Here is a 485,211-nt window from a genome sequence, read left to right on the forward strand (position 1 = left end):
TGGTTGAGTTCCCTAAACAAGGACAATGCCAAGGACACAAGTTAAATAAAAACGAAAAATAAGTTAAAGAGGAAGTAGTACAGGTTCTGGCGTTTTAGCACAGTGGTTTAAGCCACTACTTGTAACGCTGGCATGCCATATTAGAAGGCCAGCTCAAATCCTGCCTGTTCTACTTCCAATTCAGCTTCCTGCTAATGCACCTGGGAAGGCAGCAGATGCTGGCCCAAGTGCTTGGGTCCCTGCCACCCATGTGGGAAACCAGAATGGAGTGCCTGTCTCCTGGCTTTAGCCTGGTCCAACCCTAGCTGTTGCAGCCATTTGGGGAATGAATCAACAGATGGAAAATTCCTCTCTCTGCCCTGGCCCTGGCCCTGGCCCCCACCCCTGCCCCCTGCCGTCTACCTTAAATAAGTCTTAAAAAAAAAAAACACACACACACAGAGAGAGAGAGATGATGATGATGAGGCAGTACACTGCAAAAGTGCAAACTTTGGTGAAATATATAAAAAAATTACTCAAGGGGCCAGCGTTGTGGCAAAGCAGGTAAAGCCACTACCTGGGATGCTGGCAACCCATATGGGTGCCAGTTCGAGTCCCGCTGCTCCACTTCCAGCATAGCTCCCTGCTAGTATGCCTGGGAAAGCAGCGGAAGATAGCCCAAGTGCTTGGGCCTCTGCCACCCCCATGAGACACCCGATGAAACTCTTTGCTCTTGGCTTCTGGCTTTTTGCCTTGCCCAGCCCTAGCCATAGCCATAGCAGCCATTTGAGAACTTAATCAGTGAATGGAAGGGCTCTCTCTCTGTAACTCTGCCTTTCAAATAACTAAATAAATCTAAACACAAACAGAAGTCTTGAATATGTTGGAGGAAAAGGATTAATCACACAGAAAGTATTCAAATAGTGCTTTGATGTTTATATGTGAAGCATATCATACTATTGCCTTCTTTTTGTTTGTTTTAAGTTGCTATTTTGAGTTTAGCATTGATATTGTGAAAACAGATGTGATTCTGATTTTAAATAGTGCTTTGCAATTTACCAAATATTTCACACATTGTCTCAGCTAAAATTTCTTAGCGCCCTGGGGCGCTCATTGTGCTTCTGCAGACACAGCTGGAAGCAGAACAGATGGACACTGACTCTGGGCTTCTTGTCTGATGCTTCCATGCCCATTACCTCCTTTGATCTTCACAGCAGATGCCAGCGAGCACTGAGAAGAGAAGGACATGGTGACCTCACGGCCTTGTGGGTGGAACTATCTGCAGCCAGGGATGGAGCAGGACTACACCTGCATCTCCGCACCCCAGTAGCAGCCTATCAAAACTACACCAAGTTCTACTTGCTCGCAGCTCTCCCAGAGGTGTGGTTTGTTGACTGAGATATTCAAGGAAAATAAAAACAAAAATTATAAAGTTATTCCAATATGTATTTCAATCACTCCCCTACATATCGTATCTCCCCCCCCCCTTTTTAAAAAAATATTTATTTTGTTTGAAAGGCAGTTACAGAGGGAGAGAAGGAGAGACAGAAACAGAGATCTTCGATCCACTGGTTCATTCCCCAAGTGGCTGCTATGGCTGGAGCTGAGCTGATCCAAAACCAGGAGCCAAGAGCTTCTTCTGGGTCCCTCACATGGGCACAGGGACCCAAACACTTGGGCCATCTTCTGCTGCTTTCCCAGGGACATTAACAGAGAGGTGGATCAGAAATAAAGCAGCCAGGACTCAAACCTAACACCCATATGGGATGCCAGCGCTGCAAGGGGCAACTTTACCTGCTATGCCACAGCGCTGCCCCCCATCTCCTTTTTAAAAATTTATTTATGTAATGATACATGCTACATGCTACAATATGGATGAAAGCTGAGAACAGTATGTTAAGTGGAAGAAATGAGTCACAAAGAAGCCACATATAGTGTGATTCCATTTACATGAAATGTTGAGAATGGGGAAAGCTATACAGGCAGAAGTGATGTTAGTGGTTACCTAGGCCCGGAAGAATAGGGAAACTCAGGGGATAACTGAAGGGTATGGATTCTCTTTAGGGATAAAATGTTTAAAATAAATTGTGGTGATGATTATTACGCAACTCTGGGATTAGACTAAAGATGGCTGAACTGTATGTAATAAATCAGCAAACTGGGTGGTATAAATTCCACCAATAAAACTATTTCTTAACAAAGGAAACTGACGTAGTGCTCTACTAATAACTTTGTATGGTGTATATGATACTAAAAGTTATTTGACTTGTAACTGGTGCTTAAATTTGTGTTGATTGTATAAAGATAGCTATAAAAATAAGTTTCTGGGGCTGGCACTGTGGTGTAGCGGGTTAAGAGGCCGCTTACAGTGCCAGCATCCCATATGGGCATTGGTTCGAGACCCGGCTGCTCCACTTCTGATCCAGCTCTCTGCTATGGCCTGGGAAAGCAGTGGAAGATGGCCCAAGTCCTTGGGCCCCTTCACCCACGTGGGAGACCCGGAAGAAGCTCCTGGCTCCTGACTTCAGATCTGCGCAGCTCTGGCTGTTGCAGCCAATTGGGGAGTGAATCAGTGGATAGAAGACCTCTCTCTCTCTCTCTCTCTGCCTCTCCTTCTCTCTCTGTAAGTCTGACTTTCAAATAAATAAATAATCTTATAGAAAATAAATAAGTAAATAAATAAATAAAATGGAAGATATCATCACAGAACCAAAAAAGTTGTTTTTTTGTCAAATAAGTTTCTGATGGCACCAGCTCGAGTCCCAGCTGCTCAACTTCCAATCAAGCTCCCTCCTAATGTGTCTTGGAAAGCAGGAGAAGATGGCCCAAGTCCTTGGGCCTTTGGATGCACATGGGAGACCCAGATGGAGTTCCAGGCTCCAAGCTTTGGCCTGGCCCAGCCCTGGCTTTTGCGGCCTTTTGGGGAGTGAACCAGCAGATGGAAGCTCTCTGTCTCCACCTCTCTCTCTCTAATTCTGCCTTCCAAATAAAACAAACCTTTAAAAATAATAGTAGCTTTCTGTTTTCCTTCACCTATCCACTCGTCAAAAAGAAAAAAAGAGCAAATGCTGGCTTCTACCAATATAGCAGCAGCATAATGCAAGTATTACAGGTGAGGTGTAGCCTGCATCAATGAAAGCAGCAGCAATCGATGTCTGTATCCCATACTCTATGTCTAGGCATTACAATATGTGATTATGGGGCCGGCGCCGTGGCTCAATAGGCTAATCCTCTGCCTTGCGGCGCGGGCACACTGGATTCTAGTCCCAGTCAGGGCACCAGATTCTGTCCTGGTTGCCCCTCTTCCAGGCCAGCTCTGCTGTGGCCTGGGAGGGCAGTGGAGGATGGCCAAAGTGCTTGGGCCCTGCACCCCAAGGGAGACCAGGAGAAGCACCTGGCTCCTGGCTTCGGATCAGTGCGGTGTGTCGGCCGCAGCGACCATTGGGAGGTGAACCAACGGAAAAAGGAAGACCTTTCTCTCTTTCTCTCTCTCTCACTGTCCACTCTGCCTCTCAAAAAAAAAAAAAACAAAAACAAAACAAAACAAAAAAAAAACCAATATGTGATTATGTAAGTTGCAGAGGTCCAAGCTATGTATTTTCCCAAACTTTATATTTTAATAATTTATATATACATATTTTTAAAGACTTATTTATTTGAAAGGTAGAGTTACAGATAGAGACAGAGAGAAAGAGAGAGATCTTCCAGTCTGGTAGTTCACTCTTCAAATGGCTGTAACAGCCAGAGCTGAGACAGTCCCAAGCCAGGAGCTTCTTTCAGATCTCCCACATGGGTGCAGGAGCCCAAGGACTTGAGCCATCTTCCACTGCTTTCCCAGGCACATTAGTAGGAAGATACATCAGAAGTGGAGCAGCCAGGACTCAAACTGGCACCAATATGGGATGCCAGTGCTGCAGGTGGTGGCTTCACCCCCCAAGCCACAGTGCCAGCCCCATTAATAATTTATTTTAAAGCTAATTAATATTAACCCTCTTTAAAAAAAGAACATTAAATACAAAGTCCAATGATTTAATAATATAAAACAGTCCAGATTCTTTTTAAAAAGAATTCCATTTCCATTATTTAAAACAGAAAGTTAGATTATTGTTTGGATTTAAATACCTTATTTTAAATGTCCTTCCTCATCATATTCCCAAGTGACAAAAATTTATTTTTCCACTTAATGTAAAAAAAATTCCTGGTTAGATGAGATTTGAAAAAATAAAGCTTTACAAACAATAAAAGGCACTCACATTTTAGTACTCCCAAGTGGCTCTGTAAAGACAGGCAATGAATTATTAGAAGTTTTTTTTTTTTTTTTTTTAAGAAGTCTTTGGGGAACTGGCCAGATTTTAATAGGATAATTGCTAGGTCTATGGTTGCAATTTACATACATTATAGAAACTTAACCCCAGACATTCATCTAATTGGAGAAAATGTGGTGTTCAGTTACTTATCTAGAGGCATTCTCCTTGTGGTTTTGTGCCATTTGATCAGTCCATTCTCTTGAGACTGACTCTCCTCAGAGATAGAACATATGATAAGAAAGCTCAATATATCAGTTTTGCTTTACTTAACACTCAATATATATATTAAATACAAAATACTACTTATATCAATTTCTTTGATAAAAACCGTATTAAAATGATAAAAATCCACAATTCCTCTAGAATATGTTTCCTCACATTCCTGCAAAGCTGCTGATTAGTGACACTTGCCATGATGTTCTGCCTTTCTTTTTTAAAAAAATATATTTAGGGGCCGGTGCTGTGGCACAGCGGGTAAAGTTGCCGCCTGCAGTGCCGGCATCCTGTATGGGCACTGGTTCGAGTCCTGGCTGCTCCACTTCCAATCCAGTTCTCTGCTTTGGCCTGCAAAAGCAATAGAAGATGACCCAGGTCCTTGGGCCCCTGCACCCACGTGGAGGACCCAGAAAAAGCTCCTGGCTCTTGGCCTTGGATCTGCGCAGCTCTGGCCGTTGCCACCAACTGCAGCCGATTGGGGAGTGAACCAGCAGATGGGAGACCTCTCTCACTCTGCCTCTCCTTCTCTCTCTGTGTAACTCTTTCAAATAAATCAATAAATCTTTACAAAATATTTTTATTTACTTGAAAAGCAGACATGCACACACACACATACAGAGAGAGAGAGAGAGAGAGAGAGAAAAGGAGGGAGAGACAGTGAGCTCTCCATCTGCTGGTTCATTTCCCAAAATGCCAACAACAGCTGGCACTGGACAAGTCTGAAGCCAGAGCTGGAAATTCAATCCAGGTGTCCCACATGGGTATTAGGGACTGAAGTACTTAAGCCATCATCCGCTGCCTCCCAGAATGCACATTAGCAGGAAGCTGGATCAGAAGGGGACCTGGACCCAGAGACTCCGATATGGGGTTGTGGGCAACCCAAGCAGCATTTAAGCCACTGCCCCAAACACCCAGCCCTGTTTCTGGGAACTCTTCACTCACCTAATCAGTTTGCTAACACAGGTCCTATGATCCTTAGTTGAGTTTCTGTTTCCTGTAAATAAAATGAGCAATGTAAGATATTTAATAAAAAATTCTCAAAAGTATGAAGATATTATTTTTTTCTTAAGATTTATTTGTTTGAAAGGCAGAGTGACAGAGAAGGAAGGAAAGCAAGATCTTCCTGCTGGTTCATTCCCCAAATCACCACAACAGCCAGGTCTTTGCCAGGCCAAAGCTAGAAGCTAGGAATTCCATCCTGGTCTCCTACAAGGGTGGCAGAGACCTGCTGCTTTCCCAGGCACGTTACCTGGGAGTTGGATTGGAAGGAGAGCAGTTGGGACTCACACTGGCACTCCAATGTGGGATACTTGTGTCATAAGTTGTAGCTGAAACTGTATTGCCACAATGCCAGCCCCTGAAGACACTATTTCTATTAAGTATATTAGACAGCACTGAGATTCTTACAAAATTGCACTGAAGCTAATTTAATCTTTAGAAATTACTCAAGCCAAAATTCTATATCCTGGGGGCTTGGCAGTTAAGATACCAGTTAAGATGTCCATGGATCCAATGGGAGTGCCTGGGTTTGATGGCCAGCTCTGGCTCCTGACTCCAGCCTCCCACTAATGCAGACCTTGGGAGTAGCAGTAATGGCTCAAGTAATTGGGTTCTTGTCACTCACGTGGCAGACCTGAATTAGATTCACAACTCTGGCTTCAGCCCCTTGGGGTCACTGTGGGTATTTGGTAAGTGAACCAATAGATAGGATTGCTCTCTCAATATCTCTATTTATTTGAAAGGCAGAGCTACAAAGAGAGGGAGAGAGAATGCTTCTGTCTCCTGGTTCATTGCCCAAATGGCCTCAACAGCCAGGGCTGGGCCAGGCAAAAGCCAGGACCAGAAGCTTTAGCGGGGTCTCCCATTTGGGTGGTACATGTTCCACTGCATTAGCAGGGGGGCTGGATAGGAAGAGCTGGGACATGAGCTGGTGCCCACATGGGCTGCTGGCATTGCAGGTGGCAACTTAACCCACTATGGCACAATACCAGCCCCCCTCTCTTTCTCTCTCTCCCTCTAATAAGTAAATCTTTAAAAATGATTTTAAAAAATCTGTGTCTCAAGCCCTATTCTCTTAAAAAGAATCCACTTTTCCTATTGTTACAGACTGAATGTGTCTCCCCAAAATTCATATGCTGACATGTAATCCCCACTGTGATGATGTTAGGGGGCAGGACCTCAGGGAGGTGATGGGGCCAAAGGTGGAGCCCTCATGAATGAGATTTGTACCCTTATAGTAGAGACCCCAGAGACATCCTTTGTCCCCTTAGCCATGTGAGGACACCATGAAAATATAGTTCTTTCTTGAACCAGAAACCAGACTCACCAGACTCCGAGTCTGCCATGACCTTCACCTTGGACTTCCCAGCCTGTAGAACTGTGGAAAATATATTTCCATATTTGGCAAACCATTCCGTCTGTGTTGTTATGTTATCACAGCCCAAATGGACTAAGACTTCCATTTCCTTCCTACCTAAAGGAGTCAAAAGTAGAGTCACTTGCAACACACACACAACACACAATTAAACACAACACACACACACAACACACAATTATGTTTCAATGCCTCAAGCACCTTCCATGCATCCTATGACAAGCTAGGAACACAAGATGGGCAAGTGCCTCCCACCCTCTCGTAGGGACCCTGATCACGTGCAGTGTGCTGCACTGATGTTACTGGTACACAGTTCACTGAACTCACTCAGTGATTTAGCATGAGTGATCAGACAACTGTGTCTGCCAAGAACTGTACATGATTCGGGGCATGAAGACTTGAACACAGTACCTGCTGGCAATGCCCTCAGGCAAAGGCAGCTCCTGTAGAGATGAGCTGGGTCAGCCCACGCCAGGGACATGGAGGAAGAGAAGCAGAGGGGTGCACAGAGGGAATTCCAGGTAGAGAGGACAGGGAGGGGAAGAGAACAAAGGCACAACTGTGAGAAACAGGGAAGCAGGGTTGGCCACTGGTCTGGAGGCCCCAGGCAGGCAGGAAGTAAACAGGCAGCCTCCTCCAAAGACCCCCCCCCCCCTGCTTAATTTTGATAGCAAACAGTAAGAGTTTAAGCATTTTAGCTAAAGGATGGCATTTGAATTCTTTATTTATTTTCATTTATTTGAAAGGGAGAGAGAGAGTCAGACAGAGACCTTCTATCTGCTGGTTTACTCCTCAAATGCTCATAATAGCCAAGACTGCGCCAAGCCTGCAACTGTTTCCAGGTCTCCCACATCAGTGGCAGGGACCCAGTTTCTTTCTTTCTTTTTTTATTTTTTTAAAGATGTATTTATTTATTTGAAAGTCAGAGTTACACAAAGAAGAAGAGGCAGAGAGAGAGAGAGAGGTCTTCTGTCCGCTGGTTCACTCCCCAATTGGCTGCAATGGCTGGAGTTGTGCTGATCTGAAGCCAGGAGCCAGGAGCTTCTTCTGGATCTCCCATATGGGTGCAGGGGCCCAAGGACTTGGGCCATCTTCCACTGCCTTCCCAGGCCATAGCAGAGAGCTGGATCAGAAGTGGAGCAGCTGGGACTCCAACCGGTGCCCATATGGAATACTGGCACTGCAGGCAGTGGCTTTACCTGCTATGCCACAGCGCCAGTCCCGGGACCCAATTTCTTAACTCATCATCTGCTGTCCCTCAGGATCTGCATTAGCAGGAAACTGGAATGCAGCCTGTGCCCAAATCCAGACACTCAATAATGGAATGCGGGCATCCCAAGAGGCAGTGAAAGAGCTGTGCGAAATGCCCACCCCACAGCCCGGCATCTTAGATAGTTCACTCTGGTTCTTGTCACAGAGGTGGATTTTAGGTGGACTGGAGGCCACCAGACCAGTTAGGACACTGTTGTAAAAATGTAGATAGGAAGTCTTAAGACTTCACCACCTTTCACAATTGGCAGCTGAGCTGCAAAGCAAGGTTACATGACACTGAGAACATTTCAAAATGAAGAAGGGCAGAGAGCAGGAAGCAGTCCCAGTTACTGAAGGAAGACACTGTTCTCCTTCCACCACACTCCTCCTTTGTTTGACATGAGAGCAATGCAGAATTTTCTGAGATGAGCAAGGAGTCAACCACAAATAATGCTGCCTTGTGTTTTAAAACAAGCCAAATAAAGGGGAAAACCACTTTCAATTCACAGTTCAGATGTAAAAGACCCTTCAATAGTTCATAATTTTTTCTTTCTTTTTTTTTAAAGATTTATTTATTTGAAAGGCAGAGCTACAGAAAGAGAAGGAAAGACATGGAGATTTTCCATCTACTGGTGGTTTACCCCCAAAATGGCCATAATTGCCAGGGCTGGACCAGGCGGAAGCTAGGAGTTAGGAGCTTCATCTGGGTCTCCCCACGTGAGTGCCAGGGACCAAGAACTTGGGTCATTTTCTGTGGCCCTATTCGTGTACAATTTTCCAATTAAAAATCCCTTATAAAGGAGTATAAGCATTTTCCCTATTGGAAAGGTTTTACAGGAGATCACAGGGCCTGACATGGAGGGACAGAGCAGACTGGTCTTCCATCCTGAGACACTACACACAAGCAGTCTATGGTGTGGTCAGAATTAGATGTGTGGGGCCTGTGTTGTGGCCCGGAGGAAGGGTTAATCTGCCACTTGCAATGCTGGCATCCCAAATCAGAGTCCCAGTTAGAATCCCCATTGCTTCACTTTCAATCCAGCTCCCTGTTAATGCACCCAGCAAAGCAGAATATGTAATTACTCAATTACCCAAGTAATTGAGTCCCTGCCACCCGAGTGGGAGGTCTGGATGTAGTTCTGAGACCTGGCTTTGGCCTGGGCAAGCCCTGGGTCTTGTGGGCATTTGAGTAGTTATCCAGCAGATAGAAGATCTCTATTTTTGTGTCTTCCTCTCTCAATTTCTCTGTAACTCTTTCAAATAAATAAAAATAATATGTAACATTTCAATACACAACATTACTTTGTTAAAAATATATTTAAAATTAGGAGCCGGCACTGTGGCTCAACAGGCTAATCCTCCACCTTGTGGCACCAGCACACCGGGTTCTAGTCCCGGTCAGGGCGCCAGATTCTGTCCTGGTTGTCCCTCTTCCAGGCCAGTTCTCTGCTGTGGCCCGGGAGTGCAGTGGAGGATGGCCCAAGTGCTTGGGCCCTGCATCCCATGGGAGACCAGGAGAAGCACCTGGCTCCTGCCTTTGGATCAGCGCAGTGCGCCGGCCGCAGTGGCCATTGGAGGGTGAACCAACGGAAAAGGAAGACCTTTCTCTCTGTCTCTCTCTCACTGTCCACTCTGCCTGTCAAAAATTTAAAAAATATATATATTTAAAATTAAAAATATAAATTATATTTAAAATGTATGTATTTAAAATATATTTAGAGAATAAAATTTGAATCAGATCCTTAAATAAGAATGCCTGAGACATCACCTTTGAACTCTAGGTTCTGAGAACTTAATCTAACACTTGGACTAGCACATAATAAAGGTAAAACTTTTAGAATCTTAGGCTGAAAACCAGATCTTCAAGAGCATATACACAAGCTATCCAGCAGAGGGTAGCAAAACTTCATTAAGCAGTTTCAGAATCCCAATCCCTCTACATAGCCTACCAATAATTTGAAAACTATTCTAGCAGAGGAGTTATATATATATATATATGTATATATATATATATGTATATATATATATATGTTCATTTTATAATGACTACTGAATGAGAGCAGCACAACAGTAATGTCTGGACATGGAGGAGCTCTTCCTAGAGCTCAGACTGCTCAAGGCTCTTGGATGGGTAGGACCTGGGACAATTGCAAGAAGGAATAAAGCCACAACAACCTCATGGGCCATCCACCCTGTGCTTGTCACTCTTTGTGACAAGGAGTCAAGGTTTAAGATATAATGGGAATCATTTAAAAATATGTTATAAGGCTGGCGCTGCAGCTCAATAGGCTAATACTCCGCCTATGGCGCCAGCACACTGGGTTCTAGTCCCAGTCAGGGCACCGGATTCTGTCCCGGTTGCTCCTCTTCCAGTCCATCTCTCTGCTATGGCCCGGGAGTGCAGTGGAGGATGGCCCAAGTGCTTGGGCCCTGCACCCGCATGGGAGACTAGGAGAAGCACCTGGCTCCTGGCTTCAGATCAGTGCAGTGCGATTGCTGCAGCGCGCTGGCCACAGCGACCATTTGGGGGGTGAACCAACGAAAAAAGGAAGACTTTTCTCTCTGTCTCTCCTCTCTCACTGTCCACTCTGCCTGTCAAAAAAAAAAAAATGTTATAAGTGTGTGCCTGTGTTTCCTCATCTGTAAAATGAAGATAATTGCACAGGTATCTCAAGGGGTTGTTGTGCAAATTAAAAGTAATGAAATGTGACTGGAATGCTAAGTGTTCACTTTTTTAAAAATTATTAGAGAACATTGGAGAAACCCTGCAAGATATTGGCACCAGCAAAGACTTCTTGGAAAGGACCCCGGAAGCACAGGCAGTCAAAGCCAAAATTAACAACTGGGATTGCATCAAATTGAGAAGTTTCTGTACGGCAAAAGAAACAGTAAGGAAAGTGAAGAGGCAACCAACAGAATGGGAAAAAATATTTGCAAACTATGCAACAGATAAAGGATTAATAACCAGAATCTACAAAGAGATGAAGAAACTCCGCAACAACAAAACAAACAACCCACTTAAGAGATGGGCCAAGGATCTCAATAGACATTTTTCAAAAGAGGAAATCCAAATGGCCAACAGACACATGAAAAAATGTTCAAGATCACTAGCCATCAGGGAAATGCAAATCAAAACCACAATCAGGTTTCACCTCTCCCCGGTGAGAATGGCTCACATTCAGAAATCTACCAACAACAGATGCTGGAGAGGATGTGGGGAAAAAGGGACACTAACCCACTGTTGGTGGGAATGCAAACTGGTAAAGTCACTATGGAAGTCAGTCTGGAGATTCCTCAGAAACCTGAATATAACCCTACCATATAACCCAGCCATCCCACTCCTTGGAATTTACCCAAAGGAAATTAAATTGTCAAATAAAAGAGCTGTCTGCACCTTAATGTTTATTGCATCTCAATTCACAATAGCTAAGACCTGGAATCAACCTAAATGCCCAAAAATAGTAGACTGGATAAAGAAATTATGGGACATGTACTCTATAGAATACTCTACAGCAGTAAGGCCAGTGCCGTGGCTCAATAGGCTAATCTTCCGCCTGCAGCGCCGGCACCCTGGGTTCTAGTCCCAGTCAGGGCACCGGATTCTGTCCCGGTTGCCCCTCTTCCAGTCCAGCTCTTTGCTGTGGCCCAGGAGTGCAGTGGAGGATGGCCCAAGTGCAGGAGTGTAGTGGAGGATGGCCCAAGTGCTTGGGCCCTGCACCCGCAGGGGAGACCAGGAGAAGCATCTGACTCCTGCCTTCGGATCAGCGCAGTGCGCCGGCCGCAGCGGCCATTTGGAGGGTGAACCAACGGTAAAGGAAGACCTTTCTCTCTCTCACTGTCCACTGTGTCAAAAAAAAAAAAAAAAAAAAGAATGCTATACAGCAGTAAAAAACAATGAAATCCGGTCATTTACAACAAAACGGAGGAATCTGGAAAACATCATGCTGAGTGAAAGAAGCCAGTCCCAAAGGGACAAATATCATATGTTCTCCCTGATTGGTGACAACTGACCAAGCACCAAAAAGGAACCTGTTGAAGTGAAATGGACACTATGAAAAATAGTGACTTGATCAGCCCTTGTCCTGACTGTTGATGAACAACTTAATACTTTATTCCTTTTAGTATTTTTTTTTGTCCTACTTAATACTATTGGTTGAACTCTGTAATCAACACACAATTATTCTTAGGTGTTTAAATTTAACTGAAAAGTGATCCCTGTTAAATATAAGAGTGGGAATAAGAGAGGAAGATGTACAATTTGGGACATGCTCAATCTGACTTGCCCCAAATGGTAGAGTTAGAAACGCGCCAGGGGATTCCAATTCAATCCCATCAAGGTGGCATGTACCATTGCCATCTCACTAGTCCAAGTGATCAATTTCAGTTGACAATTGATCATAATGATAGTTCTAAGAGTCAAAGAGATCACATAAACAAAACTAGTGTCTGCTAGTACTATCTGATAGAATTAAAAAGGAGAGAATGATCCAACATGGGAAGCGGGATACACAGTAGACTCATAGAATGGCAGAAGCCCTAAATAGCACTCTGGCCTCAGAATTAGCCATTAAGGCATTCGGATCTGGCTGAAGAGCCCATGAGAGTATTTTAGGTATGGAAAGCCAAGACACTCTGGCAAAAATAAATAAATAAATAAATAACCAAAAAAAAAAAAAAAAAAACCCTACATGAAAGATTTCTGCAAGTGAGATCCCAGTGGAAAGAACAGACCATCAAAGAAGGAGGTACCTTTCTCTGAATGGAGGAGAGAACTTCCTCTTTGACTATGACCTCGTTGAAATAAGATAGAAGCTGGCGAATTCAAAATGCTTCCATAGCCTTGGCAACTCATGACAAGAGCCTAGGGTAATTACTGACGCCATAAACAAGAGTGTCAGTTTGCTAAGTCAACAACAGGAGTCACTGTGCACTTATTCCTCATGTAGGATCTCTGTCCTTAATGTGTTGTACAATGTGAATTAACGCTATAACTAGTACTCAAACAGTACTTTACACTTTGTGTTTTGGTGTGGGTGCGAACTGTAGAAATCTTTACTTTACACTAAATTGATCTTCTGTATATAAAGATAATTGAAAATGAATCTTGATGCAAATGGAATGTGAGAGGGAGCGGGAGATGGGAGGGTTGTGGGTGGGAGGGAAGTTATGGGGGGGAAAAGCCATTGTAATCCATAAACTGTACTTTGGAAATTTGTATTTATTAAATAAAAGTTTAAAAAACAAAAACTGGTAGTGTTTTGCATTGTGTGTGTGTGTGTGTGTATTTTTTTAAAGAATTATTTTTATATAGTTGAGAGGCAGAGTGAGAAAGAGAGATCCATTTTCTATCCACTGGTTCACTCCCCAAATGACTTCAATGGCTTGGGCTGGTCAGGCTGAAGCTAGGAGCCTGGAGCTTCCTCCAGGTCTCCTATATGGGTGCAGGGGCCCAAGTACTTGGTCCATCTTCTGCTTTCCCAAGTGTATGAGTAGGGAGCTGGATTGGAAGTGGAACAGCCAGGTCCCAAACCAGCACCCATATAGGATGCCGGCACTGCAGGCTGCAGCTTTACCTGCTATACCACAGTGCCAGCCCCAGTGTGTTTGTATAGATATATGTATGATAGATAGATGATTGATAGAGTCAAAAGAAACCTATTTAAATATAAAGGTACAGTGAGGGGTAGGCATTTGGTGCAAAGGTCAAGATGCCACTTGGGAAGCCCACATGCCATATGTGAGTGTCTGGGTTTGCAGGCTGGTTCCATGTCCAATTGTACCTCCACTGGTATGCACCCATGGGAGGCAGCAGGTGTTGATGGCTCAAGTACTTGGGTCCCTGTCAATACAGGAGACTCAGAAGGAGTTCCAGGACCTGACTTTGGTTTGGCCTAGTCCTGACTACTGTGGGCACTTGGGGAATGAATTGATGGATGGAAGATCTCTTTCTGTTTCTCCACCTTTCAAATAAATCAAAATTTTAAAAATGGGAGCACCTTGTTTTAAAATATAAATAAAGACACAGAAAAGATTATGATGAGAAAAGATATGCCGATATGCTCTAAATCAAAAGAAAGCTGAAGCGGTAACGTTGATATCAGCAAGAGATTTTATTTAAAGGTTTACTTGAAAGGCAGAATTACAGAAAGAGAGGGAGAGACAGAGAAAGAGAGATCTTCTATCTGGTGGTTCACTCCCCAAATATATGCAATGGCTAGTGTAGGGCCAGGCCAAAACCAGGAGCCAAGAACTTCATCCAGGTCTCCCTTGTGGGTTCAGTGACCTAAGTACTTGGGTCATCCCCAGCTGTCTTCCCAGGCACATTAGCAGGGAGCTGGTTCAGGAGTGGCTGGGACTCAAATCAGCAATCATATGTGATGCTGGCATTGCAAGTAGTGACTTAACACAATGCACCATAACACCAGCCATAGAAAGAGATTTTAAAACAAAGAATATTACCAGAAATAAAGTGATAAAGGGCAAATTCACTGGGGAAGATATAACAATCCCAAATGTATCTGCACCCAAAAACAAACCTTCAAAATACATACACAAAAATAGAACTGAGGAAAAATAGAAAAATCCAAAACTACAGCTGGAAATTTTAGTAATTTTCTCATTAAATCCATAGGAATATAAAGGCTTAAACAGTTTTTTTTTTTTTTTTTTGACAGACAGAGTGGACAGTGAGAGAGAGAGAGAAAGGTCTTCCTTTGGCATTGGTTCACCCCGCAATGGCCGCTGCAGCCGGCACACTGCAGCCAGCACACCGCAGTGATCCGAAGCCAGGAGCCAGGTGCTTCTCCTGGTCTCCCATAGGGTGCAGGGCCCAAGCACTTGGGCCATCCTTCATTGCACTCCCGGGCCACAGCAGAGAGCTGGGCTGGAAGAGGAGCAACCAGGACAGAATCCGGCGCCCTGACCGGGACTAGAACCCGAGGTGCCAGTGCCTCAGGCAGAGGATTAGCCTATTGAGCCACAGCGCCAGCCACACAACGTCTTTTTTAAATGGACAGAGGGCTGCAGTGTCTGGTTTGAGACACGGACACAGTCAGTGGGTACAACACCTGCCAAGTGGCATTTCTCAAACCTTTCACACATGATGTAACACAGCTCATTAACGCTTAGGTGTGTTTGTTGTGAATATACATGCGTCAGTGAACTAGTGGTTTGGAATACATAAAATGATTAGGTCTCAAAAATAGTGCCTGGCTATTATTACCTTGCTACTTCCCCAATTCAGCTGATGAACTGCTCTGTGTAGCTGACTGAGCAGCCACAACTGGCAAAGGAGAGAGTGTAATAGGAAGCAGTGATATTTTCCCCTAAAGTTGTTCGTCTAAATTCCTTTCAAGTACAGTGAATACAGTGACCTTTTCTCAATTTTCCCCAGATTTCTTTACTTTTTTATTTTAAAGGCAGAATGAAAGGAGGAGGAGAGGGGGAGGGAGGGGGAGGGGGAAATGGGGAGGGAGGAATATCTTCCATCTGCTGGCTCACTACTCTAACAAAGGCAACAGCCAGGGCTGGGCCAGGCTGAAGCCAGGAACTTCATGCTGGTCTCCTACATGGGTGGCATGAACCCAAGTATTTGAGCCATCATAAGCTGCTCTCCAAAGCATATTAATAGGAAGCTGTATCGAAGAGGGGCAGCCAGGACTCGAATCAGCACTCCGACAGGGGATGAGGGCCTCTCAAGCAGCAGCTTAACCCGCTGTGCCACCATGGCAGCCCCACCTTTTCTCACTGCTTACTCCTATGCACAAGGTTTGAAATCTTTATGATCTTTAGATTCCCACTGGTCTATTTGGGTTTGAGAAATGTGCTTCTAATTTTCTTCTAATCCCGTGATAACAGAATCATGTCAATAAACAAGACTGTGTGAATTAAATCAATGAACTGCATCTATCAGATGGGTGTTCAGTGCCCATTTCCACAATGCCAGGGGAGCCAGCTAGCTAAATTGACCTGAGTATAACTGAGTGGTCATTCGCATCACCGAATCTTCCAGCCAGTACTCAGGCTTTTGGAGAATTCGTAAAACATGGACATGGCCAGGATGTTGATGCAAAGTCGAACTGCTTGTTCAGCAAGACGGTGGAGTGTAGTTACCTTTAAGCACACAGTCATTGTCAAGTAGGACTGTGGTTGTGAAGCGTTCTGGGGACAGAACCATGCTGGGAATGGAAACTAAAACAGTCACTGGGGGTGACCACAGCCCAGAAGCTGAAACCACACTCTAATCTTGCAAAAATTGCTAGTTCTGGCTTTTTATTGTTTATGACTTTTCATTTAGACTGCAAGGATTATATTGAATTGTGTGTAAAATAACAGCTTGAAAATAGACTGAAGAAAACCATTTAGCCCTCAGTCATTTGTACTAACCCACAAAACGTTGGAAGCAACATTTCTAATATACTCTGAAAGACACATCCTCTAGTCTCAACAGTTGGTGTAACCATGGAAGTGAAGCAGGGAGGGATTCCCCAAAGCAGCACTGAAGGAGGGCTGGTGCTGTGGCGTAGTGGGTTAAAGCCCTGGCCTGAGGTGCTGGCATCACCTATGGGTGCTGGTTCTAGTCCTGGCTGCTCCTTTTCCAATCCAGCTCTCTGCTGTGGCCTGGGAAAGCAGTGGAAGATGGCCCGGGTCCTTGGTCCCCTGCACCCACATGAGAGACCCGGAAGAGGCTCCTGGCTTTGGATCGGCGCAGCTCTGGCCGTTGCGGCCATTTGGTGAGTGAACCAGCAGATGGAAGACCACTCTCTCTCTCTCTACTTCTCTCTGTAACTCTTTCAAATAAATAAATCTTTAAAAAAGAAAAGAAAAGAAAAGAAAAGAAAAGAAAAGAAAAGAAAAGAAGAAGAAGAAGAAGAAGAAGAAGAAGAAGAAGAAGAAGAAGAAGAAGAAGAAGAAGAAGAAGAAGAGAAAAGAGTAAGAAGTGATTTTGCATTCTGGGTAAAAAAAAAAAAAACTATATTTACATTTGTTTATCTGAATATTTTACCTAATCTGGGAATTAGCAGCATATGTCAAAGAGGATGACAATTTAGGAAAAAGATAAAACTAATCACCAGCTTTATTGGGCCAACATACTACTAAGAACTGGGTACCAACAGCTTAAAAGTCTTTAGCCCTTTCAACAACAACAAAAAAATCATATATTTATTTGAAAGAGGGAGAGGCATAGGGGGAGAGGGTGGAGAGGGAGAGGGAGAAGCATAGGGAGAGGGAGAGGGAGAGGGAGAGGGAGAGGGAGAGAGTGAGAAAAATATCTTCTATTCACTGGTTCACTCACTCAAATGGCTGCAACAGCCAAGGCTGGGCCAGGCTGAAGCCAGGAGCCATGAACTCTACCTGTGTTTCCCACATGGGTGGCAGGGGCCCAAGCACTTGGACCATCCTCTGCTACTTTTTCAGGAGCACAAGCTTTAAGCTGAATTGAAAGTGGAGCAGCCAGGACTCAAACTGGTGCTCATATGAGATGCAGGCACTGTAGGTGGTGTCAACCTCCTACACCACAATGCTGGCCGCTGTTGAAACTTAGAAGGCATAGTGAGATTTTGGGATGTGAGATTAGATTAGAATTTTAATTTTAGGCAGAGAAAGCAGGCCCCAAGACTAACCATTTTAATTAAAACAACAACAACAGAAAAAGGACTGAAATTTCAGAATTCCAAAGCAAAGTGTATCTTCTCTTACTTAGCCTTAAAGTTCATCAAGTCACCTAGACTACAATGAGATTCAGTACTTCTTTTCTGTAACAATTATAACTTATCACTTAACTTCATATACAGTGGGAATCAAGATAGCTATCAAAAATGGATAAATGGGGCCAGCGCAGTGGCGTAGCAGGTAAAGTTGCTGCCTGCATTGCCAATATCCCATATGGGCACCAGTTCAAGTCCTGGCTGCTCCACTTCTGATCCAGCTCTCTGCTATGGCCTGGGAAAGCAGTGGAAGATGGCCCAAGTCCTTGGGCCCCTGCATGCAAGACCTAGGGGAAGCTCCTGGCTCCTGGCTTCGGATTGGTGCAGTTCCAGCCGTTGCAGCCAATTAGGAAGTGAACCAGCAGATGAAGACCTCTCTCTTTGCCTCTCCTCTCTCTGTGTAACTCTTTCAAATAAATAAACAAATCCTTTTTTTTTTTAAAAAGGATAAATGAATAAATAGAGAATACTTGAAAACACAGATCTTAGAAATATGAGTTGTGCAAAAGCTTTGATGAAACAAATCAAAACATTTACTTCCACCTGTACCCTAAAGTGTGTACCTGGGAACCACAAGCAAAAAGTTACTCACATTTTTGTCACCACACCAGGACAGGTAGGAGCGGATGTTTGTAGGACACAGCACACAAGGAGATGACATTTAAAGGTAATTTATTTGAAATGCTTCCAGAAAAGTTTAAGGCCGTTATACAAAAACATTCATTTCATCAAAACATTCAGTGACTTCCTTCCCATAGTTAAACACCTGACAAGCCTCTTTTCTCGTTTTTCTCATTTTCACATTGGCCAAAGTGGCTGACGGCTCCTGCGGAAGGACTCGCTCTTTTCCCCATCATGAAATGACTTTTCTCAGCTTTCTCCTGCTTCTAGCTGCAGCGGCTTCACTTGCTTGCTGACTCAGCAACTTGAGAAACAAAGCAGATTTAAATAAACTTGTAATAGAAAAAATTCACCATGTTTAAAATCTATAAATACAGAAATACGTTTTACAGGGTAAAATTGACCACAATTTTTTTGAAAAATAATAATGTAATATACCTTGTTTTTACATTGATAAATCTCATCACACTGCTTCTTTGAATGCACATGGTATATGTACATGATAAAATGACAACATTGTATTTACTGCTTTCTTTTCTGTAAACTTGAAAGAATATTAAAAAAAAAAAGACTTTTTTGGCAATAATTTAGAATCATTACTACTAGTGCTGGTGTGGGTATAACTTTGCATGGGTCATCCTGAATATTTACACTTCCAGGAAGCTTTGCTGGGTTTTTAGTTAACTTTTTCAAGGTCTACAGCCCTGCACTGTAAGTCAAGGATGGACAAAGAGGTTCCTAGTTTGGCTAGCTGATCTTCATTAATCAGAGTGCATGAAATTGGTCTTTGGAGAATGTAATTAGAATTCTGATTACAGCATAGAACCAGAGACGGCAAAATGATGACCCAAAAGCAGAGGAGGAAATCCCAAGGCCTGCGTCTCTCTCAAGAAACACTGGCCCAAGCTTTTTCTCTTTTAATGGTTTCCACAGAAGGTCTGATGAAGCTCTTTGCATTCTTGATGTTTCTCATGTGTTCGTGTAGACAGAATCCCTGACACACTCACAGAATCTTTTCACTGTGGCTTCACACACATTCTACACCCCGAGTAAGCCTGGGCAGATGACACAAAGCAAAGACTGAGCCTTCTCATCATCCTGGCAGGTTTTCCCAGGCCCTTTGGGTCCTACTGTCATGTTTTAGGCTAGAAGTGGCTCTCTAAGGCAAGCCACTAACTAGGACAGACACCTTTTGGTGCCATGTACATTGCAGCTGAAGATGCACAGCTGACAGCTGCCTTTGTGCTGCCCTCTGTGAGGTCAGCCTCTGTTTCATGTCCTAGCAGATCACTGCACCCAACGCGCACTGGATGAAATGGGAAGGTTCAGACCACGCCTCATCCTTTGTATAGCCCAGCCTTCAGAACCTCCGGAGATGTTTTCTTGCTTCCTGGTTGAACAATGTTGAGCCCAGTTCACTTCAAAGGTTGATTTTTCCCAGTTCTCCCTCAAAGGCCATCCGCTCCATGAGCGGCTTCATCACATCCTGCTCACAAGGCTCCCTAAATCCCATGCCTTCAGCGACCCGTCGGAGAGCCAGACAAGCATGGCTGGGAGGACTTGTCAAGCACTCTGCATGAAACAGCAGTTCAGAGATTCTTTGTCTTCCCACTTTCTAAAATCCAGCAGGACAACTGAAAGTAACTTGTTTCAAGTACCTCTCCATCCATCCAGATGCTTCTGAAATACAGTACAGGATAACGGTTGCCACAGATCCCAGCTTACACAGAAAGAGTGATGGGCAGTTACAGTACTAGGGACACATGTACAGACACAGGAGCCTGGGCCAACATGGTCACAAAAGTATTAAAAAGTGCTTCTCCAAACTGTTCCACATGTGGAATGCAAATACTGTACAGGTAAGACACAGGGCTACTTCCAGGATGGACACACGCTTCCGTCAGACATTGCTCTCCACATGCCTGCTGTTCCCACAGGAAGAGTCTGTCTGTTCCATGCGCTCACAGTCAAGGCTGACTTCACTTGTGTCCATACTACAGTCTGACTCAGTGTCTGACTGGTCCATCTGCTCAAGTTTCGTTTCTCCCTGTGGCTCCCTGCTCTCAGTGTTGGGATTTAGGAACGATCCCTCGGAGTCAAGTACCCCAGCCTGTCCAGCAGCACACAGAACTGTTTCTTTGGCCTGACGAATACAGTTGAGCCACTGCTGTTTGTTGAAGGTGTCATTGGCTTGGAGCGAGTGGGTCTGACTTTGGGATCCATTTTTGAAACTCACCCTGAAGAAGTTTTTAACTAGAATTAAGAATACATAGGAAAAAAAAAAAAAAAAGGTCACTGGATGGGTTACCCAGGTCAAAGATCACACATGTAGCCACACTAACTCCAGTTCCCACACCAGATACAACTGATTATCAAGTGTTTTCCACAGATCCAGAGCATGGGCATGGCTCCCCTCTGCCCTGCAGCACCATGAACCAATGGCAGTTGACACAGATCTAGCTCTGAGCTGCCCTCACTGCTTGAACAAACTAGCAGGTGGATCACAGCTTGGAATACCCAAGAGTCAGAGAACCCCAGGAGACTGGTTACCAAAGCTGGCTGCAGAGCTTGTTAAAATTACAGATCTTGAATGGTGCTTGGTCTAGTGATTAACACACCTGCATTCCATATTGGAATGCTTGGGTTTGAGTCTTGGCTGTGCTCCAGATTCAAATTTCCTGCTAGTGCACATCCTGGGAGGTAGTAGGTGACAGCTCGATCCGTTGGGTCCCTGCCACTCATGTGGAAGACCTGAATTGAGTTCCTGGTATGGAGGCCAAAGACACTGCAGGCATTTGGGGAGTGAACAAGCAGACGAGATCTCTATCTGTCTCTGTCTTTTAGCTGCCCAAATATATAAAAGAAAAAAAATGAATCCCTGGGCCCTCCCCTTCTGATCCAATAGATGTAAGATAGATCTGATAATCTGTAATTTCAATAAGTACCATAAGACAGAGCTTTTTCCAGTTTAAGAAGCTCTTTCTAATACCAAACTATGCCAATGGTCTTCTACATGAGAGTGCTGCTGTGTTTAGTAGTATCCAGTGATTGAGAAGATATGTAAGAGCTGTTTTATCCTTGGTTTCATTTTTAAATGAAATTACATTTCAATGACTTTGACAGGAGCTACACACACTGAAAAAAATGGTAGTGCATAATATGGAATACATCTTATTTAATCTAACAACAGCAACAACATTAACTTGTATTTTCGGGCCCTGTGTGTTCTATGCAACACTTGGTTCATAGAGCAGCTGCTGTCAGTCCCTCTGCATTAACCCCAACAGACAGGACCAGCATAGCAGATGCTGTAGAGATGAGTGACAAATGCAGAGTGAGCCCAAAAATTTCATCACTAGCTGTCGAGGGCTAGAAGACAATCCTGGTCCCTTAAATATAGCTCTTCCTTTGGAGTTAAGGGAATCATTCCTTTATGCCTCAGTTTCCTTATTCACAAAATGGGGGAGAAACGAGAACCTACTTCGCAAGGCTGTTTCCTGGAATAGACCTAAGTGCTTACACAACGCCCTGGCACACGTTCACTGCTACTAGGGCGGAGGGACTGAGGAGTAAGAGGCAGTGCGTATTTATTACTCTGACAATAGGATGCCTATTTAACCCAGGAGGTACACACATTGCCTTCTTGAAGAAGGCGTCCCTCACCGTTTTGTCTAAAACAGACCTCCCATTGCTACCCCTTTCTATCCCCATTTGGGTTTTGGTTTTCTTAATAGCACCTGGAAAATTTATTTATCATCTATCATAATGTAGGCTACACAGTGGGCAAGGAATTTAATTGCTTGGCTCACCACTGAATACTTAGGCCTAGAACAGTGCTTGACACATGGAAGATACTGGGTAGACATTACTATCTTAGGTTTTCTTGGTTAATTCCTTTGTTTGTTAAGTCTCATGTTACAGAGGCCCACCTGAACAATGCTACAGATGAACTTTCCTCACAGTTGACCACTCATGTATGTCTCTGTAGAGCCAAGTCTGTCAGTTCAATTACAAAACCTACCTTTAATGCTACCACTCTCCCCAGAGGGAGTATCTGGTATTAATCATGCTTTTCTCCAACAGAAAGAGGCAGAGAAAAAGGAGCTTAGGTTGCATCAGTTACGTGCAGACAGGTTCCCTTATGGTATTTTAATTAGTCCTTTTAACAACCTTACGAGGGAGATCCGCATGCACCTATACTCTCTAAGTGAGAAACTGAGACTCACAGAGGATGCACAAGGCTATACCATCAGTAAGTAAAGACACAGCTTGGAATGCAACTGCACTCTCAGGCTGTGGCTCTTCTTTTTTCCCCCAGCAGCCACTGCTTCTAAACTATCAAGACCAAAACTATTCAAGAGGTCAACCCGGACCGTGCCACCCATGCGTACTTCTCTCGTTGTTGCTGAACGCCCCACGCAGGGAGCCGCCCAGCCTGACTTCTCCATCCTGCAGGTCTTCCAGCAAGAGGTCCTTCACGGGGATCGGCTGCCGGTACAGCTGGTAGCAAAGTTGTTCATTGTGAGTGATGGCTCGAGTGATCACAAGCACTTCTTGGAACAGAAAAACATGCAGTTTCTAGAAGAGAAGAGTGCACAGGATTTCTCTTGAGCAACAGCCTAATAATCAGTAGTTGATTTGTGGACCTCTGTTGGGCAGAGTTCATCGTCAGGTTCATCCTAGATTATGGACTTCTAGGCTCAAACCTATCTCTAGGAGCCGAGAACTCGGGCAGGTCTGAGGCATTTCCAGATCTGACACATCCATGCCTTTCCCAGATGAGCTCTTTCCAAACAACCCACAGGAGAAAGCCATTCCACACCCAGATATCTGGAGCCTTACTCACACCGCAGTGCACAACCTTTGCAGACATACACAGCCTCCAGCCACCACAAGAAATGAAAAATTGTAATACAAGGAAGGAAGTGATGAAGGGAAAAAAAGCACTCTCCTGGCTAATTCCACAGGATGAAAATTAACAATAGTTCATCAAGGATGAGACTGGCGTATCAAAGTCTAATCTTCATCTTTCCTTCAGCAATTGTTCCTTTGACAAAGAGCTGACCATCAGCTCCAACTCCAACAGGGAACTTGGCTGGCTCATTCCTGAGGGAACCAGACCATGCTGCTGTAGCTGCCAAGAAAGATGGTAAAATAAAAAATTTCCGGGGCTGGTGCCGTGGCACACTAGGTTAATCCTCCACCTGCGGCACTGGCATCCCACATGGGCATCAGTTCTAGTCCCGGCTGTACCTCTTCCAGTCCAGCTCTTTGCTGTGGCCTGGGAAAGCAGTGGAGGATGGCCCAGGTGCTTGGGCCCATGCACCCACATGGGAGTCCAGGAGGAAGCGCCTGGCTCCTGGCTTTGGATCGGCGCAGCTCTGTTGCGGCCACTTGGGGAGTGAACCAATGAAAGGAAGACCTTTGTCTCTCTCTCTCTCTCTCTCACTGCCTATAACTCTGCCTGTCAAATAAATAAATAAAAACTTAAAAAAATTTTCCTCTCTTGGTTAAATAAATCAGAAACGTTGATTCTCCTAAGACATTGTGCATAAAAGGCTGACAGCTGAAGTGAGTGTTGTGGGCATAAAGAAAATCTCAAATATAGGGGGTGGGCATTTGGGGTAGTGGTTAAGATGCCTGCATCTCCCATCAGAGTTCTTGGGTTCAATATCAGGCTCCAGTATCTGACTACAGCTTCCTGCTAATGGGGACCCTGGGAGGTAGCAGCAGTAATGGCTCAAGCAGTCAGGTTCCTGCCATCCACATGGGAGACCAGAATTAGGCTCCCTGCTCCCGGCTTTGACCTCTGGCCTGGAGCCATTATGGGCATTTAGGGAGTGAACCATCTCTCTCTGTCTTACTGCCTTTTTTTTTAATTTAAAAAAAAAATTGTCTCAAATCACATTAAAGCCAGTTAGCTAGGTAGACCTGGGATCAATCTGTTTCAATTCTAATCACGAGACTCTTCTCAGGGTGTGGAAGTGGTTAGGAATCAAAAATGAAAAGATCCTCAACTTTGCAGCCAGTTTCTGGTTTTCTGGTGTAAACATGCAGAATATTACCCCAAGGTCTCAAAAGGGAGACCAGAGGGAGAAGTGAAAACTCAGATCAGAATTTTAAATTGAGGCAAGGGAACCGCATTCAGCACCATCAGATCATTTTATATTTGGGAGAAAAGAAACTTACAGGTCTCCTCCCTCCTTTCCAACACACACACACACACAATACTCAACCAAAAAAGTACAATGTCTATTTTTTTTTAAGGGATATGGTTTATTGGGGGAAACCTGACAGACTGGAGGGAAGGGACAATGAGGGAAAAACAGGGAGAAGGAGAGTCTGAGAGAGAGATCCAGAAAGAGATAGATCAAGAAACAGAGAGAGAGAGACAGAGACAGAGAGATCAGGAGACAGTGTCTATTTGAAAAGACTGAAAAACGAGTAAAGCAAAATATAACCACATTAAAGTCTGTGAGTGTAGGTAGTGTGGAAAGAATGTGTTAACAATTTTCTGCTGGGGCAGGGAAAGAAGGTGTTGGCTACTGCTTTATGTACTGAAAGTAGAGATTTTTAGTGGAAGATGGACCAACCGCTTGGGTCCCTGCACCCATGTGGGAGACCCAGAAGAAGCTCCAGGCTCTTGGCTTCGGCCTGTCCTTCCCCAGCCTCTGCAGCCTTTGGGGAGTGAACCAGCAGATAGATGATTCTCTCTCTCTCTCTCTAATTCTGCCTTTCAAATAAATAAAAAATAATATTTAAAAAAATCTGCCATTCGTGAAAGCTGAGAATCCTCCTAGTTGTTTCAGCTCCTTATAGCCTCTTAACTACTGTAAGTTTGTTTTTTTTTTTTTCTAACTCAGGACTTTGTTCACATGACCTTGGCAACTTTTCTGGGACAGAAAACAACAAACTCCCCACTCCAACTGCAATCTTTGTTCTCAAAATTCCATCTGCTTGTGGTATGGACCTGAGTTTATTTTTAACACTCTAGGCTCATCAGAGTCCTCAGTCCTTGACTGACACAGAGTGAGAACAGGTCCACACAATGCAGCTTCCTGATGATTCCCCACAGGGCTCCCTGGAAAGAACCTGCCAGGGGCTGAGTGGCAGATGTGAGAAGTCCACCAGCACTTTCTGAAAAGCAGCAAGACGCAGAACACAGCCTTAGCCATCAATGACTCCTGGTGAGAGAGACACACGCCTTCACCCAGCAGCCTGGGCAGGTCTTGATGCCCTCGCTGCACCATCAGCTGGGGGAGCCACAGCTGCCCTGAGAATCAGGTACCATTCCTATGCCTGCCTTGTCCAGGTCAAAAGAGGGACCTTTGACTAAGTAAGGCTCTAATAAAGGACTCTTGGCTTTCATTCTAAGGGCTGGCTAGAGACTGAAGATGAAATAGAATCAAATTTCCCAATGGCTCTCTCAACACAGAAATTATAAACACTGTCACACACACACAGAGATTTCTACTGGCTATACATACAAACAGCCAGGTGAGTTGAGCAAACCTTGAATTCTCATCTAATTCAAATCCATTCTCTTAAGCAAGAATTCACTCACTGATTGCTCAGTGCCAGGCTCCCACAGCAGGACTGGGGCTGACAAAGCACAGTCCACAGCCTATAAGAACGTGCTGGGTAGAACTGGAAGACACTGACATACAGCTGGAGATGCCAAAGGAAGATTTACTCAGCTTGCTATGATAACAGAGGAGGAACAACTTCAGTATCCACTTAGGAATAAAAGCCAGGAAATGGTGTATTCACAGGTCAGAGCTAGATATGCAGCCAAAGGAAGACAGGTTATTAATTTTTTTTTAAAATTTGGTTTCAAATGCCAGGCTGTGGATGGGAACCCAGCCATGAGAAAGAAGAGTTTCCATAAAGCTAAATGCATGCAACTTAGGAGCAACTAGTTCTGACATGAAGTCCTTTTAGATCCTGTTCAAATCGCCCTTTATTTTCTGAAATCAAAGTAGGAGATGCTAACTGTCCTGTATTTGTTTTTGAAGGTTGTGATTAAAGAAAATAAAAAGCTGACCAACCTATACTAGTTTTCAGAAGCATTTTTGAATATATACTGGTCCATGATATTAACAAAATTAAAAAAAGAACACACACACACACATCCTCATAGTATGTATGTACTCACAACTCATATATATGAGTATAAACATTTCCCTATGCTATAAAGGGCCCTGGAGAAGCGATTTTTGCTTGCGATAAGATGCTCCCAGGAGGCCAGGACGAGACTGCTGGAGGAGGGTAAGCCCTTACCACGCCCCTGTTGTTCTTCAGTTCCCCATGACAACACAGGACTCTTGAGCTGTCAATCAGGGAGTCTTTCTGGCCTTCTTCCAAGTAAAGAAGCCGCTCTTTATAATAACGACATTCTGATTCCCCAGTCTTCATGTTGATTTCTGCCACGATTCCCTGAATGATGTTTATCTATGGAAACAAAGAGAAAAATAAGTATGAGGGAAGTAGCAAACCATCCGCACCAACAAGTCTAAGGGACTCAGCCTAGGAGGTCACCATGACACACTTGGGAAAAGGGAAAAAAGAAACAAATGCTAGCAATACACTGTATTTATCCACCCATCTATACAAATACACATATTATACACACAAACATTTTTATTAAATTTAAAACTAATATTGTTGCACAATTTTATCTGAGAAGATACAAGGTTCAGTCGTTGTTGTGTCAGAGTCGACTATAGAGTTCCATACTGCTCATTTCTTTTTTATTGAATATTTTAAAAATTTATTTAAGATTTATTTATTTAAAAAGGAGGAGTTACAAAGAAAGAGGAGACAAACACACACACAGATCTTCTAGTTCACTCCTCCAAATGGCTACAATGGCTGTGGCTGGGCCAGACTGAAGCCTAAGAGCCTACAAGTCTATCTGGGTCTCCCACATGGGTGGTGGGGCCCAAGTACTCGGGCCATCCTCTGTGGCTTTCCCAGGCACATTAGCAGGGAGCTGGATCAGAAGCAGAGTAGGCAGACTGGAAGAGGTGCTCACATGGGACGCTGATGTCACTGGCAGTGACCTAACCTGTTGTGTCACAACACCAGAACCTACAATTTTATTTTTAATTGACACATAGTAAATGTACCTAATTATGGGGTAAAATGTTACATTTCAATACAGGTATATAAAGTGAATAATACCTTGGTAATTGGCATATATGTCACTACAGATATTTATCATTTCTTGATGCTGAGAATGTTCAAAGTCCTCTCTACTAGTTATTTTGAAACACTCAATTGTTGTCAACCATACTATAGAACATTAGAAGTCATTCCTAATAACCAGCTGTACCCCTGGACCTGTTAACCAGCCTCTCTCTATCCCTTGACCTCGTCCCTTCCCCAGGCTCTGGTAACCACTATTCCATTTCTGTACTTTGAGATCACATGTTGCACATTTCTTAAAACATGCTCTCAGTGTGAAAAAAGTAAGCATATAAAAAACCAGGCCAAGGAGAAAAAACACGACACAACGTTAGAGTTGTAAAAAAGGATGATCTTTGGATGAAGGTCTCTCCACATGTATTCAATCTAATGCACAAACAGTATTTCCAGAAAGAATAGCTTGAATATCTTTTTAGTGATAAGACATAAATGTTTTCTAAAGGACAAGGAAAGGGGCCAGTGTTGCGGCTGCCTGGGATGCTGGCATCCCATGTGAGTGCGAGTTCGAGTCCTGGCTGCTCCACTACTAATCTAGCTCTTAGCTAATGCACCTGGGAAAGCAGAGGAAGAAGACCCAATGCTTGGGTCCCTGTACTCATGTGGGAGACCTGGAAGAAGCTCCTAGCTCCTGGCTTCAGATCAACTCAGCTTCGGCCATTGCAGCCATTTGGGGAATGAATCAGCAGATGGAAGACTTCTCTCTGGCTCTCCTTCTCTCTCTGTAACTCCACTGTTGACAGTTTCAAAGTTCACTTATTTGTTATTTTCTCTATTTTCCAAATTTTATGGTAGCAGTATTTGATCTAAAAAATTCTTTAAAACAATAAGTTCTTTAATGTCATAAAAGAAGCCTTTTGACCTTTGATGTCTACTTTGTCAACCTAATATTAAATATAAATCCTATAAAATTAATGTGAGCTTTATTAACACAAAACCAATAATAAACAGCAGAACACTTGGGCTGGCACTATGGCTGCAGCAGGTTAAAGCCGTGGCCTGCAGTGCCAGCATCCCATATGAGTGCCAGTTCAAGTCCCAGTTGCTCCACTTCTGATCCAGTTCTCTGCTATGGCCTAGGAAGGTAGTGGAAGATGGCCCAGGTTCTTGGGCCCCTGTACTTGCGCAGGAGACCTGAAAGAAGCTCCTGGGTCCTGGCTTTGGATCAGCCCAGCTCTAGCTGTTGTGGCCATTTGGGGAGTGAACCAGTGGATGAACAACCTCTCTTTCACTCACTGTAACCCTGTCTTTCAAATAAATAAATCTTTTTAAAAAACAGCAGAACACTTTTGGAGTTCTAGCTTTCTTTTTTTATCCTCTTGGTTTTCAAAGGTGACTGGATTATCGACTGTTACTTCCAAAACAAACAAAAATGAAATTTCTTTTTTTTAAGATTATTTATTTTATTTGAAAGGCAGAGTTACAGAGAGAATGAGAGACACAACAGAGAGATCTTCCATTCACCGGCTCACTCTCCAAATGGCTGCAATGGCCAGGGCTGGGCCAGGCTGAAGCCAGGAGCCAGGAGCTTCCTCTGGGTCTCCCACATGGGTGCAGGGGCCCAAGGACTTGAGCCATCCTCTACTGCTTTCCCAGGCCATAGCAGAGAGTTGGATCGGAAGTGGAGCAGCTGGGACTCGAACCAGCGCCCATATTGGATGCCCGCACTGCAGGCAGTGGCTTTACCCGCTACACCACAATGCCGGCCCCATACAAAAATGAAATTTCATAAACTATACTAAAGCTACCACTCATCCTTGAAATTAATTTCACTATATTTGTTGAGCACCTGTTTGGTATGAGACTAGGTGGCAGTGTTCAAGCAAAGGAGGCATGGTACCTGCCCTTGGAGAGCTTAAAATGCAAGGGAGGTGTCTGAGCGATTGCTTTGTGTCTACCTTATCCCTCTACCTTACTATATTTTTAATGTGTAGTAGAGTCCATGTTTTTTTCTTGCTTTTAAAGACATCAGCACTGACTGCTGTGGCTGATTTGATCAGCTCTCACTAGGTATACTTGGACAGCTGGAATTAACAGCACTTAGGCCAGTTCTCTGAAAGTACGCAGGGAACCAGAAAGAAGACGCCCTGCAGGCATAACGCTGTGTTCATTTCCTCATTTAACTCAGGAACTGAGCAGCTGGCACATCATATGAAGATTAATAAACTGAAACACAACACAGCGTTTCCTCTGGCAGCTATGACTACTTTCAAATAATGCTTCTTTCTTTGGTGTATGAAAAAAATAGAAACAGAACAATAGAAGCAATCAACGTTATCATTCAATATTTCATGTGTACATTTACAATAGCAACTCTGGGTTTCTTTTTATCTGTGTTTATTTATTTTTAAATTTTGATTCATTTATTTGAGAGGCAGAGAAAGACAGACAGACATGGACACAGAGAAAAGAGAGCTCCCATTTGCTGATTCACACCTTAACTGCCCAAGACAGAAAGCGCTGAAGCCAGGAGCTGGGAACCCAATCCAGGCCTCCCTGCTGGGTGGCAGGAATCCAATTACTTGAGCTGTTACTGCTGCCTCCCAGGGTGCACAATAGCAGGAGGGTGGAATGGGGAGTGAGGCTCACACTTGAACCCAGGTACTCTAAAATGGGATGCAGGCATCTTAACGGCTACAGGCTAAATACTCATTCTTGTTTTTATTTATCAAAATTAATGTTTTGTATTTCTTTTTTTTTTTTAATTTTTTTTTTTTTTTGATTTTTGACAGGCAGAGTGGACAGTAGAGGGAGACAGAGAGAAAGGTCTTCCTTTTTGCCTTTGGTTCACCCTCCAATGGCCGCCGCGGTAGGTGCGCTGCGGCCGGCGCACTGCGCTGTTCCGATGGCAGGAGCCAGGTGCTTCTCCTGGTCTCCCATGGGGTGCAGGGCCCAAGCACTTGGGCCATCCTCCACTGCACTCCCTGGCCACAGCAGAGAGCTGGCCTGGAAGAGGGGCAACCGGGACAGGATCGGTGCCCCGACCGGGACTAGAACCCGGTGTGCCGGCGCCACAAGGCAGAGGATTAGCCTGTTAAGCCACGGCGCCGGCTAATGTTTTGTATTTCTTTTTTTTTTTGACAGGCAGAGTGGACAGTGAGAGAGAGACAGAGAGAAAGGTCTTCCTTTTGCCGTTGGTTCACCCTCCAATGGCCGCCGTGGTAGGTGCGCTGCGGCCGGCGCACCGCGCTGATCCGATGGCAGGAGCCAGATGCTTCTCCTGGTCTCCCACGGGTGCAGGGCCCAAGGACTTGGGCCATCCTCCACTGCACTCCCTGGCCACAGCAGAGAGCTGGCCTGGAAGAGGGGCAACCGGGACAGGATCGGTGCCCCGACCGGGACTAGAACCCAGTGTGCCGGCGCCGCAAGGCGGAGGATTAGCCTAGTGAGCCGCGGCGCCGGCCTAATGTTTTGTATTTCTATCTATTTGCACATCACAAGGGTCTAATCTGTTTGCATCGATTCTTGAGATTTATTGGCAGGATTTCAGGGAGGAATACAGATATATATGGCAGGTTGTCAGAAGCAAATAGTCATGGTAGTTGTGCATTTAAATTAACTTGCTGCATCTCCTGCCGGGGTTTAGACTGGAGGAAGGGACTGGTGAAGGGAGATGATGAGAGATACTGGGTAAGCTTTCAGGGATTAAGACCACACATGCTGGAATCATCATCCTCAGAGTGGAATCGGAACCCTGTCTGTCTGGTCCCTTGTGCCACAGTGCCATTTACTCCTCGGTGCTGACATGAACCACGAACAGCAGTCTCCCTTGCTCTGCATCAGAAGCAGGACTGTTCTTCTCATTGATTTGAGTGACTTTATTTAAAGGAGTTGGGAAACAGTGGCAGGCAGGGGGAAGGGATGGTCTGCAGGATCATTTTCTGGCTCCAACAATTCTTAGAATTTAAAACATTAAACAACCAGATCTCTGGAATGCCTGAATATCCAAAGCCCTATTTTAAGAAGTTCCCTTTTGCGGGACATTTCTATCACCCTTCAAAATGCGATCAAGAAATTCTAATCAAGATGTGGTGGTTTATACACTGCAATAAAAGCAAGATCTTTCTTTCGATCTAACCACAGGACTGAATGCAATCAACGCCCTTAGCATGCAAGCAATTTACTCAGCACCCTTTGATTTTTCTCTTTTCATAGAGGGGAAATTTATTCAGGGAACATATAAGTCAAGCTCCACTGGTACTCTGGGTTTTATATTTATCAAACATTCACAATGCACCCAAGGGTACAGGCTAAATTATTCCGTTCACGTGGGGTAATGCTATGAGGACTTTAAAAAGGAGACCAAAAAAAAAAAAAAAAAAAAAATCTGTGTCTAACTGTGTCCATAGGTTTTCAGAAAACCTCCTTTGCAGACATTTTCAAATACACAGATCAGCCTGAATAACTGGGTGCAGATTCAGCTTTTGAAAATGGCTTTTCACTTTCTGTACTAGGGAAACTGGATCCTGGCAGATCCTTCCGTAATGCAAACATATCCTCATCCATTTTAAAATTCAAACTTGAGCTCACTGGTTGTCTCTCTAAAACGGGACTGTGTTCTTTCATACTGCATGTTAAGAAGAAGGAATGCTTACTGTAAAAAGTCAGAACAGGCTTATGTGCTTCAAAAAAAGTAACTGTTTAGAGTAGCCACAGCTCCCTGTTGTTTCCATTCCTGCAGACCACACACTCGCTGGGATGAAATATGGAGAAGAGGCACCTCTATCACACTCTTCCCAGTAATAAAAACAGACATGATGAAGTGAGACGGGCCCATCGCACTGCCTGCATCCCCCCATGTGTGCTGGACTGCGGGCCTGGTCTGTGTGGGTTGGGCCTGTCAGATACACTCAACACTTCGTGACTTAGGAGAGCCTGCTCACTCTTCTCTATGCTGTGGGGAGGCACAGGCCTGGCTCTGCGTCACTGCAACTTCTCCACAAAGCCTTCGTGATTCCAAAGGCAAGGAGGGCTCCAAGAAGTGGCCAGGCTTTCTGCATGAGGATTCAGGAACACACAGAAACAGGAAGGCACAGGATTTGGAGTCTGCACCAACAGAGTTTGAATATCAGCTCCATCATTTGTTGGCTGTGGACCTGGGAAAACTATTTTGAACCTTTCTGAACCTCATGGAGACAATGATCTTAATGTGATCTTAATAAGAACAGCTATGAAACTGAATGACTCAATGTGAGGTGCTCCGTGTGAGCAGCTGCTATTGTTGTTACTGTTTTTAACTCCCTCTGAGAGGACACAGACTGCTCAGCAGGTTCAGCCCTTCTGATGATGACATTATCTATGCACATCTTCCTCTTACCACTGTCCCAGATGAAATCAGGGAGTGAGCCCTTTGAATTGGTCTGTCAGCCTCTGGCCCCACAGGTTTTCCTGAGTGCGCACCTGGGTCATAGCAGCATCCCCCCAACTTGCTGCCCAGGCACTCACTCCCTCTTCCCCAGTCCCCTGCTCTATAGACAGTAACATGTCCAAGGTTACACAGCTTGTAATGACAGGGATGGGATTGGAATCCTGAGTCCCAGCTACTTAGAAAACAGCAAACAAAAACAAATGACACACAAAGGCAATTTCTGAAACTGATCTTTAAAACCTCGGTAATACTGCATGTGAAGTGGCATTGTCTGTCTTATCTCCTGCTGCTTCTTCAGAGAATTGCCCTGTCCCAGGCAGCTCCATATGTTCCCCAGGGATGGCCTGGCCTGCCCTATTTCTTCGCACCTTAGCTCAGGCCACTCCCTCCTTCTGGCCTGCCAGCTGCTCCACCCTGCCCTGCAGAGGACCTTGATCACAACTAGGCTCTCTAAGACATTCGCAGTTTGCAATAATCTAATACTAGGGACCTCATTTCTCCTTGTCTTGTGTTGGGACCAGGGAAGAATCTGTATTTTTCAAATCACCCAGCCCACTGTCAGGAAACATGCACTGAATGAGGAGCCCACTGGTGAGCAGGAGGCGTGACCAGGCAACCCGCCAAGGTCGGGGTCTGTTTGAGTCCATCTGCTGTTGCTAGCACAAAATACCCAAGATCAAGTAATTTACAGACAAGAGAAGTTTATTTGGCTCACAATTCTGGAGGCCAGGAAGCTCAAGAGCATGGCACTGGCATGTTCCCAGAACCTGTTGAGGGCTCTCTTACTTTGTGAACTTAACATGGCACGGGCATCACATGGCAACACAGAGCAAGTCAGCTGGTGTGGGTATTTCTTCCTCTCTTTATAAAGCCACTAATGCTATTATCCAGGGGGCCCACCCTTCTGACTTCATTGAATCCTAATTAGCTCTGAAAGACCTGTCTCCAAATACTATTAACCTATTAATTTGGAACTCACACTTTTAACGTGTAGACTTTTGGGGGAAGCATCCAAGCCACAGCAGCGGCCAAGGAGAACTAGATCTTAAATGAATGTCAACTTCATAAATCGGCTTTGGGGTTAAACTAAAAGGCAACTCCCATATTCTAACTAAAAAAAGTTATTCAATTTAAAATGTCACAAGAGCTTAACCCTCACAGCCAGCAACTGTAGCACCAGATGAACTACCTGTACAGAATCAAAAATTCTAGAATCAAAGGCACCTTACAGTGACTTTCATATATAAACTCTGCATTTAGCAGTTTAGGAGATAGAGGCAGAGAGAAGCGAAGAGACTTGCAAAATCAAAACATGACTGCTGGTAGTGCTTGGCCTAGAACCCAAGATTCCTGAGTCCTGTGCACCCAGGGACCCTTCCATTCACCTAAGGGCCCAAGGCACTAGTAATTACAAGGGAAGAAAGGAAGGAATAAACTTACAGCTTCTTCCAAGTGCTGCTGATCTGGATTATCGTTTGGTGTGTGCCTCAGGATTTCTCGAAGAAGCAGAGGGTATTTCACCAGACGGCTTCTTGGAATATCAAGGAAATTCCAGAGATCTAGTTTGCGGCTAAAGGGGGATTCTAAACATCGCTGCAGGAAATCCTGGACTCGGTGATCTTGTTTTTTGTGATCCAGGAGAGCTTTGGCGGCTACTTGATTGCTGCAGTAGCTGTCATAGGAGCTGAGACAAGGCAGCTAAGAAGGAAACATGAAAAGAAGGTTGGAAAGTCAAAACAATTAAACCCCAAAATCAGACGCTAGCATCCCTTGTTGGGACTGAACAAGCATCCAACATGTCTCCAGATATGGCCAACATTCCTCTATCTGCAATGGTAAGTTTTCTTAGGCTCTGGCTTGCTTTCACAAAGTGGCTGTCTTAACTGTGTGTGTACTTTGGTTGCTACAGCTCCTACCACTATTTGCTTGTGTTTTCTGCCAACCCGAACTAGAAAGCAAAGAACCAGAATTGTTATATATGCATATAGTTCACAATTTATGTAATCTCCCCAAAGTTTCCAGTAAGGCAAAAGCCATATACACACACACACATATATATACACATATACATATATATACACATATACATATATATATATACACACACACAGAGGATTTAAGATTCTTTAAGAAAGTCATGTAGGAGACTTAGTGTAAACACCTTCATATTAGTCTTTTTTTATTAAAAAGATTTATTTTATTTATCTGAAAGGTAGAATTACAGAGAGGGAGAAAGAGAGACCTTCCATCTACTGGTTTACACTCCAAATTCTGCAATGACCAAGGCTGAGCCAGGCTGAAGCCAAGAGCTTGGAATTTCACCCAGGTCTCTCATGTGGGTACAAGGGCCCCAGTACTTGGGCCATCTTCTGCTGCTTTCCTAGGCACATTAGCAGGGAGCTGTATAGGAAGTGGAGCAACTGGGACTCAAACAGGAGCTCATATGGGATCCTGGAATCACAACTGGTAGCTTAACCTACTGCTCCACAATGCCAGTCCCTCGTTCACATCAGTTTTAAGATGAACTAATTCTGGGGCTACACCTGTAGAGCAGTGAGTTGGGCTGCTGCCTGCAGCACTGGCATCCCATATGGGCACTGGGTTGGATCCTGGCTGCTCCACTTCCCATCCACCTCCCTGCTTATGTGTGTGGGAAGACAGTGGAGGATGACCCAAGTGCAATGGGCCCCTGCACCCTTGTGTGAGTCCCAGATGAAGCTCCTGAAGGTTCCTGGCTTTGGTATAGGCTGCTGTGGCCACGTGGGGAATGTACCACTGGATGGAAGATCTCCCTCCACCCCATCCCTTTTAACTCTTCGAAATACATAAAATAAATCTTAAAAAAAAAGATGACCTGATTTTAAGGTTTAATTATAAAGAGACTCAAGAAGTTGAAGGAAAAGCATGACTTTTTTTTCTTTCTTTCTTTTTTTTTTTTTAAATCAGGGGCCAGAGTTGTGGCATAGTGGGTAAAGCTACTTCCTATGATACCAGTATCTCATATGGGTTTCGGTTTGTGTCCAGTTCATGTCCTGGCTGCTCTACTTCCAATCCAGCTCCCAGTTAATGTGCCTGGGAGAGCAGCAGAAGATGGCCTGGACCCAGATGAAGCTCCTGGTTCTTGGCTTTGGCCTGGTCCAGCTCTGGCTGTTGCGTCCATTTAAGGAGTGAACCAGCAGATCAAAGATCTCTCTCCCTCTTTTCCTCTTAATCTCCCCCTCTCTTTATGTCTGTCCATCTCTCTCTTCCCCTCTCACTCTCCCTCCCTCTGTAACTCTGACTTTCAAATAAATAAATGAATCTTAAAAAATAAATCAGACACAGGAAGCATTTATGAAAATCCTTTAAATTTAGCTCTGACAGGCCAGAAACTATTTTTAAGTATACCTAATGGTTAGCATCATAATGTCATGCAATACACAATTTAAGCTTAAAGATTCTGGAACATTTCACTCCAGTGCCTTCATTCCAGGGAAATGCTAACTTCCCTGATAGGTCCCAGCAGTCACACTGGGAAAATACCATGTCGGACATGGACTCAGTGGAAAGGGCTTTCCATGTCCCTTTGCCACTCCTGACATGAGGGCTCCCACCAACCTCTAGAGAGTGACCAGAGGCAATAAAAGGCAGCCACTGGCACAGCTGCATTTCTTTCCCTTGGACTAGGAAGCTGCATTCGCCACTACACCTGCTCTGTAGAAGGATTCAATCCAAGTGGTAAGAGGGAATCTTTCATTTCTGTATCCTCTGGACTCTGAGCTGGGCCTACTATCTGGTAGATGCTTCAAGTTTGTGTTTTAGGGGCAGTTTTTACAGACATTAAGATGCTACTTGGAACAACAACATCCCATACTGGAGAGACCAAGTTCAAGTCTCAATTCCACTGTTGATGCCAGCTTCTTGCCCGTGTGCACCTTGGGAGGCAGCAGTGTTGGTTCAAGTACTTAGATTCCTCCCACCCACGTGGGGGACCTGGATTTAGTTCCTGGTTCATGGCACCAAGCCCCTGCAGACATTTGTGGAGTAAACCAGTGGAGGAGAGATCTGTCTCCCCGGCCTCCAAAAAAAAAAGTTCACTCTAAATGAATAAGTTAATGTTGAATAGATTACAGAGTTAAGTAATATTTAATGATTCGAAAACATTGCTTAAAATGTGGCAGCACTTGAAAATTTATATATTATGGCTGATTCTTTTATACCTCTGATTAAAATTATTTTCTCAATGACTGAAACTAAAGAAAGAGAAAAAGGAAGTAATATTTAAAAGGTTCACACTTGACCTTAATACCTTGGAAATGCCTACCTTCTTTATATGTTATGGGGGAAAAAACCTGTAATTGTGTTAAAAAGAGTTACAGGAATCCTTCCCTCAACCTTATATTTGAAAGTACTGATAACTGGTATACACACTTACACACAATGCCCAGATGTGGTGCTGTGGCTTATAATTTAGATTTCCGGTGTTAATTAAAAAGGGCCTCAGGTCCTCTTAATTTCGTTTCCACTTCCTCGTCTTTTAAAAAGACCTGGACATGCCTGATGCTTTCATCAAAGAAAAACAAATCGCAGTAATCATCGGATGTAAACTTGAAGGAGCTGGACCACCTCTCTGTCCAACGGGCCATTTGGCTCTCTGCCATGCTGCTGCCCTGCTGCCGCGGCAATCAAGCCAGGGTCCGGCTGGGCATTCACACCTGACCTGAAAAGCTCTGCGAATCAGCCATAGGCTAGAGAAGGCTCCGGGTGAGCTTTAACTAGGGAGGGGACGAGGAGCATCTACCGCAGGGTTCCCAGACACAGCCACACTCACTCCCTTCAAACGTGAGAGGCAGAAATGCAGCAGTGAAGAGGGCAGACTCCAGGACTGGAGAACTGGGGCCAAACCAGCAGGTGGAAGGGACCCTTCTAAGTCTCAGTGTCCCCTCTTACAAAATGCATCTGCCAATGTCCTCGGCCTTCAGGAGTATACAGTGGGCAGCGCAGGGCTTGACTCCTGGTGAGGAATCAGTGAGTACCAGCTCCTACTATGCTTTGTCCCTGAATGTTTTTATTGAAGACACTGTGGTTTTTGAGAAGCAAAGCTGAAGACAGAACTGGAGCATGAGGCCTGTCCTTGCACACCTCCCTCTGCACCTGCAAATCTCTCAAGGACTCATTATGTCTTTAAATAGACGATCAAGAATCTGAAGGGAAACTCAACATTTTTAAAGGAAATTCTGTTTCCTCAACATTTTGAAAAAAGCCAGAACAAATTCATTTTTCTTTTTCTTTTTTTTTTTTTTTTTTTTTTTTGCTTCCGTGTATCCTGCCTCTCCGGTTGGAATTAAAATTTGATTAGAAGCCAAATTAACATGAGAACTCTGCCTTGGAGAGCTTATGAATTATTTTATGACCGACAAAAACCATTAACATGGAGATAAGTCACTTGGGAAGCTGTTTCTCTGAAAGGAGGGGCCTCCTCCATCCAACAGGGCGACCTGCTAGAGAGAGGCATCGACCTGCAGTAACCATAGTGCCTCCCGGAACAAAGGCAGCCACTCTGGTTAAGGTCTTCAGAGTCAAAGGAATCGATTCATCCGAAGGTCAAAGGGACCAGCAGGCGCTGTCCCACTTGGGAGGCGCACTCTTTTAAATGGAGGATTTTGTTGTTTTAAATGTTCTCACTTTTTTCCTTGGTGGTGGTGGTGGGGGGAATAAATCAATTTTCCATGGGTCGAATGGGATCTGACTTTTTTTATTCAAAGTCCACGAAGATGTTTAGTTTGTTCTGTTTAAATGACCAGAATGCAAACAGATGCAACAGACACATCTGTAGGTAAAAGAGGGACGATGTTTGACAGCTCATCGGGCTGGTAAGTTAGGGCCATTTCTCACGCAGTCTGGCAGCACTCAGAGGTGCTCCCCAGGCTGCAAGTCCCCATCAGGCGCCTGAATGGCCCCCTTTCCTTTGCTCATGTGTGAAAACAACTGCCAAAGCCGCCCCAGAGCAGATCAGTGTCCTAATAAAAATGGTAAACATTTACTCTAGGAACAAGGACAACTGCTTCAATTCTGCTTCTGGTGTGAGTTGCCCATTCCCATATACTTTTAGGGAAACCGCGGAGTTCTGCAAGGCTCTGGGTAAAAGCAGAGAGACACTCTGCCTGTTCTGCAGAGTGGCCTCAAGGCCCCCTTTACTCCCATCAAAGCAGTGTGAGTCTGGAAATGCAAGAGGTCCAAAGGCCGACTCTCTCTTCTCCATCTCCAGATGGCCGGATCTTTTTGGAGAAATTTCTTTATTGGCGAAGGAAGTCAGAACATCTACCACGGCTCATAATGAAATGAAAGTCAAAAGGACAAGATGAATGAGCCCTCTTGAAATATTAAGGGCCGTTTTCTAAATTATTCATCTTGGAGCACGACTTGCCTTTCAGACACCCTTGGGTAGTTCAGCCTTGATGCTAAAATTGACTCCTGGACTAAAGCTATGCAAGTCATGAAACCTTCCAAGGTTCTTGACTGAGGCAGTAACTGAGGAGGGTAAGTTACAAAACCAACATTAAAACTTTCTGCATGAACACCTGGCATCCAAGGCACAGGACCTGGAAGGTTTTAGGATGATTAAAACACAGATATACCAGGAAAAAGAGGACTCACAGAGCGAGAGCAGGATTTATAGCCTGCACAACACCCTCCACATGGTGAAATGCTCTCTGAGACCCACTACGGCCCCCACCTCCTGCATGTTTTTCTGTAACTCTGTATGAATCTCCAGGGTGAGGCATCTAATCCTGCCCAGAAGAAGTCTTCAAAGTAATCTGCTTTTATCAACTGTTTTACAGCAGATGGGGAACCCCTGGCTCGGGACAGAACACTCAAGGACTCTTAGAAGGAAGCAAATATGTACACTGAGGAGGAGTGAGGTCTGTGGCAAAATAGAGAGCATGTGCCTTTTCTAAAGGAAATTAAACAAATGAACAACACCACTATGTACCCAACAGAACATAAATTCAGTCACAGGACTATAATTAATAATCCCTAATCTAAGGCTACAGCTTATTTCTTTGTTTAGGAAAAGGAATGGGTTATGATGAGATGGTCAGCATGTATCCAGCTCTCCTGTGAAGCTATTCAGGACCATAAAGTCACTAAACATCAGCAATTTTTACTTATTACATTGTTTGTGAAACTACATTGTAAAAAAAGCCTCTGCCTGCAGCACTAGCCTTCCATATGGGCACCAGTTCGCATCCTGGCTGCTCCTCTTCTGATCCAGCTCTCTGCTAAGGCCTGGGAAAGCATAGAAGATGGCCCAAGTGCTTGGGCCCCTGCACCCACACGGGATACCTGAAAGAAGCTCTGGGCTCCTGGGTTCGGCCTGGCCAAGCCCTGGCTGTTGCGGCTATTTGGGGAGTGAACCAGCACATCGAAGACTTTTCTCCCTGTCTCCCCCTCTGTCTGTAATGCTACCTTTCAAACAAATCTTCAAAAAAGTTTGTTTTTATTTTTAATTTGAAAGCCAGAGAGAAAGAGGGAAGGAAGGGGGTGGGGAGAGAAACGGGGGGGTGGGGGTGGAGAGAGAGAGAGAGAGAGAGATTGCATGCGTTGATTCACTCGCCAAATATCCACAATAGCTGGGGCTGGGCTATGCCAAAGTTACAAGCCCAGAACTCAATCCATGTCTCCCAGGGAAGGTAGCAGAAACCCAAGTACTTAAGCCATCATCTGCTACCTCTCAGGGTATGCATTAGCAGAAATGGGAAGCAGGGCAGGACTCGAATCCAGGCACTTCCATCCAGGATGTGGGCACAGCAAGCAGCATCTAAAACACTGTACTAAAAGCCTACACCCACAGTTTTTTGAGAGAGGGCAAGAGAGAGAGCACTTGAGAGTTCTCAACTGTTGGTTCACTCTTTTTTTTTTTTTTTTAAGCTTTTATTTAATGAACGCAAATTTCATAGGTACAACTTTAGGAATATAGTGGTTCTTCCTCCCATACCCACCCTCCCACCCCCACTTCCGTTCCACTTCCTATTTCTTTTCCTATCCCATTCTTCATTAAGATTCATTTTTAATTAATTTTCTATACAGAAGACCAACTCTATACTAGGTAAAGATTTCAACAGCTTGCACCTCCCTCCCCACACACACAACGTATAACTGCTGGTTTATCCCCAAACAATCACAGTGGCCACTGGCTAAAGTTGGGAACCAGGAACCCAACACAGATCTCCCATGTGGGTAGCAGGGACTCAGCCACTTGCTGCTTCCCAGGGAGTGTACCAGCAGGAAGATGGAATTAGGAGCAGAGCCAGGACTTGAACCTAGGCACTCTCATACAGGATGTGTGCATCCCAAGCAGCAGCTTAACTGCTGAACCAACACCTGCCCTGAAACTACATTTTTATCATGAAATTTTTTAACAGCCTAAAAGCACTTTTGGGGGATCTGATAGACAGGAATATATAAATTCATTTTTACATACTGTATTAAAAAATGTTAATAATAATTAGTATTGACCTGAGTCAGTTATTAACTAGTTTTGTTTTATTTGATATGAAACTAGTAACAGTTTCATGTGTACCTTCACTTATTTTATTGCGAAAAGACCATGTTATCTTTAAATGCAGTGAATTTATAATAAGGAAAAAAAATTGCTTTCATATTTCAAAGAGATAAAGCTTGAATATACAAATTTTACTAGGAATTTGCTATTTGGTTTTCTCATGTGAAACCAGCATTTACTAATTAAAAAAAGAATCTAGCAATAATGAAACTCCATCCAAATGACTGACACTGATCTTCAGCCAAGACCAGAGAATTCTCTTACCCAACCCACAAGGATGGGACCCACGTGCTCCGTTGAGCCGTCAGGCTTCCGAACATCTCGAAGCTGACTGAGGAGCTCTGGTGAGAAACAGACAAAATGTTTGTGTTGTTAGGCAAGGGCAGGGCTGGACATGGGTTCTGGGTTATTCACGTTATTACATAATCACTGACTTGTTATAAGGCAACTCAATTAAGGCTACAAGTCAGGACTCATCCTGGAACAAAATTATACCTTCATGCAGAGGAATGAGAGAGTCCAGTGTCCCGAAAATTTGATTCAGCTCCTGTTCCGTCATTATGGAGAGTTTCAACATGGGGTCGTGATAGGCCTGCATGAGAAGGACAAAGAGGGGAAGCAAACGTTTGAAATCCGAGGCAGGATACTACTCCTGGAAGTGCTTCTGAGAGGTCCCACACAATAGCAAACACTGGGTTCTCCCAACAGTTTATCCCACAATACTGCAGAAACAGCACACAGGTCCCATTCCAGATGTGACTGGAGGAGAGGAGAATCCAGTCTTGCTGTGAGCCTTCTGTGTGTTTTAAATATTTCATTATTTATTTATTTATTTGACAGGCAGAACAATAGAGAGAAAGAGATCTTCCCTTACTGAGTCACACCCCAAATGGCTGCAACAGCCAGGTCTGGGCTAGGCTGAACCCAGGCAAGGCTGAACCCAGGAGCCAGGAACTCCATCAGGTCTCCCACACGGGTAGCAAGGTTCAAGTTCTGGACCATCGTCTGCTGCTTTCCTAGATACATCAGCAGAGGGCTGGGTTGGAAGTGGAGCAGCTGGCACTGCTGACATGGGATGCTGGTGTTGCAAGCAGTGGCTTAACCTGCTGTGCCACAATGCTGGCCCTGTTTTGTGGTTTTTTAAAGTCCATTTTTCCAAAGCTTTTTTATTCTTGTCTATCACACACCTAGGAGCATAAATCCTAGGGTAGCACATATTTGACTGTTTTATAAAACTACTTGGTAAGATAAAAAAAACTTGTGGAAAATTAAAAATTTGCTTAAAAATAGTTCAAGCTTGAAAACAGGCGAGATGTCACAGGAGATCATAAAGTTATCCAATCACAACCTCTTAGGAGTCACAGAATTAAGGCGGGAGGGGTCCAGGGAGGTTTCATAGGTGAGCTCCTTGGTGAAGTATGAGGCAATACACAGTTTGGAAGAGGGGCTTGTGCTCTGAGCTGGTCCCTGGAGGAGGGGTGGATGCAGACAGCACAAAGGAAAGAGGAGGCCATCAGGTGGGCAGGACCACCGAGTGCCAAGGATGGCAGTGGAGCGTGTTCAGGTGCAGGAAAGGGCAGGCAGACATGTGACCAGCACGGGGTCTCCCAGAGTCAGATGCCTCCTTTGTTCTCTCTGACCCCTCTTCCTCTAGCCCTGCCTAAAACTGAGTTTCCTGGCTATGTCCTTGCACAGCATAGATGGCCATTTCATGTGTGCTGGAGGTGGATTCCATGTGAGCAGGCCCTCAAAGAAAGGAGGCTCCTTCCAACTCTTCGATGTTTTTGCGACAGCTGTGAATACCAGATAACAGATCTGGATTTTAGCTTCGAAGCCATGGGATGCAGGCAGCTGTCACTGTGGAAAGGTTTTTGAGGAAGGTTTGTTGTCAAAAATATACAAGCTGGGGCTGGCATTATTGTGCACTGGGGTAAACCACCACTCCTGACACTGGCATCCCATATCAGAGTGCCAGTGCAAATCCCAGCTACTCCTCTTCTGATCTGGCTCCCTGCTAATGTGCCTGGGAAGGCAGTAGATGATGGCCCAAGTACCTGGGGCTCTGCCACCCACACGGGTGACCCAGATGGAGTTCTGAGCCCTGGCTTCAGCCTTGCCCAGTCCTGGCCATTGCAGACTTTTGGGGAGTAACCAGTGGATAGACAATCTCTTTCTCTATCTCTATCACTATGACTCAAAGAAAGAAATCTTTTTTTTTAAAAAAGGATACACACACTACAAGGCCTGGGTTTCCCCCCCTCCCTTGATGTTGATGAAGAACACGTGTGTCTATAAATGACCCTGACAGGTGAGCGTGCAGATGCCTTGGTTCACCGCCCTGCACTGCGCACACTGACATGACTGTATTTCTAAGTTTCAGACATCCACCCATTCTCTCCCTTGGAAAAGGGCCCTGCATGTGAGGCTTCTGGGGCAAGAAAATACACACAAAGCCAGGCCTCTGGACAGTTCTGATGTAAACTCAAGTGTGCTGTGAGGTGCAGAGACACGCAGAGGTGACCCCCGAAGCTGCCAGGTGCAGTGCAGTACCCTGCCTCCCTGTCTCAGTCATCTTCCCACTGCTGGGACTTGGGGAACAGGCTCTTCTCAGCTTGCTGGCCTCTCTTGGTCTTAACCTGGGAGCTCATAGAGCACCAGCTCGGGATCACGGGATTATTCAGAGGAAGAAACCATGAGTTCACGCAAACGACTGCTGGATTTGAATTTACCTTTTTTGCTAATTTCAAGTCCTCTATTAAGTCTTCTTCTCCTTGGGAAAGCTCAAAGATGGCCTGCAAAGAAAAAAAAAAATCAATGAACTCTCCATTCATGAGGCCAAATTCAAACCTCCAGTTCCGGCATTCAAAGCCCCAAGTCTACTTATTTAAGTATTTAAACAGTTTGCTCCAAAGTTAAATTGACCTGCAGTAAATGCCTCCAGTAGCTAAAATTTGCCAAGAAACAATATTGCAAAGAACTTTTGCACAATGTACTTCTCTGTGGGAGAAAGAGGTTCCCTACAAGTTTCTTCCTTTTTTTTTTTTTTTTTTTTTTTTTTTAAGGATTTATCTTCTTGGGGCCGGCGCCATGGCACAGTAGGTTAATCCTCTGCCTGCTGCGCCAGCATCCCATATGGGCGTTAGTTCTAGTCCCAGCTGCTTTTCTTCCAGCCCAGCTCTCTGCTGTGGCCCGGGAGTGCAGTGGAGGATGGCCCAAGTTCCTGGTCCCCTGCACCCACTTGGGAGACCAGAAAGAAGCACCTGGCTCCTGGCTTTGGATTGGCACAGCTCCGGCAGTTTGGGGAGTGAACCAACAGAAGGAAGACCTTTCTCTCTGTCTCTCCTTCTCACTGTCTGTAACTCTACCTCTCAAATAAATAAATAAAAAAAATCTTTAAAAAATTTTAAAAAAGGGTTTATCTTCTTTATTTAAAAGGCAGAGTGACAGAAATGGAGGGAGGAAAGGAAGGAGGGAGGGAGAGAGAGGAAGATCGATCGATCCATCTTCTGCCTGCTGGTTCACTGCAGAAATGGCCACAATGGCTGAGGCTGGGGCAGGCTGAAGGCAAGAAGAGCCTTGAACTCTATCTAGGTATCCCTTATGGGTGGCTAGGGCCCAAGCACTTGGGCCACCTTTCCCCTGCTTTCCCAGGTGCTTTAGCAGGGAGCTGGATTGGAAGTGGAGCAGCCAGGACTCCAAGGGACACCCCAATATGGGATGCCATGGTAGCAGGTGGCAGCCTAACCAACTGAGCCACAATATCAGCCCCTTTTTAAATAACTCAGAGGCATGGGTTGAGGAGGGGAGGGAGAGGGAGAGGGAGAGGGAGAGGGAGAGGGAGAGGGAGAGGGAGAGGGAGAGGGAGAGGGAGAGGGAGAGGGAGATCTCATCTGCTATTCATTCCCTAAGTGCCCACAACAGCCAGGGCGGGGCCAGGCGGAAGTTGGGAGCTGGGAACTGGGCACTTCATTCAGGTCTCCCATGTGGGTGGCAGGGACCCAGGTACTTAAGCCATTACCTGCTGCCTCCCAGGGTGCACATCAGCAGGAAGCTGGAATCAGAAGTGGAGTTACAACTCAAATCCAGGCACTATGATACAGGATGTGAGCAGACAACCAGTGTTTTTAACAGCCATGCCAATGGCCTGCCCCTCATGTATGTTTCTGATGGAACAAGTCACCTTTCATGTTTAGAACATTGATGCAGGTGAACCAGAGAGGGAACTATTTTAGGTAAAATCATCAGTTTGAAGTACAGATTCCACATTTTTGTCTGCAGTGACTCAGTAATGGGCCATCACAGTCATTTATGGTGATTCTCAGCAGGAAGTTGTACTCCTATTATCTACTTGTCTTGCGCCTGCGATTACAGGAAGAATCCAACATTTTATCACTCTAAATAAAATCTGATGAAGTTAATTCATCCTAAATTACTTCTCAGTCCCACAAGGTACAATAAATAAAATTACAGGAGCAGGCTGTGTGCTAGCGTGTGTAAATGGACCATTTCTAATTGGACTCCATTAAGCCATCATCATTTAAAGAGCTATGATGCCCAGAGCACTTTTTCATGCTCATGTGGGGATTTAAACTGCTGGCAAACAACATCTTATTAAACGCCAGTCCTGAGGCTATGCATTGCTTTAGGCAAGAGGGAAGGAGTGAGCAGACTTCAGGCAAGGTGGTGGTTCCAAGAGGGAGACGAGTATGCTCTCTGGCAGAGCGTGGGGGAGGCAGGCCACGGGGCTGGAGAGCTGTGTGCAGCAACATCTCCCAGAGCTGGGGAGAGCCTCCTGGCCCCCTAGTTTATTTTGAAATAATTTGAGACTCCCAGAAGTTGTGAAACCAGTACAGAAGTACTGTGCACCCATCACTTTGCTGGCCCCTAAGGGGCATCTGACATGGCTAGCATGTGTTCTCAGAACCAGGAAATGGAATAGCTCAATACACTTACCTAGTCTTTCTGGGGACTTGCTGCAGATTCCCTGATACAACTGTCGTAATGAGAGCTCACTAGCTGACCAAGTGTGGTCCCCAGGTGAGGAAAAATCACGGAACCCCACACTGGGAAACAGACCACGGGCTTTAGAGGAAGGTAAGACTGGGGTTCGAACCCTGAATCTGTACCTTAGTAGCTGAGTGATCTTGTAGTCACGGTGCCCTAATAATTTCCTTACCTTTCTCCCTCTCTCTCTCTCCTTCCCTTCCTTCCTCTTCCCTGCCTTTTCTACTGTTAGGTTGTACAAGGTGTATAGAATATGTGCACTGTTAACACTTGGGAAAATACAGAAAATTATAAAGAGGAAAATTTTAAATTACTTATAATATCATCTTGTTAGCTCCTAGAACATAGACATAATAATTCAGTATGTCCTATGACACTCACAACACGGATCACTGCTGACACTAGATGTGTGGGGGCTTCTCTCCAACACCAGGCAAGAAAGAAGTTCTGCAGCAGACATCAGCTGGGTTCTCTGATCCCTCTATCTGAAGATAGTGCCAGATCTGAAGGCTGAGGGCTCAGTCTGCAAGGCTGCCCTCCCCACAACACGCAGGCTGGAGGCCAATCACAAGCCCAGGTGCTCCTGACCTACTGTGCAAATCAGGGTTCCCACATCCTCCACTTCAGTTTGATTAATTTACTTGAGCAGCTGACAGAACTCAGGGGAATAGGTACCTTTACTGGTTCATTACAATGGATATTATAGAGGCTGGTTTGTGGCACAGTGGTTTAAGCCGCTGCCTACAATGCTTGCATCCCACATTGGAGTGCTGGTTCAAATTCCAACTGCTCCACTTTCAATCCAGCTTCCTGCTAATAGCCTAGGAAAGCAGTGATAGCCCATGTGGGAGACACATATGGTGCGCCTGATTCCTGGTTTTGGCCTAGCCCAGCCCCAGCTGCTGTGGGCCACTTGGGAAGTGAACCAGTATATGGAAGATTTCTCTCTTGCTTGCTCTTTCTCTCTTTCTCTCTCTCTCTCTCTCTCTTTCTCTCTGCCACTCTGCCTTCAAAATAAATAAATATAAATCTTAAAAAACAAAACAAGGGGCCAGCATTGTGGCACAGCACATAGCCGGCATCCCATATGGGGACTGGTTCAAGTCCTGGCTGCTCCACTCCCAACTCACCTCTCTGCTAATGCACCTGGGAAAGCACCAGAAGGTACAGGGGTCCAAGGACTTGGGCCATCTTCTACTGCTTTCCCAGGCCATAGCAGAGAGCTGGATCATAAGTGGAGGAGCCAGGACTTGAACTGGTGCCCATATGGGATGCCTGCAATGCAGGCAGGTGGCTTTACCTGCTACGCTACAGCACCAGCCACTAAATAAATAAATAAATCTAAAAAAAAATTCCTCCACATCTTTCAAAAAAAAACAAAATGAAAAAACCCAAAGATATTACAAAGGATATGGATGACCACCAAATGAAGAGAATTTAGAGCAAGGTATGGGGAAAAGGGCTTCCGTGTCCTCCAGAAACTTCCATGTGTTCAATTATGCAGAAGCTCTTTGAACACTGTCCTTTTGAGTTTTTATGGAGACCTCACTACATAACAAATGATGAAATCACAGGCCACAGGAGACCAGCTTAGCCTTCAGCCTCACTATTTTCCCCAGTGGAGGCTGAAGCTGGGAGCCCAGAACTCAATCCAGGTCTCGGATGTGGGTGGCAGAGACTCAACCATTTGAACCATCACCTGCTGCCTCCCAAGGTCCACAACAGCAGGAAGCTGGGACCAAGAGTGGAGCTGGGATTCAAAACCAGGTGGTCCAATATGGGTCACAGGCATCTTAACCAGACTCTTAACTGCTAGGCCAAACTCCCACCTCTTAAAGAAAGGCTTCATTTATCCATATGATTTTTGCATACATTAATTCACTTACATGGCACTCAGGGTAAGGTACACAAACGGATACATGGTAAAAACTTTCCCACTCACCTCTTTGTTCTACCCATTCACCCAGCTCCCCTCTTTTAGGTGGCAACAACGTTGCCAGTACCTTGGGTGTCCTTCAAGAAATAGCTCACAGTTCTACAGGCAAATGCATATACTCCTCTCCCCCCACTCTGTACTTTCCCCTCTCAGCCACAATACTGCTCAGCACCTCCTCATGTGCTGCAGCGTACTCAGTGTACGAATGGACACTCACTCTTTAGCCAGCTCCTAGCTCCTTGTAACAGACGTTCAGGCTGTTCCTGAGTCGGTACTGTCATAAGCATTCCTGTGATGCATAAACTTACCCATACATCTTGTTCCTTCCGTACTAGTAGCCCTGGCAGATAAACTTCTAGAAAAGAATTGCTAAGTCAAAGAATCTAGAAAATGTTGCAGGTACCCCTTCTGCCAATGTCAGGTTCTCCACTAAAAAACAGATATTCCCAGGACCTCACTAGATGATGCACACGTGAAGAGTTTAGCACAACCTGCCAGGCAACAAGGTCAAGGGTATCTAAGAGAACTAGAGGGAATGAAATGAAGCATACCCCACAGGAACGTTTTCTACCAGGCTCGACCAAAGTTACACTGGCATAAATTGTATATTTTAAAATATTCTATAAGTTCTTATCAAAATACAACTAAAAATGAGGATGTTTGTGAACTTCAGAGTCCTAAGCAGACACTCGGTTTCATTTTCCTGTAAATTCAGTTTTGTCACATCAGTTTGCTTTTTAAAGTGGAGGCCACACCCACCCAGCTGGGTGCTGGGTTCTCAGTTCCTCCTATGAGGTCTGATACCCTGTTTAAGCTCCTTCCACGAATGCAGTAAAGCACAGATTTGGAGCCTGGTGTGCAGACCCTGTGTGGCTTCCGGTTGCAGGGTACACAGCCTGCTTCCTGAGACCCAAGCCTACCTCCTGACGTTTGATTTCCTTGGATGTAAGCATCTGATTGACACACACATCGAACGTCTCGCTCCACAGCTTGCTGTCTCTCCGCTTCGTGCTCGAGGGGGCTGCATTTCTGGACCAGGGCCGGGAGCCGAGAATGTCAGGGCGGCTCTCGCTGCGGAAGCTAATGGAGCGCTGAACAAAGAGAAAAACAAACTGTCACGGGGGTAGCAGCAGGATGGGGTGGGACCAGAGAACAATTTCCTGCGACTGACAGAGCATAAATCACATGTCTGCAAGAAAGAGAGGACATGGCCACAAGGCCTCTGGGAAGTGGGTACGTGCTGAGGAAAACTGGACAGGGGGCTGTTCTTGCGCATGTGCCAGGCGTGTCTGCTTTATGTGAACTGAAGACCCAGTGCACCACCGCATAGAATGCATGGGCCAAAGCCATGCAGGAAGTCAGTTCTCAGATGAGAGGTCATTCTAGAACCTTTCCTTTCCCTCTTAGAAGAGCAAGGGATAATGGCAGTGGATGGCCTTGCGGGAAAAAACACACCTGGCCAATCCTCCTACACTCCTCCTCCCGCTAAGAACAGAATCCCACCTCACCAGGTAACCCATTTTACATGGTTTGTGTGAGCTCCCCTAAACCTGACCAATGAGAGTATTCTACCACCCTGACCCAGGGCACTGATTCCCTGAAATTTGCGGTTAGTTATGGGGGAAAATGGAAGAGTGCTTATTCCTTTGGGATTGTTGAGTTCAAGAGACACTCAAGCAGGTGCCCCTTCTAGCAACTCTCTCTGGTCACAAACATGCTGCAGGGGTGGAGTCAGCATTGAGGCAGAGTGGGTTAAGCTGCCATTTGCAACAGCAACATCTCCCATCAGAGCACCAGTTCAAGCCCTGGCTGCTCCACTTTTGATCCAGCTCCCTCCTAATATGCCTGGGAAAGCAGCAGAAGATGACCCAAGTGCTTGGTCCCCTGCATTCACATGAGAGACCCAGATGGAGTTTCAGGCTCCTGGCTTTGACCTGGCCCAATCCCAGCTGTTGCAGTCATTTGGGAAGTGAACCAGCGGATGGACACATTCTCTCTCTGTCTCACCCTGTCTGTCAAATAAAAAAAATCTTAAAAAAGAATCTGCTGCAGAGAGTAAAGAGACACTGAGAATGAACGATGTGGGAGAATGAGTGATTGACAGAGGAAAGGAGCAAGCCTTGCCAACACCCTTTGAGTCCCTGGATCCCACTGTGCCTGAAGCCAGGCAGGACTACCCTTAGATATTTGAGTTACATGAGCAAATCCATTCCCTTTCTTTTTATACTTATCTCAAGGTTCTGTCAACTTGAAGAGTCCTGGATAATACAGAGACTAAATATCATCAAGGCAGCAAATGATGCATGTCCCTGAGGCCCTTCCTTATTTTTGAAAGAAGCCCCAGTAGATTCTGGAGTGGTGTAGCTACCCAAAGTCCACCCTTGTGGCTGAAATATGCACCACAATTCTTTCTCATTGACACATACTGGCCATCAGGACAAGGGGGGAATGCATCATCTTTAGGCTTCATCCTAGACTTCAAAATGCTCATTGGTAAGTGGGCCAAAGCAATGGTATATTACTGTGCTCAAAAACCACATTCTTAAGGCCACAATGTAGTGGGTTAAGCTGCTGTTTGCAATGCTGGCATCCTACATGGAGCACTGGTTCAAGCCCTGGCTGCTCCATTTACAATCCACCTCCCTAATGCACCTGAGAAAACAGTAAAGGATGGCCCAAGTGCTTGGGCCCCTGCACCCATGTGGGAGGCCCAGATGAAGCTCCTGGTTCCTGGCTTCAGCTTGGCCCAGCCCCAGTCATTCTGGCCATTTGGAGAGAGAACCAGCGAATGCAACCTTGCTCGCTCTCTCATTCTCTCTCTCTCTCTGTAACTCTACCTTCCAAATAAAGAAAGTAAATCTTTTTAAAAAACCACATTCTTATTTAGTAAGCATTTCCTGCCATGGCTCTCCGCGGCCCTTGGTGTGAAGGTCTATGCCTCAGTGTGGCACAGAAGGCCTCTTGGTATCTGACCACAGTCTACATATTTAGGATCACATCCTGCTACTCACAGGAGGCCCCTATTCTCCCACCATAGTAACCCGTCTGTCACTCCCCACAGCAGTCATGCTTCACCAAACTCTGTGCTAACCTTAAGCAGTCTTCTGGTCCTGGAAGGTGTCTGTTGCACTTCACAGTTGTTTAACTCCATGCTGTCCTCAGCATACTCGTAACTCAAACAACACCTCTTCCAGGAAGGCTTCACCAAAGTTTTCCCTTCTTTTCTTCCCAAAGCAATTTGGACATAGCTTTGATACAGTGAGGGTCATGTTTTAGGACACCTAACTGGTCACTTGGTCTGCACTATATATACCATGTATACTATATAAACTCCCCAAGGGCAAAGACTGATTTGCATGTGACATGAGTGGTCATCACCAAGACACTCGGGGTAGTTTCCAAAGATTCTGAAATGCAAGAATAAAGTTCAAGAAAGTGAAAGAAAAATTTTAAGAGAACTACTGAATTAAGGCCACTGTTAAATAAGTTATGATTTCCTGCTTGATAGAGTATTATTTAGCCATTAAGACATTTCTGAGATGGTTTGGCAGCTAAAAATCTCTTCTATCAACCTTCTATGGAGATTAAAATCTACATAGGAACACTGTGCTTAATTACGCAAAAAAATGAACATGAACAAAGACAAAGGGAATGCCAAAGAATTCTACTAGTGGGGCTGACACTGTGGCACAGCAGGTCAAGTCGCCACCTACGATGATGGCAACCCCTATGAGTGCCAGTTCAGGTCTTGGCTGTTCCACTTCTGGTCCAGCTTCCTGCTAAAATACCTGAGAAAGCAGTGGAAGACGGTCTGAGTGCTTAGGCCCCTGCCACCTATGTGGGAGACATGGGTGGAGTTCTAGGCTCCTGGTTTCAGCCTGACCGAGCCTGGGCCATTTGGGGAGTGAACCAGTAAATGGAAGATCTCTGTCTCTCCTTGTAACTCTGCCTTTCAAATTAATCTTTAAAAAAATTCTACCTTTTCTTCATGATGACATTATAGGGGATTTCTATCCTAGTTTACTAATTTTTACATTTCAAGAAAAATGAATAAATGCAAAAATACAAAAAGACATTTCTTGGGAGCTTCAGAGTATTAGCACAGCCTTCTGGAGTCAGGAAGCTAGTTCTGTTTGCAAGTAGTCACGCCAGCTCCTCCAGCTGGCACAGGCTCATGAATAAGCTCATGATGGCTGGATCAAGACAGGACTTGCACCAAACGTGCAGTTCACTAATGGTATCTTGCAAATCCTTGTGATCTCTTAAAAACAGTCCTTCATAAACAGTAACCAGTCTAAATGAACGCAGAGCCCCTGCACTCAGAATCAATTAGCCACAGGCACTAAAAGGTCAAAACAAAGCACAGTGAGTCATCAGCTCACTCACTCAACTCAGCTTGTGGTTCTGATGAGAGCCAGGGAGGGAATTAAAGAGGAGAAAGGGAGGAAAGCACCCAAAACAGAATATTTAAAACAAAACAGTTTCCACTTTCACTTAGAATCAACTGCTCTCTCATTTTCAGTCCCTGACCAACTCCAAACTCCTACCAGCTTGAAAGCAATTTATGCTAACTTTATATGTTCAAATATTATAAAAGCACATAAAATTTTAAGTACTCCAGCTCCACTTCCTAGAAGTAAACACTCAAGTTTGTTCTAGACCTTTCTAAACTTTTTCTATACATTTGCTAACATTCACAGAAAAAAGATTTTCTTCTCACCCAACAATATCTTCCTATGTTAAGCATGAGGGTACTTCAAAAAAGTCATGGAACAAGGAATTAAATGGTAAGTTTATTTCGGTGCAAAAAAATTTGAAATCCACAGTTTTTTCTTTTTCTTTTCCCTTTTTTTTTTTTTTTTTGACAGGCAGAATGGATAGTGAGAGAGAGAGACAGAGAAAGGTCTTCCTTTTTGCCTTTGGTTCACCCTCCAATGGCTGCTGCGGCTGGCGCATTGCGCTGATCCGAAGCCAGGAGCCAGGTGCTTCTCCTGGTCTCCCATGCGGGTGCAGGGCCCAAGGACTTGGGCCATCCTCCACTGCCTTCCCGGGCCATAGCAGAGAGCTGGCCTGGAAGAGGGGCAACCAGGACAGAATCTGGAGCCCAAACCGGGACTAGAACCCAGTGTGCTGGCACCACAAGGCGGAGGATTAGCCTGTTGAGCCACGGCGCCGGCCCGATATCCACAGTTTTTTCATAGTACGTGTTTTCCATGAACTTTCTGAAGATTCACCCTAAGCATGGATCTCAAAATTTTTGCACTAAAACAAACTTACCTTTTAATTCAATTTTATATGAACTTCTTTTGTTTATTTAATAAGAGGCAGTGAGACACAGGAAGAGAAAAAGTTAAGTGAACTAGCTGCCATCTGCTGGTTCACTCCCCTAAATGCCTTCAACGGCCCCTACCCTGGGGCCAAAGCCCAGAGCTTGGAAAACAACCACGGCTTCCCATGTGGATCGCCTGGACTCCATTGCTTGAGCCATTACCGCCATCTTCCAGGGTCTGCATTAGCAGGAAGCTGGACTCAGGAGCTCGAGCCAGGACCCCAACCCAGGCACTCCAATGTGGAACATGTGCATCTTAACCACTAGGCAAAACGCTCAGCTTCCCATGAACTTTTACAATATATAAGACTTGGTCTTTAAAGATGTGATTTATTGAAGTGGAATCCATGACATGAAATTAACCACTTTTAAAGTGAACACTGTTGTGTAATTACCACCCCGACCTAGCTCTGAAGCATTTCCATCACCCCAGTGTCGCTCCCTCTTCTTACAGATGACAGAGGTAGTGCTCCATGGTGTGGAGGGGCTGCACAGAGTAAGCTCTATCACTAAGATTTCTCTTTTGGGGACTGGAGCTGTGTCATGCAGCCGTTTAAGCCACCACCTGTGACGCCAGCATCTCACATTAGCACTGGTTCCAGTCCGGCCTGCTCCACTTCCAATCCAGCTCTCTGCTAATGTGCCTGGGAAAGCAGAAGATGACCCCATTACTTGGGCCTCTGCTACCCACATGGAAGATACAAATGGAGTTCCAGGTTCCTGGCTCCAGCCTGGTCCATCCCTAGCTGTTGTGGCCATTTGGGGAGTGAAACAGAGGATGGAAGATACCCTCTCACCAACCCCCATTTCTCTCTCTGTAACTCTTTCAAATAAATAAATTAAAAAAAAAAAAACACCTTTTTTTTTTTAAAATTATTTTTGACAGGCAGAGTGGACAGTGAGAGACAGAGAGAAAGGTCTTCCTTTACCGTTGGTTCACCCTCCAATGGCCGCAGCGACTGGTGAGCTGCAGCCGGTGCACAGCACTGATCTGAAGCCAGGAGCCAGGTGCTTCTCCTGATCTCCCATGGGGTGCAGGGCCCAAGGACTTGAGCCATCCTCCACTGCACTCCCGGGCCAGAGCAGAGAGCTGGCCTGGAAGAGGGGCAACCAGGACAGAATCCGGTGCCCCGAGCAGGACTAGAACCCAGTGTGCCGGTGTCGCAAGGTAGAGGATTAGCCTATTGAGCCACGGCGCCGGCCAAAAAAACCCCTTTCTTTTTCTATTTCCTTACTGATTTCTGGGTCCAGGGGACTATAGGGAATATCAAAGAAGATCCTTGAAGTACTTACCTATGCTTTCCACTTCTAATTCATTCTCTCTGATCTTTACAATCCCCCACAAGGTGGTGGTGGGAGGTGAGGCCTTCTTATGTTACCCATGAGGCAAGTGAGGCTCAGGGAAACTAGGGTTTTCACCCAAACCAGATCTCCTTACTTCCAAAGCCTGAGCCCTTTCTGCCAAGGGGGCTGCACCTGCTGTTTACATGCAAGCCATGCATTGTGGGGAGATTCCAATGAGATGATATCTAGCTTCTGTCTTTTAGGAATTTAAATCAAGTTAAGGAAAGAGAATTCATTTGCTCAATTTTAGGAATAAGGACTGATCTTTGGCCAAACTTCAGATTTACATCTTTAGTTAGGATGAGTTTAAAACAAACATCTTGGGGCTGACACTGTTGTGCAACAGATTTACTTGCTGCTTGCAAGGGCATCATCCCATACAAGCACTGGTTCAAGTCCTGGCTGCTATGCTTTTGATCCAGCTTCCTGCTAATGTGCCTGGGAAGGCAGCAGAAGGTGGCCCAAGTACTTGGGCCCCTACACCCATGTGTGAGAACTGGATGGCGTTCCTGGCTCCTGGTTTCAGCCTGGCCCAGTCCAGGCTGTTGAGGCCATTTGGGGAATGAACCAGAGGACAGAAGATCTCTCTCTCTCTCTCTCTCTCTCTCTCATTATATCTTTTAAATAAATAAATCTTTTTTTTTTTAAATTTTTTCCTTATTCCACTCAAAAGTGGGGAAAAGGGGCTGACGCTGTGGTGTAGCAGGTAAAGCTACCGCCTGCAGTGCAAGCATCCCATATCAGCGCCAGTTAAAGTCTCGGCCGCTCCATTTCCAATCCAGCTCTCTGCTATGGCCTGGGAAAGCAGTAGAAGATGGCCCAAGTCCTTGGGCCCCTGCACCCGCATGGGAGGCCCGGAGGACGCTCCTGGCTCCTGGCTTTGGATCAGCGCAGCTCCAGCTGTTGCAGCCAATTGGGGAGTGAACCAGTGGATGGAAGACCTCTCTCTCTCTGCCTCTCTTTCTCTCTCTGTGTAACTATAACTTTGAAATAAATGAATATTAAAAAAAAAAATGGGGAAGAAGTTGAAAGCAACAATCCAAAAGAGGAATCAAGAACACTGCTCAGGTGCGTGGCGGGCTGCTGGCTGGTTGTAGGGCAAAGGGCAGCTGCAGGGCTTGTTCAGGGCTGGTATCTGAGCCAAGGACATTGTTCACAAGCTACCCCCTCCACCAGTCATTGTTGTAGCTGGGCACAACTGTGTTAGAGGAGTGGGTTGGGGAGGAACACGTAGCTACTGCTTGTGAGACGGGGAAGAAGCTCCTGGCTCCTGGCTTCGTATCAGCACAGCTCCAGTTGTTGTGGCCATCTGGGGAGTGAACCAGTGCATGGAAGACCTCTCTCTCTATCTCTTTGCCTCTGCCATTCTAACTCTGCCTTTCAGATAAATAAATAAATCTTTAAAAAAAAAAAACCTCCAGACACTGCCACATGTCCATGGGGCAAAAAATATCAGTCCACGGTAACTAGGCAAGACCCACCTCTAAGCAAGGGCTCACTCTTGGGAGGGACCATGTAACAATAGGAACATGTCTATAGATTCCCCTGCATGCAGGGGGGGGACTTTCAGGACTGAAATAAAAAATGTTCCAGGACAAGCAAGAGTTTCCATGGGGGAATCTGGCTGAGCAAACAAATCAAAAACCCAAAACTCATAACTGCTGGCAGCTAAAACAACATGGGCCGCCACTGTCACAGATAATCCATATTTAGGAAATGGGCACTCACTGAGCTGGTATGCAGAAAAGACACTGCAGGTGCAAACGGGACATGTGTAGGGTGGGGAAAGGAAGGCCCTTTACCCGTGTCAGAGGAAATGTCAACTCAGCAGGTGGACAGGGCAGGGCAGGTTTGATGTGTCCATGGCGCCTGTTGAGCAGGGTCCTCCCTTGCTCTTTTCCAAAAACAGAAGTTCTCCATGGCCAAAGATAACAGGCTCCCATAAAGAGAGGTTAAGCCAGGAAAATGCCCTACAACTAACCATCCTGATTTTATTGCCATTTTGAAGCAGACAGTTTTTTATGAAACTGATGGGGCTTAGGTTGAGACTGGAAGAGAGAAACACATTCCCGTGTTGCTGCTGCCCTGGCTTAAACCAAACTGTGGCTGGGAATGCAAAATGTTCCCACCAGGCATCCTGGAGGAGTCTCCTGGAAGACTTGATTAGAGCAACTAACTGGAAGTGAGAAGTAACACTGACCAGCTACCCGCCCCCCCACTTCTGACCCTCATATTAATGCCAGGAGAAGCACTGGGCAGGTTTCCCCTACATTTATTTTCCAGACTTTCAATAATGAAACCAGTCTTCAAGTAGATAAGACCACTAACACTGAGTTAGAAGTGGCATGGTCAACATAAAACCACGTATACAGACTCTGGTTCAGATCAATGCACAATAAAAACATGGTAAAAGGGCACCCAATTAATTCAAGATCAATAAATGTCAAACTCCGAAGACTCAGTGCAGAGGGAAGCCTTACTGTACGCAGGGAGATATTTTGAGTAGAATGAACGGCAAGCTGAAGAAAACACTTGGTTTAGGAGTGGAGAAAACAGTATACAATTTGCTTAATGCGAGCCCCAAATTAGTAACCTCTTGAGAGAGGCTTAGAGCAGCAGCCCACCTAGCATCATCAGTCACCCTGAAAAGGTTCTTGCACCATATGTTCATCATAAGACACGCCACGGCTGCAACGGACATGGTGGCTCTCCCTGCCACGGAAGGCACACCAAGCAAGGGACAGTGAGATGGGCACTCCAGGTCGAGACTGACATTTCTTTTTAGATCCTGGCAAACTACAGGCTTGATGATGACCACCTGTAGGTTTTTGCGGGATGCCTACCACAGGCGAAGCCTTCTGACCACCCTCAGAACCCCAGCTCCTCCACTGCATGGCTGCATGACCTCGGGCACATTTTCAAACCTTCAGCTCTCTCCTCTTTAAAGTGGTGATGACTTCCATTCTGCAGAGTTTGGTAGGAGATGATGTGAGGCTGTGAACCTCAAGTGCTTTGTGCAGAACCTGGCTCCTTCTAGATGTTCGCCCAAGGAGAGCTGCTGCTACTAGAGCAAAAGTGATGAACTTCAAATGATAACAGTCAATTCTCCCACAGCTTCCAAGAATAGAAAAGAAGATCAGAGAATCGAGAGATCTGTTTGGTGTGGAATACAAGCACTTCTCTGCTACAGCCTCACCTTCTGAACCATAAGGGAATTTGGTTTCTGACTGCTTCCCCCAACACACCCATGTGCACACACATACACATTCCAAGTTCATCTGTCAAATAACTAGGGGCCAAAGGCTTTTGTCAGTTATAGGAAGTTTTTTAACACAAGACAAGGGACTAAGTGTGAGCTCCTGGAGGAAGAAAACCATGATTGCCATACATACTCTCGGATGATTTTTCCTACTCATCGCTCAACTCTGGGTGCCATCAGTCTGCTCATACTCCTTTCTAAACCTGAAATGTCTTTACTCTCCTTCCTCCTTGTCATCTCTGAATCCTTCCAGCCCCAACACAAATTCCCCCTCCCTTGCCTGGCATTCTTCTCTGACACCCCCAACCCCAGCCCTGGGGCAATACTAAGCTCTCTCAAGCTGTCTTTAGTTTTTTGGTTTCTTTTTTTTTTTTTTTTTAATTTTTTTTCTTTTTTTTTTTTTTTGACAGGCAGAGTGGATAGTGAGAGAGACAGAGAGAAAGGTCTTCCTTTTTGCCGTTGGTTCACCCTCCAATGGCCACTGCGGACGGCACATCTCGCCGATCCGAAGCCAGGAGCCAGGTGCTTCTCCTGGTCTCCCATGCGGGTGCAGGGCCCAAGCACTTGGGCCATCCTCCACTGCCTTCCCAGGCCTGGAAGAGGGGCAACCGGGATAGAATCCGGCGCCCCAATCGGGGCTAGAACCCGGTGTGCTGGCGCCGCAAGGCGGAGGATTAGCCTGTTGAGCCAAGGCGCCGGCCTTGGTTTCTTTTTTTTTAATCATGTAAGATTTTCAAATCTTACTTTTTTGGGGGTCTGGTTGTAAAGGCAATATATAATTATTTTAAGAATTCAAATATGGGGGCTGGCGCTATGGGGCAGTGGGTTAAAGCACTGGCTTGAAGCGCCAGCATCCCATATGGGCACCGGTTCTCGTCCCGGCTGCTCCTCTTCCGATCCAGCTCTCTGCTATGGCCTGGGATAGCAGTAGAAGATGGCCCAAGTCCTTGGGCCCCTGCACCCATGTGGGAGACCCGGAAGAAGCTCCAAGCTCCTGGCTCCTGGCTTCGGATCAGCACAGCTCCAGCCGTTGCAGCCATCTGGGGAGTGAACCATCGGATGGAAGACCTCTTTCTCTGTCTCCACCTCTCTCTGTAATTCTGACTTTGAAATAAATAAAATAAATCTTTTAAAAAAAGAATTAAAGTATGATAGAAATATATAATGGGGGAAAGAGGCAATGATATCTACTAATACTAGTCCTACTAATATCTACTAATATTAGTAGATATCCTACTGATATCTAGTAATACTAAAAGTCCATGGAAAAACAGAATTAAAAGGTAAGTTTATGGCTGAAGGCATTGTGGCATGGAGGGTTAAGCTTCTGCTTGCTTCGCCAGCATCCCATATTGGACCACTTGTTCAAGTCCCAGCTGCTCTGCCTCCCATCCAGCTTCCTGTTGGTGCACCTGAGATGGCGGCAGAAAACAGCCAAGGACTTGGGCTCCTGACACCCATGTGGGAGATCAGGATGGAGTTTCAGACTCCTGGCATCAGCCTGGCCCAGTCCTGCCTGATGCAGGCATTTGGGGAGTGATTTTGCAGATGGAAGATGTCCTTCTCTTTCTTTCTCCCCCGCCCCACCCCCGTTACTCTGCTTTTCAAATAAATGAATGAATGAATGAATAAATATTTTAAAAAATAATATACTTTAAAAGAAAAATTTATTTTGGTAGAAACATATTTTGAATTTTCATGCCTCATTTTTTCATAATATGTGTTTCCTATGAACTTCTTGAAGATGTCTCATACATGGATTTCAAAAATTTTTTGCAGCAAAATAAACTGATGTTAAACAAAGACATTTATTTATTTTTTTATTTGAAAAGCAGAATGACAGAGGGTGAGACAGAGTGATTCTCCCTCTCTCTCTAACCTTTTAAATAAATAAATAAATATTTTTTAGAAAAAGGGATTAGGGGCTGGTGTTATGCCATACTAGTTAAAGCTGCAGCCTGTGACACCAGCATCCCATATGTGAGCTGCTTCTTATCCTGGCTGCCCCATTTCCAGCTCCCTGCTAATGGCCTGGGAAAAGTAGCAGAAGATGCCCCAACTATTTGGGCCCCTGCTACCCATGTGGGAGACTTGGATGAAGCTCCTGGTTCCTAACTTCAGCCTGGACCAGCCCTGCCTGCTATGGCTATCAAGGGGATCAATCAGAGGATGGAAGATCTCTGTCTCTCCTTTTCTCTCTTGTAACTCTTTCAAGTAAATAAACAAATACATCTTAAAAACAAAAAAAGGATTGGGTCAATGGAGCAGACATTTAGCCTTGCTGGTTAAGATGTCGGCATCCTACACTGGAGTTCCTGGGTTGGAGGCCTGGCTCTGGCTGCTGACTCCAGCTCCCTGCCAGTGTGAATCTTAGGAGTCAGCAGTGACAGCACAACTGATTGGGTTCCTGCTGCCCATGTGGGAGACAAGAACTTAATTCACAGCTCCCGGCTCTGGCCCTGGTCCTAATTGTTGTGGGCATTTGAGGAAAGAATCAATGCATGGGAGTTTTCTCTTTCTCTCTCTCAAAAAAAAAGGGGAGGGGTCCAAGAAAAATATTTAATCATGTGAAAAATTTCCTGGGCCCGGCACCGTGATCACTTGGCTGATCCTCCACCTGCAGTGCCGGCGTACCATATGAGCACCGGGTTCTAGTCCTGGTTGCTCCTCTTCCAGTCCAGCTCTCTGCTGTGACCTGGGAAGGCACTGGAGGATGGCCCAAGTGCTTGGGCCCCTGCACCAGCGTGGGAGACCAGGAGGAAGCGCCTGGCTCCTGGCTTCAGATCGGTGCAGCGCACTGGCCCTGGCAGCCATTTGGGGGGTGAACCAATGGAAGGAAGACCTTTCTCTCTGTCTCTCTCACTGTCTGTAACTCTACCTGTTAAACAAATAAATAAATAAATCTTTTTTTAAAAAAAGAAAAAAATTCTTATGCCATCAAGTTATTTTATCCCATTAAGACTAAAGCCAGTTTTAAAGTAGTATATGTAAAAGGAATTTTATTTTGTTTTTAAAAATGCAGACACAGATATGTGGTAAAAGACTGCCTGAGGATGTACAAAAACCAGATAAATGATTTTTTGGGTGATGGGGAGATGGGATTAAAGTGCCTTTTACTCTTTTTTCTGTGCTTCAGCCTATTTTTCAACTTTTCCATGATATTATATAATCAAAAAAGAAAGCACAATAGAAGGTTCTTACAAATAGGACAAAGGCTTTCACAAGACATTCAACCCAGAGTTATTTGATAATACAAAAATACTCATGCCCAAAAATCGATTGATAGGACTGGTTATATAGAAGAAATTTTCCCATCAACACGCTGAAATCATACACAGTCTGCCCATAAAGATCATATTTTCCAAGAATAACTGTAATATAATACTTCTCCTAAACTGATAAAGAGTTCTCATTTAGCAAAATGACAACAGGAAGTTGAAAACAGAACAAAACGCATTAAGAAAAATGCAAACAGCAACAATGATAACAAAAAAAAAACAAACCACAATCTAAAGCAAAATGCATTAAAAAGAAAGAGTGATGTTTGGGGCCAGTGCTATGGCATAGTGGGCTAACCCTCTGCCTTTGGCACTGGCATTCCATATGGGTGCTGGTTCTAGTCCCAGCTGTGCCTCTCTTCCTACCTAGCTCTCTCCTATGGCCTGGAAAAGCAGTAGAAGATGGCTCAAGTACTTGGGCTCCTGAACCCATGTGGCAGATCTGGAAGAAGATCCTGGCTACTGGCTCTTGGCTTTGGGTCGGCACAGCTCCGGCTGTTGTGGCCATCTCTCTCTCTCTCTTTCTCTCTCTGTAACTCTGCCTCTCAGAGAGACAGGGAGAGGGAGAGGGAAGGGAGTGGGAGAGAGAGAGGGAGAGGGAGAGGGAGAGGGACAAAGTCCTCCACTCACTGGTTCACTCTCAAACTGAAGCCAGGAGCCAGGACCCAGGCATTTCTTCTATGTCTCCCACGTGGGTCCAGGGGCCCAAGGACTTGGGCCATCTTCTGCTGCTTTCCCAAGTCATAGAAGAGAGCTGAATCAGAAGTGGAGCAGCCAGGACTTGAACTGGTGCCCATATGGGATGCCACACTGTAGGTGGTGGCTTTACCCACTATGCCACAGCATTGGCTCCAATAAATAAAAACTTAAAAAAAAAAAGAGAGAGATACACTCCATGAAAGCAATCATTAAAAAAAAAGAAAAAAGAAATAGTGATGTTTAACTTTGATAAAAGGTGCATCTCCCTCAAGAGGCTACACCCAGGACAAAGATGATCTTACCTAACTGTGTAGCTTGGAAACAGGTAAGGCCATGACCCAGAAGAATGCAAAAGCAATTGGCCATCCCCAATCACCATAAACAGGTCACTCAGAGAAAGTGGGACAAACCATGAATAACCCCAAGTCATGCTCACGATATGTAAGTTATATACTTACCATAGAATAATAGTGGAAGGAAATTATTAAAACGTGAACGGGAGCTGTTTTGCAACGGAGGGTTCTATGTGTTCTTTTGTCTTTCTCTTTCTTGTATTTTTGCATGACGCACATGCACTTTCATAATGGAAAAGAGGAAAGTTCACATCCAAAGAGAACGAAGGACCACATCACAGGGTGATGATCACAGCGCGCCACAGCATGTGCTGACCTGGCTCAAATGAGCCCAGACGCCCCACACAGCTGTGGACAGGGAGAGGCAGGGCTTGGCGAGTGGCTGGCCTGAGGTGAGCTCGCCTTCCTTGCTGCACATGCCGGCTTCTTTCAGAGCTGGGCCAGACTTTCCTTCCAGGCAGCTCAGGGGAGGGATTTATAGGCCCGGAGGGATCCAGACATCTGTGCTGGAGTCTACCGGCAGGGCTAAACTTCCTGGTGAGAGGCAGACAGAGTGCCACGCAGTTGGGCTGTCCCTCCCTGATGCTCACAAACGCCGCCTTTGTGCTGAGGCCCAAGCCCCCAGCCCAGATGGGTGCGGGGAGGCAAGAGAGAACAAACCTTGCAGTGTCGTGCTGCACGGTGGCTGCAGGGACCACTCACAGTCACGACTCTGCTTTTAACGTTGCTTTTTAGAGCTGAGCAGTCCTGGCTCCCCCAGAGCTAGCCCACGGCCTCCCAAGGAGCCAGAGAGAAACTCCAAGCACTGTGCTTGGGCCGAAGTCATCTCTTGTTCTACAAAGAAATGAAGCCAACCTGAGAGACCTAACAGAATAGCCTGAGGGACACACATGTCTCTAAGCTGACAGGAGCCGGGGAAAAGGGATATGAAAACAGAGAACCAAAGTGCATGATAGCCTGGAGTCATGAGTGGAACAGAGAAGTCACACATAATGCACACCTGTGGGTAAGGAATGAATGACTGAGAGGTTGGGGACAGCCATACAGTCCTTGTCCTCTGCTCCTGCCCTATTAGAATAGGCACCAAGACACAGACAAAATGGGAAAGGACAGGAACTTGGCCCACTGAACAGCCCACTGGGGCCTGCTCTTCCCCTACCTCTTCTCTACACTCCAGGCTGCGCGAGCACCCTCTTCTGGTCTAGCTGCTCAGGGGAACTGTTTGCAAAGTGATGGATTGCTGGGCTGCTAGGACTGGAAATAATGCGGCAGAACTTGCACTGCACGCACTGCCATGAGAACCAGGGAGACATCTTGGGGACGAGATGGCATTCTCCATGCTTCGTACCCCATCCTGCAAACACAGCTGTCCAACTCTGCACATAACCTTCGGGGTGTGTTTCCATTCATCGACCCCACAAGGATTCGCTCAAGCACAAGCACACAGCTCCAACGCCCTCGTGTCTGTGTGCTCAGTCACCATGAAGAACCGTTCTATTTCTGCAGGTCGTTTCTGTCCAACACGTGGAGTATGGAGTCAGCTATGTCTCACGATATTTGAAAAAAGGACATTTACAAATTATTTTTTAAAATCCTTTGAGGTTTTAGAAACCAATTTCCGCATGTCTGACCCTCTCTGGAGCCTGGTTTTCTCAACCTTGCTTATTTTCAGTCTGTTGGATTTTAGATAAAGCTTGGTTTCTTTTGTCCCCGTTTTTTAGGTCAACACAAATTTCCAAGGTGATCAGCTATTTCCTGCAGTGTTCCTTGGGGAGGATCCCCAGAAACGGGAGAAAAGAAAGACTGCCAGGATCGACGATGAAGAATATTAAAGAGAAACGCAGGCATGGCAGGGCTGACACAGGCACAGCAAATGCTTGGTGCTGATTTTCCCCAGACCCAGAAACACAACCACAGAAGCCTACAGGGTGGGCAAGATGATGAGTGAAGGGGCCAGGTGTTAGAAGGACGAGTGAGAAGAATGGGGACACCTATAGGTGACAGCTGGCTGGTTGCCAACGTCCAGCTCATTACTGTCATGTGGGAACCCAGGCCCAGCCCTGCCATGAAGCAACGAGAAGGCAACTCTGTCTAGAACACAGCAATGCGAGGGCAGGGAGCTGAGTCTTGTACACACCAAGGGCTCACTCAATGCTTGGTGAAGCAGTGATGGCCTTTCTGGGAAGAGGATGGGCTGTCCCAGGAGAAACAACAGGAAGAGATGGCCAGCAAGGTGGAGGCCCATAACCAATGGAGGAAGCAATGACAGAGTGAACCTGAGCCATGGCCATGGGGATGGGGAGGAAAGGGTGAAATGCAGTAGACAAACTAAAGAATTTCCAAAATGCAGAACTCAGCAAAAGACCAGATGTGCAATAGTAGGGCGGTGATGAGTCTTCCAGGGGAAGGCCGTGATGAACTTGTCTGGAGGGCCAAAGGGCTGGTCATGAGGGAGAGGAGGCAAGCACATTCTTCTTCACAGCTTCAAAGCCCTTCATCGGGCTCCCCAGACGACTCTACCCTCTTTCCCCTTTGTTCTCCCACAAAGGGGACCAGGGGATAACCCAGAAGCCCAAGCACTGAGAGACAGACTCAGACCTACAGCTCATCAGCTGAAGGGCTGTTCATTTAGGAGAAACTCAGCAGAGCTAACAGAGGAAGGAGATAAGCGTGGGAGAGGGACAGGGCCTGCGAGAGAGTAGCAAGAATGACTTGCTCTGCAGCCATGGCAGAGCGGCCCAACGGAGGGGAGAAAGAGCTAAAGAACTCCAGACAGTTCTCAAGTCACGGGACACGCCTAGGAGACACCTGGGATTCTGGTCCACGATGTTCTGCAAAACTCAGGAAGCAAAGACAAAAAATACTGCCAAGCACAAGTATTCAGGACAAATAGGAAATGGCAGACCCAAGGTCACTGCTCAATGAAACGGAGAGAATCTTGATGGCACGACTTCCGTGGGCTTCAGTGGATTGTCACATTGGGCCCGAGGCCTTGGACAAAACTGTTTTCACCCTAAAAGATAAACCTCATCAGTAGTTTCAGAACAAGAATAACCACAACCACTTGTGGACTGAAAAACTATCTTAGTAGCTAATATGTACTGCTTAGCTAACTAATTAGGACGTAAGTGATTGTTCACTGGGGCCAAGGCAGGAAACCAAGAACTGTGAACACTGTCCTGTAAGTCTTTACGATAATTCTATCAAGCAACTGGTGGTGTCCTGCAACATGTACCCATGAGTAATAAAAGCAAAACCTGGAGAGGTTAAAGCACCTGCCCATGGTGACAAAGTCTGAGCGACAGGCTGAGGTCAGAAGGAGGTCCCTTACTGCAGGGCTCTTGTTCTAGGCCAAGGGTGAGCAAACATTTTCTGGGAAGGGTCAGAGAGCAAATACCTTTGGCTCTGCAACCCTGGTGGACTCTCTGACAATTACTCAACTTGGCCACTGCTGTGTGAGAGCAGCCACAGACAATGCACACACAGAGGGGCACAGCTGGGATGTGACAAAACTTTATTTATGGGCTGGAAAATTGGAACTTGGTACAGTTTTCACATCATGGCTATCATTCAGATTTTGGTTTATTTCCCCGCAAGCATTTTAAAAAGTAAAAACCATTTTCAGCGGATGCGCTGGAACAAAACAGGTGGCCAGCTAGGCTTCATGGACATGTGCAGTTTGCTGGCCCTGGCTGACACTGCCCTCCTGTTCACATCATGTGCTGGTTTCCTTAGGATGCCCACAGATGTTTGAGGAGAAAACCTGTGATAGCAGATCTGGCTGGGGAACGTGACTCAGGAATGCAACTGTGACGGAAGAGCAGCAGGAAGGGTGCCAACTCCACCCGACCCCAGGTTGCAAGGTGAAAACACCTTTCTTCCTTTCGGTCCCCTCACTTGTGCTCTACTACTGAAAGCATGAATGCAGGTCAAGCTGTAACCGGGGGAAGATCTGGGTAGGACAGGAATGTCCCCTCCAGCAACAACAGGGCTTTTTTGTAACCAGGAGCCCACCGTGCCCTTCTTACCTGCAGGGTTTGGCTGAAACGCTTTAATGGTGTGGCCTTCACGGGGGGGATGAGGTTTGCTAGTGACGTGACTCTGGAAAGAGGTTTGACCCGTTTATTACTGGGCTCCTGTGGAGTTAAGAAAAAAAAAAAGAAGAAAATGTCAAGGTCAATTTTGGGGACAATACAACTGCGCCATATAATCGCATGCAATTACGTGAGCTGCACACCGATGTGTGGAATGTAAACAGTGCCCTGTCTTGCTCCAGCTCTGGGAGAAGAGCTGGTTGAGCAGCCAGGGAGGGGGAAACAGCAGGGGATGATGGCAGCGGTGCTTTTGAGAGCGAGCATGAGCATCGGAAAGGGGCAAGGACATGCCCCTTATCTCTCACCCCCAGGATCTGCCAGATTCTAATTTGGAAGCTGCCACTTTGTAAAATCATTCTCCCCATCCCTTCTGCAGGGAAAAGTAATGACCTTGTCAGGCATTTGTCTTTGGTTGCTTCTGGTTTCATCTCTTTCAAAACCTTTGCACCAGATTGCCTCTTCTTTTTCGCAATGGCATTTCTACAGCACAGAGGTAGTTTACTCAATTTCTTAAAAATCACAGTATTTTTAAAAAGAACTTCTATTTCTGGGCTCTAAAAAAGCATTTTGTATCCACCGTGCACCTGGAATGCACATACTCATATTTACAAACAGCAACCCGACAGCAAAGGAAAATGTACGGAGAGAAAACCCTGCCATGGACTTCAGCATCTATACTATTTATAACCACAAGTTTTGAAGATCCCCTCCCCATAAATCCTCATTTACAGATCTGCGACTGACTCCCAACCAAGCTGACAACTGAAGGGGAGCAGGGACTTCGCTGATGAAAATGACACAAATAAAACCAACAGACTATGGGGAAGAAGAGACGACAGACAGAACGTTCTACAGAGACAAAAAGAACAGTTACCCTTGCTTTCCTAAGTTCCATCTGACCTGGAGTAGATGATGGACAGCACATGAAGACCCCAAATTTCGATGGAAAAAGCCCAACTCGCCAACTGTGACGGCAAACCTCAATCATTTCCAAAGGGAGCCTGCAGCTGCTCATCTTTCCTTCTCAGCCATTGCTTTCCAAGTTTCCAGAGTGAACCCAGAACTTCAGCTTCTCCAAGGCATCCCGGCAAGGTGCATAGCAGGTGCCTGGGAAAAATCTTTCCTGGATTTAGAATCCTGCTGAGATGTTATCTTGCCATTTTATGCCCTCGCCAGCTTCAGAAAGCAGATTTCTTTGAAACAGACTGTCTCCAAGCTTTCTGGCATTTAAATGGACAAATTAAAAAACTTAAAAAAAAAAAAGGTTCAAAACGATCCCACGGTGTGGGCAAGAACAATTTGACGATTTCTTGAAGCAAATATTTTTCCAAGACGAAGAATGAATCTAGAGGCTGCCAGGTACCTCTTTTGCTTCCTAGGATGCTAAGGTGAATGGGTAGCAGAAAACTCTCCAACTCTGGGAAGGCTCACTTCCAAAATGCAACGGCTGAACCTCCCAACAGGAGATGATATGGTCCTTCAATGATGTGAGTGCAAAACGCAGAGGTCCAAAAACCCTCCTGCTTTCCAGGGGACAGTGCCCTTCAGGATGCTCCTCGCCCACGGCCTGGCTCCTGAGCATCTGTGCCCGGAGGAGGATTTTTAAAAATGTATTTTACGTCAGAGCTGCACCACTGGCGTACTGAACGTGCGCGTGCACATGCACACACACATACACACACACTCTCACACTCACAGCCTCTTGAGCCTTGAGCATCCCCTCAATTTCTCTAAATGGCTTCTGCTTTAGCTAGAAATGCCAGGGTTGTTATATCACTATCTTCGGTGGCACAAACTGCATTGCAGCAAGTAAGGAGACAGAGGACTCCCTGGGGGAAAAGGACTTAGTCTCAGATAATTCTGCCTGTATCTCAGAGTGCAGAGAATCTGGGTCTCATTTTTAGGACAAAAGCTACTGGGTTACAGATTCCATCTCAGAAGTGGGAAGTGGAAGGGAGAACAATTGGGTTCTTTTACTTTAAAAATGGGAGGGAGCACGGTGCACTTGGCAGGATGGGGATGATCCAGCTCTGTGCCACTTGCTGTGTCATCTTTTCTAAGGTTCTGCTGACTCCGCTGCCCATTTTACATGACCCAGGCAGACAGGCACTTTCTGCACAGCTACAAGATGCAGATCCAGCCCCCCTGTGGCTGAGCGCTGTGCTACCATGCGAGCTTGTAATTAAAACCACTTTCCTCAGGCATTGCCCATTTGGAGATGAACATCGGGCTACTCTCTGGCAATCTGACATTCCCGGGCTGCGAGTGTCTTTGCAGAAGTCATTGCTGCATGATTTAGTGCTATGGTCCAGCTGTGTTGGCAGGTGCAAGTGCAATACCAGAACACTGACAGGTTATTCCAGCTATGGGGGAAGCTTTATGCTTGACCACATGAGGGAAGCATGAATTACGGTGTTCTCCTTGAGGGCTTTTGTGAGAATAGGAGATTAAAAAAATTCTTGGCCTAATTTGATTTTTCTTTTCCATTTACTCAGTATGTCTCCAGCCACATTTTACTGCTGTCTAAAGAGAGCCCTCAGGGGAAATGTTTCCAGATTCTAGCTAAACAGCTCCACTAAGAACTAGCAAAAGCAATTCCGGGGATGCCTTCAGGCTTTGCAGGGAGGACAAAACACAACCTGCAGAGAAGCATCCTCTGACAACCTAAGCTCGGCAAGCTCTCCACTCAAACCAGGAACAAGTTGTCCTGTCAAGTGCAGACAACACCCTGCCACGTGATTTAAGGATGGGGCAAGACGGCAACTCACTAAAGAGTTTTTTTTTTTTAAGACATTAAGCAGTCTGTGTAGTCAGTATTTTGTGAATAACAAGTTTTGTTCCAACTTTTCCAGGCCTTCTAATTTTTTCATTTTTCTTGTGTTACTGCACTGGGTAGGACTATCTATATCTATATCTATATCTATATCTATATCTATCTAGTCCTATATATATTTATATATATAAATAATTACAAGCTGACAGAGTGGGTACACTAGTCTAATTCCTGGTTCCAAAATAATTATTATTAAGATTTCATCATTAAGTACTGTGTTTGCTAAGCGTATGGAAGGCACCTTTTATCAAGTGTAGAAAGTCTCCTTCTGCACCAAGTCTACTGAGAATTTATCCTGGATTGCTATGGACTTTTGTCAAACATTTTTTTCCTCACCCATCAGAAGACAAGGAGGGGGAAAGTAAAGAAGGAAAAGAAAAAGAGGTGAGAGGAAAGAATAAAGGAAGGAAGGCAAAGAGGTGCTATGTTTTCATAAAGGAATCGATTCAGCAGTTTAAACTATGAAAAAAGGGGAATAAAGTACTCCATGTGCTTTATTTTAATGAGTTTCTGCATTAAATGGATTTGAATATTTTTTCTCTAAGGAATACAATCGTTTGTATGCCCTCCTCATTCTTCCCATCAACAGGTAAAAGTCAAAGCAGACTTATGTAAGAAAATGCTGATCATATCAATACAAGCTAGTATAATTTTTAAGTCCTCAAAAGGTCGTTCTGCTGAAACAGAAACAGCATACAGGAAGCCCCCATTCTCCCTGCACTTCAATTCTGCAGCCCGAGTGAGGGGCTGGGATTAGCAGGACATCACACCTGCAGCTGTCCTGAGACTCGACCTTCACCGAGCCATGACCTTCACTGAGCCACAAGCACAGCCCAGGAGGGACTGGAAACGCAGCACAAGCACTCTGTGCAGGGCAGGGCAGTGTGGCTCTGAGCTGCTCTACAGCCGGCCAGGAGCAAAGGAGAGGTGGCAACTGACTGTGCCAGGAGGTAGCTGATGGAGTCACACAAAAGCCTCCCCGATGTTTGGAAGCATCAGGGAAGCATTTGCAGGCTGCACGTGCAGGGTCCTGGTAGGAACACTCCAGGTGGTCTTCGTCGTGCTCAGGTTAAATAGGAAGCTACAATTGCACAATGACTGAGAACCTCTGGTATAAGTAACAACAACAACAACAAGCTAACAGTAGTCACAGGACCCAATACTGGTCACAGTCTCAGTGCTTTACAGATATTAACTCATGTGCTCCTTCTAACATCCCTTCAAGGCAGCTCCTGTTATGATCCCCATTTTAGAGATGGACAAAGTGAGGCATGGAGTGCTCAATTTGTTTAAAGCCATTATGCTGAAAAAAAGGTGGCCAGGATTTAAACTTGAGAAGGTAGACTCCAGAGTCCATGCCATACAACCAGGGCTTGGTTAATGCTTTGCGAGTGGCCAGTTATTTGACAGGTAAAGTTAGACAGTGAGAGAGAGACAGAGAGAAAGGTCTTCCTTCCATTGGTTCACTCCCCAAATGGCTGCTACGGATGTCGCTGTGCTGATCCAAAGCCAGGAGCCACGTGCTTCTTCCTGGTTTCCCATTCAGGTGCAGGGGCCCGAGCACTTGGGCCATCCTCCACTGCCCTCCTGGGCTACAGCACAGAGCTGGACTGGAAGAGGAGCAACCGGGACTAGAACCTGGCACCCATATGGGATGCCAGTGCCGCAGGCGGAGGATTAACCAAGTGAGCCACCGTGCTGGCCCCCAGACTCAAATATTTTATTGAGACTTTGTGGACTGTCCAGCTTCTGTGACAAGTACCTGAAGACCTTCTGTTACCAACTCTGAACAATATATAAATAAATGAGTATGGCTATGTTTCATTAGACCTTTATTTATGGACACTAAAATTAAAATTTCATATAATTTTCAAGTCACAAAACGTTAATCTTCTGGTTGTTGCTAACCATTAAAGAACACAGAAGCTATTCTTATCCACTTGAGGATGAGAGGAAGCGTGCTATATGATACCTGTAGGCAAGAGCTCCCTGGCCAGAGGGCCTCAGCTTCAGCTTTTCTGCTGTGACACGTTTGAAGACAACTAGGCCCAGGTACCCACCCTCTCATACTTAGTCACTGTCAGGTTCCAGCAGGTGGTATATACTTGATTTTCATACTCTTTCTGGAACTGGGCAAGCAGGGTCATCCCTTGGTAGGCAAGCGATATATCTGACTTTTACTGTGAGTGTCCTATCCTAGCCTACTGCATTTTATTCTTCCACGTTCTGAACAAATCTGCCAAATATAACACCAACTTTCCCTAATCATTAATAGAAATGAATAAAGGATATTAAAAAAATAGGATGCCTGGCATCCACTTCAAAATAATCTGAGGTCGAGGAAAGGAGAAGATGGGAAGGAAATACAACTGGTCACAGGTTGGTAGATGTCAAAGCTGAGTGCCAGGCACACGGTACTCTGCATGCAGTCCTGCCTATGGTTCATGTCAAAATTCTCCATATTAAACAGTTTTTTTATTCCTCTTCCCTCCATCATGGACATAAAGTCATTGTACAAATAGACAGGTGACCCAGGAGATTTCTACTTCAATTGTTGGTGATGGCCTAGTGAGAAAAAAAATACTCCAAAGACAGACATCACCCAGAATGGAAGGAACATGGTGAAATGGAAAGTTAGTCCTAAATTTCACTAACTCTCCACTAATATGGACTGGACTAGAGAAAGGTCCACATGGCTGGGAAAATGGAAGATGGGAGAGCGAATTCACATTTCACGATGGACAAACCCATGGAGAGGCAGCAGCCTGGCTGCCTGGCCTCCTGGGGTCTTCTCTTTACTCTGTCAGCTGGTTCTTAATCCATTCTCATTAAGAGACCCATCCAGATCACTCAATTCCACTGGGTAACAATCCAGCAGAGCTCAATTCTGATGATTCTAGAAACACACAGAGGAAGCAAGGGGCCTGCAAGAACAGAATGCCCACACAGAGTCCTCTGTTCCCCTTGTATTCTAATTTATGAGTGCGCTTCGCTTTCCCCAACTCCATCCCCCCAGATTCTCATGCCCCTCTACCCATCTCCAATCAAGGCTACAGTTGCCTGGCCCTCACCACGTCCCTTCCTCAGGCTCACAAGGGCAGTTCACATCATTGTACGATTTATGCCTGTGATCCTCACCTTCAAATCTTGCAGGTCACCACCCACTCTCTTGTGTTCCCGTTGCCTCTGACATGACACCTCCTACTGCCAGGGTCGTCCCCACCCTCTCAGGGTCTCTCATTGACCCGCTTGCCAATTTTTCTCCCCTCCCCCTGCCTCCTTTCATGCCAAAAGCTTTACTTCCAACAACCCCACTCTTCTGCTTTGGGGGCACCTGATGGCTGCTTTGTCTCTTGTTCTTCAAAGAACTCCTACAGACTTCCCCTCCCCTGTTAATGTTTTTCTTAAAAAATGGTTGAAAATAAGTCATGTTGTTTTACAGATCTATCTGTTTTGGTCAGGCTCTCAAATTTGCTAATTGGGTAGATTTATAGAAGACTTGGAAAAATAGCACAGAGTAAGGGCTGTCATTGTGGCACAGCAGGGTGAGCCTCTGTGATGCCAACATCCCATGTGAGTACAGATTCAAGTGCTGACTGCTCCATTTCTTCACTTTTTTTTTTTTTAAAAAGACATATTTGTTAATTTGAAAGTCAGTTACAGATTAGGGGAGGTAATCTTCCATCTACTTGTTTACTCCCCAAATGGCTACAACTGTCAGGGCTGGACCAGGCCGAAGTCAGGAGCCAGGAGCTTCTTCTGGGTCTCTCACATGGGTGGCAGGGGCTCAAACATTTGGGCCATCTTTTGCTAATTTTTCCAGGCCATTGGCACCAAACTGGATTGGAAATGGAGTAGCCGAGATGTGAACTGGTGCCCAAATGGGATACCAGCGTTGCAGGCAGTGGCTCTACCCACCATGCCACAATGCCACCCTTGCTCCGTTTCCGATCCAGCTCCCTGCTAATGTGTCTGGGAAAGCAACCAAAGATGGCCCAAGTACTTGGATCCCCACCACCTACATGGGAGATCTAGATGGCACTTCAGGTTCCTGGTATGGTCCCAGCATTTGAAGCCATCTGGGGAGTGAACCAGTGGATGCAAGATCTCTTTCTCTCTAACTCTGCCTTTCAAATAAATAAATAAATAAATCTTTTTAAACAACACTACAGAATGTTCCCACACACCCTTTACCCCACTTCCTCTAATATTAACACCTTACATAACCATGGTACATTTATCAAAACTAAGAAATAAACACTGGCATAAAACAACAAACTGAACCAGGACAGCAGCTATTGGGCTCTCACCAGTTTTTCCACTAATATACCTTTTCTGTTCCAGGATCCATCCAGAACCCCGTATTCACATTATAGTATGTCTCCCAATTTGGATGTATCTGATGTTTCCTCATGATTGGGTTCAATTTATGCACTTCAGCAGGAATACAACAGAAGACTAACCTTTCTGGGTACATCCTATCACAGGGTGGATATGACGCTGCTACATTTTATTACTGGTTATGTTCACCTTGACTTGGCTATGGTGGTGTTACAGCTTGAATTATGTCTCCACAAAAACACTGGTGCAAGTTCTAATTCTGAGTACCCACAAATGTAACCTTATTTGGAAACAGAATCTTTGTCACTATAATGAACTTCAGATGAGGTCATGCTGGATTAGAGTGGGTCCTAAATTCAGTCACTAGGTGTCCTCAGAAGAGGAGAGAATTTAGACAGAGTCACACAGGGAGAAGCTGGCCCTGTGAGGACAGAGGTAGGGACTATAGCGATGCATCTACAAGCCAAATGACACCAAGGACTGCCAGCCAACACCAGAAACGAGAAGGATTTCCTCGCAGACTTCTAGGAAACATGCTCTGTCGACACCAAGATTTCAGACTTGAGGCTCCAAACAGTAACACAATGAATTTCTGTTGTTTTAAACCACCTAGGTTATTAACACTTTGGCACAGCAGCTATAGGGAGCTAACGCACAAGTGGTGACTACTGGATTTCTCTGCTGTGAAGTCACCACTATTTTCTTTGTAATCGATGCATACATTGGAGGAGATGCTTTCTGACCTTGTGCATCCTTCTAAACCCAATGCAGGAACGGTTTCTTCCCTATGGGCAAAGGGCCTCCACTGAAGTGCACAGGTGTCACCCTTGGGGGAACGTCCCCTGGCTGAGTAGGGAGAACCAGAAGGTTGATCCAGACAGAGAACCCACGAGCTCAGTGCTGGCTGGGGCTGGCAAGGGAGCAGGGCAGGTGAGGTGGTCAGCAGGCAGGGCATGGTGGCCACTGCAAGCACACAGGATACACAGGCAATAATGAGAAGCCTCCCGAAAGCTGCTGAGCAACAAAGGCGTGGGGCTGTGGGCACGGGACAGGGACTTCCTTGTGGCCCGTGAAGGACGGAGATCTTCCTATTTCCAGGAAATAGAAAAGGACAATAGGGATTCTTCCCTATTTCAAAATTTCCATTGAATTTTTTTTCTGTCCTTTTCCCTGGCACAGAGATAACTGATTTGGTGTCATCTGTTACCAGAAATAAAAGGCAAATAATGAGACCCAAATTCCAATGGAAACCTGGATTCCTGGAAGAGGCCACACACGTTGCAGAAATCCCGGCTTCTAATCTGTGAGGTGAGTTCAGAACTATCATTTCCTTCTACAGACACGTCTCAGTGATTTCAACAAAGGAACCATAGGCTTTGCGAGACTTTAACAAGTCACCTGGATACCTCTGTTTTGGCTAATCACAAACCTGGAGGCCACATCCTTGTGTCTGTCTTCCCCCAGCAGCAAGTTTGGCCCCTGGCTACCTTGTACGAGGCACTGAGGGGAGATGTGAGTTCCTCTTTGAAGAAATGGCTCATGACCCTCCTCCAGAATCAGGCGCTATGAGAAGATCTGCCAATTCCCGTCTTGAAATGCAAAAACCAAATGCTGGGGTTTGTTTTTGCTTTTGCTTTTGCTTTTGCTCATGCAGGGGTGGGGAGAGCATCCTGAGTTAGTGCAGCCGCATGCCTAAGCTGTAGACAGGCTGTGGGATTGTTGAAGCTCTGACAATTTCTCCAGCTTTCCCTCATGGAAGGGCTAATGGAGACATCACAAGACATTTGGGGCCAATCCACAAGTATAAGGATCAACTCTCAGGGCTGTAAAACTGAACCCATGAGGGCTGGACAGAGATTTATTCCTTGTTGATCACCGAAATGTCAGCCTGAGTGAGTGAGTCAGCACCTCTGGCTTCTGGGTCGAAGTCTGCAGGTAAGGCAGCTGCTGTAGGGGGCGCTCTGGTCACGGGAGAGGTTCCAGGAGAACACTTGGCCCAACTCGGACGGTGCTGACTTGAGCCTCTGGAACCACACTCACACAGTTTCCCACAGGATGCAAGTCAGGATCAGGGGCAGAAGTTACCATGTGTGACCATTTCTGGGGTTCTCCTGGCTTCATTTCCTCCAGGCCTCTTCTGCTTCTTTCAAGACCAAAAACACTATGGCTCTCCAGTGTTCACATACACTGAATGGCAAAAACGAAGAGAAGCCAGGGCCTGGGACAGGCCAGGTGGATTTCACCCGCTACACCCTGGAGAAACAATGAACTGGACCGCAAACTCCGAGAGGGAAGACAAATGTCCACAGCACACGGTTCTGGGTCTGAGGGAAGACGACAGCAACTTACTACATTTATGCCGCCAGTCATCACTGGATTTTCACTCCCATGTTGGACAAGGAACCTGTCCTACTTGCCTGCTATGGGGAAACACATTTTTACTGAGTGAGGGGTTTGTGAGCTGGTGGGGAGGTGAGGGCGGGAAGGAACCTTGGAAAATAATTCAGTAAAATATGGGACTCTGAAGCTGGCAGTGGCCTAGGTTATGAACATAATCTCTTAACAGTGCCAGTAAAATAAAACAGAACCACTGTTTCAGACTATGTATTTTTGGCCATGGTTTCACTCCTCAATTACTTTCAAATTTATTCGTTTTAGTCAACATCATAAGGGTAAGTCAACATTTGTTCTGGCAGCAAGCCCGAATTTGTTATTTTATTAGTCTGCTACTGGTTAAATTGGCCTAAGATGAAACACTTCTAATAAATAGCCCTAAAATACTGGAGTTTAGCAGAAAGCCACATTCGGGTTCTCTTACACAGGATGTTACTATTACTTAACCTTGGACTGAAGCAGCAACACACACCCACACCCTGGATGAGTTCTTTTAGCAAATGCCAGCCCCCACCGCCTGAAACTTATCTTGGTCATGCCCAGACATGGTGCTACAGACCTTCAGAGAAAAGAGGAAGTCAAATGTTTCGCTCTGTCTGTCTGTGGTCCCTGGCTCCACATCTGGCCTCGGAACTGCATGCAAAGCTCTGACTCTGTCGAGGCAGAACAGACCAGGTGCTCAGAGCTGATGTACTTCAAGAGTCGGACCTTCTGAACAAGCAGGAGGGCTGCCAGCAGGCATCTCCCTGGGGTCCTTACCGGAAGGCCAACCCGGGGCCCAGGAGAACAGGTTTTCTCACCCTTAGACTCAGGTTATGCATTCGTGGTTAGAACGCCACAGGAGTGATGTGCCCACCATGCCACAGCCTTCCCCAGTGCTGGGAAATGGGGTCGCAGCTGATATGCCTGGTTGGAAGGTGGCAACCACGAGGTAGCAACAAGGGCCTGGTTCTATCCACAGGGCCCAGAAGGAGTCTGTGGCTCTGGGCCTTCACGGTCATTTCCTGACTTCTTGGGAATTCTTAGGTGGGATAAAAGTTCTTCATTTGTTGATCTCTGTGAAGAGGATTCCCTGGCTCTCCCTTGGGCTGAGTCAGAGGGGAAAGAGGAGCAGGATGCCTCTGGGATTTCATTCCTGCTCCTGGGCTCTGGAAGAAGGAATGGAAAAACCTCAAGAGTACTTTGAGGACATTTTCTGGTCTCCCTCTGGGCTTAGGAATGAGCAAAAAGCCTCTGCAGCAGTTTGACAGTTCTTAAGACTCAGGCCCAACGAATGTATTGATTCTTTGCAAAGGATCTAAGGGTAAAATATGAGCCAATTCTTCAGGCAACAGTGCAACACCCTATGACCTTGTGCCCGCAATGTAACTTCTAGGGATTTGTTCCCTCTTCTGCGAATTGGAGCTGATGCTCCCACTCCCTCAAAGGGTTGTGGGAGGATCACATGAGGTGATGTACACTGTGTGCTTGGCACAGGCCTGCTCCACAGGAAGCCCACGGCCAGTGTGAAGTCACTGCTCTCATTTCTAACGTCCAGAGAGAGGAGTGGTGTCTCCCCCAGTCAGCTCTCCTGCCATCCTCCATTCTCCTGCGGGCTAAGCTGGAGCTCCACGTCACCTGCCACAGTCACATACCTCCCCCAGGCTCTGGCTGTGGAGGCCGCTATGAGACCATGTGTTTTGATTCCACATTCCTGTCTCCTCTTTCTTCCTGCAGCTTTATCATCTGCTTAGTCAAGCTCTCTGGCTGCACAGGGCAGAACAGGCTGTGGCTTGGCCAGATCCAACATTGTACCGAAGAAGAGGTGAAATCTTGAGATGAGGACCCGCATGCGGGGAGGGAGCCCAAAGAAGGGTCTTGAGCCTGCAGGTGACTCTTCCCTACAACACTGCTGCGTTATGGCCTCAAAGAGCTGACCTCCAGTCTTGCCAGTTCCCCGATATTGTCTGGGACTAAGACAATCACAGGAACTCCAGGCATTGAACCTGTCAGATGTGCGAGGTTGAAATTTTCACCAAGATAATGTTATTACCTTTGGCTTCCAGAAAGGATGAAACAGAGCCACAGCCGTGTCCTCTCTCTCTCTTACTCACCTGTCACCTTCTGAAGCTCAGCATTATCTTTGCTTTCCAGAAAAGGAAAAAACAGTGCAGAGATGAAAAGGGACACACTGATCTTAATCTCGATGTCTCAGAGAAAGGACAGACTGTTCCAGCTGAATCTCTTCTACCAAGCACATCTCAGGTGACTAAGGCCAATGGCTGGGTCAGCCATCTGATGGGGCCAGGCCTGAGGGTCCCACACTGGGTTGCTGGGTGAAGGCTTCAGGGGCATCTGACCAAGATCACCAGGTCTGCAGCAGCACTTGACAGAGCCCCTTCTGCTGCCCAGTTTCTATTTGTGACAGGAACAATGATTATCAGACAGACAAGCTTTGCAAAGATGTGAACTCCAGAGAGAAACATAAGATACCTTCCTGTCACTCCCTAGCTGTCTCTCCAAGCACAGACTACCCCTCCCAGTGTCAGCAGCACACGCCAACACTTAGACAGGGAGCAAAGCACTTGAGTGTCTCAGAACATTCTGCTTCCAACCAAGAACAGAATTTGGCAAAACCTGAAAATGGCACTGGTTGGGATGGGAACACATTTTTTAAAAATTTTAAACTATTGGTTTTCAGCTAACATATTACCACCCACTGAGCAATGGTACTGCAGAAAAATAAGGTACAAGGCATGCTGTTCAGGAAACCGTGATGTAGGAACTCCATCATGCAGTCAATATGGCCTTTCTGTTGCCCCCACATATCTGAAATGAGCAGACTTAGAACTTCAAAATGTTATTCCCTGGGAGGTGTGTGTGTGTGTGTGTGCATGTGCTCATGCATGCAGAACACAAGGCCAACTTTATTTGTTGAAACAATTGTCATTCTGTAGTGAATTTTAATGGCAGAAACTGAAAAAAACTGCCCACTAACCATGGATTTTTCCAAAGGCTCACGGCAAACACTGGCTGTCAGTGCTATACATTTGCAATCTTGGAACATAGTGATTATGTGTTATTTCTAACTCCCAGCAATTAATATGCTCCCACATGTATCATTAGCTACAGTCTATTAAAATTCAGAAGGCTGTGAATATGACAGAAGGCGGCGAGGAGCCTCAGAGATACAGCTCTGCTCTCCACTCTCAGCCCCTTTCAATTACAAGGCAATCGTGGGGAATGGAGACACACTAGCAGGTGACTTAAACAAGCAAAATATAAACCTGTGATTTGACTGCTGGGTGTGTAAAAACTGCTTAGCCATGGGAGAGGTAACTGGTAAGAAGTGCCAGCAAAAGTTTCCAGAGGGGCGGGTGCTGTGGGGCAATGGGTTAAGCTGCCGGATGCCTATGTCCTATATCAGAGTGCAGGTTTCAGTCCGGGCTACTCTGTGTCTGACCCAGCTCCCTGTTAATACGCCTGGGAAGTAGCAGCTGATGGCTCAAGTACTTGAGTCCCTGCCACCCACATGGGAAACCTGGATGGAGTTCCTGGCTCCTGGCATTGGTCTGGCCCACTCCTGGCTCTTGTGGCCATGTGAGGAGCGAACCAGTGGATGGAAGACCTGTCTTTCCTCTTCTAACATTCTTTCAAATATTTTATATCTATGCTTATATATACATATAAAAATGTATACACACACACATAGACCAAAAAGTTTCCAGAAGAGGAGCTTTGATGTAAAAGAAACACAGTGTTTATTCCTCGGGTAGAGTGAGGGGAGCGTGAAGCTCTTCTGTGATTTCCACTGTGGACCACTGGCAGAGGGGAGGGTTCCTTTAGAAGACTGCTGGGGATTTAACCTGCAGAACAGTTTTCCTGGGAAAGGAGGCGGAAGGAGCGAAGGTTCATTGACCAGCCATGAATGCCTTCCTCTATCACCTTTAGGAGTTACGATTGAGGGTAAGGGTAGGGTAGGTATGCCCAAGCTCACAGAGCAAGGCTATGCAGAGGGGAACAGGAGCCACCTGACCCGGCCACACCATGGTGAGTGGCTAGTAACCAAACTCAGTGCTGCCTCCTCACAGATTCAAGCAATTTTGTAGAAACCCAGAAGCGGTCCAGCCACTGACCCAGGTGTGAGTGTTCCCACTGTGAAGTGAGATGTGAACCACAGGATCCCTGGGGGAGGGGAGAAGGAGGCAGCAAGAGCTGTGGAGTCAGCCAGAGTCACCCAGGCCCGATGCTGGCACACACACTTTCATCTGCTCCACAGAGCACCCCCCATTTTATGCTCTATTCTATAGAAGAGGAAGCAGGTGTTCTGAGAAGTGAAATGACTTGCTCCAAGTCATAACAGTAATTGACTGGCAGAGCTGAAATCTGAGTTCAAACCCACCTGATTTAAAAGCCCTCCCTGCCACCCCCACACTGGCTTCCTGGGACACAAACCTTAGTAACAACGTAAGAGCAGCTGGCAGGCTGACGCTGGGCACGGCTGTGCCGAAGTGCTTCCTGTGCATCATGTCTTCGAGTTCACTCAAGTGAGTGCTATTAATGCTCCCATCTCAGAAAGCAGGCAACTAGGACTCAGAGGGTTTAACAATCTTGCCTGAGATCGCATGCCAGAACAGAGCCCAAGCCTACGGAGTTCTCAAGCATAGCACTGTTAACTTCCTAAACCTGGTGGAATCCTGAAAGACACAGAGTACAGAGGTGGAAGGGAGGTGGAAACTGAGGCAGGAAGTGGAAAAGTTGAAGCCATGAATTAAACGAGCAAGGCCTATCTGGATTAAGCAGCTCCTCTCACCCTAACCTCTCAGGCACCTGCTCGTGTGCCTCCAGCAGCCACTGCCCTTACCTTGGGCCACAACTAGGGAGGGGTGGGGAGCTTCCAGCCCCTGGTGGGCTCACTGGATGGCCACCTCCCCAGTGACAGCACCTGCTTCCCACCCCCTTTCTCCTGCATTGTTAGCTTTGCTAACAACAGGATCAAAGTCAAGTGGAAGTTCTTGAGGGTAGAAAGCATACCTCTTCCTGGTTTAAACCTAGGCAGGGAGTGTGTTAGGGCTCAATAAACATTTCCTGACCCTTCAAGAGTAGCAGGGGTCATTTTTCAGTTATCTGACTTTTCACCAGCTCCACTCTAGTATACTGTGGAGCTTCCCCACATTTCAAATAAAAGACCTATCTACAACCAAAGAACGCACCCTGCTAACAGAATGGGGTGTTGAGAACTCAAAGCATCCTAATCCATCCTCACCTGCTTGCCTTGGTTCTGTCTGTGGTCAGTGCTTGGCTAAGATTGCCAGTGATGAGTGGCAGGTAAGAGCTGACCCCAGGGAGGACATGCTCCTCCTGGTACAGCCAGGGTAGCTCTCCACTCGCAGCTCTTCCCCCATTTGAAAGTCATCCTGGCAACAACCATGAAACCGCACCAGATTTTTTAAATTCTCTCTGGCAGGAATGAATGCGAAGCTTGCCAGTGTGCTTAGACCATCTTTGATTTAGGAGAAAAACATAAAATGCCCAAGGCCAACTTGGAGTGAGCTCAGGACAGGCCCGTTGAAAGCAAGATTCTAGGGGCCGGCGCTGTGTGGCGTAGTGGATAAAGCCGTCACCTGCAGTGCCAGCATCCCATATGGATGCCCAGCCCCAGCTGTTGCAGCCATTTGGGGAGTGAACCAGAAGACGCAAGATTTCTCTGTCTCTGCTTCTCTCTCTCTCTCTGTAACTCTGCCTTTCAAATAAAATAAATAAATCTTTAAAAAAAAAAAACCTTAAAAAATGAAGATTCTATTCAACTGGGACTCACTCGAATTACATGTTGCTACTGGTGACAAACTGTCGAGCCCCTGTTCTGGGAAAGCCCTTTGTATGTGCACTTCACTGTTACAATTCCCTTGGAAAGTCGCAATGTGCAGATGCAGAAACAGAGGCTTAGAGGACAAGTTCCTGGTCCAAAGTCTCTCAGCTCAGTCTGACCTCCAAATCCAAGCTCCTACACTCCATGACTGCTTCCAATTAAAATGTAAATTTGCCCAATCCTTCCCCCTAGCAGAAAGGGGGAAAAGAAAGAAAATGGGTTAAATCATTTCAGCTGGCACTTGGGACGTTCTTGAAGCTATTTTCTTTTAATTTTTATTATTTTATTTAGAGCTCCCACTGCTTGATTAATTGCTCAAATACCCACAATAGCTGGACCATGACTGAAGCTGGGAGCCAGGAACTCAACCCACATCTACCATGTGGGTGGCGGGGATCCAATCACTTCAGCCATCACCATTGTCTCCCAGGTGGCACATTAGCAGGAAGCCAGAGTCAGAATCCACAGTCAGGCAACCAACCCAGGGGTGGGACCCGGGGTTTCCAATCTGTGTCTTAACCACTATGCTAATCACCTGCCCATCTTTGAATTTAAAAAAAGATTTCTGTTCGTAGGGCAGAAATCTAATGTTATATTTTTAGTTGGCTGACATGTAGTCCAAAACTGTTTTCTATGACAAATCAAAAGAAATTTTTACCTATTTAACAGTCTTACTTTCTGAAATCTGGCACCTCTGTTCAGTGTTTAAAGCTTTAGTCTGCAGGTGCCTGAGCCCAAACTTAAGAACTTACCAGTAACTCCTAAAAGAATTTTAACCTTACAGGACAGGAGCCCTCAGAACATGCCTGCTGCACTGTTTCTAAACTCTGCGTTCTACCTGGACAACTTTTTTGCCACATGTCCATATCATGAGAACTACTATGTACTTAAATGTTTCCTCAAATTACTCATTCTTACCTAGGTAGACATAAAAATAAACTGCATTGCCCCTTTAAATGGAAAATCTCTATCACCAGCCAGAAACAGAAACAAGCTTTTAAAAATGAAACTTTTAAACTTCTTGTTGGATATCATTGCATACTTGAAGCTAAGCCTGAGGCCCGCACTTAGGAAAAAACAGAAATCATCAAGGGATACAGTTCCAAAATGAGGCTCAACAGAATCAGAAGGATATGCGGTGAACTGAAAAGAGAAAGTGGGGGCTGGCACTGTGGTGTAGAAGTTAAGCCACCCTCTGCAGCACCAGCATCCCATGTGGGAGCTGGTTTGGAAGTGGAGCAGCTAGGACTTGAATGCTGCTGCACCTGGGAAAGCAGCAGAGGATGATCCAAGTGCTTGGGTCCCTGTATCCATGTGAGGGACCTGAAAGAAGCTCCTGGTTCCTGGCTCCTGGCTTTTGGATAGGCCCAGCTCCAGCCATGGCAGCCATCTGGGGAATGAACCTGCAGATGGAAGACTTCTTTCCAACCCTCTCTCTGTCTCCCTCTCTCTCTCTGTCATTCGGCCTTTCAAATAAATAAATAAATCTTTTTTAAAAAGGAAAGTGATTTAAAATCACTTTGTGACTTGTCTTTGTATCGTCTGTGCTGCCACAAGTGGTCTGAAACCATTCTCTGAGAGTGATGATCTAATCTTGTCCTCTCCAGCCAGAAACAGATTGAAGTCCTAAGAAGCTGAGCTTTTTTGTGTCCTGTCCCCAGCTAGGTAGGACGCTCTTCTAAGAACCAGAGATAGACGCTGCCTTATAATTTTTTGTTCATTTGTTTTTCTTTATTTGAAACACAGACACAGAGAGATCTTCCATCCGCTGGTTCACTTCCTCGATGCCTGCAACAGCCAGAGCTGGGCTGGGTCAGGTTGAAGCCAGGAATCCAGAACTCAAACCAGGTCTCCTGAGGGACGCAAGTACTTGGGCCTCACCTGCTGCCTCCACGCAGTGCAATAGCAGGAAGCTGGAACTGGACATGGAGGCTGAACTGCAATGCAGGCACTGTGATTTGAGATGCAAGCAGTGTCTTAACCCAGCAGGTGTCTAAGCCAATTTGTCAAACGCCTGCTCCTGGATGCCGCATTTAAGAGACTTCCAAGGCATGCTCACATTCCTCGATGTTGTTGTCAAAACCAAGTTCATTCTCCTAGGACCCTAGAGCCTGGGCACAAAGCATTCAGAGACAAGAGAAAACAAGGTGTCCCTTCAGATGCTGACAAGCCACCACTCAACAGCTGAAGTGGAAGGAGCTGCTGCTTCACCATGCACCTGTGGCTTTCGCTGAAGCCACTATCAGTTTTTCTCTCTTCTAAAAGTTGATTTCCTTCTTCACAGTGGTTTCCGACCCCTCTGGGAGACCACACCCAGAAGCACCCAAGACAATCACCAGGCAGCAAGCAGGAAGGCTGATGCGATGTGTAAAAATGAACTGAGACCGAGGAAACCCAACAGGATATTGACCAGCCACCCACACCCCTCCCCAATCTGTGTGAAGGCAAAAATTCAGAACAGTCCTCACCAGGGACTTCTAGTTATCCCCTCTGTATCTGCCCAGGGTCATTCTTGACAAGCCTGCCTCACTCAGGGATTATGAAATGCTAGCCTGTCAACATAAGTAGCACACGGAGAGATCACCTTGTGTCCAGGCCTGAAGCTCATCCGTCATCAGCCCGGCTCTCCTCACCCACTAGCTTGCATCCTTCTGTCTTCTATGGCTTCTTCCTCCAGAAAGAGTCCAGACTTCCAAACAGTGGCAAGTGCTAATCATTCATGTTTATATTTTTTTCGAGACCCTGCCATGAGTCCCCTCAGGAAAGGCCGTATTTCTCCTTATTCTTTGTCACCCTCAGTGCACACAGTACATCTGCAGAGTTCATAAGGACACGACTTTAAGATGTGTCCCTACCTGTATGGAGCTTTGTGTCTATCCACTCTTTGCAGGCTTTCTGCTTCCCCTAACAATGATCTATCAAATACAGAAGAAGGCCTGGAGCTTAGATCTTCCAGAGGGCAGGCCATGGAAAAGGCTCTCCAGCTCGCTGGCCTGAAGACAAGGTCACTGAGTGTGGTGTTCTGACTAAAATTAATTAATGAATTAATTAATAATATTTGAAAGGCAGAGAGACAGATTATATATAGTATATTATATATACATATGTATGTATGTATGTGTGTGTATATATATATATATATATAGAGAGAGAGAGAGAGAGAGAGAGAGAGAGAGTGAGTGTGAGATTTGTTTGTTCACTTCCCAAATACCCACAACAGCCAGATTTGGGTCAGACTGAAGCCAGAGCCCAAACTTAATCCGGTCTCACAGTGGGTTGCTGGGACCTCCCAGAGTGTGCACTAGCAGAAAGCTGGAATAGGAAGAGCTAGGACTCAAGGCTAAACTTTCTGAAATGGGATGCAGGTTAACCTTAATCGTTGTGTCAAATGCCCGTTGCTGGCTAACTTTAGCAGGGCTCACTTTGAACACCGCCAAACAGTGCTGCTTACAGCTGGCTTAAGTGAACACCCTGACATGCCAAGAGCTCCAGGTTGGCCCTGCCTCGTAACCTCTCTCAATCTCTCTTTCCTCAGTTGACAACAAAAAGAACAGTCCCTGTCTTACCCAGCTCCTTCCCTTGGTGCAAGATCCACAGGAGATAACGCATGTGAAAATAACCCACTGCTATTTGGATGCAGGGTGGCAGGGCGATGAATTTAATGGGCAGGAGAAAGGACGGCCTGCTCTGAATGCCATATCCCTTCTCCCACTTCATTACATCGCATTTGCATAGATACAGTTTTAAACTGGTTACATGATATACAAAATTATGTTGGATGTTTTTCCTTTTTGTGTTTCCCAGGCACACTAGCGTATTTCTGTGTGCTAGTGGGTAATGGCTGCAGATGATGCCATTGGCCCCTGTGCCACAGGCCATGGAGCGAATCCCCTCTGCTCCTATTAGAGCACAGAGGGGTTGTTGACTTTTCTGGATATTACAAATAAGCAGGAAAGGATGCTAGACTAGAACCACACAATCAGACTTCAAGCACCAGCTATGCCATTCTTAGGATGCTAGACTAGAACCACACAATCAGACTTCAAGCACCAGCTATGCCATTCTTAGCTGTGTGACACTGGACAAATCACTGGCCTCTCTGACCCTTGGTATCCTCATCTTTAAAAATGAGGATTATTATACTCAGGTGAGTCAAAGAATATGCAAATGTTTGGATACCTATAAAATGCACAGGTATAAAGCATGAACATTACTACAAATGATGTCCCTATTAACAACTTTGGACACACATCTTTTCCCCTCAAAAGCTAGAACACCAAGTCCCAAGGTTTGAAACTTTTTTGTCTTTCAACATGCTCAAGATACGCTATTTTGTGACATCTGCAGCAGTGAGTTTTATCATGTCTATCAAATAGTTATAACATCAGCTAGGTATTAAACAGTATCTTATCATTGTTAGCCTTTTTCCTTTCTATAATTCCTATTAAAGTGAACATTTTAGGCCGGCACTGTGGCTCACTTGGCTAATCCTCCGCCTGCAGTGCCGGCACCCTGGGTTCCAGTCCCGGTTGGGGCGCCGAGTACTAGTCCTGGTTGCTCCTCTTCCAGTCCAGCTCTCTGCTGTGGCCCGGGAGGGCAGTGGAGGATGGCCCAAGCGCTTGGGCCCCTGCATCCGCATGGGAGACCAGGAGGAAGCACATGACTCCTGGCTTCGGATCGGCGCAGTGCCAGCCGTGGTGGCCATTTCGGGAGTGAACCAAAGGAAGGAAGACCTTTCTCTCTGTCTCTCTCTCTCTCACTAACTCTGCCTGTCAAAAAAAAAAAAAAAAAAAAAAGTGAACATTTTAAATAATCTTTACTTTCACAGTTCCTGATATGTGAACTGCTTATTAGTACACATTTGCCCATCTGTTGATTGAAAGCTTGTATATTCTTTTACATATTCTGCTAAATATTTATATAATACTTATAAAGATATTAATCTTTAGTCATCATCTTAATTCAAAAATCTTTTCCATTTATTAGTCTACTTCTCTTGTCAAAGACAGCATATGGAACATAAAGAAATCTTGTTTGTTGATAAAGCACCACAGAGTGTCTGGGTTGACCAATAATCAAGATTTCCAGGCCACTGGGATGTCGAGAAGAAGTCGATGAAGATGGGAAAGACAGAGGACACGTCACATGTGGAAAGTTGGAGGAAGGAGGAAAGTCTAGCCAGGAGAAAGCCACTGGACGAAGAGGCAGGGAGAGCACGCATATGTGGGGTGGGGGAGAGAGCAGTTCTCAAATATGGCAGGGGAAGACACATGGGAAGGTAGTGGGGGATGACACACAGCTCCAGAAAGCAGTGTAGGATCTGCTCATCAGCCATACTGAACAAAATCAGAGTATAAGCCTGAAAAGGTCAGGCGCTCCGTCCCCGGAGATGTTCAGACAGAATGAAGAGCTCCAACAGCAGGAACGGGGCTCCATGTCTTCCATGGCCTTTCCCACTCTGAGGTTCTCTTATGCCATGACCCTGGGTCATTTCCTGAAGGCTGGTTTTGTTTGTTTGTTTCATAAATCCCCAGGAGGAAAAAAATAGATAAAAAGCCTGTTTCATAACTCCCTTCCTCCTCATCTTAAGTAGCCAGAAAGAAAGAAAAAGGTATAAGGACTTCACTGTTAAGGTTTCTGGTTCAGCTCCAGGTAACTGAAGTTTACTAATAACTGGGGCTGCCGTCTTGGAAATGGACGCAACGCCTCCAACCCAAGTGTTTCTAGACTTGCTGAGAACCACTCCTTGTCCAGCCAGTCAAAGGCTCTGAAGCGCTTCATGATTCACTCGGGACACAATCTGCTCTTAGCTAGTAACTGGTGTCAATTTATTAAAAAAAAAATGAAAGGCCTTGGCCTTCCCTCCTGACAATCCATGAGCCAACACCGCAAGAATAAATGACAAAGCAATCGCGGCAATTTCCTCATTTCATGTGTGACCTCCGCCCGGTACTGCCGCTGACAAATTATGGAAGGCAAATGCACACATACATCACACACAGCGCAGCCCTTCCAGACAGACAGACAGACACACACACCCCATCAACGACAACTACATTTACCCAGGCCTCTGCAACATTCAGATGTGATCAGTGATTTATTTTCTTTCAGTAGCTATGAAAACAGCGGCACAGGTCCAGGATTTTAGAGGCAATCTCAGAGTGTCGTGATAAAAATGACACAATTTGCAAATATCCAGATGGTAGCTGGGCCTGGTTTGTGTGGACGGCTGGTAGTTCACGTAGACAAGCAAAATGACTAATAGAAGAACTAACAGTGTCACCTCCACAGAGCTGAGCACGCAGAATTTTGCCGAAGATCAGCATCTTGGTTTTGAGAAACACACAACGGAAATTACCAGAACTCTTCCAAAGTGGGGCTTGCAACCCCCACTAGAGTGGGTGCTGCTATTCTGTGAGGTGGGCTGCTACAAGCACTGACTAATGGCGAGATCTCCCACCCAAGCACAGGGGGAAAATGGGCCTTCGACCATCAGGCAATTTGCTCAGGTAGGCCGGTTCACCCTTCACATATTATGTGGCGAGAAGATCCACGATCTAGTCATTCAGAGGCTCTGTGATGTGGTTGGGAAAGCACAGACTTTGGGGTCAGACCGGTATGTGAGACTCAACTCCTCCATCTAGTAGCTCAGCCAACCTGGGACCTGCACTGAGCCTCAATTTTTTTCTTCTCGAAGGAGGGCAATCATACTACCCTCACTGGATTATTGTGACAAGAAGACTTAAAGCCCCACTGCACTGTGGACCATAAAGCCACATTCGGAGACCAAGAAGGTGACCGTGGTGTTTCTTAAAAACCATTTTAGGGATCTTTTTTGAGGTGTAGAAGTCTTGATGATGTTCATGTTTAATGAGTACTACACGTCAGCCACTATGCTAAGCAGTGCACATGAATCATCTCACTATGACCTGAGGAGGCAGAGCCACCATCATCTCCATTTTAGAAAGCGGTGGGAACCCGAGGCTTACAGAGGCACAGGAGCTTATTGAAAGCCACAGTATTTGTGGGTGGTAGAAATGACTGGGACTCAGGAAATCTTATTCCAGCGTTGATGCCTTGAACAGTCTTAAATGTACACGTGTGAAGTGAAGTGAATGTATGGTTTTCTAATAAACCTGTTCCTTGATCATGTGTATCCTGGAGGCCCAACCAAGACCCCCAAGATACTTTCCAGCCGAACAAGCCTCACAATGAGGTCCCAGTTACCATAACTAAATCCCACCCACAAGTGGTGGCCTCTCCCTGCATAATCCCAAGTGGCTCCCCATCCAGCAAGACGTCTGAGGTCACATGATTCATGGAGTCTACTTAAGTCATCTCAAGAAATCAGAGAAATCTAACTGCAGTAACTCCTTATGACTACTTCTGTGTAGTTGGTCATTTTACACTGTCAGGTCAATACTATATGATACACATTTCCAGAAATGTATAAATTACTGGAAACCAGTAACCCTTGAGCTCTTCAACTAGCATTCAGGAACTACAGCTGCAAGTGTGTAGTTTTCAAATGCACATGTTGGGGACCGCCACTGTTGTGTAGTGAATAAAGCTGCTGCCTGCAGTGCCACGGCACCCCATATGGGCACTGGTTCGAGTCCTGGCTGCTCCGCTTCCCATCCAGCTTCCTGCTAATGCACCTGGGAAAGCAGCAAGGGATGGCCCAAGTGTTTGGACCCCTGCTTCCACGTGGAGACCTGGAAGAAGTTTCTGGCTCCTGGCTTTGGACTGACCCAGCCCTGGCTGTTTCAGCCATTTGGGGAGTGAACTAGTGGATGGAAGATCTCTCAATCTCTCTCTGGAACTCTGAGTTTCAATACATAAATCTTAAAAAAAAAAAAAACACAAAAAAAAAACCACACAGGTAGACTGCTGGATGCAAAAATCACAGAGGAGCACAGGGTTCACCATGCCCTTCAGAGCTGAGGCTTAAAAGGTACCTTATTAGTTACATAAAGTGCTCAAGATCATATATTTAAAGGATCTATTTTAAAGCATTTTGCATGTCTATTAAGTTTTGTATTCTCCAGCCTTTCTTTCTACAGAGGTAAACACCCTTAGATCTTATAAGGGATGCTGGTATTAAATGCTGGACTAAATCCATCAGGAAATCTGGCAGTGGATCTTGGCTCAAGCTGCTGATTTTCTTTGTGGCTTTCAGCAAGTCACCTCCCTTCAGTGTCCTTAATCATAAAGTGGAGAGAATAATGCGTGCTTTATGTTAACCTTACAACATGATTAGGGCCTCAAGAGAGACACAAACCACGGCAGACTCAGAAAAAGAATCGACCTCTATCATTTCTAAGTACCTGCTGTTACTGCCAGGGCCACGCGAGGCTGGGGGCCAAGTCAAAATCAGAACCTGCACACATGAGATCCAGGGACGTATTCAAATCTTCACAAGATAGGCATATGGCCTATGTGCTGCCAATTTTAAACTACCAAGAGACAAAGGCAATGGCTATAAATACCACGAACCAAATCAGGCCTAATCCTCACCAACATCTAAGATGGCAAATCTTAAAACCAAGAGTAAGGTGTCCACCAGGTTGTCAGATGTATTCTTTGAAACAGCAGAAGTGCCTCTTTGAATTTTCAAAATAAAATGGACCTAAGGTTCTCAAAAGCTCCTCATCAGGCTCTCATGGCTTTAGCCAATGTGTCCACTCCCCTGAGCCTTTACTCTTTAAAAGTAAACCTCACCATGGGGAACTAGTGATTTTTAACTTAAAATCAGTGTAATTCATTAGAGCTACCAGTTTTCTTCTCAGTGATTTGATCAGGTGTTCGGAATACCTAATATGCCTACAACAGCTGGTCACTGCTGACCCAGGAAGGCAGGAACCAATATGAAAACAGAGATAAATTGAGAAAAGCTACATCAATGATCAGAAGAAATAAATTTGATCATACCCAATTTCTTGGTTAAAGTCCAGAGCCATTGACTAAGCTCCTTAGACTTCATGACTAATGATTAGAGCTGGCAGGACTGAGCTGGTTATGGGTATTAAAACCAAACATTTGTAATCCAACCCAAACATTCATGTCCTAAGAAATACCAGATTAAGTAGCAGTATTGTAGCAACAGACACGCAATATCAGGATGCACAATTCACACTGGGAAATTTTTAAGTACAAAATAGATCTTAAAGAACATAAAAAAATTTGAAACATACATAGTTCTTTTGGGAAATTATTAGTGAAATTTTAAAAACTACAAAGCACTTAAATCTTGAGCAGAAATGTTATTACTTGCTTTCAAGAGAATCCTTTGCCTATTTTTCACTCAAGCGTATACTGACAAATAAACAGACACCCATGACGTCCTCCTACTCCCCGCAAGTCCCTTCCTAAGTGACCTTCCCCAGCATACTCGGTGCAGTGACAGAACAAACACTACAAGGCACTAGCCAGTGTCACACTGTGCACCCTGTTCTGACAGCACATTGGAAAGGCACAGCCATTGCATGTGTAATGGGCACAGGTGCTCCGCAGCAACTGTCTATGGAGAGCCAAGAGTCCTATTTTCCTAGAAAAGCCTTTAGATGGACCCATTTTCTGCTTCATTGTAATCATCAAATATTGCTACAAAGAAACTGGTCAATCTTAAAACAAAAGACTACTGCCGGACACTAAGTTAATATTCAATAACTACTTTATAAACAATTATATAATCATATTTTTCATAAGACAAGTGAATGCTTTTTTTTTTAAAGACATTTACAAATACTGAGGACACCTACTGGTAGAAAGTATATTACTGCTTACGGAGAAGGTAGGCCTGCAAAGGTTGGCTGGCTGCCTTTTGTGCTAATAATGAAACCAGAAAACCAGCTCTTAAATTCATTTGGGTTTCTTTTTTCAGTTTTGCCTGTCTCCATTATCAGATCAAAAAAGCTAAGAGACACGACTACCTCAAGATATATAAAGCTATCTCTCCTCTGGTTTAAATACTAAAAAACGAAGACAAAACCCAAACCCTCCCTGATGCTACCTGAAAAGTCAACTATTTCCAACAATCATTCCTCTCCCATCCTTTATCTCACATCAAGACATCCCCATAAAAGGCAAATAAGTCATTTCATAACCAGGACCAGCTACCAATGAAGAAAATCAACGTTTGACATTTGATGGTAATTCCTCTAATCACATTTAGGAAATATAGGCATATCCATACCCTACATGTAAGAATGAAAAATAATAAGCAGGAATTTTACTACTTTTACTAAGCCTTACGCTAAGCTATACAAAAGCACAGATGACAAGAAGGACCAGTCAGAGTCCCGAGCTATTCTCACTATTCTTTTGTTCCACTTGAACTGACTAAATAAGTCAGCTACGCTTTTCTTATTCCCAAAAGGGGTTTCAGAAGGCACCAACCCCACTGCTCCTACATTCATTCAATTATGAAGCTCCCAATGGAAAACCATTATATCCTTTCCAAGCCTGAGCAACCTGAATTCTAGGCAGGTGCTGTCCTGTGAACATTTCAGAATCCAAATGCCATCAGGGTCACCTCACTTTCACAGTTGCTGGCCACAAAAACTCTGAGAAGATACTCAACTGGGCTGCAGTGTGGGTGGGGGGTACAGAAAGCTGAGTACCTCTGGAGGCCAGAGTCCTGTCAGCCTGCAGCAGCTCTCCTTAGAAGAGGGGAATCTTTGATGTCGACCTCCCCAACACACACAATTCAGTGAGCCAAGTGCAGGCAGCCCAGCAGACCCCAGGGTGCCAAGGGGGTGGGAGCCTAAGAGTGCGGTGCCAGGCCCGGATGCACACCTGCCTAAAGACTCCCCGCTGGTGATTATGCTGCCAGGTGGGGTGAGTGGAGATCTCCCACATACACACACGAGTGGCCAAGACGAGCCAGGTGCTGTGGCTTCTGCTGTAGCTGTGGCCACAGCAAGGCTGCTGTTTGGTGAAAGCAACTGTATTCCCTAAGACCCTGAAGCCAACTGTTGTGTACCTGAGCGATTTGCCAGAGGAGAAACAAACAGGAGGGAGAAGCAGACTGAAGGGGGCTGGAAGGTCCCAGGGAAAGTTCCCAGAGAGAAGCATCCAAGGTCCCAAGGCTGCGTCCATCGCCCTGAGACTTTAATTCATTTTTCAGGATCCATGTGGAAGACACACCAGTTACTCAATGAGCCCCAGACCCCTGGCCTCAGATGGCAAGTAGAGGGGCTTGTGTCCCGTTTCTGTTGCAAAGCAGCTGCAAGGCCAAGTCTGACAGGTGCGATGTCTGTTGGGGTCCCCAAGAACCTGGCTCTGCCCTCCCAGTCTGGACAAGAGGAAATACTCGCTTTAACAGTAGCTGTTCGCTGACACACACGTCTGCAGAAACTGCATGGGAAAGTCCCTCTGCGGGGCTAGACAGAAGAAGAGCCACATTCTGAGCCCCCCGCAGGACGTGAGAGAGAGAGGAGGGGCGGGGAGGTGCTGCTCCCGGGCGCAGGCACAGGCACAGGGGACAGAAAAGAGGGAGAGGGAGAGAGAAGGCACAGGCATACAGGGGCTGACAATGGGAGCAGGGAGAAGCAGAGCGCCGGGGAGGGCACCCAGAGAGCCGGCTATGACGCGCAGAGCGACCCTACCTCGGCGTCCTTGGCCGGACCGCTGGCCGGGGGCAGCTCCAGGCTGCAGTTCGCTCTCTTGACCGTAAGGTAGAAGGGGTAATCCTTGGCCACCATGGCGGCTGCCGGGCCTGCCCTTTGGGATGTCACCGCTGACCTCAAGCGACTACAAAACTCCCAAGCGAAATGGGTTCCCAGGTCCACGGTGCTAAGTGTCAGCGACTACACCGAGACGCGCTGCCGGCTTCTAGCGCAGCAGCACCCGGGGCTCCGCGCTCCTGCCGACAGGGGCGGGGCCGCTCCGGGACACGCCCAACGCGGGCGGGGGGCGGGGCGCCGGCGCGGCCACGCCCCCGCGCGAGGGGCCTGCCCAGGTGCAGCCGGGAGCGCGCCCTGCGGGGACCTCCGCCTCTCGCCGGGGCTCCGCCTCGGGAGCCGCCCGACCCCGGGGACCGCAGCTCTCAGGCTGCTCCCTCGGCGCTCTGGGAGGGTGCGAGGCCGCGGGGAGGTGGAGGGAAGGGGCCTGCCGTGGAAAAGCGAGCGTTGTAAAGGCCCACACAGGGTCTCGCTCTCAGGACAGTTTCCTTTCAAACGTCATTAGGGTCAAAGTCGTACTGACAGTGCAGTGCACCCTACAAAGTGTACGGTGTCTTGAATTCTGACAAACGGAGACATCTGCACCACACCGGAGAGTCCCTCTCGCGGAGGCAGTAAAACAAACGCGGAAACAATGGTAATATCCATCAACAGGGAGCACAGAAGTGCAGGGACTAAGCTGTCCCTGGCGCTCAGAAGGAAGACCCGCCTGTGGGTGTGGCCCGGGAAGATCTCCCTTGTGTTGGGCTCAATTTAAAAAATCACTGCACAGGAAGCACAGTGAATACCACTTGTGTGAAAAACACGTCTGCTAAAGAATACCATATATTTCCTATAGAGACACATTTATAGGTAATTGTCACTAAATGCCGTGTGGAAGAATCCACATGTACCAGTTCCTTTGTGCTGAGGAGGACAAAAGGGATCCTAAGCTTCCAGCTAATGTTTTTTAAGTTTTTTTATTTTTTAACAAGAAAAAAGTATATCCAGGTGTTTCTTGGGAAATTGTAAATTACCTTTTTTTTTTTTTTTTGACAGACAGAGTTGGACAGTGAGAGAGAGAGACAGAGAGAAAGGTCTTCCTTCCGTTGGTTCACCCCCAAAATGACCACTACGGCCGGCGCTGCGCTGATCCAAAGCCAGGAGTCAGGTGCTTCCTCCTGGTCTCCCAGGCGGGTGCAGGCGCCCAAGCACTTGGGCCATCCTCCACAGCCCTCCCGGGCCACAGCAGAGAGCTGGACTGGAAGAGGAGCAACCGGGACTAGAACCGGGCGCCCATATGGGATGCCAGCGCTGCAGGCAGAAGATTAACCAAGTGAGCCATGGCGCCGGCCCCTGTAAATTACTTTTTAAGGAATATTTATTTAGTTAGTTGAAAGGCAGTTATAGGGAGAGATCTTCCATCCACTGGCTCACTCCCCAAATGGCCACAATGGCTGGGGCTGGGCCAAGCCAAAGCCAGGAGCCTGGAACTCCATCAAGGTCTCTCATGTAGGTACAGTAACCCAAGCACTTGGGCCATCCTCTGCTGCTTTCTCAGGCATATTGGCAGGAAGCTAGATCTTAATTGGAGTAGCTGGGACTCGAACAGGTGCCCATATGGGATGTCATTGTTGCAGGTGGTGGCTTAACCCGCTGTACCACAACGCCATCCAAGTTGTGGGGGTTTTTTTTTTTTGCTTTTTTTTTTTTTTTACCTAGTAAAATTATGATCTCAAAAGTTATGCTGTAGGCTGAACTGTTGATTTTTCCCCTGCTCATATGAGAGTCATGGCTCTATTGGTGTCTGGAGAGATGCTGTCTTTGCTTCACTTCTTGGGTGTGGGGCAGATGCTGGGAATAGAGCTATCTGGTCCTTGTTCTGGGGGTCTCTGCTTCCAGCTGAGGTCAGAACTGGTGTTGCCTACTTCCTGGGGAGGACATCTCATAGTATACAAACAGCTTCTTAGTCCCCACTATCAAGCTCACACCCTAGCACTAAATCCACTCATCTTCTTACCCTGCTGGAGCAGAAAAACTGCTTTTGGAGGCAGAAAGCATCTGGCCTGGTTTAGCCAGCCAGTTTTTGCTCTATATGTCCAGGAGCTCCTGAATGAATTCCAGCTGAGTCTTAAAGACAGCAGCTTTCCACACTCAGATACACAGCCTGAAGCGACAGGAAGTAGTCGAAGAGGTAAGGGTGGCAGAGTGCCCCAGGCCCACTGATTTTGCCTGTTGATATTCCTGAACATAACTTCATCCTTTCAGCTTGAGCTGATGGGGAATTCACACAAGTGCGTCACTCTCTCTCCAACGCTCAAGCTTGGACAGGCCACACTCAGTGACTGCCTGGCCACCTAGGATTTGAGCCGAAGAACCTAGTGCCTCTCCTTACTCCCACCCTCTCCCCGTCCTCCACGACCCAACCATCAACTACAAAACTCTGCCTGCCAACTGCCTATTTGAGGACAGTTGTTGTTTTAAGATTTATTTGTTTGTTTGAAATGCAAAATTGGGGGATGGTAGGAGAGAGAGTGAGCTCTTCCATCTGCTGGTTCACTCCCCAAATTGCTGCAATGACTGGGGTTGGGCCAGACACAGGCCAGGAACCTGCATCTCCACCCAAGTCTCCCACATGGGTGGCAGGGGCATTTGGGCCATCCTCCACTGCTTTCTCAGGCACACCTGCAAAGAAATGGATTGGAAGTGGAGCAGCCAGGACTCGAACTGGTGCTCATATGAAATGCTGCCTGTTGCAGGCATAGGCTTAACCTGCTGCCCAGGATACTGGCCCCCGGGGATGGGTTTGGATCCCCAGTGGGGCTCACTGAGCCTTGTTCTCTGGTTGGAAAATATATCTAGCATTTGGTGAAAAAAAGAGTCTCCTAGGCAAATTCTGACATCCCTGGTGTGGGGCTGTTCACAGTAGTAACCTCAGGACTGAACAGGGAGTCAGACGTAACCATCAATCTAGTGAAATAATAAATAAACCCTAAGAAATACAGCAGGGGCCCTTTAACCTGCAGTTCAATATTACTGAAGAGCAAAGAATAATTCTACTGGTTGACCACAAGGCTGCCATATCTATTTTCTCTTAAACCAGTTTTGTGTCCTCCTTAAATGATATTGGAAGCATAAAAATTAATGCATATATTACATGCACAACACATAAACAGCAAACTTAGACTTTTTCATTACACATGATCGGCCAAGAGTGACAGAAAAAGAGTGATTGCTAATGGCTCATAGTAACTCAGAATGCTACAAAAAACAAAAACAAAACAAACAAAAAAACCCCACCAAGTTCCAAAATGCATGTGAAAGGCAAGCTGAGAATCAAATTCCCTTGGGTGGTCTGCTGATTCTTTCAAGGGTCTCATAGCATGAATGCCTCCCCCAACACAGGCACCCTGAATGCAATTCTGGTGTTTAAAAACATATACTTTGGGTATATCCAAGCCTGTACACCAAAGCTGGCAATTTTGGGTACATGCAAGCACGTATGTGGTCCTTAAGACATTTAAAGACTTCTCAAGGGTATTTTTGACTCAGTGCAATTTCCACCTTGTGCCCAGACTTCAGAATCTTGCTCCTGTGTAATGTACTTCTCCACCACTGGAGTTTTGCAGTCGGGCTGGGATTCTAACCAGGGGCATGCTTGCGCAAAGAATGTCAGCAAACAGGCTGTCCCACAAGGAAGGTTCCGATGCACAGCCCTGAGGCTAGTGTCACAGTGGAGGGAAGCTGGTCCAGCCCCATGGTGAGCACCAGGTAAGCAGCCCCAGGAGCCCACCGCTCCCCATCCTGCCTGGGTGTGTGTGTTTACAGGCTCAGCAACAACACTGCTCTAACAGGCAGCTTCCCTCAAAGCAAGGGCACAAAGTGCCTTTCAGAACTTGCCTTCGGCACAACCAGTTATAATCCTATAAAATGCTGCACAGCCAGGCAGTTCCTCCCAAGCCAGAAGCCTGGAGACTGAAATAAAGAAGGCTGTTCTGCACTTCTAGGAACGGTGCCAAGTCCAGGGCTGCAGGCTTGCCTGTACTGAGTGGGGGTCGTTTGTGCTGCCGCTAGAGCGGTGGGCCTCCCCACGCAAACCCTCGGCTGGCAGTCTCCCTCTTAGATGAGCAGACAACCAGGCATGGTTAGGGGACCATCGATTGACTCCTCAAATCCTGGTGCTGTGAGTGTGTGCAGAACAAGTCCAGTTGAGGTTAAACCTTCAGGAGCTAACAAGGCTATGACAATCTTCTCAACCAGCAGTACAGTGTTCTGCCTTGTTGGTGATATGCATACTTCACATCCGGGTCAACAGTTGCTTTTTTTTTTTTTTTAAAGCCTTGTTCACTCATTCATTGAATATGTACTGAGAGCTTCTTATAGGTCAGGTGCTCCATCAGCCAACCTTCTCCTTTCTTCTCTGTATATTCCAGAGCCTCTGCCAAGCAGGTGTTAAACAATATGGTTGATTTTATTCATTTATTTTTAAAGATTTATTTATTTATTTGAAATGCAGAGAGAGAGAGAGAAAGAGAGATCTTCCATCTGCTGGTTCACCCTCCAAATGGCCACAATGGCAGGGGCTGGGCCAGGCTGAAGCTTCATTCGTGTCTCCCACGTGGGTGCAGGAACCCAAGGACTTGGGCCACCTTCCACTGTTTTCCCAGGTGCATTAGCAGGGAGCTGGATGGCAAGTGGAACATCCGGGGCTCAAACTGGCACCTTTACAGGATGGAGGCTTAACTTTCTATGCCACAGCGCCGGCCCCAATATGGTTGATTTTAAAATGTGGTCTTTATCAACTATATCCTCAGCAGCAAGGTGCGCACTGGCAGAAGGAGCTTACGTGACACTAGCCAGTCCCTCGAAGCCTAGCCTTCAAATGTGTACCTCCTGCTGCTTCCCTGGAATCTGGGGCGTCTCTTCTACCTGCTAATTTGACGTGGTCATGTAGGTACATGTTGGGCACACATGTGTTCCAAAACCTCTCCCCTACCCTCCCATTTGAGACATTCCCAGTCAATGGCCAAGATCTCTTCTCTCCATAACTTCAGTCCTGACTGGGAGGAAAGGAAGAGAAAAAGCCTTATGTTCTGGCAGTGAATTCTGAGAGATCAGGTTGTGATTTACTGCTAGACAGGTTAAAAAAAAAAAAAAAAAAGACAGAACACCAGATTCCATTCCACAAATGGAGCACTGACCCTCTCCAAAAATCACACCACTACTATTACTCTCCTCCTGCCTGGGGACATGGCCTGTGGTTCCAGACAGGATTTACAAAAACATAACCCTGGATACTATAAATCTGGAAGACTTAATTCTTTAAGATCTCATTCTTGAAACAAGTCTGAAGACCCAGATAAGTGATAGTCTTTTTCTTTCTCCTGAATGAGATAATTGCACTATTAGTTGTAATGAAAAAAAAAAAACTATAATAAAAAACTAAATATTATATTTTAAAAAACGAGGAAATATCTGCAATGGTATATAACAGACAGGTGCATTCCCAAGCAGTGGTTTTTAACCAGGGTGATCTGCCCCACAGGGGACACTGGAAATGTCTGGAGACATTCTTCACTGTCATTGGAGGGGGCCAGGGTCTCACTGACATCTAGTGGGTAGAGGTCAGGAAAGCTCTGAAGACTTTTGATGCACAGAATAGCCCCCTACAACAAAGAATTAGCAGGCCCAACATATCAATAGTTCCATTGTTGAGAAATTCTGTGTTAAAGAGATTAAAACTGAAAAGTGGCATCAGGGTCAAGAGAATCTGTTGGGGGTTGGCACTGTGGTGTAGTAGGTTAACCATCTACTTGTGGCACTGGAATCTCATATGGATGGTGGTTTGAGTCCCAGCTGCTCCACTTCCTAATCAGCTCCTTGCTGATGGCTTGAGAAAGCAGTGGAAGATGGCAAAACTGCTTGGGCCCCTGCACCTGCATGGGAGAGCTGGAAAAGGCTCTTGGCTCCTGGCTTTGGATTGGCTCAGCCCTGGCCATTTGGGTACTGAACCAGCAGATGGAAGACCTCTTTCTCCGTCTTTCTCTCTCTCCCTCTCTCTCTCTGTCTGTAACTCTGCCTCTCAAGTAAATAAGAGAGAGAGAGAGAGAGAGAATCTATTGGTTTTGATTTCAAGGATGTTTCCACTTGAGACCTTGATCACTGATTAGTGCTAAATATCAGCTTGGGCTTGATGGAACAAAGGATAACACTTGGGCCGGCGCCGTGGCTCAACAGGCTAATCCTCTGCTGTGTGGCGCCGGCACACCGGGTTCTAGTCCCGGTCGGGGCACCGATTCTGTCCCGGTTGCCCCTCTTCCAGGCCAGCTCTCTGCTGTGGCCAGGGAGTGCAGTGGAGGATGGCCCCAAGTGCTTGGGCCCTGCACCACATGGGAGACCAGGAGAAGCACCTGGCTCCTGCCATCGGATGAGCGCGGTATGCCGGCCGCAGCGTGCCAGCCGCGGCAGCCATTGGAGGGTGAACCAACGGCAAAAAGGAAGACCTTTCTGTCTGTCTCTCTCTCACTGTCCACTCTGCCTGTCAAAAAAAAAAAAAAAAAAAAAGAAAAGAAAAAGAAAAAAAGAAAAAAAAGGATAACACTTGAGGATCAAGAAGTCCCAGTACATTGCTATGCCTGATCACCCCTGATGCCAAACCCAAACCCTTAAACAAGTAATAGATTGCATAAAACACAAAAAGGACGAGAGAACTAAGAGGAATATGGGAGTAACAGATAGGATGGGATGGGGCTGGGCCAGAAAACTCTCTCAAACTACTTCAGATATGAAAATGTAGTTCAGAAGACCAGTGAAAATTAATATCTAAATGAAATATAAGCAGAAGCCAAGGAAGGGAAAAGAAAGTTTTCAAATTTTGTTCTTTCCTGAGACAATCTTTGCAACCATATTTAGTGGTTTTTGGGGGTAGAAATGCAAATCTAGGGATTAAATATAAGCCCCAAAGGGTTTAATTTACCATCTTCTTGATAAATGAGTATGGTATTTCTGGTTGAACAACATGTGTGACCAAAAACCTGTCTCACTCAAGATTTTGCAATAAGAATCCTGACCTTTCTACCTTGAATTTATGCCTATCAAGTTTGCTTGCTCACAGAACTGACCCAGCTGCTGGAATGTTTTCTGGACACTATGAAGGACCTTTGAACTTTACAGATATTCTGCATTTGTTTGAGAACATTCCATATCTGGGGGCCAAGAAATCAATAAGTTTGTTATATTCCAACCTTGTTTATTCCCTTAGGACTACAGCCAATGTATGCATCTATGTGAGTTTGTATACTAACCATTGCAAGCAGAAATAAGAAACTAAAACATGTAGAGTCCAGCTCTGAATAGACAAGGTATTCTCCCTCCATCGCCTACAGACTGGTCAAAAGTACCCTATTTAATAAAATTTAAGATGCTACACACTGTCAAATGTTATTATTTTGGATTCTTAAGAAACACAGGGGCAGGCATTTTGGGATAGCAGTTAAGATGGTGCTTGGAACATCTGCAACCCATATCGGAGCGCCTGGGCGCAAGTCCTGGCTCTACTTCCAACTCCAGTTTCTTGCTAATGTGCACCCTGAGAGGTAGCAGATGATGGCTCAGGTACTTGGGCCCTTGCCTCCCACATGGGAATCCCAGATGGAGTTTCAAGTTTCTGAGGTCAGCTCAGCCCTACTCTTGCAGACATTTGGGACTTGAACCAGCAGATGGAAGATCTCTGTCTCTGTTCCTCCTCAATGTGTCTTTCTGCATTTCAAATAAAATCAAAATACATAAAAATTTTAAATAAGAGAAAATACTGCTAAATCAATTGTATCACATGACCAATTATAGGACAATTATATTGCAATTTCAGAGAAGTTGAAATGTTAGGGGAAATGTGTGTAACAGTGAAACACAGCAGCCTTCATATCATTGGGCTTGAATTTGAAAACCTACGTGTTGATACCAACATGACTTTTGGAGAGTTAGGGGGACAGCACCTCCAGAGAACACTTGCAACAACACTGACAGCTTATCAAATCCATCTCACTAGGCCTCACTTAGGGGCTAGTAAGTTGAAATTTTTCTCACAATAGACCCCAGAAATTTGCATTTTTGATAAACACTTTCAATGAACACTGTTTAAGCAGCATGGTGTTGTGATTTGGACATATTAACAGCTATAGAGACTGTGTTGTGGTGCAGCAGGTTAAGCTGTCACCTACAATGCAGGTGTCTCATACGAGTGCCAGTTGGAGTCCCAGCTGCTCCACTTTTGATTGAGCTTTCTGCTACTGCACCTGGGAAAGCAGAGGAAGATGGCCCAAGTGCTTGAGTCCCTGACACCCACTTGGGAGATCCAGGTGGAATTCCAGGCTCCCGGCTCCAACCTGGCCCAGCCCTGGCTGTTGTGGCCATTTGGGGAGTAACCCAGCAGACAGAAGATCACTGTCTTTCCTCTCTTTCTGTGTTTCTCCCTAACTATGCCATTCAAACAAATAAAATAAAAATCTTCAAGAGAAAAAAAAAGAAGTATTAGCAGCTCTCCTTCTCCTTAGAAATGTTCCAACAATAGATTTTCAGGACACAGGTACCCGAGGGTCATAAGCACAATGGCTGTAGCATCAAAATGCAGAATGAGAACAGGGAGCTGCTTATTTGCTCATCTAAACCCATATGTACTGAGCAACTACTGTGTACCAGACAGCATGTTCTATACATCTGGGTGTATCAGAGATACAAGGAAAAATATGCAAGTCCACACTCTAAGAACTACCAACCACTAAGCCACCCACCAGGAGACAGACTCTGGCTCTTAGGACTTGATTTACAATCTGCTACCCAGAGTTCTAATTAAAAACACTCTTATCTTCATAGCCACAAGGCATGACTGCATTTAAGTTTTTAAAAAATTAGCTGTAGAGTAGGGAACTGGAGGAGGGCAGTTGGCTTGAGATGTTTACCTGAACAAAGACCTGGGGCTGGGGTGGAGAAGGAGGGGGAGGGCACTGCATGTGCAGAAGAGCTTAATTATAGAACAAGTTCAACCAGCAGAAACAGGCTTGGGGACTTCTGACAAGTATATGTTTCATCTGGTGGGAGCAGAAGTTGGCTGGTGTTTGTGCTAGAGAGCGCCCCATTAGCTGAAAATGTCCACTTGATGCGGGCACCAGATGCATTTTACAGAGGGGCTGGACAGTGTGGACAACTGGGCACTTTGATTAAGTGGGAGCTAAGTTGCAGGAGCTAAGTTAAGGGAGCCTCTGCTGTATTTGAAGGTTTTTTGAATTTCACATCCAAAACAAGTTCAGCAAACATTTGTCACGTATCCGTAATTCTGACCAAACCCAAGCTTTGACGATAAAAGGCTGAACAAGAGCACTTGCCAGCAGTTAGCTCCCCAACGTTTCTCACTGCATTACCATTTGGTTCCTCAACTCAGGCACAAGAAGGACAACCATCTGACAGTTTGCCTGGCTAATTCTTCTCATGAAGGCCACCTGTGCTCCCCAGGCTGACGTAACTCTTGCTTTGTACCCTACCACAGCAATGAGTACCTCTGGTCCTCTCAGTACTCATCTGCTCATATTGCCTGATTAATGTCTGTCTCCAGATCCAACTCCAAGCTGTGAGGGGACAGCGACTGGGTCTGTCTTGGTTCCGACAGCAGTTTCATGTCCTTCAGGTGCTAGATTTGTATTTGTGGAAATGAAGATTAAACTGAAATGGGGCTAAGCAGAAAGGATGTCGTGGAGGAAGCAAACCCAGGGAAGATTTTTGCAAGAAGGAGCATAGCATATTTATAGTTTCTGAGATGGGACCAAGATGTCCTATGTAGAATATCACAGTGGACTGTCAGAAACTTTCCAAGGCAGACACAGGGCCTTGGTACTTTGCCTCTCGAAGAGTCTGAAATTCATGCTAAGGGTTTTGAGAGGTGGCTCCAAAGGGGTAAGGTTGTAGGAGTCTTCCTAGATGTCAGGAGAGCCTGTGGTTCCCTCCAGCCTTTTACACATGCCCAGCAATTTATTTTAATTTCCTGTTCAAGGTGGACATACCAGGAAGACTAGAAGTGGTGGCAAAGGGACATTAAATAGTTCATTTCCAAGGTACCTGCAACGTCCTCACCTGCCCATTTCCTTCCCTCCAGAGGTTCCGCCTTTTCCTTCTCCATGTTTTTGATCCCAGGTTAAACAATTATTTTTCTTTTCAACTTGCCACGCTCCTGCCTACTATTGAAATTGATAACAAACTTGGTTCTCTTTCCTTTTTGTAAAGATTCATTTATTTGAAAGGCAAAGTGACAGATGGAAGGAGAGGGAGAAACCCAGAAGAAGATCTTCTAGCGACTGGTTCATCCCCAAATGGGTGCAATGACAGGCGCTGGGCCAGGTGAAAGCCAGAAGCCTGGAACTCCATCTGGGTCTCCCACATCAGCGGCAGATGCCAAGATACTTGGGCCACTTTCTACTGTTTTCCGAGGTGCAGCAGCAGGGAGCTGGACTGGAAGTGGAGCAGCTGCGATTTGAACCATCGTTCATGTGGGATGACAGCATCCAAGAGGCAGCTTAATCTGTTGCACCACAATGCCAGCCCTGAAACTTTGCTCTCTTGAGGTAGGCCTCAAGGGGCCCACTTATAAATGGCAGGCAAAATTTTAACTGATGTTTCGGCATAATAAGACATACTGCTAATTTCAAATTCTCGGGTTGTTGTGAAATGATGAACTTAACAACTCTTTGTCCAAAGGGAGAAGAAGGAAATTTTTCTGCTACCTGCTCCACCCAAGGAGGGTCATGTTCTCCCGTGATGGACAAGATCTGAGAGCTCATTCTGGTTTAGAGACAGTACACAGTGAATAAAACTCATCTGTCAGTGAGTGGGAGGAAGGAAGGCAAGGAGGTAAGAGAGAATGAAAATTATAAAGCCAACATCATGTGGCTTCCTCCTTGAACTTTAATAACCCAGTGATGCCTGCAGGCTTAGAAGAGCCAAATGCAATCGTAGGTATGAGATCGCTTTGGTGCCAGGAAAATGCAATAAGACATAACTTTTACAAGGTAGCCAATGAATAAATGCCCCGCAGGAACCAAACAGGCCTTAAACACCTCCGAAGTTGGCAGCCAGATGCCTCAAACGTTGGCTTAGTGCATCCAAAACGCACAACGGAGAAGGCCACTTTCCTGGAGATGATCATATTCATCTTCCAGGGCAAACACTAGCTGGGCAGCCTGGGTTTTTATGATCTAGTGGAGGAGGGGAATTCGATCTGTATTTTCTTTGCCACAGCACAACCCATTTTAATGCATGTTAGAGGTTTTCCACATGCAAGCCATGTTGTCTAGGATGTTTTCAAAGGGAAACCTTCAGCATACTGCCTCAGTTCTGTCCCGGGGTGTTATCCAAAAGATCTGAAACAGCAACTCTTCGTTCAGATTCTGCTATTATGGAATGGGATTTGGGGTATCCTGTTACACTTTATCCCCCCAAGTATTCAAGGAAGTATCTGTCACAAAACTTCGAGAATAAATACAAAAATGGTGCTGGCAGAGTTCAACAACCAAAGGGATCAGCATTTTGCTTCAGTTTCCTGTTCACAAAGCTTTCTAAAAACAACCCACGCGTTATATAAAAAAGTCCCAAACAATAGCTCACTCTGCTTTTTCTAAACTCTTGCCTCACGCCACTCTGAAATGAGGTGCCATCACGTTTCCTGAGTGACGGGCTCCAATACCACATCCCTTCCCTCCCCTCCCGCCCCCTTCCCTGGCCTCCACCTGGCGCCATTCCTGAACTTAGATGCTTTTCCAGCTCAGGAGCTCAGCAGAGAGAAGACAACACCCTCCCTCTACCTGTCCTGAGAAGATCAAGTGTCTGTGCACGCTAGCAGCAGGGAGGGTGGAGCTTCCCTTCCCCCTAAGTAATTCTCCCTTCCTGAAAGACCTTTTAGTATGGAAGTTACAAAGTGAAGGGACAAAAATACAGCCTGCTCCTGGAAACTGAAGAAACACAAACGCACTGCCTTGTGATACCAACTTGTTAAGAATAACATGTGTTTTCTCCCATCCTGGTTGTACAACAAAAGTTTTCTACAGAACATGCAATAGCTTATCCTATAGTTGCCAGTAAAACAAAGGAGAAGGTAAGCTCTAAATGTGAAGCAACCTGGATTCAAATATCAAATTTTTGCTTGCTAACTATTGACTTTGGACAGGTTACTGAATGATACCAAGTCATAGTTTAATAATCTATAAAACTTCAAAGCTTCAATAAGATAACAACACAAATAATTGAATGAGAAAACGCATACAAGTGTGTGTATGCATTTAATTTAGTGAGAAAATACAGATTTCAAAAAGTGTGTGGAGGCTGGAGCTGCGGCTCAATAGGCTAGTCCTCCGCCTGCGGCACCAGCACCCCAGGTTCTAGTCCCGGTTGCTCCTCTTCCAGCCCAGCTCTCTGCTGTGACCCAGGAGGGCAGTGGAGGATGGCCCAAGTGCTTGGGCCCTGCACCCGCATGGGATACCAGGAGGAAGCATCTGGCTCCTGGCTTCGGATCAGTGTGGTGCGCCGGCCGCAGCGGGCATTGGAGGGTGAACCAACGGAAAAAAGGAAGACCTTTCTCTCTGTCTCTCTCACTGTCCACTCTGCCTGTCAAAAAAAAAAAAAAAAAAAGTGTGTGGAAAATGGAATTTAAAGACAAGTTTAGAAGCAGGCATCTAGCTTAGTGGTTGGGACACCCGTATCCCACCCACATCAGAGTACCTAGGTTCGAATTCTGACTAGTGTTACCTGCCAGTGCAGACCCTGGGAGGCAGCAGTAATGCCTCAAGGAATAGGCTCCTGCCACTCACATCCACATTACCTGGATGGTGTTCTCAGCTCCTGACCTAATCCCCGGCCCAGCCCTGGCCATTACAGGCATTTGGGGAATGAATCAGCAGACGGGGGAAGGGGCTTTCACTCTCTCTCTCTCTCTCTCTGTCTCGCTTAGCTTTTGATGCTGCACAGTGAAGAGTGAACAGCCCAAAATTAGAAGACATAGCATACAATCCTGACTCTACCATTACATTTTTTTTGGGGGGGGGACAGGCAGAGTGGATAGTGAGAGAGAGAGAGACAGAGAGAAAGGTCTTCCTTTTTGCCGTTGGTTCACCCTCCAATGGCCGCTGCAGCCGGTGCATCTCGCTGATCCAAAGCCAGGAGCCAGGTGCTTCTCCTGGTCTCCCATGCGGGTGCAGGGCCCAAGCACTTGGGCCATCCTCCACTGCCTTCCCGGGCCATAGCAGAGAGCTGGCCTGGAAAAGGGGCAACTGGGATAGAATCCGGCACCCCAACCGGGAGTAGAACCTGGTGTGCTGGTGCCGCAAGGCAGAGGATTAGCCTGTTAAGCCACGGCACTGGCCTTACCATTACATTTGGATGTGGGACACTGGACAAGTCAATTGATCTCCCTGTGGTGCACTCATAGTGATAAAAGCACTCTTGTCAGGAGGGCCTGGCTTTGTTCTTCCTGGTTATCCCAAGCACCTGGCTCAGGGCTGAGGGGTAGTTTATATCAATCGAATGAATGAATGAGCAAAGCTCTCCATGGACCAGAAACTGCTGAACTGAGGAGAGCATTGGGAACCCTCAATTCAAACTCCAGGTTTACCAGTGACCTTAAAAACATCTGTGTGGGAAATGCTAATCACCCTGATTTGATCATTACGCAGTGTATCCATATAGCAAGATACCACATTGTACCCCATGAATGTTGTGATTATTGCACGATGTTAAGTGTCAATTAAAAGTTTGGGTTTTTTTTGTTTTTGTTTTTGTTTTTTTTAAAGCACCCTTGTGGGGCTGGTGCCATGGCACAGTAGGTTAATCCTCCGCCTGTGGCGCCAGCATCCCATACAGACACCAGTTCTACTCCTGGCTGCCCCTCTTCCAATCCAGCTCTCTGCTATGGCCTGGGAAAGCAGTAAAAGATGGCCCAAGTGCTTGGGCCCCTGCACCTGCATGGGAGACTCAGAAGAAGCTCCTGGCTCCTGGCTTTGGATCAGTGCAGCTCCAGCCACTGCGACCTTCTGGGGAGTAAACCAATAAAAGGAAGACCTTTCTCTCTGTCTCTCCCTCTCACTGTCTCTATCTCTTAAATAAAATGAATAAAATCTTAAGGGAAAAAAAAAGCACCTTTGTCTAATATTAGCACATTTGGTGTGGGCAGTCCGTACTTTGGGTTGGCTTGGTGTGGCAATATTTGTGAGGGCTCACCAGAACATTAAACTCAATGTCCTTATTTGTCAGGACATGGATTTTCTAACTATCAAATAGCAAAGCCAGCAAGAGGTTGACACAGAGGGAATTGACTATGAGAAAAGGAACACTGAGGGAAAATGGAGATAGACTACAAATGGGGATGGAACAGGACTAAAATATACCACTGTCACTTAAAAATAGGTACTCGGTCTGGGTTATCTAGACAACAACATTTAGTTCCTACTCTGTCTTCTTCCTCCAGGCCTGTTATGACTATGAGAGCTGTCTGTCCCTTCAGTGGACAACTCTTGCTGCCCTATGGATTTTCCTCAGTCATAACTTCCTTTCTGCCCTTCAGGGATGGGCTGGTTCTGCTGTTCGTGTATTACAGAGGGCCGCAGGCATGCAAAGCCGAGTGCCATAGGCTTTGTGTAACTGCTACAACAAATACCTAGGACAAGCTACTTGGGAAAGAAGGACATTTACTTTGGTTTGCAGTTTTGGAAGTCATGGTTGAAGCCTGGGCCCATTATTTTGGCTCTTGTGAGGCTACAGGATGGGAGACCTTACACCGAAGGATCCGATGGCAAGCTAGGGAGCAGACAGAGAGGCCAGGCTTAACTTGGATTTTTTTTTTTTTTTTTTTTGACAGGCAGAGTGGACAGTGAGAGAGAGAGACAGAGAGAAAGGTCTTCCTTTGCCGTTGGTTCACCCTCCAATGGCCGCCTCGGCCAGCGCGCTGCAGCTGGCGCACCGCGCTCATCCGATGGCAGGAGCCAGGTGCTTCTCCTGGTCTCCCATGGGGTGCAGGGCCCAAGCACTTGGGCCATCCTCCACTGCACTCCCTGGCCACAGCAGAGAGCTGGCCTGGAAGAGGGGCAACCGGGACAGAATCCGAAGCCCTGACCGGGACTAGAACCCGGTGTGCCAGCGCCGCAAGGCAGAGGATTAGCCTGTTGAGCCACGGAGCCGGCCTTAACTTGGATTTTATAATCAATCCTCTCAGGAAAACAGCCTTGTAAAGGCAAACCCCCAAAGAACCCCCAAAGAACCTGCCACTAAGTCTCCCTCCCAAACATCTTAATTGGATCAAGCCTCCAACCTTAAGTCGTCAACCATTAATATTAATCTATTAATGAGTATAAGACTTTGGGGACCAAGACTTTAGGGGACACACAAATTAATATCCAAACCATACCAGGCTTTTCAAGCCTGAGGGATTGTGCAACACCCCCCCCTCCAGCCAAACTTTCCACACAAAATATTTACATTGGGGGCCAGCGCTGTGGTGTAGGGGGTAAAGCTGCCACCTGCAGTGCTGGCATCCCATATGGGCGCTGTTTCGAGTCCTGACTGCTCTGCTTCTGATCCAGCTCTCTGCTATGGCCTCGGAAAGCAGTGGAAGATGGCCCAAGTCCTTGGACTCCTGCACCCACGTGGGAGACCTGGCAGAAGCTCCTGGCTCCTGGCTTCAGATCAGCACAGCTCCGGCCATTGTGGCCAATTGGGGAGTGAACCAAAAGATGGAAGACCTCTCTCTCTCTCTCTCTGCCTCTGCCTCTCTGTAACTCTGCCTTTATGATGTGATGGATAGAAGGAACGTCAGATGAGAGTCAGGAGCCTTGGGTTCAAATCCTAGCCCCAGAATTCCACAATGACTTTGGTCAAGCCTTGCAACCTTTGCTCACCAGCTTTCCCTACTGGTGCTCAGGGGGCTGGATGTTGTCAACCTCAAGTGCTAGAGTCACCTGAAGGAGAAACACCAAAGCACCATTAACAGTCATGTTACTTAATCTCACAGTGCCTCAGTTTCCTTGCGTGCAGTTAGGATGTACTGGTTCTTACTTCAAAGGGCAGAGGTAAAAAGTAAAAGCCAGGTAAAGGGGATGACACATTGCAATAATTTCCTAAACAGTACCCAGGATTACCATGGTCCCAAACATAGCTGAGAAGTCAGGCTGGAGGAACGGAAAGAATCTCTTCAAAGCTCAGGAACCAAGTTCTGAGTACATTCCATGTTTGACACTTCCTTCAAGCAAAAATTCCATATGGTGCAGTGTACCAGTTCGAACCCCAGCAGCTCCACTTCTAATCCAGACGTGCCTGAGAAAGCAGCTAAAGATGGCCCAAGTGCTTGAGCACCTGCTACCTACATGGAAGACTGGATGGAGTTCTAGGCTCCTAGATTTGGCCTGGTCCAGCCCTATTTATTGCAGTTATTTGGGGAAGTGAACAAATGGATGGAAGCTCTCTCTTTCTCTGTAACTCTGCCTTTCAAATAAATAAATAAATCTTTAAAAAAAATTCTGTATAGGATTCTCTTTCAAAAGTGGAGTAACAAAGAGAAATGATACATGTCTGAAGTGACAGACACAATTACACATTGCATGTATGTACTGAAATGTTACACTATCTTCCATAAATATGTAAAATTACTGTGTCACTCAAATGAAAAATGGGGTAATACAGGTTTCACTTAACTTTAGATGGAACAAAAAAGAATTATTGTGATTTGGGGCGTTCACAACTGTATGTTAAAAAACTAGAACATAATGTTAGGCTCTATACCAGACCTGGGAGAAGCACATGCCATGTAGGACCATACTGAATCCTCACAAGCTGCTGAAGTGGGTCCTATCCCTGTTTCACACACGAGAGCATACAAACTCTGAAGAGTAACTTTTTTTTAAAGATAAAGATTTATTTATGTGAAAGGCAGAGTTACAGAGAGGCAGGGCAGAGGCAGAGAGAGAGAAATAGAGTTCTTTCATCTGCTGGTTCATTCCCTAAATGGCCACAGTGGTCAGAGCTGGACCAATCCGAAGCCAGGAACTAGGAGCTTCTTCTGGGTCTCCCACATGGGTGCAGGGGTCCAAAGACTTAGGCCATCCTCTACTGCTTTTCCAGGCCACAGCAGAGAGCTGGATCGGAAGTGGAGCAGCTGGGACTTGAACCAGCGCTGATATGGGATGCCAGCACTGCAAGCAGCAGTTTTACCCACTATGCCACAGTGCCAGCCCCCTGAAGGATAACTTGCTCAAGGTCACACTGCTGCTAAAAGGCCACACCAGAACTTACTGAAGTCTGTCTGGAATGCTCATGGTCATCAGCACACAGCTACACTCCTCCCAAAGATAGGGTGTCCATGGTGAGGCCATTCCACAACACGGGCAGGTGGTTTTACAGGCAGGTGACAAATGCATGCAGACTTGGGTCATCTTGGGTTTTAGTCCCTGTCTACCCACAGACTCCAGCTGATACACATGTCATTTAACCTTCCTGGACCGTGTTTTGATCAAACAAAATGTACTGAATTCAAGTTTTTCACTTCAAGTCTTGTGGAACATGAATCGTATTTTTATGCCTGGCAGGTTAGAGATAAAAAGGAACCAAGACATCAAGAGCTGACCCTCTGTCAGGGGGTCCTGGTTAGTAGACATAAGTGCGTGACCTTCAGCTCTCTTCTATCTTACAAATTCTGAAATTTGACTGATTTTTAAGGGACAAAGGGAAAAGGCGCAAGAGCCTCCTCTCAAAGCTGTGTTTGAACAGTAACGATGTTCCTCATACTTGGCTGGAAGGCTAATTTGGGGTGTTTTGGGGATGGGGGAGCTGGCGGCGATAATGGAGAAGGAAGTTAAACCCCTTCTCTTGAACTGATCATGGCAAGAATCCAATAGACGTTCAAAGAAATGAATTCAAAGGAAAACAGACCTGGATCAAACGGATAGAAGTGGAGCCACTGCTAAAGACGTATGAATATGTCAACAATGTGAACAATTTCTCTCTTGTTCTCAGCCACCCACCCCATCACAGACCATTTTTAGTCTCATGATCAATTCTCTTTTGTGAGAATGAGCACACCTCTTCAATAGATAACCACAGGTAAACCGCTCTGCTCATCTCCATCCACGTGCTTGGCATCTGAACTAAGGGGAGCTGTCTGGAAATTAAAGAATTCTTGTTTTCACTGGTAGCTTTGCCCAGGGTAGTGGCAAATATTGTTTCATGAGTTTCCAGCTTAGGATTTAGAGCTCAAAAGATAAAATGCTCCTACGAGAAAGAAAGAGGAGGTAAGAAGAAAGAAAGTTAATATATACTTTTTCTTATTCAACTAGAGAGGTATTTTCCTCCCAGAAGAGGTAACACTAAATCTGTTCATTCTGCCAGCATCTGCATCTATAGATACTGAGGCCAACAATTACCTGAAGGAATTCTTTTTTCCATTCATTATTAAGAACAAGACTTTAGATTAATCTCAGGTCTTCTGACTCCCAGTTTATATTTTTGCCATCAGATCAGCCTACCTGATGAGCCACACCTCCCAGACCACAAAACGTTTGGCACATAAAGGTGCTCGATAGGAATGGTTCTATGACATCGCAGGTTGGATCACCACCTGTGATGCCAACATCCCATATGGGTACCAGTTCAAGTACCGGCTGCTCCACTTCTGATCCAGCTCCCTGTTGATGTGCCTGGGAAGGCACCAGAGGATGACCCAAGGGCTTGGGCCCCTGCATCCAAAATCAAACTTGATTTTGAGGACACCTGACTTTGGACTACTAGATGACATAAAGAATTACCATTAGATGTGATACGACATACTGGGTTTTTTTTTTTTTTAAAGATTTATCTTATTTATTTGAAAGACTGAGTTAGAGAGAGAGGTAGAGACAGAGGGAGAGGTCTTTCATCCTTTGATTCACTCCCTAGATGGCCACAATGACCAGAGCTGCACCAATCAGAAACCAGGAGCCAGGAGCTTCTTCTGGGTCTCTCACACAGGTGCAGCGGCCCAAGGATTTGAGCCGTCTTCTACTGCTTTCCCAGGTCATAGCAGAGAGCTGGAAAGGAAGAGGAGCAGCCAGGACTAGAACCGGCGCCCATATGGGATGCCAGTGCTTCAGACCAGGGCTTTAACCGGCTGTGCCACAGTGCTGGCCCCAACATACTGGGTTTTTAAAAAAATAAAATAGCAGTGAGCCTTGTGGCACAGTGGGTTAAGCCACTGCTTGGAACATCCACATCCCATATCAGAATATCAGTTCAAATCCCGACTCCTCCACTTCATGCAACTAGAAAGTGAACTAGCAGATAAAAGATTTCTCTCTGTGTGTGTGTCACTCTGCCTTTCAAATAAATAAGTAAAATGTAATGTCCAGTTCAAGTGGACATGTATACCAAAGTGTTGATGAGTGGAATGAGGTATGGTTGAGGTTTGCTTAAAATACTTCTGAAAACACAGTATGGAGAAGCTGGAAAAAGTTAATAAGTGCTGAAGTGGGATGACAGGCAAATGTGGCTGCTAATTATACTATTCTTTCTACTTTTCTAGTGTGGGAAGATCACAAGGTATCACATTTAACACACTGAATTATCCAGTTTAGAAAATTATAACTTCCGGTTTCCTATGCTGGTGAGGGTATAGTTTCTCAAGGTATCACAGTCACCATATGAAATTATCTAGCTTAGAAAATTATCACTCTGGTCAATGCTGGTACACATACAGACAATGAGGCCCTGAGAATCATGGATGGCAGTAAAATCTACTGTGATATCAGGAGCTATCTGTTCCTACCAAGAGCAGTATCAACATGCAAACATCTTGGCCCATTATGTGTGTGAGTTTATCAAAAGAAGAAAAGGCTGTCAGTGCACTCTTACCTAAACAGTGATGAGTTAGTAATCACAGCAGGCCAAGGGCTGGCCTTGTGGCACAGCATCCCATGTCAGAGCACCAGGTGGAGCCCCAGCAGCTCCCAGCTAATTCAGCTGGGAAAGCAGTAGATGATGGCCTGAGTGCTTGGGATGTACAGTTCATAGAAAAATGTATAGTATGAAAAAACTGTGCATGGAATTTCAAAAATTTTTGGCACCAAGACAAACTTATCTTTAAAAAAATGTATTTATTTGTTTGAAAGGCAGAGTTACACAGAGAGAAAAGGAGAGTCAGAGAGAGAGAGAGGTCTTCCATCTGCTGGTTCACTCCCCAAATGGCCACAATAGCTGGAGCTGTGCCGATCCGAAGCCAGGAGCCAGGAGCTTCTTCCAGGTCTCCCATGTGGGTGCAGGGGCCTGAGGACTTGGGCCATTTTCTACTGCCTTCCCAGGCCATAGCAGAAAGCTGGATCAGAAGTGGAGCAGCTGAGACTTGAACTGGCGCCCATATGGGATGCTGGCACTGCAGGTGGCAGCTTTACCCCCTACACCACAGCGCCGGCCCCCACGCTTTTCTTTTAATTCAATTCTCCCACAAACTTTATGAGGTACTCTTGTATGTAGGAAATAATGTACTATGTAGAAAAACTGTAGGCAAAGTAGACAAAATGATAATCATGCTTTTATCAGAAGGGAGGTCTCCCTATTATGTGACATGTGCTTACATCATTTTTTCTTCATGTGAGCTATTTGAATTTTGCATAAAAAGAATTTATTTTTATTTACTATAAAGGCAGAGAGACAGAGACAGACACACAAACAGAAAGATCTTCCACTTGCTGGTTTACTCTCCAAATGCCTATAACATCTGGGGTTAGGCCAAGCCAAAGTCAGGAGCCAGGAAGTCAATCTGGGTCTCCCACATGGGTAACAGGGACCCAACTACATGAGCCATTATCTGCTGCCTCCCATAGTGCACATTAGCAGAAAGCTACAATCAAGAGTGGAGCTGGACTGGAACCCAGGCTCACTGATATGGGATGTAGGTGTCCCCAGTGGCATCTCAACTCTTGTACCAAACACCAACCCGTGGTTGGGTTAATTAAAAAAGAAAATGATTTATTCATTTATTTATTTGGAAGACAGAATAACAGAGAGAGAGAAAGTGAGAGAGAGAGAGAGATTTTCCATTCACTGGTTCACTCCCTACATGGCTATAACAGTGAAGACTGGGCCAGGGCCAAGGCAGGAGCCAGCAACTCCATCCTAGCCTCACACATAGATGGTGATCAGAAGCAGAGCAGCCTGGAGTGGAGCTGGTGCTGCCATACTGGAAGCTTGTATTGCAAGCAGAAGTTTAACCTGCTGTGTCATAATGGCAGCTCTGGGTTACTTTTAATAATCAAAAAATTAAGGAGAGGGGATTGGGTAGAGGTATGCACAACTGCTGGTGGAAGCAAAGCATTTTGGTAGTGGTGTTTCCACAAATATTGTAAAACATCAGTTTTGTTAAATAAATTTGCTTTTTCTTTGGAATCCTGCCAAAACTAATGGAAGAACTAACTACTCCTCTCTGCCTCTCCCTAGATATCTTTCCAGTGACCTTTGTTAGGAACTGCACTACTTTGATCAGGAAGCAAGACTCATCCTGTAGTTTCTTCTTGCAGCAGATGCATGGGAAAGCTTACAAGAGCAGACAAATGTCTAAAACATATCACAAGAGAATAAAAAGACAACAGCTTAAGCAAATCTACAAAGAACTGATGTACAATAGAGGTCTTGTGACATCGACTCACAGGTCATCTGTTATTAGCATGACTGATAAAAACCACCAGAAAGCAGGATATCCAATTTTCCTTCTTATCACGCACAGTACAGCCCAGGTACATACGTCCTCGCTGCATCTAATGGGGGCTCATCACCTCCAAATCCTACCTGCAGCCCAGCTTTGCACGCTGGCTTTTTTCCTCCTATCCTCCACCTCCTCCACCTCACCTTCCCAGGAAAGACCCCTCTGAGGGAGACAAGTTCATTGTGAGATCTGGACTTGGAAGGACTTTGGAATCAATCCTGTTCTCTATGGATGAGAGGTTATTCTGATTAGAATGCTGCCAGCATGCCCTTGTGGGTTTCTTGAATGAATTCTAGAGATGTTCCTGGGGGAAAGGGAAACAAAATCTAAGTAGATCCTGGTTATTTTAATGGCCAGAACCAGAAGTGCCATAAATAATCAACTCTTCATGACAAAGCTTCTGGAACTGCCCTGGGGATCATTATCACCCAAAAAAGGCGCTGAGCTGTGAGCCAAAGCACATGAGCATCTGGGACGCTCTGCAGCCTTCAGTTTGTACCTGTCACCAAGATAACAGTTCAATCTGGAGTAGGGAGTGGTAGAATATGTCAGAGAAAGCTGTTCCGGAGATTCCCCTTTTAAAAAGCTAAAACAAAGAGTAGTGACCTTGAGGAAAGAATGAAAACAGAGAGCCAACTGTAAGGGGAGACACTGCTGGAGACCCCTGCCCTTCAGACTCTTCAGGGAGTTATTGCAACTTTGGTGGAAGACTCTGGACAAGCTGCCGTTTCAAAGCCTCTGGACATCAGAGGAAAAAACAGCAAAACCAGTCTGCTGAACAGAGAGCTTTAAACAATTCAAGTGCAAACAAACAGAATTCCAGGAATTAGGAAGAGAGGAAATAGCAAGGTGCTTTAGAAAAACCTCTGCAAAGAAAAGGATGTTTAACTCTTCAGTGTCAATGGTAAAAATGGAGATTTTATTGGGTTGGAATTTATTTTGGATGGGGAAGGGATATCACTATTTCCGCTAAGGACAGGAAATGACTGTAACAGGGACACAGCAGTAAACTGTGCTATCACAAGCTGCCAGCCTTTTTGGGTCACTCAGCGGCAGCGTTGAACTGAGCACTTGTGAGCACCATTTCCTTTTCTGCCCATGAGAACCCTGGGAGCCCCCTTTATAGATGAGCAAACTGAGGTTCAGTAATCTTGAGGTCACAACGGCAGAGCTATGAATCAAACAGATTTGCTTAAAAGCCCAGCCTCTGAACCACTGACACACAGGTGTATAATTACCAGGTCTCACAGAGCAGTGCTATAAGAGAGCTATAAAAAGTTCATGGAAGATGTGCAGTCTCTCTTGATTCCACTTCTTCCATGAACATTTGGAAGACCCCTTGAAGCTATATTGACAATTGAAAGTTCAGAGCTGATGGCCAGCGTGGTCAGTATCCTGCCCCCTTGCCTTCTTTCCCAAAGATAAAAGAAAAAGAAAAAGAAAAAAAGAAAAAGAAAAAGAAAAAGAAGGAAGCTACTGTTCAGTCCATTTTAATACTTGTGGAGATTTTCTGGAAAAGGTAGGAGGAAACGGCTTAGAAAAATCTGGAGAGTTTTGTCAGTACGGAGAGCCAATTAGACACTAGGATTCCCAGAGTAAAACCCCTTAGCACCATCACTGTTGCAAGATTTTTCTAATAACCCAAGGGTTCACCTGTAAAACAAATAGTGAGGAAACCCTGTGAGGTGGCCGGGTCAGGGCTCCACAGCCAGCTAATTATCGGGCACTGTGAGGCGCCCATCTGGTGCAGTCCGGCTTGGGTCTCGATTCTGACTCCACCAATCATTCGCTCCAAGACCCCAGGGGAGTGAAGAAATCTTGCTGAGCCACGGTTTCTTCGCCTATAAACTGGGAATGAATGCAAGACCTCCTTCACAGCACGACCATGGAAACTTGAGAGGAGCCACGGAGGGCATGCAGCACAGTGCACAGTACATGCCAGCTACTCCTCCTGGCACCCACACCATTTCACTGCCCAGGACCCCTGCACCTGACGCCACCTTCTTCACAGGCTATGGGATATTCAGTGTAAAAATGACATTTCCACAACCACCCACTTCGGAATCTTGCCCAATTGAGACCTCACTCTTTTCCCAAATCAGTCAGTGACCAAGAGGTGGAAAACAATGATCTACGTCCTTTTCTGCTGGGATTTGGTATTTGTAAATGACGGCAGCTTTTCTGGCCGATTATTTCATTAGACTAGCAGACACTCACTATCAGGAACAGGCAGCAATGCTTTCCATTTCCATTTTTAGTTTTATTTTGTAATGCTGGAGAGAAGTGACAAGAGTGATCACTCTGAATTACCACACGACAAGTGAAGAAGGCTCAGCAGGCTGTCAAGTGTTCAGGCTTAACAGAGTCCAAGTGCTGCATTCAAGACTTCCATCGCTTGTGCTCTTGATGCCTGCAATCTTCAAGAGCTTGGAGAGCAAGCAACGCGTGCTGCAATGTACTCTGGGACTCCGGCAGGCTGTGCACTGACTCCTCCCTCTTCTGACAGCCGTTCTACGATTTTCCTCTGGGCAACTGACCCTCCCCGACCTTCTGTGCTTGTGGACTCAGTGGGATGGAGCCCACTTTGAATCCCATTGAGAGGATACATGATTCAGGACTAAGAAATCAGCAACCCTCCTTCTGGTCATGGTGACTGGGTTAAGAAGAGGCACGAGAACCAGGCTTGGACATTTTGTAGGAAGAAGTGGGCAAGAAAAAAATGCTCTAAGTTATAAGCATGGCATTTGCTGCTGGGAGGGAGAGCACATCAAGAACGGAAGCAAGAGAAAAAAGTGAGGGGCAAAAAGAAAGGGAGAAATTCCAGAGGAAAATGAATGCCTGGATTCAGCCATACCTGAAGCTGATGACCTAAACACTCCTATTACATAAGCATAAGGAATTTGAGGTGTATTTCTGTCACATGAAACTCAAAGAGTTTTGATTCAAATATATATACGAAATGGTCTCTACCACCTAAATGAGCACTTGCATTCTTACTCTCTTAGATTTTTCAGGATTTATATTACCTGTCTAAGTCTTGCTTCCCGCTGCAAGAGTGTAAGCTCCTTGAGACTAGGAGACAACGGTGATCGATAACTTATTGATAAAATAACACGCTTATTTACTTAGTTAAGATTTTAGTTATTTCAAAGGCAGAGCGACAGAGAGACAGGGAGACACATGGAGGTGGGGTTGGGGGAGAGATGTCGAACTTCCATCTGCAGGTTCACTCTCCAAACTGCTTCAATGGACTGGCCAGGAGCCAGGAAACCTGGGTCTCCCACGGGGGGTGGCAGGTGCTGAGTACTTGGGTCATCCTCCACTGCCTTTCCAGGTGCATTGGCAGGGAGCTGGATTGGAAGTGGAGCAGCAGAGACCTGAGGTGCCTGGCACTCTGAGATGGGATGCCAGCTTTGTAGATGGCAGCTTAATCCACTGCTCCACAACACCAGCCCCAACATGCTTATTTATTTTTCTAAAGTCAAACTTAGAACAGCTTAAGAATCATTTCATAATAATTCCCAAGAGAACAAAGTGCACAAACGTAAAGGAGGTTTCAGAGTTGAGCTCTTAGGGGCTGCCAGTGCGTGGAGTCAGGGATCTCGTGAGAGTCCAGAGCTACACACCCACCAACTTCATCTCCACAGTTGCCTACTTCTGAGCCTCCCACCACTCTACACTTTACCAGCTCAGCAGACAGGAAAATCACTACTAAAGCCTCAGGCTCAAAGTCCTCTAATTGGAACTGTCAGAGACTCACTATCTGTCACCTGGTGGGACCAAATAACCCCACTTTTTTTTTCTTCTTGAATGAAGATTCACTACCCAAAATACTCCTCATTCATAAACTCTGACCACATATGGATAGGGTAATTTGTTTTGAAGTTTTTTTTTTTTTTTTTACCAAAAAACAAAAAACAAAAACAACCCTATTTCACATTGCAGGCCAGAATAAATGCAAAATGGATCAAATCTGTAAGTGTAAATATGGAAACATAAAAGTGCTAGTATAAGATGGACAAAGTCCCCTAGCACAGTGACTCAAACACTAGAAGCCAGAAAACATTGATAGCTTCATTATAAAATACACAAAGAAAAGTTAAAAATTTTTCTACATGGCCAATGAAACAACAAAATAAGCAAAGACAAATGACAAACTGGGAAAACTATTTTTTAAGAGTTATTTATTTACTTGAACATCAGAGTTACACAGAAAGAGGAGAGGGGGAGAGAGAGAGAGAGAGAGGTGTCTTCCATCCTCTGGTTTACTCCCCAATGGCTGCAACAGCTGGAGCTGCACTGATCCAAAGCCAGGAGCTAGCTTCTTCTGGGTCTCCTATGTGGTTGCAGGGGCCAAAGGATTTGTCTTCTACTGTTTTCCCAGGTCATAGCAGAGAGCTGGATTGGAAGAGGAACAGCTGGGACTAGAACTGGCACCGATATGGGATGCCAGCACTGCAGGTGGCGGCTTTACCCACTATGCCACAGTACCAGCCCTGAAAAATAGATTTGTATCTCATATCAGAAAGCTCTAAGTTCCTTAATATATAAAGACCTTCTAGAATCCAAGAAAGAAAGGTCCAACATTCACCTCTGCAGGGCTATGTGTTTGACTAGTACTAAAATATTCACATGTGGTCGGCAGGTAAAGTTGCATGGCAGGTAAAGTTGCTGCCTGTGGGCACTGGTCCATTTCCAAGATGCTCCATCTCTGATCCAGCTTTCCACTGATGCCCTGGGAATAGCAGCAGAATGTGATCACAGTACTCTCCCAAGTGGGAGACCCAGATGAAGCTCTTGGCTCCTGGCTTTGGCCTGGCCCAGCTCTAGCTGTTGCAGTCACCTGGGGAGTGAACCAATGGATGGAAGATCTCTCTTTGTCTCTCTTTCCCTCTCTGTAACTCTTTCAAATGAATCTTTAAAACACAAAGACAAAAGTTAAATATTCACATGGAGCAATGCTGAAAGAACATTTTTATTTTTCAAATTTAAGAGGCAGAGAGAAAAAGAGAGCAAAGAGTTCCTACCCACTGGTTCACATCCTAAATGGCTACAGTGACCACGGCTGTACTGGGGTCAAAGTCAGGAACTGCGAATTCAAGCCAGTCTCCCATGTGGGCAGCATAAACCCAATCATCTGAGCCATCACTGCTGTCCCTCAGGGTCTACACTGGCAGAAGGCTGGGGTCAGGAGCTGGAGCTGGGGTTTGAACCCAGGCATTCCAGTGTGGGACATGGGATCTTTATCCTTAGGCCAAATGCCTGTTCCTGCTACATGAACATTTTGAGGAATAACAGGGTGCTTTTGAGTTTGTTCAATGGGCTGGGTAGATCAGATTTAAATCCAACTCTATCACTTTCTTGAGAAAATATCAAACATGTGTAAGCTTCATTTTTCCCATTTATAAATGGGGATCCCTGTACAACATATACACCTTGGAGGGTTGTTGTGAGAATTAAACACAAGTGACTGTACTCAATGAGTGCCTGGTATTCATGTAGAGCTTTGCAAGAATAAAACCTAACCTCAAGAAGATGCAGATACTCAGAATACAAGTCCATGTTCAACATAACAAACAAAACAGAGGTCCATATTGTTATAACAACAAGGTCCTATTCTTTCTCATCTTATATTTGTGGTTATATTTACAGCAACCATGAATGTAAGTATTACTATTCCCATTTTACTGATGAGAAAACTGAGATTCAGAGGGTTAAAGTGACTTGCTTAACATGGAAGTTATTAAATGGTAGAATTAAGATTCTGCTCCAGCTGGGACGGGCTCCAAAAACTATCTGCTATACTACATCATCTTATCTCTCTGTCATTTAAAAGCTAAGGACTGAGCTGGAGGTTAAGATGCCAGTCAGGATGGCTATGTTGTGTATGACAATACTTGGGCTCCAGTCTGGCTATTCCAGCTTCCCTCCAATGGAGTCACTAGGTGATGTCAGCAGGTGATGGCTCAAGTACTTGGATCACAGCCATCCATGTGGGACACCTGGAAGTCCCTGGCTATTGTGGACATTGAGGGAGTGAACCAGCCAATGGGAGCTCTCTATCTGCTCTCAAATAAAAAAAATAAATAAATACTAAGGGACAGGCATTTTAAGATTTATTTATTTATTTGAGAGGGAGAGAGACAGGGAGAGAGACAGGGAGGGAGGGAGGGAGAGAAAGAGAGAGAGAGAGAGAGAGAGAGAGAGAAAGAGAGAGGGAGGAAGGGAGAGGGAGAGGGAGAGAGAGAGAGAGAGAATCTTCCACCTGCTGGTTCACTCCCCAGAAGGCCACAATAATCAGGGCTGAGCCAGGCCAAAGCCAGGAACCTGGAGCCAGAAGTTTCCTGAGTTTTGCATGTGGGTAGCAAGGGTCCAGACACTTGGGCCATCTTCTACTGCTCTTCCCAGGCCATTGGCAGGGAGCTGGATTGAAAGTGAGCAGGTGGGGCTCAAACTGGCACCCATATGGGACGCCAGCCTTGCAGGCAGCGGCTTGTACCTGCTAAGCCACAGTGCCGGCCCCAAAGGGCAGTCACTTGGCTTAGTGAGCAAGAAGCCTACATTCTGCACCAGAGAGCCTGGGTTTGAGTACCGGCTTCAGCTCCTGATTCTAGCTTCCTGCTGTGGCAGACCATGGGAGGCAGTGGTGACATTATCTCAGGTGACTGGGTTCCTGCCACCCCCATGGGAGAACCAGACTGAGTTTCTGGCTTCAGCCCAGCCCAGCCCAGCCCTGGCTGTGTTGAACATGTGAGGAGTGAACCAACAGTCTGTTTCTCTTTATCTTTCTCACTCTTAAATTAAATAAAACTGGCTAATTAATTGATAAGAAACAAATTTCCAACTAAATAGTATTAGGAAAATATGTGCAGAGCTACAGCTGCCCAAGGCCCATTGCTCAGATGGTGCACCTGCCTCTGGGGCCGAGCGCACCCTGCCACCTGCGAGAATGGATTTCTGAGTGGGAGGGCAGAGGGCCACACTGCATGTTAGCAGGACCTTAACCCCTTGTTGCTACTCAGCTTCTTTTTGCACCACTCAGCAAGCAGAAAGGGTAAAGAGGTCCCTTGTGTGGTTGTAGCTGCAGGGGAACACATGCCCCTGTTTCTCTGAGCCACACTTTGATGTGGTGCAACCGCCATGTCTTAGCGGCCGGTAGAGGACGGATCAGCAGTAGTGAACACGGGTATCAGCAAACTGTGTTCTGGGTGAGCGTGCATCCGCAGGGCTTTTTTCCAGTAATACCACTACCATCACTGCTGCTACCACCACCACCACCCATGGAAGCTGATCCCTGGCTCCTGCAGCTGACCTGTCCAGGGCCTGACCACCCCTGCCCCCACATCTGGCCCAGGTTGCCCAGAACCCAGAGCTGCAGCACTCATGGAGCTCCAGCTACTCCCATGGCCCCATGGCTGCAGCAAGGGTCTGCTTCACAGGGAGACACTTGCCATGCCTCCCTCTAGAAGATAATACTTCTGAACAACAACCCTGCAGACCCCACTGATATGGGAACCAAATGCAGATTTTCCAAACAGGCACAGACCTTAGGCCTAACACTCTTTTCTACAGAAAGTCCAATACATACTTCCTTTGCCTTTAAATCTCTGGAATGTTGATTTAAAAGCCTGTAGCTAAAACGTTCTAACCAATAGTAGGCTATCTTGTCTCTCTGAAAAAGCAGCACTTCAGCGGGCAGGGGAGGAGTCCTCACCAGCAGCTCCATCCATGGTTGGTTACATAAAGAGAGATTGTTTTCAACCTCTAGGGTGGACAGCCATTGAATGTCTGGCTTTTAGCAATGCTCATCAAATCTCCACCAAGTATAGTGCCAGTCCACAAACAACAGCAACAGACACCGTTTGGGGCTTACTATCTGATGAGTATATCATGGCACTTTCCAATGTCCTGTACCACCATCACCCAATTGTACAGAGGACATAACTGAGACACAGAGAAGAGGTTTGTTCATGGTCACAGAGCTTGTAACTAGCAGAGCTAAGGCTTGAACCCAAGTAGTATGGCTTGAGTGTTTACTCTTAAATCCAATGAAACAATGCCTCTCAGGACGATGAGATGCTGGCGGTGGTAATGCTAATGATGAGAACAGTGTTGGTGGTGAGCGTAGTGATGCTGATGGTAGTGGTGATATAACAGTGGTGGTGATGGTGACCCTGGCGGTAGTGGTGATGGTAGTGGTGATGGTGGTAGTATTGCTGCAAGTGGTGATGGTGGTAGTAGGTGCTGATGGTGGTGATGACAGCGATGACGAGGACACCAGATGCCTGGTCATATGTTACCACGTTACATCTAATCTCCTCATTGCATCCGTTTCATTTTCTCCATCTACTTATTTTCACCTTGCCTGCCTGCCTGCCATGACCCTAGCCCAAGCTGCCGTCATCTCACCTGAACTAGTGCACTAGCTTACTAAGTGGTCTCCCTGCTGCCAACAGCACTGACCCAAGCCCACCTCAGGACAGTAGCCAGAGGATTTTCTGCGTGAGTTTGTAGGACTTGTCCCTTTTTTTTTTTTTTTGTCACGGAGGCATCAGCTCAAATGACCCCTCTTCGGAAGCTGTCCTGATCTCCCTGATGCAGCTGATCCCTTCCTCCATCTTTCCCAGGACGCCCTGGGCACAGTCATAGCCCCTTAGACTGGACTGCATCTTTGTAGGTTTACTGTTATTTCTTGTCTCCCCATCCAGTCTGCAAGCTCTGTGAAGGCCAAGATCATGTCCCTCAAGTTCACTCTTTTTCCACCAGCACTTCCGATAGTGCCTGGCAGAGAATGGAGCCCAATAAATATTTACTGATGAAATAACTGAGTTATCTCATTTACTCCCCTAAGAATGCTGTCTCATGAGTGAGGCTGCAGCTCTGCGAGCTTTAGGAACATACTCAAAGCTGTAGGGCTGGTAAACAGTGCTTCAGTCCAGAGCCTAGCTTCTTAACGTCCATGTTGTCATGGACTGTGGGACCCTGACTCTTCACCCCATTTCAGTGTCATCTTTCCTCTAAAATCAGAAGCTTGGGAGATCCTCCCTGTCCCTTCACTGGCAACCGAGGGTATGTGGAGCTAAGGGCCGATGTTCTTAATCACAGCCAGAGGTTGGCCAACTGCAGCTGTAAAGGGCAATGATGGTTATCTTGGGCTCTGCAGGCTGTGCGGGGTATGTTGCAACTACTTGACTCTGTTGAGGCGGTGCAAACACAGCCACAGACAATGAGTACATAAAAGAATGCAGTGTATTCCAATAAAACTTTATAAATGTAGGGGTGGGCATTTGGCTTAGGGATTAAGAGGCCCAAATTCCACATCGAGTGCCTCAGTTTGATTGCCAGCTCCAGCTTCCTGCTAACATTAACATCATGGGAGGCCTTCCCTTCCCTACCCTACCCTACCCTTCCCTATCTAATAATAATTTTTTTTTTTTGACAGGCAGAGTGGACAGTGAGAGAGAGAGAGACAGAGAGAAAGGTCTTCCTTTTCTGTTGGTTCACCCCCTAATGGCCACTGTGGCCGGTGCACTACAGCCGGCGCACCTTGCCGATCTGAAGCCAGGAGCCAGGTGCTTCTTCCTGGTCTCCCATGTGGGTGCAGGGCCCTGCACTGCACTCCTGGGCCACAGCAGAGAGCTGGACTGGAGGAGGAGCAACTGGGACAGAATCTGGCGCCCCGACCGGTACTAGAACCTGGGGTGCCAGCGCCGCAGGTGGAGGATTAGCCTATTGAGCCACAGCACTGGCCTCTAATAATAATTTTTTAAAAAGATCACGGGAGGCAGCAGTGATGGCTCAGGTAGCTGGGTTCCTGTTCCCCACGTGGGAGATATGGATTGAGTTCCCAGCTCCTTCCTTTGGTCCTAGGCATTACTGTGGGTATTGGGGAGTGAACCAGTGGGTGGGAACTCTTCTGTCTATTTGTTTCTCTCTGCCTCTTAAACTTAAAAATATAGGTATATATTTTTTAAAGATTTATTTATCTGAAAGGCAGAGTTACAGAGAGGCAGAGGCAGAGAGAGAGGTCTTCCATCTGCTGGTTCAGCCACCAGATGGCCGTAATCTGAAGCCAGGAGCTTCTTCCAGGTCTCCCACATGGGTGCAGGGGCCCAAGAACTTGGGCCATCTTCTACTGTATTCCCAGGCCACAGCAGAGAGCTGGATCAGAAGTGGAGGAGCCAGGACTAGAACCGATGCCCCTATGGAATGCCGGCACTGCAGGCGGCTGCTTTACCTGCTTGCTATACCATGGCGCCGGCCCCAACAGGTATATTTTTAAGACATTTCATAGAAGCAGACAGTGGGCCAGACTAGGCTTAAATGTGTTGATACCAGCACTAGACTACCAAGGAGGAACCATGTAGTTGTCACCTGCCATTCAGTTATTTTGAGGTCTCTCCCCCAGCACGCTATTGTGTGTTCAGAAGAAACAATCAACATTTTAAGAAAGGTCAAGGTTGTCTCTCCAGTGCTACAGAAACCATATTCACAGAAACAAAAATGGCTCTCGTTTGTTTTTTTCTGGTCTTCAGCTTCAACAAGCCTTGGGTGAGTCTTGTGGCAGGGGCTTCTCTAATTGCAGGCAAGAAGAACTGTGTCCTGGCTCGAAGACGGGTCAGGAGGGAAAGCTCTGGAGAACGGAGAACTTGGATGTCCTTACTAAAGTAGCAATATAACTACATCTTCAGGCAAGAGGGCCAGTGGAGGCCATATAGACACAACACACAAACTAGAGGGCCAAGGGCCAAGAGGACCTGGGGAGCAGGCAGAGGTCTGAGCAGCACGACATAGCACCTATTTTTTTTTAAAGATTATTTATTTATTTGAAAAATAGAGTTATAGACAGTGAGAGAGAGACAGAGACAAAGGTCTTCCTTCCATTTATTCACTCCCCAAATGGCCCCAATGGCCAGAGCAACACCTATCTGCAGCCAGGAAACAGGAGCTTCTTCTAGGTCTCCCATGTAGGTGCAGGGGCCCAAGCACTTGGGCCATCCTCCACTGCTTTCCCAGGCCACAGCAGAGAGCTGGATTGGAAGAGGAGCAGCTGGAACTAGAATCGGCGCCCACATGGGATGCCAGCGCTGTAGGCAGAGGATTAACCCAATGCGCCACGGCACCAGCCCTGCGGTGCCCATTTTCAAGCCAGGCCTGCATCCCTGTCATTTCAGCTGCACCTAAGCCTTCCATATCTGCCATGTTTATTACCACTTTTTTTTTAGAAATTTTGAAAATTATAGCAAAAATTTTGAGGGTCCCAACACTCCTACTATCCAGAATTAACAACCCACCATTTTGTTAAATTTGTGTGCATTTTTTAATAGTTCAAAGAAATAAAACATTACCAGTAGAGCTAACATCTCCATTTCTCACCATCTTGCTCCTATATCCCATTTTTAGCTTCCACCCCCACTGCCCCCAGTGTAACTATTACCAGGCAGCAGATTTACATCCTACCAGTCCATTTGTCATTACCCCAAAAAAGTCTACTGAGACAGAATTCACATAACATTACTCATTATAACCATTTTAAAGTTTACAATTTGGCAGTGATTAGTATATTCACAAAGTTGCACAACCACCACCACTAATTTTAGAACATTTCCGTCATCTAAAAGGAAACCCCAAACCTCCCAGGTTGTCCCTCCTCCCATCCCTGACACTAACCTACTTTCTGTCTGCACAGATCTGCCTAAGCTGGACCTTTCATGTACACAAAAGCATACGATGCACGACCCTTTGTGTCTCACTTCCTCCACTCGGCATAATGTGTCCACGTTTTATCCATGTTTTTGCACATATCTGTTCTGGCTGAACAACATTCCCTTGTTTGGTGAAGCCACAGTTTGTTTACCCGCTCATCAGTTGATGGACACTTGGGGAGTTTCTACTTTCTGGCTATTATGAATAGTGCCACTAGGAATATTCGTGTGCAAATATTTGTTTGAGTCTCTGTTTTCAATTCTTTGGGGTATACAGTTATGAGTGGAATCCCAGGGTCAAATGGTAACTCTATGTTTAACTTTCTGAGGAACTGCCAATGCTCTTTTTAAGGGGCTGCATGGTTGAATTCCCACCAGCAGGATTGGAGGGCCCAATTTCTCTACGCTCTCACCATTAATTTTCGTTTCTCTAATTTCACAGCCATTCTGGTTGGTATAACTGGCACATCACTGTGATTTTGATTTTGATTTCCCAAGTGAAGACTGATGCTCATCATTTTTTTGTGTTTTTATTGGCCATTTGCATATCTTTTCTGGAGAAAATGTATCACTTTTTTTAAACTGTTTAATTCAGGCATACACACATAGTATAGTTATTGAGTGCAACTCTATTTTCTCCACTAATACTTGTTTTTGAGTTCCTTGTGTGTTGCTTTATATCAGTCTAGTTCAAAGCATCCAACCCTCTCCATACTGTATGTTCTCTTATTTATGGATATTTACATTTTTTTACTGTTACAGAATGCATTGCCTACTCTGAACATGATGCCTTCCACACCCTTGAAGCTGGCTCTCTAAAGCGGGATCGCAGTGACAATCTGACCAGATGTTCAGTTTCTTTTTTAACATATGTGTGGAAACCCAAATCCAAGTTTGGATCACACTTCCAGAGACTCCTGAGCCCCACTGAGCATGTCACACATGCAAGTTCACCAAGCTGGATTACTGTCCCACTATTCTGAATTTTCAACATTCCTAAGTGCCATGGCAAACATTCCAATCATGACGTAGTACAAGGAAGGATTTTTTTTGCATCATATCTGTCAGAGCAGTTGGCTCCTAAAGTGTGTCCCTGGACCAGCAGCACCATCGTCACCTTTGAACTTGTGAGCAATGCACTTCCTCAGGCCTCATCAGAAACCCCGAGTGTCCGTCAAATGATCCTGACGGATGACAATATGTGAGAGCCACCGTGTTAGGGTTTTCCCATTTAACAAGTCTGAAACACAGAGAAAGGCCCAGTCAATGAGCTGTGATGCTACAGCCAAAGGGCCAAGCAAGGGGTGTGCCCGTATACACAACACAGTGCACAGACCCTGGGGAGAACACATGGGGCAGTGGGACAGAATGAGGCTCTAAAATGAGAGGGCAGAGGGTTCAAGGTCTGATCCTGTAGTGTGGCAGCTCTGGGGACCCCTGGCAAGTCCCTTCACATTTCTGATCTAACCTTGTAAGAAATAAGAGACGAGCCGGCTCAATAGGCTAATCCTCCGCCTGTGGCGCCGGCACCCCGGGTTCTAATCCTGGTCCAGGCGCCGGATTCTGTCCCGGTTGCCCCTCTTCCAGTCCAGCTCTCTGCTGTGGCCCAGGAGGGCAGTGGAGGATGGCCCAAGTGCTTGGGCCCTGCACCCGCATGGGAGACCAGGAGAAGCATCTGGCTCCTGGCTTCGGATCAGCGCGGTGTGCTGGGAACCAACGGAAAAGGAAGACCTTTCTTTCTCGTTCCCTCTCTCTCTCTCTCTCTCTCTCTCTCCCCACTCTGCCTGTCAAAAAAAAAAAAAAAAGAAAAGAAAAAAGAAAGAAGAGAGGTTCCACAAAAGTCACAGCCTGCATGACTCCACTTATAGGAAGCATACAAGACAGGTAAATCCAAACAAGACAGAAGGTCAATTGGTGGCTGCCAGGGGCTGGGGAGTAGGGGTTTCTTAATGGGCAAGGGTTTCCCTTCAAGGTAATAGAAACTAGAAAAAGCTGATGACTGCACAGCATCATGCACGTATAGATGCCACAGAATTGTATACTTTAACCGGCACCGCCGTAGCTCAATAGGCTAATCCTCCACCTGCGGTGCCGGCACATGGGGTTCTAGCCCCGGTTGGGGCACCGGATTCTGTCCCGGTTGCTCCTCTTCCAATCCAGCTCTCTGCTATGGCCTGGGAAAGCAGTGGAGGATGGCCCAAGTGCTTGGGCCCTGCACCCGCATGGGCGACCAGGAGAAGCACCTGGCTCCTGGCTTCGGATCAGCGCGGGGCGCTGGCCGTAGCACACCGGCCATTGGGGGATGAACCAACGGAAAAGGAAGACCTTTCTCTCTGTCTCTCTCTCTCACTGTTCACTCTGCCTGTCCAAAAAAAAAAAAAAAAAAAAAAGAATTGTATACTTTAAAATGGTTAATGTTGCATGAATTTTATCTCAATCAAATAAAAAGATGTTTCACTGGGTATGAAGTATAAAGCTGGTAAAGCTGGTATTATCGTAAAAAGTTGAAGCTTATAGTAGGAAAATTGTCCCAACAATAGATTAGTCAAATAAAGTCATGTCTAAATTGAACAGTCTAACATGTAGATATTAAGAATAACAAGATTCAGGTATATGTATGAATAGCGGTTACCTGTACCACCGAATAAGACACGCAAGCCACAAAACAGTATCCATGCTTTGTGTACCCTATTTGTGTGTGCATGTAATTATACCCTTAGAAGACTGCCCTCCAAATTATGAAGAGTAGCTCGCTGGAAGTAAAATTACATTTTAATCATCTTTCTTTAATTTTACCTTAATTTTCTAATTTTCTACAACAGCCACTTAATGCTAATACAAAAATGAGTTTGGCAAAATAATGCTTTAGGGTACATTTCATTTAAAGACAAACTGTAGTTTTCTACTTTCCTGAAACTATTCCAATTATCAATTCCCTAAATCATCTGTTTTCTGTGTGTGCTCACAATTTTAACATGAGACCGCTGGCTGTCTTTTTCTTTTTTCTGTTGTTTTTTAAAGCAAGTGTACATCCAAATGGCAGCCATTAAAATGAAGCAATTATAAGACATGGTACATGCTAAATAAAGCATTAATCCAAGGGAGAGGTTTATCATGGTGGTTAAAATACCCACAGCATGGGGCTGACGCTGTGGCTCAGTGGGTTAACACCCTGGCCTAAAGCGCCGGCATCCCATATGGGCGCTGGTTCGAGACCTGGATGCTCCACTTCCTATCCAGCTCTCTGCTATGGCCTGGGAAAGCAGTAGAAGATGGCACAAGTCCTTGGGCCCCTGTGCCCACGTGGGAGACCCGGAAGAAGCTCCTGGCTCCTGGCTTCGGATCAGCGCAGCTCCGGCTGCTGCGGCCAATTGGGGAGTGAATCAGAGGATGGAAGACCTCTCTCTCTCTCTACCTCTCCTCTCTCTGTGTAACTCTGACTTTCAAATAAATAAATAAATCTTAAAAAAAAAAGAAAAAAATAAAAAATAAAAAAATAATAAAAAAAAAATACCCACAGCAGGGCAGGTGCCTGGCATAGCAACTAAGTGGCTGGTTAGGATACCCAGACCCCATATCTGAGTACCTAGTTTGATTCTTGGCTCTTCTGCTTCCAATCCAGCTTTTTGCTAATGTGCACCCTGGGAAGCTTTTAAGAAGATGGCTCAAGTCCCTGGGTCCCTGCCACCCACATGAGACATCAATAGGTTGAACTGGGTTCCTATCTTCAGCCTGGTGCAGCTCTGGCTGTTGCAGGCATTTGGGGGAGTGAATCATGGGTAGAAGATTCTGCTCTGTGTCTTTCTTACTGTTAAACAAGACAATCTAACAAATTCTAAAGAATAAAAAGAGAGGCAGGCGCCGCGGCTCACTAGGCTAATCCTCCGCCTTGCGGCGCCGGCACACCGGGTTCTAGTCCCGGTCGGGGCACCGATCCTGTCCTGGTTGCCCCTCTTCCAGGCCAGCTCTCTGCTGTGGCCAGGGAGTGCAGTGGAGGATGGCCCAAGTGCTTGGGCCCTGCACCCCATGGGAGACCAGGAGAGCACCTGGCTCCTGCCATCGGATCAGCGCGGTGCGCCGGCCCCGCAGCGCATCTACCGCGGCGGCCATTGGAGGGTGAACCAATGGCAAAAAGGAAGACCTTTCTATCTCTCTCTCTCACTGTCCACTCTGCCTGTCAAAAAAAAAAAAAAAAAAAAAGAATAAAAAGAGAAAGCTTTCTGCCTTCACTTCTAGAAAGCACATAACTGACATGTTAGAATAAAAGTCCCCACTTGCCTCCAGCCGATGAGCCACATCATTTACTTCATCTTCTCGGTAAAATTGATTTCTGTTTGCCTTTATGCCAGTAAGAAATGCCTATGCTTTTCCTGTAGTTATATTATTAAATCTTTTTAAGAGTGCATAGGTTAAGGACTAGGTTTATATGCTTCCTTATTTATTTATTTATTTATTTATTTATTTATTTATTTATTTATATTTAATCCAAGTAAAAACATTTGAACTGGTAGTAGAGGATACACAACTAAATTATCAATGTAATTTTTAAAAACTTTGTCCATATCCTACGTGCCTGAGTTTGCATTCAGCTCCTGATTCCAGCTTCCTGCTCATGTGTACCCTGTGAGGCTGCAGGGATGACTGAAGTAATTTGGTTCCCACCCATAGAGAGACTCAGACCGAGCCTCTGGTTTTGGCCCAGTCACTGTGTACATCTGGAAATTGAATCAGCAGATGGGCGTTCTTTCTCTCTCATTCCTCCCCACTGCATCTCTTTGATTTTTTTTTTTTTTTTTTTTGACAGGCAGAATGGATAGTGAGAGAGAGAGAGAGAGAAAGGTCTTCCTTTTTGCCGTTGGTTCGCCCTCCAATGGCCGCTGCGGCCGGCACACCTCACTAATCTGAAGCCAGGAGCCAGGTGCTTCTCCTGGTCTCCCATGCGGGTGCAGGGCCCAAGCAGTTGGGCCATCCTCCACTGCACTCCCTGGCCACAGCAGAGAGCTGGCCTGGAAGACAACCAGGATAGAATCCCGCGCCCCAACCGGGACTAGAACCCAGTGTGCCAGCGCCGCAAGGCGGAAGATTAGCCTGTTAAGCCACGGTGCCGGCCCTCTTTGATTTTCAAATAAATGAATCTTTTAAAAAGCATTAATGTAGAGTAAGACTTCATCGATCGCTTAGTTAATTGCTACTTCCACCTTGAAAGGATGACTTAGCTTGGACAGAAAGGCTTAAAACACACACACACACACACACACACACCCATCTCTCGTTCCATAATACACAGAAAATTATCGTCCCCTCCACACACACACACACACACACACAGCCAGATGGCTAGGAAAGCCTGGTAAATAAAGTGCCCTGTGGCTGAGTCACCCATGGCTTATCCTGACCTCTGGAAAAAAAGAATAGAGAAACTGAATCATGGATCTCTACACAGGCTTCCTGTGGAAAAACAAGATTTCTCAGCAAGTCAGCCAATGGCTTCAGTCTGTTTCCTCGGTTTCCCAAAAGGGAGAAAAGTCGTTTCCCAGGAACATTGCTGGAGTTTAGCAGGAGTGTTTCGGCCACCAAAATGGCCATCCTGACCTGGCTGAGGGATCAGAGGGACCCCAGGCACATTTGATTGGCATGAACTACCTTCTCCCCAGCCTCCCCTCACCACTACACTTTGGAGTTGACCCCTAAAGGTCATATGAGGTCGGGTTTGTGATTTTAGAAGGAAGCAGACTGAAAAACAGATGTCTGCTTTTGATCAAGACTTGATGAAAAACTCTACCAGAAATAAAATCCATCTCTTCCACTTAGGCAAGGAGATCGGCTTTAGTTCATGTGAGTGGTTTTGGGACTTTTTCATACTTTCTTTGTAAACAGAAATGTTCTAATCACTTCAATCTATGTTCGTATTTTAACTTCAACCTATTACAATTATCTCATTGGAGATGGCTGGGAAAGGCATTTCTTTTTTTAAAAAAAATCTATTTTATTTGAAAGGCAGAGACAGACAGACTTCTTCCATCCACTGGTTTCCTCTCTAAATTACTACAACAGTCAGGGCTGGACCAAGCTGAAGCTAGGAGTTGGAACTCAATCCAGGTCTCCCCCTGAGTTGGCAGGGACTCAACTACTAGAGCCATTACCTGCTGTCTCCCACGTTGCACATTAGCAAGAAGCTACAAATCAGGAGAAGAGCTGGAACTCAAATCCAGTCAGTCTTATATGGAATGTGGGCTTTCCAAGTTTCATCTTAACCATTTTGCCCCCTGGCTGCCCTTGGGGAAGCACTTTAAGTTAAAAGTTCTGAGACATAATAAATCCCACTATGAAATTATTCTAACTAGCTTCTTTACTCATTCAATCACTCATTCCACAACTGACTGAATGATTCATTCATTCACTCACTCGCTTACCCACAGAGTTCCAACATAGATCAGATAGAATCCTATGTCCAGAAATGCCAATGTGACTTGTACTCATTCCTTGACAATCTGGATTTTTTTTTGTATTGTTCTGTTTCCCATTATTCTGAATGATCCAAATCAGTCCTAAATATTCTTAAAAGAATATTTCAGACAAGATATAAAAAGGCATTTTGAATGGACCAACAGTGATTTCAGAGTTTATTTTGTATCAGGCTGGTGCTGTGGCGTAGCAGGTAAAGCCGCCGCCTGCAGTGCCGGCAATAGTCCTGGCTGTCCCACTTCTGATCCAGCTCTTTTCTATGGCCTGGGAAAGCAGTAGAAGATGGCCCAAGTCCTTGGGCCCCTGCACTCCCGTGGGAGACCCAGAAGAAGCTCCTGGCTCCTGGTTCCTGGCTTGGCGCAGCTCCAACTGTTGTGGGAGTTGAACCAGCAGATGGAAGACCTCCCTCTCTATCTCTCTGTCTCTCTGTCTCTCTCTCTCTGCCTCTCCTTCTCTCTGTGTGTAACTCTGACCTTCAAATAAATAAATTTTTTTTAAAAAAGAGTTTGTATTGTATGATCTTCAGTCTCTCCCAGAAGCCTGATCCTCCAAATACATGACATGATTTCATACTTTAAAAGACACAGAACCCACAGAAAGTATACTTCATTTGATAAACCAATGGCTTCCTAAAGAAAATGCAGAATCAGGATCAGAGACTGAAGGTTCAGAAGATGTATTTTTAGCTTTTAAAAAGACAGGTGCTAAATGGTTGGTTAAAAAGAATCATGACTCCTATATCCTAGAGAAGAGTCTAAATAAAAGGGACTTCATTGACAACGAAGGGGAAGGAGCAAACAAAGAGTCCAGAAATTTTCCCACTCTGTGACTACACTCTGAAAAGAGTGCAGTCAACCAAGTTCATGTAGGATCCAACCCTTGCCCTGCGTTAACACCACAACCCCACCAGCTGAGCTAACTGGAGTTGACTGCTCAATGGAATTAGTCTTCCATCTTTAATCGGCTGGAAAACCTGCCAAGAAGTTTAGCCTGACAGTCCTTCAGGCAGAAAACATGAAGATAAAAGATGGTCCTGTAATTACCACCAGGAACTGAGGGAGAGACGACTATTCATGAAATGGGCTCTTTCGTGAAGCTACTTGAAGCTGGCAGACAAGGAATGCTGTGTGGGGGCAGAGCCTGTGGAAGCCTGCCTCCTTGTAAACCCTCCACACCAAGGCCATCCCCTCCAGCCAAGAGGTCTCAGTGAAGTGTAACAGGTCTTGACAAACAGTTTCCTCTAAGGAGCCAACAAGTCACCTGAAAAGGCTTAGTTCTGACTGTCGGGATTCACCCTTGCACAAATCCATGACCAGCGATTCGGGCCAATTCAGGTCTGTCCTCCTTTGCTGTCAGAGCCACATGGACAATTCCACTCTAGAACTCAGGATTATAACCTTTTTTCAGCAGCCAGAAAAGTCCATATTCCTAACAGGCTGCTAAATGTTACTATGGGCATTAAGAACCATTAGTGTGTATACTTTTAAAATTTTTTAAATAATTATTTTATTTGAAAGACAGAGGGGTAGAGAAAGAGACAGAGGGACAGAGAACTTTCACCCACTGATTCACTTCTTACACATCTTCAATGGCCAAGGTTGGGTCAGGCTGAAGCCAGGGGTCAGGAACTCAATCCAGGTCTACAAAGTGAGTGGCAGGGATCCAAATATTTGAGCCATTATCCACCACCTTCCAGGGTGCACAAAGCAGGAAGCTGGATCAGAAGAGGAGTAGGCAGGCACTCAAATATGGAATGTAGGCCTCCCAAGCAGCAATTTTAACCATGTGCAAAATGCCCATGCCACAGTATACATTTGTTTTTTAAGGCTTTTATTATTTATTTGAAAGGTAGAGTTATAGACAGTGAGAGGCAGAGACAGAAAGAAAGGTCTTCTATCCATTGGTTCACTTCCCAAATGGCTGCAACAGCCAGGGCTGCACTGATCTGAAGCCAGGAGTCAGGAGCTTCCTCTGGGTCTCCCATGTGGGTGCAGGGGCCCAAGCACTTGTGTCATCTTCTACAGCTTTTCCAGGCCAGAGCAGAGAGCTGGATTGGAAGAGGAACAGCTAGGACTAGAACCGGCACACTGCATGTGGAGGATCAACCTACCGCGCCACAGTGCCAGCCCCCACAGTATACATTTTTAACTCAGTAATTCCACTCCAAGGAATACAGCCTCTGAATGTATAGAAAGTGAAGCTCTACAATTGTTCATCATAGGATAATTTCTAAAACAAACAAAGACAACTTAAGTAGTATAACTTTTAGGCTAAACCATATAACTTTTAGGTTAAAGTCATAAAATGTAACATATTAATGGTATAGGAAAAAAGCATTATCTATATTTCCCAACTTTTCTACAATTAAAATCTTTATTCAAGCCTGTAGAGTGCTCATGTAAACAGTTAGGGGAGGGAATAATTGGAAACTTTATACACAGAGTTAAATGATACTTTCAGTACATGAGGAGAACATAATACCAGAGCAAATTATCTTGCTATGAATCTCTACTTAAGACAGATATTCACTTGCATATTTTTGGCTATTAAAATCTGGATTCTATGATTTAAATTATCATTAAGCTTTTCATTATTTTTAAGTGGAAATGTAGTCAAAAATGCAAATGAGGGTAAAGAGGCTTTTGGAAAAAATGTACTAAAATTCACAAATGAATTTTGTCCATGTATCTCATCTACAGATATTTTTCCTCCCGTGATTCCAAGCAGCTCCAGTGCATGGTTATGTCTTAACATGTTAGCAGTAAGCTGTTGCATTACAGACGCAGGCAAGAGTTCTGCCCAGACTGAAATGCTGACGGCAGAGAAAACAACAGTTGGCAGCTTAGTAACAAGAGAGGAACTAGAAAAACTATGATAAGCTGTGCTGAGAACTCAAACAGCACAAATTCCTGGGGCCAAATAACCCCAAAATACCAAATGATCAACACAATATAGAAAAGTATAAGGGTACTCCAAGAGTATGCAGAGGAACAAAAGTATGAGTTTACTTTAGTGCAAAATATTTTTTGAAATCTATGTATTGAGTATTTTCATGATATATTCTTCATGTACTGTGAAAAGTTTTTGTATCAAAACATTTTCTTGCACCCAAATAAAATCATACTTTCTAATTCTGTTTTTCCATAAAATTTTCATAGTACACTTGTACTATGATAGATGGTCATTGTGAGTCATCCAAAAAAGTTAAATGATGATTTTTTTTTAAGATTTATTTATTTGCAAGTCAGAGTTACACAGACAGAGAAGGAGAGGCAGAGAGAGAGAGAGAGGTTTTCTATCCTCTGGTTCACTCCCCAGTTGGCCACAACAGTGGAAGCAGCACTGATCCAAAGCCAGGAGCCAGGAGCTTCTTCCGGGTCTCCCATGCAGGTGCAGGGGCCCAAGGACTTGGGACATGTTCTACTGCTTTCCCAGGCCATAGCAGAGAGCTGGATCGGAAGTGGAGAAGCAGGAACTTGAACTGGCACCCATATGGGATGCTGGCACCGCAGGCGGCGGCTTTACCCACTATGGCATAGCACCAGCCCTGTAAATGATGATTTTGTGTGTGTGTGTTTTAAAATTTATTTATTTGAAAGTCAGAGTTACACCAAGAGAAGAGAGGCAGAAAAGAGAGAGAGAGAGAGAGAGGTCTTCCATCTGCTGGTTCACTCTCCAATTGGCTGCAATGGTTGTATGATCATTTATATAATCTGTCTAGAAAGGCAGATATATAACAAGATAAATTTTGTTTATATAACAAGATAAATTTGTGTATTTGCACATACACATTTTAAAAGTTGAATTTGGGGCCGGCACCGTGGCTCACTTGGTTAATCCTCCGCCTTGTGGTGCTGGCATCCCATATGGGTGCTGGGTTCTAGTCCCAGTTGCTCCTCTTCCAGTCCAGCTCTCTGCTGTGGCCCAGGAGGGCAGTGGAGGATGGCCCAAGTGCTTGGGCCCCTGCACCCACATGGGAGATCAGGAAGAAGCACCTGGCTCCTGGTGGCCATTTGGGGAGAGAACCAATGGAAGGAAGACCTTTCTCTCTGTCTCTCTCACTGTCTATAACTCTACCTGTCAAATAAATTTAAAAAAAAAGTTGGATTTGGGAGCTGATGCTATGATATAGCAGGTTATGCTGCTGCTCGCGATGCTGACATCCCATATGGGCACTGGTTTGATTTCCAGCTGCTCCACTTCCAATTCAGCTCCCTGCTAATGTGCCTGAGAAAAACAGTGGAAGATGGCCCAAGGTCTTGTGCTCCTGTATCTGTGTGGGAGACCCAGAAGAGGCTCCTGGCTCCTGGCTTCAGCTTGGCCTAGCCTTGGCTGTTGCAGCCATCTAGGGAGTGACCCAGTGGATGAAAGATCTCTCTTTCTTTCTCTGTCTCTCCCTTTCTCTATGTTAACTCTGCCTTTCAAACAATTTTTTTAAAGCTGGATTTTATCTGTGTTTGTGAAATGGTGTGTGTGTGTGTGTGTATGCCATTTGGTTGTTTCAAAAATCTTAGTTTTTAAAGAATATGTGGAGAAGTCCAGAGTTTGTCATTTTGTTCATATTATCATACCAATGCCACTTTCTTGATTTTGACAAATGTATATATAAAGTTAGGTAGGGTGTTAATATCATGAAATACTAAATGAGGGCACACAGGAACTCTCTGAACTATCTTTGCAACTTTTGTGTGAATTTAAAATTGTTAGAGAAATTGGTGTTTGGTGAACTAATTAAGATACTGGGACACCTAGATCTCATATTGGAGTGCCTGCATTTGAGTCCTGGCTCTGCTTTCCAATCCAGCTTCTTGCTTATGTGCCTTCTGGGAGGCAGTAAGCGATGCCTCAAGTACTTGGGTTCCTGCTACCACATGGGACTGCCAGATTAAGTTCCAGTCTCCTGAATTTGGCTTGGTCCAGCCCTGGCTGTTGCAAGCACTTGGGAAGTAAAATAGCAGGAGATTGATTGATTGATTGATCTCTCTCTCTCTCTCTCTGCCTTTCAAATAAATAAATAAAAATAAATAAATAAATAAATTCTTCCAAATGACCATTCATTTTAAATACAAAGCATGAGACAGAAAACAAGGGCTGGGTTGCACTCTGCACCCTCTCCCCAGATTGCCAGAGTTCTCACCATGGAGCACTTGCTGGCATCTTCTCACCACGACCCAGACACTGTGACCCTAGAAAGCGCCCTTCCTTTAGAACCTGACAGCTCACAGCAAAGGGTCCCATTTACTCCCCCCTACCCTGCCTCCGAGACAGGGTCTGACCTCTCTCTCAGACTGATATGAAAGGAGGCCCAGTCCCCAGTTTTGCAAAATCTGGGAAAGAAACTACAATCCTGCAGGATCCCTGGGCTCCTGTCCCGGAAATGCTTCATCTGACAGGAAGCCTCTTGAGGATGACTTTACCACCAGATCCCAGGCATTACCTCATCCTGGCCGTGTGTCATCCTCTGTGTTCGCTTTCACGTTGCTGAAGGAAACCGGGGAGGAGCCACAGTTCCGGCAGCCCACCTCGTTCTTAGGGAGCTATTCTTAGTGCGCTGAGAAAGAGGTTACTTCTGAAGACCATCCCAGATTTTCTCTGCGATGCTCAATGAAAAACCAAGGCATTGGGCAGGAGAGCCTGCTAATCATGGTCAATAACAGGAAAAAACACCCTGATTCAGGGGCCATAAATATTTACTGTGTCCCACGGTGTATCTAGGATGCAATGACCATACGAAACAAATGCGCCAGGACAAGAGGTGGTCTGTGTGGCTCCCAGGGCTTCAAAGCTAAAAAGGAGTAAGGACGTCAGCCACTTCCCACATTTCACAGATAAGAAAGTTGAGGCTCCAAATACGCTCCCATCACATGTCTGCTTTCCAAAATATCGGCATTGCAACACACATTCCCAGAGTCTCAGTTCACTGTTTATACTCCATGTCTCTGACGTGAGATCAGAAGTGCGTGTTTGCTGAGGGACCAAGCTCAGTGCTATGAGGAAGCATCATCCACAGTCAATAAAAATCCGTCTGAGACACCAGGATGGAAGCCCAGCTCTACCCTGACTCATATTTCCGGGGAACTCTTTACTGCACCTAATTTTAAAGCTGAAAAGATAAACCCTATTCCTGAATGGCTGAAGCAGCATCCAGGAACATATTTGGAAATTTACGCACAGACATACAATTAATACTACTTATTCGCCATTGAAAATTATTTTTTCACATATTCAATCAAATGAAGACTGAAATGTTTCCCTTCTTTAAAAAAAATATTTATTTGGGAGGCAGACAGACAGACAGACAAAGCTCCCATCTACTGGTTTACTCCCCAAATGCCAGCAAGGGCCAGGACTGGGTTGAGGCTGATCCTAGGAACCAGGAACTCAATCCAGGTCTCCCACATGGGGGGCAGGGACCCAAGTACTTAAGACATCTGCACTACCTCTAAGGGTGCACGTTAGCAGGAAGCTGGAATCAGGAACTGGAGCCCAGAATTCAACCAGGCATTTTAATATGGGCCACGGACATTTTACTTGGCATTTAACCAAAAAGCTCAATGCCTGTCCTTGTTTTTTTCTTTTATGGTAAAAATATTAAGATGCTGTTCTACTAAATTCTATGGTTAGGCAGATTTTCTGAAATAAATTTTTCAACAATTATAAGATAAAAATAGTCAAGTTCCTTTTATTACCCCTCACACAGCTCGGCAATGCCAAAGAAAGCCTTTAGCCTCTGAATACATCTACTCGCACTTAAGAATACTTAAATTAGTGCTCTGGGGTGCAAAAAGGCTGAAAACACCTCTTTTCCCCCAGTGCATAAGTACTTCCAGACCCTCATCTGTACCAACGACATTCAGGGTAAAACAGACGAGCAGATTATTAAGATCCCAGGGGAGGCCCACTGCGGCATCTCAATGCCAACAACAAGATGAAGGGACACCCTCGGCTTGACTCTTTCCCTTAAGTAGCAATGGTGGGAAAAGTCCAAGGTGATGCTGCCAGTTACTCAGGTACAAATTCTAAAAAGAGGTAGCAAACAGGAGAACTTGCTGGCTTCCTTCCTCTCTGACGTACTTGCCCTTCCCGATCCACCACATAACCTATTTGTCCACGGGACATGAGATCTCTGATGTCCTGCAATGAGACCCAACTTACCCCATTAGCTGCCATTGACTGCACGGTGCACGCCTCCACTGTCTCCATCAAGGCTATCCCTCACAAGCCGAGTAGCTAAACACACTTTATTTTCTTATGTACAAGGTTAACCTGGCAAGCACCAGAGCTGGAGCAGGTGTATGTGATACAGAACTGAAACATAGTACCTACAATCTGATGAGATGTTTCTAAGGCTTTAGTTACATAGTTTCATACTCAAGAGCTCTCACCCCCACAAAGGCCATTTAATTAGAAAAATTCTTGGGTGTGATTTTGTGCATTTCAGAGTAGCTATGTCATCACTGATTCCCTGCTTTACCTTTTCCAGCCCTCGGATTGATTTGAAATAGGTAATTCCATGAATTACAGCCAATGAGTTCATGAAAGGAGAACCAAGAAGAGAGCGACTTCAGGGCAAAAAGCAAAACCCAGCTGATATATGCATACAAATGTCCAAAACGAAGTTGAGCACTGAGACATCAGCAGTATATATTTTTAAAAATTTTTAAATTTACAGGCCGGCGCCGTGGCTCAACAGGCTAATCCTCCGCCTTGCGGCGCCGGCACACCGAGTTCTAGTCCCGGTCGGGGCACCGATCCTGTCCCGGTTGCCCCTCTTCCAGGCCAGCTCTCTGCTGTGGCCAGGGAGTGCAGTGGAGGATAGCTCAAGTGTTTGGGCTCTGCACCCCATGGGAGACCAGGAGAAGCACCTGGCTCCTGCCATCGGAACAGCGCGGTGCGCCGGCCGCAGCGCGCTACCACGGCGGCCATTGGAGGGTGAACCAACGGCAAAAAGGAAGACCTTTCTCTCTGTCTCTCTCTCTCTCACTGTCCACTCTGCCTGTCAAAAATAAAAAATAAAAAATTTTTAAATTTAAATCTTTAATTAATTTTTAACAGATTCAATGTGACTTAGAGATACAATTCTAAGAATACAATGATATTCCCTCCCTCCCTCCCCCAGGATGGCAGTATCTTTGCTAGAGGCTCTGTGTCATCAAGCTCTTGGCATTTGACTTACTAGCTGCAAACATCCCTCTTCAGCTCTCATTTTGCAAGCTCTGCACATTGTACTTTCACAGACAGGTAATTCTCATAACAGCTCCCCAAAGCCCACGCTCATCAGCTTAATTGTTCTTCCAGCAGGGCTTCTCCAAGCACAGAACATGCATCGTGAGTCAAAAGTGAGATTTTATTTTGTAAACTTTACCGTTACTGATTTGAGGGCGAGAGAGAGAGCGAGAGCGAGAGCGAGCTAGCGCTAGCTCCCATGGCTGGTTCAACTCCCCAGCTGACTGCAATACTCTGGAATGCAGCCTACTTGGGTGGTAGGAACCCAAACACTTTAGCAGTGACCACTGCCTCTCAGGGTCTCATGAGGAAGCTGGAGTCAGGAGCCAGAGCCAGGAATCAAACCCAAGGATGCCAACGTGGGATGCAGTCATCTTGACTGGTGTCTTCACCACTAGGCTTACACCTGCTCCGGAATGTGACACTTTGAGAGGTAGGTGGATGGACACATTAATATTTTAATAGCTACATATGTGGTTTTTTTTTATCATGGATTAGAATATAAGTAACCAACTAGCAGATCTTTTATGGATCTTATTGCTTGGGATTTGGCTAATTTTTGCATCAGATTACCTACTTTGCAAGAGCTAGAAAAATAGTCAAGAGGGGCCAGCTCTGTGGTGCAGTAGGTTAACACCCTGGCCTGAAGTGCTGGCGTCCCATATGGGTGCTGGTTCGAATCCCGGCTGCTCCACTTCCGATCCAGCTCTCTGCCATGGCCTAGGAAAGCAGTAGAAGATGGCCCAATGTGGGAGACCTAGAAGAAACTCCTGGCTCCTGGCTTCAGATTGGCACAGCTCTGGCTGTTGCAGCCATCTGGAGAGTGAACTATCAGATGGAAGACCTTTCTCTCTCTCTCTCTCTCTCTCTCTGCTTCTCCTCCTCTCTCTGTATAACTCTGACTTTCAAATAAATAAATAAATTTTTTTTAAAAAAAGAAAGAAAAATAGTCAAGAGTTCCTGGGGTGGGGTAGAGAGAGAAAGAGAGAATGAATGAATCTTCTTTCTGTTGGTTCACTCCCCAAATGCTTATAAACGGCTGGGGCTGGGGCTGTATTCAGCCAGAGCCAGGAGCCTGGCACTCCATCAAGGACTCCCATGAGTGTGGCAGGGACTCAGTTCCTTACCCACCACCTGCTGCCTCCCAGGATCTGCATTAGCAGGAAGCAGAGCAGTCGGGGACTCAAAGCAAGCACTTCAGTAAGGCATGTGGGTGTCCCAAGCAGTGGTTTACCTGCTGCACTACGATGCCTGCCCCCGTACCATTCTCCTTAAATCAGTACTCAACTTAGTGTGCCAGCCAGGACACTGAAGGATCCCCAACAGATGTACAGAATCGAATGCTCTGAACTTCAAAGAATAGTTTCTTTTCTTACCGCTCTCTTCTCCATCTGCTAACCCTCTTGCCTTTCCCTCAGCAGACACATAGATACAAATGCACAAATTGTTTAACCCTGGCAGATTACCCAAGAGAAGGTGAAGTGAGGGAGAGTGGAGACTCCCAGAAGCAAATAGCGCTGGTCATTCATCCCTCTGTCCCCAGCATGGCTCATCTCCGAACTCCCCCAGCGTGGCCACAGCTGGTTTCTGAGCAAGTGTCCAGGTCAGACAGCAGCCAGGCACCAAGGCCCCAGCTAATACACAAGCCCTGCAGAAAAGTGCCTCAGGGTGACACATTATTTGCAGCTTATTTTATTCTTTCTTGTTGAGGTGACATAAACACCTGCAACTTTTGGCTGTGGCTGGTCATGAAGTGGGCTCACTTTAAAAAACAAAAACAAAAACCGAAAACCAAAACAAAACCAAAAACCAAAGAACTTCTCATTACACAAGGAACACATAAAACTTTCTCCTTGTTGAAACTTAAAATAGTAAAGCTTGGACTAAAGTTCCTCCTCGTCTCAACCTCAGATTGCTACCACAGTCGGTACTAGGCCCGCTCCTCAGAACCATTTTCAGACTGCTTTCTATGCACTTACGCATCTTTGAAAAATAAGTAGAGTCGTTTTGTGGTGGCTTCATTCAGTACACAAGTGGTAAAACACTCAAATTTCTTTAAGTTGCTTATTTTTTTTTTAAAGCTTTATTTATTTGAAAGGTATAGGCCAGGAAAGAGGGAGAGGGAGAGGGAGAGGGAGAGGGAGAGGGAGAGAGAGAGAGAGAGAGAGGGAGAGGGAATATGAATCTGCAAATCTGCTGTTTCACTTCCCCAACGGTTACAATAGCCAGGGTCAGGCTTAAGCCAGGAACCAAGAATGGCACACAGGTCTCCCACGTGAATGGCAGGGGCTCCAGAACTTGGGCCAATTTGTGCTGCCTTCCCAGATGCATTAGCAGAAAGCTGAATTGGAAACAGAGCATTTAGAACTCAAAGTAGGGTCCGGCGCTGTGGCTTAACAGGCTAATCCTCTGCCTTGCGGCGCCGGCACACTGGGTTCTAGTCCCGGTTGGGGCGCCAGATTCTATCCCGGTTGCCCCTCTTCCAGGCCAGCTCTCTGCTATGGCCCGGGAAGGCAGTGGAGGATGGCCCAAGTGCTTGGGCCCTACACCCCATGGGAGACCAGGAGAAGCACCTGGCTCCTGGCTTCGGATCAGCGAGATGCGCCGGCCGCAGCGGCCATTGGAGGGTGAACCAACGGCAAAAAGGAAGACCTTTCTCTCTGTCTCTCTCTCTCACTGTCCACTCTGCCTGTCACTCTGCCTGTAAAAAAAAAAAAAAAAAAAAGAACTCAAAGTAGTACTCTGATATGGGATGCTGCTCTCAAAAGCAGCACCCACTGCCTCATAACACTGGCCCCGGTAAAGTGCTTTTCTGAATCTAACAATATATTCTAACAATCTTCTCATCTCAGGTTAACAGTTGCCCGCCTACTGAATTTCTTCCCTTTCCTTAGGCGATTTCCTTAAGTACACAATACACATATACATACACTGGAAATGTATTTTATATTTATCTTTGAAAATGGTTATTGTTCACTTTAATCTACTTGATAGGCAGAGTGACAGAGACAGAAGCAGAGAGATGGATCTTCTATCCACTGGTTAATACACCAAATGCCCACTGTAGCTGGGGCTGAGCCAGACTGAAGCCAGAAGCTAGGAACTCATCAAGATCTCCCACATGGGTGTCAGGGGCCCAAGCACTTGGGCCATCATCTGCCGCCTCCCAGGATGCATTAGCGGAAGCTGGCTCAGAAGAATAGCCAGGACTTGAGCCAATAAAATATGAGAAGCATCTCAAGGGATGGCTTAACCCATTTCACCACTATGCCTATCCCTGTTTTTATTTTAAAATGTAAAAATATCACGCAAGTCAACCTTTGGTTTTGCTATGACTTTCATTTTCTTATAGAACAATAATACACAATAGGAACCTTTCCTTTAAGTTCTGCTCTTTCCAGCTTCTAAAAAACTGACACTTATTTTCATAAAAACAAAACACAGATGGCAAGCTGAGTGAAGGACTGGATTTAGTTTCGTAACTCCTAGTGCAGCATCAAGTTCATAAGACACAGAGTTAGGCAGAACTCCAACTTACAGCCTTTGTACTTGTTAACCAACTTCTCTGACTCTCAGACTCATCATTTGTAAAATATAGGCACTATCTGCCTTTCAGGGTCACTGTCAAGACTCCACAGGGGCTGGCGCTGTGGCATAGGGGGTAAAGCTGCCACCTGCAGTGCCGGCATCCCATATGGGCGCCAGTTAGAGTCCTGGCTGTTCCACTTTCGATCCAGCTCTCTGTTATGGCCTGGAAAGCAGTAGAAGATGGCCCAAGTCCTTGGGCCCCTGCACCTGCAATAGGAGACCTAGAAGAAGCTCCTGGCTCTTGGCTTCGGCTCAACACAGCTCTGGCAGTTGTGGCCATCTGGGGAGTGAATCAGGGGATGGAAGACCTCTCTCTCTCTCTCTCTCTCTCTCTCTCTATCACTCTCACTCTCCTTCTCTCTCTGTGTAACTCTTTCAAGTAAATAAATCTCAAAAAACAAACAAACAAAAAAACACTCTATAATGAAGGAAAAAACATGCAGAGTATCCAGCACCAGGTGAACCCTGAGAACAGAACAAATACTTCAAGCTTCATGGCCAAGTTCTGCTCAGTATTTTCTAGGAGCCTCATGAGCTGTGGTCTGTTCAACTTTGCTTCTGCTCCATCACTGTGACCAACTCATCACATGTGGTGACAGTCTCTTAAGGTGACCCCTGTGGTCCCTGCCTCCTGGTGTTTACATGCTTGGGTGACACCCCCTCCCCCCGGTGTGGTGCTTCTAGCCTTACTGAACCCACCAAGGTGACAAGACGTATATAATTGTGTTACGTAAGACTGTCATGGGGCTGGTGCTGTGGTGTAGTGGGTAAAGCCTCCATCTGCAGTACCAGCATCCCTTATGGGTGCCAGCTCCAGTCTCGGTTGCCCCACTTCCAATCCAGTTCCCTGCTAATGTGCTTGGGAAAGCAGTAGAGGAAGGCCCAGGTCCTTGGTCCCCTACACCCATGTGGGAGACCTGGATGAAGCACCTGGTTCTTAGCTTTGGTCTGTTGCAGTCATATTGGGGAATGAACTAGCAGACGGCAGACCTCTCTATGCCTCTGCCTCTCTCTCTCTCTGTAACTCTGTTTTTCTAATAAATAAACCTTTAAAAATAATTGGGCCATGCATCTATATTTTGAGGCAATTCTCCTTTCTGCTGGTATTCAAGAAGCAATATGCCATGTTGGGAAGTCCCTGTGGCTAGCAGCTGAAGGTGGCCTCTGTCCAACAACCAAAGACAGAGATCTCAGTCCTATAACCACAAGGAACTGAACACTGTCAATAGTGATGTTGTTTGCAAAGAGTTCCTTCCCCAGGCAAACTGCCGATGAGGGCTTGTTGTGGTGCAGTGGGTTAAACTGCCTGCCTGTGACACCTGCATCTCATGTGGCCACTGGCTAGAGTCCCAGCTGCTCTGCCTCCAGTCCAACTCCCTGCTAATGTACCAGGGAAAGCTGCAGAGAACATCCCATGTACTTAAGCCCCTGCCACCCATGGAGGAGACATGGCGTTCTGTGTTCCTGACTTTGGACTGGCTGTCACTGCCATTTAGGGAGTGAACTAGATGACAGAAGATCTCTCTCTCCTCCTCCTCTCCTCTTCCCTCTCTCTCTTTATTGTTCCTTCAATCTTCAGTCAAATAAATAAATCTTGAAGAAAAACTCAGGGGCTGGCTTTGTGACATAGTGGATAAAGCTGACACCTGTGATGCTGGTTCATGTGTTGGCACCTGCACTTTTTTTTTTTTTTTTTTTTTGACAGGCAAAGTGGACAGTGAGAGAGAGAGACAGAGAGAAAGGTCTTCCTTTTCTGTTGGTTCACTCCGCAATGGCCGCTGTGGCTGGCACACCGCGCTGATCCGAAGCCAGGAGCCAGGCCCTGGTCTCCCATGTGGGTGCAGGGCCCAAGGACTTGGGCCATCCTCCACTGCACTCCTGGGCCATAGCAGAGAGCTGGGCTGGAAGAGGAGCAACCGGGACAGAACTCGGCGCCCCGACTGGGACTAGAACGTGGGGTGCCAGTGCTGCAGGTGGAGGATTAGCCTATTGAGCTGCGGTGCCGGCCAGGACCTGCACTTTTGATCCAGCTCCCTGATAACAGTCTGGGAAAAGCAGCAGCAGATGATTCACATATTTGGGACCCTGCAAGGCAGGCCCAGATGAAGCTCCTGGCTTATGGTTTTTGGCCACTGTGGCCAAAAACTGTGAACCAGTGGATGGAAGATTTCTTTCTTTCTTTCTCCTTGTCTCTCCTTCTCTGTAACTCTCTCAAAATTAACAAATAAATCTTTAAAAATAATAATAAAAACAACTCTAATGAGACCATAGCCCTGGCCAATGCCTTGCATTCAGACCTGTGAGACTATGAATAGAAGACCCAGCTAAGCTACACTGGGCTCTTAAACCTCAAAAACAATACTGTCATCAATGTGTGTGTGATCTTTTAAAATGACTTACTTTACTTACTTGAAAGACAGAGCTGCATAAAGAGGCAGAGACAGAGAGAGGGACAGGTCTTCCATGTGCTGTTTCACTCCCCAAATGGCTATGGCTACAACAGTCGGGACTGAGCCAATCCAAAGCCAGGAGCCAGGAGCTTCTTCTGGGTTTTCCACATGGGCACAGCAGTCCAAGCACTTGGGCCATCCTCCACTGCTTTCCCAGGTGCATTAGCAGGGAGCTGGATAGGAAATGGAGCAGCCAGGACTCAAACCGGCACCCAAATTGGATGCTGGTGTTGTAGGCCAGGGCTTTAACCCGCTGTGCCACATTGTGTTAAGACTCTGAATTTGTGGTAATATTATAGATAACTAATACATCATCTTTGCCTCTACATCTTCATCTGAATTAAGGGGAGAAGGCATGCACAGTCCAGTCTCACCAGGAATGAGACAAAAAAAAAAAAAAAAACAAAAAACAACACCATAGTTGGGCCCCTGTGTCTGTTTGGTGCCTGAAATGAAACATGTGCTACAGCATTATTCCCAAACCCAGGGTTGTTTTTGTGTTTTCGCTGTCTGCCCGCAGTGAGAGAGAGGACGCTACACATTTTCATGTTGAAAGCTGCATTGTGAGCACATGACTTTGCTGGGAGATTGTCCTGACTTCCTAACTGATTTATCAGCCACCACGTCCTGACTTCACTACACAACTCTCCCAGGCCTTGACCTTCTTTAAAAGACTGTTCCAGGGAGACTACATCCTTCTTCCCAAACCTTCACTGCCTGCAGAATGACAGCCAAACCGTTTGGTGAGTGACCAAAGGTGAGTAAAGGCACCTGGCACAACACCATCATCCGGCACTGGAGATACAACTGCACACTGGCCTCCACCACCCGTCAGTCACCCTTGCTGCCCTGGTGCCAGCACAGAGCTTGCCATGTAGCAGCTGCCCCTACCCTTCCTCCTTTTTCTCCTTTTTCTTTCAAGGTTTATTTGTTTGAAAGACAAAATGACAGGCAGAGGGAGAGAGAGATCTTCCATCTGCTGGTTCACTCCTCAAACGGCCACAATAGCCAGGGCTGGTCCAAGCTGAATCCAGGAGCCAGCAGCTGCCACCCAGTTTCCTACATGGGTGGCTGGGACCCAAGCACTTGGGGCATCTTCTGTTGCCTAACCAGGAGCACTTGCAGGAGAATGAGCATAGTAGCTGGAAACTAAACCAGTTCTCCAAAAAGGGATGCTGGTGACACCACAGCAGTGGTTCAACCCACTGTGCCAAAGATTCTCTTATTTTCCTGGTATTGCTTGAAAAGAGTGAACTGTCAATTTTTTAAAAATGAGAATCAAGCACATTTGCCCTTGATTTTAGAAACAGTGGTTGGGCCACAGACACTCAGTACAGAGTGCAGGGCTCTGTGTTGCAGGTTCGAGGCAGGAGAAGGACAGCACAGCTCCTGCCCTGGAGGAGCTTAGGAGGCATGGGAAGCCATCACATAAGAAATGATGACATCATAATCATGACGAGTGCCATGAACTTGGGCAAAGTGCACAGTGGAGCAAAGCCAGGGCTCCGTAGGAAGCTGAGTAGGAAGTATCTTCAAAGCAAAACACGTTCATGTTGTGATGTTTTGGGTTCCATTTATGGATTATATGACAGGATATCTGGGATTTGCTTTAAAATGCCACCACCATGAAAACTGTATGTTGATAGGAAATAAGTAAAAGGAAGAAAGGTAAACTAGCGTTAACTGTTAAGGTTGGGTGACCAGGACATGGCGCTTTATTGTACAAACCTTGTAAATGTTGTATATACTTGAAACTTCTGCAATTTAAAAAGAATAAAGTATTTGGGGTTGGACATTTGGTCGAGTGGTTAAACTGCCAGTTAGGATGCCCGTGTCCTGGGTTGGAGTACCTGGGTTTAATACCTGGCTCTGTTCCTGACTCCAGCTTCCCGCTAATCCAGACCCTGGAAGGCAGCAGTAACAGCTGACGTAACTGGGTTCCTGACACTCACATGGGAGACATGGTTTCAGTCTCCAGCTCCTGGTGTCATCTGGTCCAGCTCTGGCTGATGCAACCATTTGGAGAGCGAGCCAGTGGATGGGACACTCCTCAGAGCCTCAGTTTCCCTAACTGTCCAATGCCTACAACACCATTTCCCTTACAAGGCTTCTCTTTTGGAGATTTAGATGATGATAACCTATACATAGAGAGGTCTCTACTCTATGTATAGGTTATGTATAGGAGGTACTATTCCTGAAAAACACAGGAGCTCAACAAAAGGTGGTTGTTATTATCATGTCATAATGGTTACTTGGAGGGTGGCCTGGTAGAGAACGCACGCCTACATGTACGCAGCTGAACGATCTCATTCAACCCTCGCACTAAGACATCTTAATGTACTTGATGTGCCAGTGGCTTTTTATAAAAGGCTGAACTGAACACTGATCATTTTCAGGAGGTATCCAGTTCTTTATTAGGTAAGACCACTTTCAAAAAGCTGTATTTTTATTTTAATTGCAATGAATCAAGCCTCCTTCAGCTCTTACTAACACAAGAGCCGGCCTTTTATGCAGCCACATTGTTCTGCATATTCCTGGGGATCACAAAATAGCACCTACACATCCTGTACCTACGGAATCAGGAGCTCTCTCACCAGGAGCTTACATAATTCTTCTTTACAAGGGTGCATAAAAAGGTGGAACTCTGGTTTCTTTAAAGTACAAATAACGTATGTTGAAAGAGGTTGCCCCAAGCAAATTTATATGCATTATGGTTTAGCGGGGTTGTGGCAAGGTACGTTAAGCAGCCACCTGCAATGCTGGCATCATGTACTGGAGTACCAGTTCAAGTCCCAGTTGCTCCATTTCCAATCTAGCTTCCTACTAATGCACCTGGGAGGCAACAAAGGCTGGCCCAAGTGCTTGGGCCCCTGCTTCCCACGTGGGAGACCAGGATGAAGCTCCTGGCTCCTGGTTTGTTTTAGATCAGCCCCAGCCATTGTGGCCTTTTGGGCAACGCACCAGCTAATGGAAGATCTCTCTCCCTCTGTAACCCTGTCACTTAGCCTTTCCTATAGACAAATAAATCATGGAAAATAAATAAATAAATAAATAGGCCGGTGCTGTGGCTCACATGGCTAATCTTCCGCCTGTGGCGCTGGCACCCCGGGTTCTAGTCCCGGTTGGGGCACCAGATTCTGTCCCGGTTGCTCCTCTTCCAGTCCAGCTCTATGCTGTGGCCCGGGAAGGCAGTGGAGGATGGCCCAAGTCCTTGGGCCCTGCACCCACATGGGAGACCAGGAGAAGCACCTGGCTCCTGGCTTCAGATCGGCACAGCGCACTGGCCATAGTGACCATTTGGGGGTTGAAGCAACGGAAGGAAGACCTTTCTCTCTGTCTCTCTCTCTCTAACTCTGCCTGTCAAAAAAATGGAGACAGTGACAGCAGCAACATCTTGGTATTGTGAAAAGGATTAAAGGAGAAAATACTTGTGAAGTTCACACAGTAAAACTCAATAAATGTTAGCTGCTTTTACTATGTGTACACACTGATCTCAACTAAAAAGCTCTCACTCTGATGTCACACTTCCCTCTCGCTGTAATGCTTACATCCGGTTGCCTGAAAGATGATGTACCAGCTCTAGTTGCCTGAAATAGAAGGTCTCCCTCACCTCTGGGGGAGACAACAAGGAATGCAATTACCATAGAGAACACACTCTCTGCTATTTCTAGATACCAGCCTTGAAGTAGCACAATGATTGTCTCTGAAAACACATTTTCAGCCAGGTTGACCATTTCTAGAATTCAGAGAACAATGTATTCTAAAAATACAACACTGTATTCATGTCCTCTTGTTTCCCCCCTCCGAGGGCTGCCTTCCACCCCGGCTGGGATATGACAACTGAAAGACCCTTCTGGAAAACACATCTTTGGAAAAAGACCTCTTTTGGAAAACGTGGTCCCTATGCCCCAGGTCTGATCAATTTTGGTGCAAGATCCAAAGCTAAGCAGCTCTATGCATTTCTGGTTTTTAAGCCATGCTTCCTGCATCCCCTTACCCCAGGGAATCTAATGCCAGAGGCAGTGACACTGTTTCTCAGTCCTATTTGTTTCTTTCCTGATGCTTCCCCCTTCGTCCATCACCTGTAGGCATAAGGTACTGTGGTTCCAGGAATTTCTATAAATACTGGCTGTCCCATCTGATGAAACAGTTGCACATGAAAATTTCTTTATGCATCTCACTATGAGAGCATGAAATGAGGAGTTTTTTTCCCCTCATCTTAAGAAACAAAGACATCTCATGTCTGTTGAATTTACGGTACAGTGAAAAATCATCAGAAAACCCAATTGCCACATGTATTTATTTGACAACTATGTGCATAGTGCCTATAGGCTTGAAGAAATTAATGAAAAATGAAATTAAAAGATAAGTTTATTCTGGTGCAAAAAAATTTTGGAATCCATGTATATGTAGGGTATTCAAAAATTCATATTATGGAAAACTATGCATGGATTCCAAAATCTTTTGCACCAAAATAAATTTATTGTTTAATTCCATTTTACATGGACTTCCAAAAAATGTTTTGTGTATTTAATTTCATGTACTTCAAAGGCAGAGTGACAGAGATTGAGATAGACAGAAAGAGAGAGAGAGAGCAAGAACGAGAGAGAGAGAGAGAGAGAGAGAGAGAGAGAGAGAGAGAGAGAAAGGCTCTTCCATCCATTGGTTCACTCTACAAATGCCTGCAATAGCTGGGGCTTGGTCACACTGAAGCCAAGAGCCAGAAACTCCATCTGGGTCTCCCACAAGGGTGTCGGGAACCCAAGCACTAGGATGCATTAGCTGGAAGCTGGATCACAAGCAGAATAGCCCAGACTAGAACCAGCGTTTCAATAGGTGATGCAGGCATCTCAAGCAGCAGGTTAACCTGGTATGTCACAATGCCCACCCTTCTACAAACATTTGGAAATCTCCTCCTGTCTGCTGGCACTGTATGAATCAGCTGGAGGGAGACCAATTAAACATACACTCCAGGTCCTTGAGGAGACTCAGACTCTAGATTTTTATTATTTTTTTAAACAAAAAAAATGTATATTTGAAAGGAATAGAGAGACAGTCAAAGAGATCTTTCATTTGCTGGTCTAATTCCCAGATGCCTGAAATAGTCAAGACTGGGCTAGGAGTCTGGGACTCCGTCTGGATCTCCTGCTGCCTCCCAGGGTGCATATTAGTAGGAGGCTGGAGTCAGAAGCAGAGGAGGACTTAAACCCAGCTTTCTGAAATGGAAGGTGAGTATCCCAAGTGGCATCTTAATTACTGCACCAAACATCTGCCCTTGTTATTATTATCGAGCATTGTATAGAGCTTATCTTATGCCAGGTCTTGTGCTAATCACTTTACAATATTAACTCTTATTTTTTAAATTATTTTAAAGATTTATTTATTTATTATAAAGAGTTACAGAGAGAGAGAAAGAAAGAGAGAGATCTTCCATCTGCTGGTTCACTCCCCTGATGGCTGCAATGGTCAAGACTGGGTCAGGCCAAAGCCAAGAGCCAGGAGATTCATCAGGGTGATGAACCATATGGAATCATATGGATAATCATATGGATGACAGGGGTCCAAACATAGGCCATCTTCCACTGCTTTTCCCAGACCATTAGCAGGGACCTGGATTGGAAGTGGAGCAGGCAGTACATGAATCAGTGCCTATATGGGATGCCAGTGTTGCAAGCAGTAGCTTTCCCTACTATACCACTACTTTGGCCTCAAGTATTAACTCTTTTTTTTTTTTTTAAGATTTAGTTATTTGATTTATTTATTTGAAAGTCAGAGTTACAGAGAAAAAAGGGAGAGAAGAAAGGGAGAGAGAGAGCGAGATTTAGAGAGCAAGCAAGCGAAAGAGAATCCTCCATTTGCTGGTTCACTCCACAAATGGCCACAAGGACCAGAGCTAGGCCAGGCCGAAGCCAGAAGCTTCTGGGTCTCCCACATGGGTACAGGGTTCAAGGACTTGGGGAATCTTCCAGTATTTTCCCTGATACATTAACAGGGAGCTGGATTGGAAGTGAAGCAGTAGAGACTCACTCTCTCTGCCTCTGCCTCTGTGTAACTCTGCCTTTCAAATAAATAAATAAATCTTTAAAAAATCATTTAAAAAGTCATTTCAGATTGTGTCTCTTTGTGTGTCTACTTTATGTCAGCATAAGTCTATCTGTCATTATCTATGAAATATGTTATTTACTAAGATTCTGGATTAATATTAGGCAAACTGGGTCACATCATAACTAGGTTAGAAGACTTCAGAGGTGATAGGTAGAGTTCAGTCTTGAGGATCTTGACCCTCAGGCGACTCAGGACTCCCCCACACATCTGACTCCTGCTGCTCCTGCTCCAATATTTCCCAGTGCTGGCCTCTGCAAGAGCTCCTCCTTGGGCAGGGAAAGTCCACCCCAGGGCAGAGATGTGGGTCACTCACTCCAGCAAAGATCACCAAAGATCACAAGGACCCCTCAGCTGTGCATCCTCCATGATGGGTCTCCCAGGGCCCTGCAACCCATCAGTGTCCTAATTCTTTCTTCATAGTCCTTTGATCTCTTGATCTCTGGAGTGAGGTTATCTGAGGGGAAGCAGACTCAGACTAAGTACTTTCTCCTGGTTCTTCCTCTTGTAGTTTCTTTGGGTTGAATCAGAGTCAGGAAGCAGACTGAAGGGGACCTCCGGAGACCCCACATTGAGCACAAGTGACCTGATGCCCATCATACCAGCCCCCCCCCCCCCCCAGCTTGGCAGCCTGCCTGGCCCTCTGCTTGCTGATGTTACCCCTGGAGCTTTTACACACATGCAGTCACCAAGACCAATGCTGCTGCTCAGATGGCTGTTTTCTCAAATTCATCAGCAGAAAGCTGCAGAACTGGGTCCCTTCCTCATTTCTCCTACAGACCCAAATCATGGCAAGCTCTCTTTTGTTTCAAGGGATTAAAGGAAAAAATACTACAAAATTGTCTCAAGTTGGTTCCCATGCTGCAAAACATCTACTTGTATAATATGCCGTTCTCAGTAGTCAGCTTGGAGGAAAAAATGTGAAGTATGCAGTTAGTGATCAACCCAGCTCTGGGCTGGGTCGGCTGATTCATTAAACCCTGATCTGACACATCCACTTGATCCCCTCAACCATTCCCTTGACTCATGAGAATTATTACTTCCCAAAGAGGAGGCCTGGCTGCTCGTGGATGCACAGGGCATGCATCGTGTTCAAGCAGGGAGAGCAAGGGCTAAGAATAGCCACAAAGTGCTTTCCTTGGGAATCTGTAGTTGAAGTCCAAGGGGTTTTACGTTCAAAGAAATAAGACCTCCCAGGAGTAGCAGAGTTTAAACATTGCATTTGATCCAAAGATGGAAATCTGTATACATGATGAAATGCCTTGCTTATATTTTTCCAATTCAGCACACTCTGCTAGTGCCTGTGTGAGGAGGTAACAGAGCAGGTAACACAACGTGCTCAAAGGAAAATTCAGGGCAGGGTAGCAAGTTAACCATCTGTGGGCAAACATGTCTACTTACTGTGCATGAGAAAGAAGCTCACATCGTCCATCCTTAAAAATATAACTCAGCTACCCTGCTAGTCAGTGTTGCTTGCTAAAACTGTATTATGGAGAGACCAGAGTTGTGGGGCAGCAGGTTAAGCCATGGGTGTAACTATGGCATCTCATATGAGTTCCAGGTCCAGTCCTGGAGATCTGGCTGCTCCACTTCCGATCTGGATTCCTGGGAAAGCAGGGGAAGATGGCCCAAGTACTTGGGCCCCTGCCACCCATGTGGGAGACCAGGATGGAATTCCTAGTTCCTGGTTTTGGCCTGGCCCAGCCTCTGGCCATTGTGGCTATTTGGGGAGTGAGTCAGCAAATGGAAGATTCATTCTCTCTCTCTCTCTCTCTCTCTCTCTCTCTCTGGCTTTTCTCCTCTCACCACTGTAACTCTGTTTTTCAAATAAATTTTTTAAAAATGTTTTTTAAAAATCATAGTATGGATTGTTTTGTTAGATGTTATGAAGGGAAATCAATGAATGTTTTAAAATGTGCAGACCTTCTTCCACACATCATGAACCTTTCTTATTCCCTTCTCTTTGTTTAGTGTTTGGTAAGCACATATTACACTCACATAGGCTCTGATGCAAGCCTCCAGAAGGGCAGCTGTTGGTGGGTTGGGTAAGGTTTCTTGGTGGAAGTTATCGGGAAAGCTGAGCTCTGAAGGGCAGTCAGGCAAGGGTGAGGATCAAGCAGTGGAAAGAAGATTCCAGGCAGAGAGACCAGTAGGTGGAAAAGGGCTACGTTCAGGAGGTTGATTCATCTCATTGGTGAGGAGTGAGCGAGAGCGAGAAAGAGAGAGAGAGAAAGGGGACTAAAGAAGACTGTCAGGCTGAGGTCTGGCCCTGCGTCCTTTGGAGATGCCTACTGGGGGCTGGAAGACCTGAGACCACAGTCATTCAATCCTGAAAGGCAGCATCATAGAAGGGCCTCAAGTCACATCAAACACACACCGCTCAGGGAGAAAAAAAGAAAATGCCTATGTCTAATCTCCATATGGGAGGTCAATGGCAATATTTTCAGGAATTCTAGCCTCTGTCTTTAGTCCTTTTCCCCAGAGCCTTAACCATCAACATGGGACCAAAAGATTCTACTTTTGAAAAAAGAAATAAAAAGATTTACTTATTTATTTGAAAGGCAGAGTTACACAGAGAGTGGGGGAGACAAAGAAGAAGAGATAGAGATCAATCTTCCATCTGCTGGTTCATTCCCCAATTGGCTGTGACAGCTGGGGCTGAGCCAGGTCAAAGCCAGGAGCCTAGAATTCCAACCATGTTTTGCAAGTGGGTGTCAGAGGCCCGAGTCCTTGATCCATCTTCCACTGCCTTCCCAGGAACATTATCAAGAATGTTAGATGCTGAGATTCAAATTGGAGCTCTGATATGGGATGCACAACTTAACTCGCTGTGCCACAACACCAGCCCTGTAACCAAAGCATCCTGCACACTGACTCTAATACTGAAATTCCAGTCTCTGCTTATTGCTGGCATTGTTTTACTACCTGTAATTGAACTTATGGCTGATTCAGGAAGACACATCTTTACAGACAAGGCTTTACAGACAAGGAGTCCCTTTGGGCTCCTCCTCCCCCTCCTCACACCGTCACATCATGTCCCAAACCCCATCCTCTGCCCCCACCCCTAGGGAGCTACTTTCCCTGCTGCACAAGAACAGGTAGCTCTTTCTAGACAATTCAAAAATCACTTCATTGACTTGCATATTTTGCTTTATAATTTCTCCAAAGTAGACAAAATGCTATTCCATATTGAGACGTCTTTTATTTTTATTTTTTCTCTAGATGTATATCTAATTTATATTTATTTGTTTGAGAGGCAGAGAGAGATAGAGAGCTTCCATTTGCTGGTTTATTCCCCCAAATGCCTGCAATAGTTAGGCCTAGGTCAAGCCAAAGCCAGCAGCTGGGAACTCAGTCCAAGTCTTCCATATGGGTGGCAGGGACCCAACTACTTCAACCATCATTTCTTCCTCTCAGGGTCCATGTTAGCAGGAAGTTGGTGTTAGGAGCCAAAGTCAGAAATCAAACCCAAGGGACTAGCATTGTAGCGCAGTGGGTTAAGCCACCACCTGCAGCACTGGTATCCCACATGATCACAGGTTTGAATCCCGGATGCTCCACTTCTGATCCAGCTTTCTCTTAATGGGCCTGGGAAATCAGCTGAAGATGCTCCAAGTGCTTGGGTCCCTGCCATCCACGTGGGAGATCCAGATAGAGTTTCAGGCCCTTGGCTTTGGCCTTTCCCAGACCTAACCCATGGCAGTTATTTGGGGAGTGAACCAGAGGATGGAAGCTCGCTCGCTCTCTTTCTCTCTCCTTCTGTCTGTCTCTTCCTCTCTCTCTGTAGCACTGCTTTTCAAATAAATAAAATTAAAATTAAAAAAAAAATCAGACCCAGCGCTGTGGCATAGTGGGTAAAGCTGCCACCTGTGGTGCCATCATCCCATATGGGCGTTGGTTCAATTCCTGGCTGCTCCACTTCCAATCCATGGCCTGGGAAAGCAGTAGAAGCTGGTCCAAGTCCTTGGGCCTCTGCACCCATGTGGGAGACCCGGAAGAAGCTCTAGGCTCTGGCTTCGGATTGGCATAGCTCCAGTGGTTGTGCCCATTTGGGGAGTGAACCAGTGGACCTCTCTCTCTCTCTCTCTCTCTCTCTCTCTCTCTCTCTGCCTCTCTGTAACTCTGCCTTTAAAGCAAATAAATAAATCTTTATTAAAAAAACAAAGAAATCAAACCCAAGTACTCTGATGTGGGATGTGAGTGTCTTAAGTGCTTAGCTAAATGCTCACTTCTGCTTTTAAAATTTTACAGAATCCATCAAGATAGTAGCTGACACTTCTGCTAAAATTGGAATTAAAAAAAAAAATCTAGAGGCTTTCCAGAGCTCGGTTAGAGGCTTTGCTCTGCCTCCGAAGATCCATCAACTTGCTCTTTATAATCTAAGTAAGGTCTAAGCAATGTTATTTTTGTTGAAAATTTATATTAGAGTTTTCCAAACTTCTGGCGCACACTCTCCCTTTAAAACCAACTATGGAGACCATAGCCTGTCATATAAGCCTTTGAGTCTGCAGCCATGGGCCATATTTCTTCAGCCTCCAGATCACATGACTGATAAAAAGGCCAAGATAAGGCAATACTTTACATAAAAAATGTTTCCTAAAAGAAAAAATGCCTCACATATGTGAAACATAAGAACACTGGAACTGTTCCCATCAGAAGTCATTCTCTAAGCGGTTATTCATCCACACGAGAACAAAGGGAAATTTGATTTGAAAACAAACCATACCTACAGTGCCCAGTGTGGTTTGACTTCCTATCATCTATTCCCCTTCTTCCTCCTTACAAAACCCTTGTTTTCTGCAGGCACTCACATCTCCTTCTTCCCCATCCATTGTCTGAATCCATCTGCATGCCAATAGCATCTCCTGAGGCTATTATTGGTCCAGTGATGAGCATGTGACCAAACACATACAATCTCACTGAAAGGAAGGACTTAGTTTTTAGGAAATGGAAATACCCCAGGGGTCACTGGCAGGCTTCTTGCAACCAGCAGGGACATCAGCTGAGAGGATGCAGATTTGAGGAATGTAGAAGGGGCCTGAGCTCAGTCAGCTCATCAGGAACCAACCTACCTCTTACTCCCCCTCTTCGTCTGTGAGCTACAAAGGATCCTTGCTGTGTAAAGCTTGGTGAGGTAGGATTTCCACTGCTCTCTCCAAACAGGTACAATTTGGGGGTGAGTGGGTGGGTAGAACCTGATGCCCTCCTCTAACCTGTAAATCACAATGGAAAAAAAGTTTCTTCTTTCCTTCACTGTCATAGTTACATTACCCACTTGTTGTATTTATTTGCATTTTAAAATATTTATTTATTTATTTATTTATTTGGCAGAGAGAGAAACCATCTGCTGGTTTACTCCCCAAATATCTACAATGGCAAGAACAGGTATTTGGGGCTGAAGCTGAGTCCTAGGAACTCATTCCAAGACTCTAAGAGTGGGCGGCAGGAACCCAATCACTTGAGCCATCATTGCTGCCGCCTATGGACTTGTATTAGCAGGAGGCTGGAATTGGGAACAGAGCTCGGTATCAAACCCAGACGCTCCAACATGGGATGTGGGTGTCTTTACCACCTGGACAAATGCCAGCTCCTCTACATGCATTTTCATAGTTGGACACATTTGTGCAGGTTTTAAAGGAAAAACTAAATGGTTTTAAGTATAGTGATTTAAATATACATGCTATCAACTGGTTGCTATCATGGAAGGTTCAAGAAAAGCAAGCCCAGCTCCTGCCAGTTCCTGTCAAGTGCTAGGGATTACAACAGTTCAGAGTGCCTGTCTGTGCTTGTGGACTTGCCTTTGGGGAGGGGAGAGTGTCAACAAGAATGACAGCCCACTGCCTGCAGGGAGCACTTGCCCGGAGGGTTGGTCAGAATGGGTTTTCAGGCATGGCCTCTGCAGGGAGGTGATATTTAAAGCTGAGATCAGAGCGAGATGGGAGCCAGAGCTACAGGAAGGAGGGAGACAAGAATGAACCCAGCATGTCTGAGTGGCATCAGAAAGTTCTGGTTTACTAAGAGTTGTCAGGTGAATAGGAACCGGGGATACTCAGCCCCACGGGCCCAAGAAGTTGATCTACATGTAATCTCAGTCAGAGACTCTTTTTCTTTTTAAGATTTGTTTATTTATTTGAAGGTCAGAGTTAAATGAGACAGAGAGAGAGAGACAGAGAGAGAGAGAGAGAGAGAGAGAGAGATATTAAAGAATCTTTCATCCACTGGTTCACTCTCCAAATAGCCACAATTGCTAGGGCTGGGCCAGACTGAAGCCAGGAGCCAGGAGCTGCTTCCTGGTCTCTCATGTGGGTACAGGGGCCCAAGCACTTGGGTCATCCTCCACTGCTTTCCCAGGCACATCAGCAGGGAGCTGGATCAGAAGTGGAGCAGCCAGGACTTGAACCAGCACCCATATTGCTTTACTGGCTATGCCACAACACCAGCCCCTAAGTCAGGGATTTTTAATGGACTTTATACCACTGACTTCTTGGAGCTAAAGCCTATGGATGGACCCCTTCTTATGAAATGTTATTTTATTTTACTTTATCTTATTTATTTGAAAGATACATAGACAGAGAGACAGAAACAAAGACACAGGGAACTCTAATCCAGTGGTTCACTCTCCAAATGCCTGTAACAGCCAGGGACAGACTAAGACAAAACCAGAAGTCTGGAACTCAATCTAGGTCTCCCGTGTGGGAGGCAGTGACTCAAGTTTTTGAGCCACCACCTGCTGCCTCCCAGAGTGTGCATTAGCAGGAAACCAGAACTGGAAGCGGAGTTGGGACTCAAACCTAGACACTCTAACATGGAATGCAGGAGTCCGATGTGGAGTCCTAAATGCTTTGCCAAACATTTGCCCTACAAAATGTTTCCTTTTTTAAGATTTATTGATTTAGTTGAACGTAAGAATGACATAGAAAGAGGAAGAGGGAAGAGAGAGAAAAAGAGAGAGAGATGGATCTTCTATCTGCTGGTTTACTTCCCAAATGCCCACAACAGCTGGGGCTGTGCCAGGCTGAAGCCAGGAACCAGGAACATCATCCAGTTCTCCCACATGGATGGCAGGATCCCATCCCATTATTTATTTATTATTTGCATTTGAAAACACTTTGTGGGGCTGGTGTCATATTGCAGCAGGTTAAGCTTCTGCTTGTAATCCCAGCAACCATATCTGAGTGCTGGTTCAAGTCCAGCAGTTCTGCTTCTGATCCAGCTTCCTGCTAGCATGCCTGAGAAGGCAGCAGATGATGGTCCAAGTGCTTGGACCCCTGCGCCCACACAGGAGACCTGGAGGAAGCTCCTGGCTCCTGGCTTTGGATTGGCTCAGTTCCGACCATAGAGGCCATCTGGGGAGTGAACCAGTGGATGGAAGACCTCTCTCTCTGCCTTTCCCTCTCTCAGTCTGTAACTGCCTCTCAAATAATAAATAAAATATTTATAAAATAAAAGAAATATAGTTATCAAAATATTTTCTAAAAATGAATTTATTCTATGGTTTCTTTGTTCACGCTTTAAATAACAGATCTGGTGGCAGGATTCATCATGATTAAGCATGGGCATGGAGACAGAAAACTGCAAGCAGTGCAATGTGAAAAGAAAGTACCAATGCGTTCTTTTGGTGACAAAGTCACAGGTCACTCCTGATGGTGCTGTGGTTTGTTGTCCTCATTTAAAGAAACATTTCAAGTGGAAGGCAGTGAAAAGAAAGACGTAATGTTTTTCCTATCCAAATTTGTAGATGTCACAGACGCCCCCTAGAAGTCACCGGAGTTTTTGACTAAGGGGTGTAATGTGATGTGATTTACGTTTTTAAAAGGTTTGGCCTGGTGCAAGTGTTTGACCTAGCGATGAAGACACCAGTTAAGGTGCCCAAGTCCCATACCGTACCTGGGTTTGCTACCTGGCTCCAGCTCCTGACTCCAGCTTCCTGCTAGCGCAGCCACTGGGAGGCAGCAGTGACAGCTCAAGTGATTGAGTCCTTGCCACTCGTGTGGGAGATCTGGGATTGAATTCTTGGCTCCTGGCTCCCTGATTTTGGCTTTCCCCACCACCCCCAGCCACTGTGGGCATCTGGAGATTGAACCTAGAACTAGGAGCTCTCTCCTTCTCTCTTTTTCTTACATGCTTTTATGTGCAATAAATGTACATGGGATAAAAAAATTTTAAAAGATGGCATACTATGAAAAGCCCACCCTTACATCCCTGTGTCTTCCAGTCTCCCTTCAGAGATAATCTGAGTACTGGCCAGACATAATTCACTCATATTCCTGCACATGTTTAAACAGAACACAACACACACAGCTCTGCACTGAAACCTAGATCCTCTTATCAGGTTGCTATATATACAACAGAGCAAGGTGGTTTGTTTGTTTTTTTTTTTTTAAGTTAAAGTAAATTGAATAATGTTAAAAAATAGATTCAAACTATAACTTTCAATTTATAAATAACAATGGAGAAAGAAATAGTTCCTAAATAAAACACAGACTATGATGATTAAATACATATGGGGAATGAGGGCAATAGTAAATTTATTGGGGGCTCTTGTGTGTGACATAGTCCCACAGTACCTTTGCATGATGATTAGTTTTGTGCAATGGTCCTTAGATTCTCAATGAGAATCTTGAATCATTCATCATTATGTCACATTACTTCCCCAAAAACAAACTAGTTAATGATGCCCTCATTTTCTCTTTCTCTCTTATCTGTGCCCCCACCCCCCGCCGCCTCTCAAATAAAAATAAAATAAAATAAAGAAGATCAGCTTAATGGATGAGATACACAGTGAGACAAACAATATGCCAAGGTCACTTCCTGTTTAGTAGCTGGCAGTGGCCAGCGGGAAAGAAGGGCAACACTATGGCTTCTCTTGGATCATGGCTACTGAACACCAGGGAACTGCTGCAGGTGAAGGAGGGGAGCCTCACAGCTCAGCGAGACCCTAGTGTTCATCCTCATGGCTCGGGGACAAGACACTGTGTCAGTCTGACTTCCTGTGAGACAGTTTCCCAGGCTCATCCTGCAGACAGAGGGGCTGCTGTGCAGATGCCCGGCCCCAGAGTGCCCTGAGGAAGTGGTGGTCAGTTCCAGGGTGGTCCCTTCCCTTCTGGCGCCTTCTGTCTGGGACCGTGGCCAACAGTTTCCGTGGGAGGCGGGGTGGCACACGGAGGAATATTAAGGGTCATGGCACCTTGTGGGAGCCAACTGAAAACCCCAGATGGTCTTGAAAGCTCAGGGCCGATAGGGATTGTAATCCAGCACTATCATCCAGGTTTGGGACAAAATGTACATGGGTTCCTCCAGGGTTCCACATTTAAGACCTACCCTGCCCAGGTGTGACCTGTGCAATGCAAACCTGTGGCCCAGCGGGGAAAGCAATGAGACTTGAGCCTGGAGGAGGGAACAGGGCAGTGGCTGAAGATGGGGCTTCTGATGGCTGCTCAGGACTGGATTTTCCTTCTTGCTGCATTGCTAGAAAGGGGCTACAGATGACCCACTTCCCACAGGGAGCCTAAGTCTGTCACTTACACAGAGCTCGGCGACAAGGCCTAAGTGTCACAGGGAACAAGGGAGCACTACGGCAGTGCCATGCTGAGGACTAGGCTCAGCCACAACTCTCCTGCCCCAAATGACCCCTTTCTCTCCCCCCACAAACACTGGAGACTGTGCCTTGGATCCTTTCTCCATTCTCTCTTCCTAAGGTTACTGGAACCTTCTAACGGATGTCTCCTGTCTAAGCAGCAGCCACTCTGCTTCTACTGATCTATACTCATACACCTTAGTTCTCAAGTGGATCCCCAAACCCACACACAGAAACAGAATGCACTAAAAACACTCATTCTCAACTTCAGCTTGCAATCAGGAGCAAAAGGAAGAGTAATTCCTCGACCCTCCTCACTCACCGCACCACTTGGGAATTTAACAAGAACAGTACAGAGGCAAAAGCCAGGGAAAAAGGAGTGGGACCGGGCCACAGGGGCAGGCTGTCCTGTAAGTGTGAGACAGGCAACAAAGCTCCAAAAATGACCCAAGAACCAACCAGACCCTGTCCATGTGACATCCCCCACCTCCACACCTGCTGAACCACTATTTTTAAGCCAGCACCAACCCACCTTTAAAGAGGGTGGGGAAATACTCTCCCCAATCCCTGCTCTTGTCCCAACAGCTAAACCAAAAGCTTCTATCGGGACTGTTTTCCAGAGAAAGCAGTCTGTTTACAGTCTGAAGGTCAGCAGCACTGCTCCTGTTTTAATTTGTGACACCTCTAGGAGGTCACGGCCAAATGGTGCCCCTTCCATCCTCCTGGAAACCTCCCTGCCAAATGTGCCTTTGCTTACAGATTCACACAGGGCCAGGCTGTCGTGGGCAGCTGACCAAGGCTCACCAGCTAATTACATCTCTTGCCTTTCCCTCGACCTTGTTATGCGATCTTTTTAGGTCAATGAAATTGTCATTAACACTCCTCCCCTGGAAGACGTTCGCGGCTGCAGCTGAGCGTGGCTGTTGCAACCGCTGACAAAGGGTTCCCAAATCACAGGACACAAGAGTCAAAGGCAGGCCCTCAGCAAAACCTCCTCCAGCTTGTTCCACTTCATTTAGGCTGTGCACCCCGTGCTGCTTTATTAAGATCCCAGCTTTCACTCCTACTCCTATGAAGGCTTGGGGTTTGTTTCCCTAATGAATCACAGCTGGTGTATTTTTAAAAGGCATCCTAATTAAAGAACGGTCTTCCATTTGCCATAATGTGAAACGGGAAAGTGCGCAGTGTCTAACTGCATGTGTCTCCTTTCACCAGTCAAGGGCTGGTGAGAAGGACTTGAAACAAGATTCCTCTTTAGATACTGATCTCTTAGTTTTTAAAATATTTACTTGGAAAGCAGAGTGACAGAAAGAGAGGGAGTGACAGAGACATGAGAGAGAGAGATCGATCTTGCATTCACCGGTTCACTCCCAAAATGGCCACAATGTTCGGGGCTGGTCCAAGACAAAGCCAGCAGCCCAGACCTTCATCCAGGACTGGCAGGGATCCTCACGGATGGCAGGGATTCAGGGACTTGGGCCATCATCTGCTGCCTTCCCAATCACATTAGCAGGGAGCTGGATTGAAAGTGGAGCAACTGGGACTCAAACTGGCCCTCTGATATGAAATGAGCGTATCACAAGTGGTGGCTTAACCCACCATGCCACAACGCCAGCCCCTGATCTTTCATAATTAACCAACATATTTACCTTTTGATCATCTACCTGAAAAACTCATGGCACCCAAAACACCATAGACTTAGGGAATTTGGGCACTGGAAAGGATGGAATCCAACTATATTATTTTAAAGATGTCAAAACTGAGGCACAGAGAAGTGAAGCAATGGAGAGACCAGGTCAGATAGCATAAACCTGAGAGAGTCGAAGTAAAACCCAATTCCCCTAATGCAGGCTTAGAAGGGAAACATTTCCCAAGTGCCAACCTGAGGCCAGCCAGGCAAGAGACCAAGCCACCCACACATCTCATGGTCTGTTCCATGGCCAGCTGGTCCAGGACACCATCATCCCTCATAAGGAAAGTGAAGTGGCCATCTACTCACCAGACACATCTGTCTTGGGCTTTCTCTGATCCATTCTCCACTCAGCAGTCAAAAGAATCTTCTCTAAACAAAGCCACACCTTTGCTTAATACCTAATACCCTCCACCTACCTGCCAGTGACTCCCTACTCTTTTTTTTTTTTAAAGAATTATTTATTTATTTGAGAGTCAGAGTTACAGAGAGAGAGAGAGAGAGAGGAAGAGACAGAGACAAAGAGCTTCCACTGGTATACTCCCTAGATGGCCCCACCAGCTGAAGCTGGGCTGATCTGAAGCCAGGAGCCAAGAACTTCCTCCAGGTCTCCCACATGGGTGCAGGGGCCCAAGCACTTGGGCCATCTTCCGTTGCTTTCCCAGGCCATTAGCAGGGAGCTGGACCAGAAGAGGAGCAGCTGGGACACTAACCAGCGCCCATACAGGATGCCAGCACTGCAGGCAGAGGCTTAACCTACTAAGTCACAGTGCTGCCCCCACCATCCCCTACCCCACTTTTCTTGGGATCAAGACCTAAGTCTGGAGCATGGCCTTCCAGGCTGTGCATGATCTGCTTCCTGCCAATCACTCCAGTCTCACCGTCCACCACCTACCAGTCACCTCTGCCTTCAAAGCAGCATATTCTACCCTGCCACAGGGCCCCTGCACATGCTATTCTCATGGTCATAACTCTCTTATGCTCCTCTTTAAACTGGTTAATACCATTCCTTCTTTCAGATCTCACTTCCAAAGAGAAAGCTTCCTTCCCCTTTCATGACAAGAGCAAGGTCTTTGGTTGGGGCTGGCACTGTGGTGTAGCAGGTTAAGCCACAGCCTATGGATGTTTTCATCCCATATGGGCACCACTGTGAATCTCAGTTGCTCCCCTTCTGATCCAGCTCCCTGCTAATGCACTTGGGAAAAGCAATGGAAGATGGTGCAAGTGCTTGGGCCCCTGTGTCCATGTAGGAGACCCAGATGAAGCTCCTGGCTCCTGGCTTTGGCCTGATCCAGCTCTGGCCATAGTGGCCATTTGGGGAGTGAACCAGCAGATGAAAGATGTCTCTCTCTGTGTGTCTCTACCTCTCTCTCTGTAACTCTGTCTTTCAAAGAAATAAATAAAATCTTAAAGAAAAAGAAAAAAAAAAGTCCTTGGTTAAATGCCCAGATGGCATCACGTTTCTCTCGCCTTCAAAGTTTGTTTTCCATTGCTACATTCTTGTCACTGTTATCACTGATTCACATTTGCCTCCACCATTGGTCTGTAAGTCACTGAATCTTGTCTGGCTTGCTGACTGTGTTTCTTCTCTCACTACCAGCACAGTGAGAGTGTAGGGGACAATTAATATGAATATGAATGAAAGAATAAATGAGAAGAATAAAAGGATATACTAAGGCCTTCAAAAACCTTGCAGGCTAGAAATGGCTTCCAAGGGATCTGTCACCAAGAAGGTAGCCAATCACCAATGCACTTGACAAAGACCTTGCCAAGATAGGGCTCCACATCCCTCTTCCCACAAGATGTCAAGGAGGACAATGGCTTAGTCAAAAAGTGCATGAAAAACAGAAATTAAAAGCTATTTTGGTGCAAAAAACCTGAAATCCATAGTTTTTTCAAAATACACATTTCTCATGAACATTTTAAAGACTCCTCATTTAAAAAACATTTCAAAGTCTACTTAGTAAAATGTCACACTTTTCAAAGCTAACAACAGATATTCAGTCAAACATAAGCCCCCAACCTAAACAAAGTCCCAGAGACAATCTGTTGCTGACAGTGGGTTCCTGGGAGCCCGCTGTTATCCGACACAGCAACGAGCCTCCCTTCAACGCCATCCCTGTTTCCAGCCACATTCCTCACGAGCTGCCTGCAGCCGGCTCATCTCTCATGTCAGACACTCCTCCACTTCCCTGTGGGATGCGGAGCACACAGCAGGCCCATTTCCGCAATCTGACAGTAATTTAAATTGAATTGAAGCCTCAATTTCTGGTTGTCCTACAGAGAGAGACCAGCTTCAGGGAACACAGCAAAATGTGAAACAGCAGCGTGGCAGAGAACCCGGTAAGGCAGTGCACAGACTGGCGAGGAAGGAGAGTGAGCCTGCTATGGCGAAAAGGGCAGCAGAATATCAACAGCGGAAAATGTGCTTTAGGGACAAACGTCTGGCGGAACAATTAAGATTCTGCTTGAAATGTCCACATCCCATAATGGAGTGTCTGGGTTCAAGTCACAGCTCCATTTCCCATTCCAGTTTCCTGCTAACGTGCCACCTGGGAGGCAGCGGGTGATAGCCCAGATACTTGGGTCTCTATCATACAAGTGGGAGATCCAGACAGAAGTCCCAGCTCCTGGCTTCCACCTAGTTCAGCTCCAGCTGTTGTGAGCATTTGGGGAGTGAACCAATGGATGGAAGATCTGCCTATCTGTCCATATCTCTCTTTGTCTGTCTTTCAAAGACGTAAAAATAAAATTCAAAAAATAATTTAAATGCACTTTATAAACATACTATCAAAGCTACTTTTCTATGTAGAGACAAAACAGCAAGAAATAGGAAATGTGAAGGAAAACAGTTTGCAATTTTTAAAATCAGTCTTTTCAATTAAACATAATATTCAAATCTGTGAAAAACAATTACACCCAGTGGGGTTTTTTTGTTCGTTTTTTTGTTTTTGTTTTTTTGTTTCTTGACAGGCAGAGTTAGACAGTGAGAGAGAGAGAGACAGAGAGAAAGGTCTTCCTTCTGTTGGTTCACCCCCAAATGCCCGCCACGGCCGGTGCACTGCACCGATCCAAAGCCAGGAGCCAGGTGCTTCCTCCTGGTCTCCCATGCAGGTGCAGGGCCCAAGCACTTGGGCCATCCTCTACTGCCTTCCCGGGCCACAGCAGAGAGCTGGACTGGAAGAGGAGCAACTGGGAAAGAACCTGGCGCCACAACTGGGACTAGAACTGGGGGTACCAGCGCTGCAGGTGGAGGATTAACCTAGTGAGCCGCGGCACCGGCCTATGTCCAATGTTAATAAGATGTTTTCTCATTTCTCTCTCCTCTACAGAAGTCAGTCAATTCCTGTGAATTTAGACAGGTGACTGAGGTGCAATCTGTCCCACAATGGGACAGGACAAGGAGTGGGGCCTCTGAGAGGTAATTAGGCCACAAAGGCAGCTCCTTCATGACCAGGGTCAGCAGTGTCCTTATAAAAGGACTCCAGAGAGCTTGCTCTCTCTTTCCTGGTGGGAGGAGACACTAAGCGTGCAATGTGCAGTGGGAGGAGAGCCCTCACCAGAACTCCACCATGCTGGCTCCCTGATCTCTTGGACTTCCAGCCTTCAGAACCAGGAAAAACACATGTCTATTGTTCCTAAGCCACTCCGTCTACAGCCTTTTCTTACAACAGCCTGAACCAAGACAGACACCTTGTGCAAGGAGCAACTGTTTCTGCTAGTTGCAGTGACTTATTCACCTTATGAGACAAAAAAAAAAAAAAAAAAAAAAGAAAGAAAGAAAGAAAGAAAGAAAGAAAGAAAGAAAGAAAGAAAGAAAGAAAGAAAGAAATCCACCTTTCTTGCAAGATATTAGCATGATTAAGCTGAACAGAGCATTGGGTCCATTTTGGAGTCTTTTTAGCACCCCTAACTTGGTTTTCCAAGGTCTTTGAAGCTTATAGTCAATAACAAATATTTTAAGCCAAAACCTCACTTGCCTTGGGATTGCAGGTAGGGTAAACTATATACAAAGGTATAAGGAAAGCTAGGTGAGGGGGTCAGCAGAGCAGGTGTCCTCCAGCACCCTCCCAGGGGAGGGTGGAACAGTTAAGACGTCTCCATAGCCCTGGAGGGAGGACAGGGCAGAATCCCACAGTGGTCCAGCCGGGAGAAGCTGGCACACTGGGAGTTCGTATAACACTGGGTCTCTCTAAACCGGCTCTTTCATTTTCTCCACAGTATGGAGAATGACCAGGAAGCCAGGCAGACTCGCACACCAACGAATTGGCCAGAACACATCCGAGGGTGCGATGCAAACCATAGACTGCAACCCCACTGTTTTTATGTCACCTGGAATACACTCCTTCCAGGAACTTGCATAAGCCAGCACTGAATGTGGGTTGACAACTCCTTATAAGCTTCTCTCCTCCTTTTACCACAGGGCTGTGCACTTCACAAACACCAGCGACATGGAAAGAAGCAGAGACTGCACAAGAATGCTAGTGACTTTAATAGAACGTTGTCATTCCCTTCACCATCCTGAGAGATTCCCATAGCAACAACCAAGTTAGACATCAAAGTATTGGTGTTAATATTCCACATGTGGGGGCCAGCGCTGTGGCACAGTGGGTTAATGCCCTGGCCTGCAGTGCCGGCATCCCATATTGGCACCAGTTCAAGACCTGGCTTCTCCACTTCCGATCCAGCTCTCTGCCTGGGAAAGCAGTGGAAGACGGCCCAGGTCCTTGGGACCCTGAACCCACATGGGAAGAGGCTCCTGGCTTTGGATCAGCACAGTGTCGGTCATTGTGGCCAATTGGGGAGTGAACCATCAGATGGAAGACCTCTCTCTCTCTCTCTCTCTCTCTCTCTCTCTCTCTCTCTCTGCCTCTCCTCTCTCTGTGTAACTCTGATTTTCAAATAAATAAATCTTAAAAAAAATAATTCCACATGTGTATCAGGCCATGTATATATTTCACATGCCTTATATCCTGTCATCTTTTGGCTGATTTTTTTAAGCTCATAAATGCCTGGTATTATTTTTTAGTTATCTTGCTTTGTCTACTACAAAGTCTCTTCAGGTAAATCCTGGTCTTCCTCTTATCTTACTGGTTTTCTTCAAAAATGAGGGAATGCAAATTTGTGTATAGAAGAAAGACATTCTTCAAATGTTGACAAGACAGATCCATTTCACGCTTATAGCAGCTGTCTTAAGGCAGCATGGAACATTTGAACAATGCAGTGACCATTCACCATTCATTTAGGGAATGTCTACTGCATGCACTCTGTGCCAGGCACTGTCTCAGATACTGAGAACATGGCAATAAAAGAAAAGAAAAATTATATTTTAGTATGGAATGATAGGGACTAATGAACAAAAGATACATAGTGAGGTAGGTGATGATAAAGCCTATGAAGAAGAAGTAAAGCCAAATAAAGAGAGAAAGTAGAGCTAGGTTAGGGTGGGAGGGGGAATGGAAACACTCTTTTTACGTAGGAGGCAGAAAAGGTCTAAGAATACCTGAGTAGAAACCTGGAGGAGAATGAGGAAGAGAAATGACATGGGTGAAAGGGCTAGTACAGAGCCCTGGGGTGAGGTATAGGAAAACAAGGGGAGGCCAGCACGATCGGAACACAGGGGAAAGGTGTGGGGGAGAAGTAGGTGATGAGGACCTCAAGCAGCAACATGACCTGATCATGCTGGCCCTTGAGGGCCACATGTCACATGTCAATGCCATTAAGTGAAAAGGGAACCATGGGAGAGACAGCAAGTGATTTAGGCTTTCAAGGAACCCGACAGCAGCTGTGGTGGGAGGGAAGAAGCAGAGAGTCCATGTGGGAGACCCCTGGAGCCATTCAGCCACTACTGAGATGAGGGGGACCAGATCATGTGGTCCAGCTGGAGGGATGCTGGCTCACTGACAGTGGAATCACCAACTGGCCAGTCATTGGTCATGACTTTTGGGATCTGAATGAAACTTTGCAGAATGAGAACAACAGGGGCCAGCATTGTGGCACAGTGAGTTAAGTTGCAGCCTTTAACACTGGCATTATACAGGCTCCCAACTTCAGCCCAGCCCAGCCTTGGCCATTGTGGTCATTTGGGAAATTAACCAGATCTAAGATCTCTTTCTCTTTCTGTTATTCTGCTTTTAAATAAGTAAAATAAATCTTATTTTATTTTTTTATTATTTATTTACTTACTTTTTTTTATTTTTGACAGGCAGAGTGGACAGTGAGAGAGAGAGACAGAGAGAAAGGTCTTCCTTTTGCCGTTGGTTCACCCTCCAATGGCCGCCACGGCTGGCGCGCTGCGGCCGGCGCACCGTGCTGATCCGATGGCAGGAGCCAGGTGCTTCTCCTGGTCTCCCATGGGGTGCAGGGCCCAAGCACTTGGGCCATCCTCCACTGCACTCCCTGGCCACAGCAGAGAGCTGGCATGGAAGAGGGGCAATCGGGACAGAATCAGTGCCCCGACTGGGACTAGAACCTGGTGTGCCAGCACCGCAAGGCAGAGGATTAGCCTATTGAGCTGTGGCGCCGGCCAAATAAATCTTATTTTAAAAATATAAAAACAGCTACAGCTAAGACATTTTATGAAATATTCCTATTATTATTTACAGAAGCATATCATATTTTTTTGAAGATTTACTTATTTATTTGAAAGGCAGAGTGACAGAGAGACAGAGGCAGAGAGAAAGAGAGAGAGGTGTTCCCTCTGCTGGTTCACTCCCCAGATGGCTACAACAGCTGGAGCAGGGCTGATCTGAAGACAGGAGCCAAGAGCTTCTTTCAGGTCTCCTATGTGGGTGCAGGGGCCCAAGGACTTGGGCCATCCTCTGCTGCTTTCCCAGGCCATAGCAGAGAACTGGATTGGAAGTAGAGTAGCTGAGATTCAAACTGATGCCCATATGAAATGCTGGCACTGCAGGCGGCAGCTTTACCCGCTATGCCACAGTGCAGACCCCTTTTTTAAATTAATTAATTAATTTTATAGGCTCATCTAATTTTATAACAACTTGTTCCCTCTAAAAAGGGATAACACCCCACACCCCTCCCCATATGAACAAAACAAAAGATCCCTTCCAGGTCTAAATATTTTAGAGCTCTTGCTCTTCAACCCAGTGCTTCCAGAGCCTAACACCTCAACCAACAGGAGAGCACAGGTGCAAAGCTACCGCAGAGTATAAAGTCACAAAGTCAGTTTTTGCATAAAATAAATGAAGTACTCCCCCAATGGAACCTTTGGGCTGACCAGCTAGAGGCAAATAAGTAAATCTCCAGGGTATGGTAAGGGAAAAAATGTTAGCAGCAGACTCCAGAGTACAATTACTTTCTTTGAAAACCACCCAACAATCTAGAATCTTTTGTAAGGAGCACCCTTACAAAAGAAGAGAAACACAGTCATGGCTATAGGAAAAACGTGCCCTCACTGGGCTTGGTGAACTCATCACAGGATCAAGGGCACAGTCCTCACTTGCCTGCAGACAAATGAGTTTAGCTTCATTTTAGCTTTCTTCTCTGGAAGTTGATTGAATTAATGTATGCACTAAATGAATGCATAAAAATGGAAGAAATGTATTGATTATTTCTACAGTAACAAAGATTTTCTTGAAAGGAATTCATCCAGGTCCATCCAGCAAAACCATCACTTTTGGTTGCCAAATATAAATGAAGAAAACTCTTCAGATTTACTCAAAATTGATATTTTGCGGTATGTGGGGAGTAAAAGAGAAACCTCATTTACAGCCCTATAGGGGAAAAAGTCAATCTGCTTGGGAGAGAACAACAGAGAATACATTCAGTTCCCCTGCAGGATTTCTAAGGAATTAACCCAAAGCTGGAACTTGCACCACTGGAGATGAGCCCACGATTCAGCTTCCAGCGATTCGTCTTCAGTACTGGTCACGGGCCTGGCTTACAGAGCACTCACTCACCTGCTCACACTGGGTCAGCACTCTGCGTAAAATGATCTGCAGGGAGCAAGGTAAGTTACACAGCAAGGTACAGAAAGACTCACCAACCACAAGAGTTCCCTTGGACACTTGTTCTTGTAACAGTTCTTAAAGCCATCCAAGAATTTAACTGTCAATCAAGTAAGGCAAAACGATACACACAGCAATATCAAAGGGAAGAGCCAACACATACAACCATTTCTTCACAGAGAACAGGTATCTGACACAAATGAGAAAAGTAAGGGAAAAAAAAACCCATCTCTGCTGTTGAAGCCAGGAATGTATAACTAGACCCAAGACAGGGCTTGATGCAATTACTTAATGTTGTTTGGGGAAAACTCAATTAGTTGGAAATGCAGTCTGGAGAATTTCCTAAGATTATTTACATAATTTTCAGGTGGACAGAAACAGGCTATAGTCCAGAAAAAATAATGAAGAGTATTATTTTCTAGGGACAATTTACTGGAAATGACCTCCGTCAAAATCACATTAATGATAAATGGATCACTTTGAAAGGCAGTTGAGATATAAACTTTGCCAGTGTAACAAACTTTGTCTTTTTTTAAAAAAATTTTACAGCCACCATGCGTTTACTGGGAAGGTTTCCCACTCCTCTGGCTTCAGGGTGCTTTCCACATTGCTTCCTTCTGAAGGAGCATCCTTCTCTAACCCTTGCTTTTCCTCCTGGGCACTAGCTGAAGACAGCGCAGCAGCCAACACACAACGCCACCGTGTGTGCATGGCTAAAAACCAGAGTGATTTCATAGCAACCTGGGTACTCCACACCCACGAAGTAGGAACTGGGGCTCCCCACCAGGTGCTTCTTGCATTTCTTCTTCTCCTCTTCTGGAGAGGGATGAAGGAGAGCCTCTGCAAGAGGCATAGTCACGTGGGGAGGCCATCACCTCCACAAAGACAAACTTGGTCTGGCATACATTCGGTATGCAGACAGTAAAAAGATCAGCGCTCACCAGGGGTTCCTGGGGAAGGAGGGTGAAGGGTGAAGAGGAGGTACAAGGATAATGTTTCGGGCAGCAAAGGTGTCCTGTCAGATACCGCCGTGTGGCTGCAAGCCCTTACACAGCTCTTCCAAACCCATGACTGCAAAACACCAAGAGAGAATCCCAATGTAAACCATGGATGCTGTGGTTCATCAGTGATAACAAATATGCCACTGACGGTGGATGTTGATAACAGGGAAGGCTCTGTGTATACGGCGGCAGGAAAGGGGAACTCCCTGTACTCTGTGCTCAGTGTGCTGTGAATCTAAAACTACCCTAAAAGGTAAAAAATACTTGAGGGGGGGAAGCAAACTGCAAATACAATTTTAAAATTGACAACACATGTCTACTTAGGAAGACATCACAGATTTTTTTCTTTTCATAAGCATACTGTACACTGATATTCCACAATAAATTTATAAATCTCTATATAATTTGAACATCCATGCTGTTTCTGGCTTTTGACTACAATAAATAATGCTATTAATAAAAATCCTCATATATGTCTTCATTTGCTATGTTTTTTTTTCTTGATCAGTTCTATTTGTGGAACATATGTGCCAACAATAAGGACTATCAAACTTAACAATGAAATTAATTGTGTAATGAAACCAACAGCAGCAATAATTAGTGGTTTCATGTAAAGTTACTAAATCCTTTACACGAATTAAATTCACTGATATGATTTCAATTGTACAAGTGAGGGAATTAAGATACATAGTGCTGTTCCATCTCTAAGCTGACAAACTTTGTGATTCTGGTGACGAATTAAAACAAATCGCTATTTGAGGGTATAAGAATCCTCACTATACATTTTTTTTTATAAAGGAAAGGGTTTATTGGTGGGGAAACCTGGCAGACCAGAGGGAAGGGGCAAAGAAGGAAAAGAAAGAGAAGGAGAGCCTCAGAGAGAAAGAACAAGAGAGAGAGAAAGAGAGCTAGAGACAGAGAGAGAGACAGAGAGAGAGCGCGAGCGGGCGTGCCACGTCTTCAGGAACAGGTCCTCTTAAAACTTTGCCAGGCTTTTTTTTCTCACTATACATTTTTAAAAAGGATTTATTTATTCTGAAAGGCAGAGTTATAGGGAGAGGCAGAGAGAGAGAGAGATAAAGGTCTTCCATCCACTGGTTTACTCCTTAAATGACCACAACAGCCAGGATCCCAGAACTCCCTCCAGGTCTCCCATATGGGTGGCAGGGGCCCAAGCACTTGGGCCATCTTCCTCTGTTTTCCCAGGCACATTAGTAGGAAGCTGGATTGGAAGCAGTACAGCCATGACTAGAATTGGTGCTCTGATATAGGATGCTAGCATCCCTGGTGGTGGCTTAACTTGCTGTGCCACAATACTGGCCCCCATAAACTATTTTCAAGACTAGTTCCAGTGTAATGAATCAAAGCCTAAGAAGCTGATCAGAAACCATTGTCTTAACTAATTTGCTCTATTTGAATTTTTAAAAACCATTAAGGCTACCTGTTTGGTTATACCTGCTAATTTATTCTTCAGCGATCCTGTGGAAATACAATCTAGCTATGATCCAGCATGGATCCTCTGCAAAAGTGCATTCCTATTAAACCAGTCAAATAGAGGCTGGCATTGTGGCACAGAACGTTGAGCCTCTGCTTTCAATGCCGGCATCCTATATTGGAGTGCAGGTTCGAGTCCCAGCTGCTCCACTTCTAATCCAGCTCCCTGCTAATGCACCTGAGAAAGCCGTGGAGGATGGCCCAAGTGCTTGGGCCCCTGTCACTGACATGGGAAATGTGAATGGAGTTCCAGGTTCCTGCCTCAGTCTGGCACAGCCCTGGCCACTGATGGAGTGAATCAGCAGATGTAGGCTCTCTCCCCACGTAGCTCTGCCTTTCAAATAAATAAAATATATCTTGAAAAAATATTAGTCAAATAGAAATGGAAGTTTATGCACATAGATGTGCCTGTGTGTGAGGCAGTGAGTTAAAGAAGGAGAAAGGGACAAAAAATGAAGACTTCATTCACATCAGGTATTAATAAAATGAATGACCTAATTATATATCTTATACTGTGAAATACGAAAGTTCATAAACTCTGGATGGATACACTGACACAACCTGACCATTGTCAAACACAAATTAAAACTTAACAGATAAGAAATCAACAAATTAGATCTCCCTTAAACAACAAAAAGAACCCTCACTAAACGTGGGCGGGGAGCAGTAAAAGAGACACATGGACTTGCCTTGTTCTGTCATCAACTTGTGAGAGTGTGTGCTGAAGCTCTTTGGACTGCCTCTCTCTGTCAGAGCCAAGCAGGGGGTCCAGGAGAAAAGCTCCCACCAAATGAGACAATCCACTGCTGGATCCAGGAGGCTGAGAGTGAGCTGCAAAGCGTTTATGTCATCAGCGAGTAAAGCTCGCATCAGACAGGGCACAGTGGGGACAAACTTCGAGCCGAACAAAGGTCCCTGTTACCTTGGGCCCAAACAACCACAGGCAGCAAGAACAGATCAGAAATCAAAGCAAAACAAAACGCCAACAGGTTAAGCACCTGCTAATACAGACCTACTCTCTACGACAGGCCTGGTCTCCTCAACGGTAAGAACATTATTAAAATCTGCCATGTACTTCATCAAGGTCTCAGGCTGCCCAGGGAAAGGCTAATCTCCCCAGTTAGCAAGTTCCAGAACAAACCAAGGCAAACAAAACTGCAGCAATGGTATCTTTTTAAATTATTTGGTCTCTGCTGAGCGGAGATAAAACAGCCCTGCTGCTGCCTGGTTTAATGAGTCCTCACAAGGAACCATCATCAAGATAAGAAAAGCCTTTTTCCCCCTTCTATATCAACTCCTGTGCTTTGGACAGCCACAGAACAGGGCGAGTAGTGGGAACACACAGGGACTAGACATTTGGGGGTGTCTGTCATAAATCTCAAAGCTCAATGCCACATATATCACTGAGCAGTGGAAGTCATGGAGCCAAAAGCTTTCTGTTCCTTTCTTTCCAGATATGCAGGTATAGCATGTGCAAAGGACCAGTGGCAAGATGGAGCAGGGTCGATTTAAGAAACTGAAAGAAACTAGCATGGCTGGCTTGCATGTGTAAAAGGTGGAAGGCAGTGTTTTTCCTGTGTATAAACTTGCTACTATGTGCATCCCTAAATAGCATATATATTTTTAAACCAGCTTTTAATGTTTATATAAGCACAGCTTTTAAAAGAATGAGATCATAACACTAATTTATTCCTGTACTCAACACTTACCTGTATTAAGATCCTGTCACCGTATCCTGAAATGTTCTTCGAGAACATTATTTTTAATAATTGCAGAAAATTTTGTCAAATGCGTCCACCAAATTTATTCAATCTGTTTTTTATAGAGTCAAGTACAGTATCATTTATCAACATGATAAAGGCTGAGGTATTAAATTCCTGGCTGGAAGGGTGTGACTAGTTTTTTAATCTGTGACCAGATTGATACCCCCTGTGGCAGTGACAAGTGGAAAACAGAGTTGAGTGTCTTGCATGGAGACTCACGGGGCTGGGGGTTATTTGCGGGTTTCTCTGACCCCTCTCTCTCCCCACTGTGGCACCTGTCCCTGTTAGATCTGTGGCTTGATGTGGGACCTTTGCTTGCCTCCTCACTTTAGGAGAGCCCCTGTCAGGGCCCAGCTCCTTTCTTGACGGATGGCGATGGAGCTGGGGGCGGGGGCTTCCCCAGGGAAGCAGTTGGCTGTGCCATTCACTGCCGTGGAAAAATCTGCCTGCATCTCGCCCTTTCCTTCTCTTCCTAGGCAGAGCAGTTGAGGAAGAGCTGAGCTGTGCTCTGTGGGCAGTGGAGTGGCCTTTTTTTTTTTTTTTAAGCGCTCCAGTTGTGGGGTACAGTGGGCTCTCAGGCTAAGACCCATGAAATCACTGGGTTATGGCTCTGCCAAGGTAACCACAAGTAGGGCCTCAAAATTCAATCAACCTGTGGCAAGCTGATTTTTTTTTTTTTTTTGACAGGCAGAGTGGACAGTGAGAGAGAGACAGACAGAGAGAAAGGTCTTCCTTTTTGCCGTTGGTTCACCCTCCAATGGCCGCTGCAGCCGGCGCATCTCGCTGATCCAAAGCCAGGAGCCAGGTGCTTCTCCTGGTCTCCCATGCAGGTGCAGGGCCCAAGGACTTGGGCCATCCTCCACTGCCTTCCCGGGCCATAGCAGAGAACTGGCCTGGAAGAGGGGCAACCAGGATAGAATCCGGCGCCCCAAACGGGACTAAAACCCGGTGTGCCGGCGCCGCAAGGCGGAGGATTAGCCTGTTAAGCCACGGCGCTGGCCACAAGCTGATTTTTTAAGTGGATAATTTTGTAAGGTCCATGAATGATGTCAGAAATGTCCAAATGGCTCTTGGCAGAAAAAAGTCCCCAAGCCCTGTATCCTTCCTGCTTCCTAGCAGCTGTTCAGCATCTGTGGCCTCCTTGCCCACACCTAGTCTGTCCTCCGTGCTCCGACAGGTCACCCTCCCAAAGCCACACACAACAAACACGGCAGAGCAAAGGGATCGCAAGGGCCTTAGGACTGACTGCTGAGTCAGGCTGCACTGGTAGCTACCTGAGTTTTATAGTATTTTTATACCACATGATATATCTGAAATATTTCACAGTGAAAAAACTGTTCAAGGTGTGTGACCAAAGGCAGAAAGGAAACACATCACATGTAGCAGCTGCTTTGAGGTTGCCTGGTTGAACCCTGTTCATGTTTTCCAAGTTTTTGACAAAGCACACACATTCCTTCTCAGCGTTTGCATGGTTTCATCTCACTGGAAATGATTTTTATGTCCACGCCACAGCTTGTCTGCTTTCCGATGTTTAGTGCTGAACTGTGTCTGGGGACTGCGGACTGGGGGCACACGTGGCTCTTCCGCCTAGGATCTTTCCTGGGGCACTGCAAACCCTGAAGCTCCTTGCTCAGACGTCTCTCAACCACCCATCCGAATTTACACTAGGAAAGCGCCGCGGGGGAACCGTCTCCCTGGAGCCCTCCCACTCACATCCTCTGACGCGAGAGATTGGTAGGCAGCTGCTCAGTGCCTTCTCCACTCTGCACATGGCGTTCAAAAGCCTGTTGCCTCCCCCCCCCCGCCTCCCCTCCCCGCCCCTGGAATAGTCTGTCTTCTATTCCTCCCGGAAGCTGGAGTCTAAGCAAAGCAGATTTGCGTAAACTGGTAGAGAAAAATAGCGACCAGTTCTATCATCAGCTGGCGCGGACACACCACCCACATTCATTTTCCACCGAGTGCTGGGGGTGGAAGCTGGGAGGACAAGTCCTTGGGGAGAGTTTCCCACACTGAGCTTTAAGATGCCTCCAGTTTCCTCTGCAAGAACTCTGAACCTGGGGTCTGGGTACCTGTGTGCACCAGAGTCATACATCAACCTCGTCCATGTTTTTTAGAGCCCAGAGCTACCACTGGACTCCAAAAAGGATCGGTGAGACCTCTCCATCCAAATGATTGAGAATCTCTGTGAACATAAGCTTTTCTCTTAAATGCCTATTGGTCTTTTTTAAGTCCAGGTTCAATAGGAAATTGGAGAGAGGAATTTGGTAGGAAATATCCTTCTTGGCACCTATCAGAATCATCATCCAAGACTTTAAAAATAAAGGGAGATGGCAGAGGCCATGTTTGGTGTTATCCTCACTCAGATGCCCTGAAGGGTTTGACCTGGTTGTACTTTCTTTTCAATGGGAGGTTTCATCCATGTCAACATTTCTCAACTTTTTATCACAGATATAATTATTTAAAAGGGACATCCATTAGGGGAACTCACTATTTAAAAAAAAAAAATCAACCATAAGTATTTATAAAGAGCCTGTGGTGTGCCAGCACTGGGCAGAAACCCAATAGAAATTTGACCATGATCCCTAAATAAGACCTCTGTCCCCTCATCTAGCAGCTCCTTATTCAAAGTGCACAACTAGTGAATACCTTTCCATTTATTACATGGAATCAAAATTGAAAGTTACCAATATTACTTTCCTAAACCCCCACATCTTCCAGTATGAGTCACCCACTGGAACCCATCTTTTTTAAAGATACTTTCCACTACCCATAGAACAGACTCAACACAACTCTTCAGTAATGCTGTTGGAAATTAAGGGACTGACTGTCCTGGATATCATGATTTAAAAACATTGAGTAACTCACAAAGGCCATCAGTTTATTAAAGCAATTAAATTTTTGACTCAGATATGTAGACATCATTGCATTCATGGCAAAAAAAAAAATGCTCAACTGTGCCCCCCCCCCCCCATTTAATTTAATCCAGCTCATCTCTACTGGGTGCAGGGTACTGGAATGAGTACATTCCCTCTGTGGTCTCACCTGGATCTGTCATGCCTCCTGTCAATTCCGTATGATTTTGATGGTCAGTGGAATCAGCAAAATAGCAGTTTTCAGGCCCCTCTAACCATTTATAGCATTCTTCTGACTTCTACAGTGATTACAACAGTATGGGACAATATCTAGAGGAAACCCAGTACAAGTACTTGGAAATTTGTTTGCCTGGATTCGGGGGAAATGACAGGTAAATCAGAAATGTGTTTGGCCATAGTTGAATCCCTAAGCATAGCTCTGTTGTGGTAATAGGACAGATTTCTCTTCTATAAAGGTGTCTTTACTGGGGCAAAGCATGATCCCATGACATGAACAAGAAAGAGAGAAACAGCACCTGCAGCTGCACAGGGAGGAAAATCATTGTTCATTATCTGAGAAGCAGGAAGAGAAGACAAGGCCACTGATGCTGATCAAGAATCAAACCAGAGCTCATCATGACAAATAATTCTTTCACCTAAGAGAGTTAAGTGGTTCTTTGATAAAAGGCATCTGGAGGCATGCTTTCATGAAAAGTATATATCCACATACAGTTGAGGAAAGATATGCAATGAGGTTCGAGCTTGGTAATGTCCTGGACTAAAATCTTGCCCAAATCACTACCCCCTCTCTGGGTTTCTACTTCTTCACCTGTAATGTGCTCAGATTGGAACACCTGGTGGCTGAGGACTCTCTAAATCCTGAAAGTCTTTAAATTTCCACAAAATTAAACATATCTAAGCCCCCAAATCATGTAGCTGATAAGAGAAGTTCCATGGCTTCCCTTATCAGTAATAATGCATTCAATGAATTAAGTAAAATCCGGGAGAACACCATCATTTTGTACAGTTACCATGGCAACCTGGTAAAGTGGCCCAACTCCATCAATCTGATATTCAAAAATTGGAACAGATAAATGCCATATGGTGAAAGAAACATGCTCAAATACATTAATTAGATGCCAGCTCAGGCTCACTCCATCATGGCTGCTTGCATCACAGGAAACCTTGTAATAATCTGAAATGGCTATAAGAACACTGCTTATAGTAGTAAGTAAGTGCCATCTGATGGAGACCCACTAATAGTGAGTTTTAAATTTGCACAAAGGTTTTAGAAGACCTGTTCCCCAATCTTTTTTTGTTTTGTTTTGTTTTAAACAAATGAAAGAACTAAGGTCTGGAGAGGGGAGGAAATGTGCCGAAGGTTACATGGTTAGCAATAGGCAGAGCCAGAGCCACGCACTACTCAGTTCTTAATTCTTCCCATGGAAAGCATCTCATCTCCTGACAGTAGCTTTCATGCTGTCTGAAGAGGAGAGAGGTCATGGCCTAATGTTAGATGCAGCTCAGGGCTTGATGGTTAACCCAAAGACATATAAAATATAGACACCTCCATCTCCTGGCTAATGAGGGCATCAGCGGCAGGGGTAGGCTCCCCACAGCATCAGTAGGGAGACAAAAAAGCCATGCAAAGAAAGCTACTGCAATTAAGCATCCAAGCACATGGCTTGGAAAATCCAAGGGACCTTTTCACCTTCATCATCGCCATCCTTCAGCTACCGAGTCACTTAACCATCTTTTGCAAACTTCTGCTTTTAAAGAAAAACACAGTGAAGCTCGCATTTAGCAGGTGCCTCCTAAGTGTCAGGCAGTGTGTTTGGTATTCTCCCTTTTCTTGTTTTATCTGACTTTCATAAAAACTTTGTGAGGTTAAGTCTTCTTACCTCTATTTTCCAGATGAGGATACAGAGGTGAGGAAAGGTAGTACACAAATGGTAAGGACAGACTTGATTCAAACCCAGATCTGCTGAATCCAAAGCCACTCCCTCCACCATGCAGCTACTCAGTAATTTCCCCTCAAGGGGAACAAACATTTGGTCCACCTCTGTAACCATCCTCTAAAACAGCACAGCGGGATTTACACAGAGTCTACCCAGATGCACTGAGGTCATAATTCATCTGAGACAGAAGTCACAGGTAACACACATATCAGAGTGAAAGTTAAGTCTACCACACAGCTTTCTCCAGTAAAATGAGATTTTTTTTTTTTTTAAAGCAAAATCCACTCCCCAACCCCAGGTCACAACTTGAATAGTTAGATCCTAGACTCCCACTTCAAGCACACAATACATTAATAAATCATGTTCATGTACTTGGAGATGAGAGAAGTTCTGGTTACTTACACTTATGTCAAGACTGCAAAGGCTAACAGCATCTTCATCCTGGGCGCTCTGCTTCCGTTTTCGCTGCAAAACAAAGTTGAAATGTTAGTAGGAATTATGGTTTTGATTGACGCAAGACAAAATCAACCACACATCACATGCAATCCTTATCACTCCTACCTTGTTACCCAAAACCTTTAACTCTGCTGTGTTAACAGTTTCAAGAAAGTCTGAGAGATTATAGGGAACTGTCAAACACTAGGATAACAATGATACAATGCAATTATCACTCTGATTCTTTGATTACAGTCTCTTTTGTATACCTTTTTAAGAAACATCTCTGTGGGGCTGGCATTGTGGTACATGGGTTGAACCATCACTTATGATGCTGGCACCCCACACTGGAGTGCCTGCTTCAAGCTCCAGCTATTCCATCTCCAATCCAGTTTCCTGCTAATGGATCTGGGAAGGCAGCAGACAATGGCCCAAGTAGTTAGGACCCTGCCACTCATGTGGGAGACCCAGATGGAATTCCTGACTCTTGGCTTCAGATTGGCCCAGCCCTGGGTGTCGCAGCTATTTGAAGAGTGAACCAACAGATGGAAGGTCTTGGCGTCAGTCTCTCTCTCTCTCTCTCTTTTCCTCTCTCTCTCCCCACCCCGCCCTCCTTTCCTCTCTCCTTCCCCATCACTCTGTTTCTTCAGATTAAATAAATCTTAAAAACAAATGTCTTTATACATTAAGGCTTAGACACTTAGATACAAAGTTCAGATTCTGACTAACCGGGAAGAAGAGACTAAACTACAAAAAAAAAAAAAAAAAAAAACTAATTGATTTGAAGATAATCTACAGAGCTGCTTCATACTGTGTAATTTCAATTTGTTCTAAACCACATCCAGGATCCCGATGTAATCACAGAAGCGTAACGCCAGGAAGAACTTCACACGTCTTCTCAGACCTTCTTGTTTTATAGCCATAAAAACCAAGATGCAGGGAAGTCACTCTTTGGACTGAATTTGAAATGCAATGGTAAATTTATAACCAAGCGTTCTGTCAAGTTGAATGCAGAAAAATATTTTTACTTTTTCTAAAAAGAAATTCCATCTACACACCACAATGCAGCTCATCAGACAGAATTCATCTCTCTACTGCATCCCCAATCAGTCAAGATTTTCTTGAGTCTCTAATCTGTGACTTCTTGGTCTCTGGATGCTACCGGGAAGAAAGGTTCTGCACTAACCAGCTCAGCTAGGGACTTCTAGGAAGCCGAACACTCCACTCAGGGTCTTTGGGGGGAAGTCTGTTGAAGATGCCAGCCACCACTCCATGCACACTTACCACTATATTGAGAAGGATTACACAGCAGAGTAAACTAATGGAAAAATGCTTTAATTAGGAGTCAGGCTACAACTTGGTTCTAGATGAAGTTCTAACTGGATTTATGTGCTAGGCTGCAGGACTGCGGAGCAGCTGCCAGAGGTTGGCGGGAGGGTCCTGCTTGCTAGAGTGATCTGGGCCCTTCCTGATTTTGGCATCTCTTGCACTGACAGGCTGCAGTCTCACCCTTGGGATTGTGGGAGAAGCCACGAGCAGGCTGTGGCACTGGCTGGTATCTGTCCTCTGCAAAGAAAGCCTATCAGGTCAGGCTATGGTGAGCGCCTCAGATGAGGTGTGAACGGCCCCTGGCACACAGTAGGTGTATGTTGCTACCTGGTATTTTCAGATTACAGATTTTTTTTTAATATTTATTTATTTATTTGAAAGGCAAAGTTACAGAGAGAGAGAGAGAGAGATTTACCATCTGTTAGCTCATACCTCAAACAGCTGCAATGGTCTGGGCTGGGCCAGGCCAAAGCCAAGGAGCCTGGAGCTCCAAGCAGGTCTCCTACGTGGGTGACAAAGGCCCAAGCACTCAGGCCATCCTCTGCTGCTAGACTGGAAGCACAGCAGACAGGACTTAAACCAGCGCTTGTATGGGATGCCAGCATCACAGACGGCAGCTTAACCTGCTGCTCCACAATGCTGCCTCAGAATTTTATGGTGTTACAGTTCTGTTCTTAGGGCTCAGTGATTTGTCACCTGACACACTGACAGTAGCCCAAGAGGCCACACGGGTGAAGGAGAGGGGACAATAAGAGAGGCTCCTTTCACAGGCATGCAGCCCTCTCCAGACCAAATCAATGCATTGTGCAGCTCGAGCCCTGTCTCACAGCTCCAACAACCTACGTCCTTCCAGACACTTCCACATTCCTCCTGTCATGTTCAGAAGACAAATGTCCTCCAGCGGCTTTTTAATTAAGCTGCGGCCAGTAGTTAATCTGGGATAGAGTGATTTCCTTCAGAAACCCACACATTTTGCAAAATAAAAGCTCCATGGATTATGAACATGGATTTTCTTGTCCGTGTTCATTACACAGGGTGGTGACTAACCATTGCTAGCAACAAAGAGCGAGCCCAAGGTTTAAACTCTAGGCTCACAGCAAAATTTCACAAAGCATCACTCAATCGTTTGTTCATTCACTGTGTGTTCTTCGTGCATTTGGAACAGGCAGAGTCTGTTCTGGTTCCTGGGAATCAGCAAGGAATGAGTCAGGCAGGTTTCCTGCCCACTAGCTGGAAGAAAAAGAAACCAAAATAATCATGGCTTGTGATCACCACTAGGAACATATTGAATAAGGTGCTGGGATAGAGACGAGCAGGGAGACCCACTCGAGAAACATAATTTTACTTGTTGGTTTACTGGGTTTTGGTTGACCCTTTTTGAGATATAAACCCAAGAAGGCAAGATGTGGCATGTCACAGTCATGTTCTAAAAGCCTAATACAGTTCCTGGTCCATGGCCAGTTCTCTGCAAAACAGTATTTCTTGATTTTCTTTTGTTGATGTCCTTGGGTTTGCTCCCTTTGAGAAGCTCATCCTTTTCACTCATTACCCAAACCCAGAGAGCAGGTAGAGAGAGAAGAGGGGACCCAATGGGCACCCATCCCACCAGAGCTGGGCCAGTCAACCCAGGTGGTGAGGGGTGTGCAAATAAGGCAACCACAGGCAGGTACTGCACATCCCACAGCATCTCAAATATTTGGGAAGCTGACTTCAGGCCAGTTATCTACAGAACAACCTGTTGAAGAAGTCACCAGATGGAAATGTAAGCCCTGGAAATCCAGAGAAGTGAGCACCTTGGAAGGCAGGGGGTAGGAGGTGCTGTGGCACAGTGGCTAAATGGCTGCTTGGAGCGCCTACATATCAGAGGGCCAAGGATGGAATCCTGCTTCTGATCCAGCTTCCTGCTAATGCACCTGGGCAGCAGCAGATGATGATTCAAGGACCTGGGTCCCTGCAACCATAAGGGAGACTCAGATTGAGTTCCTGGCTCCTGGCTTTGGCCTGGCCCAGCCTTGGCTGTTGCAGGCACCTGGGGACTGAACTAGCCGATGGAAGATCTCCTTTCTCTCTCTCTCTCTCTCTGCCTTTCAAATAAATAAAAATAAATAAACTTAAATAAAGCAGAGAGTACAGCAGGACACTGTACTCTGCCTGAATTCCACCACAGCAATTAATAATTCTAATAACGAGAGTGATAATGACAGCATTAGCCTATAAAACACTCACCACCTATCAGTCACAGAGCTAAGTCCTGACATGCATGATTTCATTTGATCCTCACAACCACCCCATGAGATGAGTGGGTACTAATATTATCTGCACTCTATGAACAGGAGGTGGACATTCAGAGCAGCGACACAAGTTTTAATTTATTTATTTGAAAGGCAGAGAGACAGTAAGAGACAGAGAAAGAGGTCTCCCATCCATTGGTTCACTTCCCAAATGGATGCAACAGCCTGGGCTGGGCCAGAGTGAATACAGGAGTTTGAAACTCCATCTAGGTCTTCCACGTGAGTGGCAGGGGCCCAAACATTTGAGCCACCTTCAAGTGCTTTCCCAGGTGTGTTAGCAGAAAGCTGGCTCCGAAGGGCACTCATACCGAACAACAGGCAGTGGCTTAATCTGTTGCGCTGTAACACTGGCCCGAACGCCCAGGGTTTTATATTTAACAAGAGGAAGAACCTGGATTCAAACCCAAGTTTGCCTGACTGCAAGCTCTGTGCTTCCCCACTGGCTCTGCTGTCCCAGACCACACCTGCAGAGAAGGGCTAAGAAGATGCCGGGTATGAGAAACCCAAGAGGAGATTCCTTTGTTAACTGCCAGCCTGCTGGAGGGGCCGCCTTGAAGCCCACTGCAGCCTGCCTAGTTTTAAGTTAGCAGGTCTTGGCCACTTATCTCTCTGTGCATTCTGTGCATCAGAAGCCACTGGCAGGCCTCCTGGGGGAGTTCCAAGGCAGGAAGGTCGCTGTGTGTGAGCTGTGCCCCTCGAGGTTGGTCTCACAGGTTCCCAGCCACCATGAAGAGCCTGGAGCCCACCCTGTTCTTAGTGAATGCACTGCATGTACAGCACATGCGCAGCTCACTCCCCTTCAAACACAAAAACAAAGCATCTTGGGTAAGAACACTATGTGTGTCGCAGCCCGCTCTCTCTGGTTTCAGCACATACCTTAACCCCCCAGTGCTCTGTGCTGATCCGCAGGTCAGTGAATAATTTCTGAACGCGTGACTAAGAAAGAGAATGAAGAGAGGAGGCCAGTGTTCTCCAGGCAACACCCCTTCCTTCTGCCGACCACCTGGCTGCCCCAGTTACAGCAAAACCTCAAAAGCGAAGGGCACTGAAGGCTGAAATTCTGCAACCTCAAATTTCCTTGGCGACTTCCAACCTGCCAGTTCAAGCTAAGAGTGCTGCCTTTCAAATAAGACAGCTTTCCTCGTGCCCGTGGAGGCATTTATTTTCCTTAAAATACGCAGACTTTACACAGATTTTAAAGGAAATCACGGCTGGTCAGACGTTGGTACAAGGTGGGCACTGGTGTTCCCACCCCTTCTGTGAGAAGGAATGCCAGGTCTGTGCAATGCTGAGGCACATCCCTGACCAGTGCACGCATCCTTGCACTGCCCTGAGCGACAGCGAGGACAACGGGGACACGTCCTCTCGGCTCCAGGGGCAAGTAATCCATGACTGAGGACACCTCTGCCCGAAAGGAGCAGCCAGCTGAGCCAAAGCAGAAATGGACTCAACAGGCACTGGCACGCCATGTCTCAGCTCCAAGGTGCCGGGTGGGGGCAGGGAGGAAGGGCAGTGACGGAGGAGAGTCTGCACATCATGGGCTCCAGCACAGCGGCTGCTTCCTTAGCTCTGCAGGGCGACATATCTAACGGAGACACTATTTTGTTTCTTTTGTAGACAAAGCTTTTATTTAATGAATACAAATTTCATAGATACAGCTTTAGGAATATAGTGGTTCTTCCCCCCTACCCGCCCTCCCTCCCCCACTCTGATCCCACCTCCTACTCCTTCTCCCATCCCATTCTTCATTAAGATTCATCTTTAATTAACTTTATATGCAGAAGACCGACTCTATACTAAGTAAAGATTTCCACAATTTGCACCCATACAGGTACACAAAGTATAAAGTGCTGTTTGAAAACAAGTTTTACCATTAATTCTCATTGTACAACTCATTAAGGACAGAGGTCCTACTTGGGGAGTAAGTGCACAGTGACTCCTGTTGTTCATTTAACAATCGACACTCTTATTTATGACATCAGTGATCACCCGAGGCTCTTGTCATGAGCTGCCAAGGCTGTGGAAGCCTTTTGAGTCCACAAACCCTGTCAGTATTTAGACAGGGCCATAAGCAAAGTGGAAGTTCTCTCCTGCCTTCAGAGAAAAGTACGTCCTTCTTTGATGGTGTTGGAGACATTTTCTAGAAATCCATGGGTGCTGGAAAAATCCTCTCGTGCTCCTCAAATTAAACAACAGCTTTTGTGGGTTGGGACGGGTGTTTAGTGGTGAAGATGCTGGCTACGACACCAGGGTCCTATATTGGCATACCTGGGTTCCAACAGCAGCTCTGGTTCCTGACTCCAGTTTCCTGCTAATGCAGACCCTGGGAGGCTGGGAGACAGCGGTGATGCCTCAAGTAATTTCACTCCTGCCTCCCATGCGGGAAACCTGAGTTGAGTTCTGAGCTTCTGGCTTTGACCCCTACTAGGGCCAAGTGTTGAGTGAACCAGCGGATGGGAATCTCTATCTTTCTTTCTCTCTCCCTCCCTTCCTCTCTCAAAACCCAAAAGCAAACATGAAGCCCCCTTGTCAGTTTGCAGTGGAACAAGGCCAGGAGCACTTTTGGATGCAAGGTCTCATAGAGAATGAGTGCCTATGGGTGGACCAGGTGAGCTCACCAGAGGCTTGTTTCTGATAACACTATCTTGCTGCCTCTGCCTTAAGCCTTTACTTTCTCCCAGTCCATCCACTTTCACAATGTATGACTGTATGGGCAGCCTCTGCTATCTCCTGTTAGGCTTGACTATCTCGTGATAGCACAAGGCAGACATCTTCATTCCATCAGTAAACGGCCCAGGAACAAATTGTTTTCTCTAGTTCTGGGAAGGCCTTCTGTCCTATCCTCAACTGATCAGTTCTCAGAAGAGTTGGTCATGGTCCAAAGCTGAGTATCTTATTCTTGCCTGGCTTGCCGGCCATTTTCTCGAGAATTTGAGAATTTCTTTGAGAATTTGAGCCTCAGAACCAAACAAGAATTACCAGGTACCCTCCAGTATACGGGCTGAGGGAAGCAGACACCAGGATGTACACCTGCTATGAACCAAGCTCTGGGCTCTGAGCTTAATGTACTGTTTCATTTAAGCTTCTCTTTAACCTCATCTAAGGAAGCACCACTGTGTTAATTTTACAGAGAGGGATGCTGAAGCTCACGCAGACTTTAGTGACTGGCTCAAGGTTAAGTGAGCAAGAGCTAGAGAGGGGGATTTTCTTTAGGTCAGCCTGACTACTGTACCACTGATCTTTCTACCACATGATGCTATTTTATTTTAAAAAATATTGTTTAAAACTACTATGTGTTTCCTTCACATTAACAGACTTATTTATTTGAAAGGCAGAGTTACAGAGAGGCATAGGTGGCGGCGGGGGGGGGGGGTGTCTTCCATCTGCTGGTTCACTCCCCAAATGGCCACAACAGCCAGAGCTGGGCCAGTCTGAAGCCAGGAGCTTTTCTCCGAGTCTCCCACGTGAGTTCAGGTGCCCAAGGACTTGGGCCATCTTCTACTGCTTTTCCAGGCCAGAGCAGAGGGCTGGATCAGAAGTAGAATAGCCAGGACTTGAACTGGTGTCCATATGGGATGCTGGCACCGCAGGCAGCATCATTACCCACTACCCCACAGTGTTGGACCCAACACAGTATATTTTTAAAATGTAAAAAGCATTGAAATATTTATCTAAAACAATGTATGTTTTGAAATAACACAAAAAGGCTCAAAAGGCACATACCTACATACCTCAAAGAAATTAAGAGCATAAATGAGATACACAAGAGTTCAAAATCCAGCCCCACCATTTGCTACTTGTTCTGATCTTGGGCAAGATGATTCCCTATTCTTTCATTTACCCAACAAGTATTTATTGAGGCTCTGTTATATGCCTGATTCCGGGTGTGTGGGATAGATCAGTGTCTATAAAATACTTCCATAAGCCTTGGATTCCCCATCATAAGGGTTTTTTTTTTTTTTCAAGGATTAAAGGAAATAAAGTATTTACAACAAGGGGAGGTATATAGCAAATGGTAAGAGATTAAAAATGATAATTTGTGGGGCTGGCATTTGGCTGAGTAGTTCAGTGCTTGGGATGCCTGCATCTATGTCAGAGTTCCTGGGTTCAAGTCCTGGCTTTGGTTCAGATTCCAAATTCCAACTTCCTCTAACACACATTCTAGGAGACAGTAGTTGTGAGAAGTACCTGAGTCCCTGCCACCCATGTAAAAGACCCAGATTAAATTCCTGGCTCCTGTCTTTGACCTGGCACAGCCTCAACTGTTGTGCACATTTGAGGAATGAGGCAGTGGTTGGAAGATCTGTCTCTCTGCCTTTCAAGTAATTAAAACACATATTATATAGCGGTGATTATTCCTGCTGCTGTACTTACTGTAATTACTCTCACTATCACTGTTGTGGACACATCTATTGTTGCTGTTTGCCACTGAGAGGCAGCAGGGTAGGCGTGAGAGATGGGAGAGTCTGTGGGATGATGGATAAGACAGCTGGGATGCAGCCTGACTGTTACCCAGGTCCCCCGGGGTTACACATGATCTCTTTGGATACCTTCAGTCACTTCTGCGGGGTGCCCTTCCCAGTTCTGTCACAGAGACGAGGACAAATGCAAGCCTGACTTAATTTTAAACGGTTCAGATTGAATTAATCAGCACTGGAACAGCCCTGTGATTCAATCACAGAACTTTTCTATTTAATAAGCAGGTGACCAGAGCAGCGAGAAACGCACTGATGGAGAGAGCACGGCTCCTGACTTGGCCGCAAGTGGTCCCCGATTAGTCATTTCTAATTATTAAATGCAAACCAGATCTCCAAGCTTTTTGATTTATCCCGTCACAGGCAAACAGCTTTGGTGCTTTCAGAGGCTTTGGTCCCTTGCCTTTCATCTGCGCCTTCTCTAAGGCAGAGATTAACAAAAGGACTTTGTGTTCCTGTACTTGCCCTTAGCTGGAACTTGATTTGATAAACTCATGATTGAGCAGACAGAGGACCCATAGTTTGTGGTTTTTTTTCTTTTCTTTTTTTCTTTTTTAAAATTTTTTATTTTTTACAGGCAGAGTGGACAGTGAGAGAGAGACAGAGAGAAAGGTCTTCCTTTTGCCGTTGGTTCACCCTCCAATGGCCGCCGCGGACCGCGCTGATCTGAAGGCAGGAACCAGGTGCTTCTCCTGGTCTCCCATGGAGTGCAGGGCCCAAGCACTTGGGCCATCCTCCACTGCACTCCCTGGCCACAGCAGAGAGCTGGCCTGGACTGGAAGAGGGGCCAACCAGGACAGAATCCGGTGCCCTGACCGGGACTAGAACCCAGTATGCCAGCGCCACTAGGCAGAGGTTTAGCCTATTGAGCCGCGGCGCCGGCCCCAGTGTTTTTTTTTTCTTTCCAAAGAGGGGCCCCTACTCCATTTTTAATACAGTGTTCCCACCCTCTTTCTCCCTGTTTTTATTTTAAGATTTATTTTATTTATTTGAAAGAGAGTTACAGAGAGAGGTGGAGACAAAGCAAGAGGTTTTCAATCTGCTGGTTCACTCCCCAAATGGCTGCAATGGCCATAACTGAGCCGACCCGAAGCCAGGAGCCTGGAGCTTCTTCTGGGTCTCTCATGTGGGTACAGGAACCCATGAATTTGGACCATCTTCTACTGCTTTTCTAGGTCACAGCAGAGAGCTGGATCAGAAGTGGAGCAGTTGGGACTAGAACCACACTGCAAGCAGCGGTTTTACCCACTGACCCACTGTGCCACAGTGCCGGCCCTTTGAAGGACTTGGGCCATCTCCCACTGCTTTCCCAGGCATATCAGCAGGGAGCTGGATGGGAAGTGGAGCAGCTGGGACTCGAACCGGTACCCATACGGGATGTCAGCACTGCAGGCCAGGCTTTAACCAGCTGTGTTACAGTGCTGGCCCCAATACAGTGTTCCCATCCCCTTTCTCCCTGTTTTTAAAATATTCTCCCTTCCCCAGCTGCTGGGTCTTAGTCCACCCGTACAAGGATGGACTGGGTCCGAGGAAAGGTAAGTGCGCCGCTCGCCCGTTCCCCAGCCTCCCGATCCTGGAGACAATCAGACGCAGCGGGGAGCCAAGTCTAGCAAGGACCCGTTTACTTCCTGCGTAACAGAACCTTTTATAGCACAAAACTGCAGAGTCATTGGGGCAGGGCTAAGGACCAACCAATCACTTAAATGGTCATTATACAGGGGGATTTCTATAGGATTAGCCATATGTCTATACACTTGTTACTAGTTTTGTTACCTCCCCTGATGTTGCGCAGCCAATTAGTTTTAGTGGTAAACAACTTTGGATTCCGCCCACCTTACTTCCTTTGGGCACCATCATGTAACTAATTTCCCCACACCCAGCTGCCAGGGAATCTTCCTTTAATCTAGACTGTCTTCAATGTGCTCACAGGGTGAAGAGTCTGGAGATCAGGCTGTTCTCTGAACCACTGGTGCATAAATTTTCACACCTGATATGCAATTTTGTGCTAAGATGCCATTACCTCTAGTTTGAAGGTGCCAGGTCAGCTCTAAAGCTAGACTTGGTGACCTCATGTCTTAATTTTGCCTTTATTATAGAACTTTAAATCTACCACTTCTGCTCTTTTAAAATCATTTTATTTGAAAGGCAGAGAGACAGAGACAGAGATTTTCCATCCAGTGCTTCACTCCCCAAATGTCCACAACAGGTAGTGTTGGGCCAGACAGTATGCCTGGAGCCTAAACTCAATCCAGGTCTCCCAGATCAGTAGCTGGGACACAAGGGCTTAAGCTATCATCTGCTGCCTCCCAGGGTGCGCATTAGCAAGAAGCTGGAATGAGAAGTGGAGCTGGCACTCGAATCTAGGAACTCCAATATGGGCCGTGGGCATCCCACGTGGCATCTCAACTGCTATGCCAAACACAAGCCCCACTTCCACTTCCTAAACCTGTTTCCTCATCTATACAGTGGAAATGCTAATAGCACCTCCGAAGGTTGTTATGAGAGTTGATAGATCCTTCTGGACTCAGCACAATGCCTGGCACTCAGTGACTCATCAAATTTTAACTACTGGTAGTACCAGCAGTAGCAACAGCCAACAGTAGTGAGTATAGGCACCAGATGCAAAAATACCACGGAGAAAATAATGAAAATGTCAGAAAGACTATGCATTAATTTGATTTTGGAAAGCTAGGAAGGACTCATATTAAGAGTTCAGAAACTGGACACCTGGTCCTTCACCTACTGGAAGCAGAGGTGACGAAGTCTTTGCCAAGGAAAGGTGTGCACTTCCTTGGTGGGGAAAGCATGTTCAACAAAGCAAGCAGGAGGAGCCAGGAGACCCAGCCAGCCCAACCACTCCCTTGCCAGCCCTGATAACCCCACCAGCAGGGGTCACTCAGCCTCTTGCTGAACACTCCCAGACCACTCTCCCTTACAGAACAGGCCAGAGAAGCTGGAGAAATGACAGAACTTACCTACCCAGGACACAGCGAATGGCAAGATTATCTATAAAACTGTCCCAGAAAAAAGCCATTAATGGCCCCAATCCAAGGTAAGAGAAAGGGTTCATACAATGATATTAAATAATGGGATGTGACGAGAAGCACAAAACTGAATTAACCAGAGCAGCTTTTTTCTAGGCCTTCTAAATTACTGTAATGATTTCATATTTTTTTTTCTACTGCTCTCAGGTGTACTGAATAGGATTAATCACAATACTCTGGTTCACAGCATACTGTGACCTCTCATGCTTCTCTGGCCTTGTTTTCTTTCTTAAAAACTTAGGATTTGAAAGTCAGAGAGACACAGAGACACAAAAACAGGTAAGACAGAGATCTCCCATCTTCTGGTTCACTCCCCAAATGCCCACAACAGCTGGGGTCGGGCCAGGCTGAAGCCAAGAGCCGGGTACTCAGTTTGGGTCTCCCGTGTGGGTGGCACAGACCCAAGTACTCTGATTCTCAGAGTGCACATAAGCAGGAAACAGGAATCAGAAGCAAAACTGAGACTCAAATTCAGGCATTCGATATGGGATTTGGGCCTCCCAAGTGCCATTTTAAAAACTGTTTACTTCTTTATTTATTTAAAGGGCAGAGCAACAGAGAAAGGGAGAGAGACATTTTCTACCCACTGGCTCATACCCCATATGGCCAGAACACCAGAGTCTGGACCAGGCAGAAGCCAAGAGCCAGGAACTCCAGCCTAGTCTCCCAAATGGGTGGTAGGAACTCAAGCACTTGGGCCATCTCTGCTGCATTCCCAAGTGTATTAGCAGGAAGCTGGATCAGAAGCAGAGTAGCCAGGACCTGAACTGGCATGCAGTAAGGTGTCACAAGCCACAGCTTAACCCACTTCACCACAACACTGGCCCTAAGTGTCACCTTTTTAAAAAAAATATTGAGTTTTAAAAATATTTATTTATTGGGGCTGGCACCATGGCTCACTTGGTTAATCCTCCACCTTTGGCGCTGGCATCCCATATGGGCACCAGATTCTAGTACTGGTGGCTCCTCTTCCAGTTTAGCTCTCTGCTGTGGCCCGGGAAGGCAGTGGGGGTACTGAATTGACAAGCAGAGTTCTCAATTCTGCACTCACCCTCGGCTTGTGTTCCCACCTTCTCCTATCGAGAAACGCTACAAGAGAAGATAATGCCTTGTCAGTTGCACACCCCAGGGATTCAAGCACAGGTCCCCAAATGCCAGCAGATGAGCCTTTGGCCATCCAGAGATCAGGGCTTCCCTTTGGCCACTGGTGTCTGAAACATCAACCCTTTGGGGCAATTTGCCACAAGGAACAGAGGCAAAGAATGATGGAGACATGGGCTGTGCTTGCCAAGCTGGTCCTAGAATCAGGTGAGGGGCCTATTTATCAGCCAAGTGCCACTTGGATATTCATAACATCATTTGTAGGCCATACAAAAGTATCAACTTAAAAATTAACCTGCTTTAGATATATTCAATTTCAAGTCCCACCTCCAGTTGCCTTGGCAGGGCCAGACCAAATGATTTTGCAGGTCTTATACTGTGCATGGACTGGACAGTTTCCATCCCTGCTTTAAATAAACACAAGGGGCTCTTGCTGAACCTTGGTGTTACCTGTCCTATCAGAAATCACAGACTCGGTTGCTGAAGCTTGGTTTCTTGATGGTATATTCTGACTGCTTCAGGTGCCTCCCTCTCTCCCTCTTCTTTCCTTGCTGAGATCTATAGCAATTGCCTATTAAGAATCCGCAGAATGCTGGGTGCTTTCCATGTATCATACGCAATCTTCAAGCTAGCAAAAGAAGTGACCACCCATGAGGATACTGAGGCTCAAAGAGTTCATTCATGACTTGACTAAGGCAATCTATGAATATCTGGACAAAGCCAAGATTTCCTATCAGATCTGGCTACCTGGTACTGCCAACTCACATTCTCTTGGCAATCACCATTCCCCTGAACACTTCAGATCTCTACAAACAAGAAATGGTGGAGTTAATCCTACCACGAGCAGCCCTTCCTGCAGTGAGAATGGAGTAGGTTGATAAAAACCTTGGCTTCCTTAAAGCTTCGTGGGTCAACTCTGGGATATGGTTTTAGTCTCAGCTGTTCATTTTAATCACCTGGGTGCAATTGATTATATTTTTCCTGAGGGTGGACACTGCATCTCTTTTGTTAACCAATGTAGTTATAGCAGCTTGCACAGTACCCAGCACATAGTAGGTGCTTAATAAAATATCTGTTGAGAAGCAGGAATTTAGCCTAGCATTTAAGATACCCATATCCCATATCAGAGTATCTGGGTTCAATTTCCAGCTCCAAATCCTTATTCCATCTTCATGCTAAGGCACTCCCTATGGCAATGGTGATTACTCAAGGACTGGGTTTCTGCCACTCATGTAGGGGACATGGATTGTATCATGAGCTCCTGGCTTTGGCCCCAGCCCAGGCCTGGTCACTGCAGGCATTCGGGAAGTAAACCAGCAGATGGAAGATCTGTCTATTTCTTTCTCTCTGTTTCTAATAAATAATTTTTAAGTAATACCATTATATATATATATATATATATATATACATATTTGTTGAATGACTTAATCTATCAAGTGAAATGAATTTATCTGAGTCTCCTCTTGCTACTGGATTTCTAAAATCAGGCATATTGTGGAGATTAGAATCAAAACTGGTATTTTATAGATAGAACTGCTGGCGATTAGTCTTTCCAAAAATAACCTCTACAGCTTTTTTTCTTAAAAAAAATACTTATTTGAAAGGCAGGGTTACAGAAAGAAAAGGAAAAGTAGAGAGTGAGAGATACTCCATTTGCTGGTTCACTCCCCAAATGGCCACAATAGCCAGGGTTTTGCCAGGCTGAAACCAGAAGCCAGGAGTTTCATTCAGGTCTCCCATGTGAATAGCAGGGAACCAAGCACTTAGGCCATTTTCTGCTGCTTTCCCAGGCACATTAGCAGAGAGTTGGATCAGAAGTGGAGCAGGGGCCGGCACTGTGGTACAGTAGGTTAACCCTCTGCCTGTCCCATATGGACACTAGTTCGAGTCCCAGCTGCTCGTCTACCAATCCAGTTCTCTGCTATGGTCTGAGAAAGCAGTGGAAGATGGCCCAAGAGCTTGGGCCCCTGCACCCATGTGGGAGACCAGGAAGAAGCTCCTGGCTCCTGGCTTCAGATTGGTACAGCTCCGGCTGCTGTAGCCATTTGGGGAGTGAACCAGCGGAAGGAAGACCCTTCTCTCTGTCTCCTCTCCCTCTCATTATCTGTAACTCTGCATTTCAAATAAATAAATAAAATCTTAAAAATAAAAAAAGAAATGGAGCAGCTGGGACTTGAACATGTGCTCCTATGGGATGGTAGCAATGCAGGCAGCAGCTTAACCTGCTGTGCCGCAACACCGGTCCAAAACTTCTACAGCTTTGTATTTGACATTCTGTGGACAAAGGGGTTCATTTGTTCACAATCAGCAAACATTAGCTGAGCTTACTCTGTGTGCTGAACTGGGCCTTAGAAATGCCCAGGGAAGTTCTAGACATGAAAGAATTCTGGTCTTAGTAAAACACTGACTGTCCAGGAAGTGGCTTAAATGCTGGACACCTTAATTCTGTGAAGTTCAGGCTGTGGTTTCAGACTTCAGGATAAAAGTGATTGGGATGGACTTGAAAGCAGACTCAGGATTAGGAAATCTACCACAAAGTACTTTCCCCCTTTCCTGCAACCCATCTGTGGCTCATCACAGCTTTTGCTTTTAACTGAGAACTTGAGCGGACATGATGGTGCCTCTGCAGAGCACTGCCCCGTGGCCTGCCATCCCTGCTGTGTGTGGGAGGAGCTTCGGCTCCCTCCCTGTAGTCTGGGGTTGTGGGGAGCCCCTACTCCAGGTTCAAAAACAGCTGCAGGAAGAAAACATCCCTCTAATCACAGCTGACACCCCCCAGACGCACATCAGAAGCAGTAACTGGTTTTGCTATTGCACTGACTGCTGCTTTGCAGACCACTGCCAAGAAGAGCATTGTTCCCCACTGAGTCACGAGTGCTCTCAAGACAGCGGTGCTCTGTGCTGGCTGAGCTCTCACTCGGCAGGAGGGGGCCCTTGTCTCATGGGCAGTCCCTGCCCATGCCCACAGTTCTAGCTGCCTCCAGGGGCAACACCCTGGGGAGATACACGGGCACTCAGAAAGTCTGAGGAAGGTGCAATTAAAAGCTAAGTGTATTTTGGAGGGAAAAAAAATGTTAAAATCCATGTTATGGTTTTTTCTTAATACTAATTTTTTCATAAATTTTTTTAAGACCTTCCCTCCCTTATACACAAATTTCAATTTTTTTTGTACCAAAATGAACTCTTTACTTAATTTCTTAAAATATTTAGTTAGTTGGGGCCAGTATTGTGGCATAACCATATGGGTGCCACCAGTTCAAGTCCTGGCTGCTCCACTTCTGAAACACCTCACTGTTTTGTTTTGTTTTATTTTTTATTTTTGACAGGCAGAGTGGACAGTGAGAGAGAGAAACAGAGAGAAAGGTCTTCCTTTTGCCGTTGGTTCACCCTCCAATGGCCGCCGTGGTTGGCGCGCTGCGACCAGTGCACCACGCTGATCCGATGGCAGGAGCCAGGTGCTTCTCCTGGTCTCCCATGGGGTGCAGGGCCCAAGGACTTGGGCCATCCTCCACTGCACTCCCTGGCCACAGCAGAGAGCTGGCCTGGAAGAGGAGCAACCGGGACAGAATCTAGTGCCCCGACCGGGACTAGAACCCGGTGTGCCGGAGCCGCAAGGCGGAGGATTAGCCTAGTGAGCCATGGCGCCGGCCGATACACCTCACTGTTAATGCACCTGGACAAGCAGCAGAAGATGGCCCAAGTGCTTGGGCCCCTGTATCCATGTGAGAGACCTGGATGGAGCACCTGACTTCTGCTTTGCCCAGACCTGACCATTGCAGCAATCTGGGGAGTGAACCAGCAGATGGAAGAGTTCTCTGTCTCTCAATCTGTAATTTTACCTTCCAAATAAATAAAATAAATCTTAAAAAAAAAGAAAAAGAAAAAATATTTCGTTCATTTGATAGGGAGAAAGAAAGCAACAGATTGATAAAAAGACCTCCTATCCTCTGGTTTACTTCCCAGTACCTCAATCAAGGTATGCCATGTGGGTGGCAGGGATCCAAGTACTTGAGCCATCACCTGCTGCTTCCCAGAGTGTACATTAGTCAGCAGCTGGATTTGGGAATGGACCCAGGATCAAACCAAGGCACTCCAACATGAGATGTGGGCATCCCAGGGAGCACATTTACTGCTCTGTCAAATGCCTGCCCTACATGCACCCAAGTTTGCAGGCCTTGCAGAGCCAATGGCAATGCACAGAGTGACTGGCACCCCCTAGAGCTGTACAGCAAGAAGATCCTGGATTTCCCCGAGGAAGAGCAAACAGACTCAGACCTTTGTGATGGGGAAGGCAGACTGTGCCAGTTATTTGTGAATTTATTTTATTTTACTTTTGGCAATTTTATTTTAAAATAATTTCAAACTTACAGAAGAGTGTGCACGTTGAGAATAAGATACTCCTGAATCCTCTTGCCCTAGAGTCACTGATTGCCTACCTTTTGTCCCATTTGCTGTCTCTCCCAGTCTCTCAGTCTCTGTTTCTTCTCTGTGTGTGTGTGTGCATGTGTATGTGTGTATATATACAATATAGTGTGTATATATATATATATATACACAAATCATACATTTACATATAAATTATTTTTTCCTAACTATTTGAGGATAAGCTGCAATAAGTCCCCTGAGGCTGTATTTCCTGAGAGCAAGCACATCCTCTTACATAGCATAATAGTTATCAAAAGCAGGAGATTTAACAAAACACATGAACTCATCTACTCTTTCATTTTTAAAATATGCCCGCTATCCCCATAATGTATTTCCTAGCCTCTGCTTTTGCTAGCCAGAATCTAATTCAGGATTATCTGTATTCTTTAAGTCTTCCTTAATCTGGAAGTGTTCCCAGGCTTTCTTTGAGTCTCTTGATTTTGACAATTTTAAAAAGTATGGGCCAATTACATTGTATAATTTCCCTTGGTGTAGGTTTATTAGGTGTTTCTTCAGGATTATACGCAGACCATGAATTAAGAAAATATGTAAAATACTTTCTTTTAGGCTGTGCAGTTAGTTTAGAGATATGACAGGAGGGATGTAGTGTCTTTCTCAGGACATCACAGGTATCAGGTTGCCCCAGCAGTGGTGACATTAGCTTTGATTATTTAATTCAGGTGACATCTTTTAAGCTTTTTCATTGTAAAGTTATTATTTTTCCCTTTAAAAAAATCAGGATAAGGGGCCAGCACTGTGGTACAGAAGGTTAAGCCCCCGCCTGCAGTCCTGGCACCCAGTATGGGTACCAGTTCGAGTCCCATCTGCTCCACTTCTGATCCAGCTCCTTGCAAATGCACCTGGGAAAAGCAGTGCAGGATGGCTCAAGTTCTTGGCCTTCTGCATTCATGTGTGAGACCTAGAAGAAGCTCCTGGCTCCTAGCTTCAGCCTGGCCCAACCCTGGCGATTGCAGCCATTTGGGGAGTGAGCCAGTGGATGGAAGATCTGTCTCCTTCTCTCTCTCCTTCTCTATGTATCTCTGCCATTCAAATAAATAAATATTTTAAAAAGGATAATTTTAAAAAGTTTGAGAGACATAAATCTCACATCGGCTGGTTCACGCCCCAGATGACTGCAATAGCCAGAGTTGGGCCAGGTCAAAGCTGGGAGCCAGGAATTCACTCTAGGGCTCCCACACGATTGGAAAGGATCCCTTGAGCAATTACCTGCTTCTCCCAGGGTGTGCAGAGAAGAAAGGTGGAATTGGAAGCAGAGCCAGGACTCAGACCTAGGTACCTGGATAAGGGATGTGGTTGCCCCAAACAGCATGGAAGTCCCTTATTCCTCATAAAACATTAACGCATGAGTTTCAGCACACACTGCTGATTTTTAACTCCATCATCTGTTCCATGTTTATGAGAGCTTTCTGCCTGCACTATTTATTTATTCATTTATATAGGAACCCCCTGCACCCTGCCTTAACCACAGCCTCACTTTCTGTACTTTCAGTTACCTGCAGTCAATGAGAATCTGGAAATATTAAGAGTAAAATTTCAGAAATAAACAGTGAATCTGAGATCCCAATGGTTGTGAGTGGTGGGATAAAGTCTCACGCCATATGGCTCCATCTCATTGGGACATACATCATCCATTGTCCTGTATATCTGTGCCATTAGTCATTTAGGATTCTCTGTGTAGGGGTTGGTACTATCCATAGTTCCAGCACCTATGGATAAGGGTACATCAATGTGGGTTATGATCTGTTACCATTATTGTTCATTATGATGCTCAGATTGTCCTGGATTCGGCTAGGAGGAGTCCTACATACTGGTGCCTGCATCCAGCTTGTTCACTTCATGACTTTTTGGTACGAAAACATCTTCCAGGCTCTTCTGTATCTTTCCCACTGCAGCCCTAGAATGAGTCTCTTCCCTAAAGAACTGTGGTTCCTTTTACTGGAGAATGGTATTTAGAAACCAACATCTGGGCACTATGTGTGTTCTTTGCTACTGGAATGTCATTGCTTCCAGACCCTTTCAGCAGCTAGCGGGGGGGGGGGGGGGGGGACGATGGTTGGGGGAGAGAAAGACTGTGTATAACCATGAACTTATTCTGATACTACGATTTTCAATTTAAGCATAGGATCTGTTTGTTTGTTTGTTTGTTTAAAAAAAAAAACAGGTATTTTGGGGCAGGTGTTTGACACAGTGGTTAAGATGCTACTTGAGGGGCCAGTGTCATGGTACAGCAGGTTAAGACACCATCTGCAATGCCAGCATCCCAAATGAGTGCCCACTGAAGTCCTGGCTGCTCCACTTCCAATCCAGCTCCCTGCTAATGAGCATGGGAAAGCAACAGTAGATGGCCCAAATGGCCAGCCACATAGGAGACCCAGATAAAATTCCTGGTTCCTGGCTTTGGCCTGGTCCAGCTCTGGATATTGGCAGTGATTTGGGAAACGAAACAGCAGATGGAAGATATCTTTCCTTCCCCTCCTCCCACCATTTCCCCCCTATAACTCTGTCTTTCAAATAAATAAATAAAATCTTTTTTTTTTTTTAAATGCTATTTGGGATGATCACACCCCTTACCGAGGGTCTGGGTTCAAATCCCGGCTCTATTTCTGATTCCAGCTTCCTGCTAATGTGCATCCTGGGAGACAACAGATGATGGCTCAAGTAGTTGGGCCCCTGCTACTCACATGGGGCACCTGAATTGAGTTCCTTGCTCCTGGCTTCAGCCTGGCCCAGCCTCGACTGTTGCAGGCATTTGGGAGAGTGGACCGGCAGATAAACAATTATCTCTCTAGGGGCCAGCATTGTGGCATAGCAGGTTAAGCCTCCACCTCTGATGCCAGCATCCCATATGGGTGCTGGTTCAAGATTATCTACTGATCACCTATCTTTTTTCCCCTATGCCTTTCACATAAAATAAACAAAAATTAAAAGCACTTTTAGGTATGTCATTTTAGCCCAGCGTGCTTAGCAGGTGTCTTCAGTTTAGGGTTCCCCTAAAGCAGGCCCTGGGGTGAAGACTTGGGTATAAGTAGTTTACTTGGGACATCTCCTGGGAAGAACTGGTTGGGAGTGGGGAAGTGAGACAGAGACAGGAAGGAAACCAACAGAGGGTGTGGACCAGCAGGTTACAGACTTGGGCAGCTGGAGTTCCACCCATTGGGGAACCCCAGAGAGTAGGCATAAAACACAGTTCATAATGTTCCACTGACCCCAGTTCCACCCCTCACTGATGGCAGAGGCTCTCTGGGGTGCTGGCTGACTTGGCTGGAAGCTCCAAGGTAGAAGACCACAGGAAGCCACAGGAAGCCACAGTTATAAACAGAGGACCAGGTGCAGAAGGCGATTTATTTAATATTAATAGTATATTCTGGCTGGCACCGAGGCTCAATAGGCTAATCCTCCGGCACACTGGGTTCTAGTCCTAGTTAGGGCGCCAGATTCTGTCCTGGTTGCCCCTCTTCCAGGCCAGGCCAGCTCTCTGTGGTGGCCCAGGAGGGCAGTGGAGGATGGCCCAAGTCCTTGGGCCCTGCACCCACATGGGAGACCAGGAGGAAGCACCTGGCTCCTGGCTTCGGATCAGCACGATGCGCCGGCCGCAGCGGCCATTGGAGGGTGAACCAACGGCAAAAAGGAAGACCTTTCTCTCTGTCTGTCTCTCTCTCACTGTCCACTCTGCCTGTCAAAAAAAAAAAAAAAATAGTATATTCTACATATGGTAAGGATACTGATTTTCTGCTTATAGTGGTAATATTAACTTTCCATTAAAGACAAAGAGAAAAAACTGCTTTGCAGAAAATTAAGTCTTTTTCAGTGTGAAGGGCTATGATAAAAGATGACCTGCAAATGAGTGAGGTTTAAAACAGATTTTCTTGGTAACTTCACACAAAATAGCTGTCTGGTGCTTTTTGCTGCTCTCAACAATCACAGAAAACACTGCTCTGTTGCCCTCTCCCCTGGGATGCCTGAGAAGGGAGCCCTCCTTTATGGAGGGGATCTGAACCGCCCCAGCACTGGATCTCTCTCTGCCAATCATGGATTAAACATGACATTCCTAGCCAACAGCTCTAACTTTAGCGACAGGAAGTGGGAGTGCTTGGGGGACCCAGAGGGTTAGCCATGCTTTGTTTCAGGATGGGCACCTTATCTCTCCTTGCCTTCTTCCTTCCCCTTTTTGGGAGGGGCAGGGAGAGGCTGGGTTTGGGGAGTGAGCGGGAAGTGAGGGCTGCTTGACCTGCTTCCTGGTTGGCTTTGCCAGAGATTTCCCCCACACTGTGGTCACTGTCTGGCTCACAAATTTATGTCCACAGTTTTCAAACCAAGGGATACCTGCTCTTGGAAACGCTGTAACAGATGTTTTGACCATGAAAATCTCCCAAAGCAGAAATGGAAAAGACCCTCCATACTGCAAACATCCAGACACCTTGACTTGCAAACGCAAGATGCTTCTGTAAGCGTCAGTCTGGACTGCTGTCTGAAACTTCGTCTGCACATTTTCTCCAGCTTTATTACAGAGCACACAATTTGCAGAAATCTGTCTTGTATGTTTTTATCAGACATTGCCATTGACATTATCTTCCTCTGATCCATATGTTGTAAACCAGAGCCTCTGGGGAACAGTCTGGACCTGCATTGTCATCTTTTTAAACTTTTTATTTGCTTATTTTATTTATTTGAAAGGCAGAGAGGCAGAGAGAGAGAAACAGTGTGTGAGAGCAAGCTCCCATCTGGTTCAGTCCTCCAATGCCCACAGCAACAGGAAGTGGGCCAGGCCGAGGCCCGAAGCCTGTAACACCATCTAGGTCTTCCATGTGGGTGGCAGGGATTCCAGTACCTGAGCCACCACGGCTGCCTTCCAGGGGTATCAGCAGAAAGCCAGGCTGGAAGTGGAGGAGCTGGGACTCAAACACAGGCACTTCAACATGGGCGTTCCAAGCAGGGCCTTAACACACTGTGCCACAAGGCCAGCCCCTGTCATCTCGTTTAAGGTCACCAAACCAGCTGTGTGACCTTAGAGCATTTCACTTTCCCTTTTGGATCTCAGTTTCATTATCTGAGAGGGTGGGATCAGGTGACCTGTTAAGTTTCCCTCTCACGGTTCATGCATTTCTGCCAACATGCGGCCAAGGAGATGGCTGGTGGGGAGAGAAGCCACAATGAGAATGGCAGAGCTTGGAAAACACTTTCTAGAAGTAAGCATGAGATTCTGGACTTGCCTCAAAATCACAGAAAACAATGACCCATCGGGAAGCGATGTCTTTGAAACATTAGGTCTACGCTGTGCTGTGTTCCTAGCATAGCACACAGCGTGGTAAAAAGGAGGCGCCCCACAAACACTGAATGAATAAAGGCCCTTTGGTTGAAGGCTAAGGCCAGGACCAATGACCAATGAAAGCAAACCGAAACAGCAAAGGATTGGGATAAAAAAGAGGGTGCGGGAGGGGGCAAGAAACAAGCAAGGGAGAGGAAAAGACATGCACATGTGTACACACAGGGGATTTTTGTTATTGGCAGTAGCTAAACTCTCTGAAGTCTCCATGAACACGGAGTTAGCGAACACTGAGCCATCACTCCAGGGGAAGCAGGGGTCAGCACGTTCCGGCGATCCTCTTGTAACGTTTTTTGTCAACCAATCAATACACAGCCTTGTTTACGTGTGTTTGCTCTTAGAGACATCGTCTTAATGTACACTGTTGACTCCGCAATGCTGAACTCATGGCCAACTCACACCCCAGTGAAGCTCATTCTCTCTGGAAGGCATGCCACAGCCTTCCTGCTCAGAAACACTACACGGCGCTTCAACGTACACTCAGAGATCGTTTTACACAGTGAGCACACCCACAAAATGCACACACAAGAGAAAAAAGGGTGTCATGACACAGACAGTGAGGAGCTGGAACCAGAGGGTGGAGCGTCACCTGCTTTAAGCTCAGCAGGATACTGAGAGAGAGAGAGAGAGAGAGAGAGAGAGAGAGAGAGAGAGAGAGAGAGAGAGAGAAGGAGAGAGAGAGAAAGAGAGAGAGAAAGAGAGAGAAAGGGGGAAAACCAAAAAGCACTGCAGGAAATGAGGAAAGGAGTATTTCATGGAAAAGGCCATCAGGGTTCAAGGCCAGGGCAGGGGAATGTGCTACCCATGGAGCTGCACCCTCTGTCACGGCCCTCAAATTGTTCTTTCTTTATGTGAGAGACAGACAGAGGCAGACAGCTCCTGGCTATCAGTTTGCTCCTTAAATGTCTGCAAGGGTTGGAACCAGGTCAAAGCCAGGAACTGGGGGACTCACCCCAGGTGTCCCACATGGATGGCAGGCACCCAACATCTTGAGCCATCACGGCTGGTTCCCAGGTCTACACTCCCAGGAAGCTGGAATCAAGGACCTGGGGCCAAGGATGGAACCCAGGTCCTCTGTTGTGGGATATGGGTGTCTTAACCACTAGGCCAAATGCCCACTCCTGTCATGCCCTTTTCAGTCTGGCAGACACGAAGATGCTCCAGGCAGGATCGGCTGCACCATCTGCAGGACTGGAGCAAAATGATGGGGGGGGAGGAGGAGCTTCGTCTCAAAAGTATTGAGTTTGAAGACAACAACAGCATAGCACTGAATCGTGCACAGGGCCCTTCTGAATGCTGGGCCCCGTGCAGCTGCACAGGTCACAGGCTGAAGCCGGCTGCGGCTTGAGGCCTGTAGGGAGGCCTGAATCAGGCCAGAGTCTGTGAGCTGTCTGGAGAAGCCAGCCCAAACTCACATACCACAGCTGTGTGCCCAAAGCCCCAGGTCTCAGCTTACGGCCTCAGATGGGCCTTGCTCCAAATACCAGCCCGGGTCAGGCCTCTGATTTCCTCTTCCACGAGACACCAGATTAGAGCAAACACAAGAACCAGGACAGCTGACTGAGCAATGTCTCTCAAGGGCAGTGCCCCAGGGTTTTACTCCCTCCTAACCAAGGAACTAGAATATAGAGCCTGCTGCTGTGAGTCCCTCCTACGGGACACACACACCTGGTGGGGGTCGGGGAGATTCCCTTAAGGCAAAGACTTTCCCTACATTGCCTGCCGAACATTCCAAGACAGGGGATGGAGATAGAGGTGATGGTCAGGAAGGAGTTAAAACACGGTCTAGTGGCCGGCGCCGCGGCTCACTAGGCTAATCCTCTGCCTTGCGGCGCCAGCACACCGGGTTCTAGTCCCGGTCAGGGCACCGATCTTGTCCTGGTTGCCCCTCTTCCAGGCCAGCTCTCTGCTGTGGCCAGGGAGTGCAGTGGAGGATGGCCCAAGTCCTTGGGCCCTGCACCCATGGGAGACCAGGATAAGTACCTGGCTCCTGCCATCGGATCAGCGCGGTGCGCTGGCCGCAGCACGCCTACCGCGGCGGCCATTGGAGGGTGAACCAGCAGCAAAAGGAAGACCTTTCTCTCTGTCTGTCTCTCTCTCTCACTGTCCACTCTGCCTGACAAAAAAAAAATAATAAATTAAAAAAAAAAAAAAAAAAAAAAACCACGGTCTAGTTTCACACCCTCAGCCTGGCACAGCTAAAAAGTCTGACCACATGCAGGGCTGGAGAGCTGGAGGGCTAGTCTGAGATTGGAGGGCACCTTGTGGCTTCCAGACAAGCTGAGGACATGGATGTCTGAGGGCTCCACCTTCACGAGGGTGCCCTGCGGTGACTGGCCCACAGAGACCTGTCCTGTCCGTGGAGACCGAGGGTGTTCCTAACAGCAGAGGACAGAAAACAACAGAAAAAGCCGCTGGTGGGAAAATGGCCAAGAGGACATGCACCAGCATTCCCATCAGTCAAAACAGGACTGTCAACCCACCCCTCCCCCCAACCCCCCCCACCCCCCACCCCCCGTGACCATGTCCATTGATTAAGGAGCAAGCACACCTTTTTCAGCCCCACCCCTCTTTTACACACACCTGCCCAGATCTGGGCGTGGCAGCTAGGTGGGTAAGATGCACATTGGCTCCAGCACAGCTCACTCACATCTCCCACCTGACTCACCCTTGAGTAGCTGCACTGTTTGCCTAGAGTTCAGTTTGATCCAGCCAGAATCTCTGACACACGGGGTCTCCCTGCTTCGACACCCCTCAGGACACCTTCTAAAAAGGACTGAGGGCCCCAGTGAGTTTTTGTTCATATAGGTTATATCCAGGAGTATTTGCAGCACAAGAAAATCAAGTTGGGAGTTTTAAAAATACTCTTTTTAAAAATACACATTTTACATTTAATCTCTCATATTTTAATGCAAATTAGCCATATTTTCCAAAACACAGGGAAAAGAGAAGCGCTGCTTTCCACGCTGGCAGTTTTCTTTTGTGCCCAGCTGCACGGCACACAGCTGGATTCACATCTCTTGCCTGCCATCCATTGGCTGTGATTTGCAGTTTTGGTCAACACGCACGCAGACAAAATACTTTGAAGTTTCAGGGACACCTAGAGGTCCTCAGATTAATTTTGAGAACCACTGTTTCATGGCATCCCCCACTCTGCCACACACAAATACAATCATGTCACTTCCTGCTTCCTTCAAACCATCGATGGTTGCCAACAGCTCACAGAGTTAAGTCTAAACTTGGCTCAGGAAACCCTTCCCATCTGGCCTGGTCTAGGCCTGTTCAAACTCCATGACGCCCAATTTTATACAGAGTGTTCTTGCCCCATGCTGGGTACTCACGAATGCCTGAACCTGTCCTGCTTAGTCATGCCTCTGAGCTTCACCCTTTCTCCTGCCAGAAGGACTCCTACGCATTCCCTACAACCCTCCCATAAGGTCACCTTCTCTAGGAAGCCTTCCCAGATTCACCTCCAAAACATTCCTTTTTAAATTTTTTAGGCATCTATTTTTTTTGAATAGGTCTTACAAATGATGGGATTAAATTCTAAAAGGCATACCATTCAACAGTAAGTAGACCTCTCTCCTACCCCAGCCATCCCTTCCTCCCCCAGGTGGCCAGCACTGTGAACAGTTCCTTCTGCACTCCTTCAGAGCTGCTCTGGACATAAATAAGCAAATCATTTATTTTACCCAAACAATAACAAGCTACAGGCACTGCTCTACACTTGCTTAGCAGGGCATCTTAGACAAACTTCCATATGCCATCATATTAAAAAAATGGCCTCATTTTTTTTCAACAGCTACAGATCTTTATTTTTTATTTTTTAGAAGATTTTTAAAAATTTATTTAAAAGGCAGAGTTACAGAAAGAGGTAGAGACAGATCTTCTATCTGCTGGTTCACTCTCTAAATGGGTGCAATGACCAGGGCTGGGCCAGGCCGAAGCCAGAACCCAGAAGCTTCTGCCAGGTCTCCCATGTGGGTAATCTGCTACTGCTTGTCCCAGGCCATAGCAGAGAGCTGGATTGGAAATGGAGTGACCAGGACTAACCCAGCACCCATATGGGATGCCGGTGTTGCAAGCAGCGGCTTTACCTGCCATGCCACGATGCTGGCTCCCAGAATACATTTTTAAATGTGCCAACATTCATCTATCTAAGCCCCTGTTGACCGGATGTGCTGGTTTGCTGCTGAACACAAACCGGTCTACACAGGTGAGCGACTGCAGCATTCACATGAAGGAATGGAACCAATGGGTCCAAAGGCATGGATGTCTGTGATTGTGATGAACCTTCAACTGTCCTGTGTAAGGCCTGCTCTTCATGTATGCTCTCCCTGGGCATGCATGACAGACGGCTGTCCTTGCCAAATCATGTCCTTCAGCCTTTGACTCTCTGCTAATGTGGTGGGTGAAAAATGATACTTTTGGGGCTGGTGCTGTGTCATAGCAGGTAAAACTGCAGCCTGCAGAGCCAGCATCCCATGTGGGCGCTGGTTCCAGTCCTGGCTGCTCTACTTCTTCTTCTTCTTTTTTTAAAGATTTACTTATTTATTTGAAAGGAAGAGTTATAGAGAGGCAGAGGCAGAGGCAGAGAGAGAGAGGTCTTTCATCCACTGGTTCACTCCCCAAATGGCCACAATGGCCAGAGCTGTGCCGATCTAAAACCAGGAGCCAAGAACTTCCTCCAGGTCTCCCACATGGGTGCAGGGGCCCAAGGACTTGGGCCATCTTCTATTGCTCTCCCAGGCCATAGCAGAGAGCTGATCAGAAGCAGAGCAGCTGGGACTCGAACCGGCGTCCAAATAGGATGCCAGCACTGCAGGCAATGGCTTTACCCGCTATGTCACAGCACCAGCCCCTGCTCCACTTCTGATCCAGCTCTCTGCTATGGCCTGGGAAAGCAATAGAACAGAGCCCAAGTCCTTGGGCCTCTGCACCTACTTGGGAGACCCAGAAGAAGCTCCTGGCTTCTGGCTTCAGATTGAGCCCAGCTCTGGCTATAGTGGCCATTTGGGGAGTGAACCAGAAGATGGAAGATCTCTATCTGCCTCTGCCTCTCTGTAACCCTGCCTTTCAAATAAATAAATAGATCTTTAAAAAAATAAATCTTGGTCAAGTTGAAATAGGTATTTCTTTCAGTGGGCACAGTGTTCTGCTGCGGGCCGGACTGATCATCTTTCTGTTCACATAGAAGTAACTGCAGTCATTCTTGCTATAAAGAAAAACAGACTCACCAGAATCTCTGGTTCCTCCGCGCCCTTCCCTGCCCTGAGCAGACAACAAAAGGAGAAAGGGCCACAGTGACCCTGTAGATGGAGGCCCAGCCCTCAGACTAAGCAGTCCACTTCCCACCTGGGCGGCCACAGGCAGGAACAGTGGCATCACTGACCCGAGCAGGCACTGACTTCCTGGTGGCTGTTAAAACAATGCATCGGAGAACAAAGTGCCTTTGAAACTAAGAATAGACGAATGGCTCCACACAGGCTCTCCAGGATGCTGCAGGAACAAACCCCAGCCTGCCCAGTCCCTGATCCACCTTCCACCCTCGGCTCATGTGGCCCCCTGTCCCGGCACAAATCCCATCAGTCTGTCTCTGTGTCTCAGGGCAAGGCCTGGAGGCACAATGGAAAGGGGACACCCAGAGAAAGAGGTGACAGGGACTATGGCCTGCGTGTCCACTCCATGACGGTGCTACAGTCAACACACGGCATACACGTTTATGTCCTCTATGTCTTTGGCCTCAGATAAGAGGGACAAGAAAACTCACTTTTCCTATATGATCCATAGAACTGAGAGGCAGAATGAGCACCAAAGGACCTTGACCCCAGTGGGTCGGGGCATAAGCCATCTGTTTGGGTGAAAACAATATTAGTATGAGCTGTGTGCCTTTGGACAAGTGAACTAACCTCTCTGGGTCTCAGTTTCATAATCCATAACAAAAAGGGGTTGGATGCCATGAGCTTTCCTACACCAGCCAGTCCAAAAGTTCTGTGACCCTAGGCACATGCAAGCCAGAGAGCACAATACTTCATCTTCACGGCGTCGCTCATTTAGAAAACACTCAGTGGGCAGTTACTACAAGTCAGATGCTGAATCTTACCCTGGCATACAAACGCAGAAAAGTTTCTTTCACCGCATTAATGTCTTAGAGAGAGAAGGAAAGACGAGGGAGAGGAGGTGGGTTGAATAATTACAGCAGAATTCTTCATCTAGGGCCATGAATATGTATGGAAATTTTCACAACCATATGCAATTTTCCTAAAGAGAACACCCAAAGATGCACAAGGCCTCAAGACAGCAGAGGCTGAAATTATGAGCGGTCACAAGTCCCATGCCCAGTTCATAGTAGGTGTGGGTACTTGATGAGTTAGCATCCAGAACAGTCCACAAAGTGTGCATACAAACAGACCCACAAGGGTTTTGCGCTCAGGCCTCTGTGATGCAAAGTCTGCCTCCCTCACCCACATCACGAATGCTATTTTTGAATGTGGCCCCTGCCTGCTGCTATGCCTCCAGTGACCTTCCCCTGGCTCACCCTGGAACATGACAAGCACTTAACAATGGAGGATGGGATCACACTTATCTGAGTTGGATCCACATGGAGGCTGTAAGGACCAAATGAGATGAGCCACGTGAAATACTCATTACCACCCAGCACACAAGAAGCACTGGCAGGTCGTCAGTAAGGCACATTCATTCACACCTAGTATGCGCCAGGCCTCAGGTCCTCATCACCGCCATCATTTAATGCTGCTCTATTTCCCTCTCTTCTCTACCACGGCAGAGTGCTCCATACAGAAGCTGCTCCACTTCTGATCCAGTTTCCTGCTAATGCACTGGAAGGTAGCAGATGATGGCCCAAGTACTTGGGTTCCTGCCACCTGTAAAGAAGACCCAGATGGAGTTCTTGGCTCCCGGCTTTGGCCTGGCCCAGCCCTGGCTGTTGTGAGCATTCGGGAAGTGACCAGTAGATGGATGGAAGCTCTCTCTCTTTCCCTCTCTCTTTCCTTTCCCTGTCTGTCTTTCCCACTCCCGCTGTCACTCTCCCTTTCAAATAAATCTTTAACCACATAAAATCAAAACAAGCCAAAAAGCCCCATGCAATTTTAAGGCAAAGCCAGTGAAGAATGACAGTACAGGTGATATGTGGACATGGAAAACATGAGTCAGGTTTGGGAAATTCAACAAAGTTGAGTGAGTCAACACTGACGAGCTCGGTGGTAGATTCACTGAGTGTTCAGCAACTATGCATGCTCTCCCCCGAAGGCCCTGGCTCAGGAACAGGGGAGAAAGGGACAATGGCCCTCAGCCTGAAGAGACATCATGTGCTTCTGCCTGCTCCTGACTGCCACAACACAAGAACATACACATGGGTAGATGCTTCCAGGAGGGACCAGTGTGAGGCAGACCACCCTAGATAATCTGCACAAGCCAGAGCATAAAACTACACACTCGCTAGTGTCTGCTGCTGGGTTTGGGAGTGGTTGTTACGCAGCGAAACCCTGACTGAGACAATCTCCTTTACCCACGTGCAGAGGTTTCAGACAGAGTGACCCTGGCTTCTCTCACTTCTTACTGAGGCAGGATTTCAGAAATCAGGTGACTATGTGGTTCTCTCTTCTCCATTTTCTCTAGACTAGCAACGTCTCATTCGAAGAACATAGCAGAGGCTCCAAAGACCCATATTTGGGCCACTGAGCACTTGGCACAGAACCAAGCATGGGGGTTGGTCATCAGGCACTGCCCGAGGAATGAAGGCATGGCTCACTGCTCATCTCAGCAAAGGAGCACGGTCAAGATCAGCCTGCACCACGGGTGCTCAAAGCCACAGTCTACTGTCTCCACAGTATAGAAAGTAGATTCTGGGGGTGACACCACCATCTTAGACCATATACAGTAAACCTGTATGTATTTATTATAATACATTTTAGGAAACATATTTCAAACCTGTAATATCAGGACTATTACTGCACAGGATAAGCCAAAGTCTAAAAATATTTGTAAAACAATGAGGCACAGAGGGTTACACCAGTACCTGAGACACCCACATCCCCTATCAAGTGTAGGTTTGAGTTCTGGCTTTTCTGCTTCAGATCCAGCTTCTCGCTAACGCATCTAGGAAGGAAGTCAATGGTGGCCCAAGTACCTGGGTTCCTTCCAGCTACACGGGAGACCTGGATGGAGTTCCTAGCTACTGGCTTTGGCCAAGCTCAGCCCTGGCCATGGGGGCATCTGGGAAATGAACCAATGGAAGATATTCTCTCTCTCTTCCTCTCTCTCTCTTTTCTTTCTCCCTTTCTCTGTCACTCTACCATTCATAAAAATAAATGTTTAAAAATTACAAACAAAACAAAAAACCCTATGCAATTTAAAGTGAACAGTAATAGCACAGGTGATATGTGGACATGGAAAACCTGAGTAAAATTTGGGAAATGGTGTTTCATTTCAAGTCTCCTTTTCCTACAAATTGCAATCAATCATAGCGAGCATTTCTTTTTTTTTTTTTTTTTTTTTTTTTTTTTTGACAGGCAGAGTGGACAGTGAGAGAGAGAGACAGAGAGAAAGGTCTTCCTTTGCCGTTGGTTCACCCTCCAATGGCCGCCACGGTTGGCGCGCTGCGGCCGGCGCACCGCGCCGATCCGATGGCAGGAGCCAGGTGCTTCTCCTGGTCTCCCATGGGGTACGGGGCCCAAGTACTTGGGCCATCCTCCACTGCACTCCCTGGCCACAGCAGAGAGCTGGCCTGGAAGAGGGGCAACTGGGACAGAATCCGGTGCCCCTACCGGGACTAGAACCCGGTGTGCCGGCACGCCGCAAAGCGGAGGATTAGCCTATCGAGCCGTGGCGCCAGCCTACATTTCTTTCTTTATTTATTTTTTTTTTTTAAGATTTATTTATTTTGAAAGTTACAGAGAAAGAGGGAGAGACACACAGAGAGAGAGAGATCTTCCATTTGTTGGTTCACTCCCCAGATGACTGCAATGACTGGGGCTGGGCCAAGCTGAAGCATGGAGCTTCCTTTTAGTCTCCCACAGGGGTTCAGGGGCCCAAGGATTTGGGCCATCTTCTACTGCTTTCCCAGGTACATTAGCAGGGAGCTGGATCAGAAGTGGAACAGCAGGGACTTGAACCAGCACCCATATGGGATGCCAGCATTTCTGAACAGCAACAAGGTACACAGAGGGGAGGACTCCACAGATACTATTTTATAAGCTTCTCATATTCCACGAGGCAGATAACATTATCGTCTGCATTCTGCAGATGGTGTCACTGAGGCCCAGAGAGGTAAGGAACTTGTGCAGGGTCACAGAGTAAATGACAGTGAGTGAGGATTTAAATGCAGGCTGTCTACTCCCAGGATCCAGGTTCGTTCGTTCTTTCTTTCTTTCTTTCTTTCTTTCTTTCTTTCTTTCTTTCTTTCTATCTATCTATCTATCTATCTATCTATCAGAGAGACAGAGAGAGAGAGAGATCTCCTATCCATTGGTTTACTCCCCAAAAGCTGGGGATGGGCCAGGCTGAAGCTGAGAGCAGAAACTCAATCCAGGTCTCACACTGGGTGGCAGGGACCCAACTGCCTGAGCCATTACCTGCTGCCTCCCAGGGTGTGCACTGGCAGGATGTTGGACTCAGGAGCAGAGCTGGGACCTGAAACCAGGCACTCCAATATAGGATGCGGGAATGTCAGCTGCCAGCTTAACTGCTGGGCCAACCATCCTCCCCGAGATCCAGCTCTTTAACAGCTGTGTCTCTAGTGGCCCTGGATGAGAGTCTGGCATCAGGGAAGTTTAGCACTGCCCTAGGTTAAATGCAGAACCAAGCTCAAGCTCCTGACTCCCAGCCCAGTGCTCTCATTCCTGCCCCCAAGAAGCATACTTTGGCGGGAACACCTGGAGCTTAAGGCAGGGGCCAGGTAGGGTCTGTAAGAGGAAAGGGGGAGGTAGTAAGGACTCAGACAAGCCTTGAAGGAGAAGAGATGGGAAATGAACAAGGTCCCCAAACCATGGCAGGTGCCCCAGGGATAAGGAGAAGCTGGAGTATGGGCAATATTACTTAGAAAAAGAAGGCTGGAATTCAGAGGCTGCCTCTAAGCTCACCCCAAGAGACCTTCCCATCCCTGCCAGCCTCCAGGACTGGTTTCCCTAAATGACACTGACACCATCTATTTTTAGGTCCTAACACCATCCATTGTTTCTGTCCCAGGGAACAGCTGGGGTCACCACCTTGACCTTGCCCCTCCAAGTCACACATTCTGAGTATTTCATCCAGAGAGGCCTTTTCGGAGTCTGGGCTGAATCAACTTCCCCTTCCATGACTCCCACTTAGCATCCTGGGCAAGCTGTAAAAACATGGCTGCGATAGGGACTACAAAATGAAGTCTATGTCTTCCACGGAATAGGCCACTTCCTTCCCTCCACACCATCATACTGGGTCCGTGTTTATCTCAGGATATAAGACTCTTTGGAGCCCTGTTGTTGCCACACCTGACACACTAAAGATTCATTTCAGGGGTAGCCACCAACACACTCAGAGTCCATATGATGTGGGGCATGGATCTCAGTCGAGTGCTGCACTGCTAGGCACTGCTGTGAGTTATTTCAGTCATTCCTCATGGCAATCCTGGTAAGCAGTAGGCACTATTTTTATTCATATTTAATAGAAGAAAGTTGAGGAAAGTTGGTAATATGCCTCAGATTACATGAGCAGCATCTGCAACTGTCTGGTTCTACGACCCATCCTCTTAACCATTACACTCCATCACGTCTCCATAGATAGAAGGTCATCTTGACCAAATATAAGAATATAAATTGATGCAATCTTTCAAGGACTTCCCTTCCACACCCAGCCACAATTTCCCCAAATTTTTCATTTGGCAACTCAGAGCTAAGGAATCAAAATTATTTCAATAACATTTTCAAGAACAACTACATTCTGAGTTCCAATTGATATCCACGGGAAATGTATGCTTAAAAACATTCATTATATCATCTGACTTTGAAATAGGGCAGATGTGAAAACTTTTTTTTTTTTACTTCTTGTACAAATATTTGCATACCACTGATTCATACCAGAACTGAAATGAGTTTAGAGACATCTCTGCGTGATAGGTAGGGAAACTCAGTTCAGAGAAGTGTCCTGAGCACGAGAGCCCCTTCCTTAGGCACTAACTGGACCACAGCAAACATCCACCAAAACAGGACTAGACAAGGCCTGGAGAGCAAGTGTTCTTGCCAAAGCTGCACATGATAGGAGATCTGGGAAGGACCCCAGCATAAAATCATCGCGTAGCACCTAATGGCTAAGGATGTCCTTTCTGGGTCCATTCTGTCTGAGAATACAACCTGTTCTACTTAATCAGTTAGGTGACCATGGAAAAATGATTTATCTTCTCTCAACCTCACTTACATCACCAGCAAAGCGGGAAGAATCATAGCCAATCCCTACAGTGTTGTAGGGATTTCATGAGCTAATACTCATGAGTGAAGTGCTTCGTACCAGGATAAGCAGCTAATGAATGTACGACACTAGTACATTATTGTTATTAACATTGCATTGACTGTCACTAACATGTAGTAAATAATTTTAAATGCTGCTGATTTCCTTATCTCAAAAGCTTAAAAATTATTCTTCATCAACTGAACAAATAGCTGGGTGTGTGAGATGGACACAGGCAAAAGCTAATGAAGTTACCCAAATCACATGAAAGATTAAAGATACATTTGTGCAATATCAGCAAAATAAAAAGCAACCTATTAATGGTGAATGGCCTGGGAAGGGGAGAGGGAGGAGGAGATAGGGTGGAAGTGAGGGTGGGAAGGTGGATACAGTGGGAAGAATCACTATGTTCCTAAAGTTGTACTTACGAAAATTTGTACTTATAAAATAAAATATTTCTTTGGGAAAAAAAGTAACTCATTGAACGGGAGAAAATAGTTGCAAATCATATATGTGATCAAGGATTATTATCCAGAATATATAAAGAACTCCTAAAACTTAATGACAGGGCCAGCGCTGTGGCATGGTAGGTAAAGCTGCCGTTTGTGGTGCCAGCATCTCATATGGGTGCCAGTTCAATTCCCAGCTACTCCACTTCCGATCCAGCTCCCTGCTAATGTGCCTGCGAAAGCAGCAGCGAATGGTCCAAGTCCTTGGGTCCCTGAACCCACTTGGAGATCCAGACAAAGCTCCTGGCTACAGGATTCTAATAGGCCTGGTTGTTGTCGGCATTTGGGGAGTGAACCAGCAGATGGAAGATCTTTCTCTCTCTCTCTCTCTCTCTCTCTCTCTGTGTGTGTGTGTGTGTGTGTCTCCCTCTCTCTCTATAACGCTGACTTTCAAATAAATAAATCTTAAAAATAAACCTCAATAAGAGAAAAAGATCTGATTCAGAAACAGGCAAAGAACTTGAACAGACATTTCTTCAAAGAAGACATACAAATGGCCAATAGTGCACAAGAAAAGAAGATGAATATCATTAATCATTAGAGAAATGGAAATCAAAACTATAATGAGATGCAACTTGACACGCATTAACATAGCTGTTATAAACAACAAATAGAATGGGGCTGGGGCCAGTGCTGTGGCATAGCAGGTAAAGTCTCCACCTGCAGTACCAGCATCCCATATGGGCTCCAGTTCAAGTCTTTGGGTCCCTGCACCCGTGTGGGAGACCCAGAAGAAGCTCCCGACTCCTGGCTTTGGAACGGTGCAGCTCCAACCATTGCAGCCATCTGGGGAATGAACCAGCAGATGGACGACCACTCTCTGTCTCTGCCTCTCTGTAACTCTGCCTTTCAAATAAAAATAAAATAAAATAAACGTTTAAAAAAATAGAATGGGGCTAGCACTGTGGCATGGTGGGTAAAGCCACTACCTATAGTGCCAGCATCCCATATGGACAGCCAGTTCAAGTCCTGGCTGCTCCACTTCTAATCCAGCTCCCTGATAATGCACCTGGGAAAGTAGCAGAGGATGGCCCCAGTATTTGGGCCCCTGTGCTCACTGGGAGACCTGGAAGGAGTTCTTGTCTCCTGGCTTTGGATGCACCCAGTTCCAACCATTGCAGACATTTGGGGAGTGAACCAGTAGATAGAAGATCTCATTGTCTCTTCTCTCGCTGTAAATATAACTCTGCCTTTCAAATAAATAACCTTTTAAAAAAAAGAACTTTGGAAATAACAAACAAAAATATTTTAAAAAGAGAAAAGAACAAGAGAATGTAGAAAAATTGGAACCCTTATGCATATAAATGGAAATCTAAAATGGTGCAGCCACTGTGGAAAACATAGCAGTTTCTCAAAAAATTAAATATAGAATTACCATAAGATCCAGAAATTCCACTTCTGAGTAGATATCCAAGATAATTGAAAGCAGGAGACCAAAGAGATATTTGTACACCCATGTTCATAGCAGTATTATTCATAATAGCTTCATACGGAAGCAACCAAATGTCTATTGTTGGGTGGATAAATAAAACGTGATATACCCATACAAAGGAATATTATTCAGCCTTGAAAAGGAAGGAAATTTTGATACAAGCTACAACATGGTTGAACAGGTTACCAAGTGAAATAAGTCAGTTAAAAAGAAAAATCTAGATGGTCCCCAACTTAGGATGATTTAACTTAAGATTTTTCAGCTTTCTAATGGTTCAAAAGCAATACATAATCAGTAGAGATCATGGTTTGAATTTTCATCTTTTCCCAGGCTACCAAAATACAAGACATTACTCTGCTCTGATGTTAGGTAGCGACAGTGACCCACAGTGTCCCACTGACCGTATGATCACAAAGACAAACACCGACGCTCTACAGTGCACTGAGTTGCTACGCTGTGGTATTCAGAAGGTTGCGTATATTAAATGTATTTTCAACTTGATGCTATTTTCTATTCACAATGGAGTTTATCGAGATGTGACCAATGATAAGTTAAAGAACATCTGTACTGTTTGATTCAACTGAAGATACTCAGCCCAAATCACAGAGACAAAGCCCAGTGGCTGCCAGGGGCTGGGGCAAGGAGGCAACTGGAAACTATTGTTGAATGGGTAGAGAGTTTCAGTATTACAAGATCAAACAAGCTGTGGAGGTGGATAGTGGTGACAGTTGTACAACAGCATGAATGCAGTTGAGAACACCAAACTCTGCACTTAAAAAATGGTTGAGAAGGCACATTTTGTGGTATGTGTATTTTACCACAATAAATAAGATTAGAAGAACAATGTATGTCTTAAATGGTCTTACACCAAGAACCGCAATTAGTGCTAACAAAATCCAGTCTCAGAAACCTAATTCTGATGAGAGGAATTGAAAAAGCAGCGTGCATCTCCTTTAAAATACAGTGTTGGCTCATCAAACACTTTAACAACCTCCCCTGACGGGGAAAGTAAGCTCCAGGGTCCCTACCCCTTCTCCAGCACAGAGAAATGTAACATTCCCGGCTGCTTCTTCCAAAGGCACCCAAACCAGGCACTGCCGCTCTCCATGAGAAGTCTGATTCTCCACTGCTATTATCTGACTTCATCCTCCCAATAATGAACACATTCAAAATGCCACCACCACCGTAGGGAAACCTATAAAAGTTGCTCCAAGCAGAATGGCCTTCCAAAAACTCAAACCAGTCATCTTTTTAACCCAGAGAAGATGGTGAAAATCCGCACTGAATAAAAACCAGTGACCACAAGTCAGAAGGCAGGTGCACACTTTTATTTTTTTCTTTCTTTCCCTTCCATTAATGAGAGCGGTCCTCATGCAACAAGGAAAAAGCTAGTGTCGTAGCAAAGAGGTAATGACCCCCACCCCTCGTTCTCCTCCAATCACAGAGGCCATGGGAGGCACTGACAGCAATGCCCACCACTTAGCTCCCCATCACCAGCAAGGACAACCCTCTATAGTCTTAAACACAACCGCACGGCTCTCCTGGTTCATATCAGAGGGGGCAGGTGTTCTTAACAGCTGCCCCGTGCTGCATTCCTTGAGCGAAGACCACTGCACCCTCCCACACCTCAGCTCCCGGCACCGCTCGGCTGGGCTTGGCTGCCGGACAGGAACCGTCCACCCCGCCTCCCCTCTGCAGGACGCTTACCTGCGTTCGGACAAAGAAGCAACACCACACCATGGGGCGCTCCGACCTCATCCACCCGGACTCCCCAGCCCCTAACTGCAGCAGAGCGCTGTGGCCGTGATTCTCTGAGCAGGGCTGAGCATGCTTTCCCTGAAGGAACTCCTCCCCGCCACTTGGGCTGTACGACAGGAAGTGACAGGGGCCATCAGTTACAAGTGTCAGAGCTGCAAGCTGCACCAGCCGGGCGCTCCCCACCTTAGGCGGCGTCCTCGCCTGCCGCTGCTATTCTTTCGGAGCACTCTGCCTGCTGGCATGGAAAGGCACACCAAAAACTCAGTTTCTAGCTGACGGTCCTCTTCCTGTGAGAAACAAACACTGTTCCTGGAGTCCCCATAGCTAAAGCCACATGGGGTACCCCGGAGCGCTAACGGATGCACTGCCTCAAGTCTGGAACTCTGTGAATCCCAACGATGGCCAACAAGAAAGCATCCCGGACAGAAGGGATGCGGGCAGGAGAGCAGCCAATGGTCCCCTTGAACTTCACCCACAATCAGTAGCCCTGCCCAGGAGGCAGAGCTCACTCACACTGAGCCCCAGTTCAACACAGCTACACCCATCCGTTTCTTTTTGTCTTACGCGAATCTGGCCTCTTCCCTCCAGAACCCTTTCAAAATAGCTGCTTCTGGAAACGTCCTTTTCAGTTTTTGACGTAACCAGCAGCCTTCCTGCTGTCCCCAGAGGCACCGTGCAGATCATTCATGGCCAGCATTTCTGTTTTGAACCGGGCAGAATTACACCAGCGTTGAACGCCTTGCCCCAGTCCCTTGCCATTTACAAAGCCCAGACCTTTTGTGTACGGAGAGCTGCCTCACAGAACACTGCAAGGCTCTGGTGGAAATCCACGCCCGGTGCAGTTCTTCCCTGCAAACCAGCTGGCACCCTTGCCCTCCCTGCCCAGTGGCTGTGGGCCTCAAACTCCAGAAGCATAGATTTCCATGGTGAGTTCTTGTTTACTTAATTCTCTACGGGGTAATCAGTGATTTGCAAAACTCATCCTAATCACAACTTAGAACTGCCAAGATTTAGCGCAGGCTTTCCCAAGACCTTCCGACACACGAGCCTCCATCTGTCTCAACTCTGGGTAAAGTTGGGGATTGCAGCAAACAGAATTGACTTAACAACCAGCCGCTGGTTTACCAAGAGGCAGAATCCAAGATTTGACTTTGTGCTAATGAGAAAGTAGGCTCCTCCCATTCACGCTGCCAGGAATCTCAAAGAATACCAGGAGAAGCCAGGAAATAGCTGAGCCTGGCAAATGCATTTTTTTTTTTTTTTTTATGGAGACAAAGCCACTAAAAGCAGGAGCCATGTGGGTGGAGGACACAGTTCCGAGGGGTGTTGTAGGCTGCAAGGCCCATGGCAAGGCAGTGCAGACCCACAGGATGCTTTGGGAGAAATGCAATCCCTGGACAAGTCTGGAGGCTGCTCTGACAGCCGTGGGTCTCACTTCAAGGAGTGTGAGGGTTCACACCTGTTTGGAGAAAAGAAGGAAGTGAAATCATGTTTTAAAAGCTCTGGCTTTTTGGCAACACATCTGGGCTACCTTGGGACTGGCCTCCAGGAAGTACTCAGTGACATGGGGAAGACAGCAGCTTCCTCGCAAGGAGGTTCTGGAATTCTGGATGGTGCCTGGGGTTCCCTGTTTCCCAAATCCTGATGGCAGGCTGGGGTGAGCAGGGGCTGGCATGTTGGGGGGTGGGCGGGAATGCCTAGGTAGGCCTCTTGCCCCAGCTCCTGCATAGGAAGGATTCTGAATTTGCACAGGTCTGTCAACAATGTGAGATTAGCCAGTCTTGGCAACTTGGCTAACAAGGAAGGCAGGTCTCCTGGGAATCCCCGGAGGCTCTGCCAACAAGCCCCTTGGCCGAGCCCCGGAGGCCAAGGCCAGCGCAGACCCAACCATATCCAAAGGCAATGTGAGAAGGCCAGGGCATGCCACCGTGCACTTTTCTTGGCAGAAGGGAGAGCACCTTCGTTTGAATAATCCTGGAGTGATTCAAGCTAACTTCCTGGGGTGACTGTGCACCAGAAAGAACTGAAACCCGTGGGCCACAGCACTTCGTGGAAGAGGTGAGACTTAGAGGACACGGGTGTGGGGGGGGGAGGTAGCAGGGTGGGCGGGAGAGCCAGGAGACGCCACGGCAGGGAGAGCGGCACGGCCCACAGCAAGGAAGCAGAGATCATGGCCGAGCCACCTCCTCTGACACCCCGGCGCTCCCCAGAAGCAAGGACTCAGGTAGGAAAAGCGTCCTCTGTGAAGCAGACACCTCAAGAGGAGACTGGGATGCTGCCTAGTAGTCCAAAGTATTTCTCTACTGGTTTTCAATTTTTAATTTTTAAAATTTATTTATTTTATTTGAAAGGCAGAGAGAGAGAGAGGAACAGAGAAAGAGACAGAAAGACAGATCTTTGATTCATGGGTTCACTCCAAAAATGCCCACAGCAGCTGGGGCGGGGCCAGGTGGAAGCTGGAAGCCGGGAACTCATTAATCACCAAAACCATAAATGGTGATGGCAGAGATTTTTTTTTTTATATGAGCGCTTATCATGTACAACAGTTCTTGAAAAACTTCAGGGAAAATGGAATTAAAAGGTAAGTTTATTTTGGTGCAAAAAAAAAATCTTCAAAATTCATGCATAGCTTTTTTCTTGATATGCATTTTTTGGGGATTTTTGGAAGGTCCTTCATGTGCACGGACTTCAAAATGTTTTGGCACCAAAATCAACTTTTCATTCTGTTTTCCATGAACTTCAGACAGTACCTTCGCAGTTCCTCATCGGATCCTCACAACAGTCCCAAAGGAGGCCTTGTTATTATCTCTACCTTGCAGATTTTAACAAACTTAGCCTCAAAAAAAAAAAAGGGGGGGGGGCGGAGTCTGGCACAGGAAGTGGTGAGGTCGGCAAGAGGCAAGAGGGGAGACTGGGTGGGCTGACTTGAGAGCACCTGCTGCATACACACAGCCCAAGGACAGACAACCCAAAACCGCACCAGGATAGTCGAGAAACTGACATATGGACGACCACAAACCACTGGAGAAGAGCAGGCTCTCAACAATGGAACAATTCATTTGCCTCTTGGGAAAGAAAGGCCTCATTTTCAAGCCCTCTTTCGCAGTCATTCAAAGTAAATTCTACATAGATTAGAGAGAACTGGCAGAAAAAAACAACCCTGTGAAATTCTGGGGGTGTGGGTTCTCAGGGCACATTATTTTTCAAGTGTGGCACTGAATCAGTATTTACACATGGGAAACTACCTACAAGGCACCTACAATGCAAAGACCGTTTCCCCACACCTGGTTAAACAACCAAGCTGGTGACAACCTCTTGCAGAACTACAAAGAGACCTGCACCAAAACAGGGACCCCATGGAGACACCACTGTCCCAGAATGAGGGAGCTGGAACCGCGGAGCTTCCTGTGTCGGTATTTTGCGTACCTGAGGGCATTCTCTGTGGAGAAGTTCCGAGCAGCTTTCTCACCAAAGAGATTACAAGGAACATATTCATCAGTGTTGTGGGAATTTCATTTGCCCAAAACACAGATTTTTGTAGAATAACTTCTTCATTAAAAGTTGGCAAGAGCGGTGTATGACACCCCCTGGGACACCCACATTGCGTGTCAGAGTGCCTGGGTTCAAGTCCTGGAAATGCTCTTGACTCCAGCTTCCTGCTCCTGCACACCTTGGGAGGCAGCAGGTGATGGCTCAGATACTTGAGTCTCTGCTATCCACATGGAGGCCCAGATTGAGTGTCTGGTTCCTGGCTTCAGTCAGCAGATGGAAGCTGTGTGTGTGTGTGTTGTGTGTGTGACAGTGTGTGTGTGTGCTTGTGCATCTTTCAATAAATAAAAATAGGGGCCGGCGCTGTGGTTCAGAGGGTTAACGCCCTGGCCTGAAGCGTCGGCATCCCGTATGGGCGCCGGTTCTAGTCCCGGCTGCTCCTCTTCCAGTCCAGCTCTCTGCTGTGGCCTGGGAAAGCAGTATAAGATGGCCCAAGTGCTTGGGCCCTGCACCTACATGGGAGACCCGGAAGAAGCTCCTGGCTCCTGGCTTCAGATCGGCACAGTTGCGGCCATTGTGGCCAATTAGGAAGTGAACCATCTGATGGAAGACCTCTCTCTCTCTGCCTCTCCTCTCTCTGTGTAGCTCTGACTTCCAAAGAAATAAATAAATCTTTAAAAAAAATAAAGAAAAATAAAGCAAAAATTGGGGCAAGTACTCTGATTCTTTCCATTTGAATTTTATTCTGGATCCTTAATCCCTTTCCTATATGTCTTCAAGAAGTTGATGAAAAAAAAACTATACACGGATTTCAATTTTTTTGCATCAAAATAAACTCATCTTGCAATCCCATTTTCCATGAATTTTCTGAAGTACCCTCATATTTGTACCTAATAACTTATAGATTTCATAAAACCTTAGAGTTGGAAGAGACTTTCAAGGTCTTTAATCATATTCCATTTGATGCCTTAATTTTTAAGGAAATTTTTAAAATAGGCAGTAAAATAACCTCATTAGAAATGAGGTGGTAACAGCGACCAAATTAATATAATATACTACACACTAACTTAACCAAGTTTCCAATATCAAAAACAGTGTATGCCTCACAGATCCTAGGCTGCTGAGACTGTCGTCAAATTCAAGTACAGCGAAGAAAAACAAACATCTACAGCCCGGCGCGGGGGGGAAGACCGACAATACTTTCAGATGCCCCCAGTTTGTCAGGAAAGCATAATGCACAGCAAGGCAGTGAGAAATACAAAGAACTGCGAAGCCCTTTGAGCCTGGGCACTCAGCTCACACGCTCTGATGTCAGTCTACTCCCTGGAGCTGCAGCTGTGGTGAATGTGAGCGACACGCGACCTTCTCGGGCCCCTGCACCGCAGCTGTGGACACACTGCCATGAGGAGCGTGAGGGTTCGGGCACCATCCCGGGCCAATACTGATGCTCTCACAGGGCCCTGCTGAATATCCCAGCTCAACAAGATTACAGCCTGATGGGAGGAATGTGGGTGCAGACCTGACCGCCCAAGGTCAAGAATGAATAAACAGACAGGTCTTCCATGGTTTCAACACAAGAACTAAAAATAAAGACACCACCTCCCACCCGCCATGGAAGTCCCAGCAGATTGTTAACTGTGGCTAATCTTGAGTGCTTATCTCGCTGCCTGTGTTTCCAGCAATCCTTTGAGTGCTGTTTCTTCTCTCTAAACAAATCTGAGCATTTATTACCAAATGCCTACATTATTTTGCAACTGATGCATAGACAGCTATTTTTAAAGGTGCATACACTCAAGGGAAGCTGTTGTCCTTTTATGAATGCTGTGAGGAGGCAGCCCCTGGCCTGGTGTCTGGGCTCTGCTTCCTTTCCTACAACACTAGCAAGGCAGACTGAACAATTTCCCTAAGGAGTACGCAGGGACCACTTGCAAACAGGCTCGCTGGATGTATTGCTTAGGACCATGAACACCAAGGGGCAGAGCTGTAGCAAGGAGCTGCCAAGTCTCCTTCATTAGGCTGTCAGCTTAAAGTGAAACTCTTGTGGGGTGCTGACCTTTGCTTGATTCTTCGGAAGAAAAAAGGTTTAAAAACTGATTAGCTGATATCTATCAGCCAAAGAGCTTCCTTACTTGGAAATGAGACCTGTGAGTTGGCATTAAACTGTCCAAACTGGTTAGAAGCAGGAGATCTGAATACGGGACTGGGGGCAGTATTTTTTTCTGACACTGAAATGAACGCTCAACAGGATGTTAAAAAGGCCTCTGTGGTTATTTAAAAAAAAAAAAATCACTCTGAACACACCGAATTTCTGAGTTAAAAAAGCACACAACAAAAGCAAAAATTACTCCTTATTAAAAGAATTCTTCACCATTATTTTGACTCTGGCTGGAAGCACGAACAGTAAGGTAACATTTGGGCTCTGTGACTGCTGGCTCTGCCTGGTAAGTCACTTCCTAACTAATGCCTCCCTCATCCCTCCCACAGGCCACGACTGACACAGACTGAACAGCTGGAAAAAGGATGATGGGTCCTCGGGGGTCGTCATTCCATTCTTACACAGGCTTCAGTTTTCCTAAAATAAAATGTAAAAAAAGAAGGCAAAAACACAATAATGTCTTCACTTATTTTTTTAAACAGAAGAGGAGGTTTCTTGATGTAATTATGGATACTGGTTCAAATTTTCCTCTTAACACGTTCAAAGGTTGGTATCAAATCTGAAATTAACAGCTTCATTTTTACCCTGATTTGAATGAGAGCCATAACCAGGCACCAAATAGGAAACAAACAATGGAAATTTGCGATTTTTCATTTCCCTCCTTTTTTCCAGTAGGGGAAAAAATGTGAGAGTGGTTAAAATTCAAGTCACCTTTATTTTTTGAATGTTATAATGCTAATTTTCCAGAAAAAAAATTAAGACTAGAAGAGGCATGTGGCCCACATCCCATATCAGAGTACCTGAGTTCAGCACCCGCCTCTGGCTCCCAACTCCAGCTTCCTGCTAATGTGCACCCTAGGAGGCAGCAGTGAGGGCTCAAGTCATTGGGTCCCTGCCACCCACATGGGAGACCTGTTGAGTTCCTGGCTCTCAGCTTTGGCCTGGCAAAGTGGACAAGTAGATGGACACTCACTCGCCCTCTCTCTCTCTGTCCACCAGTCTCTGTCGCTTTTTCTCTCAAATAAATAAATGTTTATAAAATACAGTAAATTTTTAAATGACAGTATAAAGTTCAAGACTTATCTGAAAACGTCCCCAAGAAACTACTAGGAAACTGAAAGGTGTGTGAGCCCCCATGACTCAGAGCACTCACTCTGTCTAAACAGCAGTGAAAGTGGTTTTCTGTTTTGGTTTGGTTTGCGTGGGTTCATGTGTACTTAAAGAATAAATATTGTTCCCCCTTACACACGATTCAGAACGGAATCACCAAGGCACTGGAAAACAGCAGACCCCCTGGGGGTACTTGGAAAGGGTTTCCATGTCCACTTAGGGGAACTGGCTCCGGCTGGAAGCTCAACACCTCCGTCCGGCTAGGGCGCTGCCCTGGAGGCTGCCCCTTTAAGTTCGACTTCCTGCTATGCAGAGGGATTTCCTCATGCCGCTTCCTGGAGACCACAGAAAGTAAACAATCAACTCCGCAGCAAAATCGTGCACAATCACAAGCCCATGTGGCCATAATGAGAAGCAATTTCAACAGATGACAATGGCTAGGGCATTTCCAACAGGAATGCAAATCTGTGATAAACAGGAGAAACATGTTACCCCACACACCTGCACAAACAACAATGCTATTTCAGAAACAGTTCCTAGCCTTCCATCCTATTGAAAAATAGCTGCTTCCTAATTCAGTACTAATTTTTAAAATGTGTTTGTTCATTTGCATTTGAAAAGTAGAGTGACGGAAAGAGACAGAGTGCTCTCTCATCTGCTGGTTTCACTCCCCAAATGCCTGCAACAGCCAGGACTGGACCAGGCTGAAGCCAGGAGCCTGGAATTCCATCAGGCTGCTACATGGGTGGCAGGGGCCCAACTACTTGTGCCATCAGCCACTGCCTCCCTGGATGCCCAATAGCAGGAAACTGGATAGGACGGTGAGTGGGGGAAGGGTCTCAAGACCAGGCACTCTGGTATAGGATGTGGGCAGTCAAAGCAGTATCTTAACCACAGCACTAAATGCCCGCCCCAGCACCATTGTTTTCTTTAGTCCTTGTCTAAGAAAGCAGCCAGGCATGCCTTAAAATAGGCATCACCTATTGGATGAATGCTGCTGAGGTCCAGTGACTCCAAGTGTCCCTTCATTTGTCACTGTGACGGTTACCCTTTGAATGCCCTGCAGCTGAACTTTCTTCCTATGTTTGGGGAAACCCCCAGTGCAGGTACCAGAACCCACATTCTATCAGAGGACAAGAGAGTGCAACGCCCTTGCTTCCCACCCTTGCCTGGGGCTCCCCTCGGTGCACAAGCCAGAAGAGGCACCAACCTGCTGACAATGCTCACTACTCTGCGGAGGCCCACGGCCTTGGAGCACAGGGAACACGCAGGAAGAAGCCAGGGACAATCTTCAGGGTCTCCCTAGCAGAAGTGTCACTGCAGCAGGTTATTAGGGATATGCAGAAGTTGCCGGGCTGAGGGGAAGGGACCGGGGACAAGTGGGGAACTGCACATTTTGTTGGGAAAGGGAAGAGACCAGCGGCTTGTGGAAGGGATGGGACAGAGGGCGAGCAGATGAGATGGCTGGAGCCAAGGCAGGAAGGAATCCAATTTTATTCTCTAGGAAACGGGGAAGCAGAGCAAGCTTTTCAGCAAGAACAGCTGCGTGACCACGTATAAATTCTTTCATCAAGACCAGTGACCACGGCCATGTAACAGCAGTGAGATGTTTGGGAGTTTATTTACTACATCTTTTCAAATACACTTATGGGATGGGGGAAGCAGTGGATGCTGGACACTGCTAGGGACATCGCCATCCCATGCAAGAGTGTCTGGGTTCAAGTCCTGGCTCCGCTTCTAACTCCAGCTTCCTGCTCACGAGCGCCCTGGGAAGCCGCTGGTGACTGATACTCAGGTACTTGGATTCCTGCCACGTGGGAGCCCCAGACTGAGTGCAGCTTCCTGGCTTCAGCCTGGAGCGGCCCTGGCTGTTGTGGATATTTGGGGGTGAATAAGTAGATGGAAGGTCTCTGTCTCTCTGCTTTTCCTTTAAATAAAAATAATTTTTTAAAAAAGTCACACATACACCAGCCCAAAGAGAGGAATTTTAATAAAGAACAAGAAAGCTCCATTTCCACGCTCCCTGACTCCCACACCTAGCAGAGTAAGAAACAAGATAAGGTCACCTTTACGACAGTCAGGAGCAATTCCACAGCGTTCGCAGGGAGAAAAGAAGTTCCCCTACCCCTTAAATCAGAACTCCGGCCACCTCTGCAAGCATCTCTCCTCTGGGTTGTGTGATCATTAAGAAGAAAGGCTGATTTTTACTTTTTAAAGAATGAATGCAGCTGGGGCAGAAAAGGCCCTCTGTGCCTCAGATGCACACCCAAGCTGTCCCCCAATGACCCCCGAGGCTGCGTGAGATGCCTACGTAGTATCAGGCCCAAGGAACTGTCCCGCTCAGTAGGTAGCAGAAGCGCCCAAGCCAGCCAAAGTGGAGAGGGCATGGTGCCCAAACACGGACTGGAGGCAAAGGAGGGCCATTTAGCATGGGGGTGACACTTGCTGTGGCTCCCCATTCCCCACAGGATACAGTTAGGATGGGAATTGTGAACCAGACAACTTGGGTGCAAATTCCAGGGCTGTCGATGACTTTGTGACCTCCACTCCCTCATCTGTTAGATGGTGATAATCAGAGCACCCGCCAGAAAAGTTGCTGCGAAGATCAAACATACCAAGAGGCCAAGGGGGCCTTCAGAAAGTTTGTGAAAAAAGGCAATGAAAAGATAAATTTATTTTGCTGCAAAAAAAATTTGGAGTCCATGCCTAGGAGGGTTTTCAAAAAGTTCATGGAACTAAGTATTACGAAAAAACCATGCATCGATCTCAAAATTTCCATCCCCAAAATAAATTTATCTTTTAATTTTTTAAAGATTTATTTACTTATTTGTATGTCAGAGTTACACACTGAGAGAAGGAGAGGCAGAGTGACAGAGAGAGAGAGAGAGAGAGAGAGAGAGAGAGAGAGAGATTTTCCATTCGCTGGTTTACTCCCCAGTTGGTTGAAACGGCCGGAGCTGTCCTGATCCAAAGTTAGGAGCCAGGAGCCCCTTCTGGGTCTCCCATGTGGGTGCAGGGGCCCAAGGACTTGGGCCATCTTCCACTGCTTTCCCAGGCCATAACAAAGAGCTGGACCAGAAGTGGAGTAGCCGGGACTTGAACTGGTGCCTGTGTGGGATGCCGGCACCAAAGGCAGCGGCTTTACCTGCTATGCCATAACACCGGCCCCAAATTTATCTTTCGGAAAAAAAGGATTTATTTATTTATTTAAAATGTCAGAGGTATGGAGACAGAGAGAGAGAAAGAATCTTCCAACCACTGCTTCATTCCTAGATGGCCATAAATGCTGCAACTGGGCCAGGTCAAAGCCAGGAGCTTCATCGGGATCTCCCATGTGGGTAGCAGGGGTCCAAGCACTTGGGCCATCCTCCACTGCTTTTTGCAGGACCATTAGCAAGGAGCTGGATTGGAAGTAGAGCAGCCAGGACAAAAATGGTGCCTATATGGGATGTCCGTGTTGCAGGTGGCAGCTTTACCCACTATGCCACAATGTCAGCTCTAATAAATTTATCTTTTAATTCCATTTTTCCTTGAGCTTTTTCAGATTCCCTTGTACAGTTGTACAGGGAACTGAGAACTGTGTAGGCACATAGCACATAACAGTAGCAGTTTCCTGGAGACCAGAAGGTAAACAATCGCACAGCACATCTCATGGACAATAACCCTCCTGTAGCACAACAAAAATCAATTACAAATGCCGACAACAGCAGGGATATCTCCAATAGGAATGTAAATCTGTACAAATAGCTATTGCTGATATGACTATGTATAACCCTGATCATTATGTAATCATTGTATGATACACAAATACATTTTTAATATGTATCACATTATATATTAATAGTGATATTCTAATTATTTGCTTTAATATAATTGAAGAAAGAACCCATCAATGAAATTGAAGTGTCGGAGTAGGGAGCCCCAAGACCTGGTGCTTGGGGGGAGCTGGTGCAGTGATTTCCAACAGGTGCAATTTCGGGGCTACCTAACACGAACCCTGCAGCCAAACTGCTGGGCCAATGGCCGGACTCTACCACACAGAAGCTGCAGACTTGGGAAAGTCCCTGAACCTGTAAACCTGACTTCCTCGTCTCTGCAGAGGGGCCTACAACAGCACCCCTCTACAGTGTGCTGAGCACTCCCTGGTGCTCAATGTTACGTAAATTTCCCTTGCAACCTTGTGAATCACATACAACTGTAATGCCCATTTTACAGATGTGAAAACCTGAGGCTTGGAGATGTTAAATAACCACCCAGGGCACACAGCTAAAGGGACATGCAGGAAATCTGACCCCGAGCCAGCATCCTCGGCCAGCCTTCGACTCTGCAGACCTGTGCAGTGTGAAAACGATTTATCACAGGCCCTTTGTGGGATGATGAGCCAGTGAACGAATGCCAGCACAGCAATTCCCCTTTCAGAAGGCTGAGTGTTTCCCACTGGGAACCCTTAGGCAGGTGCTTAGGGCACCTGAAGGCAACGAAAGAAAACTGCTCACTACAGGCCAGGCACTGTGTTGAGTGTCCTGCCACGTCATGGCCACCTCATCACCTCTCAGGCAAGGTCTGGGGGACTCTGAGGATCAGAGAGGTTGATTCCCCAGCCCATGAGCACACAGGTTATTGCTGGCACCATTCACACACACATCTGGGTCTGTCCTGCTCCCACCCGGGCTTGGAGATGGGCTCCAAAAGCAACGCTAATGTCACTCAGGCACCCCTCTGCCCTCGGGGGGGGCCCCCACCTCGAAAGCACAAAGCTACTCATTCTGCACCAAGATAATGACCGCAGGGGCCGAGCAGGGCCACAACACAAACTATAATTACTGCAGACAACAATTTGCATTCCAAATCTGAGATGTGCTCAGGGGTTCCACTGGAGCCCTGTAATCAGCTTAGCTTCTGCCCAAATCTCTCTCGAGATGGAGACACGGCTGATGAACCGGGAGACACAGCAGGGTTTGAAAACTATGCCTCTACCCCCAGCAGACCATGCCAAGAAATGTCCAGGGCTGAGGGCATTTAAACCCCAGAGACTTCTTGGAATTCCTCTGTGGCAGAAAAGGGAAAACAGCAGCCAGGGTAGTGGAGGGGTAGGGCCAAGCCAGGAAATAATCCAAGGCAGGAAAGAAACTACATACGCCAAGTACTCCGAGAGGAGGCGGTGATTTCCAGCCTCCTCGATCACAAGCCACTGTCATGCCTTCAAGTCACACGTCAGGACACCCACCAGGTCAGCAAAAGGCCCACTGCGTGCATGCTGTGAGAACTGTGCACAGAGAGAAAGTTCCAGGAAGATCTATGTATGGACAAAGAACGCTATGATTTCGGTGTTCTGAGATGGAGGATGGTGAGAGAAACATGGATGGGAGCAAAATCTTTTTTTTACTGTTTTTTTTAAAAAATGTATTTGTTTACTTGAAAGGCAGAGAGAGAGAGAGAGATAGCGAGCAAGCAATAGGATCTTCTATCTGCTGTTTCACTCCTCAAATAGCTGCAACAGCCACGGCTGTGCAAGGCTGAAGCCAGGAGCCTGAAACTCCATCCAGGCCTCCCAGTTGGATGGCATGGGCCCAAGTACTCGGGCCATCCTCCACTGCTTTCCCAGGCCATTAGCAGGGAGCTGCATCAGAAGTGGAGCAGCTGTTGCTCAAACCCATGCTCATATGGGATACTGGTGTCACAGGCAGTGGCTTGGCCCGCTATGCCACAAGGCTGGCCCTGGAAATACAATTTTTAACCCTGTCTGTGACCTCTTTTACTATATCTGAATCGCAGGGGGATTTGTACTCATAATGTTGGCCACAAGGGGCTATTCATGAATAGCCCTACTTGCTTTGACTAGAGAGAGGACAAACCGTGGGTTAGCCTCTGTCTCCCTCGCTGCTCACTGTAGAAGTTCACAGGAACACTCTACCAAGTCGGCAGCATTTGCAAACTGAATCTAGCCCGCCCTCAAAACTGGAATGCTCCTCCAACTTTGGTGTGCCCACAAATCAGCCGGGGACCCAAGGACAAGGCAGACACTGATTCAGTCTGAGTGGGGCCTGAGGTGGTGCACTTGGAAGGAGCTCCCATGTGCTAATGCCCCACAGACCGCGCCTTGAGAACTGCCCTTGGAGACTTTTTTTTTTTTAATCTTAATTCTCTGGTTCTTTAGTCACATGACAAGTGGTTACATCATTCTAAGAGCAAAGACACAATCACAAGCAGTGTGCTTTTTAACAACTCTTGTTGCCAGGCTCTGGTCAAAACCTCAGCACTTTCAAGGTACCTCATCAGTGATTAACTGGATGACTATATTTGAAGGCAAACCTTGTGTGAATGCTATCAACCAATGAAAACCAGCAGATTGTCCTTTGGCTGAAGCTTCTGGAATAGCGCTGCATCTTCTGAGTCCAAAGAACCTGAAGCCTCATAGGACCAACCTGCTGAGCACCTGCGGAGCACCTGCCCTCGCTGGCATTCTCACTAGTGCTGCTAGCTCACTGCAGGTGCAGCCATATTCCTGAGGCCATCGCCTGCTAACTCCCAGCTGTGCCTGGGGACCTCATAGGGACTTTAGCACATCCTCATCATTCTCAGGTGGCACCTTCTCCACCTGACAGGCACCTGAATAAAGTCATCCAACAAATCCCAAGCATTGTTTTTCATTTGAGTGGCAGAAAAACACAGAGAAAGGCAAACAGGGATCCCATCCACTGGTTCACTGCTCAAAAGCTTGCCATGGCCAGGATGGGGCTGGGGTGAAGCTGGGAGGCAAGAACTGACTCCAGGTCTCCCACATGGGTGGCAGGGACTGGACCACTTGAGGCATCACTTGCTGCCTCCCAGGATGCACATGAACAGGAAGCTGGAAATGGGAGCTGGAATGAGGAATCAAACCCCAGGCACTCCAATAAGACGTGGGGATCTTAACTTGCATGGTAACCACTATACCAAACACCCACCCAGCATTTTTTTTTTTAATGGCTGAAGTTGGCTGCCCATCCCATTATACAAACAGAACACAATGAGCTGATGATAGCATCTCTTCACCACTGCCAACATAAACCCTGCAGGGCCAGCAAGAGTGAGCCCAGGGACCGCCAGCAAGAGTAGCTGCATGAGGTTGTTTAAATAAACACAACGAACAATAAGGGAAAATGTCTTCAACTCCTCCTGGAGGTAAACTGGACAATTCTGAGGTAGGGTTCTTCCAGGATTAAAATGAGTTTCAAGATGTCTATGTGGTACAGCAGGTTAAGACACTGCTTGTGATACCACTATCCCATATCAGAGTGCCAGTTCAAGTCCTGGCTTCTCTGCTTGTGATCCAGCTTCCTGCTATTGCACCTGGGAAGGCAGCAGGTGATGACCCAAGAGCTTGGGTCTCTGCCATCTACACGGGAGACCCAGATGGAAGTTTTGGTTCCTGGCTTCACCCTGGCCCAACCCTAGCCTTTGCAGCCATTTGGGGAGTGAATCAGAAGGTAGAAGATTTCTCTCGACCTCTCAATCTCTCTCCCCCCGCCCACCTCAACCCCTCACTCTTTTAAATAAAAAGGGGGGGGGGCAGTATAAATGAAAGCAACGGAATGCAGCTGAGAGGAAAACATGCAGAACGCAAACTTCAGGTTTCTTCTGGTAGTAGAGCTACAAGCTTAGGTTTTTGGACAGGTTCTTGACCAGATTTACCAAAACTAAATTAACTGAGATACTCCCATTGTCTTTTTTACTGACTCGAAGTAAAGATGTTCTTTCCTACTCTTATCCACTGCCCTGCTGTAACATTTGCATAGACATAGAAATATGTCTTTTTATAGTGAAGTGCAGCATCACCAACTTAACATGAAAATTTACAAAAGAGATAGAACAGGTAACTGTAGTCTTGAAGCCAAAACCCTGAAATAGAAACAAGATGCAAGCGGGCGAGTGAAGGAAATGGGCGTGTCCTGGAACAGAGGGGACACTCAAGGACGGCACTCGCTGGGGGAAGGTGAGGAGCAGGTGACACGGGATGAGAAGTCACTTCCTGAGAAAGGAAGAGTGAGTCGAGGACAAGTATTTTCACGGCACAGATGCTGACTTTCTTAGTCACCCTGGATAATGAGTTGAGCATATTTTTTAAAAGAAGGGGGGAAAAAAAAGATAGGGCACCAAAACTGAAAGAATTGGTAGCAGGAGGCTTTATTATGTTTCAGGAAGAGCAAATCCGGTCTATTTGCACCAATCCTGTAGCCTGGAAAAGACTGTCCCTATCTAAACCTCCAGCCTTTTCTCTCCTTGACAAGGTTTAGAAATCGCTGATGCATGTGTCGATGCCTGCCATGGGTTCTTGCCAAGAGAAACACGTGATGTTTCAGTGACTCTGGTTCCACGATGGGAAACACACTGTGGGGTGGAAGGTGATTTTTTTTTTTTAAAAAGCCAGACATGTTTTTGATCCCCAAATGCCTGATACAAAAGTTTGCAATCTGCAGTCCTGAGAGTTTCAACAATAAATTAAACTTAAAAGGAGGAGTATACAGGCTGCTATAGGAGGTATTTTTCTTTCATTTTCCCAAAGTGATATTTGACAGTCCCCAAACTGCTATCCAGAGCCTGACCAGGAAGACACAACTGAGTTACCTACTGTTACGGCTTCCACAGCACTTGGCTCCCCAAACTCCTCCAGATGTTTAAACCCCAAAGTCTCACTTGGGGTTAATGCTAATGGCTGTGGATCTGGGTGGAGACTTGATGTGATTATGGCAGTCAGTCCAGCGGGAGGTCTTTCGGTGCTTGCCCTTGGAAGGGAATTCTCATGGGAGGGTTGGTTATTTAAGCCAGGTTCCTGGCTCACAACAGGATCCTCCTTCTGCACCTGCTCCACCATTGCCAGCCTCCCCAGACTAACAGAGCCACCCAATCTGGGACTGTGAAACTTCCAACTGTGACCTAAAGTAAAGCCTTTCCCTCCCAAGAGACTCCCACCAGGCATCGCAGCTAAAGTGATGAAAAGCTGATTAACGCACCCAGGAACTCTCTGGAATAATCATCGTCCATCCAGGATGACCGTTTGGGAGCCATGATGCCCCTCTTGGCTGAGCACACGGTACCCTTTTTACTTAGCTCATGTCTCTCAACTATCCCCCCCAAGATTTATGAGGGCTTTTGGATTGTTGTTAGAAAAAAAAGACAAAACGTCTCCAGGTTCATCTTTACCAAGTTCTCACATCCGAAACTTCTCCACTAACAGACGCCACATTTTAAAATTCTATCTGAAGTAACCGTGGGATTTAGGCCAATTCTCTGCATTCCTGACTTAAATTCACACCTGTTGCCTGTCAGAGGTGATACAAGTTTCCAGGGCCAGTATTGTGGCAAAGTGAGTAGAGCTGCTGCCTTTGACACTGGCATCCTATATGGGCACCTGTTACCATTGTCGTGGCTGCACCACTTCCAATCCAGCTCCCTGCTAATGGGCTGAGAAAAGCACCCTAAGAGATGGCCTAAGTGCTTGGGCCCCTGCACCACATGGAAGACCTGAATGAAGCTTTCGGCTCTTAGCTGTGACCTGCACCAGTCTGGTTGTTGTGGCTACCTGAGGAGTGAGTCAGCAGATGGAATATCTCTCTCTTTGTCTCTTACTCTTTCTCTGTAACTCTGACTTTCAAAATCAATAAATTGTAAAACAAACCAACACAACCACTAAGACTCCACTTCAAAAACTGCAGTTTACTTATTTGTCTTCTCACCCCAATTTTTTTCTTCTTCTGGAATATAAACATTCTGTATGCACCCCCAGAGAATCTGGGGAAAGTCAAAACAAAAGAAAAAATGTCGCTTACAATGTCACTCACAGAGAGGAAATCATTATCAATGTTTTGGCATATTTTCTTTCAAATACATTTTTTCAAAGCCCGGATCATGACTCTATATACAAGTTTGTTTCCTGCTTTAGAAAACATAGCAATAAGCATTTCCTCTGAATTTACACTCTTTTTCTCCCCCACCCCAACAGCTCAGAAAACTCACCCACTTGGACAAACCACACTGTACACCAGCTCTCTCACTTCATTGGGCATTTAGACTTTTTCCATCATTCCCATCATTATCACTGCTGCTTGCACTGAACAGTTTTGTTCATAAATCTTAATTCACATTTCTGGGGACTTCCACTGGGTAGAATCCTAGAGGTGGAAGTACCAGGCCAACAGCTACCAATATGTTTATGGTTCTTTACAGGAGTAGCCAAACTGCTCTCCAGAAAGATGGTCAAGTAACACAACTTCCGCATGCCTGTGTACGTTCCTCCCTTTCAAAAATGCTGATGAATTCTGTAGGAGAAAAATAACACTTAAAAAAAAAACACACTCCCTAGACTGTCCTGTCATGACTCTCAAGTTTACTTTAATATAAAAATAATCTTCTCTTTTCCTTCCAAATAAAACGGTAATTTTCCCCATATCAAAACCGCAACCATGAGAGGCATGTAGTCGCTTGGTGGATGTTTTCTTTGGGCAACGAAGGTGCCGTGATTAAGAAGCCAATCACTTTGGTACCAGTCTGTGATGGTGTAGAGATGAGAGCAAAATAAGTTCAGGACTGACCCCACTGCCAGACTTCACAAGATACGTAAGATTGAATTGCCCTAAGTCAACAGCTATCAGCACGAATTCATGGACTGAATGTATCCAGACTACATCTAAAATTCAATCACTTTTTACAGAAGAAACTTTCCTTCATCCCTCTAAATACCTGCATCAGGTCTATTTTTTTTTTTTTATTCAATGGCACATATATGCAATGAGTAAATAAATGGTCTACACTCAGTTGCACCCAACCCAGGGTCTGAATATGTCACTCAAGGAAATGGAAAGATATGAGAAAAAGGGAGCTTTTCTAGTGTGCTAGAAATGTCCTAGGATGTCATCTTCCATGTTCTCTTATTAGGAGTTTCACCCCACTTTCCCCAGAGTTGCCTACAGTTCCTACTGAGTGGCTAAGAATTCTGGTAGTAGCAGGGGTAGTGAAGTATTTATTGTGCATTTGCTATGTCATAGACCCAGTACTAAATACTTGAAATTAATTTTTTAAAGATTTATATTTATTTGAAAGTTAGAGCTACACACAGAGAGAAGGAGAGGCAGAGAAAGAGAAAGAGAAAGGTCTTCCATCTATTGGTTCACTCTCAATTGGCCACAATGGCCAAAGCAGCACCAATCTGAAGCCAGAAGCCAGGAGCTACTTCTGGGTCTCCCACACAGGTGCTGGGGCCCAAGGACTTGGGCCATCTTCTACTGTTTTCCCAGGCCACAGCAGAGAGCTGGATCGGAAGTGGAGAAGCCAGGACTCAAACCAGTGCCCATATGGAATATCAGCACCACAGGTGGTGGCTTTACCTGCTATGCCACAGTGCTGGCCCCATGAATTTTTTAAAAAATATTTATTTATTTATGTGAGAGACAGAGTTACAGACAAACAGAAAAACAGAGAAAGAGAGATCTTCCAGCTGCTGGTTCACTCCCCAGTAGGCCACCACAGCCAGGGCTGGGTCAAGCCAAAGCCAGGAGCCAGGAGCTTCCTCCAAGTCTCCCACATGGGGCACAGACATAAGCACTTGGGCCATCTTCCACTGCTTTCCCAAGGCCATGAGGAGGGAGCTGGATTAGAAGTAGAGCAGCTGGGACTCCAACTGGGGCCCAAACTGGATGCTGGCATAGCAGGCAGAGGCTTAACCTATTAAGCCAGGGCACCAGGCTCTTGATATGAATTATTTAACTTAATCCTCATTAGAAGCCTATGAGATAGATATATTTTCAGCCAGGAAAATGTAATTTCAGTGAGGTTAAAGACTTGTCCAAGCTGGTGAATGGCAGATCCATTTGACCTTGACCTTTTAGCCACAGAGGACTGGACCAAGGGGTAAGGGAAGCCCCCCAAGAAGGGACCAGCAGCCCAGAGCAAGAAAGATGAGCTGATGCAAGTGGACCTTACTTAGGGATTCAGGGATGGGGCAACTGAGCCTATCCTGTGAGCTGCAGGATACCCAGCTGCCAAGTTGGTTCAGAGCTGGCATCATGGGAAGCCCAATACCACACACAAGGAGAGGATGCCCAGAGCAGAACCTACAGGACAGTAGAAAGTAATGGCAGCGAGAGAAAGGGAATGAAACCAACCCACAGAGAGAAACCTTGAGTACTTGCAACTGCTTTGTCTCTTATTAAACAGCCATTTTCTTAAAATAATGGGGCAAATGCCTGTTCTCTGCCAAGAGTTCTGTGTAAAGTGTCAGCCAAGGAAGCTACAGTGGAGTCACTCTGCACTCAAGATTAGACTCTTGGCAGTATCCACCTGTGCAGCAAGCTGGCCTTAACAATAGCAAACAACCCACCCACGTGGCAGGCCTCCTAATGGGACGCAAGTAGCTGACATCCCTTAGGATTGCTCTCCTAGGCTGGCGCCATGGCTCAACAGGCTAAGCCTCCGCCTAGTGGCGCCAGCACATCGGGTTCTAGTCCCGGTCGGGGCGCTGGATTCTGTCCTGGTTGCCCCTCTTCCAGGCCAGCTCTCTGCTGTGGCCCGGGAGTGCAGTGGAGGATGGCCCAGGTCCTTGGGCCCTGCACCCCATGGGAGACCAGGATAAGTGCCTGGCTCCTGGCTTCAGATCAGCGCGGTGCACCGGCCGCGGCGGCCATTGGAGGGTGAATCAACGGCAAAGGAAGACCTTTCTCTCTGTCTCTCTCTCTCACTGTCCACTCTGCCTGTCAAAAAAAAAAAAAAAAAAAAAGGATTGCTCTCCTGCTCGAAAGGGTTTAATCTGAGATGAGACAAGCTTAATATAAAGGATGGAGGAGCAAGTTAAATATCATCATAGGGAAGCAGTCAAATCCACATTTGAGACATCTTATAAGCAGCTGGTTTGGTTTATACAAAAAGTTTCAAAAGATGGTCAGTTCTTCTCAAAAAAGGGGGAGGGGACAGTATTCAAGAATTTTAAAAAGACTTAAGAGACATGATCATGCCATGAAATGTTGGTTCTCAGTTAGCCGCTCCACTTCCTGCCCAGCTTCCTGCTGTTGCACCCTGGGAGGCTCAAGTGCCTGGGTCCCCACCACCCGCATGGGATAGCCAGATGGGGTTCCCAGCTCCTGATTAGCCTGGCCCAGTCACGGCTGTAGTGGGCATTTGAGGAGTAAACCAGTGGATGGAGGATTCTCTCTCTCTCTCTCTCTCTCTGTGTGTGTGTGTGTGTGTGTGTCCCTCTGTGTCCTTCTGCCTTTAGCTGAAAACAAATACAAATTTTAAAAGAATAATAATAAACAAACAAAAATCTAGCCAAAAGAAAGGCATGACTCTTGAATGGTTTGAGGAAAAAAAACAAATATAAAAGACAAATGGAGAAATAAGAATATGGACTGACTAACAGGAAATGCTGTAGAATCACTGGTGACTCAGTTTTGATAACAAATCCCTACAGTTATATAGGAAAACGTCCTCATTCTTAGAACACATTTACTAAAGGCTCATGATAGCTGCAATAATGTGACTTCGAAATGATTCAGTAAATAAAAGCCAAACTGCATAGCAAAACAGCTGGAGACAAATAAATAGGCAAAGCAAAGGTTAGCAATTCTAGATTCTAGATGGCAGGGGTTTATTGCACTTATCTTTCAACTTTCCCGTGTTCGACACTTTTTCATAATAAGAAGCTGAAAAATAGCCCATATAGTAAGAATGGAAATCAAGAAAACCCATCGGGAAGACACTGAGCGAAGCCTGACCCCTCTTCTCTCAATAAACCACACGATAGTTCCTCCTCCAATGTGAGAACAAACACTGCACACTGCTCTTCAGTTCAGCCCCACAGGAAGCTGCGGAGCTTCTCGGGAATACACCGCAGAAAAAGCCCGTGTCAAGGTCAAGAATCACCACTGCCGCAACAGTAAACAGAGGAAGCAGCACTGGCTGCGCAGTAGGTTCCCTCTGCCCCACCCCACCCCCCTTTCAATGAGGTTTAGCTGGACCTGCATAAATTAAATGCATGTCTGAGGTTATGTCACTGCATTTCCCTCAAATCACATCTGCATTTTTAAACAAATCCTCCTCTCTCCATAAAAAGCAACCCATCTCATTCCCCTTTTGTCTAAATAAGATGTTGGGTCAAGTCAGCCCTGGGGACGCAAAAACAGTGTGGTTAGCAGATTCTGCTGCACAGAATGTCACCTCCTTGAATGCTATTGAGGGGTCAGCATTAGGGGTGCAGGTGGCTGCTACAGCACCTACCCCAACAAGTTTTGTTACCAGTACCACACGGAAGTCAGCAGTAACAGGCACAAAAGGACTGGCCTAGGACTTATGTTCATTGAGATTTCTAAGGTTGAATGGCAGGAAGAGAGAGTCTCGGTGGAGGGTGACAAATGTGGGAGGCCCAAACCCAATAAGGGAAGACTTTTCATTATAGGACAGTCCATTCAGAAATCAGCCCTGGGACAGGTATTTGCCACGGCAGTTAAGATGTAGCTTGGGGGGCCGCCGCCATGGTGCAGCAGGTTAACCCTCTGCCTATGGTGCCGGCATCCCATATGGGCACCGGTTCTAGTCCTGGCTGCTCCTCTTCCAGTCTAGCTCTCTGCTGTGGCCTGGGAAAGCAGCAGAAGATGGCCCAAGTGCTTGAACCCCTGCACCTGCATCGGAGACCAGGAAGAAGCTCCTGGCTCCTGGCTTTGGATCGGCACAGCTCCAGCCATTGTGACCATTTGCGGAGTGAACCAACGGAAGGAAGACCTTTCTCTCTGTCTCTCTCTCACTGTCTGTAACTCTACCTCTCAAATAAATAAATAGAATCTAAAAAAATAAAAATAAAAAGATGTAGCTTGGGACAGATTATCAGAGTGCGGGTTCTGGTTCCAGTTGCTCCACGTCTGATCCAGCTCCATGTTAATGCAACTGGGAAAGCAGTAAATAGTAGTCCAAGTGCTTAGGCCCCTGCTACCATATGGGAGATCAAGATGGAGTTCTAGGCTCCTGCCTTTGGCCTGTGCCACTGCAGCCATCTGAAGAGTCAACCAGTGGATGGAAAATTCTCTCTCTCCCTCTCTCTCTCTCTCTCTCTGTCCATCCTTCTCACTCTGATCCTCTGCCTTTCAAATAAATAAATGTTCTTAAAAAGTACATTAAGAGATGTTTAAAAAGTGCAAAAACTTTTTAAATCCATGCACAGTATTCTTATATTATGCACTTCCATAAAATTTTTGAAAATCCTATATACATGTGGATTTCAAAATATTTGGCACCAAATAAACTTAGCTTTTCTTCCATTTCCTCACAAACTTTTGCGGTAGCCTTGGATTTGCACCCCTGTCTAAGCTCTAATACTTCCTCATATCCTAGGAATAGGCTTAAGCCATTTCAGGAACAATTTTCCAGGCCCTGCTATTATTTTGATCCAGAAGACTCTTAGGTTTTATGTCTATTCTTGCTGAATAGGCAATTATTGCTCCCAGATCAAACTGCCAGGGTTGGAAAAACAATAAGTAAATGGTCTGCTTCTACCAAAGATGACAGAGATGAGTTGGGAATTTTGTCCACCTGCACTCATACCTTGGGACTCAGGATGCTGGCCATTTGCCACAGGAGAAGAGAGGGGATGAGACTTGCAGACAAGAACTGTCTGTAACTGCTTAGTAGCTCCCCCATTTTCTTTCTTTCTTTCTTTCTATTTATTTATTTATTTATTTATTTATTTATTTATTTATTTATTTATTTGAAAGGCAGAGTTATACAGAGAGAAGGAGAGGCAGAGAGCAAGAGAGAGAGAGGTCTTCCATCCGCTGGTTTACTCCCCAATTGGCCACAATGGCCAAGCTGCCCAATCTGAAGCCAGGAGCTTCCTTCAGGTCTTCCCACGAGGGTGCAAGGGCCCAAGGACTTGGACCATCTTCTACTGCTTTCCCAGGCCACAGCAGAGAGCTGGATTGGAAGTGGAACAGCTGGGTCTCGAACTGGTGCCCATATGGGATGCCAGCACTGCAGGTGGTAGCTTTACCCACTACACCACAGCGCCGGCCCTGTTCTCCCATGTTCTAGAAAATGCCCCTTCCATCTCGTGTCACTATGTTATCACAGAAGTCACCATGGGTGTGTAGCATGACCTCACGCCTTGGCCATTGCTGACTGGTGCAGGAAGATCCACTTGACCCAAGTTGGACCTACTAGACTTCCCCCCAACCCCTTGGTAATTCTGGCTCTGGGAGAGAGAAGCCTGTCTCTGCACATGGCTGCATTTCCACTGACTGGAGAAAAGGAAGGAGGCAGCATGCACAGCCAATGTGGCAGGAGCAGAGGGGAGTCCAGAATCCTTAAGGGCCTCAGCTGCCTGGTCCAGGGGGTTCTGGGACGCCACTGCATTCCATGAAATACTTCCCATAACTCTGCAGGTTTAAAAATTCTCCTTGCTTAAGTTAATTTGAGTCTTATCGCCCCCGACTAAGATTTCCTAATTAACCCAGAAGATCAAACTAAAAGTACTTTTTACCCTGCTTTTTTACCTACTTCTGGAACTAAAAATGAAAGGTATAATTACATAAAATAAAGATATCTATAAGTTTATTTCAGTTTATCTTTTCATACTTGTTTTGAAAGGCAGAGAGACCAGAGATCTCCCATCCACCGATTCACTCCCCCCAGATACTTGCAACAGCTAGGGCTGGGCAAGGCTGAAGCCAGGAGCCTGGAACTCAATCTGGGTCTCCCACGTGGGTGACAGGGACCTCAGCACAGAGCCCTCACCTGCTGCCTCTCAAAGGTGTGCATTCACAGGAATATGGCATCAGGAGCTGAGCCAGGACTCGAACCCGGACACCTAAATGTCCACCTCAGCATCTATAAATTCCATCTCAAAAGTACAGAATCTGCCCAACTAGCATCCAAACCCACTGCAACCCCCACAGACCTGCACATGGCCAGAAACTGAAATCGCTTTGAATCTAAGACCAAGCTTCAGTTTTCCTGGCATTCTTTTGACATCAGAGGACTGAAGACACACGAGAGTTTCCTTACAGGTGACAGCAACACATCCAAGCTGACTCCTCTCCTGCAGGATGTGAAACACGACAAGGGGAGCAGGGGAGATGCGGGCACAGTCAGTGCCTCCTCTTTGAGAGGACAACTGTCAGGTACACGTGTCGAGAAAATAGTCATTTCAGGCACAAGGGAGCCCTTGTCACCAGGAGCTCAGCATCTGTGCACACTTACAAGGGAGGCATTCTTCAGGTCACTTTAAACACGCCATCATTGAGTCTCACATATTGGGAAGGGGACATTACTGTCCAGCCCCATTTTTCACATTAGGACCCTGATGCTCTGAAGTGTACCTGGTCTCATGTCCCCAGTCTGGCATTCTGACCCCGAAGCGCATGCCTTTTCACCACTGAAGCTTTTGTGACAACTGCCAATGGCAGTTCATCACCAGCTCAGGGTCTGTATGCTCCAGGAGCAGCAGGCAGCAACACTGAGGATCCTGAGTGTGCACGCAAGCAGCCTCCAGACTCACTATCATGGACAAGGGGAGGACAGGGAGACAGGGCAGGGACAAAGGTCTCCCTGCACAGCACCGCACCTGCCGGCCTCTTCCACGTTCTCTGATCTCATCAGTCCCTGGGTGCTTCACCTCCTGCTCCAAGATGCACCCAATGTGTTTCAAGGACCTGAAACTTTTAAAATAAACCCCCTTTTGCTTGTGGAAGGTTTTGATTATGGAAAATGCTCTTTTTTAAAGTTATTATAAGTAGTTCACTGTTTTCATGAATTATAAAGGCAATATACACACTCTAAAAAATTCAGCCATGGAGCTGGCATTGTGGTGCAGTGGAATTAAGTCACCGCTTGCAATGCCAGCATCCTATATTGGAGCACCAGTTCAAGTCCTAGGTGGTCTGCTTCTATTCCAGCTCCCTGCTGACATGCCTGGGAAGGCAGCAGAAGATGGCTCAAGTACTTGGGCCCCAGCCACCCATGTGGGAGACCCGGATGGTGTTCCTAACTGCAGGCGTTAGCCTGACCCAGCCCTGACCTTTACAGCAATTTTGGGAGTGAACATGCAGATGGAAGACCTCTCCCTCTCTCTCTCCCTTTCTCTCTCTCCCTCTGTCATTCTGCATTTCAAATAAATGAATAAATCTTTTTAAAAGTTTTTAAATAAAAATTCAGCCATCATAGAAAAACATGTAACTAACACAACAGCAGTCCCCTGGGAACTCACCCATCCCAGCCATGTGTAGAGGTAGATTCACATGTTATCTCCCTTCAAAAAAAGGTTCTTTTCCACTGTAGACTGGTTTAAATCTGTACATGCATGTTTTACTCTGGGAGATGCTTTGGAATCACTTCCAGGTATTACAATAATCATGTTGCTTAGAGCGTGGCTCTGCAGCCAGATTGCCTGGGTTCCAAAACTGGTCCACCACTTCACTGCTGTGGGGCCTCAGGGGCGATTCCAGTGGGTTTTCCCATCTGGAAAATGGGAATAGTAATGATATCTACTAAAGAAGGCTCCTGGGCAGTTGCAATGACTTGCAATGTACTAGGAATAGTAGCTAGCAGGTTGCAAGAGCTAAATGAACGAACTAAATCATGAGTGCTTTTTTTATTATTACTTTTGACATTTTAAAATACTCTAAAACGATCTGTTAGGATAAACAGTCTGACTTCGTTTAACTGTGTGTGTTTTCTCTTCTGTCCTGCCTATTCTGATCTATTAACTCTTTTCCTTTTGGGTTTCCAAGTGTGCACTGTGCCTCCTGAGAATACTTTGTACATAGGGAGGTTAGAATGAGAGAGAGAGCGGACATTTTCCCCATTTGTAAATAATTTCAAGCTGGAGTTCAAAAAACGTGCTGCCCAAGAACATGAGCTTTGGAAATACAGGGAGTTCAGGTTCAAATCCCAGCGGCTCCACCATTTACCTGTTGTGGGAGGCTGACCAAGCTCCTCCCCTTTCTGAACCTCTGGGGAGGCACAAATCTGGGATGTGCATCCCCCAGTACTCCCCTATACTTGACTGTGGACAGAACCCAAGAATGTCAGAGGACAGCATTCCAATCAGAGCTCTGGGTGGGCCCAACCTAACCCAGCGGGAGGCTCCTCCTGAAGCCAGAGATGGGAAGCAGAGAAGGCTGTGGCACGTGCGACATTCTTCACTGCTGGCACTGAAGACAGAGGGGCTCCTGGCAAAGACCTAAGTAACAGTGACCCCGAGGGGCTGGAAGTGACCCCAGCTGACACCCAGCAAGGAAGTGAGGACTTTCTGACAAGGAACCGAGTTCTGCCTACTACAGTCTAAGTGAGCGTGGAAGGGGACCCTAGGCCTCAAAAGAGGTCCCAAGACCCGATACTTCCCTGGAGGCTCAGAGACTATCAACAGAGATCCCAGCCCTGCCCTACCAGCTGTTCTACCGAGCTGTGAGCTCATGCAGGGGTGTGGTTTAAGCTGCTGGAGTTCTGGCAACTTGTTACGGAGCAACAGAGAGCCATCCTCCTCGACTTCCACACCTAACAGGAGAATGAGGCTCACCTCTTGGGACTTCCTGGGAAGTCACACAAGACTAAGAAGCTCAGCCTGCGTCATGTAAGTGCATGCCAGGGGTTAGTTACCTGGATTAATAGAGATATTACTGTTGGTTTCAGAGTTACCATAACAAAATAAGGTAAACAAACAAACAACTTTTTTCTATAAATATAGGATAGAAAATCAAAAGATTAAAGTCCAAGGGAGCAGAAGAGAATTAAAAGCAATTCTGAAAGTAGGCTCTAGGCCTAGTGGTTAGACAGCCTCATCTCACATCAGAGCGCTTGGGTTTGAGTCCCAGCTCTGGTTTCCTGCCAACAGAGACTCTGGGAGCAGTAATGGCCTAAATAATGGGGTTCCTGCCACCCAGCAAGAGACCTGGATTGAGTTCCTGGCTCCTGGTTTTGGCCCCAGCCTAGTCCCAAAGGTTTTAGACTTTTGTGCAGTGAACCAGCGGATGGGAGCTAGCACATTCCCTCCTTCTCCACCCCACCCCACCCCACCCTACCCCACCTCACCTCACCCCACGTCTGTCTGTCTGTGTCTCTCTCTCTCTCTCTCTCTCTCCCCATGTCCCATCCATGGCTGCCAAATAAAAAAAATAAGGTGGGTGGGGGATTCTGTGTGAAGAAAAGTTTAAGACAGAATGTTCTTTGTTTCTAAAGCAACCCAACCCAAACCACACTCTCAGCTTCTCTCCAAGAACCTGAAGCGCCCTTGGGCACAGCTGCACCCCTTGCCGGGCAGAGGAAGGCAAGCCCAGTAGGTGGGAAACGCCCAGGGCCTGGGTCTCTTTAGCCAATAGTGGGAACTTGGGCCCAACACAGTCCGCAGTTAGGAGCGACGCCAGCCCAGGGAAGGGCTAAGCCACTTGGGAAGCAGAGCACAGGCACAAGGCCACCAACACGGGCACTTTCTCAGCCCCTGTGGAGACAGACACTCAAGCCAGAAAACCACAAAGGCAAGTGGTAACGCACCGAGGATGACGGTGGGTCTGCTGGGGGTGTTCCCGGGGAAGGTGGGGAGGGGCATAGTCCATGCCACAAGACCTCCATTACAGTTACTGCGGCAGCAGTAGGCGATGGGGAGGATGGAGAAGGGGCACAGTCAGACAGGAGCCAGTGTCCAGTATTGCACGGCACAGGGGGTGCCGCTGGTGGCGACAGCCTGTTCTCTGCTTTCTGAGCAGACAGAAGGGCTCGAAGGCTCCCACCATACGGTACTGACAAGGAGAGGAAACGCGGATTCCACCAGGACACACGGTACACACGATTCAAACGGCAGCCTGCGCCTCTTCAAGATGTACAATTCCTGTTCATCAACAGTGCAAGTATTTACAGAGATGGAAATGCTAATTAACCTGATTTGATCTTTGCACACTGAATATTTATGTTGCTTTATCACATTGTACCCCATAAACAGGTACAATTAGAATAATCTTAAAATTACAAAATAAACACAATCGTTTTGAAATCTCTCTTTTCCCAGGCTACTGAGCCCCTCAGATCTTATCCCCCTGGGGCTCCTTTCTGACTTCATGTCTAAGGCAACGTGTTTCCTTCCCCTCTCGTCTTTTCCAATTCTTTTCTCACCACCGCTACCACCCCTACACCCCCTGCCCCACGCCAATCCACAAATGCTCAGGTCTGGGTGAACAAACAGCAAACACAATCCTTTTTCCTGTATAAGCTATTGAGGAATGAAATTGCAAATGCTGATTGAGGGTGGCTCTGTGTGGACATAAATAGGAAAGCTCTCCAGCACTGAGGATCTAAAACTTTTATTTCTAAAGAGAGAAGAAACAAAGCACCCACGGAAGCACTAGGGCGCACATGCACGCACCTGCGAGGCAAACCTCAGGACTGGAAGTGTATGCCGTCTTGATCCTGGCATTCCACAGCCTTGCAGTTCTTCAATTCAATCACCGTAAGAACCCCCCAGCTGGCTGGGTTCCCCTTCCACCCCACTGTGTCACTGAGAGTGACTCAAAGCATGAGGGAAACCAAGTTGGCCACAGAGGAATCAGGCAACTGGCCAGGCCCTGAGCCTTCTCCCACTGGTCTATGACATCAGTGTCAATCTCGCTGTACCAACAAACCCCGAGCCCAGAAGCCATGAAAGCAAAGATAAGAAACCGAGACCAACACCACAACTGACCTAACCCCCAGCACTCTCCACACCCAAAGAGTGCTAACTCTGGGAGCTGGCAGAAACCTAACGTCCGTGTGGCACTGGGTTCACATACCTACTTGCTTGCAATTAGCCAGGGGTGTTTGGTTGCTTGGTTTCTTACAGAGAACTACTGCTCCTATCCGCACATGATTCACTCCCCAAATTCCTATGAAGCCAGAAGTCAGAATCTCAATCCAGGTCTCCCCTGTGGGTGGCAGGAACCCAGTAACTGCAGCCATCATTGCTGCTCCCGGTGCCAGCACTGTCAGGAAGCCAGTCAGGAACCAGAGCCGGGTATCAAACCCAGATAGTCGCCTATTAGACGCAGGTGTGTGTCTTAACCACTAGATCAAACGCCAGCCTGCTGAATTACTAATCTTAAAAGCAATCATTGCTTTATGGAGATATGGCAAGGTGGAGGCAGACACAGGGTCATATAAACCACGAAGGTCTCTAACAGGTTCCTCTGGGCAGCAAGGTCTGTAAAGAGGAGTTTGGGTCAAAAACTCACAGGATCTTTTTCAAGGGGAAGGAGTTGAAGAGGTCTTGTGATCTTATGTGGGGTAACATGTTTTCTGAGATACAGGACCTCCAGTGCTAAACCAGGACAGTCCCCAGGCACACTCGGGTGGTTGATGGCCCTACGTGGACCCACAACCACTGGCAAATGACCACTACTTGGTCAATCAGGGGTTCCAAGGTCACTGACTTTGGAAGATGCTATAAACTCCATCAACTCTCTTTATGGATTCTCCATGGATAGCAACACATCAAAGGCACTGAGAAGTCCTGCAGCAGTGAACATATGTAACTTAGTATAGTCAGTATGTCTCAAGTGTATTTAATCACCCAGGCCTTTTTTCAATGGTTATGATCGTTCCACTGAACATACTTTGGGAAATGGGGATCTTATCCAGAAAACTGTCAATGACTTAGGAGGTATCTGACTTGTATTCGGTAGACACGCCCATCTACTTCAGCAGTTTCTTTTCATACTTGATCGAGAGTATCTTATAAATTGCTAAAGTAGTGCCAAGATCTGTATTTATTTTTAATAATAAGTATTTGGGGAAAATACTGAGCTCTATATAGGATTAAGTGTGATTAGCTCGGACTGGCACGGCACAGGTAGGTTAATTCATTGCCTGTAACACTGGCATCCCACTGGTCTGAGTCTTGGCTGTTCCACTTCCAATCTAGCTCTCTGCTAATGTGTCTGGGAAAGCAATAGGAGGTAGCCCAAATGCTTGGGCTCCTGCTACTAAAGTGGGAAACCCAAATGGAGCTTCAGACTCTTGGCTTTGGCTTGGCGCAGCTCTGGTTGTTTCAGTTTGGGGGGGGGGGGCTGTACCAGTCGATGGAACATCCCTTCTTCTCTGTCTCTCTGTTAACCATGCCTTTCAAATAAATAAATCTTTAAAGTGAGATTAGTGGAGGGCACTGTGGCATAGCAGGTTATACTTGGGACAACCTGCATCCCATACCAGAATACCAGTTTGAGTCCCAGCTCCTCTGCTTCTGATCCAGCTTCCTACTAATGCACCCTGGGAGGCAGCACATGATGGCTCAAGTGCTTGGGCCCCTGCCTTTCATGTGGGAGACCCAGAAAGAATTCCAGGCTCCTGGCTTCAGCCTGGCCCAGGCCTGGTTGTTGTGGCCATCTGAGAAGTGAACCAGTAGATCAAAGACTCTCTCTCTCTCTCTCTCTCTCCCTCTTTGCTTTCAAGTAGATGAAAAATAAACACACATTTTAAAAAGTATGATTAGAACCATTCAGAATCATATTGAAAAGATTAAAGACTTGAACTTGAAACCCAATCTAAAGCCAACCTGTGGCTTTTGTGTCAGATGGAAGTGATTTATCTCTTCATTCATTAGTTCAACACATGCATTAAGCTGGAATGTGCCAGGCACTGTGTTAGATCTGGCAATACCGCAGTGAACAGGATAGAGTGACAAGGTCTCTTCATGCTGGGGTCTCCAATCTTAAATCTCAGTAAGTGCTGACTACGCAGAATGATGAGAAAATGCAGGGGAGCACAGGAAGGGCCCAAAGCTCAGCCTTGGGGCATGGTCACGGCAGCTTGCAGAGGAGGTGAGAGCAAGGCTTAGACCCAGTGGGTGAGATGAGTGGGCTGGGGGGAACGCAGTGCTGGACGAGAGACAGTGCTGCAAGCCGAAGCAATACATCCCAAGGCCTGCAGGTGAACCAGAGCTCCACAGAGGCACACATCTGCTGCAGAGGCCAGCCCTAGACCTCATGAGAGCACACAGCAGCACCCCATACACTGTGACTATTGATTATTATTGTTACTGTCAAGGAAGACAACCTTGTGTCAGGAGGACCTTGGTCTGACCCTCTCAACACCTCTAAGAATCTCTCACTTTCTACCTGGGATAATTTTGTGATTCCCTGTCAGATATATGAAAGCTCACAGACACCTGCAAAGCGGAGCCCCACTGAAGGCACAGATCCACAGACTGCACGCTTCTCACTCCTTCTTCCTTCATTGCACACAGGCCCCCTCCAGGTCCCAGGGGAAACAACCCTGAGGCCGGCCTCTGTGCCCCACACACCTGCTGACTTCTTTAGCAGCGGCTTCCTGTGGCCACCCCCAGTGGGTGAGAGCTGGATATTTTACTGGAACCACACCCCCTCAAAGGGCAAAGCACAGACACTTGGCTGCTGGAAACTTCTATCAGGAAAACCAACCAACAGCGACCTCTGTGGGGGCCAGAACGCAGACCCAGAATCAGACGCTCAAACACAGGGGCCACCCAGGGCAGACACTTACCCCTCGGAAATGCCAGGCTTTGGGTGAGGGAAACATGGGAAAGTTGTTCCGCCGCTGCCGTTTCGGCCTAGAAGAGGAGAAAAGACGACAAAGTCAGTATTCATCAGGCAGACGTCTGGAAGAAGTCATTGGTTACCAAACAGAAAGATGCTTAGAGGAACACCCAGGCAAATGAGGCAGCTCGAGTGGGCTGCAGCGCCCAGTGGGCAGGTTCTCTCAAAGCTCCTTCCTGATGCCCAAGCAGGAAAGCCTCACTCACAGTCCATGGTCCTGCACGCAAAAACAAAATTGAAAACGTAATCTGGTGCAATTCCCAATCTATGTCTTTCTTTCTCACACACAAACAGCTCCCACGTGGATGCCACCAGGCGATGTTGACAGCTCTGGCTCAGCCCTGGCTGCACACACACTGGAGAGTTCCAGGCTCTCCACCAAGGGCACACAGGAGCCACAGTGGGTACAGCCACAGAATGGGACAGTAGTATAGAGCAACAGGAAGCTTAGCTTCCTATGAACCAGTCTCCATAGAAGTGATGGAGGCAGCTTATATCAGGTGAGCCAGGTCAGGGGGTTGGGGGGGAATCCTGCCACCTGGGGAGCACCTGATTTCCATCCTGTAAGTTGAATCAAAGTCTATAGATGCCAACATACCCACAGGGATACCTTTTTCAAGGTCTCGAGGAATGATAAATTGTTCCCCTACAAACGTGATGTCCACCAGCACGGACATTTAGACTCCATGCTTGCTGAGAAGGGTCCACTTTGTACATTTCCCGAGATGTTAGTCACTGATAGACCAAGAGGGTGTGTGTGGTTGGTTATATGACAGTCACCTTGACCTTGACCTCTCTGCTGGCCTCAGCAAGGCAAGAAGCACATGGTGACAGTGCACAGGCTTGGCGCAGGTGAGACCTGAGTAAAATCTTAGCTGGCACCATGACACACAAGAGTTAAATACAAGGTAACTATGGTAACAGCAGCAGCTAACAGCTATTAGGTACTTACAAAAGCCTATGCTAATATTTTATATAGTTAGTCTCACTACCTTGCGAACTAGGGTTCATTAAATTCTAAGATTTAGGAATATTAAGTGATCTGATTATGATCACATGGGTGACATCAAATCCAATGGTGTTTATTAACTGTGTGACCATGAACATGAGGATTCATTTATTTTTTTAAAAATATGTTGGGGCCAGGGCTGTGGCATAGCAGGTAAAGCCACCACTTGCAGTGCTGGCATGCTTTTTGAGTTCTGGTTGGAGTCCCAGCTGCTCCACTTCCAATCTAACTCTCCTCTATGGACTGGAAAAGCAGTGGAGGATGGCCCAAGAACCTGGGCCCCTGCACCAAAATGAGCAACAGGAAGAAGCTCCTGGCTTCGGCCTGGCCCAGCTCCAGCCATTGTGCCCATCTGAGGAGTGAACCAGCAGATGGAAAACCTATTCTCTCTCTGCCTCTGCCTCTCTGTAACTCTTTCAAATAAATAAATGAATTTTTTATATATACATATATATATATGTTAAGTGTACACATTTATGGGGAGGTTTAATTTCTTGAACTGTGGTTTCCTGTGTGCAAAACTGGGGAAGCAATACCCACTCTGCTGAGGGAAGATGAGATGGACACTCGCACCCCAGGTCTGCCCTTGCTCAGCTTCCACCAGACACAATGGCCCTCCCCCTCTCTCCCAAAGCCTGGCTCCACGGACTTACAGAGGAACACAAAAGTGAACCAGGGCGGGCATCTGGCACAGCAGTTAAGATGCCCTTGACCTGCCGGTATCGCATTTCGAAGTGCCTAGGTCTGCTCCTAACTGTAGCTTCCTGTGAATGAGCCTCCTGGAAGGCAGCAGGTGTCAGCTCACGTAGTTAGGTCCCCGCTGTCCATGAGGAAGACTCAGACTGAGTCTCAGACTCTTGGCTTCAGCCTGGTCCAGTCCTAGTCGTAGAAGGCATTTGGAGAGTGAACCAGTGGATGGGAGATGTCTCCCTGTCTCTCTGTATCTCTCTCTACTTTAAAATAAAGACTTACTTTAAAAAAAAAAAAAAAAAAAAAGGAAGTGACACAGAGGGCCAGGCAACTTCACAAAAACCTATGGGAGCCCCCACCTGATGTGCCTTTACATCAGACCTCACCTTCTGCCTCTCCTATGAATACTTATGAATACAATAAAAACTCAGGCTAATAACATCACAAGATGAACAGACAGCACCTGCATGGTTATGTAAAATTAATACCCTTCGCTACTAAGTAACATGTTGGTCTAAAAATCTCTCCTTTAAAACAAGAATGCGGATTTCAACAGTTCTTGTGGTTTAGCAGGTTCGGCTGACGTTTGCAGCACTGGCATGCCATATGGGTGCCAGTTCACGTACCCGCTGTTCCACTTCTGATCAGTTCCCTCCTAATGTGTCTGGGAAAGCAGCAGAAGATGGCCCAAGTACTTGGGCTACTGCCATCCAAGTGAGAGACACAGACAGGGCTCCTGGCTCCTGGCTTCAGCCTGGCCCAGCCTTGGCCATTGCAGCCATTTGGGAAGCAAACCAGCAGGTAGAATGTATCTCTCTTTGACTCTCCCTTTCTGTCTGCTAACTCTTCCTTTCAAATATATAAATAAAATGTTTAAAAAAATTTTTTTTTAAAAACCCAATACTTCTCCATGAATGCTGCTCCATATCCTCCCAGGTGATCACTGGACTTTGCCCTCCCAGTTATTTGATGAGCTCCTGCTCCCAGGGCAACAGGGGTAAATATGCCCTTGTTTCACACATTGCAATCCACACACCAACATGTCTCCCACCAATGATCACAATGATCAACAGTAACGCAGTCACAGATGAGCCAGGTACAAAACTTCACCCACAAAACCTATGTCAACAGTAACTTTATTAGATAGGTTATTATATTATGTCATATTATAACTACATAATAATGGAGTTTAATATAATATATACTACAGGTACTCTCTGACTTACAGGGCTGAACTTGAGATTTTTTGATGTTACAGTGGTGTGAAAGTGAAACCTATCCAGTAGAAACCAAGCTTGGAATTTTGATCTCTTCCCAGGCTAGTGATACTCATGTGGTTGGATCCTCTCTCCTGACACTGGGAAGGGACAGGCACCACAGCTTCCAGTCAGCCCCACGGACATGAGGGTGAGCCACCAACACTCCACAATGTGCTGTGCTGCTAGGCTCAGATGTTCAGTGGATTAGGGCTATGAAATACTTTTTCAGCTTAGGATGGGTTTGTTGGGATCTAACTCCATCCTAAGTCAAGGCCATGATGATATGATGATAATAACAGGGATATGACCATTACTCCATTTTACAGATGAGATAAAGTGAGGCTCACAGAGGTTTAAACCACTTGTAGAAGTCACACCTTCGTTGGTGGCCAAGCTCTGGATCCAGAGGGTGCAGATCCTCTCAAATGGAGAAAAGCTCCCTCAAGTTGGGCAGAGAAGGCTTTGGAAAGAATGCAGCCCGGGGTTCCCCATGGGAGGGCCACAGTGTAGCAGAGCCTCAGCAGTCCCAGGCCTCACAGCCCAAGAACCAGCACCAGGGTGAGCTTGTCAGCCCAGGACACTCCTGGGCCATTTGAATGCACCTGTTGCAGTTGGGGAACCCACTGGGAGGCCAATGGGGAAAAAGGTTGTCCCCAATGTTTGGCTCACACTCCACTGACATGCCAATGCCACCCAGGCCTCTGGCTCTTTCACACCAGCTGGGGTCCCGTTTAGCAATTCTAACCGAAATGTAAGTCTCCTGATGGTTCCTTCCCACTCTCCAGCCAGACCCCAACACCTAGGTGGCTTTAAAGACAGCTCCAGGGAGCAAGGCTGGTGAGAAGGCTCCTTCATGAAGCCAGTGGGGGACTCTGACAGCCCAAAGTACACCATGCTAGAAGCCACCAAGGCCAGGTCCTCACCGAGACAGGGGCCAATCAGCCCTGGGTATACTTGCTGTATGTCAGAAACAACTTCTTTGCACAGTCAACAAAAATCCAAGGAAAAGAAAGATGCTTGGCTCTGCAGATTTCCCAGACACAAAGATAGGAGTCGGGCTTCTGAGCAGGGCTTGGAGGAGTTTGCAGCCTGTGTCCAGCCCTCAGGCCCCTCCAGTGAGCACAGTGCACATGCGTGGTTATGAAGCACCACCCTGGGTCCAGGCAGCAGCTTCCACAGTCTCATAGATGTCAGAAGGACAATGAAGACCAGCGACTGGCACCTCCACAGAAGGGCTGCTGGGAAAGCCAGGAGTTGGGTGAGCAGCAGGAGAGACACTGCTGAGTGGCAGGGAGCTGCCGTCCTGCAGCAACCCTACACGAGGCTGGAAAGCAAAGTTGTCCACCCTGGGGGGAGCTTACTGGAGAAATGTGAAATACCCACAGCAGAGGGGAAAAAATCCAGATTCATGGTGTGTTTAGGGAAGGATCTCGAATTCAAGGGTTTGGGTCTGGAATCAAATGGAATAAGGTGGGTAGCAGCACACTGCAGTTAGTGCAAGAGTCCCTTCCCACCCCATGACAACAAATGGCATTCATCACCTTGAGAAGGGGGTTAGCAACCGTTCCCACAACAGCTCCGGGGACAGTGGGTGTTTAGTGCAAACATTTCTGTGGCCACTGTTAGCTGAGCACAGTGAGGAGCTGAGAGCCTGGTGCTTAGGGGAGAAGCCAATCAGCATCCTAACAACCGCTCCCTACCTCCTATTATATCTTGCCTATTCTCTTTCCTCTGAGCCTTCACTTTCTCACCTGCAAAGTGGGGATGACAACCCCTCTTTACAAAATTAAAGGACTAAATTAATGTACTATAGAAAATACTGCACGTGGCACTGGCATTGTGGTGTGACTGGGTCAATGGTCCCTTAGGATGCCTGTGGCAGATTCTGGCTGCAGTCCCAGCTCCTCTGCTTACAATCCAGCTTCCTGCTAATGCACGCGGGAGGCTGCAAATAATGGCCCAAGGATTTGGGTTCCTGCCAAACATGTGGGAGGCCTGAATGGAGTTCCTGGCTCCTGCCTTCAGCTTGACAAAGCCTCAGGTGTTTTGAGCAACTGGGGAATGAACTGGCAGATAGACAATCTGTGTGTGTGTGCGTGCGTGTGTGCGCGTGTGTGTGTCTCCCTCTCTGTCATTCTGCCTTTCAAATAAATCTATCTTAACAACAAACAAAACATTAAATGTTTACTGGAGAGTCTGGCACTTAACAGGGACTCAAATCATCTATTATTGTTCTTATTATTATGAGAAAGCTCCTTCTTTTTTTTTTTTATTTTTTTATTTTTGACAGGCAGAGTGGACAGTGAGAGAGAGAGAGAGACAGAGAGAAAGGTCTTCCTTTTGCCGTTGGTTCACCCTCCAATGGCCACCGCGGTAGCGCGCTGCGGCCGGCGCACCGCGCTGTTCCAATGGCAGGAGCCAGGTGCTTCTCCTGGTCTCCCCTGGGGTGCAGAGCCCAAACACTTGGGCTATCCTCCACTGCACTCCCTGGCCACAGCAGAGAGCTGGCCTGGAAGAGGGGCAACCGGGACAGGATCGGTGCCCCAACCGGGACTAGAACCCGGTGTGCCGGCGCCGCAAGGCGGAGGATTAGCCTGTTGAGCCACGGCGCCGGCATGAGAAAGCTCCTTCTTTAACTCGGTAAGAATGCATGTTTGTATTTTCCCTGTTGAGACTCACAACAGAGGGCCAATGAAATTTACAACTAACTCTTACAGACTGGATAAAATATCACTAAAATGAAGCCTCCAGTGTGCTATGAATATTTGCGTGAGGCAGAGACAACAGCCACAAATCCGAATATGGTATTACCATAAAAAGAAGCTCCCGCTCCAATCTCCGCCTCCCTTTCCCCTTCCCAAAGATCACTGCTTTGGCCAGCATGTTTTCTATATTGTAAATATTTTAACATCTGAATCCTCACCCCACAGCATCTTGCTAGCAAAACTTTTGTTTTGTTTTCCTTCTCTCTATCCATGAGGACAATGGGGACTGGGGAAATCAAACAGCCACCGCGATAAAAGAAATCCATACTGAATATGCCATCACCTGAGCCAGGTCTCTTCATGCTGGTTGGGCCCCTAAGCAGGTGGATAGCGTCTCACACTCCCTTGTTATTTCAGTGCATTGTGTACACAGTTGAGGATGGACTGGCAGGTGTTAAGCCAGGTGAGGACCCAATTCTTGGTGGAGAGAAGCTCATGCTGGAGAGCTGACGCTCATCATGAGGCTGCTCTGGCTCTGAAACAAGAACCCCAGGACACAGCCAGGCTGAGTGTGGCTCACTCAGCTTCATTCTGCTCACTCCCTGGCTGCCACTCCAACTCTATTTCCTGACAAATTATGGGGTGGGAGAGGGAATGCCAGAATCTCAGAAATGGTCAGCAGGGACAACTACGCAGTCACTCGTTAAATCCTCTGCAACCTTGCTGTAGAGAATGGATCTTGAACAGAGCTCTCCTTTTTTTTTTTTTGGTAAGGATTTATTTATTTATTTGAAAGGCAAAGTTACAGAGGCAGAAGTAGAGAGAGAGAGAGAGAGAGAGAGAGAGAGAGAGGTCTTCCATCTGGTCGTTCACTCCCCAAATGGCTGCAATGGCGGGAGCTGGGCCAATCCAAAGCTAGGAGCCAAGAGCTTCTTCCAGGTCTCCCAGATGGGTGCAGGGGCCCAAGGACTTGGGCCATCTTCCACTATTTTTCTAGGCCACAGCAGGGAGCTGGCTAGGAAGTGGAGCAGCCGGGACTCGAACTGGCACCCATATGGCACTGCAGGTGGTGGCCTTACCCACTACGGCACAGCACTAGCCCCGAGCCCTCACTTCTAAAGATGGGGTCTACGTTCTGTTCACAGGGGTTCACCTGTGCATCTACTCACTAGTATTTCATGAGCACCTACCATACGTGAGACATGGTGCCAGGCATCAGAGACAGAGCAGTGAACAAGACAGGGCCAGGTCCTGCTTTGAGTCCTCACAGCAGGATAGGCAGATGTTCCCCCTCCCCAGCCCAACATGGTAAGTTTTTTTTTAATCAGCAGTAAGGATTGATAAAGGGGCTCAACCAAAATTTGAGAACCCAGAAAGGCCTCTTAGAGGAAATGAGACTTCTCTGAGACCTGAGAGAACAAACAGAGGGACTCAACCAGGTGATGGGAAGGGAGAGAGCAGGGAGGCGGAAGATAAAGGGTGCCAAAGAGGCCAGAGGGGAAACCCCACCCACACACGTGGAGGCAAAGCCGGCCAAGTTAAAAAGGAGGTGGGAAGGACACCAACAAATCCTCTCAGAAGGAGCTCAAGCAACAGCTGTGAGAACTAAAATTAGAAGGCCCTCAACTTTATGCCATTACATCTGAAAATTTAAACAAAATGCCCAATGTCTAGAAAAATCTAACTTAATAAAATTGTCTCAAAGAGAAATAGAAATCCTGACAAGCCCTAGCACGCATAAGGAAGTAAAAGAAAATACCAGGCCTAGGCAGTTTTGCTGAATTATAGCAAACTTTAGAAAAAAGAAAAACAAAAACCCCTAGAGCCTTCCGATCTTACACAAACTGTTCCACAGGAGATAAATAAGAGTTAAGAAATACAGTACACACACATGAAGAACTAGAAGACGTGACAGCTGACATGTGTGCCAATAAGGAAATAGGTTAAAGGAAACTGTGTACATGCTGTTTCAATTTTTATTTATTTGTGTTTATTTATTTAAAAGGCAGAGAAAGAGACAGACAGAGATCTTCCATACACTGGCTCACTCCCTAAATGCCCACAACAGCCTGGACTGGGCCAGGCTGTAACCAGGAACCTGGAACTCAATCCAGGTCCCTCACATGGATGGCAGGGACCCAAGTTCTTGAGCCATCACCTGCTGCCTCCCAGGGTGCACAATCACAAGAAACTGGGATTAGAAGTGGAACTCAAACCTGGGCACTGCAGTATGGGATGCAGACATCTCAAGCTTCATCTTTGCCCCTGTGTCAAATGCCCACCCATCCCCATATTCATTTCTGACAACAGAAGATCATACAGGTCCATGTGGCATATTAATGAAAAATCTCCAAAAAGAAGGAAAAAGAAAGAAAATCCAGGTTGCAGGAGATACGATGGTGCTGAGGAACACACAAAATAATACTACAAAATTGTTTATAGCCACAGATACATGTGGTAGAAATGTACAACCTTAGATGAAAAGTCATCAACTACAGACAAGGGATCGCTTCTGGGAAGAGAGAGAGACAAAAGGGACTGGGATGGGACACACAGAGGCCTGATGGCTTCATCTATGCCTGTAATGTTTCCTTTGCTCACATACAGACACACAACAGGCACAGTCAGAAGCAACTATGCCTCCACGTTGATGTTTACATATACATACAATGAGTGCCCAGATGCCACACAAACCTAGAGTCAGCTACATGTATGCAGAGGGCAGGCCCTGGATGGGCACTGATCATCACCACTGGGGGTGGGCAGCACCAATGTGGACTTTATCTTCAATCATTATCTTATCTTTTACTATGAAATTATATTACACTCATCATGAAAATTACAGTAACACATTAAAGGGGGGGTGTTGTCAGGTGCAGAAGAAGGCAGAGAGGCAAGAGATCTTCCATCTGCTGGTTTACTTCCCAAATGACCACAAAAGCCAAGGCGGGGCCAGCCCAAAGCCAGGAGTCTGGAACTCCATCCAGGTCTCTCATGTGGGTGGCAGGGGCCCAAGCACTTCAGCTATCATCCCTTGCCTGCCTAGGAACATTAGCTGGGAGCTGGATCTGAAGTAGAGCAGCTGGGACTTGAACTGGCACTCGGATATAGGATGGCCAGCAGCCTTGGCTTAACCCCCTGCACCACAATGCGGGCCCCCATTGCAGAGTTTTAAATCAACGGAGAGTGACATGATGAGATTTGCCTTTTAGAAAGATCCCTCTGGTTAGAGAGAAGAGAGAGCGAGCAGAGAGCCCGGAGTGCAAGCAGAGGGACCAGCTGAGAGGCTGTGGCAGACGTTCAGACACGGTAGCCTGTGCCATGGTCATCTTTAAGATTCTGAAGGCAAGGAAGTTGCAGGTGTCCATTCTCCATCATTGGACGAGGAAAATCCAGTGCTCTGTGTGTAAGTCACTGGTGATCAACCAAAACGTATAAACTGAAACCCCCGTGAAAAATAAGACAGCTGCCAACATTTTTTAGCATTCATCTGAATTCAGGAACATTCCAAAGAGCAAGGTATTTCACAAAGGCTTTAGAGAAGACGTATCTGGAAAAACTATGGAAAATGATCCTCAGGTAACAACGTACACGTGACCTACTGGAAGAGATGAGCAAACGAGATTTCCCAATGGCAGAATGTCCTGTTTGGGACATCTGTGAGCTGTCACTCATATAGGACTGCACTCTTCAAGAATGAACTAAAAAGAGATTGAAATGATTTTTTTAAATCCATAAGATATTTGTGGTTCATCTTTTGTAAAGTGCCTGTTCAGCTCATTTATAGAAAGACTGTTTGTTGTTTTTATTGATGTATGAGAACTCTTTATATATTCAGAACAGTACATGCAACAAAGTGTGTGGCACACATCTGGTCCCACAGTAACTATATTTAAAAAGCATAGATTAAAAGTGTGTTAAAAGATACATGGAGGGGCCGGCACCATAGCACAGTGGGTTAATCCTCTGCCGGCATCCCATATGGGTGCCGATTCTAGTCGTGGCTGCTCCTCTTCCAGTCCGGCTATCTGCTATGACCTGGGAAAGCAGGAGAAGATGGCCCAGGTTCTTGGGCCCCTGTACCCACATGGGAGACCGGGAGGAAGCACCTGGCTCCTGGCCTCGGATCGGCGCAGCATGCTGGCCGTAGTGGCCATTTGGGGGGTGAACCAATGGAAGGAAGACCTTTCTCTCTGTCTCTTCCTCTCACTGTCTGTAACTCTACCTCCCAAATAAATAAATAAAATCTTTTTTTTTTTTTAAAAAAGATATGTGGATAAAAATGTGCTACATCCATTCAACAAAAATATAATTCAATCATTAAAACATGAAGTGCTAATACATAGAAGAACCCTGAAAACATTACACAGAGTATAAGAAGCCAGATACCAAGCCCCACATACAATATGATTCAATTAACCTGGGCTGTTCAGAACAGGCAAATCTAGAGTTAGGGAGTGGTTGAGCGGTTGCCAGAGGCTGGGGGGGAAGAGGGACAGGGCACAGCTTCCGCTGAATGGTACAAAGCTTCCTTTGGGGGTGAAGAGAAAGTTCTGGAATCAGCAGCAGTGACAGACGCACAGTACCGAGGATGGACCTTCCGATACTGAACTATTGTGTGTGTTAAGATAGTCCAGGTGAGAGTGAGACAGGAGACATGTACATAGACACGTCACATACACTCAGTGGCAAGATCCTCATGCATTAATAGTATGGAATAAAGTCCTATTCACTACCACTCCAGGAGAAAGAATTCTGTCAATAAAAGCCAAGCACAAACATGGTGTGCAGTCTGGGACTGGATGCAGACGGCTGAGTCTTTATCAGCCCTTGTGAGAAACCAGTCCCACAAATCCCTGTGTCTCAGCCTCACATTTACTAAATCTGTCTACAATGCCAAAAATTCCCGCATCTGCTGGCCGTCTCCCCTTCCTCCAGTTCTCCATGGTCTCCCTGCCCCCAGTGCTAGGCGACTCAGCAGCAACTACTGGACCACCTTCTGCCCCCATCTTGCCGTGTTTCCCTTTTGCAATTTCTGCGGAGCTTGTATCTTTCGCACAACTTTCAAAAAGTGCAAGGTTCCGGAAGAATAGACAGGAGTAACCCACGAGGCTTCCTGGGTGGTGGTGTAAATGGCTGGTCTGTCCAAGTGGGTAAGAACATAGACGCTGGAGCCAGCCCTGCCACTCACCAGCAGGGCGACACTGGGCAAATGTTTTAACCTCTCTGACCCCAAACTCCCAGGTCTGTGAAGTGCAGGCAACAGCAGGCCACCCTCTGTTGTCTCTGTATTCCCTGTGTTTTGTAGGTGCTTAATATATAGCTGAAGAATCAATGTATGGTGCCTGCTCCCAGGACATCTGCAGTCAGCAATACAGGAGAGCTTTATAGACATACTGAAAGCGCATGAACACCGTCATGTGCACTAGAGAGACCCTAGGTAGTGGTCAAACTTCCCTGGTCAGGGCCGGCACAACACTAGCATCCCCAGTGGGTGCTGGTTCAAGTCCTGGCTGCTCCACCTCCAATCCAGCTCCCTGTTCATGGCCTGGAAAAAACAGAGGAGGATGGCCCAAGTACTTGAGCCACTGCCACCCACATGGAGGACCAGGATGAAACTCCTGGCTCCTGGCTTCGGCCTGGCCCAGCCCTGGCCCTTGCAGCCATCTGGGGAGTAAGCCAGTGAATGGAAGATATCTCTCTGTCTCTGTCTGTCTCTCTCTCTCTCTCTGTAACTTTGACCTTAAAATAAATAAATCTAAAAAAAAAAAAAAAAGAAAGAAAAACTTCACTGGTCTTTCTAACATTCTATTCCTACCCTCTAGACCCTGTAATACAGTAGGTACTCAATAAGTATTTGTAAGATTTTTCTAAAATTTTCTTGATAACCGCAACCAAATAGAAGAGGCTAGCTGGACCATCCCATCCCTCAGAGACAGACAAAGAGAAAGACCAACAGAGATTACCCCAGGATGCACATTTTCATTCCCCTCCTTTGACTAAAAGAACTAGAATGGCTGTTATTGGGCATGTATTTCACAAGAGATAAACCTGTTTCCTGGTTACCACTTCCCTGGCTTCCCGAGCACATCATCATTAGGGGAGAGCTGACAGCCTGCACTTTGAACACTGAGGCTAGTCTAATTAGCAGAAATCACAGAATATTTTTAAAGGGATGTTTTGCTTTTGGAAGCCTAATTTAAGAACTTTGTTTTCTCATATTCACGGTGCTGACCTGCAGATTACATTTCCCGGTGCTTTTAAAAGTGAGGGTGGGTCTCCCTCCCTCCCTCCCCTGCCCCACCCCCCACGCCGTCTGAATCATCATCGCTCGTTTTCAATGGGAAAGGCTTCCTTACATCCTAAGGAAATCCACATCCTGCGCTCCAGGTCACAGTCCGGCGAAGGGCGGCCTCTCACCCTCCGGAAAGGATAATTAGTTTTCTACCCTTTAATCAAGGAGCAGCGGATTGTCGTTTTTCTAAAGTTTTGCCTGGGGAGAGCCCAGTCTGCCCCGTAGTGTGTATTTTTCTAACCAGGACTGCTTGTTCCTCCCCTGCCTTCCCAGGAGCTGAGCACTCACGGCACCCCTCCCCCTGGTCTGCAAGAAGCAACCCCCAGCTCTCTGCTGATGAAACGGACTGGCACCAGGGCACGGGCCCTGCAGCTCTTCAGCACCGCTGGCCTCTGACCCACGACCTGGGGGACCCTCAATCTGTCCTGCAGATTGCATTTTTAATGATTCACTTTGTGAAACACCAAAACATCCAGCTGTGCAAGACACTGTGAGTAGCAACTCATTTAGTCCCCAGAACAATTTTTTAGAGGTACTTTTATTCATTCCCACTTTACAGATTGAAAAAAGGCTCAGAGGTGAAGAGACGTGCCCAAAATCACACAGCTACTCGGAGAGTCTCAGCCAGGTTCCAACCCAGGCAGTCTGGCTCCAGAGTGCGTGAATGAGCAAACAGACACCACAAGTACTACCGAAGCGGCAGCAACAGAGGGAAGAGATGGAGACTCAGAGGCCGACCACGTGCCGGGCCCTGTGCCAACACGGCCGGGTTGGTCCTCGGTATGTGAAGCGCCACTGGACTTTACTATTCATCATGAAAGCGCCTGGTGCACATGCATGCATGTGTCTACCTGATTTATTAATTCAGAAGGCAGAGTCATGGAGCTCTGATCCACCGGTTCACCCCTCGGAACCCCTCATTGGCTGGGGCTAGGCCCAGGACTAACGCCAGGAGCTGGGAACTCAGCTCAGGTCTCCCATGTGGACAGCAGGACCCCAACAACTCGAGCTGTCACCTGCCACCCCCTAGGAAGCTGAAACAGGGAGCAACGGCCCCGAATCAAACTCAAGCACTCCAGTGTTGGATGCAAGTGTCTTAATTGCTAGGCCAAACACCTGCCCTGAAATTTAACAAAGGTCAGAATTGTCTCATGTATTAGCTTTTCTACAACTGTGAATAAAGATCAATGTAGATTAACCGGTGTGCTTTTCTGTGTACATATTGTACTTCAGTAAAAGTATAATTTTAATTAAAATTATTTGTTTTTCTTTTATTTGGAAGACAGAGAGACAGACAGAGATCTTCCATTCACTGATTCATTCTCCAAATGCTTGCAACTTCCGGGGGTGTGCCAGGCTGAAGCCAGGAGTCCAGAGCTCCACCAGGGTCTCCTTCAGGGGTAGCAGGGACCAAAGTCCTTGAGCCACCACTGCCACTTCCCAAGGTGCACATGACCAGGAAGCTGTATTGGAAAAGGGATCACAACTAATCCCAGCCACTCCAAGACAGGAAGCAGGCGTCCCAAGTGGCAGTTTAACTGCTGCACCAAACACTCGCCCCCTTAATTGAACATTTTTAACAATAGAGGTTTCCTTTATGTTTTTCTTACAATAGGGAAACCTTCTGTAATTTCAAAACTCCATTAATGCATCAAGGTAATAGAAAGGTCAGTGTTGCTTTGCAGACAACAACATCCAGTCTTGCTCCATCAAGAAGAAAGGGATTTTTTCAAAAAAGGGATACTGGACAGTTAGCGGCAGCATCGGAAGAGCTGAAGAAACAGGATGTAGGCTGAATGTCTAGGAACCATCCCCCAAATGACACCGCCCAACTGGGCCGTGAACTGCCCTTGCTGCGGGGTGAGGAGAGAGGTGGATGGGGAGGGGGTCCTAGGGTAAGACAGGGAGCTGAAGCAAAGCCCACAGAAATGGAGCCAGGAAGGCAGGGGCTTGAACGAGAGGAGTGACCAACGGTGTGTGGAGGAATAAATGGCAAACAAGTATCGGTGATCCTGACACCAGGGGACTGTGCTGGGTCCGTTCATGAATTTTGCCAGCTCAGGTGCACATGAATGGTGGGGAAAGCAATGGCTGAGTTTTCTCAGTGTTTTAAAGAGAGGGATTTGGATCAAATAAACGACACTTATAAGGTATTTTTTTTTAATCACCGTGAACTGTCATTTCAAATCTTTATTGAAAGAAATAAAAGCAAGAAAGCTGTCTTTGGGATGGCTCTACCAAACTATATCCAAATCAGAAACAAAAAGGAAGGAGGTGAAATCATGGTTTTTACATCCTGGAAAGCTCTGACTCAAAAATCCTATCTACAGGCCGGCGCCATGGCTCAACAGGCTAATCCTCCGCCTTGCGGCGCCGGCACACGGGGTTCTAGTCCTGGTTGGGGCGCCGTATTCTGTCCCGGTTGCTCCTCTTCCAGGCCAGCTCTCTGCTGTGGCCCGGGAGGGCAGTGGAGGAAGGCCCAAGTGCTTGGGCCCTGCACCCGCATGGGAGACCAGGATAAGCACCTGGCTCCTGCCTTCGGATCAGCGTGGTGCGTCAGCCGCAGTGCGCTGGCCGTGGCAGCCATTGGAGGGTGAACCAACAGCAAAAGGAAGACCTTTCTCTCTGTCTCTCTCTCTCACACTGTCCACTCTGCCTGTCAAAAACTAAAAAAAAAAAAAAAAAAGAAAAAAGAAAAAAAAAAACTAAAAAAAAAAAAATCCTATCTATAGACATCATCCTGCCCAAGGTCCGCCCCAACGGGCACGTTTGCCCTGGATGGAGTTAAAGGAAGTCTTCAAATTTTGTTCAATAGTAGATTGATCAGACACTAATAAGTTAGTATGTAGGTGGTCCAACATCTCCAACAGGAACGTCTCGCTATCCTAAAAAATGGGTCCTCAGAAAGGGACATTTCTAATAAATGTTCTGTTGATTCTAACAGCTAAAAACAGAAAAATGCTCAAATTAGTCCACAGTGCTTAAAACGGTTTATTGACCCTGATACCGGACCTACCGCAGTCTCCAAGCTCCATAAATACTCTTTTTTAATTAGAAACTCCATAAATGCTGCTTTTGGCAGTGACTGGGGCCACACATAAAAACATGTTTATTCCCAAACTGTCAGTGAAATAGGGCTGTGGGGGTGGGGGTGGGGCCACGGTGCACTTGTCCCAGCTCATGTCGGGGAAACCAAAGGCAGTGCCAATGGCACCATTCAGGCTGAACCGATTTCAGCATCACCACCCATGGCAAGCCGCCCCCAAGTCCCGGTTGACCTCAAAGACAGCTGGAGAAAAGGCAGTGCGGGCTGTGCAGAACTTCTGAGTCAGACCCCGTCACAGAAACGAAATTAAACTCTAAGTTTATGTTGGCACAAAAATAATTGAAATCCATGCACATACGAGGGATCTTCAAAAAGTTCATGAAAAAAATGAGTCTTATGAGAAAATTATGTAAGGGCTGGGCATTTGGCAAAGTGATTAAGGTGCCCCTTGGATGCTCACAGTCCATATCAGAGCCTCTGGGTTAGAGTCCTGACTCCACTTCCAACTTCCGCTTCTCACTAATGTGCATCCTGGAAGGAAGCAGGTGATGACTCGAGTACCTGGGTCCCTGCCACCCACATGCAAGACCCGACTGAGTTCTCGGCTCTTGGTTTCAGCCTGAGGTTGCAGGCATTTAGCGAGTGAACCAGGAGATTGAAGTCTCTGTCTCTGTTCATCTCTCCCTCTCTCTTTCCTTATCAAATACAATTTTAAAATAATAAATCAAAATGATAAAACTATGCATGTATTTCAAGAAACTGCTTCAGAATAACCTTTTAATTCCATTTTTCCACAAACTCTTGAAAGTACACATGAATTATTTCACAATAATAATGTGATTCATGCTGTGCTTTTAATGTCGATTAATCATTTGAATCCTCATATGGGCTCTGTGCATAAGCACTGTGGCAGATGAGCAAGCTGTGGCTCTGAGGGGTTAGACTTGGAAATGCCTCACGGCTAGTGAGGCACAGGGCCGGCCAGCCTGCAACCAGGATCCCCATACTTGGATCCTGAGCACTGCCAAGTTGCAAAGGATGTTTCCAGTCGCCTAATCCACAAAAGCCACAAGCGAGGGAGAGAAAAACGGTGCGGGTCAGTTACCAGCTTCTCACCAAACATTTGTATCAAGCCAGAGCAGCAAAAGACCCATTCTCTTGGGCACTTGCTGACTTCCAGCTCCCAGTTGGGCTCCAGTGGGACTAGGTGCAAGGCTTGCATCAGCGTTGCCATAGCTGCTGCCATGGCAACCGTTCCTTGCCCGAAGATGCTCTCCATACTCAGGAGCCCTGATTCAAGGATGCAGCCCTCACAGGAACACATCCTTCTGCTTGGTCCCAGCTTGCGCAAGGTTTTACAAGATGGGGAATGCACTGGAAGCTCCCCAGGTCACCAGAGTCATCTGGAGCAAGCCAATGTGCATGAGGCCAACGTGGAGGTGGCGGTGCAGAAATGAAGATCTGAAGAGGGGGAGGCCAACTTCTCCAGGGGCCTCAGTACCTGGCAGGACTGGGGTTGAGTCCCAGACCTGGCACTGGCTCGCTGGAGACCCAAGGTAATGGTCTGGCCTCTATAATCCCATTACCATAGTCTCAGAATATAAAAAAACAGGGATACCAGAATTTACACTTCAGAGAGAAGTGTACCTAAACGCAGGCCTGTGAAAGGCATACAGAGTGAAGGCTGTTTCCCGTTATTTTGGCCAAGGCCAGGGTGCTGGTGCTGGCAGAAGAGCAGCAGGTGATACTCAGTTGCCACTGCCCTTGCAGCTCAGCGACCTGGCATTAAAAACAGAGCGCACTCCTGCCAACAGCACAGGACGCCGCCAGTGCATCACACAGTCTAGCCACACACAGCGGAGAGCGGGAAGATGTAGGAGCAGTCAGTGGGGTCTCAGATTCAGCACCTGCCCACTAGGCTGCGTGGCTTCTCTGAAAAGACTGACTTACTGAAATAAATCGACTATCTTTATACAACCAAAATACCACCATGTGGGGGCTGGCACTTAGCCTAGCAATTGAGACACCCACATCCCACGTCAGAGTGCCTGGGTTTGGCACTTTAGCTCCACTCCTGACTCCAGCTTCCTGCTACTGCACACCCTGGGAGGCAGCAGGGATGGCTCAAGTAGTTGGGTTCCTGCCACCCACGTGGAAGACCCAGGTTTTGTTGCTGGGTCCCAGTTTTGGCCCCAGTCCAGCCCTGGCCACTGTAGATATTTGGGAAATGAAACAACAGATAGGACTTTGTCTCTTCCTTTCTCTCAAATGAAAGAAAGAGAGAGGAGGGGAGGAATGAGGAAAACACCTTTTAAGATACTAAAGCCATGAATAAATCTTCCAAAATTTTTAAGGCCAAATGAGTGCCATTTAAAAATTTCTAGAAGATTCTGACAAAATAATGACCATACTGTAAGCAGTGGTGACTTCTCAAGATGAGGGCTGAGCTGGGTAACCTGCACTGGCCACATTACACATTCCTGAATTTCTAGCTCTGAAATTTTACAATGTGCATTTAATAATTTTGCGATCAGATACACCAGTTCAAAAGGAAAACAAATGTTTTGCTCTAACAGAGATTTCACAAAAGCAGGAAACCCAATCAGTAAACAAAACATGCTCACCCTCCCTATGGAAACTTAAATCAGAGAGCTCACAAACCTCTCAAATTAACATAGTCTACAGGGGAATACTGAATGTGGGCAAGAAAGTGGAGGAACGGTGAACATGTAGATCAACACAACATCATCACTTGGCAACAACTTGGCAGTGTTTTCCAAGAGCACAGAAATGACACAGAAGCTCACCCTTACCTGACTGAGTAACCAGAGCCGTGAACCTGGCGGGTAGGATACAACTCCCAGAGTTTGCAGGAGAGAAACTCAACGCAGCTCAAATGGCCAATAGACCAGTTATTAAGTAAGGCCCTTGTAGGGGGCAGCCCTTGGTGCAGCAGTTAGGCCGGCTCTTAGGATACTGGCATTCCGGATGACAGTGCCTGGGTTTCAGTCTGAGCTCTGTTTCCGATTCCAGCTTCCCGCTCATGTGCACCCTGGGTGACAGCAGGTACTGGCTCAAGTTCACTACAGTGCATAAAAGTTTGAAATCCATGTACAGGAGAAGAGGAGCCGAAAAAAACACATAATAAGTATAGCAGGCCATCCCGACATGTGCGGGTTCTCTGTTGGGAAGGCTATGCCACTCTGGCTCCTCTGAGCACCTCCCTGCAATGGAATGACACCGCAATCGCCAGCAACAGTGCGTACTAAGAACCTGAGACGTGTGTTTCTATTTTACCCTGACAAGCCCGGATGAGTGGGTGGTTAAGTTAGTGCACAGTTACAGATTACAGAGGCGCAGACAGCTCAAGTAAGTTGCCCCAGGTCACACGGCTGGGCAGCAGCAATGCTCCCAGGTTTCAAGTTAAACCATTTGGGTGTGGGGGCTCTTACTTGCTGCACCGCACAGTCCACCCCAATGTTCACAAAGCCCAGGGCTACAGGCTTATGAAACGGCATGGCTGCCAGTACTTCCTGTCCAGGGTGACATGTAGCTTTCTGGCTTTGAGATGACTCATACCAGCCATGCAACATGGACACTGCCCCTGCAGATGTCTGAGTGAGCCTAAAGGTAAGTCACACCAGCAGTCACCACGGAACAACCCCTGCCACGGCCTCCCTCCCCATCTTCCTAGAGAAATACACTGCTCAAGGGGAGACATAATCATTACAGCAAAACTCCAGGCCGAGACCTCTCACTGGAGTCTTGGAAACACATGCTGGCATCAGGAAGCTGGTCTTCCCACAGCTATAGGTAATCACATGCTGTTTAAACTTCAAGTTCACACTGCCAGTGAGGCCAGGCGAAATTTTCCTTAATGTGCCATTGTAGCTTTTGGTGCATGAAATCCACACAGTGACACTCAGTTCCCATTACCAGACTGAAAAACGTGCAAAGCTTCAGTGCCTACCATATATGGACAAAGATGTAGGCAGGTGCCGCCAGGAACCAGCAGTGCGACCTGAACAAAGGCAGGTCCCAGGTACCCCTCGTCTTCCTCAGCTATTCACTAAGAGAGCTTGTTGTTGAGGAAACAGAAGTTCTATCCAGGTGTTTTCACCAGGATCCAAAACCCTGCACTGTCTCAAACCTGCTAATTTAATCAGATATGTCTGCTCTCAGATAACGTGCCTAACACCCAAACAGATCAAAAGCTGGAAGGCTTTTCAGAGAACACACCAGCCTACCACCCTCATTTAGAGGCTGGAAAGCCAGGAGTCGTTCAAGGTCACATGGACTACCAGCGACAGGCTGGGCCCTGTGAAGGTCTCCCGGGGTGCAGGCTCTTTTCAGCCCTTCTGGCTATACTGATGCAAGGGCTGCCAGCTGGACATATGCTGGTTCTCTCTGCCCAGCATCCATATGAATGACGGTTAGAGCTGTGGCTTCTCCACTTCCAATCCAGCGCCCTGCCAATGCACCTGGGAAAGCAGCGGAAGATGGTACAAGTCCCTGGGCCCCTGCGCCCATGTGGGAGACCCAGATGGAGTTCCAGGCTCCTGGCTTCAGCCTGGCCCATCCCCAGCCATTGGGGCCATTTAGGGAATAAACCAGTGGATGGAAGATCTCTCTCTCTCTCTGACTCTACCTTTCAAATAAATAAAGTAAAACTTTAACAAGAGAGAGAGAGAGAGACTCTAGACTTTTGCTGGACATAAAGAAAAGTTACACAGTTGTTCTGGTACGAGAGCCGAGCTGGTGGGGTATAAACTTGGAGCTGTGCAGGACACATGGAGCAGAAAGCAGAACAAGAGTCTGGGACAGACAGGGGCCTAGTGACATGAATGAGCCACCTGGATCCAGCCAAGCCTGAAGTCAGAACTAGAATTAGATTTGCCAGCAATAAAAAGTGAGCCCTTTCAAAAAAATCTTTTAAGAAGGAATGCATTGTATTTCTACCACAACTAAAAGAACTATGTATTACTTCTTTGTGAAGAAAGGAAGCGAGCAACAGACCTGGAAGTGCTTCACGCACAGTAAGTATTGAACTCTCGCGCCCTGGAGAGAAACCCCTCTTTCAGGTCTCTTTCCACTGAGGCTCTGGTAGGCCACCTGCTGGAAGCCCCAGTCCTGTGGGTTTCTCCCATCTGAATCCCACAGGATGGAGATTCTGTCTACAATAGTCCGGCCGCATTCCCGGGTCCCAGAGCCCTTCTCAGCACCACAGGTGCACAAGAGCATCCGGTCCATCAGTGTGTGAAGGCATGGACGACCTCCTAGGTCCACACCTGCCTATCGCCTCGGTCAGCAGCCCCTGGGACCCGGCTGCGGAGCCCTCCAGCCACCCTCCCTCCTGCACCAGGATCCAGGGCCTTTTCCTACTTCCCCAGGCTGATGCCCCAACAGCAACCCCTGAAGTCCAGGTAGGCTGATCACCCCCACCTGCCCCAGGAGCAGTAATGAGAATTAAAAGGCAAGTTGCGGCCAGCGCCGTGGCTCAACAGGCTAATCCTCCGCCTTGCGGCGCCGGCACACCGGGTTCTAGTCCCGGTCGGGGCACCGATCCTGTCCCGGTTGCCCCTCTTCCAGGCCAGCTCTCTGCTGTGGCCAGGGAGTGCAGTGGAGGATAGCCCAAGTGTTTGGGCTCTGCACCCCATGGGAGACCAGGATAAGCACCTGGCTCCTGCCATCGGAACAGCGCAGTGCGCCGGCCGCAGCTCGCTACCGCGGCGGCCATTGGAGGGTGAACCAACGGCAAAAGGAAGACCTTTCTCTCTGTCTCTCTCTCTCTCACTGTCCACTCTGCCTGTCAAAAATTAAAAATAAATAAATAAATAAATAAAAGGCAAGTTGCCCTTGGAGTTACAAAGACATCTTAATTTTTTTTCCTCTGTTTGAAGACAGATAATGAATGTGCAGTGAAAAGTCACAATTTAACCTCTAAGATAGGTTGTTCTTTCTAAGAGAATCAGCCCCCACATCTGCCATTTTCTTCTGCATTTGTGTAGAGGAGAGGAGGACAATGCCCTGAGGGTAGGGAGCCCACCTGTCGCCCTGATGACTGTTTCCGGGCACCTGGCCCTGTTGCTCATGGGAGAGGCTTCAATTCCTGGCAGGTGGAGGTCAGCGGGAGGACAGAGGTATGGTGGGAAGTGAGTATGTGGGCGAGGGGACAAGGCCTCCCTTTCAACACCTGCAGCCCCACGGAGGAAAGGATCATCTTTCAGATGAGTGAGGCTTTTACACTGACCTCGAGAGGAGTTTCCACAGTGCAGAGCCATTCAGGAATCAGGATGCAGGACTGGCCTGGGTCTCAGCATATCTAGGCCCCTGACCGGTGCAGGTGGAAAGGTCGAGCAAACTGGACAGGGGTGGGGAAGACCTGGATTTCCATCAGAGCAAACCTGGCACGGCTGGGCAGACCAAAGGCAAGGAGCCTTGGCTGTGGCGAGGGGAACACCTGGGTGCAAGGAGTGAGGAAAACCAGCAAATGGGCAGAAATGCAGGGGCTCAGAAGCAGATGGGACCAGGGACCTAACACCATGGAAGAGGAGCCCATGAGGATGGCCATACTCGGGCTCTGGCTGGGGGCCGGGTCAGGGCAGGGAGCAGCAGGGAAGCAGCAGGCTGGGGAGTGGCCAGCAGGGAAGAGGAGCCAGAAGAGGGGACGAAATGTCAGGAGAATTTGGGAAGACAGTGAAATAGAAAAATAGGACGGTGGCTGTGGTCACAATTTCCACAATAATCATGGCCCACAGACATTGAACCCTTACTATGGGGTGATGTCTGAACCTACAGGGGTGCCATCCATTCACATAACTCCCAGCCCCCAGCTCACAGATGAGGAGCCCAGGGCACTGGCACACAGGACAGCTGGCTCATGTCCTGGGCTCCCACATGGCCCCTGGACCCTGCCAGCCCCAAGCTGAGCTTCCGGCAGCACAAAGCTGTTAGCAGGGGTCAGGGAAGGATGTGTTAGGTGCAGGGGGGGCACCTGGCCAGAGCCAAAGGCAGGAGGGCAGGGGCCCCTGGAGAGAGAGCTGGAAGATGAAAGTGACCCAGGGGACATGGGGTTCGGTAGGGAGCATGCACTAAATGAGGACTTTGTCAGCAGCAGAACCCACACGTGGAACGCAGTGCAGCCCTTCCCAGAAGACACAACCCTGGCAGAAGCAGAGCAGCTCCCGGAAAGAGCCAAGGTCACGGAACGTCTTGTGACCCTGCATCACCAGCCTTCCCACCACTGAGAGGACACGGTCTCAGGCATGTGGACTCTTTAGCGCCCCCCTCTGGCTGGCTGCTGGCTGCAGGCTGGCTTTTCCTCCCTCTCTTTCTTCCTTCCCTTCCTTCTTGTTTTCAAAAGTATTTGAATAAACACCGAAACGAAACCATTCCAACTAAAATCAGCCAGTGATGCACCGGTTCACTGCCCAGTGTCCAGTGAGGACTCAACGAATGGGAGACGGGCAGGTGTGGGCAGCACCTCGGTGGGGTCAAGTCCGAGTCCTCCCTCACTAGCAAGCATCTGACCCTCACACAGCCTCAGAAATCCCAGGGTTCCTCTCCTCTCGGGATTTTCTGAGAGTTGAATAAGCTAATCTCGTGAAAAGCACCTAGCCCAGTACTCAGAGCACAGTTACTGTTACCCATCCCTACTCTGATCAACAGCATCAGGACTGAAAGCACGCTGGAGCAGGGAGGGGGAGGACGTCCGGAAGGAACTGTAACGTCCCCACAGCGGTGAGTGTCTGGTGCAATCGATAAGACATCATTTGGGACACCCGCATCCCATATCACAATCTCTGGTTCAGGTCTCAGCTCTGCTCCTCATTCCTGCCTCCTGCTGATGCACACCCTGGGAGGTAGCAGGTGATGGTTCAGTTGGTTGAGCTCCTGGCTATGGCTCCTGGCTCCTGGCTCCTGACTTCAGCCTGGCCCAGCCCTGGCTGTTGTCGGCATCTGGGGAGTGAACCACGAGGTGGAAGATCTCTTTCTGTCTCTGTCTCCTTGCCTCTCAAAGAAAAACAAATGAAAATGTAAAAATATCCCCACGGGAAGCACAGAGCCCTGCATGTCCCAAGGTGCTACTTTTACAACTGTCGCTCTCATTTGGGCACCCGCGGGAGGCAGGGCTGAGCCACAGAGGTGTGAAGCTTGGCAGGCGGGGCCCATCTGGAGTCCAGCACTAATTAGCTGGCGTTTATGAGGCCGCAGGTGCCCCTCTGGTCCCATTTCTGCCAGAGTCTTGGAGGACGCCTCTCTCACACACAATTTGGCCATTGCCTTCCTGCCCAGACAACAGTGGGCGCGGCACAGGCACTGCCTCTCCCTGGGAGGAGAAATGAGTGAGAAATGACTGGAATCCTGCAGCCCCAAGACAGCGGCTCCAGGAAGGAAGATGGTGCCAAACACGAGTGAGGAGTGCCCTCTGCTGGCCAGCACTAGAAAATCTCAGGGGATGAGCTCGGGCACCTCCCAGGAGGGCCCCACGTGGGCTGCCTTATTAAGGCCAGTCTCAAATATTCTTTGCCCACCCCCATCTTTGTTTTTTTACAACTACTTAATCTGGGGACCAGCGCTGTGGCATAGCGGGTAAAGCTGCCGCCTGCAGTGCCAGCATCCCATATGGGTGCCAGTTCAAGATGTGGCTGCTCCGCTTCCGATCCAGCCCTCTGCTGTGGCCTGGGAAAGCAGTAGAAGATGGCCCAAGTCCTTGGGCCCCTGCACCCACGTGGGAGGCTAAGAAAAAGCTCTCTACTCCCGGCTTCAGATCGGCACAGCTCTGGCCACTGAAGCCAATTGGGGAGAGAACCGGCGGATGGAAGACCTCTCTCTCTGCCTCTCCTATGTATAACTGATTTTCAAATAAATTTTTTAAAAAACTAATTAATCTGAACAGAAAATAAACAGGTTTCCTAAAAGGAGAAGAGCCAAAACAAAGGACAAGGTCAAAGGGCATTCCAATCCATTCCTCGCTCATGTTTTCCTTGCTGGCACACTTGAACGACCCTGTGGATGCTAGAGCATGAACTCCATGTGGAAGACCCCAAGTACCTAGGGTATGGCAAGCAAGTGCCTCTTTCCATCTTAAGGGGCTGTCTTCACAGAGGCATGCCCTGAGCCAGAGCTGCTGCTTCCTTCCAGAAATGCCCACAAGTCTAACTCAGGACAGCAGGACCCTGGCGGATGAACAGTCAGGTCCATTCTGGCTCAAACCCAGCTCACCCTGGAGGGCCTGCTCTGGAGTCTTCCAACCCAAGAGCATACCCCAAACTTGTCTGGCTGCCTGTGGGACTGCTAGCCACAGGTGGACCTCTGCCCCCTGCCCCTGCACCCCCAACTCTCCAGGAACAACTCTGGCCTCATAGGTGAGTTCTGTACCCTCCTGGCTTGGTGATCACTCTCTTTACAACGTGGTAGGTGCCAAGTGCCTCTCTCCCCCGCATCACTTCACAGCTGCAGGAATGGCCCCTATGGGATGAGCCTAAGTTTCAGAGCAATTCTTCATGACCCAGGCTAGGACACTAGGGGGCAGCAGATCTTCTCCATGAATCCAGGGCAAGGAGGTTACCCAGCTTCCTGTTCACCAGCTGAGGAAGGCCTTTGCCCACCTCACCCCTACCCCCACAGCCCTTTCCCCTGCTTCCCACAGTCTTGAGTTCATCCACCTCCATCCTGCTAACCAAATTCATCGGAGGAGAGGGACAGGGATAGAGAGAAGAGCACACCAGGACGGGGAGGGAGACAAGTCCTCTGGGGCAGAGTGAGCGGCTGGTGAAATCTCAGGGAGCCTGGGGGAGGGAGAGGCATGGGGAGCAGTGAGGAGCCCTTGGAAGGGCTCTCCCCGGACTGTCCTCTGAAAGGCACTGACACCAGTTCAGGGAAGGACACCACTGAGTCCCTGGCTCCTGGCCCAAGCACTGGTGTTGCAGGCATTTGGAAAATGAACCAGCAGACATGAGCTTTTCCTCTCCTCTCCCTCTCCCTCTCCCTCTCCCTCTCCCTCTCCCTCTCCCTCTCCCCTCCCCTCCCCTCCCTCCCCCCCCTCCCTACCTCCCTCCCTCTCAAAAGAACTTTAATAAAACTGCAATGAAACGAGAAGTCCATATTGGTGTAAAAACACTGTGAAATCCACACACTGTATTTTTCTGCAAGACATTTTCCATCATCTTTTGGAGGCGTCTTTCTGTTTGAGGCTTTAGTATTTGCTTAAAACATGTTGCAATTTTATAGGCAGGGAAACCTGGGCCGAGAGAGGGTCAGAAACTCGCCGAGGGCCCTGCAGCTCACGAGTGGCAGAGCCTGAATTCAGTCCTCTGTGGGTCCGACTCCACACCACGTGCAGTCACGGGAGGAGCCACGGGTGGGCGGCGGGGCCAGCAGACCACATCGCGTACTGATGACCCACACACTGCCGGCCATGCTAGAAATGGCAGTCCTTCCCTTCCTCTCCCCTTGTCCTAACCACTGAGTTCTCTTCTTCCCTAAGCCCCTCCTCCTGGCTGATAACCCCGTTCTCACTGCTGGATTCCTGACAGGTCTGATGACTGCCCTCCTACCCCAGCCTCGCAGGCTGCAGCCAGCCAGCTCCTGCAGGCTGCTGGCTGGGACTCAGCTTCCCAACGGGGGGCTTCCCTTGTGGATACCCCAGCCACTCCCACACCTCAATGCCAGCCTCTCTATGGCACAGTCAGCTTGTCTACGGGTCAACGCGGAGTAAGCAGCTGTACAAGGAGGCTTGCAAAGCATCACAATGGGGCCGGCACTGTGGTGTAGCAGGTAAAGCCACCGTCTGCAACGCTATCATCCCACATGGGCACTGTTCAAGTCTGGATGCTCCACTTCTGATCCAGCTCCCTGCTAATGCACCTAGGAAAGCAGCAGAGGACGGCCCAAGTCTTTGGGCCCCTGCACCCATGTGGCAGACCTGAAAGAAGCTCCTGGCTCCTGGCTTGGGATCAGCCCAGCTCCAGCCATTGTGGCCATTTGGGGAGTGAACCAGTGGATGGAGCACCTCTCTCTCTAACTCTGCCGCTTGGCCAGACCCTGGGAGGTGGTGGTGATGCCCACGGCTGTGTTGCAGGCTCCCACTCGCTGTGGACATTTGGAGAGTAAACCAGTGGATTGGAGCTCTCTTTGCTTCTCTGCCATCCAAATGAATAAATAAACAACAAAAAAAAATTACAACGGTGGGAGGGATGGTGGGTGTTTGGCCTAGTGGTTAAGACACTGGTACAGATGCCTGCGTCTCACACTGCGTGTCTGGGTTTGATCCCTGGCTCTGGCTCCTGATTCGCGCACCCCGCTCATGCAGCCCTCAGGAGGCGGCAGCGATGGCTCAAGTAGTTAAGGTCCTGCCATCCACATGGGAGACACCAGATGGAGTCCCCAGCCCTTGGCTTCAGCCTGGCCCAGCGCCTCTGGCACTGTGGGTGCTGGAAGATGAACTAGCAGAAGGGAGCTCTCTTTCTCCTTGTGTCTCTGTCTCTACTTCTCAAATAAATACATCTTTAAAAATTAGCAAGAAGAAAAAGACCCTGAAGACACTGCAGTGGGATGATGGAAGCGTTAGCCTACGCTCAAGTCTCACACCAGCGCCCTGATTCAGGCTGACACTTAACTCTGTGGCTTTGAACACACTGTATAACGTTCTGGAGCCTCGCTTTCCTCACGTGGAAGGCAGAATATTCCCACCTCATTCAAAAGCTCAGAGACCATGGATAAAAGCACACTGCAGATTACAACAGGTATAAATACATTCTATTTTCATAATTGTTAAAACAGATACAGTTTTCAAAAATCTTATACGTAAACAAGACAGCCCTAGATGGAACTGAAGCAATATGTCCATACGAAAATATAAATCTAGAAAGAACAAACCACAGAGAGAGAGGGAGACACACACACACACGTACACACACACACAGACACAGAACTATCTTCCATCCACTGGTTCACTCCCCACATGGCCTCAACAGCCAGGGCTGGGCCAGGCTGAAGCCAGGAGCCAGGAGCTTCATCTTCTTCCAGGATCAGCTGCCTGCCCAGGTGTGTTAGCAGTGAGCTGGACCGGAAGTGGAATAGCCAGGACTTGAACTGCTGCTCCAACATGGGATGCCAGCATCGCAAGCAGCAGCTTAACCTGCTCTGACTCTACCTTCAAATAAATAAATTTTTTAACTAATCATAGCCTAGGGAATTTAAGTCCATTTGTCAACCTCTGGTTCTCCCCCAAAGAAGCTAGTTCGTGGAGCATATAAACAGTTCTCTAAAATTATTTGCCAGAAAGGGAAAGAGTTGCAACAGCAAGTCCATTTCATCACCACCCCCTCACTGAAGAGTTCGCACTTTTCCATTATCTTATGCCTTATTTGTCTCAAGATACTGGCACTAACACGGATGGGTAATCTTTCCATAGTTTTCTCATCAGACCTGTAACAACACGTTGTAAATACTTCCCACTCACCCCTGGATCTGGAATAACAGGAGAAAACATGAGATGTAGAAGGAATGACGGCTGGTGTACATGCCATCGCTTCTCAACCCAGTCTAAGACCTCAAGATATTTGCTGGATCAATGGGCAATGTAAAATGCTAAGAAAACAAAAATAAAATCTTCCAGGCAGAATTCATGGTAACTGCTATACTTTGCTGCTCCTTTAGCAACTGGATGACTGGCTACTGAAAAGCCAAGCAGTGGCTCTCTGTGGCTCATACAATCACTATTCTGGATCAATGAATCCCAAAAAGGTTGCACTCACGAGGTGTTCAAGAGTCCACCACTAGGGGGCAAAAGAAAGTAACATTCTTGGCTTTTTTTTTTTTTTTTTTTTTAACTTTTATTTAATGAATATAAATTTCCAAAGTATAGCTTATGGGTTACAATGGCTTCCCCCCTCCCATAACTTCCCTCCCACCTGCAACCCTCCCTTTTCCCGCTCCCTTTCCCCTTCCATTCATGTAAAGATTCATTTTCAATTCTCTTTGTATACAGAAGATCAGTTTAGTATATATTAGGTAAAGATTTCAACATTTTGCCCATATAGCAACATAAAGTGAAAAAACTACCATTGGATTACTAATTATAGCATTAAATAGCAATGTACAGCACATTAAAGACAGAGATCCTACATAATTTTTTTTTCAAATTAATTAATTTTCTATGCCATTTCCATTTTAACACCAGGTTGTTTTTTTTTCATTTCCAATTCTCTTTATATACAGAAGATCAATTCAGTATATAATTAGTAAAGACCTCATCAGTTTGTGCCCACACAGAAACGCAAAGTATAAAAATACTGTTTCAGTACTAGTTATAGCATCACTTCGTTTTAGACGACACATTAGGGACAGATCCCACATGGGGTGTAAGTACACAGTGACTCCTGTTGCTGATTTAACAATTTGACACTCCTGTTCATGGCATCAGTAATCTCCCTAGGCTCTAGTCATGAGTTGCCAGGGCTATGGAAGCCTTTAGAGTTCGCTGACTTTGATCTTATTCCGATAGGGTCATAGTCAAAGTGGACGTTCTCTCCTCCCTTCGGAGAAGGGTACCTCCTTCTTTGATGGCCCCGTTCTTTCCACTGGGATCTCACTCACAGAGATCATTCATTTAGGTCTTTTTTTTTTTTTTCCATGATATCTTGGCTTTCCATGCCTGCTATACTCTCATGGGCTCTTCAGCCAGATCTGAATGCCTTGAGGGCTGATTCTGAGGCCAGAGTGTTGTTTAGGACATCTGCCATCCTATGAGTCTGCTGTGTATCCCACTTCCCATGTTGGATCTTTCTCTCCCTTTTTGATTCTATCAGTCAGTATTAGCAGATACTTGTCTTGTTTGTGTGATCTCTTTGACTCTTCGAGCTATCAGAGCTATCAATTGTGAGCTGAAATTGATCACTTGGACTAGTGCGATGGCATTGGTACATGCCATCTTGATGGGATTGTGTTGGAATCCCCTGGCACATTTCTAACTCCACCATTTGCGTCTTGGCTTTTTTTTTTTAAATCTGGTCTCAATTTAGGTCCCAATAGAGAGAGACCTAAATATAAGTGAAGCTAAAGTTGAATATTTAGAAGCTTTTTAGTAACATTTTGATGAAAAACTTCACAGCTGACCTAAGCATTCTGAGGACTGCTTTAGACCAGGACTGAGGACTTCTCTAAAATGGAAATGGGTCATTGGAACCTACAACACATTAATTCCCATCAATCATTAACCTACACGTGAGCAAAAGTAATTCCCCAGCCACGTGAGGACAAGGCAAGGCTGCAAGGGACTGGGGCCCAAGGAGAAGGAAAGGAACACTCGATCCAAGGTTCAGGCCATGAGATCTTGACTCTGCCTCAGTGCCCATATCCCCACTTTGTGGGCCTAGAAACTGAGCCCACCATCCACTCACACCCCTACTCTAGAATGCAGGAGTCTGCCAAGACGTCTGTCTGTCATCTTTTTATTTTTTTAAGATTTACTTATTTTGAAAGTCAGAGTTACAGAGAGAGAGGGAGACACATAGAGAGATCTCCCATCTGCTGGTCCACTCCCCACATAGCTGCAACAGCCATGGCTGGGCCAGGTAGAAGCCAAGAGCTTCATCCAGATCTCCCATGTGTGTGCTGGGGCCCAAGCACTTGCGTCATCTTTCACTGTCTTCCCAGGCGCATTAGCAGGGAGCTGGATTGGAAGTGGAGCAGCCGGGACTCCAAGCAGTACCCAGATTCTGCCCTTGCAGGTGCTGGCTGTACCCATGGCGCCACAACACTGGCCCCATCTATCATTTCTGCATCTACTTTTCTCCAAGCTCTCTCCTCAACCACTGCTGCCCTATCTCCACTCCCCCTGCACATGGCCACGAGCGAGAAGCTCTGAAATCTCCAATGCAATCATCCCCCCCATCACTTCAAATCTTTGGAAGTGTTGGGGTCTGAAAGCTTGTGTCCCTCCCAAATTCCTGTGCTCAAGTCTGGTCTCCAACTGATGCTAGCAGGACAGGGACCGCTGGGAGGTGACCAGGTGTGTGGGGTTAGTGCCATACAGAGACAACCTGCTCAGCCCTACCATATGAAGGCATGGCAGAAGGGGCACCATCCATGAACCAGGAAACACGCCCTCGCCTGGGGCCGACCTGCTACCACCCGATCTTGGACTTCACAGTCTCCAGGGCTATGAGAAACACATCTCCCTGTTTCTTTTGTTAAAAATGTATTTATTTCTTTACTTGAAAGGCAGAATTATAGAGAACCTTCCATGCACTAGATCACTCCATAAATGGCCACCATGGCCAGGGCTGGGCTGGACAGAAGCCAGGAGCCTCTTCCTGGTCTCCTACATGGGTGCAGGAGCCCATGCACTTAGGCCATCTTCTGCTGCTTTCCCAGGACATTACCAGGAAGTAGAGCAGCCAGGACTCGAACTGGTGCCCACATAGGATACAGGTATCACAGGCTGCATCTTACACACTACACCACGGCGCCGGCCCTAAACTTGTGTGGTTTATAAGCCACCCTGTTGATGGTGTTTTATTAGATCAGTCTAAAGGAACCAAGACACAAGGTTCCATGTCTCTTAGAGAATAAAACTCCAGATTAAAAAGCACAGCTCAGTAGATACTTCAGGCATGAAACCCCTCCCCCACCCACCAACCCCTCAACCCACTCCTTAGGGTCCCTGACCAGCACAGGGCCCTGCGGAAGGACCCAGACACCAACCAGCACCAGGACCTGCAGGGCCTGGCTCCCCTCTGAGCAGCTCAGCCTCTGAGGACTCAGGCCCAGGGCCACCCTGCCTGATGAGCCTCCCTGACCCCGGTGACCTCCCTCAGCAAGGGCCACTGTCCCTCCAGGCCCACCCTCAGTCCTGCCCTTGTGCCTGGCCATCCCCTGCAGGGCAGGGCCCACACTGGGTGCCCTCAGCCCAGCGCAAAGCCTAGAAGCCCAGGGGATCTGGCTGGGAGCACTGGGTTCTTGGTGTCAGGAGTGGGCAGGGAGAGACGCCAGAACCGAGCCCTCCCAACAGCCTGCGAGCTCAGGGATGGGCTTGTCTGAGCAAGAAGGGCCAGGCTACTGCGGAGGCTGGCAGCCCGGGGCAGGCCGCCACAGGAAGCCAGAGGTGCTGTGTGCGGGGGCTCTGTCCACACCCACGAGGCCTTCGCCGGGATCAGCACAGACAGGCAGCCCAGGAGTAACAGGAGAGGCCCCCACGGGAGACGCGGGAGGAGGGCTTACCGGCCTGAGCATCCGCTCTGCACTCCTCACCCCGCTGCCCTGTCTGTCATCCCCCTCTGTAATTATCAGGAGAACCCGAAGCCTGTGTGTTTTTCACTCCTCCAGGGGCTCCGCGTTCCAACTTTAGAATTCCTGGGAGATGCTTCAGCAGGAACTTGTAAAACTGTCAGGGTGCAGGAAGCCATGCTCGGATGAACTTGCACGCTGCGGTCAGTGCGGCCACGGGTGCCTGTGTCCTCATCTGTAACGTGACCAGGACAAAGCCTTCGTCCACCTGGGTGCCCTGAATGGCCAAGGGCTGCGGCGCAGTTGGGTTTGGAAGGCTCTTGGGCTGTCTGTGCAAAGCCTGGAGCGGTTACAGCACACTCTGCCGCTGGCTTTCCACTGCCAGGTTGTTACCGGCAGCCGAGGGGCCGATCGCTCCTGCGCACGCAACAAAAGAAACCGAAGCAGAGCAATCCAGCAGAAAGAGGCCCTCCACTCAGGCATCTGGCAAACCTGCTGCCTGCTACCAGGTCCAAGATTTACAAACGTTGATGCTCACTAAGTCTGATCTGGAACGTGGCTCGCTCCTTCTCCTGGGGCCTCCCCTCGTGGTCTTCTGCCCCAGCTCTCTGCAGCTGAGAGCCACACGGCTCCCATCCCTACTCTAACTGCTGTGGGGCCCCCGGGAGTGATGACCAAGTCTGGAGGCTCTGCTGGTACCCTGAGTTCCTTCATGGCCGTGGGTGTGCGGCTGGAGGTGTCACACCCGGGTCCCCAGCTCCATGTCACCACTTGCTCCAGCCATGAACTCAGGCTGTTTCAAGGCTTGGCCAGTTTAGACAGAACCTGCCCCGTTACCGCCTCCCCCCACTTCTGGAGTAGAGTTTGTCATTTCAGGATCCACAGGCAGCCATAGTCCTAACCGCAGCAATACTGCAGAACAGAACCCACATCTACCTCTCCGCACCTGCTCCGGCTGCTCACAAGGTTTTGTTTGCTCCATTCAGAGAAAAACTGCACCAGGTCTCCAGGACTGACTACTTGACTATTCATGACTTAGCCCAGGCAAGAGACAAGGATTCTGAAGAGGTTGTTTTTGTTTTTGCTTTGTTTTCAGATTTTATTTTTTACTTATTTGAAAGACAGAGTTACTGAGGGAGGAAGAGAGAGAGATTGATCTTCTAGCCGCTGATTCATTCCCCAAATGGCCAAGGCTGGGCCATACTGAAGCCAGGAGCCAGGAATTTCTTCCTGGTCTCCCACATGGGTGCAGAGGCCCAAGGACTTGGGCCGTCTTCTGCTGCCTTGCCAGGTGCATTAGCAGGGATCCAGATCAGAAGTGGAGCAGCCGGGTTTTGAAGGGTTGACAGGAGGCAGCTTAACCCTCTGCACCACAACACTGTCCCCAAAGAGATTTTTTTTTTTTTATCAAAGACATTTAACTTACTACAAATCATTCTTGCTGACTCACCAATCAATTACTATGAAAAAATATTGGGCAGAACACAGCAATTCTAAATACAATATCTGATGGAAAGGAATAAAAGCAAATATTTAATAGTATAAAAAAGATTTTCTGGTTCTGGTCCTATTGCCCTTTACATAGCTATTTTTTTAAAAAAAAAGATTTTATTTATTTATTTGAGAGGTAGTTAGAGAGGGAGAGACGGAGAGAAATGAATGCCAAGTCTTTATTGAAGAGAACTGGCATGTAATGACGATAAGAAAAACATCACCACACATCCATAGGCGACATGTCCTGGATTGCTCCAGACTTGAACCCTGACCCTGCCATGTAGTTAGACCTCGGGGCAAATACTGCACCCTTCTGAGCCTCTGCTTCCTGGGCCATAAAATGAGGCTAACAAGAATCATCTACATCATAAGCCGGCTGCCAGGAATCACGGGAGGAGCCTCACAAATGCTAACTCCAGTGCCCGGAACGTTTTAATGTTCAGTAATCATCAGAGACTGTGACTGTGAATTTTCTTATTATTCACCTCAGAAATGAGGTCTCTGGGTGCATCACATGCTCTTACAATGGCCAGTTAGAGGCGTATTTCCTGTAGGGTCTTGTCCTTCGAGAGACCTCCACCACACACATACACAAACCGCATATGCATCAGGCCCCACAAAATCTGGATCCTTCTGTCCACCCATTGAACCACCAGTGTTCATGGCCCTTCCCTCCCTGTCACATCCCTCCCCACATTCTCACTCTTGAATCTGGTGTCAATCACTCTCGTTGGCTACCTTCCTCGGTAACTGTAAGCAATAGAGGATGCTTCCACCTGCAGACCTCATACAAAAGGAATTATACTATATTCTGCTCAGCCTTCCACAATTTCATACTTGAAATTTCGCATCTTTGAGATCCCGCCACGTGGATATATAGGGATCACCACTGCTTTAGAGGACCTGGCCTGAAGGTAGATGAGCAATCTATTTGTGTATTCTCCCACTGGAATAGGGAGACTGTTTACAGTTCTTCACTGTTAGCAACATGCTGCAATAATGATGCAATGTTTCGTGTTCACAGCCCCTGGGGACCTGCACCAGTGAAGGCTTCCCTAGGGAACCATGAGAGATACTGATGCATCCCTCTGTCCTTACAAACAGAACTCAGTGCGCTCCTGTCTTGCAATTAAACATTCTGTCCTCCCAGAGAGACACACACAGACCAACCCATAGCTAGAAGAATGCACCTTCTTTGGTTCTGGCCAAACATGTAAACAAAAATATGCTGTGGATTCCTGAAGTGCCGCCCCGCCCTTCTCCAATCTCTTCCTTCCTGCTGGAAAATGAACTTGAGGGCAGGCAGTGAGCAGCCACTTTACAAACATAAGGACAGTGGCGCACCAAGAGAATGGCAGAGTTAAAAAAGAAAAGGAACTTGAAATGTAGCCAATCAGATTATTTAACTGCCAAATTCACCTCTTTCTGCTCGTCAGCACCATTCGCATACCATTAAACAGAGGTCTAGAATATTCCATACAAAAGAGGAATTAATCTGTGAGCTTGTCTTAAATTCTAAAACCCGATGTGACATTGTTTTTTAAAAAAATATTTACTAGAATGTAGGGGCTGGTACGCAGCACAGCTGGTAAAGCCTGCAATATTGGCATCCCATACCAGCACCGGTTTGAGTCCCAGTTGCTCCACTTCTGATCCAGCTCCCTGCTAATGCTCCTGGGAAAGTAGAGGAAGATGACCCAAGTGCTTGGGCCCCTGCACCCATGTGGGAGACCCAGATGGAGTTCCTGGCTCACCACCTGGCTCAGCCCTGGCTGTTGTGGCCACTTGAGGAGATCTTTCTCTCTCAGTCTCTCCTCCTCTCTTAATAACTCTGCCTTTCAAATAAATAAATCTTTAAAAAAATTTACTAGAATCACAAGATATTCCTTTCCTAAGTGTTAATAATCAGAACAGCTATAGTGGTACGTGGAATATGCATTCAAGAACTTTCTTAGTGTGTACTGAGGATAATACGATGGTAACAAAAGGTACTTCTCTTTTTCTTTTTTTGGACAGGCAGAGTAGACAGTGAGAGAGAGAGAGACAGAGAGAAAGGTCTTCCTTTGCCGTTGGTTCACCCTCTAGTGGCCGCTGCGGCCCGCTCATCGCGCTGATCTGAAGGCAGGAGCCAGGTGCTTCTCCTGGTCTCCCATGGGGTACAGGGCCCAAGGACTTGGGCCATCCTCCACTGCACTCCTGGGCCACAGCAGAGAGCTGGACTGGAAGAGAAGTAACCGGGACAGAATCCGGCGCCCCGACCGGGACTAGAACCCGGTGTGCCAGCGCTGCAGGCAGAGGATTAGTCTATTGAGCTGCGGCGCCAGCCACAAAAGGTACTTCTCAAAATACACTAAGTGCCAGCCACTGTTCTTTGTTCTTTATATATATAACTCTAATGAAGCCTCAGAAGAAGGAGCAGTTCTGTCACTATCCCCATGAGATAAGGAGACTCCTTAGAAAAAGGTAAACAACCGGGGCTGCCACTGTGGCGCAGCGGGTTAACACCCTGGCCTGAAGCATCTGGCATCCCATGTGGGCGCCGGTTCGAGACCCGGCTGCTCCACTTCCGATTCAGCCCTCTGCTGTGGCCTGGGAAGCTGGTAGAAGATGGCCCAAGTCCTTGGGCCCCTGCACCCACGTGGGAGACCCAGAAGAAGCTTCTGGCTTCGGATAGGCACAGCTCCGGTTGTTGCGGCCCATTGAGGAGTGAACCAGGAGATGAAGACTTCTCTCTCTCTCTGCCTCTCTCTATGTAACTCTGACTTTCATATAAATAAATAAATCTTTTTTTTTTTTTTTTTAAAAAAAGGTGAACAACTTGATAACGTCACAAAGCCAGTGAGTGGCAGTGCTGGAATCTGACCCCAGCAACCTGAGACCCAGAGCTGTGAGTGCGGCACTGCAGGGAACGGGTGGGTGTGGCAGGCTGAGTAACAGCTCCCAAAAGATGTCCCAGAACCTGTGACTACGGGACCTGACATGGCAAAAGAAACTCTGCAAGGGCGATTAAGTTAAGGGTCTTAAACTGAGGAGAGTGTCCCAGATTAGCCAGGTGGGACCCTGTAAGGAGGAGGCAGGAGGGTCTGGGCTACAGCAGGCGGTGTAGCTGTGGGCTACAGCACAGGCTTCAGAGACATGAGGAAGGGGTGACGAGCTACAGAACGCAGAAACCTTACAAATGCCAAGGCCACTCCCCTACAGGCCCCAGAAGGAGCCAGGCCTGCTGCCACCCAGACTTAAGCCCAGTGAGACCGACTATGGCCTTCTGACCTCCAGGACTGGGGAGGAATAAATACGTGTTGTGTGCAGCCACTAGGTGTGCAGTAATTTGCCTGGGCAGGCACAGGAAACAGATAGAGGCAGTGGCTCTGACCCAAGTCCTTGCTGTCGAGGGGCTCATTCATCCAGAGAGGGGGCCAGGCAAGCAGCCATCTGTTCCCAAAGACTGGATGGAGTTAGGGCCACAGGTGTCCCAACGGGGTACTGGGAAAGCTGGAGAAAGGTGTTGTGTCCACACCCGTGAGCCCCGGATGGCCCCAGCACCATATCCTTGTCACAGAACCACGGAGGCTGCCTGCAGCCACTGATTAACGGATTTGTCAGTGGGTCTGCTTCCCAGTGGACCCCCCCGATAATGTTCCTGCATTTGCAAGAGACAAAAACTTGGCAAGGGGAAGGCAACACCCTCAGAGCTTCCTTCCTGCAAGCCCCGGGTGGCTTGTTTAGATTCACAGCCGGGTATTCTTCCCAGTCCCCCCATTGGGCCCCTCCTCCTGGCCCGTCCCATGCCAGCTGAGGACAGCTGATGCCTCACCATGGAAGAGCGGCCACAGCGTCCTTAACCTACAGATCCCTGTTCAAGTAAAGAGGCTCCAGCCCACGCCAATCCCGACAACACGTTTGTAATCTTAGCCCATCCCATCCAGGCAAACTAAGACTCCAGTCCACACCTAAATACCAGTACAGTTCATGCAGTCGCTGAAATAAATGGGAGTACAAAAAAGCAATGGATCTGTTTTCATTTCTTTTTTTTTAAGATTTATTAGAAAGAGTTACAGAGAGAGAGAGAGAGAGAGAGAGAGAAAATCTTCCAACCAGTGGTTCATTCCCCAGATGGCCAGGGCTGGGCCAGGCAGAAGCCAGGAGCCAGGAGCCTCTTCTGGTCTCCCATGTGGATACAGGGGCCCAAGGACTTGGGCCATCCTCTGCTGCTTTCCCAGGCACACTAGCAGGGAGCTGGATTGGAAATGGAACAGCTCAGACTCAAATCAGCACCATTATGGGATGCCAGCATTGCAACTGGCGTCTCTCTCCACTCTGCCACAATACTGGCTCCATACAGATGTTTCGTTCATATCTGCAAGTGGAGCCCAGCCCTTCTTACCATGTGGACTTAGACACAAATTTTAAGTTACAGTGCTGGGAAAAATACATGGCTTCAGAATTTGGGAGACAGGAACACTCAGGAATAACTAAAGAGAAATGGCAGTGGAGCATTTATTCAGCATTTAATCTTTTTTTTTTTTTAAGATTTATTTATTTGAAAGGCAGAGTTAGAGAGAATCTTCCATCCAATGGTTCACTTCCAAAAAGGCCACAATGACAAGGACAAGGCCATGAGCCAGAGGCCTCTTCCAGGTCTTCTACGTGCGTGCAGGGGCCCAAGCACTTGGCCCATCTTCTATTGCTTTCGTGGGCCCATTAGCAGGGAGCTGGACAGAAGCAGAGCAGCTGGGACTTGAACTGCAGCCCATATGGGATGCCAGTGCTGCAGGCAGAGGCTTAACCTGCTATGCCATAAAATCCCTGAGTATTTAATCTTGATGGTCATAACAAGTCTAAGTCATCGGTGCTAATACCAACCCGTTTTACAGATGAGAAAATTAAGGCACAGAGTGCTAAGTGGCTTGTCCACAACTGCAGTCACTAAGAATGAGGTCCCAGGGAGGCAACTCAGACAGCGGGAGCATCTGCAGCACCCCACCTGCCACCTCAGCACCAATCATCCCCAAAGCCAAGTGGGCTGACAGGGTGAAAGGAGGGGTACTGTGAGAGTCACGTTTACGGTGCCACAGGGAAATCACAGCACGAATCTTGGACTCACAGGGGAGCTCTGTCCAGGGCTCCTGCTGGGGGGACAACTCACCCCTCCAGACCCCATCAGCTCTGTCTCGACACCTCACCCTGGCGGCTGAGGGTAAAGACGTGCAGCTGCACGCTGGGTGCTTGAAGGACGAGGGCTTCACCTGCGTGCGGCTGTGTTCTCTAGCATGTGGAAGGCAGAGCAGGACGTGTGCACTGCAACTCTGCACATCCGCAGAAGACCGCAGACCCCCAACAGAGTCAACCTGCCCGCGTGCCGGCGCTTTCTAGTACACGAGGCTTAAATCTTTAATATGTATTAATTATTCACTTGGAAGGCAGAGTTATAGAGAGGAGGAAAGATGGAGAGAGAGAGGGAGGGATCTTCCATCCACTGGTTCACTTCCCAAACAGCTACAACAGCCAGAGTCAGAGCAAGCCAAAGCTAGGAGCCTGGAACTCCATCTGAGTCTCTTACATGGGTGCAGGGGCCCCAGCACTTGGGCCATCTTCCATTGCTTTCCCAGGCACATTAGCAGGGAGCTGGATTGGAAGTGGAGCAGCCAGGACTTGAACCACAACCCACATGGGATTCTGGTGTGACAGGTGGCGACTTAACCCGCTGTACCACAACACTGGCCCCTTATACAAGTTTTTTCACATATGTGGTCTTGGTTGGGCTTAATTGTAATCATTAATTGTTGGGATGTGACAAGCACATACCAGGAGAGACACACAACACACAGCCTTCCCACCACCGACTGATACTCGCAGCACTGCACATCACAAAGACCCATCAACCTATAACCGTAAATGAAGCCAGCTTGAGCACCTGGCGCACAGTTGGCGCTTAATAAATGTTGAATGAGTCCTGAACAGGAACCACTTTTAATAGAATCTGCCACCTTCTTCGCACCCTTGAACCACACAAAGCAAGTGTGTATATATAGAAACCACATTCAAGTAACGTGAGAGCAAATCACTGAGAAGCCAAGTTGTGTCCACACCTGCCCGGGGTGGTGCCCAGCTGTCAGGGACGCACGCAGGCCGAGGTATCAGGATCCTTCACTCCGCCAGGGCAGATTTCAGCAGTTTTCAGACAAACCACCAAAGTGGCTAACAGTCTCCCTCCAGGAAACCCCACACCTTCCGTCGGGAGACAAGGGACTCATTAGGCAGAGCCGCCTCCTCGGCTCCCTTGTCAGGGGGCATCTTCCGAGCTCCAGGGAGCCCCCACACTGCTGACAGGCGGCATCCGGGAAGATCAGATTTCTATCGGGAGCGACACATGGCACGTCTCGCTGGCTCCAGCTCGGGGCCCCACCGCACCCAGCCCCAACAAGCAGCTCATGGCGCTCCTATTTCCTGAACAATCAGGCCTTTGAGAAAATACGCATGTGTCAGTGACACCCGCAATGTCACCAACACAGTTCCTAGATCGGTACCGTCTGCCCTCAACAGACGTCTGCCCCTACCCACGGGTATGCCTTCTCACCTGCTCTCAGAAAGCTACCCAAAAATCCATCTCTCTCTGAGCCAAGGGGCCCTCAGCACCCCTAGGCCCTAAGCACCACTGTGATCTTTCACCCTGCCTGGCCGAGCTCCGCCCATCGCACCCAGCCCACCCCACTGCCGGCCCAGCTTCCTGGCACCATCCTGCTTGAGAACCCCCTCAGCTCAGAACTGCCAAACCCCCTGGTGAATCTACTCCTGCTAACTCAGAAGTTGTCACCCCATGGAAGGAGTCGCAGGGACACTCTGGGGGCAGTGGCCATGCTGGTCCCCAGCTCGTGTCCAAGGCGTGTTCACTGTGGGCGACCCGGCACGCTGCTCAGTGTGTATGTTCTCCGGCTGCAGAATGCCAAGGCAACACAGCGACTTCTCAGGTCGCTCTAGGACTTGAGGGGTTGGAGGTGGGAGGTCAGCAACGCCCTACTTGAGCCACATAAATCACAGGCTGCCTTTCTCCACAGCCTGAAAAACCAGTTGTTCCTGCGCTGGTTTTGGAAAGGCTTGCAATGGCCCTGCAGGGGAGGCATTGGCTGAGAGCCTCTTCTCTCATGTCTACTGCCAGGGCCAACCTAGAACTGATTGTGTGTGTATGTGTGTGTGTGTGTGTGTCCAGCAATCTGGCTTGGAAAGTAACGACTCAGCAGCATGGTTTTCTGCAGAGCCTCCTGCTTTTCAAACGGCCTGGGGATGTGTGCTTGACGGTAACACACGACACTGTGCCTGCAGCACCCCTCCCTGGCCCTCCGCTTTAACCTCCTGGCTCAGCCTCTTTCCTAGCTGGCTGGGGACAGGGTGTGTTCCGGGAACTCTGCTGCTCGTGAGTCACCCTCCCTGGCCTGGCAGCTGCTCCTGGATCTTGATCAGTGTCCTTCTAGAGATTGGCTTTGATCTTCGGGATTCATGTCGCAAAAACAAAACTTCTTTCCTTGTTAGGAGCAGACAGCACGCACGTGCGAACAGCAGCCTGAGGTCCCCTCCTTCCCCTCTCCTCCTGCACTTAACAGCGGATGCTCCTCTCTCAGCTCCTTGGTCAGGCAGCCCCCTGGCAGGACCAATCATGCAGCAAAGGCAAATTTCTCATCACTGTCCTGGCAGAGCTGCCATAGCCGGCAGCTGGGGTCTGATGCCACAGTCCTGGGGCCAACTTGTCTCTCTTGGCCAAACGACAAAACTGAATTGGCCTGAACCCACAGGAATTCTCCTAGCTCCATTCAGATCTCTGAGCTATTTTAAGTGGTAGAAATTCTTGGACAGAAAACTCTGTGCCGAGCCACATGGGAAGGACTTGCATAGAACACATCAAACTCCAGCAAAATGAGACCCATGCATTCTTCTGTATGATTAATCCCAGGGGTGGCCCTGCCAGGAACAGTCTGCGCGTGCGTGTGTGTGTGTCTCTTTGAGCCAACCAGGACTGGGGACCCCACTCACACTTTCCAGGGCTCTTTCCTCCTGAGCTCACTCCACTGGCTCCACCCAGACGTGTGGGTGGCCCCGGCACCTGCAATAAAACTACTTAACGGATCTCTTGGAAGCCAACCAGAAACACACTGACCGCCCAGAATTGGAAGGAAGAGACCTGTGACGAGAGCCCTGGGGATCTGGTTGCAAGTCCAGCCCTGGGATCACAGCCACGCTGATTCTTCTGGGCTTCGGCTTCCACATCTGGAAACCCCAGGGGCACAACCACAGCACCTCTCAAGTCCCTTGCACACTGATGCCAGCTCTTCCATTCTGGCCAAAGCTATTTCCAGAAGAATTTTTCTAATGACTTGCCAATACTATTGCATCTCAATTTCTAGATTCTCTGGGGAAACAGGCAGACGTGGGTGCAGTGGGGCTGCACCCCCAACAGCAGACAAGAACCAGGAAGGGGTGTGGGTTCCTAAGGAAGGGAACGATCGGCCCCAGCTGTGGCGCTCATGGTCATCACTGTCTGCCCGTGCCTGGCCTCCTCCCCCACCCCCGCTGTAACACACTGCTTAGCTTTGTCACTTTGCACTTCATTGGGAACACTCATGAACGAAGTGTGAAGTCAAAATATTTCACAAAAACCAAAACAAAAAATCCATTAAGTGAGACTCCACCAAGCTGCAGCCTGCCAACAATTCTAATACTGACTGTCCCAGGGACCGGGAGCTGGTTTACAAGTCCCCCTCCCCATCCCAAACCCTCTGATGCCCCTGGGCTGTCTCACAGGACCCCCACCCCCTCCCCGGGTCCCTCAGCCCCTCCACCAGGAATGTGTGCTTGCGGCTGGGGCAAGGAGGCCCGAGGTCGGGTGTGTTCCTGAAGAGGTGGGAGCCACGTCTGGGTTTCGTCAGCCTGCTGGACAGGCCAGCGTGTGCAGGGCGGCTGCGGCTCGCCAAGTTGCTGCAGGAGATTAAACAGCAGTGAGCCACACTGCTGCCAGAGGCTCAGGAGAGAGTGCAGGGGGAGAGCTTGCCGTAGCATGCGTGCCTTTGATGGTCCAAACTCGGGACACACAGTCCCTTCCGTCCTTACTCTTCTCTGTGTGATAACTACAGACTGACAGCTGCAGACACAGGGGGCTGCTCAGGGCTGCACACACGGAAACACACGTTCTTCTCTGTGTGTTTCTGCAGGACTTTTAGGATTCGTTTGGACCATTTGCACCCTGTTTCCTACTCACCAACTGGAGGTGTGTAGAACTGCCCGACAGGTCTTTGGCTCTATTCATAGTCAAGGATCTTCCTCCTTGGAGCTGGGACCCCCCAAGAACCCCAGTGTTGATTAAAAGGCCTGAAGAGGAGCTGGCGTTGTGGCACAGCAGGTGAAGATGCCACTTGGGACACCAACATCCCATACAGGTTCCATTTTGTGTCCCAGCTGCTCCACTTCCAGTCCAGCTCCCTGCCAATGCTCTCGGAAAAGCAGAACATGGCCCAACTACTTGGGTGCCTGCCACCAACATCAGAGTCCTAAATGGAGTTCCAGGCTCCTGGCTTCAGCCCAGCCCAGACCTAGCTATTACAGCCATATGGGGAGTGAACCAGTAGATGGAAGTGCCCTGGCTGTACCTGGGGGTCATCACTCCCATCACCTTCGCTGCTACCCCAGGACTGAGAAGCAGTTTGTGATGATGCTTTGTCACCACGAGTCTTGTTCATCTCCCTCACTCTGCACCTGCAGAGCTTCCAACACGCATGGTGGTGAAGGACTAGGAGGTAGTGAGGACAAGCTGACAGGTCCAGTGTGTGGGTTGGGGGGAGGTCTGATGACGCATCAGAAGAGCCTTCATGCATTGGTCCCAGGGAGTATCTACTGTCCCTCATTGGCTGCCCAAGAAGGACACATGAATTCTGGGGGAACCTGATGGGCTGGGGACATCCCTGCTCCCCTTCGAGCTGTGACAGCATGAGAGGGGTTGAATACAGGTTGGAATCCGCAGCGGAGGTCATCAGCTCCACAACTCTCAAGACTCAAGAACACCAGCAGTCATGGCCAACATCCGCTGAGCACCAAAACTGTGCCTAACCACGACCTAAGCCCCTTCTGTGCATTCTCTCCTTTAATCCTCACCACCACCATGACAGGTGGGGAGGCTGATTCTGCCCATTTCACAGGTGAACTGAAGGGTCTTGCCCAGGTCTCATGGCTCAGGGAGGACACGATTCACACCAGGACTCTGGCACCACAATCCACGGCCCCTGCCCCAGCAGAGTTGAGGAGTGGGCCACAGACAGGGGAACCCTCAGTTCAGTCCCAATCTGGCCTCGTTGTGGACCTCTTTCCTCCCCACCTCTGAAGATCTACAATGTTCTCTCAACTTGTTTTGCTGCACACCAAAATGGACATACTGGAAAGCCCCAGGCCTTCACCTCACAGGCTCCTCCTTAGAATGATAGCTACATGCTCTTTGGTTTTTATAAAATTTGGAAAAGGATATTGAAAGGTTTTTTTGTTCCTTGGGGCCAGTATTGTGGCGCCATGGGTTAAACCAGTGCTCGCTGATGCTGGCATCCCATATCATAGTATTGCTGTGCTTCCAACTCCCTTCTAAGGTACCTGGGAAGGCAGTGGGAGATGGCCCAAGTGCTTGGTCCTTGGATTCCAATATGAGAGACCAGGAGGGAGCTCCTGGCTTCACTCAGCCCAGCCCTATGTTACACCTATGTGGGGAGTGAGCCAAAAGATGAAGCTCACTCACTGTCTCTCTCTCTCTCTCTGCTTTCTTTCTCTCCCTCCCTCCCTCTCTCTGTTGCTCTGCCTTTCAAACATATAGAAATGCATTTTTGAATTTTTTTTTTCTTGAAGCGAGCTCCCCACCGAGTTATAGCCTCTCAAAGGTGATCCACCTACATCTGAGGTCCAGGATATTCACCACCTTGATTCCACTGTCAAAGACCACGAAGTGTTCAGTGATGAGAAAGGTCTACGCCTGCCTCCCCCTACACAGCAGCTTTAGGCTAGATGGGTGTTTTGATGTCCAATCCCCACATGGCCAGCCGTCACAGATCACACAGCTGCCCTTCAAATTGCACTCTGGGGGACAGATGCCACCACTTAGGATGCCATTGTCCCATATCAGAGTCCCTGAGTTTGAGTCCTGGGGCTGCTTCTGATCCAACTTGCTGCTGCTAATGCAGACCTTAGGAAGGCAGCAGATGGCGGCTCAAGTAGCTGGGTCTCTGCCACCCATGTGGGAAACCTGGACGAATTTCCTGGCTCCTGGCTCCAGCTCTGCCCAGCCCTGGCTGTTGTGGACATTTGGTGAGTAAGGCAGCAGACAGAAGACCTCTCTGTGATGCTCAAATAAAGTGAAAAAAGAAAAGGCACCTTGGGAAGGGTTTTGGTTCAGTTGCTAAGGCACAGGTTAAGACATCTGCATGCCGTATTGGAATATCTGAGTTCAAGTCCCAGCTCTGCTCCCCATTCCAAGGTCCTGCTAATGTACACCTGGAAGGCAGCAGGTGGTGGTTCCAGTATTTGGGTCCCTGTCAGTCACACGGAAGACTTGAACTGAGTTCCAGGTTCCTGACTTCAGCCAGGCCCAGCACTAACTATTGTGTGCATTTGAGAAGAGAACCAGCAGATGGGAGATATCTTTCTCTTCCCTTCTCTCTTTGTGTGTGTCTGTCTCTCTCTGCCTTTCAAATAAATAAAAACATCTATTTAAACGTACCATTCAAGACCACAGGGCAGGGGACCCATGTAGGTCGACCCTTGGTACCCACCAGGAAGTTCCCAGAGCAGACCACAGCACTGCAGGAGCCCTGGTGGCACTCACACCAATGTGAGGAGGACACTGCTCACCGACACGCTGTCTCCCCCATTTGTTACCACCACAGAAATCGACCGTGCAAGTTCCACAGCCTCTGAAATCGCAGTACTCCCAGATGGTAAGAGGCCGGCGATGGCGCAAACCTGTTTCCGAGTGGTAATGCTGCTTGCCGAATGGGAAGGAGATCACATCACACAAGGTACATGCAGGCATTTACTGCCTGTCGCAAAGACCTCTCCCACGCATACAGCCAAGGGCGTGCTGAGGCCAGCTGTCAGATCTGGTGCCCACCCACGCCTTAAAGCTGAAGGACGGTGTCCTTCACTCTCTTCTCTTGGCCCCTCCGGGATCTATTCTTATCTCCCCTTTCTCCCAGCATGGGGGAGGGGGCTGTGTTTGTGGAGCGCAGCTGGTGGTTTGATAAGCAGGTGTCAGGAGGTTGGAGATGACCTTGCCCATCAGCTGGGGGAACCAGGCAGACAAGGAAGCCACTGTGTCCCTGTCTGCCGGGTCCCAGATCCTGAAACAAGGCACAGTGGAGCCTGGGGGAGAGGGAGGGAGGACGAGAAGTTTGGGGGGGAGGGGCGTGGGTGGAGAGAACGAATGAGGATCAACAGCAGACAAAAGAATGAATGCTTTCATTGCCTTGTAATTTCACCCAGGAGAGTAAAAGTAACACTGAAGAGGAAAACTTCAAAATGCCCAACAGTGAGAACGTGTTGAAGTGCTTCCCAAAAAGATGTAAACAAACAAGACTGATCCCTGGGGAAATCGAAAGCAAAGTTGGCACTCTCTGTGTGCATCTGGCAAATTCCACCAGGAGAGGGCTGGGGAGGAAGGCAGGGGGGAGGCTCATGTCCACCCAAAGCCATTGCCAGTACCCGGACAGCCAGGGCTGTCAACGGCCCCTACTGTGCCAGCCCCTGGCAGGGCTCCAACACCCCCGACCAGCTCTGGGGAGAAAGAGCATGCCCACTGAGTGTCCGCTGACCCAGTTCCCAATGAAATGTGGGTGAACTGGCACTGCTCCCTCTAGCTCAATGGGCCAAGTGAGAGCTGAAAGGAGAGTTTTTCAAACTAAAAAGACCGAGCCCGCCAGCCAGGGCCTGTTATTTCCTGACATCCTTTCCGTTGCTCAACTTGACCCATTGCTAATCGAGCCGACTCCTTGGTCCTCGGATAAACAAACCCTTCCCCACCCCTTCATCCACCAGATCCTTGATGAGCCAGACATCCAGGACACCCCCTTGGCCCACGTCGGATTGAATGCCATTCCTCCTTTCCCATGGTGTGGCCACGGCTGCCCAAGGATGAGTCACTCGTGAAAGTAGCACATTGTCCCCAGTGGACAAAGGGCTGGACTCAGGAGAGTGGCCCATTCACACTTCTCCAAGGGCAAGCTGACCTCTTCCCGCAGCTTCCAGAGGATGCTGCCCACTGCTGGGGGAGTGGCCAATCTCTGCTTCCCAACCCCCCACTACTACATGAGCAGGAGGAGACACAGGCTAGGGAAAAAGACTCCTCTCAATGCAGGGCAAACAGAGAACACCCAGCAGCTTGGAAACCAAGGCAAAACTTCACTCAAGATGTTTAGAGTAGGGCTGGAGTAGTGGTGCAGTGGGTTACACAACTGCCTGCAATGCCAGCACCCCTGTGAGAGCTGGTTCAAGTCCCAGCTGCTCTACTTCCCATCCAGGTCCTTGCTAATGCTCCTGCAAAGGCAACAAATGATGGCCCAAGTACTCGGGTTCCTGCCACTCACTTGGGAGACCCAGGTGGAGTTCTGGGCTCCTGGCTTCTAGCCCCGGCTATTGTAGCCATTTGGGAAGTAAACCAGCAGACAGAAAATGGCACTCTGTCACTCTGCCTTTCAAATAAATAAATAAATCTTTGTTTAAAAAGATGTTTAGGGGCTAGCGCTCTGATGTAGTAAGCTAAGCCTCCACCTGTGGCATCAGCATCCCATGTGGGCACCAGTTCATGTCCTGGCTGCTCCTCTTCCAGTCCAGCTCTTGGCTGTGGCCTGGGAAAGCAGCATAAGATGGCCCAAGTGCTTGGGCCCCTGCACCCACATGGGAGACCCAGAAGCAGCTCCTGGCTCCTGGCTTTGGATTGCCCCAGCTCTGGCCATTGTGGCTATTTGGGGAGTGAACAAACAGATGGAAGACTTTCTCTCTCTCTCTCTCTCTCTCTCTCTCTCTCTCTCTCTCTCTCTCTCAAACTCCACGTCTCATATAAATAATAAAATAAAACCTTCAAAAAAAGACATTTAAAGGACAAAAATAACTCCGTTTGTTCGTGGTAACGGTAATGTCACACTTATTACATGAAGGCGCTGGGCTCAGGTAGTGTATCATATGCATTCTTCAGTTCATCCTCAGAACTATGAGGTAGGTCCTACGAGCAGCCTCAGCAAGCAAAGTACAGCACAGAGAAGGTAAGTCACTTACCCAGGGCCACGCAGCTGGCTAGCTGTACAGACAGGCTTTGAACCAAAGCAGATTGGCTCCAGAGTCTGTGTTCTTAACTGCCATGCTATCATTAATGAATAAGCCAATTTGAACTTAAAAATTAAACTTATGGTAAAGTGTTCATTTTGGGGGGGGGGGGGAGGCGATACTACTGGCAGCTTACTTGTCCATGTCATGGCTTCTCCTTCCCACTGGAGATGCTGTAATCCAGCTTTTCAAACACCCAGACAGCACCTGCCAGCGGTGTGCTCAGCACGTGACGCCTATCATCGCATGTAATCTTCGCAAGCCCCTTGTGAGGTCACTACTAATGTATCTGTTTGAGATAAAGACACTGAGGTCCAGAGAGGCTAATCTTCTCGTCCAACGTCACAAGACGAGCACAAATTTCAGAGATTGCAGGATCTACAGTCCTTCTACTATATTTGCCATCTCTCATCAAATCTCAACATTTCCTGGAAATAAGACCAGTCAAGAACACTACGAACTGAGGGGTGAGAATGCCCAAGGAGTCAGCTTCCTGGCTTCAGTGGGAGGGATCACAGTAGCTGACTGCCTGGAGTCCGAGACCATCCACCTGGCCTCCCACCTGCAGACACAGAAAACTTTTAGCAAATCCCCTCTCTCCCTGGGCCTTGGCTTCCTTGTTTGTAAAAGAGAAACAGGTTGGGGGGTGGAGGGGGCACTGCTGGTTGTGGTACAGTGGGTTAAGCAGCTGGCATCCTATATGAGGACCAGTTTTGAGTCCCAGCTGTTCCACTTACAATCCAGCTCCTTGCTACTGGCCCGGGAAAGCAGCAAAAGATGGCCTGAGTGCTTGGGCCCCTGCCACCCACACAGGAGACCAGGATAGAGTCCTATACTCCTGGTTACAGCCATCTGAAGAGTGAACCAGCAGATGGAAGATCTCCCCCTCTCTCTGTCACTCTGCCTTTCAAATAAATAAGTACATCTTTAAAAAAAAAAAAAGATAAGACTGAGGGGAACTTCTTGTGCCATGGTCACAGTCAGACCTACATGGTCACTCCTAGCTGTCGGGAGCAGGGAGGGCCACGCAGGTGGCTGCCTCTCCTCTGTGGCTGGCGGCTTCCCTCCCTCTTCCTGGCACAGGTGTTCAGGAGCTGATTTCTCATTTTGTCCCTTGATTCAGGTTTGGGCACTCAGAACAGAGTTCTTAGGTGCAGGGTGACGCTAAGCAGCGGCAAGGAGTCACTGCTCTTGGCCTCAGAGGGTTCCCAGGGAGGAGATGTGGTGGGAAGGAAGCAGGACTGGAGGAGGTGGAGCCGGTGAGCAAGGGATATGCCTTGACGGTGAGGGGAGGGAGATAACCCCCCAGGGAAACTCATCGAGTTGTGCCCCCGAGGCGGTACCTGTGGGTACCCATGCACATTTAGACTTCAGGAAAGATTCCAAAGAACAAAGGATTTAAACAGATGCTAAGTCAGGCCAGGCAAGATTCTGCCAGACACGTGCTTGGCCACTATCAGTGTTCTACATAAAATGTCTAAGACCCCATCAAAGCATCCATCCGCCTGCCATGTCCACCCAGAAAGGGCCCAAGGCAGAATCTTTGTGATGGATGGGAACATGCGGGCAGGGGGTCAGCGTCAGGGTGAGCCTGGAGAAAGCCTCATTTAACAGCCACCCCTCCAGGTGCCTGGCTGGCCCGGCAAAGGCAGTGGGGCAAACACAGCCGCGAACTGCAGGTTGGGACTTAGAATCCCGATTCTGCCGCCAACCTGCAGGGCCCAGGGCTTGGGTCAGTAATCACAGCCCCTTGCAGCCTCCTGCTCTCACCTGTGAAAAAGGACAGCAAGGACCACAAAGGAAAGGGGGCTGCTACCCAGGGGGCATGAACGTCTGGTGCTCACGCTGCCCGCCATGCAATTTCCTGGCTGGGAATCTCCCCCACCCCCAGGCCATGGCTGAAACAAGGCTGACCCTCATCCTCCAGCCCCGAGTCCCAGCATCTCGGGAGAGAGCACAACACCTGAGCTGAACAAACCTGAGTACGCTCAGGAAGCCGTGCTGGAACCAGTCGGGGACAGTAAACGTGGACCCCACGGCTGTAGGACAATGTCACCTGGAGCTCCTGCATGGTATCGCACGGAGGAAAGCTTCTTGGGAAGGAGCACGCGGAGCCAAGAGGAAAGAGTGATGAGATCGAGGCCCAGTAGCACAGAGCCTCTGGATCCAGCCAGGCCTGAAGCTATCTTAGACCTCCCATGTGTACAAGCCATTGCCTTCCCTCTACTCTTAATCCTGACTGAATTGTGTTTGTCAGCTGCTACAATAATGAGTCCTAACCAATGGAACCAACACCAAAAAAGACAGCAACAGAGGCCATCCACCAGAGGCTGCCTGCATGAAGCATCCAACGAATGTGTACCAGCCTAGCGAATGAACAATGTGCTCATCCGTCTGGTAGCTTTGGGATCAGCAAGGAGAGAAGGCCTACACTTCCGGGAATGGAGAGTCCCTACTCGCACTTCCAGGGATGAAAAGTCCTTGTCAGGGTCCCCGCGGGTGCCTAAAGGTCAACCAATGAGGATCAGACCTTTAACCCCAATGCCCTGTATCTATAAAAGGAGCCCTCCCAACCTCTGACCTGAGACTTCCCCTGGCCCTGCTCTGTTGGGAACAAGAACCTCGCCCAGGGGTGGAATTCCAATAAAAGGTTGTGAATTAATTGATTCATCTGACTGGGAAGATTTGTTACACACCAGACACCTTGTACCATCCAACTTCAACTTCTCCAGCTGCCGTAAAGCTATCCCAGCAGCGTCACCCTAAGCCAGGGATAAATCCACACTGTCTTCACGGACCACTGGTTTAAGTGACAGAAAGTAACTTGAAATATTTTCATTAAAAAATACATATCCTAACTAGGTATGGCTCACCCCAGCAATGAAAGGCTGGGCTCATCTTGGGAAATATACCTGGGGCCGGTGCTGTGGTACAGCGGGTTAAGCCACCACTTATGGGCACCGGTTCTAGTCCTGGCTGTTCCATTCCTGATCCAGCTCCCTGCTGCTACATGGCCTAGGAAAGTAGCAGAGGATGGCCTAAGGGCTTGGGCCCCTGCACCCGTGTGGGAGACCTGGAAGAAGCTCCTGGCTCCTGGTTTTGGATCAGCTCAGCTCTGGCCGCTTGCAGCCATCTGGGGAGAGAACCAGCAGACAGAAGACCTTTCTGCCTCTCCCTCTCACGGTCTACAATTCTCCCTTTCAAATAAATAAAATTAAAAACAAAAAACAACAACAACAACAACAAAAAAAAACAGCCCCGCTCAGCACCATCGGCCAACATCTTTCAGGAAAGCAACTTCCAATGCAATTAGACAAAGTTCACCAATCAGAAAGGAAGAGGAAGCAAAATTTTATTTCCTTATAGATAATATGATTAGATGTCTGGAAACTCCCACACACAAAAAATAATAAGATCTGAAAAGCTATTAGAACAAATAGGACAATTGGATAATATTAACCGACATAAATACGTTCTTCATCAATAGCTTTTCTACGTACAAGAAAAAAGCACCATGACTATATGATGCTGAACCAGTGAGCATGAACCATTATTCTTGAAGTCCATTCCTTCTTGGACTCTGGCACATCCTCTCCGTGTGAATTTTGGTGGGATGCCTGCAACATCCAACTCTAATCTCAGCCAGGCACTTATCTTGCCTTGGCCCAAACATCAAATGCCTCGGAACGCATGCCCTGACCCTGGCGGCTCCTCAGTCACCAGGGGAACTCCAGCAGGTCCCTCTCTACACCAGCCCAAGAAGAGAACTCATCCTTCAAACAGGAGTGCGTGTTTGGCACAGCGGCTGAAAGGCTGCCTGCCACACCCACGTCCTATCTCAGAATGCCTGGGTTTAAGTCCCAGCTCCGCTCCAGATGCCAGCTTCCTGCGGATGCACACACTATGGGGCAGCAGGTAAGGGTTCAAACACCTGCAACGCTGCCACCCACAGGAGAGACCTGGATTAAGTTCCCCACTCCCGGGACCGGCACGGTGGTGCAGCGGGTTAATGCCCTGGCCTGAAGCACCAGCAACCCATATGGGTGCCGGTTCTGGTCCCAGCTGCTCCTCTTCCAATCCAGCTCTCTGCCATGGCCTGGGAAGGCAGTGGAAGATGGCCAAGGCCCTTGGGCCCCTGTACCCACATGGGAGACCCAGAGGAAGCTCCTGGTTCCTTGCTTTGGATCGGCGTAGCTCTGGCCAGAACGGCCATCTGGGGAGTGAACCATTGGGTGGAAGATCTCTCTCTCTCTTTTCTGTCTCTCCTCTCTCTGTGTAACTCTGACTTTCAAATAAATAAATAAATCTTAAAAAAAAAAAAAATTCCCCACTCCCAGCTTCAGTTGAGCTGTGGGAATCCAGAGAGCCAATCAGTTGAGGGGAGATTTCTGTCTCTGTTTCTATGCTTTTAAAATAAATTAAACAAATAAATCTTAGAGTAACAGGGCTGGCCAGACTGATCTACAGATAAGACGTCCCCCATCACATGTGGGTCCTGGCCTGCATGCTATAACTCACTCAGGCTAAGCCCTTCCTTGCCACTGGACCCCACACTGTCTCTTCTTCCAGCATATAATCTCTCTCTAGCCTCAGGACCTTTGCACATGCCATTAACACTACATAGCTCATTCTTTACCTGGTTATTACCATAAGCACATCCACGTTCTGTTTGTTACCTCCCCAGGAAAATATGATATCCACTGCGAAGTCCCCATAGCCCCTTACCCTGTAGCACACTCACCACCTGGGAATGGCTGCCTAGGTCTGTGCCCTCCTGGACTGTAAGGTTCACAGAGCCAGCCTGGCATTCACAGAACCCAGCAAAATGCCCCAGCATGGAGCAGGCACAAACCAGACAGACTCCTTTACTTGACTTTAAACCTGCGTTCTCCAAACTGGCACATGGTCTGTTACTTTGCATCACATTTGACTCTGCTTTCGGCACCATGATCAACATGCATACTCCCCTGAAATGCCACCATCTCTTTGAAAAAAACAAAATTGGGGCCAGCACTGTGGCATAGCAGGTAAAGCCACTGCCTGCAGTGCCAGCATCCCATATGGGCGCCGGTTCAAGTCCCGGCTGCTCCACTTCCAGTCCAGCTCTCTGCTATGGCCTGGGAAAGCAGTCGAAGATGGCCCAAGTCCTTGGGCCCCTGCACCCACATGGAAGACCTGGAAGAAGCTCCTGGCTTCTGGCTCTGGATTGGCATAGCTCCAGCCATTGCGGCCATCTGGGGAATGACCCAGTGGATGGAAGACCTCTTTCTCTCTGTCTCTCTGCCTTTCGTTCTCTCTGTATGTAGCTCTGAGTTTCAAATAAATAAATAAATCTTTAAGAAAAATAAGACACTTGGAATCTGTCACTCTTCAAGGGTCCTGTGTCTCCATGACGTTCCAACTCTAAAGAGATCTTGTTTTCTGCCAGAAAGTTAGAAACAGAGTTTTAGCGCTTCCACAGCAAGAACGTTCTACCCCAATGTGACCCAGGTCTATCAAAGAAAAAGGAGAGGAAGAAGGATAGTGCAGGGCTTCCTCTGAAATGTCTCCATTAGCCACCATGCTTATGAGGTTGATCAAACAAAGGCAATAAAAAAAAAAAAAAATTGAGGCCGGCATTCTGGCTTAACAGGTTAAGCTGCTGCCTGCAGAGCTGACATCCCATAATGGTGTTCGATTGAGTCCTGGCTGCTCTTTCTTGATCCAGATCTCTGCTAATGTGCCTAGGAAAGTAGTAGAAGATGGCCCAAGTCCATGGACCCCTGCACCCGTGTGGGAGACCCAGATGAAGCTCCTGGCTCCACGCTTCAGACCGGCCCAACTCTGGCCACTGCAGCCACCTGGGGAGTGAACCAGTGGATGGAAAATCTCCCTCTCTCTCTAACTCTGCCTTTCAAATAGATAAAGTAAATCTTTTAAAAAAGAGTCAGACCTGCACCTGTATATAACTTGTTTCTATAATTAGGAAAAAAAAAGAAATCTGTGCTTAGGGTGAGAGAATATTGTTTTATTACAAATGCTTTTCCTTTCCAATAATTGTTAGAATTAAGTCAATACAATATCTTTCTCAGATGTAAAGCAAAACACAATGCAGGCTGACACCCCAGCAAGGGTCATCTTGACCTTGGAGGAAGTAACATCACCTGAACTTCACAGAAGAACTGGAGGACCAAGGTACATGGCACTGTGAGGACACACCGGGACACACACAGGATGAGGACCTGGCTCCTCTCAAGGCCACTGTCACAGAAGGCACACGGGGAAGGTGCTGTTCTGCACTGAAGGAGACTATAAAGATGTTACCAGAGGGGATCTGGAGCACCTGAGGTGCTCTGATTATGGACTGGAACTCGGGTGGTACTGTACAATTAGCACCCACCCCCAGAGATAGGTGTCAGTAGGTGACCACGTGAGAAAAGAGCCACCTTCTCAGGGAACGCAGGGGTAAAACACCAGGATGTTTGCCTCTTATTTCACAGTGGCTCAAGGAACAAGTACAGCTGTACACACACACACACACACACACAGAGAGAGAAAGAGAACTAAAGGTTTACCCTCAAACCCAGGTGAAAGGAACACGGGATTGTAGTAGCGTTCTTTCAACATCTCCGTAAATCTGCACATTTTCCAAATACACAATTGGATAGAAAAAAACACAAGGGAAAAAGCTAGTTCCACTGCTGACACGTTCTAATAGAAAGAACACAAGGTGACAGGGTTGTTGGGTCTTTAACAAGGGCTTATGGCCCCGGTCTGTTTTAGAACCATCCACCAGCACAACCTCCTCCCCATAATACCAGTCGTTTTGGGGTCCTTTCCCCCATTTCCACAACAGAGAACACGTGCCCTCTGTCTGCAGACTCAGCCTCCCCCTGGGAGCCTTCCCAGATTTCACTGGATGGGATCAGACACCCTTCCTTACGTGTCTCTGGGTAGCACAGAGCAGGTTATGATAATTTACCCACGACCTAACAGAATATCCTGGCCGTGTGATTATGAGGTTGAAGCGGACTTTCCTGCCGATCAGAACCTTGGTGCAGGAGGGCAGCATTAAGCCTCCTTCATTCCTTATCAAGACGGGGCTTGGCACACAGCAGCCACACCAAAGATACTGGTTAAAGGAATGAGATGCTATGCAGCCCTTTAAAAATAATGCAAGGGGCTGCCACAGTGCTGCAGCAGGTTAAACTGATTCTTGCGATGCCAGCATCCCAAAGCAGAGTGCCAGCTCAAGCCCCAGATGTTGCGTTTCCAGTCTAGTTTCCTGCTAAAGTTCCCAGGAAGTCAGCAGAAATGAAAAAAAAAAAAAAAAGCCAATGGAGGTAAACTAACAAAATCATGATATGAGAAAAAGTATACATAATGAAAGTACCTTGCCCACAACATTAAAAGCTAAAATGGTGCCAAGAAAACAAACAAAACCTGCCAAAATAAAAGCAGTAGGAATTCTGTGGGTGAGGAGTGGGAGGAGAGGGAATTCACTGCCATGGAAAGCTCCCGAGGTGTGACGGGGGGTGTGCTTGCAGTGGGTGCCCCAAAGGCTCGTGTGCGGAGGCTTGGTCCTCAGTGTGCAGTGGTGGGGCCCTGCGGAGGCGGGGCCTAGAGGGAGGTGATTAGCTGATTGGGAGTGACACCCTTGGAAGAGACAAATGTGGTTCTCTTGGGACCCAGGTCAGTTCTCTCAGGATTGCAGTTATAAAATCAGCAAGCCTGGCCACTGCCTCTCCTTTGCCTCCTATCGTGCCAGGACCTTGTTCGCCACCTGCTTCGTATGCTCCCACCTAGACACCAAGCGCCGTGCTGTAACAGCGCCAGAAGGCCCCCGAGAGAGGCCAGAACTGTGGGGCCAGTGGCCTTGAACTTCCAGTCTCCTAAATGCTGAGCTAAATAAACCTCTCTTCGTCATACATGACTCAGCCTCAGGAGTTTTGTTACAGCAATAAAACAGGCCAGAGGTGTGTGCCTACAGTGACCCAGGGAACATGTAAAGCGAGGAGAGAAATTAGCCAATAGTGAAAACTTCTCTGTGAAATGTATGGGGGTGGGGGAGATGCTCAATGCTAAACATGAGCCCAAAAGACAAGGAAGTGGGACCTCTACCTAATTAACTGCCAAAGACCACAGGGCACGGTGCCACCTCAAGGCACATGGCCATGAGGACTCGCCCACACAGGTAAGAGGAGTGGGTGGGACCCAGAGAGTCCCAGGGTCACCTCCAGTGACTCAGGCCAGAGCACACAAAGGCTCCTCTGGGCACTTCCTCCTGGTGGACCTCCTGGTGAGTGGGAAACAGGCAAACACCATGAAGCTGTCTATGGTAAACATATGCAATGTTATCCACCCATTTTAAAAAGTCTAAAAACCAAATGATAATTATAAACACTCCCCAAAAAAGAATAGGCCAATGCTACACAACTGGTTCTTCCCTCCAAAAGCAACCTTTTCTGAAGTCTTTGTTTCTTAAAGATGTTATTTTATTTACTCAAATGTCAGAGTTAGAGAGAGATTTTCTATCTGCTGTTTCACTCCCCAAATGGTGGGGCCAGGCCAAAGCCAGGAGCCAGGAGCTTCTTCCAGGTCTCCTACGTGGGTGCAGGGGCCCAAGCACTTGGACCATCTGCTGCTGCTTTCCCAGGCGCTTTAGCAGGGAGCTGGACTGGAAGTGGAGCAGGCAGGACTTGAGCTCGCATCCATATGGGATTGCTAGGCACTTCAGACAGCGGCTTAACCGGCTGCGCCCCATTGCCAGCTTTCCTACCTCCTACACTAACCCCAGGTCCACACCAAGACCTGAACCCAAGCCTCCCTCCAGCCCATGCAGGCCCCTTTCCATCACCCTTGTCTCTGCTTCATGTTGAGTCCTCTATCCCTGAAAAAAACTAGGCAGAACCAGAGAGGCCTGCAGGGCACGGACCCAGTCAGATTATAACAGAGACCCCGCCTGGCTTAGTCACAGATGAACCACTGGCGCATGGAGGTTCTCACTCCACACGCATCACAAGGCCGTGAGTTCCTCCCACATGGGCTCTGCACAGCACATGCCGCGTTCTGCACGCTGGGCAGACAGAAGCCACCTTTAGCTCAAGTCTGAGAATCGCTCCTGGGGCTGAGCCTTAGCTGGAGTCCCCATGCTCCCTCCACCTGCAGAACAAACTCTCAACACTCCCCATCCATACCCTAGCAGGGCCCTGGGAAAAATCAGCCAGAACAAATGCATCCGGATAAGCCCGGGCCCCACGGCATTCAGGGAGCACTTCAGCAGTCCGAGGTACAGGGGCTTCCCACCCCAGCCTTGCACAGCTCCCGAGGGCCAAGGCTGATTTGCCTCCAGAGAAAGCGTTACACTCTTAACCGGCAGAGAGTTTCTCCCAGATTCCCCAGAGGGAGATTTACATGACACACACGGTCTTCACCAGGGAAAGGACGGCACGGCATGGGGACAGGTGCCACTTCATGTGCCACCACCCATCCACTCACCTGGGCAGGGGTTCTGTCAGGTGAGTGTGAACCAGAGATTAAACAAACACCAAAGATAACTCTTTTCCTACTTACTGTGCTACACGAGTTGTATTTCTCTTAATTTTTATTTATTATTTGAAAGTCACAGAGATGGAGATTTTCCATACATTGATTCACTCTTCAAATGCCCACAACCACGGCTGAGCAAGGGCACAGCCAGGAGCCCTACTCCATCCGGTCCCCCAGGTGAGTGGCAGGGACCCAGGCACTTGAGCCATTATGTGCTGCCTGCCAGCCGCAGGGAGCGGGGAGTAGAAGCAGAGCCAGGACATGGAGCCAGGGCCGCAGTGAAGGATGTGGGCACCACTCGCAGTGTCTTCACCACTGAGCCGGACACCTGCCCCATGACCCGTGTGCCTCGGTGCCGATTCAGAGCGCTGCGCGCCCTGCAGCCTTCTCCAGTTTGTATGTCTCTAACCACTTCCCAAGTATCTGTCGTGTGTGTGAGACACGCCCTCACTCGTCTCCCCTGCCAGACTGGAAGCTGTTTGACAGCAATCCTGGGAAAGCCAGTGGGGGGTGGGTGGAGGCTGGATTGAGTTCCCAGCAGCCAGTTTCATGGCAGACATTTGGAGATGGGATAGGGAGCCTGCTCTCTCTCTCCCTCTCTTTCTCTCTCTCTCCCTCCTCTTTCCCTCTCAAATAAGTAACTTTAAAAAAAAAAAAAAGATTTTTATTTATTTGAAAGGCAGAGTTACAGAGAGGCAGAGGAAGAGAGACAGACAAACAGGTTTTCCAACCACTGGTTCATTCCCCAGACGGTGCAACAGCAGCAGCTGTGCCAATCCAAAGCCAGGAGCTTCCTCCAGGTCTCCCATATGGGTGCAGGCCCAAGCACTTGGGCCACCTTCCACTGCTTTCCCAGGCCATAGCAGAGAGATAGATCGGAAGTTGGGCAGCCAGGACTCAAACCTATGTCCTTATGGGATGTGGTGCTGGCTTTACCTGCTACGCCACAGAGTCCACCCCTCAAAGAAAAGGGGGAGTTCTATGTGACTGCAGCCCTTCAGGTGCCTGACAGAGGGCTGAGGACATGGTATGGACTCCAGTGAATGGATTTTTTAAGTGATCCCCTATCAGGGATCAGCAGAGAGAATCCGAGGCCTTGGGTTCTGAGCGTGCCCCCTGGGCTCTGTGTGGCTCAGAAGAGGATGACTTATGGACAGCACGCAGACTGACGCTGTGTGTCCATGGACCTAGCGAGGCACTGCTTACCATACTGAATCCTTCCACCAACTTGGCGAGCCAGGTCCCACTGCCACGCCCCTTTCACCCATGGGTAAACTGAGAGCTGGGAAACTTCAGCGACTGAGCCAGGCTCAGTGCCACCTCCCCTAACACTGTCTTAGAGATCCTAGAGATTCACTGAGGGACGGTGCTGCCTGCAACTGGGAACGCGCCCCCAGGCTCCCTAGATTCCAATGCCCCTGCTCTGCACCTCAGTGGATTACCTCAGCTAAAGCCCAGCACCACCGGCCGGCAGCCACAGCAGCTCCGGACCATGCTACGGAGGGGACTCTGAGCTCCGGTCTGCAGGGAGAAGCTCAGCTGAGGGCCCATGCAGATGAGAAACACGTGGTTCGGTAAGAAGGCCACCGGCTTCCTCCCACGCAAGTGTCAAATTCATAGGTTTATGGGGGCCAGCACGGTGGCATAGTGGGTTGGGCCACTGCCTGCAGTGCCAGCATCCCATATGGGCGTCAGTTCCAGACCCAGCTGCACCACTTCCGATCCAGCTCTCTGCTATGGCTTGGGAAGGCAGTGGAAGACGGCCCCCAAGTCCTTGGGCCCCTGCACCTGCATGGGAGACCCAGAAGAGGCTCCTGGCTTTGGATTGGTGCAGCTCTGGCCATTGGGGCCGGTCGGATGGAAGACCTCTCTCTCTCTGCCTCTCCTTCTCTCTCTGTGTAACTCTAATTTCAAATAAATAAATAAATAAAACAAGCAAACAACAAAGACAGGTGTAAGTCTGAGCCGGGGAATCAGCACTGACACTGCAGAAGGAACTGAACCTCCAATTCCTCATCTGTAAAACGGCGGTGACGAGCACGCACCCTGCAGGGCGGCTATGACGCTGAGAGTGCACACATATAAAAAGTGCTGCAGGAGGCGGCACAATGGGCAGATATTGCCATCTGCTGTGTGCACAGCTAGCCAGACTCACTGGAGGAGCGAGGGTCCTTTCCACGGGCCTCACAGACGATCTTGCAAGACACTGTTCCGGTTCCTGCCTCTGGCCAGTGCAGGGACAGACAAGGCGAACCACAACAGAAGAGGTTCAGGAGGCCAGGGCTGGGGCTCAGCTCCTCCATTCCGAGGCTCCGAGACCACAGCACAGCCTTCACCTCCATCAGCTCAGCGCCGGCCTTGTGTCCTGAAAGACGGGGCACAGGCCTAAAGGCCTCCCACTCCACTCCGTGAAGCCCCAGGGTTGAGCTGCGCAGTAGCACACAGCAGAGGCCGCCCTCTCTTAAGGGATCTCACCAGGCTCTGCGAGGCCTGCAAGAAGGGCCTCAGGAGCAGGCTGGGGGGTGGGGGTGGGGGCGATGGAATCTCAGAACAGACAGCGAGGTCTCTGCGGCCAAGGTCGCAGAGCTGGTGAGGCCGAGGTTAAGGCCAGAAGCCCGGCTCTCATTCTCCCTTCTGCTGGGTTCCCAGTTCCTCGAGGTCAGCAGCTGACCCTCTGGAGAGCAGGGGGGAAGCGGAGCCAGTCCCATAGCACCCTCTGGGCAATGAATAAAAGTTCATAAAGGGCAGTGACCAAAGCAGCTCTGGCCTAACAAGCCGATGGAAGCTGATAAGGGGAGGAAGGAGAAGCAGGTGACTAACAGCAAACAGGAAGTAGGGGGCTCTCAGGGGAGGGGCAGATCAGCCAACCTCTGGGGCATGAAAACTGCAGAGACACGGAGGCACGTCTCAATTCTAAGTCAAACCCACCAATCGCTCTGTTTTCTAGCCAGTTCCATCCATGAAACTGCACACGGCCCAACGGCTTCGGGGTGTGGCCAGGGCCAACTGGGAGGCATTAACAGACCAGGCAATGAACTCATCAGTTCAGAAACGTTAGTGAGCACCTCCTGTGTGCCAAGCACTTGGTTAATAATAATGATAATGAGCCAAAGAACTAAGACCTGGCCTCGAGGAGTTCACAGTCCGGTAGGTAAGTGGGATACAAAAAAAAAAAAAAAAAAAGTCATTACAGGTAGGGGAGAAAGCGTGTTGAGTGGTTACCATTGCTGAAACACAAGTCTGGGCTCTATTAATGTTGACAGAAAAATCTTCCTAGGTTCTTCTCGCTGCACAGAATAAAGAAGGGCCGGTGCCGTGGCTCACTAGGCTAATCCTCCGCCTGTGGCTCCAGCACACTGGGTTCTAGTCCCAGTCGGGGCGCCGGATTCTGTCCCGGTTGCCCCCCTTCCAGGCCAGCTCTCTGCTATGGCCCGGAGTGCAGTGGAGGATGGCCCAAGTCCTTGGGCCCTGCACCCACATAGGAGACCAGGAGAAGCACCTGGCTCCTGCCTTCGGATCAGCGCGATGCGCCAGCTGCAGCAGCCATTGGAGGGTGAACCAACGGCAAAGGAAGACCTTTCTCTCTGTCTCTCTCTCTCTCACTGTCCACTCTGCCTGTCAAAAAAATAAAATAAATAACAAAAAAATAAAGGAGGAGGAGCACACAGGAGAAAACTGCCCTTACTGGGCTCCGTGTACTGGGTGCGTCATGGCGATTAACTCGCTCATTCCCCAGCAATGACTGCAGGAGGTGCTGCTTTCGCCCGGCTGGCCAGTGAGGAGTCAAGGCGTCCAGGTATCCAGTGCTCACGGTGCCTGCACCAGACTCTGACTTCTCTAATAACTCACATCCCACCCCAACTCACATCCCACCCCTCGTTCGGTCACTGATGCACTCAGCAGTACTCCATCAAATGCCCAGGAAGTGAATAATCAGTTCATAGATAGGTGGGTTTGTTTCTTACCAGATACGACCTGCTGGGAGCTCTAATTCTGGAGCAAGAGTGGGCTTGTCTCCTGATAATCCCATCAGAGGTAGCTGTGACGCTGCACAAAGACCCTGGGGACCTGGGACACAGGCTTGCTTCTGCAGCAGGAACTTGGGCCCTGCCTTTCCTCACTCTTGGTCTGGCTGCTTAGAACTGGGAGGAGGAGTGAAACACAGGGAGTCTAGGGTAGCCTCCAGCTCTAGATTTTTCTGTCCGTGAAATTCCCAACAAGGAGAACGGGGCTTAGGATGGCATTTGGCATTGCCCTCTGCCTGCCATTTCACCACTTTAGAACATTTGAGGGCAGAGTGACAGATCAGGCCTGTCCAGGGCCAGTGAAGCACTTCTCTCTCCATGGCTCGGTGAGTACATTCACCCTACTAAGTACATTGCCTCCCTGTGATAAATATGTTCCACCTGGAAGACCCTTTCTCAGAGAAACACAAGTGCACGAGAAGAGAGGGGCTGGCAGCAGATAAGAGCCCACGTTGACGGGCTGGGTGGGCAGAGAACCACCACTGTCAGCTCCTCTAGGAATGCTGCAGACGCAGAATAACAATTCAGTGTGACCAAGGCAACCATAAACATGGGCGTGGTGCTCCAAAGCTATGTCCACCCGGAACGTGAGTCTGTGAGTCTGTTTGTCATTCCAAGTGACAGCACTGGGCAGGAGCTAGGGCTCCACTGGGAGACGGGGTTACTGTTTTCCTTTTGTTGTTTGGGCTGGTTTTGAACGAATTCCCGTCTATTAACCAATGGCCACAAAATGGGAAGAATGACACAACTCCCTACCTTCTAGGGTCATTGGCTAAAGCAAATGAGATAAGTCACCCAGGTGATCCACACAGAGGCTGACGCACAGGTCACACTCGGTTCACTGCCACTGCTGGGGGCAGCAGTGATGGGAACAGGAAAATCCTAATGAGAGCTCTTCAAAACCCCTCCAGGGGGTGGGCATTTGGCATGGCAATCAAGATGCCACTTGACCACAGTGCCTGGGTTCAAATCCCAGCTCTGTTTCCAGTTCCAGCTTCTTGCTGAGGTAGGTACACCCTGGGAAGCAGCAGATGATGGCTCAAGTACCTGGTTCCCTGGCACCCAATGGGAGACCTGGGTTGAGTTCTGGTCTCCTGGCTTCGACCTGGCTCAGCCTAGGCTGTCAGGCATTAGGAAAATGAATCAATGTGTCTGTTTTTCTACTTTTCAAATAAATAAAAATAAATTTTAAAATTAAAAACAAAAAAGCAGGAAGCACAAGACAAGCAGCCTACCCTGTGAGAGCCTCTCCTGCAGGAGTAGACTCGGGTACTTTTCAGGGTCCCTGGGAAGGCAAAAGGTCATGGGCACCATCGGGAGATGCAATCACACAACACCAGGTTCTGAGACGATGAACTTCTCCAGAGGAAAGAGAAGGGCAGGAAAGGACAACCACAGAGTGTCAGCCACTGCTCACCACACAGAGGCTGGGGCGGGGGGCACAGCAGGAGCCAACAGGAAGTCTGCACAGTACAGACTGCACGGTACAGAAGGGTTTGGTAATTCACTACCTCTTAAATGCACACATGGGATGGCCCAGCAGCTCTGCTCCTCAGGAACCACCTTAGAGAACTGCTTGCCTGTGTGCTCAGGAGAAATAAACCAGCAAGCTCACCCAGCACTAGTAAAAGGGAAGAAAAATGGAACCAACACACCCACCAGCATCGGGACACGGCTCAGCAGACAGCGGGATTCCTAGATGACGGGCACACTGCGCACTTTGCTGCAGAACACACACAGCGTGCTTGTCCGGACACTGTCTTGAAAACATCTGGGGACGCATTATTGAATGTGTAAGAGGATTACAAAATAGGCCAACATGCATACTATGAGAGCATGTATTTCTTTAAAAAAAAAAAAAAAAGATGTATTTATTTATTTGAAAGTCAGAGTTACACAGAGAAGTACCTGAGTCGTCATCTGCTGCCCCCCAGGGTGTGCAACAGCAGGAAGCTTGATCAAAAATGGAAGAGCCAGAACTCACAGCAGGCATTCCCATCTCGGATGCAGGCATCCCACGTAGCATCTTAACTACTGTACCAAATGCCCACCCCTAAACTTTTATTTAAGTTTGATTTACTTATTTATTTAAAAGACAGGAGAAAAAGAAAGTGAGAGAAAGATCTGCAAGGGCCGGCACCGTGACTCACTTGGTTAATCCTCCACCTGCGGTGCGGCATCCCATATGGGCACCGGGTTCTAGTCCCAGTTGCTCCTCTTCCAGGCCAGCTCTCTGCTGTGGCCCCGGGAAGGCAGTGGTGGATGGCCCAAGTGCTTGGGTCCTGCACCCGCATGGGAGACCAGGAAGAAGCACCTGGCTCCTGGCTTCAGATCGGCACAGCGCTGACCATAGCGGCCACTTAGGGAGTGAACCAACGGAAGGAAGACCTTTCTCTCTCTCTCTCACTGTCTGTAACTCTACCTGTCAAGCAAATAAATAAATAAATAAATAGAAAGGAGTTAGATAACATTTTGCTATTGCCCATTCCGTGGTAGCTTTTGCTGATGTATTCAGACTGAAAGGAAGTTCTATATCGTGTTTCACCACAGCATGCAAGAATGTTTAAAATTTTAAAATCATTAGAGGCATGTTTACCTTTCCTTGTTTTCTTCCATTCCTCTACAGGCACACTGACTCATCACTGGGGAACTGTCCATAGGCTCGGCATGCTGGGCGCAGGTCTTCTTCCTTAAAAAGCAAAACAATCAACATGCATTATCCGGGTGCATTTATGTCAGAAACACAGCATTAAATCCAGGGGAAATATGTCCAGCAAAGTCCATTCTCCCCTTCTTCCATAATGAAATGGGTTTTATCAGGGACTACATTTCCCAGACACCCTTGCAGCCTGGTCTAGCCAGATGTCTGAGTTTCCAGTGGAATGTGAGAGGACGCAGCACGCCCCGTCCACCCTTACTGCCACCAGAACCCAGTCCTAACCATGCGATTGATGGCAACACACTGGACAGAGCAACAAGAGAGAGGGTTGCTGGGTCTATGACAATCACATAGAGTTCAGCTGCCCCATTGCCTTGGAGACATCATCTTAGAAATTTCTTTGTTCTTTAAGTCGCTATTTTATTGGAACCTGTTTCTATGGCTTGTTAACCATCAGTTGGGTCTGAGGGTGCAGTTGGTTATTTGGAGCTCGGGACTCACTGTGTATGAAGACAGATGAGGTCAAACTATGTGGGGTCACAATTTCACTAAAAATACACATGGTTTCATGAGGGTCTGGCCGGTAATAAGAACTCAGTCTACACGAACATGGAGATAGTAATAAGCACGAAACATCTAGTGCTGAGATTTTCAAGAGCAGAGCACCTGACATAGAATGAGGACCACAGTGGGCATCTACAGAGTGACTGTGTGGAACAGTAGAACACCATCCAGACACACGTGATCCCACATTTAAGGGCTCTGGCTTCTCTGCTCAGGAGCAGCAGAGGCTGAGACAGACACAGAGGGACCAAGCCAAGGGCAGAGTTACAGAGAGAGGAGCACTCCAGGGGTGTGGATGTGGTCCGTGCATCCCCAGGGGTCCATGGGCTGGAAGCTTCATCCTCAGGGATGCAACACTGGGAGGTGGTGGGACCTTTAAGAGGTGGAGTCTAGTGGGCGGTGACAGGGTCACAGAGCATCATCATCAGAAGGGATTGACAGGGTCCTCACTGGCCACGCCCTCTCATCACAATGTCAGCAGCCAGGAGACCCTCACTAGAGGCCACCTGAACTTGGCTTCTGGCCTCTAAAACTGTGAGCTAAACAAAGCTCTTTTCTTTTTTAAAGACATTTATTTGAAAGAGAGAGAGAGTCAGAGACAGAGATCTTCCATCTGCTGGTTTACTCCCCAAATGGCAGCAACAATGAGCACTGGGCCAGGCTGAAGTCAGGAGCTTCATCCAGGCCTCCCACATGGGTAGCAAGGACCAAAGCACCTGGGCCATCTCCTGCTGCTTTTCCCAGGCCATTAGCAGGAAGCTAGATAGGAATTGGAGTAGCCGAAACACAAACCGGCATCCATGAGGATCCAGCATCACAGGTGGCATCACAGGTTTGCCCCCAAACCTCTTTTTCTTTATGAAGTATCCAGCCTCAGATATTTTGTTATAGTAACAACAACAACGACAAAAGACTAACACCCATGTGGAAGGTTGCACCTGCTATGCCCCTCCCTGAGCATTTGTCCTTGGGGGACTCTGAGCCATAGCCTGCCACTCCCTCCTCAGTGCTGGCCACTGCACACCTCACCACCCTGGGTGTGGTTTTAGCATCAGCAGAGATCATCTTTGTGCAAGAGGGCCCCATGCACAAACCAGCTACTTGACTTGGTATCAACCCCAGTAACAGCAACCAGCTTGACTAGAGGAAGTGGCTGTGCAGTCACATGGAGGGAGAGTGTGGTGGTCCTCAAGCTGGTGCTTTGGAGGCAGAGGGTCTCAGGTCACTATGACATCCACGATCCAATCAGTGCTGTCTTTATGGCTGCTGCATCCACTGCTGAGCATCTCAAGCCTGCTGGGCCTCATCTCTGGCCTGGCCTCCTCCATCTGGCCCACCATGGGTCTGGCCCCCTCCCAGATTAATGGTCAGGTCCAGGTAAGCAGGACCAGATACTTGGAATCCCTGAGCCCCAAGGCACAGGACAGAGTTGGGGTTGGGGAGACTCCCAAGCCTCCGCTGCTCCTTTATTTCACTTGCCAGGAGCACACAGTGAGATATTTTTAGCATCCGGAACCCTGTCGGGGGCCACTGCTCTGGCTTCCATCAGCACTAACTCCATCAGCCAAGGCATGAGCATTATGGAGGAGCCTGGGACAAGGCAAGAGTGAAGATGTGGATCCTGGAAGCCGAAGCGGAAGGGCACTGAGATGTGAGTGCAGAGTCCCAGCGGTGCCAGGGGCCGGGGAGAAACCGAACAGCCCACTCCTAACCCTCTCACTTCAGCCCAGAAGCCAAGTTTGCTCACTGTTGCAGGCTCTTCTGCAGCACGGTAAGGGCTGCCAGGGAACCTGACCCTACTTCACAAAGGATGCCAACCACCGAGCTCTTCTCAACACCGCATTTCCCAAGGAGCTGCAAGAGGTCAGAGCCTGCTCTCCAGGAGCCGCTGGCTAGTTCTAAGCCAAGGCTTCAGACTTCCCTGTCCCAGGACTGGAGACAGTATTCTGTAGACAGCCACTGAATGATAAACCATCAGGCTCAGCCTGCGGCTAGAGTAGGGATTGGGGGGTGTGGGTGGACACCATCTCTAACTCAGCACTGAGGGATGCCCAAGGCTGAGTGCCAGGCACTGGCTCGCTGAATTCTCACACCAGCCTTAGCAGGCAGGTGCTGGTACTGCCTCCCTTAAAGAATCAGGACACCGAGCCCAGCAAAAGTTAAGAGCTGGCAAAGGCCACACAGACATCAAATGATAAAGCTGAGACTTGAGCCAGGCACTCGAGCTGGGAACCCCCATACCTAACCACTGCGTTATTACAATGTGCATAGCTCAGCAGTGGTTGGTTGAATGAATGAATGAACAAATGAACAAATAACTTCAAAAGCAATTTCAGGATTGGGGAGGGAGAGACAATGTCTCTGTAAGACCCTACAGAGCTTGACGATGAGCCTGACCTCATCTACCCCAGATGCCAAGCAAGTGGGTGATATTCTCAGACCCAGCTCAAGGCAGCCACTCAGCCCCAGGAACACCAGGAACCCAGGGTGCCGAGGTCTGTAAAGGGAATTTACGTGCTCGACACTTGCTGATGAGGAGCGCATACCCGCCAAATCAGTGCCTCCTAATTATACCAGCAGTGAATTCCAGGCGCTCACCCAAAGGCTCCTTGCATCCACCCACAAGGAAGCCAGGATCACACCCATTTCACAGATGGCAAAACTGGGGCCCCAGGAGACTTGTGACTTGCTGATGGCCATAGCCGTTCCCAAACCCTGAGAAGGTGACTGCCACATGGCAAGCACCACTCACCTTGGTGCACCAGAAAGCTGCGAAGATGATGTGAGCTGTAACTCTCGTATTACTCTCAAGTTCATCAGAACTCCCCAGCCCACTCACTTCCAGGAGACAGGAACTCGGGCACTGCTCGCCTCAGCTGCCTGGATCAGCATCAGCCGGCATTTCCTGAGTGTGTGTCCACCGACATCAAGTCCTGTTCATTCTTCCTTTACCAAGCTCTCTTACTGGAACAAGCATTTGGTGTGGCCGGTAAAACACCACTTGGGAAGCCCATACTCCATACTGAGTGCTTGGGTTTGGGTTCAGACTCTGCTCCTAATTCCAGCTTCCTCCTAATGCACGCCCTGGATGGTAGCAGGTCCCAGTACTTGGGTCCCTGCCACCCAGGTGGGAGGCCGAGACGGAGTTCCTAGTTCCTGGTTCAGCCCCAGCATTTGCAGGTATTGGGGGAGTGAACCTCTAGCTATCTAGCTATTTATCTACCTGTCTCTCTCTCTCTCTCTCACTCTCTCTGCCTTTCAAATTTGAACAAAAATATTTTAAGCAGTTTTAATAAGCTATGGTTCTGCCTCTCTCATCTCATGTCTACTCCATCTCCAGATGGAGCCCCGCTGACCTGCAGCATGGTAAACCCCCCACGCTGTCAACTGCGGCCCACCAGAGGCTCTGGAACATTCTCCTGATGAGGGCTGCATGGTTCCCTCCTCTGTCTCCCTTCACTTCCTTCACCCACTTCTTATCCACCCTGAGCGCATCCCCTTGGCCTCCAGCTTCTGCAGGACTGGAAGTGCAAACCAGGCCACTGGGACTCAATTGTTGCTGTCCCATATTCACTGCCATTGGCATGGACCGCCTGAGTCTCTGCTCCCAAACAGACCATAGGCGTGCCCAGTGCAGAACTCTCAAGGGCTTGCACATTCCACTCTCCCCTGGTTCCGGCTGCCCATGAACGCCCACGGCTAATTCACGACGACTTCTAATAACAGCCCTGGTTGCAACAGGTTCAGCAGTGCTCCGACGTGATCTCATTTCCTCCTCTCTCACCCGACAGAGGTGGGTGCTCTCATGACCCCTCATCTGAAGAGGAGACTGCGGCACACAACAGCTGATACACTCGCTGGAGGTCCTAAAGCAGCCCCCCACAACACCCGGGAAGGGCAGGATTTGAACCTGGGGCCATCAGATTCCAGCATCTGCACCCTGCTCTCCTGCCATAGTAACCCCTCCCTAAAAGGGGGTGAGACATACAGTCGGTGCTCAATAAACACGCTGACAGTGCTTGACAATCACAAAGGATACACCAGGGAGGAAAGCCCTTGCTAAGCACACAAATAACAAAGCAAGACTGTTGACCAAATAAGATCTTCTCTCCTTCAGACCTCAGCAGCAGGCCCGCCCTCGGGGAGCCCTGCCGAAGCTCTGCGTGCTCCTTGTGATACATCATGCTTGGCACCCGGGGACTTTATAAACAGTTATCAGCGCCCAGGGCTTTTATCACTGAGTGGGCAGAGTACTCGATACATTTTTTTTTTCTCATTGTCTGCTATTCTCAGGGCCAGAGACAAAATCTGATTGGATGCAAGGTCCCAAGATCCCAAGCCACCTGCCCCAGATGACCTCACCTCCCCAGCAGCCAAGAAGCATGACCCAGAGCCCTTGGCTAAGGACAAGGCCACCACCCTCAAGGCTGCTGCAGCCACTGCACTGAGCCAGAGATAGTGACAAGAACAGCCACACCACTATAGGGATGTCACACTGTGGCCCGTGATGCTGGTGACCAACTCCAGCCCGGATGCCCCTTCCCTCAAGGCCGTCCCCAACAGTTACCAAACAGTGCAGGGCTAGGAGCACAGCTGGGCCAATGCGGGGAGGTTTCCAAGCATCCACCCAGCATGCTCACTCCACCCCCAGGTGGTCCTGAAGCATCTGCATGGATACAGATGAAGAGCGTCCCTGTCCCAGGAACAAGCAGGCTCCTGATGAGCCACACCCAGGAGAAAACGACCCCAACACCCCTCACCAGTGCCCTGGGTGAACACACAGCTGCTCAGCGTGGAATACGACACGAGAGCTAAACAGCAAAACAGATCTGGATGTACCACCTTGGCAAACACGGACTGAACAGGGAATACGGGAGTAGCATGTAAACTATGAAGCTGCTGTCAAAAGGGAAAGCCCACATACTCCCCGAGTCATGCTCCGTGAGGCAGCCATGGCCTGCAGCCTGCACAAACTGCCTGAGAGAGCCCATGGCACTCTCCACTTTCCAACTCAGTGATCAGTTGCTCCAGGATGCTGCTGTGAAATTGGCCATGGTGGGAGCTTTCTACCATGGAAACAAACAAACAAAAAAAAACACTAAAACCATGGCTCTCTCTCCCCCCAGGCCATCCCCAAGAGCTGATCATTAAACATTTTCTAGCACAACACTGTTTACATGCAAATATGGTTCTTAAATTCAAAAGGTACAACCTCAAAGCTTTTTTGGAGGGGAGGGGAGACAGAGAACACACACACATGAGAGAGAAAAAGAGAGAAGTAGACAGACAGAGCTCCCATCCACTCCCATCCCAAACACCCAGAAAGGCCAGAGCTGGGCCAGACCAAAGGAGCCAGGAACTCAGCCCAGGTCTCCAGGTGGGTGGCAGGGACCCAACCACTTGAACCAGGGTCCACATTAGGACTTGAACCCAGGCGCTCTGGTATGAGATGCAGGTATCTTAAGCAGCTTCATAACCTCCAGGCCAAAAGCCCATAGTGTGATAAAGTCACAATAATAAAGAGATGTACAGTACAAGGGGAGGAGCACCTAAGGGAATCCTGGAGGTGATGCCTGGGATGGGTTTTGAAGGGTGGATAAGAGCCCAGCAGACAACCGCCCAGAGCCAAGCCATGACCAGGGGAAGCGGGGGAGGGAGGCTCTCACCTCCGTGGACTGTGCACCCCCACACTATATGACGTAATCCATGCAGAGTTCAGCCAGAAAGACATACTCAGTGGTTAGTGCTTCCTATTTTTAATGCTTAGTATTTATTTTTATTTTATTTGAGAGACAGAGAGATCTTCCATTTACCGGTTCACTCCCCAAACACCCACAGCAGCTAGGACTGGGCCAGGCTGAAGTCAGGACTCCAGACCTCCACCTGGGTCTCCCTTGTGGCACCTTAACCTCTGTGCCAAATGTCTGCCTTAAGTGCTATCTGGCAGTCACAGGGGGTTTGGGAGGCAAAGACTTGGAAATGAGCTCTCATCCACCCCTCTGGGAGACCTTTGGTGAGCTCAGCCCCTCAGGTTGCCTCGGTCTTTCCCTCGGTGCTCTGAAGTCAGGCTTCGGGGCTCTCCTGGTGCCCCTGCTGCTGGGGTCTGTGCCTGTGTCTCCCCAACTGTGCTGGGCTTTGTGGCACTGAACTGTGAGCACACTGGCATGAGCAGCACTTGGCTGAATGAACAAACTCGGTGAACCGTGCACGTCTCCACTCTAATGAATGATGACACAAACCTGCTGCAGAACTGGGGCACCATGGCACCATCACCACCCAGCCTAGGGCATGAAGTGACCCTCACATGGAGCTGACCACCCAGAATCACAGAACAAGAGGATCCCAAAGGCATCATCACCAGGTATCCACCCATGTCCCAAGTCACTCTGCACCCCCACCCCAAGGAAGACATCTGCTGGGGCCTTGGGACTTCAGGTGCTCTGGTGTCACCACACCTCGACGGTGAAAGGACACAGGAGGCCACTACGAGGACCACATTTGCTCTGGCAAGGATTCTGAACTTCGCTCCCCTGCAGGAAGCCACCAGGTCCAGCATCTGCCTCTCCTTGGGGCTGAATTACATGGAAAGGTTGCGTAACAGCTTCACGTCGCACTGCACATGTAAAGGCTGGCACCGTGGGCATGGCCTCCAGCATGTGCTCATCGGGGAAGGGCCCAGCAGGAGGTAAGGGCAGTCTCAGGGCCTCATCGCGAGGCTCCACCCTCCGCAGGAGAAGATCAGATCCCAGTTCCACGGGCTTGGTGGGGACACCACCAACAGTCAAGTCCTGTCTGGCCTGAGGCTGCCTCGTTAGACCAGAAGGTGCCGGGAACTCAAGCACAGCCTCTCCCTTCCTACAGGACCTCACACGCTGGCATGCCTGGGGATGTCCTCATACTACAAAAGAGGGCCAATGCAGAAAAACCCTGCCTTACAGAAAACCACCACAACCCGCCTGCCTCTCTCCAGGTCTCTCCAGTGACGTCATTAGGGGACACGCAGGACACGTGGTTGCTGGACAAGTGTACATGCATATGGATTCTCAGGAGACCCACAGGTGGCGGCTGTACGGCACAGTGCTTGGGATGGGTCTGGGACGTCTATTCGGTGCTGCCCGGCACAGTCTGTTGGAGGGAGGGCGTGTAGGTAGGCCAGGAGTCACAGCAATGGTGCTGGCAGTCTGCTCACGTGCCAGGCACCTGCTGAGGGCCTCAAATGACCTTCTTAGCAACACTGAGGGACTAATCTCCTAACCAGTGAGGAAACTGAGGCACAGGGGATACAGATCACCCACAGGGCCAGAGAGTGGAAAAACCAGGGCGTAAGTGCCAAAACCAAGGACACTGACTCCCCCTCCCCCAACAGAAGCCCCAAAGGGAAGTAGCAAAAATGGCCCAAGATCTTGTGCCCATTTTTCTCACTGGGGTCAAACTGGATCCCTTGGATGGGAAAAGGTTTTCCAACCTGATTCTTCCCCAGGCAGGGTAATGTGTTTAAGGGAGATCCATAGAACAGACACACACCAGACTCGCTGGCTCAGCTGCATGCCACAGAACAGGGGGCCTCCTCCTCACTCATGTCCAGCTTACTGCATACCCAAAAAGAGTTTCAAAAGGCAGCCAAAAAAAGAAAAGTGAGCTCTCTTAGAAACCCAGTTTTAAAGGACGGTACATGAAATTGTTCCTGGATAGATGCTTGGGGACAAGTTAAAATTCAGTAAAATCATGAAGCCCCAGGTAAAGGGAACAAATGGCCCAGATACGCAAGGAGCCTCCCCACCTGCATGAAGTCACAAAGAGCCCCCCAAGTGGCACACGATCATTCATATTTCACAGAGAAGGAAGCTCCAATGCACACAGCTTGCCAAGGTCCAGCAGCTCGAACTAGACAACGGGGATTGAAGAGCTACGCCTGCTGCCTCCTGCGTCCAGGCCTCCCAAACTCCCAGGACTCCACAGGCTCTGGCAGCTGCATAAATGTGCAGCCTGACTCCCCTACAGCAGAAAATTTTCTAGCTAAATCTCAGCTCCATCTCTGGGCTCTGACCCAAGTGTCTAGTGAGAAAGATCCTGCAAGGGTGCAGCCCAGTCAGTCTTCTGACACCGGAGGACAAGTTCCCAAGCTAGCAGGAAAACCCTGTAGTCCAAAATTCCCCCGGAAAATCCCTGGGGGACCCAGAGTAGCCAGCTACTCCCCCAGCATGGGAGCAGGTGGCTATGTCTTCATCCACACAGCCAGACAAGTGGGTGGTCAAGACAGAAGGAAAACACAGACCCATAACCCCCAGACTCACGCATGCGGCTGCCCCACGCTGGTCTCGGGCACTGGGAATGTGGTGTACGAACACACACTCATTCAGTGGAACATCAGGATCAAATGGTTGCTTCTCCTTCTTTTTACCAAGAGCTACTAGTTTAGTTTGCATAAAATTAAATGCAAGAGGCATGTGATAGCAGAAGCACACACTGACATGATTTTACTTAAGCTATATAAACATTTATGTTGTAAAAATATACTTACAGTACCAGCCTGGGGGTGCAAAATTAGACAACTGGGACCTTAATTTGGCCTCTTCTACTCTACAGCTATGAGATCCCAGGAAGGATGTCTCCGTGCCTTGGTTTCTCTAACCATTACACAAGCATTGTAACAGTGTCTACCTTATGAGGCTTTTGTAGGGATCCAAGGCAACAACAGAAGCCACGAGCCAGCACAGGGCCTCACAAGGGTTAGCGGCTCTTCTTGCTTTATCAAAAAAAATGAGAGGGGTGTCTGAGAGAGCAGAGAGGCCCCCTCAAAGGTTACACAGCTTGATGGATGCACCTCGTATGAGGGCTGTAGGTAAGGAGCGGCACAGGACAGAAGAGAGCTCTGCGTTAATCAGCCAGCCCGAGGCAGCTGGGTCCAAGGACCTCGGAGACAGAATCTGAAGTCCTGAGGAGCTGGGATGCCGAGTCAACAGGAGGATGAAGAAGGGGGAAATGCTTCCAGAGACACAAAAGTACCTGCTGAGGAACCGTTACAGACCCAGCCAGAAGGAAGACTTGCACAGGCACGGCGATCTTAGGAGACAGTAAACCAGCTGCCACAGCCCCAGCCGCGAAGACAGTGACTTGAGTGACAGTAACGCTTGATGACCCTGTGGGCACTGCAGCCCCTGCTGCTGGCCCAGACACGCACAGGCCTTCATGCCCTCCCCCCACCCCCTGCTCCACCGGGCCCCCATTCCCTTCCAGCTCTAGCTGCCAGGACCTGAGTCTAATTCCCAAGCTCCCCACCAGGACTTGGGACCCCACCCTCCTCTCTGAGACACACACTCAGAGGACAGCCAGCACTCTGGCACCTGGCCAGCCCAGCCATGTGGCATCAGCATCCATCCTGCGGGCTGCTGACCCTTCACCTAGTGCTTGGGTGCGGGAGAACAGAGCGGGGAGGCACCTCTTCCCCTGGGATGGGGAAATGTGGAGGAGACAGGGAGACAGGGAGAGCTCTTCCATTGGGTCCTAATCACTCCTCCGTAGCCAAGGAGGGGCAGATGATGGAAACAGGTGGACACTTCCGAGGCAAAGCTTGGCACTGGAGCCCTGAACAGCTGCTTCCCACTCTCATCATCCCAAGAGGCTGGCAGGGAGCAGGAGACGGCAAACCAAAGCAAATCCGGGAAGACACGTGCCCTCGTGTTAGACGCTCAAGTTCTCCGCATCAGGCACTCTAACTCCAGCTGACGGCAAGAGGGGAGCAGCTGCCACCATGACCCTGAAGCACTGTATGGTGACCTCACCCAGCGTGGCAGGACATGCCAGGGCTTGTGGCTAAGGACAAGACAGAGAAAAAGTCACAAGATGTCAGGGCCAGGAGGACCTACACCTTTCACAGCTGCCCAGGCAGTGTCACGCTCTGCCCCACGGGCACCATCTGAGCATGCTCACCAAGGCTGAGCCTAGGAATTGGCACCTTTACAATCCCTCCCAAGTGACCAGGGCAGCCAGGCCAGCACTGGTTGCTCTGGAAACTGGATCGGTCCAGCTGTGCTTGGTTGATCAGAAGGGGATGTGAATCCCGCCGGGTCCCCTGCTTCCCCTATAAGGCAAGTACCCAGAGCAGGCCATCTCCATGCCCCCCAGGGCCACCACGGCACTCAGCCTGGGGGAAGGGCGGGCATCAGTATCTGTATGTGCTGCGGAGGCTGAGGCGAAAGTCGGCTGCTGACTGACAAGGGAAGCCACAGCAGCTCTGAGAGCCAAGGATCATGGCGGGAAGAAAGGCCGGGGGTCAGGGACGAGGCGGACAGACGGGGCCAGGCTGGAAATAAATCCCTCAGAAAGGAGCAAGGCCAAAATCCAGGGGAGCCACAGACACTGTGGACAACCATAGACCACCATGGAGGTCCTCAGAGACAGGGAGACAACGTGATCCAGTTGACCTGCACATGCAATTGGTGTAACTGTCCATTTCCCTCATCTCTTTGACAGGCAGTCGGCCAACAGCCATGACACGTGCAATGTGCGTGCTGTTCTGTTGCAGTCCCAAGTCTGTAGAGGGGACTCATGGCAGCACCCTTTCCTATCAGCAGAAGGAAGAAATGGCCACCTGGACAATAAATTGTGACAGACAGGTCCAGGCCCCTTCAACAACCCTCGAGGCCAAGCCTGTTTCAGAATTTACGACCCATGTGTGCTGCAGAATACGAAGTATGTACAGCATGTTCTGTACACGCCCTGCAGAGTCGGGGTGCCCCACCCCCACAAATTCATAAATACTGCTGCAGCTGAACGTGTGAGCATTTCTGCTATGTGCTATGAATAACTCCCGGCAGGTCTCATCCTCAATTGAATTTATGCCAAACTTCTTTATTTTTTTTTAAGAATTATTTTATTTATTTGAAAGACAGTTACAGGTAGTTACAGGTAGGGCCAGAGAGAGAGGTCTTCCATCTGCTGGTCATTCCCCAAATGACCACAATGGCCAGAGCTGAGCTAATCCGAAGCCAGGAGTCAGGAGCTTCTTCCGGGTCTCCCATGCGGGTGCAGGGACCCAAGGACTTGGGCCATCTTCTACTGCTTTTCCAGGCCATAACAGAGAGTTGGATTGGAAGAGGAGCAGCCAGGACTCAAATTGGTGCCCATATGGGATGCCGGCACTGCAGGCTGGGGCTTTAACCGTCTGCACCACAGCACTGGCCCCCAAACTTTTTTTTTTTTTTTTTGAGAGAGACAGAGAGCAAGGTCTTCCCTCCTTTGGTTCACCCACCAGATGGCCGCCATGGCGGGCACGCTGCGCCAATCCAAAGCCAGGAGCCAGGCGCTTCCTCCTCGTCTCCCTTGTGGGTGCAGGGCCCAAATACCTGGGCCATCCTCCACTGCCTTCCCGGGCCCCAGCAGAGAGCTGGACAGGAAGAGGAGCAACCGGGACTAGAACCCGGTGTGCCAGCACCACAGGCGGAGGATCAGCCTAGTGAGCCACGGCGCCGGCCCCTAACTTCTTTTTTAATGTGCAGATTTTCTTGGTTTCCTAACTGGAAATTAGGGTCAAGTGATGGAACAACAAAAATACAAGGGCAGGTATGTAGCTCAGGGGTTAAGACGCTGATAAAGATACCTGTGTCGGGGCAGGCACGGTGCCGTAGTAGGTTAAGCTTCTGCCTGCGGTGCTGGCATTCCACATGAGCACCAGTTTGAGCCTCAGCTGTTCCATTTCTGATCTAGCTCACTACTAATGGCTTGGGAAAGCAGTAGAAGATGGACCAAGTCCTTTGACCCCTGCACCCACATGGTAGACCTGGAAGAAGTTCCTGGCTTCAATCTCTCCCAGCCTTGGCTGTTGCAGCCATTTGGGGAAGGTCTCTCTCTCTCTCTCTCTCTCTCTCTCTCTCTCTCTCTCTCTCTCTCTCTTTCTCTCTTTATTGCTGCACTTCAAATAAATAAATAAATCTTTAAAAAAGAAAAACCCAGGCCCCACATTGGAGTGCCTAGATTGGGTACTTGGCTCTGGTTCTTGATTCTAGCTTCCTGCTAATGCAAACCCTAGGAGGCAGCAGTCCTGGCTTAAGTAATTGGGAAAACGGGATTGAGTTCCCAGGCCCTAGTTTTGGTCTGGCCCAACCCTAACCATTTTGGGCATTTGGGGAGTGAACTAGTATATGGGGGAGTGCTCTCTCTCTCACTCTCACTCTCCCTCATTATCAAACAAATGTGAAATAATACTAATAATGCTGAAGCCCCTGTGTGCACAGGTACCTCTCTAGGTGCCTTACCCTTGGGCCCAGCAGGGGCACTGAGGCACCAGGATTATTCTAGCATGAATAGATGTCCTTCATCATTCCCACCAACACCAACACCTATTGAGCACTGACTGTATACTGGGTACACTTCAAAGTGCTTTATGTTAATTACCTGGTGAATGTCACACGTCAACCCAAAGAATGGTACTATTACTATTTTCATGTTATCAGACCTATCCCTGATTCATCCCCCTTCGTCCACCCAAGAAACCAAGGCATTCTTTGTCCAAGGTCATCTGCCAGTCAGTTTATGTTCTCAGACCTCTCACCCACCATTCTGGGTGTGTGTGCATTAGCCACAATGCTGTGTCCAAGAACCCAGGCCTCTGAGTTCAGAACCTACAGGCACTTTAAAAAAAAAAAAAAAAAGAGGCCGGCGCCGTGGCTTAACAGGCTAATCCTCTGCCTTGTGGCGCCGGCACACTAGGTTCTAGTCCCCGTCGGGGTGCCGGATTCTATCCCGGTTGCCCCTCTTCCAGGCCAGCTCTCTGCTATGGCCCGGGAAGGCAGTGGAGGATGGCCCAAGTCCTTGGGCCCTGCACCCCATGGGAGACCAGGAGAAGCATCTGGCTCCTGCCTTCAGATCAGCGCGATGAGCCGGCCGCAGCGGCCACTAGAGGGTGAACCAACGGCAAAGGAAGACCTTTCTCTCTGTCTCTCTATCCACTCTGCCTGTCAAAAAAAAAAAAAGATTTATTTATTTGAAAATCAGAGTTACACAGAGAAGAAGAGGCAGAGAGACAAAAGTCTCCTGTCTGCTGGTTCACTCCCCAATTGGCTGTGATGGCTGGAGCTGTGCAGATCCAAACCAGGAGCTTCTTCTGGGTCTCCCTCATTGGTACAGGGGCCCAAGGCCTTGGGCCATCTTCTACCGCTTTCCCAGACCATAGCAGAGAGCTGGATGGGAAGTGGAACAGCCAGGACTCAAACCAGTGCCCACATGGCATGCCAGTACTGCAGGCAGCAGCTTTACCCGCTACACCACAGCACCAGCCCCCAGACACTCTTAACCTCAACATACCCCTCATCTTCTGTTGAGAAAATGGCTTAAAACGTTCAGAGAGGTTGGCAGGGTCACAAACAAAGAAAAACCAGGGGCCAGTGTTGTGGTATAGTGAGCTAAGACTGCCTGAGGCACCAGCATTCCACATGGGCACCAGTTCTAGGCCTGGTTGCTCTTCTTCTGATCCAGCTCTCTGGTACAGCCTGGGAAAGCAGCAGAAGATGGCCCAAGTGCTTGGGTCCTGGCACCTGTATAGGAGACCCAGAAGAAGCTGCTGACTTCAGATAGGTGCAGCTCCAGCCATTGCGGCCATTTGGGGAGTGAACCAGTGGATAGAAGACCTTTGTCTCTATTTCTCCCTCTATAACTCTCAAATAAATAAATAAAATCTTAAAAAAAAAAAAAAGTAAGACCACATATGGGCTGTTCACATCTCATATTGGAAAGGAGAAGATGGGGGGGGGGGGGAGGAAGAAAGACAAACCAACCACACCAGGCTTGCATTCAGACCCAGGACCTATACGGTCCCATGGGAATCAACACATAGGAAGGAAATGAAGCAGGCCCTTGGGTCTAAAAGCTGTCCAGCAAGAGGGTGCAAGCTCAGGGACACAGATCCTGTGGGGCGCCAACCACACTCTAGTATACCACGATCCATTCAGCTGGAAGACCTACTCCAACAGACCCATGGGGCTGCCCTGGGGCCCTCTGTGCCACAGCTTGAATATGCTGCTGAGGCTCAGCCCAGGCTGTGGGTGCAGGTGACACGCACAAGCAGAGACAGGCTCACCTTCCCACTGGGTCCTCACCACCTATCCAGGAACACCAGCCATCACCTCCACTTCACCCTCAGTTTCATGGAAAGCTGACCACCAGAGCAAGCCACCTCCTGGTCCAGGTTGGGACAGCGCAGGCAGTTCTGTCCCAGAGAACACATTCTGAAGCACAAGCAGCAGATGCATCCCTTGTTTAAAAAGCACTGGACCCAGGAAAGGCTACCCTCCCTCCATGCACCTTCTCTCTGCAAGGCAAGGACCAGGCCATGGGCCAGCGACAGGCAGGGTTCACACACCACAGGATAAGAAGTGGGTGAGGGTGTGGAAGGACACACAGCATCAGTGGCTCTGCCAGCATCCGGGCCAGGAGAGGCTGCCTGGTAGGAGTAATGCCAGACGCTGGCCGGCCTGCCACTGTGCCTTTCCCTGAGGCCTGCCCTGCACTCCGGTTTTGTTCCATCTCCCCAGTCTTTATCTAAGGACTCCATAAAAGCTTCTGTATATTTTCTTCCCAATGCATGATCCAGTAGTTTGCAATATAAAGTGCATGATTTTTTTTAAGAGCAAAAAGAAATAAATAATGTAATTCAAAGAACAACTTCGTTACATTCTTCACCTGCTACTTTCTGGGGCTGCTTTTGTGAGTGGGAATGAAGCAAAAAAAAAAGTGTTGAGTTGGATCTTCCCTGGCCTGGTGGTGGATAGGGGCCTTGGGTCACCTCTATGCCCTGGCCTCCTCTTGCTGTCCTAACACCCCCAGGACCCAGTCATGAATCTTCTAGTCCTTCGGGTAGATTTTGGCTCCCATTGGTGTCCGACACTGAACGCTCAGCCTCCTGGGGGTGGCCCAGCTACTCTCTCCTCTACTTGGGCCCAGAGTCTTCAATGTGGATTTCTCTGTCTAGTATGGCACAGACAGAAGAGCTCATGGACATGGACATGTTTGAATAGCAAAGTCCTCACGGCTCTGAAAGGGAACACACGTACACATGCATGTGCACACATACACACACACACACCTTTGGGGCTTGGGAAGTTTTTCTCCTTGGGACACAGGGTGTGGGCGATCACGTGGACTGCTTCAACGACACTAAGTGGATGGAGGCTCTCTGTCAGGGGGCTGTGCAGTACATGAATCTTAAGCAATGCTTTTAGCACTGATCAGCTGAAAATATAAAACCTTTCCAGTCTCCTAGAACAGGCTTCCCTATGCCCCTTTCCAGTGAATGCCCTACCCAACGGCCACTGCTGTCATCACCTCAAACAGCATGGGTCCTCCTGCCTGTGTCTGAAACGTGTGCACATGGACGCGTCCTGCGTAGACTCTTTGGTCTCTCACGCTGTGCACGGCAGTTGTTCCTTGTTTCTCTGTGCTAAGGGCATAGTCCATGAAATGGATAGACCACAATTTACTGCTGATGGCATCTGACTAGTTTCCATTCTTTAGTAATTACAAACAAAGCTGGGTGAACATGTGTATACAAGTCTTTCAGTGCTCATAGGTGTTCATCTCCCTTGGGTATACACCTGGAAATGGAACTGCTCCAGGATAGGGAGCTGTGTGTTTGCTCTGGATAGACGCTGTCAGAGTGACTTTAAAAGGCCTGGACCAGTTCACATGCCCACTAGGGGAGTATGTGAGCTCCAGGTGCTCCATATCTTCACCAAAGCTTTGCCGGGTTTGCAGTGCTATCCATTCTGGTGGGTATACCATGGCATCTCAATGGAGACAAATTTTCATTTCCCTGCTGATTATGGAGGTGGATTATCTGTCCATATGTTTATTGGTCAGTTGGTTGTTCTTTGTGGATGCTGACAACTGTATGTGGCTCAAAATGCCAAATGAGGAAGCAGGAATGTGTACAGGGGCAAGGTCACAGAGCACCTGGCACCAACTGTGTAGGTGTGAGTTAGGGAGACCCCCGAATACAACCCTCATGGCCTGGGCAAGGGACCAGTGAAAAATAGGAGAAGAGAAAGGAAGCAGGGGAAATGGTCAGGAAAGGCCTCCCTCACAACATCTGAACCCAAACCTACACATGGGAAGGGGGTGACCCTCAGGGGAGAAGGAGTGAGACACTGGGCTGGCAGAACAGCACACCCAGAGGCCGAGAAAGCAAAGGGAACAGAAGATTGCTGGACTAGTCATGAGACCAGGGCCAGGGGTGGCAAGGCATGTCGGTGAAGGTAAGAAAAAGTCTACAGAATGGGAAGCCGCGGGAGGACTGGGCTGGAACTCAGTCTTCTTGAACATGCACCACAAAGTCCTCTAGGAGGGGCACGGGGATCTGGGTGCAGTGGCTAAGCTGCCACCTGAGACAGCTGCCTCCCATTTCAGACGGCCTAGGTCTCAGGCTCAGCTCTGGGATTCTGGCTTCCTGCTAATATGCTCACTTGGAGGCAGCAGGCGACAGCTTAAGTACTGTGAGAGACCCAGGCTGAGATACGGGTACCTGGCTTTGCCTGGCCCAGTCCCAGCTACTGCAGGCATTTGAAGAGTGAACCAGAGGATGGGAAATTCCTTCTCTCTCTCTCCCCCTCCCCTTCCCTCCTGCCCTCTGTCTGCTTTCTGCCTTTCAAATAAAAGGAAAACAAGTATTTTTTAAAAATTTTAAGACGACCCTAGGAGGGTGAAGATCATTCAACAACTAGTCTACCCTGAAATCCTTCTATCCCCACCAAGATACAATCAGGTAGGCAAACCGTAAAGATTCTTCTTGGCCTTAACTGTACAACCCCGGGCTGACGCCTGCTCCCTCCCTCCCTCCCTCCCTCCCTCACGCTTCCACTTCCTTTGTCCCCTTGGGGTTACCTCAAGCTGAAGACTCTCTGATGCTGGGTGACACGGGCCCCACATTGCAGGCTTTTGCAGCTTTGCTCATGCTTTCTCAGCACTGAGCCCAGCTGTGATGTCGCTGGCACTCATGTGAGCATTTGATGACCATCGGTTTCCTGAGTGAGCCTGTTGACTCCACAGGAGTCTCTGCCACTACGGCCTCCCCAGCACCAAGCATGGAGCCTGGCCCAGGGTGACATATTTTATACGTATAGTACATGTCTCACACATACATGCATGGACATACGTATCATTTTTAAATGCAGAAGTTCAAACACATACAAAAGTAGACAGAGTACAACTTGATTGCTCCACTCATCCCTAATCATATTTCTTCCGAACTCCACCCAATGAGGCAAACTCAGCCATGGTATCCCTCCAGACACACTCAGAGTGATGAATAAATGCCCCCTACTGTAATGGACAGCGAGGGCTTCATTTCCTCTCACCAGTTCTGCTGCCGACAGTGGATATTAGGAGGGGCCACCCAGATGAGTTCCTTGTGCCACCACATTAGTGCTTCTGATGCAGTTCCAGCAACGAGATGGAAACAACTGGCTCACGTAGCTGCTATTAGGGCCACATCCATCAAGACACCACTGTCACGCAAGGCACAGTTTCTACTTCCCACACCTTTGTCCACGCAAAATGTTAAAAGAGCAAATTTGTTTTCACAAAATAAGACAGTTGTCTTTTACACACACACACACACACACAGAGAGAGAGAGAGAGAGAGAGAGAGATAATGATGTGGACATGAGTATTATGGCTTGTCCCCTCGAAGAACAATCTATGCTGTATCTATCTATCTTTATCGATTTTCACACTTGTAGTCACTTGCTTCGAAGGCACCAGTCTTTTTGAAGTGCCAGTCCCATCTTACACACACTGGGCAGAGGAGCCAGAGGGTCTAGTGCAGTGAAGGCTACACAGTGCCCAGTGGGTAATGTCACCTACTCCTCAGGATCCCAAAGCTGCATATTTACGCAACCACATTTACGGGTGTCTTTTTTTGTTGTAAGGTACAATAATGCTTGTATTTTCTAAGGCTTTTCACAAACACAAGGAAAGAATGTTCCAGCCTTCTCTGGCAGTGTCTGTCCCAGGGTGGATCACATTTTGGACTCTCGTCTTCCACATGTCTCTGCGAACATGTGCACGTGCGCAGCAGCACGGCGACAAGTCCGGGCTCCTGCATCAGGGCAGGTTCACATCAGGCTCTGCCAGCTGCTGGGACCTGAGGCAAGGTGCTGCACCCCAGAAAACCCATTTCCTCCCCCAGAATGTGAGAATCATAAGAATCCCTGGAAGGATGGCAGTGACGCATGCAAGAGATGAACTAAGCCCCAGAGCTGTACACAGCAAGTGCTTAATCAATGCAGCTGCTGCTATTTGTGCTTTTTTAGAGGAACTTCCAAAGAACTCTGGGCTCTGCAAGGGAGCTTCTCCTTAGGCTGTGCAGGAAGTGGGAAACCTGATTCCCCCATACAAGGGAAGCCAGCATGTTGGGGGTGGCCTGGAGGAAGCATCCACAGCAGTGGCCTCTGAGTCACAGCCTAGCCCCTCCCTGCCACATCCCTTTGTTCCCTGGGAGCTCAGCTGTGACTCATATGAGTTCTGGTCCAGGGCTGGACCCATCTGACCAGAGTACGAACTGCCCTGCCCACAAAGTTACCAACGGGACTGGGTTTGCACACAAGTCTCCTTTTCCTGCCGGTAGATCTAACAGGTAAAGTCTTGGGTTTTGTGAATGGTTTGCATGTGCACAGGCACACACACACCCCCAACTTCCTTTTTGGTCCATTTTTTCACTGTGTTCCATTTTGATTTAACTTCAGTCTATGAAGAATAAATCCAGGAAAATCACTATAGTATTCGCCCCATTCCCACCTGTAACTCTCCTCACACTTTTATTAACCATGTTTTTAAAGACTTATTTATTCAAGAGACAGAGAGACAAAGAGAGTGAGAGAATGAGAAGGAGAATCTTCCATCTGCTGGTTCACTCACCAAATAGCTGCAACAGCCAGGTCTGTGCCAGGTCAAAGCCTGGATCCAGAAACTCCATCCTGGACTCCCACATGGATGGCAAAGGCCCAAGGACTTGAGCTTTCCTCCACTGCCTTCCCAGGTGTATTACCAGGAAGTCGGATCAGAAGCAGTGTAGACAGGACTTGAGCAGGTACTCTGATAAGGGATGCTGCCATGAAGCACGGTGGCCTAACCTACTATGCCACAATGCCAGATGTCTTTAGCTATGTATAAACATATAGTTCTGTGGCATTAAGTATGTTCAACATGTTGTGCAACCATCACCTCTATCCATTTCCAGAAATTTTCCATCATCCCCAACAGAAACTCCCTGACCCAGAAAGCAACACTCCCCAATCCCCACCCTCCTACTCCTCCAGTCCCTGGTAAGCTCTAGCCTACTTTCTGTCTCTGAATTTTGCTACTCTGCTACTCTGGGTACCTCACACAAGTGCAATCACAGAATATTTATCTTTTTTTTTTTATTTATTTTTTTGACAGGCAGAGTGGACAGAGAGAGAGACAGAGAGAAAGGTCTTCCTTTTGCCGTTGGTTCACCCTCCAATGGCCACTGCAGTTGGCGCTGCAGCCGGCGCACCGCGCTGATCCAAAGGCAGGAGCCAGGGGCTTACCCTGGTCTCCCATGGGGTGCAGGGCCCAAGGACTTGGGCCATCCTCCACTGCACTCCCTGGCCACAGCAGAGAGCTGGCCTGGAAGAGGGGCAACCGGGACAGAATCCGGTGCCCCAACCGGGACTAGAACCCGGTGTGCTGGCACCGCAAGGCGGAGGATTAGCCTAGTGAGCCGCGGCGCCGGCCAGAATATTTATCCTTGGTGCAGCAGCTGAGATGCCACTGGGTACAGACACATTCCGTATCCAAGTGTCTGGGTTCAAGTCCTGGTTCCACTCTCCATTCCAGCTTCCACTAGCATGCACCCTGGGAGGCATCAGGCGATAGTCCAAGTCGTTCGGCCCCTGCCACTCACAGGGGAGACCTGGACTGACTTCTCAGTTCCCTGTTCAACCTCGCTCACCCTCAGCCATTGTGGACTTTGGGGGAGTAAACCAGTACATGGGAGCATCCTCTCTCTCTCTTTCAGCCTCTCAAATTAAATAAGTAAATAAAAATTTAAAATAAAATGTGTATCCTTTTCTGCCAGGTTTATTCACTTAGTGCAAGGTCCTCACAGTTCTTCTATATAAGGCAGAATATTCTATCATTCTATCATTGTCCATTCGTTAGCCGATGGATTTGGGGTGTTTTTACCACGTGGCTGCTGTGAACATGGGTGTACAAGGGTCTGCTTGAGTCCCTGATTTCAGTTCTTTAGGGTACAGGCCCAGGAGTGGAATTGCTGCATCATATGATAATCCCATGTTTATAATGACCTGGGACACTCTTAAGTGTGTGGCTTTATAATGGAAGCAGCCGCCACAGGAAAGGCTCACGGAGCACCCTCACTCAGGCTTTTGCACAACTGTGAGGCCTTCTGTTTATTTCCTCATTCGTCCTCAAAACAGTTCCCAGAGGTGGGATATGATGATTTTCATCCCATTTCACAGACAAAAGAACTGAGGTTGGCGAGGTTACCCCTCTTAGATGGCAGTGTCAGCTTCAGAAACCAGGCACTGAGGCCAGCTTTGTGGCATGAAAGGTTAGCCTGAGACTGCAGCACTGGCACCTCACTTGGGCACCAGTTCGAGTCCTGGCTTCTCCACTTCCAATTCAGCACCCTGCTGATGCGCCTGGGAAAGCAATGGGAGATGACCCAAGCGCTTGGGCCCCTGCACCCACATGAGAGACCCTGATGTAGTTCCAGGATCCTGGCTTTGGCCTGGCCCAGCCCTGGCCATCATAGCCATTTGGGGTGTAAACTAGCAGATAAAAGTTATAAATAAAAAGAAGACACTCCTGCTCTGCCCACAGCTTCATCTGTCCTGACCAACACCTGCTGTAAGGTTTTTAAGTCTTGCCTTGTTCTGAACCAAGGAACAACTTAGCAAGGGGATGGAGGGATGTTCCATTGGATCTGGTTTTATCCAGACTCCCCTGTTGCAGTGAGAAATCTAACTGCACGAGAGAAGGGAGATTTGCTGGAGGCTCATGGAACAGCTCGGTCACATGACAGCAACCAAAGGCAATGAGCCGAGCCCTCCTCTCCTGCTCCGGACCCAGACGCCTCTGAGCATCTTCTCTGCCTCTTCTGAGCAAGTTAGGAGGAAGCCCACAGCTTGGCCTGACCGGACCTGTATCTGGCCCTGATCCAGCCCTGGGGCAGGTACCACAGTCAGTTGGGGAGGCAACCATGATAGGCACAGGCTGGGCCACAGCCCCCACTTGGCTCAGGAGAACAGGGCTCCTTCCAGAGAGGAGGCAGGGAGGCAGAGGGGGAAGGCCCAGCACAGACTCTCACTGTCTGTGATCAACAACAGCCCAAACTTGGAAGCTGCCCAGGAATACTGAATAAAACAACAAGGTTAAACAAAGTTACAACATCCACTCAGTGAAACATTATGTAGCTGTTTAACAAGCAATAACTGGGAAAACTGTGTAGCAACTTTAATGAAAATAAAAAGGGTGTGTAGGTCTATCTGATGGGAAATATATAAGATTCTCCCTCTTTGTCTCTCGCTCTCGCTCTCTATTATATACTTGGGGTTAATTTCAAAAGTTCAAGGAAAATGGAATTAAAAGATGTTTATTTTGGTTCAAAAATTGAAATTCATGCATAACTTTTTAATACACATAATTTCCAAGGACTTTTTGAAGACCCCTTGTCAACATGGATTTCAAAGCTATCTGCACCAAAACTAACTCATCGTTGAATTCCATTTTTTTCATGAACTTTTTGAAGTATGCTCATATATGTCATAATGCACAGGTGAAAATTAAAATCAAAGAATCATAGGTGGCTTTTTAAATTTTCCAAACCTTTATAAAATTGGTTCAGCAAGTATTTCTTGTCCCTGCTAGGGACACAGCAGGCAACAAAACAGAAGAGAAGTCCCTGCTTTGTGAAATTTACACTCTAGTGGGAAAGGCAAACTATAAATAAGATAAATGAATAAAACACCCTGTGTATTAGATAATGATCACAGTAAGGAGAAAAAATAAAGCAGAGGAAGCAGAGGAAATGTGGAAGGGAGTGGTTTAGAGACAATGACCAGGGCAGACTTAAGGCGGTGAAGGACTGAGCCGTGCACACTTTGGGAGAAGAGCAATGCAATGGCCCTGAGGTATCCAGGCAGAGTGTTGAGGGCACAGCAGCAGGAAGGGAGCCACTGAGGAAAGCAGTCAGAGCCTGGGGGGCCACAGCCACTGTCAGGGCTTTGGGTTTTGCAGTGAGTAAAATGATATCTACACGAGAGTTCTGATCAGAGGAGCGGTACTCACCTCCGTCCTTTAGAAAGGTCCCTCTGGCTCTGAATTGAGAACAAGCTGAAAGGAGGCCAGGACAGAGGCCACCACGTGACTCCAGGGAGAGGGGCTGGGTTGCCAGTGGTTGCAGGAAGGTGCCGAGCACCGGCCACATTCTAGGTCTGCTCAGAAGCAGACACTGTGGGGCTTCTGAGAAGTGTGGGAATGAGATGCAAGAGTCCAGGGGGATACCCCAGGACTTCATCCTGAGCACACAGACAGAGATCTCACTGAGATGCAGGACGGGGACCAGGAGAGCTAGGTGTCCTGAAGCCAGGGGGACAAAGGGCTTCAAAGAGAGAGCGACCAACTGCTTGAAACCCTGCTGGCACCAGAAGCGACAGTGCCAGAGAATGGGCCACCAGGATGAACAATACAGCAGTCACCAAAGACCTCAGCAAGAGGTTTGGGTTGGGGTCAGAGGAGCCAAGCCTGCCTTCAATGATGGGTTCAATGGACAGTGGGAGGTGGAAGGGAAGAGGGTATTTGGCCAAGCAGTTGACACCCACATCTCGTATCAGAATGCCTAACTTCAACACATGGCTCCAGCTCCTGACTCCAGCTTCCTGCTAATGCAGACCCTGGGATACAGCTGTGATGCTTCAAGTAGTTGGGTCCCTGCTATGCATGTGGAAGACCTGAACTGAATTCCTGGATTCCAGCTTCAGTTTCTAGCCCTGGCCATTGTGGGCCTGTGGGGGGTGAAGCTATAGATGAGAACTCTTTGTATCTCTGCCCCCCCTCCCTAATAATAATAATAAAAGATAAATAAAAGAAGAATGGGGCAGCCGCAATATTGACATTTGCCATAGACATCAGAGTGTCTAGTTTGAGTTCCGCTACCCTACTTCCAATCCATCTTCCTGCTAGTGCACATCCTGGGAGGCAGAAGGGGATGGCTCAAGTACTGTAGACCCTCCTGACTTCAGCCTGGCCCGGTCCTGGCTGTTAAGTGCATTTGGGGAGTGAACCAGTGGATGGGAGACCTCTCTTCCTCTGTCTCTGCTTCTCTCTCTATAACTCTGCCTTTCAAATTATACGTACTTTTAAAAGATGAGTTTATAAAAAGATTTCACTGGGAAAATAGAATCAACAGATAAAATTTTAAAAAGTAGAAGCAACCCAAGTGTCCACCAAAAGATGAATGAATAAACAAAAGGTGGTTTATCCATGCAATGGAATATTAGTCCTTAAATGGAAGGAAATTCTGACCCATGCTATGACATGGAGGAACAACTCTTGAAGACAAGTTAAGCGAAATAAGCCAGTCACAAAGGAAAAGCATTTTTTTTTTATTTCACTTCAATGAAGCAGTTAGAGCAGTGAGACTCAGAGAGACAGGGAGTAGAACAGTGGTTACCAGGAGCTGCAGATGGGGGAAGGGAACCACTGCTTAATGGATAAAGGGTTTCAGATTCCCAGGATAAGAAAGCTCCTAGAGACTGGTTATACAGCAATGTGAATACACTAACACTACTGAATGGCATGCTTCAAAATACTAAAGACAGGCAGGGCTTAGCACATGGTTAAGATGCTACTTGTGATGCCCACATCCTACATCACAATGCCTCGGTTTGAGTCCCTGCTCTGCTCCCAATTCTAGTTTCTAGCTAATGTGCATCCTGGAATGCAGCAAATGATGGGTCCCTGCCACCCACATTAGACACCCAAGCTAGGTTCTGGCCCCTGGTTTCAGCCTGGTCCAACTCCAGCTGTGGCAAACATTTCAAAAGTGAACACATGGATAGGAAATTTGTTATCTATCAATATAATAAATTTTAAAATCTTTTAAATTGGACAGTAAATGTTATGCTATTGATATTGGATCACAATCCTTTAAAGTGAGGAACAAAGGAATGCAACTGGAGTCAGCAAGCCCAGACAATTATTTCAAGAAGCTACTCTGGGGACTGGCATTGTGGTTTAACAGGTCGGGTGACCTCCTGTGACACCAGCATCCCATGTGGGTAGCAGTTCAGGTCCCAGCTGCTCCACTTCCAATCCAGTCTTCTGCTAATGTGCCTGGGAGGGCAGCAGAGGATGGTCCAAGTGCTTGGGCCCCTGCACCCACATAGAAGACCAGGAAGAAGCTCCTGGCTTTAGCCTGGCCCAATCCCAGCCATTGAGACTATTTGAGGAGTAAATCAACAAATCGAGGTCTCTCTGTCTCTCCCCCTCTCCCTTTAACTCTGCCTTTCAGATAAATAAACCTTTAAATTAAAAAACGTTTGCTCTAAAATGAGGGCACAACTGGAGAGAAAGTGGAAATAAGAGAGGTTTTCATTTTTGGTTTTGGTTGGACAAAATAGCATTCTCTATATTTATTGACAGGACTGATTCCACAGTGTTCTTAAATGTTTAAAATTACTTTCAATGGGGCCAGTGCTGTGGCACAGTGGATTAATCCTCTGCCTGTGGCACCGGCATCCCATATGGGCACCGCTTCTAGTTCCAGCTGCTCCTCTCCCAATCCAGCTCTCTGCTGTGGCCTGGGAAAGCAGTAGAAGATGGCCCAAGTCCTTGGGCCCCTGCACCCGCATGAGAGACTTGGAAGAAGCTGCTAGTTCCTGGCTTCAGATCGGCACAGCTCCGACTGTTGTGGCCATTGGGGAGTGAATCAACAGACGGAAGACCATTCTCTCTGTTTCTCCCTCTCACTGTCTGTAACTCTACCTCTTAAATAAATAAATAAGTAAAATTACCCTCAAAATAAAAGCTGTATTTTGGGGTAATGAGAATGTTCCAGAATTAGAGGGTGGTGATGGCTGCACAACGTGGTAAATGTGCTGAGAACTAGCAAACTAGGTGTTATCTGAAAGGATCATGGTGGGGCCAACTTCTGATCCAGCTCCCTGCTAATAGCATGGGAAAGCAGTAGAAGATGGCCGAAGTGCTTGGGCCCCTGCACCCACATGGGAGACCCAGAGGAAGCTACTGGCTCCTGGCTTCAGCCCTGGCCATTAGGGCCATCTGGGGAGTGACCCAGCAGATGAAAGACACGTGTTTCTCCTCCTCTCTCTAACTTTGACTTTCAAATTAATAAATAAATCTTGTTTAAAAAATAAAAGGATCATGAACTGTGCATTTGGTGCAGCCAAATATCATGGGATATTTGCATCCCACATCAGAGTGGCTGGTTCAAATCCCAACTCCTCCATTTCCAATCCAGCTTCCTGCTAATGTGCACCTTGGGAAGCAGCAGGTGATGGCTCAAGTACTTGGATCTGGGTTATCCACAAAGGAGATGCACACTGAGCTGGGCTCCTGGCTTTGACCTGGACAACCTCTAGCTGTTGCAGGCATTTGGAGAGTGAACTAGCAGATAGGAAATCTGTATCTCTCTGCCGTTTAAATAAAGTGAAAATAAAGAAATAAAAATGTTAAAGGATCAATTTCATAATATATGAATTATATCTCAATTAAAATAAAATTTAAAATGATAATAAACCTTTTCTCAATACCCTGTTCTTTTTTTTTTTTTTTCTGACAGGCAGAGTGGACAGTGAGAGAGAGAGAGACAGAGAGAAAGGTCTTTCTTTTGCCGTTGGTTCACCCTCCAATGGCCGCCGCGGCCGGTGTGCTGCGGCCGGCGCACCGTGCTGATCCGATGGCAGGAGCCAGGTGCTTCTCCTGGTCTCCCATGGGGTGCAGGGCCCAAGGACTTGGGCCATCCTCCACTGCACTCGCTGGCCACAGCAGAGAGCTGGCCTGGAAGAGGGGCAACCGGGACAGGACTGGTGCCCCGACCGGGACTAGAACCTGGTGTGCCGGTGCCGCTAGGCGGAGGATTAGCCTATTGAGCCGCGGTGCCAGCTCCCTGTTCTCATACAGGCTCAATTTCTACCCCAGACAGCTCCAGACCCCAACAGCCCTGTGGCCACTATGGCTGTGTGGTATCTTATAGCCCAAGAAAGGCAACATCATGTACATTCCAGCTGAGACACAGGTGCTGCCTTAACACACAGTCCTCTATGGCTAAATCCATGGAACATGCACCCAGTAGCTGCAGACAAAGGGTTTATTTCACTAGGGCCATCAGATCTCAGGTCTCTGATCCTAAAGTGAAATGCAAGGGAAAAAAAAAAAAGGAAAACCTTCCAAATCAGAGCAAGAAAATCTGTGCCCCACCCCCACCCCCGTTCAACCTATGCTGAACCCAGCCATTGCAACAGAACCAGGAATGGGCCGATTTTGCAATCAGGCATGGGGGAGGGAGTCCTTTCTGAACCATCCTACTATCTGTAACAGTATCTCACTCCCGCCTCCAACCTTAGCCTTCCCCCTTTCTTTTCAGCAACTTCAAGCAGTATCTTTCTCACCCAGCCCCCAACTGTGATGGTTAAGTATGTCTCACTTTGGTTAGACCACAGTGACTGGACACTTGGTCAAGCATTATTCTAGAGATTTTGGTAAAGGTGTTTTTTGGATGAGATTAACACTAAATCCATAGACGTGGTAAAGCAGATTATACTCCACAGTGTGGGTGGGTTTCACTCAATCAGTGACTGCCTGAGCAAGGAGAATTTCTGCTAGTGACAGCCTTTGACCTTGAGCTACAGCTCTTCCGTGGGTCTGTAGCCTGCCTGCCTACCTTGCAGACTTTGGATTCACCAGGCCTCCATAATTACATAAGCCAATAGCTTAAAATAAATTTCTTAGTAAAGAGGTAGATGGAAAAAGATATCTTATACATCACCAAACCCTAACATTCCCCCCCCACCAAAACAAGTGATTTCCCATTAGAAATAATCTTTAAGGACCTGTCTTGCATGAAATTTCAAGTCATCAGATAGAGGCAGATTAACAACAACAAACCCTTGAGACCAGCACTATGCTATAGTGGGTTAAGCCACCACCTACAATGCCAGCATCCCTTACTTGTGTCAGTTCATGTCCTGACTGCTCTACTTCTGATCCAGCTCCCTGCTAATGTGCCTGGGAAAGCAGCACAGGATGGCCCAAGTCCTTGGGCCCCAGCACCCATGCAGGAGACCCAGAGGAAGCTCCAAGCTCCTGGCTTCACACCAGCTCAGTTCCCAAATGTGGCCATTTGGGGAGTAAATCAGCAAATGGAAGACCTCTCTCTCTTTCTGTCACTACCTCTCTCTATAAGTGTGTCTTTTAAATTTTTAAAAAAACAGTCCATGATGTAAATTTAGGTTACATACCTATCTCCTTTAGCAATTAAGAAATAGGAAATGGGAGACTACACTGTGGCATAGTGGGTAAATTCACTGCCTGTGGTGCTGGCATCCCATAAGGGTGCTGGTTCGGGTCCTGTCTGCTCTTCTCCCAATTCAGCTCCCTGCTAATGTGCCTAGAAAAGCAGTGAAGAATGGCCTTAGTGCTTGGGCCCTGGCACCCACATGGGAGACCTGGAAGCAGTTCACCACTCCTGACTTTGGACTGGCTCAGCTCTGGCCATTGTGGCCATTTGGGGAGTGAACTAGCAGACAGAAGACCTTTCTATCTCTCCCTCTCCCTGTCAGTAACAATACCTCTCAAGTAAATAAATAAAATCTTTTCTTAAAAAGTAGCATATTGGAGCTGGTGCTGTGGCAGAGCAGGTGGGGCCGTCGCCTACAGTGCGGGCATCCCATATGGGTGCCGGTTCAAGACCTGGCTGCCCCACTTCTGGTCCAGCTCTCTGCTGTGGCCTGGGAATGCAGTGGAAGATGGCCCAGGTCTGTGGGCCCCCACACGTACATGGGAGACCAGGAGGAAGCTCCTGGCTCCTGGCTTCAGATCAGCACAGCTCCAGCCGGTGAGGCCAACTGGGGAGTGAACCAGAGGATCGAAGACCTCTCTCTCTCTATTGCTCTGCTTCTCCTTCTCTCTGTGTAATTCTGCCTTTCAAAAAAATAAATAAATCTTTAAAAAAAAAAAAGTACCATGTTAATTTTCTTTATAAGCATTTGCTGTCACACAAAAATAAAGCTATTAACACCTGTATGTAACTCCTGTATGTAACTCCTGCCATGTTGTTTAAGAGCGCCTGCATATCCCAAAATTGACTAGCCAACTTTCTCCTCCTGAACAGGACTCAGGCAGTTGTTTAAATATGTTCTGACTCACATTGGCCAAAGATGAGCAAGGCCCTGCCCAGCTCGGAACACACAACATGTGACTGATTGGTTAAGAAAGCCACTTGAGTTTGCAAGACTGCACAGAGCATGTGTAAAATTAAAATCATACTGGAGAGACTCAGCCTTCCTGGGCCCCTTGGGAGATGTGTCATCGAGAGAGAGGTTACACAAGGTCAGCTAAGCTGCACCTTCTGAGCCCAGGCAGGAGCCAAAGTGCTAAAGCTCAGCTCTGTAACATGCTTCCTTGTTTTGGGGTTGGGTTATATCATTGTGTTTTTCCCCTAACTTTCCATGTGCTCGCGCATGCTCAGATACCCCTCACTAAAGGATGGAAACAAAATCCCAAATGAAGTGCTTGTGTTAACAGTTTCAGAAAAAAGAATCTATAAAATCAAAGCCTCTTAGATTTTGAAGATCTCAAAACAATTTCTACTGCATGTAACCCTTCCCCTTTCAAAAACAAACTAAAAATTCAACCCCAATGGATCTGTTTTAAAATTGCTTTTTGGATCTGCTGTGGCCAGGGAGTGCAGTGGAGGATGGCCCAAGTGTTTGGGCTCTGCACCCCATGGGAGACCAGGATAAGCACCTGGCTCCTGCCATCGGAACAGCGCGGTGCGCCGGCCGCAGCGCGCTACCGCGGCGGCCATTGGAGGGTGAACCAATGGCAAAAGGAAGACCTTTCTCTCTCTCTCTCACTGTCCACTCTGCCTGTCAAAAAAAAAAAAATTGCTTTTTGGAAACAGCAGCAGTAACAAGCAATCTCTCTCTCTCTCTCTCTCTCACTCTCTTACACACACACTCTCTCTTTCTCTCTCTCTCTCTCTCTCTCTCTCTCACACACACACACACACACACACACACACATTTCTGCTTAAAACAGCAGCTCTTTTGGCGGGAGTTTGGTGTAGTGGTTAAGACACCACTAGGACACCCGTGTCCCATATCAGGATGGCTGCATTCCAATCCTGGCCAGGCTCCCAATTCCAGCTTCCTGCCGCTGTACAACCTGGGAGGCAGCAGGCAAAGACTCAGTACTTGGGCCCCTGCCACCCAAATGGGAGACCTGGGTTGAGTTCCTGGCTTTCGCCTGGCTCAATCCCAGCTGGTTCAGGCACTGGAGGGCAAACCAGTGGATGGAAGATCTCTCTCTCTCTCTCTCTCTCTCTCTCTCTCCCTCCCTCCCTCCCTCTCTCTCCTTCCCTCTCTCTCTCTGCCTTTCAAATAAAGGAAAAAAAGAAAACAAAGAGCTCTTTATAACTAAAACAGGAGCTCTTCACCCCAGCTGAGAGTAAGCCGCGCAGGAGTGAGCTTGAGGTTTCCCAAGCTGTTCACTGTTTGGAAAACAAAGCTCCCAGAGACACAAATGCAGACGCTTTGCTTGTTATTTCTTCTGCCCTGACAATAAGATCTCAGATTCATGCCAAAGCACCGCATCTGGAACATATAAGTGCATGTAGGGTGGAAACGAAACTTCTGATGTGTGAAGCTATTGCTTTCTTATTTTTATTCCATTCTTCAAACTCTGATGCCAATGAATTGGGGCAGAGGCAATAAGTACTTTGGGGGCAGAATGCTTCGCCCAGATGAAATCCTACCTCTGCACCCAAGAGGTTAAGCCAGGGCTCACACCAACATGCCCACTACTGAGTCGTGCTCCAGGGCTGGGGCCCCAGTTCTCACCACACTTCTCAGGGCGTGGAGATGGGGACTTAGGACTTCCCATCCCACCCTTCACACAAAGGGAAGCCAGGTGGCCACCAGTGTGACCAGTGCCAGATGCATCCCACTGCATCAATTCAGGAATTCAATATTTTCTATGAGGTCTCCAGCCTTGAATCAGACACTACACTGCACTGTGTCACTTTCTCCAGCAAGGAAAGTGGCATGTCCCTGGATTCAGTCTGTGAGGCTTGAGGAAGCGGCCTCTGAGGGTCTACCCAACAAACTCACGGACTACAGGAGCTGAGCGATGCACCAGTAACAAGGACTACAGCAGGTCCAGACCGCATGCTGTCAAGAGGGCAAAACTCCCTCCGTGATCTAAATAGTCAACAATTCCTACCCAAATCTCAGCTGCCCTTTAGACAAGCTGACCCTAGAATTCATACAGGGACCCAGAACAGTCGAAAAACCTTCAAAAGGAAGGACAGAGTTGGAGGACTCATACTTCCTTATTCCAAAACCGACCACAAAGCTACACTGGTCAAGACTGTACAGATAGCAGTACTAGCATAATGAGAGGCATATTAATAAAGTTGAGAGGAGGGCCGGCGCCATGGCTCAACAGGCTAATCCTCTGCCTTGAAGCGCCGGCACACCAGGTTCTAGTCCCGGTCGGGGCACCGGATTCTGTCCCGGTTGCCCCTCTTCCAGGCCAGCTCTCTGCTATGGCCCGGGAGTGCAGTAGAGGATGGCCCAAATGCTTGGGCCCTGCACCCCATGGGAGACCAGGAGAAGCACCTGGTTCCTGCCTTAGGATCAGCGCGGTGCGCCGGCAGCAGCGCGCTGGCCGTGGCGGCCATTGGCGGGTGAACCAATGGCAAAAGGAAGACCTTTCTCTCTGTCTCTCTCCCACTGTCCACTCTGCCTGTCAAAAAAATAAATAAATAAATAAAGTTGAGAGGGAAGAAATAAACAATTTATGGTCAACCGGTTTTTGACAAGGCATCAAGACGTTTAAATAGGACAGAATAATTTTTCCAACAAATGGTGCTAGGACAATAGGATATCCACATGCAAAAAGGAATCCGGGTGAACCCTCCCCCTGCCTCTGTTTCCTATAAAAAATTAACTCAGAATGGGGACAGGCATTTGGCCTAATGACTAAGGAGCCAGTTAGTTTGCCCCTATCCCAAACTGGAGTGCTGGGCTCGAGTCCTAGGTCTGCTCCCAATTCTAGCTCCCTGCTAATTCGTACCCTGGAAGAGGCAGGAGGTGGTAGCTCAGGTGGCTGGGTCCCTGTCACCCACAAGTGAGACCTGGGCTGGGTATCCACCCCTGACTTTGGTCTGGCCTAGCCCTAGTCATGGCAGGCATTTGACGAGTGAGCCAGCAGATCAGAGTCTTCCCCCCAAAGGAAAGAGATGAGTTATTTAAAAATTAAAATCCACACGTTTAGGCCGGCGCCGCGGCTCACTAGGCTAATCCTCCGCCTTGCGGCGCCGGCACACCCGGTTCTAGTCCCGGTCAGGGCACCGATCCTGTCCCGGTTGCCCCTCTTCCAGGCCAGCTCTCTGCTGTGGCCAGGGAGTACAGTGGAGGATGGCCCAAGTGCTTGGGCCCTGCACCCCATGGGAGACCAGGAGAAGCACCTGGCTCCTGCCATCGGATCAGCGCGGTGTGCTGGCCGCAGCGCGCCAGCCGCGGCGGCCATTGGAGGGTGAACCAACGGCAAAAGGAAGACCTTTCTCTCTGTCTCTCTCTTTCACTATCCACTCTGCCTGTTAAAAAAAAAATCCACACGTTTAAAGAAAAAATGCTTATGGAAAATGCTGATTATGAAAATGTTATGCATGGATTTCAAAACGTTTTACACTAACACAAACATTTTAATTTCATATCCCGTGAATTTTCAGAAGTATGCTTACAGACAGATAAATCAATCTTAGACATAAGAAGAAAAAAATTAGTTGGTGAGCAGCACATACACAATGAGCAGGTGTACCCACCTGTATGTAAAATCCTAAGAAATGCATGTCTGGCAAATCATAAACATTCTCTTGGGAGGCAAGTGGGGCATAGGGGAGGTAAGGTTTCATGTTTTACTTCACAACTTGTGGCTTGTTTGCATTTGTGTATAAGAAGAATGTAGTCAGGGTTTCTTGTGCCAAACAGCGTGTGTTTATCCAGCCCAAAGGGAAGACAACAGGGAGAAGGCCACAGAGCTCCAAGGGCAGAGGGGAAAGCTCTCCCAGGAGATACAAGCAAAACACCATGCCAAGTGGTGAGACCAGCGGGTACAGGGCATGTGAGTGGAGAAGGCTCTGGGCTATGTGGGAGATGTTGGGGTGGGCTCTGTCCGAGCACCCCACCTGTGGCTGGAGATAAAGCTGAACAGTGCCCTAGACAGTGTCAGGTGCCCCTTAGGGACCAGGGACATGCTCCGTGCTCCAACTCCAGGTAAGTGTTCCAACCTCTCATTCTGGAACATCCTGGTTCTGACTTGGCCCCCTTGTGTAGTTCTGCCCAAACTTGCAGGTCCACCCTAGAAAAGCCAAGAGACACCTGGGGAATGAAGGCAGTGATTTGTTCCGTGGCCACCCAGAGGCTCTGGGGCATCCATCCAACACCCCATAAATCCTCCTGGTGCACCGGCACTCTGCCAGGGTCCAGGTGTTCAGCCAGGAGCGGCTTCTGCCCTCCAAAAGCTGGAACACAGGATGTGCACCAAAGGGAGGCCGAGAAGAAATATTTGGAAACAGACCACTCTCCTGACATCAGTGCTTCCCAAATAAACCTGGGAAGATCCTTCTCCCCTCCAATTCTCGTGACATGGTTGGATGCAGTTGTCAGAAAGTTATTCCCACTCCATTCCCCAATTTCCCGGAGTATGCCCCAGAATGGTGGCAGAGGCCTCAAGAGTTTCTGGGTACAGAGCCCAGCAGCACAGGGGGCTGACTTTCAAGTCCACAGGAATTCACTAGAGGCTGCTGAGTTCCCTCTCTATGGTATTCTCAGACAGACACCTGCACACGTGGAGCAACAGCTACAGCGTTGAGAGCAGGAAGCATGCACCTCCTGGTCCCCGATCCTGCTGATTGTCATCGCTTCAGTTTTCCCAACAAGCCCAGCTCAGTGACTACTTGCCGTCCAGGTGACGAGACAGATAGAATCAAATAACACAAAATAGGAAGGCATCCCTGGCTGGGGCAGGAGGGGCGAGCAAGTCTTGCTCTGTGCAGGGTTAGACTCCAGCAGTGCCCCAGGTTCTGCTCATTTCACAGGGGTGGTTTCAGACAATGTCCTTGCTCCAGGTGAGCCTTCTGGTCGACCATCAGAGCACACAATGAATGCCAAGATCTTTTTCCAGCTGGCCCTGTCATGACCTGGAGGTAGAGAGGACAGTTCTGCCCACACTGTCGCCTCCACTCCTCCTCCCCCCATGACAAAGTCCATGTCCGAGGCTCGGGAGCTCACCAACAACAATGGAGATTCTGGTCTTCCTCTGGACATCCACGTGGCAGCTCTCTGGTTCTTCTGGGTTTCTGCTCAGATGCCACCTTCTCAGGGAGATCTTGGCTGGCCCAAGCCAGCTCTGCCCCCATCCAACCCCCCTGGCTCCCTGTCTCAGCTCCACTCTCATGACCCTGATCACTCCCAACATCAGATTCTAGATGGGCCTGTCTGCTGTCCATCCGCCACAGGACGTAAACTCCATGAGCTAGGACACTGCCAGTTTACTTGATGGCTGCAAGGTCAGCACCAGGGCAGTGCCTGGCACACAACTGCTTTTCCTGCCCTTCCTCCATAAATGTTTCTGAGTCAATGAGCTAAGTGGCTGAGGCACACAGGTAGACGTGACCTCCGTGACAAACAGCCATTCCTGGTCGTTTTTATTTCCCTAAGGAAAAAATTGCAGGGGCAGGCATTTTTCTCAGCAGTTAAGTCACTGCTTGAGTTGTCACTTAGGATGTCTGAGGCTCAGAGCACCCTGTTTGAGTCCTTGCTCCTCTGCTTCCAACCCAGCTTCCTGGGAATGTACACCCAGGTCGGTAGCAGGTGATGGCTCAGGTACCCCGGGTCCCTGCCACCTACAATTGAGTTCTGGGCTCCTGGCTTTGGCCTGGCCTAGCTCTGCCTGTTGCAGGCATTTGGGGAATGAACCACAGAATGGACCATCTCTCTTCTTTCTGTCTGTCTCAGTCTTTCTCTGACTTTAAAAAAAAAAAAGAAAGAAAGAAAAAACATGAACTCATTTCCATATCTGAATGACAATTTTTACCAAAGTGAAGAAGAAGCAAAACTTCTCACCAGAAGTCCACCAGTGGATCCCAATGCACTTGCCACACCAGTAATCTCCTACAAAGAGGCATGAACTGACTCAAGATGATACGAATTGGAGGATATCTACACCAACCATTATGAACACAGACATAAGGATTGAATTTTTCAAAACACAGCTAGGGCCACAATTAATAAATTAATTATGGAATGATTCAGAAAAATCCAGGAGACAACAAAAGAATGAAGTATACAGTCCCAGGGGCCAGTGCATTGGTGTAGTAGTCTAAGCCTCCTCCAGGGGCACAAGCATCCCATATGGGCGCCGGTTCTTGTCCAGGCTGCTCCTCTTCCAACCCAGCTCCCTGCTAATGGCCTGGGAAGGCAATGGAAGATGGCCCAAGTGCTTGGGAGACCCAGAAGAAGCTCCTTGCTCCTGGCCTCATATCAGCCCAGCTCTGGCCATTGCAGACATTTGGGGAGTGAACCAGTGGATAGAAGATCTCTCTATCTCTCCCTCTGTCTATAACTCTGCTTCTCAAATCAATCAATCAATCTTCAAAAACAATAATAAATGCACAATTCCCCACACTCATTCCCAGTGCAGTCACAGGGGCCTGAACAACCAGAACTTGACCTGGAAGGTACCTAAATCATGGCAACGGCTTTTGGCTTGATGACTCTGCCTCAGCCGAAGAGGTGGTGACAATGACTTAGAATCACTCTGAGTTCTGGTAAGGGGCTCAGGAACCTTGGTGAGGGCAGAGAAGCAGGGCCAGTCCTCTGGGATGGATACAGATAAAGGACAGATGGTCAGGATGTACTACAGAAGGACCAGAGTGGTGGCACGCAGAAGCCTGGGGACCACATCCGGTCTGCATTGGGGGGCTCAGGGACTTTGGTTCTCTGCCCCCACATCCTTCCTCCAACAGAGCGGGCTGTATCCGGAGGTGATGAGCTCCTGGTCACTAGAGGACAAACACTCAGGAAGAGACACTACAGACATGACCTTAACGATCACTTTCGGCTCCGAGCTCCTGAAGGCCAGTTCTTTTACACTTCACTACTCTTAACCACCATCCAGCCTCACCTCATGTCCCTCGTTGGGTGTGCCTCCACTCTGACACTCAGGAACATTTACTGAGCATCTATTATGTGCCAGGGTTCAGCAGAGAACAAGGCAATACCTTTGCCCTCTTGGATCCCACATTCTCCTGGGTGGATGCAGACAATAAGACCTTAAACGTATACGTGAATAAGACCGCTTCAGGTAAGCTCCATGAATAAAACATAATGGGAGAACATGGCACAAACCGGGTGGGGAGCTGCGATGGACAGAGGGCCAGAAAAACGGTCACTGTCACTACAGAAGACACACCTGAGTTGAAGGGCAAGCGTGAGCCAGACACAGGAAGAAGCGATGGAAGACTGGACTCAGCAGCAGGACCAGCAGGTGCAAAGGACTTAAGAAGTCACCTAACAACCATGAACTATATCCTACCCTGAAGGCCACACCACAGGCCAACTGGCTGGAACCCCATGGCCTGCCTTCTCCGTTCCCCCACTGATCTCTTCCTCAGCAATTTTTCAAGGCAAGGCAGACCAGAATGTTCCATGAGAAGGTAGTGCTCTGAGCAACGACACAAAAGAACACAGATGCACCCCTAGCTCCACTCCCTAAGATGCAGACCTGCCTGCCCTGGACAGGAGTGAGAACCTGCACCTCCGGCCAGAACATAACAGTCCATTCTGGGGGTGGGGTGGGGGTTGGGGGGTACAGGAATTTCAGAGAACACAATGAAAGGCGAACTTCTGGGGAAATAGACACGTGTTTAGGGAGGTTCCCAGGGCCCAAGATTCAGCATTCCTATATGTGCAGTGCAAGAAAAGGAAGCTAAACTGTCAAGAAGAGCCTAAATGTGTGCAACCCACGGAGACTCCACTGAGCGAAGGGACAATCTGCCAGGGATGACAGAACCGAGGAGAAGGTGGCCACGATCAGGCCCCAGGGCCCTAAACAGACTCCTGCACCCAGAGACAGCAGGCCACCAGCCTGTCATGGGGCCCAAGGGCTGAAGGAATCCAAGTGACACCTCACCCACTCTCTCCTCACACCACCCCTGATGTGCGAATATCCAGCAATGGCCCAGAGCTCCCAGAAAGGATCCAAGACCCTTGCTTTCCAGCAGTGGTCTTGACAAAGGTCATTCTGAATCCCAGATTCTGATACACACTTTGCCCAAGGCTGGGAGCCATGGAGGTACTGGAAAAGCCAGGAATGTGCAGGCACAGTTCATCAGATACCAGCACAAAATAAACACGTGAGGGACCAGCACTGTGGTGGAGCTGTTTAAGCCACAGCCTGCAACCCTGGGATCCCATTTGGGCGCCAGTTTGAATCTCAGCTGCTCCATTTCTGATCCAACTCCCTGCTAATGCACCTGGGAAAGCAGCGGAGGATGGCCCAAGTCCTTGGGCCCCTGCATCCATGTGAGAGACCTGAAAGAAGCTCCTGGCTTTGGCCTGGCCTTGCTCTGGCTGTTGGGGCCATTTGGGGAGTGAATCAACAGACAAAAGATCTCTGTCTCTCCTTCTCTCTGTAGGTCTGCCTTCCAAGTGAATAGATAAATCTTACATTAAAAAAAAAAAAACACAATAATCACATTGGTGGGGAGCAGAGATTTGGCAGACCAGTTAGAACTCTGTTTGGGACTCCCTGCTACTCTACCTGGATCCAACATCCTGCTAATGCACACACTGGGAGGCAGTAGATAATGGCTCAAGTACTTGGTTCCCTGCCACTCACACGGAGACCTAGAATGAGTTCCTGGCTCCTGGCATTAGCCTTATCCAGCCCAAGCTATTGCAGGCAGCTGAGAAGTCAACCAATGGATAGAAGATCAGTGGATCTTGATCTCTGTGTGTGTGTGTCTGCCAATCTCTTCTTTCTTTCTTTTTTTTTTTTTTTTAATTTGGCATGTAAAGTTATAGACAGTGAGAGAGAGAGAGACAGAGAGAAAGGTCTTCCTTCCGTTGGTTCACCCCCCAAATGGCCACTACTGCCGGCACTGCGCTGATCCGAAGCCAGGAGCCAGGTGCCTCCTCCTGGTCTCCCATGCGGGTGCAGAGGCCCAAGCACTTGGGCCATCCTCCACTGCCCTCCCGGGCCACAGCAGAGAGCTGGACTGGAAGAGGAGCAACCAGGACTAGAACACGGCGCCCATATGGGATGCCGGCACCGCAGGCGGAGAATTAACCAAGTAAGCCATGGCACCGGCCCCATCTTCTCTCCCTTTCAAATTGATTAATTAAAATATAAATCTCACAAGGGGCCGACACTGTGGTGTAGGTTAAGCCTCTGCCTGCAGTGCCAGCACCCCAAATAGGCACCTGTTCATGTCCCTACTGCTACTCTTTCAACCCAGCTCCCTGACAATGTGCCTGGGAAAGCAGTGGAAAATGGCCCAAGTGCTTGGGCCTCTGCACCCACATGGGAGACCCGGAAGAAGTTCATGGCTCCTCGCTTCGGATTGGCCCAGCTCCGGCCATTGTGGCCATTTGTAGAGTGAACCAGCAGACAGAAAACCTCTCTGTCTCTCCCTCTCTTTGTAACTCCACCTCTCAAATAAACAAATCTTTGAAAAACATTTGTGTAATCACACAAGCAACTAACAGGTAGAATTTACCTAATACAGTCACCACTTAAAAAAAAAAAAAAAAAAACACTCTAAGCAAACCTTTAAGGTTTGTAGTACCAGAGTCTTCAGAAAGTTCATGGGAAATGCGTTCTGTGAAAAACTATGCATGAGTGTCTTTTTTTTTTTTCTTTGCACCAAGATAAACTTATCTTTTAATTCCATTTTTTTATGAGGTTTTTTTACAAACCCTCCTTTTAAATATCACCCTTGTTTTACAGAGGAGGACATGGAGCCAGGCACAGGTGAAGTTACCCGCCCAAGACTACGAAGCTCAGACACAGGCAGAGCAAGGCGCTCCGCTCCCACGCCCCAGGGAAGAAATTGGTTGCACCTGGGTAGTGCAGGGAACGCTTACACCTAAGTTTCTGCCGGTGTTTTCGGGACAGCCACAGCCTTGCCCCGGGCTGGCAGCAAGGCTGGACCAGGCAGTAAGTGGAGCAGCCCGGACCTCTAGGAACACGCAGTTCTGTCTCCGCGCACGTTCACACGCACCATGAAGCCGCCGACAGCGCGAGCAGCTCTCCAGCTGGGCGAAGCCCGGGGGAACTCATTTCCACCCCACAAGAAAACGCTCACCTTAACCCCTCGGCGTCCGCCTCCTAGCTCAGAATCGGCGGGCCCCGCCGTTTAAAAGATGCAGCAGCCGCCAGCACCAGGACCCCGGCAGGGAACGCGCAGAGCCCGGCTCCCCTCGACGCAAAGCCACCAGCGGCGCCCGTGACCTGCCCGTGCCCCGCCGGGCTGCAGCACAAAGTGAAGGGAAAGGGGCGCGCCCCCGGACAGGTGGCGCCTCCCGCCCCGGAAGTGGCTCCGGGAGCTACTCGACGACCCAAGTCCGCGTCTTCAGCAGCAGCGCCGCGGCCAAGGCTGGCGCTGGCACTGCCCACCTGCGCCGCGCCCAGAGCGCCCCCGTGCGATCCGCGGGCCCCGGGCCAGGAAGCGCACAGGGCCCACTGCCCGCACCGCGACCCGGAGGGAGGGAACGGGGAGGTGGAGGCGGGAGTCCAGCCCGGACCGGCAGATCCAGCCGGGGACAGCGTCCTACAGCGGAGTAGTCCGGCCCGCCAGGGTCTGACGGGGGCGAGGGTCCCGGCCCGCCGCCCGCACTCACCTCGGTGCCCGCGCGGCTTCGCCCGGCCGGCTGCAGAGCGCTCCACGGCGGCCGCGGCAGGGACGGCTGCTGCGGGGGCGGCTCCCCGTGGCGGGGCGGGGCGGCTGGGCGGCCACGTGGGCGGGAGGCGGGCCGGAGACCCCCCGGGGGCGCCCACGCCCGGTGGCGCGGGACCTCAACCGCGGCCACGCTCCGCGCTTGGTTCCCCACACCCTGCTGGGGTCTCTGGACTCCGGTGGAGAGATTTTACCGGCTCGGAGGAGTGCGCAGCCTGGTCCCTGCTCCCACGGAACCCCCGGGGATGGTTGAGGGGACAGGATCTGAGCAGACTGGGGCGACTGTCCCGACAGAGGTGGCAGGGGCTGCCCAAGCGGGTCAGGGCCAGCAGCGGCCTAGGTCCCCCGTGGGGAAATACACGTGCGAACCTAAAGTATTTTCTGTGTTCCTTCATTCATGCAATAGACACAAGCCCACAGTCCCCAGGACCTGCTATAAACAGGATTAAAGAATGCCCTAGATGTATAGGTATTACCAGATTCTTGGAAAAGCATAACTCTTGGAGCTTAAAATAAATAAATAAATCATTGCTTCCGTGGGCTTGCTGTGCATTTCAGGGGCTGGATTGAATTTAATGTTCAAAACAGCCCTAGGACATGGTCCCATCCCATGTGGACCTGCATCTCAGATGCAGAAGCTGAAGCTGGGGGAGGTTAAGTCAGCCCCCGGGTCAGAGGTCACAGCTGGACTCCTGTTCACCAAGCATCATCACCCCAAGGTGCTAAGGCTCTTGCCTGGGCACTCAGGTCTGCTGCAGGCCCAGGGCTCTGGGGGACCTCCTCCCGCTGTCTCCATGGGGTGAGTTCTAACAGCCCCCCACATACCGAGGCGTGGGGGTGGGTGTAGATGTTACAGTCCCGGTACTAAAGACCGGCAGGAGGTTTGGACCAGCACGAAGTGTCCCACACCGCTCCAGCTGGACTGGAACTGTCTTCGCGGGGACCCCTGCCTCCTGCTCCAAGTGCTCTGCCTCATCGCCGGTGGCCTCGGCCTGGCCAGTCGCCTGCCTTTGGGGCCAGAAATCAAGCAAACCAACTTTCATTCCAACAGCTGCAGCTCCATTCCACTACAGCTTCGAGGGGCGCCTTGACCCTGGGCCGGTGCCTCCTGACCTGTCTGTTTCCTGTTCAGGGAACACGGGCTCTGTGCAGTTCTCCATTTCCAAGGGCAAACCCTAGGCACAGACGCCCTAGTCCTCAGCCTTTTCCCCAGGAGCCCCTTGCGTTATCGCCCCTCCTCCACACCGGGGAAGGGCCCAAGTGCCAGCAACTGTGCTTGTTAGGGAATTCAGGTGTATCGAGGAGAAAGCAGAAGGTTCAGGCAGAGGCATGATGTGGGCAGCTGTGGTTTGAAAACATCACACTGCTGACTGCACAAGGCATGGATGCAGTGGGTGAGTCTCCTGTACACAGCCAAAGGCAACGTGCCTTTTTTATTATTGCTAAAGGCAAACTCCTTGACTTCCTCTCTTTCGTAATCCAGGTTTCCAGAAGCCAGAACACATCTGCAAGTAGGATACGCAGACTAGCAATGCATCATTTGTATTGCACTAGGGTTTCTCTGTGCAGCTGCTCACCCCTCCCCATGCCACATGTGGCCCTGAGGCTGGCTTGGCAGAGGGGAGGAGGACTGGGTTTCTGGACTCAGGCTGAGAGTCTACTGGGGGAAAGAGACTCAACAAGGGCCTTTGGTAGGGATGGCAAAGGGGACAGGTGGGAAACATGGGTGACTCCACATTTGGAAACCAGTGAAGAGGCCCAAAGTCACCCATGTTCAGCCAGCTTTTCTCCTGCCAGAGGACTGAGGTGCTGGATCTACTGTCTGGGCCTATGCAATGTTCTGCAAGTTGCTGATAAAAGGCTTCCTTGAAAGTAAGTCCTTTCTGCTCATATAACCTGGGCTAGAGGGAAACCTGAGCAGCAAGGCTGAGCAGTGGATAGACACAGAGAGAGGCTGTGCGCTAAGAAATACCTGGCTTCAAGCCTAACTTGAGTCCTATCCTGGAGGTGGGATGCTACCTGGACTCTTAAATCCTGTTGGCAGGTGAGGTGAGCTCAGGCAATGGCATGGCACTTGGTCAATAGTAGGCACCCAACACACAAGCGTGATTTGGATTTAACCCATGTCACAAACCAACCCCATGTCTCCAGAATCTGTTCACCAGTCTGCAGACAGGGTCCATAGGATGACTCTCACAATAACACCAGCCACAGCGGGGGGGTGGGGGGTGGGGTGGGAATGAAGGGTTCTTTAAAAACTCAAGGAAGAAGTCAGTGTTTGGTACAATGGTTAAGATGCCACTAAGGATGCCCACATCCCACATCAGAGTTCCTGGCCTTGAGTCCTGGTTCTGCTTCCCATTCCAGCTTCCTGCTAATGTACACCCTGGGAGGTTCATGCCTGATTGGGAGGTTCATGACCCAGATTGAGTTCCTGGCTTCTGGTTTCAGCCTGGCCCAACCTCAGCTGTTGTGGGCATTTGGGGAGTGAACCAGTGGGTGTAGGGTCTCTGTCTCTGTCTCTCTCTCTCTGCCTTTCAAATAAATATATAATTTTTTAAAGTTGGGGAAAATGGAATTATACATTTCTGTTTGTGCAAAAATATTTTAAATTCATGCATAGTTTTTCTGTAATAAGCATTTTCCATGAACTTTGTGAAGGTTCTTGCATGTGGGACAGCCCAGTCTTTCTCCACCCTATGAATCATGGTAAATGGATAAAGCCTTACCCCAGTTTGGAGAGAACGGAGGAGATGCCATTTTGTCCTCCAGGAAACCTCTCAGCATCTACCACTGCCTTTGCTTGTCTCGATGACAGCTGGGACATCGATGGGGATGAGCACTTACCAGGCCATCCCCTCTGCCTGCTTGATGCTCACACACGATGAGCGTGCATCTCTGTCCCCGCCTGACAGAGGAGGACATTGAGAACCAGGGAGCCGAGGTGGTGACTTGCCCCAGTGACCGCTCAGAGGGAGGGTGGGGACCCAAGCTGGCTGATGCGTAGAATCCAAGCCCTAGCCAGGTGGAAGGGCCCTCCCCAGGGTGCAGCCTGCCCTCAAGGAGAGGCCATTGCAGTGGGCTGGAGATCTGTCACATAATCACATGAGCTGAAATCAGGGCTCCTGACGACAGGACAAGACCTAGAGGAGGGGTGGGCAGCAGTCAGGGAAGATTTTACTGCAAAATAGGCCAGAGGCAGACAGAGAGATTCAGGCACGAGAAAGACCATATGCAAAGCCCCCAGGGCAGGCATATATCCCTGAGTGAGGACTCTCAAAAAAGTCTGGTTTGCTTGGAGAGAAGACATGGACACAGGGGGGAGAGGTTGGCTAGAGCTTGGTAGGAGCTCTGGTGTTCACCTCCAGGGATATTGCTGGTCCCCAGCAGAGTGACACAGGGCCAAGTGTCGTTCAGCAGGCCCTTCCCAGCTGCCCTGCTGAATGGAGGCCTCTAGAGAGACAGAAATGCCACTTCTATCAGCCAGCCCATCAGCTCAGGGAGACATTCCGAGGGACTCCAGTGTGATTGTCCATCCTTAACCTGCTCCCAGTGATCACATCCCCACAGGCACAGGGGCTCAACCGTGTACCTAGTTCTGTGCCCGCAGTCACTCGGCCTCATCTTAACCCTGCTAGGTACGGAATTATTCTTCACTTTCCAGTTGCGGAAACCACGTCCTAAACAGGACAAGCACTTGTCCAAGGTCACATAGAGTGGGAGGCTCAGATCTATGTTCGAGATGCCACAGACCAAAGCCTCAGTTGTTGTTTTAAGATTGATTGATATATTTTTCAAAATCAGAGAGAGAGAGAGAGAGAATCTTCCAACTGCTGGTTCACTCCCCAGGTGGCTGCAATGGCAGGGCTGGGCCAAGCCAAATCCAGGAACCAGCAGCTTCCTCTGGGTCTCCCACATGGGTTCAGAGGCCCAAACACTTGGGCCACCTTCTGCTGCTTTTCCCACACAATTAGCAGGGAGCTGGATCAAAAGTGGAGCAGCCAGGACAGGAACCAGTGCCCATGGGGGATGCCAGCACTCCAGGCAGTGGCTTTACCCACTACACCACAAAGCCAGCCCCCAAAGCCTCAGTTTTGATCACAATGTTACTACTAGTAATAATTTTGTCAATAATATGCATGTACAATATCATTTTTCTTTTCTTAAAGATTTATTTGAAAGGCAATTTATTTGAAAGGCTGGGCCAGGCCAAAGCCAGGAACCCAGAACTCCATCCAGGTCTCCCATGTGAGTGGCAGGGACCCAAATATTTAAGTACTTGGGCCATCATCTGCTGCCTTCCTTGGCGTGTTAGCAGGAAGCTGGATTGGAAGCAGAGTAGCCAGGACTTGAATCGGGCACTCCGATGTAGGATGCAGTGGTCCCAAGTAGCAGCTTCACCACTATACCACAACGCCCACCCTGCCTGCCCTGTGTGTGAGATCTTTAAGTACATCTAACCTCAGTGACACAAAACGGAAGGCAGGCTCTGGCTGCACTTGCACCTAGCTGCCAGGCCTGCCCTTATCTGTCTCTGCTCCAAGTTCCCCCTGGTCTGGCCTTGCCAGTCTGCTAGGAAACATGTATGGTGTTTGTTGAAGCCAAAGCCTGCCCACTCCCTGGATACCATTAGTGGGAAAGAAAACCCTCCTTGGACAACTAGAGGACTCTGATTCCAGCTCGGCCCCTCCCACCTTCTAAAACCAGAGTATTCTCCTGACCTTGAGCTGATGGTCTGAGAAACAGGCCTTCGGCTTTGTCCACATTCGGACAGGGACATGGTCATCTGCCTGGCACAGACACCCTGTAGAAGGTCAAGAACAACGTGTGTCTGTCAGGACCAAAAGGAGACCAGGAGAGAGGGAGTCTGCTGAATGGGACATTGGCAGATCTCAATGTATGTGCTCAACTGTTATGAACCCCAGAGTTAACGTCTTAATTTTAAGAGCACTGCCTCTTCTTCAACCCCCATCCAGTCCTTCCTGAGCCACTACCAAAGCTGCCAGACCTGCACCCACCCTCTTCTCTTAGGGATAGAGAATTTAACCTAGCACCTGACACAGTGCCTGGGCCGATGTTTCTGTGCACAAGGAACCGTCTCCCTGTTATCTCCACTGGGCCCGCTCAAGACCCAAGACCTGCCTGCTCTTCCATAGGGTAATTCACAGCTACTCTTTGTCAAATGCCCAGCACTTGCCAAGAAACTCAGGTGCTTTGCAGGCCCCTTTTAATTTAATCCTTACAACAACCCTGCATGGTGGGTTGGTTTCCACCTTACCATGGAGGGCAGGGCTCGTGTGTGTGTCCTGTGTCCCCACAGCGGGGAAGAAATGCAGCAAGAACCCTGTATCACCTATGACTGTGAAAGATGCTGCCCTCCCCGTTCCAGCAAGGGGCCAGCGAGTCAGACTCACTGGTCTTGCCTCCCTGCCCCTTAATCCCAAAGACCACATTCGAATTTTGCCTCCTTGTGAAAGGCCTGGAGCTGTGTTTCTGTCCAGCCCACCCTTTCATCGCATCCCCTGCCCACCTTCTTCTTGGGCTGATGCTGCTTTTGTTCCTGAGGGTGGTGAGGACAGGTACATGGGCAGGAGGGGTAGAAAACGGACATCTCTGGGGGACCCACTAGGACCAGGTCAGCCAAGATCTGTTCTATGTCTCCTCTCTCCTCCATCTGTTTAGCTTATCCTTCTAGTTTCTCATTCAATTGAATGACAATTTACTTTTTCTAATTAAGAGGGCATCTAAAATAATAAAACCAGGAGGTTGGGCTGTGGCACAGGAGTTAAGTCACCGCTTGCAGCACCAGCATCCCATATCTGAGCGCTGGTTCCAGTCCCAGCTGCTCCAACTCTGATCCAGCCCCTGCTAATGTGCATGAGAAGGCAGAGTATTATATGGCCATCCACATGGGAGACCCAGACAGAGTTCCTGGCTCCTGGCTCTGGATTGGCCCAACCCAGGCAATTGCAGTCACCTGGGTAGTGAACCAGTGGATAGAAGATCTCTTTCCGTCTCTTCCTGTGTCACTCTTTCAAAGAAATAAATATATCTTTTTTTTTTTTTTTTTTGACAGGCAGAGTGGACAGTGAGAGAGAGAGACAGAGAGAAAGGTCTTCCTTTGCCGTTGGTTCACCCTCCAATGGCCGCCGCGGTAGCGCGCTGCGGCCGGCGCACCGCGCTGTTCCGATGGCATGAGCCAGGTGCTTATCCTGGTCTCCCATGGGGTGCAGAGCCCAAACACTTGGGCCATCCTCCACTGCACTCCCTGGCCACAGCAGAGAGCTGGCCTGGAAGAGGGGCAACCGGGACAGGATCGGTGCCCCAACCGGGACTAGAACCCGGTGTGCCGGCGCCGCAAGGCAGAGGATTAGCCTGTTGAGCCACGGCGCCGGCAAGAAATAAATATATCTTTAAAGAAATGTTTTTAAATCAAACCAAACCAAACCAGTGGCAGGGATCCACAGATGTTGGGGACGGTAAGATCCCAAGCAGCTGTAAAAATGGACCCTGCCTTCCGACACTATGGTAAATGTTAGAGTTTTTTATGTTGTCCCAAGAGGATTTTTCCCCCACTAACAGAAAAGTACTAGCTGTAAGTTTTCATGAAAGACAAGCAGTTACTTATTGCAGCAGCTGCCCAGAGAGATTCTTTGATGTCCATTTTCATAAACTTTAACCCAGATGTACTCTGAATATTTGGACTGAATATTTGGAGAAAGGAACCAAGTCACTGTAACCTGCTCTTTTTTTTTTTTCCAAAGAGTTACAGAGAGTGGTAGAGACAGAGAGAGTTCTTCCATTCACTGGTTCACTCCCCGAGATGGCCACAACACCGGAGCTGCGCCAATCTGAAGCCAGGAGCCAGGAGCTTCTTCTGGGTCTCCCATGTGGGTGCAGGGGCCCAAGGACTTGGACCATCTTCTACTGCTTTCCCAGGCCATAGCAGAGAGCTGGATCGGAAGAGGAGCAGCCAGGACTAGAACCGGCGCCCATATGGGATGCCAGTGCTTCAGGACAGGGCACTAACCCACTGCGCCACTGCGCCGGCCCCCCGTAACTTGCTCTTCAAGCTTCCTCCTTCCCTTGCACTGTACTCAGGAACAGTGTGGCCTATAGACGAGCAGCCAGGATGCTGCGAGCACACGTGCCAATTCCAGGGCTGCCAAATCCTTGTTTGTGGCCTCTGGCACAACGACACAATTCCTGGGCCTCACAATCTCAAAAATGAGGATGCAGAAAGTCCCTTCCATAACGATTATGGCCAGAAGACGAGATCACTTAGTGCAGGACCCAGCCATGCTAACCTTCAGAGATTGTCACCATGACTTCCTCTCTGCTGTCCACATCATAGGAATGATCTCTATTGCCTTTGGCCACATTTTCAAATCCACCCCATTGCATGGGCACACACCCTTACCAAAGGCATACCTGAGCACCCTGGCAGCGGTTTGCCACAGCCTCTATCCTGGCTCAGCCAAAGGTTGGACCAGTAATAGCCCTTCTGAACCTCGCTTTCCACATCTGTAAAATGGGGATAAATCAGACCTTTGGCCTGGCACTTGGAAAGCCTGCATCCAATACCACAGTGCCTGGGTTCAGGTCCCAGTTCTGCTGATTCCAGCTTCCTGCTGGTCCATGCTCTGAGGGGGACTCCAGATTGAGTTCCTAGCTCCTGACTTTGGCCTGTCCCAGCCCTAGCCAGCATGGGAACTGGGGAGTAAATCAGCAGATGCAAACAGTCTTCCTGCCTCCTGAATAAATTAAAAAACTGGAATTTTTTAAAATGGGGACAGTTATGGCCAGTGCCACGACTCACTAGGCTAATCCTCTGCCTGTGGCGCCAGAACCCCGGGTTCTAGTCCCAGCTAGGGCGTTGGATTCTGTCCCAGTTACTCCTCTTCCAGTCCAGCTCTCTGCTGTGGCCCGGGTAGGCAGTGGAGGATGGCCCAAGTCCCTGGGCCCTGCACCTGCATGGGAGACCAGGAGGAAGCACTTGGCTCCTGGCTTTGGATCAGCGCAGCGCGCCAGCCGTAGTGGCCATTTAGGGGGTGAACCAACGGAAGGAAGATCTTTCTCTCTGTCTCTCTCTCACTGTCTAACTCTGCCTGTAAAAAAAAAAAAAAGCGGGGGGCGGGGGGACAGTTAGATCTCTCACCTCCAAGGGCAGCTGTGAAGATAAATGAGGTAGGTGTAAAGCACTTGGCACCCAAACATCAGCTCCCAGAAATAAGAGGAAATGACAGAGAGCTGGGAGGGAGAAGAAACCACAAGGTAGAAAGACAAGCAGCCTCCTGCATGAGCATGACCAGGAAAAAGGACACACCGGGGCCAGGAGGCAAGACGTTGTCCCAATTTCTCCTTCCGGTGATGCACACTGCTTCCTGCGAAGATGCTGTTTACCACTCCTCAGCTTTACTGAGGGCTCCCAAAAAAGCACAGGTTGCAGGACCTCAGCACAGCAACACAGCTCAGGGACGCGCGAGAACGAACAAGGACAGAAGGAAATTCCAGTTTTCAGAATCTGTTATGCTCCTGGGACCCACAATTCAGGCCATGTACTTCTCAGGAAATGTAGTCTGTCCTTGCGGGTTCTCTTTTAATGTTTATTCTTACTTATCTACTTGAAAGGCAGCATAGGAGAGAGGGATGGAAGGAGGGACAGAGATCTTCTATACATTAGTTCACTCCCTAAAATGACTTCAACCAGGGCTGGGCCAGGTTGAAACCAGGAGAAGGAACTCCATGCAGGTCTCCCAAGTGGCGCCCAAGCATTTGAGCCATTATGTGTCGCCTCCCAGGATGCACTGGTGAAACGTGAGATTGCAAGTGGATTAGTCAGCACGCAACTAGACACTCACATGTGGGATGTAGGCGTCCCAAGTGGTGGCTTAACCCACTGTGCCACAGCACCTGCTCATCCTTGCAGTTTCTTACTGCTGGTCCTCTTCTGGACACCAGCAGTGACTAGGCCAGGCCAAGCGCCAGCAGGGCTCCGCATGTACCACCCAACTCAGGTCACCACCCTGAGAAGTAGAGCCTTTGGCCCATTCTGCAGATCAGAAACCGAGGACCAGAATCTTTCAGTCACAGGGTCGCACTGACTGCTGAAGCTGCTGCACACCAAGAAGCTGAGTCACAGGGCATGGGTCAGCCCGGAGCTGGGGGAGGCAGTCTGCTGGAAGAATGAACAGGTGTCTCTTTTTTCTGTTTGAATGACAGGCAATTTAGATGTGGCTCCAAAATCTAAGCAGCTTTTTAAAAATTCTTGAAAAGATAAAGCATACCTACCTGTTCTGTGAATCAAATTTCTTCTGGACATCAATAACCAAGTGGCAGCAGGGAGGCCTCCTGTGGCCACACAGGTAACAGATAACCGCCCCTAAAAGATGAAGGAAGTCATTCAGGGTCTAAGGCTTGAGAAGCAGGAAAGATACTCTGAAATAAGGAAACACTAGTCTTAAAAACAAAACATTTTATTTCAATGCAGAAATTCTAGAGTACAAAACCATTTTGCAAACGTTAGCTGTGATCTACAACACTTCACAAACTTCTGTACAAATCAATGAAGGCGTTTATGTAAAAACTGTCAAAACACAGCATGCTGCTCCTGTCAACCAGGGCTCACTGTCCCACCAGACCCCAGCACAGACTTAACAATGAGGCACACAAGGACGCCAGTCCTGCCGCGTTCCACAGGTTTCCCCACAAGGACTCAGTGCGAACTTTAGCAGTGAAAAGGACAATCTTTTCCAAACAGTGAAAATCAGTTACTCGCTAAATGAACACATCTGGTTTTCAACAAAAGGTTTCTGCTGCTGTCCAGACTCTCCATGCTTTTTTCGTGACAGGAAAAAAAAATCATTCTTTATAACAGATAAGCACAAGCTAGGGTAATCCAAGGGCGACACTTCTGTATCCCTCGGGCTGCCCCTTGGCATCCTCTCGGCTGCCGTCTTGCAGGATCTGAACACCTGACATGCCGTCGGCTGTCAGACTTTTCTGAGGGGGCAAAGCCCAGTGCTTGGTCAACTCTGAGCCAAGGCTCAGGCTCTTTAAGTCACAGAACATGTTCTGGAGGCATCTGTGGTCCCAGTTACAATTTCTGGGAGGCACCAAAGGCCAGGAGGGAAGACGACTGGCCAAACTCCTCCAGGGTCCTCCCGGGGTAGGGGTGGGGGTGGATTCTACTGCAGTGAAGTAGCCTTCCAACGGGAAGGTGGCACTGAGCAACTTCCTGTCGTCACCTCACCAGTGGTTAAACTGCAGTTGGCACCATTTAAAGATCTCGTGAGTCACTACATAAAGGCAACATGGAGAGAGAGGTAAAAATAGACTCCGAACCTGGGGGCGGGGTAGCCGCCACACCGAGGGTGAGCGCTGGTCTTGCAGCAGCTGAGGAGTGACACGAAACCTATCAGGAATGAGCACCAAAGTGTCTGACCTCAGCCCCCGCGACAAAGCGACTCTCACCAACAAGGGAAAAAGCCAGGTGGCAGCAGTGGGGTAATTCTCAGAATTAATATATGCCCTGCACCATGTTTTAAAAGTGGCATTATGTGTTTAAGTGGTAAGAAGATCTGGGCACCGAAGAAATTCCCTGTAATCCTCACCCTGAGCTTGGCCTTCTCAAGGCACCGACGTGAATTAAGGCACCGAGGTTCTGTTTGGGCAACTAAACGGAGTGTGGCGCTGAGAAACCGAAGAGCAGCGAAGTTATTAAGCCCCTGCCAAACAAGAGCCTCAAAGAATGATCTAAGTGGGGGGGGGGGGGGATTATTTATCACCGAAATGAAAACACCAGGGGGATGACTTCACCGTGGCTTCCAACCGCACGGAAGGTGACCAGCTGTTCTTTCTCCACTGCAGCCGGAACAAAAGGAAGCCGGCTTGAATTTCTGTAAGGAAGATGCACGAAGAACTATCTGATCAGACTCCCATCCACAGCCGTATGTCTGGAATAATTCAGACACAGCCCCGTCGGACACCACGGAGGGCACACGCTAGGTCATCTACACTTTCCCCAGCCCTCAAATCCTGAAATTGGAACCAAAGCTATTGGCTTACCGGCAGACTTCCTTTTGTTTATTTTCACCCTGAGGCTGGAAAGGAGGTGATATGGCAAGGATGACTCCAACCCGCCCCCCCCCCCCCCCAGGACTCCTGGTATCTCCACATCAGGAAAAGCTTTTTTCTCTACACCCTTTCACGCCTCCCCAGCAGTCAGTTCAGATCCTGTACAACAGAAGGTAACACAAACACCTGGCCCTAGTGGAGGCTAGCAGATTCCCTGCCTTGCTCCCCACAAATGACTATTTTCCTAATTGCATCTTGGCCTACACTCAGAACTGCACACCATCTAAGAAAACAGTTATCCTAAACTGTGAATCAATCTGATTTTGAAATTAACAGCTGGCTTGCCTTTCTCTGAAGATAACTATGAAATCTAAGAAGCAATCAAAACATTTCAAATATACTTAGGATCGCATCAAATTCCTTTGGCGGGAGGACAGGGGAAAGAAAAGGTCTGGCTACTGGATGCATTTAGCAGGAGCATTTCTGGGGGGCACCAGACATCTGTAATTACCACGGATGTCGTTTGCTCCTCATCTTAAAAAGCAGAGGTCATGGACAGGCACCTTTGTGGGCCAGGTCAGGTCTGTGTGTGCTGTGGGGCCTGTTCAAATTCTTAAAACATTCAGTTGCTGTGGTTGCCCCTCCACAAATCCATGTTATTTATTCCCCATTGTGAGGTATTTAGAGGGTGGGAACTTAATCAGGCAATGACATCTGGAGTTGGGGGGAGGAGGACGATAGGAGGTAATCAGGATTTTATAAGATCATCAGGGTGGGACTTCCTTGACTGAATATTTGTGGCTTCCTGGGGAAGTGGAGGAAGACACTGACCAGGTAAAACACACACACACACACACACACCTCTCACCACATTATACTCTGCATTGCCTCTGGACTCTGCCAGCCAGGTGGCCAACTCTACATGTTGACCTTCAGACCCATGAAGTAAAATAAACCTCTTTTTCTTATAACTTACCCAGTCTGTGGTAGTATTAGCAATAGAAAACAAACTAATACAACTGTAATCTTTTTTAAAAACCACAATTTTTTCATTTAAATGTAAAAGATTCTTAACTTCTCTTAAAAAATGGGAAGATTAGGAAATACTACACAGCCACAATCAGTTGGAATAGTTGTCCCCTGTAAGCTGGATGGGAGCTCTTCGGTTTGCCACAGTCACCACCATTCCTTATTGCCTCTCTGACACTGAGAAGGTATAACATTGCCATGAGATTTTCCTATACCTGACCTGATGTGCTGGTACTCACTGAAGGCAAAAGGTCTGCTAATTAAGACTAGCAGTCTTTAAATAATACACAGAATCACTGGTAACCTTCACATTGCTATTATCTCTCTCCAGCAAAGACAAAAAGAATAATTCTTCTCTTGTTACTAGAGCCAAATTAGTGTTGAGAAGTTACAGACTTTGTTTTGGAAGGGGGTTCTATCACTTCTCCCCCTCGGCCAGAGCTATGGCATAGCAGGTAAAGCTGCCACCTGCAGTGCCAGCATTCCCCTATGGGCACCAGTTTGAGTCCTGGCTGCTCCACTTCCAATCCAGCTCCTTGCTACGGCCTGGGAAAGCAGTGGAAGAAGGCCCAAGTCCTTGGGCCCCTGCACCTGTGTGGAAAACCCGGAAGAAGCTCCTGGCTCCAGATGGGCCCAGCTCGGGCTGTTGCAGCCATTTGGGGAGTGAGTCAGTGGATGGAAGTCCTCTCTCTCTCTCTCTCTCTACCTCTCCTTCTTTCTGTGTGTAACTCTGCCTTTCAAATAAATAAATAGATTTTTGCTCAACTCCGAAAAAAGAAAAAAGCTCTTAAACTCCTAAAACCCTCATTTCTGGAGGGACAGTTCTCCTGTTTATTTTATATGTATGTCAGAGGACCCAAGACCAGGAGTTGGTTATAAAAAAAAAACTAACTAGCTCGTGGGTGTGAAGTTCCAAGAATGAACTCTGATGAAGGGACACACACTTAACTACTCGTAATTTACTACATATCGATCCCAATGATGTTATCTTTGTCAAAGACAGTTTTTCAAACTTCACTGGGGCCGTATTCACTTACTGTCAACCAAAAACCAGCTCGGACTTCATGGCCTGATTTCATTTTTGGCTCAAAATACAATTTCTTGGCTGGGTCCCCACCTGCACATCTAGGCCTGCACTAAAGTGAGTTCTGATTCTTCCTGGTGACCAGTGTCATCCGAAGGTTCAAGACGAAGGCCTCCAGAGACTCTGCAGCACGCAGCTGAGCCGGCCCTCTGCCGTGTGGGCAGCCTTCAGGAGAAGAGCACACCTTCACTTGGGCAAGCATCGGGCAAGGCTGGCTGTGGCAGGTGCCACCCCGTCCGAGGGATCAAGCTGCGAGCTCCCCATTACGCTACCAGCAGGCTCTTTGGTTTCCTGGTACCCTGGACTCACCCTGGTTTCCTCCCTACAGGACACCTTCTAACTTCACCACACAAACCTTTTCTTCTCAGGATCAAAGTCTTTCACTGAGATCATCCCTACTGTCTAATTCCTGCTTCCCCAATATTTTAAAGCCTGGGAGACTTGGCAGAACATTTTTTTGAATTCCATGTTATCATTTCCATTCTCTGGGACAACTTCTGAGACCAAAAAATAAAATTAAAAAAAAAAGCAGCTATGTTTAAATCAGATGTTTTGCCTTAATCTACAAGACAACTATTTCTATTTCTACCTCCCCATTCTGCACGAATGAAGCACAACTAGGAAGCTGGACTTAACTTGCTGAGTTTGGCAATCACACTGCAGTTTCATTATTTGGCATGGTAGAGTTTGAGACTGTCGGTTAGAAACACTAATAAGTATCCAAACCTTAAATCCAAACCAAAACATCACCTGATTTTTGGACCAGCACACTCTTTGTCTCTTCCATTTTCATTGTCTCTTCCATTTTCATTACAAGTGAGTTCACCAGCCAGCACTCTGCCCACACCCTTGGGGTCCAGTTAGTGGGTCTGCCCACTGGGTCCTGGAAGCTACTTTCTCACATGCAAAGCTGAATACTGGCCTAAAAGTGGCTCCTACTGGCTCCCTCAGGACATGAAAGCCCTCTTAAAGAGAAACCTGCTCATGCTCTTCCCAGTGCATTCTGCTACGTTTGCAAACCTCCTTCACAGAACGGATGCCCAGGAGGAAATGGCGCGGTGACCAGCTGTGAGCAGGAGCTCTGCCCTCGTCCCAGACTCCAGGGGGACAACACGTCGCATGTCTCCTGTGACAAGATGCCTGGTTTTATGGGGAGACAGTCTTGCAGCTCCCTGGCTCTCCCTCAGAGCAGCTGCAGGAAATTTGATGCCGGAGAACAGACAAGCACATTCTTCTAAGAAGCTGCCAGCTGCCTTTTCAGAGCAGGGAGTAGGGCTTTAGAATTCAAAATACACACAAACCTCATCTTCCCGGCAAGGGTACAAGCCTTGCTTCCCCACCTGCCTAGCAAGAATCTGGGAAGGGCAGTCCTGTCCAGGCCACCTCCCTCCCTGCCTCAGGATGCTTCTCAACACCCTCTTCATGCAGGTCCTGTTTGATGAGGCAGTGAGAACCATGGTCCCGGGTCTCAACAAAGTGTCAAAATACAACAGCACCTACAGAAAAGGTGGAGCAAGATGCTGCAGCTGCTCCAGCACATGGGCAGGGCAAGGCTTTCCACAGGGGACATAAGACATCATTGCCACTTGCTGATCAACAAACAGGATGAGGACAATTCTTTTCCTTTGGAAACTGAAATTCTATGGAGAAGGCACTCACAAAAACAGAACATTTACTTTGGTGGCAGTCTCCTTTCCACCCCCCTAAACAGACATTTGTTGCTAATCAAAACCAGGTCGGCAGATTCGCTGGCCACCACCTCCACATACTGCTCAAGTCTGGTGAATTCTGCTACCTAATACTCAGAATCCAGCTTTACACCAGAAGGCCAACCAAACCACAACTTCCAATAATGCAGCCCAGCTGGATATAGGTCTCTTAAAATAAACTTCCAGACACCCACATCTGAGATACACACAACAAACATAAGCCAGGGAGACTTGGCCAGCAGCGCTGGCACCTGCATGATGCCTACTCAGACCAAGAGGAGGCGCTGTGTGCTGTGGGTCTGGTGCCTCCTGCATGTCGACCAACCCCTCTCCGATGAACCGGTCCAGATGGTCGGCCTGGCCCTGGGGCCCCCACCTCAGCCAGCCACGCCACCCAGCAATACAAAAGGACAGTTTTATAAAAGGTGACTGTACATTCAGTTACATTTTTGCCCTTTGACTCAAAGCGTATTTAACATGCATGGCATAGTCAGTTCCACGCCAACACAGGACAGGAACATCATCTGCAATATAACACAGGTTCCAGGTAGACCAGCACGTGATTTCTGTGTCTCAGGATACACAAAGTGCTTCTTCCGCAAAGCATTTCAAATCAAAGTAGCCAACAGGCAGAGGGCACAAAGTTCAGCAGAGTCTGAATGATCAGTGCAGATATTCTCCTGTTTCTCTTTACATGTTTCCTCTCTCCATCCCAGAACAGGCTCTGGTCCAAGGCCTGACCTAGTGTGGCAAGCTGCTGTCAGACCACAGACACGCCTTGCAGAGTTCCATAGGGATTTAGAAAACTGGACACTTTGACAAGCTATTTGGTAGAGTGTTGGAACAAAGGGGAGCAAGTATTGGCCAGAACTTCACTCCAAATATCCTTGGATGAGACCTCAGCTCCAGCAGGCCACGCAACCAGAGAAGAACTGAGGAACCAGTTAAAGTGGCAATGCTTAGATTCCTCCATTTCGTTACAAAGGGGCCACCGCGTGAAATTCATCAGTGTAGATATGGCAGCCAAGTTCTGCTTTGCATGCCCCAGAGGCCAGGAGCTTGGAAGGAAGAGCAGGCGGCTCCTCCTCACCTATGGAGAGAAGAGAAGACAAAGCCACACAGTCATTGCATTTCACTGGACAGGCACTCATGCCACTGCATGGCTGGCCTATGGGCTTTCAATATATGAGGCAGTCATTCCAAACAGCTCAGGATGGAGCACTCTACACCTCTTAACAGCTTCTAATCTCCAAGGTGAGGCCAGAAGAGACCTTCCTTGAAGATCAAGGGTTTGTGTGCATAATTCCAACTAATTACAGGCATGGCAGGGAGCAGTCTGAGATGGCATCCTGTGGGGGCTTTCTGGGAAAGCGAGCCCTCCTGCACAGCATTCTTCCCCTACCTAGGGCCCTGTGCTGAGTTAGGATGGAGAGAAGACTGCTCCAGCGAACCCCAGGCTCAACAAATGCGGATTCAAATGGAAGAGCAGTGGGTAGTAGGCACTGCAGACCCTTATTCAACACACCCGGGACCTGATGTGTTTTGGAATTCAGCTATTTTTGGAACTGAGAAAGAAAACATAATACACATCTAGTGTGTTAACATCGCTTGCAGGGTCTCAGCAGCTCACCGTACTTTTCCATCATTTCTGCAGCTCAAACATGTGGTTAGTCCCAATACCTTGGATCAAGTTTATCAAAGGAGCTGGGTTACTTCCTATCAGGTTTCACTGCCCAATGAGGAAGCACCAGAATAACGGGGTGGGGGTGGGGTGGGGGAAGGGCTTGAATGGATTTCAGAAGCGTGGCCAAAGGCTGAGGCCAGTATCAGGGAGCCTTACCCAGGCCCGATGAGGAGGACACGCTCTCGGTCAGCGAAGACGTTTCTGTCTGGTCAGCCGAGAGTCCCTCCATCAGAGGCAGGGACAGCTCCGATGAGGGCACGGACGAGTCGTAGATGCCAGAGTCCCGCGGCATGTCCGAGGGGCTGCCGCCTTTCACCGGGTGCAGCAGGGGCTGCAGGGAGGCGCCGCCGTCGGTGGCTGGCCGGGCCTCCATGTCTTCGTCCAGGCTCTCCTGGTGCGAGTCTGCCGGCCCGGTTGCCCCAAGGGCTGCCGACTCAGCCTTTACGCAGAAGTCGCTCTCAGGGCCTGGTTTGCCCACAACATCGTTTAAAACCAAGCCCGAGTCGAACTTCTCCAGGACGGGCTCCCGATAGCGCAGTGGGGGCGGATGGAAGGGGACGAACTGCTTCTCAAACCAGTCGGGCTCCTCGTCAATAAACTGGTGCATGTTGCAAATGGCGACGTACAGGGAGCGGCCCGCCTTACTCCGGAAGTAGTTCCTTCTGCTGCCGGGTCCCGGATGCTGCGCCGGCTCCTGCAGCCCATGGTCTCGGGAGTGCAGGTGGGAACAGAGCTGTGGAAGGTTGTCCATGAGTTTGTACTTGGTACTCAGGTCCAGGACGCCGGGGACATCTCCCTCGCAGGAATAGTCGAAGTAAACGGCAATGTACTTGCTGAGCGCTCCGGAGGAGCTCTGCTTGGCCTGGCGGAGCTTCTCGGCTATGGCGGACACGGCCACCAGGAAGAGCTCCCCCTTCCCGGAGCCTCGGCCACTTCCTTTGTGTTTGTAGTTCTTCTTGTCCACGAAGTACTTCATGCCTTTGGAACACACCACGATGATGAACTGTGCCTCGTGGATCTTCTGGATGACCCATTCCCGCTGCCCCTCTCTGCAGAGGCTCAAGTCTTCCCACAGGTCCAGAACCACCTGCCCAGGGGACAAGGAACGTCACTCAGCACACACAACAGTCAGGAAGAAGCATCGAGTAATAGGAAGCAAAGTGTTAGATAGAGGTCAGGGCGCGGGTCCCTGAACCATTATAAGCATGACTGTGTGCAGGCTCTGGGTTACTGGGCACCAGGGAACAGCTAGTATTCCATTGATGGTCACACACCAGGCCTCCCAAGGGCATGCCTCCCACAGCTTATTTTAGCATCCTGTGAGGTCATTAGCATTCCCACCATACAAGCCCTTCAACCCAAAGGGAGATCTGGGAGGGACGCTGGGTGGGGGGAGTCCCTGACAAAGGGGTGGGAAGTAGGCACTTGTGACCTCTCAGGGGGTTTCACCTTCTTCAGGCCCCTTTCATCTGATTCTGCTCCAAACACTTCTTGCTTATTGTGTTGGCATCTTTTCTTCTGTAGTTCAGAAACTACTTCCCCATGGCCATGACCAAACATGGCAGCCACAGTCCCTCACAGAAGAAGGGCATGCTGAAATGACTTTGTTCCCTTCTTTCGCTCTAAGATGTTACCCAGGGTAAGATAGTCCTTAATATACATCCATTTGTTGAAAATAACCCTGAGTCACCTTATACAAGGGCACTTCCAAAAGTTTATTAAGGGGCCAGCACTGTGGTGTAGTAAAGGTAAAGCTACCACCTGCTGCACTGGGCACCCACATGAGTTCAATTTGAGTTCTAGCTGCTCCTCTTTCTATCTATCTCTCTGCTAATGTGCCTGGGGAAGCAGGAGAAGATGGTCCAAGTCTTTGGGCCCCTACACACAAGTGGGAGACCCAAATGGATGTCCTGGCAGCTGGCTTTGGTCTGGTCCAGGCCTGGTAGTTGCAGCCATTTGGGGAGTGAACCAGGGGATAAAAGGCCTCTCTCTTTCTCTCTGCCTTTGCCTCTCTCTGTCTGTAACTCTGACTTCCAAATAATACAAATCTTTTTTAAAAAAAGAAGTTTATGGAAAATGAAATAAAAAGTAAGTTTACTTTGGTGCAAAAAATTTACAAAAGCCCTGCATAGTTTTTTCTTAATTTGCATGGATTTCAAAATTGTTTTTGCGACAAATGAAACTTACCTCTTGAATTTCATTGTCCACAAATTTTGTGAAGTTTATGTAGATGAAACACTTAAAAACTGTTCCAACGTTTGACCCAGCAATTCTATTTCCAGGCATCTTTCCTTAATAAGTCATCAGAAAAAGAGCACTATTGTACTCCCAAGATGTTTAACAACTTGAATTAACTCAGTTTTGGTGAGTCAATATTATGGATTTTACCCTGCTATTTAAAATTACAGTTTACGAAGAACTGCTAATAGTGGAGAAAAAGTATTAAGTGAAGAGAGTCGCTCCAATCTGCCCACAAAGCAAAACTGTATGTGTAGGTTCGTCCTAGAGAAAGGCTGGACGAGAGTGCAACAAATATTAACTGCGGTTCTTCTTTCTCCAGGTTGGTATTACAGGCAATTTTTAAATCTGTCATCGGGTTCTGGTTTCTACATTTTCTACAGTAAACATTACACTCAGAAATGTTAGACTGTTTTCCCCAGAGGCTAATTACTTGCAAAACAGAACACAATGGGCCCATCTGTGGTATCTGAAGACAGTGCGTGTCACCCCCTGCAGTCTGCAGTTGTTGTTCCAGTGGGTGCTGATCTGCCAAGGTCAGTGCTTTCTCACAGATGGAAGCCGGACTAGACTTGTAAATATGCTTTATTGACACCAGGGGGCAGCCTCGCCCCACGGAGGGATTCTCAGAGCCACCACTAGGAGGTTTCACCTCACAAATTAATTCCCAATTACAATTACTGAACAGTTAGTGCATTTGTAAGAAACAGGGTGTGTGCCTTTCAGACTCCACTCTAAGAATTAACATTATGACATCATAGAAAAGCTATATATTAACAGCTTAAGAAAGCAACTGAGAAACCAGAGAAGACAATTTGGGCCCTTGACACAGTACTGCTGTCTGAGGGCTCCTTCCTACCCCTGGTTCTCTCTGCCCACTGCCCTCCCCCGGCATGGCCAGTTTCTCTCTTTCCATTCCTTTACGCCAGCCAATGGCCAAACAACCTCACCTTCCCTCCAATGGCGGCCCCATTCCGCATTCCCCTCCTTAGCAAAGAACTGTCTAAACTCACTGCTTTACCCGTCACTCTCCGACCCTACAAGGGGACCTCTTTCCTGAACACTCTCTGGGATGTCTTGAGTGACCCCCGTGCCAGCTGCATATTCCTGTGGCAGCTGCTGTAAGCTACCTCCTGCCACATGGGCGCCACTCAAGGCTTTTAAGCAGGCATGGTCAAGTATTATGACATTTAGTGCTGGTGATGGCAGGGCAGCCTGGATGAGCACCAGACTACCTCCAGGGCTGGTGCTGTGGTGCAGCAGGTAAAGCTGCCACCTGCATTGCCAGCATCCCATGTGAGTACCAGCTCAAATCCTGACTGTTCCACTTCTGATCCAGTACCCTGCTGATGTGCCTGCGAAAGCAGCAGAGGAGGGCCCACGTGCTTGGCCCCTGCTCCCATATAGGAGACCTGGAATAAGCTCCTGGCTTCAGCCTGGCCCAGTCTTGGCCATAACAGCCATTTGGGTAGGGAATCAGTAGACAGAATATCTCTCTGTCTCTTTGTAACTCTGCCTTTCAAATAAACAAAATAAATCTTCAAATAAAAAAAAAAGGGAGGGGTCTCCAATTTGCAAATGGTGGCAATAGTCAAGGTCAGGTGTCACCACAACCAGCCTGGAGGAGAAGCGAGGGCAGCAAGGAGAGTACCAGAGTGAAAGAAGTGACTTGAGATGCCGCACCTCACAGCCGCAGAAGTCCTGGAGAAAGTAGGCGAAACACTGGACGACATTCATGTGATTCTGGCCGTCTTTACTGGAGTAGCAGAGGAAGACCTTCGGCCGTGGCCGGAGCCGCTCTCTGGGGAGAGCCGTGGTGTACGTCGAAGACTCCGAGCTCTCCTCATCCAAATGTGAATATATGTTTTCTAGATGAGAAAAGACAGGGCTGATAGCTATCTGCGAGCAACACTTCGTCCTGTTCCCTAACACCAGGAATCCCAAGCTATCTTCAAGAAATAGCAGGGGGCTGGTGCCGCAGCTCTAGGCTAATCCTCCACCTGAGGCGCCAGCAACCCTGGTTCTAGTCCCAGTTGGGGCGCCAGATTCTGTCCTGGTTGCCCCTCTTCCAGTCCAGCTCTCTGCTGTAGCCTGGGAGTGCAGTGGAGGATGGCCCAAGTGCTTGGGCCCTGCACCTGCATGGGAGACCAGGAGGAAGCACCTGGCTCCTGGCTTCAGATCGGTGCAGTGCACCGGCCACAGCGGTCATTTAGGGGGTGAACCAACGGAAGGAAGACCTTTCTCTCTGTCTTTCTCTCTTCTCTCTCTCACTGTCTTACTCTGCCTGTCAAAAAAGAAAAAAAAGAAAAGAAAAGAAAAGAAAGAGCGAGCAGGGGACACTTCTGCCTGGAGCAGCCCTGAGCCCCCAGCTCTGTCGCACCTTGGGTCACCATGGTGAATGGCACAGCTGGTTTCTACAGTCAAAAATTGCTCCTATCTTCCAACTGACCTTGGATAAGCTGAGAAATGCAGCACAGGACACGCAGGTCGGCAGCCAGCAGTGCCAGGTGCACCTCCTGTGACTAAGCATCAGCAGGGTTCCTAAAGTTTTTATTGGGGTCTAACTTACAAAGGTAAAGTGCCCGAACCTTCAGGTCACCTTGTGGTGGGTTTTATGGTAAGCAGACACCTGGGTGACCCCCACCCAGCTCCCTCGCAAGGTTCTCTTTTGACACCCGAGACGTCCTTTATGCTTTTCAGTGTATTATGCTGAGCTCGAGAATGGAATTATGCCTGTCCCTTCAGTGGTTCCTGAGGGTAGAAAGCCAAATATTTGGATCCAGGGAAGCACGGCATCCAGGAAACTAACCAGAGTTCTACAGGAACCAGGAGCCCCCAGTCTCACTGTGCTGGCAGAGGCCCAGGCCTGCGCCTTCTGGGGTGGGGAGAAGGGGCAGGCGAGGGAGTGTGGCAGACACACAAAGAGATACCTTGTTGCTTCTTGCGGCACATCACAGTGAAGAGGGTTGCAAATGCCGAAATGACGACCAGCGGCACTGTAATGGCCACGGCCCTGATGGGCCCCGCCCACGGGGAGTGCACTGGGAGATTTCAGGGGGGGGGGGGGAGAAAAACCGCTTTTAGACTTTAGTATCAGAACACATTCAAAGATTAACACCTTTTTTTTTTTTGTTTCTTTTCAAGCATAAGCCACATGACAGGTTATCTGGGACCCCATTGCCACCTTTCTCAGAGAGCTGGGGTGGCAACTTTCAAAGGATTCAGCAGCTCATTTTTAAAGGATTGCAGGCAATGATTCAACAGTCAAGAGTCTGCTGGCACTGTAAATACCTCGGAGTGAGGAAACCTCTCCTCCCACTTTTCTTCCAAGGACAATTGACTGTTTATTTGGTCTCCAGCCACACACACCACGCTGGCTTTGATCTTCCAGGCATCAACACCAGGGTGGAAGGAAAGTCAGATTTGATGGAACATCATGTAAGAGAGAGGAGCCGACTTTGTTTTTATAAATCATCAAGTCCAGAAAGCAGCAGATACCTTGGTGAGCACGCAGGGGAGAGCCAACATTTCAAGCAGAACAATTCTTACCTGGCTTTAGGGCATAATGCATCACTTTTCTTGTTGTGTTAGTGTCATCTACCAGCTGCAAAACAGAGGATGCTGTGTTATTTTTCTTCAAAGGGATAGCACTTCAACAAATTATGTCAACCAGAAAATGGGGAAAACTGACAGTTTCACTTGTTTTTCCTTTAGTGGGAAGCGAGGGGTCAGTGGGACACCATGGAGGAGAACGGCTGAGCTAAGAGCGAGGCTGGAGCCCATGTTCATTTACCAGGCAGAGACAGCTCATCTCCACTCCGCCAACTCAAAACTGGAAACTCCATCAGGTTTCCTTTCATGAATCCAAAGGTTGTTTATGCACTGAAGAATGCAGCCAGCGAGTCCCACATTCTAACAACCCTCAGTTAAACTGGCAATCCTCCCACTGACTTCAGTGGGTGTGCTTGCAGGAGGTGTGTCTATCCAAAGGCACACACTGCTGCCAGGGAATGCAAGAAGTAGCTGTTTCTACCAAAATGTGAAGACACACTGGATGTCTATGATATAGTGGGGCCATGGACCAACTGTGAACTTTCTTTTCTATTTTCCTTTTACTCCAAGATTTGAGGCCCCAGCTTGACACAGGAAAAGTCATCACAGAAAGGAGAAGAATCATATTTGCATGATTTTTGCCATGGTGCGAAGAACAGCATGAAAAATCCGGGAGAAGTATATGCCGACAAGACTTTGTTTTGCTATTCTAATACTAAAACACAACGTTTTTAAAGCTAAAATTTTCAAAAGTTATCTTTGTAGTTGAAGGAATACAGAAAATTTAAATAATGGATTATAGGGAGTATGTGGTTCCACAGTTACCTGAAATATTTAAGTGAAAAGATGAAGTATCGATCATGTCTAAACTCTTTTAAAAAGTATGGAAAACCATGAAAGCACACAACTGTGCACATATTCATGGCTTGGACTGTTCATGTTGAAAACAGCATTCTACATGAAGTGGATACGTTCAGTGAAATTAATAGGGCTTTCTTGAGTTCTATATATATCTATATACCTCAATGATATAATCCCCTGGAGAAACATTCTGAAGGAGGCAGCTGGTTGTCTCTGTATTTTGTTCCTGCAAAGAAGCAAACAACAAGTTCACAATTCTCTTCTGTGAAGAAGGTCACCAGGGCTTCTCCTCTGGAGCTGAAGCAGACCTGCCATCAGTCTCAGCTGGCCTTAGCCCACAATGTGATTAGACGGGGAGTAACTGTATTGAACTACCACATCTTATCTGAACTTCGCTAGGATAAAAGTTCCAGGGGAGCCCAGGACCCCCAGTCATATTCTATGCTTAGCTGGTAGTACCCTCAGCAGGAATATTTGCTTTAAAAACAAAGAAATCAGTTAGGATACCCTTTGTTTAATAAAAAAAAGGACAAGGGAAGACATTAAGTCTGTGTTTGCACATGCTTTATTTGCCATCACTTTAACATTTACCATTGTTAGAAGGTCAGTGGTAGAGGTGAGAGGTGGCAGGAAAACAAAAGTATGACAGAGCTCCGGCAGGAGCACACCTAGGGAGGGTCCTGGACCTCTGCCACCACAACCCAACAGCCTGAGTGTTTGCAGTCCTGTGAGCTTTCCCTTCCTCTGATAACCACCAGTGCAAGAACTTGGTTACTGAGCTCCTCTGTTTAACCTTGGCCTTGTGTAGAAAACCAGGAGCCACTGAATCGCTAGTGGCTTGGTGCTAAAGTTCTAGAAACTGTGACCTTGAGCCAGCCAGGTAACTCCCCCCATGGAGCCTCAGTTTCCCCATCTGTGAAGTGAGAACAGTAGAAGCCTGTGTTTCAGGCAAGGATTCAGGGGCTTAAAGCTCCAGGGCCTGCCATACAGTGAACACCCGATAAATGTACAAAATACAGCACAGCAAACATTTCATTCTTCTGATGCCCTGCCACATTTCCACCAGGCTTCATCACCACCAGGCAAGCTGGGATGCAGGTAACTGGGGAGTGAGAGATCACGGCCAGAGGGCCCTGAGACACATCCAGTGATGACAGCCTAAACCAGCAAAGCCTGATGCACACATTCAAGCCACCCAAAACCCAAGGGTCAGTATTTATGTTTTACATATATTTTCTAATTCTCTGAACTTTCAAACAGCTTTTAAATTTTATTTCATTTTTTATTTAATTGAACAGAGAAGAAGGAGACAGAGACAGATGGACAGAAATCCCATTCCCTGATTCACTTCCCAAATGCTAGCAACGGCCATGTAGATGGCAGAGATCTAATCCCTTGAGCCATCATCTGCTGCCTCATAGGGTACACACTGGTAGGAAGCTGGAATCTGGAGCTAGAGGATGGAACTCAGGCGTCCCAGTATGGAATGCTGGCATTTTAACTGGGATTTCAGTGCGAGGCCAAACGCTTCCCCCCAAGGAGTTACTTTAAAATACACTGGGGCAAGAGGCAGGGTGGGAGGTGCCAAGGACGGGGAGGAGGGGCATGGTGGCATGGCTCAGCAAGTTAAGCCACTGCTTTCCAAGCTGGCATCCCACAGTGGAGTGCCAGTTCGAGTCCTGGCTGCTCCACTTCTAATCCAGCTTCCTGCTAATGTGCTCGGGAAGACAGTGGCCAACTGCCCAAGTGCTTGGACTCTGCACCCATGTAGGAGACTGGTATGGAGTTCCTGGCTTCTGGTTTTGGCTTAGGCCAGTCTCAGCTGTTATAGCCATGTGGAGAATGAACCAACAGATGCAAGATCTCTCTACCTCTCTTTCTGTCTCTCCCTGTCACTCTGCCTTTCAAATACATAAATCTTTTAAAACACACACACACACACACACACAGAGCATTCCTTTGGGCACACCCAGCAGCTCACCTGCTTACAGGTCTTTCGTTTGAAGGGGCCTTCATGCTTTAGCTTGTAATGAAGATAGAAGAAACGGAAGCCAAAGCTGTGTGGCGCGTGGTCGAAGGACACCTGCATGTCTGCACCATGCTGGGTGATGTTCAGGTTCCGAGGCTTCCAGACTGGGAGGAAGAAGGAGCACAATGAGCACCCAAAGGCTGCCCAGCACCAGGCTGGTGGCAAGGGTTGGACACGTGACAGCTAAGGACAGCTCTACTCACAGGGTTTGCAGGCCAGGTTGTCCGGCTGTAGCAACAGGTCACAGGCTATTAGGAGGGAAACATATTTGTCAACACTGAGCGAGTCCAACATTTTCCTCATCCCCCAAGTCAGTGAAATATAAACATACCAGGGCCGGGTGCTGCTGGACAGGGTATAAAATATATCAACTCAACCATGATTTTCCCTATGGTCAAAGTTCTATCTCAGGACTATTTACATGGCAGAACAGAACAACACGAATGCTGTTTCTGCCACGTAAATGGAGACTGGGTGTCAAGTCGTCCATATGTTTAAAGTCTGTCAGGATTTCAAGGCTGGCAGGGAAGGGCAGTGGAAGTGTGCTGGTGCCTCTAAGAGGCAGAGGCTGTCGCGGCTGTAAATAGATGTGAGGCCAGCCCCTGCCCCGCTGCGGAGGTGTTGAGGCACCAGAGAATTCTGGAGTGGTTCTGGAACCTGTCACGGCGCTATTTTAACCTCCTCCCACGTCCTCATTTAAATTCCTTTTGATGGACTCTAAAAACATGGCATGCGGGATTCTCCCAGGCTGCAGTGTCCGTGCTAAAAACCAGGTGCCAAAAGAGCAAGCTTTGAGACAGGATTTTGAACACAGTAAAAAGACAGTGAGAGAGCTGAACAAGGAGTCCAGCGGGCCGGGCGGCTCACCCTGGGAGAGATTTCTGGGACGTGTTATGCAATGTCAAGAAAATCGAAGGCAGCGTGGAAGCCACAATGCCCTGAAGTAGCGAAAAATGGCTGCTGTTCCAGGAACACATCCCCTGTCTCTGCCTCACTCCTGAAATTATGGCACTTTTGATCTAGACAAGGCTTGCAAAAACACATTCTTTGAATCTCCTATCTGGTGGCTGTGCACAAAACATCCAGAGCTGTCCTAAGATGCCGGTGGACTTTGCCCTGTGGAATCTTACTGGCATTAAGAAAAGGAAACTCAGTCTTAGAAAATAACTCTGCTGCGGGGCCGGCGCCGTAGCTCACTTGGTTAATCCTCCACCTGCGGCGCCAGCATCCCATATGGGTGCCGGGTTCTAGTCCTGGTTGCTCCTCTTCCAGTCCAGCTCTCTGCTGTGGCCCAGGAGTGCAGTGGAGGATGGCCCAAGTCCTTGGGCCCCTGCACCCACACGGGAGACCAGGAGGAAGCACCTGGCTCCTGGCTTCGGATCGGCGCAGCGCCAGCCGTAGCGGCCATTTGGGGAGTGAACCAACGGAAGGAAGACCTTTCTCTCTCTCTCTCTCACTGTCTAACTCTATCAGCAAATAAATTAAAAAGAAAAAAAAAAAACAGATAGAAAACAGCCACAGTAAGAACACAGCCCAGGGAAATATTGGCTTGGGCTGTGGCAGGGAACAAAGATGCCAGAGAGCGAGGACCCCGAGCACACAGCAGAGGACAGCGTGTCGGATTTGACGGGCAACAGAGCAGCCAGGGCCTCTGACTCCGGGCACTCGAATGCACAGGATGGTAGGAGGCAGCGGCCGCAGGCTTCAGAGCGACCGCCCCATCCCATCTGCAGCAGCGGTGCAAGGAGATGACAGAGCCACCATGCACACGACAGACAGAAAAGGTGGGCGGCTGGCAACTCCTTATCTGATTTCCGGGCTGCGACACGGGCTCCACCAGCCCCCAGCCCCTCTAAGCAGGACTCCACATGTAAGAAGTAGGCATGGCAGGACCAAGGTCTCTGTGGGGCTGTTGCAGGGGTAAACTGAATACTGCGAAAGTACTTAGAACAAGGCGCATAGAAGTCCAATAAATCAAACTTTCCAGAAATAATTTCAAGGATATTGCTTCATTTGCTTAATTTGATCTTAAATGATCTACCCTAAAATCAACTTATACTTTTTATTCCTGTGATTTCTGAAATTATATTGTTTTGAATCATGGATGTCTTGATGTGGTCAAAAAAAAATAAAATAAAATAAAAATCAACTGTCAGGTCTGTAATGGAGCAAACCAGGAGTGGCTGCCTCTGGTTAGATCAGCAGCGCCTGACTGTAGCCGTAATCCTCAAAAGTGCTTTTCTGGACGCTTTTCTCCTTGCTAAGCTCGCTTCATGCCAGGACCTGGTGTGCTGCTGACCAGCTCTCTGCAGAGAACTCCTCACACAGAGCAGCCCCGCCGTGGGAACCAGGCAGGGAAGGCCATGCTCACCTCGGGTTCTGAAGAAGAAAGGGTGGTAATTGCTTTCGTTTTTAATGGAAGGAAAAGGGACAATCTTTACAAAGTAATCCGTTTCAAATTTCATGTTCAGGAAAGGCTGAGATTCCATTCCCTAAAAGGGAACAAAAACACACACGACGTCACGGAGAAACTGCCGGTTCCCTCCACCTCCCCGCGAGACCTCTGCTCCTACACACACCCACCGGCGCTCAGACACAATTCCGGAGCCAGGGGTCGCGCCCCTGGGAAGCAGGTAGTCAGGTCTACTATCTGTACCAAGTTTGGGTTCGGATCCCTAGCTAAGAGAATACAGCACTGTGTGTTCTTTGGCAAGGTCGCCACGGCTTGTTAATACAGGGCAGGGTGGGGGTGGTGAGCCCACTGACACCCTTCAGGGCTGCCGGGACAGGTAACCCGAGAGGGGTGTTTACTACAAAAGGTTCCCCCGGACTGTGAAGGAGACTGGCAGTGTGGCCACGCCGCCTTCTCGCCCACAGCCCCTCCGGCTCCAATTTCAGACTCTCAGAAAGCGCATTCAGACCCCAGCCCGATGGCGCGTCTTCGGGAGCATGGTCCCTACGTGCGACTTACGGTTCTTCTGAAGCTACTGTTGAGCTGCTTCGGGTCCTTGAGAAACAGCTGCTGGCACTGTCTTCCTTCCGACTTCAGCTCCTCCAGGATTACCCGAAAGCCTCTGAGGAATTCGATGCCTAAGCAAAGCAGAACACGTTTATGCAAAGCAGAGCTAATGACTTCTAGACTCTCGCCTTCCTCGAGATGACAGTCCTTGTCACACCAGAGTGCAAAGACTTCCGACACTGGCCAGGACACCTGAGTCTACAGGACGGGCAAGCAGACTCTGCCTCCTCCTGAACAGACCAGCTACCTGTCTCTGGGTCACCACTTCTACCTGGTTAATCTCTAACCCAGCCAAGCACTCCACAAATATCCATCGCCTCTGAGGCATGAGGGGGTCAAATCTTCACAGCCACATCACGATGGGCCAGGCCAGTCTGCCATGGATGCTGTAGTTATCAGCCAGGTCTTCACCAGGATCCCTCCGGCTGATGGGGATTCCCACGGCTGACTGGGGCATTTCCCCAAACCACATTTCCACTTTAAGTTTTAGCATGGTATTTCTGGGGCCCGTTTCACAGAGCAATGTATGAAATTCTCAGCAAAACGTGTGTCTGCATCCAAGAGGTTCCCAGGCTCTGTGACTTGTGAAGTGGTTCCTGGCTTTAATCATTCCTGAGAGGCAGACACCCAAGGGCTACCCAGCATGCACTCTCCTTCCAGCCCCCAGAGGTCCCCAGACACCCCGGCTCAGCCTCGCACAACCTGAGCAGTGCCCCGACCCCCACCGCCCCAGCGCCCCACGGCCCAGCCGCTGCACATCCGAGTAGATGCTTTCAAAAGGATTAGGCTCCGGTGGCCACAAGAGCCAGCGCGGGGCCCTGTATCCCATGGAGACTGGAGTGGCCCAGCTGCAGCTGGAGATCCTCACAGCCGGCCTCAATGGGCACCAGATCGATTTCACATTCTTTCTCCACACCAGACAAGGAGACATTTTCAACCCGTCCCCTCCCAAGGCAAAAAAATAATTACACAGGATGCAATTAACCAGGTGGGAACATTATTGATGGCAAAGGCCAGGGAAATCCTTCTCTCCCAAATGGGTCCTCCAATCCTGTAATTATTTGATGAAGAGCACATACTTCACGGTGGGTAGGGCCGTGCAGCCGCAATCAGGCCTTCACAGTGTGCAGGATCAGAGTGCTACAGTGCCACGTTGTGTTTCAATTACAAAGTCTCCTGGGGGGAGGTGGGGGAAACCAGCGGCCCCCCAACCGGGGATTCAGATGGGACAGCAGGACACAAACTCTCCAGCAGGTCTCTCACGGACTTGCCTTTTGAGATCCAAAAGTAATAATAATAATAATGATAGTTTTTTTGAGCACATGCTTAGTATTTATATTTAACTTATGCAATGTTCCCAGAAGTACTGTTGAACAAAAGCCAAGTGATTAATGTAATTAAAGGCCATATATGTCTCACAATTACATAAAAAGTCATCAGCTGAGGTGGGTGAGTCTAGTCCTTATTTTTATTTAAATGTTTACCTATTGGGGCTGGCTTAGTAGGGTAAGCCTCCGCCTGCGGCAATGGCATCCCACATGGGCACCAGCTCGTGTTCCAGCTGCTCCTCTTCCAACCCAGTTCTCTGCTTGTAGTCTGAGAAATCAGTGGAAGATGACCCAAATCCTTGGGCCCCTGTACCCATGTGGGAGACCCACATGAAGCTCCTGGTTTTGGACTGGCTCAGCTCTGGCCATTGTGGCCATTTGGGTAGGACCTCTCTCTCTGCCTCTCCCTCTCTCAGAACTCTGCCGCTCAAATACGAAAATCTTTCAAAAAAAAAAGTTTCTGCAGTTATTTTCATGGACTTGAAAGGCAGAGCAACAGAGACAAACAGGGAGGAAGGAAGAGGGGAAAGGAGAAAGACAAAGACATCTTCCATCCACTGACTCACTCCCCTACATGCCCACAATAGCCCGGATTGGGTCAGGCCAAAGTCAGGAGCTCGAACACCATCCGGGTCTCCCACATGGATGGCAGCAAACCAAGCACTTAAGTTATCATCTGCTGCCTCCCAGAATGCATTAGCAGGAAGCTAGGTCAAGCTGGATTGGAAGCAGAGCAGGTAAGACTCAGACATGAGATGTGGTTATCCCACGCATTGGTTGATCCTGCTGCGCTATGCCCCAAGTCCTGATTTTTTTTTAATGCTTATTTATTCTGATGTAGTTGAAAGGCAGAGCAACTGAGAAAGAGACAGAGACTGATCTTCCTTCACTGGTTCACTCTCCAAACACCTGCAACAGCCAGGGCTGCATCAGACCAAAGCGGAGCCCAGAACTCCATCTGCGTCTCTGAGGTGAGGGGCAGGGAACCGTGCACTTTTGCTGCCCTCCCAGGATGCATCAGCAGGAGGCTGGTTTGGAAGCCGAACAGCCAGGACTTGAGCCAGGCATGCTAATAGGTGGTGCAGGTATCCCAAGCAACGGCTTAAGCTGCTGCACCACAGGACCTTGCTCCAGGGCTTACTTTTCAAAGGCAGCCCTAGAAATCACTCCAACAAATCCTGGGCTGGGACAGAGGCAGCCAATGTAATTCCCATCTCAACACTATTAACACCTCGTAGTTACATAATGGCCAGCAATTTTAGAGAGCAGCTTCCCATGAAGCAACTCATTTGCACTTTCTCCCATCATTTCAGCTTATTAAATCCTCCTCACAACCACAGGAGAAAGGTGTTATTATCCCAATTCACAGATGAAGGAACTGAGGCTTAAGGGAAACTGACCGACTTGCCCAGGGTCTCCCAGAAATGAAACTCCAGAAGCACCTGGCCCTCAGCCAGTGTTGTTATCTGCCCCACCTCTGGCCCCCCCACCTACACACACACACACACACACACACCCCCATACATATGCTTTTCTGCCTTCTAAGGAACCTGTCCACCGTCCCCAGCCTACCAATGATCGTCCAGGAACACCATAGCCTCTTGCCCTCAGTCACCTGTGTGGTTTCTACCCTCAACTCAGACCCTGGCCTTCTTTCCGATGAGGGAGCCTGCAAGGCATCAGACCCACTCCTTAACCATTTAGGCTTACACAGAATGACTACTTCCCTTTTATCCACAGAGAAGGTTTTTATCTTTAAATGTTAAGATAATATTATTTTTGGAAAACCAACTGGGTTCAGACCCACAAGTATGCATGGGGCGAAGTGAGCCAGGCCCACAGGTGCGTTCCAACCTCCGGCTCCAGCAATCTGGTTCTTTTGCGATGCATCCTGTTCAGCTGGAGAAATCCAGACTTTATCTGACTTCTCTCTTGGTCGGGGTTTTCCAAGCCCGGGTGGCGGTGTGGAAAGGCAGGCCCACGGACCAGAGTCTGACAGTGACTGACAACCCCAGCCAAGAGCGCACTCGGCAAATGCATGGCCGGTGTCTCTAACCACAGGCGCAAAGCAGTTCTCAGCCCCCACTTGCACATCAGGAGCCTGGGGCTGAGCGAGGTCTCAAGGCGTCTGGTTGACTTCCAGGTTTAAACTGAGGCCCATCTGAACAAGTGGTCCCTCCCCCTGTCCCACACGTGCCTCACCCATAGGTCCCCTCATAGGTGCCCTTAACTCATTCAAGAAGAGGGGGTCGGCCCCAGCTGAATCAGGCCAGACAATGTGAGTTTGGGGTTTTCTGCTTCTTTCTCCAATAACCCTCCCCCTCCTTTTTTTTTTGGCTCACACAGTTTAAATAAAAATTTAATTAATTGCCAATTTTAGAAATTCACTGATTTCATGGTTTCTCATGAAAACCAGGATTTTCCTAAAAAAAAAAAAAAAAATCACACAATATGCCAATACTCTGTGTGGCCATGAGATCAGTAACGCTGGTTGCCAAAGCCATCACACCCTTGGATGCGCCATGGGATGTCTTGGCATTCCTCCCCACCCACATCCCCAAAGGCTGCTGAGACACAAGAGAGGCCATGGCCTCAGTGCCACTCAACACTCACCAGTCAAGGAAGCAAGACACAAGCAACGGGCTTGTGTGTATGCCAAGCAAAAGACAAACAAAGTGCATCTGCTCCCAATCCAACCTAAGCTTCACTGTCACCGACACTTGCCTGTCCCTGGAGGCCATCCCACAGGGGACCCTTACACTGCGCACTGCCCACCCAGCTCACTGGGCTTTTTTTTTTTTTTTTTTTTTACCACTTACCAAGGGCCCCTGGGGACCAAAGGATGGTGACCGCCACTTGATCGTGGCAGGCATACTGGCTGATGGTGATGTTCTGTGCATCGGCAATCACGTGCTTCCCCACTGGGTTCAAGTAGGCGGTGCAGTCTGGAGGGTTGAGAGGACAAGAACACAGTTTTGTTTTTATCTTCAGGAGTATCTCTGCAAGTTACACAGAGCAAGTCTGGTCTGGAGGTGGCCAAAGCCATTCTGTTTAAAGATGTCTGTCTCATAAGCCCAGAGACAACATCAAAGGTGGACTATTGTTTGGGAAACTAGAAGGTGCTATTGAAGCATTGATTCACAGCTCCACCAGCAGCCGCAGCAGTAGCTGCCACCGGCCCTGGGTTGCACTGGAGGACAGCTTTGGGGGGATGGTAGACAGTGTAGGGTTTGTGCATGAATCTGGCATTAACTGTTTTTCGTTTTTTTCATATTACATAATTTTACCTCAAACAGTAACTGTATCAATTCAACCACTTTTCAGTATGAAAGCAATCTGCACAAGGTATGAACACAGCGCCTGAGTGGCAAGGATGCCAATTAGCATTCCCAAAGATAAAACATTTGTTCCAAAACACTACGTGTCATCAAAGACACCCACAATCCCCACTAAATCCCAAGAGCCCCGCGTTCCTCAACAGACACAGCCTCCTCCCTCCTTTGATTCTGTCTCAGGACTTTACTCTCTGGCACCTGTCAGCGAAGCCACACCACGGAAGCAGCTGCTCCACCTGCTCTTGCTAAACATACCTACAAACAACTTCCAGCCAGAATCAGTCTGGGACTTCAGACAATGGCCTCAACCTGTTCTGGCCACTCTCACAGGCAGAATCACCTGCCATTCCTGGCCAACACTCATGATTCTCATGCTGCCTCGTGTCCAGTCCTTTTCCCATGATTAACTTCAGATACTTTCCTTTGTATCTGCTGCAGAACATCTTCAGTTCTATCACATGTCCAGAGCCGCCTGGCTACCCCTCTGAAGTCATGGCGGTTTCCTTTGGGGCGAGGTATTTCAGGGCATGTCCCAACAAGCCCTTTATGGGAAACCTCTGAAAAATCACAAAAGCTTTCCCTCCCTGGTTCAGCCAGTATCATGAATGATACGGTGTCTACTTGGATTGGGAAGTTCATGAGCCACAGGCTACTTCAGAGGGAACAAGTGGTCATTGATGGCCTTCGCCCAGGGAAGGCTACACAGAGAAATTCAGGAAGAGGTTCCACTAGCAGAAAGATGTAGAAATCAACAAGACCACACTGGATGGCATCTTTGTATTTGGATTCAGAACCCATTTGGGTGATGGCACGACAACTGGCTTTGGCATGACTTCTGCTTCCTTGGCCTACGCGAAGAAAAATGAACCTAAACATAGAACTGCAAGACACAGCCTGCGTGAGAAGAAAGAGACCTCAAGAAAATAGTGAGACAAACTCTCCAACAGGATGAGGGAAGCCAGAGTGCTGCAAAGGCCAGAGCAGCTGCTGGCGAGAGCAAGCTGGGGACCGGAAACAGCAGCAGGAGCAAAGATTCTACAGCGACTTCATCTGCAGCAAGTGTATAAAGCTGTTAAACAACTTTAAAAAAAGCAAATCAAAAAAGACTATTTTTAAAATGTAAAAGCCTTCCACATTCTCTCACCACTCAGAGGTAACTGTTACTAAGAACCTAATGGACACCCTTCCAAGCCTTCTAGCCTACACACAAGATTTCTCCTTTTAAATTTCATACTAAAGGCTCACACGCATGCATCAAAACGCAGCCCCATCCTCCACACTGCCTTGTATCCTGCCTTCTTGCCTAACTTGACTCTCTGCACTCCTCTAAATGTCATCTGCTTCCAAAGCAGGCACCTTTCTATTTCAGTTACTTCTCCTGAGAGGATGTTAATAATGAATAAAAACAAGTTCTGCTTCGGATGAAAATTCACTCTCAAAGCAATCAACAAGTGTTCTCTGGGTGGGTGCAGAAGAGAATTTCAGAATAGGAAAAGATGTTTAAACATGTGGTTTAACACCCACATTATACACACCAGGAACCTACAGCCGTAAAAGATAAGCCAGGACGCTTAGGATTCCACCAGTGGCCATCCCAGCACCAGGACTATCGGTTCATCCTTGGCTCCTATCATTGGCATAGAGCTTTTTCCTTCTAGCATAAGCTCTCAATTAGCTGGCAAGCCTGCAATAATTCTGGCTGGGACCAGCTTCCCGATAAAGACAAAGACAAGACCCTCTCATACTTGTCAAGTGCACACATTTTCATCTGTTGAGGCTACAATGAAAGAGAGACCTTTGACTGAAGCAACTCTAAAAAGCTGCAGGAGCAAAAGCAAAGCTCTTTGTTCATTCTCAAAGCCAAAATGGGAACACTCTTCGGGTTTCTATAAATACAATTACGCAAATATAAAGTCTAAGAATTAAGAAAATGTACTGCAATCTGCACAGGCATACTCTCAAAGTCTAAACAAGAAACATGATGGCAAGGTCAAAGCAGGCAAGGAGGCTTGTGACATGTACTGATGACACAGGAGTGGAGAAATAAGATTTTGTAGCTTAGTCAATTTGGAGAAAACCTGCAATTGTCCCTTAGTTATTTCAAACAGAACCCACAGCCAGTCAACTGAGCACGAACAGGAACATCCTTGTGGAAAAGAGAAGTATCTTCTGCAGTGGAAAATGCTGAATAACTGTTTTACCCAGCCTGGATCCAACCACTGGCAAGTCTAAAGTTTTGGATTCTGGTTTCAAAAATTTATGCCCAAATAACATTTTGCCAAAATGCAACGAGTTTCCAACATCTCAGGAGTCAATGCAAGCTGTGAATTAAATTCTAATTACATGCTGAAGGATTAAAAAGAAACTAATGACTAAGGGACAGGCACAGGCCCACGGGCCAAATAGTTAGCATCCTGAGGACAACAGGTTTTACAGGTATAGATCCTTTTCACCAAACTCATATTAAATTAGAAAGGAAAATTCTTGTTTGAAGCTGACCAGAAAATTTTGAACTCTCGAATGTAATACAAGATGTGCCAGGACCAAGAGCATGTATTAGAAATTAACTTCCTTACTCAAACAAAGATGCCTTACACATGTCTTTACTTAACTGAATCGAGTATCATGGACTTGCAAATCTCTCATTACCATCTCAGCATTTACGCAGAAAATGCACATGCCACTAACATGAAATGTCTGAGTTGCATGTGGAATCTCTCCTTGGTGACTTCAAACACCCGTGCCAGCAACTGTGGGCAGGGATTTGACACACATATTTGTTTCCTGACATTGTTTGACTGGATCCACAACCTCAGTGATTACTCCAGAGGCCTCAGTGGGAGCTAAGCCCCTTCTTTATGTGGATTCATAACTTTCTCCCAGAGATGAATCAGATACATAGGAGTCCAGCTCCCTCTGGTCATTTTTGCACCTAAATCACGGTTCCTAAGGCTAAAATGCTCACAGTCCTATACAGCTACCTGCTTATGAAGGAACACAGCTGTTTAGAGGGCATCCTATATGCGTCCTCAGAAAACAATTCAGCCAGAAAAAGTCACAGTTCTTGAGAAAAGCAGTTAAAAAAAAGTGCTTGTTTTCACCCCAGTTGACCCGGTTTCTACAGTAATAGACAGCAATAACTGAGGATACACTGCAGGCCAGCCACCACGTTCAGCAGCGAAAAGCATGACTTCGTTAAAGACTCAAAACAATGCTAGAAGAAGAAAAGTGATCTGTGTATTTTATATGAAAAAACCTGAAGCTTGGCTAAGTCCAATCACCTGCCACAGCTCACTACAGCTGACAGGTATGGAACTTGGGGTGGGGTGGGGGTGGGGACGGGGTCAGAACTCAGACCAAGTCAGAGATGGCCAATTGGAGACTCCCGGGCCAGTCTGGGACACAGATTCACTTGGCCCACTCTGGGCTTATAAACATTTTCAAATAACTGCTCATATGAAAAAATGTAAATTTCCTGCTATTCTTGGAAATCACATCTGGCTACACTCAGTGGGAATTTCTCAAGGCCACAGTGAGCTGGAATCCAAGAGCCAGGACTCCCCCTCAGTCCAGACAGAGGCAATCCAGTTTGCCACGGTCCCCAACATTCCCTTGCACTTGGGCAGCTTCACTCCTCTGTCTCCACCTGACCCCACCCTCCCTGCTGAGCCCTCCTGGCACGTGCAATGGAATCCAGGGAAGGTCTCTGTGCATGGCTTTTCAGAGCACCGTGGAAGGCCCTTGACCCGTGCCAGGTTCTAAATCCTCAAGGGGCTTAGCTGAAGCCTGAGCTGCCTCACCTCTCTTGAGAAAGCCAAACAGGTTCAGAAAATTCCTCCCCCTGCAGGACCTACAGGATCCGGGATGAGGCCCGACGAAGTACCCTTGCAGTCTTCGTGGGCAAGCCAGGCACTTACTGTCGTATCTGAAGGTGAGGTTGTGCAGCCCGCTGCTCCTGCTGGCCGGCCCCACTCCCTGTGGGAAAACAAGAGAACATGAGGTAGAGGCGGCCAAGCTCCTTTCCCAGCACAGACCCCACGGGGTCTCAACCCACGCAGCCCCCGCAGTGACTCAGGCTCATGCCAGTCCCTGAGCTTTGCCTCCCCTCTTTCCACCGGCCCAGGAGATTCCCAACTGCCTGGGCAGGGCGGTCATGTTCACTCACTTCCCCCTAAGACGACAGGAGCGGGCTGCTCTGTGTTGAGGGGTTAAATAATTCATTAACAGCAAAATTGGAAGGAAGACCAAAAGCTGCCAGCTGGAGCCCTGCCAGCCGGATCTGCTTTGAACACTGATTGGTTGTAAAATTCGCTTACCAGACGCTCTCATCGGAAAGCTCTATTAAGCCACGACAGATAGGCAATTCCTCAAGTCTAAGGAAAGCAGTTTCTCCTTCCAAGACCGGGAATGAGTGTGGGAATAAGCCGTTACTTTTAATGAGAAAATTCTTCCCTGCATCCGCACCTATGCTTGGAATACACGGGGTGGGTCATAAAAGCAAACTTAGAAAGACTTTCAGAGCTCTACCTCCCAGCTCTGGCTGCTGTGGCCATCAGCCATCTGCACTACTAATAGCAGGGCTAACAACTCCTCCAGACTTCCCGCCTTAATTACAGTGTCCGCGGAGGGAACGCCGGAACCCTCCCAGTGACCCCGCCTTCCCCTAACCCACCACTTATCCATCATGGGAAAGAGGAGCTACACGTCTGCCCACTCGGGTTTAACTGCCTCTCTAACAACCTGCAAATGTGCCGTCCGGTGTTAATTGCAGAACCCTCCAAAATACGTTAATTTAGAAAGGCTACGTGATGGGAAAAATCCTCTAACCACACAGCTGAAGTTTCCGTTCAGCAAGGAGGATGCTGGGGGAACCCATCTGCCGGCAGCTTGGTCTTAATGGGCAATCGTTACACGGAGACATGATGTAGGGAACACTCAGAAGGGAAGGGGCCCGGGGTTTCAGGCCACAGCGCCAGCCCAGCCATATGCTCCAGGCATGTTTGTGCTGCTCAGTCTGAGGCCAGGCACGCCCACTGCAACTGTATCCCCGAGCTCAGATGGACATGGACCTTGGGAAAGCGCAGCTGTGCTCAAAGCGCTGGACACACACACTCCCTCCGCGTTCTGAAGTGAGGACTAAGCAACCCAGCCCCTGATCCACCGGAGCTCCTTCTTCACAGCTCACCCCCTCCTCCAGTTTTCTTCTGCCTTCTCTTCCTACATACACAAAATTCCAGAACTCCTCACCTGGACAGAAATACTTTGGAAAGGATTGCTACCTTATCAGACTCTTTAAAAAACAGATTTATTTTATCTGGAAGGCAGAGTTAGAGAAAGAGAGATTTTTCCATGTGCTGGTTCACTCCCCAAAGAGCCGAAATGGCCTGGGCTAGGCCAAAGGCAAGAGCTTCATCTGGATCTTTCACATGGGTGCAGGGGCCCAAAGCACTTGGGCCATCTGCCACTGCTTTCCCAGGCACATAGAAGGGAGCTGGATCAGAAGTGGAGCAGCCGGGACTCAAACAGGTGCCCAGATAGAATTCAGCAATGCAGGCAGCGGCTTAATCTGCTACACCACAATGCCGGCCCCCTTTTGAGACTCTTAAGAGTGCCCATGACTCCTTAGGGACTAAGTCATAGTCTGTGCTACAGAAGCTCCCCACCCTCTGGATGACGGACACCCACGCAGCAGAGACCATGAAGGAGGCAGTCCCACCCCTACAACCCTTTGGTAATGCCCAAGACCAAAGCTCAAAACACCCTAACCACACCCTCTTCCTCCCTTACAAACCCCGGGAACAGAAACCCACTCATTTTCTAGGCATTATGCTAGGAATGACATTATGCTCAGGGAATGAAGTGGCATGGTGCTTGGACTTTCAAAGAAGAGTTAACTGGATACCTGGATCACGTTCAAGGCATCCAGACAAGTCTCCAACAACATCCTGGGTCTCCACGAGCCCCCAGCATCAATGGCCAAACGAGATCTATGTAGCTAGGATGGCGACGCCAGCCAGAAATAAGTGCCTAGCACATGAAATGCCATAAGGTGGCACCTGGCAGGGATGAAGGACAGGCAAGGCTGACATGCAGCAGCTTGAAGGCAGGAAGAGTGACTGGGCTAGAATTGGGGAGGAAACCAGTAAGTACCTCAATCCTGCCTCCCTCCAGCTGGTGACCAAAGGCAAACCACGCTGCTCCACGGGTCTGAGTCTCCGGCTCTGCGCTGGGAGGGGGCTTGAGGAGGGCCACATGAGGCCATAAAGAGGCGGCACATTTCAGAAAGGAACACATCCCACTCCAGGGGCGCAGGCACTCTGCTGACCCATCAGTCACTTGCCTTATGGGACTTGGTCAGCTCTTCCCCCTGTTCCTGTTTACCCTCCATTTCTTATGCTGGCTTTCCCTCAGTATCTGTTGCAACACGTTTTTAGCAGGTATTGAGTGGGCACTTGCAATGGCCAATGTGTTGTGGCAAGAAGCCCAAGACAGTGAGATGTGCTACCTCATGCATGCAAGAACCTAAATCCCTCCAAATAAGGTTCCTGCAACAGGTGTGGAGCTCTTCACGGAACCAATGAGATGTGCATGTGGCTTCCACTCACCACCCACTGAGCATTTCACGTGGGCCTAAGCCCTTTGGGGTCAGACCAGCTACCAACCAGACCCTTGGCTGCCACCTTGAGCTCCAAACACGCATCTCCGCTCTCCCATCCCTGCAGTCTGTCACTGGCTGCAGGCCCTCCTGGACCACTGCTGGTGTGGCCTCTGCCCAGCTGCCCAGCCACTCCTTCCTCTACACTCAGATCCCCGCCAGGCACTGCCACTGCTGAGCACACGTTCCAAGGCCCTCCCGAGGTCCCGAAATCCCTTCTCCTCTCATCTCCTCACACAGGAAGCCACGTCTACTCCCCACATCCTGCTTCCCCACGCCCTGCCCTCCCAGCCTAGTCCCAGACATATAGTGCTCGGGGCCTGCATACTCACTTGCCACGAGGATGTCAAGTGGTAATTCCCTTTCCACAGAAAGCCAGACGCCATGGGACCCTGTGAGCACCCAAGCCTGGTCACAGAACCCAGAAGCAGGAGACAGCAGCCCCGGCACCAGACCTTCCGGGCACCGTGAAGAGCTTTCACCCCGAAGTGCTCCAGCACACTGCTACCTGGCTGTCCTCCACTAACCCCCAAAAGATGCTTTAGCTGCTCCAGAAAACAGCTTAGAAATGGTGTGCCAAGGCTAGCCCACACCACCTGCTCTACTGTGCTCGCCACACTTCTCGGTAGATGAATGCCCACACCTAGTCACTGGAACCTGGGACTATGCTGTTTTGTTTTTGAATTTGTTTGGAAGGCACAGGAGTGGGTGAGGGACAGTAGAGGAAAGATAAAGATTTAAAGATGCTACACTACTGGTTTTGAGTGCAGGTGGAGGAAGCAAGGGCTAAAGGGCCAAAGAATGCAGGCAGTCCCCAAAAGCTTAGGGCTCACTGCGCAGTTCTGCCCTCCAGAACTATAAAATAATAAAGTTGTGCCATTTGCAGCTCCTGCGTTGGTGGCAAGTTATTATAGCAGCAATTGAAAGCTTATACAGGAGGCACTTCAAAAAGCTCAAGGAGAATGGCACTACAAGATGTTTATTTGGGTGCAAAAAATAGAAATCCAGGCAGTTTTTTCACAACATGTACTTTTCATGAACTTTTAAAAAAAATTTATTTATTTGATGGGGCCAGTGCTGTGGCATAGCGGGTAAAGCTGCAGTCCGTAGTACCAACATCCATATGGGCGCCAGTTCAAGTCCCATCTACTCCACTTCCAATCCAGCTCTCTGTTATGGCCTGGGAAAGCAGTGGAAGATGGCCCAAGTGCGTGGGCCCCTGCACCCATGTGGGAGGCCCGGAAGGAACTCCTGGCTCCTGGCTTCAGATGGGCCCAGCTCCATTTGGGGTGTGAACCAGCAGATGGAAGACCTCTCTGTCTCTCTGTAACTCTGCCTTTCAAATAAATAAATAAATAATCTTTAAAGAATTATTTATTTAAAAGGCAGAGTCACAGTGACTTTTGCCCCTGATTCTTACTTGCATCGCAGGGAGCTGGATTGGACGTGGTACAGCTGGGACTCACACTGGTGCCCAGATGTGATGCTGGTGCCACGGGTAGAGGCTTAACTACTACGCCACAGCATCGGCCTCCATCATACACATTTTCTGTGAACTTTTTGAAGACTCCTCTGCATCATGAACTCAACGCAGCACCTGATTCAGAAATGTTCATGGCATTGTTCCTGAGAAGTCTTCTGCCTACCTGATCCAAGAGGACACACCTAGAAGATGGGAAAGCTCACAGGAGCTGCATTGTCCAAATGCTATCTGTCTGCAGCAGAACCCTGGAGGACTGTGGGAGATGGGGTGGAAAACCAGGCCAGGGCAAAGTCATGGAGAGAACTGGGGGGGTCCCAGGAACTCCACCTCTAACAATGACACAAGTTGGATTAGAAGAGAAGAGCCCCTATGGCCTCCATAACCCCTGCCCGCAGTCCTGGGATTGGCAAATACCTTCGTCGTCAGCCCTGGACAATGATTAGTTTCCTGTCCAAATAAACGAATGCAGGATTCGAACCAGTGACACCTCGCTAGTTGTTACACAGTGACTTGTGGGCTCAGAATCCAGGCCTATACCAAAAGGAAACAGATATGCACACATATGAGGCTGGTCCATGGCTCTGGGAACTGTGTTTCAGGAGATAATCCCATGCTTACAGCTACTATGCCGTTTTGATATTTAATGAGCTGACAATGAAAAATACGTATTTGTTGCCTGTTACTGAAAAACTATAAATGCCAAAGCTGTGGCCTCAGGGTGCCGCATTCTTAGTTAATTAACCACCCCCATTGGCTGCACTAACGGGTAGCTTTTAATTTGTTCCAAAGTGCCTAAGAAGCAAGTCTTGAAGCCTGGAGCTCTGCTCTGAAATTCCTTTGGTCGGTGCTCTGCAGTAAGGAGACCCGGAAGCAGCAAATGGGAACATTTGTAATGGAGAAAACATCTTTGACTCAGGAAGGAGGGGGAGGTAGCCCTTAAGTGCCATAAAGGAATAAAATGAGCCCCTCGCCATGCTCCAGCCATATGGCGTGAAGCAAGATGTCACCAAGCCAGCCAGGGGCAGGATCGTACACTGAACAGCCAGGAGCACCCCCCAGGGTTCCCCAAGGGGCGCTTGGAGAGTCTAAGCCCCTTAAAGGCACCAACCTCCCACAGCAACACTTCTAATCACGTTCCAAAGGAGCTTAACTGCCATTTTGGAAAAACTGCATTTTGAGGACTGTGCTAAATATAGCACCACCAGCAGCACCCCTTCCACTGGCAGGCAGGCCAAACGGGGAGGCATTCAGATCAATTAGGGAGTGTTCGGAAAGCTGGGGATGACCAGGGTCTGGGTGAGAATGTAAGAACACTGTGCAGAAACAACAGAGAGGATGAGGTTTTAAAGGTGCACCTAGTAACGATGCAAAACTAAGGCCAACTCAGACTTTGTTTGCCATAAAATGTTCCCCATCTTGGGTTTCCAGTATGTCAATGAGATTTAAAAAAAAAAAAAAAAAAAAAATCCAGGGCTACCAGGCTTAAAATCTGCCGCAGGAACTAACACTTGTGCCTGTGAACCGAGACTCGTGGGAAGGGCAAGAGGTGGCTCAATGTAGGGTCGTCTGATTTCTGTGCTGGTTCAGGCGGTTTCGTAACCAGAGACAGGTCCCACTCACTTCAGTTCAAACTTTTCACAACAACAACAAGTCAGCAAAGGCAGCGGCGCCCCAGGTGATGTAAGCCGAGGGGAATGCTGGTGAACCCCAAACACGAGGAAAATAAACCAGTGAGCCAGCCTGGGCCTGGATCTATTGAAGATATTCCCTGCACATTCCCGGAAGCTGTTCCCTCGAACACATCATGGAGATGCAACCCCGTTCAGCCACGCAGGATGCCAGCAGTCTGCCTGGGGCGGGAGCGCACCAGCTCCAGGGGGGTGCCGCTGGGTTCCCACCAGCAATTACCACGTCGGGCCCAAAAAGACCTAGAGATCTTAAGCTAATTAAAGAGATTTGCTCAGGGAGGTAGGAAATCACTACTCCAGAGCATGGTCTGTGCACCAGACCAAAGCCGTAATCATGATTCATCTCTGACATGCTGCTAATCAGCACACACATGTTCCTAATTTCACGCTCCCCAAAGGAGAGCTGAAGGGACAATTGTTTCTAAGCTGTAACATGGAGCTGACCTGGGCCAAGTTACCATGCATCCTGCTTATCAAAAGCAAGGCTCTCGTCTACACTGAAGCTTCTCGTCCTCTCCCCAGTCCACTCACAGAAGGCAATGCTAGGATGTTCAGCTGAGTCGTTGTTCAGAGAGCCGCTCCTCTACATGTTGGTGGCCTACGTGGAACTGGACATGTTTGGAAATGTCTCTTCTCCATGCCAGACTTGATCGTTTTCTTACTGCTCTGTTGCTGGAACATACCAGCTGAAGCCCAGAGCTCTCCACACACACACACTCATGCACACATGCACATGCCGCCCACCTTCCTGTGTTGAAAAGCAAAGCTCTGCAGTCTCCCTGCCTTTCACAAAGCTACAGGCCAAGTGTCTTTTGCAGGGAGCCTGTGGAGGATCTGGGGCTCTGTGTCCTTCCGTGGCTGAGACTCACAGACAGGCAGTCTGGTTCCGGTTTTCCCCCCATTCTGCAAACGTTCAAGGCGAGCTATAAAACACGCCTCTGGACAGAGGGCCAGAGCTCCACTCCCAGGCACTCAAATGAGGAGCGCATGTGGGAGCACTGGCAACTTGAAGGTGACAGCCCATCTGTAGTTTAAAGAGCACAGGCGGACAGCTCCCAGACACAGATTAACTGCTTTTTTGTAAATGCTGGCCACAAAGAGGAAGCAAACAAGCCACCGCCCAAATGCCCACCCAGCAAATCAGCCACCAGCTCCCTCTCCCTTAGCTGGGAAAGACTTCACTCTAGAAGCCCAAGAGGGCAAAACAGTGATTAGACAAATAGAGGAGGGGGGAAAGTAACAGCTCTACACATGATTGTTATGCCTAAGCTAAGAGGAAATGTTCGGATCAGAACACAGCTACTAATAAAGAGGCTTGGGACCACACAGAGAGCAGCGCACCGGATTGTGCACAACTTCAAATACCATTTCCGAGGGCCGCGGACTGAGTCTCTGAATCCTGCGCACATCTGGAATCTGCTTTCACAGCACACGCGCGCCTGCAGGATCGAGGGAGTGGGGGTGGGGACGTTGCCATGGGGACTCAGCCTCCTCCACCCAGCAGGTCCCTGGCAGGCCCTACACACGTGCTGTCTTCAAAGTGGATTTCAAGAAATTAAAGAAGGCTGCCCTCTTGGGTTCAGATGGCTGATCGAGGCCTTACAGGACATGCTAGAAAGCGGGGTGGACCCTTCCTTCCGTCAGCCGATGAAGTCTGTCCCCGTGGTGGCCTTGGGCAGAAAACCTCCTTAAAATAATAGAAGCAGCAGGTTGACATTAGACCTTCGTTTCAAAATAAGTGACTTTTTCCAACCTTTTCTCTAGGAGGGAGACAGGCTTCAAGCATCCTTTTAAAATGCACCTGTTCCCTCTCTGCAAGAATCCTTGTCAACTTGCCTGCCACTGGTGGCCCAAGGGGGACCCCAGACTCAGGCTCAGGTTCAAGGCAGCCTTGTCCTTGCCTCTAATCCCACCCCTGCAGGGCCTCTGCCAAGGCAGGGGGTCTTCACTTTGAATCATTGATGACCCTTTTGTTCAGAGCAAACGGTTTCTAGACCCCTTTGGAGAATCCGTGAAAAACAGGCCTTAATCAATTTCCCCAGACACACGGCTCACAAACCCTGAGGCATTCCCAGAGCTCAAGACACACAAGGGCCTGCAGGTTCTCAGGCCCCAGGTTCAAAGCCATGTTTAGACACCAAGAATCCAGAGAACCCTCCTGGCAATGAGAGGGTTGCAACTGGGTCTGCACACTTCCCTAGATGCAAACCTCAAAGTGACCTCTCCAGGCATGGATTCAGATAGACACAGACATCCACACATACATCACAACCCCCTTGGGTGCTAGCAAGTACCCCCCTGTGTCCTCACCCTACCATATCTATCTCCTGAGGACCCCAGGTGGCTCCCAGCCCCATTCCTCTTAGCCCAGGAGCATTCTCAGTCCTGACCAGGATTTCCACCCTAAACCAGTTCAGACACCTGAAATGTTCCCTCGGAAGATTTCCTGGGGATGGGAGGTGGGGAACAGGGGCAAGGAAGGAATGGTCACCAAACTGTTGTTGGGATGAGAGGGGTCATGGCTCAGGCCTTGGAGCTCCATCCTGCCCTGGCCCAGGCACGACACTGCACAGCAAGTGCACTCTCCTTATGGAGCCACTTCTCTTAGAGCAACATCCTGAAATGTCCGGGAGACACAGCCTGGGTCTGTAAGTGCCTGTTCCTGTATCTGTATCTGTGTGTGCACCCAGCCAGCACACGCAGCACAAAAGAAAAAAAAAAAAACAAAAAAAAAACCAGGAAGTCAGCAGTGCAGGCTCCAGGTGTTAACACTTAGCGCATCCTGCCCAGCCCCCTCTGGCTTGAAGCAGGCTGCCCAGGAGCCGGACACAGCAATTAGGCCCTTCCAGGGGCGGGCGCCTTTGTCCCCTCACTAACATCATTAGTGTCTGACTTCCTGTGCACAACGGGGCCTCCCGGGGGGCAATCGCTGGCTGACCGGGGCAGGGCATCAGACTTCCTTTGTCAAAGACCCTCAAATGTTAACAAGCATGTGAACAAGCTTCTCCTCTCCCCCGCCCCAGCCGCCGCTCCAGCCCACCACTCTCAATAGTTCTCAGTAGTCTTGGTTCTCCCGGACTAGCAGCAATCTGGAGAGAAATAAAAAAGTCTGCAGATCGGGCTTCCAAAGCTGATTTCCTCAAGTCTTTCTGCTACAAGCACACACCTCACACTTGCTGACTGCTGCTGGTTCCCAGGGCTGTGTCACTCGCCTGCACTGCTTAGGATGACATGAACACAGGCGAAGGTGTTCAGCCAACATCTGAGTCCCCCCAGCTGTGCCACAGGCAGCCCAGGGCCCTGTGAAGCATCTACATGTGCTCATGGACTACAGCATGAGATGGTCTCAAGATGCAGGGAGCGGCTGAAGGGCTGAGTGACACCCAGAAGCTCTCAGACAAACACGGGTCAGATGGGAAAACGGGCTGAGTGTGAGTTGCCATTCAGTCACCTTCCCCTACCGGCACCATCCCCTGCCAGGAAAAGGGACTTCAAAAAGTTCACGGAAAATTAAAAATAAATGATTCCTGATGCAAAGAAATTGAAATCCGTGCACACACATCTTCAAGACATTCACAGAAAATACGTATGATTAAAAGACACTAGCATGGATTTCATTTTTTTTCTACCACGTATGTTTTCACTTCCTTTCCACAAGCTTTTTTTTTAAAAAAAAAAATATTTATTTATTTGAAAGGCAGAGTTATGGAGAAGCAGAGGCAGAGAGAGAGAGAAAGGTCTTCTATCTGCTGGTTCACTCTCCAAATGACCACAATGGCTGGAGTTGGGCCAATCCGAAGCCAGGAGCCAGGAGCTTTTTCCGGGTCTCCCAAGTGGGTGCAGGGGTCCATCTTCCACTGCTTTCCCAGGCCATAGCAGAGAGCTGGATCAGAAGTAGAGCAGCCAGGTCTCAAACTGGAACCCATGTGGGGTGCCAAGACTGCAGGCGGCAGCTTTACCTGCTACGCCGCAGTGCCGGCTCCTCCACAAACTTTTAAAAGTCCCTTTGTGGCCAGCGCCGCGGTTCAATGGGCTAATCTTCCGCCTTGCGGTGCCAGCACACCAGGTTCTAGTCCTGGTCAGGGCGCCAGATTCTGTCCCGGTTGCCCCTCTTCCAGGCCAGCTCTCTGCTGTGGCCCGGGAGTGCAGTGGAGGATGGCCACATGGGAGACCAGGAGAAGCACCTGGCTCCCGCCTTCGGATCAGCGCGGTGCCATTGGAGGGTGAACCAATGGCAAAGGAAGACCTTTCTGTCTGTCTCTCTCACTGTCCACTCTGCCTGTCAAAAAAAAAAAAAAAAAAAAGTCCCTTTGTACTATCACTGCCAGAACCAAAGGCACTAAAGTCCTCTCATTCACCCTCTCAGCCCTCCCAACAGAGTATTTCCGCTTTTCATTCACACGCACGTATTCCTTTGGGAATCTACTGGGAGCTGGGGCATGTACACTGGCACACAGTATTTTAGGAGGCTTCTGGACCCCAGAAAGCCCACCAGCACCTCTCATCTGCCAGCCTTAGAGTCTCGCTTCCCTCAACAGCCTGGTAACCTAACACCGGGTCTGCTGAATGACACAGAGTGGTTTCCCTTTAGCAACTGACAACAAAAGGAGGAAAGTGGCTGGAGGGGAGATCTCAGTTTTAAATAAAAGGCTGGATTGATGCTGTCTAATTGAACCCCTTAAAGGCAATATTTGTGACAGCTCAGTGATGGAACACCTTCTCAGAGCTGCTGGGATGCATGAAGTTTACAAAGTGGCAACAATCCTTTATACAGTAAGCAGAGGGGTTCTAGCACTTTTCAGACCTCTGGGGACCTGTCATGTCTCCAGTCAAGTCAGTTTCATTGAATCAAACTGAAAAATGACCTCTGAGGTGACTAAGTCTTATTCCATCTTTTTTCACCTTTGAATGTGGAAGAAAACATTCCTGGTATCCAGGAGATGAAGAAAACAGCTGATTTCCCCTCTCCTGCTCAGCTGCCTTTGCAGTGTGGTGTTTGTGCTCAACACACAAAAGCAGGTTAGGCTGGGACATGTTTTGAAATATGTACGCAGGAGTCACTGCGAAGGCTAATCTGAAACCCCGACTTTCCAAAATGAGGACTTATCTCCGGCTCTGGCTGCTCTGCCAGCCCCAGCAAAACACGTGCCAGCCTCAAAACTGGTACACAGCAAAGGACGCATGACTCAGGTGATGCTAGGTCCCCTGCACAGGTCTATTACAAGGGACATTACAAGTTCCAAAGGGCAGATAATTTCACTGCTGCTTGTGATTTTTACCTTTTGCCAAACTAATTCTAGAAGAGTGGGCAATCAGAAGGATATATTCCAACACTAATGATCCCTACAACTTTATGTCTCCCCACTTCTTGGAAAGAAGCCAGTAGTCTGCCTTTAAGTTAGAAGCAGTAAATCTTGAGGACTCGCTTTCCTAATTTCCAAGGATACCACATGGAATTCCCATTAAGACACACACATGCAACCACACAAGCACACAGTGACACACCGATCAACTCACGCTGATATATTTAGGCCAGGAAATAATCGTTTACCAACAAGCAGTCAGCTTTGTTTTCATTTCCTTGAAGAGCTAGCATGTCATTCAACAAGGCAGGGCAAAGAATGATATAAAAATGAAGAACCACTGTTGCAGCTGATTTCAGGTGGAGATAAATGTTCCCTGTCGGGGGAGGGGGATGGTGAAAAAAGATGGAGTAAGACTTAGTCACCTTGGAAGTCATTTTTCAGCATTCCCAGGACGAAAGGTCTCCCTGCTTTCCCTCTGCAAGGATTTCTGGCATGGATTGGTACAGAGAGGCCAAGGACAAAGTAAATTCACTGGGAGGCAGAACTGGCAAACAGAAGAGCGGGTAGGAGCACATTTCCTCCCCTGATGAGGAGGCCCTGGGGGTGGTGAGTCCCTGCCCCTCTCCTACAGGGCTGAGGCCAGCAAATGTCCCACACCATCTTCTTCCTGACCTGTCAACAGGAAGAAATCAACAGGTCTTGTCTCCGTCATTAGGCTTCCCATGGAGAAATGTTTACAAAACCAGAGCTCTAGGGTGTAAATAAATTAGAAGCCTGCAGTACTTTGTCATTAAGTTTGCATGAAGAAGTGTTTACTAGAAAAGATTTAAAAGAATGATTAAATACTAAAAGAAAAAAAGGAAGCTCCAAACATTTCAGCTAAAATGATTTCACGCTGAGAACAGGGAGCTGGGTCAATGTGAAGCCAAGACTTCAGGTGAGCTCAGATCCAAGGCCAGCACATCCCCATACACAAGGCCTGGTGGACGGGAGGCTGGAGCCGGAGGGCACCCACCCCGGGCTGCTATTTTCCCAACTGCCCATATGGGCTGGGATATCCAGCCTCTCAAACAGAAATTCCCTAAGAGTAGATTTTCAAGGTTCCAGGAAAACTATAGGCTTTCTTTTAAAGAGAACTTCATTATTTCTGTAAATATAACAAGCTCAAGGCAAAAAACAATAAAACTAAGTCCAAATAAGAATATGAAATCCTCCAAAGCCTCCCCCACCTCTTACTTTGAAAAGACTCTTCAAGGGGGTCTCTGTGGCCTGCACCACATAGACAATTAAATCCTCAGATACAAAACATTCTGGGAGAAACACACGGGACCAGAAACTCACAAGGTGACAGGATCACGAGGTCAAACTCCTGCCAAGAGTCCAGTCACCCTGACCACCCATCACTTCCTCCAATCGGAAAGCACCATTACCAAGCAGTCGTAGTGCTGGTCCTGTCACCTGCCATACAACAGGACAGATGTATTCATGAGGCTACTCAGCACACAGGGCACACGTGTTGATTTCTCAGTCCGCTGCCTACTCACGTGGCTATCCCAAACACTACCTTGTAGAGTAGCTGAATTACTAGAACTTACCCTGCATGTTTCTTGTAAATTACATAAATTTTAAGGATTTTATGATTAGTTGGCTGCTCTCATGTGAATAACATAACTGTATAAAGTGAAAAGGGAACCTGGCAAATCCAGGCAGTGACTGACAACATCCTCCCTCCTGCCCAGTAATCGTATTACGGCCATGTGGAAACCTAAGACCTCCAGCTCTTTTCAGAGGGTCAGGGCGGCTGGGAAAAGACTGTGCACGTTGGATTGTACAGGACCATCTCAGGATGTTGAACAATTTGCTGGTTAAAAATTAGAAATTCCAGTTTGTGATTAGGATCGCAACACATGGGTAGCCTGAGTTCGGAACAACAAAGAATGATCCGTATCTCAGAAACTTAGCTCTCCCTAAAATCATTTAGCTGCACCCTGAGGTTCTCTCCTCCTCATTTATTCATGAGAAACCTCAGCAAATATATCAGAATTTATTAACCAGATGTCTCAAGCACCTTAAGTATGCTTTTGCATGGCCGGCAACATTTTGAGTGACTGGGGACAAAGCTAAATGTGACCCCTGCCTGCAAGTGTTTGTAATTCATTTTGGAAAACAAAGCTAAGAGACATGAAACTACAAATACAGCAGATAAGGTTGTGCTTTATTGACCCAACGCGTTCAGGTATGCAATTGAGTGCCAAGTGAAATAGGGTTTCAGAAGAGGAGTAGCTGAATAAAGGAGGCTGGCGAGAGAAGTGTCCTCACAGCAGAGGCGGGCATCTTGCTGGATGGTGAGGGTGAGCCTCGGGCTGGGTGGAAGGGAAAGAAAGCTGTTTGGAGCAGAGACCCACAAGCGCCTGTAACCAAGCCCAGCGCATGGTGAGCAGTCAGCAAAACTCCCTGGGGATGACACAGAGCCTTCTTCGCCACCCAGGACACACAGGCTTCGGGCAGCCCTGGAATTATTGGCCACCTCTGCTCGGCCTAAAAAGAAAGGCACCACGGCGCTGGGATGAGACGTGGGCTCAGCCTTGCCCATGGTGCATCATGGAGTCAGGTAGGACCCAAGGAGGTCCTTCCAGCACATGGCTGGATTTGCATACAAGAGCTCAGGGAACAGAGTCCTGATGCAGGCCAGAGAGGCAGTGGGCCAGACAGGGAAGACTTGTACTGACTTCTCAGCTCCCAGCTCTGGTATTGCCCAGCCCTGGCTACTGCCAACGTCTGGGGAGTAAACCAGCCAGGAGCTCTCTGTCTCTCCCTAAGGGTGAACCAAATGAATGAGAGAAAATGAATCTAAAGGGTGAGTCAAATGCCGTGGGTTGGCAATTGAGGTGCCACAGACAAGGCAGAACAGAGCGGAGCTAAGGTCTCATTAGCATGTTCTCTTATTTTCAACACAGGCCTGACTCTGCTCCTAATCCAGACAGAAGTTGTTCCAAGCAGGAAGGAGGTGAGTCCCGCTTACCATCTGCTTCCAATTTTCACCCAATCTTCCCTCACGGCAGACACTGAATTAGAGGAGCCCCATGGAGGCCCAAGGTGAAGTCTCCAAAGCGTTGCTCTCGTCTTCCCCTGTACCGCACCTTGACTTCCGGGTCCGTGTCCAGGCTAAGTCAGCGCCGGGCTCCCAGGCAGAATTCTCTCAACATTGAAGGGCACCTGGAAGCAGTGGTTCCTCCACAGCCTATACCAACTCTTCCTCGAAAGCCCTAATGATCAGAAGCACTACAGACCAACTCTGAGACTCAGACGCTGGCACAGGAGGACAGATCCCATGGGCTTCACTTACATAATGCACCTGAGCAGTCAAATGTTTAGAACCAGGAAGTCGCATGGTGGCAGCCAGGGGCTGGGAGGGGAAGACAGAGGAGTGGGGAAGTTACTGCTGAAAGGGGGTGAAGTTTTGGTCCAAGGGGATGAGGGGGCTCCAGGCATGGATGGAGGGGAATGGACCGCACACCTGGGAGATGACTAAACCAGTAAGGTTTATATTATATACATTTTGCACAATTAAAAAAAAAAATCAGAAAAGGGGAAGCTGCAGTAGCTAAATAGTAATAACAAAACGGAGTTGTGGCCACATTTGCAGGAAGAACTAGGAAGGCAGAAGCCTGGAGCTAGGCAGATGGGGTACCGGGAAACTGCAGCTCCCAGGGAGGAGGAGGAGGAAGGGACAGTCTGAGACACGGCAAATATGATGCCAAGGTGACTGCTGGGGGAAGCTGGGAGACAGTGATCTTACAGCACCTAAAAGAACACAGGGAAAGGAAGGTCTTGAGGATACAGAGACCATGGTGTTGGCATGCCATATGGGCACCAGTTCAAGTCCCAGCTGCTCCACTTCCCATCCAGCTCTCTGTGAATGCACCTGGGAAAGCAGTGGAGGATGGCCCAAGTGCTTGGGTCCCTGCACCCATGTGGGAGACCCAGATGAAGCTCATGGCTCCTGGTTTCAGATCAGCCCAGCTCTGGCTGTTGCAGCCATTTGGAAAGAAAACCAGTGGATGGAAGATCTCACACTCTCTGTCTCTCTCTAATTCTTCCTTTCAAATAAATAAACCTTTAAAAAATAATCCATGTAATGAGAGTCAGGTGGCTACAGAGTACGTTCTCATGACACCATGGTGTTTTGGGGGAAATGTAGGATTAGGAGGTAGGAAGTCATGCTAGAGAACCTTTAGGACAGATGAGCTCATTGACAAGGCGATAGAAACAATGAACAGAAGGTCTATAAATCATAGAAAGAAGGGGCAGGAATTTGGCCTCGTGGTCAAGATGCCCACACCCCACTTCAGGGAACCTCGGTTCAAGCCCCAGCTGCAGCTCCCAATTCCAATTTCCTGCTGATGCAGACCCTGGGAGGCAGTAGTGAGGGTCAAGTAATTGGGTTTCTGTCCCTCAAGTGGGGACACCACATTGAGCTCCTGGCTCCTGGCTCTGGCCCCAGCCCAGCCCCAATCATTAGAGGCATTTGGAGTGAATCAGCGCACCTCCACTTCCCCCACCCCGTGTGTGTGTGTGTGTGTGTGTCTGTGTTTTTGCCTCTCAAAATGACAGAAAGCTAGGAACTGAGATTCTCAGGAGTATCCATAGTTAGAGCTGAAAAGGAAAAACCGACTGAAAAAGTGAGACTAGTGAGGAAAGAGAATGAACTAGAATATTAGAAAGATTCAGTAGGTTGCAGGCAAAAGAATGTAAGACAGATGTGTTTAACATGAAAACTATCTTTTTTTTTTAAAAGAAAAAAAATTTATTTATTTGAAAGAGTTACAGAGGGAGAGGAGAATAGAGACAAAGAGAAAGAGAATGAGAATCTGTCCACTGTCTGCTGGATCACTCATCAAACAGTTACAATGGCTGAGGCTGGGCCAGGGCAAAGCTAAGAGCCAGGAACTGCACCTGGTCTCCCACTTAGGTGGCAGAGACCCAAGTACTTGGTCCATCTTCTGCTGCGTTCCCAGGTGCCTAAGTAGGGAGATGGATCAGAAATAGAGCATTCGGGGTTGGCTCCATGGCACAGCAGGTTAAAGCCCTGGCCTGCAATGTCAGCATCTGTAGGGAACCAGACCGGAGGAACCGTGCCCCTAAGATGGCGCCGACTCCCTGCTTCCGGGTTCTTCCTCATCTCAGGGAGTTCCCGCTCTTGCTCGCTCCTTCCCGCCTTAGATTTCCCGCTCTAGCTCGCTCCTTCCCGCCTTGCCACGAGATTGTCCTATCCCCGCGCTTCTAGCCTATCACCTGATTTGTGACGTGTATTGTGCATATAAACCCTTGCTACGCGGGTGTAAGGGAAGTTCCTGCCCAGAAGAGATCGAAGCTGGATCTCCTGCTTGCCGAGCAATAAAGGAACCCCGTGCAAAGTGTTCGGTCTCTGTCTCTTGCTGGACGAGGACGGCGCCGAGCAGCTGGTGGCCCGTACGGGGAGCTTCCTCTACGTTGCCCGGTAAGTAGAAGGTAAGCGAGGTCAGTCTTACCGTCTGGGCCCCGCGAGTGAGGTATATCTCGTGGTTGGAGGGTGGACGCACCCTAAGATAGCGGACGTGTTTCCCCGCTTTAAACTGAAAGAATAGCGGACGTGTTTCCCCGCTTTAAACTGAAAGAATAGCAGACTTGTTCCCCCGCTTTAAACTGAAAATAAGATAGCGGACGTGTCTTCCCGCTTTAAACTGAAAATGGGAAATTCATCTAGCCATTCAATGTTGCTTAATCCGTTAAAAGCATTATTGCGTAGCAAAGGGATTAAGGTTTCTAAGACCACACTTGTCAGGTTCCTTGGAAGTGTTGATTTCTTTGCGCCGTGGCTCACCCACGAGGGCCAAATAACTCTTGAGTCTTGGGAGAAATTAGGAAAGGATCTCCGGCGCACAGTTAACGATCCCCAGGAACCCGATATCGACCCCGTTGTTCTCCCCTTATGGGAACTACTGCGGGCGTGCCTCCAAGAGGAGAGGTCGGTGGGAGCGGACCGCCCGACTCTTACGGCGGTTCGCGAGGCTCTCGAGGAAGTTCGTTCTCAGAGCTCGGACGGCGCCCGGGACCTCATACAATTTAAGGACACGGGATGCCAGACTTCCTCACTGGCCTCAGGCTCCGAATGTGGCTCCGCCTCCTCTGAGTCTGAGGGGGAAGGGGACGGCGATCCTAAATCCCCGCCTCCTACGTATGCGCAGCTGCGGCAAAAGTTAAAAGATGCCTGTTTACGCCCTCTAGTGCCTACGGCTCCTCCTATCGATGTCGTGCCCGCCCATCAGATTAAAGACGCAGCGCCTCCTACTGGCGGTCATGTAGGCGTGCCTCAGCCCCATCTAACACCCGTGCCGCCATGGCCATTAAACGTCCCAAATGTGCCACCTTTTTCAGGCAGACAGTTTCATCAACAAGCCTGGAAACAGTTGCGAACTGGCGCTCCCGCTGCCCCCGCTCAGGCTTACCCTGTTTTGGCTTTGGGCACGCGAGAGGCCCGGCACGAACCATTGGACATGACAGTATTAAAACAACTTAAGGCTGCGGTCCATGACTATGGACCCACAGCCCCATTCACATTGTCACTCCTTGAATCAGTCGGCCAGTCCATTTTAACACCTAGCGACTGGACCCAATTGGCTCGGGCCTGTTTAAGTCCAGGCGGCTTTCTTTTGTGGCAATCTATGAATACAGAGTGCTGTCATGACCAGGCAGATGAAAATGCTGAGGACGGCCACCCTACGTGGAATGCTGATATGCTTTTAGGGCGTGGACCTTATCAGGCTGACCAGACCCAATTCCCTAGACAAGTATACAGGCAAATTTCCAACTGTGCCCAACGTGCGTGGAGGCAGGCGTCCAATCCAAGTGACTCAGCTAGCCACCTCACCAAGATCGTTCAGGGCACGGCCGAACCCTTCGCTGATTTTGTCGCTCGCATACTTGAGGCTGCGTCGCGTATTTTCCCTTCCGAGGTTGACGTTCAGCCACTGGTCAAACAAATTATTTTTGAGCAGGCTAATAAAGAGTGCAAAAACATTCTTCGACAATATAGACATAAATCTCTGGACTCCTGGTTAAAATACTGCAGAGATACCGGTGGGCCACTTACTAATGCGGGCCTAGCTGCGATGCTGGCAAAAGTCAAAGAAAACAGTCCAAAATCTAAATCGACCCGACCCCCCATATCTTCAGGACTTTGCTTCCAATGTCATCAACCGGGTCACAGAAAACGTGATTGCCCCAATCTCAGCCATGGGTATTCCACGGCACAGCCTTCAGGCATAGAGCCTTGTCGCCGTTGCCGCAAGGGCCCTCATAGGGCAGAGGTATGCCGTTCTGCTTTCGATATCGATGGCAACCCACTTACAGGTAGCGCCCAGGGGCCAAAAAACGGCCAGAGGGGGCTCCCCAACCCAGCGAGGAGCCCCCAAAATCAAATCTACTCTCAGGTTCCACCTCCCGTGTCTGCGCTACACCCAGTGCACCCTCAGCCCGTGCCACTCACGGGTCCGCAGGCCTGGACCTCCGCGCCACCTCCCCTCTCCTCTTAACTCCGGAGATGGGGGTACAATTAGTGGAGAGCGACTGCTCCGGTCCTCTGCCCCCGGATTCGGTTGGATTAGTGTTGGGTCGGTCCTCCGCCGCCCTCCGAGGGCTAGCTGTGATCCCCGGGGTAGTTGACTCTGATTTCACTGGTAAAGTAAAGATCATGGTTCAGGCCCCTCAGGGACCTTTAGTAATCAATCCTGGAGACCGTATCGCACAAATGTTATTACTGCCCAGTCTTCACTCTTTAATCCCAGCTAAAAACCACGTTCGCGGCACTGGTAACTTTGGGTCCTCTGGCATTAATTTTACCGGCTTACATATGCTTTTAAATGAACGTCCCACTTTAGTGTTGCAGATTAATGGCAAGGACATTAAGGGACTTTTAGACACAGGAGCCGACAAATCCATTATAGCAACAAAGGACTGGCCTAGTACATGGCCTACAAATGTGGCGGAACAAACCTTGCAAGGACTTGGTTTTGCTCATTTCCCAAAAATCAGTGCAGCCTTGTTGTCATGGCAGGATAGCGAGGGTCATAGAGGACAGTTTTCTCCATTCATTTTACCTCTACCCATTTCCCTTTGGGGGAGAGACGTCCTGGCCGAAATGGATGTTGCTTTGGTCACCACTTCCCCTGCAGTACGATCTATGCTACAAAATATGGGTTACGTCCCAGGCAAGGGACTCGGTGTCCAGCTCCAGGGCCACCCTTCCCCCATTGAACCAAAACAAAGACCAAGTAAAGTTGGCCTGGGTTTTTCCTAGGGGTCACTGTTTCGCCTCCTAAACCAGTGGAGCCTTTACCCATCTCGTGGCTAACGGACGTACCCGTCTGGGTTCCACAGTGGCCCCTATCTCAGGAGAAACTGGAGGCAGTCAACACTCTGGTCTTGGAGCAGGTCAACGCTGGTCATTTGATCCCATCCACCTCTCCATGGAATACGCCTATTTTTGCCATCCGCAAAAAATTAGGTCAATGGAGACTCTTACATGATCTTAGGGCAGTCAACGCACAGATGCAGCCTATGGGCCCTGTGCAACGTGGTCTTCCTCTGCTTTCGGCACTTCCCAACCAATGGCCTGTTATTGTAATAGATCTTAAGGATTGTTTCTTTTCCATTCCATTGGACAAAAAGGATACCCCACGTTTTGCTTTTACTGTCCCCACCCAGAACCAGGAACAACCGGACAAGCGTTGGGAGTGGACAGTCTTGCCTCAGGGTATGACTAATAGCCCCACCATGTGTCAAGTCTATGTAGCCCAAGTACTAAAACCTCTTAGAGACCGATATTCCGACTGCAGGTGCCTACATTATATGGACGACCTACTGTGTGCAGCCCCCACAGCAGAGAGGCTCCTGGCCTTATACAGTACACTCCAACAAGTGCTGGAAGGGGCAGGGCTGCATATTGCACCTAATAAGGTGCAATTGTCGTCTGTAGTTTCTTATCTTGGGGCTATAGTCGCCCCTACTCAAATTAGACCTCAAAAAATTCAAATAAAAATCAATGCTATCTCCACTCTAAATGACTTACAAAAACTTTTAGGGGATATCAATTGGATTAGGCCCTACCTTAACATTCCTAATGCTGCATTGCAGCCCCTCTTTAATATACTTAAAGGAGACCCGGATCTTGCTTCCCCCCGAACCTTCACCTCTGAGGCCAAACAAGCACTGTTAATTGTCAACGATGCCCTTAGTAAAGCTGCCCTAAAACGTTGGGACCCTGCGGGAGACCTTACTCTTTGGGTCCTCGACACCCTTAAACAGCCCACCGCGGTCCTATGGCAGGATGGGCCTCTCCTCTGGATCCATCCCTCAATGTCATCTACTAGATCTATTAGTTACTATCCCGTGGCAGTGGCGGAGATAACTCTCCTAGCCATTCAGAGGGCTATCCAACATTTTGGACGCGAACCATCCACCATTGTTGTCCCCTATTCCATGGAACAGGTACGTGTGCTAATCGCTTGTACTGATGCTTGGGCGGTTTTAGTCTGCTCCACTTCCGCAACTATTACAAACAGAACACCCTCTGATCCTTTGCTAACCTTTGTTCAGTCTCACCCAGTTATTTTTCCAAAGTCCACATCCCAAAAGCCCTTACAGGGAGCCCCAGTAGTGTATACCGACGGTTCTAAAACAGGAGTCGGTGCATATGTTGTTTCAGGATCTGTGCCAAAAACATTCCAATTCGCTACTAACTCCCCCCAGGTAACTGAACTTCTTATAGTTAACCAAGTCTTCTCTGATTTCCCCGGACCTGTCAATATTGTGTCTGATTCACGCTATGTGGTTAATTCTGTGTCTATCCTTGAGGCCGCAGGACTAGTCAATTCTTCATCCTCCGTAGCGACAGTTTTCCTCACCCTGCAAAAATCTATTTGGAATCGGTCTGCTCCTTTCTTTATTACTCATATTAGAGCTCATTCTTCCTTACCTGGACCCATGACCACAGGCAATGCTATAGCTGATCAAGCCACACGCCCCATTTGGATACTCCAATTTTCTTCCCCAGAAGAGCAGGCTATCCAGTTTCATTCAGAGTTCCATGTAAACGCAAAAACCCTTGCCGCCAAATTCGGTCTTTCTCGTGCTGCCGCTCGCGATATTGTTTGCCATTGTTCCGCATGCCCTACTTTAACCCCTGTGCCTTCGGTGGGGGTTAATCCCCGAGGATTACTACCAGGACATATCTGGCAGATGGATGTCACCCACATATCCGAGTTTGGGACCTTAAAGTATGTTCATGTGTCAGTTGACACCTGTTCCCAAGTAATTTTTGCTTCTCTGGAGACGGGTGAGCGTACCACCCATGTCATTAATCACTGCCTTGCTGCATGGGCAGCCTGGGGCAAACCAAAAACTTTAAAAACAGATAATGGTCCTGCATACACAAGTAAATCATTCCAAGATTTCTGCACCCGTATGCAGGTACAACATAAAACTGGAATCCCTTATAACCCTCAGGGACAGGCCATAATTGAAAGGGCTCATCGAACCCTCAAGGCTTTTCTCTTAAAACAAAAGGAGGGAATTGCCACGGGCAAAACCCCTCGAATGCGCCTCTCCCTTGCACTGTTTACTATAAACTTTTGAATTTGACAGATCATTCTATGTCCCCCGCTGAGAGACACATGTTAAAGGAGCCATCTTCACGAGGCTATGTCCGTTGGAAAGATGTCCTCACGGGAAAGTGGTACGGCCCGGATCCGGTATTATGCTGGAACCGAGGCGCGGTCTGTGTCTTCCCACAGGAATCTGGAAGAGAACCTCTCTGGATACCGGAAAGATTGGTCAGAAAAACAGCCCCGCCGCCACAAGATACACCTCTATCACCTACGGACGACATCTCCCCCGAGATAACCGAGATTACCACGCTCTCACAGGACGACAAATTGCAACAAAACAACGAGACGTGAGATGCACCCCTTCCGCTTCTTCATACTGGCAGCGGCTTTGCTCCCTGGCTCTTATGCGGGCTTTAACTCCAACCCCACTGCTTTACTGCAGAACGTAGGCAACCCTTGCGACTGCAAGGGGGGGACCAGCAACACCGTACTGCAGCGTACTCACATCGCCACAGCTGATTGTGGGGACAAAACTGCATATCTGCCCCTCCAGGGGATCCCCGGCCTACTACGCGGCTACATATGTGTGCCCAAACCCCGCGTTTCTGATCCCCATAGCAAAAACCACTCCTGTCCTTGCTCGACCTTTCAAGAATCCATGCACAGCTCTTGCGATTCCTCATACTTCCAATGCACTTCTGGCGGTCAGTCGTACTATGCCACCCAGTTACAAAGTACTCGCAGGTCCTCTAGTCCTGACCATTTGCCACAGGTAGTCCATTCATCCCCCTACCTCTCAGCCCCCTGTGTTGGTACGCCTGGACAGTGGGCGTGCTGGCGCACTACGGCACCCGTGCATATCTCTGATGGCGGAGGCCCACAGGACCAGCTCCGCCACCAACAGCTAACAAAGCGTTGGAAAACCCTCTTTTCTCCTTCTCCTTTGCTGTATCACCCCTTGGTCAGGCCTCGACCTCATTCTGTGGCCCTTGATCCACAAACTCAGGATATTCTTGAGGCTACTCACAGGGCATTAAATCTAACCGCCCCCAGCTTGGCTCAGGATTGTTGGTTGTGCTTGGCCCTAGGGACACCTTACCCGCTAGCGATTCCTGTCTTAAATTCTTCCCTTCTTAATCTTACCACTGACAATTGTTCTGCCACTCCTCCTTTCCCTGTACAAGTATCTTCTCCTCTGAATGCCTCCTGCATTACTACCAATTTGAACTCTACAGACGCTGTTCCAGTAGGAATTTCCCTGTCACTATGCAACTACGAAGTACTAACCGTCAGTCCGTCTCAAAGATGTGCTCCCCCTGGCCACGTGCTGGTTTGCGGATCTCATGCCTACTCCGCGCTTCCCTTTAATTGGACTGGGATCTGTGCTCTTGCCATCATTCTCCCAGACATAGAGATCATTCCGGGAGACCAGCCGATCCCCATACCCGCCTTGGATACCTGGCCTGTTCGTACAAAGCGAGCGGTCCACATGGTACCCTTGTTAGTAGGCCTTGGCATCGCTACCGCCGTGGGTACTGGTACGGCGGGATTAGGAGTTTCCTTGGATAAGTATACCAAACTTGCACATCAAATGATTAGTGACATGGAAGCCGTAGGTCAGTCCCTCCAGGAAATTCAAGATCAAATAGACTCCCTCGCAGAAGTGGTCCTGCAAAATAGGCGTGGCCTGGATCTTTTAACCGTGGAGAAGGGAGGTGTCTGTCTTGCTTTACAGGAACGCTGCTGTTTCTACACCAACAAGTCTGGAGTGGTCCGAGATCGAGTAAAAAAAAAAAAAAAAAATTACAAGAATCCCTAGAAAAAAGACGCAAAGAGCTATATGAAAACCCGCTCTGGAGCGCCTGGAACGGATTCCTTCCTTACCTTCTCCCTTTCCTGGGACCGTTAATATCTCTGTTCCTATTGTTGTCCATAGGTCCCTGTGTACTTCGCTGGGTGAGCTCCTTCATCAACAACAAGTTGGAGAGCGTCAGACATCAGTTCCGCGCGGCAGCGTATGCTGCTCTCCATCACCGTGATCCGGATGCATATGCCATGCTGGCTCGCATGACTTATGACCGGGTCCATACCAGCGATTAAAACCCTCGTCCCCCCATCCCTACTCACGCCTCACATATGGACAATGCCTCCATCAGGCACACACCTTCCTCGAGTTGTCTTGTTCCCCCTCTCATTCATTGGGCTGTATCACCCATCCCTGACGGGGAGCGAAAACTGGGTATGCGAGACCAAAGGTACTGCAGCAGGAGTCCACCCGGGGGTTCCGGGGGTCCTGGGAGAGCATATGCATATGCATGCAGGTTCAATTCCCAGCCTGCCCCAGCAAAAGGGAATAAAAACTGATCCCTAACGGAGACATCAGGGGTTGTGGCCAGGCCCTTGAAGTTCCGTAACTAACGGATCACAAGCACGCTGGGTATGCACCTCTACTCTCTGCCTAGTAAATATTCTCCCGGCCCTCATGAGCCAGGGCCGTCGGGGATGTGATTTGTGCAAAAACAAAAGGAGGGAGATGTAGGGAACCAGACCGGAGGAACCGTGCCCCTAAGATGGCGCCGACTCCCTGCTTCCGGGTTCTTCCTCATCTCAGGGAGTTCCCGCTCTTGCTCGCTCCTTCCCGCCTTAGATTTCCCGCTCTAGCTCGCTCCTTCCCGCCTTGCCACGAGATTGTCCTATCCCCGCGCTTCTAGCCTATCACCTGATTTGTGACGTGTATTGTGCATATAAACCCTTGCTACGCGGGTGTAAGGGAAGTTCCTGCCCAGAAGAGATCGAAGCTGGATCTCCTGCTTGCCGAGCAATAAAGGAACCCCGTGCAAAGTGTTCGGTCTCTGTCTCTTGCTGGACGAGGACGGCGCCGAGCAAGCATCCAATATGGGTGATGGTTCGAGTCCTGGCTGCTCCACTTCCAATCCAGTTCTCTGTTATTATCTTGGAAAGCAGTAGAAGATAGCCCAAGCCCTTGGGCCCCTGTACCCACCTTCTGATTGGCTCAGCTCACCACTGCAGCCATGACCTACCTACCTACCTACCTCTCTCTCTCTCTCTCTCTCTAACTCTTTCAAATAAATAAAGTGTTAAAGGGCCGGCACCGTGGCACAGTAGGTTAATCCTCTGCCTGCGGCGCTGTCACCCCACATGTGCACCAGTACTAGTCCTGGCTGCTCCTCTTCCAGTCCAGCTCTCTACTGTGGCCTGGGAAAGCAGTAGAAGATGGCCCAAGTCCCTGGACCCTTGCACCCACATGGGAGACCGGGAAGAAGCACCTGGCTCCTGGCTTCGGATCAGCGCAGCTCGGACCGTTGCGGCCACCTGGGGAGTGAACCAATGGAAGGAAGACCTTTCTCTCTGTCTCTCCCTCTCAGTGAAGAAGTCCACGTAACACACCAGACTACCTGGGTTCAATATCTGCCTCCAGCTAAAGCAGACACTGGGAGCAGCAGTAGAACCTCAAGTGACTGAGTACCTGCTACCCACCACAGAGCTCCTAGCTCAGGCGCAGTGATTGTGGGAATTCGGAGAATGAACCATTGGAGAAGCTCTCTTGTACCTTCTCTCTCTCCTTCTCTGCTTGTCTAATCAATATATTCTTTTAATTACAAAATAGCTTTTCCATATTAGCTCCCAAGTTTCTTGCTGGTTTTACAGGATAAATAGAAAACATTAAGAGGACCATCTAAATAATAGTGTTTCCAATGTTTGAAAACTTTAAAAAAAAAAAAAAAAAGAAAAGAAAAAGAAACCCTGTACTAAAAAGGCCACTGGGTTCTGTCAGGCCCCTGTGTGCACGTGAGAGCCCAGCACTGTGCAAAGCCGCCCGCATGCTCCCGAGGCTGCCACGATAGCCCTCTAACCTCCGATGTATGGAGAAGAACGGAGGGACCCCAAGCCCCGCACCTCAATACTGCTTAGCGTATTTTTTGATCCATTGTTGCTTTTTGTTTTTGAGAGTTACAGAGAGATAGACAAACAGAGAGGCCTTCCATCCGCTGGTTTATCCTCAAATAGCTGTAATGGCTGGAACTGGGTCAATCCAAAGCCAGGAGCCAGGAGCTTCTTCCAGTCTCCAACGTGGGTGCAGGGGCTCCCACTGGGTCATCATCCACTGCTATCCCAGACCACTAGAAGAGAGCTGGAAGATGAGCAGCTGTGACACGAATTAGCACCCACATAGGATGCCTATGCCACAGGTGGAGGCCACAGCGCTGGCCCCCGATTCATTGTTTTAAGATAGTAAAATCTCTCTACAATTCTGAAACAATTCTATCTAGAAAATGTAGAGGCAACCAACACTGAACTACTAATTCAAATCAGGTCATTTTTTTCTAAAACCAAGTACTCCTAACCAGTGGTCTAATATGTAGCATTTAGAAAAACTGACCGCTTCCCAGAACTCAAAGAGCAATCAACATACAATAGATTATTGGCGATCGAATTAAACTTCAGTTCTGGAAAACCTTTTGTTGAAAGCTCAGGCAGCAGGGAAGTTTCTGCATGATGGCACTAGACCAGTGTTCATTTTCAGACCATTCATTATTCAACATTGCCACCACGTGACTGACACATGTCCACAGCACTGTCAGCCCACATGGCTCGGTTTGGGCCTCATGGCTGATGACCTTCTTCCCCCAAAGTAGGGGGAAAGCTGAAGCGCAAACTTGAAAATAATCTCTGTGCGGAACATTACAGAGTTCACTTCCAGACGCCCTAACAGGTGCAGGGAAAGTCAGACTCTGAGAAACAGTAACCATGACACTGGTTATTATCATTAACGAACATTTTTCGGGCAGCAGCGAAGCTGACTCTCGTGCCTTGAAGACGCCACACCGATGGCTTCCCGAAGTTACAACTGTAACTCAGAAGCCTAGTTTTTCAGGGTGTAAAAATGACAGCTGCAGTCACCAGTCTGAACAGAATCAAGTTCCCCAAGAAAGCAAATGCCTCTTGGTCTCATCTGTGAGAGCGCCACACTCCTCTCTTCCACAGCTCTCCTCACACTACAGAAACCCCAGGCCAACATCTTAGTGGACTGACAGTGATGGAAGATCCGTCTTGTGGGTTTTATTTAGCATTTCCTGAGCAACAAGGGGCTCCTAGATTCAACCACCTAAGAAGAAAACAAACATTGTCTGATAACGGGAAGATGGACTCCATCTTCCACCGCAGGCTCCTGGACTCTCCGACCTGGCTGTCTTGTTCTGATCCTATCTATGCATTGGTCACCAAGAGAGCAGTGCGTGGGAGGGAAGGCGGAACAGCCAGGCCAGGCCTGCGAGCACCCCAGGATCCCAAGCTCAAACACTTACAGCCGGAAACCAGCCAGAGTAATCTCTGAAAGGGACACGTGGCGCCACTTCCTCCCTTCCCCACCCCCACCAAAAATAACGGACCATAAACTTTTAGCGCCTCTCAAAGACTTCCAGAGAGGCCTATAGGACAACGTTTAGGCCCAGCAAAGGATTCTCAAACCAGCGCAGTTCTTCCTTTTACTGCTTCATTAAAACACGAGCGCACAGGACTTGTCAACAAAGGCATCAGTTCCGGGTTTTTTGTTTTTTCGCTTGGAAATCTGGGAGCCAATACATTCGTGCTGGGAATTCAGGGAAAGAGTTTTACAAAAACAGCATCCAGATGTGCTGAAAAACTCAGTCTGTTCTTTCTTTAGGGGAGGAGCAGAGGGGGAAACAATGGGTGGGAGAGACATTTTATTAAAAATGGAAAAGGTTATTGGTTTTTCTTGGCTCGCACACCGGGTTCGCTCGCGGCTGACAGACAACGCAGGGGCGCCCGCGGCAGAACCAGAGCCCCGTCCTTCCTGCCCGGGTGCGGGGGGAGGCAGAGCCTCGGCAAACTCTCCAGCTTCCAGATTGGCCTCAGCGGCAGTGGTGCTGAAGCAGGGGTCGTGGAAGCCGGAGACTACGAAAGCCAAAAAAAAAAAAAATCTCGGGTAAGAACGGAGCATTTCCGCGTTAAAAACAACCACCTTTGGGATAAAAACTCTCATTTTTAAAATAAGGATTTTTTTAAGGGCTGGCTTTGTGGCACAGCAGGTTAGGTCACAGCCTGCACCAGGTGTGGGCACCAGTTCATATCACTCTACTTCTGTGCCTGGGAAAGCAGCAGAACATGGCCCGAGTGCTTGGACTCCTGCATCCACGTGGGAGACCCGGATGGAGTGCCAGTCTCCTGGATTGGTAATCTGGGGAGTGAACCACTGAATCTTTTTTCAAAGATTATTTATTTGAAAGGCAGAAGTTACAGAGAGAGAAAAAGAGACGCAGAAAAATAGAGGAAGATCTCCCATCTGGTTCGCTCTCTAAATGGCCAAGACAGGGCTGGGCCAGGCTAAAGTGGAGCCAGGAGCTTCTTCCAGATCTCCCACGTGGTACAGAGACCCAAGTACTTGGGCCATCCTCCATCAGCAGGGAGCTTCACTAGAAGTGGAGCAGCCGGGACACAAACCAGCAGCCTCACAGGCCACAGCCTAACCCACTATGCCACCACACCAGCCTCTAAGTAAAACTTTATAAGTAACCAGATACATTTTCTTAACCAATGGGCTTTGCTGAGGCTCACAGGCAGTGCAGAGCCCTCCTGAGCCGCAGAGAGACCACAGCAGGCATCTTCCAGCTCGCCTGCACCTTCAGAAGTGTGGGGGGTGGGCTCCGGGCACTGGGGGTAAATGAGTGTTTTAAACAGAGCATAAATAAGGTAGACAGAGAATCAGGCATATATTATGAATAAAAAGATAATCCTAATAATAGTTTACATTATCACAAACCAACGTTTATATGAGCAGCTAAGCCCCCTTTCAAAGCAGACAGCAGCTGCTGGTACGGCAGAGGGAGATGGTATGTCAAAAATCTGACCCACCTTCAAGTTTGTTTAACTCGGCTGTCAGCCTCTGCTTCCTTCCGCCACCTTCCATGGGGTGGGGGCGGGGTGCCTCCCGATGAAGTGTTTTGTTTGCCAAGCCTCAGAACTGGCTCAACCCTGGAAGGAGCTTATCTCTCTCCCGGCTACTGGACAATCTAGACAAAGGCTAAGTCATCCTCCTCAGTGCCCCGAGGGTGAGACGGTGCCCTCCATCCACAGACAGCACTGAAGGCGCCTCCGACTGCCTCCCTGGAGTCAGCGGAACATTCCCCAGGGGAACAGTGCAGTCCTGGAAGCTGCCAGTGATTTCATCAGAGTCTGCGATGCAAACACAGATCAGCGAAGGCTCCAAGAGTCCCCAACCCTGGAAGATGCTGAGCCCACAGAAACCCCTTTAACCAAAAGCCCTAACTGTGTGTAGCTGAGTATCTGTGTTCAGGTAGTCCAGCCCTTGTTCACAGAGCATCCGTGATGTGCGGAAGCCAGGGCTAGCTCCTGGGGAAAGGTCTGCAGTGACTGGGATAGGGGCCCTGTGCCCAGGGCAGCAACATCCAGGTGGAAGACGCACCTGTGTTACCTGAATGAAGAGTGCACCTTCTGGAAGTGGCCAGCTTCATGTTCTCAAATTAGAAAACAGCGTATCATTCAGGCTACTTGTTCAGAGCATTTATTTATTTATTTTACTTATCTGGGAGACAGAAATCTCCCATCTGCTGGTTTACTCCCCAAATGTCTCCAACAGTCAGGCCCGGGCCACGTCAAAACCGGATGTGGGCCTGCCATGTAGGTGGCAGGGACCCAACTACTTGAGCCATCACCTGCTGTTTCCCAAAGTGCTCAATAACAGGAGCTGGAATGGTGAGCAGAGCAGGGATTCAAACCAGGATACTCCAATGTGGGCATGCGGGCATCACAAGTAGCACTAATTCTTTCTGAACCTACAGGGGCAGGAGGCACCTTAGCATAGGAGAAATGGCCCCTGTACTTTATCTCCTTTTTTTCAGTTTCCACAGACAGGAAACCCACTATAAGATGTTATTAATCGGGATCAGCATTGTGGCATAGTGGGTTAAGCCGCCCACCTGCAATGCTGGCATCCTATATGGGCACAGGTTTGAGTCCCAGCTGATCTACTTCCAATCCAGCTCCTCGATAATTTACTTGGAAAAGCAGTGGAAGATGGCTCAGGTCCTTGGGTCCCTGCAACCACTCAGGAGACCTGGAAGCAGCTCCTGCCTCCTGGCTTAAGCCTGGTCCAGCCTGGTCATTACAGCCATTTGGGGAGTAAACCAGTGGATGGAAGATTTTGTCTCTGTTTCTGTCTTTCTCTCTCCCCCTCCCACTTTCCCTCCCTTTCTCCCTCTTTCTCTCTAGCTCTGCCTTTCAAATAAATGAAATAAATCTTTTTTAAAAAATGCTGTCACCCAGAGCCAAGTACCTTCTGCAGTGGTGGCTGGCTAACTTCAACGAGCCCAGGGAAGGGGGGTGAAGAGCTCCCAGCAGTGGGTAGACTTCAGGGACCCCCAATACTTTTGCTTCCATTTCTGTCCCTCCTGATCTTACCACAGCCGTTTGGTCCCTGCCACTGAAGAACAAGACTGCTGCCTCAGTGACCAGCAGGTGGCACAGGGGGAAACCCTGCAGTCTCCCACAGGCATAAAAGACCAGCCAGCAAACCCAGCTTTCAGCTGGCACAGAACCACAAGGTCTCAAGCCAGGGAAGAGGGACCACCAGACCACAGGACTAGGCGAAGGCTCAGGGAAGGTGTTCAGAACCAAACACTATTCAGGGGGAGGGTACGCAGAGGAACAAGCTGCACAGACCCCTGCAGGACTCAGGTCTTCTACAGAAGAGTGAGACGCTGCTGCAGGAAGACGTGCTGGCTTCAGGCCACCAGTCCCTTCCCAGGGCATCTTGTCATCACTGTTGTCTACACTCAGAGCGTCAGAGGGCACGACCCTGGAGGTAAGGCTGGGTGCCCTCCAGCTCCAGGCCCCTGTGCCACCTGCTGCCTTGTGGTCTCTGCATGACTGGGCTCTTCCCCAGCCACTCTTCCTGCCTTGTCCTCTGGCCTCTGTCCATCTTCCCAACAGCCTCTCAGGCATTCTAGTCTCTGTCATCAGAGAATGCTATGCACGCCTTCATTGAGTCACCTTGAAGAGTGTCTCCGCTTTGATTTTCTCTCTATTGGTGCCTTTAAAGCCACCCAGGCAAGTGCTCTTAAGTCCAGGCTCTGCCACTCTGGCTGCCAAGGGGAGCCCCACATCCAGCTTTGAGGAGAAGCAACACTGCTTCACCCAGGGCAGCTGGCCCATCATTCAGGATGAGGGTTCCCGGAGCTGGCGGGAAGACCCCGGGTCAGCACTCGCTGGGTGAGGGTCTGTGCAGGGGCCAGGGCGCCAGGTCAGGGTCCTTCTCCCCACTGCCTTCAACCAGAGCTGCTGTCCGGATATGCTTCCCACCAGAGTTCCTGTTCAAAAGAGGCAAGGAAAGGGCCAGAGTGCATGGGTGTACATGTGCGCAGCCTCTCTTCCCAGAAAGAAGGCAGCTTGGTGGGAGACACAAAAACTGGCCCCTCAGTGCTGCCATCACCCACATGCAGATCACGTTACCCACCAAACAAAAGACCCCTTTCTGGTGAATTTTTACCTGCAGCTGCCCTTCCCTGCCCCTGTGGGCACCCAGCACAATACCCCAACCCTGACACTGTCTGACAGCGAGGTCCAGGCCCCTGAGGTTGTCAACACCCTCCCCTGGGATCCAGAGCCAGGGAGCGTCTGAGGCACTGCCCTTGTTTATGGTTCAGTGATGGATTAGGCCCTAAAAGCTCCTGGCCCAGAAAACTAAATGGGATCAATCATTAACAACAGCATAGATGTTAAAACCTGGAAGACTCCAGGGCCTAATGAGCAGGACAAATAGAATTTCCATGATAACACTTAGGTCCAACTATTTTCATCACACGCTATAAAGTCACCAAGACTCACTAATTCTTCTCTTAAAACCTTTGCTTCACTTACACATCTTTGCTAAGCCTCAACCTGTAATCTTTCATCCACACTGGCTTGTTACTGCTACTAGAAGGAGCAGCTCTATTACACAATCAGAAGATCTCACTAGGCAGAGAGACCTAGTCCTTTCCTTAAAAAACCCAGAATCCAACAAGGATAAGGTACCACCACCATAACAGAGTCAATCCTAAGAATCAGAGATGTCAAAATGCACAGGGCATGGAAAATTGAGTGCATGTATTCTGCTGATGACAAAGGCTGCCACTGATCACTGACCGGTTACTGTGTATGTGGCCAGAGGTAAATGCTTTACAGATGGAATCTGGCTCAAGTTCCCAAACAACCCCAGGAAATGAACTACCATTAACCCATCTTACAGATGAAGACAGAGCTCAGAGAGAAATCTGCCCAAGGTCATAATAAATGACCATTTGGGAATCATAAAATGAGGAACTGGGATTTGAGGACCAAACCTTCCCTCTTTTCAAAACACAATTCTTCCCAGTAAATTGGCACAATCATTAATAGCACAGGCTGGTAAATGTGTTAAAAGGGCAACAGACTCTTTGACATGGTAATTGCACTTTGGGAAATGTATGTCAAGGAAATAAACCAAAATGGTAAGGAAGGGTGGGCAGGAAACCAATCTGCATGAAGCTGTTCACTGCAGGTTTACAACAGCAATAACTTGCCAACAGCCCAAATGTTTCAACAGTGGGAGGACAGGGAGGGCATCTGGCCTAGCAGTTAAGACACCTGTAAGTCCATATCAAAGTGCTGGGTTCGAGTCCCAGCTGCCCTCTTCATTCCAGCTTCCTGGTAATACACACCCTGAAGGACAGTAGATAAGGACTCAAAAGTAGTTGGGTTCCTGACACCGACATGGGAGACCTAGATTGAGTTCCCCAGCTGCTGGCTGGAGCCTGGCCCAACTCTTGCCACTGTGGGCACTTGAGAAGTGAATTAGTCCACCTCCCACAAGCCCTGCCTCTCAAATAAGTACGATAATTTTTTAATAAGAAGCTATGGTCCAGAATGCCCTTTTCTTCGTGATTCAAAGAAGTTAAATTTTCATACAAAATAGGTAAACAAACATAAAGGAGGGAGCCGGCCCTGTGACACAGTGGGTCAAGCTTCCGCCTTGATGCAGGCAATCCACATAGGTACCAGTTAGTGTCCCGGATGCTCCACTTCTGATCCACCTCCCTGCTAATGCAGCTGGGAAAGCAGCAGAAGATGGCTCAAGTGTTTGGGCTCCTGCTACCCACATGGGAGTCTCAGATGGAATTCCAGGCTCCTGGCTTCAGCCTGGCCCAACCTTGGCCATTTGGGGAGTAGAAGAGCAGATGGAAGATTTTATCTCCCTTTTTCTGTCAGTCCCTCTTTCTCTCTAGCTCTGTCTTTCAAACAAATATATTTTAAAAACTTTAAAAAATAAAAGAATAACTCCACTTTTTTTTTAAGATCTATTTATTTGAAAGGCAGAGTTACAGAGAGAAACAGAAAGAAGGAGAGACAGAGAGATCTTCCATCCACTGGTTCACTCCCCAAATAGCTGCAATGGCCAGAGCTGGGCCTGTCTGAAGCCAGAAGCTTCTTCCAAGTCTCTCACAAAATCATGGGGACCCAAGGACTTGGGCCATTTTCCACTGTGTTCCCAAGCTCATTGCGAGAGAGAGCTGGATAGGAAGTAGAGCAGCAGAGACTTGAACTGGTACCCATGTGGGATGCTGGCGTCACAAGCGGCAACTTTAGCCACTTTACCACAGCGCTGGCCCCGTAACTCCGTAATTTTAAGATTCCCTCTTTGACTTTTACATCAGTCTTATTCTTAAATCTGATCAACAAAACCTCCTTAGTTGTAAGCCCACAGCTCACGAAATTCCATAAGAACTCATTTACAAACTGAAACATTATTCCTGCTACCATTTTGTTTATGCTAATCAAAGTCCACCCTTTCTGAATCGAATGTACATTTGGAAAAGTAACAGTCTTCACAACCACAGGCGATTTCAGAGCCACTGAACACACGTCTACATGGAGGCCTTGTGTTCAGTGCAGAAGGTGGCCGTTTACGCCTAACTGCCATTGTACTGACCTGGATCTGCCCACACAGGCTCTTCCTCACCCTCTGTCCCGGCAAATGGGCAGGTCTGGCACACCCCAGCCAAGCCACGGGCTCTACCTGACCTCCCTGCCCACGGCCCTTGCAGTGGCCTCCTGTACACCCCACAAATGGGAAGGGACAGAAGCACAGCAAAGGGGCGGCCCAACTCAACGCTGCCTCTTCCAAGATGACGTCTTCAGAAGCGGTTGCAAGCTGGGGAAAGGACTGGAAGACAGCACCACCTCTGGAGAAGGGAAGGCAAGTCCCTCTGCTTTCCAGCACTATGCTCCGTCTGGAAAAACCCAAGGTCAGCCTTTGACCAAAGTCCCTCTTTCCCCAACTTGGGATGACTTACTATGACTCCTTAGGCGTAACGTACCACTGGGCCCAGTGTGCGTCTAGCACAGAGCCAAGGCTCCACACTATCACAGCACTCATGACTGGAGGGTAGGCCATCCAGTGTCATAGCCCCTGGCTATGAGTGGCTATTGAAACAACTAGGTTTGGGCAGGCGCTGTGGCATAGTAGGTTAGGCCCCTGCCTGCGGCGCCAGCATCCCATAGGGGTGCCGGTTCAAGTCCCGGCTGCTCCTCTTCCGATCTAGCTCTCTGCTAATGGCCTGGGAAAGCAGTGGAAGATGGCCCAAGTGCTTTGGCCCCTGTACCTGTGTGGGAGACCAGAAGAAGCTCCTGGCTCCTGTCTCTGGACTGGCCCAGCTCCGGGCATTGCAGCCATTTCGGGAGCGAACCAGTGGACAGAAGCAACTCTCTCTCTCTCTCTCTCTCTAACTCTGCCTCTCAAATAAATAAATAAATCCTCAAAATAAATAAATAAATAAATAAATATAAATAAGTGAAATTAAAAATTCAGGGGTAGGCATCTAGCACAATGGTTAGGCTGCCAGCACGCCACATAAGAGTGCCTGCGATTGAGCACCAGTTTTGCTTCTCACTCAGCTTCCCACTGGTTCAGACCCTGGGAGGTCTGAATGGAAGACCTGGATTAAGTTCTATGCTCCTGGCTTTGGCCTGGTCTAGCCCTGGGGAGGGAACCAATGGGTGGGAAATCTATGTTTGTATCTGTCTGCCTTTCAAATAAATACAATTTTTTAAAAATTTATTTTGGGGGCCGGCGCTGTGGCACAGCGGATTAACACCTTGGCCCGCAGCGCTGGCATCCCATATGGGCACCGGTTCAAGACCCGGCTGCTCTACTTCTGCTCCAGCTCTCTTCTGTGGCCTGGGAAAGCAGTAGAAGATGGCCCAAGTCCTTGGGCCCCTACACCCACGTGGGAGACCTGGAAGAAGCTCCTGGGTCCTGGCTTCGGATCGGCACAGCTCCGGCCGTTGCAGCCAACTGGGGAGTGAACCATCAGATGGAAGACCTCTTTCTCTCTCTCTCTCTGCCTCTCCTTCTTTCTGTATAACTCTGACTTTCAAATAAATAATGATGTTATTTATTTGAAAGACAGAGTTACAGAGAGAGGTGGAGACAGAGAGAGAGGTCTTCCATCTGCTGGTTTGCTCCCCAGATGGCCACATCGGTGGGAGCTGCACCGGTCTGAAACCAGGAGACAGGAGCTTCTTCCGGGTCTCCCATGTGGGTGCAGGGGCCCAAGGACTTGGGCCATCTTCTACTGCTTTCCCAGGCCATAGCAGAAAGCTGAACCAGAAGAGGAGTAGCCGGGACTAGAACCGGTGCCCATATGGGATGCTGGCGCTTCAGGCCAGGGCTTTAACCCACTGCACCATAGTGCCATCCCCCAAATAAATAAATTTTTTTAAAATTCAGCTCATGAACATGCTAACCACACAACAGCTACAGGGTCTACCAGTTACTGAATCTGGCGGTGCAGAGAAGAACGGGCGCATCATCACGAAAGTCCTTTTGGGCAGTGCCAGGTTACGACCAGCACCTGCGCCACCTGCCTCTGCAACTCCAGGTGCTAATCTCCTCCCAGCTGTCACCAGGCACCATCTGCCACCTAGGTAGCAATTCAGTTTCAGTTGGGCAGCATTGTTTTTTATTTACATGCAGTAAAATGGACCTTGGGGGGTACACCGCTCCCCAAGTTCACAGGCGTGTAAACACTTGTGTATCCACTACCACAATCAGTCTACCCATAGTTCTATCACTCCCCAAATTCCCTTGGACTGCCCCTTTGTAGTCAAATCCTCTGCACCCCCCAATAACCCTGTCCAACACTGATCTGGCAGCTTGTTGAAAAACTCAGATATCTGCCTTCCCCTGGAAATCCCACTTAAGCAGGTCTGGGGTGAGGCCCGGAATCTCCTCCCCATCCCAAGAATGCTCCTCGGGGGATTCTGGTGTTCAGCCAGGTTTGGGAACCTTTGGGGTAAATGTCTAACTGAGCGGAATGTGAAAGTCTGCAAAGGGCTCTCTGGTCTCCCGTCTTGCTGTCTGTCCGTCCCCTACTAGTGGCTCTGTGACACGTGACAGCTGTCCATGCCAGGCAGGGTGCTTGAAAGCCTCCGGGGGGAATGGACTGGGGAAGAACTCTGAGGCTCTGGTTTCTGGCAGAGAGAGGCCTCTCCGAGTCATATGGTCTCCCATTTTAATCCCTTCCTGGCTCTTTGTGCCATGGAATCCTCATTTAGGGGGAGGAAAAAAAAAAAAGGAACCACATCAGAGATCATCGCCTACCTTTGAGGCTCACGAGGAAGCGATGAGTTAGATAACAGGTTCAAAGGCACTGACGGGCAGCCAAGGAGAAAGGTGCCCTGTCCTGGCTACATCATCACAGCACAGCCATCTCCTGTGGCCGGCACCCTCCTCATCCTGACTCTGCCTGACGGATGCTGGGAGATTAGGACTCAAATTACAGGGGGGGGAAAAAAAGTACCAAAAAACTTCCCCTCCTAAATTCATGACTCCAAGGGCAAGGCACCAAATTCCAGTTTCACAGGGGGATTCGGAGGGAGTAGGCTCCATCACAGAAAAATCTCGGCTCAGAAAGTCAACCATTACAATGAGAGCCCAACTCGAGTTTAGCCGTTCTGCCTGGCTTGCGCCTTCTCTGCCGAGGATTCCTGGAAAACACTTTGAAAAGTTCAGGATGATCAAAGGAGAGGCATGGCCAACACACAAAGTGCTATCATTTAATATCGCATGTTTATTTAGCCCCACGAAGCCAAAGAGGGAAGACTGTTTGAAAGGGACAGAATGCCTGCTTAATCAACTAAAAACGCATTCATTACTATGCTATTCACCACGGCTTTCCTGAAATCAGACACTCGTGCCCCTAGACCATAAGATTGAAGCGATTTGAAATGAAAATATTTCCTGTCCACTGCTTGCCAGTTTCTAGCCCCAGAGTGATATAACAGATGACATCCAGTACAATAAATGCTTTTATTAACCATAAATTTGAGACTGCTTTAGGGATTTGAAGTGTTGGGTTTCATGCCGAAAAAATGTAATGTTATCCACAGAGCATCAGGGAGTAACAAAACAGAGGCACAGGTTATGCTACTTTGATCAAATTATGCACCACCACCCCCCAATCATCTTTTGCATTTAAAATAGTGGGTGCATTCAGGGAGTACCTTCAAGGTGCACCAGAATAGTTTCACCAGACATCTCCAGAGCTCAGCAGGATCTGTCCTGAGAGCAGATTGAAGGCAACTAGCAGCTTTCGCTAAACAGAAACAAAGCTGACAAGTGTTAGGCTAGGAGAGCTGAGAAATTTAAGTATTAAGAAGAGACTCCTAACTCACAGTTTCTCAGCTTCAATACTACTGATATTTTGGGCCAGGAAACTCTTTATTGCCTGATCTGTGCACGTTTAGGATGTGTGGCAACATCCCATGGCCCTTCCTACTAAACGCCAGGCGCACTCCACGCCAGTTATGATGACCAAAAACGTCTACAGAAATTCCTCAATCAAAAACCAGGCTCTAAATTAAATTCTAGTGTTGTTTATTAGCAAATGTTGCCCAATTTTTCCCCATCTAATGAAAACACCTGAGCCTGGGGAACCGTGCAGCCCCAGCACTTCATCCCCGATGCCTCCCACCACACCAAAAGACAGAGAAAGAGACAACCCCAAGTGGTTTCTTTTTTTTTTTTTAATTTTTATTTTTTTTTTTTTTATTTTTGACAGGCAGAGTGGACAGTGAGAGAGAGACAGAGAGAAAGGTCTTCCTTTTGCCGTTGGTTCACCCTCCAATGGCCGCCGCGGTAGCGCGCTGCGGCCGGCGCACCGCGCTGATCCGGTGGCAGGAGCCAGGTGCTTATCCTGGTCTCCTATGGGGTGCAGGGCCCAAGCACTTGGGCCATCCTCCACTGCACTCCCTGGCCACAGCAGAGAGCTGGCCTGGAAGAGGGGCAACCGGGACAGGATCGGTGCCCCGACCCGGGACTAGAACCCGGTGTGCCGGCGCCGCAAGGCGGAGGATTAGCCTAGTGAGCCGCGGCGCCCGCCCCAAGTGGTTTCTGAAATTGAAAGCCCCCCCCCCCCATGCCTCTTCCACCCAAACAGAGGGCAGCATAACCATGGAAACCAGAACTCTCTCTCCTGGGACCAGAGCAAACCAGACTAAGCAAAGGCAGGCCACCACCCCCTCCGGAGGTGCACCCCCAGAGCCTGGCTACACCCCATCTCTGCCAGCATCCAATTCGCTGCTTTCTGGCCTTTCACTGTCAGGCCACGGAAGGGACCGCAGATTCGGTGCCAGAAAAGCAAATGAAAAGCGAGGTTGAGCCTCTCAGTCCATTCTCTGGATGCTGAATGTCCCACTATTGCGTCTCGGCGTGACATTTCATGGCCAGCAGGGGAGGAGGCCCAGTCTTGAAAGCTGAACAAACGCAGGGTACACAGGCCCGCCCGCGCCCTCACAGTCTCCCTGCACTTATGAATAAAAGATGGGGGTTTTGTCTCCATCGTTTCCCTGGTACCCTTTGAGAATAACAACTTGTCGCTTTTTGACGTTTTAACTTACTTTGAAAAATAACCAATATTAACTTTACATGTCCTGGCCTTGAATTCGGGGGCAGGGGGTTGAAAGGGAGCGAGAAAAGCCATGGAATTAGGTTAAAGATAGCAGTGCAACTGAACCCACCGAAACCGTGTGTAAGGGGCTCTACTCCAGTAATGTAGGCGACACGCAATCACAGAACTGGCAGGCTGGAAACTGACTCGGAGGATGTGTTGTGGCCTTTACTGGAAATAAAGTTCAATGTTTTCCTAGCACAAAGGAAGGCAGAGGCGGGATTTTGGTGTGAGGAAGCACTCAACCGTAAGTATGCCCCCTGCCAAACAGGGATCTTGAAAAGGAACTCTTTCCTACCACTGCTTGCAAGGAGCCCCTGTGAATAGCAAAAGACCTGAGCAGTGCTGAGAAACAGTCCCCCTGGTTTTCACAGAGAGTGGTCGCTTTCAGGAGGTGAAGACAGGATGGCACAAATGCCACCCTGCACATTCTTTAGACCCCTATGTCAGATTTCATCTATGTTTAAAGACAACACAAGGCTAAGCTATGTTCCGCTGCTGGAAAGGTGTCCCTGTGTGCAATGATCTCAGTTAGAAAAATCAAATTTTCCTTATGACTAAAACCACACCCACGTTTGTCCTCTGCTGCTGTCACTGTACGATGACTTCACAGTATCGCCTGGAGTGGGGTCTTGCCAAAATACTTAGCTCAAATCTTGAGAAAATCTTGAGAAATCCAATTCACAGGACTGTCTACACACACGACTGACTCTTCAGAATGTGTAGACTGGTTATCAAGGACCGAAAGTAGGTTGAGGAACTGTTCTCGATAAAAGGCAACTAAAGGGGCCGGTGCTGTGGCACAGCAGGTTAAGCCCTGGCCTGAAGCGCTGGCATCCCATATGGGCACCAGTTCAAATCCCTGCTGCTCCACTTCCAATCCAGCTCCCTGCTAATGGCCTGGGAAAGCAGTGGAAGGTGCACCCACGGGGGAGACCCTGAAGAAGCTCCTGGCTCCTAGCTTCAGATTGCTTAGTCTAGCTGCAGTCATTGTGGCCATTTGAAGAGTGAACCAGTGGATAGAGAAAAAAAAAAAGTCACAGGTTCCTTTAAAATCCCCTCTGCATCCTTCCTAAAAATTCATCCCCAGCAATGGATCACTCCCCCTCTCCTCTTATCAGAATTCCAAGTAACTTAAAAATCTTTGAGAACTCCTTAAAACCTGCCTGCTCTCTGCTGGGCTCTCTCCCGTCGCCCACCCACTTTTTAAATGAGATAAAAGCCATGAGTCTAAGCACTTAAATAAGAAACACAAAGTGTGACTCCCTCTTCAGTAAGAGGAAGACAGCTCAGGGGATGGGAAACACTTGTGGGAGAGGCAGAGTGTCCGGCGCAGCCACCTCAGCGGCATCTGACACTGGGAACCCACAGCTTTGCGGGCGCTGCCAGATGTTACATCTGCTCTGCTTAATTTTGATAAAACTCCATGACCTCTTTCTCAAATTAAAAAGGCAATGCCATTTTTTTTTTTTTTAAACCACAGGAGCTATCTTTAGTGAAGCCTTCTAAGGATTTCACTAATTCATAGCCAGCCAACCAGGACTTTTCCCACAGTCTCCCACAAAAAAGCCCGGGAAGTCACTGATTGCTTGGCTGGATCTGAATATGAGCAGAGGTAAGATCAGAAATATCTAGTTCCTCCCACAGGGAGGCGAGGCATGAAAATCAAAGCCAGGCAAAAACTCATTACCACAGCTGGCCGGCAAATCCACAGCCCCGGAAAGAAGGCTAAGAACATCTCTGGTGCTGGACAGACCTGGAAGGGGCTTCAGAAAAATGAAACAAACGCATTCACAGCCAGAGGGAAATGAGACAAAGACAGGACCTGCACCTGCCTCGGAAAGGACAGAAAGTTCTGCAAACCGAGGGAGGCTGCAGCTGTCCCAGGCTGAGACACTTGTCACTCCCATCATTTTGCAAAAGCCCAAAGCAAGCATGCTAAGTGAGTGCTTAGCAGTCACCTCTCACATTTTTCTCATCCACAGGGCAGGGTGAGGTGGACAGTGCAAACGCCCTTCTCACGCAACACCCTCTCTGCAAGATAAGGTGCCTATGGGATCCCAGCCCCTACCCCGCTCTGGTGGGACCCTGGGCCTGCAGCCAGTGCACGGCTCCCAGCAGGAGTGCCAATAATCTGTGGTGTGAATGAATACATAGCACATATTTTTATGCTACTCTCAGCACCTAACATCGCATGATTAGCAATGTTAAGAAAACACAAGCAACTCCAGAATTTCAGAGGCAATTTTTCTTGCAATTGCTCGGCTGACACGCTTCCTGCTCTGAGGCCATGGGACTGTGCACTTACAAGTCAGCCATTGCTCTTGTCACCCACTTGAATCTCCCCCCGGGCACTTAGCCGTTCCAGGAACACACGTGGAAGACCTACTGCGTGTTGGACACCATTCTTGTGACACAGAAGAAAACAGGACAGATAAAGACCCCACCCTGGTGTAGCTGACACTGCAACAGTGGGGAGACAGACCGCCAAGAAAATTCTATGTCTCGTGGTGGAAAGCTTCGTGGAGAAAAACAAAGGTGAAGAGGACAGAATCTTCAGCAAACAGCTATGTTTAAACAAGGGTACCTGGCTGATATTTTGTTATTCTGTTTCCTCTCATGAAATCTAAGCTGCAGGGGTAGGTGTTTGTCCTGGCAGGTTAAGACGCCTGCATCTCATACCCAAGTACCTGGGTTCAAGTCATGGCTCTGCTCCCAATCCCAGTTCCTGCTAAAGCGCACCCTAGGAGGTGGCAAGTGATTGTTCAAGTAGCTGAGTCCCTGTCTTCTGTGTGGCAGGCCTGGAGCGAGTTCCTGGCTCCCGGCATCAGCCTTGGCTCACCCCTGGCCTTTATGGGCAGTTAGGGAATGGATCAGAGGATAAGAACTCACTTGCTCTCTCTCTCTGCCTCTCAAAAAAAAAAAAAATTAAATAAAAGTAAGGAAAATCTAAGCTGCAGAAATCGTGTCTATACAGGAAGCACCAACTACTCAGTGACTGAATGAATGGCTGCTGAGTGCCATTCCGATGAAGTAGGGCAGCCACTGGACAACCCTTCCAAGCCGTGCCAGTCCTGACAGCACCCACACAGGCAAAGTTCAAGATGCTCTGCAGCTATCCCAGCTCATGTCTGAGCCTTACTTGTCCCCTCTCCAAAAGGCCTTCCTTCGTCCAGCTTTGTCCACATCTTACTTCCCCTCCAAACTGTTCCCTTCCCCCAGTCCCACTCCCTGGACGGACTATGCTCCAAGTCAGGCCAAAGCCTCCTCTGAACCAAATTCCATGTCTTATTCATATATCCATCATATCTCTGCTTCTTCATCGCATCACTGCCAACAAGGTTGGACAGTGGGGCTAGCATTGTGGGTAAAGCCACTGTCTATGGTAACGGCATCCCATAGGAGCAACGGTTCCTGCCCCGGCTGCTCTACTTCCCTTCCAGCTTCCCGCTAATGTGCCTGGAAAAGCAGCAGAAGATGGCCAAGTGCTTAGACCCCTGCCATCCATCTGGGAGACCAAGAAAAAGCTCCTGGCTCCTGGTTTCAGCCAGGCCCAGCCCTGGTCATTGCTGTCATTTGAGGGAGTGAACCAGCAAACAGACCAGTTTCTATCTCTCTAACTCTGCCTTTCAAATAATTAAAATAAAGCTTAAAAAAAAAAAAAAGACTGGATGCATTCTCACCACATCTGGAGGCACGGTGGGGTCGGTCAGACTTTATTAAAGGCAAGTTTGGTAGCCCAGATAAAATTCCCATGGGGAAATTGAGGCAGAGCAATAATCCAGAATGACTGGGGATCAACCAAGACCTGGTCAAAAAAGCCAGAGTTCTCAAGGTGGCCTCCAAGCAGAGCCTCAGGCACCTGCTGATGTCCAGCTGCTTTTCCCGCAGGCAGTTGGAGAAGGAGGAGCAGAAGGAAGTGTGGGCCAGGTTTCTCAGGGAGCAGCAGGGAGGCATGGAGAGATGACGGGGAGCCCTCTGTAGCCTGCACTCAGAATCCGTCCTACACCTCCCTGCTGTCCCTCCTTCTTTTGTCTTACATGCCTGCCCAGATGGGGAGCTGCTATGGACAGGGGCCTGCACCTACACCTGTTTCTCTTCCCTGCATCAGGTCACAAAAGTAGTCTTTCGGCCGGCGCCGTGGCTCACTAGGCTAATCCTCCGCCTTGCGGCGCCGGCACACCGGGTTCTAGTCCCGGTCGGGGCACCGATCCTGTCCCGGTTGCCCCTCTTCCAGGCCAGCTCTCTGCTGTGGCCCGGGAGTGCAGTGGAGGATGGCCCAAGTGCTTGGGCCCTGCACCCCATGGGAGACCAGGAGAAGCACCTGGCTCCTGCCACCGGATCAGCGCGGTGCGCCGGCCGCAGCGCGCTACCACGGCGGCCATTGGAGGGTGAACCAACGGCAAAAAGGAAGACCTTTCTCTCTGTCTCTCTCTCACTGTCCACTCTGCCTATCAAAAAAAAAAAAAAAGTAGTCTTTCGCCTCCTGGCTCCAAATGAGTATTTTTTGAGTTTCAGACACTACGTGGTTACAATAAATCCCAATGGTGTGAGTGTCTGTGCCTCACCTAGAGCAAATGTGCACACTCTGGAGGAAGGAGGACGTAACCTGTCACTCAACTGGGACCACGCTCTGGCCGACGGCACCTGCCTGTGGTCTGCATTGCACGGCCTTTGCCTTAGAGGAAAGGGGGCCCGTTTCAGAAAAGGAGAAACCAGACATCACCTGGACAGAATAAAATCACAAGGAAAGGGTTTCTAAACCATATGGCCTTGCCCGGTAAAAACGGACCTCTTCCTCCGAAGGAAACCCTCCCACTCCCCAGGAGAATGTTTCAGAACAAAAGTCTGGGTCATAGCCAGCAGTTTGCAAGGGTTCCTGGGGGGGGTGGGGGGGCCTACAAAACTGACAAAACGGAATGTGTGGAAAAACTCAGTTTCTTTAAGAGAAGAAAGTACTTTTTAAATCTGCAATAAGTTCAATTTAAAACCTAATCCCTTATGATTTCCAAAACATTCACTTAATGTGTGAGATGTACTTATCAACCTCAACATTTTGAGGAAGGCTATCAATTTCTATCCCCCTTCTCAAAACAGAGGCTTGAGTTTTATATGGCTTGTCGGTAAGTTCAAGCAAGCTTTCCTACAATGCCATAGTTTTAATGAAAAGCCTCCAAGTCAAGGTCTATTCGGTTAGGTTTGGGATGAAGAAAGCTACAATCAAATTGCAATTCATTAAGCTTCCAACAATAGCTGTCATCTACTGCCCTTTCGAATCTTAAGGTACCAGCCGTATGCAAAGACAGACATCTTGCCATTAGTTACTACAAAACAAACCCTTCTTGAATGTGTACAGAAGAGGGAGTTTTCATTTGTGCCATTCAATCAGAAAATTTATGGGCTGACTTCCGTTTTAGAAGAGAATTACATGTGTGTTCACATCACATCTTTATTTTGTCATCCACTCAGTGATTTGTTGAGGACAGCTGGTACCTATTAAGTCCCCCCCTCCTTTAAATGTTGTAGCCTTAATTAGCTACATCCACCTTCCCCCAACATTTCCAAACAAGGAACCAAAGAAGAGGGAGGCTGTTTCTATCAAGGGGACTTGGAACAATGGAGCTGTAACTGTTAAAATAATAGTGTCTTCTAGAGACTAACTACGGTTACTCCTTTTTTATACTTTTTCACAAAAACAAGGTACAGATGGAGTTTCAATTTTCAGCCTTTGTTACGTAGGTAATTTTTTTTTTTAGTTCAATTTTTAGTTTCCTGCCTGGTGTTATTAATTAAATCCTCTTTTAAGATATTGCTTGGGAAAAGCTGAGGGAATCTCCCAGGGGATATCCTCAGTATTATTTAAGCTGCAAACTTCTGTCAACTTTTTGAGCACATGGGACTAAGCAGACAGAATCTGCAGGCAGAGAAACAAGCTGAGGACGCTTTCTGTGACCAGACACTAGAGTTTCTTGCATGATGCAATAGGTAGGTAAAACGCACTGATCTAGTCTCCCAGTTAGGCTGCCCCATTAAAAAAAAAAAAAAAAAAAAAAAAAGTACCCATAACCAGGCTACATTTTGAGCAAGATTAGGAGCCACCTCCAAGATGCCCCCTTGGATTTGTTTCTTCTTGCAGACTGGACCTAGCTTTAATCTGCAAAGGACCAGATCTGTTTCAATAGGATGCAATCACTCCAGGGCTTATGTCTTTTCAATCAGCCGGTGGCCCTGCCGGGTTTAGAGTGGCAGAGGGGAAGTGGCCTGTGGTTAAACAGAGGAAATACCAAGGCATTTTAATAGAGCAAATAGTCTACTTCCCACCGGGAAGAGCTTCAAAGGCCCTGGGCCCCAGAAGAGACAATGGGTGGTGAGGCCATCAGTCACCTAATCGTGTGTCGGGGGCCCATTCAGGACACCCCAGCAGCCAAGACAAACACAGCCCAGGAGGACAATGCCTCCCACTGGCTGGCGATGAGGCCTGGGACACCAGCACAGAAGGCAAGGTCCTGGGCTTGCTGAGGGCAGGGCACGCTCCAAATTTGGGGGGAGGTGGGAGACAGGAAAGGTCTGCCTGCCAGGAGAGAGGTCTGCTCCAGCGATGCTGGCCCCTGGGCCCAGCCCATCAAGCTTCTGAGCCCCCATCCTACCCCGTGCTTTTACAAACCAAGGGCAGGGAACCCAAACTTCCAGAAGCCAGGAAACCCCATCCATCACAGGCAGGCACAAGAGGCAGTGGGGAATGAAAGAGGACAATACAACTGTGGATGGGGTGGCCCCAGCAGTAGACAAATGCCAGGTCACAGTATGGGAAAACCTCAGGGATGGAAGGGGAAAGAGGGCTTGAAAGCTTTAACAAAAAACGAACCCACACATTTTAGGCCAAATGAAGCATGAAAAGTACTCAACTTAAACCAAAGACTTCAAGAAGCACTAGCAGGTCTTCCCTTTGTAGGGACGCTGAGGTGTGAACAGCCCAGAATCTGATTTCGAGCCTGTCGGGCTCCCTCCTGAGCCGGGTTGCTAGACAAGCCCAGCTGTTCAGGGGAGGCAGCCAGAGCAAGGGTCAAGGCCCCCTCCTCAGCTCCAGGCCAGGGTGTCCCGCCTAACTGGCTCCCCAGCACCCTCTCAGCCAGCCTGACTCCAGCAACTGCCCAGAGCTCTGACAAAATCTCCACATTCCTCTCGAAGTCCAGTGAGCCAACTTAAAACAAAACCCTGATTTCGACTGTGTGGACGAGCCTTCTCGCCCCCTTCTCCGGATGGTGGAAGCCCGGTCTCCTAAAACATCAGAAGCCATGGGGAGCTTGCTCAAATGCCAATTCCAGGGTTCCACCCCACTTCCGTCCGCTGGCCTGGAATCTGCATTTTAACAAGCTCCAGAGGCCATTCATACTTACAAGGGAAAGGTACAAAAGTGGGGCTGGGCGAGGGGCGCAGAGGGGCACTGCCGGTCTGCTCGCTCAGCTGTATCCTCCAGTCAATAACCAGCACAATGCCCCAGGCACTGCAGGGGCTCACCAGCGGCCGGCTGGCCAGCTGGCCGGGCTGGGGAGAGGAGAGAAAGATGGACACCGGCCAGGAAGGTTCCCAATTAACGAGGCAAAACAGGCTGCGAGAAAGCACTGCAATTCTTATAAAAACGTCTCTCTGAAAAATGTGTCGACCGGGCTGAATAATTTTTAACCATGATCCTGTGAGGGCCATGACAGCATCTGCAACATGGACGATATGTCCATGAGACAGACACACCAGATGTGGGCTTGGGAGCCATGAGCTGCAAGTGAATGAAAACGCATCCAATTCCGAATCAAATAAACACGGCTGGGCGCGCAGCCAAGGAGAATTCTTGGATTGGACTTTTATCAGGAACCTAAATTTCAACCAGCTGGAACTTCTTTTTGTCCAAGTACCACCCTATTCCTTCCTACCTTTCGAGATGAAGGATGCCTTAAATGGGAAACTTGCACATCACTGTCAAGGCCATGCCAGCATCCTGGCTTCCTGAATTCCTAAGGGAGCAGCCTGGGGGGTGGGGGGTGGGGGGTGGGTGGGGGAACTGGTAAAAACTGCTTCAGGGACACCAGACCAGAGAAGGTGTACCCCATCTAAGGAAGGAGGTAAGAAATGTCCCCCCTCCCTCCCCCACAGCAGGAAATGCCACTAAATAAAAACCTGTGGGAGTGAATTCCTAAGGTCTTGTTCCATAAATAGGCTTCTCATCCAGCTGGTGGGGGGGGGGGGGGGAACCTCAGCAGCAGCAATTTCCCATCACCCCGGAAACCATTGCAAGAGCTAACAGGCAGCATGCCCCCCACCCCTGCAGGTTTTACAAATTGTTACTTCTCCAGGAGCATTATTTGCTACTCAAAGAGCAACTTCATCTGGCAAGGGCCAGCACAGACTTTTTCTAAGTGGTGGTTGCGGAAGTGTGCCCACAACTCATTTCCAAAACACTGAGCTGTGTTCAAGATGGTATCAGCTCTTAATTGCCCTGCTAATAATGGGGAGGTTGTGAAATCTGACCACTCAAACCAGGCCAGCTCCCCGCTCCTCTGAGAGCAGCCCGAAGGGTCTGTTAGCAGAGATGCCGAGGGCTGGCTGGCTGGCTGTCGTCACCTCGCACGTCCTGGGAAAGTACACAGCCCTGCAGGGGCAAGGGGTCCTGAACTGATGCTCCCTGGAGAGCAAGGGGGTCACTGGTTCAACTTCTCTCCACACCCAGATCCTGTCCCTCCTTCAGGGCTCTCATCTGCACCCGGCTACCTTCCTCTCGGGTTCTGGATGAAACCCAGACCCACAGCCAGCCCTCTCCTGTTTGCGTCGAGTTTGCTTGTATGATGGATCCCTGTATGCTCCCAGCAGCCCCGACTACAGTGCACACAACCTTAGAGTTGGGGCCAACATATGTGAACGGAGAACCTACTAACTGGTAGTGCACCCAGACATGCACCAATACCCACGTTGCCGTACACAGCTCCCTGACACAGCACCTTCTGGGGAGGTGGGGGCAGGGAAGGTGTAAAGAAAAGGAACAAAGGCAGGAAAAGGTCTGTTGCACAAAGACGGACAACTGGAGTGCAGTGCTCTGCTCTCCCTCCACACCTCACCAGCTCTCACTACAGCACTGTGCAGGAAGACGGCAGGGCCCAATGGGGTTCAGCTGAGATTTACAGGGCTCCAGGCTCAGGCCACCACGATGAGGCTCAGCGCCCAGCCAGACACACAACAGCCTAAAGATGGGAGTGAATAAATGCTGACAATGCAGGCTGCTGAAAATCCAGGTGCAAGGACCTGCATGAGAAGGCGAAGCAAAGGGCAAGGCATTCTGGGAGGACTTCCCCAAAGAGGCAGCATCTGAGCTGAATCTCGGGCAGAGCAGATGGTTTTTTTTTTTTTTTTTTGGGGGGGGGGGCATCAGGAATTAGGGAGCCAGGTGGGAGTGCTGAGGCTGGAAAGTGGGGGTGTGCAAAACAGATGGGTGAGCTGGGTCCATGAGATGCACCAGCAGGCAAGGAGCCAAGCACCAGGCTGGGAAGAGCCTGGAACCTGGGACACAGCTGGGACGTCTCCATGGTCATCCAGGAAGGAGCTGAAGATGACCCAAAGAAAGGACTGGTAGGACCAAGGCTGCTGAGCAGGTCACCGTCAGCAGGGGCCGCGATGGGGAAAAGAGGTCAGCACGCATGGGAGTGGACTGAGACAGGGGCCACGGTTAAATTCTGAGGGGATGAGGTTTGGGAGAGGGGACACAGTCCACAGGCAGAGAGAACAAAACCACGCAGCTCCTTCACAGCACGGCCACATCACCAGCTTCGTGCACTGGGGCGAGACAGCCCCTGAGAGAAACCAGCTTCCTGGACAGAGCTGCCTGGGATGCTGCTGACAATTATGTGAAAGCCAGCATCAATTAGGGGCACAATTTTAGCAGAATCAGTCAACATGAGAAAGTCCTAAGGAAGCTTGCTATCTATTGTTTGTTAATAAAAAGAAAAGAAAAAAAAAGCAAAACTGTGATGTTTTACTTGCTGGAACAGAGTAATAAAATGTAATGTTTTACTCAACTGGCAAGGGGCCAGAGAGCCGAAGGGAATATTCACTCTTGGGGGACAGGGGCAGGTATGGCTGACCAGAGGGTGCTGCTGGGTCTGAGGACGCCCCAGCTGCCTGGCTTCTGCTGGATTGTCTGAACTGATTCTCTGCACCATGAGTGGAGGCCCCAGCCCAAGGTGTGCCCAGTCCTAGGTCCATCCGGTTCACGTTTGGCGCCTCTCTTTAGAGAGGGGTCAACCTTGGCCTAAACGAACTACCACATACCTATCCCTTGGCAGCAGCGACCGAAGAAACTAGGAAAGCCCCATTTTCCAGATGAAGAAACTGAGGGTAGCAGCTGCCCAGGTCCGGCAGAGCCCCGGTCATGTCCCCAGCTAATGAGCGCAAAACCCTCCTTCTCTCTACAAAGTTAGTCTTGAGTGTCCCCAGCCACGCCGACCTGGCCTTCGGTGGGAGGCACGGGGCGGGGGAGGACGGGAGGATTCCCCCCAAGTCCACGCGCGCTGGCGGGGATCCCGAGAGGAGGCAGTGGACCGGCCTCGTCGGCGCGCACAGCGCCGGGTCCTGGAGAGACCTCTCCAAGCGCCTGGATAAGTCTGGACATATCTCCACGCTCCTCCCTGGCACCTGACGGAGGTGACAAACTCACGCCAGCCGCTCCCCGGACTCGAAAAGTAACCGCAACTCGAGTTCTGAGAGCAGGGAAAGTTGGGGAGCACCCGTGAGACCTAAGAAAGGCTGGGCGGGGAAGTGAGAGGAAGCAAGTCGGGAGTCCGGAGTGGAGTGGGAGTGATGTGACGGCCGCAGCCAAGATGGAACAAAGCGATCGCGAGCGGGGGCGCATCCTTCCCCGCGCTCCGGGTCTGCTCCCCGGCCGGCCCGGGCCTCTGCACACTGGTGTTGGTAGCACCGGGGAGACCCCACTCCTCCCACGCCGAAGAGCCCCGCGTCCGGGCGTCTCAAGGATGCAGCCTGGGACGCGCAGTCCGCGGGGCCGCGAACAAAGGGTGGGGGGCACTCCCCCGCCGGGCCCACCGCCCCCTGAATCGGACCCCGGCCGGCGGCCGCGCCTCTCCCGCAACACAAAGCCGGGGGTCGGGCGGCACCTCTGCTCCCGGCCGGCGCCTGCGGACGCGCGACCCAGATGGGGAAGCCGGGCAGATGGGAGCGAAGAGGTCGGAGACCCCGGCCCGGCTGCAGCTCCCGGGCAGCAAGCAGGGCGCGCCCGCCCGCCAGCACCTGTGTGCACCGCGCCCCTGCCTCGCGGCGCGCCCCGCGCCAAACTCGGGAGAAACCCGCCGTGCGCGCCTTACCCTCCAGCCACAGGTGTCTGCGCCCCGAGCGCGGCCGGAGCCGCCCGCGGCCACGGCCAGCTGCGAGCCGTTGAGGCAGGCGTTGACAGTGAAGAAGACGGAGCAGAGCTGCAGCCACGGGGCCATGGCCGTGCGCTTGCCCTGCCGGGCCCTTCTCTGAGCCCCGGCCGCCAGCAGCTGGCCAGCCCCGAGTGGGCGGTAGCAGCGGCGGCCGTGGTGAGGCTCGTACCGAGCATGCGCTGCCGGCCCTCGCCCCGCCCCTTCCATCTGGCCACGCCCCTAGCCTCAGTTCTGGCGGCATGGCCCCGCCCCTCAATCAAGGCCCTCGGGTCTTGACCCCGCCCCTCTGGTCACGCCCGAGAAACCGCTGAGACTCGCGGCTGCAAGTTTTCCCCTCTTAGACTAAAGAGATCTTTTTTTTTTTTTTTGCTTCTAAATCCAAACGCTTTGCCCAACACCTGCTCCATGCTAAAACTCGAGAAAACACAGGAATATCATGATAACTTTAATACTAACTTTATAAGCACCTGCCACCACGTGCCGGGTACCTCTCAACCACACAGGGAAGCGTCAGTTTTGTCTGCGTTTTAGGTGCAGAAATATTAGCCTAACGTGACAGAGAAATCCTGAGTTGACATTTACTGCTGGGACTTCAGACAAGTGACAAGTGACTCGCTTTCTGCACGATATGGTTTCCTCTCTGATGAGCTAAAATCATGAGTATGTCCTCCTCTAAGGGGGGATTCTGTTGGTTAACACGTAGCAAGCACGCTCAGTAAGTCTCAAGTCGGTCATTAACGGACTTGGACAGGGGCACACAGCTGATGCCTGCCAGACCTGAGATTCAAACCCCAAACTGACCAAAAGCAATGTTCCTAAGCACGACCCTGGTCAGACTGATCCTGGTGAAGTGGGTACCACCTCCATTTGCAAGATGCAGCTGAGGATCGAAGGGGTGGAGCAGCCAAAGTTCCCACCTTGGCCTTCCCTCTCCTGCCCTTGTGTCCAGCACCTCCACCCTCTCCGTTGCCTTCTCCCTCGTCCAGGCTGCCTCCCCCTGCTCCACTGAGTTGTCTGAGGGCTTTTTCCACTTCCACGCTTATACTTATAGACAATACTCATTTCTCTTCCCAGGATCCATAATGATCCACCAAAAAGGCAAATCAGACCACTGACTTCTGGGTAAAACTCTCTGTGACAGCTTTTAATCAAAAGGCCACAGATAAGACATTGCTCAGGGAGCTGGCATCGGGGTGTAGCAGGTAAAGCATCCCATATAGGTGCCAGTTTGAGTCTCGGCTGCTCCATTTCTGATCCAGCTCCCTGCTAATGGCCTGGAAAATCAGCGGAGGATGGCCCAAGTGTTTGAGATCCACCACCCATGTAGATCTGGACAAAGTGGCTGGCTCCTGGCTCCTGGCTTCAGCCTGGCCCAGGCCTGGCCATTGCAGTCATCTGGGAGGGAACCAGTGGCAGAAAGAGCTCTCTCTCTCTCTCTCTCTCCCCCTGACTCTCTCTCTCTTTCTGTAGCTCTATCTTTCAAATAAATAAATAATCTTAGAAAAAAAATCACTGCTCAGACATCCACATTCCGTATCAGAGTGCCTGGGTTCCAGTCCTGGCTCTGCTTCCAATTCCAGCTTCCTGCTAACATACACTCCAGGGAGCAGTAGATAATGGCTCGAGTACTTGGGTCCCTGCCAACTGCATGGAAGACCTGGATTGGGTCTGGCCCAGCTCCAGGGGTTGCCTGTATTTGGATAATGAACTAACAGATGGAAATTCTCTCTGTGTCTGTCTCTCAAACAAAAAATGAAAATAAATTACAGCAAAACATTTTTTTAAAGGCTTTTACAATGAAATCCATATCTTCTCTCCCACATCATCTCTTCCTTTTCTGCCTTTACTACCGGCCCCAGCTACACTGATCTCCCTCCTCCCTGCTTGGCTCCACCTTGGCCTTTCTATCTCAGTAAACTTGGGAGCCGGTCACCTCTGTCCTCCAAGGCAGCTCCCTCCACATGACCCCCTTCCCAGCACCCAGAACTCCCTCCCTCTCCTGGTCTGTCCTGGCCCGAGTTCAGCTGCTGTTAACACAGGATCCCAGCACTGTCCCTCGGGGCTCCACACAGCCCCCACATACCTTGGTTCCGAACCTGCTACAGAGCCAGCTGTGGCCCCAGCGTTGCCTCCTGCTGCCCCCCTGAGGGAGGAAGACTCTTCCTGGAATTGCTAGCACAAGTCCTGCGAACTGGCTCTGAAGCAGCTGCCCCCGGCACCGGGTCAAGCCAGGCTCACCTGAGTCACGTGGGGTGGCAGTGTGTTAACGGTGGTCGCCCAAAGGGAAACTAGCACTATTGCAGGGAAGGGAGGCCGGGGGCTGGTCGCCCCAACAGCAGCGACCACCATAAGCCCCACGTGCTCAGATGTCCTGCCCATGTGCGCTGCAGGGCAGAAATGTCTTGCTTTTCACCTCACCTGAATGCCAGGGCATTCAGGAATTCAGACAACCCAGGGAGGGAGGGCAGGCACCACGCACCTCCTGCCTTCCGGAAGAACCAGGATCCACAGAAGGTCCACATTCTCCAAGCAGAACTCAAGAGGCACGTTGCTTCCGTGGCAGGGCTGCCTCCTTCATACTCTCCACAAAGCCCCGTGGGTCTTTCTCAGGGAATGTCCAAGCCATGGAGCTCAAAAACCCCAGAGTCTGGGTTGAGGCCAGGAGTACATGTATGTCACTAAAACACACACACACACATGCACACACTCACACAGACAACCATGAGGCTACTGGCTCCTTAATTCTATACATACTCATAATGTACTTATGCAGCCTTGATATGCTATATAATTTATCAACCAACCCCATCCCGAGGGGTTTCTATTATAATCAATGATGCAAAAATATCCTCACACTTTTATTCAACTGTTTTATTTTTATTTCCTTACTTATTTTTATTTACTTATTGGAGAGGCAAAGAGACAGATAGCCAGAGAGAGTAAGAGAACTCCCATTGGCTGGCTCGCTCCTCAAATGCCTACAATGACCCAAGGCCTAGGCTGGAGTTGGCAGCTGGAAGCCAAGCCAGGTCTCCCATGTGAATGGCAGGAACCCGATTACTTGAGCCATCACCACTGCCCCCCAGGGTCTGCCATATCAGGAAGCTGGAATCAGGAGCCAAAGTCATGAATCAAACCCAGGCATTCCAACGTGGGATGCAGGAGTCCTACTGGTATCCTAACCAGCAATCCATATTCACCTATTTTCTTAACATACATTGCTAGAATCAGAACAGTTGCATCATGCACATTTTTTTTTATTTGACAAGCAGAGTTAGACAGTGAGAGAGAGAGAGACAGAGAGAAAGATCTTCCTTCCGTTGGTTCACCCCCCCCCCCCAAGTGGCTGCTACAGCCGGCGCTGCACCGATCTGAAGCCAGGAGCCAGGTGCTTCCTCCTGGTCTCCCTTGTGGGTACAGGCTCCCAAGCACTCGGGCCATCCTCCATTGCCCTCCCGGGCCACAGCAGAGAGCTGGACTGGAAGAGGAGCAACCGGGACTAGAACCTGGTGCCCATATGGGATCCCGGCGCCGCATAACCAAATGAGCCATGGCGCCGGCCCCCCCATGCATCATGCACATTTAAAATTACCAAACTGCTTAACAGCTCACTGCCATTTTTTTTTTAAAGATCTATTTATTTGAAAGGCAGAGTTACAGAAAGAGAGAGAGATTTTTCCATCCACTGGTTCACTCTCCAAATGGCCACAAAAACTAGTGCTAGGCCAGGCCAACACCAGGAGCCAGAAACTTCTGGGTCTCCCACATGGGTGCAGGGGCCCAAGCACTTGAACCATCTTCTGCTGCTTTCCCAGGCCATTAGCAGAGAGCTGGATCTAAAGTGAAGCAGCCAGGACTCCAAAGAGCACCAAATGGGATGCCTGCACTGCAGGCGACGGCTTAACCTGCTACGCCACTGTGCCGTCCCCTCTCTTCGCCATCCTAACTGGCTTCTCTGGTTGCTAGTGAAGTAGACCACATTCGTGTGCACTTAGTGCCCGCTTGCTCTCTGCTCGGGACTTGGATAGACTCCAGGAAGACGGACATTAGGGACAGGAGAGTTTCTCCCTGGGTTTCACTCACATCTCCATGTGACTGTGCGATGGGGAAGGCAGAGCCTCGCTCCTCTCCCTTTCTGTCTACAACATGGTTAGACGAGACCAGGGATGGAGGGGCCCTCTTATTTACCTGCTAGGAAGCCCACAAACTTACATGTGCTGGGAGGAAAGTCTCGTGTAACATAGGGGCAGATTTGGTCAGAAAACCAACGTAATAAGTTGGCATTGGGCAATTCACTCTGCATTCTGAGGCTTTGCGTTGATTTTCTTCCTCCTGTCTCCTCTTCCCCTCCTGTCCCTTTGGAATATTTGTGAGGGCGCCGTGCAATGAGCCTCTGTTCTGGAAGCTGAGATGCAATGAGATGCAACTGTGGACCACACCATCCCTGTGTGAGGTGCCCCCAGAGCTGGGTATCCTGCTGGGCACATGCTAGTGTACAAAAACCTGTCACCCCCTCCCCTGCATTTGGAACAAGCTGAGGATTAAACAGATAAAATTACCTTAAAATAAGCTGTTGATGAGATGCAAATATATGCCCCCAATCTACTGAGAACCTAACCAGATAAGCAGAATCCTTAATTCAAAGACTGGATTGTGTTAGGGGTCAGATTATCTCATGAAACATAAGAAAGGATAAAATGATTATGGAAATTATTTGTGTCATGAATCATTTTTAGCCCAGAATAACTAAAGACTATTTTAATGAGCAGTGGGTAGAAGCGGTGGACCAAAATTCTTATTTATTTTGGGGGCTGGGATAATCCAGGACTTGATGTGTTTTCTGTACTCAGGAAGACATAAAAGGTAAAAGGTGTCCCTCCATCTCTCTGACCCTGGATCCCAGCAGGTGGATACTGCAAGGTTCCCTGGGCTTTGGGAAACTTGGCAAGCTAGGCCTTGGCTGCTCCAGGATGGGGAGCCTGCGAGCCCCTGCCTCTGCCTGCTTCGCACCCCAAGGCTGCCTGGATGCCAGCCCCGGACGCAGCGGTCTTGGCTGCAACAGGGAAGATGTCATCATCCCCACAGACGGGGAAGCCGAAGCTCGGCGACAGGAAGTGGGGCCGACCCAAGTTGCCCCGCCTGGGAACCCCAGGGGCCCTCCCCACGAAGAGAGCCTGCGTCGGGGCAGACGGAAGACCTGGGACCGTCAACCCATCTGCATGCCCCAGCATCTCAAGATGCGCGCCCCCAAGTGCCACGGCCGCTATGTGGAATTCGCCTGTTCGCGGTCACTTCGCGTTTCTTTTGCAGGAGGAGGTGATGCGCGGGGCGTCAGGTCGCCACGGTGACCGCAAGGGGGCGTGCGCGGTCCAGGTGCGGACCCCCAGGCGCTGACGTCAGTTTTCGACAAAACCTTACCCTTACCGGTAGATGTAATTCCTCCTCCACCACCCAGAGCTAGTACTAATTTGGGGAGGTAAGGCGGGTGGGAGGTAGTGGAGGGGGGAGTTTAGGATGCAGTGAGAAAAGAGGGTCAAATACGGTGTTTCATGAACCACACGGCTTTGGGCAAAGCGGTTTCCGATTCTGCGTGTGGGTTTTGGCAGCGGCAACACAGGAGTCCCGTGCATGCCGACCGCATTCCGTCCTTGCGAATGTAAGGTAAGCAAGGGGCCATGAGGTGGGCCGGAAATTCATGCAGCCAGGCCCGGGGCAGGAGGGACCCAGACAGGAACTGGGGAGATGGCCACGCCTGTCTTCTTCCAGAGCTAACACCTGGGTAGAATCTGCGCTGGACTATTGGGCAGTGGACCAGATCCAGGCCTTGATGCCCTGGTTTGAACCTCAGTGTACCCAGCAGCCCTCCCCTCTGCTGGTTCCTACAACAAGTATGCACAACAGCCAGGGCTGGGCCAGACGGAAGTCAGGAGCCCAGAACTCAGTTAGGGTCTCCCACGTGGATGGCAGGGACCCAGCTACTCGAGCCATTGCTTGCTGCTTCCCAGTGTGCACATTAGCAGGAAGCTGGAATCAGGAGTGAAGAACTCAAACCCAGGCAGTCTGATGTGGGACACAGGTGTCTTAACTGCTAGGCCAAACACCTGCCCCTAATTTAAGTAAATTTATATGTCAGAATCCCAGCAACAAGCACCCCTCAGCAGGGGTAATTTGAGGAGAATTTCTGAAACAAGGTTGGGTGGGCAGAGTGAAAAGAGAGTCAGCCAAAGCAGGTGCAGTAGTTGGTGTTGGGGGGCACCCCCTCTACCCCCCACCTCTGCCAAGGCCTGAGAAGCGAAGTGGGAGAGGGTGCCTGACAGCAGACTCAGGGGTCCAGCCCCTCAGCAACCCAGTGGGGAGGCACCAGGGGGGTCCCTGCCCCTCTTTGCTCTCTTCTCCGCCCCCAGCAGCCTGCCTGGGCCCCCGCATCGGCTGAATGACCAGGAACTCAGAGGGTAAGGAGATTCGTACAGGTCAGTGTGGTTCTGGAAGGACCAAGGGAACATGTCCAGGACAAGCCTTAGTGGAAGGACAGAGTGTGGGCGTGTGGAGCAGTGGGTTAAGCCATCATGTGGGTCACCACATCCCATACTAGAATGCCTGGCATTGAGCTCCGTCTCTGCTTCTCATCCAGCTTCCTGCCAATGCATGCTGGGAGCAGATAATGGCTCAAGTGTCTGCGCCCCTCCCACAGACATGGGAGAGCCAGGAGACCCAGCTGGAGGTCTGAACGCCCAGATTTGGCCTAGCCTAGGCCTGGTTATCACAGACATTTGTGATTTATTTTGAAAGGCAGAGAGAGAATGTTGTTAAATCAGTGTTTGGTGTTTAGATAATTAAACCTTGTAAATGCTACTCACATTTCAGGCAAGCCCTGTTTGGTCCTGTATTTCCTTCCCAGTTTCAAATTTCTGGTTGTGTATGTAGCTATGTATGTGTACATTGGGTATAGGCAGGTGGTAATTATCACTGGAAAGCATATTTTACCTCTGTGAGTTTTCTTTTTGAAGACTTATGTATTTATTTGAAAGGCAGAGTGACAGAGAGAGAAGGTAAGACAGAGAGGTGGAGATCTGCCATCCATGTGCTCACTCCCCAAATGGCCACAGTGGCTGGGACTGAGCCAGGAGCTCCATCTGAGTCTCATATGTGGACGGCAGGGGCCCAGATACTTGGGCCATCTTCCCTGCTTTTCTGTGCATGTTAGCAGGAATCTGGATGGGAAACGGAGCAGCTGGGACTCCAACTTGTCCAGTATGGGATTCTGCTGCTGCAAGCAGTAGTCCCTACCTTTATGTTTTTTCACAAATACAGGCTTTGCTTTGCGTACTGCCCTGCCCCCATGAACTCTACCCACACAACTTCCCACTTGCCTGAAGGGTTTTCTCTTCTCCAGAGTTCCTGCAGGCCTAGTGCTAAGTCCCTTTCCTTCTCTTACTGTGGTCTTGCTTTCTGCATCTCTTTCTGGGGTTTCTCGCTTGTGTTGGTGGTGTAGATCCTCCATCAGGGCTCCCTGGGAAAGGGTGTGCAAGGTAGATGTTGTGAGATTTTGCATGTCCTAAAAATATTTATCAAACATCGCTGTTAATTCATAATTTACTGGGTATTGAATTTTATGTGGAACATGATGGCCCACGAAATGGCAAAGGTGCTGCTCCTCTGTGTTTTAGTTCCTGAAGCTGTTGGCAGTTAGACATCTGCAGACACTGGGGCCGGCGCTGTGGCCTAGTGGCTTCACCTGTTGCCGTATGGGTCCTGGCAGCTCCACTTGTGATCCAACTCCCTGCTAATACACCTGGGAAAGCAGGTGTATTATTTGAAAGGTGTATTTGAAAGGCAGCGTGACAAAGAGGGAGAGAGAGACAAAGAGACAGCCAGAGAGCAACAGTGAGAGAGAGAGACATCTTCCATCTGCCACGTGGGTGACAGAAACCCAAGTACTTGGGCCATCATCTGCTGCCTCCCAGATACGTTAACAGAGAGCTGGATTAGAAACAGGGCAGCCGGCACCACAGCTCAATAGGCTAATCCTCTGCCTTGCAGCGCTGGCACACTGGGTTCTAGTCCCGGTCAGGGCGCCGGATTCTATCCCGGTTGCCCCTCTTCCAGGCCTGCTCTCTGCTGTGGCCAGGGAGTGCAGTGGAGGATTGCCCAAGTGCTTGGGCCCTGCACCCCGTGGGAGACCAGGAGAAGCACCTGGCTCCTGCCATCGGATCAGCGCAGCGCGCCGGCCGCAGTGGCCATTGGAGGGTGAACCAATGGCAAAAGGAAGACCTTTCTCTCTGTCTCTCTCTCTATCTCACTATCCACTCTGCCTGTCAAAAAAAAAAAAAAAAAAGAAAAAAGAAACAGGGCAGCCAGGACTCTAGCAGGTACTCATATGGGATGCCTGCATAGCAGGTGGCAGCTTAACCTGCTGTGTCACAACACTGGCCCCTGGTTTTTGTTTTCTTTAAAACCATTAAGAATCTAAACAGTACGGCTTCTGAAGTGCACAAATGTATAATCATAATGACTAGCATTTTCAAATTCAGCTGCCAACCTAGCAAGTATTTTGTTGGGTGCATACTGGATGCCAGGCACTGGGCAAGGCCCGGGTAAAATTAACAGGCTCAGGGTCATGATGCCTTTGCAGAAACTCCCCCTCCAGGGTGGTCCTTTTCACGTAGCAGAACCCACGGAGCCTGGGAGGCAGCCACAGCGAGTTCCATTCCACAGAGGGCGGCTCTGAGACGCGTGGAGCTCCTCTGCTTTCCCAGTGGCACACACGGTGACGTGGGCACCAGGCTGCAGCATGTACCCGCACCTTTCTTACATGCTGTGCTTCAAAGGCTGGGAATAAAGAGAACCCAGAGAAAAGGAGCCATGAGAGGAGGGTTCGGAGAGACAGAAGGAGAACCAGGAGGAAGCCAGCGGGGACAGAGTTTCAAAGCATTTGTTCATGTCCTAGCCCCCAGTTCTCAGGTTAGCAGGGCCCACATCACAGGACAGGAGTTGCCTTCTGTCTGAAGGGGAGGGGGAGGCGCGCTGTGCTCAGGGTATGGTTGCAGGGAGAATAACTCCCGACTGAATAGCTCACACACCCAGAGCCTTGCTGGCTGTGCCCTCCACTGAGTGGGGAGGCCAGCCTGCACCCCTCAGCAGTGCAAACACTCTACATCCTGTAACCCTGGTCTCCCTCCCAACCCAAGGCCGTCGCACAGGAAATTCTAAATTTCTAGATTGAAGCTAAATTTTGCTGAAGGTGGAGCCAGGAGTGACAGATCACAAAAACAGCAGCACAGCAAGGCATCGAGCCAAGTTCACAAGCGAGAGAAGGCAGCCTCACACCAGCAACAGAAACACACCAGAGAGCAGCCCTAAGAGGCCCCCAAGCGCCTCCTCCCCCAGGAGCTGCCCTGAGGCCAGCCAGCCCTGGGTCAGCAGCTCAGTACCCCTGCCTGGGGGAGGTGGGGTACCTCACAGGTTAGCACCGGTAGGGGTGAGGTTGCAGGAGAGAAGGAAAGCAGAGCATCCCGCCCTGTGCTGGAGACATCAGACGATGGTTCCTTGGGTGTCCCCCAGTGCAATAAATATATAAATATATTAAAACTGGAAACGTAAAATAAATTCTTCCCTCGCTGCTGGCCGCTATTATGTAATGTCTCACAGTGTTTCCCAGGGACCCTCTAGGCAGTCTCATTTACTGCCTCGGTTGCGCTTCCAGCCTTGTTCCTTACTTCCAAACTGTTCTCCATAAAACGGAGCCATATGTACATTGGCTACTCCGACATCGTTTGCACCTTGAAAAGTATGCGTGAGTCGTCGAGAGGCCAATGCTGAGAACGGTATGCAGGGTCAAAGATTGGGTCCCTCTTTTTATAAACTGGCAACGTTTCAAGATCATTTTAAAAACTTTCAAATAACTTTAAACTTACAGAAATATTGCAAAAATAGATCAAAGAATACCCATATATTCTCCACCCAGCTTCCCCTAATGTTCACGTTTTATGTAACCATAGCACAATTATCAATTCCAGAAATTTAACGTTGGCTTAGTACTGAGTAATGCATACATTATTGTAATTTCACCAATCTTCCCAGTGACATCTAATTTTTTAAAAATAAGTTTTAAAATTTTCGAATATTTACAGAAAAATTGAGAGGATAGCCCCAAATTCCCATATACTCTACACCCAGTTTTCTTTGTTATTAGCATCTTAATTAGTTATGACGTTCATCCCAATTAATAAACTGATATTGATAATTTATTATTTGAAAGGCAGACTTACAGATAGAGAGAAAGGTCTTCCATCCACTCGTTCACTCCCCAAATGGCCGCAATGGCCAAAACTGGGCCAGACCAAAGCCAGGAGCCAGCAGCTTCATCTGGATCTCCCATGTGGGTGCAATGGCCCAAGCACTTGGACCATCCTCTACTGCTTTCCTAGGCCATAGCAGAGAGCTAGTTCAGAAGTGGAGCAGCTGGGGCTTGAACCGCTGCCCACATGGGATACCGGTGTTGCAGGTGGTGGTTTTACCCACTATGTCATAACGCCAGCGCTGATATTAATGCCTTTAAAAAAATATTTATCAGGGCCGGCGCCGTGGCGCAGGAGGTTAATCCTCTGCCTATGGCGCCGTCATCCCATGTGGGCACCAGTTCTAATCCTGGCTGCCCCTCTTCCAATCCAGCTCTCTGCTGTGGACTGGGAAAGCAGTAGAGGATGGCCCAAGTGCTTGGGCCCCTGTACCCATGTGGGAGACCCAGGTGAAACTGCTGGCTCCTGGCTTCAGTCTAGCCCAGCCCTGGCCATTGCAGCCATTTGGGGAATGAACCAGCAGAAGGAAGATCTCTCAATGTATCTCTCCCTCTCTCTCCCCGTAACTCTACTTTTCAACTAAGTAAAATACATCTTTTTAAATTTTTATTTATTTAATTGAGAGAGAGGCAGAGAGAGAGCAAGAGCACATGCCCATCCTCTGGCTCATTCCCCAGATGCCTGCGATGGCCCCAACTGAGCCAGGCTGAAGCCAGAACAAGGAGAATGCAATCCAGGTCTCCCACATGGGTGGCAGGAAGCCCACTACTTGAGCCATCATCACTACTTCTCAGAGCCTGCATTAGTAGAAAGCTGGAGGCAGGGGGTTGGCCTTGGGTCTTAGTGAGTTAAGGTGCTGCCTGTGTTGTTGGCATCATATATGGGTGCCGGTTCGAGTCCCGACTGCTCCACTTCTGATCCAGCTCCCTGCTAATGCACCTAGGAAAGCAATGAGAGATGACCCAGGTACTTAGAACCCCTGCCACCCATGTGGGAGACCTGGAGGAAGCTCCTGGCTTTGGCCTGACCCAGTCCTGACTGTTGTAGCCATCTGGGGAGTGAACCAGTGGATGGAAGACTCTCTCTTTTTCTTTCTCTCTCTCTCTGTAACTCTGACTTTCAAATACAGAAATAATTATTCATTAAAAAGAAGAAAATACTGCTGGAGTCAAGGGCCAAAGCCAGGGAGCAAACCCAGGTGCTCTAACATGGAACCTTGGCAACCCAGCTGGAATTCCAACCACTAGGCCAAACGTTTGCCTCCTGATACCTTTTTTTTTTTTTTTTTTTTTTTTTTAAGATTTAGGTACTTATTTGAAAGGCAGAGAGAGAGACATGGAGAGACAGAGAATTAGAGAACTCCCATCCACTGATTCGTTCCCCAAAAGGCCACAATGGCTGGAGCTGGGTCAGGCCAAAGCCAGGAGCCCAAAACTCCACCCAGGTCTCCCACGTGAATGGCAGGGACCCAAGCACTTGAGCCGTCATCTGCTTCCTCCCAGGGTGTGCATCACCAGGGAGCTGGAGTCAGGAATGGAGCTGGGACTTGAACCTAGGCACTGCAGTGTGAAATGCAGGCATTCCAAGCAGGGTTGTCTTTTTTTTCTCACTAAAAAACTTACATCTTGGGGCTGGCACTGTGGCATAGTGGGCTAAGTCTCTACCTGCAGCGCCAGCATCCCGTATGGGCACCTGTTTAAGTCCCAGCTGCTCCCCTTGCAATGCAGCTCTCTGCTATGGCGTGGGAAAAAGTGGAAGATGGCCCAAGGCTTGGGCCCCTGCATCCATGTGGGAGATCCAGAAGAAGCTCCTGGCTCCTGGCTCCTGGCTTCAGCCTCCAGCCTTTGTGGCCATCTAGGGGGTAAACCAGGGAATGCAGTAAACCAGATCTTTCTGTCTCTCCCTCTCTCTGTGACTCTTTCTCTTCTATCTGCTGGTTCACTCTCCAAACTCCTGCAACAGCTGTGGCTGGGCCAAGGCTAAAGCCAGGAACCTGGAGTTCAGTCCAGGTCTCCTATGTGACTAGCAGAGACTCAACTACCTGAGCTAACACTGCTGCTTCTTAAGGTGCTAACACTAGCAGGAAGCTGGAGTCAGAAGCAGAGCCAGGACTTGAACCCAGGTACTCCGATATGAGACACAGACCATATTAGATGCAACTGTCCCAAGCGATGGCTTAATTGTGTCAAATGCCTACCCCTAAGTAGGATCTTAACCACTAGACCAAACATCCACCACTTACGCTGACATTTTTTAAACTCAAAATTGGGCTTCAATTTTGATTCAACTGGTGTTTTTCCATTATGAACTGAAGGTAAGGAATTTTGGCAAGAGTACCAAAGAAATGCTGTTATGTACTGCATTAGACTAACGTGATGTCACTCTATCTTCTGTTAATCCTGATCACCTGGTTGAGATTGTGTATGTTAGGTTTCTCCACTGTTAAATTACTATTTCTCCTTGTAATTAATTAGTATCTTGGAAGAGAGAGATACTTTTAAGTAGTATAAATATCCCATTTCCCATCAAACTTTTGGTCACTAATTTTAGCATCCACAAGTGGCTCTTGTATGAGAAAAACTATTACTGTGTTTCTTTTAAGATTTATATATTTATGGCTGGCACCGCAGCTCAATAGGCTAATCCTCCGCCTGCGGCGCCGGCACACTGGGTTCTAGTCCCAGTCGGAGCGCCTGATTCTGTCCCAGTTGCTTCTCTTCCAGTCGAGCTCTTTGCTGTGGCCCCGGGAGTGCAGAGGAGGATGGCCCACGTCCTTGGTCCCTGCACCTGCATGGGAGACCAGGAGAAGCACCTGGCTCCTGGCTTCGGATCAGCACGGTGCACCGGCTGCAGCAGCCATTGGGGGGTGAACCAATGGAAAAAGGAAGACTTTTCTCTCTGTCTTTCTCTCTCACTGTCTAACTCTGCCTGTCAAAAAAAAAAAAAAAAAGATTTATATATTTATTTATTTGAAAACCAGAGTGACATACTTCATCTGCTGGTTCATTCTCCAAATGGCCACAATGGCCAGGGCTTGGCCAGGCCAAAGCCACGAGCCTGGAAACTCCATGCAGCTCTCCAACGTGAGTGGCAGGGGCCCAAGCGCTTGAGTCATCTTTTGCTGCTTCCCCAGGTACATTGTCAGGCAGCTGGATCAGAAGTGCAGCAGTTGGGACTCAAACCAGAGTTCATATGGGACGCATGTGTTGTAGGCAGTAGCTTAACCCACTGTACTGTGATGCCGGCCCTGGCTTGTGAATCTTAGCATCCGTGGAACCTAGTGATGGTTCCATTGAATTGAAAGATAAGACTCTCATGGGGCCATCTTGGACTCCTTATGCTGCTGAAACGTATTCTACTCACTGGAGACAGCAGTTCCTATCACAAAGGGGAAGCTGGGACAAACTTAACTGTGTCTGGAGCTTAGGGCACCTCTTGGTACACCCATGCCCTGTAGTGAAGGCTGATGGAAAACCAAGAGGGCCAACCGAACTGAGACTCAGTTTTGGGAATTAAGGTGAGGGTCAATCCACCAGTGCTATGGTTGGAGCCTGACTTACCTCCTGAACTCATGTAGGACTTGAAACCCCAGGGTCATGGGTTGGTGGTGCTGGGTGGGTAGAGACTTGCTCCAGGTATGGACCTCATTGGAGATCTTTGCGTGCCCTCAGAAGGCTCTCAAGAAAGATTGGGTTATAAATGCCAAGTTGAGTCTGGCTTCCCTCTCTGCTTTGTGGCTCACATGTGGTCATTGCTCTGCAGCCACTCTGCCACTGCTCTCCTCTGGCCTCACCAGATGGCTGAAGCAGTGGAGCCTAGCCAGCTTGCACTGAGAACCTCCAAAACCAAGAGCCTAACAAGCCTCTTTCCTTCATAAGCACCTTGTCAGGTATTTTGTTATAGTAATGAAAAGTTGACTAATGCAACCTGGTAAAGAATTTAAATCATCTGCAGTTCTAGCTGAGTGTGAAGCAAACACAGAATGGGTAGAAGAAAGTCATAGATATCAATGATATATTATGATCAATTAAAAATACTGCATTCAGGGGCTGGCTCTGTGGAGTAGCGGATAAGGCCACCACCTGTGGTGCCAGCACCCATATGGGGTGCTGGTTCAGGACCCAGCTGCTCTACTTCCAATCCAGCTCTCTGCTGTGGCCTGGGAAAGCAGTGGAAGATGGCATGAGTCCTTCGGCATCTGCACCAATGTAGGAGACCAGGAGGAAGCTCCTGGCTCCAAGCTTCGGATCAGCCCAACTCCAGCCATTGTGGTCATTTGGGGAGTGAAACAGCAAATGGAAGATTCTCTCCCCGTCCCCTCCCCCTCCCCCTCTCCCTCTCTTTCCCCCTCCCTCTCTTTCCCCCTCCCTCTCTTTCCCCCTCCCCTCCCCCTCCCTTCCTCCCTCCCTCCCTCCCTCTCTCTCTCTCTCTCTCTCTTTCTCTCTCTCTCTGCCTTTGCCTCTCTGTAACTCTGCCTTTTAAATAAATAAATGAATCTCTCTCTCTCTCTCTTTTTTTTTTTTTGGACAGGCAGAGTTAGTGAGAGAGAAAGACAGAGAGAAAGGTCTTCCTTTTTCTGTTGGTTCACCCCCAAGTAGCCGCGTTGTGGCCGGCACACTGTGCAGATCCGAAGCTGGGAACCTCAGAGGGAATACACTTGTGGGAATACCATGTGCTTCCTCCTGGTCTCTCATTCAGGTGTAGGGCCCAAGGACCTGGGCCATTCTCCACTGCACTCCTGGGCCACAGCAGAGAGCTGGACTGGAAGAGGAGCAACTGGGACAGACTCCAGCGCCCCGACTGGGACTAGAACCCAGTGTGCCGGCGCCACAGGCGGAGGATTAGCCTAGTGAGCCACAACTCCAGCCAAAAAAAAAAATCTTAAAAAAAAAAAAAAACAAAGTTGGCGGGCGCCGTGGCTTAACAGGCTAATCCTCCGCCTTGCGGCGCCGCCACACCGGGTTCTAGTCCCGGTCGGGGGGCCGGATTCTATCCCGGTTGCCCCTCTTCCAGGCCAGCTCTCTGCTATGGCCCAGGAGGGCAGTGGAGGATGGCCCAAGTGCTTGGGCCCTGCACCTGCATGGGAGACCAGGAGAAGTACCTGGCTCCTGGCTTCGGATCAGCGAGATGCGCCGGCCGCAGCAGCCATTGGAGGGTGAACCAACGGCAAAGGAAGACCTTTCTCTCTGTCTCTCTCTCTCACTATCCACTCTGCCTGTCAAAATAAATAAATTAATTAAAAAAAAAAACAACAAAAACAAAGCTGCATTCAGAGAGAGAATTTGGCCTAGCAGTTAAGATGCTTATGTCCCATATCTTAATACCTGGGCTCAAACTCAACTTTGGCTCCTCACTCCAGTTTTTTGCCACTGCAGATCTTGGGAGGCAGTGGTGGTGGCTTAAGTAATTGGATTCCTGCTGCCCGTGTGGGAGACCTGGATTACCTGGATTGCGTTCCAAGCTCCAGACTCTGCCTCACCCAGCCCCGGTGGTTGTGGGCATTTGGGGAGTGAATCAGCAGATGGGACCCCTCCCCTTCCTTCCCCTGAGCTCTAAAGTAAATAATATTTTAAAAAGAAAGTGCATTCTGTTTGTTTATTGTATGCATGTGTTTATCCAAGTTGACAATTTTCTCCTCGCTGTTTCTACTTTATATACAAGTTGCTAAAGTTCATGTTGCGGTTTTGTCTTTAGGGAACAGTATGCAGTGGGACTGTGACTGAATGCCAGAGCACTTGAAGTAGCTGGTGATGGATAGTGCTGGCACTGTGTACCTCCTCGTTTTAGGGAGAGCATGAGAGCATCTTAATTTCCAAGGTCAATTGCTGTATCTTGTGTGGTATCACAGAGGTATTCTGTTGTTTAAGAGCTCAAATGTGTGTAGAAGGGTGTGTGTGGAAGATCAGTAACCAAAGGGGAAGACTTGGAAGACTCCAGAAGTTATCAGTGTATTCCCTCTGAGGTTTAAATTCACCCTTTGTGACTTGATGTGCAAAAGTCAAGCTGGTCTGTTACAATAGTGGCCCCTGTCAGCTGGCACTGTTAAGCTTTGTCAGTAGAGGGCGATGGAGAGACATTGTAGGAGGAGGAAACCCTGGCCTGGGCGGTTCCTTCCTGCAGGCTCCTGCCCTATGGCAGGACACTTCTCCAGTGTCTGGCTCCTGATACATGGTCAGCTTCCCCGACTCCAGTTCTTATAGCAGCTGGCTTTTGTGGTGTGCAGCAGCCAGAAGTGACGGTGGCCAGCAGCTTCCCGGACACCTCTCTTGGATGGTTCCCTGGAAGTCAATCACTGAAATGCAGAATTTCACTTTCCCATGAGCAGCTTTCCCTGGCACTGTAGTAAGTGGTTGCAGGCAAGTGCGGGCAGCATAGCCCCACACCAACTTCTCTGCCCTTCAGTGACCCTCTCCAACAAGGGTCCAGCTCTCCGCCCTGGGGAAGGGGCTCCTCCTTGGGCTGTTAGTCCTAGGCGATAGCTGTTCCTTCCATCTGCTAGTCCTATGTACTTTAGCATTGTCTCTCCTTCTAACTAACCAATCCCTCATTTCTCCAATTCCATTGCTACAATTAATCCTTCTGGGTACTATACTTTGCCCTTTAAAACTACTGCATTGTTCCTGTCTCCTGTTTGGACCCAGACAAGTCTGCACCTCAGGTAGTTTCAGGGTTGCTAAGTCACTCCTGTGTGAGAACCATGGAGAAAAACAAACCCGCTAACTGAATGACAGTCATGGTGTGCAGTCCTTTTCCCTCTTCAGGCTCACAGTGTCCAGTCCAAATATTGCTTTCCAGAGTTACTGAGGTTAGATCCTTTCTTCCCTACCTCCCGCAGTGTGGTTCTATCATTCACCCGAAGTGCACCGCAATTCATCAGTGTGGATGTGCCATTTGGGGTTCTCCTTTCATCTTGGTTAATTTTAATTCTTTTCTCTCTCGCTTTTTTTTTTTTTTGAGATTTATCTATTAAAAAAGCATAGTGACACAGAGAGAGGTCTTCCATCCTCTGGTTCATTCCCCAAATGGTCTCAACAGCCAGAGGACTGGGCCAGGTTGAAGCCAGGAGCAAGGAACTCCATCCGGGTCTCCCGTGTGGGTGGCAGGGGCCGCCTTCTCCTGCTGTTCTAGTTGCATTAGCAGAGAGCTGGAATGGAAACGCAGCAGCCAGAACTTGAACCAGTGCTGTGATGTGGGAGCTGGCACAGCAAGTGGTAGCTTAATCCTCTGCACCGCAGCAATGGCCCTGAATTACTTGTTGTGGGGTTTGTGAAGTGTTGCCGTGGTTCTACAAGTCACAGCCCCCCAAAAAGCATCTGAGAGGTGCTGTGCCTCCCACCCCCATCCCCACTACTCTGTTTCCTTTCCCTCTTTTCCATACAGTTTCCATCCGCTCACACTGGTGCTTGGACCCTGCACCTGCATAGAACACCCAGAAGCTCCTGGCTCCTTGCTTCAGATCAGCTCAGCTTTGGCCATTTGAGCCTTTTGGGGAGTGAACCAGAACATGGAAGACCTTTCTGTGTGTCTCTCCCTCTCTCTTTCTGTAACTCCACCTCTCAAAGAAATAAATAAGGCCAGCGCCGTGGCTCAACAGGCTAATCCTCTGCCTTGCGGCGCCGCCACACCGGGTTCTAGTCCTGGTCGGGGGGCCGGATTCTATCCTGGTTGCCCCTCTTCCAGGCCAGCTCTCTGCTATGGCCCAGGAGGGCAGTGGAGGATGGCCCAAGTGCTTGGGCCCTACACCCCATGGGAGACCAGGAGAAGCACCTGGCTCCTGGCTTCGGATCAGCGAGATGTGCCGGCCGCAGTGGCCATTGGAGGGTGAACCAACGGCAAAAAGGAAGACCTTTCTCTCTGTCTCTCTCTCTCTATCTCACTATCCACTCTGCCTGTCCAAAAAAAAAAAAAAAAAAAAAAGAAAGAAAGAAAATCATAAAAAAAAGAAAAGAAAAAAGAAAGAAATCTCCACACTGTTTTCCACAGTGTAAGTCCAGTTTTTAAGCAGTTGATTGACAGCAGGTCTAAAGATGAGACTTAAGCCTTCCCAGGGCAAAGGCCTCGGCCCCTCGTTGTTGATGTCCACTGCTTTGTTTGGAGCTCAGTGAGTCCATCCCAAAGCTTAAGGAAAAGAGATATTTGCTTGAGCTGACCACTGAAAATCATACTGGAGGGTCATAAAACTGGCCATTTCTATTAAAATAAAACATGAATAATTTCTAATTTATACCACACAGTAATTCTACTTCTTGATATTTAACCTTTAAAAAAAACCTCATTTGTGTATAGATAGAGCTACACAAAGTTGCTTTCTGTAATTTTCTTAGTCCGTTCAGATTACTATAACAAAATGCCATAGATTGGGTGGGTTAATAACTGCAAAAATGTGTTGCTCACAGTTCTAGAGGCTGGAAATTTCAAGATCAAGTTGCCAGTAGATTTAGTGTTCAGTAAGAGGCCATTTACTCGTTCACAGATGACAACTTCCTGCTGTGTCCTCACATGGCAGAAGGAAAAAGGGACTCTTCTCAAGTCTTTAATTTTAAGACTTTTTTGTTTATTTTGAGGAGGGAGGAAGAGAGAGACCTCCTGCCCTCTGATTCACTCCCCAAAAGCCCACAGCAGCCAAGAAGTCAGAGGCTGAGAACTCACTCCAAGTCTCCCACATGGACAGGAAGGGCCCAGGTACCTGAGTGGTCATCTGCTGATCCCCAAGCTGTGCAGTAGCAGGAAGCTGGAATGGTAACAGTGAGGACTCAAACCCAAGCATGGGATGACATGGGATGCAGGTGTCCCAAGAGACATCTTAACTGCTGACTCAAACGCCTGTCCCTAAAGTCTCTTTTAAAAAGTTATTTAAAAAAAAATTTTTTTTTGCTTTTTTTTTTTTTTTTACAGGCAGAGTGGACAGTGAGAGAGAGAGACAGAGAGAAAGGTCCTCCTTTGCCGTTGGTTCACCCTCCAGTGGCCGCCACGGCTGGCGCGCTGCAGCTGGCACATCTCGCTGATCCGAAGCCAGGAGCCAGGTGCTTCTCCTGGTCTCCCATGGGGTGCAGGGCCCAAGCACTTGGGCCATCCTCCACTGCACTCCCGGGCCATAGCAGAGAGCTGGCTTGGAAGAGGGGCAACCGGGACAGAATCCGGCACCCCGACCGGGACTAGAACCCAGGGTGCCAGCACCACAAGGCAGAGGATTAGCCTATTGAGCCACGGCGCCGGTCAAAAAAATTTATTTCTAATTTTTTTTTCGAAAGGTGTAGGGAGATGGAAAAAGAGAGGAGCTTCCATTCACTGATTCACTCCCCAAATGCTCACAACAGCCAGAGCTGGGCAGGGCCAAAGTCAGGAGCTTAGAACTCAACCTGGGTCTCCCAGGCAAACGGCAGGGACCCAAGTACTTGAACCATAACCTGCTGTCTCCCAGGGTGTGCATTTCACGGGGAGCTGGAACCTGAAACTCTGACCCAGACACTGTAACGTGGGAATTGGGTGTCCCAAGGGGAGTCTTAACTTCTGTGCCAAATGCCTTCAGGCTTATTTTATGAGGACCCTAAGCCCATGCACAAGGGCTCACCTTTATGAAATCAACACCTCCCAAAGGCTTCACCTCATACCATCACCTTGAGGACCAGGATTTCAACATAGGAATTTGCAGGAGACAAATAGTCAGCCCATAACAGTAACACTATTTTTAAAGAAGGGAAAAGCAATGACAGAAATAATCTTCTTGTCTATGTACAGAGAAATGGCTCAAAGCACTGTGGAACAGTCAACCATGCAGCAAGTTTGCTTGTTGGAGGGAAAGCTAACTACGGGATAATAAAGCAGATATAGTACTATTTATGACAAAGCAACAAATATTTCTACAAAATAAAACTGCTTATCTTATTTATAGACATCCACAGAGGGACTTCACAAAGTTCATTATCTTTCCATGAACTTTTTTGAAAAAAGACATTTTTAAAATTCAAAATAATTAGAGATCTTCGAGGTTCAATGTCCAAATTGTCTTAACAGCCATAGCTGCTGGGCTAGGCCAAAACCAGGAGCCAGGGTCTTCATTTGGGTCTCCCACGTGGGTGCAGGAGCCCAGGGACTTGAGCTGTGCTTCACTGCTTCCCCAGGGGCATTAGCAGAGAGCTGGACCAGATGTAGAGCAGCTAGGACTCAAATCAGCACCCCTATGGGATGCCAGGCATCCATCAGAAAAAGATCTGGGGCTGGCGTTGTAGTGTAGTGGGTAAAGTCTCCACCTGTAACACCAGCATCCCTTAAGGGCACCATTTTGTATCCAGGCTGCTGTGTCCACTTCCAATCCAGCTCCCTGCTAATGGCCTGGTAAGCAGTGGAAGATGGCCCAAGTGCTTGGCCCCTGCCACCCAGGTAGGAGACCTGGAAGAAGCTCCTGGCTGCTAGCTTTGGCGTGGCCCAGTTATGGCCATTGTGGCCGTTTGGGGAGTGAACCAACAGATAGGTATGTGTGTGTGTGTGTGTGTGTTTCTTTCTGTAACTCTGACTTTCAAATAAATGAAGAAGTCTTTAAAAGAAAAATAAAAATATTTGGAAGCAGAAATATCAAACTGAAAACAGTGTTTTCATTGGAGCAGGAAGCCTGGGGATTTGGGAACAAGGATCTGTAAAGGAACTTTTATCTGTAGAGTGTTCTGTTTTCAATATTGCTGTGTTTATATATTATTTGTAGAATTGAAAAGCAGCTAAAATGTCAACCACATTAACGGGGTCTCAAACCCTTGGAAAATGCGACTACATCCTATTGTGGGAACAGATGGACACATTCGAACATTCGTTATCAGCACTCACATCTCCTTCCTGCAGGAAGTTCTGGAAGATGACAAGGTGCTCTCCCCTGCCCCCATAAACTGTGAGGATACTTTTCTCAAATTTGCCTAACTAGGGCTGCTAACAAAATCGAGTACTGTAAGTAAAACAATAATGTAGGATCTCGATTTATGGTGGGCTCCGTCCGCCCACCATCTGCATTCCAGCTTCCTGCTAAATTCCAGAGTGGGCCTTTGGCTCCTTCCGCTCCATCACAGTCTATCCTTGGAATGTAAAACTGCCTGTCTCCCAGTGTACGCGCTGTCTGCTTTGCTGTACTATCGGACCTTCCACCTGAAGAAGGCACTGATGGCTGGGGACAGGGTTCAGATGTTCAAGGCCTCTGCTTTCTCTCTCAACCCACTGACGACTGTGCTAAATTCACTGACCACAGCACTACAGATGAGGAGTGTAGAAAAATGCCTGCAAATCGGTATTTAAATGATGATCCCCTGGGGAAAACCTTACTACATTTTGAAAAGTTAAGATTAAGGTGATACTAAGTCAGAAAACTAAGCCGCTAAACCAAGACAGAGATGCAAATACAAGTTGTGCTTGGCGCCCCTGGCTCTGAGGATTCTTGGCTAATCCAGGGACATCCAGAGGCCTCACACAGAGAGCCAAGCCGCCAGGACACAGGAAGGCACTTCCTGCCCCTGCTTTTTGTGTAGCTTGGGTTAAGACCATGCAAAATAAACAATGGAATTTTGTCTAGGCGGCACATTCCCTTCTGGGAGGAAATTACTGAACTCATTTTTAGTTACTCTGTTTGGACTCTATTTTCTGGTATTTTAATTGTTAAATCCCCTAGCCCTTCTCCTGCCTTTTAGGGAAATTACTTGGTGTCTTCTAACCTTATAGACTCAAGAAGTGATACCTTTTAAAGGTCTCTGACTGCACAAGCAGCAGAGAAATCTTGTTGAGTGTGGGTCCACTTCCCTCACCGATTGCAGATCCTGCAGAGCCCTGCAATCATATTATACACATTGAGAAAAGCACATTATAATGTGGTCTGATTGATTCTGCTCGTGCAGCACGCACGTGCCCCGGGCAGACAAGGTCTGAAAGGACAGCAGGGTCTCAGCAGGGCAGGCTTGCTGGAGATAAATTTTTTTCTTTCATTTGCCTATACTGTTTACATTTTCAATTTGGAGAACATACCATTTTTTAAAAACTTTTTAAAAAGATTTTTTATTTGGCCGGCGCCGTGGCTTAACAGGCTAATCCTCCGCCTTGCGGCGCCGCCACACCGGGTTCTAGTCCCGGTCAGGGCGCCGGATTCTATCCCCGTTGCTCCTCTTCCAGGCCAGCTCTCTGCTATGGCCAGGGAAGGCAGTGGAGGATGGCCCAAGTCCTTGGGCCCTGCACCCGCATGGGAGACCAGGAGAAGCACCTGGCTCCTGGCTTCAGATCAGCGCGATGAGCCGGCCGCAGCGGCCATTGGAGGGTGAACCAATGGCAAAAAGGAAGACCTTTCTCTCTGTCTCTCTCTCTATCCACTCTGCCTGGCAAAAAAAACAAAAAGATTTTTTATTTATTTGAGAAGTAGAGTTACAGACAGTGAGAGGGAAAGATAGAGAGAGAGGTCTTCCATCCACTGGTTCACTCCCCAGATGGCCACAACAGCCTGAGCTGAGCCGATCCGGAAGCCAGGAGCTTCTTCCGGGTCTCTCACGCAGGTGGGTGCAGGGGCCCAAGCACTTGTGCCATCATCTACTGCTTTCCTAGGCCATAACAGAGACTGGATTTAAAGAGGAGCCGCTGGCACTAGAACCGGCATCCATATAAGATGCCGGTGACAGAGGCAGAGGATTGATCTACTGTGCCACAGCGCCGGCTCTGAGAACAAACCATTTTCCGAATAAAAAGAATATTATCACCTTGAAATAGTAACAAAAAAGGCAAAATAGTAACAAAAAATAGGGAATAGAGCAACTGCCATAGCAGAAAACAAGAACAAGAATAATGTAACAGGGGCTGAGGAAGGCGTTCAAAATCCTCACGGACTCAGTGGTTCAGCTCACAGTCCACGGCCCCGCCTTCTGGCCTGAGCCTCTGCAAAGAAGCCTCTTGCCTGGTCCTCGTGCCTACCTCCCTGTCCTTCGATAATCCATCCTCTACAGAACAGCCAGATGTGCTTTCTATTTATTTACTTACTATTTATATAATATATATAATACATAATATAAATCATATATAATATGTTACATATTATATAATATATAATTATATATTATATATTATATTAATTTTATATTTTATTATATGATCATATATAATATATAGTATATAACTTATATATGATTTATATTATGTATTATATATTATAAATTATATAAAATATATAAATTATATATAATTTAAATAATTGTTTATTTATTTCTATTTATTTACTTGAGAGGCAGAGAGACAGAGACACAGAGCAAGCACTCTGATCCACTGGTTCACTCCCCAGATGTCCTCAACAGCTGGGGCTAGGCCAACTCTGAAGCCAGGGGCAGGGAACTCAATCCAGATCTCCCATATGGATGCCCCCATGGCATTCATTAACCAGAAGCTGGAGTCAAGAGACAGAGCCAGGGTCTGAACCCAAGTTCTCTGCTATGGGATGTTGACTTAATTGCTGAACTAAATTTCTGTCCCTAGAGTAGTTTCTTTAAAATGAAGATCTGATTCCCCCTTCCCCTTGTATAACACCTGCAGGGGCTTCGGGAAGCACTTAGATTAAGAAATCAGTCTCCTTATGCTACTCAGGACCCTGCCCTTCCTGGCCCTGTTCTGTTTCTCGCTGTTTTCCATTTGCTCACTTTGCAGGTATTTCCTGGAAGTATCCTGCCTCAAGGCCTTGTGCTTGCCAGTCTCTGTGCTCAGACAGCTCTTCGCTCATCCCTTTCCGTGCTGGGCCAGCTCTGCAGAGTCTCTGGGGAGCTGCATTTAAAATATGTACTTTATATTATTCTCATGCACACTCAAGTTTCAGAATCCCTGGGTTTTGAAGAGTACTTAAGAGGCAGGAAGTTTAAAAATAAACTTCAGATGGATGTGTGAAATGCAGCTATTCTGTCTCATCCCCTTGCCAGACAAGGTGGGCTTTCCGGGCCAAGATATTTCTCAGGAAGGACCTGCCTGGGATGGGTGTTTGCTGCAGTGGTTAAGATGCCAAGCGGGATGCCTGCATCCCAGTTCAGAGTGCCTGGGTTTGAGTCCCAGCTCTGCTTCCAGTCCCAGCTTCCTATTAACCCATACCCTGGGAGGCAGTAGGTAATGGCACAAGTGTTTGGGTTCCTGCCGTTCACATGGAAACCTGGATTGAGCCCTGACTGCTGTAAACATTTGGGGAGTGGACCAGTGGATAGAAGATCTCTCCGTGTCCTTCTATGTCTTAAGTTCTGCCTTTCAAATAAATAAAAAGAAATATATATATGTACATATACATATATATATATTTTGAAGAGCAATACAATTTTTAAAGTAAAAATCTGGTTGCATTGACTCACAGACGGATGGGGTTCAAAGGTCTCAAAGTCCCTCTTTCAAAGTCCAGAGTGGCCAGAATTTTAGCTGGGAAGATTGATTCATTGATTACTAAGTGAAACATAAAGTATCTATAGCAAAACGGTCCTTTCCAGGGGGCTAGCGCTGTGGCTCACTTGGTTAATCCTCTGCCTCTCGGCACTGGCATCCCATATGGGTGCCGGGTTCTAGTCCCGGTTGCTCCTCTTCCAGTCCAGCTCTCTGCTGTGGCCCAGGAGGGAAGTGGAGGATGGCCCAAGTGCTTGGGCGCCTGCACCTGCATGGGAGACCAGGAGAAGCACCTGGCTCCTGGCTTCGGATTGGCGCAATGTCGGCTGTAGAGGCCATTTGTGGAGTGAACCAATGGAGGGAAGACCTTTCTCTCTGTCTCTCTTTCTCTCACTATCTATGACTCTACCTGTCAAAACAAAGCAAAAAAAAAAAAAAAACAAAAAAAAAACAACCCACGGTCCTTCCCTTCGGTGATATTGGGGACTGATGCAGAATGATGCCACATATTTACTGTCTGGGCACAAGTAGTCTGCAGGGAAGGCCCACAGAAGAAAACCCAGATTGTCTAGGTCTAGTAAAAGGGTCCTCTTGCACGGCATGGGAAGCAGTCAGCAAACACTCTCTGAGTTTGCTCTATGGGCATGTGCCAGGCAGGGTTTGCACAGGGGAATGATGCCACGAGATGATGGGCCCACATCTGTGCAGCTTCACCATGAGGGCTTACAGCCCCTCAGAGGAGTTGGTCATGGGGCAGTGACTGGGGGGTTTTATTTTTTATTGCTTTTTCAGGCATTAAACTATTCCTACCCAGTAGGTGTAAACAGAAGCCAGAACTTTACAAAGGGGCTGTGGTGAGAACAAGTGGTGGGGAGTTGGAGCTTCTTCATCAGTCTCTGCTCTCCACTTCCTTTTAGGACTCCAGCCCTGTGGGTAGGGCAAGGTGGCCTCATCCCCCACATTTCAGGAATGGCTGCCTCTCCCCAGAAGCTGGACCAATCAGAATCTTCCCTGGGACTTTTCTCCACTGGGCTTTTTTTTTTTTTTTAACTTTATTTATTTTTTCACAGATAGAGATAGACAGTGAGAGAGACAGAGAGTTCACTCTCCAAATGGCCGCTATGGCCGGTGCTGCACTGATCCGAAGCCAGGAGCCAGGTGCTTCCTCCTGGTCTCCCACATGGGGGCATGCGCCCAAGCACTTGGGCCATCCTCCACTGCCCTCCCGGGCCACAGCAGAGAGCTGGACTGGAAGAGGAGCAACCGGGACTAGAACCCGGCACCCATATAGGATGCCAGCACCGCAGGCAGAGGATTAGCCAGGTGAGCCACAGTGCCAGCCCCTCCACTGGGCTTTCTAAACTGGCCGAAGATGATCCTTGTGTTGTCCAGTTGAGTCCTGCCCATCCAGCAGAGAAAGCCAGAGAGATGACAAGAAAGAGAGAGCTGCAGACATCTCTGTATTCCAGATCCAGGCGGACCTGAAACTAGACTGGCACCTAGCCATGCAATGATGGCTGTAATCTACATCGTGAAAGTTTGAGGAGTCCCTCCCCATTGGGTAACCGGACCAAAGAGTAACATTTCATCAAAAGTTGTCTTCCAGGCCCAGACAGTGAAATGTGTGGCTTCAGGGGCCAGTGCTGTGGCGCAGCAGTTTAAAAGCCCCACCTGCAGCGCTGGCATCCCATATGGCGCTGCACTTCCAATCTGGCTCCCTGCTAATGCACCTGGGAAAGCAGTGGAAGTTGGCCCAATTCCTTGGATCTCTGCACTCATGTGGGAGACCCGGAAGAAGCTTCAGGCTCCTGGCTTCAGATCACCTCAGCTCTGGCCATTGTGGCCATCTAAGGAGTGAACCAGTGAATGAAAGACCACCCCCCTCCCCCGCTGCCGTCTGTACCTCTCTCTATAACTCTGTCTTTCAAATAAATAAAATAAGTCTTAGAAAGAAAGAAAGAAAAGAAACAGGTGGCTTCAACCAAAGAAATAGGCACTTCTAGCCTACCCAAGAATCTAGCTGCAGCCAGTCGTGTACAAATATCCAAAAACTAACTGAAAGTGAACCTTTTCCTAACTAAGATATCAGGAATTAATCTATTCCCACCCAGTAGGCATAAACAGAAGCCAGAACTTTAGGCTTCCCATCCTGGGAGGAGCTTAACATTTATTTCCATAACATGTGATGTATGTCTAAGCGTGTTTCTACATTGCAATTGCGTGTGACAACAGATAGTTCTCTTGTACATCATTTTTCCTAAGATAAAAGATGTCCACTTCCCTCTACTTTGGGAACCATAGCTTTGGAAATCATTTCCTCTTGTCTCCTTATTTGTGCAAATAAATTACCTTGTATGATAACAACTTCTGGTGAAGGTTTGATTTCTGTTCACCAAGACGCAGACCCACAATTCGTGTGGGTGGCAGGGTTTTGATGACTCACCTGGGGCTCTGCACCTCCGAAGTGCTGGTCTTCGGATTTCTCGGCTGGCAGCAGTGAGTGGCAGCCACTAACTTGGGCTAATCCATTCATACTACCTGGAGTTGGGGATCAGGCCTCAGGAAGGCAGCTCCCTTCCTGGTGCAGTGTTGCTGAATTTGCCCCTCAAGAGAATCAGTGGCCATCCTGAGCATTTTGCTCAGAGGTCCCTCACTGGAGATAAGTGGCAGCAGATCCACAGCATGGCTATTAGAGTTTTGGGTATTTTGTTTGCTTGTCTTCAGTTGTCTCAGGAAGTCTGGGTAAAGCCCGTCTTCTGGAATCTAGGACCACCTGGCCCAGCCAAAGGGAAGCCATAGTCTTGGATCTGGCAAAGCCTGAGCAGCCCAAAACTTCACGTCTTTGGGGTGACAATGTGCAGACTTGAGTCCCTTCCTTACTCTCTATGTGACAAGGAGGAGCTGGAATCCCTCCAGAGTCCCTGGGCGGCTGGAAGGTGACTGTGGTGGGACGTTTCCTGCGTATCAGGGGTGACTCTCACCCCAGGAGCTGGACCTCCTCTCCTTAATAGACTCAGAGTTTTTCTCCACTGAGCTTTGTAAATTGGCCCAAGATGAGTCTTGGTGCCATCCAGTTCCATCCTGCCCACCCAGCAGACAAAGTCCAAGAGATGATGAGACAGGGAACTCACTCTTAGGGCATCATTTACACAATAGATCCAGACAGAACTGAAGCTAGACCGACCTGCTGCCAGTTTTCCAATGGCAGGCACTAAAAATTCCTTTCATACTTCAATGAATTTGAGCTCCATTTCTCTTCTTGAAACAGAAAGGGGCCTGACTGAAGGCCTTTGACTGTTATGTTGCTCCAAGTTTCAAACTAAAAAATGTGCTATTGGCAGAAAATTATCTCTGTAATTTAATGGTGAGGCCAAGTTGGGAAAGCAGATGAACAGTTACAATCCTGCAGGCTTTGGGGCTTCTATAAATATGGGGCCAGTCACAAGCTCTTGAAAATTCTCTTGTGTATGTCACCGTGTCATGCCACCAAACACTGCTCTCGTGTGCCCTAAGTGTTGATGCCTCCAGTTCTAACCCCCTACAGGGGCATTCCTTCCTGTTTTTCTCCTTTCCATACTAAGCAATTCCCCAACACTGAGGAACCTAGTTCCTAATAACCTTGGTGTATTTGCTTATTTTTCCAAACCTATAGTACACAAAAAACAGTTTCAGAATCACTAATCCATTACACTATAAAAAGTGAGCCTAGTAACTGGAGTTCACTATTTGTTGATAGTTCTGTAACTTTAGTCTGAGGGTATGTAGCCAAAACATAGTGTGCAAAATCACCTGAGTTGGTTCTCTCTTACCCCTGCCCTGTTCCAATGGTTCATGTCATTCATTCATAGTAATGTGAAGTGGTTGGTTTTGCTTGTGTTCAAATTGAAGGGATTGTTTTCTTCCATCCCTGTTGGTTTTCAGTTTTGAGTATGTGGAATGTTGAAACAGCTCTGAGAGTCAAACTAGGCACCATGGGCATACACGGGCAAGCAAAACAGCTCCCATGTACCATTGCCCCCATCCCTTCTACCTTGTGACTGCTCCCATCACTGTCACACTCCCCTACTTCCAGAGGGAAAACCATCTCATTTCCTAGTTCTCCTTCCCACACATCTCTTTTCAAAAATAAGCAGCTCTATCTATGTTTTCTATGTTTTCTCATTTCTCCTTTTCACATGACAGATACTCTCCAGAATTTTCCCTTGTTTACTTGATAATTGAAATCCCGGAGGCCAACATTGTAGTGTATCATGTAAAGCTGGAACCTGTGACATCACATGCATCCCGTATAGGAGCTGGTTCAATTCCCAGCTGCTCCACTTCCAATCCAGCTCCCTGCTAATGTGCCTGGGAAAGCAGCAGAGGATGGCCCAAGTGCTTGGGCCCTCTATATATGTGGGGAAACCCAGATAGGGATCCAGGGTTCTGTCTGGTCAAGTGCTGGCCATTGTGGCCATCAAGAGAATAAATCAGCAGATAAAAAATTCTCTCCTCTCTCTCTCTCTCTTTCTCTCTGAAACTCTTTCAAGATAAATAAATCTTAAAAAGAAATCCTATATATTACTCCTTATCAGTTCATAGCGTTCCATTGTAAAGCTATATTACATTGTGCAACTTTATCCATTAACTGTACCAATGTTTTCTCAACCACTCTCCCACGAATGGGCATTTAGTGTATTTCTAATATTTTGCAATTACAGATACATTTCACTGAAGAATCTTACATATAAGATATTTGTATTCTTGGAAATGCTTCTTCAGAGTGAATTCCTAGATGTTACACTTTCGGATCAAAAGTTGAACACCTGGGTAGTTCTGTTGATGTTAGGTTTCCCTTCATTTGGGCTCTAGCAATTCGTATTCCTCCAGCAAGGTGCAAGAGGCCCATTTCCTCACAGCCTTGCAAACTGAATGCTTGGCCTCCCTTAAACTTTTGCTCATCTGACAGATAAAAAATGATATCCCAGTGCAGGTTTTTAAAAAATTGTATGTAATGTTGGGGCCAGAATTCTGGTGCAGTGGGTTAAGCCGCTGCCTATGATTCTGGTGTCCCATATGTGTGCTCATTTGAGTCTGAGCTGTTCCACTTCCAATCCAGCTCCCTGCTAATGTGCTTGGTAAAGGAGCAGAGGATGGCCCGTGTTGGGCCCCTGAATCCATGTTGGAGACCTAGATGAAGCTTCTGGCTTCAGCCTGGTCCAGCATCACCTGTTGCTGTTCTTTGGAGAGTGAACCAGGATTGAAGATATCTTTCTCTCTGTAACTCTGCCTTTTAAATTAAATATATATATATATATATATAACCCAATTTTTAAAAAATGTATACTTCCATGAGCTTTAACATATGTAGATTTGTGTAACCAAAGTCAGGACGCAGAAGAGTTCCACTACTTTCTACTGTGGTTTGAATATTGAATGACCCCCTAAGGGCCTGTGTTAAAGGCCTAGTCCCCAGATGGAACCTTTAGGAAGTCCGTAGGTCTCTGGAGGAGTGACCTTGGAAGGTGGTTCCTGTAAGGGGGTTGTTCTAACAGCCTGGGTTCGGGCCTGCTCCCTCTGCTTCCGGTTCACCACGTGATCCTTCTTCATGTGCTCCATCCAAGTGGAGCCTTCATCATCACCTTGTCAAGCTGTTCAGGTTTTTGGCCTCTAACACAGAGCTAAGGACACCTCTCCTTCCTTTATAAGTTTGTCTCAGCCATCCCATTATAGTAAGGAAAAGCTAATGCTTGTATACCCTTAAAAATCCCTCATGCTGAACCCCCATTTTAAAAAAAATTATTTATTTATTTATTTATGAAAGCAAGTGAAGGCAGAGAGAGAGAGAGAGAAAGAGAGAGAGAGAGGAGGAGGAGATAACTTTCATCATCTTCCATCCGCTGTTTCACTCTCTAAATGGCTATACTAGCTGAGGTGGAGCCAGGCTGAAGCCAGGAGCCCAAGTACTTGAGCCATCATTACCTGCTTCCCAGGTACATTAGCAGGGAGCTGTACTGGAAGCAGAGTACCTGGGACTCAAAACAGCACATCAGTATGGCGTGCAGACAGCCCAAGCGGTAGCTTACCTACTGCACCACAACGTTTGCCCCTGTGCATAGTTTTTAAGATACATATCTGGAAATGGGGCTGCTGAGTCACATGGTAAGCATATGTTTAACCTTATAAGAAACTGAGAGATTGTTTCCCAGAACGGCTGTACCGCTTTGCATTCCCACCCACAATGGATAGAGCATTGGTTGTTTCACATTCTTGTCTGTACTTGTCATTGTCGGCTGTTCCCCACCCTACCTTCTCCCTGGCTGTGCTTAAAAGTACGTAGAGGTAATTCTTTGTGGTTTAATTTGCATTTCTCTGATGGATAATGATGTTGGCATCTTGCCATGTGCTTATTTGTCATCGTATATCTTTTTAAATGAACTGTCTGTTGAAATCTTTTACTTACATTTATTGAATTTATTTCCATATAGTAGTGTTTTGATCATTCTCTATTCTGGATATAAGCTCTTTGTCAGATATATGGTTGGCAAATAATTGTTAGCCTGAGGCTGTTTTTTTTTTCCCCCGTTCTGTTAACAGTATTGTTCATAGAAAAAACAGTTGTACACTTTAGTGAAATCCAATTTACCATTTTTTCTTTTATGGAGTACTCTTTTGGTGTCGTATCTAAGAACCCTGCGTAAGGGGCCAGGGCTGTGGTGCAGCATGTTGAGCAGCTATCTGTAGCACTGGCATCCCCTATGGGCACTGCTTAGTGTCCTGGCTGCTCCACTTCCAATCCAGCCAATCAGTAGGGCGTGCTCTGTGGCATAGAGGATAAAGCTGCTTCCTGCAGTGCTGGTATCCCATACAGGTGCCAGTTCTCGTCCCAGCTGCTCCTCTTCACTGCTATGGCCTGGGAAAGCAGCAGAAGATGGGCCAAATCCTTGGGCCCCTGCACCTGTGCGGGAAGACCCGGAGGAAGCTCCTGGTTCCTGGTGCAGCTCTGGCCATTGCGGCCAACTGGGGAATGAATCAGGGGATGGAAGACCTCTCTCTCTCTCTGCCTCTCCTTTCTATATGTAAACCTGACTTTCAAATAAATAAATAAATCTTTTTTTTAAAAAAAGATATCAGTTGTCTGAGTCCCAGATCACTCTCGATTCAGTGATAGTTCAGATAATTGAGTTCTTGCTTTTCACATGGCAGCCTCGTATTCTCCAAGTAAATTGCAGTTGGTGGTGATGTGTTACTCTTCTTTTGTATTACTGATGTTATTTACTAGTATCTTGTTGAAGGCTTCTGTATCTATGTCAATGATGGATATTAAAATTTAGGTTTTCTTTTTGTTTTTTAAGATTTATTTATTTATTTGAAAGGCAGAGGCAGAGAGAGAGAGAGAGAGAGAGAGAGAGAGGAAGGTCTTCCATCGGCCAGTTCACTCCCCAAATGGCCGAAATGGTCAGAGCTGAGCCGATCTGAATCCAGGAGCCAAAATCTTCTTCCAGGTCTCCTATGTGGGTACAGGGGCCCAAGCACTTGGGTCATTTTCTAGTGATTTCCCAGGCCATAGCAGAGAGCTGGATTGGTAGTGGAGCATTCAGGACTCAAACTGGTGCCTATATGGAATGCTGCCAGCACTGCAGGCGGCAGCTTTACCCGCTACACCACGGCACGGGCCCTTGCCATTTTTAATTTTGTTAAAAATGGTTATTATGGACCTGTTCCTCCTCTTCTATTTCTACTCATGAGATTCAATAGAATTGGTGTTATTTCCTAATTAATTCTTAGAATTTTCCAATGAAACATCTGAACTTTATGTTTCCCTTTGCAGAGCTTTAAAATTATTATTTAAGGGGCCAGTGCTGTAGTTTAGTGGGTTAAGCTGCTGCCTGGATGCTGTATCCTATATGGGTGCTGGTTCGAGGCCTGACTGCTCCATCTCTATCTCTTCCACCTCTATGTAACTCTGCCTTTCAAATAAAAATTTTTAAAAATATTATTTAAAATTTCTTTTACAAATGCAGAACTATTGACATTATTTGTTTCTTCTTTGGTAGGTTTTAGTAGTTTGTAGATTTGGTCATTTTCTTCTAAGCTGTCGAATTTAGGTTCACAGTATTCCCTTATTATTCTTTTAATGTTGATGGGGTCTGTAGTGATAGTCTCTCTCTCTCTCTCTTTTTTTTTTTTTTTTTGGCCAGGCAGAGTTAGACAGTGAGAGTGAGAGTTATAGACAGTGAGAGAGAGACAGAGAGAAAGGTCTTCCTTCTGTTGGTTCACTCCCCTAAATGGCCGCTAAGGCCAGCACTGTGCTGATCCGAAGCCAAGAGCTGGGTACTTCCTCCCGGTCTCCCATGTGGGTGTAGGGCCCAAGGACTTGGGCCATCCTCCACTTCCCTCCAGGGCCACAGCAGAGAGCTGGACTGGAAGAGGAGCAACTGGGAAAGAATCCGGCGCCACAACCAGGACTAGAACCCAGGGTGCCAGTGCCGCAGACGGAGGATTAGCCAAGTGAGCCACGCGCCAGTCCATAGCCTCTCTTTCACTCCTGATGTCAGTAATTTGTATCTCTGTTTTTTTCTTTGTCAGCTTGGCTAGAAGTTTGCCAATTTTATTGATAATTTCAAAGTGAAATTTCATTTCACTGACTTTTTCTATGCTCCTTCTGATCTTTATTACCTTTTTTCTGTTTGTAGATTATTGATTTGAGAACTTTAAAAATATTGTTTACTTATTTATTTATTTGAGAAGCAAAGAGCTTCCATATGCTCCCCAAGTCCCCAGAATGGCCAGGGCTGGGCAAGGCCAAAGCCAGCAGCTGGAAACTCAGTTCGGCTCTCCCACATGGGTCGCAGAAACCAAACAATCTGAGCATCACCTGCTGCCGCCCAGAGTGAACCTTAGCTAGAAGCTGGAAGTGAGAATAGAGTCAGCCCTGATCCAGGCACTCTGCTAAGGCCTGTGGGCCTCCCAAGTGGCATCCTAACCATGGACCAAATGCCTTCCCAACTGGAGAGCTCTTCTTTACTCACATGTCTCTAATCCTATACATTTGCTTCTAAGCACTGCTGAGCTGCATTTCATACATTGAAAATATTCTATTTTCACTTTCATTCAATTCAAAGTATTTTCTAATTTGTCTTGGGCTTCTTTTTGACCTACAGATTACTTAGAATGTTACTTAATCCCTAGGTTTTGGGAGGGTATTTTCCAGAAAACTTTCTGTTACTGAATTCTGTTCAATATGACAGGGATGATGTAAGGGTCCCCAAAACCATCCTCAGTTGCAGTGATTCACTAAGACCCTCAGAATCACAAAAGTCGTTGGAAATAAAAGTTGCAGTTCATTATAACAGGAGAATGTAGATTAAAATCAGCAAAGGTGGGGCTGATGCCATGGCGAAGTGGGCTAAGTGAGGCACCAGAATCCCATATGGGCGCCCGTTCAAGTCCCAGCTGTTCCTCTTCCAATCTAGCTCTCTGCTATGGCCTGCACCCATGTGGGAGATGAGAGACAAAAAAGAAAAAAAAAAATCAGCAAAGGTAGAAAGCTCATGGGGTAGAGTGCAGGAGAGTTCAGGGACAAGCCCCACAGGTCTTGTCCTGGTGGAGTTGTGCAAACAGCACCCAGTTCTCCCAGCAATAGAGTGGACAGCATGCACAGGGTATGCTGTCAACTGGGGCTACACATCTGAGCTTTGAGGGCCAGGGTTTTTGTTGGGGTTGATCATGCAGGCATGGGGTGTCTTCACGGCTGACCTTTGTACTCAGCCTCTGGCCCTTCTGGAAATCAATCTGATAGTGTGTAGCCCAAGCCTCCCCATCAAACCACATTGCTAGTCTCAACTCCTGGGCACAGCCAAGGTGCCAGGTGTACCAAGACATTCTTATCAGGGAGGATATTCCCAGGAGATTATCTCCTAGGAGATAGTCAAAGGCCAATTTCTGAATGTGCCAAACTTGCTGAGTTAACCTTTTAGTACACAAGAGTAATTCTTTTATGGTCAGAAAACACATTTGATATGATTTTAATTTCTTTAAATTAGTAAGGTTTGTTTTTATGTCTCAGAGTGTGTGCACTTAAAGGAATTCGTGTATGTGCTATTGTACGGTATTCCATAAATGTCACATATAGTTGGTGTCATCCTGTTCTTCATAAGTTATGCTTTTCATTTCCTTGCTCCAACCATTACTGAGAAACTAATGCTTAAGTCTCCAAAGGCAGTTAGGGAGTTTTCCACTTTTAATATCGGTGTTATCAGTTTTTGCTTCCTGTAATCTGAAAGTTGATTGTTAGGGGTGTGGAATGTGTTGTTTTTGTCTGGTTGCCTTCATAGCTTTTGGGGTTTTTTTGGCAATTTGATCATGGTGAAATGGTTGTCATTTTTAAAATGTTTTATTATGTTATGGACTTGCTGAGCTTCTAGAATTTGTAGATCTATGTCTTTCACCAAAATTTAGGAAATTCTTAGCCATTTTTTTCATCAATTTTTTTTTTGACACATACTTGTTCTTACCCTTCTAGAATTAAGGTGACACAAATATGACGCCTGTGTTCAATAGGTCCTGAAAGCTATGTACTTTTTTCCCCCAGCATTTTTTCTCTCTGTTGTTCACATGCATCATTTATATTGTCCTATATTCAGGTTCATCAGTTGTTCTATTGATCATCTCCATTTTGCTATTAAACTCATCCAAGGACTTTTTATTGCTTAGCTGTATTTCTCAGTTCCAAAGGTTCCAGTTGCTTCTCTGTATAGATTTACTTTTCTGCTGAAACTTTCTATCTTCCCATTCATTTCAAGATTGTTTGCCCTCAGTTTTTAAAACAGTTTTGATAATTCCTTACAAGTCTTGTCCAGTAATTCCAACATCTGGGTCATCTTAGGGGTGGTGTGCATTGATTTTTCTTTTCCCAAGAGATTTGGTCAGACTTTTGTGGTTCGTATGTTGAGAAATTTTGCATTGCATGCTGTCCATTTGAATAGTATATTCTAACACTTTGGATATTGCTAAATATGTTTTTGTTTTGTTTTGTTGTTTTTTTGGCTGTTTTCTGTTTTTTCAGCAGGCAATTGACCTGGTTAGGTTCAGGGTACAAGCTCTGATCTGCAATCTGTGTTCTGTTGTTTCTAATATCAGTTCTGTCTTCAAAAATTTTGCAGTACCATGTGGATCTATTTTGCTTGTGTGCCTCCTAAAGTTCAGGCTGTATCTGTGCAATTAGCTGTCTTGTTGCTTAGTTCTCAAAGGCCTTGGTCTTCTGTTTAGGATCAGACACACACATGTGCAGACCAGGGCAAGCTCTGGAGTTTGTTCACAACTTTATCAGGTCATCTTCTAACATGTCCTCTCTGTGATCCCCCCCAAATTATCTGGTCACAGGGTCACCCCTTGCTGGCCCTCTGGAAAGCCAGGGCTTTTGTCTCTCCCCTCTGCTGTGTGTTTCTGTGACTGTTTCTACTTCTTGGGCTAGTTCACTCCCCAGAAGACTACAGTCACTCCCCAGAAGACTACAGTAGCTAGCGCTGGGCCAGGCCAAAGCCAAGACCTTCATCCAGGTCTTCCACATTGGTGGCAAGGACCCAAGTACTTGGGCGATCTTCCACTGCTTTTCCCAGGCCATTAGCAGGGAGCTGGATCAGAAGTGGAGCAGCTGAGATGTGAACCAGTGCTGATATAGGATGACACAATGAATGCCTCCTTACAAAGTAATTGTAATTTTTTTCATGATATCATAATGTGCATATTTTGTAAATTGCCTCTTTTTAATTCAACATTTTACTTCTGAAAAGTCTATCATGTAAATAATGTACATGCAGGGGCGGCACTGTGGCGCAGCAGGTTAACACCCTGGCCTGAAGCACCGGCATCCCATGTGGGTGCCGGTTCTAGTCTCGGCTGCTCCTCTTCTGATCCAGCTCTCTGCTGTGGCCCGGGAGGGCAGTGGAGGATGGCCCAAGTCCTTGGGACCCTGCACCTGCATGGGAGACCTGGAGGAAGCTCCTGGCTCCTGGCTTCAGATCGACGCAGCTCCGGCTGTTGTGGCCATCTGGGGAGTGAACCAGAGGATGGAGGACCTCTCTCTGTAACTCTGACTTTCAAATAAATAAAATAAATCTTAAAAAAAAATCACATGCATTGTATAAAACAAGAATTACAAGTTAAATCTTCCAGATGAAAGAGTACAGGTAGATTTCTACAAATTTCTGATGGCAGTTTTAGAGGAAAAGACTTACATCTTGTGATTGTTGTTAAACCTTAATTGTAGGTTTAATATTTATACAGACAACACTTACCTGGAGAGGACATTTTATTAAAAAGGAATTTCTTGACACTTAGGAAAATCTGATTACGCTCAAGTCTCTACTCCTAATACCCCTACCTCTCCCTTCCCTAAAAAATAAAAGGAAGGAAGAAAAGAAAAATTCACACATGTCCTAAGTATTGCCATCACAGCTGGTGACTCCATCTTCTGGAAAGCTTAGTCAAGCAGAACTTGGTTTGAATTCTGGCTGAGCCACTTTCTGGTTGTGTGGCTCTGATCCAGTTACTTAGTCTCTGTGTCCCTCAATTTTCTTGTCTGTGATATGGGATATGGGAATCATAAACCATCATAATTAAAGTATTTCAGACTGGTTTTCCTTTATTTGTAAGGTGGGTTGACCATTTCTACCACCATGCAGAGCTACCATGGGAATGAAATTGGATACTTAATGTGAAGCACTGATATATTTAACTCTTGGTGGGACCTGTCATAGTTCATCGGCACTATTATAGCAAAAATATCAAAAATTGGCTGGTTTATAAACAACAGAAATTAATTTCTCCCAGTTTTGGAGGCTGGGGAGTGCCGGGTTAAAATATGAGCAGGGAGGGTGTTTGGCCTGGCAGCTGGGACTCCTGTGTCCCACACTGCGTTGCCTACATTCAGTGCCTGCTTCTGGCTCCTGACTCCAACTTCCTGCTGGTGTGGACCCTGGGAAGCAGTGGTGATGGCTTGAGTAACTGGGTCTCTGCAGCCCTATGGGAGATTTGGATTGAGGTCCTGGTTCCTGGCTTTGACTTTGGCCCCAGCTCAGTCCTTGCCATCATAGGCATTTGGGGAGTGAACCACTGATTTACTCTATGCCTTTGTCTCTCAGCCCAGCAAATTTTTTTAAAATAAATTAATGCATGGACATATTTGGTGTCTGGTGAGGGTTAACTTACTGGTTTAAGGTGACTGTCTTCTTGTGTCCTCAAATGGTGGAAGGATAAGGGAGCTCTCTAGGGTCCCTTTTAGAAGGATGCCAATCCCATGAATGATGCCTCCACCTTTATGGACTAATAACCTCCCAAATATCACACTGGGGCATTACAGGTCAACATGAGAATTTCTCAGGGACATAAATATTCAGTCTGTACAGGTAGTTAATAAATGATGGTATTATTGTTTTTATTAGTGTAATCATCTTTTTTAAAAAAATCATCTTAAAAAAAAGACTCATTTATTTGAAAGGTAGAGTTACAGAGAGAGAGAGGTCTTTCATCTGCTTGTTCACTCCTCAAATGGCCGCAACGATCAGGATGAAACCAGGAGCTTCATCCGAGTGTTCCAGGTGGGTGGTAGGGGCCCCAGGACTTGAGCCTTCTGCTGCTGCTTTCCCAGGCACATTAGTGGGGAGCTAGACTGGAAATGCTGCAGCCTGGACTTGAACATCTATATGGAATTTTTTTAAAGATTTACTTATTTATTTGAAAGGCAGAGGTACAGAGAAGCAGAGGCAGAGAGAGGTCTTCAATCCACTGGTTCACTCCCCAGATGGTCTCAACAGCAGGAGCTGTGCCCATCTGAAGCCAGGAGCTTCTTCTGGGTCTCCCATGTGGGTGCAGGAGTCCAACGATTTGAGCCATCTTCCACTGCTTTCCCATGCTGTAGCAGAGAGCTGGATCAGAAGAGGAGCAGCTGGGATATGAACGGGCACCCATTTGGGATGCCGGCGCCACATGCAGAGGCCTAGCCCACTTCTGTTTTTAATAAACCCTTAAACTCAGTGGTTAACAGCAACTCACAGGTCTGCGGGTCAGCTGAGGTCCGCTGAGGTCCGCTGAATGTAGCTGGGTGTGGCTGGGTTCGGCTCTAGGCTGCATGCATGCAGATCAGGTTCAGATTGACTTCATGTTTTTCAATTTGGAGCTCAGCTCAAAGGGGCAGCAGCTACTCAATTGCACAGTTATTTGCAGGCTTATAATGGGATATAAGATGTGGTATGGTTTATTCCTTTGAAATGACATTGTCATAAAATTCTAATTAAAGGAGATGGTCCACTAGGCCATCCTAGGAGATCTGGAGGAAGAGAACAGACACTAAATTCCTGTATGTTGCGGACTTTGGACCAGACAGAAGGGAAGCAATTAGAAGGCTAGCAGCTTTTCTGGCTGGAGGTTCATTCGTGGTGCTCAATAAAGCCTGTTGACACCCACAAGGTTGCCAAGGCAGCAACAGGAGAAAAGTAGTGGATGGAAGTAAGAGAGAGGAAAATGGGAAGTGGTGAATCTAATGGGTGTAGAGTGGTGAGAGCCAGCAAGACCTGCCTGGGCTGCTGTGGGCCTGCGCCCCACCAGGAAGCAAGACAGCCAAAGTGAGCAGTGAAGTAGCCAAAAGCAGGTGAAGGGCCCATTGAGATGGAGATAGTGAGCCACTGTTTGCCCCACTGTGATTTCCGCCTCACATCAGGTCCGTGGATGAGCCCGTGGCTCTCGGCCTTTAGAAGTAGGCGCAAGGCCCAGGTTGACTTGGCTGCGGGTTGGGTTTGGTCATGGGGGACTTATGCCATTTGCGTGATGGGTGATAAGGAGCAAGCAGCTATTAACACTGATTAACTCAAAAGGTGACCACCAGCACACAGTCATTGTTTCTGCTGGCACTCTGTAGTGCCGGGCTTTGTCAGGCTGGCTTCACAAGAGACAAAAGCCATTACAGGAGAACAAATCACCTCCTTTAGGCAGTGGTCAGATAATAGAGACGCTCCAGGTATTAGCCTGACTGCATTAGTTTGATTTGTTACTCCTGTTCACCTTGTCCTGGGCATTAGCCGAGACAAAGGCCTGGAATCACCAGGAGCAGAGATAAGCTATGGATTAGAGCCCGTGAGTCTTGAGGGAGGGAGGATTCCATCTTGGTTTTTCATGACCATTTTCATTTTGCCTGATTTTTCCTGAAAGGCCAGTCTTTTCCCTGAATGTCGTTATATTCTCTTCAAATTACTGTCAGTTGTAATTCCAAAAATATTGCTGATCCATGATTTCCCATAACAAGATCAGCCTTCGTCTCAGACTTTTTGAAAATGACTTTGGGGAAATACACTGTGATCTTGCATATTATTTTGCTTTTTGAATATTTGTCATTATGAACTTGCTTCACAGAAGTTACAGTAGAACTGATATGCTGTCATCATCAGAAAATATAAAAAGAGATGTATATTACATTTATATTTACTTCTTTCATATTATAAAATTTGGCATTTAGGCTTTTCTGACTTCCAGATGTTATTTGTTCTCATTATAAATGTATCATTTGTATTATAAATGATTTCAGTTATAAATATATAACTTCAATTAAAAATACAGCTTATAAATGAATCATGATGTGATAGGAAGGGGAGAGGGAGCGGGAGGGGGGAGGGTTGTGGGTGGGAGGAAAGTTTTGGGAGGGGGAAGCCATTGTAACCCATAAGCTGTACTTTGGAAATTTATATTCATTAAATAAAAGTTTAACTAAAAAAAAGAAATTAAATTATTAGAAATTCAAACATTTATTTTGAAATAAAGTGTCATCCTTTAAAGTGTCAAAAAAATACAGCTTATTTCAATTATAAACAAAATTGAATTTTAAACTCTATAAATCAGCCATACAAATTTATCACTGGAAAATACTAAGATGATAGTATCAAGAGCTACTAAATTCCTCTTCTTACTGGATTTTATGTGTTTACTCAGCTGTGATAATTTTAAAAAGTACATTAATTGCTGATCAATGCTTGTGATGCTATTTTATTTTTTTCTAGATGTTATGGTTTTTATACAAAATCCTCCCACTCTTCAGGAATTTGGGGATTAGGTTTAATTCTAGATAAATTCTAGGTAAACTATAATAACTCATTGAAAATCTTAATTTGTATAAAGTATCACTTTAAAAATGCTTAAATGTTCAAATATTTATATTATGAAATAGTTTCTTATGTGCAAGACTTGAAATTTTATCTAAACTAAGCAGACATTAAGGAGACAGCTGCAATTCGAACATGGCAAGATACAGGAGAGACATGAAACAGAATGCCAAGTGTGATCACATTTTTAAAAATAAGAGCAAAAAACAAGGGTATTTCAGAAAGTCATGGAAAAGCAAAATTAAAAGATATGTTTATTTTGATACAAAAAACTTTTGAGATCAATGAATAGTTTTTTCATAATATGCAAATTTACATGAACTTTAAAAACTGATTTATGCCTTTCTATTTATTTGAAAGGTGGGCAAAGAGAGAGACAGAGAGAGAGACAGACAAACAAGGAGATCTTCTATCTGCTGGTTTGCTCCCCAAATACAACAATTGGAGCTGGGCTAGGCTGAAGTCAGTATCTAGGAACTCAGTGTGGGTCTCCCACATGTGTGGCAGAGACCCAAGTACTTAAGTCATCACCCAGTACCTCCCAGGGCGCACACGAGCAGGAAGCTGGAATTCGGAGGTGAGCCAGGATTCAGACCCAGCTACTCCAGTATGGGATGTGGGCAACCCAAGACATGCAGCTGTCCCTGAACTTTTTAAAGATTTATTTACTTATGTATTTGAAAGGCAGAGCGAGAGAGAGAGAGAGAGAGAGAGAGAGAGAGAGAGAGAGAGAGAATCTTCCATCCATTGGTTCTCTTCCCAAATGGCAGCAACAGCATTGGCCGACTGGGCCATGTTGAAGCCAGGAATCAGGAACTATATCTTGGTCTCCCACATAGGAAGTAGGAACCCAAGCACTTGCACCTGCCTTTCCAGGAGTGTAAGCAGGGGGCTGGCTCAGAGGCAGAGCAGCTGGGGTTCAATCTGTGGCTCTGACATGGGATGCTGTTGTTGCAAGCAGGGCTTAAGCCACTGCACCCCAATGCTACCCTGTACCCACTCCCTGTGCCACCATGAACTTTTTGAAGATCTCTGCACATGATTTTATAATATACAAAAAGGCCTATAAAATGTTTAATGGGGCTTTATCTGTGAAAGAAGAAATTAGAGGGAGACTTTATTTCTAGTGCTTAAATGGTTTACAGTATCTAAATATGACTTTTGGGATTACACTAAAAGCTTACCCATCATGTGAGTCACTCTCCTCTCCAGTCTGCTCTCCCAGGGCCTACTTCTGGTGAGATCCAGTCCTCCACTTAACATAAGTTCATAGGAAACTAATGGAGAGCAAAGAAAGCTCCCGGTGGAGAAATTTTGACGATCTATTTCATAAACAGTGCTTCAAATTTTATATTAGTGGATCCAGCTGTTTAAACTGGAAAAAGTGGCCCCATCTTTCTTGGAAGACATTTAATGTCCCTGCTCTTCCTGTGAACTGCCCGCCTGTCCATCTCAGCCACTGTAGAAGACAAGCAGCCCAGGGCACTGCTGACTGGTCACCGTGACACAGAGCCTTCTGTCCCCACTGCATGCTCACAGCACTAGAATATAAGTCATGCTCCTGTTCATCCAAAATGCTATACATGCTCCTTCAAGTTTTTTTTCACATGTGAAAAAAAAAAATCAGAAAAAAAAAATAGTTACAGATTTGATAATGGGCGGAAAACCTCCTGCTCTCCTCATTGCGGAGAGAGAGGAAGGAGAGAGGAACAGGAAAGAAAGAAAGAGGAAGCAGGCGAGGAGAACTCGATTCAGACACACAGAGCTGAAATACAGCTTCCAGCAGACAAAGTCAGAGTCCTTAGCAGAACCCACCCACTCAGGTCTTTCATGAACTGGAAAACAAATACCCGATGTGCAGCCGAGAAGACTCCCTTCTTGTGATGCGTCTTATCCTCTGTCCCATCTTTAAGTGGCAACTTGGGAAAACGGGAAGGGAAAAGAAAACAAGCAGTTTTCCTGGCTTAGAAAATGCCCTGATTATCACCAGTCACAGAGTATTTCAGAAAGTTTGCAGAAGATGGAATTCAAAGACATGTTAATTTTGATACAAGTGCCTTTTGAAATCCGTGCATATAAGAGATCTTCAAAAAGTTCATGAAAATAGTATTATGAAAAAACTCTGCATGGATTAAAAAAATGCTCTAAAATTAACTTGCCTTTGAATTCCATTTTCCATGAACTTTTTAAAGCTCTCTCATGTGTCAGAGCGGATACCTTCTCAGCCCAAGTGATATTGTAACAAAATTTGCCATTGATTGGAATCATTAAACCAGAAGCAGATATAAGCCAGATGAGCACTATCACTTTAATGAATGAAAAGTACAACATTAAATGAACTAGCAAACTACTTAAATTTTGCATTTATTTGCAGCTTTTGTGCAGTGCAATGCCAGCGGTGTTAACATGACAGCTGCTGTTTTTATATCTCTGACAAAAATGACTTTGCCTAAAAAAAAAAAAAAACACAACGACTTGAAATTGGTATGCTATCAGGCTTTGTTTGAATATTTGGTGAGATATTCTCATTGCTAATGCCATAAATCAAAAGAAATCGAAGATTCATAAGTCAATCGCACTCTATATTACAGTTAAGCACAATTGTGTTTCACAATGCACTTGAAGGAGACTAGTTAAAATAAATCACACCTTTGTACTCCAGATTATTTCGCTTGAAATAGTCTGTGAATGGAATACAGCTTGCAGAATGCCTTAGTCACAAGTTTACTGATTTTAGGGAACTATTTT

At 48.0% G+C, this 485,211-nt stretch overlaps 2 protein-coding genes across 5 annotated transcripts; both read right to left on the reverse strand.

Moving 5' to 3' along the window:
* Window positions 1–18,489: 18,489 nt before the first annotated feature.
* On the reverse strand, window positions 18,490–354,511 carry ARHGEF3 (Rho guanine nucleotide exchange factor 3). 4 transcript variants are annotated; one of them, XM_062201120.1, is made up of 13 exons: window positions 354,450–354,511; window positions 314,638–314,730; window positions 251,368–251,434; window positions 182,939–183,001; window positions 66,803–66,910; window positions 49,433–49,603; window positions 44,302–44,364; window positions 42,068–42,164; window positions 41,837–41,913; window positions 34,468–34,725; window positions 26,736–26,906; window positions 22,847–23,033; window positions 18,490–18,759 (listed from the first exon to the last, which is right to left on the reverse strand). In XM_062201120.1, exons 2-13 carry the CDS (start codon window positions 314,697–314,699, stop codon window positions 18,737–18,739), a joined length of 1,347 nt encoding a protein of 448 aa, XP_062057104.1. In that variant the 5' UTR covers window positions 314,700–314,730; window positions 354,450–354,511; the 3' UTR covers window positions 18,490–18,736. The 4 variants fall into 4 exon arrangements, with proteins under 4 accessions (XP_062057104.1, XP_062057101.1, XP_062057102.1 ...); XM_062201117.1 differs by having other exon boundaries at window positions 18,490–20,708; XM_062201118.1 differs by lacking the exon at window positions 354,450–354,511 and adding an exon at window positions 353,915–354,020 and having other exon boundaries at window positions 18,490–20,708.
* An 11,171-nt stretch (window positions 354,512–365,682) lies between these two features.
* Window positions 365,683–441,715, reverse strand: IL17RD (interleukin 17 receptor D). The gene is made up of 13 exons (XM_062201121.1): window positions 441,618–441,715; window positions 391,367–391,424; window positions 386,934–387,059; window positions 382,739–382,857; window positions 382,139–382,259; window positions 379,971–380,015; window positions 379,720–379,871; window positions 377,899–377,964; window positions 376,875–376,929; window positions 376,256–376,366; window positions 375,009–375,193; window positions 371,244–372,174; window positions 365,683–370,493 (listed from the first exon to the last, which is right to left on the reverse strand). The coding sequence occupies exons 5-13, from the start codon at window positions 382,254–382,256 to the stop codon at window positions 370,381–370,383; spliced, it is 1,776 nt and encodes a 591-aa protein (XP_062057105.1). The 5' UTR covers window positions 382,257–382,259; window positions 382,739–382,857; window positions 386,934–387,059; window positions 391,367–391,424; window positions 441,618–441,715; the 3' UTR covers window positions 365,683–370,380.
* Window positions 441,716–485,211: the final 43,496 nt, after the last annotated feature.

The sequence above is a fragment of the Lepus europaeus genome, chromosome 9, assembly GCF_033115175.1.
Source record: "Lepus europaeus isolate LE1 chromosome 9, mLepTim1.pri, whole genome shotgun sequence".
NCBI classification, from domain to species: Eukaryota; Metazoa; Chordata; class Mammalia; order Lagomorpha; family Leporidae; genus Lepus; species Lepus europaeus.

What these genes read in the sequence shown, in the direction of transcription:
- ARHGEF3 (XM_062201117.1), bottom strand. Translation starts at nt 314,699, where the DNA reads ATGGACAGTTCCCCAGTGATGAGTCAGTGTGCCTGTAGAGGAATGGAA. An exon ending in AAGCCTGGCATTTCCGAGGG is followed by an intron (nt 183,002 to 251,367) that starts GTAAGTGTCTGC and finishes TTTGTTTTGCAG; the next exon opens with CGAAAACGGAAGCAGAGCGC. An exon ending in AGCAGCACTTGGAAGAAGCT is followed by an intron (nt 26,907 to 34,467) that starts GTAAGTTTATTC and finishes TTGTTTCCATAG; the next exon opens with ATAAACATCATTCAGGGAAT.
- IL17RD (XM_062201121.1), bottom strand. Translation starts at nt 382,256, where the DNA reads ATGGAATCTCAGCCTTTCCTGAACATGAAATTTGAAACGGATTACTTT. An exon ending in CAGGGGATTATATCATTGAG is followed by an intron (nt 376,930 to 377,898) that starts GTATATAGATAT and finishes TCTGTTTTGCAG; the next exon opens with CTGGTAGATGACACTAACAC. An exon ending in GTGCCGCAAGAAGCAACAAG is followed by an intron (nt 375,194 to 376,255) that starts GTATCTCTTTGT and finishes TTTCTCATCTAG; the next exon opens with AAAACATATATTCACATTTG.